The sequence below is a fragment of the Ursus arctos genome, unplaced genomic scaffold (genome assembly GCF_023065955.2).
Source record: "Ursus arctos isolate Adak ecotype North America unplaced genomic scaffold, UrsArc2.0 scaffold_7, whole genome shotgun sequence".
NCBI lineage: Eukaryota > Metazoa > Chordata > Mammalia > Carnivora > Ursidae > Ursus > Ursus arctos.
Window position 1 is genome coordinate 33,578,231 of NW_026623089.1, and position 576,716 is coordinate 34,154,946.

General features: G+C 38.6%; 5 protein-coding genes, 1 long non-coding RNA gene and 1 pseudogene across 16 annotated transcripts; 3 read left to right on the forward strand and 4 right to left on the reverse strand.

Moving 5' to 3' along the window:
• Positions 1-18,725: 18,725 nt before the first annotated feature.
• Positions 18,726-69,765, reverse strand: MARCHF5 (membrane associated ring-CH-type finger 5). Its single transcript, XM_026481654.4, has 6 exons — positions 69,398-69,765; positions 51,701-51,903; positions 29,763-29,893; positions 22,713-22,896; positions 22,421-22,587; positions 18,726-21,637 (listed from the first exon to the last, which is right to left on the reverse strand). The coding sequence occupies exons 1-6, from the start codon at positions 69,430-69,432 to the stop codon at positions 21,521-21,523; spliced, it is 837 nt and encodes a 278-aa protein (XP_026337439.1). The 5' UTR covers positions 69,433-69,765; the 3' UTR covers positions 18,726-21,520.
• Positions 69,766-69,848: 83 nt separating this feature from the next.
• Positions 69,849-248,386, forward strand: CPEB3 (cytoplasmic polyadenylation element binding protein 3). Of its 5 annotated transcripts, XM_044378033.3 has the most exons (11): positions 99,576-99,862; positions 102,273-102,386; positions 102,607-103,616; positions 137,922-138,081; positions 148,032-148,088; positions 177,147-177,314; positions 179,010-179,099; positions 203,299-203,417; positions 216,649-216,763; positions 226,002-226,183; positions 244,559-248,386. In XM_044378033.3, exons 3-11 carry the CDS (start codon positions 102,618-102,620, stop codon positions 244,784-244,786), a joined length of 2,118 nt encoding a protein of 705 aa, XP_044233968.1. In that variant the 5' UTR covers positions 99,576-99,862; positions 102,273-102,386; positions 102,607-102,617; the 3' UTR covers positions 244,787-248,386. The 5 variants fall into 5 exon arrangements, with proteins under 5 accessions (XP_026337436.1, XP_044233970.1, XP_044233968.1 ...); XM_026481651.4 differs by lacking the exons at positions 99,576-99,862; positions 102,273-102,386 and adding an exon at positions 69,849-70,000; XM_044378035.3 differs by lacking the exons at positions 99,576-99,862; positions 102,273-102,386 and adding an exon at positions 70,002-70,059.
• A 25,397-nt stretch (positions 248,387-273,783) lies between these two features.
• BTAF1 (B-TFIID TATA-box binding protein associated factor 1) lies at positions 273,784-382,507 on the reverse strand. 3 transcript variants are annotated; one of them, XM_026481648.4, is made up of 38 exons: positions 382,188-382,507; positions 368,629-368,752; positions 357,856-357,970; positions 355,439-355,585; positions 349,303-349,466; positions 346,265-346,401; positions 343,561-343,690; positions 343,245-343,313; positions 342,057-342,146; positions 341,288-341,383; positions 341,014-341,190; positions 339,826-339,966; positions 338,718-338,842; positions 336,158-336,278; positions 323,810-323,914; positions 322,435-322,584; positions 321,999-322,141; positions 321,573-321,747; positions 319,870-320,073; positions 310,573-310,999; positions 309,247-309,437; positions 307,815-307,968; positions 307,625-307,734; positions 305,967-306,168; positions 304,805-304,953; positions 293,628-293,780; positions 293,279-293,400; positions 293,021-293,188; positions 290,777-290,854; positions 290,502-290,631; positions 288,224-288,365; positions 288,006-288,136; positions 285,985-286,110; positions 284,027-284,179; positions 278,991-279,202; positions 277,295-277,454; positions 276,746-276,916; positions 273,784-275,352 (listed from the first exon to the last, which is right to left on the reverse strand). In XM_026481648.4, the coding sequence occupies exons 1-38, from the start codon at positions 382,199-382,201 to the stop codon at positions 275,209-275,211; spliced, it is 5,550 nt and encodes a 1,849-aa protein (XP_026337433.1). In that variant the 5' UTR covers positions 382,202-382,507; the 3' UTR covers positions 273,784-275,208. The 3 variants fall into 3 exon arrangements, with proteins under 3 accessions (XP_026337433.1, XP_044233983.1, XP_044233982.1); XM_044378048.3 differs by lacking the exon at positions 368,629-368,752 and having other exon boundaries at positions 382,188-382,501; XM_044378047.3 differs by lacking the exon at positions 319,870-320,073 and having other exon boundaries at positions 382,188-382,501.
• Positions 382,508-385,529: 3,022 nt separating this feature from the next.
• Positions 385,530-386,267, forward strand: LOC113243076 (CCHC-type zinc finger nucleic acid binding protein-like; annotated as a pseudogene).
• Positions 386,268-394,328: 8,061 nt separating this feature from the next.
• On the forward strand, positions 394,329-395,102 carry FGFBP3 (fibroblast growth factor binding protein 3). Its single transcript, XM_026481506.1, has one exon. It carries the CDS (start codon positions 394,329-394,331, stop codon positions 395,100-395,102), a length of 774 nt encoding a protein of 257 aa, XP_026337291.1.
• A 36,679-nt stretch (positions 395,103-431,781) lies between these two features.
• Positions 431,782-504,828, reverse strand: TNKS2 (tankyrase 2). Of its 5 annotated transcripts, XM_057308508.1 has the most exons (29): positions 504,425-504,827; positions 490,665-490,889; positions 488,403-488,498; positions 484,821-484,857; positions 484,578-484,653; positions 484,116-484,210; positions 481,815-481,881; positions 478,909-479,095; positions 477,760-477,881; positions 474,886-474,977; positions 474,724-474,802; positions 471,732-471,903; positions 469,133-469,212; positions 465,710-465,855; positions 464,663-464,828; positions 463,497-463,716; positions 460,748-460,857; positions 459,848-460,036; positions 457,688-457,940; positions 456,748-456,830; positions 455,035-455,155; positions 452,483-452,580; positions 451,560-451,634; positions 449,368-449,473; positions 445,689-445,875; positions 443,243-443,399; positions 442,375-442,420; positions 438,821-438,906; positions 431,782-436,830 (listed from the first exon to the last, which is right to left on the reverse strand). In XM_057308508.1, exons 1-29 carry the CDS (start codon positions 504,621-504,623, stop codon positions 436,825-436,827), a joined length of 3,576 nt encoding a protein of 1,191 aa, XP_057164491.1. In that variant the 5' UTR covers positions 504,624-504,827; the 3' UTR covers positions 431,782-436,824. The 5 variants fall into 5 exon arrangements, with proteins under 5 accessions (XP_057164491.1, XP_057164493.1, XP_057164490.1 ...); XM_057308507.1 differs by lacking the exon at positions 431,782-436,830 and having other exon boundaries at positions 436,870-438,906; positions 504,425-504,828; XM_057308509.1 differs by lacking the exons at positions 431,782-436,830; positions 438,821-438,906 and adding an exon at positions 440,063-441,887.
• A 45,273-nt stretch (positions 504,829-550,101) lies between these two features.
• On the reverse strand, positions 550,102-560,585 carry LOC113243075 (uncharacterized). The gene is made up of 3 exons (XR_006408034.3): positions 560,467-560,585; positions 558,997-559,158; positions 550,102-558,804 (listed from the first exon to the last, which is right to left on the reverse strand). It is a non-coding gene; the product is annotated as an uncharacterized LOC113243075 (long non-coding RNA).
• Positions 560,586-576,716: the final 16,131 nt, after the last annotated feature.

The following is a 576,716-nucleotide window of genomic DNA, read 5'->3' on the forward strand; positions in this document are numbered from 1 at the left end:
GTGGTAACTAATTAGCAGAGTAGAGGAAAGGTAAAAAAACAAGCACCTAGAAGGGAAAACTAATGAGGGAGACTGGAGACAACACCTCGGAAGACAGGGATGAAAACAAGGTTAATCTGGGTCTTTACAAAACCATTTATACCAACACCACCTCAAGCAATAAGGCAAGTCTCCCACCGTCACTTACACAAGATATTGGAGGTGCATTCTTTGGAGGAATTGAACCTAAGAAGTTCAGAACTGCAGAACACCAAGCACATGGAAAGCAGCAGCGAGAACAGTAGTAAGGGCTAGGTGACAAATGGAGAAAGCAAAGGACAGCCTGCTGTCACTGGTCAAGGAGAGCCCTAAGCCCCTCCCGTACCTTTTCTGAGAACACCTGTTGTCTGGTGTGTTCAGGCCTGACAGTAGATTAGAGGACTGTTCGGGGGAAACACTGAATAGCCTGAGATAAAAGACTTAGAATATTAGATTGGGTTATTGGTCCCAACTCCTGTATAAGAAAGTTCACCTCCTCTTTCTTGTGGTCTCATGGTAGGTAGAGTGTACTGCCTCACCCCTTGACTTTGAGTTTGGCCATGTGAATTGCTTGGTCCTGTTAGCGGATATGAAATGAGCAGAGACTTGAAATAAGCTTGCATGGTTAGTTTGCTCTCTTGGTCTCCTGCTTTTCACCACGAGACAAATGTACCATGGGTAGGCACTTGTCTAAGGAAGATGAGAGACACGTGGAGCAGACCTGAACCCAACATGAGGCTTGGAATCAGGCCCAGCAGAGCCCAGCCTACAGATGGAGGAAGCAAGAAATAAATGCTTGTGCTGTATGCCATTGCAATATTGTGGTTGTTTGTAAGGGAAAAAAGCTAATACAGATATTGATTTATGGAAGTCCTCCCCAGAGAAAAAGTTGGTTTCCTACCCTTTCACTAAGAAGTCAGGGACAACAATTGACAAGCACCTCCCATTTTCATACTTTCAGTCAGCTTTTTAATGTAGTAATTTTACACTTTATTATTTATTTAAAAGTAAGCTCTACACCCAGTGTGGGGCTTGAACTCATCACCCAAGATCAATAGTTTCATGCTCTACCAACTGAGGCAGCCAGGTGCCATTAATGCAATTTTAAATGTGAAAAGACAGCCAAGGGGGTGCCTGGATGGCTCAGTAGGTTGGTTAAGTGTCCGACTTTTGGTTTGGCTCAGGTCATGATGTCAGGGTTATGAGATCAAGCCCTGCATCAGGCTTTGTGCTCAGCAGGGAGTCTGTTTGAGATTCTTTCTTTCTCTCCCCTATCCTCCCCCCTGCATGTGTGCTCTCTCTCTCTTTCTCTCTCTCTCTAAAATAAATAAATAAAATAAATAAATAAATAAATAAATAAGTCTCTTTTTTAAAAAAGGACAGCCAAGGTTCACCAGGCATAAGGAAATAAAGCAATGCAGAAAGTAGAACAAAATATGTTTTAAAAGCTATAATTAGGGGTACCTGAGTGGCAAAGTCATTTGAATGTCAGACTCTTGGTTCTGGCTTGGGTCATGCTCTCAGGGCCGTGGGATTGAGGCCCCCATTAGGCTCTGTGCTTGGCAAAGTCTCTAGACTCTGCTTGAGATTCTCTCTCCCTCTGTTCCTCCCCACTGCTCTCTCTCAAATAAATAAATAAGTAAATAAATAAATATTTAAAAAGCTCTAATTAATATTCTTGATGACCTAAAGAAGATATATCCACCAGCAAAGGTCAAGGACAGGATACTATTACTATACGGGGAAAAAAGATGGAAACTTCAGGGAATAATAATGAAAGAGCTCTTAGAAACTCAAAATAGGATAGTTGAAATGAAAATTGCAGTAAAAGTATTGGAAGTTAAAGCCAAGTAACTGTTGTTAGAGAGTTAGATCACCAGAGGGAGAAGATAAGAAAATTAGAGGATTGATTCAGGAAATTTAATACCTGGCTAATTGGGAATTGTAGAAAAAGCAATCAAAGGGGAGAAAATTATCAAGAAATGATTCTGAGAATGTTTCCTATAAACAAAACTCATGATTGAAAAGGTCCACCAAGTGTCCATCACATGGTCACAAAATTTCAGAATACCAGAGAGAAAGAGAAATTTCTAAAAGCATCTAGGGAAAATACAGGCCATGGTCAAAGGATCAGGATTTTATGGTTTTGGCCTTTTCAGCATCAGCATTAAAAGCAAGACACTATGAAGTAGTGCTTTAAATTTCTGCAGGAAAATGATTTCTGAGCCAGAATTCATTCAGTCAAGTGTTAAGAGCAGAGTGAAGACATTTAAAAACCTACAAAATTTCTTTGTACCTGATGTACTCCACTTAAAAAATATATAAGAAATAATGAATAAATGATGTCATCAGATCAAGGAAACAGGAATCTAATACCAGGGTTGCCTAAATGGTGCTTTTGTGTGAACTATAAAATAATTCCCCCTCCTATAAGGATGAATTAGAGAAAGGGTTCCCTCTAGCCCGTTGGAACTGCCAGGATGCACATCCTTGGTAAGCAAAGGAGGGACTAAATTTCATTGCCCCCTCCACTGGGCACAAACTGAGGTAGCTCTACCAATATGGAGAGTGAAATCCCAGGATTTCAGTTGTGGCAAACTAAGATAGCAAGTCTTCCAGTTTGGAGCAGAAAGACAAAAGTCTCCAGGAGAAAGAACCTAGGGAAAAAAGGAAAAAATATATTTGAAAGAACAGAAAATATTACTGATAGGCATGTGGCAGGTAGTATAGAATTTAGGTTAAAAAAATTTCCCCTTTTTATTTAAATTCAATTAACATATAACATTATTTGTTTCAGGGGTACAGGTCTGTGATTCATCAGTCTAATATAATACCCAGTGTTCATTACAACACATAACCTCCCCAATGTCCACCACCCGGTCACCCCATCCCTCTACCCCTCTCCCCTCCAGCAACCCTCAGTTTGTTTCCTATTATTAGGAGTCTCTTGTGGTTTGTCTCCTCCTCTGGTTTCATCTTGTTTCATTTTTTCCTCTCTTCCCCTATGATCCTCTGCCTTGTTTCTTAAATTCCATGTATCAGTGAGATCATATGATAATTGTCTTTCTCTGATTGACTTATTTCACTTAGCCTAATACCCTCTAGTTCCAATGAACCATGAGAGACTGTGGACTCTGGGAAACAAACTGAGGGCTTCAGAGGGGAGGGGGGTGGGGGATTGGGATAGGCCGGTGATGGGTATTAAGGAGGGCACATATTGCATGGTGCACTGGGTGTTATATGCAACTAATGAATCATGGAACATTGCATCGAGAACTGGGGATGTAATATATGGTGACTAATATAATAAAATAAATATTATTTAAAAAAAAGAAAAGGAAAAAAATACCCTCTAGTTCCATCCACATCATTGCAAATGGCAAGATTTCATTTTTAGATGGCTGCGTAATATACCAGTGTGTGTGTGTGTGTGTGTGTGTGTGTGTGTGTATAACATCTGGGCTCTTTCCATAGTTTGGCTATTGTGCACTGTGTAAAATTTTTAATAAGTACATACAGGGTTAAGCCACTGGAAAAAAAGAGGCAAGTATGAACTCTAGGAGAAAATAATGGGATAACAGAAACAAAGTATGCTTCAGTAAATAAATTTATATAGTCATAATAATGTGATATAACTATATACTGGGGGGATGAAGAGAAGGTAAAATAAGGTGTTGGTCTTTGAGAGAGCTAATTTCTATACACCAGAGTGAGAAGTCAATAGATAACAGTTTTTAAAAAATGATAAAGCAAGAAGTAGGTGTATATCCTTTAGAAATGTGCAGATTGATGCCAGGGGAATTAGCTGAAACGGTGGAGTATCTACCTTAGGGGGGTGAGACTTGGAGATTTGTTTTTTTACAAATATAACCATGTATTACTTTGATACAAATAAAAACTAATTTTAGGGTCTTCTGGGTGGCTTAGTTGGTTAAGCTTCTGGTTCTTGATTTCGGCTCAGGTCATGATCTCAGGGTCATGAGCTCAAGCTCTGCATCGGGCTCCATGTTCAGCAGGGAGTCTACTTGAGATTCTCTCTCTCCCTCTGCCTCTCCACCCATATGCTCTCTCTCTCTCTCTCTAAATCTGGGGCACGTGGGTGGCTCAATCAGTTAAGTGTTTTGATCCTGGGGTCCTGGGATTGAGCCCCATGTCATCAGGCTCCTGCTCAGTGGGGAGTCTGCTTCCTCTCCCTGCCCCCCATTTGTGCTCTTTCTATCTCTCTCTCTCAAATAAAATCTTTTAAAAGATTAATAAATCTTTAAAAAATAAATAATTTAAAAATTGATTTCCAGAAAAATTTAATTTCCAGGTTCAGATATGAAATAATTGCATGTGGTAAGCAGTACATGGGAATATTTTTATCCAAGTTAGGACCTAGAGTTGTCAGGCCAAACTGAGTCAGTTACTCTCACCAGGGCTTTAGGCAAATAGCACATTAACAGAAGTTGGTCCTTGGCACCTATGCTCTATGCCTTCCCCTTTTTGACAGCTCAGTACTTCCTGGGACTATAGAGGACTCATGTGGGCCACTGGGTGTCCAAACATCCCCGTTAGCAGCTCCGCATGTATACAAGCTGCAAAAGAGATTCACTGGCCAGGGTCTAGTCCTACTTCTTTCATTTAATTAGTTTTTCAGCCTTGGGGAAGCCCATAAAATCCACTTTAACTCATAACCTGGTTGACTATTGGTTTAAAAGTCACCCTAGGGAGTCCTCAGAGGAATTACAAAATTGTTTGTATTAGGTAAAAATGATAAATGAGGCATTATTGAGTAATGTATGAAGGAAGGAAAACTTTTAAAAAGATAAGTCAGTTTAAGACATTAAGAACTCATTTTGGGGTTAAGATGGTAAATGTTTTTTAAAACTACAATTAAAAAAGCCATTTGGTGGACCTCTAGGTGGTAATTTGGCAAGAAACTTTGAAGAGAAATGATAAAAGAGGAGTGTTGAACTGATTAAACAAGATTTGGTCAGAAAGTTCTTGTTTTGATTAATTACTGTAAGAAGGAGAGAAAGGACCATTAATTGACAATTGCACTGGTGTGAACAATCAACCAAATTAGGACCAGCAGTTGCTGGTAAAAGAAGGGGGTACAGCAAAGGCTTCAAGGCCTCTTAGAAGTCTGTCAAATAGGTAAATTAAATTAATGGCTGTATTAACTACAAGTTAGAGGTTTCTTATAAAAGCAGACCACAAGCTCCAGGAGGACAAAGGCCATGTCTTGTTTCATTTGCTGCTGTAGCATACAGGAAAGCCACATAATGATTTATTGTGGAATAAATGACATACAATATTTGCTATAAATGTTATTTTTTCTGATTTAGTAATACAACTACAGAATTTTAATTGTACATATATCAATAGATTCCTTTTTATATAGAAGTGAGGAAATAATTGGGATTATAATTTGAATTATCACCGTCTAAATAATAAAAAAATTGGGATTGCTTGATTGTTCAGCCAAAGCAATTAAATCCTTGCTACTTACTAACCCTCTTTTGTAGCAGTCTGAGGGCCGAGGTAGCACATTAGTTGTAACCTTAACAACCTTATTTAAAAATTACATCACTGTAATGAGATACTGCTACTATACATGCACCAACATGAAAATTAAAAAGACTGTTGATTGATGTCCAGGTAGGGTTGCCGCTAGGTGGGGGATGTATTAACTGGGAAGAGGGCTTTTTCTAGGGAGATAGAAATGTTCTATATGGAGTGGACTGTGGTCACACAGAAGTTATACATATATAAACATCCACTGAGTTGGGGGTGCCTGGGTGGCTCAGTCGGTTAAATGTCTGCCTTCGGCTCGGGTCACGATCCCAGGGTCCTGGGATCAAGCCCCGAGTCAGGCTCTCTGCTCAGCAGGGAGCCTGCTTCTCCCTCTCCCTCTACTGCTCCCCCTGCTTGTACTCTCTTGCTCTCTCTCTCAAATAAATAAATAAAATCTTTTTTTTAAAGTCCACTGGGTTGTTACCTTTATAAATTGGTGTATTTTATTATACATAATTATAATAATAAAAAATGGCCTCAAATTCAAAATCACAGACATGTGGTAGATTTCTTGAGGAATGAATAAATCGGCCGAGGGAAGCGAGTGGAGCATTCAAAGCACTTAACCTCCACATTCCCTTTTGCTAAGTGGGGAGAATAAAGAGTGTAGAAACTAATAAAAGACAGGTACATTTGGAATTGGTTCATAAATGAGTCATCTAAGCAAAAAAGTTGAAATTGTACCTCTTCTGCTCTGAAAACTTACACACTTGTTCTCCTCTGTCCTTAAAGACCAACTAAGAGAAAAGCTTCTGTAAGAAGGGGGTATATTTGAACTGAAGTTCTCATATGGACAGATAAGCATACTTGTGGCCTCATAATCAGCACATTCTGGCCTAGTGACCAAGCTGCAGGAAAGACAATGAGATCATTTTATTAATTAGCCACGGGCGCCAGCAAGGCCAGGATGGGACACCCAAGAGGTGGGCAACATCTTCTTTAGGCTGGTCTCTGCAAGCCTCGGCGAGTTCGTCTGATGGACATGGCATGAGAACAAGAACAGCTGGATAGCTCCAACTGTATCAGCCTCAGCTGAGGGGCCCTCACGCCTTCTTCACACAGGGGTGCCCTTAACAATGGAACAGAAATACTTGAGGTCCACCTCCTAAGATGCCCCACATCAGTGACCAATGCGTGTCACCCTGTGTCTCTGTTATTTATTGCTGCATAAACAAACAAACAAAAACTTACCCTTTTATTTTGTTCGCAATTTTGTGTGTCAGGAATTCAGGAAGGGCCCAGCCATGTATATTGCCTCTGATCCCTATGGCATTAACCGGGACTGGTTGGGGCAGGCAGGGCCGGAAGGTCGATTTCCAGAATGGCTCCAGAACTCCCGTTATCTGTCACCTCTATGCTCCTTGTTCTCCCCCATCCCCTCCCTCTCCATAGACCATCTCACCCTCCGCAGATTCTCCACACAGCTTAGGGTAAATGTGAGATGCCTGTTCATATATATATGAAGATGTTGAATAGGAAATACTTAAGTTGGGAATTTAGTAGAGCAATTTGGGCTGGAGTACAGACTTGGGAATTATCATCAAATTATAGGTGACCAAATTTCTGATAGATGGTCAGGAGTCTGGATGAGTTCACTTGAACAGAGAAGTCCTAGGACTCTACCCTGGGGCTCATCAACACTTAGAGGTTGGAAAGATAAAGAAGGTCCAAAAAAAAAAAAAAAAAAAACCCCAAAACAAAAAACCCTGGAAATGAGCAGCCAGCGAGGTGAGAGGAGAATCAGGAGTGTGGCACTCCAAAAGCCAAGTGGAGAAACGGTTTCAGGACTGAAGCTATAACTTTGTCAAATACTTCATGTAAATTAAGTAAGGCGAAGACTAGGGACTGACCATTAGATTTAGTGATGAGGTAACCCATGACCTCGATTAGAGTAGTTTTGGTGAAGTATGGGATATGGGGACTAAAAGCATGATTGGAGTAGGCTCAAGAAAGAAAGGAACCAAATGTCTATCAATGGATGAATGGATAAACAAAATGCAGTATATTCATACAGTGGAATATATTATTCAGCCATAAAAAGGAATGAAGTACTGAAACATGCTATGACATAGATGAACCATGAAAACATGCTGAGTGACAGAGCCAGACACAAATGACCACATATTATATAATTCCATTTAAATGAAATGTCCAGAACAGGCAATTCCAAACAGAAGGTGTGTTAGTGGTTTCCAGGCACTGGAGGATGGGGAATTTGGGACTGACTGCTATTAAGTGCAGGGGTTCTTAGGGGGTAATAGAAATGTTCTGGAATTAGATAGTGGTAGTGGTTGTAGAACTCCATGAAAATACTACATGCTTTAGTATAAACCCCTGAATTGTACACATTTAAATGACAAATTTTGTTATAGAAATTGTATGTCAATAAAAAAATTTAAAAAGAGAATGGGAGGAGAGAGTTAAGACGTAAACAATACTTTTAAGGAGCTTTGCTGTAAGAAAATAGAGAAATGACAGTTATCTAGAAGGGGAGTGGGTCTTGTCTTTTTTTTTTTTAAGATGTAAGGTGTGTGTGTGTGTGTGGTGTTTCATTAAAAAGGGAAAAATTTCTTATACAGATGGCCTTGGATAGGAACACTGACCGTTTGCCCAATGTAAGAAGAGGAAAGGTAGATTGCACTGCATATGGATGAGTGTGGTCATAGTGTAGTTATGTGTAGATATGTACTGTATATGGATGAGTGTTGATGAATGCAGGCATAGATGTCTGTAGTTGTGAGGGATTTGGAGGAGTTTATGGGTTTACTTCTGACTGCTTCTAATTTCTCAGTGAAACAGGAGGCAAGAAGCAAGATCATCAGTTGAAAGCAAAGATGGGCAAGGAGGTGTTAGAGATTTGAAGAGAGAGAAGAAAGTGTGAAGGGGTCTACTGGATGTGAGATGTTGAGTAGACAGGCAGTTATAAGAGAGTCCCTGTTTCCTCACATCCTGACCCATACTCTCGGATAGCAAGACTTTTGAATTGACTCAGGTTGTGAATTTAAATGAGCTAATACACATAAAGGATTTTGAATACCACTTGGCACAGAGCAGGTGCTCAGTAATTCTCACTGTTTGCTAAGATGATAGGTGAAACGTATCTCATTAAATTTTTAATTTGGATATTTCTTATGAATTAGGTTGAACATATTTTTATATTTTTCAGTGCCACATTTTTTTGGTAAACTTATTACATCCTTTGACTATTTTAAAAAATTGGATAGGGACACCTGGGTGGCTCAGTCAGTTATGTGTCTGACTCTTGATTTCAGCTCAGGTCATGATTCCAGGGTCCTGTGATTAAGCCCTGCATCAGGCTCTGTGCTCAGTGGGGAGTCTGCTTCTCTCCCTTTCTCTCTCCCTCTCTCAAATCAATAAATCAATAACTCAATCTTCAAAAACAAAAGATTCTCTTCTTCTCCCTCTGCCCCTCCGAGTCCTGCTCTCTCTCTCTCAAAAAAAAAACTAGTCCTTTGTATATTGATTGATTTTTATTATTATTATTACTTTTTAAAAAAAATTATTTGTCAGAGGGAGAGCACAAGCTGGAGGGGTGGCAGGCAGAGGAAGAAACATACTTCCCACTGAGCAGGGAAGCCTGATGTGGGGCTTGATCCCAGGACTCTGGGATCATGACCTGAGCCGAAGGCAGTTGCCTAACCCACTGAGCCACTCAGGTGTCCCTACTTTTTTTTTTAATAAAGATTTTATTTATTTATTTGAGAGAGAGAGAGCGCACAGGGGGAGAGTGAGAGGGAGAAGCAGACTCTCCACTAAGCAGAGAGCGTGATGTGGAGTTCCATCCCAGGACCCCAAGATCATGACCTGAGCCAAAGGCAGACGCTTAACTGACTGAGCCACCCAGAAGCCCCTATTTTTATTATTACTTTTTAAAGATTTATTTATTTGAGAGAGGGAGAGAGAGAGAGAGAGAGAGCGAGTGGGCAGAAGTGCAGGGGAGAGAGAGAATCTCAAGCAGACTCCCTGCTGAGTGCAGAGCCCAATGCAGGGCTCCATCTCATGACCCATGAGATCATGACCTGAGCTGAAATCATGAGTCCAATGCTTAACCAATTGGGCCACCCAGGTGGCCCTGTTTATTGATTTAAAGAGACTTTATATGTAAAGGAAATTCATTTTGTATAATGAATTGTGATTTTTTTCCTTTTTGTATTTAACTTAGTGTTATTTTATGCAGTAATGTAGCTTAAAGTTTTCAGTCTTTTATTTTTTATTTTTTGTTTTTAATTTTAATTCCAACATAATTAACATACAATCTTTTATTTTTTTTAAAGATTTATTTGTTTAGTTTAGAGAGGGGGGAGGGGCAAGGAAGAGGGGGAGAGAATCCAAGCTGATTCCATGCTGAGCTCGAGCCTGACTCGAGGCTCAGTCTCATGACCCTGAGACCATGACCTGAGCCAAAACCAAGAGTTAGATGTTCAAACAACTGAGCAACCCAGGTGCCCCTTTTTGTTTTTTGATGTTTTATTGTTTTGTTTTTATTGAAGAATAAGTGACATACAGTACTGTATTAGTTTCAGGCATACAACATAATGATTCAATATTTTTATATATTGTGAAATGGTCATCACATTAATTCTAGTTACTATCTGTCACCATACAAATTTGTGACAATATTATTGACTATATTCCCTATACTGTACATTACTTCCGCATGTCTTATTTCTTTGATACCTGTACCTGTTAATCCCCTCCACCTATTTCATCCATTCCTCTATGCTTCTGGCACCCATCAGTTTGATTTATGTATTTATGAGTCTCTTTCTGTTTTGTTCATTCTTTGCTTTGTGTTTTAGGTCCCACATAAAGGTGAGGTTATATGATATTTGTCTTTCTCTGTTTGACTAATTTCACTAAGCATAAAACCTTCTAGGTCTATTCATGTTGTTGCAAATGGCAAGATTTCATTCTTTCTTATGTCTAAGTAATATTCCAGTGTGCATGTGTGTACATTTTCTTTATCCATTCACTTATTTATGGACATTTAGTTTGCTTCCATATTTTAGTTATTGTAAATAATGCTGCAATGGACATAGGAGTGCATGTGTCTTTTCCAATTAATGCCTTCATTTCTTAGGATAAATACTTAGAAGTGGAATTGCTGGATTGTATGGTAGTTCTATTTTTAATGTTTTGAGGAACCTTCATACTGTTTTCCATAGTTGCTTCACCAACTCATATTCCCACCAATAGTGCACAAGTGCTCCCTTTTCTCTACATCCTTATCAATACTTGTTATTTCTTATCTTTTTTTTTTAGGGGTGGGGAGGGAGAGAGAGAATCCCAAGCAGGCTCCATGCCCAGTGTGGAGCCAACTCAGGGCTCAGTCTCACAACCCTGAGATCATGACCTGAGCTGAAATCAGGTGTGGGACGCTTAACTGACTGAGCCACCCAGGCACCCCTATTTCTTGTCTTTTTTATTTATTTGTAAAGATTTTATTTATTTGAGAGAGAAAGAGAGAGTATGAGTTGGGGGGAGGGGTGGAGGGAGAGGGAAGAGCAGACTCCCAGCTGAGCAGGGAGCCCATCTGAGCTGAAGACAGATGCTTAACCAATGGAGTCACCCAGGCACCCCTATTTCTTGTTGTTTTAAAAATCTCCTGGTAAGAATGCAGTCATTCTCACCAAACCTCATTTTGCTGAATTGTCTGTAAATATAGCTTATTCATTAATTTTAATTCCACTATTGTTAATATACAGTGTTATATTAGTTTCAGGTGGACAATATAGTGATTCAACAATTCTGTACATTATAGTATTCTCTTCATCCCTTTCATCTATTTCTCCCATCCCTCCACCCACCACCCCTCAGAAAACCATCAGTTTGTTCTCTTTAAAGAGTCTGTTTCCTAGTTGTTTTTTTTCCTTTGTTGGCTTGTTTTGTGTCTTAAATTCCACACATGAATAAAATCATACAGTATTTGTCTTTCTCTGACTTATTTCACTTAGCATTATACTCTTTAGCTCCATCCATATTGTTGCCAATGGCAAGATTTCATTCTTTTTTATGACTGAATAATATTCCATTGTAGATATACACCAACTCTTTACTCATTCATCTATCAATAGATACTTGTGCTGTTCCCATAATTTGGCTATTGGAAATAATGCTGCTATAAACTTTAGGAATGCATGTATTTTTTTGAGTTAGTGTTTTCATATTCCTTGGGTAAATACCCAGTAGTGGAATTACTGGATCATATGGTAATTCTATTTTTAATTTTTTAAGGAATCTTCATACTGTTTTTCACAGTGGCCACACCAGTTTGCATTCCCATCAACAGTGCACAAGGGTTCCTTTTTCTCCAGATCCTCACCAAAACTTGTTGTCTCTTGTGTGTTTTTTTATTATCATTTTTTAAAAGTTTTTATTCCAACTTCAGTTAACATACAGTATAACATTAGTTTCAGGTGTAGTGTTTTGATTTTAGCATTCTGATAGGTGTGAGGTGATATCTCATTGTGGTTTTGATTTGCATTTTCCTGATGATGAGTTTTGTCGAGCGCTTTTTCATGTGTCTGTCGACCATCTGGATGGCTTCTTTGGAGAAATGTCTGTTCAGGTCTTCTGCCCATTTTTAAATTGGATTATTTGTTTTTTTGTGTGTCTTGAGTTGTGTGAGTTCTTAAATATTTTGGATACTAACCCTTTGATATGTCATTTGCAAATATCTTCTCCCGTTCAGAAGGTTCCCTTTTAGTTTTTTTATTGTTTTCTTTGCTGTGCAGAAGCTTTTTATTTTGATGTAGTCCCAATAGTTTATTTTGCTTTTGTTTCCCTTGCTTCAAGAGACATATCTTGACATATCTGCCAAAGCAGATGTCAGAGACATTACTGCCTATTTTCTCTTCTAGGATTTTGTATGTTTTCAGGTCTCTTAGGTCCTTAATCCATTTTGAGTTTATTTTGGGGTATGGTGTAAGAAAGTGGTCCAGTTTCATTCCTTTGCATGTGGCTGTCCAGTTTTCCTAACGCCATTTGTTGAAGAGACCGTCTTTTCCTCATTGCAGATTCTTGCCTCCTTTGTTGAAGATTAATTGACCATATAATTGTGGGTTTATTTCTGGGCTCTCTGTTCTGTTCTATTGATCTATGTGTCTACTTTTGTGCCAGTACAATACTGTTTTATTTAGCTTTGTAGTACATCTTGAAATCTGGGATTGCAATACCTCTAGTTTTGTTCTTTTTCAAGATTTCTTTGGCTATTTGGGGTCTTTTGTGGTTCCATTCAAATTTTAGGATTATTTGTTCTAGTTCTATGAAAAATGCTGTTGGTATTTTGGTAGGGGTTGCATTAAATCTGTAGATAGCTTTGGATAGTATAGACATCTGAACAATATTTGTTCTTCCAATCCATGAGCACAGAATCTTTCCACTTGTGTCATCTTCAATTTCTTTCATCTGTGTTTTATCGTTTTCAAAGTACAGGTCTTTCACTTCTTTGATTAAGTTAATGCTAGGTATTTTATTATTTTTGGTGCAATTGTAAATGGGACCATTTTCTTAATTTCTCTGTTACTTCATTATTAGTGTATAGAAATGCAATGGATTTGATTTTGTATCCTGCAACCTCGCTGAATCCATTTACCGTTTCTAGTAGTTTTTTGGTGGAGTTTTTAGGGTGTTCTATCATGTTATCTGCAAATCATGAAAGTTTTACTTCTTCCTTACCAGTTTGGATGCTGTTTATTTCTTTTTCTTGTCTGATTGCTTTGGCTAGGACTTCCAGTACTACACTGAATAAAAATGGTGAGAATAGACATCCTTGTCTTTTTCCTGATCTTAGGAGAAAACTCTTCAGTTTTTCCCCATTGGGTATGATGTTAGCTGTGGGTTTTTCATATATGACCTTTATTATGTTGACGTATGTTCTATCTAAATGTACTTTGTTGAGGGTTATCATAAATGGTATTTCTTATCCTTTTGATGATAGCCATTCTTGGGTGAGATGTGATATTTCATTGTGGTTTTGATTTCCATTTCCCTGATGGTTAGTGATGTTGATCTTTTCATGTGCCTTATGATTTCTTAAAATTTTTTATGCTGTGACCTTATTAAAAATATAACTTTGGGGGTGCCTTGCTGGCTCATTCAGTGGAGCATGTGACTTAGGATTGTGGGTTGAAGTCCCACATTGGGAATTAGAGATTACCTAAAAAGAAAAATCTTAAAAAAATACAATTAAAAAAGATAAATACAATCCTATATTTTCATGTAGTATTAAAATTTTTATATTAATAGATTTTTAAAAGAAGTTTTAGATTTACAGAAAAATTGAGCAGATAGTACAAAACAGTTTTGCCTCCCACCACCTCGTTTCTCTTATCATTAACAGCTTACATTAGTTACATTTGTTACAGTGAATGAACCAATACTGATACATAATTGTTAACTAAAATCTGCATTTTACATTAAGGTTAATTCTTGGTGTTACACAATTCTACGGATTTTGACAAATGTATAATGTCATGTGTTTACCATTAACATAATTAATATGTTAATTGCCATTATCATATAGAATATTTTCACTGCCTTAAAATTCCTGTGCTTCACCTATTTATTATCCATATCCTCTACTTCCTGCTCCAATCCCTGGTAAACAACTGATTTTTAAATTTTGTTTCTGTAGTTTCGTCTTTTCCAGAATGCTATATAGTTGAATTCATACAGCTTTTCAAGACTGCTTTTTTACTTAGCAATATGCTTTTAGGGTTTCTCCATGTCTTTTTTGTGGCTGTATAGCTCATTTTTCTTTCCTTGCTGAATAATCCACTGTATGAATGTACCACAGTTTATTCAACTTGAAGGACAACTTGGCTGCTTCTAGTTTTTGACAAATATGAATAAGCTGCTACAAACACTTGTATGCAGGTTTTTGTGTGAACCTAAGTTTTCAGTTTATTTGGGTAAATATCTCTGAGTGTGACTGTTGGAGGACATGGGAAGACTGTTGACCTTTGTAAGAAACTACCTAACCTCCAAAGTGACTGTATCAGGTTGCATTTTTATCAGAATAAGTGAAAGTTCCTCTCATTCTACATTATTTACCGGCATTTGATAATTGTCAGGTTTGGGGGCTTTAGCCATTCTAAAGCTGTGTAGTGATATCTCATTGTTATTTTAATTTGCAATTCCCTAATGATATATGCTGTTGAGCATCCTTTCATATTTTTTTCTTTGCCATCTGTAGGTCTTTTTCAGTGAGCAGTATGTTCAGATCTTTTGCTCAGTTTTGATTGGGTTTGTTTTTTTTTTATCATTGAGTTTTAAGAGTTATTTGTGTATTTTGGATACAAGTCCTTTATCAGATACATGTCTTGGATAGGAGAAAAAATATTTTCTCCCATTTGTTGTGTTTAAATGGTTAAGATTTTCATGCTTAAATTTTTGTTCCATCTGGAGTTTATTTTGGTAAAGGGAATTTCCAGATGGTACCAGTTGCTCCAAGACTATATTCTGATTAATCCATCTTCGTTTTCACTGATTTAAATGCTACCTTTTTCATATATAAAATACCCATTTATTTTTGGGTCTGTTTTAGGACTGCTAGTCTTCCAAGTGTTTTGTTCATTTGACAGCACCTCAGGTTTAAAGGTTCCCCCTTTCAATATATTTGAGTATATGATGCTAGTACATCAATACCACTCTCTACTTTTCAGAATTTTCCTCAAGACACTATCTGTCCCTTTCTTCCCACCTGTCAAGTTCATATTTATCTTCCAAGATCCACCTTTAAGAAGCTCTACTCCCTGCTATCTCTGTACCTCTTCTGTCCTTACACTTTTTTTCTTTTTTACACTATTCATGCTTTATTGGGATTTATGTTTTCCTTTCTGTCCTCTCTAGTAGAGTGTGAGTTCTATGAGGGTAGAGGAAATGTAACCCTGTGTAATTTACTTAAAAAACAAAACCCGAAACAGGGTGCCTCATTTTCCTCATTTGTAGTATACTATAACTTATAAAAACTATGTTTAGGTTGTTATGAAGATTAAATGAGTTAATATTCATATCTGGATCAGTACCTGGCATATAGTAAACATGTAACAAATAATTGGATACTATAAATTATTAGTATTATTAATTCTGAATTTTCTGTGCCTAGCATACTGTCAGATAGATACTAAGTTCTCAAGAAATGTTGACTCAACAAATGAATGAATGCATAAATACGTGAATAAGTGATAAACCTTTAAGATATGTTATTTCCCTGTTTTAATAAGTTCTAATATCCATTTTTATGGGTTGGATAGCTTTGTCTCAAAACAAACTCATTTGTACACTGCTGGACAAAACTAGTTGTCAAATGTTTTGTCAAAATCTAATCTTATGGGAAGCGAAATCAGTTCAATAGCATTTATTGAATACCTACTGGAAGATCTACTTGAGGGAACTGCAAAATTATTTCTCAAAAGGCAAACACATCAGTCTTTGGGAAGGAGAAATTTTTGTCATACAGTTCAAATATTGCTGTCTTCAAAAGAAACAAATTCCCCTTTGATTTTCAGCACTGCCCTCAGTGGGGAAATTTAATTCTTACTTACTTTAAAAATAATGTATTTACATGGTTGGGAAAAAAGTATAAAAGGTGACAGTAAAGAATATCCCTCCTATACCAACCTGCATTCTCCCAGTTCTCAAACTTCCTGTGGACAACTACAGTCTTCTTATGTCCTTCCAAAGATTTCTTTTTTAAGGCATAAACAAATATTTAATTTTCCCATCCCCTATTTTCCACTAGTGGTAACATACTATAAGCACTGTTCTACATCTTGAGGTTTTTAAAATAATATACATTAGAAATATTTTCATATCAGTAGGTAAACAGCTTCATTTTTTTTTAATAGCTTGTAGTAGTATTCCATTATGGATGTACCACAATTTATTTAACCAATTCCATGCTTACAGACTCTTGATTCCAATCTCTTGTTACTAAATATACTGTGACAAGAAATAACTTTATAGATATGTTGCTGTACTTAAGTTCAAGTATATCTTAAGATAAATTCCTGGAATTGGAACTGCTGGGTCAATGGGTACATGCATTTGAAATCTTAACAGCTACTGATTGCCTTCTATACCAATTTATACCCTAACCAAAATATATGAAAATGGCCCATTTATCATCCTGGATGTTATGCTATTAAGTCACTTAGGACCGCTTATCCTGTGAATCAAGTATATTAAGGTTAGGTTTCCTTGTGGTAGGGGTGGGGTGGCGTGTTAGAGATTATTAGGAGGGGTCACAAAGAGGGGAGCTGGTTACATTGCCAACTTACCGTCTCAGTTGTAAATCCACCCTTCTTTGCCCAACTTTGTGACTTTGAACTGGATTCTGTAAACATTTTTCCTTTGGAACAGTAGGCTTTTTCAACAGAAGGCACAGGAGTGACACCACAAGGCAATTAGGTCAGGAAGACACCTTCCTTCCAGATTCCAGCCTCCATTATGACCTTTTAAGCATTGGAGCTCAGCAGCCTGGACACGTCCAGTTGCATCCTCAGGCCTCTCTCCCCACCTGCTCTGCTTCTACACACCAGCTCCATTTTGCCCTCTGGCAAATTCCTCTACCGCCCCTTGACAGAACTGCTGTGGGAGCTGCACCCTTTTCAAAAGTGTCTGAATCTCAGCCTTTTAGGGAAAGAGACCTCCAAGTCCTAGTTCCCTTAATGTCTACCCTAGAAGGAGTAGCTGCTTTTCTGCCCCTGCTACTTTTCTTCAAAGTCTTTTATCATTTCTTCCTACCAGCTAACAATTTGTGTTCCTTGTTCAAATAGCTGATTTGTATCTCCTGAATGGACCCTGACTGATAACGCGTGATCATTTTGCAAAAATTCACTGACTTATACTTAAAAATTCTTTTGATGTCTTATTTTTGCTGTACAATTATCTGAATTGATAAATACACTGATAAATGTGTATTATCAAAAGATCATGAACGACCTCTTAGTTCCTGTTATAGATTGTTTCTTGCCGATTTTAAACTGGAGAGTCCATATTCAAGCAGAGCACATCTTCTATGGGTTCAAAGTATTCCAGTTTAATCTTTAAGTGTACTTTTAAGGATAAATATTTCAAAGCAGGCTTATTCCGCATTGTACCCCAGGACTTGGCAGTGTCTGGCTCATACAGGTGCTCAGCGAACACCTGGTAAAGTATAGTATATATTGCTGACATATACTAATCTTAGCACGTGGTTATCAGTAAGTGGCTTAAATTTGCACAGGTTGACCAGAATGATAATATCTATCCTCTGTTGCATGTCCAAAGCTTCTACAGCCATTCAGCTGCAAATGCTTTCTTTCTTCCCTTTGCTCAGAATCTTTGGTCCAGGAAGGCAGTTAAGACATTTTATCGCTCTACCATTTCTCATGGGTGTATGGGGTGGCAGGTAGCAAAAAGGCAACCCTGAGATCCCAGGGGACCAAAAGAAGGCTATGGGCAAACAAACGTTTACTTAAATTGGCACAGATTTAGTTTTCCCGTATATCAAATTATCGTAGAATGTTTCCTTACTTAATTCTAATAACTGGGGAGATAGGTTTTATAATCTTCATTTCATTGATGAACTAAGGGTCTGAGAGATAAAGTAACTTGCCCTACAAATAATTACCAGAATATGCATCCAGGACTGTCTGACTCTATGCCACTTCTCCTCTGCTAGTCTCTCAGATGGGGGTAATAAACTAGAAAAAATATAATCCCCATGGATGGAAGGGTCTTTATTTGATGTACTCATTCTAGAAGATTCTCATCTTCAGAAACTTAAATCCTTAGTATCTCAGTGGAAGTAACTTTTTTTTTTTTATGTGTTCCTAACCCACCTGAATATACCCTGTAGCATGAGACCACCCACAGATCTTGTGTGTGGTTATTCATCTAGTCATAGTCAGTCCAAGTGGCTGGTATACATTTTAAATCTTAAAATGGTATACATTTTAAAAATCAGAATGTAGTTGGAATTTAGGCCAATCTGCTTGTATTATTGAGAGAGTTTCTCTTTAGTTTTTTTTTAAATTTCAGATTTTTTACTAAAAGAAAAATCTCACTAATAGCTCAATAATTAGGATTTAAAAAAACAAATTATGTTCTGGAAGTTGTTCAACAGACAAAGTACACCTAGAGAACATAAAAATTCTTTATTTAACCTAATCCAGCCAGTATTGAGATAGTCTGCTATATTAAAAACAAGACGTTTAAAAAAATTACAGCACAGTTAGCAAGGCAGTGACTAATGAAGTCACTAAGTTTAATTTTATATTCTTCACAGTCATTTGATAATCATGTAATGATGAACATTTTCAGCCACTTTGGAGATAAGTTAACTTCTGCAAAGGAGAGAATTTTACTAGTTGTCACTGAATTTTATAAAAGAGATTTAAAACATTAAAGTTCATAGAAATAACACAGTAAAGCAATGTGAAAATAAACTGGAAAACACAAGATGTACCCACCCATCCCAAAAGTCTACAACATCCCTTTAATCTGTCCCCTAACACCATTCTCTTACTTCTTCGTTCCCCTTTCCTGGAGCACGAACAGACTATTTAACAATTAAGAAACAGCTACTGCTCTATAGGGGCTGTCTTGAGCCTAAAGTGCCTCTGTTCGTTTAATTTCTCAGTTAATCCTAGAAACAGTCTTCCGAGACACAAGTATTACTTGCATTTCAGAGATGATGAAAACCGTAGCTGAAAGAAAGCCCCTCGGCCAGGTCACATATCCAGTTATTAAAAGCAGAATCAGGATTGGAAGCAGTCCGTCAACTTTAGTCAGCCCATTCTCTTTTGTTGTTCATGGTGGTACAGGCCACCCTTCTGAAGACTGGTACACAGTACTTTCTAAGATTTTTTTATATTTAAAAGTGTTCAATTCTAGGGCTAGAGGGACAATCTGGTTCCCAGGTACTTGCAATTCCCTCCCCCACAGCCCTAGAAACCCCTCCCTGCTGCCCCCAAAGAATTAAAGTTGTTTTCCTGGCCCTCATGAGCCCTGATGCCAATAGATGCAAGCAGCTACTCCCCCCATCTTGGGCATCAAAGTAGTAACTGGGGAATGGTGTGCTTGTATCATTTTATTAACGGTTGCCTAAAAGCTGTTCTATATAACAAAATTATGCAGGAAATATCTACTAGGTCTTTTTATATTGAAAATTAAAGAAGAGCCAATATATTTTATAATTACAGCTATATAATCTAAGTTATTTTTATATATAATCATAGATTTTATATTTCCCCTTCAGAACTGTAGCAGTGTTCTTAATAAGGCTGTCAAATATTCCCTTCCTCCCAAAATAATTACAACTCTGAATGTTCAACAGCCATTCACATAAATGTTATAACAATTAAGACATTCATACTATAGAAAGGTACCAGTCTTAAATTACTAAAGTTAACATACATTATTGCAATCTAACATAGCTCAATCTATATTTGCTACACTCCTAAAGAGAAGTGACCACTTATCAGTAAGGGAATCGTTAATTAGTGTCATGCATTAGATACTGTGAACAAGAAAATAAATAGGGTTTTTGGAACTATCTTTTAAAAATTTAATTTTAATTAATGAAAATAACTGTGAGACCATTTGGATTGCTGAACAACATTAAAAGGGCCACTACTGAAAATGGCTTAAAATAAATAATTGCTTTTTAAAAATGAACATAAAACTAGTTAAACAGTGATTAAGGTGCTAGCCTCATCAATATGACAAGCAGTTAAAAATCTAAAAACATTAGTATTGGTTTTAATAATAGATTGACTTAAGCCAAAAACCTCAATATTTACTCAAGACTTCTTGTTTTCATAATTATCTCTTCACTGACTGGTATAAAAACAAAGAGCTCAAGGCCTCACCTTGGTTTACTCACTGCTGGTTTTCTATCTGTTGAAACTAGACGGTAAACTGCATAAAAGCAGGAACCAAGTCTGTCGTGTTCACCACTGTATCCCACAGCACTTTGTATAATGCCTGGGCAAATAGGAGGTGATCAACAAATTCCTGAATAACTGAATCAATGAAAGAGAAGAGTAAAATAACTTTATTGATTTTTTTTTTTTTTTTTGCAAATCGTTCTCTGTGCTCAAACTACTAGAAACTGGCAGCTCTAATTTCTAGAAATATGGATTTAAAAACCTTACTCCAGTGATTGAAGGTCCTGATGATATTCTCTCTCTCTCTCTCTCTCACACACACACACACACACACACACACAGTAATTATGACTGCATGAGTCAAAATTACATTATGAACTATGAGATGTCAATATTATATAAATAAAATTTAATAGTGAAAAAGTGATTTGGAAGCCCTGTGAATTTTTACCCTACACATTTTGGAGGACGTCACATGGGTTAAGAAAAACACAACAAAATCGCATTTGTTCAGATAATCATTTGAATGTTTACATACATTTTTGGTTTGTTATTTTTTATAACTAATTTACATTTCCTTATATTAACATATACTCCTGTTTAGCATGTAATCAAATTATGCCAGTGAGAAAAATCCTCATAGTACCTTCATTGAGTTGCTGATTCTAAGAAAACACTGAACATGAACATGTACAAAAGAGGCATTTGAATAAAACAGCATGTGCATTTTTAAATATTTGCACAGTTTGATCTTTACATTTCTATCTGGAGAAAATATGAACAAAACCCAGGTTTACCATGCTAAGATAATGGTTCAGATGACTGCCATAAAAGAAGTACATACAAAACAATGAAAACAAATCACAACCTTAGGTTCCGTGATTACTGAGAGGATTTCCCCTGCCCTAAGTGCTTTATTATATTTCTTAAAAATATGAGCAGCAGCTTATCATAAGTCTCCACTACTGTGCATTAATAATGGAATCAGAACAACACAACAGACTCATAAGGATGAGAAGACTGCAGAACAACTAGAAGTCACAGTTTTATGCTTCTTCTTGCTCTGGATAATTTAGAATTTTGCGGTGTGCCTGACGTAAATATTGCTGTTGTTTGAAGTAAACCTTGAATGCTCCTTTTATGGCAACAAAAGCAATTCCACCCTAAAATAAAAAAGAAAATTAGCTTTTTATAATGCAGATTTAGAGAACATAATAATAAAAATAATCTTACTTAGATCAAAAAAGACACAGCCATTGCTGCTAATTCAGATGAATGCAAAAGAAACAGTTTTTTTCCTACTATGGGGTGCGATAGGAGGAGACACTATAACAGAGACACCTTCCTTGTTCTCCTATTGAGTAATCTCTCCACTTAGCTCTACGTCCATTCTGGTATAACAGGGAGAAGGCGTGGGCACACGTGCAGGCTGTCATCAGAGAGGGGAAGTGAGAATAATAATGACATCAACACAAGGGTTGACTGTGTGAAAGCACTTCAAATTAATTATCTCATTTAATCCTCCCAGTAATCCTGATATAGCTACCAATATGATCTTTATTTTATAGGCACAGAGAATTCAAGAAGTTTGATTTAGGTTTTTCAGCAAAGCAGTATCTGTGATAGGATATGAATCAGGCAGTCTGACCCTAGAGCAGAAGCTCTTCATCATAATCATGTTGGCAAGAGGGATGGGTGTGATAATAATGCCTATTCTAGGAGAGAAATCACCCACAGCATTGTTCTGGAAGGCCAGAAGTAATGTAATGGATCCTCCCCTCTTTCTTGCTATTGGGTAACAAGTGGGGATCAAATAGAACCTTAAGGCACAGGAGCCACAGAATGAATATTTATATAGTCCCACTGGGTTTTTTTTTTTTTTAATATACAGTTCATTCTCTTTTGCATGGTCACTTAAAAAAAAAACAATATTAAAACCATCTTACCAAGATTGTCCTTTGTAAATTAGAGTTAACACTACTGAACATCAGTTTACCAACTATTGTTGCAATAGTAGGAAAGACAAGGGCTCCACACAAAATTCGGGTGGCAGAGACGTGATCTGCTAAAGGATTAGCCTCAGCTGGAATTCGAGGAACAGGACAACCAATGCCTAGAGAAAGAAAATGCAGGGTATTAGTGCTAATACATCAGAATACCTAAGATATCTATGCATACTAAGATTCTTCCACAAAATTAATTTGGTGCACTCATTCTAGCCACAATTCAGGGCCTTACCTGGAAATATACTGTTCAAAATTTGTAGTTTATTCGAGTATTTGCGCCATAGTCTAAGCACGTAGTCTTCCCAGCGTATCATCTTGCCTAATATCAGCATGACAGGAATAGTAGGAAGTCCAATTAAAAGGAATAAAGGATCAGCTCTCTCCATAACATCCAGACCTTCTTTATGGCCTACAACCTGTGAAACAGACAGCATTCGCTAGAATCATTTTTTTATCTAATGAAGGGTTGCATGCTTGAATTGAATTCATTTTAGAGGAAATGCTAAATTTCGAAAGAATACAGAAAAAAAAGTTTTAAAAATAAGCTGGAAAGCTATCAGTCCTGATTTATTTGTAAGTGTCTCTCATTCAGGGGAAGAAAAGCTCCTAAGCTATTTCATATTATATTGGAATAAAATTTAAAAAATGGTTGACCCACAGTGATTATAATTCAATAGAGGGGAGAGGACTTCTGGTTCTTTAATTCCTCTGATTGGATTAGACTGGACTACAATTTTAAGTCCTATCTGTGCTTCAGCACAGCATCTCTCTTCCTGCTCGTCTAGTAGGGTAAGCACAGGCAGCCAAGGAGTGGCACCAGCCTTCAGGAGATGGCCTGAAAGCTCACTTCTCTTTGGTTCTTTCTCCATACTCAGTGACGTCTGGGATAGAGTGGTTTTTCTGGCTGGCTAAATGCCTGTTCTACAGACCTAACTCGGCCAAAATGCAATTCCAAGGTCTACTGCAGTAGTTTTTGCTATAGGATCCAGTCATTTTTCCAGTCCAGGAACCCTAGCATATCCTATCTATGGGGTAATGAAGCTAAAACAATCCTTCCCTTCTTATCTGGGTCTTAGGGCTATTTCGCAATTGCATTAGATCCCAGAGGGCAAGAAGGACATGATTAATTCTTATTTGTGAATCTTCATACTTCCCCTCCCAAGAAAATCCTTTTTACTCGATCAATCTTGGCCTTATACTTCTCTCAAGATCTCCATTTTATTGGTGAGCTTCTTACTTTTAATTGGAGATTTTCCCTGAAAATTCTCTTTCAAAGGTCTCAAATGATCTTCCCTTTAGCCAAAGTCTCAATTGCTTCCAAATTAAACCTATTTCTCTGAGTGATTATTCTTGGCAGTTATGACAGGAGAAGGAGACTATTTCTGAATCTTAGTCTTATACCCCACCCAGGTATTACACAGTGAGGACAGCTTGCTAGGAGGATACTACCATAAAGACTTCATATAGTTTTTCTGATCACACTTGACGAGTAAACCAGAAGAAAGGATTGGGAAGAACCTTGTCTCTATCTTTGATAGGGAGGAGGTGAAAGGAAGGAAGGGCAGGCAAGGAGGAAAGGGAGGAAGAAAGAAGGTAGGGAAAACTAAAAGCTGCCAGGGACACTGAGGAAAACAAGTTCATGAAAAAGTAAAAAACTTTTTTTTTTTTTTTAATGAGTTGCTCTTTATGTCAACATCATAGCAGCTTTTTTTTTTTTTTTTTTTTTAGGTGGACTACTGTAAAGAGATGTGAAATAACATAAAGCTGAGAATGGTCACAGCAAACCGAAATTCTAGACAACACACTCAATCCAGGTAAAAATACTTTATAAGTATGTGGGGAGAGCCAAAATGGATGCTTTTATTTATTTATTTATTTTTTAAAGATTTTATTTATTTATTTGACAGAGATAGAGACAGCCAGCGAGAGAGGGAACACAAGCAGGGGGAGTGGGAGAGGAAGAAGCAGGCCCACAGCAGAGGAGCCTGATGTGGGGCTCGATCCCATAACGCCAGGATCACGCCCTGAGCCGAAGGCAGACGCCCAACCACTATGCCACCCAGGCGCCCCAAAATGGATGCTTTTAAAATCTGAGCTAGGGATACACAGTCCAGGCTTGTACTTCATTAATTTACCTAAATACAATGTAATATTAAAGGGCAGGAGGCTAACCTCTTCCAAGTGGTCAAAAACCATGGTATAGGTACCTGATATTCTTCTGTGTCTCCACGGAGAAATCTGACACACTGTATGTAAAGGATGATTGATCTGAGTTGCCCTAAAGTGAAATAGTCCGGTTCACAGTTGACCCTTGAACGCCACGGGTTTGAACTGTACTGGTCCACTTATATATATACTGATAGATACTGTACAGTACTGTTATTTTCTCTTCCTTAAGATTTCCTTAATAACATCTGCTTTTCTCTAGCTTGCTTTACTGTAAGAATATAGCATACAATACATATACAAAAATGTGTGTTAGTTGACTTTATGTTATTAGTAAGGCTTCAGGACACAGTAGGCTGTTAGTAGTTAAGTTTCTGGAGAGTCAAAAGTTATCCATGGATTCTCTACTGCATGAGGGGGGTTATCAGTGCTCCTAACCCCCATGCTGTCCAAGGGTCCACTGTATTTCATAAACCCTAATCCCATATCAGTGGCGACAGTGGATTAGCCCAGAGATTGTGTCTTTACCTATGCCTTTTCAGGACCTTCTATTTTTATATCATTTTATTATTTTCAATATAATGATCATTTACAAAGTTACAACTAAATGTGATTTAAATATTCTCAAAGTAGAAAATAAATTCAGAAATTTCAAAAATTCCTGTTGGGTTACACTATTCTTTTTAGAATTTGGGGTTCAGAAATATAAAGCAAGAGTGAATATTCAAGTAGAGACTATAGTAAGGGTAAGTTTATTCCTCATGGGTAGCAGTAAAAACCTTACAACCTGGTGTCTAAGAATGAGGAAACAAAAAAGGAAATAAATAGGACAAACAGTAAGAAAAAGACCCACTGTCCCACTTGTTATATCTAAAGTGGAGAGAGATGCTTTGTACTCAAGCTGGGCTCACTATGTATGCATTCAACTGAATACTGATTATGTGCCAGACACAGGCATAGGTGTTGGGGATAAAACAGTAAACTAAATAGATATCTTTTGGAGGTGAGAGACAATCAAATCAAACAAGCATGCAAATATAAATGCTGCAAAGGAAACAGAATAGTAAACAATTATAGTTTACCACCTGCTACTATAGTCAGACTCAAGGGCAGAAAATGAAAGCTGAATTAAGCAATGGGGGCTGATTTAGCTTTGGTCAATACAAATCCAGTGAATTGTGTATGATCATGTACATTCTGGTTTTATGCCCCAAGATTTAAAAAGATTATTTTTAAGACTTCAATTTTGGGGTGAGATTCAGGAACTATAGATTGTCTTCTCTAAGAATTTGTTATCTGTGTATAAAATAAAGGCCTAGGAATTGTAGGTGTAGAGGAGGATTTGTTTTTCTGCTTAAGAGCTGAAAGCTAGATCTTCATACCCAGGAGTTCTGAAAGGCTGAGAGTTTTAACTAAGGCCTGATCTTATAAAGCACTTCCTTTTAGGAACCTACTTTTAAATGAGATAATGAAACAGTGGTGAACTAATAGGTTTTCTTAGTCAGAATTAAAGATAATTAAGGATAGTTATAAGAGTTAAGAATGGTCAATGCTTATGGGGGTTATCTTTACACTAGAGGCAAAAGTGGAACTAGGCTGGACATTAAGGTCCTGTTGTTCCAGGGTAAAATGTTCCCACTGCCTTTGGAACCAGGTTTCACCTAAGGAGCCCCAGATTAGGGACAGGGGTAGGGGGTCCTAATGCTTCTTTCTTGCTGTGTGGTAATGGACATGTAAACTCGCCAAATCTGTAAACTAGGAATAATTGATAGTATCTAGATCACAAGACTGTTACAAGGATTAAATATATCAGTGCTAGAAAGGTGTTTAGCCCAGTGCTGGGAAAAAAAGTTACCCATTATGTTGTCTTTTCAATAAAAATGTAAGCAGAAGGTCTCATTCAAATTCCTCACAACTAACAGGGATTGAACCTAAAAGTGGTTCATGGGAAAGTAAGTGGGAAAAGAACAGTAGTCTGGGGGCGTCTGGGTGGCTCAGTGGGTTAAGTGTCTGACTCTTGATTTCAGCTCAGGTCATGATCTCACGGTCGAGGGAGTGAGCCCCGTGCTGGGTTCTGTGTTCAATGTGAGAGTCTGTGTGAGATTTTCTCTCTCCCTCTAAAATAAATAAATATATAAAATCTTAACCAAAAAACAAAACAAAACAGAACAAAAACGAGTGGTCTGATTTCTTAATCTGATTCATTGAAAACCTCAGACTAGTCAGAGAACAAAAGAAAAGAACACTCAAGGGTTAAAAAAGAAACCCCTAAATACTGCTGATGGTGTAGTGGGGCACATTTTCTATCACATAGGCTCAGATAGGTAAAAAAATCTTCCCAATACTCTTAAATCATACAATATCTACCTACTGTCACAGGTAATCTCTTTCATTCTAGGCTTAAAAAAAAAAATCTTTTCAAGTGAGATAGTACATGTGAAGATTATTTCTAAATTGCAACAAACAATATATATGTATCATCATAATTTTAGGTCTTCTTCTTTACTGTCACCATTAACCAACATGTTCATTTTTGTCTCCTTGCTTGTATCATTTCTTCCCCTCTCCCAATCCAAATTATTGCCTTCAAGGGTCAGCTCAAGATTTACTTTTTTTGTAATTTCAAATGATCTTTCATTTTACTGAATTAAAATATTGTTTATGTAGTCTTCTGTACTCTTCATATTTGTTTATATAATGTAATAACTGTTCTCCAGTTATTCACTTATATACATCTTGTCTTAGACTATATTTCTTGGGGCTGGGGATCAGGGCTTTCAATTTGTCTTGTATTTTACATAGACCTTAGCTCGGTGTTAACTTTTCAAATGAATCATACCAATATGGATTCAAAGTGCCAAAATCCAGCTTGAAGCCCTGTTTAGGGGATACAAACTATATTCCTTAATTGGCTCTTGTTAATTATCAAATTTCTTTTACGACTGAGCGAGCCTAAAATCTTTCCTCAAAAAGAGCCATCCTACTTCTTATGGTCAATTAGGTCAAAAAGAGCCATCCTACTTCTTATGGTCAATTAGGTATTAAGGGAAATCACTCAGAGGGCCTTAGTTTCCTCATCTGCAAAAAATACATGTCTATAAAATGAGTTTGTGCATTAAATAATGTATATATCTGCTCTAAGTTTTTGTGTCTTTGTCAGTCCTACTGAATCATTCTAAACCTCCCTGAACTAATGATGTACTCATTACTGGAGTTTTAACAAATTATTGCAGAGAATATAGTCAGTCAAACAAACCTGCTACTACCTGATAGAACCAGTCATATAAAAAAAGCCCCAATGTTTATGAAAGCCTTTTAAGTGTTATTCTCTGTGTATATTCTATATTAGGAATATATAAGTGTAAGACAGTCTCTACTTTCAAGGAAACTACCTTCTCATAGGAAAAGCAAGGCCTGAATATAGGAAAAGTTAAGTAACAGGTAATCTATATAAGAAATACCACTTGGTCAGCACAAGATTAGCTGCCATTTGAGGACTGAAAATGTCATGAATGCAGAGGGAAAAGAAATAACAGTGGGCAGGAGTTGCCATGTAGGTTTAGGGGGGAAAAGCAGCTGAACTAAGCCTGGAAGGAGAGTTTAGATTTGGATGAGTAGACAGAGGAATGGAAGGACAGGTATGAGGCAGGGAGGGTGACAAAAGCCAAAGGACAGAGGTAAAAAAACTAAACTGCATAAGGATGGGTTGGAGGTTCTCCTCCAATAGGCCTCGAAGTAGAATGAAGTGAGACTGTGATGCACCCTGTGTAACAAATCAGGTTAAGTAAATGGAATCTTTTTTTTTTAAGTTAGTGGTTCTTAATCTTTACCCATTACACTCATGACAAATGATGCAATTCATTCTACTGACTATATCCAGATTTTGGGGGTGTCATCAACACTTCATGAAGAAGCCTTGCAATATCTGTCCCACCATGACTATTAATGAAGCAACCAGAAACGCCATTCACTATGGATCCAGCATAGATAGGTTATGTGCAATTTCTAGAATATTATATAGTGTTTTAACTATTACTGAGTTATTTATGAAACACTTACCCAATCTAAGTGGTGCACTGGTAAAGCACTACTGAAGGCAGAGGAGATGGTGAGCTTGGAGTAGATGTTGAAGGTATTATTTTAGGAAGACTGATTTAGAAGAATGGACTGAGAGAAGAGAATGAAATTAAGAGAAACCAATCAAGAGCCTCCTTTAGCCCTCTGGTATAATGGGGAGTGACAAGGTCAGGGGGTTAAGACTGTGGAAAAGAAGCTACAGATATAAGACATATAAAAATGAAAATTGCTTGGACTTGGGTCAGTGGACTGATATAGATGTATGAAGTAAGAAGAGCTAAAGGTAATCCTAAGAATGTATGATACAGACTGAGTAGATGCGAAAATAATAGTAGTGATCAAAGGTATAGAAAAATTATAACGGGGAATAAATTTAGGTTTCAAATTGAGGAAAAGACTAGTCTGATTTCAATAATATTGACTGTGAAATCACAAGAGGTCATTTAAGGAGAAGGGACAAACTGTGACTGTAGGACTGGATTTGAGGCTAGATTAGGGTAAAGGCATAGATCTAAGCACAAAAAGCACAGAGATGATAGCTGGAAATCTTTAGAGAAGAAGTATAAAGAGAGGAGTCAAGGGTCTAGGACTAAATCTTGAAATTTAAGTCTGATAATCTTCACCAACAGTTAGCAACTAATTGTCTAATCAAACAGACTGGTTAGTAAATTGTTCTAATTCCACACATAGAATGCTATGGAGAGTTCTGCATACTTATATGAAAAGATCTCCAAGGTTCGCTGTTTGTGGGGGAAAAAAAAAAGCGGGGTTATGCTTCCTTTAAGGGGAAAAAAAGTATGTGTGTGTGTGTGTGTGTGTGTGTGTGTGTGTGAGAACAAATTTATTTTTTTCTTGCACATGCACAAAGAAGACGGCTTTTCACTAGATAGTTTCTTACGTATTTCTTATTTTTAAGCCATGAGAAGGTTATTACTTGTTCGAAATAATAGTAATAATTTTTAAAACTCTCCTAACAGAAATATATTTAATAGATTTTCACATAAAAAATATTATCATTGAACAGAGTAAAATAGTGAACCTGCATCACTGTCACTGCTCCATAAGTCACAGCTGTCCAATAGATAGAGCCAACCATTATTCCCGCTGCAGCAAATGGACAAGCTTTTGAGATCAGTCTATCCGCAAGATCCAAGACGTAAACAACTGGACCTGTAATAAAAAAAGAAAGTAACGTTTCAACACAAGACAGATTTTTTAAAAATGACTTATTCAATATTTTCCATTGATCTAAATATTTTTATGAAGTTGGATATTCTGGTGCTTTAGAGATAACTATTATAAATGTGATGGGAACCTAGATTTGAATAAATTTAGAATTTCTCAGTTGTTTGCATGAATAGCTAAGTTTTACTTCCTAAATTCTAGGAAATAGCATCTTCAAATTTTTACCTTCATCAGTAAACCTAAGATTAAAGGCTCAAACACAGCTGCTTCTTATGAAGAAAATAGATTCTCTCAATTCTTTTATTCACACTGGTTACTGCAGAACAAAATGGCCATTTCGGCTTGCTCTTCCCAAACAGTTCTTGCCCACATTTAGATTCTCTAGTACTTGGTAAAAATATCACTTCTTTGACTTCACTCATTACTTCCGTGGTGCAGTATGTGAAGGTAACCAAGACTATTTTCTTGTAGTTATACAAAGTCAATCTATCTTACTTTGATTTTCAATATGGAATAGTTGAGTATTATTCTCTAACAAACTTTTTCTTTTTTTTCAAGTTTGTATGTAAATTCCAGTTAGCTAACATATTATTAATTTCAGGAGTAGAATTTGGTGGTTCTAACAAACTTCTTCTAATGATCACAATGCCAGTTTTTATGGCATTTCAACAGCTGTATGTGCCAATTATATTTCCATTATTGTATACTTACTGTGAAATCTGGCTACCACCTTTCTATGGAAGGTATTTAGAATAGCTATATTTGGAGGTTTTCTAGTTGCTTAAGTCCAATATAATTTAGCTTCGGAATTTTTCAGAATAGTGGAAGGGTCTCAGGCCTGAATTAGAGCAAGTCCTAAAGAACTGAGTATCTAAGTTTAGTCACAGAAATATGATTTACTAATCACCATATTTGTTGAATACCCTCTATATACAAACTATCACTTGAGACATTTTCTTGGAAATGTATAAGAATTATTACCTACCTTCTGGGGGGTTACAATCTATAGGAGGATGCTGTATATAAAAAATTTATTTTTATTGCACAAAGAAATTAACATAGCAATATGATAAAATAATTAAAACACGTAAGAACAAGCACCCATCTATGGAGCCCCTGGTCGCTGGAGCCAGTAATATCACTAGTCACTGTATAAAGAAAGACCACACTGTGAAGTAGAAAGAACATTAGGAGGGACATCAAAGGACCTATGGTTTCAATTTAGCGTATTTACTATGTTCTCTAATAATAGTTAGCACTTCTTGAGTGTCTATAGGATACTAGGCACTGTGCCATAGGCATTACATGTTTCATTATTCAATCTCATAATGTAGGGTTTAATCCTTAAAATATACAAATTTGCTAGGTTAAGTTTAAAACTCCCTCAGAGGGTACAATAAAAGTCATTTTAGTGAGTGACCAAAGATCCCTCAAATGCTGGTACTAAAAGTAAAAAACCATAGGTATATATGAAACCTCCACACTTCAACTTTCATATTCTCTACTGATAATTCTTTAATCAGAAAATTGAAGCCACAAGTCCAAACTCTCCATGGCACATGTACCCACCTACCAACAGCACACCTATCTGAAGTTAATCCCTCCACTGACACACCAGATCCCATTCCCTTGCCAACTCAAAGCCACAGCTCCAGCAACTGTCTCCCACAACATTTCCTCTCTACTTTTTATTGGATTATTTCCATCAGACATGTCATTATTTCTTCTATCTTAAAAAACTCAAATTCTTCTCTTGATCCGTCTTCCCTCACTGCTCCACCTTTGCTTCCTTTCCAACAAAATTCCTCAAAAGATTTCCTGTTTTCACTCTCTCCTTCAATTCTCTCCACCAAAACTGCTCATAACGGTCACTAACAACCTAAGATTAGTTACGTTCAATGTTGTAATCTCAGCCTTCCTCCTATTTGGCCTAGCAGCAACATCTGACACAGATGTTCTCTTCCTCTTCCCAGTATGTGGTTCTTCATTATATTTCTAGGACATCACCATTTCTTGGTTTTCTTTCCATCACCAGTCATTAACTTCTCAGTCTTTCTTGGTTCCTTCTCTTCTTGACTTCAGTGAGACTCACGCTGCCAACTTCTACCTCATGATACTCCCTATTTAATTATTCTGCACTATTTTTTTTCCCAAAGCACTTATCACCTAACATACTCTAATTTAATCATTCTGTTTCCACCTAAAAGAATATGGGTTGGGAAACTACGGGCCATGGACCAAATCCAGCCGGCCGCTTGCTTTTGTAAAGAAAGTTTTATATGGAACATGGCCACACACAAAGCCTAAAATATTTACTCTCTGGTTTTTAACAGAAAAAGTCTGCTGACTTTTGAACTAGAACATAAGCTCTAAAGGGAAAAATAATGTTTTTGCTTTGCTTATTGATGAATCCGAAGTTCCTATGACTCTCAAATATTTGTTGAATTCTCTATTGAGGTACTTATTTAAAACTATGATATGAAAATCTCTAGGTCTTTCTTTTTCACTATTCTGTACCAAGTCTAAGTTAACTGCAGGACTATTTTCCACCCAGTCAGAATAAAAATTGGTAAGGAAATAAGGTATTTTACATGCTTCCAATGTACCTTCTTCCTCTCTCCTTTCAAGAGGGTACTTGGAACTATCTACTGATGGAGTGAAACAATACAATTCCTAAAAAAAACCATCACTACCACTTTTACCTATCATGAACATGGGCAGTCTAGAGATGTTTGAATTGTTTTTCCTTTAAAGATCTCAGATGGTTCTAATATAACAAGCTCAATTTCCTTTTTCTTCCTGAGTCAATGGGTGTGAATTCTTTCTGTGCAAGCAAAAACAAAAAATCTGTACACTTTTGGAAATTTTCTACTCATTCCTTGAATCACATACAAAAGATGTGCTAGAGTAAACGAAGACATTGGCTGTATTTTATAGTCCCTATTTCCAGTTTTTCTGAAATAATTTTGTCTAGACTTCTGTCTTTATTTTGCCTAAACCTCTCTTCAGGCTCTTCAGATAGACTAGTTCAAGAATAGTTTAATATTTAAAAGACAAATGTTTAGTAGTGAACATACCATGAGAATAAACTGCCACCCAGGGGAGGTGTTTAAGATTATCTAGGCAAGCTATTTAGTGAGTAAAAACAATTACTGAATTTCTCTGGATGGCAGTCCCTAAATCATACTCTTCCTATTAGGAAGCTTACCATGTGCTACTATCCCATGACTTGGGGTCAAAAGAAAAATAGCAAGTTACTAGATTCTTCTTACTGTTGTACTACAGCACAAAGAGTTATGGAAAGCAAGGAAAGACAAGACTAGCCCTATAAAACCTCAATTCTAGCGAGGAGGAAGAAGTATGAATAAGTGCACATCACACAAGTCAAATACCTAAGGGCATAAAAAGGCTTCAATATTTTAAAAAGGCATTATTGAATTTTTAATGTCTCAGTGGGCTTCACCACTTACGTTTTCAATGTACTGTATTTACACAATGGATGGCAACTGAAGAAGCTCTGTATAAATGTAAGTTTTGAAAACCCAATAATTTAAAGGGCACTAGGGAAGCTTGCAATTAAAAGAAAATCTATTGTGAATTCTTTTGTATAATAAAGAAGATTTTGTAAAGAAAATACACCCTAATACTCTGGGTAAATTCAAATTTTCACATTTCAGAGGTGAATGACATCAAACAGTGAGCTGAAACTATTGGGGAAACTCCTAAGTCTGTATCTACTGAAAAAGAAGTAATCAGTTTTATCTGGCAGACATGCGAAAGTAGATTTGCTGCAGCTGTGATTTAAATTCAAATTTATGTATGCATGGTGTTAAAGGCACATCTTGGAAGATAAGAAATTAATGACTGAAGGGCAGGTAATATTTAGGGCTCAACATCTATGGGCACTGCTTACAGTAACAACCAGAATTTCTACGACCTTTCTCTGGCATAGAAAGGTATCCTTAAAACAAAACAAAACAAAACAAAACAAAACAAAACAAAACAAAACAAAACAAAACAACCTCTCACCAGTTCTTGAGAAATAATTTCCATATGTTGTCAGAGTGCTAAAGTTTCTAACACAGAACACAATTTAATGAACAAAAATAGGTGCTTCACAAGACAACCTTGTGTAAGTTCCTGAGATGGTAACAGCCCCAGTGAAGTTTTCTGTTAAGTGGCCAATGGTTTATAAAAGAGTTTTAATAAGCAGAACAGACTGTTTTCAAAAGCTATGCAAGTTTCCAGGTTTTGTGGTTTGCTTTTTGCTCTGCATTGAACTAGTTTTGATCTAGACCCAACTTTAATGACAATCTGCTAAGCCAAAATGTCAACCCCACTTTCAGATTCGGAACCATGCAGAATTACAGATTTTGGATGTCATGAAGAGTCCAACAATACAGTTCTGAACTTCTCTGTTTGCTCCAAGTCTTCTTTTTATTGTATTCTATTTCTGGAATGTCCTGTCCCTACTTTAAGTCTGTCTGTATGTAAACCCAAATTCCCAATGAAAACTAATCTAACCTGATAGAGGTTGACTAATTGCTCTACCCGCCCCTGCTCATGTCCCAAGAGGCTTCCTTTAATACTATTCCACAAAATGCACTTACCCCTTTGCTTGTGCATAATGTTAGTACTTTATGTTCTTGTTCAATGTTTGTTCAGTTGTCTCAATATCCTTATGTCTGTCCATGTCAGCATCATCTTAGATTGAAAATTCCCAGGGGGCAGGGGCCAAGTCTGTTTAACTCGTTTTGTACAGTGCCTAGGATAGAACCATGTACAGATAGGTGCTTAAAAAATGCTTTTGATGATGATTGGCATCACTCTCAGGGACTCTGTGGGCCACAGCTATCTTAGCACATGGTACTTGGCAGTACATTGGGGCACTTTGGCCTGTTCCACAGGACATTAGAATATAATGGCATAGGACCTAGCTGTAGCACTCTGTGGCAAGTATTTGATTCAATCCATTGTTAAACAAGGACCTTTAACAAGGGCACCTGGCTGGCTTAGTCAGTGGAGTGTATAACTCCTGATCTCAGGGTTGTGGGTTTGAGCCCCACATTAGGTGTAGAGATTACTTTAAAATAAAATCTTAAAAAAAAAAAAAAGTATATGGTTCCAAGTCAACAAATGTGGATTTTATTGAAGACATGAAATAATATCACAACAACCAACTCAAAAGTTAAAAGTAAGTGGAAATCCTGATGGGACAGTAGAGTTTTAACTCTTTCCCTAGCATTCATCACTACTTTAAACACTAGACTTCAGAGGCCAGGTTCAAGAGCCTCAGGCAAGCTTATGTAAATGTCATCTTTGATTGTTCTGCTTGTAGGCTGAGGTTTTACCAATTTTATTTAAGAATAAATATCCTGCAAACTCAGGCTATAAATTATTTGCTTAATAACAAGAAGTTAGACATTAAAGTATAAACAGAGAAGAAAGGATATACTGTTGGGCAATTTTTTAGATAACTGAACCAAAGCCCTCAAAACTAAACAAAAAAACAGCCCTGAGGAATAAAAGATCCAGAGTCAAAGTAGATGAGTACCATTCCTTCATGTGTATATATAGCATATTACCATGAACAGCAACTAAAGATCATCATAGTAACTCTTTATTACATAGTCTGTGCCAAAGGAAAGCTTAAATCTACCTCATAAGAATAGAATAGCCTACAGAATATCTGTGGGCTATAAGGTCAACAACTAAGTACCTATTAAGCACCTACTGTACACATAGCATTTTACTTTTCATTAAAATAAATGTAAATAAAATTTAACACACCAGCCTCTGCCTCCAAGGAGCCTCCAATCTAGTTAAGGACAATGAATAAATACACATTAAACAACTGAGAAACTTTTTTTTTTTTTTTTAGAGATAAGTACAAGTCTCTCTCTCTTTTTTTTTTAAAGATTTATTTGAGAGAGAGAGTGTGCACCAGGAGGAGGGGCAGAGGGAGAGGGAGAGAGAATCTTAAGCAGATTCCACACTGAGCCCCTTGTGGGACTCGATCCCATGACCCCGAGATCACGATCTGAGCTGAAACCAAGAGTCAACCACGTAACTGACTGCGCCACCCAGGCACCCCAACAACTGAAAAACTTTAACGTAAATTTAGCATATGTACAGTAGTATGGTACAAACTTAACAGATACATGTTAATGAAATTTTAAGTAAAGATTATAGGGAGATAAGGATACAAAGAGTTTTTTAACGAATCAATGCATGTATGTATTTACTAATTAACAGAAGTGAATTTTTTTTTTTTTTTATATACATCCCAGTATATTTGAGTTCACAGCAAGGAGGAATGCTACATTTTTCTTTTAAAGAATGAAATAATCTAATCCAGGGTCATTTATTTACATAATTATTATACATTTTAGCTTACATAGTAGTTTCCTAGAAATGGAAGTGGGTCTGAAATATTCCTTAGACTGACCATCCATGGGCTTGTTTCCTCATCTGTAGAACAAAAGAATAGGACTAGGTGATATCTAAGCAGTGGAGATCATCAAGAGAACTACTAGTTGACCTTAACAGAAGTGAATCTTGACCTAGACTTGAAGTCTATGATCTAAAAAGGGGGCATTCTAGGGGCGCCTGGGTGGCAGGTGTCTGCCTTCGGCTCAGGGCGTGATCCCGGCGTTGTGGGATAGAGCCCCACATCAGGCTCCTCCGCTATGAGCCTGCTTCTTCCTCTCCCACTCCCCCTGCTTGCGTTCCCTCTCTCGCTGGCTCTCTTTATCTCTGTCAAATAAATAAATAAAATCTTTAAAAAAATAAAAAATAAAAAGGGGGCATTCTAAGAGACCTTCTAACTGAGGCAAAAAGACTCAACAGGTTTATATGTTTTTTTGTTGTTGTTGTTGTTGTTGTTTTTTAAGCTAGTACACCATTAAGATCTGGGTTACTTGACAGAAACCCTGACTAGATCTTTGACACAATATGTAGGAAGTTCCTGAGAGACATGCTAAAATGAAAATGATATTTTACAAAAACTAATCTTATAATGGATTATTAAAGTCAGAATAAACTAGAATAAAATCCACAAGATTTTGTATCCAAAACAAGGATAAAGAAAGAGAAAGTAGTATCAGTCCAGAGAAACTTAATATAAGAGAGTTGAATTAGAAAACTCCATTTCTTCTAGAAGTTTTATAGTTTCAGGTTTTATATTGAAGCCTTTAATCCATTTCAAATTAATTTTTGTAAGTGGTATAAGGATCCAATTTCATTTGTTTGCATGTGAATATCCAGTTTTCCCAACACCATTTTTTTTTTTTTTTTAAAGATTTTATTTATTTATGTGACAGAGAGACAGCCAGCGAGAGAGGGAACACAGCAGGGGGAGTGGGAGAGGAAGAAGCAGGCTCATAGCGGAAGAGCCTGATGTGGGACTCGATCCCGGATCGCCAGGATCACGCCCTGAGCCGAAGGCAGACGCTTTAACGACTGCGCTACCCAGGCGCCCCCCCAACACCATTTATTGAAGGGACTGTTCTTTCCCCATTGAGTATTCTAGGGTCCTTTTGTCAAATATTAGTTGAATGTATATGCATGGGCTCTCGATTCTGTTCCATTGGCCTATGTGTCTCTTTTTATGCCAGCAGTACCATACTGTTTTGATTACCACAGCTTCATAATAAAGTTTGAAATCAGGAAATGTGATGCTTCCTACTTTGTTCTTTCTCAGGACTGCTTTAGTTATTTGGGGTCTTTTGTGATTCTATACAAATTTTAGGATTATTTTTTCTACCTCTGTAAAAAATGCCATTGGGATTTTGACAGGGATTACACTGAATCCATATATGGCTTTGGTAGTATGGACATTTTAAACAATATTAATTCTTTCGGGGTGCCTGGGTGGCTCAGCTGTTAAGCGTCTGCCTTCGGCTCAGGGCGTGATCCTGGAGTTCTGGGATTGAGCCCCACATCAGGCTCCTCCACTGGGAGCCTGCTTCTTCCTCTCCCACTTCCCCTGCTTGTGTTCCCTCTCTCGCTGGCTGTCTCTCTCCCTGTCAAATAAATAAATAAAATCTTTAAAACAAAACAAAACAAAAACAATATTCTTTCAATCCATGAACATGAAATATCTTTTCATTTATGTCTTCAATTTCTTGCATCAATGTCTTATAATTTTTAGTTCTATTCATAAGTAATTACTTTTGATATTATAAATGGGATTTTCTTTCCTTTTCAGATAATTTGTTGTTAGTGTACAGAAATGCACTGATTTTTGTATGTTGATTTTGTATCCTGCAACTCTACTGAATTTATTTAACTTTTTTGGGGGGCAGTCTTTAGGATTTTCCATGTTATGACATCATCTGCAAACAAAGACAACTTTACTTCTTTCTGATTTGGATGCCTTTTATTTCTTTTTCTTGCCTACTACTCTGGCTAGGACTTCCAGTGTTACGCTGAATTGGAGTGGTAAGAATGGATCCTCCTGTCTTGATCTTAGTGGGATAGCTTTCAGCCTTTCAATGTTAAGTATGATGTTAGCTGTGGGTTTGTCACATATAGCCTTTATTATATTGGGGCATATTCCTTCCGTACAAAATTTGTTGAGAGTTTTTTATCATGAAAGGATACTGAATTCTGTCAAATGCTTTTTTTCTGCATCTATTGAGATAATCATATGATTTTTAACTTTCATTCTATTAATGTGGCATATCACAGTGATTGATTTGCAGATGTTGAACCATCCCAGGGATAAATCCCACTGGGTCATGGTGTGGACCCTTTTAACGTGCTGTTGAATTTGGTTTGCTAGTACTTCGTTGGGAATCTTTGCATCTATAGTCATCAAGATACTGGCTTGTGATTTTCTTTTCTTGTAGTGTCTTTATATGGCTTTGAAAGTGGGATAATGCTGGCCTCATAAAATGAGTTTGAGAATTTTCTTTTCCATTTTTGGGAAGAGGAAGGACTAGCACTGAATTGTCCTTAAATGTTTAGAATTCTCCACTGAAACCATTTGGTCCTGGGTTTTTCTTTGTTGAGAGGTTTATACCTTCTTGCTGTTGGTCTGTTCACATTTTCTATTTCTTCATGATTCGGTCTTGGTAGGTTGTATGTTTCCAGGAATTTATGCTTTACTTTTAGGTTATCCAGTTTGTTGGCTACAATTGTTCACAGAAGTCTCTTAAGATCCTTTGTATTTCTGAGAGGTCAGTTGTAATGTTTCTTCTTTTAAAGACACTATGCATTATATGCCTTCTGATGTAGTAAGTACATAGAACTACGAAATATTCTTGAAAAAAAATCATAGAGGCATCTGGGTGGCTCAATTGGTTAAGTGTCTGCCTTCGGCTCAGGTCATGATCTCAGGGTCCTGGGATTGAGCCCTGCATCAGGCTCCCTGCTCAGCAGGGAGTCTGCTTCTCCCTTGCTGCCTCCACCCCTGCTTGTGCTCTCTCACTCACTCTCTGTCTGAAATAAAATCTAAAAAAAAAAAAAAAAAAAAAAAAAAAAAATCTAACTTCACTGATGAGATCTAACCACCATGATAAGAAATGCAGGGAATAGAGCAACATATTACCCAAGTATTCTTGGGGTGTGAGTATAAACAAAATCCAGAAAATGGGAAATCCTATGATGACAAATGATCCTTTCATCTAATGAACAAGTTACAAGGGGAAAAGCTAAAATACTGGGGTTTATAAGTCATGCTAAGATTTAGGTCCATACATAGTTGGAGAGCTGACTCGGAGACCCGCAGAAGGGTTGCATGAACCATCAGTGAAAGGGTAAGCCAGAAAAAAAACAACCACCCACATGACAACGAAGTGAGCCAACAAGGAAAACTCTTATCTTCAAGAAGAAAAGTATGATGAGAAGGATAGTTTCCTCTAAAAATTTGTAACTACAGTCTACCTGATTACAGGTTAGAAATTCCTCTGTGCTAAAGGAGAAATCCCTAATGCAAATCCTTTCGTATCCACAGTTTACAAATAAGAACACAAATGTGAATGTAATCCCCACACTCAAGAGAAATAAAGCATCGTGAATAAGAACCAGAAGAGAAACAACAGATTTAGGCTACCAAAGACTTTAGATAATGGAATTATCAACCCAATCATAAAAATGATGTAATAAAATACAAGATAACTTTTAAATGAACAAAATGGAAGAGACCATGAACAATTACCAGGCACATTTAAGAAAAAACTAGAACTTATAGAAAGCAAAACCCCTTGCAGATTAGACACTGCTTGAAAAGAGAATTTGAGAACCAGGTAACAGTTAAGAAGAAAGAAAGGGGGGGTAATCAGAAGGAGGAATGAAGCATGAGAGACTATGGACTCTGAGAAACAAACTGAGGGCTTCAGAGGGGAGAGGGGTGGGGGAATGGGATAGGCTGATGATGGGTAGTAAGGAGGGCACGTATTGCATGGGGCACTGGGTGTTATACGCCAACTAATGAATCATCGAACTTTACATCAAAAATCAGGGATGTATTGTATGGTGACTAACATAATAAAAAAATATAAGAAAAAAAAGAAATATAATGCTGCAGCACAGAAACTAAAGATGAAAATCCATAAAAGTTAAAAGGCATGAAAGAAAATAAAAATGTCTAACGTAACTCTAATCAGAGGTCTAGAACGGGGGAGAGGCAGTATTTGAAGAGATAAAAGCTAAGACTTTTCAAGGGTAGCCATTTAAATAGGGAAAAAGTATAAAAGTTAAAAATTAATACAGGGGAAAATACAGTATCAGAGGAAAAAACACTTCAACCCAGGAGATAGCCAAGAAAAAGGGGCAGGGAAGGAAAAAGTGCTACAAATAGAACACACAAAATTTGACAGTAAAAACCCAACTACCGGTATCACAATAAATGTCAAGTAAAATAACTGAAGAACTGAAAATAAAAGGATGAGAAAAGATAAAAAGGCAAATACAACATCGTCAAAAAAAAGCTGATATAAAGGAGGAAAACAGTAGCATTGTAGTGGGGAAATCTGACAAACACTACCTTAGCCAGATGATCAAGGTCAGTATTACCAGCGATAAGTAATGTTGACAAGATTTGTCTTTGATGTGATGTGATGAAAATGGGACTTCAACTCTGTAGTTTTGCTCCCTAAAACTCATAACCCCAACAGATAATGGGAAAAACATCAGACAAAACCCAACTGGGGGACAGTCTACAAAACATCTGACCATTACTCATCAAAATTGTCAAGGTCCTCAAAAACAAGGAAAAGTCTAAACAACTATTACAGCCAAGAGGAGCCTAAGGAGACATGACTAAATGTAATATGGTATCCTGGAAAAGAATGAAGACATTAGGTAATAATTAAAGAAATCTGAATAAAATATGGACTTTAAGTTAATAACAATGTAACAACATTGGTTCATTAAGTATAACAAATGTACCACACTAAGATAAAATGTTAACAGTAGAGGAAACTGGATGTGGGATATATGGGAACTCTCTGTAGTATTTCTGTAATTTTTCTATAAATCAGAAATTGTCCTAAAGCAAAAAGTTGATTTAAAAAAAGATTGTGTAGGTGCTCAGTCAGTTAAGCATCTGCCTTCAGCTCAGCAAGGAGCCTGCTTCTCCCTCTCCTGCTCCCCCTGCTTGTGCTCTAATAAATAAGATCTTAAAAAAAATAATACAAAAAGATGGTGTAGGTATATTATGATGTCCATTCTGTATTATCATGTCTATATTATATACAAGTTTAAGACAAAAAAAGTACTATTGTGGATAAAATAGTCATTACTTAATGATAAAATGTTGAACTCACCAGGATATTTTATTTCTAAACCTAAGGGGTAGGTTGGCAAGTGATGGTTTGTTAGTCTTTATTCCTCATATGTAGTTATGATATATTCTTTTTCAACAAATAAAATATTTTATAATAACAGAGAAAAAAATACCTGAGTGAACATTCTGCTGAGCTTTGATCAATGTTAAGGCAGTAGATATAATTAGTTCTGTATATTGATAGCAGCATGCTGGCAAAGGCAATGGAAAAGCAGGCACGCCAATACGCTGTTGGGAAGATTAAATAGGTATAATCTCTACAAAAACCAATTTGATGATCTCTATTAATGTTATAAATGCACATACTCTTTGACCCAGCAATTCTACTCTAGTCATTTAGATAGACTACATCTAGTCATCTTAGATATATTTGCGCATGTGCATAAAATTATTTTACACAGTTGTTTTTGACAGCACTGTTTGTAGTAGAGAAAGATTAGAAACAGCCTTTATGTCCATTAACAAGACTGTTTATAGAAATAACCATACATACATCTGTGTAATGGAATATTATGTAACTGTAAAGAAAAAAAGCTCTTTATACACTAATAAAAAACGGTATCTACCATATATTGCTGAGAAAAAAAAGCAAGTATAGAACATGATCTATAATATACTTGTACATAGTGTTTTGACATATAATCTAATTGTGCTCAATACTCTGCCTCTCCAGGTTTACTGCTCATCTTTCTCCACTCTGTTCTGTGCACAATTTGCCAAACAAATTGCATCTTCCAGGCAACCTTGCCCTCTAGCTTCTGGTGTGTTAAAACAATAAGTGGGATGGCTAGAAAATCAGAGGGTGGTAAAAGTGTCCCCCCCACCCTGTTCCCTCACTACAGGCAGTTGGCATTTCTTTCTCTAAAACCACAGATCCTGTTAAACAGTTTCTCTCCTTCTGTTAAAGCTCTTGTCAAGTTCTTCCCTTGCACTTTCAGGCCTAAGAGTGGGAATGATTTCATATAGTTGCTGATTCCTGGGTATTTTCCTGTCCCTTGTTTATTCCTTTAAGTCTACTCTAATATTTATAGCTTTTCATGGAGCGGGGGAGAGAGAAGAGAAACATCCTGGAAAAAAACACTGAGTCTGCTAACATTGGTTGCCTCCAAGTAAGAAACTTGGCATTATGGCTGGTGGACATGGTAAGAAGACTTTCATTGAACACCCTAGTATATTCAGTATCTTTTGAAATTGGTCCATGTGAATATATTATCTAGAGGGAAAATACATAAAGTAAACTCAAACACTTAAAAGAGACAAAAGAAAATACTAAGAGATACTACAGTTGTGGCATCTTTTCTTTCAAACTTTTGCTATTCTTTGCCATGTCCAGCAGCGCAGATATGGACACAAAGGAAAAAGAGAATAGACTATTTGTTGGTGCAAGCCCCTAGCCATCACTTTGCTTCTTGGCCATGTTTCTCCTTCAATTCTAATAGCATCAAACCACTGAAAATCTTTACTTACACATCATACACATAATTTATTAACAGTATCTCAAATAAATTCAAATTCACACCATCCCTGTTAATTCTTACAGTACGTGAAACTATTTCTTATCTATATGTGGGCTGGTAGCTGATCCACTGAGTGACAGTAACAAGAAATTCAGCAGTTTAAAATCCTGGCTCCCTCACTTACTTGCTAGAAGCCCATGGGATTCCATTAAATAAATCTGCTGAATCTGTTTTCTTATCTGTAAAATAAGGACAGTATCTGACTGTGTAGAGCTTTAGAGAGGTTTAAATAAAATAGCACAGGCAAAGCAACCCAAATAGTGTCTGGCAAATAGTAGGAGCCTGTTAACAAATGATAGCTATTGATATCACTGTTAATATTATTTAAAAAAAAACTACAAAATAAATTTTATTTGCTAGATTCTCTAGGAAAGGTTTCTCTTAAGTTTTACACTCAACATTTGATAACCACTTTTTTTTTAAAGATTTTTCATTTTTAAGTAATTTTTATACCCAGTGTGGGGCTCTAACTTACTACCCAAGATCAAGAGTCACATGTTCTATTGACTGAGCCAGCTAGGCACCCCTGATAACCATTTTTTTGAGGATGACTGTTATCTTCAACTCTACATAGATGTTTGAATTAATGTTTAGGTGAGAATAACAAAGAAATAAAAACAAAATTATAATAAAAATTTAGCTTGAAAGTAATCTAAGGGGGCACCTGACTCACTCAGTTGGTAGAACATGTGACTATTAATCTCAAGGTCCTGAGTTTAAACCTCATGTCAGGCATGGAGGCTACTTAAAAAAAAAAAAAGTAAGACTATACTAATAATCTACGAACACAAAAAAGCAGAAGTGGCTACATTAATATCAGTTAAAACCAACTTTAAGACAAAAATTATTAGAAATAAAGGACATTTTGGGGTACCTGGGTGGCTCAGTCAGCTAAGCATCTGCCTTTGGCTCAGGTCATGATCTTGGGGTCCTGGGATCGAGCCCCACGTTGGGATCCCTGCTCAGTGGGGAGTCTGCTTCTCTCTCTCCCTCTGCCCCCCAATCATGCTTGCTCTCTCTCAAATAAATATTTTTTTTAAAAAAAGGACATTTTATAATGACAAAAAGGACAAATCCATCAGTAAGATATAACAATTAAGAACATATATGCACCTCATAATAAAGTCCAAAATAAACGAAAGCAAAAATGGACAGAACTGGAGAAAGACAATTCAACAATAGTTGGAGACTTCAATATACTACTTTCAATGAAGGATAGGTAAAAGATCGACAAGGAAATAGAGAAGATTTGAAAGTACTATGAACCAACTAGATATTTACAGAATACTCATTCTTCTCAAGGTACATGGAACATTTGTCAGAATAAACCATGTTAGGCACAAAACAAGCCTTAATACATTTAAAAGGACAGAAATCAAAGTATGGTCTTCGATCACAATGGAATAAAATTAAAAATCAATAACAGACATCTGGCAAGTTTATAAGTATGTGAAAATTAAACAACACACTTCTAAGTAACCAATGGTCAAAGAAGAAGTCTAAGCAGTGCTTAGATGTTTACAGCTGTAAGTGACTTCATTAAAAAAGAAGAAAGAGCAAGAGAATGAGAAGACAACCTACAGACTGAGGAAAAAAACATCTGCAAAAGACAATCTGATAAAGGAATGTCATCCACAATATACAAAACACTTAAAACGCAACAGTAAGAAAACAATCTGATTTAAAAAATGATCAAAAGATCTGACAGACACTTCACCAAAGACATAAAATTACAAATAAACACATGAAAAGATGCTCCACATGTCATTAGGGATTGCAAACTGAAACAATGAGATATCACTAAACATCTATTAGAATAGCTAAAATCCAAAACATTGACAACACCAAATGCTGACAAGGATACAGAATAGGAATTCACTGCTGTGGGAATGCAAAATTTCAGCCACTTTGAAAGACAGTTTGGCAGTTTCTTACAAAACTAAATATACTCTTACCACATGATCCAGCAACCACGCTCCTTGGTATTTACCTAAATAAACTGAAAACCCATGTCCACACAAAAACTGGCACGCAGATGTTTATTGCAGCTTTATTTTTAATTGTCAAAACTTGGGAACAAGATGTCCTTTAGTAGGTGAATGGAAAATGAACTGTGTATATCCAGACAATGGAATATTATTCAGTGCTAAAAAGAAATGAACTATCAAGCCATGAAAGATACGGAGAAATTCTATATATATTTTATATACATACATATATATTACTAAGTGAAAGAAGCCCCAATCTGAAAACCCTGCATTCTGTATGATTACAACTATATGGCATTCTCTAAAAGGCAAAAATATGGAGGTAGTACAAAGACCAGTGGCTGACAGGGGTTAGGGAGGAGGGAGGGATGAATATGTGGAGCGCAGAGGATTTTCAGTGGAATAAAAATACTATGTGTTATACGATAACGGTGGATATATGTCATTACACATTTGTCTATATCCATAGAATATACAACCATCAAGTGAATCCTAATGGATTCAAACTATGGACTTTGGGTGATAATGAAGTATCAATATAGTTTTGTTAATTATGACAAATGTGTACCTTTAGTGAAGGATGTTGATCATGGAGAAGGCTATGCATATGACGAGGCAGGGAATATACAGGCTTTTTCTGTACTTTCCTCTCAATTTTGCTGTGAACCTAAAACTGCTCTAAAAAACAGTCTACAAAAAAGCAAAAACTCAAACCAATAACCTAAACTTCTACCTTAAGAAACTAGAAAAGGAAAGCAAACTAAAGCAAACCAAGCATAAAGAAGGAAATAATAAAGACTAGCGTGGAAATAAATGAAATAGAAAATGGAAAAATGGAGAAAAATCAATGAAGCCAAAATCTGGGTCTTTAAAAAAGATCAACAAAACTGACAAACCTTTAGCTATACTGACCAAGAAAAAAAAAGATTCAAATTACTAAAATTATGAATGAAAGAGGGGACATTAATACTAACCATATAGAAATAAAAAGTATTATAAAGGAATACTATAATCACAGGCCAACAAATTAGATAATCTAGATGAAATGAACAAATCTGTAGAAAGACACAAATTACTGAAACTGACTCAAGAAGAAACAGAAAATCTGAACAGACCTTTATAACAAGTGAAAAGATTTAACTAGTAATCCAAAAACTTCCTATAAAGAAAAGCCCAGGACCACATGGCTTCACTGCCACCAAACATTTAAAGAATTAACAACCATTCACAAACTCTTCCCAAAATAATGTAAGAGGAGAGATCACTTGCCAACTCATTCTATGAGGGCAGTATTACCCCAATACCAAAACCAGTGAAAGAAATCACAAGAAAACCACTGACCAATATCCATTATGACTACAGACAGAAAAATTCTCAAAAAAATACTAGCAAACCAAATCCAGCAACATCTAAAATCCATTAAATACCATGAGTAAGTGGAATTTATCCCATGAATGTAAAGTTGGTTTAACATGAAAATCAATCAGTGTAATACACAACAATAAAGAACAAAAACTACATGAGCTCAATAGATTCAGAAAAAGTATTTACCCTTGCATGTAAAAACACTCAACAAAAGAGGAACATAAGAAACATTCTCAACCTGATAAAAGCCACATGAAAAACTCAGAGATAACATACTTAATAGGGAAAGACTTTCTCCTAAGACTAAAAACAAGACAAGGATGTCTGTCCTAACCACTTCCACTGAAGTACTGGTGGCTGCAGCCAGAGCAATTAGGTAAGAGAATGAAATAAAAGCATCAAGACTGGGAAAGAGGAAGTAAAACTATATTGACAGATAAAATGATCCTGTAAATAGAAAATGCTTAAAAACTATCAGAACCATTAAAAGAGTTCAGCATAGTTTTAGGACACGAGATTAAAATACAAAAATCAATTGTGTTCTATGCACTCACAATAAACAATCTGAAAATAAAATTAAGAAAACAATTCCATTTTTAAAAAGTGGAAAAAAAGTGAGATACTTAGGAATAAATTTAACAAAGCAAAAGACCTGCACACTGAAAACTACAAAATATCATTGAAAGAAATTAAAGAAAAAGAAGCTAATGTGAATCAGTCTCTGCTACTTTTGGGAATCAAGAACTCTGCCCTTGAGATACTCTCCTTTGAATTTTTCTGTTTGGCTAACCAAGATTACTACCTGATCTTAAATTTCATAGAAATGCTTTATTTTTAATAAAAGACAAACGTTTTCCAGCTGGTACTCTCTTCATGTTTTAAAGCAAAGCTTCTTAAATTTAACATGTACATGACTTATCTGGTGATCTCATAAAAATACAGATTTGAATTCAAACAGACGATGGGGGAAGGAGAAGTTAAAGTTCGAGAGGACACTCTGACCTTTTTAAGTAGTTGCATACATGCAACTGGCCTAACTCACTAGCAGAAAGAAGAAACCAAACCCTAAGATGGCTGACAAAGTGAGAGGAATGAAAGTCTGAGGAGTCTGCTAAGTTTTTCATAACTGAGCACAATACATTCCCTATATTGTGCTCCCTATATAATTAACACACACTTGCCACCACCCCTCCATTCTGACCACCATTAAGTACTAGAGAAGATGCAGATTTGGCAGCTCCCCAGCCAGACTGAGTTTAAATCCATATAAAACTTAAAATACCTGCTACACAGAGATCATCCCACAGAATATTAACCATCACCTCTTCCTCTCTGCAAATTCTCTTATCTTGTATTCCTTTGTCTAGCCAGTGTCTCTCACGTGTTGTTTGGAGACCAAAGGTAGTGCCTGGCAATTTATTAACTGGTCTACAAACAATTTGATGAAAAAGTAATAAAAATTCTGATCACAAACATTTCCCAAATTTGAAAAGTAAAATAATTAATTTCAAGAAAATTCTTGTTAGTTCTTAATTGTTATGTTTTCAGGGTCACACATACTCTACAAGAATAGTTAAGAGGAGACTGTTTTAGCTAACAAGCCTTCACATCACGTGAGTTGTTTACACTGGTTAAACATGTATTTTGTTAATATTGTCATGTGTTAAATCCCAAATTTAAGAATGAGAATCAATGCCTCAAATGTTCACTGAAGAGTAAAAGTGATAAAAACACATTTAACTCAGAATGTCACAAATGATAAATGGTATAATATCAGAGTGAAAATAGTGTGATCTAGGAATGGGCTGTGACCAGTGAATTAGGATTAGTTTGTACAAGGAGACCTCCTTGTTCCCACTGTACTGTAACACAATATTAAACAGGGACTGAAAAGTTATAAAACAGGGACAAGAAGTCACTGAAGCATTCATATAATTTTCAACCACTCCAGCTTGCAATCAAAGTCTGTATTATGAATTGTGTCACTGAAAACAAAGATTAAAAACTGTAGTCAAAGGAACTTCAACTTATTTTAACAAAAACAGGTATAAATGGTCAGTGCAAAATTAATCATGAATATGCTAAAAGAGAAAACAATCTACTGGCAAAATTCTATCATCACATGACACTACAGTACATCATGTATTTGGTACACAGCAAGGAACAACAATTAGTATCACAGATGTATGTTCTTAAATATTTTGTTTCATGGCTGAAAGAAACCACTAGTGTTCAGAGTATGAATCAACTCTTGGCATTTACATAACACGTAAATCAAGAAATATATGCAACTTTTAACTGATCATCGGTGAAAAAATGCTATAGAGGAGGGATTTTCTTTTAACCAACAGTTATTTTTGAACTTGACTTGAAAAGGTATACTGGGATCAGGGCCAAGAACACTAGCCATTCGTGTAGCAAGAAAGAGTATGGCACTTGAAAGCTAATTCACACATGGCTTCATTTACAGACAACAGCTGGCATTTGACAGTAAGTCTTGTGTTCTTGGGTCAGTGTTAAAAACTGCATGGAAGGGGATGCCTGAGTGGCTCAGTCGGCTAAACGTCTGACTCTTGATTTCAGCTCAGGTCATGATCCCAGGTTTGTAAGATTGAGCCCTGTGCTGGGCTCCATGCTGCGTGTGGAGCCTACTTAAGACTCTCTTCCTTCTTCTCCCTCTGCCCCTCCTCCCGGCTCACAAGTGCATGCACACACACTCTCTAAAGAAAATCTTAAAAAAAAAAGGATAAAATATAAAGACCAAATCATGATACAGATGACTTAACCACACAGAGTCTGAACTTTTCAACATCTACCCATTTTCTTTCCTTGCCGTAAGGGAAAGAAAAAAAAAATCAATGTCTTAGTATTAGGTATACCTAAAAATCGTATTACTAACACTAGACCTAAAAATTTATTTCCTAGAACTGAATACAACCAAAAGGACAGATTTACCCACTGCCATCTTCCAAAATTAAATATTTAGCTTCACTGCTGAGTGCCATTCGTCAACTCAGTGCCTCATATAACAATGTATGTAATTTTCAGTGAGAATTCTTACAGTAATTTTTGTATCCATCCATTTCAACATCTAAAACATTTAACAGAATCATCCTGTACTTGCTGCTATTCTCAAAAACCTATAGTTGAAAAGTGGGATTATCAGTAGAATTAAAGAGTAGGAAAAGAAACAGTTAAATATGAAACCTTTGACTTTAGCGAGCTAGGTATCAGTATGGTGAAAGAATGCAGCAGTAATTGCTTTTCCTAATGTTTAAATTATTTTAGAATACTGCTTTAATATTATAGTTGACTCCTGAACAACATGGTTTGACCTGTGTGGCTCTACTTATATGTGGATTTTTTTTTTTTATACAAAATCAGTACAGTACTATAAATGTGTTTTCTCTTATGATTTTTTTGTTAATTTTATTTATTTTATTTGAGAGCGAGAGAGCAGGAGCAGGGGGGAGAGGGAGAGGGAGAAGCAGACTCCCTGCTAAACAGGGAGCATGATGTGGGGCTCAATTCCAGGACCCTGAGATCATGACTTGAGCCAAAAGCAGAAGCTTAACTGACTGAGCCACGCAGGTGCCCTTCTCTTAGGATTTTCTTAACATTTTCTTTTCTCCAGCTTACTTTATTGTAAGAATACAGTATCTCATACATAAAATATATAAAATATGTGTGAATCAACGTTTATATTAATGGTAAGGCTATTAGTAGATAAGTTTTAGGGGGGTCAAAAACTGTAGGTGAATTTTTAATATTTTTATTTTTTAAGAGAGAGAGAGCGAGCGAGCCCACATAAGCGGGGAGGTGCAGAGGAGGAGAGAATCTCAAGCAGGCTCTGCACTCAGGATGGAGCTGACACAGGGCTCGATTTCACGACCATGAGATCATGACTTGAGTGGAAATCAAGAGTCGGACACTTAACAGACTGAGCCATCCAGGAGCCCCGCTGTAGGTGAATTTTTAACTGCGCAGGGGGTGGGTCAGTGCCCCTAACCACTGTGTTGTTCAAGGGTCAACTTTTGGATTACTTTTTTGTCTTTATCTAAAATCCGTGGTGTACATGAAGACCCATCATGTGGTCCACATATTCTAAATGTTTGAGAAAACTACTTTCTCTACTACTTTCCTTTCACAAGAAGCTATTATTTCTTCCTTCATATTCCTTATGAATTACGCTAGAGAAATACAGACAATCAAGGAAATTTTGTTTGCCCTGATTAACTGTCTCACATTAGAAAAGCATTTCATTATCTGCATTTATGTTGCCTTATTTTTTTTAAAGGGGGTCTTATTTCAGTATGTATAGCCCCTAGAAAACACACATCTAATAATTATTTCAAATTTCTCCTTGAATTCTCCTCCCCCTTGAAAGTCATTCTTTGTCTGACCTTCCCAGAACCCAAAGTGCCTTCATATATCTCTTGACTACAGTCAAAGGTGGTATTAAAAATGTTTAACAACTGGTATGGCATAAACATCAAACAGACACCAGTTCATAATCACATGGCTGTAATGGAACATGGTAACTAAGTATCAGCCTTAGTTACAGCTTCCTTTAAATAGCGTGCTCTACTTTTTTCAATGCTAGTCCCATTCTAGAAGATCTTTGGTCATTCCTTGCCTGCCAAGTTACAGAAAGAAGAAAGCAGTTTTCATGAAGGACCACCACATAAATTGGATTCCAAAGATGAGATTAACACTATTAAGTCTTTAACTTCCCTACTTTTATTCCTTAATGGAAGAATTAAGGATAAGTATTAGAAAGAACACATTGTTCTCTTTCTCCTACATCAATGGTCTCCAGAGAATAAGGCTCTTTTGGTCAGCCTTTTTATTATAGTTTTGTTATTTGATTTTATCCACCGAATTAGATGTCCAAGTTTTTTATCCACTCAACCAAAATAAAAACATTTAACACACAAATGGGTGGATTTGAGGATACATTAAGGATAATGTAAACTGCTGGCAAAACAAATAACATTTAGAGAGGAAACAACAGAAAGAGAGAAATTTACAAAGCAGCAAACAGATGGGTCACTTTAAAATAAACCTGAGATCATAGAGTTATATAAAATAACATCACATATATCTCTGTTGTTTTTAAGGATCTGCTTACCCAACTTTGGAAAAACTATTAAGTATTCAGCATTGCACTGAGGACATGCCACTCTGGCTGTACTGTTTCCTCTTTGTTTTTCATCTACCCAGCGCTGTAGACAAGCCTGGTGAACCCATTTTGTAGATCCTCTGCACCTGCATGGTCTCACCCATTCAGCTGTTCTATCATCTTCATCAGTGGCAAAACACACCCAGCAACTTCTGTAAATTAAAACAGAAATAATGATGTTATCTTTAAGACCCCAGTCTCCTTTCTACTGTAGCTCTAACTTAATGGGATGAGCCCACTATTTTATATTATAGAACCTCTACTTTACATTTAAATACCAAGAAGACAAAACAATCAATACATTTCCAGTAGACGAATTTCTGCTTTTTCTTGTATTCCTCTGAAGAATCTTGTATTCTGAATTTTGCTTTTATGTAATTTCCTCCATCTTTCTAAAAATTATGCATCAGCACAAAATGACAACCCTCAAGCTGCTTTTGTTTTATAAGACCTAGTAATTCTTTGAGGAGTGGTAAGCACAGGAATATGTGAAATTCAGTATTTTCCCCACTTCAACAGCACTAACCTCTTAACCTCTTCAACTTGGGAAACTAAGTATTACAGAAATAATTTCACTATGGTCTTATTCAATTTTCAACCAAGGAAAAAAAACCATTTCTCTCTCTGGTAAAGTATGATTATGAGAAGAGAGATTATTAAGTTTTAAAAAAGAGCACAAAGGGAAGAGATGAAGGCATTAGGATCACTTGTTTTAGTATAGTGATATAGTAAATTTGGGCCTGAATGTTTCCATTATAGGTATGAGTGGCTTTCCTTTTTTGTGAAATTATAATTATTATATTTGAAATTTAGAAGTCTCAACTCTGAGGTGCTTATATTAAAAATTCTATTGAGATAGTTAATTTTAAAACATTTCCCATTTTGCTTTTAAGAGTACTTACTTCATGGGGACGCCTGGGTGGTTCAGTTGGTTAAGCGTCCAACTCTTTATTAGGTTCAGTGCTCAGTGGGAAGTCTGCTTAAGATTCTTTCCCTCTTCCTCTACTCCCCCCAACACACACTCTTTCTCTCTCTCCCTCCCTTTCTCTCCTAGAGAAAGAGAATGTCCAGCAGACTCTCCACTGAGCATAGAACTTGATATGGGACTTGATCCCACAACCCTATCATGACCTGAGATGAAATCAAGAGTCAGATGCTTAACCAACTGAGCCACCCAGGCACCCCTAAAAAAAAAAAAAAAAAATCTTGAAAAAAAAAAAAAAAGAGTACCTCATGAAGTCTAATTTGTTCTTGTGGGATTAGGTTTCAATTCTTTATTTTTTCTCCCAATTGACACAAGTTTTGACACTAATTTCCATTAGGGCAGAAACAATTCAACTCAGTGAAACCATTCACTCCTCCCTCTATTAAAGTTTGTACAACTGGAAACTGCTAATTAAAGCTTGCTACCTACTGTGTACTTTTCATTTAATTAGATGAGTGGCTTCTGTCAGAACAACTAGCTTAACTATGCTCAATGGGAAAGACTATATAATCAGGTACTATAGATGCGTGAGGTCTCCAGTCCTTGTAGAACAACATAAATTTTAATTGTGTTCTCCAATTAAAATTTTCCAACTAGAATAGGGAAAAAAGCTTAACTGAATTCACAGCAATAACATCCAAAATTGTGATTTTACTCTGCTTTCAAATTCAGTCAGGTTTCATATGACTTTGGTAAAAAATGGTAGGTAGGTAGTGTTTCTTTAGCACTCTGACCCACCTCAGCCAAGCGGTCTGAATTGGTTATCCAAAAGTGCAGTGCCCCCTCCTCCTCTCCACCTTTTAAATTTTATTGTAGGAAAATATACATAAATTGTACTACTTTAACCATTTTTTAGAGTATAATCAGCATGAAGTGCATTCATACTGTTATGCAACCATCATCATTAGCCATGGTTTGACTGGGATGTAACTCTATAATCTACAAAGTTTTCCACAGAACTTCAACTGACAAGTAGAGAGCAAACAGACTTCGTTAACTGATGTGTTAGTATGTATCTGACCCACAACTGAGGTAATTTTGTAAATATATTTATATACCTCTGGGAAATGAGATACAGAGTTTTGGTAACAACACACAGGCAGAATACCTAGAAACTTTCTAAGTTCTTCTAAATTTTTCATTTCAACAATGAGCATATTCTAGACTAGCATGATTAATCAGTATTACGGTGAATTGAATAAAGGCAATTTCAGTCATCAGGAAAAAAACCAAAATGTAAAAATACATCTACTCAGAACAACTTTAATACTAGGTTGAACCAAATGAAATTGCCTGTATTGTCTGTTTTTGACCTATATAAATGGCAATTTCGTATTTCAATCTAAAGCAAGTACTTGTATAGCTATATTCCCCACAAATTCTATTTAGTGTTAAGGTTATCTTTCCCCAAATTTTATTATGAAAAATTTCAAACTTTCAAAAAAAAGGTGAAAAACTGTTCAGTGACTATCCATATTCTCAATATCTAGATTTTATAATTCTTACCATTTTGCTTTATATGCGCTATACTACATATTCATCCATCAATCCATTTTTTTTGACGCATTTCAAAGTTAAGGCATCAGTATACCCCTAAACACTTTTTATAGTTTACTTTTTAGAAGGTACTCAACTGACATTTAAAGCATTTTAGGTATTTTTTCTAATTTCACAACTATGGTAGGTAAGATAGTTGAACAATTATTTATTTTCCATATGATTTATATGGAAACATACTAGAAGTTAAGCCCAATAAGAACTGCTAATACAAATAACCTTGCTTTTATTGTTTGATTCATAGTGATAGTATACAGTTTACAAATTTGGGTTTTGAAGCTAATGCTTGTTACAGATTAATTGAATTTATCTTACAGAGGAGATATTAAAAGAAACATTACTGATACCAATACTCTCAAACCCACTGACTTACCATATCCATTTTCTCTTTATTCCAGTCATTACACAGTTAATTTGATGATGGTCATTTGAGATCAAATATTAAACTTCTGATAACACCAAATTACTTCATCTAAAAATTATAGGTTAGCTACAAATATGTAATGCAATTTTCTAACAATAGTACACATGTTGCCAGCAACATTTACTGAGCATTCACTGGGTCCATGTTGTTGCACAAAATAAATGGATGATTGTATCTATTTGGAAAATCCTACAATTAGGGCACATCCAGTAGAGAGAAGAGATTAAAGGTTCCAGTGAAATTACCATAGGTATATCCATTTTAAGAAGAAATTGAGTGATCAATTTGGATAGATCAGAGAAGGCTTCAGGGAGGAGTGACAGAAATTAGCAGAGGCAGGGACAGGTGATTACAGAGATTCTTGAAACAAAGTTTCCTGGACCAGCAGCTTCAGCCTCCTTTGGTAACCTGCAAATTCTCTAGTTCCACCCCAGAGCTAGTGAATCAGAAACTCTGGAGGAGGAGGGCCTTGAATTCTGTGAAGGTGATCCTGAGGTGAAGTTTGAGAACTGCTGGTATAGAAAAATGGCAGGTGAGGGGCGCCTGGGTGGCTCATTTGATTAAGCATCTGACTCTTGGTTTGGGCTCAGGTCATGATCAGGTCATGAGACAGGACCCTGTGTAGGGCTCCATGCTCAGCACCAAGTCTGTTTGTCCCTCTCCCTTCCCGTTGCCCTTCCTCCCATTGGCTCACAGGTGCTCTCTAATAATTAAATATCTTAGAAAGAAAGAAAAAAGAAAAATGGCAGGTGAAAAAAAAAAGTAAAGGGATTGGTGAAAGCAAACTGTATGAAGGAGACACATACTGGATTTGCTTATGTTATAAATAACTGCTTTTTAAAAAATATAAGTGATAGTACAGAAAATGTTAAGTTCTAAAGAATTTATTAACTGATTTACAACCTTACTAGATATATGAGTTTAATCTACCTAATATGTAAAGAACATTAGTCTGTGATAAAAGGGCCAGACACATGGGAAATTAACTTAAAGTATATAAAAATGGTCACATAAATGTTTTTAGGCAAATAGCTTATATAGGACAGAGTTACTAGTCTTCAGGGCTGGAAAACGGGGGAGGGAATAAAATATGTATATTTATGAATCCTTCCTTTCTTCATTTTCATAAAACTTCTGATAGACTGACCAGGAACATAAGCTGAGAAGATCTTATAATTATGCTTTCCCTCTTTCCTTCCTTATACCCCACTCCCTTCTTGGTGCAGTCTATTTCAGTTATTTATTCTCTGATTCCCCACCTCCCTCCTTTTAGGGAGAAAGAGGTCACTGAAAATGATGGGTTTACAGTTTCTCAAGATCTTAGAATGCTGAGGACAGAGAAGAAATTTGTGGTTTAATGGACAGCATGATTTCTCCTCTTTTTTAGGAACAGCACCCCACGCTTTCAATGGAAAACCACCCTTCTCTTATAACATCAGTCCTGTATGTAGTTTAGGCAGTTCGTCCTCCCCCATCCCCAGCTCCAGGAAAAGTAATCCTGAGATTGGTTTGAGAGCATATCCCACCCCCAAATTACAGTGATTGAAGACTGGGCCCATGAAGCTGGTTTTAAAGGACTGATCTTGGAATTTTTGCTGGCAAAGCTGGTAACACAGGCTTTCTCTTTTTTTACTGAGCTTGAAGGCAGGAAAGTGTGAAACTAAATGAAGGTGTAAGGCTATACTGCCAGGAGAACCACCATGTGGAGCCTAAGAACCCAGAGGAAGCTGAAAGAAACTGATAGCTTTGAGACATGTATCAAGCTGTGCTTAAAGCTAAATATACTTCTGCACTGTTCACTTACATAAACCTATAGCTGTTTTGTTTTTTTTTTTTTAGTTTAACCAGTTTGGGGCAGATTTCCCACCAAGTGCAACCCAAACAATCTTGATAGAGTGTGAAAAACTAGATATAGGAGACGGGCCCAGAACAATCATATGATATAAACTCCAAACAGCTTTTATAAGTACACACAGTATTTTTTGTCAACAGCTTTGTTTCCTACTGACCAGAACTTGAACAGAAAAGTCTTAAATAAACCTAATTCTCATTGCAAGTACTTTGAGTCTTCAAGCTTTTCTTAGATAAAAACAGACAACAAAGATAAAACCCAACATTTTGAAATTAAAAATTTTACTGATAATGCCATAATATTTGCATTTTAGGGTCGATATAACAATTCTACTTTAATTCGAGTTATCACAATTTTAATGTTATAATTTATGGGATGCATTCTGAATGTCCTAATAAGGGAGAATAACTGGCTATTTCCTATTTCAAAGAACAAAGCCAAAAACCTTTCAAAGTCCACACTCAAGAAGAGGTTGTAATTTCCGACCAAAGTCTAAGTTTCTCTTTAAGTCATCCCCTGCTCCCTGGTCCCCTTCAATCTTCCAATCTGTTCAATGTGATGCACAAACATCATTTGAGAACTTACTAGAAATGTAAATTCTCAGGCCCTACCGAAGACCATACAGAATGAGAAACTCTGGGAGTAGGAAGTGACACTACATTTAAAAATTTTATTTAAAAAACCCCATTTAATTATTTTTCTTTTTTATTGTGGCAAAATACATATAACATAAAATTTACCATCTTAAGCATTTTTAAGTGTATAGTTTAGTGGTATTAAATACATTCACAGGGGCACCTGGGTGGCTCAGTCGTTAAGCGTCTTCCTTCGGCCCAGGGCGTGATCCCAGAGTCCTGGGATCGAGTCCCACATCAGGCTCCTCTGCTGGGAGCCTGCTACTTCCTCTCCCACTCCCCCTGCTTGTGTTCCTTCTCTCGCTGACTGCCTCTCTCTCTGTCAAATAAATAAAATCTTAAATAAATAAATAAATAAATAAATTAATTAATTCACAATGCTGAGGTGCCTGGGTGGCTCAGTCAGTTAAGTGCCTACCTTCAGCTCAGGTCACGATCTCAGGGTCCTGGGATCAAGCCCCCTGTTGTGCTCCCTGCTCAGTGGGGAGTCTGCTTCTCCCTCTCCCTCTGCCACTCCCCCTACTTATGCTCTTTCCCTCTCTCTGTCAAATAAATAAATAAAACCTTAAAAAAAAATACATTCACAGTGTTTTGCAACCATCACAACCACCCATCTGAAACTCTATACCTATTAAGCAACTCCCCATTCTCTCTTCCCCTCAGCCCCTGACAAACACCATTATAGAATAGTCAAAATCATAAAGACACTAAGTACCTCATATAAATGGAAACATCCAGTATTTGTCTCGTGACTGGCTTATTTCACTTAGCACAATGTCCTCAAGGTTGATCCACGTTGTAGCTTACCGCAGAATATCCTTCCTTTTTTAAAGCTGAATAATATTCCATAATGCTTATCCGCTTATCCGTTCACTGTTCAATAGCTACTTGGGTTGCTTCCATATTTAGCTACTGTAAATAATGCTATGAACATGGGTATACAAATATTTCTTTGAGGCCCTGCTTTCAATTCTTTGAGGTATATACACCCAGAAGTGGCACCACTGGATTACATACGGTAATTCTAATTTTCTTGAGGAACTGTTGACATTGTATTTTTTGATCACAGGCTGACAGGTGATCACAATACTTGAAGTTTGAGAATCTGCTCTAGCTATCCTTCTTTTCTTTTTCCTTCTTTATTTCCTTTTTAAGTCTCCTCAACTCACCACAATACAGAAATAAAATTTCATCTTACACTCAATGTAAACTTTAAATTATTTGGTTTTTCATTTAAACAAAAATGCTTAAGATTTTTTTTTTCCTAAAGAAAAGAGCTAGCTAAATTTGGGGGAAAAGACTATGTGATTTCAGGATGTTCTAAATGAGTAAAGAACCTGGGCTTTAGAGCCAGATTGCCAGAGTTCAAATCCCTGCTCACCACTTACTATAGATATAATGACAGAATCTCTTGTATCGTAAAGAAGGGGTTCTTAATCTGGGGTCCATGGAAACTTACAGGGTTTGGCAAATTTGGATGGGGAAAGAAATCACATCTTATTTTTGCTAACCCTAAATAAAATTTAATTTTCTTCCAGTGATGAAGGTAAGCAAACCATAGTAATACTAAGCAGTACAGAAATTAGAAATTAGTATAGTGACCAGAAATTTTCATATTATTTTACAGGTAGAGGTGCATATCCCAAAATAACATTTAGCTCATTGCTAATTTGAATTTAGTTCTCAGACCAACCAACAGATCTTATACCTTAAGATGTTAAAGCTCATATTACTATGTCAGATTTTTAATATGATGATTTGCTATAGTTCAACATAATTGGTTTCATTTCTGATCCTATATATTTTGTTTCATTCCTTCAAAACATTCTGAGCAGGAGCCCATAGGCTCAACCAGTCTGCCAAAGGAGTTCTCTGCATAAAAAAGGTTTAATGTTAAGATCCCTTATTGTAAAGGATTAAACAAGTGACCATAAAACTGCTTAAGAATTGCCTGGCAGGGGGCGCCTGGGTGGCGCAACCGTCAGGCGTCTGCCTTTGGCTCAGGGCGTGATCCCGGCCTTATGGGATCGAGCCCCACATCAGGCTCTTCTGCTAGGAGCCTGCTTCTTCCTCTCCCACTCCCCCTGCTTGTGTTCCCTCTCTCGCTGGCTGTCTCTGTCAAATAAATAAAATCTTAAAAAAAAAAAAAAAAAAAAAAGAATTGCCTGGCAGGGGTGCCTGAGTGGCTCAGTCAGTTAAGCTTCTGACTCTTAATTTCAGCTCAGGTCATGATCTCAGGGTTGTGAGATCAAGCCCCTGTTGGGGGGCTCTGTGCTGGGCATGGAGCCTGCTTAAATTTCTCTCTCCCTCTAAACCTCCCCAAATGTCTGGCGTATATATAACCACCAAATGAACACCAGCAATAATGGCACTGATAAAGATGAGAAAGATGGTGTCAACTTTACATCTATGTCTAGATTTTATGGATACACTTTGTTACCTAAATTCGCACATAAAGCAATCCTGTTTGGCACCCTCGTATTCAGCGGAAAAAGTCCTGGATTCCTAATCATCCCCCCAAATTTTTCAATAGGCCACCACCACTGCTTAAGATACTCATTCAAGTCCTCTCAATTCTTTTTCTTCCACTGTCTTTTCTTTCCACTAGCTTTTCTTTTGTTTTTTAAAGATTTTATCCATTTATGAGAGAGAGAGAGAGAGAGAGAGAAAGCATGTGTTGGGGGGGAGGGCCAGAGGGAGAGAGACAAGCAGAGTCCCTGACGAGGGAGGAACCTGACACAGGGCTTGATCCCCAGACCCCAAGATCATGACCTGAGCCGAAGGCAGACCCTTAACTGACTGAGCCACCCAGGCACCCCTCCACTAGGTTCTCTAAATGCCTCCTGCTTGCTGATATATACACTGCTTACTTCCATGCCTTCCCACCTGCCAAGATGGGGCACATTACTTTCTAAAGTAAAGGGAAATCTGGGAATTATCACAACTGGCTCAGAGGTTAAAAAACAAATCACTATTATCATACCATGAAGACAAGAAAAAGAACTAGATGAACCTAAAGAATATTACTTATTCCCTAACATAAATGTATAGCCTTATTGGTATTGGTAATATCACTAAATCTGTACATGTAACATGCCACTCTTTATAAAAGATCATTTTATTCTACATGACTTTAAAATTGTAACTTTTTTCCAGTGACATATCCTTCCTAACAGTAAACTTTATATAAACTGTTTAAGGAATACATGGCTTATTTGCCTTAAACCTAAGATTATTCAAGATCTCCTCTTAAATCAACTTGAGTATCTACTAAGTACATTCACTATTTGATGCCACAAGGAATACACTAAATGTCAAGGAAAGATGTCAGAGACCATAATACAGAAATGTGATGACAGTAAGAAACACAGGATGAAAGAGCTGAGATGGTTTCATGAAAAGACTGAGAATTCATGCTGAATTGGGAATGAAAAGGGTATTCTAAGTAAGCAAAACAGCAAAAACAAGCTTACAGACAGAAATGAGCATATGGTCATGGACAATGAGAAGACCAACATGGTTTTAAGATAAAGCTATTACATAGATACTACATAGATTTTATAAACCAATTAGGAAAGGTTGGATGACAAAGATAACCTCACTTCGTAAGGCTCATTTGTGAGTCATCCACTGTTTATATAATTATTTCTTAAAAGTATGTGAAAAAAAGGGGAGGAAACTTTATCAATAAAATAGTTTCTTGATAGCACATAAATTTACTGAGCAAGATAGGTATGCTATCTAATGCAACAACTGGCAGTAAAGTCTATCTTTACAGACTCAAATTACAGGTGTTTATCTTGGATTATCAGAAAGATGTGGGAAATCATAGGTTCCTACCTTAGAGATCACTTTAATGAAAACTGGGGTAGCAGAATAGAAGAATTTCAGGAGGTAGGAGAGAGAACAATGAAACAAGCTTTAAATTGCTGTGGTTTTATTATATATGGTGCCTTAACAATGTATTTGCAGGACTATTTTAAGTAAAGAGAACAAGCACTCCTTAATTCAGAACATGCTTTAGAGATCCATACTCTGGTTAATGCAAGAAAGGCCCCATTTAACAATGGAAAGAACCGCACACTGCTTGCTTTGTTTAAGGATTAAAAGTGTCACACCCCATGTATTCTGGAACAGGAACTATACCATCAAGAAGACTAAAAATCCCTTTATATGTCTGTTCACCCAAGTGGAATGGAAGTTAAAGTATCTGGATTCATCACAAAGATATAACCACAATCACGACACATTACCGAAGGGTAAAACTGAAGGGAAATATACCACAATGAAAGCAATCAAGCATATATTCATGCCATACATACACTTTGTCTCTGATCTTCATAAACTCTGCAAGCATAATTATTTCCATCTTAAATAAATAAGGAAACAAAAGCCCAAAAAGGTTAAGTAATCTGCCCAAAGCCTCATAGAGAGGCACAGATGCAATCTAGGCCTCAACTCCAAAACACTGGCTTTTTTCACTATACCACACTGCCACATGTATAGTGAATTCTGAGAAAAATTTCCATTTCTTATTTCATAGGACATTAGAGCCAGTATAAGAAATTGTTTCATTTTTGCTAAGATACTTTTAAGTAGTCATAAGGAGCTTTCACCAGACATCTAAATTCCTTCCAGTCTATTCCACTGTGCCATATAAATATTACCATCTCTCATCAATTTATGAACTTTGGCATGTAAAGAGTTAGGAGTCATGTATGTATACAGGGCATGTAAAGTATTGCTACATAAGTATGGAGAAGAGGGGAAAATATTTCTGGCTAAAATAGCCAGAAAAGCTTTATAAATGAGGCAGAATCGAAACTGGGTCTTGAAGAATGGGCAGAACTTTGAAAGGCAAGATGCTAAAGAACATCTTGTGTTCAGAGGACAGTGAGCAAATAAATCAGTTGGCCTGGCCAACAGATATGTATGTATTCATTCTTCAAGAGAAACAAAGCTTTAAAAAGGTAGTTGGTGCCAGCCATACTCTCAGTGTCTTAAATGGTGTTTTTGCAAGATGATTCTAAGCACGGATGTCATAAAGAATGAAAAGAAAAGACACAGATTCAACAGCGTCTCCAATGTACTCCAAGGCTCTTGTGGGTAAAAGGAATAGGGAATAGTTTCTGTTCTCAATGAACTTCCAGTTGAATGTGCATGGTGGTGGTGGTAATGAGTATGTGCAGAAGGCTGAGACATAGGATAGGTGCATTAACAAAATTACAATACAATGTGATTTACTATGCTAAATGTGTAAATGTTCTATGGAAACACAGGAAGGGAGTAACTCACTCTGCCTAAAGGGGCTACATAATGCTTCAAGGTGATATTTGAGCTAATTCTTAAGATGGTAAGAGTTAGCCAGGTATTAAAAGGGAGGAAGTCACCTAAAACAAAAATAAGGAAATGAAAGCATAGGATATCAGGGTGACTGGGTGGCTCAGTCAGTTAAGCATATGACTTTTGGTTTCAGCTCAGGGGATGATCTCAGGCATGATCTCAGGGAACAAGCTCCATTTGGTGCTCTGTGTTCGGCTGGAGTCTACTTGAGGATTCTCTCTCTCTCTCCCTCTGTCCCTCCACCTGCATGCACACACTCTCAATCAATCAATCAATCAATCAATCAATCAAATCTTTAAAAAGAAAGCATAGGATATATCCAGAGGACAATGTAGTGGAATGCAGAAGAGTATGATGAAGGTATGTTGAGGCTGAACTACATTAACAGACCTAAACCCCTTCACCAGGGTCTTGAAAGTTTACATTTTATCATATCGGTGATGAGCAGACTGGCAGGTTTTGCATGGAAATGAGGTGATTATAATTATGCCTTGGCCAATTCTGATACTACTCTATAAGTCAAACTGGAAGAGAAAAAGTAGAACCAGAGAAAGAATCTATATTATTTGATGAGTGAATTTGGAGGGAAAGAAGCAAAAAAAGCAAAAAGCAAAACAAAACAAAAGACTTAGGTTTCATGGTTGGTGGACTAGAAGGATGGTCTAATCAAAATCCAAAAACTGGGAAGAAAAGTAAAAGCCAGGGAAATATCAGTTTAGTTTTAGATATGTTAAGGTGCTAGCAATACCACGTATACACAAAATGGAAATGTCTATTGGCCAGCTAGGAAAGAGACCCTGAAATATGGAAAAGTGGTCAGGAATAAAGACACACATCTGGGAGTCATTTAAACAGAGGTGAAAGTGAGATAGTTAGTGGGTACACTTCAGAGAAGAATGGTTAAGTGCTGAGGCTTAAGCCATACTTACGTGACTGAAGGGAGTAAAGGTAAGGTAATATATGAGTGGGGGGAAGCAAAAGATAGAAAAATAGTATGGTATAATAGAATAGAATTTCAGGGGCGCCTGGGTGGCTCAGTCGTTAAGCGTCTGCCTTTGGCTCAGGGCGTGATCCCGGGGTCCTGGGATCGAGCCCCACATCAGGCTCCTCCGCAGGAAGCCTGCTTCTTCCTCTCCCACTCCCCGCTAGTGTTCCCTCTCTCACTGGCTGTCTCTCTCTTTCTGTCAAATAAATAAATAAATAAATAAATAAATAAATAAATAAATAAATAAAATCTTTAAAAAAAAATAGAATAGAATTTCAAGAAGTTAGGGGGTGGTGATCATCAGTTTCATCTTCACTAAATATATGTCAAGGATATGAGGACCAAGCAAAAAAGGCGTTAGGTTTAGTAGTTAAGAAATTACTGGTGACCTTTACAGGGCACCTGGGTGGCTCAGTCAGTTCAGCTTCCAACTGTTTTTTGTTTTTTTTTTTAAAGATTTTATTTATTTATTCGACAGAGATAGAGACAGCCAGCGAGAGAGGGAACACAAGCAAGGGGAGTGGGAGAGAAAGAAGCAGGCTCATAGCAGAGGAGCCTGATGTGGGGCTCCATCCCATAACGCCAGGATCACGCCCTGAGCCGAAGGCAGACGCTTAACCGCTGTGCCACCCAGGTGCCCCTCAGCTTCCAACTCTTATTTCCACTCAAGTCATGATCTCAGGGTCATGAGTCAAGCCCCACATTGGGCTCCATGCTCAGTGAGGAGGATGTTTGATAGTTTCTCTCTCCCTCTCCCTCTGCCCCCCACTTCCCTCCACCCCTGCCCCCGGCTCTCGCTCTAAAATAAAATCTTAAAGAAAAAAAAAAGAAATTATTGGTGACCTTTAGTATACTTTTAGTATAGCTGAGGACAAAGTCCAATTATAAGGAAAGCTAATAAAAAGAAAATAAGGACCTAAATATCATGAACAGGGGAATAGATTAAGTAAAAAAGAATAATATGTCAATCCAATGAATATTATATATATATATATATATCATTTGGTTTCATGAACCAAATATCATGAACAGGGGAATAGATTAAGTAAAAAAGAATAATATGTCAATCCAATGAATATTATATATATATATTCTCTTTAATTGCTGAGTATCACAGAACTCAAAATAGTATTTAAAAAAAGCAAATTGTAGGCCTATTTAAATTTTAGCAACAAAAACAAAACCATGAATTATATATAGTATATATAAAAGCATTAAACAAAGGAGATGGGAAGACTATAAATCCATTTATGATACTGCAACGGGGATGGAGAAAAGATATGGAACTGATGAGAGTGATCAAAGGGGCTTTTTCTCTAATGTTTCCACTTTTAACATACAGATAGGCAAATATAACTAATGGCTATGCTTTTTAATTCTACGTATTGGTCTGTAGTTGTCAAAATGGGATAGTGATGTGATTGAGGAAAAGATACCAAATGACAAAGAAAATGAGAAATTGCTTTAATGGAAATTAAGAGATGATTATATAAATCCAAAGATAATATGGCATGGTCCTATCAGAACAGTGTACATCCTCCAAAGGGATGTACACCTGTGTTTGATAACACTCACAGAATGAGGATCCTAATTCACTTTGCCACTGCAGGAGAGGGGCAGGGAAGAGATTATTCTCTCCTCTTTCCCTCCCATATGACTGTATCAGGACACTGGCTAAGTGCCGGGCCTACTCACTAGGTGCAAATAAGTGATACAAAACCACCTCAACAAATTCCTGAGTGTTTACTGTGGGATGCGGTATACATAAGTCAAGTTTCCAGAAGCAAAACTCAGCAGGCCCAGGCTTCAAACATAAGGTCCGTTCCTGCAGTTTGTTACAATATTCTTTGTACTCTCTATACATTTAATCCTAATTTTGAGAAACATAAGAGAAATCAAGAAAATAGTTGGTGATAGAATAATGATATAAAGCGTTTGAGTTTATAAATGCTTATAATTTCAGGGCAATGATTTGTGATCCCAAATCATTCACGATACTAGAAAACCACCCCTCTTCCCACTACTCTCAAAATCTGTTTACCCACAGCAATTTAAAAGATTTGAATAATAAATTTACACAGGACAGTTGCTTACTGTTACTAAAATGAAAGGCAATCAAAATATATATCTATATATATTCTTTCCACCTACAAAAACTGCGATAAAATTTATCAAGATAAACAATCGCTAAACCAGTTTATTCACAAAGGACAAGGCAATTTGACTTCAGCTATTAATAAGTTGCCATTAATTTATAAACCCTGAAAGACTAAGTAGTATAAACTGAACGCACAATCCGTGTTACAATTACACACAATCGTCACTAGAATTTAAGACCCATATGAGCATTTTTGGCTGTGTTCACTATATATACCAAAGACCTAGGATGGTACCAGGTATATGTAGGCAGTCAATATTTACTACATAAATTCAATAAATACAAATACATATTAATTCACTATCAAATACCCAACTTTTTTTTTTAAGATTTTTATTTATTTATTCGATAGAGATAGAGAGAGCCAGCGAGAGAGGGAACACAAGCAGGGGGAGTGGGAGAGAAGAAGCAGGCTCCCAGCGGAAGAGCCTGATGTGGGGCTCGATCCCATAACGCCGGAATCACACCCTGAGCTGAAGGCAGATGCTTAACCGCTGTGCCACCCAGGCGCCCCCAAATACCCAACTTTTAACCTGGAAGCAACAGAACAATTCATGTGTTACACATATTTCCTTAATCTTCTCAAGAATAAAACCTGCATTTGAGAAATAACCATATGGGCAGGTTTCTGAGCTAAATTCTGTCCCTCAAAAACTGCCACCCAAAAACCAAGCTTGGGGGGGAGCCAAATTCATGGCAAGAATTATGAACCCGAGTAGGTTGACACATTTTAATCTGTTACGCTTGTCAGTATTCCTCAAATGAATCAATCAAGTATCTTTGTGTTCAATTTGTATGCAGGGCCAGCCCACATTAAGATGACAGTAAATATGAAGGAGATGAGGGGGGAGGACAGTGCCACACTGGTTGATTATAGGAGAATCTTAAGTACCTTCTGTATGCCTAACACACGAATAGCATTTTACTGTTTTATAAAGTGCTTACCTGTGTTCTCATTTGATACAAGCCTGTGAGGATATCCTCATTTTTTTTTTAAGATTTTATGTATTTGAGAGAGAGGGAGAGAAGGAGAGAGAGCACAGAGGGAGTGGGGGAGGGAGAAGCAAACTTCCCGCTGAGCCCAGAGCCTGACATGGGGCTTCATCCCAAGACTCCCGAGATCATGACCAGAACTGAAGGCAGATGCTTAACTGATTGAGCCACCCAGGCACTCCATATATTCTCATTTTATAAATGAGGATGGATAGCCTCAGAATTTAAGTCCAAAATCACATTTTGCCGCTTACTAGGGGTAAAATGAAAATCTCACAATTATGGTCTCTAAAGCCCAAACTTTTCTCACAAATCTGTACTTTTATCATGAAATAATCCCTTATTTCAGGTCCCATCCTTCTAGAAATGTGATCTGACTGGTCTTGGGCACAGCCAGGCATCCTTCCATATATATATATATATATATATATATATATATTTTAAGATTTACTTATTTAGGGGCACCTGGGTGGCACAGCTGGTTAAGTGTCTGCCTTCGGGCTAAGGTCATGATCCCAGGGTTGGGCTCCCTGTTCAGCAGGGGAGTCTGTTTCTCCCTCTCCCTCTGCTTGTGTGCTCTCTTACTCTTTCAAATAAATTTTAAAAACTTTTAAAAAAAATTTATTTATTTGAGAAAGCCGGTGTACATGGTGGGAGTGGGGGGAGGAGTGAGAGGCACCTGCGGAGGTGGGTGGGGAGGGACAGGAGAGGGAGAGAGAGAAAATCCCAAGCAGATTCCCAGCTGAGCAGGGAGCCTGGAGGGGCGGGGGGGGGGGGGGGGGGGGGCTCGATCTCAAAACCCTGAGATCATGACCTGCGCCAAAATCGAGTCAGATGCTTAACCGACTGAGCCATGCAGGTGCTCTCCCATGCATATTTTTAAAATGTTCTCCAGGTGATTCTAATGTGAAGCCAGGTTGCAAAGTACTGAGATAATAAAAGTCTTTGAATGTCATCTTAAGAATCTATGTTGAGGTATGTCAAAAAGGTACAAAAGATGAGGTTTAGCCAATATTATAGTCATCAGCTTTAGTAAACGCACTCAGAATTTCCAAGTTTCTGTTGAGAAGTTGTAAATGTCTCATGAGTACCCCTTGGCTTTTTACTTTTATGGAAATGTCCAAAGAACATACGAAAGCCAGGTCATCTTTTGGACATAAAAATCCTTCTAAAAGTCATCTATGTAAGACTGAAAGCAGCAGACACTCAAAGGAAAAAAAAATCTAATTACAACATATCCTGCAACAGAACAGGGTCTCATTTGATTGGAACTGGCAGTGGAATGAGGAGGTTTCCTCTGGGCATTAGTAGTCCTTTGCAATTTGCCAGTATGCTAAATTATAACGAAGGAAAAACCTAGTAACTTATCAGACCCCTAGACAACTGGGGAAAATGACAAAAAAATTCATGCATTTGTTCATCAAACAAATACTTACTGATGATCTACCGAGTATCAGGCTCTGTTCTAGGATTTAAGATAAATAATGAGGACGTTTCTGCCTTCTAGGAGATTATAAATGAGTTGTTACATTAAAAAGGGGATAGTCAATACAACCTGACCTGAATGCTGACCTCAAACAAGGCTGGATTAATCACTGGGTCATTCCAACTGAATAAAGTAAGGAACATGATTTTCATCAACACTGATGTCTCAAAATTCTAAGCTCCAGAGAAAATGTCACTCTGGGAGGAGATGTACTCTTGGGTGATCTGTGTTCTGGGTGTGGCTGATCCAAACAGTTTTTAACTGGGTATAATCTCAGGGAGGCCTTTCATTTAACGTCTTAACAGTTAGACCTCTACTCAACAGGAAGAACTGTACCACCTGCTTAACAGGGTGACCAGTGGTCTGTTGACAACTGTCAGCAACCACAAACATTATGCATTAGCCTGTAGCATTGGCAATGCCAGGAATTTAAGACTTGGCTAGGGAGAAATGTAGATTGAGTATCCAAAAACTCATGGTAGAACCCATAACTAGAATCTGAACAGCAGAGGGCGGTGCAACCGACTTCACAACAAGAGTTTCACAGACAGGAGCCCCCCAAAAATGGGCCACTTGTCTTCAGTACAAGATAAACCTTTCTCAGTGAACTCAACGAATCATAAAATATGCTAACTGTTCAGTGTTGGACTCATGTGGCTGTTTTCCATAACCTCTACTCTGGTCTGACCGTTAAAACTCCCTTGTGGATACGCTTGACCTTACAGTTTGGGGGTGGGGTGCGATGGGGGAAAGGAGGAACGAAATCGGACTCTCAGGCTTTCCAAAAGAATGCTTACCCTTGGTTTTTGGAAAGAGTCTTAAAACTGTAGGGGATCACTCCCCTGAAAGATAGTCTGGTTGTTCTTGCCAGTGACATCGCGACAAACACGTTACAACATAGTTTTGGGGGGAGGGGAGGAGTGTAAGAAACCGAAAAAGAAACTAATTCTGTGGATTAACCCAAGCCCCTCTCACTTCAAAAGGGCGTTGCAACAAAGCTAGACGCCACTCCCTAAGTTTCGCTTTAAGTCTAAGCACCCGAGCCATCCGCTCTGTCCTCCCCCAGCACGGACTCCAAACTTTCTGCCCCTCACACGGCCCCCCGGCCGTGGAACTCCTCCCGGCACGCCGGGCTCCGCTTACGGAGAGCCTCGAGGCCCGGCGCGGGCAGGGCCAGAGTCAGAGCGAGGATCCGCGGCTCGCCTTCTCCCCCCAAAGCTGACCGTACCTGTCCAGCATCTGCTGTAGTGCTTGGTCCGGCATCTTCCGTGAAGCCGGCGCACTCGGCCCTCCCCAGTGGACCTGGTCAGGGCCGGGCCCAGGGACAATAGCACTGAGAGGCGGCGGAGTAGGCCTCAGTCCGGCGGTAGCCGCGAACCCGCCGCCCAGCCTCCTGAGTTGGCTCCGCGAGCCCGGAGGCGGCGGTGCGCGTCCTGCGGGCGTCCGGAGGAGGCGGTGGAGAGCGAGGAGGAGGAGTCTGGGGTGGGGAGGCGGCGATAGCGGCCCGGGTTCCTGCCCGTCGGCCCGGGGTTCCGGTCCATGGACCGCGGGAGCCGAGTTGCTGCCGGCGGAGGAGCTACCTCTGTGAGGTAAGAGTCACCGCCTCCGTGCGCGCCGGGGTCACGACGCAAGGCGGCCCAGAGCAGCCTGGGAGATGTAGTCCTCGGACCGTCCCCGCTAGAGGCTGCACAGCCCGCCCTGACCACCGCCGCCGCGCCCGCCGCCGCCCGGCCGGCGCCCTCCCGTTTCCTTCCTCCAGGGGGAAAAATGTCCTTCGGGCCGCTTTCCAGGAAGCAGCAGGATGTGCCGCTCCACTGTCAGTAGCAACAAGGTCAGCCCTTCCTGCCTGTTTCTTTTCTCAGCTCTTGCCCTCAGGTGGGACCGAGCCAGGTGAGGGAAGGGGGCTGAAGGGCCATTTCTCGTCAGGGTCCCCAGCCCGGGTCGTGGCGTCGGGGCGGGCCGTGGCGGGGGTGGGGGGTGGCAGAAGCGCCTGCAGAAGCCCTCGGGCTGGGGCCAGCCTCTGGCGCGTCTGAGCTCATTTTGGGGAGTTACACAACCCGCGCAAGGGGTCGGATGCACTGGTGCGGGAGGTTATTCCTAAGGGGTCGGGGGAAGGGGGGCTGCCTTGACCAGATGGTTCCCACCGGAGCTTCTCAGTGTGTGTTTTGGGGGAGTGGCGGGGGAGAAAAGATTATTCTCTCCCTCTCTAGGAGCCTTCTAAAATGTGCCTGGTCTTTCAAGGGCTCGCCGACAGTCTCCAAATGGAACATGTTCGTGAATAAACAGCTCTTGCTTACTCAGCTGTGGGTTGTCAGGGGTGTTTGTTTCTTTCTCTGCTGCTGGTCACTGTTAACCATTTCCAGTCGCGTTGACACCTCCAAGCAGGTGGATGTGTGTGGAGGAGGGGGGCGGAGGGGAATCAAAAGGGAAAAATCATCAGTCACTCGTTGGATTATTCTTTGACGCTCTAGGGACAGCTTTGGCGGGAGGCAAGAGCTGTTGGCTAAAACGAATGCGTCTTTTGGACGACCTGTGGCGTTCTCCAGTGCTGTGATTGGTAGGACGTCTGGTAGTTTCCCTAGATTATGCCGCATTTCTGCTGCAAGATGTTTGATTCTTCTTTAAAATTAAAATTAAAATGTGTCTTTATGCTCTTTTTTTAATGTGGAATTTTACAATCAGCTCTTAATTCTCTGTTTAAAGTTTGCTTCCTGAGTATATTTGAACTAGAGTGTACATTGCCAGAAAAAAAAAGAAAAGAAAATATGTGAACAGAAGTTTATTTGGACTCCAATTTCTGAAAGATGCTTTTATGAAAGGCTTTGGGAATTTACATGACTAATTATAATTAACGATTCACCTTTTTCTCATGAAATGTAAAACAGGCCCCCGCTAGTGGAGGGAAATAAGAATTTAGTTTACTCAGGGTGTTTGATATTTTAAATTCCTATTTATCGCTCCTCCTACTGGGTAAGCCTTCCCTTACTGTGTATTTATCTCTTAAGCACTTGTGCAAGGCAAGGAGATGGATATATACATCCTGCTCAAAAAATAGAATTTGATCCTAGCATATCGATTAAGTAGGCTAGTGCAAACTCGGTCTAGTTTTATGTTTACACTAAAAGGAGTTCTCACCGCATTTTATAATTTCCACTTGAACCCCAAATTGAAAAGTAATATGATAACAGTTCTGTTGATAGAGAAGCTGTGTGCAGATTAACCTTATTTTCTTTAAAAAAAAAAAAAAGGATTTTATATTAGATTTTCATGAAAAGTCTGTTTCTGGACTGTGTCAAAAATCCTTTGAATAGAAAAAAAAAATGTATGTTATTCATTGTAAGAGTGATTAGCACCTGACCTAGTAATTGCACTCCTTGTTGTTTACCCAAGAAAAATAAAAACGTGTGTCTAGACAAAGCTTGTATACAAATGTTCATAGCAGCATTATTCCTAACAGTCAAAAAAGTGGAAACAACCCAAATATCCATCAATTAATGAAAGGATAAATCAGATGTGGTAGCCTACACAATAGAATATTATTAGGTGATAACAGGGAATGACGTTCTGAAAAATGCAGCAACATGGGTAAGTCTTGAAAACATGCTAAGTAAGAGGAGCCAGTCACAAAACCACTTATTTATTGTATGATTCCATTTATATTAAATGTTAAGAGAAAAATTCATAGAAACAGAAAGTAGATTAGTGATTGCCTAGGGCTGGAGGGGTAAGAGAGAAAAGGGGAGAGATTGCTAATGAGTACAAGGTTTCTTTTTGGGGTGAAGAAAATGTTCCAGAATTAGAGTGGTAATAGTTATACAATGTTGTGCATTATATCTCAATTTAAAAAATAATATAAAATAAAATTAGATTCTAGTGGTGGCACAGCTCTTTAAATATACTGAAAAAATTGAATTGTACAGTTAGTATGAGTGAGTTTTATGGTATGTAAATTATATCTCAATAAAGCTGTTAAAAAAGCAATTAGCTCCATATAAAATGTTCATAACGACATCCAAAGAGAAACAGATAACTCATAATTCTTTATTATCAAACTTTAATTTTTAAATATTTTTAATTAGTATGGGCAAAAATCATGATTGATAAAACTCATGAAATAAATTAATTCCTTGCATTTGAAATGGGTGACACATATAGCCTGAATTTTAATATATATATATTTTTAAAGATTTTATTTATTTATTTGACAGAGATAGAGACAGCCAGCGAGAGAGGGAACACAAGCAGGGGGAGTGGGAGAGGAAGAAGCAGGCTCATAGCAGAGGAGCCTGATGCGGGGCTCGATCCCATAACGCTGGGATCACGCCCTGAGCCGAAGGCAGACGCCCAACCGCTGTGCCACCCAGGCGCCCCTGAATTTTAATATTTTCTGTTGATTTTGTTGTCCTCAGCTCTTGCATTTAAAAATAAGACTCAGGGGGACCTGGGTGGCTCAGTTCGTTAAGCTACTGCCTTCGGCTCAGGTCATGATCCCAGGGTCCTGGTATTGAGCCCTCCCTCCCCCGCATTGGGCTCCCTGCTCAGGGAGCCCGTTTCTCCGTCTGCTGTGCCCCCTGCTTGTGCTTTCTTGCCCTGTCAAATAAATAAATAAAAATCTTTAAAAAAAATAATAAAAATAAGACTCAGGGTGCCTGGATGGCCCAGTCGGTTAAGGATTCAACTCTTGGTTCTGGCTCAGGTCGTGATCTCAGGGTCTTGAGATCAAATCCGGCATCAGGCTCTGCGCTCAGCATGGAGTCGGCTTGTGACTCTCTCTCCCTCTCCCCCTTCCCCCTGTGCACGTACTCTCTCTCAAATAAATAAAAATGAAAAAAAAAAGACTCAGATAATTGGAATTATAATTTACTTTCCGATTTTGAAAGGAAAAAAGTCTTAATTACTTAGATCTTAGTCTCACCGAAGGGGGAAAAAGTTGAAATGTACTACATTTTACATAGGGTTAAAGGTTTGTGGTAAAAGATAGTCGGCCAAGAGAGTTATGGAATCCTAGAGAGTTATGAAATATATTAATAATTCTGTAATGGATTTAGAAATCCCTGAGTACAGAACTTCTCTAAATATGTCAGGAAATTTAAAATAGTATCTTACTTTAATGTTCTTCCATCACACTTGTTTTGAACTGTCTGCCAAAAGGGTCCCTGGAGGTATTCCATGGAGAAATAGTGTAAAATAAACAGGTGCCCTCCAAAGAGAATTGTCTTTTGGTAAATTTGTTGATAACTGCAGGCTGACACATTTCAGGCCACAGAAAGTTCTTCATTAATTCATTCTGCAGATGTTTACAGAGGACTTATGACATGCCTGGGTACTCCAGTAGCAAATTAAACTACTGTTTAAGAACATGCAAACTCCCTAACAATGGTTATATTAAAAAAATAAAACAGGTTATATTAAAAAAATAAAATAAATAAATAAATAAAATAAATCGACTGCGTGACTCAGTCGATTAGGCGTCCAGCTCTTGATTTCAGCTCAGGTCATGATCTCAGGTTTGTGGAATCGAGCCCCACATCAGGCTCCACGCTCAGTGGGGTGTCTGCTTGAAGATTCTCTCTCCCTCTGCCCCTCCCCCTGCTCATGGGCTCATGCACTCTAAAAGATAAATAAATCGTTAAAAAAATAAAACAAGGTACTTGCATATGAAATATTACATAACGCAGCATATGATGAAGTACCAAATGGATGGCATGGAAATACAAAGTGATTTAGAAGTTTAGAGGCATTTGTTAGGGGCTGGTGTATTGAAGAGAACTTTGTGAAACAAAGGAAATTTAGTTTCTACCTTGTAGCAGTAGGAAGAATTATAGGTGAATAGGTGAATTATAAGTGTATATAGGTGAGGAGGTAGAGAAGGATCTTGAGTCTGGATAAGGATGAAAAGATGTAGAGAGAAGAGTTAACCTCTTCTGTTACTAGAACTGTAGGTCTCTGTTGAGTAAGAGTGAAAAATACATTTGATTAGTTAAATAGGGAATAGTTCAAAAGGCCTTGAATCTATTAATTCTTTCAACAAATATTTATTGAACATTCAGTATTTATGTGACAGGCACTAAGCTAGGCACTGGGAATACCATAATGGGCAAAAACAAGCATATTACCTATCTTTGTATAGTTTATAGTGAGAGAGAGATTATCACATAAATATTTTTTAATTTGTAAATGTGGTACATAGTGTTATGAGAGATTATACCTATCTTTGTATAGTTTATAGTGAGAGAGAGATTATCACATAAATATTTTTTAATTTGTAAATGTGGTACATAGTGTTATGAGAGATTATAACTAGGGATTTGACCTAGGCAGTTCAGGAAAGTTTTTCTCAGGAAGTGTCCATTATGCTGAAGCCTAAAGAAGAGCAAGAGCTAACTAGACAACGGGAGGGGGGTGAGCATCCCAGACCAAAGAACAGCATGTGCGAATACCCTGTAAAGGAAAGCCCTGTAATGAATAGAGGAGACCGAAACAAAAGGGAAGTTGGGGCAAGATGAGACCAAAAAAGGTCAATCAAATGACAGGCAATGAAGAACTTTGTAGGCCAATTTAAGGAATTTTGCCCTTATTCTAGAATCCTCCTAAGAGGAGTAATTTAGACATAGGAAATCCACTCCATTCTCTAGGAAATGGGAAGTTAACTTGTGGTTCCTAAACCTGGTGTGAGTCAGAGACTCGCCCTGGAAATTCTGATGTGTGTGCCTTGTCATTATGCCCAATTAGCTGTTTAAAAAAAAAAAAAACAAAACGAAAAAACAAGTTCCCTAAGTGATTATTAGACCAGTAGTATCTCTGCGAAAATACGGCAGTAGTCAAGAGCTTGGGTTTGAGTCTTGGTATTGCCACTCAGAAGCTCAGCAACTTTGGGCAGGTTATCGAATCTATTTAAGCCAGGTTTCTTCATCTCCAGGAAAAGAACTATAGAATATATCTCATTGGATTACTGGGAGGATTAAATGAGAAAATTCATTTAAATTGTCCAGTATAGTGCTGGGCACATGGTTAAGAGCTCCATTAGTGTTAGCTTTTAATTACTACTGAAAGTTCTTGAATAAAGGTGAGAGTGATTTAGGGGGATTAACTTTGAAGTGGTATGCAGGATGGATTAGAAAGAAAGACAAGTTAGATCCCGGTAACTTGGCCATGGTCTGTAACTATTTTCAAGTTTGCTTAAACACAGCTATTAGTGCTTGAAGATCCTTAGATAAAGTAAGTAGTTCCTAAGTAGATAAGGCCCCTGTCTCTAAAGGACTTTCAACGGGAGAGTTTGGTCTCCAGAGTACATTTTACTGGCTTAGAATCTATAGGATTACTCTGAATTGACTTTGCTTAATTCTGGACAGAAGCTTCACTGGCCTTACAGAGGACAGTCTAAGACCTGTCTATCTTTATTTGCTACTTAGAGAATAGAATCCTAACAACTTATATCCACTCTAATGCAGTAGATATTTACAAAGGGTAAATAATTTTACATAATATCATCATCCACTAACTTGCCTTCTCCTCATACATACGGTGGAAGACCCATTACTTTTCATTATCCTTGCTTAAATTCCTCTCTCTGGGTTATGTGTCCCTGGGATGTGCAATGGTATGTCAAAGGTAGGCAAAAATCAGAAGATAACATGTCACATATTCCCTCTTGTATCTTGTTCCCGGAGTATCAGTTTATTAGAAAACATACATATAAGGAATTTTTTTTCCTTTTCAAATAAACATGAATGTCATAGAGTAGCAGTTCTCAAAATGTGGCCTAGCAGACCCCTAGGGCTCCTTGAGAACCTGTCCAGGAGTATGTCAGGTCAAGATTATTTTCATAATAATACTAAAACATTATTTGCCCTTTTCACTGTATTGCCCTTTTCATGTAAATTGGCATTTACATTGATGGCACAAGCAACGATGGATGAAACTGCTTGTACCTTAGCACCATTAAAGACATTGGCGCTAAACTGTACTAATGTTATATACTTTTTACCATCATGCACATGCAGTAAAAGCAAAACAAAAGTTCACTTAAGAATGTTCTTAATTGGGGTGCCTGGGTGGCTCAGTTGGTTAAGTGTCCAACTCTTGATTTGGGCTTAGGTCATGATCTCAGGATTGTGAGATTGAGCCCCACGTTGGGCTCCCCTGCTTAAGATCTCTCTCTCTGCCCCTCTCCACCCCTTGAGCATTCTTGTGCTCTTTCTCTCTCTCACACTCAAAAAAAGATTGTTCTTGAGTAAGCAGTAAAAAATATTCACTATTTTTCAGTATTTCATTAAATCTTGACCCTTACATACACACATTTTTAATATTCTGTGTGGTGAAATGGGAAATGTGTACACATCTGCATCCAAATATGATGGTTGTCTCAGAGAAACACACAGACATGATTGAGGTGCAAACTGAACTGGCTGCTCACGGCACACTATTTTTACCTGAAAGATTGACAAAAAATTTAAATTTTTGTGCTGTGAGGGATACTGTTAAGAAAGTGAAAGGACATCCCATGGGGTGGGAAAAAATTTTTGGAATCGTGTATCTGAGAGGGGACTTGTATCTAGAATATATGAAGATTTATTACAACTCTATAGTAAGAAAGACAACCCAATTTAAAAATGGACAAAGGGTCTGAATAGACATTTCTCCAAAGATATACAAACGGCCACTAAGTATATGAAGAGATGATCACCAACATTAACTATCAAGGAGATACAAATAAAAGAAAGGACAAATGTTGGTAAGAATGTGAAGAAATTGGAGCTCTAGTATACTGCTGTTGGGGAGAGAAAATGGTGTGGCCACGTTGGAAAACATTCTGGTAGCTCCTCAGAAGGTAAAACATAAAGTTTCCAAATGACCCAGCAATTCTACCTCCAGGTCTATAGCCAAGAAAAGTGAAAACATGTCTACATAAAAGCTTGTACATGAATATTCATAGCAGCATTGTTCATAATAGACAAAAAGTAGAGCAACCCAATGCCCATCAATTGATAAATGGATAGATAAAATGTGGTGTGTCCATGCAATGGAATATTGTTCAATAATAAAAAGGAATGAAGTACTGATACATGCTACAACATGGATGAACCTTGAAAACATTACACTAAGTGAAATAATTCCAAAGAGCACATGTTCTAGGATTCCATTTCATGAAATGTTAAGAAGAGGTAAGTCTGCAGAGATAGAAAATAGATTAGTAGTTGCCTAGAGCTGTGGCAGACAGGGCTTTGGGGGTAGTAACTACTAAGTTGTGCAGGAATTTCTTTTTGAGGTGATGAAATTGTTCTAAAGTTGATTGCAGTGAGGATTGCAACTCTGAGTACACTAAAAGCCATTGAATTGTAAACTTTCAGTGGATGAATTATATAGCGTTATATCTCCATAAAGCTGCTGTTTAAAGTAACTTCAGATAAGGCACCTGGCTGCCTCAGTTGGTAGAAAAAGTGACTCTTGATCTTGGGGTTGTGAGTTCAAGCCCCATGTTGAGTTGTAAAGATTACTTAAAAATAAAATCTTCTAAAAAATTATAAAATAACGCCAGAGAAAAACCTTGAAATCCATTATTAGTAGACTGTTTTAATAACGTATAGTTAAAAATTATATCATATAATATGATATAGCTGAGATATTTAAACAAATGAGATATTTCTATACAGGCCATAGGAAAAATTGCCAAAGATATAGTAGCCATCAGTTAGGATTTTATTTTATTTTATTTTTTTGTTCCAAAGAAATCAGCTAGCTAATTCAGACCCTTTAGGGGACATTTGTTAATGTCTGGAGACATTTTTGATTGTTACACCAGGGGATGCTACTGGCATCTGGTGGGTAGAGACCAGTAATGCTGCTAAACATATGCAATGCACAGAAGAGCCCCTCAGAACAAAGAATTATGTAGCTCAAAATGTCAGTAGTGCTAGGGCACCTGGCTGGCTCAGTCAGTGGAGCATGGTACTCTTGATCTCGGGGTTGTGAGTTTGAGCCCCACGTGGGGTGTAGAGCTTACTTAAAAAAAAGAAAATTAAAAAAAATGCCACTAGTGCTGAGGTTGAGAAATGCTGAACTAACGACAGAAGGGAAAATCATTGGGAAGATATGCGTTAGTTCACAAGATTGGAGGTAAGGCAGGAGATCCAGGCTAGGACAGTGAAGTAGCAGCCACCCCAGAGAATATTGATAGCAGGAACATTCCTCATCCTTAAATGGGTTCAGCCCTGGAATGAAGAAACTATAACTGTTTTTATTCTGCTCACAGTTCAAAATCTAAGGATGGAGCATCTAATCAATCTTTTTTGCCACTTGGCTAAGAGTGGGCAGTATACCTTAAATGAATGAAGGCAATTCCTCAAAAGGAAGTACATTCATTAGCAAATACTTATTGACCATATGCTTATGTTTCAGGTTTTATTTAGGTGCTGGGGATAGAGTAGAGCAACAGAGATGAAAAGACCCTTGTGGAGCTTATATTAATAAGATATTAATCAGGGAAAATCTTTAAGAAAATCTTTAAACCTTTAAAGAAGGTAAGATAGTTGCCAGACCCCAAAACCAATAAATACTACCTATATATTAAGTGAAAAAAGCAGGTAGTTGATAGTCTCTATAGTACTATCCCATTCACTTGTTTTATTTTATTTTAACTTTAGGATGTATATGTAAGGAGATTTCTAGAAGAATATATAGGAAATTGCTTTTTAAAAAATATTACCTCTGGATGGTAAGACTGAATATGGGGAGAGGAGCCTGCTTTTCATTTTATTACCTCATAACGTTTTCATTTTCACCATGAGCATATATTTTATAGTTAAATTTTTTTTGTTTGTTTAGTTAGATTAAAAAGTAACAGAAGAAATCCTTGGTGCAAGTGAAGGATGATTAAAAACTTTTAAAAAGTCACAATATTGTGGTGTTTTGCTTATTATGGAAAAAGCTGAAAGGAAGAAAAAACATCTGACTGGAAAGTGTGGCTCGTAATCATTTAACAAATATTTGTTGAACACCTAGCTGCCTTAAATCTTTTTTGGAAAAGGTGGAGTAAAAATAAACTAAATATCCAGCAGCAGTCATGTGTGAGGCACTCTGTGAAGTGCTATATCTGGGATAGGATTGAAATTTGGAAAAGGTCTGACAACTGCCCTCACTGGTGCTTGTTGGCATCTATTTGTTGAATACCAAATATGTGGCATATGCTGGACCCTTTACACACATTATTTCAAATCCTAACAACAACCTTACCAGATAGGTATCTATGTCTCCCGTTTTACAGATGAGAACATTGAAAATTGGGAAGATGAAGTCATAGCAAATAAGTGGCATAGCTGACTTCACATTGATGTATGAAGACATATCTGACTTCACTGGAGAACAGTGTATGAGTATGTGAGTAGCTAAATAACAAGTAAAAAAGAAAGCGATTTTTTACAAGAGCAATCACAGTACTACCCTTGATTAATTTTTGAAGAATTTTATTAGATAAGTATTCCACGAGCTCAGAGAAGGAAAAAGAGATTGCTGCATATTGGTGGTCTGGGCAGGTTTCCTAGTTGGAGGAGTGGTTTGAATTGGGTCTTGAAGGAGTATGTAGATATATGAAGAGAAAGAGTGTCAACTTTTACGGAATGCTTGCTTAAGGCTAGAAACTTCTCACCTAAACCCCATAGCCCCATTTGAGAGGTGAGAAAATGGAGACCTCTCCTTACCTCCATGCCCTGCCAGGGATAGGCAATTAACAGGCATTAATTTTTGGCAATCTGATAGGTGCAAAGTGAAATTCATTGTTAAAGCCAAACACTTAGCTCTATTTTATAGCTTCTGTGTTTTAAGTCTTGGGTAAGATGAATTTATGATAGAAGAGAAAGTATATATAATAAACTAATAGACCAGGAATATGGTCTATTATACCCTTTTGGGAGGATAGATATTCAGCATACGTACTTTTCCTCTGTGTAGGGAGTTTTAGGCCTTTATGAGGGTGTTTTATCTAATTTAAATCTCTACAGCTGAAATCTCAACTTGGTAATTCTGAGGAAGATCATCCATTCAATCATTTATTCAACATTTCTTGAGCTCCAACTATGTACCAGACACTGTAGGAGATATTGGGGATACAAAGATATGAATCATACACTGTTACACTGTTCTTGTCATCAGGTTGTTTACAGTTTAATGGAAGAGACGTAGTCATGTTTATAATATATGGAGATGTGAACCAGTATTTTGTACATACTCTGAGAAACCTAGGAGTCCTCCTTGAGTCATTTTTCTCCCTTATCCTCCTACCCTTCGGTCAGTCACCCAAATGGTCCATTTATCTCCTAAATATTTCTCAAATATAGTTGTTTCCATTCTTCCTGCCTTCACCTCAGTCCAGTTGACTGTCATCTCTTACCTTGGACTACTTAACAGCCTTAAATTGGTCTCTCCACATTTTCTTTCACCCCCCCCTTCAACTGATGTGACAGTTGGCCTTTGACAATTTGACAATCTTTCTTCCTTTGATTCTCCAGTAGAATGACCCCTTAAGAAGTGTAAACTAAAAAGAAAAGAAAAGGAAAGAAAAGAAATGTAGAACTGGTCATGTTACCTGCTTAAAATCCTTCTGTGGCCTGTTTAAATCCTTACCGTGGAGGTAAGGAGAGGTCTCCATTTTCTCACCTCTCAAATGGGGCTATGGGGTTTAGGTGAGAAGTTTCTAGCCTTAAGCAAGCATTCCGTAAAAGTTGACACTCTTTCTCTTCATATATCTACATACTCCTTCAAGACCCAATTCAAACCACTCCTCCACTGGTTAAGCACCAGTGAAAAGCATAAATTTAAATTTAGCAATTTTGGAGAAAAGGGGAATAATTAATAAATTGGACCTTCTAGAATCTAAGCTTCAAGAGGGCAGGGACAGGGACCAAGGGACCATACCGATTTTGTTCAATATTATATCCTCAATATCTAGCACAGAACCAGGCCAATGGCAGGTGTTCAGTAAATATTTATTGAAGTAAAAAAAAAAAAAAAAAGGACCCTTCTGGGGCACCTGGGTGGCTCAGTGGGTTAAACGTCCAACTCTTGGTTTCAGCTCAGGTCAGGATCCCAGGGTTGTGAAATGGAGCCCCATGTTGGGCTCTGCACTCAGTGTGGAGTCTGCTTAAGATTCTGTCTCCATCTCCCTCCCCATCTTCCCCTTCCCCCACTCACAGTGGCGGGCATGCACTCTCTCTCTCTCAAAAAAAAGAAAAAAAAAATGACACTTCTAAGGTTATAATGAACCCTGTAATGTTTGATTGGAATTGGATGTATCAATACAAACTCATGATTTAATAGATGTATGCATAAATATACTTTTTAGTTCTATCTTCTGAGAGAGCCTAAGGCAATGACACCCCCAAACTAGTGAATATACCAAGAGGTGTCTCAACCTAGGCTCTTTAGAGAAATTATCTCTTTGCTAATTCCAAACTGGGGCAGGAAAAGTACATGAGCTGGAACATCTGCAGTGCCATAAAGTAGGGATGTGCTAAAAAAAAAAAAGACCTCGCAATCAACCTGAAGGGATTCCAATGGAACAGGGGACATTTTAGTGACAGAATAGTAATAGTAATAAATTACAACTCATGGAATAAAATATGAATCCATGAGTCATTACTGATAAAAATAAATGAATAAATAGGGGAGAAAGAAAAACTCTTCCTTAGAGTAGCATTGCAGTTAATGTAGAAGAGTTGATGAAAAGAGCAGATCACTGTTTGCAAATACCACAGAAATAATTGATGCAGGTAAGAATCGTTAATGGATGCTAAAATTATTGGGTGAAAGTATGTTGAGAAACAGAATATTCACATAGAAAATATCTTCCCAAAGATGGGATGCTTGGATGGCTCAGTTGGTTAAACGTCCGACTCTTGATTTCAGCTCATGTCGTGATCTTATGGGTCCTGAGACTGAGCCCCTTGTAGGGCTCTGAGCTCAGTGGGGAGTCTGCTTGAAGATTCTCTTCCTTTGTCCCTCCCCTGACTCATGCGCGCACTCTCTCTCTCTCTCTCGCTCGCTCTAAAATAAGTAAATCTTAAAAAAAAAAAAAAGGATCTTCTCAAAGATATTTAAGTCAAAAGTGAATAGTTTTACAGTGGAGAAATCTGGCAGACACTATCCTAACCAAGTGATCAACATTAATAGCACAGTGGGACAAATCCACATCATATGATGTTCCCTCTGAAATGATGCACTGAGAAGGACAACATCCCTTTTGTGGTAAAAATGTATAACCTGAATTTGATCATGAGGAGACATTAGATAAACCATAATTGAAGTACATTCTACCTAATAACTGGCCTGTACTTCTCAAAAGTGTCAAGGCAATGAAAGATAAACACTGAGGAACTATCCTATTTAAAGGAAACTAAGGGAAAAAAAAAATAAAGGAAACTAAGGAGACATGACAATGAAAGCAATGTGTGATCCTGGATTGGATTCTTAGAAGGGACATTAGTGGAGCAATTGGTAAAATAAGGTCTGTAAGTTAGATAATAAGTGTAGAATCAATTGATTTTGGTGATTCTGTGGTCACTTAAGTTGTTAACATTTGGAGAATGTGGTTGAAAAGTATAAGGAAATTATTTTTTATAATTTTGCAATTGTGAAATTATCTCAAGATGAAAAGATTTTTAAAAAAGCAAAATAAAATCCTACTTCTAATGGCTTTATATTGCCCTTGCTTACTTACCAGTTTCCCAGCTGAACCCTAAGCTCCAGAATGTGGCTACTGGCTTTCTCCCTTAGTTCCTTGAGTACACTGTGCACCTTCTCTCCAGAGCCTGAAGGTAGCCAGAAGCTATTCTCTTTGCATGGAACATACTTCCTTTGAACTTTATTCTTTTGTTCTTTAAGACTCATTTTGCTTACTTTAGAAAACACCCTGACCTCCTAATCCAGATCCTGACATCATATGGTTTCATACATCTGGTACTTTTTCATAGCATTTTTATCCCAACTTCTATGAAATTATTTATCATGATATTGACTAAGACCTCACTCACTGAAAATTAATGTTTGTAAGAGATGGAGGGATTGTGTCTTCTTGCCCAAAGTTATTTCCCCAAAGCCTTATACAGGCTTTCAATGACTGTTTGAGGAATTAATGCAAGTCATGCAGTGGAGCAACTTGGGTGAAATTGGACACAGGAGGCATTTTAGGTTTGAGGAGATGTAGGTGGGAACCAGAATTGGTGGCAGTGACAGAAGAGGATAGAGGAGTCTTATCACAGAAGGAGCCATATGACTTGATAGAAAAGAACCAAGAGTGAAAAATGGCTTAGGTTTAATCATCAGCTGCATAATGGTGCACAGTTGAAATGGTACTTGAGTCACTTTTCTAGCAGTATTTTTTTTTTAAAGATTTTATTTATTTATTTGACAGAGACAGCCAGCGAGAGAGGGAACACAAGCAGGGGGAGTGGGAGAGGAAGAAGCAGGCTCCTAGTGGAGGAACCTGATGTGGGGCTCAATCCCAGAATACCGGGATCACGCCCTGAGCCGAAGGCAGACGTTTAATGACTGCGCCACCCAGGCGCCTCTCTAGCAGTATTTTTTAAAAGTGTGTTCCTAAATATTTTAACATGAATGCTGTTTATTTTTAATAAAAATGCTGTGTGCTCAATAGTAAGATACTATATTACATAGTAAAACTTAGTGTTTTCGTGAAAATACTAATTAGCATGGTAATTAGTATATTTAACATACTAAACTTTACTAGAGTATTTTAATTAAAATACTATATACCCATGGTAAAATACTATGCACCATGATAAGCATTAAACAGTAAAACTGACTATACGAGAATACCTGAATATCCCTCTGTAGTGGATACTGTGATGCTTCAACCCAGATCCTCTCTTCATAGCTGAAGTGCTTATCCCATAGCTGATGGAAATACTAGCTCCCGATGGTGTGAATGTGAAGGTGTTTTTTTTGTTTGTTTGTTTTACTGGGCATTCCTTTAGGATGCAGGGAACTCCCTCACTTTAGGTTATGTTCCCGGGAACCCACAGTCAGTGACTGGCTGATTTAAGATGCAAAGGTTTAGCTTCCTTGCCTCGTTTGAGGCAAGTCTGAGGGCCATTTCAGCTCCAGAGCTCATCACAAGATCTGCTGAGTACTCAGTTGTAACCAGTTTGGGGGTCAATGTATCTCTCTGACTTTCCCTGCCTTCTTCATTTCATTGTAGATGTATTTGCCAATTGTGTCCTATCTGCAATAAAACATTTGCATGCAAAACTTGGTCTCAGAATCTGCCTCCAAGAAGCTCAACATATGACATGGTCTAATCTGCCTACCCCTTAAAGGTTGTGATCATTGGAACCTCTCTGTGTATCTGGGTATTCCACCCCCACACACAATTTCTAAAAAAAGTCATAAGAAATATACAAAAAAAAAAAATGCCCAAACTAAATGTACAGCTTGACGAATTTTCAAAACTTGGCAGTATTTTTTAAAAAAGATTTTATTTATTTGAGACAGGGGTGGGGGGAGTATGTACACCAGCGGGGAAGGGGGGCAGAAGGAGAGGAAGAGGCAGACTCCCCGCTGAGCAGGGAGCCTGACCTTCGGCTGGATCCCAGGACCCTGAGATCATGATCTGAGCTGAAGGCAGACGCTTAACTGACTGAGCCACCCTGGTGCCCCTCTGCAGTATTTTAATGAAAGAAAGAACAAGGAAATGATTTTGGATAGTGTGAGAATCACTTATATTTACAACTTCCTCATGGTGGAAATTTTGAGAGAGAGGGGTGTATTGCCAAGAGAAGTTGGAAGTTTCTCAGATTTTAAAAGAGTAGTTATCTTTTGGTTGACTGCAGTGCAATCTGAAATGAGAGGACATTCTAAGTCTATAATTCATTTAGGTGAAAAGGGGAAAATAATGAGTATGAGGAATCAGTGGAGATACTGTGAATCATTTCACTAGGAGGAGAGAGAAAAAGATGATCTTCCTGAAAGTCAAATAACTATAAATCAAAAATGTCAAAATATTGCTAAAATTTTGAGTAACGAACATTTTCCTATGAATCAAACTTAATACTATTTATAGCTCCACCTAAGCTCTTTATACTACTGTTGTGATTTTAAGGTAAAATTTCAAGAATCCATCCATGATTTTGTTCATCAGTGATATACATAGCTTTCATTAAGGGTATTCAGTTCACGTTCTGTCTGTACCACCACCACCCTCGTTTTTTCTGGCCTGGATGATACAATAGCTGCCCCCCTAATCAACTCTGCTTCTACTCTGACCCCAGCTACAGTCTATTCTCCACAGAGAGCCACAGTGGTCTTTTTAAAGCTTAAAGCAGACCATGTCACTGTTTTGCTTAAGATTCTCCAGGGGATTCCCATCGAACTTAGAAAAAAATTCAAAATCTTAACTTAGCCTAAAAGGCCCTACATGATCTGGCTCCTGCCTACCTTCCAGATCTCATCTTGTACCACTTTCCTCATTGTTTACTTGCTCTCTAGCTACAGTAGATTAGATGTTCTTCTAAAACGGGTCAGAAAACTAAGGCAGGGGCCAAATTTTGCCAGAGGCTTATTTTTATACCTTCAGAGGACTAAGAATGATTTTTACATTTCTAAAGGATTGTAAAACAACTACAACAACAAGAACAAAACCAGTTATATTCAGGAGAACTTATGTGACTTGCAAAGCCTGTAATATTGACTTCGTGGCTCTTTTACAGAAAAAGTGTGCCAACCTCTGCTCTAAGGCTTATTCCTCCTCCTTGCATGGATGGGTCCTTTTAATTCAGGAGGGAGCTTAATTCAGGTGTCATTGAGAATTTTAAGCGATCATCTAATCTAAATACCCTACCAGATTCTCTCAGTCACATCACCCTTTTGTTCTTTGTAGCACTTATTTTTTTTTTTTTAAGATTTTATTTATTTATTCGACAGATAGAGGCAGCCAGCGAGAGAGGGAACACAAGCAGGGGGAGTGGGAGAGGAAGAAGCAGGCTCATAGCGGAGGAGCCTGATGTGGGGCTCGATCCCAGAACGCCGGGATCATGCCCTGAGCCGAAGGCAGACGCTTAACCGCTGTGCCACCCAGGCGCCCCTGTAGCACTTATTTTTATCTGGTATTTTCTTATTTATTTTTATTTTTTCAACAACCATTCCTCCCTTCCCCCATGTAGAAGAACTTTTCTTTCTTGTTTACTACTTTTGAGTGTTCTTGATCTTGCATTTAGGTGGAAGAGAGCAATAGTGAATTTTGGGAGCCTACTGCGTAGTAGGTGCTCAATAAATATGTTGAATGAATGAATTTGCAGATTATTTCTGTAAATGAAATTTAGGGTTTGTGCTTTCTTTTTTTGTCTTCTCTTTTGTAGGGAGGACCTACAGTGCAAACAGCAATGAAGAGCCACTTTATAAAGGAGAGGCAGGAGCACCTGGCTGGCTCAGTTGGAAGAACATGTGACTCTTGGTCTTGGGGTCTTGAGTTTGAGCCCCACATTGGGTATAGAGATTACTTAAATAAATAAAATTAATTAATAAATACACTTTAAAAAATGAAAAGGAGAGGCATAATAATGTCTTTCCCTTAAGAGAACAGGTAAACTTCTCTTTTTCCTCCTCTCTGCTCTCCCCGGGAGAGACCATTTCTAGAAGAGTGGGATGTTTCAAAGGGATGTCTGAAGAACTTCTTTTTTTAAAAAATAAAAAAAAAAGAGGAAGGAAAACCTTTCTTCCTTTCATCTTTTTCTTCTGAGAGAGGAGTTTTTCAGAATAATAAGGCTAATTGAGGTTTCATTCTCTAAGAGACTCTCAGACTTTTCGGTAAAGATCCAGTTTAACACTAAAGAAGATGGTTTAACACTAAGATGAGGCAGGCCTGGGCTCAAAAGAAAAGCCAAGAATGCTCTGAATAGGGCTTGTTTTCAGTGGTCAGGTATGGAGGAGAAAGACAAACAACCACAGGACCTAGATTTTTCTGAAGTTTATTTAAGATTGTCAGACCACATGTTTTCACTTTTGTTTGGAAAATATATGGTCATTAAAGTAAGAAGCAGTGGGAGGCAGAAGCCTGATTGTAAGGAAGAAAATGTGGGCACTGTTGTAAGTCCTCTGGGTTGTGCCTGGGTGTGGCAGGAGATAAGGGATAAGCGCTAGGCTTTAGAGCTTGAGTTTTGAAGTCAAAATAGACAGCTTATTTATTCACAACTTACATCACCTTGGGCAAATTATTTAGCATTTTTTTTAAAAAGATTTCATTTATTCGTGAGAGAGAGAGAGAAGGAGAGAGAAAGAGAGCACAAGCGGGGAGCAGCAGGCGGAGGGAGAAGCAGGCTCCCCACTGAGCAAGGAGCCCGATGTGGGACTCAATCTTGTGACCCTGGGATCATGACCTGAGCCAAAGACAGATGCTTAACTGCTTAAAGGACTGAGCCACCCAGGTGTCCCTACTTAGGATTTCTAAGCCCTAGTTTCCTTATGTGAAAAATGAGAAGAATGATAACTTCTGTCTCTCGAGTTATTATGAGGATTAGCTGATAAGGCATATAAAATGCTTACCTAGATGCCTACGTAGACTAAATGATCAGTTAGTACGAATATCATCATCATCATCATCGTCATCACTAGATGATGAAGAAATTCTCTCAATCCACTGATTTTGAAACTAATAAAATCTATATCCTGTGGCACTTTAAGGGTATGTATGTCCTACTGTACCTGCTTCCATAGTAGGGAACACAGGTTATAGAAAGAGGTGGGATAAGAAATGTCTGGATAGGGGCTCCTGGGTGGCTCAGTCGTTAAGCATCTGCCTTTGGCTCAGGGCGTGATCCCGGGGTCCTGGGATCGAGCCCCACATCAGGCTCCTACACTGGGAGGCTGCTTCTTCCTCTCCCACTCCCCCTGCTTGTGTTCCCTCTCTCACTGGCTGTCTCTCTCTGTCAAATAAATAAATAAAAATCTTAAAAAAAAAAAAAATGAAATGTCCAGATAGCAAGATCATTGTTGCTACAAGAAGCATGGGCTTAACGTAGGTCTTTTGACTCCTGGTGTTAAGTGGAAAAGAGACAAGGAAATATGTACTTGAGTGTAGACCTTCCAGATAAACACATCTGCCTGTCAGTATTAGCTTTAGATTTCATACATTGACCTTTGCTGCTTTATAGTTTATTAAAAATGCCCTCGTACACACTAATATAATTCTGATTTAGGTAGGGCAGCTGTTATTATAATCCCTATTTAATTCTAGAGGAAACAGAGACTGAGAAATTGAGAACGTGGGTTTTAGAATCATATTGCAGGGTTTAAATCCTGGCTTCTCCACTTACCAACAGTGTAATGTAGGGTAAGTTACTTGGACTTCTCAGAGCCTCAATATTTTTCATCTGCGAAATGGGGATAATGAAGGCACATAACTTATTAGGGTTGTGTGCAGTTATTCATCATGTAAACAAAGTACATGACAAAGCAAATAGTGTGTGCTTAATAAATATTTGTTTTTGTTATCTCCCAGGGCCAGGCAGCTAACAAGTGGTAATGCTGGTATCTAAACTTAGATAATTGGATTTCATATCCAATGTCCTTTCCACATACCACCTCCCATAATATTAATAATGTTGATTCCCTGCCACTGTGATGGTGTATGATCCATTAACATTAGGGCAGGTGGTCCAATGTGCTTTTCCAAAAGTGGTGGGAGATCCATCTAAAGTATCCCTCTTGGTACAGTTGACACATGTATCTGATTCTTAGTTTCCTCAATAAGAGAACAGCTATGGCCTCAGGACAGAGCTACACCAAAAAGCTGTGGATTTTGGTTCAGCCATTTGTAGCAAAGTGCTGAAGATACAGGTCTGCCACATGAGAAGACAGAGATCACCTGCATTAAACTGAACCAATGGGAAACTTATAGTGTAGTTGACAAAATGTGTTACCTAGTGAGTTGGAAGACCTGAATCCTAATCTTAGATCCACTACGTATTAACTATATCTTGAAACATCTTTGAACCTGGGTTTCCACATCTTTATTTTTAATTTTTCTAGCTGTATTTAGGTATAATTGACATCCACATCTTTAAAGTAGGGATCCCAATGGTTATCCTTGGGACTGTTACCTGTTCATACAGTCCCTTTGTGGAAATTAGGAAAAGGTGCCTCTTTTTCCAAGTAGATGCAGCTCTACATTAAGGTTCATGAGCTGGGTGAGCAGAACACGTACTAGATTTCATTCTCCACTAGCCTCAGAGGCTAGCCTTCTGGTGCATTGCACAATCTGGAGAAGTGAGTGTGAGGGCCCTACGTTGTCTATCCACTGTACAGGGCTGTTAACATCGAGTGAGATGATAAAGGTGAAAGAGTTTGGTAAAGTCTAATGTCTGTGAATGTTAGGCACTAACATTACACAAACACCATTTGGTTTCAAATACTAAGACCCACGGGCTACCTGGGTAGACATACTGACCGTTGCCCTTCCTTTTCTGATGATCCCTCTGATCATTAACTTGTACAGCACCTATAAATTACTGGCTGTTAAAGCAGATTATGGCAAAGAAAGCTTCTCTCCATCACTTTAAGGCCTGGACCAGTGTTGCTCTTGGGATCCTTGAGGACTAAAATCAGTTCTTTTGATGATTCATTCTCTTGAAGACATATTATTTTTAGAACACCCTGGAGTAGGATTGGGTCTTGCCCATGGGTGGAATTTGGAATCCCTTGGTTAGAGCTTATCTCTGGTTTTCAGGCAAAGGTCATTGTATAAAAGCTTTGTATCAATGGGAGAGAGAAAAGTTGCTGAGCCACAATTTTCCCTCTTTTCATACCTTTGAAGCCCAAACTGTGTCGTAGGCTGTATGGATCAAGTAGAACAAGAGGATCTGCTTGTATGAGTCTAACAAAAAGACAGCTTTAGAATTAGACAAACCTGAAATTAGGTCTTAGATCTGGCATTTACTAGTTTTGTAACTTGGACAGGTAAATCACCATTCTAAGTTTCCATTTTATCATCTGGAATTAGGGACAGTAACTATTTATCTCATGAGTTTTTTACGTGGATTAAATGAACTAATATGTGGAAAGCACTTAGCATTTTATCTAGCACACATTATGTGTTCCATAAATGTTAGCTCTTATTACTAAGCTCACTGCAAAATACTCTGCCAGACTTTGCTGAGCTTTCCCCAGGAAGCTTAGAGTTCTAGTTGGGGAGTTAACATAATTATACCAGAGAAGATAAATAGAAATTGAAAGCAATAAATGCATGATACAGATAGATGCTATTGTTAGGAACTGGTGTTTGAAGGAGGCTCTGAAGAAAGGTGAAATTAGGATAAGTAGAAAGGAGGAGGAGGGCATTCCATATGGGATCAGTAACATTGGCAAGCTTCAGACCCTGAGTAGACCAACTTGCCTGGAGAAGTGGGGATAATACTATCTGGGAACATAGGTTAGGATTAGAAGGGGAGAGCGCTAAATACTTAGGGTAAGTGGTTGACCCTTGTTCTATAGATAATGATGAGTGACACGATGAACCTTGTGCATGGAAATGTCTAGCAGGTAGTTGGAAAGCTCTTAGGAAAATGCTCATAGCCATAGCTAAAACTTTGGGGATAGAAGTTGAAACTGTGGAAGTTGGTGGTACATCTTAGGCTAGCTCCCTGAGAGGTGCCTGTTGATTCCAATTTAGTGAGGGTGGCTTTTGAACAGCATTTAAAGTGAAATGGTGAAATTGTCAGGAGATTTGACGACAACTTAAAACATTAACTGGGTAGGGTTTGCTTCTCTGAAGTCTTCTGAAAGAACATGTGGCCTCTCAGAATAATTTTTTAATGGAAATTTAAAATCAAAATGAAATTAGTATGGGGAGAGAAAAATGACCCATTTAAGCTTAACTATATTTCTGAAATATTCTGCAATTTTTGCATTGTTCTGAGGGTTCTTTTGACTGAGTTACCATGATGAGAGTAGGAAAATGAATAAGATCTAGTAAAGGGAGGTATGCTGTATCAAATTGGCGAGTTTATTTATTTATTTTTAAAGATTTTATTTAAGAGAGTGAATGAGAGAGAGTACGAGCAGGGGCAGAGGGAGAGGGAGAAGCAGACTCCCATTTAGCAGGGAGCCCAACACAGGGCTCCATCCCAGGACTCAGGGATCATGACCTGAGCCAAAGGCAGATGCTTAGCCAACTGAGCCACCCAAGCACCCTGGGGCACTTTTTAAAGAGTGTATATTTAGTTACTCTATAAGTTCACAAATTTTTATTTTAAAGATTTTATTTTTAAGTAATCTCTACAGCCAACATGGGGCTTGAACTTACAACTCTGAGATCAAGAGTCACATGCTTTACCTACTGAGCCAGCCAAGCACCCCAAGATCACAAATCTTTGATGTATAAAACTTTTTATATAAAATATCTGGGCCCCTGTGCATTATTTAGATCCTGGATGAATACAGATTCTTAAAATATATACGAATATTTTTAAATTGAGGTATAATTGACATAGAACATTTAATTAGTTTCAGGTGTACAACATGATCAATATTTGTATATATTGCAAAATGATCACCATAATAAGAGAACATCTATTACCACACAGTTACAATTTTTTTTTCTTGTGAAAAACTTTTAAAGTCTACTCTCTTAGCAACTTTGAAATATGCAATACAATATTACTAACTATAGTCACCATGTTGTACATTACAGCCCTAGGCCTTATTTTATAACTGGAAACTTGTACCTTTTGTCCACCTTCATGGATATTTGGTTTTAAAATAAAATTAATTACAACTGAAATATAGAAACATAGGAAACATAGATGAAGTGTGTTCATGTTTTTTTCTAATGGACTACACACATACACAGGTTGACATGTCATTTGAAATGGAATCTCCAGCTAATAAACATAGGCTGTAAGTATACAAACTTATCTGTAGTATTTCCTTACCACATGAAAGTATGATGAAGAATGACAAAAGTATTGAATATATTAGGGTGCTGAAAGACACTGAATTTTATTTATTATATATTTATTTAACTTTATATCAAAAGAATAGAGTTTTTCTACAGTAGGTTGTTATTGGAACAATAACTATATTATTCTTTGTTATATACACTAATCATGGATTGTTTTCATATTAGAAGTTAATTTCTGCACGAGCTAGAAACTGCTGCAACCTTTTAAAAACAATTTGTTAATATGTATCTAAGGTCTTAAGGTTATGCCTTTCAACCAAGTAACTTTTTCTTTAGAAATGGCTTAAAGAAACATTCAGTTTGGAAAATGGTGAACATTTGTAAACAAATTAAATGTCCTGTGATAGGAGAAAGAGTAGATTAATTCCACGAAATTTTAGTATGGAATGTCTTCATTAAACATTAAATATAGCCTCATTAAACATAATGTCTTTGAAATACTTTTAATGGCAAGAGCATTTCTCTTCACCTAATGTTCAAGAAGTGCTCTCAGCTTTTATAATTTGTGGTAAAAACCTTGTTCTATTTGGTCAACAAACTTTCATCCAGCAAACTTTTATTTTATCTTTAAGTTTCAGGCCTGGGCCTGGGTTACAAAGATGAATAGAGTCCTGATCCTGGAGCTTTTCTAGGAAAGATAGGTGTATAAGCAGATAATTAAACTAAAGTATGAAGAATATTGTAATAGAGGTATGTTTGTATTATGGGGGGTTGTGAAGGAGGGAATGGACAATTCTGCTTCCATGGCCAGGGAAAGCTTCAAAGAGGTGACATTTGAACTAGATTCTATTGGGTCAGTAAGAGGAGGTTATCAAGAGGTAGAAAGATATTTCAGGCAGAAGTAATATGTGCAGAGGCATTATGGTAGAAGACCATGGCCCATCCAGGGACCTGTAATAGTTAGGTCTGGGAAGAAGAGTAGAAGAAGAGTTAAGTTTGTATTTTATCCTCTTGTCAGGGGAAAAATAATTTGAAAGTTTTAGGAAGGGGTATACCATAGTAAAACTGTATTTGAATGATTATTTGGGCTTTAGTGTAGAGGCCACATTTGAAGGGGTACTAGATGAGATATATTAGTGCATTACTGCCACAATCCAGGTGAAGTGTAAAACTGGCTGCAAATGAAGAGGAGGGGATGTCAGGCAGAAATTTAGGAGGCTGAATTAATGAATTTTAGTGACCAGTTTGACTTGTCCCTCAGTGAGAGAGAAGGGAAAAGACAAAACATGTCCAGATTCCTAACTTGGGTGACTACGTGGATGGTAGTCCCATTAAGTAGGATAAAGATAAGTAGACCAGAAATAAAGGCAGAAGCACATGTGGGAGAAGAGGTGCTGTAGGATCCTCAGAGAAGTTGTTAGTTAAATAGTGGTTTGGAGCTTAGCAAGAAGATTTGATCTGGAAACCTAGGTGGCAGTGAACTCAGTTTCCCAGTTCATGAATATAATATTGTTCAGGGAGAGTGGAGAATTAGGAGAACCCTGGGGAAAGGTCTGTTTAGTAGCCAGGAGACTGAAGAAACTTTAGAAGAACCAGGAAAGCAGTGTCTTCAAAGAAAATATAATAGTGTTGTGTTAGTTTGCTACTGCTGTGTAACAAATTACCCCAAGCTTAATGGCTTAAAACAACACTCATTTATGACTTAACAGTTTTAGGGATCAGAAGTCTGATGCAGTATGACTGGGTTCTCTGTTCAGATTGTCAAATCTGTTTTCAAGCTCATTCTTGTTGGCAGAATTGCAGTTACAGGACTAAGGTTCCTGTTGTCCTTGTAGCCTGGAATACTGGAGGGCCATCTTAGAATTCTGCTTACTACAAGTGTTTTATGAAGGATGAATGGCAAAGTAAAAAAATAATTGAGAAGTGTCAGTTGGTCATTGGTGACTTTAGTAAGATTGGTAATAAGAGTACTTTCAGCAGGATAGTAGGGGCAGAAACCACATGCAGTTAGATTTGGAAGTCAACTGGAAATGAACATAGAGCTAGGACCTAGAGGTTTCTTTCAAGCAACCTGTCTGGAATGGGAAGGAGAATGCTGGGAATAATTAACTAATGAACTAGGTCTTAAGGAAACTAGAAGGAATGAGCTCTAGACTATAGATGGAGTGATTAATTATGGACGTGTAGGGGAACTCAGCTTCCTCTGAGATAGAAGGGAAGGAAGTATGGTGGGGATTACAGGTAAGTTTGTAAGGGGAGACTTGCTGATAGGCAGCTGAGAAATTGAGGGCATTATTCTCTAATAGCCTCAGTTTTCCCTTCTAGGTTAGAGACAAGGTCAAGAAAAAAGTAGGTGAAGTTTTATAATTACTTCTTTATGGCTAGGAGGCCTTTCATTAAATTGTTGAATGAATGAATGAACTCAAAGCTAGTGGAGAGGTGAGAAACACGAACTCCAGGTGCTCTCCACATTGCCCACTAAACCACATTTGGTTCACCTGGTTCCCTTTTTGCTCCCTTTTCTCTTGTTACGTTCTCAAACTTAGTCTGATCTAGAATTGCTTAATAGATCCTCACTCAGAATATGTGGATTTCCTGCTTGTAAATTGCCTTAGGCTTTAACAATCTTAAAGGCTTTCTAGGTTACCTAGGGGATATCTAATTTACCATAGTTGGACGCAATTATTTTTACCTCCTTAGGCTGCGAGGTATTTGAAGTCAAGGGACTTTGGCTTTTTTCATCTTTGCATGTAGTGCCCATAGCACAGGCTTGGCATGTAGGGAACCCCCCCTCCATTTATTTTTCTAGCTGCATGACCTAGACTTAGGGCTCTTCTTTTTACTTGGCCAGATTGTGCTATTTTTTCTCTTTATCTTACAGAAGTCAGTCTTTGCAAATATATGTATGTAAGTTTTAGAAATTTAATGGAAATATAACAAAAATGCAGAAAAGTGCATAAATTGTAAGTGTCCAGTTTTCTGAAATTTCAAAGTAAATACACCTGTGTAACAGCATCCAGTTTAAGAAATAGAGCATATCACCAGAATCCCTGCAGTCCCCTTTTATAAATCCCCTGCCAATCATTATTTCTCTGCAGAGCTAACCACTATGGTGAATTCCAACCCATAAATTAGTTTTATTAGAACTTTATGTAAGTCAAATCATACAGTATGTCCTCTGCTTTTGTTAGGCTTCACTCAGCATTGTATTCATGCAGATTATCTATGTAGTTCTGTAGAGTAATAATCTCTTCTTTATCTTTGCCTTATGATATTCCTTGTATGAATCTATCACAAATTTACTTATCCATTTGTGGATGAATATTTGGATTGTTTCCAGGTGTGGGCTATTTCTGATTAATGCTGCTTTGAATATGTCTTTTGGTGAACATGTTTGGATTTCTGATGGGTATATATCTAGATGCAGAATTGGTGGGTCATAAGGTGTATGAATGTTGCCTTTTAAAAAATATTTATTTGAGAGAGAGAGCGCGTGTGCACACGCACATGTTCCCGCACATGCAGGAGCAGGGAGGGGGAGAGGGAGAGGGAGAGAGAGTATAAGCAAGAGCATACCATGGGGCTTAATCCCACCACCTCAAGAACACAACCTGAGCCTAGACCTGAGCCCAAACCAAGAGTCAGATGCTCAACTGACTGCACTACCCATGTGTGCCTGAATGTTTGCTTTAATAGATCCTGCTAAATAGTTTTGTAATGTGGTTGTATAATTATATTATTCTTCCACCACCGGTGTTTGAGAATGAGTTGTTCCCACATCTTTGCTAATATATGGTATTATCTGCCTTTTCCAATTTTAGCATTTTTGGTTTTATTTTGTATTTCTTTGATGATTAGTGAGGTGTTCATATGCTTTTTTTTTCATGTATTTTTGAGCATTTGAATATTTTTGGTTGAAGTCAGTTGCCTTTTTCTTTGGGATGTTTACTATTAATTTGTAAGGGTCCTTTTTATATTCTGATTACAAATCTTTTATTGAAAAATGTACATATTGCATATATTTCTCTCATTCTATGAGTTTTCACTCTTAAAACTGTCCTTGGGTAAACAGATGTTCTTAATTTACTTTGTTTAGCTTATTAAATTTTTCCTTTATGGTTAATGGTTTTGTGACCTGTTGAAATTGTTGCCTATGCCAGTGTCATGAAAATATTCTCCTATGTTCTTTAAAGGCTTTATTGTTTACCTTTTACATTTAGACCTACAATCCATCTGGAATTGATTTTTGTGTATGTTGTGGCAAGGGTGAAAGTCTCTTTTTTGCCATGTGGATATTTAGTTGACTTCAATATACTTTATTGAAAAAAAATTCTTTCACTACTGTAGTGTTACTATTTTCATAAATCTGGTGACCATACATATTTGATCTGTTTCTGGACTTTTTATTTTGTTTCATGTGTCTATTTGCTTATCCTTGTGCCAATACCACACCCTAATTACTATAGCTTTATAATAGGTCTTGATATCTAGTAGTGTGAGTCCTCTAGGTTTATTATTTTTTGCCATCTAGATTGCCTTGGCATTTTTGGCCCTTTGCACATAAATGTAACTTTAATCCAACAAATATTTACTGAATGCCTACTTCTTATGTGCTAGGCACAGTGATAGATGTTGGGAATATAGCTATCAATATGACAGGCCTGGTCCTTTCCTTAGAGTTGGGAAAACCATACACACAGAGTGAGGTGAGAAAACAGCCTAGGATAGAGCCCTGAGGAATTCAATATTTAAAGTCAGCAAAGAAGACTGAGAGCTAGTGAGAGAGAGCACCAGCATGCCAGAGGGCACATAACCCCAAATGTGGAAAAAACAAAACAAAACAAGACAGCATGAAGGCAGCAAAGGGAAGATATATCCAGAAAGTGTGGTCAGTTAGTCAGTGTTGCTGCAAGAGCAAGCAAGATCAAGACTGACAAAACATCCACTGGATTTAGCTCTGAGTGCTATTGTGAACTTAAGCAGTTTTGGGGGTGGGGATGTCTTTATTAGATTGTAAACTCTTAGATGGGAACAAAGTTCCTTGTTCAATTAGTGCTGAGTATCTGTTATTTCATAATGATAATCAAATGATCTAGATAGTGCTCACCATCCTAAGGATCAAAACCAAAAATGGTTTTCTGTTTTATACCACTCCTTTCCATATCCATTCACGCAGCTGATGAAAAAGCAATTGCTCTTCTAAAGGGAGAATAATTTAATACTTACTCAAAATTTGGCTGTTTTAGATAATCAAAAACTATATTTCATCCATCCATTCATTCATTTATTCATTCAGCAAACATCTGTGGAGCAACCACCAATTACCCAGGAGTCATAAACCCTGTGCTAGAGATGTAAGTAGGGAAGGCAGGGAAGAAAGCCAGCAGGATGTACTTGACCCATGTATATCCCAGTGAGTTAACTCTGCAGAGTCTATTTTTACAGCTTTCCATGACTATTCAAAGGGATATATGGTTAAGCTCTGTGACCTGAAGACAAAATTTAGAAAGTTCTTCCTTTCTGGTTAAATAAAAAACAGGATTTCAGTAGAGGTCTTTATCCTTGTTGGGGGGGGGGAGGGTCATCCTGTAATTTATAGTTTGCTTGGTATTTATACATCTTGGTATTTATGTTTAAGTCATTTTCTTGTGGGTTTGTTTGTTTGTTTTTTTACTTTTTTAAAAAAGATTTTATTTATTTGAGAGAGAGAGAGTAGGAGGTGTGGGAGGAACAGAGGGAGAAGCAGAAGCAGACTACCCATTGAGCAGGGCCCTAGCCCAGCTCTGGACTCCATCCCAGAACCCTGGGATAGTGACCTGAACCGAAGGCAGGCACTTAACCGACTGAGCCACCCAGGTGCCCTGAGTCATTTTCTTTTTAGATTTGAATGCTCATTTTAGCAAAGGAAGAGCAGAAATTACTTCATATAATAAGATTACATTAAGTATGGGCAGTGCAAATAATTACTGATTGCCGTTTATCATGGGTTGGTGCCAAAGTTTATTTATTTTTTTTTATTGTGTGAATTATTATTAGACCTGCACTTGGGGTCAGGTGGATAAATAAATGTCCAAGTAAACCACTTTCAAGCACACCTGAATAACAAGAATTTCTACCAATAAAATCTTGCCATATTAATTATAAATCATTTTAAAAATTATATTTTAAAAACAAATCTATGTAAGGTTTTTATGAAGGAACTTTTTTTGTTTGGTACCTAATTGATGTACTTGAAAATGTAGAAGTTTGGTAGGTTAAGGAGGTCTTCAGGAATAAGATTAACCTTGAGTGATCCTGAGGGACTCTGGAATGCAAATAGTAAGTACAGCACATTGGCAGAAGTGAAGCTTTCTTTAGGAGAGCAGAGGAAGAGAAAAATGGTGAGTATAAAATAAGTTCACAGTAGGAATAAGAAGGCCATTTAGTTCTTTTAAAAAGAGTGTTTCACAGGTTGATTTACAATAATTTGTAAATTGTTTTGGTTTTTTTCCTTAGAAATAACTAGAAACAAAGACCACTAATGCTGCAAATTGGTAGTCTCTGGTAATTCTTTAAATTCTAATTGGCGAAGAAAGGAAATAGAGAATTAAGATAGTTTTAAATGATGCTTAACATTTTTAGTTCCAAGTTCAATCAGCATAGTCATCAACTGACATTTACTCTGAACCCCTTGGGTGAATAGCGTTGAACCAAATCCCACAAGAAGTAGTATCTTCTGCCTACGTGAGCAAACTGGTAGTTGAACTATTGCTCTCAGAAGCTATGGATAATAAGGGTTGATGCTAATATGTTGTGAGATTCTAGCCTTGGAGTCATGAGGTTAAGATAGGAAAAATATACACCAAAAATTTTTTTTTGAAAAATAGAAATTGTATTTACTTTTTGTGTTGAATAAAGAAGTCACTGTCCTATGCAATGAAACACTAAATGTCAAATTATTTTTAAATATTTCACCAAATATTATTTTAGCTTAAAAGAGTTGAATTTTTTTTGATTGATCATTGTATGAATAATGCAAAGTAAACTTTCATTTTGACAAGTAAAATAAGGAGGTTAGTTGATTCAGAGCATATCAAGTAGAATCTTAAGTGATTTGTGCCTTCATTGAAAACTCAAATACAAAGAAATCTTGGTGGATAAGATGTCAGAAATTTGTGACTGAAACCTATTTTTACCTGATCTCCACGGTTAATATCACATTTAATATTAAGGTATTTTTCATTCTATGATACTAAAAATGTTTCTTTGAAGGATGGTCAGATTTTAAGTATTTATCTTTTCCTTGTAGTCCTCCTCCTTTTCTAATCCCTCCCCACCCCAATCTCTTTTTGCTCCGGTAGGGTTCCTATTGCTGGCTACCCAGTCATTACCATTCTAATACCATTTAAGGTAGCTCTGCTGGGTTTATTTATTTTGAGTCCTTCAATCCAGTTTCTCTTTTAACCTGGCTTCCTAAATCAAGTAGACAAACCAGTTTATTTTTCTCCCTTTTCATTTCAACAATTCGTGATTCAGATTGGTAGGAAAATATAATGTAATCCGGGCACAACCGCTTCCCCTTGGAATCAGTATTTTCGAGGCTTCCTCCTTTCCTTGGCTGAACGTGCTTAAGTCAGGCAGAGTACCTAGTGAAGGACTTCAGCCCCCACAGTTCCCTGTGTGCGCATGCCCTCTCTTCTTACAGTTGTCAAAGTGCTTTTGCCAGAGCGGTCACATAATCAACCTGAAAGAAGAAAATAAATACTGTACACTTTTTAATTTTATCGATCCTTAAAAACTGGACACTCAAAGGTAACTGCTACTAAGAATTTGTTACTTGAGATTGGGTGATTGCATGTAAAGGAAGATCTATTGTGTGTGTGGTTGGGGGAGGGGAAGGAGGTATCTATTTCTCGGACTTTGCTGTAAATAAGAAAAAAGAAAAAAGAAAAAAAGAAACACATACAAAGAAACTATACAAGCAGTTACCGAGAGACATTGCATATTAACTTTGTAAATGTTATCTTAATCTATTGCTTTCCTTTTGTTTAAAAGGATCTTATTTATTAAAGATGGGTCTTGACCTTGACAGAGTGAATTTATGCAGAAAGTGAAATTTATATCTTTAAGGAGTGTTGAGAAGAGAAATGGGTGTTCCTGGTATGATAAAAAATTTTTTAAATTCAATAAATATATTAATTATAGCCTTCACAAAAGATTGAGTCCAGCTTACTTTTTAGCTTTTTTTGCTATAGTATAGCATTAATTTTTCCATCAAGAGCATGTGGTTTAAACTGAAGGCATTAACAAAAAGCATCGATATAAACATCGGGAAAGCTGAGTGATATTAAAATTATAATCAAATGCATATTTCAGCCATGATGATATGGCTATTGTAAAGATAATTCTAGCCCACTGGAAGCAACTCAGATCCCAGATTATTATAATGGTTTACTGCAGCACTGCTTAAACCAAGTATGAAAATGTCTCTTCCTATGACCATTTCCTTTGGCAGCAATAGAACTTTGTGCTGTTGGAATCTAAGCTTTGCTTGCCTCTTTGTGTCATATTTTACAATACTGATCAAAGCCATTGTTTTAGACCAAGGGAACTGAGGAACATCAAATCAATCTTACGTAGGTTTTATTGGTAGTAGCTGGCAATTTGTGAGGTATGTTGGGCTGGGTTTTGAGTGCGGGGTAAAAGGGGAGGGAAGAGAAGAGAGTGAGGTGGCTATGAAGCATTTCCTTGAGCCTACTATTTTGTGTATGAAACTTTAAAATTAAAGATTAACCATTTTAAAGATAGTCTTTAATAAAATAGTACTACTTTAATCCCATTTCTTGATCTGACATATTTTGCATAGTAGTTAAGAGTGGTGGCATCTCCATTTTCCAATACATTTATTTTATAACAGTTGTCATGAGGATGTCCAAAGGCATAGCTTCTGTGTGATTCTGAATGTCCTTTCACAAGTGTTCTGGGAAGGATGCTTCTCCAAGTATCTGAGTTAATTAAGTAACTGCATTAAATATATTAATAACTTTGTTGCAATTCTACTGAATCATCATCTAAAAATAATTGTTTGGTTATATGCTCCTTTAATATCTCAAAATATTTGTTTTTAGGGTCTCAGCACTGTAATATTCATATATTTAAAACAATTAACATGTTCTAAAGGACAAGCTAACTCAGTGATAACTATGTGTATGGAAATCTCCTGATTTTGAGTGATTACTATTTTCATCCTTGAATGAGAAAACAGGCTGTATGGCAGAGGTGAATATAGCCCTTCTATGAGAGATGGAAAATACCATACGCTCCTTATATGGCTAAATGAAGCAGTGATGGCAATGCTCTATAATTACAATGTATGAGAATTTGGGACTTTGTACTATGCTATTTTTAACACTTTTGCTAGCATATGGTAATTCAGGGTCTTCAAACCATAATCTCTCATTGCTAATACCAGTGATAAGAGAATGGATTCTAAATTTGCCGAAGTCTTGTGACCAAGGCAGCATCAGGAGGATTCAAAAATGAAAATCTGGCAACCCCAGAAGTATCTTGACTTTGTACTTAAATCTCAGGGGGATTTTTTTAAAGCTCCGCCCCCACCCCATCTCACAGTCAGTCTGTCTCTGTCTTTCGTTCTCTCTGACCTCAAATCCAACCAGAACATTTCTGCACGCTGCAGAGAAATTCTCAGGCTCCTGTTGAGACCTGAACCGCTGAGAAGCCAAGAAATTTCTTGTATGGCAGAATTGGAGACAAGAAGATTGGAGAATAAGCAGAAAAACCCTAATCCTTAGAGTGTAACAAGAAGCAAGCGTTTACAAACGTTTCAGTAGATTCTTACCTCTTTAAAAACGGTGTTTTTTTTTTAAATGTCTCCTAACAAAATGGAGTAGCTGCAGCTACTGGGAGGCCAGAGAATGATTGTGCAGCTGAGTCCTCCTAACAAATGCCAAGGATTTCCTCCCTCGTGGTTCGCTGCTGCTAAATGAAACAATTATCAACGCAAGAAGGCAGTTTGCTAATCAAGAGGGATAAGACTGCTGTTTCTTTAAAGTGCCGAGCAGGGAAGGGGGAAGAAAGGGTCGTGTGCGGTGTCTTTTTAACCTTGCTGAAGGACGCAGCAGTATTTATTGACGTATGCAAATAACTGGGGGAGGGTGGTGCTTGGGAAAAAACAGGAACCAGAATCAGTTTCTCATTGCAGGGTGAACGTTCTGAGTTCCGGTGAAGGGAAAAGAGACGTGGCGAAATTGCTGTCTTTCTGTCTTATAAGCACATCTCTCACTAATACAGAAAAGGAACCAAGACATCAGAAAGGGTGAAGACGCTCTCACAGTATTTTTAGAGATCTTGCACGAACCGCCCCCCCCCCCATCCCCAGCCCGACCTGTTCTTCTAAATGGGAGATTATGGATTTGCATTGCAATTGGCTAGTAGCAGTGGCACTGGATTTTCGCAAGTAAAACACCCGCCCGCTTTAGCTAGGGGCATTAACGATCACATTGACAATAACGCGTCTCTCTTTTTTCCCGTTTCAGCTGCGCAAACCATGCAGGATGATTTACTGATGGACAAAAGCAAAACCCAGCCCCAGCCCCAGCAGCAGCGGCAGCAGCAGCAGCAGCCCCAGCCCGAACCCAGCGCAGCCGAAGCCCCGTCCACGCCCCTCTCCTCAGAGACCCCCAAGCCGGAGGACAGCAGCGCAGTGCCGGCCCTCAGCCCCGCCGCGGCCCCGCCGGCCCCCAACGGCCCCGACAAGATGCAGATGGAATCGCCGCTCCTGCCGGGCTTGAGTTTCCACCAGCCCCCTCAGCAGCCGCCGCCGCCGCAGGAGCCCGCGGCGCCGGGCGCGTCGCTGTCGCCGTCCTTCGGCAGCACCTGGTCCACGGGCACCACGAACGCGGTGGAGGACAGCTTCTTCCAGGGGATCACTCCAGTCAACGGGACCATGCTCTTCCAGAACTTCCCGCACCATGTCAACCCAGTCTTCGGAGGCACCTTCTCTCCGCAGATCGGCCTGGCGCAGACCCAGCACCACCAGCAGCCGCCACCGCCGGCGCCGCAGCCCGCGCAGCCCGCGCAGCCCCCGCAGGCGCAGCCCCCGCAGCAGCGCCGCTCGCCCGCCAGCCCCAGCCAGGCGCCCTACGCGCAAAGGAGTGCCGCCGCGGCGTACGGCCACCAGCCCATCATGACCAGCAAGCCGTCCTCGTCCTCGGCTGCAGTAGCCGCCGCGGCCGCAGCTGCCGCTTCGTCCGCCTCGTCCAGCTGGAACACGCACCAGAGTGTGAACGCCGCCTGGAGCGCGCCGTCCAACCCGTGGGGCGGCCTGCCGGCGGGCCGGGACCCTCGCCGGGCAGTCGGCGTGGGCGTAGGCGTGGGCGTCGGGGTGCCCTCTCCGCTCAACCCCATTTCGCCGCTCAAAAAGCCCTTCTCCAGCAATGTGATCGCGCCGCCCAAGTTCCCTCGTGCGGCCCCGCTCACCTCCAAGTCCTGGATGGAGGATAACGCTTTCCGGACGGATAATGGTAACAATCTGTTGCCATTTCAGGTAATGCTCCAGTGCACCTGCACACACCTTCCTTCTACCCCACTCCCTGTGCCCCTTCTTCCCTGCCATTTAATCGTCCACGGATTTTTGTTCTTTAGAAAGGGCAGCGATGTCCAACTCCCTTGTCCGCTTCCAAAGCCTCCATTTCACCGGGGCTGTTCCGGTACCGGGGACAAGATTGGGGGAACATTGTGACTGAGGAATCGTATTTAAGCACCCTGATAAGACAGAAAAGGGCCTTTTTCTTTCGGTATGTTTTTCCTTTAGCGTGTATGTGCCTGTTATTTTGACCCTCTTTGAGAAGTAAAGGTGCAAGCGTATGGCAAAGTGCTGGTTTGGTCCCAGGATGAGTAGGGTGAGATTCCTGTCATTTTAAGTAGCTACACATTTCAGGTTATGCAATCCTGGGTTCAGAGTGCCTCCTGAAAGCCATCCACTCCCAAACTACGCTGGGCCTATTCTTAAAGAGGTTAACAGCCTTTGAGTGGTGCTATTTCAGACAGTTGCATATGCTCAATTAAACTAATGTGAACACATGTGTTTATGTCTCACTAAGGTGCTGGCATCATTAATAGCAATCAGCATATTGCCCCTGCTGGGAAAATTATGAGTGTGAGATTCCAATAAACTCCCAAACTCCTTAGGGAACTGGTTGGAAAAGTGGAAATTCTAGGGGTAACCCTTCCTATGTTACCTAGAAGAAGGACTTAGACATTGTTTTTTTCTAGAGCAAAGAGACAATAGGACACGACCTTCAGAGCCATATTGCAATGGAGTCTATTTGCTAGCTAGCACTGAAATATTTAAAGCTGCAGTGTCCTTCAGATGGGTTATTTAAGAAGACAGTACAGATCAATTACACCATTTGAAACTGGGCAAAGTGAAAGTCTTGCAACTTTAATGAAAAATGAGCCTTGTGTCTTGGTGTTAAATACCAGTGAAAAACCCAGGAAGTGCCCCAGACAAAAAGGTTGAATGGAGTGTCCTTATTCTGTTCTTGTTTTCTGATCCAGCCCACAGCCACATCGGTTGGCAGTGTCCTGAACATCTTGAGTTGGAAAGGGGTGGTGAGGGTGAGTGTTCACTGGGGACTTTTGTTCTCAGGCAAACATTTATCCTTCACTTACAGATTGATTGGGTACAAGCTTCTAGGCTCAGTTAAAAAAGAAGAGAAGAAAGGAAGGAGAGTGGAGGGCTTTGGATAGACCCAGTCAGGGTGGTCAAGGAAATGAAACAAATCTTTTGAGCATTGCTAAAAAATGGCAGAACCGAAATTTGACAGAGGTTTTTGAAAGCATCAGGTGCAATTGGAACCTTCATTTTGTTGTTCTTTACATTTCAGATGTGATGTTTGGGGTGGCTCCCATCCATGAAGAAGGAGAGAGGGTTATTGAGAAGCACATGATTCTCTAGGCTACAGCAAGGATTTTTAACCTTGACAGTTCAAGGGGGTCCATGAAACTTGTAAATTGTGTATATGAGAGTTTTTCATGAGAGAGGATCTTAACAAATTTTCACAGGGGTCCTTTAGGAATGGATGATTTTAATATTAAAGTGTATTTCTTTCCATTCTAGTTTGTCTTGATAAAATGAAGAGACACTGCAAGATGGGATTAGTTTGGTAGAGAAAAGGAGGAATCTGATTTCTGGAATTTCTCTATGTGCTTATTTTTGTGATGAGAACGTAGAACAGGGAGGCTGCATTTGGATGGAGAGCGCTTCTTTTTTCCAGCAGTTCCTCTTTTTATTCTGATGCTCCCTATCCAAGCCCAGGCTTAGAAGATAACCTAAAATCTGAGCGGGAGTTTTAGGGGTGAGAGCTGATGGTGTAGACATCAGTTACCTTTTTCTAGGCACTGAATCTGAATACAGCTAGCTTTTGATTAATTGTCTCTGGAAGTGAGGGCTGGGGAGAGATTAAATCCATAAAATTTCCCCCAAACTGATATTGACAAGTAGTGCATGGATTGCCAATTGTTTCTGAGCAATTTACCAGCGATGCTAATGAGAGCCAGACAGACTGGTTTGAGTTTGGTTTCTTGTCTTTTCGTCCCTGGTGGTGCTATTGAGTAGGCAAAGATGGCCAAGAGACTTGTAGGAGGAGAGATTTTATTAAAAATTGAGCTTTATATATTTGGCCTCAGGAAAAATTACATGGACTTTATGTCTCACTTCTTTGCCTTACTTAAAATGGAGCTTCAGGGTTTTGAAGCAATATTAGAACCAGATTAGAAGTAACCTGGTTGTGTTTTAGTTTGGGGTTAGAATATTATAAGACTTTGTGTTAAGTGTATCACATATGTTTAAAAAACAAAAACAAAACACCTTGAGTCTTGTGCTTAGAATTGTACATGTTCGTGTATTTATTTAAATCATTTTTCTATGAAAAGGAGGAAATATTTTAAGTAGTCCTGGAGACTATTTTACAGACTCTGAGCTAAAAGGATCTTGCAACAGTGACCTGCTCTACTGTGTCTTAATATGTATTTGTAAAATCCATATCCCCTCAGTGTTGTTTCACTTTCTTTTGCCATCCAACACAATAGATTTTTTTGGAGCTTTATTTCTGTGGTTTATATTGTAAAAGCAATAACTGTATTTGGATGTGCTTTTCCAAACCATACATTTCCTTACCCCCTTCTCTCAATTCTAACAAAGTCGATTGGTTTCGCTGAGTTGGGGTGGCTGCTTCCTTCAGGTTTACCACTTCATATCTGTAAACAAGGGAACTGAGGTCCTCAGAGGTAGAGTGACATAGCTCCAGTCCTAGGGGTTTGGCTAATTTTGTTGATGTGTGAGCATAACTTCCTTGTAGCACTCGTGGTGTCAGGTAGAATTCATTTTAAGTCAGGTTCTCTTTGGGCTCCATTCAAAGGGACTTAGTTATGGAACTATCAAGTAAGGTTCTCTGTCTGGCTGATGCCTCTTGGTGATGTATCTCCCACTAATGGGCTCAGGAACAGTGAGACAATCCACTGGGGGAATTATAAATATGCATCATTCTATATTTGTATAAGACCGAGAAGCCTAGGTATGTAAAAGGACCAAAGCAGAGATGTTTTCTATATGTAGTGAATTTGGGTTTAAATAGCATTTTTGTCCAGAGGAGTTTAGAAGGGACTTTTAAGAATATCTGTTCCACCACTCTATTCATTTTCTAGAGGAGGAAATTGAAATCCCAATATGTGAAATTCCTTGCCCAAGTTTAGGTGGGTAGTTTCTGTCAGAAGCAGGCTATGGAGGCAGATTGTCTAAGTTCAGATCTCAACTATGCCAGTTACTTGCTTTGTAATCTTGAGCAAATTATGTATACATGTTGACCCTCATCTGTAAAATGGGAATAATAATAATTCCTTGCTTCATATGAATTCAAGTGAGAAACTGCATATTAGCACAGTGCTTGGTCCATGGTAAAGTACCACATAAACGTTGGGCTACAATTATTGTTATTGTAATGGTGACCAGAGGTTCTGCATGATTTTGTAGTATGGATTACTGATTTTTCATACAGCGCACTCTGAATATCTGTAAGTTTATTTATAGTGTCATTTGGTCTTTTTTTTCTGTCTGAAGGTATCCTCTGGTTACTGTAACAATTTGGTGACCTGCAATTTACTTATGGGCCAGGCCCTGTGCTAAACACTTCAGTTATAATTCCTCATTGGAACTCCTTTGAGGCTTAGGACTATTATAACACTCATTATACTGATAGAGAAATTGAGTGTTAATACATTTACTTTATTTGCTTAAGATCACACAGCCGATAACTGGCAGGTTTGGGATATGAACCCAGGCAGTCTGCCTCTGGAGCTAAGTCTCCACTGTAATACCCTGAGTATAATAACTCTAGGACATCAGTTAACATTGTAGTGTAGAAGCAGGAGACAAGGCTGAATCTGTACTTGACCTTATGATATACCCTGAAAATAGTGCTTTTTAAAAAATCTGTATTGTTGGAAATGGAGGAAGAAAAATACGGTGCTCATACGTTTACTACCACTTATTTGCAACAGTAGTCAATATATTCCCCTATTTTATTTATTTATTTATTTATTTATTTACCTAATTTATGTATTTTTGAATATCGATTTTTGGAAAAAAAATTCAAATTATGTTTTGCTTTCTTTCTGCATCTCTGCCTTTATCCCTCTCCTCTTCCTTCACCTCAAATTTAAAGTGATTATACAGATTTCATATTTTCTGGCATAAGTCTGGTTAATTGTAATTTAGTGTTAATTTTGCTAGTGGGTTATCTATAACAGAGGAACAAATTCCTTACGTGAATTAATGGAAATATAGATTATTATTATTATTATATATTTTTAGAGAGAGCGTGGGAGAGGGAGGGGAAGGGGAGATGGAGAGGGAGACAGAGAATCTTTAAGCAGGGTTTATGTTCATCTTAGAGCCCAACGTGGGACTGGATGTCAGGATGCTGAACTCATGACCTGAACCAAAATCAAGAGTCAGACGCTTAACCCACTAAGCTACCCAGGCGCCCCAGGAATATAGATTATTTTAAAAAATAAATACACCTATTCATAATAAATTTTGAGGAAACAGTAATATTTTCAACGAGTCTATGCTCCTTTTTTTTTTTTTTGTAAACCATCTTTTTAGGAAGTAGTATAAATTGTCTAGTTTATGCTTACTTTTGACCAAGGATAGTATGACCTAGATTTAAAACTGGAGACTCTTCTGTAGTTGGTTTCTTAACTACTGCTCTAATGCAAAACCACTTAAGGTCCACCCAACCCCACAAACTTTCAGAGCCTATTATGGCATGGTAACTGTGAATGCCAACAAAGCCACATTATCTATATTCTATTTAAGAGATGGGCTGGTTAGGAAATATTAGAAGGTTTTCTATGCTACTGGAAACGTTAATCTAATAATATAAACTGTATGCCTCAAAATTGCATTTTGAAAAGTAGTTAGCTTCAAACTTTTCATGACCTTGCAGTGAGTTGATACAAAAGTACACCCTCAGAAATGTAGTGTTTTTAGATATTCTGGACAACACAGTTTTCTACTTAAATAGCTTTCTCCATTGGTTGGTCTACTTTGCTGTTTTTCAAGGGCTACATAAGGTATAATGCTTGTCCATTTGGAACTTGTCATTGCTCAGGTGAGTTTTATAGTGTTTTGATTCACAAGTGTCAGAAGATTATGGTTTTGTTTTCTACAATATGAAAAGTTTGATTAAGTTGTGTGGATTTTACAGAGGAGAGAGATGGAAAGGAGCATAGAGTAGTGGACAGCCCATGAAGCTTGGAATGAGAAAGACACTGGTCAAAGCCACAGCTCTGTCACTGGTGATTGAGTCATGTCATTTATCAAATGATTCTTTTTCCCAGTCTGCAAAAATGGAGAGAGAGCACATGTCTTCGTTTGCTTTTGAGAGAATGCGTACAAAGTGTTCAGAAAATTAGGTACTCTTATGGCCCTTAGGTGCCTACCTAACTACCTCTAATTATAGTCAGAGTTTAATAGAGGAAATATTGTTGATAATCAGTAGTTCAGAGTTAAACACTAGTTGATGGCATCTGGAGATGGAGAGGGGCTGGAAAGATGTGTCCAGCAGGAATGGAAGAACAATGAAAGGCTCTTTGTATATTATGGTGACTACCTGACCTAGAAAGGCAGTTAACTACCTGCTTTTTGTAACTACCTGCTTCTGCTTATGGTTGACTCACCAATGCAAGTGTAAGCATTTTCCTTGTTCTGTGAGCATTTGATTTGTTATGGGAGAAATGCTTAAACTTTTAATTTCCAGACTGCTACCAATGCTGATTTTGGTAGTTCTGGAGCTAAAAAGGCTGTAATTTGAAGCTCCTTATCACCACTTTCTGGAAGATGATGCCTGGCTCTCTGTAAGGCCAGTGTGGTTGTCAGAGGTAGAATTCAGTATAGAGTCACAAGTTTGGATCTTGAAAATCGGGAAATATGGCCACCACTTCAGAGGGGCTTTCTTGGAGAGATTGCGGTGTTTGCAGTAGTATGCAGCCTAACAAGGAATTTTCCACAGCTGGTCCTTATTCCTTGTAAATGGCTTGTATGGGGGATCTGTTATGTTTTGGTTCTGTTACATTTAGTTTTCCTATCTTTTAGTGTTCTTTACAGTTGCTGGGCATGTAAATTTCTTAATGTGAAACCATTCTAATATTTGCATTTTGACTTAACTTGAAATAGAAAGGTACTACTAAATGAAAATAATACCCTAAATTAGTATCTTGGAATCAAGCCTACTTTTCTTTCCCCAGAAGCTTTATTATATAATCCTCAAAAATAATAAATATATGATATGAACCCTTGTTGGCATACGTCAGAGGAGAGAAACAGAAGTGGGCACCAAACAGCCTTTATATCATTTGAGATGATCATAGAATTAATACACATGAAGGGAAGGAAACATTGTGTACTAATTTTGTGTGGGTAAGACTGTTGTACAGCCAAATATCTTCATTTCTTAAGCATTCAGACTTATTTCAAAGTCAAGATCAAGTACAAGAGGAAAAAAAATAACTCCCTCTCTTTAGTAACTCAATGCAATTAATTAAATGGTCAGTGCTACCAAATGAACCAGTGTCTAGACGTTCACAAGCCTGACACTTAGTAGCTGCTCATTAAATGACTGAATAAACATTTAAACACAAGGTACTATAGTTTTGTTTTTTCTACAATATAGTATTTTTAACATTTTTGAGACAGATTTGACATTGTACCATTTCTGTACAAGATGTCTGTAGAATGTGGAAGCGTGAATGTATGTAACGTCATAAAGGACATCTTCAATTTGTAAAAATAGAAAATATTATCTGTGTTCCCAGATTTAATGGACATCCGATAGTTTCTGGGCTGTGACTCTGTTTGCAGGTTTGGTATGCCAAAAAGCAAGCAGAGTTCTTGTTTTGACATAACAGATTTTGGCAGCCAGTAGATGGGAACACTGGCTTGCATCTTACGAGTTAAATTTTCCTTTACCTACTCAATGTTAATCAACTCATTCTTGTGGAGTTAATTTATCCTGTCATGGTAATCTGTTTTGTTCCTGATGTCTCAAATCAAGTTATTAATACTAGAACTGATCAGAATGAGGGTCTGAATAATTCTGACAATAGCACTTAGAAATATTAAGAAGAGAATTCTTTGGTCTAAGTGTTTAGGTTGTAGTAGGCCCATTCAATCAGTCATTCATTTGAGGAAGGTACGATTGGAAAGCAGAGAGGTAAAGGGCAAAACACTTTCTATCTTAAATATATGGTGGGTTTGGGGAACTAATAAGGGACTGAAATACTTCAGAGGAAACATTTTCATGATCTGACAATTTAACCCCCTACTCCAAGTCCAGGAGACCTAGTTCTTAGGTTTCAGATACACAGCAATTAAAAAGGACAAGAAGTAAATGTGCCCAGCCCCTCTCTTTTGCAATCTGCTGTGGAAAATTTCCTTTCCTCTTTTGGATCAGAAAAATATAACTGAGATTTGCAGGGGATTAAAAATAGTGAAGATCAGTAATGTTTATGAGATTGTGGGGAAAGGCTGAGAGACGATTTTTGGATATGAATCTGTTTGAATCTGTTTTTATGTGTTTGCATTTGATTTTGTGGGGAGACTATTCAACTCTTTGCCACATTGTTGTTTAAAGCAATTGTAATCAATAGAATCCTGAGTTCAGATAAATAGTTAAGAAGGATAGCATATGCAGTATTTTTATTACTACAAATCTATTACAGAATTCTTTGATCAAAGGGGTAAGATTGACATTGTTGAGTTTCTTTTGACATATTCACTCACAGTCATAATCCATGTACTCCAGTTTTTGGGTGTTGTATTATTTTTGATGTTCTTGTCCAAATAGAGCTAAAAAAACCCCAAAAAACAAAAAACCCCACAGGGAACCCTGAATGCCAAGTGCTGGCCTCACCCTTTTCATGTAAATTATCTTATTTAATCCTTACATGTTCTTGTAAATTAGGGATTGTCATTTCTAATTTAGAAATATTGAGACTCAGAGAAGATTACCTGACTAGTGGATGACAGAGCAGGAATGGAAACTTAGGTCTTTTGACACCACGTCCAGTTCTGTTCTGCTATCCCTGCTTGCCTCTTGTCATGCACCATCTTTCAATATGCCTTTGATGTCACGTCTTTAGCCAGATCTTCCCTGATTCCCCTCATCCCACACTGTCTTTGTAACACTCTCTGAAATGAGCTGCTTTGTTTGGTTTTGTTTCTCCACACTAGAGTATAGCCTCCACAAGGGCAAGGACCTTTTCACTGCAGTGCCTGCAGGCGTTGTGATAGCCTGGGTTATTTTAGGCATATGGTAAATATTTGTTGAATGTGTTAATGATTTACATTTAAAAATGATTGATTAGGCCTTTATTGGTCATTTGCATGTAGCTAGCAATGTAAAAGTAATTTCATTTTATAGACATTTAACTGGCCTCTAGTTGAGATCAGGCAGTGAGGATTAAAGCTGAACCAAATCCTGTCAGACATCTCCCTGACAAACATGAATTAAAACATAGGGTAATAAGGTTTATAACAGTGTGAAATATACACAACAAAGAGAGTGTGTACTTGAATCAAAGGAGGGAATGATTACATTTTTGTGTATGTGTGTGTGTTTGTTGGTTGAGACATGTCCAGGTAAGCCTTTACAGTTTAAAATATTTTCAGTTTTTCTGATTTTGGAAGTAATACATGTTTACCATTTAAAACTGGAGGGAAAAATTTGCTTATAATCCTATTAACCAGAGATAAGTACTGTTGTTTTGGTGCACTTCTGTCAGTTATCTCTTTTTTATGTGAATGTATAATGTACTTTATATGGTTGAGATGATTCTGTGTAAACAATTTTATAGCCATATTTTTTAGCTTTTCATATCATTAAATTTATAAACACTTTTTATTACTGCATAATATTCCATTGTGGAAAGCCATTGTAATTTAACAAATTGTTTTTATATTTGGAGGATTTAGGTTGTTTTCAGGTTTGTTTGTTTTTTTAAGATTTTATTTCTCTGAAAGAGAGAAAGATCGAGCACGAGCAGGAGCAGAGGCAGAGAGAGAGAAAGGGAGAAGCAGACTCTCTGTCAAGCAGGGAGCCCAATGTGGGGCTGGATCCCAGCCCCTGGGATCATGACCTGAACTGAAGGCAGACGCCCAACTAACTGAGCCACCCAGGCACCCCTGTTTTCAGTTTTTAACCATTTTTTTTTTAAGATTTAATTTATTTGAGAGAGCACACAAGGGCGTGCGCACACAAGCAGGAGGGGCAGAGGTAGAGTGAGAGAGAATATCAAGCAGGCTGAGCATTGAGCTGGACTTGGGGCTCGATCCCACAACCCTGAGATCACCACCTAAGCTGAAATCAAGAGCCAGATGCTTAACCGAACTGTGCCACCCAGGTACCTCCAGTTTTCAACTATTAAATACTGTCACAAAGATCTTTGGGCATTTTAAAGCTTTATTTAGAGCTGAATGGACAGGATTCCATAGGCAGACCAGGGGGGGAGTTGCAGGGGTAGGAATTGCAGCAAAAAGAAGATTAGCTTTAAGCAGAGAGAACAGCAGGTATACAGGTAAGAACAACAAGGTGTGTTGAGAGAGCAGATGATTCAGGGTGAGGCAACTGAGAAATGAGGCTGAAGAAGCAGAAAGGGGCCAGAGCACAAGGACATTCCAGCATTCTTTGCCTTCAGCTTTGTCCAATGGGGACATTGAAGGATTTTTAAACTGAGAAAGATAGCCATTTTAAGGCTTTTAAATTGGTGAGTGAAGTGATCACATCTTTGTTTCAGAAAGATTATTCTGGGATATAGATTGTCAGGGACAAACATAGGCAGGGAGGCCAGTTAATATGTAAGGACCTAAAGCTATTGAGAGGAAAAGACAGACTTGAGAAATAAATTAGGAGGCTGACTAGAAGGACTGATAATTGCTTGGATGTGGGGAAAAGGGGAGAAGGAGGAGTTTAGAATGACTCCTAGGCTTTGGTTTAGGCAGCTGGGGAAAATGATCTAGAGGTGAAAATGCTCAATAGTGGCAGATTAGAATTTTCATGACTCATAAGCCAGGTGGGTTTATAGTGGAGGAACTTCAGAAGGGAAGGCTATGTGTTGGGAATATTTGAACAAGTGATTTGACATCTCTTATCCTCCCATGCTTTTGTGTGACTCTCAATGTGTGGGAAGGAAAACCTTATTAAGATAGATTACTTTGTGGACTACTTATTAGAACACTAAATCTGAGAGAAGAAATAACTACCATTCTAAGTCAAGAGCTTTTTCTGATTCTAGCCTGATTTTATTTTATTTTTTTGTACCCTGAGAATTAGAGTGTATGCTAGCTGATTAGTCATCTTGTTTATGAGTTACAGCCTGGCATTGCAAAGAACTACAAGGAATTGCTAACCAATCAATCATATGGGAGGATCACAGGCAAGAAGAGAAATGAAACCTGGAATCTGTTATTTTTAAGTTGAATAAACTCACTTGAGAGGTAGTGGATATTATTAGCCAATTTGAAATACCATTGAGGTCTTAACAAAGTCGAGATTAGACCTTATGGAATTTAGTTGGCTACACTAAGATGTGCTTAGTTTTTTAGTGGGCATAAACATGGTAAAATCTTTAGAAGCTTAGGATCCATTGAGCCACAAGGGGATGTGCTTTGGGGAAGCTTGGAGGGTGGAGGGGAAAGGATATGGGGCCAGGGTGTAGGAACCACCAGAATTGTATGTTGTTTATTCATTTGTAATTCTAGGGAAAAGGGTGGAATGTACCATTCATTAAATTTCCAAAGGGGCCCATAACTCAAAAATGGTTAAGAATCCTGGATTAAAAGCACTGCTGCATCACACCCAATAAACCTTTAAAATATTTGAAAAACTTAGATGTCTCATAAAATTTTTCTCCCTCTTCATATTTTCAGAGAAATTCTGCCTAACTCTAATTTGAAAGCTTTCTAAATAAAAAGGTCCCAACTCCTTTTTTATCAAGCTTTCTGTAGAGCATTCAAAAATACTTTTCATCATACAAGTAATTTTTGGCATTTGTTTCATTGGTTTACATATATTAAATTAAATCACATAATTACAGTGACACAGGCATTAAAAAGGCTTGGGGGCAAACCCACTACCTCTAGGTAAGCTTTCAGCTTATCTGATAGGACAGAAGTTTATGGGTTAATCCCCATAACAGGTGTTGAGTATACTATCGGTATTTTATATATGGAAGATGTAAGTCATGGGTTAACCTGGAAAGTCAATTAAGCAAAGTTTCAACTATAGTAGATGCTTATGTATTTTAATAAATAAATGGGCCAGCAAGTTTTAACTCAAGAAAGGGATGTTGTTTCATTTTGGTTTAGGAAGTACAGCTTAGAAATACTGACTTTCAGAAATTGCTAATACACAAATGATCTCTCCTCAGGGGAACATTTGCACTCTCCCATTCACTTCTTTATTGTTGCTATGACCTTAGAAGGCCTACTCCTATTACTGTAACTTAACGAAGAGAGAGTAGAACTTGGGGAGGGGGGTAGAAGTTGGGGGTTTGTGCTGTAGGGGCCGTTGGCCTAGATCTCTGTGATAGATCTACAACTCACTGAAGAGAAGTGCATTAGACCTTGGGGTTTCACATGGAGACAACGTTGGCTGCTGATCCAGGTTTTTGTCTGTTTGTTTGTTTAGCTTTGTAACCAGTTAGCTACTTAAAAGCTAGTGTGGAAACCTATCCATCATCTATTTCCTGATTTCTGTTGGTAAAGAGCATTTTAACAGCAGAGCATTTTGGAATACAGGTTAAGATGTGTGATATCAAGTCCTAGTAAGAACAATTGACCAAACGTTTGTCAGTTCTCAGTATTTTCCAGCATCATGTTTTGCATATACCTAGTTTAAAAGAGACCCTGTTTTGTTTGTTTTGGGGAAGGTAGTTGCTGTTTTTTAATTGGTAGTTTAAGTTAAAGCTTTACCAGGCTTTTCATTGCCATCGTGCTCTTTCAAAGGGCAAAAATTATCTGGAGAAAGAAAAAGACTTTATTATTTAAATCTTTGTAATGACAGCATCAAAATAGTCAAATCTGGTTAAAAATAGTTGGTCTTTAAGCTGCAAAAACACAATCTAAATACTTTGAACCATTTTATAATGCTGATGAAACATTATTTTGCAATGTTTGTCAGATTAAACTTTGTATTGATTTTAAGTAGAATAAAAACAGATGAATTGCGTTAATGCTTCAGGCTATTGAACAGTAAAACTTTGATGAATGGAAAATTTTAAACTCCCCCTTTCAAAGGCCTTATGAATTTAGCATTTTAGAAGATTTAAGACTGGGTAGGGAGATTGATTTTATCATATTTTGACCTTGAATTCCTTAACATTCCAAAGATATGAGCTCATCTGAAGGTAGCAGAATTTTTTAGTTAACATTTTAGAGCTTACTGCATACTTTCTACTTATTTGCCAGTATAGATGATCCTAATTGACCTATCAACTGGTGTGATCTAGCACAAGAAATGTTATTCCTTTGTAGCTATTTTAAAGTTATTGAGCAGAATTAAAGTTGGTGAATCATGCAAGTATAACACATGATTTTCATTTTAAAATACAATGGGGATATTTGATATTCTAATTTAGGCCTAGATTCTGTTAAATGTGAAACACAGAGACTTAAGGAAAATTATAGCTTAATATCAAAAATGTAAGGCCTGAGCGAGGAGGAAAGGAAGAAAAATCTTTTGATAGTGAATATATTGCTTCACACTGAGGGACAAATGGAGGGTTGAAGCAGACAAGGGAGTTGGAGTGACATATTCTTTCAGAGGGACATAAATAATAGAGAATGTATTGAATGCTGAGACGTCAGAGGACATTGAAAGACACGAAGAAGATTTCAATGAAGAGGACAAAGCTAGGTAAAAGGATGCTTCAGCTTTTGTTACAATAATTAAATATTCAAAAAGGCAGCCATTTTATACTGTCCAGGAAGTTAAGCAATTACTCATTTGATATTCTAGTTTTATGCAAGCAAGCCATAGGCAAGTACGCTGACACCAGGGATTTATATTAAGAAGTTTCTTCTAGGGAATATTATAAGCAAGTTCAAAACCCAATCTTTTAATCTCCTGTGGCATGATCATAATATTTATGATGCCTCTAAGACACTTCGTGTTTGTTCTAAACCATCAAAGACCATGTGTTCAGTATAATTTGCATTGTGTATATTATTAATGGTCTAGTCTGATGACTTCTTACAGTACTCAGTTATTGTAAAAAGACAACCTATGTAGAAAAGAAATGTTCTATAGATTTATGTTCCATAGAGATAGCTATATAAACCATAATGCTATGCAAAATTCTTATATATTCTTTTGCATATTTTCTCTTTCTTTTAAATCCAGAGAAATTCACATGCATTATATATGGCAGTGTTGTTAACTGGAGTTTGATTTCAGTGTTTACAAGTTACATACTGTGTTCTTGGACTGGTGTAGGTATTGTGTATGACACAAATTATCTGAATCCTGTCCTTAGGAACTAACATACATGCAATAGAGTATTATGTGAAAGCAAGTAGCAGATGGTGCGATGTGTTAGTTGTCATGAACAGCCAAGGAGGGGCAAGAATTTGGCCTAGGATGGCTAAAAAAAAAAAAAAAAAAAAAGTGATAGAGATGGTCCTTGTAGCTCTGCTTTGTAGGATAGATAGGATTTGGCTACAGAGAATGGGAATCCAAAATAAGGAAAGAAAAATGAGCAATAAGTGGGGTTATTGAGCAGAGCTTCCTGACTAGAGTGGGGGACTTTTAGATCTTACTGGGAGATAAGGATGGATTGAATTTTTTTAGGATTAAAAAAAAACCAATGCATTTTTATTTACTAGATTCTACTTGATTTAAAAAAGCATTTAAGATGTGTTTGTACATACTACACTGCAAGAGAACATAGATTAGAAGTAGGTGAGAGAGATGAGATAAAAGTAAATTAGGAGTAGGGATACAAAATGGAGTCCAGAATTAGACTAATACTGATGATGCTTATCATGACAGTGACAGTCTTCAGTATCTGGTTTAGGGATGTGGATTCTACTGCAGACAATGGGAACCCTGAAGGACTAAGATCACAGCAGTGGGACAATAAAAACATATGTTTAGAAAGACCAGGCAGGTGGATTGGAGAAATGTGTGTGCCTGCCACAGTACAGCTTGGGGTCAGGGAAGATGGTGAGAAGGCATATCATGGATAGTTGTCTTGGGTTTAGCACATGTCTAGGAAGGTAAAACTGTGAGAAACCTTTCAAAGGAAAATATGTCACAAGTGCTGATGGAGTAGAGGATATGAAGGAGAACAAGCTGTTATGCTTAAAACGTATCTACTTTTAGGCTTTTTTTTTTTTTTTTAATCTTTCTATTTCGTTACATGGTTTTGCCCCAGCTAAAACTTGGTGACACTGTGTTGCTCACAGCATTCTTCGTAGAGGTCCCTATCCATTAAAAGGTTTAGGAAGAAGAAAAGACGATGGTTTGTCTCCCTGCCCCCCTTTCTTTTTTTGGTACTTCCAGAGCACCAAACTGCTGCTTTCTGAATTTTATCATTTGAAGTTAAAGAAGTCAAAAGTGCTGTTGCTTATTCTCATTCTTAAACTATGGATAAGGGTATTTCCACTTCTTGAATATCTGTCGCCATATTAGGTTGAGTGTTACAGCACTGAGGGGCTATTCAAATGAGAATGAACAGCAGGCATGCAATTCAAAGTGGGAAAGTAGAACCAATACAAGGTCAGGCCCTGGGAGTGAATGAGAGCATCTTTTTATGTTATATATATATAGAACTGTATATAGTGTTCCTTATAAGAACTTCTGCTCTTCCTCCATAGACTTCATAAAAGGGTCATCTTATCTGTTCAGCAATTTATGTTGACTCACTGTGAGTAGAACCCAGCAGGTAGGCTGGAGAACAGAACAGTGTCTGTGCTTGTAATATTTTTTACATGAAAACATACCCATATATCTCTCTCTTATGTTTTTGTATGCACACACATATACATGCAGCCTTGTAGAGACTGAGTAGGGGACATCTTGAGTAGACCATGTAATCGTGAAGTAATACTAATGATTTAAAAGTCAGAATTTCTCTGATTTTTGGAATACTGTTTGTCATTGGTCGTTCTTACTCGTGTTCTGTTAATATGAACTTGATTTGAGCATTCGTTGATGGTAGAGAGACTTAGCATGCTTAAAATCAAAGTAAAGCAGCTAAAGTTGCAAAATTGGTTGTGGATCATCATATTGATAAATCAAGTAAATGTGTTACTGTTTAGATGGCACCACAATGGGTTTTGTCATTGGCGTATGGCTCTGAGTTGGGAAAGATTTTTATTCTCATATTCTATAGTTACATTGCCATAGGATTTGGAATGTATCTGATATCTTTGTTTATTTTTAAAATTTTTAAAGATTTTATTTATTTATTTATTTATTTATTTAGAGAGTACAAGTGGGGGAAGGGGCAGAGGGAGAGGTGGAGAGTCCCAAGCAGACTCAGTGCTGCGCTTGGAACCCGACACGGGGCTCCATCTCACAACCCTGCGATCATGACCTAATCTGAAATCAAGAGTCAGATACTCAACTGAGCACCAGCTGCCCCTGATGTTTGTTTATTAAAAAAAAAAAAAATCTTTGAATTTACTGATGTAGAGAACACTGAAAAAGTTGAAAGTAAATATTTAAAACAAGTTTGGGTGGGATGGATGACTATTTGGGGTAAGCAAAATATGTGTTACTTGAGATTAATATGTGTTCAATGATGAAAAGTTGAAAACTGAGTCATATATAGGGTTTTCTGTTTTGTGATTTGGGGATAAGTTTAACTTTCATAAATATGGCCTACTTAAGTAGTTATAATTCTAGAGTTTAAATGTGGCCATTGATTGGAATCTAAATGGCAGGGTGTAATTCACTCTACTGGGGAGACTTGGTGGACTTCAGCTAACTTGCCACATTATAATCAGCTCTAGACTAGGGGGTATATCCTGGCTGTTGGGCTTTAAGATGGTGTTCCACTGAGTCCTGAGACTAAAAGAAAAGTAGTAGAGATGGCCACATTTGCTTTGTGTCTCCCCTAAAACCCTACCCACTTCTGTTCTGGTACCAAGAGTTGGGTACCAAATCATGAAAATAGTAAGAGTTCTATAATGTCTAAAAATTTAAATCATGATTCTAGCCTATTTATAAGACTCAGAAACCTCAGTGAAACTGATATGCCTGTTTCTAACTTAAATGTTACGGTCTTCTGCTCTGGCATAACAGGAACCTTAGGGCCCACGTGATTTGTTCTTTCGTTCTTCCAAAATAAGGTGTATTGCTACAAGTATGGATTTTCATTAAGTAATTTAAATCACTTAGGACAACTTATACATGCATTTGACCTTTGAACAATACAGGGGTTAGGGTCACCGACCCCCTGCACATCCAAAAACCCACATATAACTTTGGATTCCCTGAAAACTTAACTAATAGCCTCCTGTTGACTAGAAGCTTTACTGATTATACAAACAATTGATTAACACATGTTTTCCATGTGAAATGTTTTATATACTATATTCTTACAATAAAGTAAACTAGAGAAAAGAAAATGTTATTAAGAAAATCATAAGGGAGGGCGCCTGGGTGGCTCAGTTGGTTAGATGTCCAATTTTGGTTTCAGCTCAGGTCATCATCTCATGGTCGTGGGATCAAGCCCCACATTGGATTCTGCACTCAGTGGGGAGTTTGCTTGAAGATTCTCTCCCTCTGCCCCTCCCCTGACTCATTTTCTCTCTCTCAAATAAATAAATAAATAAATAAATTTTAAAAAAACCATAAGGAAAACACATTTCCAGTACCGTACTGTATTTATTGGAAAAAATTCACATATAAGTGGACCCACGCAGTTCAAACCTGTGCTGTTAAGGGTCAACTGTAATTACTTTTTTCTAACTGTTCTTGTTCATTATGCATCCTCAACACAACTTACTGCATTTACAAGGCATAGTCGTTAACTTTGGCAAAGCCCTGTGCAAAGACTACCGGGAAACCTGTTGATCATACGAAGCTGGTTTTCCTAAACATGCTGAACAAGCACTACCTTGACATTGGCTCAAGAGTGTCTTAGAAGAGGGGGAGGGGAGAATTAAGGTACTTAAATGAAGTTTTGGGGGCCAAGGTTAGTAATTGGGTGCTTTTAGGGCAGAAATTAATAAATGATATTTGGGCAGGGATTATTGGTTAAATTTGTAAACTGGTCTAGTTGGTGGGATAGTCAGTGGTCTTAACTTTGGAATATAAAAATTCAAGCTCAGTTTCTGTTAAGCTTGTCTGTAGCCCAATAGAAATAGACAGCAAGGCACATATGATAATTTTGAATTTTCTAATAGCACATTGACAAAGAAAAAAGAAATAGGTAAAATTAATTTTAATAATATATTGTGTTTAACCTGCTATATCCAGAACGTCATTTCAACATGTGATCAATATAAAAATTATTAATTAGGTATTTTACTTTATTTTTTTCATACTAAGTCTTTGAAATCCAGGGTGTATTTGATACTTATAATACATCTCAATTTGTTCTAGCAATATTTCAATTACTCAATAGCCACATGTAGGTAGTAGCTACTATATTGGACAGTGAAGATATTTTAGAACAAATGGGTCTGAATGAGCTGATATTAAAACAGTTTGATCTTAGATAGTGTATGTTCCATGTCATGATTTGGCAGTTTATCTATATTGGAAATCATAGTATAGTTTTATAATTTGTGGTTTCTGTTTCATTTTGCACTTTTATGCATAGATCTGTGGTCTTCCATTAGCATGCCATTATTAATAAAACATGTTAGATACAATATGTAATTTATAAGGAGAATATAAGAGTTTTCTTGTATACTTGATAGACTACTAGATTAAGCCTTTGCTTCTAGTAGATAGAATGTTTCATCATATTTTCTAAAGCTGTTGAGTTTTTGAAACAACAAATATTGCCCAGAAATGGGCAAATAAATATAATGTACCGCCACTGTTTCTATTAATTTTATGTAGTGCTTTCTTTGCAGTTGAGAAAAACATTTTAAGTGTGTTCTCATTGTTTATCACTGAAGGTATCCCTAGTTTACTATCTTTGAGCTTTTATGCTTACATTTTAAATGAAATTGTTTTTATATAGGATAGATGAGTTGTCGACAAAATCATAAAATTTTTCAAGTGAAACGTGTCTTAAAAAGCACTGTATATCCACTGAAGCTTTGTTCATACCTACAGTTTTTCTAAGTGGCTACAGATTGCTCAATAATTTAGATATCACTCCTTAAAGTGTGTATGTGTGTATAATATTTTTGTTCCTTTCTTTGGTCTTCACAACTTCCCTATCTTCAATTATTTCAAGATAATCACTGCAGATTTTTCTTATGCCTTCTGTATAATCAGTTCCACTGAGTGTGTGTAGTTGAATGTAATTTATTTGCCACTTGCTTTTTTCACAGTTCCATAGTTTTAAGCCCGTAAATCATGCCTGACTTTTATGTTGGTTCATCATTATTTCATGAAAACAGAATTGAGGTTCATTCTGGACTTCCATACCATGCTATATAACCACCTTACCTTCCTGCACGATAGAGAAGATAGTATTCATTTGCTTATTTTAACATTTATTTGGTGTTTGCTTTATACTACATAGTGTACTAAGTGCTTTACAAATATTGTTGTCATAACATCCATATGAGGTAGGTATTATTGTTATCCACATTTTTATCGTTATTGTTATTCACATATGAGGAAACTGATTCACAGGGAGATTGAGTAACTTGTCCAAGTCTACTGAAATTTGAGTGCCTGTGCTGTGATTTACTATCTTTACTTTTACCTAACTACAGAGCAACAAAGCATTATAATTCTGGCTATCACTGGTCATCCCAGTGAAGAGACTGATTATCTCGTGTGTACAGTTGTGCAAATAGTGAGTTCTGTCTGCTTTTTCTTTTTTATATTTTCATAGCTTTTCTCTCCTTTTTCCTTCCTCAAATTTACTTTCCTTGAAATTCCTTTTTAATCTTTGCTTTTGGAATATTGTATATACTCCCCCCAAAGTAATAAATAAATCTTAAAAAGGGGGGGGTTGTGGCTGGGTGGCTCAGTCGGTTAAGCATTGGACTCTTGGTTTCGACTCAGGTCATGATCTCAGGGTCATGAGACCGAGCCCTGCATCAGGCTCAGCAGGGATCTGCTTGAGATTCTCTCTCTCCCTCTGCCCCTTCCCCCCATGTGCATATACACGTGCTCTCTCGCTCTCTCTCTCAAATAAATAAATAAATAAATCTTTAGAATGTTGTATATACCCTATAGTTTCATTGAATGAGGGTAATCATAACACTGCCAATCAGCTTGCTTGTTTTTTCCTCCAGAAGGCATAATATATTCCAGCGATGATAGAGTCTGTGCAAAGAGTAATGTGTGTGTATTTATACATAAACATGTATTTATGTTTATATATAAAAATTTTTTACATTGGAGGGTGTCCGGGTGGCTCATTTGGTTAAGCGTCTGCCTTCAGCTCAGGTCATGATCCCTGAGGTCCTGGGATCGAACCCTGTGTCAGGTTCCCTGCTTGCCGTGAGGCCGGCTTCTCCATCTCTTTCTGCCTTCCTCTCTCCCTGCTTGTGCTCTCTCTCTCTCTGTCAAATAAATAAATAAAATCTTAAAAAAAATTTTTTTTTACATTGGTATCTCACTTTTTAGGCAGTAAATGTTTCCACAACATTTTGGGATTAAAATTAATTTTGTAAATTGAATCAGTTTAAGAACCTCCAAATAGCTATACCTTAAAAGGAGATCCTACTTCAATTACTTTCCCCCTTTTTTTTTAAAGATTTATTTATTTGAGAGAGAGAGTATGTGGAGGAGAGGCAGAAGGAGAAGGGGAAAGAATCTTAAGCAGAATCTGAGCTGAGCACGAGGCCGCCACTGGGCTCCATCCCACGATCATGAGATCATGACCTGAGCTGAAATCAAAAGTCCAACACTTAACTGACTGAGCCACCCAGACGCCCCTTTAATTACTTTTCAGAAGCAAATTATTACTTCGTGTTTTTCACTGAATTATTTCCCTAAAATAGAGTTTGACAGATAAATTTAAGTAAAACATTAAGTTTTTTTTCAGTTTTTAATAGGTCTGGAATTCAGCTTAATGAATAAGCAATATATAAGGAGGTACATTTCTCTTTCATACTCTATTCCCCTCCCCCCCCACACCAGGATGAATGGAAAAATAAAGGTTAGGCAATAACAGAAACAAGAATTATTAACTGAAAATGATTCTCAACCTAGAGGCAGAAGAGCACAATGGTTTTATGGTTCTGAATTGCCTGGGTTTGACTCCTGTCTCACATACTTTCTGTGTGATATCTTTGTGCCTCAGTTTTCTCATTTGTAAAATGGGATGATAATAGTATTTACTTCCATAGACTTTTGTGAGGAGGAAATGAGATAAAACATGTAAAGTGCTTAAAACAGCACCAGGCACATAGCCAGTATTGATCAGTTCTGCTATTATTTAATTCCAAGAGTTTTTGATAGCCCTGTTGTTGGTTTAATAGGAGGAAGATTCTGAGATATGTCAGAGTGGGATAGGGCATGCTAAATAAGGCTCAAAAGAACACCTTAATGAGATTCATATGAGCAAGGGTGTGTGTGAAAATGCTTTATGTGGTGTAAAGTACTCTATAAATAAAAGGTAATAGGAAGAAATTAGATTATTTATAGCTTAGTATGCTGGAGAGTGAATGTTTGCAGATCTAGCTCAATAGATAATGGTAATATTCCCTTCTAGATCCCCTAAGTTGAATACCAGGAAAAAGATTTAAGGCCTCACATACACACAAAAGTCTTTAAAATAAAGTTGGGCTCTTTTGTGGTAGAATATTATTCTGAAATTGTGCTTATTTACATATAAGTTAACCTGATACTGTCCTGTAGAAAGGATTTGCTAAATTACATCCTTAATGTTAATGTATTCACAAAAAAGTGTTATCTGCTTGTCACCTACATCTAGCCTATATATCCTTTGGAGAATCACTTCTTGGGTCCTTCCAAATTTCTTGAGGAAGTTGGGCCCAGATGTCTGTGCAAGTCACTGTGCCTCTGGCCTTCCTTTTCTGGAAGCCTTTTTGATCTCTCCATCATTCTTGCTCCCATAATTCCAAGCACATAGCTCTGTCATTGCATTTACCTCATTATATAGTAATTATCTGTAAACTCGACAGCTGGCTTCTGTGGATGGAGACTATGCCTCACTTAACTTTTTAATCTTTAATGCCCGGCATATTAAAATTCCCAATAAATCTAAGTGGAATAAATGAAGAAAGAGTAAAACAGCCCTCAGCACCCACGGCAAAATTTTGTTAGCACTAACATTTGAAAGTAATAAAGCTGTTCTTCGGGGTACCTGAATGGCTCAGTTGGTTAAGCATCTGCCTTCGGCTCAGGTCATTACCTCTGGGTTCTGGGATCAACCCCTGCCTTGGGCTCCCTACTCAGTGAGGGGTCTGCTTCTCCCTCTCCCTCTGCTCCTCCCCCCACCCGTGTGTGCACGTGCTCTCTCTCTCTTCCCCCCCCAAATAAATAAATCTTTAAAGCTGTTCTTTTTTTTCTAAGATTTTATTTTTTAAGTAATCTCCACCCAGTGTGGGGCTTGAACTCACAACCCCAAGATCAAGAGTCACATACTTTACCAACTGAGCCAGCCAGGCACCCCAAGAAAGCTTCTTCTAAAAAATATTCGGTGATGTGGACATTTTGGAAATTCTGACTGAATTTCCCTTAATCTAAATTATTGCATTTTACGTTATGATCTCTGAAGTACCTTAAGATAGCATTACTAGAATTATACAGGCTTTATTTTAAAGTAAATTTTTTTAACCTTCCACATACCAAATATTTTAATAAATGTAGATGCTTTGCATTTTAGATGCTTTAATATGTTCATCTTTTTTTTATTGGAATGGTTGATATACTTCTTTTTTCTTCCCTCAAGATCCATTTATTTATCCTGTAGAGAGAGAGCGCACGTGCATGAGTGTGTGCAAGTCGGGGAGGGGCAGAGGGAGAGAATCCTAAAGCAGACTCCCCACTGAGCATGGAGCCCAATAGGGGCTGGATCCCATGACCCGTGAGATTGTGACCTGAGCTGAAACCAAGTGCTGAATGCTTAACCAACTGAGCCACCCACGTGCACCTTTAATATGTTCATCTTAAGTGTGGTAATAATTAAATTGAAGATTAGGATAAGGGTTTATAAGTGTTCTTTTCTTCCTGGAATGCTTACATAACAAATAATTTGTGTGTAGATAGCCTTCTTCAAGGGCACCTGATCTATATTAAAAACTAATTTAATATTTAGTTTCCTCATCTGTAAAATAGAGAGTGTAATACCTTATAGCACAGTTGTAAAGATTAAAGATGTAAAGATTAAATAAAGTAATCTAAGTAAAGTTCTCAGCACAGGTTCTGGCATGTATTAATCATTATATGGTAACTATGACAATAAATTTTACAAGTTATACACATCCATTTCTCTCTCCCCAGAGGCAGATTGATGGAGGCAGATTGATGTTTTTATAAACCTGCATTATCTTATATCAGAGATGGGCTGGGCATAAAGGGGGCTAGGGAGTAAGCCCTGCTCAAATTCAGAAGTCATAAAGCTTTAAAAATGGTTAAGACGGTTTGCGCTTTGACCAAACTATCCTATTATATTTGTTTTGTTACTTAATCTATTTTTATTACTGGTCTCATCTGGAATCAGAATTATAATAAACTTGAGATGTGGGCTTTTTGTTTGTTTTCCTTTCTCCTTCCATTAGAAGAGAAGGGTTCAAAAACTGAGAAAAACTGATGTGCTTCTCTTCTTCTGTTCCCAGTCCGTCAACTTGGAGTCAAATTTTTTGGTACTTACCAGGCACCCTGCTTAAAAATAAACACTTGTGTACATTGGTGACCTCTTCACTGGTGGCCAGGGAGTGACAGTGAAGAACTATAGCCCATAGCTCTTAATCTGTGTGTACACTGGGCATAGCATCACCTTAGTTTCTGAAAGGAGGAAGAACCTTAGCTGCTAGAGCTGCTATAACAGACACATGAAAAGATGCTCAACATCACTCATCATCAAGGAAATACAAATCAAAATCACGATGAGATAACACCTCACACCTGTCAGAATAGCTAAAATCAACAACACAAGAAACAACAGCTGTTGTTGAGGATGTGGAGGAAGGGAAACCCTCTCGCACTGTTGGTGAGAATGCAAACTGGTGCAGCCACTGTGGAAAACAGTATGGAGCTTCCTCCATACCGTTAAAAGTAGAACTTCCCTATAATCCAGCAATTGCACTACTAGGTATTTACCCAAAGGATACAAATATACAGATTTGAAGGGGTACATGCACTCCAATGTTTATAGCAGCATTATCAACAATAGGCAAACTATGAAAGAGCTCAAATATCCGTTGACTGATGAATAGATAAAGAAGATGTGTGTGTGTGTGTGTTTGTGTGTTGGAATATTACAATGGAATATTATTCAGCCATCAAAAAGAATGAAATCTTGCCATTTGCAACAACATGGATGGAGCCAGAGTATAATTATGCTAAGTGAAATAAGTCAGTCAGAGAAAGACAAATACCATATGATTTCACTCGTGTGGAATTTAAGACACAAAACAGATGAACATATGGGAGGAGAAAAAAAGAAGGAAACAAACCATAAGAGACTTTTTTTTTTGAGTAGGCTTTATGCCCAGTGTGGAGCCCAATGTGGGGCTTGAACTCATGACCCTGAGATCAAGACCTGAGCTGAGGTCAAGAGTTGGGTGCTTAACCAACTAAGCCACCTAGGTGCCCCAAACCATAAGAGACTTTTTAACAATTGAGAACAAACTGAGAGTTGATGGAGGGAGGTGGGTGGGGGATGGGCTAGATGGATAATGGGTATTAAGGAGGGCACTTGTTATGATGAGCAGTAAGTGTTGTATGTAAGTGATGAACCACTGAATTCTACTCCTGAAACCAATATTGCACTGTATGTTAACTAACTTGAATTTTTTTTGACCAATAGTGAAGTTTATTGAGTGATAGAGTACAATGCTCCCGAAGAGGGAGGGGACCCAAGAGGGTTGCCCAACTCACTAGAACTTAAATAAAAAGCTGAAAAGAAAAAAAGAAAGGATACTTTGTAGCTAGATCATGTTGGCACAGTTTTGCTTTATTGCTTTCATTGTCATAGGGCAGTCTTTCTTTCCCTTTCTTTCTTTCTTTCTTTCTTTCTTTCAGGGAAGAAGAGGGAAGGGGAGAGGGAGAGGGAGAGATAATCTTAAGCAGGCTCCATGCCCAATGTGGAGCCCAATACAGGGCTTGATTTCATGACCCTGAGCTCATGAACCAAAATTAAAGTAAGACACTTAAGCAACTGAGCCACCCAGGTGCCCCAGGACTATTTGCGTAAAAGTAGCTGTGTTTTGCTGCTCAGTTTTTAAATACAAGGATCATAGAGGGTAACAGGGGGCCACAGCAGAAGCGTTCACGTCGCGGCCCCTGTCAGATTCTGGTGAATCTGCGAATTCTGCTGTGTAACTCCTCATTTATCCATTTAAGCCAAACAACAATTGAAATGAACAGGGGCAGGGCTGACTTTGGTGTTTATGGATATAGGTGTCCTTTGTGGTCTAGTAATAGTTCTAGATAGAAGCTGGAGCATATCCTTTTTAAAATGTGCCTTGGTTACAAGTATGGGATAAGCTGGGTCTCTGAAGGACACAGCACATCACTCTAAGATTGGAATCTCTGGAATAAAAAAAAAAAAAACTCCTTAGAAACAATGGGAGAGAGAACATGCTGTTTGTGGGCAATATGGTTAATAACTGCTGGTAGGTCTCTGCAGGAGTATTAAAGACGTCCTTAGAAATGTAAATGACACATTGTGACAAGGGATGGCATTAGTTATTTGACTGGCAGTAGGTTTGCCTCTTGAGCTTTACTACTGTCTGATTTAGATTTTATTACCTGAGTCCTGTTGTGGCTCTTGAATGGAACAGCTACAGTCAAGACTTTGCCTTCCTTCAGTCATAGCTGAAGAAAGTTACTAGATCTTATGTCCTATACCTAAAATAGACAATTTGCAGGTAGTATCATAGTTCCTGTTAAAACATTAGAAAAACTTTAAAAAAATAATACCTTTCTTAAGATATAATTAACATACCATAAAGTTCATTCACCTTTTAAAATTTTATTTAAATGCTGTGGTTTTTAGTATATATACAAAATTGTGTGTCAATAATCACCATCTAATTCTAAAACATTTTTGTCACCTCAAAAAAGAAACACCTTAACCACCAGCAGTTAATTTCAGTTACCCTCTTGACTACCCCAGCCGAGGCAATAAGCAGTCTACTTTCTGTCTCTTTGGCTAATTTACCTATTGTGCGTATTTCATGTAATTGGAATTATACAACATGTGATCGTTTGTGACTGGCTTCTCATAGTGTTTTCAAAGCTTATCCATGTTATAGCACATATCAGTACTTCATTTTTTTAATTGCTGAATAATATTCCATTATGTGAATGTACACAATTTGTTTATCCATTTACCAGTTGATGGGCATTTGGGTAGTTTCCACTTTGGGGAAATTATGAATAAAGTTGTTATAAATATTTGTTTACCGGTTTTTGTATGGACGTATGTTTTTATTTATCTTGGGTAAATACTTAGGGTTGCTCGGTTATACGGTTTAGGGTATGTTTAACTTTTTAAGTAGCTCCCAAGTTGTTTTTCCAAAGTTACTGTACCATTTTGCATTCCCACCAGTAATTTATGAGAGTTCTAGTTGTTCTGTGTCCTCATCAACATTTGGAATTGTCAGGGATTTCTTTGTTTGCTTTTTAGTCATTCTAATAGGTATGCAGTTCTTCATCAGTTTTAAGTGAAAATCATGTCATATGAAACCATCTGAAGGATGATTAAAGTGTAAAAAAAGCATTTACTGAAAGCCTATGATGTGCTAGGCCCTCTGCTAGGTGATGGGAATACGAGTAAGACACATCTCTGCTCCCATAGAATTTGCAATTTATTGATGATGGTAGACATGTAAAAAGTTATAACAATATACTGAGTTAATGCTAATTATTTGGAGCAAAAATATTGGGGTGGGGAAGGAGAGTCACAACTATACTTAGAATTGGTCAGTTTTATGGAAGGATTTTGACATTTATGATCAGTAGAAAGATAACAATATGAAGGGCTACATGTATTTTTGCCTAATATTCTAAGGTAGGTTTTGGTTGCAAAGGTTAAGCCTCTCCCTGCATTATCATACCTAATAAACCAATGCCTAATAGGCTGCTTGGGTTGATATTCTGCTTGCTAACCACCTAGTGATTTGGGGCAACGCCAGTTAGTCCCATATGCCCAGTAATCAAGGAAGGGGGCAACTCTAATTTTTGTAGTTTCTTGAAGCCTGCTCTTTTGAGCGTTGTATTTATTTTTCTCCCTTTCTATATCCTTCCTAGGTCTGGCTTTCTGCCTTTTACCTAACACACTGCTAAACTACTCCTGCTCCTTTTTTAAGTGCATATTACTTAGCTCTGAAGTCTTTACCATAGTCAGAAATGGTAGCAATGGACATTTGTACTTTTTGTCCAGTTCACCTCTTTACCCTTCATCCAGCTAGATTTGGCCTTGATATATAAGTTATTTCAAGTGAATAAGGTGATTCCAAAAACCATGTTTCTTGGTGTCTGGTGAACTGGGCTTCTTACCTGGTCTGGGTGGCAAACCAGTGAGAAGAGCTGTGTAGGAAGATTGGGGATAGCCAGGAGCTGGAAGAGGCTAGGTGAAAATTGCCATTTGTCGTTCTCATCTGATTGTTGAATGAAACTATCATCTTGCTTTTTTTTTTTTTTTAAACTCCTTAAGAACCTTAGTTAGTTTGGTTTGCTTTTAACAGCAAGAAAAAAAAATAATCTGATTAGAAAAAAAAAAAAGGTTAAAGTAACTGGAATTAGTCAACCTCAAGAAGGAAAAGATGAGGAAGTCGTAATTTCTTTGTATACCCTAATTGTACCCCAGGCTGTATTGAGGGTTCTTGAGAATTTTTTGTATGGAAGACTGGGTTGAACAATAATCTTAAAGAATATTAAAATTTGCAGCAGGTCCTGATCAGTTATTTCTCTTCTGAGAATAGAGAAGGGAGAAAGGTTTCAACTTTGTAAGGACTTTAGGTTAAATATAAGGAGCATTATCTGCTTGCTGTTGAGTGACAAGGAGAATCTACGATCATGTTTTCCAGAAGGCTACAAATGTAATAGTCTCATTTGGAATGGTTAAAATTGACCACAGACTGAAGAACTTGATACATACTGAAGATGGGATGAAAATCTTCATTTGAAAAGTTATTTTTTCCCCTTTCTGTCATGTGAGTGACAGGTTTTCCTTTATTTGGGAAAGGTTTTAATCTTAGGGCAAATGTATGTCAAGCTGCTCAGTACTATAGTAAAGTTCAATTTGATCTAGGAACCTCAGTTTTTGATAGATTCTGACAAATAATGACAATAATTGGTTTAGAACTATAAATTCCTAGACTTCTGTTTTGTGATACATAGAAATTTTATGTTACTACTCCTCTAATTGTTTGTTGCCCCCATCTAGTATTTGTTGTTACATGTCCTGTCTATTCTTTATGGTACTCTTAAGCAGATTCTGTGCTTGAAATCACTACATGTTGAACTTTCGGACTTATTGGCTCTTCGGTTTTTACTCAGGACTGATAAGTTGTATAGATTCTTATGTTTTGTTATTAGTAGAGTCTTTCATAGAAACTGGAGATCAGAAAACCATTATGCTAAAGTAGATCAAGCATGGAACAGATGCAGTTAAAGGGCCAGAACAGAAATTTTGAGAAAACTGGGGGATGGGAAAGAAATCTCAAAATCAGAAATTATTTTATAGAATGTATATGGAAGTAATTACTTGACTCTTTTAATATAGTTACTATGCATATATTTTGTAGGAGGGGTGTGTATATGGTTGGGTGGGGGAGAGGCAGGAACATACCTATTAAAAGGGACCGATCTCAGAAGCACAGTATTGGTCGAAGAAAGCAAATTGCAGAACAATATGCATACTTCTTGCTTAGGGGAATAAATAACATGAAACATTTTTCTATGGGTACATATATGTATGAATGTATTTTTAAACATCTGAAAGAATACATACCAAATGTATGTAGTGGTCTGAAGAGTATAAGAAGGCAGGATTGGAGACTTTTGCTTTTTCTGTAATAGTCTTTTGTTTGTTTGTGTTCAGGAAGAATGGATTTATGTGTGAGTTATGTGATTAAATGTTCATTTAAAATAAGTAAAGCATATTAATTACCACTAACAGTGTTTATAGTGTAAATAGGAAGCTGAGATAGTTTCAAATAATGTAAACCCATTAGAATATAAGAGTGGTAGGGGTGCCTGGATGGCTCAGTCGGTTAAGTGTCCAACTCTTGATTTGGGCTCAGGTCGTGATCTTGGGGTCATGGGATTGAGCCCCGTGTTGGGCTCTGTGCTGCGTGTGGAGCCTGATTGAGATTTTCTCTTTCTGCCCCTCCCCCCCCATAAAAAGAATTTAGAAAGTAAGAGCAGTAGAGTGGAAATTTAAAAATGGCTAGTTTTTGAGTTAATCTTCCCATATATGTTGAATGCATTTAACTTTGAAATGTTTTATCCATACTTATGTTGAAACCATATGATAAATGTAAAAACCTTCCTTCAGTAATTCCTCCTGTTTTTCTATATTGTTTCACAACCCCAATTATCCTTTCCTAGCCTTTTCAAACATCTACCCACCTTTTGATTTTTGATCCTGCCTGTGCCTCTGTTTTTGCTAGCCAAGTGCCCACTGTCTATGGGACACAAAGCAACTGATCAGTGTAGAAGTTCTGGAACATTACTGGCATAGACTTGAAAGTCACAGACCTGGGTTCACATCTTGCTTTCTGCCTAGCTTTGTGACTTTGAGCAGTTACATAACCTTTGTGAGCCTCAGTTTTCTCTTCTGTGAGATGGAGATAATGCTGACCCTATAGGGTTGTGGTGAGGGTTGAGATCATGGTAATAAAGCATTTAGCCCAGTTCCTACCACATAGTAAACACCATGATTAATTTTATCATTTGGTTCTGGAGCTGCTTTTTCTCAGCTGTTGTTGGGCCCTTACAGCCTTCTATCTTGTATCTCTAAGAGAGGATATGTCTGGGGATAAGCCAGAAAGAATAGGAAAGGGTCCTAGATTTCTCTTTCAAGAAAAAGGCAGGTGAATGGATTAGGGCTGGTGGAGGTGGGTCTGTGGCAATGCTAGAGGGTAGATAAGCTACTTCTTGAGTTTAACTGTCATTTGAATAAGAGTAAATGACTAAGGGCAAGTGAGGATTAATTAGGTTGCCTGTGTGCCAGGGTGGTGGTCAAAGAAGCCCCTCTCTGAATGTGTTAGGATTGGGTTGAGGGAATGTTTGTGAAAAGGATTTAAGGTAGAGGGAGTCAGAGGAAGTCAGGCAGTAGAGTGAGACTCCTTCTTAAGAGTACAGTTCGGATTTGAGTGGATTGGGGCCTTGGCTCTGTTGCTTACTGTCCTGTAATATTGGGCCAGTTATTAATCTCTCCAAGATTTAATTGCTTAATTTATAAAATAGAGTTGTGAGGGAATGCATTTAGCGTGCTTAGAATAGTGACAAGCACGTATTAAATACCTTATAAATTTACTAATATTAAGTCAAGCTGAGGGAAGAAAATAAGCAGGGCTAGTGAACTGTACAATGGGAGTGGACTCCCTCTATGTACAACCAACTGTTGTCATAGGTTATCTTCAAAGAAAGAGCCAATAATGGGATGCATTATTTATAGATGTTCTAATACTTCCTGATGTATTTGCTTGTTAAAAACAAATGAAAAAAGATGTGTTCCTTATTTTCCCTATATTGAGAACCAAAACTTACTTAAAGAAAGCTTAAAAGGTTAGTTGCCACTTCTAACTTTTGTTGTTGAATGATAAATTATGGTCTGGTTTTCTCTATGTATGATTTCTGCTTGAATTTCACTGCAAATTTTGTAGTGTTTCTGTCCTTTTTATTCTGTTTCTTGCAGTTGTTAATCTGGTTAATCAGTTGTTTTTTAGCAATGTTTACTACTTATGGAACAAAAAGGATGAATAGTATGCTGCAAATATAAATCAGTGAGTCATAGATGAATAAATTTTAATGAGAAAATAAGTCTCCGCATTGAAATTTGTTCAATTAAGAAGGCTGTGCAAATTTTGTCCTGCATTCCACCTGTCATCTTTTCATCTGTTCAGCACTAGTGAACCTCTGGGTTTTTAAATATATGTCCCAGTACTCTAAGGTGGCATCATAGAAGTTTCTTTGTGTTCTTGCTAATATTCCAGTAGCCACCACTGTACAGATGCCTTGTTGTACATTCTGTCATTTAGTACTGAAAATAACCATAGGAAAAATTATCATCATTTTATAGATGAAGATACCCAAGGTTTAGAAACTTGTTCAGAGTGACGTGCCAGCCACTGGCAGAGCCAGAATTTGAAAATCAGATGGCTGATTTCAGAGTGTGTACTTATAAATGCCAGACCACCAACTGCTTTCCTAACCCGCAATCAATGAGAGACTGCAAAGCTGACCCTTGGCAAAGTGGCCATGCTTGTTTCTTTCCTGCTGCTATCCTTGTAGTCCCTCCCTCACTTCACCATTCCATTTTACTGATCAGATACAGGTTTGAAGGCTTAACTTGAAGAATCATCCAGTCTAGTGGTTCTCAAATCTTGCCAGTCAAAAGAGTCACCTGGGACACTTATTTCTTTTAAAATTATGACTAAGTTGGTTTTAGCTGGAGCCCTGGAACCTGCATTTTAACCATTCTACATGTGATTTTGACAATTTGACAGGTTTGAGTACCACTTCAGATGCATGAGTCCCCACCCAAACGCCCCCTCCAATTTTCCTGACAGTCATTTAATAATCCAATATTGTCTTCTGACGGGGACTCACTACCATCTTGCCAAGAAGGTCATTTCATTGGTATTTAGATGCAATGCTGTGCTTCTATAGAACTTTTCATTTACTATCCTGTCTGGACCAGATCAGTTTCTTTGGGCTTGTGTCTGTACTCCATAGGTATTGGCTTTGAGGTTAGATCCAGGCTGGAATCTTCTCTGAACCTCACCTTTCTCATTTGTGAAATGAGTATATTGTTATCTACCTTGAAGAATTATATCAAGAACTAAATGAAAAAAATAAACTGTCCTGACTGGAAAGATTCTTGAATGCCTTCAAACAGCCATTTCTTTTAGTCCCTTCACCTTATCAGTCTTTTTTGAAACAGTCCCACACCTTCAGGGCTCTAGTTAGCAGTGTGGAAATTATATATATACATATATATATATATATATATATATATATATATATATATATATATATATATGAAGGCTCCTAGACATCCATTCCAGGATTGTCAGTGCCAGAAATAGGTTGTCATTTTGACTTCTCATCCGTACACTTCCTTTTTTTTTTTCACCTGTGGCCTTTCCTCTGGACAAAGAATATGATACCTCTTATGGGGACACATAAGCCAACATTTCTGGAAATTCAGTTTTACTCCTTAAGTAATTGGAGTTTCCACTGATAACTTGAACCCAGTGCAAAACAAATGATCTGCAGGAAGACCTTAAAGGTAAAAGACCTTATAAATTATATAGAGACCAAAATGGAGAACCAAAGAAAATATTTTATGTCTCTTTCTTATCCAACAGTAGACAGATAATTGATGACTGTTAAAAAGAAAAAAATGGGGAAGGGTGCCTGGATGGCTCAGTTGGTTAAGTGTCTAACACTTGATTTCAGCTCAGATCATGTTCTCAGGGTTGTGAGATTGAGCCCCATGTTGGGCTCCGAGCCCAGCGTGGAGTCTGCTTGGGATTCTTTCCTGCCTCCCTCCTGCTCTGTTCCTCCCCTACCACCCCCCACCCCATGCTTTCCCTCAAATAAATAAATAAAATCTTAAAAAAAAGAAAAAAGGAAAAAAAATGGGGTGGAGGTAGCAAGTGAGAGAGGGCAGTGGCAGTAAACTAAGAAATGTTGAATGCTTGCTCTTTGGCAAACACGATGTGAGTAAAATAAATACTTAAGTAATTTCAACCTAATCTTCACAGGTAAGTTCCCATTTTACCAATGAGAGTACAGAAGACCACTGAGAATAACTAAGACAAGCCTCATACCTGGTCAGATGGCAGGTCCAGATTGAGGAGACCTGGGATTTTTCAGAATGTGATTTTTAAAAAATTATAATACATACATGTTCTTTAAGAAATAAATGTCTTAGTTTCCATTGTACTGTACACATTCCCCTGTCAAAACACCTGTCATTCTCTTATTTTAATTGGTTATGTCTCTCTCCTTCTACTAGTTACTTGTACATAGGGACTAGGTTGCAACATTCATCTCTGAATCATCAGGGCCTAGTATAGGAGTTGACCCTTGACTTGTGCATTAAAGATTTGTAAAAATGGAATTTCTGTCTGTTTGAAAACATCTGCACCCTCCACCCCTACTCCTCATCTCTGAGTTTAAAGAAAAGTATAGAGTTGTAAGGGTTATTAGAGATACTCTACCTCAGTCCTCTCATTTGTATAAAGGGAGGAATTTCAGGCACACACTGGAGAGACAGATCATGATGTACCCCAAAGCCCCCAATTGATAGTAGTTATTCTAGCATTCTTGCCTCCTGCTTCTCAGTTCAGGGCTCTTCTTAGAATCTGCATGTATACATTCTGCTTTCATTCATTCAGTACCCTCTGATTCTCCTTTATGCTCAGTGCTGAGGAAATGCCACTTTCCTTTCTGCCTCCCCGAATAAATATACAGCCGTGCTTTCCAGAAACCAGAAGAAAAATAGCTTCCCAAGAGTTAAGACTTAAGCTAGAAAATGATCACTGAAGTTGGATTTTTACCTGTTGTATCCCATTTTGCTCATCCAGACAGTTACTTATTATTGTTGTTCATTGGAGACGATAAGTGATCATTTGTAGGGCTGGGTAAACTGTTCAGGACCCTGAAAATAATCTCTCATTGCTATAGTTTGATTTGGTGTGGTTGTTGAAATGTGTGTTTTGCTTTTCTTTTTTAAAGATGTATTTGTTTATTTGAGAGAAGAGCCCACGCGGGCGTGTGGGGGGAGGGGGCATGGGAGGGGGAGAGGGAGAGTAAATCGTAAGCATACTCTGCTTTGAGCCCAGAGCCCCACACAGAGCTCGATCTCAAGACCCTTAGATCACAACCTGAGCTGAAATCAAGAGTCAGATACAACCGACGCCACGTGCCCCTGTTTGCTTTTCTTAATCAAAAGCAAACTTAATCTGTAATGTAATGTATTCTGTAAGGTTAAATTAAGCTGTGAGTTGTGCTTCCTTTTAGCTCAGACTCGTAAAAATAATTTGTACATGATGGTTTCCCATGGGCTTGAGTGAAATGTGGTGGAACGATGATTTTTCTTCACTTAGGTTGTGTTAGCTCTCTACTTTCAAAACGTTTTTGACTCTAGCATCATGTAAACACTATCTTGGGTTAAAGTTTTTTCATGTGAGTGCTTTTCAAAAGTTAATTTTAGTAGTACTTTGGACACATTTTAAGTTTTATAGAGTATATCTAATGTATGGAACTTACCAGTAATGAATATTAAAGATACCCAATAAAATTACATTGAAACTATAGTCACCTTTTGATTTTTCAGGAAAGTGATACTGTTTGTAGACTGAGAGTTCTTAATTATGGACTTCCTCTAGATAAAAAATTCTCTGTTCATTTGAATAGAATGTTTATTTGACAATGGAGCCGGAGGAGAAGGACTGAGGGCAGAGTCAACTGGCTTGACTCTTTCCTTTGAATTACTTTAAGTTCTTTAGAGAGAAAGTCTGAAGTAGTGGGACATATACATTAAAGAATATTGGAGAAAAGGATGCAATTAATTATAGAAACTTGTATTAAGCTTAATTTTGCCAAATCATTATTCTTAATGAAAAGAATGTGTGTTATTAGAACTATCTGGAACTTTGATTCATGTCATCAATCCATGGCAAGAAGCAAATGATATAGTATTAATTTTATGAAGTAATTTTATGTATTGTCATGTTCTGTGTTTTTTTGTTTTTTTGTTTTTTTTTTTTTAGGACCGGAGTAGGCCGTATGACACTTTTAACTTGCACTCGTTGGAGAACTCCTTAATGGATATGATAAGGACTGATCATGAGCCTCTGAAAGGTAAACACTACCCTCCCAGTGGCCCACCAATGAGTTTCGCTGATATAATGTGGAGGAATCATTTTGCAGGTTAGGAATATTCATATGTCCATTCCTTGCTTGGTGTTTTAAATAAAAATCAGCTTCTTAATAATTGTGATTTTTTTCTTTTTTTTTTTTTCCCGTTTGTTTTTTTTTGCTTCTGTAAAGCATTGTGGAATGTATTTAAAGTTGATTTTTTTTTTTTAACCTGGGTTTAGCTACCTACAATAATCAAGGTTGATTGCTTTAATCATAATGTCTGGCAGAAGCATGTGTTGGGTAGCATGAGACCAGAAGTCAAGTTTTCTGGGCTTGGTGCGTTTGGAATCCTTAGCTGAACCTGCATTTAAGTCAAAGTACACTGCAAGGAAATGTGAGATTTAGTAAACCAATCTCCAAAGACTACTTCAGAAAACTGCATAGAAAAAGAGTTCCATTTTATTAAAATATAATCACTCTCCTCATATAGGAAGTATCACTACACAGACTTAAGAGCAGCCAGTGATTCTTTACATTCTCTAAGGCTAAAACAGAAAGAAAATGTCTTAAAGTGTGTAAATGTTTTGGGTTAAATGTAAGGCAGAAAGTCCCAAGGTCAGCAGTATTAGGACTTGCTATTTTTAGAGCCCATGTAAATTCAGGTTAGTGGTTGATGTTACATTCCTAAGTACAGATAGTTCTTTTTATGTGTTATGGGACTTTTTAGGGGCCCTGTGATATTTTAAAATACCGTAATGGAAATTTCCTGTGGAAATATCCACTTGTGTTTAGAGCCTAAATATCTGAAAACTGTGAAGAGTTGGCCACAAGAATGCCCATCTTGTTTGAATCCTTATGTTCCCTGGAGCTGTGAGGAATTGGATCCTCTCTGGTTCTCTCCAGGCTTTTATATAGATTGTGACTGACTATGAACACCTGATAGTCATTTCCTCAAGCCACCTCAGAAATCCATTTCATCATTTTCTTGTCACACTCATGATTTTCTGTTGCTTTCCTCAATTTCCAGTGAAAATAAAGTAGTTAACAGGCTATCAAGAAAGTAAAGGATTTTGAGAAAAGCTGTATTTTAAGGCCTTCAGAATTAGAAAAAAAGATCTTTCATTTATTCATTGTTATATTTAGTCACCGTTACCACGTCTTTGCTCAGTTGAAAGATTAGGTACATGGTAATTTAGAGAATATTTCACTTAGAAGTGAGAATGGTGTTAAAAAAAAAAAAAAACCAGTGATATTCACAGACTGTTTTGTGTTTTTAGTATCTTCTAAGGCTGCATTTGTCTTCCTTCTCTACCACAAACAGCTATAAGCCTCTCCTAATTATTCTAAAATATTCAGCCTTTGTCCTTTATGCATACCTGTTTTATCTTGATCTGTATTCTTTTCTTCTAGCAATAAAAGATTATGAAAGGATCTTATATTATAGTCTGTAAATAATTTTCCAGAATTTTGTGAATATTGTTTACACAGGAGCTATTGTGCCCTGTTCAGAGTAGCAGTGGCAAAGTGTAAAAGAGGGTACTTCACTATGGGGTAATGTAAACCCCTTATTCCATTTTTGGAGGCGCCTTTTTAAAGTGCGTGTCCAACTACCTCTGCATATATTTCTCTGCCACATTTGCAAATGTGAGGTTTCATCTGTAAAAGTCTTTTGCATTGTACTCACAATATGTCCTAATAAGTTGGGAGGCGTATAATATGTACTTTTTTGCAGCCTTAGTATGCTTGCAACTTCTCTGTTCATCATACCACCCACCTTGATTTCCTACTAATGGACTATTTCCCATGGTCAATTACATCACCATGTCATTGTCCTCTGGTTAGAGTGTTTGAGCTTCCTGCTTCCCTTTTCCAGCTGGGAGACTTTTAGATCTGGCCTATGGCACCATGTATTTGATTCTTATTACTTCTAATAACATAATTATGATGCTGGCATTTTAAAGGAAAAATTTTAAGTAATTTTTGACTTAAAAATGGAGAAAATTATAATAACAAAAATGTAACTGAAAAAATAAACGTGATAGTGTATCCTTATTTTTATATATCTTACGTGGTAAACGTTATCCATGATTTTATCTGATCTTTATAATTTATTAATAGGCCTGAACTTTGGACTCTTAGATTGTTTCCAGCTTTTTCTCCATAATAGGTGATGCTGCCATGGATAAGTTCTTGCACATAGCTTTTCCTTAAGGTAAAGTCATAGAGAAGATCTCTGGGTCAAAAGATGCAGACATCTAGGTGAACAGAGCTTTAAGAGAAAGGTGGTAGGCTAGGGGACTTACCATGTGGCTTCCCTAGGAGTCTGTCCAAAAACACTTTCTTCTACTCCATCCTGTTTTTCCTCCTACCTTTAATATCTTCTCCCACTTGACGATGGGAGCACTTTTTTGAGCGTCTCAAAACTCAAGTTACAGAATCATAGGTTTTTGTATGCTTGTTTTGTTTTTCTTCCTGGAGTTTGATTTTCTTTAGGAAAAAAATACTTTCTTACTTAGTGTGGGAATTTCAGATAGTACATTAAAAAAACAAAAAGGAAAGTGAAAAAATAATCCGAGACTTACTACCTAGAGATAACAAAGATTATTATTTTTATTAACATTTTTCCAGGCATTTTATATTCTCTTGGTAGGAGATTAAATTTCAACTTAGCCTTTCTGACTTTGCAGTCATTCAAACCTGGGTTTGAATCCTGGCTCTGTCTCTATGGCCGTTGATCTAGATAAATCAGTTAGCCTCTTCAAAGCCTTAGTTTCCTCATCATTGAAATAAAGCACCCACTTCATGGAGTGGCTGCAAAGGTCAGATAAAGTTCCTTGAGACTAGAAACTGCTCAGATGTTATTTTTTTTTTTTTTTTGGCTGACAGTGGTAGTGGTGTGCTATTGCCTGGCCTGGGTAATAAATTAAACCTTATATTCCTACAATATTTACTTTCCTTTTAGCTAGACTGTAGCTAAATGTTAAAAGCTTTCAGATGCAAGTTGTCAAAATTTTGTATTTGCCATAGATAAGTAGTGATTACTGAAGGATAAACATTTTGTCATTATAAAAAATCACCTGAAGGAGAAAGGAAAATAATCCTCTTAAGTTATGTTGGCTTTCCAAAATTGTGTATCTAAACAATGTAAAGAAAATATAATAGGATATCACATTCATGAAAAATAAAGTACTTCATGATGTATTTAAAGTGAACCCAATGAAATATGTTCACAGCAAAATTTCGTCTTAGAAATGTATGCAATGAGGGGTGCCTGGGTGGCTCAGTGTTAAGCATCTGCCTTAGGCTCAGGGTGTGATCCCAGAGTCCTAGGATCGAGTCCCACATCAGGCTGATCTGCTGGGAGCCTGCTTCTTCCTCTCCCACGCTCCCTGCTTGTGTTCCCTCTCTCGCTGGCTGTCTCTCTCTCTGTCAAATAAATAAATAAAATCTTTAAAAAAAAAAAAAGAAATGTATGCAATGAGGGGTGCCTGGGTGGCTCAGTTCTTTAAGTGTCTGGCTCTTGGTTTCAACTCAGGTCATGATCTCACGGTCGTGGGATTGAGCCCCACACCTGGCTCTGAGCTCAGTGTGGAGGCTGCTTCAGATTCTCTCCCTCTTCCACTCACTCTCTCTCAAATAAATAAATAAAATCTAAAAAAAAAAAATGTATGCAATGAGAAATCCCTTTATTTAACTGTTAGTGGGAGAAATGACAGAATAGGAAGTTCAGAAAGTAATGACATCTGTTTTAGTAAAGAATTTTATTTTTTTTTAAATATTTTATTTATTTATTAGAGGGAGAGAGAGAACGAGCAGGGGGAAGGAGCAGAGGGAGAGAGAAAGAGAAGCAGACTCCCTGCTGAGGAGGGAGCCTGATATGGGGCTGGATCCCAGGACCTGGAGATCATGACCTGAGCCAGAGGCAGTCGCTTAACCAACGGAGCCACCCAGGCACCCCTAGTAAAGAACTTTAATGGTTTTTCAGTCACATTTATACTTATACTCAGTAAAACTAAGGCAGTCTTGAAGATGTTTGTGGAAAATATCGAAGAGTCTCTACCTCCTCCCCCATGATAAAAATGTCAAGTAATATGGAGGAAAAGTTGAATTAAGCTTTCTTCACAGCACTTGAGGAAAGTGTTGTTTAGTAGTGTTGATCAGACCACAGCACCCTTATTTAAATAAAAATTAGACTAATTTATTTGGCTTCTTAAAGATATCAAACTACAGTTCTTGGTTATAACAGAATAACATATTAATAATTATCAATCATCTTTTACCATATTATGTATGACTTTTCCTATTGTTTATTTGAGAGAATGCCTCCAAGAAGTGAGAAGGATGGTTTTGAGAAGGGTGATCAACTAATGAAAACTGTCCCTTATTTCTTTTCTAAGTGCAGAAATCCTTGGGTTGATAGAGATATGAGTGAGACCTAGGAGAGAGGAATTGTTCTCTGCATACTTTTCACGTGGGCTGAAGGGAAGGAAAGCCACAATTTTCCTTACAACTATGAAGATTAAAGGGATTTCTGGCATTGGGAGAGGTAGGATTAAACATAGGGAAAAAGCGAGCACCTGGGTGGCTCAGTCGATTAAGTGTCTGCCTTCAGCTCAGGTCATGATCTCAGGGTCCTGGGTTCAAGCCCTGTATCGGGCTCCCTGCTCAGCGGGGAGTCCTCTTCTCCCTCTCCCTCTGCCCCTCCTCCCTACTCATGTTCTCTCTCTCTCTCTCTCTCAAATAAATAAATAAAATCTTTAAAAAAAATTGTTTGCTGTGAAGATAGGAAAGATTCCTCTCTGTACCCTTCTTATAGGTGTTCCCCAGCTTGCTACTAATGATGAAAGTTTACCTAGCCACTGGGGAACCCCTATGAAAATCCAGGGTCATTAGGTCTGATTAATCATAGCCTCCCTTAGGATTAACATTCAAAGAGTACAAAGTGATAAGAGGAGGGATAATAGGGAAATACCAAGCAGAGTGTTGGGCAGTGTAGGTGACATTGTAAAGCAAGGTCCATCCCCTGGTTGGGGTAGCACTTTATAGAAGATATCTTGGCAAAGAGTCCCCTTTCTGTCATCCATGTAGTCTCCCTCTTACAACAGAAGAGTAGACCTGGCTGACTACTTGGGGGTTGTACCTGATGAAACATTTCTATATATTTGAATTTTCTCTTTCCTCACTATTCGTGGAACTGAAATTTGAAAAATGAAAAGACCAGGTGTCAGTTGAGAACTGATATTGAAGGGTTTGCTTTTCAAATGTATACTGAATCTGGGAAAAAATAACTATCTTCTGATAATAGTGCTTTAAAACATTTAAACTGACAGAAACTTGGAAGAAATAAGTGCCACCCTTTTGGTGTTATGGAAGCATTTTTCTTTATTCATCATAATTTAAATTTAGTATTGTATAGCCTTTCACAAAATTGGCCCCTTTTGTGATATGTCGAGGTTCCCTTGTTTCAGAAAAAGTGCATCTTCATTACATTTAGTTTGTTCCAGAAAAATATGCTGTCTCCTTACTTATATTGTTGCTTGAGTTCTATTTTTGTGCTACCTACCTTTGGCCCATAGCAGTTTGTCTTGTATAAAAGTTAGCAGAGTCTACAAATTGTTTGGGGCACAGGTTCTGAGTTAGCAAAAAGTGATTGTTCTGTTTCTATACAAGAGGGGGTAGTAAATACAAGTTGAGTGATTTTTTTTTTAAATAAGAATCTCCCATTAATTTACTCAGTGGTCCTTTCTATATAGCAGTGTAATCACCTGAGAGTTTTACTTATTTATTTTTTAAAGATTTATTTGTTCATTTTAGAGAGAGCACAAGCAGGGGGAGGGACAAAGGGAGAGGGAGAGAGAATCTTCAAGCAAACCTCCTGCTGAGCACGGAGCCGGACACACCTGCCATCCCGGGACCCTGAGATCATGACTGGAGCCAAAATCAAGAGTTAGGTGCTTAACCCACTGAGCCACCCAAGCACCACTATCTGAGAGTTTTAAAAGAATGATTTAACTATTTTAGAGTAGAGCCTGTAATGAGGAAACATAGGAACAAAGAAATTGATAGCATGCCCAAAATTATCCATTACTGGTATGAAAAGAAACTAGAATTTGACCTCAGGTCTAAGCTCATAGCTTTTGCTTCTTTGTTCTTTGGAACATATTTAGAATACTTTAGTGCCAAAATTTTATCATTTTTCCTTAAAAGGACTTTAAAACACCATTTTATTGTATTCTTACATAATATGTTATTTATCTTGTGGATACTTTTTCTGAAGGAATGTATCTTCAATTTTATAGAGAAAATTGGTGGAAAGTACAACCCAGCAGAATATGCATTTTTCTTATAACCTTTTCTAGAATACAGCACTTACATTCTATTATGTGAAGGTCTCTGAAGGGCTTGACTTTTTAGAGCAAATAGGAATGATTAGAGGAAGATATAGCGGTTGTTCCCTATCTCATAACATATTGCAGAAGTGAAGAGGTGACTTTCGTAATTAATTATGAATTCATAAAAATTCCAGTTTTTATTTTGGACATGTAATAATATGGGTTGGTTGGACTCTGAAACTTTGAATAACAGTAGAGGTCATTTTTTATAACTAGCCTTTTAAATATGAATGTGACTTGAGCTTATGAGATTGTGATTTTCACAGTCCGGATAAACATATGTAACCCTATTCTCTAACCTCTCCCTCCAACCCCTCACCTCCATTTATCAGGCCCTGTACAGTGGGGAAAATAGGACAGTCTCAGATTTCCACAGCATCATTTAACTCTGTAAAACCAAGTATGCCTTTCAGTTTTTGAAACCTTATATTTTACACTATACTTAAAAGATAGCTGGCTGACAAGAACAATTTAAAAATAGCAGACCATAGACAGGTGACAAAATGTCACGCTGGCAGCACCAGACTGCATTAACAAAAATCACCAGATGTCACACACTTGATTCTATTTTCACAGCTGATTAAACAGCAGTATTTGTTGGACAAAAGGAAGAAAAAAGAAATGGCCTCATCTGAATTTAGAATCAGTTTTTCTTTTGCTGTTATATATTTTCTCCTTCAAAATCTCATAACAATAAAATTTAAGATGCAAAATATATTAAGAAAAAAACATATAATTCTACTTTTAGAAAAGAATCTTTACAGATAAACACTCCTTAAACTGGAAGACTATAAACCAAAGTGTTAATAGAGCTAGTATTTAATTGGTGATCTTATTGTTTGCATTTTTTTGTATCATCCAATTTTTCTCCTATGAAAATATATTGCATTTTGTAATCTAAACAATTTTTGAAGAGGTAAAGAAAGTAGCTTAAAGAAACCATAAGTGGTTTAATAGAAAGAATTTGCATTTAGTTGGGAAACAGATTGTATTTAAATAATTGGTTCTGATGGGTCTGGCGTGACACAGTTTCTTATAAAATCTTTTGTGGATGATGTTGATCAAGAGATCCACTGACGTTAGAGAGACCAACAGAATCAGGAAGGATACCAGGAAAGGCAAAAAGTTTTCTGCTTTTCAGCGAATTCTGATGCCTTCATCTACAAAACATTGCCTAAGGCTCTTTTTTTTTTTTTTTTTTTTTCTGCATCTTTAGAAAGATTGAATTGGAAGTCATCAGTGTGGGCTAGGGGATGATAATCGGAAAACTACTGAGCTTCCTTTCAGTCATCTTTTCAAGCTGTAAAGTCCTAAGACCTCCTGGAAAGAGCCCAAAAAGGACCCAGCTTCTGGACGAATGCAGAGAGGGCTACCCTTTAAATGTGGGAATAGCAGTGGTTCCAGAAACATATAAAAACTGTTATTTGATGTAGCCAATTTAAAATCCCATAATTCTTTAACATAAATGATTGTAGCATGGGAAATAAAAGAAGTTTAATGAGGATGAACTAAATTTGGGCTTGCTTGGTTTTTGTTTTTGTTTTAGAGGGGGCGGGAGGGACAGAGGAAGAGGGAGAGAGAGAATTCCAAGCAAGCTCCATGCTGAGCACAGAACCAGATGCGGGACTTGATCTCAGGACCCTGTGATCATGACCCTGACATCATGACCTGAGTTGAAATCAAGAGTTGGATGCCCAACCCACTGAGCCATGCAGGTGCCCCAAGCCTTGCTTAGTTTTCTTGATAACGCTTTATGATTTTAGGGAACACCCTGGCTTTTTAGGAACCACACCCACGTCTGAATATTCCTTGGTCAGAGATTGAAGAGACCATCTCTATATGCCATTTCCTTGGGTTCTCCTGGGCAGTGATTTTGATCTCTTGTTGGGTTTTTAGGCATACTTTCCAGTGACTGTCTATTTACTGTTAAATTTGGGTATCTCAGAATATAATGAGTAAATCACATCTAGTTCTTATGGATGTTAGTATTTGGTGGTAATGAATACAAATAAGGTCTTGATTATCTGAAAATAATAGAATATTGATATAGCTAACTAAAACCAGAATGTAAATTTTCCCTACTGATCCGCAAGACTTATTCTCATGACAGATTTTCCTATTATAGGTTCTGATCAAGGTGGTGGTAGGAGGTAGCACTCATTGCATATGGAGTAGACTATAATTTTTAGAAACTCTAAAATGACTTAGGAGCTGGAAGAACATAAGACACCAGAGTAATTACATATATAGATACTGTTAAATGTGTCTTTAAACAATGGGTAGTTTCTGAAACTCCTCACAATTAACTTCTAGTAAATATGAAAAGATCTATGAAATCAACAAAAAATAAAACAAGCAATTCTATTATTTAAAAAATGGTTCTTTACTAATATGATTTTTCTCTAGAAAACATTAAAATACATTCTAAAAATGATATTACTGTAATATAAATGCTAGCAAAATAGTTTCCATAAAATTAGAGATAGATGTATGTAACATCTTCCTCCTAATAAGTTTAAAATAATGAAAGCTAAAAATAATTTTTACTGAAAGTCCTATAATGCTTCACAGTAAAATTAGAATAATCTCCTTAGAATCCATCAATTGTTGAAGAGCTTGGTCTAGAAAACTTAAATACATTTTTTTTCCACATAAGACTCTCTGTTCCATTATTCTTTTAATATATCCACCTCCTTTTCCCAAATAATTCATGAAACACATACCAGCTGTCTACATCTTACACTCTCTTAACCCTGGAGGCTATTTGTTAAAACATCTGATTCAGACTTACCATGTTATAGACCAGAGGTTGGCAAACTTTAGTCTGTAAAGGTCCAGAGAGGAAATATTTTAAGCCTGTGGTTCATATGGTCTCTGTCACTATTATTCTTTGTTTTTTAGTTTTTATTTTTACAACCCTTCAACAATGTAAAAATGATTCTTAGCTCAGAGGTGTACCAAAATAGGCAGCCAGTCAGTGTGGGCAAATGTTTGAAATCCGTTACTATAAGGATGAAGGTCTGGAGATAAGCATTATGCCCAAGGTCATATAACTAGTTAGAGGTAAGGAAAGCTTAAGAACCCTAGATTTTTAGGCCGGTCGTTGTTCCCCACTATACCTGTTGTATAAATTTTACCATCTTTCTTCTTGCTGCCATTCTGATAATTATGTTGCGTTTTTGAGCCACTGTGAAACATTTATCTTCTATTCCCTCTATATAAGCTTCAAGTTTATATACTTCTCTGAATTCATTTTTTGCGGCTTGAATTTGAAGGGCAGTATGAATGATTGTTTAAATAAAATGCTTAATCCAGTTGGCATGTTTAAATCGGAATGCGAGAAATGCTTTAAAATTTCAGTGTATTGTAATGGAAGCTTCTTTTTCATTTTGTTTTATTTATTTGTTGTTATTGAGATTTTGGCTTGTTTTTAAGATTTTTTTCATTCGTATGTTTTATGACTTGATTTAAAAACTGTCGTAACTGCTATGGCCTTGTTATAGATTATGGCATTGTTATAGATTAATCTGTTTTAGCTTTTTGTAATGTTTATCTTTTACAGTGTATTTGAAATTATATTAAGCATTCTTTTCTTTGTGCTTAAAATAAAATTATTTTATTTTTTAGGACGCATGGGAATAAATTTCCATCATCCAGGAACAGATAATATTATGGCACTTAACAGTAAGTCTTCATATGAAATATTCTATAAAATTAGCAGTAAAGGTTACAGCATATAATTTCCACTTTCTTAATTGTTCATTACATTTCAGCCTCCCACTTAGTGCAGGATAGACCATTATTCTCTCCCTGTGGTTCTTGAAGTGTGGTCCCTGGACCAGCAGCATCAGCATTACTTGGGAACTTAGTAAAAATGCAAAATCTCAGGCCCCATAACAGACCTGCTGCATCAGAAACTTTAAGGATGGGGTTGAGAAATCTGGGTATTAACAAATTCTATAGGAAATTCTAATGCAGGCCGAAAGTTGAGAACTGCTACTCTATGCCAGGGGTTCACAAACTACAGCCCTTTGAGCCAAATCTGGCCCATTGCCTGGTTTTATAGTTTTGTTGAAACACAGCCACACTCATTCATTTAGGGATTATTTCTAGCTATTTTTGTGCCACAGTGGCATAGCCCAAAAAGTCTGAACTATTTACTGTCTGGCCCTTAAAAGAGAAGTTTGCGGACCCCTGCTGCATACCATTGGGGTGGGGGAAGGAAGGAGGAAAGGAAGAAAGGAGGCAGGTGAAGGGAGAGAGGAGGAGTAGGGTAGAGAATGTGAATGGATAGATCGATTTATTTATTCATAACTCAGGCTTTTCTCATTTTGGTGGATAGCCAGCAGGTGCTTCAAACTGGACATCAGGGGTCTCCCATTAGTGGAATTTGTGTGGGATAGGTGGCCAGCAGCTTTGCAGGTTAGAAATGGTTTTGTCAGTATAATTGTTGGGTTGAGTTCTGGAGCATCAAAACCTAATTAACCAAAAAGTCATTGTATTAGTTAATACTGGAAGAAATGTCTGGCTGGCATCAGTTCTTCTTCCTAGTGTCTGTGGACTGAATAGCTTTGCAAAACAGTCTCTAAATAGAAATTGTCAGTTGTCAGAAGGAACATAAAAGCCATTGAATCTCTCAGGACTTAGGTTTTTTTTCCTCTGTTAAATGAGTGATATCAAATTGTTCCCTGTTATCCTCCGAGATATACAAGCTGACTGTGGATGCACATAGGAGACATACTGGTAAATCTAGAGCTGTGTACAATATTACCCCTTTCCTTCCTACCATTGGAGTTCCTTAGGGGAGATTTTACCTACGTTATCTCTAAAATACGTATTCTACATTTCTTTTGGTTCTGACATGTAGCCTACCTCGCAGCGGCCACTGCTGAGAACCACGGGCAGTACTCGATGACACAGGTCCTAATCCACTGCATGCGCATTTTGTTCTAAATAGCGAGTATCCCCTCTTTTGGAGTGTCTTGGAAACTGTAAAAATTTCAGACTATCCACCTCTATTTTCTAATTTCTAAAAGAAAGGTCACTTTACCTTTAGATTATGGTACCTCTATTTTTTTTTTCCTTAGAAGCAGGTGCATTGGGATGAGGATTAATAAACATGCTTAACTTGCTGAACCTCAGCAATTTTGTGAAACTTTGTGGAAACACCTGAGTGAGGTGATGGATCTAGAGTTGAATGTAAATGGAAAAAACAGTATGGTAGAATGTCTGCCTGAAGGAATGAGTGTGTATTTTAGAAAAGACCGGATTTGCTGTGGTGTGAGTCCTCTTCCGCAAGAAGGAGAGGATATAATTTACCATTGTTTTGTGTATAAAATGAAGCTAAAAGACACTTTTCTTTTTAAAAGGGTTTGATTCTCTTTGATTTGATTCTCTTTAATTATCTGCTTTTAAATAAGATTTTGTTTATGTTCTTTCCAGTTTGTGCATGATGCTTAAATCCCCCTTTGAGCCTCTAAGTTTCCTTATCTGTAAGAGAAGGGGACTGAATTAGGTCATCTTTAATGATTGTTTTGAGAATGAAGATTCCGTGAGTCTGTAATATTTTTTTATTTTCTTATTTTTACTTTCTATTTTTACTATTTTTTTTTTAAGTAAGCTCTATGCCTACCCAACCTGGGGCTTGAACTCAAGACCCTGAGATCAAGAGTCACATGCCCTACCGACTGAGCCTCATGTAATGTTTTCTTAAAGTACCAAAAGGGGCATTTTGCCAATATCTATATCAAATGTTGATGAGTTACAGATATTTGCTACATTATGGCAGATATGAGAGTATATCTATCTTCAGATGACTCTGAGTACTGCCCTGTAGGCTCCTCAAAGTAAACCATAAAAACAACCAGAATTTGACATTTGCATTACTGTCAGTTCTCTTTCAAAGTTGACTCCAACTTGAAATGATGAGAATAAACAAAATATCCTCCTTGGTAGATAACTTGTGAGACCTACAGATTTTGACAGACTTGCTGTGATAAAGCTTTGCTTCCCTTTTGTGCGGTTGAGCCTACTCAACCAGTGCCTTATATATGTGACACATGGACAAGCACATCTATGTATTGTCTTTCCTTTTATACCTACCATTTGTCGGCCCAACAGTTATTGTCTTGTGACTTGTCTGTCCTTCCTTCCCCTCAGCCTTCATATAGACATAATTGAAATCACTGAAACTTTTTTGGTGCTTACTGAAAGGGACTGGGTTGAATTGTATTTTCAGACAAGAAGGGACTGGCTAAGAAAATTAAAGAGAATTGAATCAAGTTTAAATTTTTAAAAAAGAAATTCCTTCTTTGTTACCCTTTTTTGCTTAATTTTTTCCCTTTTTTTTTTTTTGCTTTACAAAATCCATGCTTCCTAATTCTGCACATAATGCTGCCATTCATTGTGTCTTCAAAAAACGTCCATCCTTATTTTATTTCCTTGGCCTTACCAAACCGCAATCTCTTCTGAAGACACCATATTCTAACCTCTCCTGACTTGAGGGGAATGACAAAGGTCTATGGTGAGCATTCTTACTTCTCAGTACTACTTCCCAGCTTTGAACGGGCCAGTTTCCCATGTTTTGGTGTTCTTCAAGCATGTCTTCCAGTTACACTTTCCTCTGAGGATCACTGCCACTGAAGTCATCTACAAGACAGAAAGTGGGAGTGGAGGATAGGATACTAACTTTAGAAAATAGTAACTCTATAGACATGTAGGGTATGGAAGAACTAGCAAGATTTGTGTGAAACCAAAGAATCTACTGATTTTTCCTGTTCAAGACTATGAATCTAGTAAGAATTAGCAAGCCAGCCTTCGGGGAGGAAACCAAGAGACATATCTAAATTTTAGCTTTCCCCCAAATTATTAGGTCCTCAAGCATTATAGAGTATGGAAGGGAAGATTGGGGGAGGAAATTCTGATCCATCAGTAAGACCTGCCACTTGTCTGGTATTTCCAAAATAAAATTAGTTTTGAAGCAGTAAGTCCCTTCCATTTAAACTGATAATATATTTTTTCTTAACTTTGTAAAAATTCTGTCCTTTCGTCTCTTCACATTTACAGCAAAAACACTAGAAATTTGCATAATGTATTTTTATTTTTCCTGCTGGAGGAGGAAGAAGGGTACTGAGAATGCATCCAGCTATATATGTAGTAGTTCTATCAGCCAGATTTTTTCTAACACCAGCAGTAGCTTTTGGTTTTGGTTTCGTTTTGTTAAACTCTTAGGTATAGAGTTGAGCTTAGCAGTTGTGGGCTTGTGTAGCATTGATACCTGACTTTGATGATTTTTCCCCTGTTATGATGATCCTCTGAAAAGAATATTAGTTACCTCCATGATTAGTCAAGTGAACCAAATTTATGGTCAAATTAATGTTCAAAGCCAGAATGCCTGGTCTGATAATTTACTCTAAGAGATAATCACTGCCAGGTGTATCCACTTTATGTTTCTTGACCAGTCAGCTCTTCTTTTTCCACGTAGAGATTAGGCTTGGAAAACCAGTTGAATATCAGAAAGTTGCTGATGAGTATGAAATTGGAAGTGTTGCTGAAGGGGTAGGATCATTCAGCTTCAAGAAGGCATCCTCCAAGCAGGCTGGAAGGCGTGTAAAACCTGAGGATGAAGCAGTAAATTAGCAAAGCCATGAAAAGCATTGTCTAGAGCCAGGCTGTTCTCCTTCCGTGCCTTACGAGCCATATGACCTTAGTGCCACATTCTTAACTCCTCTGCCTCTGGTTTCTTCCCTGGAAAAATGGAGATAGTGACCACTGAAGTAGGCGTATATAAATCTTATGAAGCTTAGCATAGTGTCTGACTAGGAAATAATGCTCTGGTGAGCTGCTGTTGTGATTGCTTGCATCAGCTTTATTGCTGCCTTTTAAAGATTTTTTTTTTCCTTGCATGTGACTTCCCAAACACGAGTCTATATTATATTGGTTGTTTTTAAATAGATGTTTTCCTGAGGTGGTTTAACGCAGCACACCTACAAGTTGCTCATAAACTACAATGACTGTACCAGGGAACAATGCCACTTCTTTTTTAATGAATCTTTTTTTCTGTATGAAATGCCTTCTGCCTCTATCCCCTGACTTTGGGACATGCACCTTTGGGGCCTTAGAGTTGCTCCATCTCTAGTGAAGTTTAGCACCTTTAGAGGTGCCATACTGTAATGTTTGTAATGTAAAATGGTATAGTCATTTTGGACAACATTTTGGCAGTTTCTTAAAAAGTTAAACATACACACACACAAAGTTAAACATACATCTACCATATGATGCAGCAGTTAGTTCTACTCCTAGGACTGTACTTTAGAGTAAAAATGAAAATGTATCTCCATGTAAAGATTTTATGCACATGTTCAAAGCAGCATTATTCATGATTGCCAAAATTACAAATAATCCAAATGTTTCTCAACTGGAGAATGGGTAAACAAATTGTGGTACATTGATACAATGGAATACTTTCAGCAGTAAAAGGAAGTAAACTATTGATACATGTAACAACACGAATGACTCAATTATGCTGAGTTGAAAAGCTGGACAGAGTATGTACTAGATGATTCCGTTAATATAAAATTCTAGAAAATGTAAACTGATATAGAGTGGTAAAAATATGACAGCTTCAAGGATATTTTGAAGTAATATTGTCTCCCTTTCTTCAGATGACAGATGTAAGGGCTTAGATCTTGGAGGAGTCATGTGATCAGGATGGCAACTAGCTGAACAAGTCTCTGAATCTCCTAAGTCTCTCCTTGTTTAAGAACCTGTAAGAGGACAGTTAGGATACTCTAGCTCATTGTTTTGTGAGATTTAGAGAAGATTAGGTACATGTACAAATAAGGTATCACTACTGCTACATTTGGAAAGTAAGGGGCATAGTCTCATTCAGAGAAGATATGCCAGAGAATGATTTTTTTTTTAGACAACAGTTTTGTAATGTAACAGTGTTTCAATTTTATTTAAATTAAAAGTTTTCTTGGCATTTATTTTCTGATATCTTTCGGTTTGTAACTAGAGTCTATTCTAAGTTACAAGAGGTGAAGACTTAAACTTTTAATATCTTAAAAAAGCCACAAAGACATTCACCTGCTTGAGAAACTGAGGTCAGTGATTGTTAAACAACTTATACATAGCCGATGCACTAGGAAACTTGGAGCTTTAGTTTATGCTGTCTTCCACTTTTTTCCTCTTGAAAATATTTTGGAAGATTTTGCTTATATTTCTGTTTGAACTGTGGGCTGCTAGAGCATTTGTTGAATCAAAAGAGGAAACATGAAAGGGTTTTTTTCTGAACTTTCAAGTTGGGCAGAGACTCCTGTGTGGTTGCAGGGCTTCCTCTTCCTCCACCCTTTCTTTCTGTGCTGGGAGTGAGCTCCTTGGGGAAAGGCTCAGCTGAGAGGAAGTGGCAGAGAGGGAGCTGAACACATGATGCTTTTATGCCAAAACGGGAAGAGAGCCAGGTTTGCTAGAATTCCAAATGGAATTTTCCAAAATTTGAAGAGTGCATTGTGTTTCTGCTCACCATGAGTGGATATAAGTAAATAATTTTTTAGCAGAGTAATGAGATAGTGAAGGAATTATTTTGAGATTCTCATATTAAAGACGTCATCTCTGAGTATTTTGAACATTTAGAGACAAGATCTGCTGTTGCTTCCATATGAACAGATTTAGGAGTAAAATTAGTATACAGCTGTGGTATGAATATATTGTAAAAGATGGCTAATTTAAAAATGAAAAACAGTAATTATAGAGATATGTGATGTTCTATAACTTTTAAGTACTCAAGTTTCAAACTATATTAAGTGTATGCTGTATGTGAATGTGGTAGGGAACCCAAGGGCATTGCTGTTTTGTTCTGTTTTGACCTTCTCATTTACAGATGTGGAAGCTGAGGTTCCAGAGACTGTGTGAATTGGGTAGGGTGACAAGGGAGGCAGGAGTAGAACCTTTTGCCTCCAGGTTGAGGATGATAACCTTTCCTTTAAATACTTAATTGTTAAGAATGGTTGTATTATTTTTATACTAGTTTAGCACAAACACACAAATTCATTGTCTTAGGGAAAATTGTTTTGCTAATAATGTTCCTTGTCACCTTGTTTATGCTCTGAATGCTTAATAAAGCCTCTTTTCCTGAAAAATAGAGCAATAAACCTGGTCTACATAGTCGGACATTGAACATTGTAAATAAGTGTAGTCTGAAATATTCTTGACTTATTAATTGGATTTTGGAAGAAGTTCCTTACGTGTGTGACTATGTCCAAAGTGCTAGTAATTAGGTGCTTCCAATCCAATAATAAAAGATACAGGAAACTGAAAAGTTACCTACTTTTCCCTCCCCTCCCTGTTTGCTTTCTCCTCTTGTGTAGGCTGTAGAACCTGGACTTCCCATTTATGGCACTCACCACACTTATAATTAACTATTTAATGTTGGTCTTTAATATGTATGTTTCAAGAGAGCTGAGACTAGCTTTTATTCACAGGTCTTCACTGGCTTCAAGTGCAGTGCCAAACCTATTCAGTAGGTACTCAATATTGGAGACCAAAAGACATGGAAAAATAGCTCAGAGAAACTGTGAAAAGCACAGTGTAACAGCCTGAGAGAATATCCAGGCTACCTTAGTTCCTTTATAAAGATTTGTTTTAACTCTTCTTTTGGAAAATGGTAATGATATATATGGATCTAGCAATGAACAGTTTATGAAGTGCTTTCTTAGACCTCTGTGCTTTTGTAATGCATATAATGGGTTGACAGGACATGGTCAAAATCCACTTTCCTGAACACCAGTTTTACCCAAGATTCTTCTCTTATCCAAACAAAACATGGGTTATGTGATAGAGTAATATATGAAATTGCTATGCAGTTTTTAAGAGAAAGCTGACTATTTCAAAGAGGATCCTAAGATTTTTTTTTTAAGATTTTTATTTATTTATTTATTTGACAGAGATAGACAGCCAGCGAGAGAGGGAACACAAGCAGGGGGAGTGGGAGAGGAAGAAGCAGGCTGCCAGCAGAGCAGGGAGCCTGATGCGGGGCTCGATCCCAGAACGCCAGGATCACGCCCTGAGCCAAAGGCAGACACCTAACGACTGCGCTACCCAGGCGCCCCGAGGATCCTAAGATTTTAATAAGTTTTAAGAATGCTCTGTGATCTGTTTCCCTCTGCTTTGGGGGCACTTTGATAGAAAAGTTGAGAATCATGGCCATTCATTTCATTTATTGCAGCCTTATTTAAAACATAGCAGTATCTTCATTTTCTGAAAAAGGTAAAGGAACTTGCTGGTGTCCTACAGCCAACGAATAGTCATCTATGGCTTATACATAAAGATTATTCTGCCAGCCAGCCCCTTAATCTAGTGTGACTTCTACTCTTGGATTTTCCCAAAAAGATACTTACGTTTCATTTAGCTTCTTTTGTAACATTAGTTAAATAATACTTTATTGATTGTGGAGAATTAGTGCATTTCCAAAAGTGACCAGTTTTACTTTCTAGAACATAGTCTCCCTTGTCAGTGGCAGGAATTTTAACCACCCTTCCACTCAGGCCTTTAGTATGTGCAGACAGGGAGTCTGAGACTTGAACAAAAACTTGGTATACAGGTGATCCCTAGGTAAAGTTAAGTAGGTGAAACTCTGCCTTTTCTGTTATCCTCTGCATACTTATACCTTTGTTATCTAACTAAAGGGGTTTTCCCCCCTAAAATAAGTGGTAATAATGAAGTTTTGGGTGGCCGAACAGATCTGAAAGTAAATCCTAGATCTATCACTTATTTTCTCTGTGACCTTAGACAAGTTACCTGTGTTTTTTTATTTTAAATGGAGTTATTAACCCCTTCTTTACAAACAGTAAGGACAAGTGTGCAATGCTTCTGTTACCAGACCTGGCAAGAAATACACACCTAACAAATGCTAGGCTCTGCTTCTTCCCTCTTTTCCTCCTCGTCCCCCTTTTTCCCTTTTTGAGTTAGCAGTAATTCTTTTTCTTTTTAAATTAGTTTCAGAGGTAGAATTTAGTGATTCATCAGTTGCATAAAACACCCAGTGCTCATTACATCAAGTACCCTCCTTAATGCCCATCACCCAGTTATCCCATTCCCCCACTCACCTCCCCTCCAGCAGCCCTCTGTTTGTTTCCTAGAGTTAAGAGTCTCTTACGGTTTTCCTCCCTCTCAATTTTCATCTTATTTTATTTTTCCCTTCCCCTATGTTCATCTGTTTTACTACTGGGTATTTATCTAAAGGATACAAACATAGTGATATTTGAAGGGGCACATGCACCCTGATGTTTATAGCAGCAATGTCCACAATAGCCAAAATTTGGAGAGAGCCCAGATATCCATCAACAAATGAATGGATAAAGAAGATGTGTGATATATATGTATGTATGTATATACATACATACATAGATTTATATACACAATGGAATATTACTCAGCCATCAAAAAGAGTGAAATCTTACCATTTGCAGTGACATGGATAGAACTAGAGGGTATAATGCTATAAGCAAAACAAGTCAGAGAAAGATACCATATGATTTCACTCATATGGAATTTAAGAGTTAACAGTAATTCTTAATCCCAGCTGTATGGTCAAAATGGGAATAAAAATAGAAAATTCCTGTGACACTGTACCAGAGACTGTAATTTAATTTATTTGAACTGTAATTTAATTTATTTGAAACTTGGCTGTGAGTGGTGGGCAAGGGGTGGATGGAAAAGAACAATTAGAAATTACCTCTTGGGAGATCCAGTGCCACTCCTCCTTGCCAACGTCTGTCTTTATCTGAGCATGAAGGAATCAAGTAGCATAAGGACTATGCTATGCATTCCCTTCTATTCTTCCTTCCCTCTCGAAGCATGCTCTGCCTTTATCATTCCCTGAGGTTTTCCCAAGTCCAGGTCAGAAAAGGAAGCTGTTTTGGGGCGGTCAGGGCAAGGGTGAGGCTAATGAGCAGCATTCCATGTTGCTGGAGCTCTTCCCAAATTCTCAAGTCATTTCTTTTCCATAATTTTCTTCCATGAAGGAACCCTCCTTCTCACATGATAAGAGCCTTGTTGACAGGGAGGACAAAGGAATGGTGACCAAGGGGCTGGGCCTTTGGTTCTTTTTAGACTCCTGAGCACACTAGCACCCATTTATTCATACTTTCTTCTCTCTGTATAATTCCCTACATTATTTTGGAGTTCAAAAATGTAGGATTAGCAAGTATTGTTTGTCCTGAACAGTCTAGAAATTGAGTTGTTATATAAAGTTTGAAGAGACCTCATCAGATTTTGACATAGTGGTTCAGAGAAGATGGTTTCTTGAGAACATATGCCAGATATTTGGGTGCATACTTCTATAGTAGGCCTGACCTGATCTGGACAGGTTGATCTGTGTAAAATACAAAATACTCTGGCATGTGATGAGAATTCTCAGGACTTTTCTTGATTTCTTCCCTTTTTTGGTGGGGGGGACAGTTATTCCATGATTTAATAACATTCTACTGAAAGTAAGGTGGTAGTTACTCTCAGTGGAATGCTATTAGGCTACAGATGTGAAGGTGCATAGACATCACCTGATGTGAGTAGCTGTGGATGCCCACCCTCTACAAGTAGGGAGAGCAGTATAATGCAGAGATTCTTTAGGTTTACTTCCAGAGAGATCTTGTTAGACATACAGATTTTGATTGATTTTTTTTCTGCTTTCATGAGGAATTTAGGAAATGGGCTTAGAAGTTCTAAAGTGATTACTTTGATAACATATCACATATTGAGATTCTTTAAGTAACCTATATGGTAAATGTACTTTGGAAACTAACTTAATACTGAGTATGTGTGGATACAGCAAGATGATATAGAGAAGCCTTGAACTTATATTTTGAATGAGATGGGAAAAATAATAGTGCGTGGAAGTGGACTAATGGGGTTAAGGGTTTCTTAGGGTCAGAGAAGAATAGATGTTAAGACATGGATATCCAGATTCTTATGCTGACCAGATAAGTGTTTATATTATATTGATAGTATGGGAAGAGTGGGTTGAATTGGTGCGACTGGAATATATGGGTTTGATGTGTAGAATAATAGGTATGAGGATCTGAAAGGTGGTTAGGGGTCAGATGGTGAAGGGCCTTGGATGTTCCCATGAGAAGCTTGGGAAAGACAAGTGTTGTCTTACTGGAAAATTAGGTTTATCCAAAGGAGAATGTTCAGGATGATATGGGTTAAGGAAAACCATTTCTTATGAAGAGTAGCTAACTATATTTTCTTTATAGAAAAGAGAAAACCAAAAAGAGATTAAGCAATGACCTTCAAATAAAAGTGGGATTAGGCTGGGGTCTGTGGTTAAGGATAGTAGAGAGGCACATGTTAGAAAGAACTTTCTACCTCGTAAGAATGGTCCTACCATAGAGTATAGCTCTTTAGTTTTCTAATCATGTTCTCTGGAACCCCAGCATCCAAGGAGGTACTTTAAAAGCCACTGTGGGGGAAGGATACATGACAGGTTGGGCTCTGGGTCCTTGTAATGCTTTGGGGAACAGTTATTTCACATCTGTTGGGGTTCAGCTTTTGAAGGAGAGAGAGTTCTGCTTTAAAAAAAAAAATGACTGGAAGAGGCTGAAGTGTGAGTCTCCTTAGTCTTTTATCTTAACTCTTGATTTTAAGGTATTCTAGCTGAACCAGGTAGAACACCTTTGTGTTGGTTAAAGAAGGAATTCCTGTTTTGTTTGTGAGATTGATTAAAATCTATAGGTTTCCTATAAGATTTTGTAAGCAGTGAAGCAGAATATTGCAAAAGTTCAGTTGTTTAGGATGCAGGATACAATTTCATATGTTATTAATGACAATTAGATTTTTCTGACCAATCCACAAAAATGTCTATTAAAAATACTGATTTTAATTCATAAAATAGCAGTGTAGTGATTAATAGAAAACATTAGTGCTATGGTAGTAAAAATGAAATAAAACAAAAAAAATTGGAGTGAAAAGTTCCTTTTTATTAAACTTGGATTATGCTGCTAAAAGCAAACACTTAAAGGATGATGAAGTTGTAGAAATTCTAAAGGGAATTTTTAAGTACTTTCACGGACTTTATAGGTTTGAAATACTGGCTCTTCAGTCTTGCTAAGTTAAGAGTAAGGGCTTTTCAAATGTCCATGGACTGATGTATTTCTTTACTAGGGCTGTCGTAACAAAATAGCATAGGCTGGATGGTTTAAACAACAGAAATTTATTTTCTCACAGTCTGGAGGCTGGAAGTCCAAGATTAAGGTGCTGGCAGGGTTGGCTTCTCTTGAGGGCTCTCTCCTTGACTGGCGGATGGCTGTCTTCTTGCTGTGACCTTCCATGGCCTTTTCTGTGTTCTGAGCATTCTTGGTATCTCCTTTTCTTATAAGGACACCAGTTGTATTGGATTAGAGCTCTACCCTTATGACTTCATTTAACCTTAATTACCTCTTTAAAGACCCTGTCTTCAACTAAATCACACTGGGGATGCTTCAGCCTATGTGTTTTGGGGGCACACATTTTAGCCTATAACAACTGATGAGTAGATAAATTGTGGTATTTCCATACTATGGAATATTAGTAATGAGAAACAAAACATGCACATATGTAACAACATGGATAAATCTCAAAAACATTAAAGGAAGTCAAACACATTGATTCTATTAATATGAAGTTGTGGAAGGGGCAAACAAAACTATAGTACAGAAAGCAGATTAAGGGGCACCTGGGTGGCAGGGTTGATTAAGTGACTGACTCTTGGTTCTGGCTCAGGACGTGATCTTGAGTTTGTGAGATGGAGCCCCACGTTGGCTCTGTGCTCAGTGTAGAGTCTGCTTGAGATTCTCTCTCCCTCTAAAATAAAATAAATAAATCTTTTCTTAAAAAAGCAGATTAAGTAGGAAGATCAATTGTTCTGTATGATGTAACACAGTGGTGACATGACTATATATGATTACCAAAATTGGTCAAACTGTACATTTACAGGGGATGAGTTTTATTGAATGTAAATAATACCTCAACTTAAAGAAAGAATAAATGCCTTAGAACCAGTGTGGACCTGGATTCAGTCCCAGTTCTGTGTAGCTGAACAACCTGGAGCCAGTCATCCTTTCTGGCCCTCAGTTTACCCATCTGAAAATGTATATTATGATAGCTGTTTGTGTTACTTTTTAGGCTTGCAAATTGAATAGAAAGATTTTTCTGAGAAAAATGGATGAGTCAAAGTGAGAAGGGTAGGAAGAAGAGATTTTAAAACATCCAAATACTTTATGTGAATATAACAGTGGAAAATGTATCCCGTCCTTTCAAGCATAATTTTTACCTAAGTTCATATTGTTTGTGGAAAAATTGATCACTTTTCAATTATAATTTGCTAGATTTGGGACTCATTGGGCTAAAAGTGTCTTCCCTGCCATTATAAAGACAAAGAGGAGGAGCATTTATGGGACAAACTCCATCACTCCTGCTCTTTGGGAATTATCTAATTAGGGAAAGAAGGGGGTATTTTTGTACAAATTTTAAGATCTTACCCCATCTTAGGTGGAATTTTTTAAAAGATCCCTCCCTCCTTCCCTTTCTTTCAGAGAGAGAGAGCACAAGCAGAGGGAGGGGTGGAGGGAGAGAGAGAGAGCATCTCAAGTGGACTCTGTGCTGAGTGCAGAGCCCAACTCAGGGCTTGATCTCACGACCCTGAGATCTGACCTGAGCTGAAACCAAGAGTCAGACGCTTAACTGACTGAGTCACTCAGGCGCCCCTTGGGTGGGATTTTTTTATTTTTTGTATGACTTAGATGGAAGCTGAAAGGGACCATTAGATGTTTCAATAGAATTTAATTTTGTATACTGAAATGATATTCAAAACATAAGTTTACAAGGGTTTTTTTGTTTTTTGTTTTTTTAAGAGAGAGAGAGGTGAGGGGAAGGGCAGAGGGAGAGATAATCTTAAGCAGGCTCCACATCCCGTGTGGAGCCCAATGTGGGACTTGATCCTACAACCCTAAGATCATGACCTGAGCTGAAATCAAGAGTCAGACACTTAATTGACTGTGCCAGCCAGGTGCCCCAAGTTTACAAGGGGTTTTTAAGAAACTGATTTTATTACAAGGAAAGTAATTAACAATTTGTTCCTAGAGTTGACTTCTAACCGTCTTGACAGATATTTCCAGGCTAGTTAGTAAAATGTTGTACTAAGGTCTTTATATCTTGTTCATTTGTTTTACATCAGTACAGGATCCCAGGGACTCTGCTTAAGTTCCTGAAATGGTGCATGCTACTTTGATACACAATAGAATAGAGATCTTTCTCTGTCCTGCTTCCCTTTCCCTCTCTCTCCTCTCTCTCTCTCCCTCTCTCTCTCTCTCTCTCTCTCATTTTTGAGCCTCTGTGGTGGAATCTGTTTATGTTGTTACTCTGCTTAGAGAAACTTCAGCATATTTGGGTGAATCCATGTGGCTGAAGAATTAGTTTAGATTTTAAAATCAGATCATAACACGCTCTTGGGGAATCATATGGATGAATGCAGCCATTTAAGACTCAGTGCAGGCCAAGTCATAAAGAGTAACAGATGATCCATTTTATTTTGTTGCCTCATATGCCTAATAAACCATAACATTTACATGAAAGTATCATTCACAACGTACTAGTCACTGATCACATAAGCTTATTTTTAGAATAACTCTGGCATATCCCATTGTAAAATACATGTACCTTTTCATATTTATTGTGATGGATGAAAAATCTTTAATGTTTTCAATTTTAAATTATGCAGATTTAAGATTTAAAGACTATAAAAATGTTAGCATTATGGATTTTCTACATTAGTCTTATAACCTTTTATCTTAGTGAAACAATCTAAAATGTTTGTGTTTTGTTTTTTATTGAACTATAACATACGTACCAAATAATGCACAAATTATAAATATATAAGTTAATGTATTATTACAAGTTGAACACACCCATATAACCAGTACCTAGATCAAGACCAAAACATTAGCAACACCCCAGAACTCCCGCTTAGTCTGCCTTCTGGTTAATACCCCTAGCCAAGGGTAACCATTACCATGACTTCTAAAAATTAAATGTAACTTTTTATGAGTTCTAAAAGTAATACATATGAAATGGTAAAAAGAATTTTATCTGTAATGATGATGATGGTTGACAAATAACAAAGTTATTGGAGAAACTATTTAAGACTTTGAAAGTATATCATACCGTCTTACATCTGGTATAAAACTGTACTAGCATAAGACGTATTATGCAGATGGTATTAGTCATATTTACTCCCCCTTTTTTTATGTGGGATCGTTTTGTGTCAATCCATGTAAGTTTATGTGTCTGATATTCTTGTTTAAAAGTCATATTTGTTCTCAAGGGAAAGCACTATTTTTGTGCTCCCAAATTTCTCTCCGTGATGTTCATTTCATTATCTTTCCCTTAGGGAAGAGGTTGACTCTAATTAGTCTATTTGCAAGTGGCCTTCATATGAGCAAATTTTTAATCACCAACAGAGGTGGCATATATTCCAAAGGCCATCAAGGCATGTGTTACTCCTTCCCTAGATTACACACTCAGCTAACAAACCTGTATTTGTTGAATACCAGCTTGGTACAGAGCATTCTACCAAGTGCATGAGAGGATATTAAAAGCAATACAAGATATTGACCTTGCCCTCTAGGAATTTAATAGTACTGTGAGGTGGTTGCAAGTGTGAACTCTGGAGCTGGAGTGCTTAGATTCATATTCCAAGTCCTCCACTTCCTTGCTGTAAGATTTTAGGCAAGTTACTTAATTCTGTGTCCCATTTTCTTCATCTATAAGAAGAGGCTAATAAGAATTCTTATGTCATAAAGTTATCAGTTGTATTAAATGGCATTAATACATGTAAAGCATTTGAACTATTCTGGTACATAGCAAGTACTCATTAAGTGGTAGCTGCTATAATAATAACCACCATAGGGATCATAGATAAAATACTGAAATTAGAACCAGGGTAGCACATAATTAAATTCCACAATGAATGATGAAAGCACACTGAAGCATCTCACATCACCACTTTAAATTGGCTACCTATCCCATATGTTGTCTTGCCCCCATATCCGTCACCAGGCCAATGTGAGCCAGTTTACTGTTTGTGATTAGAAATGGAAAAAGAAAAAAAAATCCATAAAAATCATGAATTATTTAAGGAAGCTTTGACTAAAACTCCCAAGTATGTCTTTTGCAAGTCTTACCCACTCCCCAACTCAGGATGCTCCACCTCACCCCAGGACTGGATCTATTCACTTCATGTTCTCTATTACCTGAAAATTTGGCAGTTGAAGACTCGAGTGAACAGCATTCTCATTTATCTTTTAGGGGTGTTAAGGTCTGATGAGTCATTTGTACCTTAGTATTGTAATCAGATTCTTTTTCATTGAGCATCTGGCCAGAAATCAGATATAATGAAAGAATGGGAATTTGTTGTTTGGGAGAGAAATGAGTAATTTTGAAATACAGAATGTTTTATTTCCTCTCTAAATAAAGGTTTGCAGTGGGGGGTGTTGGGCAGTATGACATCATTGGGCATGGGAATGGGGGAAGGGACAAAGAAATAATGGTATGATATCAAAACATACTTAATCTCTCTCTTTTTTAAAGGATTTTATTTATTTATTTGAGAGAGAGAGCGCACGAGAGACAGAGAGGGGAGAAAGCTCAAGCAGGGGTAGGGGCAGAGGGAGAGAATTCAAGCAAACCCAGTGCTGAGAGTAGAGCCCAACATGGGGCTCGACCCCACAACCCCAAGATTATGACGTGAGCTGAAATCAAGAATTGAATGCTCTGCTGACTGAGCCACCCAAATGCCCCCATACTTAATCTCTTTTTAAGTGTTGTCTATTAGTATTAACTCACCCATGTTATTATAAATGAAGTAGGCTTTTTGGGGGCCAAACTAGGAAACTAACTACCATTTATTATACATTCTGTGGGGAGATGAATTCCATGTTCTACATAATGAAAAGTATTAAAGTTCCTTAATTTTTTTTTTTTTGGTAATATGTTCCTTTTGTAACTGATGTAAGCGGTACTGCTATGTAAATTCAGAAGAGATTGTGTTTTTTAATTTTTAAATTTTTTAAAGATTTTATTTATTTGACACAGAGAAAGAACACAGCAGGGAGAGTGGCAGGCAGAGGGAGAGGGAGACGCAGGCTCTCAGCTGAGCAGGGAGCCCAATGTGGGGCTCGATCCTATTACCCTGGGATCATGACCTGAGCTGAAGGCAGATGCTTAACTGACTGAGCCACCCAGGTGCCCCAAGATTGTGTGTTTTTAAGTTGAGAGTTATAGTGGTGGAAGGAGTTAGGGAGAAAGTAGGGCTTGAACTGGAAAATCCTTTTTACTATTTATGTCATGGGAAAGTGAAGAGGCCAAATGTGTGTAGGTGAGGGTATGATGTCTGAAGAAAAGAGGGAACTGGCAGAAGATGAGATTGGCCACCTGGTATTTCAACTTTCTAGCTGAAAAAGTCTGAATTCTTTTTCTAGGAGAGAAATAGTTTTCTTACTACCTTATACTGTATATGTCACCACAAATTATCTTTGTTTTTTGTTTTGATTTGTGTTAAGCTAATATTATAACATGTCATGCCTTAAAAAATGAATTAAAGTTCTCATTTATTTGATAGACCTCGAGTTTTCAAATTTGAAAAACTTTCTACTTTGAAAGTTATTTTAGATGACAGGATCTCCTAGCAATTTATGTATGATACCAGTCTAGCTCTATTAAATGTTGTAATAATGTGTTCTGTGGGCCTTGAGTTTTGAAAGGGAAGAAAATCTTCAAAGCATTCTCTTTTTCAACCTGACCTGGATGTACCTAGTACCTTAATCCCTTTCTACTTTTTCAATTCACATCTCAGGTGAAAAGATGTTGTTTTCTCCCTATCTGTGCTACTGCATGGAAAGTAAATGGGGAGATCATGAGAAGCTTCACTGAAATTTTCACACAAACATATTCTGTAAAACCAGAGTTAATTGTGTGTAGAATTTCTATGTGGTTTTCAGGGGACTCTATTTATAAGGGTGTGTGTGTGTGTGTGTGTGTGTGTGTGTGTAGGTGTGTGTGTGTGCGTGTGTGTGAGGAAATTTAGAATGACCACCACATGCTACAGTTTTTAACTTAGAATGAATGAATTTTCTTTAAAGTGATGTCTGATGGTAATTTATAGCACAAATGAAGATTTATAAATCAGAAAAAAATTTTTTGAAGAACTCTATTTATCTATATCTGATATAGATAATGGACCACAGTATAAATCCTTATAAAACTGTGTAACTTAAGCACCCATTGTATCTTTTCCAGTGGCTGCCATATCCAGGTGAATTTCTCTTTGTGAGTGTGTTTTAACTTGTGCTTCATAAAGGTTTTTTTTTTTTAATATAATATCTCTGCCGTCAGGTTGAACAGTATCTCCAGATTAATTAATACTGAAAATACTTAGAAAAGGTTTATATGAATATTTTTTTACTTCTAAATTCACCATTTTGATACAGATACCCATGGTTTTCTTCTGTGTTTACATGCAGCCAGGAGCTATGGGCGGAGACGAGGTAAATTTTTTTTTAATGAGATCTTTTGCTTGCCAAATTGTGAGTAAATATGAGTGTGTGCGTGTTTATACCGTGTGTGTGTAAAACAATAATTATTGTATGGTATGATGTTCTAGCTTATTTTAGCAAAATAATTCTCATCACTTCGTTATAGTTATTTTTTGTTGTTAGTTGGTAGTTTGTTCTTTTAATCCTAATGTAGACATAGCCAAGACTATTTCTACCTGGAAATTTTTGTTACATGGTTTATTATGAATAATCTTGAGAGAATAAAGGCCAAGCATACATATGTTTTTGTCCTTTATTTGCAGTGTTCTTTTCATACTACTTAGAAGGCAAAAGTTAGGTTTTAGAGGGCAATTCTTGGTTTTAGTAGGTTGACTGGTGAATTCTTCTGTGTTATATCCAGAGGCAGATTTACCTTGAAGATAAAGAAGCCTAAGTTTCAGGGACCCTCACTTTCAAGGGGATCCCCTCCAAGTTCTTAACCTTATCTTTGTGTTCTTTTTCTTGAAGTGGATCCCCAACTTATATAGGCTCTAAGCCCCATAAAACTTGCATCCTCTCCTGATCACACCCAAACAAAATAATGTTGCTTTTATTTGTGTAATGCTGTTACCTTTCTAAAGCATTTCCATATCTGTAATTCATTCAAATAGCTTTATGAAGTAAGTAAGCTAAGCCTAATGTAGTGTTTCAACGGAGTATGAGACTTAGGGTCAAAGACCTAGGTTGTCATCACTGCCTTATTACTTCTGTCTGGTATCATCATCTGTAAATTATGAGGTAATAAAACCAATCTTGTCCAACTTTGAGCGTTAGTGAAGTTATAGTGTAAAAAACGGGAGAGGAAAACCTATTCATGTACACTAAAAGCATTCCACAAATGTAAGTTGCTTTGAAAGGACTCACTTTCATTTCTTTTTTTTTAAGATTCTATTTTTATTTATATTTATTTGAGAGAGAGTGGGGGAAGGGGGAGAGGGGAAAGGAGAGAGGGATAAGCAGACGCTGTGCTGAGCGCAGAGCCTGACGTGGGGCTCGATCTGACAATCCTGTGACCATGACCTGAGCCAAAACCAAGGGTTGGACACTTAACCAACTGAGCCACCCAGGTGCCCCAAATTCATAGTATTTTATTATTTATTCCACAGTAAATATTTGTTGAGGGGATGAAAATTGGCAGAACCTAATATGTATTCGAGTTACTACTCAAAACGTCTTTCATAGTGGAATCATATAGTCAGTTTTGTTTTCAAATCATGGTGAAGAAAAACATTTGTGTAGTTTATTATTTTTTAGCTATGGAAATAAATGCCATTTAATATTTTTAACCTTATTGTTTTTAAATTGAAAGTATAGACAATAATATTACTGGAAACCATTTTGTACTATACATATAATTTTTCATGTTGCTAGAAAATTGATCACTCTTGGGAAGGAGTAAGGAAAGGACAATTTTACACAGAAAATAGACATCGTCTGGAAGGTAGATAGCAGGGACTAGCCTCTCCCCTTCTTACACACTGATTAGTTACCACATCTTGTTGAAATTTTTTCCCTAGTGTGTTGGGCCTCATCCTTCCCTTTTCATTTCTATTGTTTTTCACTTCTATTGTTTCTTTCTTTCTGAAACACCACTTAGACCATGTTGTCCTCCTCCCCATCATCTGGCTCTCCCTGTTTTACCAGCCTCATCATCTTCATTTTCCCCATCTCACCTTCCCCTACTAGTCTCTGTACTTTTCCCACAGTCTGGCTGTTGAATGTACTGTCCTCCCTTCCTTTCATTTACTTATCTAAGGCCTATCCTTAGTTCATGCATTTAAGCCAAATTTAAGCTTTATCTCTCCCATGAAGCCTTGCCCAGTGGCCTTGCAGGCAGTGTTTTCCTCTGCTTCTACTGCCTTACTTTTCTCTTGTTTTTTCTGTATGCTCTGATTCTTCAACTGGAGATAAGTTCTTTGAAGACAGCTGTATCTTGTGCCTAACACTGTGACCTACATACAATTAGCACTTATTAAATGTTTATTGATGAGGATTGTTTTTGAAGTAACATCCTACATCTATGCAGACCAGAGTTTGGCATCATATTTTTTAAAATTATTTTATTTTTACAAATCATAGTATATTAAGTACCAGACATCAAGAATATTAAGATCACCTATAATTTCTGAGTGCCTGAAAAAATTACTCTTCCTGTTTCGATGTTACCTTCCCCATATCTATTTGTAAAGCTTGACTTAATTGTTTTCACAAACATGGTCATCTTTGCATCAAGTGTTAAGCTAAACACGGCCTAGAATGACTTGGTCCCTGCTGTCTGTAAGTCTGCAGTTCGATAATTGTAGATGAAGAAGATAATAATGAGAGGGTGTGTGTGTGTGAGAGAGAGAGAGAGGGAGAGAGAGAGACAGACAGCGAGAACATTAAAAGACGGAAGGCTGACTTTTTGTAATGAGAAAAGAACAAATAGAAAAATTTTCTCCCATTTTATTTAGTCTTCTATTCCCAAAGCTGAAAAAGAAGTCATCTTCCTTAAATGTGGTGACATAGCATGTGAAATGGGGCAGGAATACCTCATACCTACTCTCATTTCCTAAAGCATACTGATCTGGGCCACTGCTACATAGTATAAATTTGGTGAGCTGGCAGATTTCCTCATGCTCATTTATTTGTGTAATCAGGGATTATATTATTGCTCGACTTCTTTCCTCCAAACAGAGCTTAGACTTTCCCAAAAAAGCATGAAACATCAACTTGGCTGGAATTTAAATAAAAAATTAAAAAACTGAACTTGCTGATGTATGTTACATTATTATTAAGAATTACCTGTAACTCATATTCTCATTACATATACATTACATATACATGTTGGTAAATATTTTAGGAATAGAAAGCAAAGGAACTTACCCATGACAGTTTTGAGATCTGTCAGTAAGTATTAGGCCAGTGGAATCTTTCACCTCTCCTGATAAACCTGGCAAAGCTTCCTGGAACAGGTAGAATTTCAGGAACTATTTGGATAATGGAAGAGGAGTGGGAAGGAGGCCTCTCCAGGTGTATGATTCAACTTAAAAGAAAACTTCAAGGTGAGATTGGCATGACCAGATACTTGGAGCGTATGTCCCTGAGTATATGCATTGGGGGCCAGCTGGAGAGGAGAAATTTGCAATGAAATGGTCTGTGTTGCCCTGATGAATAGTTTTTGAAACAAAAGGGAAGACTCCTAGACAGAGATATATCAGGCTTTCGAAAGAGGGTTTCATGATCAAGTGACAAAAACAGGAGAGAACCTGGACATCAGCTGAAGGCTTAGCTGGGGGTACAAGTATTGAAGGGTAGACCTTGGCAAACCAAGCACTTTTAGTAGTGTAGTTGAAACCATAGTAGGGAAGCAGAATTAGATGTGTAAGAATAGAACTTGAAAATGAGTGATTGTATATAAAGTTTTTAAATATCCAAGTATATTTCCTATTATACCCACTTTTATTTTAAAGATGTGTTCCTTTAGAGAAATGTTAATTTCTCTTCCCGTATTCCCTTATGGAATAGAAATGACTCCAAATAATTTTAACATTTTCTTTCTGGAGTATTTTGACTTTCACAAGCTTTGATATGTGCCTTCCTGTATAACTGCAGACCCTGTTAGAAACTAGTCTAAAAGGTAGTGTCATACAAGAACTTCGCCTACATATTTCACACCTGATTAAAATATATGTTTTATTTTTCATTTCATATGAGCTCTTAAGGTCTCTCGGAGACTTCTATTCATAAGTAGGCATATTTAGCTGTGCCAGTGCTCTTGATGTTTAACGGAATTGCTTAAAAAGCAGCAAGGAAAATATAAAAGATCTTTTTAAACAATGTAAATAAGCAAATACAAAGAATGATCGGTTACTTTACTATTGGAGTTACTGTTGAATTGGAGTTACACTTGTAAAATATACTTCTGTGTATATTTAATCCATAAAAGTCTGTTGACATGATATGAGGTATTAAGCTTAGTTAATAACAAAGGTTCAAAAAATCCAATGAAACAAACTTCTGTGCCAAATTGAAGTTGGGTCTTTGTGCCAAAAGCCTTCCCAAGGGAGGGGAGATCACCCATATCAGTGAGACCATGGTACAAACATGCCATTCTGCTAATTCAAACCCAGTTACATGAGCTTTCTTCTCTCAAGGAATGGTTGGTCCCTCGGTGAAACATGGACAGCTGAAGAAATTTCCAACTGTTCATGGTTATAATATCTGAAATGTTACTCCTTATAGTAATATGGAAATTTGAGCACAGAAAATGGTAGGGGAATAAAATAACAGTTTTTCCTTTTTGCAGGAAGTTGGTCTGGGAGTGTCTTAAACAATGATGGAGGAGTTCTAGGCTGTCCTCCCTGATTTCATTCATTAAGAGTTTGTGTGCTTACTATCAGATCAGATGCTGTGCCAGACTCTAGATGTGTTCTGTCTCCCTATAGAGTGTTTATTCTAGTAGGAGAGAGACAATAAGTGAAACATTTCCATACTCAATAATTGTGAAAAGTAGTAGGCAAGAAAAATGTGAGGTTCCCTCTAACCTGGGATGGTTTTCTCTGAAAAGATATTATTTAAACTGAAACCCAAAGGATGGCAAGACAAGTATCTTTAAAGAAAAATTTTTATTGTGGAAATTTTCAAACATACACAAAAATAGAATAGTTTATTGAACTATCTACCCATCAGTTAGCTTCATTTTTGCCAATCTTGTTTCATATGTTCCCTCTTTTTCCCCCCTTAGAATGTCTTAAAGGAAATTCCAGACATTATAAGACAGCTATTTTAAGGGGCTTGAGGCAAAATACTGATAGATGTGACAACATTGATAAACTTTGAAAACATTATACTAAGTGAAAGAAGGCAATTACAAAAGATTGCGTATTATATTATTCCACTTTTATGAAATGTCCTTTCTGTTGACACAGAAAATAGACTAGTGTTTGCCTAGGCCTGAGAGAGTTCAAGGAAAATGGGGAGTGGCTGCTAATGGGTTAAATGGATGAATTGTATGATAGGTGAATTATATCTTCATAAAGCTTTTATTTAAAAAGTGTGGGGGGGGTAGGTGAGGCCTGAAAGGGCTTTGTGTATTTGAGGAAGTAGAGACCAGAATGACTGAGCTTGATAGGAGAAAGAGGAGGGTATATTAAGATGAAGCTGGAGGAAGGAAGGAAATATGATCTTGCTGTGCTTTAGCTCCCGGTAAGGATTTTGAGTGTGGTCCAAGTACAAGAGGAAATCTATGAATGTTTTAAAGCAGGGTCAAATGATCAGATATATGTTTTTAAAAGAACACTGTGGCTCCTACTGTTTAAAGGGAAGTGAGAAGAGAAGTGGGTTGTCTAGTTCAGAAAGAAGGTAGTAGTAATCCAGGCAAGAGATGATGGTGTTTTAAAATAGAGTGATGGCAATAGAATTGGAAAGAAATGAACAAATGGAAAATATCTTCTAGAGGGTAGAATGAACCTTTTTTAATGGCATTAAACTGAAGGATTGAATGTGGGAAGTAAATAAGGAAGACTCAAAAATGATGTTCAGCTTCTAGCTTGAGCAATTGGGTGAATTGCGATGCCACGTATTGAAATGGGACTGGGAGAGAATATGTTCAAGGTGGATGTCAAGAGTTCATTTAAAAACACATTAAGTTTGTGATGCCTAAGAGATACCTACATAATAATGCCAAGTAAGATGCACTTTAATATTTGTATATTAAAGTTTTATGAAAGATTTTTGTGTAATAAGAGGAATTCTGCTCCCAGAGACTTGAAAACCATTCGTCTAGTTCAAATCTCTCATTACGTAAATGAGACTCAGATGTGTGAAATGTTTTGTCCAAGGTTACAGAGTAAAGCTGGAACCTGACTGTCAGGCAATTTTTTTTTTCCTTAGGGGAGTCATGCCTCATAATCCATTTAAAAAAAAAAAAAAAAAGCAAAACTCCTGAAGTGACTAATTTCTGAGCTACTTACAAAAACTAAGATGAAAATGGTCAGGCTTGGAATGGAATTACTGGGCTAGAAGTATGCTGGAGCTGCTGGATTGACCACAGAGGCTTTGGTGGGAGCTTAGAGGTGAGGCCTGGGCTGCTTTGGCAACCCATCATGGCCAGTGGCTTTTGTTTCCCCATCATAAGCTGCAGGAAAGGGAGCCTCCTAAGTAAGCAAGAGTTTTGGACAAGCCTTCCTGCTTAACTAGTGCTTTGTGGGTTTCTTATTTTGTACTTTTCCTATAAGGCTCCTACCTCTTCCAGAGCATTCAACATAGTTTTAAGTTACCTCTACATTCAGAGATTATTTGTTCAATTACATTCTGGTTATTAATTGAAAATAAATATCATAAACCAGACCATTGGTGGAAGGGAAAGCCAAATGGCCAAATGGCAGCTGTTGGGAAGTATTCTCCTTCTCTTGAAATACTCAATAAGAATATTATACAAGGAAGTATCAGATTCTAAAGCAGACTAATATGCTAGGTACATAAGAATATAATTTTGGGGAAGTAACATGGCTTACTTAAAACGTTTTGGTCTTGGGTGATGTTGTTATTAAAGAAAAGTAGTGTGTCAGAGAGATGCTAGCTTGTAAAGTAGGGCCTCTCATGGGACACAATTTGGGTGTAGCCTCTTAGTTTCAGTTTCTAGTAACACATATGTGAGAACTAAAACTTTACCAGTCTTCCCAGGGATGGTTTGTCTTGGGGGGAATGGATTTATGCCAACCAAATGAATGCACGAATACTAACCTCATGAGGAACCCTGGACAAACCAGAATACCAATGTTTTAACTTACAGAGATGAATGTAACAGAAGACAATTTTAGTGGCTGATTTGTCTACTAGTTTAGGAGTCACAGTGGTACCTCTTCCCAGTAGCAAGGTACTAAATTAATTAATAGAACAGTCCTTCAGGAGCTTATAATTAGAGCATGGGGAAATAGATGGTTTTCAGGCTATGGAAACATCAAACGAACCATTCTCTCCACAGAGGAGTAGTCTTACCCGTATGATAAAACCCTCCTAACTTCTTTTGGTCTACAATTCTGTCTTTTAAATGCTTCCTACAGACTAACTTTTTGTCCATCAGCACTTAGGCAGTCATATTACAGTACGGTTGACTAGATTATAGATTTTACATTCTGTTCTGAGGATATACTTTCTTTAACTTGACTGAACTTGGATGTTTCCCAACACTCCATACACCTCACACAATATCACTTTCAGTGGATGCCTGCTCTACAGACAGTTAACCTCCATTTTAGTTGCTTTTAAACTTGAGCATAGGGATCACTGGGGAACTTTGTTAAAAGTGCAGACTTTCAAATTTGAACGCCATGCATTCAGATTAAGTAGATCTGGGGATTGGACTCTGAGACCTATAGTCTTCGTTCTTATCCACAGAGAAATGTCATATATGTTTGGATTGTTCACAGTTTCATTTCCAAGGGCAACTTTATCACTAAAGTCCATGGTACTCTAAATATTAATAATCAGAGGTTTGGTTTTAAAACCTTGGCAAGTTTCTTAAGTACCCATAAACAATTTTTAAAACAGTCCCAATTTTTACATTTAACTCTTGCTTTTCTTTTCTTTGCCAAAATATTCTGGGAAGCTGTGGTTATGTCGGCCATGCACAAAGGCAGTTCTCTTTGTTCCGAAATGTCTTGAATATCTACTACTTCTCCTTCTTCACAGCTCTTGTTCAAAATTTCCTTGTTTCTCATTTGGACGGTCCCAGATTTCTTCAGACTCTCACCCCATCCCCTCTTTCCCTGGGTACAAATTGCTGGTGAAGGTCATGGTAGCTTTTGTAGGGTGTGGGGTGGAGGGAATCACATGGTCATAGGCATCTCAGAAAAGTCATTCTGACAGGATGGAAGATGAATTAGATAGGAGTATCAGTCTCCAGGAAGTGAGTGAAGTTTTTTTTTTTTTTTTAAACTAGTATTAGAAGGAAATATTAAACTTGGGAAATGGGGAAATTTCTTATTGCTTTTGTAGTATAGAGTATGGAATATGTTTGAGCAAATAGAAGCAATAGAAAAGGCCTCAATTTCCTAGGATGTGGTTCCATCTCTTGCCATTCTCACACGTGGGTGCCAGCATATACTTGCAGCCGCATGTCTTTGCATGTACTGTTATCCTTTTCTGGATGCTGCCTCACTTTTAATATTTATTGAATACCTTTTATGTGCCCTCATTAGGACATGAAGATACAGTGGTGAACAAGATTAAATTGGTCCCTGTCCTAATAGAGCTTACAATTTAATGGGGCTGGGGAATGAGATACCAAATTAAAACCCACATGATAGTATAATGGTAATTGGGAAAAGTGTTAGGAGACGTGCTATGAGTGGATAGAAACGGGAACCTAACCTGATCTAGAAGTTCAGGAAAGTTCCACTTGAGGAAATGACTTTTCAACTGAGACCTGAAGGATTAGTGGGAATTAACTAGAAAACTGGGGAGTTGGGAAGAGACTATTTATTTGGGGGAAGGGGGTAACACCTTGTCCTTAGTGCCAAGGCAAGGAGGAATTAGGAAATTCAGAGGAGGTCTGAATGATAGGAGGTTAGTGAACCAGACAGAAGGAGAGAGGCAGCAACTATGATGTAGGAGATGGCAGAGGGCTTAGAGTTTACCGTGATGTTTTTGTACTTGATCCAGAAACAGTGGGACGTTATCGAGGGGTTTTAAGAATGAAGGTGAGGAGTGTGGCTATGTGGTCAGATTAATATTTGAAAATGATGACTTGGGCTGTTGTGTGGAGAAAGCATTGTGGGGTTCAAGATAGAAACCAGTAGACTAAATAGGCTGTCATATAGACTTGTTGGAACCCATTAGTTCAGGGCAGAGATGATGACGATTGGGACCCTAGGGTGTTAGGACCGAAGATGGGAGAAGTGAATGGATTGAAGAGTTACTTCATAGCTCGAATTGATAGGAGTTAGAGATTAGATGTGGAGTAAGAAAGAAAGGGAGATGTCAAGGAGGACTCCTAGATTTTTGGATTGAATTGGGTGTGGATAATAGTCATTTCTATTGAGATTGCAGGGAATGCTAGAGGACCTGGTTTGGAGGGAAAAGTCTAAGCTGTTTTGAAAGTTCTTTCTCTGTGGATTCTTGTTCTTTATCTTAGAAACTCCCAGCCCCACAAGATTCTGCTCAAGGTTGCCTTCCTATGAAATCACTCTAAAGGTCTCTGCCCGCCCCATCTCCCATAGGGCAGTAAATTGAGCTCTTGGTACGGTCTTCACTTAGTACTTATTTCTCTTTTTTATACTTATGCACTTGCCTATCTCTTACCAGACTTGATTTCTTTGTCAAGAACTTTCAAATAACTCATATTAGTTTGGTGATTCTAGAATATGGATAAATATTTCTTCAAGTGTTTTCCCCTGAGTTATATATGTTAACATTTCCTTTATCTTAAATCCAGGTAATGCTGGATCAATTTATTTTACTGCATGACTTTTCCCAGCCTTTTGTATTCTAATGTGGATTGCGAATGTCTGGGAAGGGCATAAGGTGTGCAGTATTTTCCAGTATTATTTTGTTGTCTCCCCACTCCCTGCCCCCAACAGCCTTTGTTTTCTGAGCATCTCACGTTGCTAGTGTTGAGGGTAAGAGGTGGGGATAGGTGTTTTCGGCGGGCAATGCTGATTTGGGTGTGTGCCTGTCACAGAGCAAGCATAGAACTCACTGAGTGTGGACTCCGTGAAAAGCAAACCTGACAGTTGTGTGAGTACTTCTCTGGGTGTCTTTGGAAAGGTCATTTTGCCTATAGTTGCTGCAAATCTATTTCTTTTACCCCCAGTGATCAAAACAGACATCAAGGGATGAGAATTTACTGCCTATTGTTTGTTCCCCCCAGGCTAAGAAAGCTAGGTGGCATGAGGTGACAAATTTTATTCTGTTTCTTTGTAGCTAATCTGGGAAGAGCTGAACAAAAAATTCTTAGGTCCTTTTATTTATTAACTCCCAACATCAAAATAGGGCCTTTCTTGTACCACCTGGGTTGTTCATAAAATAAATAGTTATATTAATAGCCATTTTTTTTGTAAAAGAAATAAATGTTCAGTATTTTTATAAGGCTATTTATATTCTGTTTGAGAGTTGGCTATAGTGACGCAGAAACTAGGTTTCAGGGAAAGATAGACAGGATAGACTAAATGCGGAAGACACTGTTCTTTTTTTGAAGAGTATATGAATTTATTTTAGAGGGGAATTCTTCTTTTTTCAAAAGTTAGGATGTTCAAGACAGTTCATTTTTAGAGTGTAACCTAATGGAAAGTTTTACCAGGAACTCACTGACTCAAACAGGAAATATATTTGTTTTTAAACTTAGATTTTATTTTGTAATGCCGGATGGAATTATTATGTTACGTTTATTAACAGACTCTAACTGCTGGCATCTTTCTTACAGTCTTGTGGAATGGGTAGATGCCTTTGCTGTATAAACTCTATTTGGCTATAGAAATTAACAATGTAAATAACTTTTTGAGGGATATAAAATACTGCCTAGATTAGTAGGGTAAAAATGTCGTAACCACATCTACATACTCCCACATCTTAATTTATGTCTTTTCATTTACTTGTTTCACCTGGTATTACTGCAAATGTTTATTCCCAAATTGGATTAGTTCAGAGTGGCAGGGAAAACTTGATCATCTTTAGCCCTGCTATCAGAGAGGCTATCAGCCTTTGTCATCAGTTTAATATTCCTTCCGTGGTTAGGGCCAGCCAGCCTGAACCTTTGAGCAAATAAAAATCTGTGAATAAAGATTACTTTTCCATTTATTTTAAGAAATGTCTGGGGAAAGGAAAAATAGCTGCTGAATACTTTTAGTAGCAGTGATAGGGACTCTATGAGTAAAAGGTGGTGATTTTTAGCAGTGAAAACAGCTGTAATTTTTGATGCTTTCTCCTATTAGTCCAGGTATTTCTGTGCTATGCATACCTTTACACAAAAATGATGGTATTGTCTAGGCTCTGCAATCTACAGTTGCTTGTCCTATTGTAAAAATCACAGTTCAGGATACATTTTTTTGGATGATTCACTCTACGCTTTGGCTCCTAAAAAAGCATTTGTTGTCCAAGAAAATAATTTTAACTGTAGAAACTTCCACATTTGTTTCAGGTCGGTCTTCTCTCTTTCCCTTTGAAGATGCCTTCCTGGACGACAGTCACGGCGATCAATCCTTGTCATCTGGCTTAAGTTCTCCCACTCGCTGTCAAAACGGAGAACGAGTAGAACGTTACTCTAGGAAGGTGTTTGTTGGAGGCCTTCCTCCTGATATTGATGAAGGTATGATGCATTCATTAATGACTTTATAAAGGCCAGGTTTGTTCTTTGTGTGATTTGACCCTGCCTCTCCTCTCCAAGCACCTTTGGGACATTCCTATTTTAGTGTTTGGAGGAGGAAAATATTCCATAGATGGGGAAGTAATAGATGGTGCATTTCAGGTCTGCTCTTCAGATGTGTTCATACAGGGCAGTCTCCCAACAACTTCCTGTTTCCCAGTCATTAATTTGGGGGTAAGCTGTAAAATAATAATGAAAGTTAATATTTATGAAATTCTTTATAAGCCCATAATTATGCTAAGAGCTTCACATTACATTATCTCATTTAATCCTTACAGCTATCCCTTAAGACATATCCTACCAACTCCATTTTATAGATGAGGAAACTGAGGATCAGAGCGAGACAGTTTGTCCCAGGTTATGTGGCTAATGGTGCAGCTGGCATTCAAAATTAGTCTTATTCCAGCGCTTTTGCCCATGTTCATCACACTATCCCATCTCATATTTTAATATAGATATCTATTAGTGAAAAGCCCCCCTTGCCTTTAAAAGAATAAAGACTAATTAGAATTTTTCTTAATAATGTTCTTAAGATACTATCAATCCAAAAGTGAGTTTTCACTAATGCCCGAAGCCAATGAGCACATAGTAGGTTGTCAATAAATATTTGTTGAACAGATGAATGAAATAAAATTGCGACAGTTAAAGGAGAAAAACAACTCTAGTCCTAGTTAGTAGGCTTTGGATCTGCTGTAAAAATATTGTTAAAACAATTGCTTCATCAACATTGTTCTAGTTGTGACATTTCTCTAATTTATCATGATTTTCTTTTTCATGATGAGAAAGGAATAGTGTAAAAATATTTTTATTTAAGACTTATTGCTTTAAAGTTGTACAGAGCTGGAGACTCATTTTCCTCCAAACTATTCTCATACTAGTGTTAATCTCCTCTATCAATTGGATTTTTTTTTTACGACATAGTTTAGATCATGGCTAAGAGAGTAGCAACTTAAATCTGAGTTGGACTAAGTTATAACCTTCTGCTTTGAGTCAGGAGTCAGAAGGAAAAGGTAAATTTATTGAGCCTATAACTTTGGAAACATTTTCTTTATAGGATGTGTAGTAGGTAAGTATGAGGGAAAGAGATCATTGGTTTATTAACTTTTATCATCAAATAGAATTACCTACTTATTGCCCCTATTTCTTACCAAAAAAATTGTATCCATTTGTAAAATAATCTTATAGATAATAATCTTAGATTACTAATAATCATAACCTAATATTAATGATCTTAGATATTTTAGAGATTATCTTACATAAGTGAAAGCACACTTTAAACATTTTGTGTACTTCTGCCTTTTTTCTCAGAACAGAGAACATTTCTATTTTTAGAATTTTTTTTTTCTTGACAGAGAGGTCACCTTGGTTATGTCAGATTTTTTCCTTCCAAATTCTTTATATCAAATTTGTTGGCAGTGAAGAGCAGTGAATTATAGTTAGAAACACATTCTGCATGGTTGAAAGTGAATAACCAAACGTACCCAGCAAACAATTGTATTTCACTTAGTAGGTCTGACTTCTGTAAAAATGCTTTAGAAATAGTTCTCAAAATATTTTTTAAATAAAAAGATACGCTTTATGCTATTCCGCTTGCAATATTTTTTTTTCTCTTGCTGAGATTACTTCTTTACTTTGTAGATGAGATCACTGCCAGCTTTCGCAGGTTTGGACCTCTCGTTGTAGACTGGCCTCACAAAGCTGAAAGCAAGTCCTATTTTCCTCCTAAAGGTAATGCACTTAAAATGTCTCCACTGCCTGCCTGTTGGAGAGCTAGCATGACAGTTCAATAAAAGACAGCCTTTTAATTCTAGAAATAGCAATTCGCTTTTTTCCCCTAAGAAAATATTTTAATGTTGATCATCTTTTTGTGTCTTACTGTTTTCATTTGGAGACTATTCCCCGAGGAGCACATTGATTATTTCAGGGCATCTATTGTACTGACAGTGAGATCCTGTGAGTCTGTTGTAAATGAGCCTTGTGCTAAATTTTCATTATTTGAGAGAAAAAAATCTAGGGGTTTGAAGAATGTCAGTGATGGGAGAGGAAAAGATCATTTAGAGTCAAATTTTATTTGTGTTCTGTAGTCCTGTGATTTTATAGATCTTATAAACCCCAAACTTGGAAAACCTGGTGGCTAAAAAGTGACATTGTATGAAATTACCTTTATTCATGTCTGTATTTTAAGTGACTTAGCTTGTTGAGGGGTGGAGGCAAACTAGCAAAGAACTCCTCACGTGACCTCATCCCTTATGTTTGGGGTGTAGGCTTTTTGGTCATTACAAAGACATGAAAATATATTATTTTGTTCATAGTTTGTCATTTCTGCAGAATTCAGGGAACTTTTCTAGTGATGTTAACTCTGGGTGAGTTCCTAGAATTATATAGAAGAGTGTTTTGGGTTAAAAAGGAAGTTTTCTTCATGTGTTGTGTTCTGTAGATATGTTTCAAGGATGTCTTTCATCTCTAAAGAATTGGTTTTTTTTATATGTATTATTACATAACATTAGTCACCACAAGACGATGGAGCCAAAATACTGACCCTTCCTGTGCTTTCTTACAGGAATGAAATTATAGCTTAACTTGGGAAAGGCAGGTGGCTTCCTTTTATGTCTGGTTTATTAGGTTTCTTTGCCACCTGTATTTCTCCCCACTCCCTCTACAACCTATGAAAAGAAGTTACTCACTAAATAGAGGCTGTTTGTTTACTTTTAACATTTCCTTTTTAATTTTCTCCAAGAATTTTTAAAGTTAAAAAATAAGTTTTGTATTAATCAGAAAAGATAAAAATCACCATGTTGATTATTCCACTGAAGGAACGTGTTTACCACTTCGTACTACATGTTTGACACTCTGTAAAGCCACATGTTTAAAACGTGTTTCTAAGAGTGCTAATAATTCCTTGAATCAGAGTAGGGTTATTTCAGTGAGCGAGTGAGTTCACCACCCTGTGCTGTAGGTAATATGCTCTGGAAAGTCACATGTATAAAAAGATACTCCTAAGAGTACGAGTTGCACATGAGCATCAAGACATGTTATCTCAGTGAAACAATGTCTTCAGTACACTGTGGTGCATGTAGCACACTCTGTAAAATACATGTATAAAAGATATTTCTAAGGGTTCTGGTTAAAAAAAATCATACTGAGAAGGTTATAAAAACAACTCTGGGATAAAACGTGTCAGGTGATCATCATAAAAAAATGAAGATAAACATATATAGTTGTGTCCAAAGAAAATTATCCCAAACCTATATCAGACATAACCACTGTAAACATTTTATTAAGTTTCCTTCTGATGTCTCTTTATGAATATGAACATTTATATGAAATTTTGCATTTTGCATAAGTGGGATCACACTGTACATGCTGTTCAGTAACCTGCATTTCCCCCTCCACAATGTAAACATCTTTCTGTAAGAGACCCACATAATTTCAATGACCTTATTTTATTTAATCTGTCCTTTTGATGGACACGTAAGTTGCTTCCAGCTTTTTCTTCTTATGGATCATGCTTCAGTGAATATCCTTGTGCCTTCATCTTTTTGCTCTTTATCATTACCTCTTAGGGTGAATTTCCAGAAGTGAGGTACATATTTATACAGATAGCAAAGCTGCCCTTAAGAAAGGTCATATACATTTATGTTCCCACCAATAGTATCTGATTTGTAAAGCAGTTTTATTAAGTCTGAAGAAATGACTGTTTTTCAATCTTTGCCAATCTGAGGGTTAAAATAACATCCTCTTCCCCCCCCCCTTTTTTGCATTCTTTTCTCTTTACTGGCCTTTAAATGTATTTTACTTTCTTAGATTGACTTCTCATCTTTCTCTGGACTTCATATTGGAGTAAGGCACAAGAAGAGATCCAGTTCTCTTTTTCCAAGTAGCATGCCAGTCATCTCAGTAGTCATTTATTGACTAATAAATTTTTTCTCATCAATTTGAATCATTAGAAATAAGTGTAAGAAAAAAAAGAAAAGTGTTGATTGGAAGGTTATCACTTCTGTTTCTCAGTGGAGTGCACAAGTTTCTCTGGAACTACTCTGTCCAGTGTGATAGCTACTAGCCACGTGTAGCTAATGAGCACTTGAAAGGTAACTAATTTGAATTGAGATATGCTGTAAGGGTAAAATAGACACTGGATTTTGAAGACTTAGTTTTAGAAAAAAGTAAAATATCTCATCAGTAATTTTGTATTCATGTTAGAATGATAATTTTTTGATATATTGGATTAAATAAAATATATTAAAATGAACTTCACCTGTTTCTTTTTGCCTTTACAATGTAGATATTAGAAAATTTTTGTGTGGGTTTTTTTTTTTTTTTGGTGTTTTTTGTTAGTGAAAATTTTAAGTTACATATGTGACTCATCTTTCTATTGGAAAGCACTTCTCTAGAACAGGAATCCGCAAACTACCTGTTTTTATATGGCCTATAAGCTAAGGATGGTTTTTATATTTTTAAAGGTTGTAAAAATACACATGCAGGAAGAATATGTAGCAGAGACTATATGTGGCCCTCAAATTCCTTTGCAGAAAGTTCGTTGTCCCCTGCTTTAAAATAGTCTTTGGATCTCCTCAGTAGCTTCTGAGACACCCAGTGACAAAGGAGGCAGTTTATTTTAGAGGAAGTCTATATATTTGCTAGACCTAGCTAATTCTTAAGTTTGCTTTTCAATTAAGTCAAATGCTTCCCTGCGATCTTTACCCTACTGATCAATTGTGTCCTATAAAGTAAAATAGAATAAATTAGCATTGTGACATCTGTCTCTTGGTACTTAGAAGACTACTAGTTTCTCTTTAAGTCTTCTCTTTTCAAAGATAAATATTTTCACTTCTCTCAGTCATAACTTATGTCTAATGGTTTGTGTATCACCATTTTTTTGGTCTGCCTCTTCTGTATATATGTCACGTTTACAATATCCTACTTAAATTTGTTGCTTAGAGTTGGAGAGAAAACATTTGTGTTGGTATGAGCAGTACAAATGTTAGTTTGTAAAACTAAAAACTCCATGGTTTTTGGTGCCATTCCTATATACCAGCATAATAATATAGAGCTGTAGAACATTATTATATCTGGTGCCTTTATTTTGCACCTGAGGTTAAGTGTTGAGATGGGCCAGTGACAGCAAGGCCAAGAGGAGAATCTAGATGTCCCAGTTCTGGTCCACAGGCTTGGATCCTTGCAGAAGAGATAGCCTTCCCTGTGATTAGGGGTTAGGAAGAGAAATAATTATTATACTGTTGGTTCCTTTTGTGTTTTGGCTTTCAGCTAAAGTCTGAAGGTTGACCTGTTTTGGGAGGACCTAAAGAGATTCGGGGTTACTCCAAGATTGAAGTAACTTTGAGAATCCATGCCCATTGCTTTGAATGTTGGGGACATCTAAGGAGTTCACCCCAACTGTTCTTAATAATGCCCCCCTTGTGCTATTTTTACTTTTCCTTAAATTCCTTAGGTTTTAATTCGGGTCCATGCCTTCTTGCTAATGCCCTTCATGCTGAGTGTACCTTTCTTTAGGTTACCTTAGGTTGGCCATTAGGTACAGTTTGTTTGGCTGTCCTTTATGGTTTATATGTAAGTAGAAAGGAACCATCCACTATTGAGCCCTTTGGCCTGTTTCTCAGAAAGTATATGCCTAATGAAATACACATTCATTCATCTGGCAGGTTTACCTCTACAGATATAGGGTAAGGCTTGTAAAAACCATGACCATTTCAATGGACTATGGAGAGTTTAAAATCCATGTAGAGAAACAGTGACCAGACACTTCAGTTGTCCCTTCAAGTGCTGTTGGGCCAACACAATGGGAGGTAATGAAGTCTGGGGCTCTCTCCCGCACAAAGACCACTGAGGTATTTGATCAGCCATTTGAGGTTATGCAAAGTCCTGTGGATCAGTTTGTCTGTAGGCCACAAGCAGGTAATTGCTGCTTGTTCTCCAGAGCAACACTGAGAACATGAAAAGTGGAGGAAGGCATAGAAGTCAGAATGTGTCCTTATAGTCCTGTGGGGAAAATAAGAAATTAGTCAACTAGTCAAAAGATAAACACAATTACAAACTGTGATAGTTCTGTAAAGGGTAAGTAGAGAGTGCAGTGACTCTAAAAAGGGGGCATCAATTTAGAGGAGGAATATGGAGAAAGCTTCTCTGAGAAGATGACAGTTAGGCAGACCTGAAAATTGAGGAGTTAGCTAGATAGTTAGTGAAGCAGGTTCTGAGTGGAGGAGTACCATATGGGAACGACTGAGTATGAAAGGGTGTTAGTGCCTTTGAATAAATGAAGTGTGGTTGGAATGTTAGGAGAAAATGATGCAAAAGAATGAGCCTTGAAACAGTAGGATTTATTTTTCTTCCTTAAGTTGATTTCATCCCCCAGAGAGAGTGGACGTGGAGGCATTTGTGTGGTGTTTTTGTCTTTGGGGTGAAGGAAGAATGGAGTTGGTCTAATAGAAATATCAGTTTAAAATACTTTCAAATAGCTATTGATAAAATTGAAGCAAAGTCTTGTTTTGTGTTTTCTGCATTTAGTTCTTGATATGAAAAGAAATCCAACTCTAGCCAAGCTATTGAGGAAAAGTTTTCAAGATTGTGTTTGCATACTTTTTAGTTCTGGAATAGCAGAGTTGAAATTGTGAGGTCTGTAAAGAGAGGTTCTTCCAAGTCTTAGGGCATGAACCCAATCCCACACTTATATGGAATAGTGTCAATGTCACTTACGTTTATAATAGCTTGGGTGCAGGTAATTTAAAGATAGTTCTTGAAAGGGGATGGCGAGAGAACAGAATAAATGCAAACAGAGGGGTTAGGTCCTGATGCAAGTGATTATGCAGCATTGGGAATATCAATCCATCAAATGTTTGTTGCTTGTCAATCTGTGAAGGAGTCCATATTTGGCCTTATGGGGGATCTAGAGAAGATACCATTCTTGTTTTTGAGAAGGTTGCAGTTTCCTGGAGGAGACATGGAAACAACAGATGTGAAATACTAAGTAATGGTAAAGAGCATGGATTCTGGGACTAGACTTGCTAGGCTCCTCCATCTATTGTATGACCTTAAGCTTGCTGTTTAACCTTTCTGTGCCTTAGTTTCATCATCTGCAAAAGAGGGATCATGATAGTACCTACTTCAGAAGGTCACGATGAGGATTAAAATGAGTACATAAGTTCATGTGGGGTGATTAAAGCAGTCCCTGCATACAGTAGATATTATGAATGATACTGTTATTTTTATTAAAATACAGATCAACTTATGCTTAATGACAAATGAGCAAAAAATATTCTACGCAGCCAGAAGAGGAACAGATTGCTGCAGGCTATGCAAGACCTTGATCTTCAAAGCTAGGCAGGAAAAGAATAGGCAGAAATTGCAGGGGTCTGGAATTATGATAATTAGGATGGCTAACCTTTACTGAGGGCTTGCCATCAGCCAGGCATTGGGTTACTGTTTTCTAAATCATATTTAATCTTCCCAACTGCACAAGGTAGATACCCTTAGTATTTCCGTTTTATATAGAAGAAGAAACAGATTTAGAAGAGGGCAGTTTGGGGCGCCTGGGTGGCTCAGTTGTTAAGCGTCTTGCCTTCAGCTCAGGGCATGATCCTGGAGTCCTGGGATCAAGCCCCACATCAGGCTCCTCTGCTGGGAGCCTGCTTCTTCCTCTCCCATTCCCCCTGCCTGTGTTCCCTCTCTCGCTGGCTGTCTCTGTCAAATAAATAAATAAAATCTAAAAAAAAAAAAAAAGAAGAAGAAGAGGAGGGCAGTTTGTCCGTGGTCATGTGTTAAATGCTAGAGCTGGGATTTGAGCCTAAATAGGCTGGCCTCAGAGCCCAAGGCTCTTAAATATTGCATTCTACTATTCTCATTTAGGAATAAGGATGGCCCAGAGATAGGCAGCACGCTTAATTCAGGCAAGATTATGTGGTAGCCCGACTGCCAAGCCTAGGGTTTAGGCTGAGTTATCAGTGATCAAGAATAAAGGCTCTGGAGCAAGCTGTCTGGGTTGGATTCCTGTTCCACTACTTACCATATCTGTATCCCTGGGCTGGTTATTTTCCTAAATCTCTATTTTTTTTTTAATCTACAAAATGGAAATAATAATAGTGTCTAATTCTGGTTTGTTATGAGGATTAAATGTATATAGAATTGTTATGAGGAAAATGTATATAGAATACTTTCATAGTACCTAGATATCATTGAAGCCTTTTTTTTTTTTAAAGCAAGGGAGAGGTGGTTGAGTTTTTTTGTTTGATTTTGGTGTTTTAGCCAGCATCAGAAAAACTAGGAATTTTCTGTAATCCAGTTTATAAGCAGTAATAAGGACCGCAAAGACCTAAGATATTAGCGTTGAGATGTTACCAGAACAGTGGCAGTAAGAGACCAGTGGTTCTGAATGAGAGTAGGTCGTGATAGTGGTAAACTTTGATGGTAGGGTTGTACTTAAATTACTTCCACTGAATGGGAGAGTCGTGATTTTGCTGAATGTAGGGCAGTTAATTGAGAGAAAACCAGTTTGATGATGTGACAATTTGATTAAAGACATATAGAGTTCGGTGTGTCTTCACATGTGATCTGAGAGGAAATTACTAATAGGCAATGAGATTGTGGTGAGGTAGTTTGGGAAAAGAGACTGGGGCTAGAGACACACATCTCTTGAGAGTCATCTTTACAGAGAAGAGGGAGAAGAAAATGATAAATAATAAGTAAATGTTGTTAGGAACTAAAAGAAAATAAAAAACATGTCAGTAGAGATGTGGGTGAGTGAAGGACTGGGAGTATATTTGTGGCCTCAGAGGCTAAGGAAAGAAGCTTCAAGAAAGTACATCAGCACCATCAGATATTGTAGAGTCACTGAGAAGATCTCCAGGGAGGGGCATCTGGCTGGCTCAGCCAGTAGAGTGTGTGACTTCATCAACAACAGTGTGTGAGTTCAAGCCCCACGTTTGGTGTGGAGATTACTCAAGAAAAACATTTTTTTAATTAAAAAATAAGTAAAATGTTAAAAAAAAAAGACTGCTATGGAATAGAAATGAGTGTGGCCCTCTTGTCAACTACATGATCATAGGAATTTCTATTGTTATCTTAATTCTAGGTGTTAGTGTTGTAATGAAGTAGGAAAACCAGAACAAAGAAATCTAGTTTGCACTGAACGAGTGTTATAAATAAGAATAATCCTGCCTCCCCAGCAGAACCAACCATCATCATTTTTTGTTTCTTTCCAGTCTCTATTCATATATATCCTTTTTTGTGGGGGGTGTAATTATAGCAGAAATACAGTTTTCTATCCTTCTTCTCTGCCACGTTACTACATAATTTTCATATTTTTCAAGAGTCTGCCAACCTGTTGTTACACTTTAATTACTTGCTTGCTGGTTATTTAGGCTATTATAAATAATATTCCTTCCTGTTAATATATACTTGTATGTGGTTTTTTCTTTCATAGGATTCTCTTTAGGATAAATTGGCAGAAGCTTAACTAGAGTTAAAAGAAATGAAAATCTTAATGACTCCAGATTTGATGTCACATGGCTTCCCAAAGCAATTTTCTTTATGAAGTTTATGCTAATTTAGACATCTGCAGCACCATTTTTGCTTTGTTCCAAGTTAGATAGATGGTACGTTGCAGTGTAGACTTACCTTTTGCCTGTGGGCTTGGAATGTAATGGACCCCGGCAGAAGCCAGAAACCACATTGGTATGAATCTTCTACTTGAAGCATTTAAACCTTTCCACTTGGGTCACATCTGTTGAATCTTGGTGTTCTTTGACTTCATCTCCTATCATTCTCTCCTTTACCCATTCTGGCCACACTGACTTCCTTGCTATTCCTGGAGGTCCACTCAGGCCCTTCAGGGCTTTCGTACTTCCTTTTGTCTGAAACCAACTTTTCCCAGATTTCTGAATGGACTGCTCATCTCTTCCCTTAGGCAGATCTCTACTCAAATGTCACCTTAACAGAGGGATCTTTCCTGATTTCCTTATCTAAAATAGCAGTCCCTCCATCCTCTTGCTCTTTGTCCCTCTTACCCTCATTTTATTTCTTTTTTAGTCTCATTTTATTTTTCTTCAAAGTGCTTATCATGACCTGAAAAACTGACATTTCTCTCTGTTTTCTGGATCGGAATGTAAGTTTTATGAGAGTAGGGTGTTTTTATGTTTTGTTCACTCCTCTGTGCTCAGTACCAGTGGCTGGCCCTCAGATATTTGTTAAATGAATGAATTTTATCTTTGCAAATGATGAGTTCACTACTTGCTCAGAGAGTAGAAGTCTATCATATTTTAAAGCTGGGAAGTTCCATAAAGATCGGCTCATTTTACCATAATCATTATTTTAAACTGAGATTCGAAGAGGTAAAGTGTCTTTTTCTAAAGAACACATAGCTTTTATCAGACCGTCTTGGAACTGGCTGACCAAGAGATTATACTATTTTTTTTTAAAGATTTTATTTATTTATTTGACAGAGATAGAGACAGCCGGTGAGAGAGGGAACACAAACAGGGGGAGTGGGAGAGGAAGAAGCAGGCTCATAGGGGAGGAGCCTGATGTGGGGCTCAATCCCAGATCGCCGGGATCACGCCCTGAGCCGAAGGCAGACGCTCAACCACTGTGCCACCCAGGCGCCCCAAGAGATTATACTATTTTATCTGGTGAATTATAAAAAAAGTCGTTTTTATTTGTTTGACTGGTGTGTATCATTTGTGGGAAAGGAATATTGGTTTAAACTATAAAATCTGATAAATTATGCTGTTACTTACAAGACTGGATTTTATATAAAAATTTGCAACTTAAGTTGTGTGACCTGTGGAACGCTTTCACAGCTTTTTAAAAATGAAAGTGGTCCTTGGCTTTTTCCTGAATGCTTCTGTTCTCTCCGTCACGCTCACATAACGGGGCTATTTCCAAGAGCTGGTTTAGGCTCAGGCTGTGGGTCTGAGCTGTCCTTTAGCTATAGCTATGAGCATGGGATTACATCCCATGTAGTGTAACCGTGGGGGTCTGCCTCTTGGGTGATGCCACACCATTTCCGGACATGAGTGCTCTGCTTTGTAATTGAGTTCTTTGAGTACAAGGATCAGAGGTTCTCTTGTACTACCTCAAATTGGGGATGTGGTTATAAGCGACAAGGAGAGCCCCAAAGTAGGAGCTGTGGTAGAACCAGATATCATGGAGGTATCTTGCTAGGGGGTGGCAGGCTGCAGGGATTCAAACAGTGGGAGCTATGAATTCTCCATTTTTATATTTCACCATTATCGTGACTCAGCTCTTCTCTGCATGTGTGCTCGTCTCTGACTGTGCTTCCAGTGGGAAAATTGTTTTCATATTTCTACTTGAATTCCAGAAAGAGGGAATCTGATTGGCCCAGTTCATTTTTTAACACCTAGCTGTGACATAGGCCGTCCTAAAGACAGTGGCCTAGAACCCTTGACTGCTTAGTAAAGAAACAGCTTAGTTCTGCTTCCTTGAATGTGGGGCTGTGAATGTGACTAGTAGGAGGATAAGGCGGGCATGACAAGCTTTTATGATGATAGGTATGTTTATCATAACCTCCCTCCTGGAAGACTAGCCTATGTCCAAAGTTGCTATCACTAGAGCTACAAAAAAATCTCTGTCCACCCTGAGCCTTCTACCCCTCGTTCTGTACTAAGCAGCTGCTCTTGATACTGCCAATAGTCCCACGTCTTGTGGTGGGGCGGGGGCCAGGGAAAAGAACTGGCATCTCCTGGGCAGTCACTACAACTGCAGTACCACTGTTGGCAGAGGCTTCTGGGACAAAGGTAAGGAGAGCAGCCAGCTGCAGATGTTGGGCAGGAGATTGACCACATGGGTCTGAAACCATGTTCAGAAGTTGGCGATGCAGGCCGCAGAGTGGAGGAGGCTGCCTCAGCCCACATGGGCAGCCAGTTTCAGTTCCGGCAAGTCCAGGGGCACAGGATTCAGATGCACAGCTGGGTGAACAGGAGTGGTAACAGGCATGCAGATTTATGCAAGAATAACTCGTGCCTTTCCATCTGGTGATTCCCAGCCACCTCGAGTAAAGTGTGCAGTTGTGAGTGGCTGTTCTGGTGATCATGTATTCCTTCTGCGCTGGCCAGGCTGGCTTGACTACTGGTTCTCGGAACCAGGGTCATGCAGTTGTGGGAGGGTATACAATAGCAGCGTAGTTTATGAACCTGGCTCAAGCCAGGCCACATGGGTTTCAGATTAACTTTGAGGCAGCCTGCAACAGAGATACTGTTTGAAGAACAGGAAAGAAGACTCTAGTTTAAATGGACAAAAGTAGGTCATTGTGAAGTTGCATAGGCTGGATTCATGGCATCTATTTCTTTTTCCTTCAGTTTATCTAAATCTGGCTTTGGAAAGGAAGGTTTTCAAACTTCACATTTTTTTCCCTTGTAGTATAACTTGAATGGAAATAAGTCTGTTGTTTTAGGCCCAGATTCCAAGTTTTTCTGCTCTCTGAGTTACATAAACTGATCCAAGTTGGGAAACTAAAGGGTTTTAGCCTGTACTTAACCTTTTGCAGTTTGCAAGCTTTTGAGTAATACTTTGCCCTTTTTTAAAAAGCAGGCCCTGCCTTATAATACTCATACTCTTTAGTGAATTCTGTATTTTAATTGATCAAAGTTTTCATCCTCCAGAAGGATTTTCTTATAAAAATATGGAAACTGTACTGCAGGGTGGCAGGAGTGGGCTTTTTGTTTTGTTTTGTCCTTTTTCGACCTATTACTGCTTTTCAAAGCTTAGGACAACCTCAGTTTAAGCTGTTTTATTAAACATCTATCTCTTCTGCATTGTACCAAAGGTGAACTGAAAGAGTGAGTCTTTGATTTCCGAGCATTTATGGTTTGAGGGGCGGTATAGAAAGGAGTAGGCAGAGGAATGTACAGGCGACAAGACGGAGCCTGAGCGGCCGCATACATAACAGACACCCTGTAGTCTGTCATAGCAGTACCTGTCATGCTATGTCCACACAGAAGTGCTAGGAACGGGGGAGATGCTTGTTTATACTAGTATAGAGAGGTCAGAACCACCCCTGAGGAGAACGTTCTTTGGAAGAGAGTAGCTCTCAGGAAGTGAAATGGAAGGTGCAAATTTGACAGGCCGAGGCAGGGTGAATGTTTTCGCAGAGGGTGTAGATTGGGACAGGACTTGCTGACAGGAATTGGATGAGCAAGTGAGACCCGGAGAGGATATGTCAGTTGAAAAGGTTTGGAATGGGAAACTGAGAGTATCTGGTGAACAATTTTGAAAGCTGAGAACAAAGACTTGGGTTGTCTTTTAAAATAGAATGGAGAGCTTTAATCATGGCTTTAGTCTTGCGCAGGGGAAGTGGTGGCACAGAGAAAACCTGTTGTCAGCAGCATCAGGAACTCATCAGAGGAGTATTAAAGTGCAAGAAGGAGGAGAAATTAGATTGTCCAAATTCAAACACTGTGCAAGCAGGTTTGGACCAAAGCTTCATCTGTAGAGAAGTGTCTGTTAGGTTAAAAGTTGTCTGGTGCTAAATGAGGAGAGTGACAAGCAGTGGGGCAAGAGCTGGGTATTTATGGACTCAGACATGGGCAGCAGTTACTAACTGGGTGACACTGAGCAAATTATTTAATCTCTGACCCTCAGTTTACTCATCTGAGTTAATACTACTCATTGGGTTACTAAATGGATTTGGAAACAGGGCACATTCATACCAACACAGTACTTAGGCTTAATAGATGTTAAGTAATATTAGTGTCGTCCCCCCCCCACCCATGAAAATGTAATGCTCAGTAATAGTAAAACTGCCCAGCTAGTTTGACCAGTTTCCTCCCACACCCCCAGTCTGGTGTCAGTTTTCATGGTCAGGTGCTTGTTAGAACTGACTGTGACTAGAAATGACAGACTGGCTGACTTCACAAGGACCTCTTTATGTAGGAAATGTGAGGTTACATAAACAGAGCAGGTTTTAAGCCCAAATGCCCCAGGTCACTGCCCTGGACTGCAGGACTTTACTAAGAACACGGAAAGTAGATTGCCAATTTTTAGCTCTGAGGTGGTTCTGCCCATCAGACTTGTTTTCTTGTCCATTCCCACTTTCCTCTGCCCCTGTCTGTCAAGCCAGAAGTCCACAAAGAAACAGTTACTAGTGCAATAAAAACACAAAACAGGCTAGACCAAAATGTTTGAGCCTCAGCCTTACGTAGGAAATATAGTCAAAGAAATATGTTTAGTTCTGAATCCACAGGAAACGTTCAGGAATCCATGGATTTGGGCAGTATCTGCAGAGCCATCTCTATGTCTTATCTTAGGCTAATTCCTTCGCTTGGAATGTCCTCCATTTTTTTCACCTATGTCATGCCATTGAGCTCTGCTACCACCTACAGAAAGACTTCCCTGATTTCTCTATCCGTGTCTTCCTCACTGAAAGATCTGTCTTCTTTCTATGAAGTCCAACTTTTACAAACACTTCAAAAAAATACTTCTTGGGATCCTTACTGTGTTGTTCCTAGATTACAGGTCTTTATGTACTTATTCTTCATGACTTTCTTGAACTAGCTTAAAAATTCCTTAAGAACAAAGTCTTTCTTATGTTGGTATTCCTCTGCAGTGCCTAGAGCACATAGTAAGTGTTCAGTAAGTTTTGGAAGTCGCATGTTTTCATCCAAGAGGGAAAATGAATAGGGAATCCAGTTCAGAGACCTACAGTGTTCTCCAGGCAGCAGGCAGGGAATTGATGAGGTGTTCCAGCTCTTCCTGCCCACTGCCCCTAATCCTATACTCTTAACTAATGAACTCTAGTCTCTGTTTTCCAAATGAGCCAAACCTTTGACCTTCTATGCCTTGGCCTGCACTCTTTTCTGAACTTGGAATGCCCTTACTTCCTGGAAGACTAATTTTCATCCAGCTCATATATGGCCTTTGTTCTCTGGCTTTCCCAGAGTTTGGGCACCTCTGCTCCATTAGTATCTCACCTGTGTTCTGTAGGACACACCCCTAACACAACACTTTTCATGGTATCCCTTAGTCATTTATTTGTAGGTTGGATTTTTCTAGGACTTGGCTTCTTCATCTTTGTAGCTTCATTGCCTAGCTTCATACCTTGTCCCTCATAAGTATTTTTGGTTCTATTGAATTGAATCTAAAGACAAAGACTCCTGAGGCAAACCAAGTAAGTCTTCTGACCTGAGAGCCAAGGTTAGTGAGAATGTTTAGAACAGCCTTCTGTGCCAAAATGTGTCTGAATTCAGGCAGCTCTGGCTGGGGGGGGGGGGCGCCCTTCAGGTCTGTCTAGGAAGGTCAGAGGAAATCAGGGAGCCTGGATTCTGTGCAAGGAGAGATCTCTCTCTGTGATTCCTGACCATGGATTTTTTTCCTTCTGCGGCTGATCTCACTTAATCAGAAACTGGCTATCCCTTGATCAACTACTGTTTTATGAATGTAGTAGTGGTTTGGGGCACAGCCCTACAAGCCGAAATTGTTTTCCCGTTGTAGTTGATACTTGAAACATATAAATCACCAAGAGCATTAGTTGATTTTAAGAACTGTTGGGTCTTTAAAAATACCAAACAGCTCTTGAGAGAATGGGAGAATACATTACTCTCTTCCCCAAAAAGACCTTGTGGTTTTTATTTTTTTTTTCCTCACAAATTTTTATTTTCAGAAATTAAAAACCTACAGAAATACAAATCAAAGTCATGATGAGATACCACCTCACACCTGTCAGAATGTCTAAAATTAACAACACAGGAAACAACAGATGTTGGCGAGGATGCAGAGAAAGGAGAACCCTCTTACACTGTTGGTAGGAATGCAAGCTGATACAGACACTCTGAGAAACAGCATGGAGGTTCTTCAAAAAGTTAAAAATAGAACTACCCTATGACCCAGCAATTGCACTGTTAGGTATTAACCCAAAGGATATAAAAATACAGATTTGAAGGGGTACATGCACCCCGATGTTTATAGCAGCATTATCAACAATAGCCAAACTATGGAAAGAGCCCAAATGTCCATCGACTGATTAATGGATAAAGATGTGGCAGATATACACAATGGAATATTACTCAGCCATCAAAAAGAATGAACTCTTGCCATTTGCGGCAACATGGGTGGAGCTAGAGGATATTACGCTAAGCAAAATAAGTCAGTCAGACAAAGGCAAATGCCACATGATTTCACTCATCTGTGGAATTTAAGAAACAAAGCAGATGAACATATTGGAAGGAAAAAAAAGAGAGAGAGGGAAGCAAACCATAAAAGACACTTAAATGATAGAGAACAAACTGAGGGTTGATGGAGGGGAGGAGGGTGAGGGGATGGGCATAATGGGTGATGGGCATTAAGGAGCACACTTGTTGTGATGAGCACTGGGTGTTATATGTAAGTGATGGATCACTAAATTCTACTCCTGAAACCAATATTACACTACATGTTGACGAGTATTTAAACAAAAATTTGAACAAAAAATTCAAACCTAAAAAAAGCTGTAAGAATAAATGCAACAAACACCTATTTAACCTTTTTCTAGATTTACCAGTTGTCAGCATTTTGCCATATTTGTTTTTTCTTTTTTTTCTCTGTGTGTGTGTTTGTGTGTGTGATTATCATTTGAGAGTAAGTTGTAGACATCAAGACCCCTCACTCCTAAGTGCTTCTGAATGTCTCCTATGAACAAGAAATATCCGGATTGTTCCAGTAATGTCCTTTAGAGCTGTTTTTTTTTTTTTTTTAATATCCAAGATCCAAACATATAGCCTTAACATCCAGATGTAGTCTTACATTTAGTTTTCAGATCTCTCTATGGTCATATCTCATATCTGTCCTTTAATTTAGACAGTTTCCTAGGCTTTTTATCTTTTGTATCATTCACAGGTCCATGTCAGATGTTTTATAGAATATTGCTTAATTTGGAATTATCTGATTTTTTCCTCATAATGAGATTCAAGTAAAAAACCGTCAGCAGGAATAGTATGTAGATGAGATGCTGCATTAAGAAGGACGTAGTGCAGAAGGCACATTAAGTCAGTTTGCCCCTTTGTTGGTGATGTTAAGTTTGATCATTTGGTTAAGGTATTGTCTGCCAGGTTCCTCCATTTGAAAAGTGCCTCTCTCTCCCTTTGCAAATGCTGATTAATCTGTGAAGTGATACTTTAAGAGTATGTTAAATATCTGGTATCCCCTTCCCAAATTTACCAGATGGTTTTAGAATCCATTGATGATTCTTGCTTAAGTCAATTATTACTGTAATGATGATATTCATTTTTTTAAAATCTTAATTTAGTGAGATATATGCTTTTTCACGCCCTCAAGTACCTTTATCCTAAATACATAATTTATGGGGCACCTAGGTGGTTCAGTCGGTTGAGCGTCTGACTCTTGGTTTAGGCTTAGGTCATGATCTTTCGGTCATGGGATTGAGCCCCATGTCTGTTTCAGATTCTCTGTCACTTTCCCTCCTGCTCACTCTCTCTCTCAAATAAATAAATAAATAAATAAATAAATAAATAAATAAATAAATAAAGTCTTTAAAATAAATAAATAAATACATAACTACATAACTTAGAAATACATTGAAAGCCAATAAGCATCTTTACTAAATATGACAATTCGATTGACCTAAATAAAACTAAATCCAAACTTCTCCTGATGATTTTGAAATTCATCATTTCAATTCTTCTTAATATAGTACTGTGTGCTTTAGAGCAAATATATCTGCATAGGCCTTAAATTGTAGCATTAAAGCACAGGTGACCACTCTCTGCTACTTAAAACACTGGGAAATGATCACTGTCACAAAAGTAACCATAAATAATAAACAGGCCAATCCTCATTTGCTAATGATAATGAAATTTTTGCCTCATCATTTTTAGGCAAGACAGTATAAGTGAATGGATAAAGAATGAGGGCTCTGTAAACTGACCTGGTTTTTAATCTGAGGTGTCCCTTAAACCCTTGGAGTTTCGGTGTGCTCATCTGTAGAATAAGAATAACAACTGTATTTACCTCATAGAATTACTGTGAGGACGAAAAGAGCTTGCAGATGTAAAGTGTTTATCATCAGCAAAGTGGTACACTGTAAGCACTTTGTAACTGGTGTTTGTGGTGGTGAAGTTGGTGGTGATGGTTGTTTGTACTAGGGATCAAGTATGAAAAAATTCTAACATCAAAAATTATGTATTTAAGAGCTCAGGAAGCGTTGTTTTTATAGGTAGCCAAGAACATTTTGGAGATTGTTGTACTTAATGTGTTCTTTGGTATTAAGAAAAAAAAATCTATTAATTAAATTTACCCTGTAAAAACCTGGCCAAATAAAAATGGAATTATCCCAATTAAGTCCCCTAAGCCCATACCTTCCTGTTCCTCTTTACCCCAGAGAAGTGTGGTCAGTCCAGGCTTGTCTAAAAGTCCCTCACTGTTTTCCCCTTCCTCTCCCAACCTATTTGGCACCAGTGGGAAAGCAAACAGTTTCCTGTCATCCATTCTGCCCAACCCAGAGTCATGATGGTGATAGTGTTAAGAGTTCCTGTTACTTCCCCCAGAGCCCATAGTTCCACCCACAGACTGGCTCTGAGTTGAGGGCCTCCCACAGCTCACCACATCTCTGAAACCCCCTCACCCTCCTCAGGTATGTGGGAAACAAAGTACCATTTCTGAAACTTGAGTTTTATGATCCTGTTGTTTCTTACTGGCTTAGACGGCAAGGGAGAACCTTATAAATTTTTTGTCAAGCTTTTTTATATACCTTTCAAACTAATAGAAGAACCTGCCATCATAGTGACAGTTTGAGGAGATCTATTTGTAAGTATAATAGGCTTTTATTTGTTTTTTTTTTTAAGATTTATTTACTTATTTGAGAGAGAGAGAAAGCCCATGCACATGTAGGGGGAGGGGTAGAGTCTTAAGCAGACTCCCCGCTAAGCATGGAGCCCAACACCGGGCTCGATGCCACCACCCTGAGATCATACCCTTAGCTGAAATCAAGAGTCAGATATTCAACTGACTGAACCACCCAGGTACCCCAATAACAGGCTTTTTTTTTAAAGAATGTATTAGAATCAGCAAATAATATCACATGGGATAATTCTCTCTCCTGGTGGAAATGGCTAATTATATATGGAAGCAAAATATTCAGTCACTTTATTATTTGTTTACAGTAATACTCAGCCTATTATTCAAATAACTTTAAGGTTTATCTTTAGTATCTAGATTACTGCCCTTTATTCACCAAACACTTGAAAATGCACAGTAGAAAGTGTACATCATTAATTTGAACTCCAAATTTTATGAGACTGTATGCAAAACTCAATTTTACATATCACACAAATAACTGAAAATGCAGAAAGAAAAATTGACACTTGCACAATACCTAGTTTACAAAGTACCTTTACATATGTTCATTTCAAAACCTACAGCTCTGTAAGTTAATCAGGACAAATACTTTCTTTTTTCATTTTACAGAGAAAAAAGCCAAGACTCAGAAACTTTAAGTTAATATTCAAATTCATGGTTCCACCACTTGTTAGGTTACCTTGAGCAAGTTGCTTAATCATTCTGTGCAATTTCTTTAACTGTGAAACAACTAAAAGTAATCCCTACTTCACAGGGTGTGTGTGATGATGAATGAATGCACTTAGAATGGTGCCTGGTACATAGTAGATAGATGCTCACTAAATGTTAGCTATTATTACACACAGCTAGTAAATGTGAGAACTTGAATCTGATTCTAGACCTCTGACTCCTAGTTCAGAACTCTTTTTATAGTACCATGTGGAATTTGCCTTTTAGTAAATAATTGGTTTAATTTTCATTTCACATTGACCTTGTTATTCTAGAAGGAATCTTTTTCTACTTTGTTTACTTTGGTCTTAAATTTCCGAAGATCAAAAGGGAGACATGTTTGAAGGATTCTTCCTTCCTGATTTGTTTTTAAGTACTCTGATTTCTGTTGTCATCTGGGTTTAGTTGACCTTGAGGTGTCAGAAGGTGTTTTTAGTAGGTGAAGGTACAATAAAGTTGTGTTCATTAGTGATTTTGGGTGTCTCTGGTGAATTTTGTTTTGGTTGGAAGGCCTGAGGTATGAAGTGGGGTTGAAGGAAATTGTTGAACTGGAGTCAACACCCCTTATCTATAACGCTAGGAGAATATTGTCATTACGGTGAGTGGCAGCTTGCTGATCAGGGAGTAGAGATTATTTATTATAAAAGATTATTTGTTGTAAAAGAGTTATCCTGAAAAAATTGGTAAAGTATTATGAGCCATTCTTGGGAAAGGAGAAGAAGTTGTTTGTAGATTTTTTTTTTTTAAAGATTTTATTTATTTATTCAACAGAGATAGAGACAGCCAGCAAGAGAGGGAACACAAGCAGGGGGAGTGGGAGAGGAAGAAGCAGGCTCACAGCGGAGGAGCCTGATGTGGGGCTCAATCCCATAACGCCGGGATCACGCCCTGAGCCGAAGGCAGACGCTTAACCGCTGTGCCACCCAGGCGCCCCTGTAGATATTTTTCTTGATAATAGTATTTGTAGCAAGCTTTTACTTCTGACTCCCCATTGTTTTTACTCTGTCTACTGCTAATGTTAACATTCATGGCTGTGAGAGAGGCCTGATTGAAGATCTCCAGGCTTTTGTGGTAGCTACTCAGCTGCTATGGGGAGATGCTCTCCCTCTCTTCTGATGCACAAGTTGAGCTCAGTGCAGGAATTGATGTGGAAGATTCCAGAGTGTGGGCAGCAATGTGCCAGAAAAATGTAGTCAGCTTGGTGGCCTTCTGATGGCAAGGAGCTGGAGAAAGCCCCAGCTCAGTGAGCATGCCTCATTCCCAGGCCTTTTTTTTTTTTTTTTAAAGTAGGCTCCATGGCCAGCTTGAAGCCCATCACGGGGCCTGAACTCATGACCCTGAGATCAAGACTCAAGCCAAGATCAAGAGTTGGACGCTCAGCTGACTGAGCCACCCAGATGCCCCTCCCCAGGCCTTTTTGATGGGCCTGTGCATAATGTACACAGATGGGGTCCTCTCCAAGAACAAGATATCCAGAGTGCCTCTTAGGACCTTTGTGGGCCATCTGTACCAGGGTTTAACGTGGTGAGACAGGAAGTTTGAGAGGACATGCTGAGACCTCCTCTTTGTGATTGGCATTTTTTAACTCACTCATCTTTAATATTCACTTTGGCAAGTGGAATTAATGTTCTCACATTAAATGAAAACACTGAATTTTTAATAGATTCCTTGGGGCTTGGTGATTGTTTGATACTGTTTCCAGTAGAGAAGGGATATGAAGAAATGATATTTTTTCTGATTTTGCAGTTAGGTTGTATTTTTCTTGCCTAGCCACCTGCTGAATCTTCTGACCCATCTAGCCTAGGAGCAGAGCCCAGAAAACAGCTCTGGATCCCCCATGTCAGCAGCCTCCCTGTCGTATCTATATACCCACTCCTGTGGGCTTGGTGTTCCCCTGTGCATTGACGTCTTCCTGTTGAATTGGCCACTCTTGGTGTGTCAGGTAATGGTTGATCTTTTTCCTGCTGTGTGTTTGGATGTAGTGGTTAACCTTTCTTTGCTCTTATTTGCTTGGATGTTGTGTATAGTAGACAAGGAGTTGAGAAAAAGGATTTAAAAAAAAAGTACCCATTATTCATTATCTGTTGCTACTGTCATTATGTGCTGCCCAGGACTCCAAGAGCTTTGCTTCTAGGCCAGTTGATTAACATCTTTGTTTGATGTGTGGGAATCGTCTGAATATTGAGGTTCTTATTCTTCTCCACCATTTACACCTTTCTGGTATGCAGTGCACCAGGGTAGAACCATATTGGTGATGGGCTTTTTTTGAGGTCAGTAGCAGGACTGGGGTGACAGCTGAGAGACTGAGCAAAGCTAGAGGGGTTGCAGAGGGGTTGAATAGTTGACTAGTCAAACATAGACTAGCTCATGATGGGCCTTTGCGCAGCTGCCATACTTGAATGCCGGTTTGGCAGCAGATGCCAGAATTGGTCCCTTGAACATCTGTTGACCTGTTTGAAGTCTGCTGATTCTCTCAAGTCAGAGTCCTTGCTCCTCTGGGCAACCAAGGCACTTTTTGTCCCCATATATCTCCTTCAGTTTTGTAGCAAATAGTTAATTGTCTAAATGTCTGTTTCTTCTACTACGTAAGTCTCTTAACAGTAGGAGTGTACTCTCCTCCATCTCAGTTTTCTCATAATCCATAGATTGTGTCCCACTTGTAACAGTTGCTCAATAAATCTTACTGAATCTAAGTGAGCAAAGCTGGCTGTCTCTATGGAAATTCTGCAGCTGGTATCCATGTTTATCAGTTGTATACTCTTCCGTGAGATAGGGGAATATCCTTGGAGAAAGCAAGCAACATCATCAGAAGTAACATGTAAAAACATTAGACTGTTATTGGGCTTTTTTTTTTTTTTTTTTGGACAGCTTTTGTTGGGATATAATTCACATACCATACAGTTTACCTGTTTCAAGTGTAAAATTCAGTGGTTTTCAGTATGTCCATTGAGTTATGCCACTATCATCACCACAATCAATCTTAGAAAATACTCATCATCTTCAAAAGAAACCCTGTACCTATTCCCTCCAGTTCTTAACCCTAGGCAACCACTAATCTATTTTTTGTCTCCATAGATTTGCTTATTCTGGGTATTTTATATAAATGGAATCATACGATATTTGTGCCTGGTTTCTTCACTTAGCATAATATTTTCAAGGTGCATCCATGTTGTAGCATGTGTCAAACCTAAAGCTTGATGGAAGTTGGGGGGCAGATGATGCTAGTTTTTTGGCTAGTGGTTGTAGGTCAGGCTAGTGATGATTCTGCCTACTCTCTTGATGATCAGATCTACAGTCATACCGTGGAGATATTGTGGGGTCAGTTCTAGACCACCCCAATAAAGCAAATATTTCAACAAAGTGAATCAAATTTTTTAGTTTCCCAGTGCATATAAAAGTTGTGTTTACACAGTATTGTAGTCTATTAAGTGTGCAGTAGCATTATATCTAAAAAAACTCTACATACCTTAATTAAAAATTACTTTATTGCTAAAATATATCTAAGCTTTTGGTGAGTTGTAATCTTTTTGTTCGTGGAGAATCTTATCGTTTATGAGTGCTGACAGATCAGGGTATGGGGATTGTTAAAAGTTGGGATGGATGTGGAGATTTCTTAAAATAAGACAACAATTAACTTTGCCACATCGATTGACTTCTTTCACAAGTGATTTCTCTGTAGCATACAATGCTGTTTGATGGCATTTTACCTACGGTAGAACTTCTTTCAAAATTGGGGTCATTCCTTTCAGACTGCCTCTGCTTTATCAGCTAAGTTTATGTAATATTCTAAATCTTTTGTTATCATTTCAACAATCTTCATATCATCTTCACTGGGAAGAGATTGCATCTCAAGAAACCACTTTCTTCGCTCATCCACGAGAAACAACTCCTCATCTGTTAAAGTTTTATCATTAAAACTGGCTGAGATTACAGCCATTCAGTTACATCTTCACCTTACGTATGCTTATTCAAATTCTCTTGCTATTTCTGCCACATCTGCAGTTACTTCCTCCACTTAAGTCTTGAACCCCTCAAAGCCATCCTTAAGTTGGAATCAACTTCTTCCAAACTCCTGTCATGGTGATATTTTGACCTCTTCCTGTGATCATAATTGTTCTTAATGACATCTAAAACAGTAGATCTTTTCCAAAAGGTTTTCAATTTACTTTGCCCAGATCCATCAGAGGAGTCTCTGGCAGCTATAGTCTTATGAAATGTATTTCTTAAATAGTAAGACTGGGAGGTGCCTGGCTATTTCAGTTGGAGGCGCATGTGACTCTTGATCTTGGGGTGTGAGATTGCTACTAAAATAAGTAAATAAACTCTAAAAAAAATAATAATAAAACTTGAAAGTTGAAATGACTCCTTGATCCATGGGCTGCAGAACAGACATTGTGTTAGCAGGCATGAAGACAACATTCATTTCATTGTACATCTCCATCGGTGCTCTCGCGTGACCTAGTATGTTGTCAAAGAGCAGTAATATTTTGAAAGGTATCTATTTTTCTGAGCAGTATATCAACAGTGGGCCTAAAATATTCAATAAACTATCTTGTACACAGATGTGCTGTCATCCAGGCTTTATTGTTCCATTTATAGAGCACAGGCAAAGTAAATCTATCATAATTCTTAAGGGCTGCAGGATTTCCAGAACAGTCAGTGAGCTTTGGCTTCAGCATAAAGTCACCAGCTGTATTAATGCCTAATAAGAGAGTGAGCCTGTCCTTGGAAGCTTTGAAGGTTAGCATTGACTTCTCTTTAGCTGTAAAAGTCCTAGATGGCATCTTCTACCAATAAAAGGCTGTTTCATCTACGTTGGAAAAGCTGCTGTTTACTGCAGGCACCTTCATTAATTACCTTAGCGAGAGCTTCTGGATAATCTGCTGCATCTTCTACATCTGCGCTTGCTGCTTTACCTTGCACTTTTATGTCATAGAAATGGCTGCTCTCTTTAAACTTCATGAATCAACCTCTGCTAGCTTCCAACTTTTCTTTTTTTTTTTTTAATTTTTTTTATTATATTATGTTAGTCACCATACAGTACATCCCTGGTTTTTGATGTAAAGTTCGATGATTCATTAGTTGCGTATAACACCCGGTGCACCATGCAATACGTGCCCTCCCCACCACCCATCACCAGTCTATCCCATTCCCCTACCCCCCTCCCCTCTGAAGCCCTCAGTTTGTTTCTCAGAGTCCATAGTCTGTCATGCTTCATTCCCCCTTCTGATTACCCCCCCTTTCTTTATCCCTTTCTTCTCCTACCGATCTTCCTAGTTCTTATGTTCCATAGATGAGAGAAACCATATGATAATTGTCTTTCTCTGCTTGAAATAAGCTTCCAACTTTTCTTCTTCAGCTTCCTCACCTCTCTCAGCCTTCACAGAATTGCAGAGAGTTAAGGCCTTGCTCTGGATTAGGCTTTGGTTGAAGGGAATGTTGTGCCGGTTTGCTTTATCTAGACCACTAGAACTTTTTTCATATCAGCCATAAAGCTGTTTTGCTTTCTTATCATTCATGTGTTCACTGGAGCAGCACTTTTAATTTCCTTCAAGAACTTTTCTTTTGCATTTGCAACTTGACTAACTGGCCCAAGAGGCCTAGCCTTCAGCCTCTCTCAGCTTTCAACATGTCTTCTACGCTATGCTTAATCATTTCTAGCTGTTGATTTAAAGTGAGTGATGTGAGACTCTTCCTTTTACTTGAACACTTAGAGGCCATTGTAGGGTTATTAATTGGCCTATTTTCAATATTGTTGTGTCTCAGGAAATAGGCCCACAGAGAGGGAGAGAGACAGTGGAATGGCTGGTCAGTGGAGCAGTCAGAACAGACACAATATCTGTTAAGTTCGCTTTCCCATGTGGGACCGGTTCATGGCTCCCCAGAACAATCATGGTAGTAATCTCAAAGGTCCCCGATCACAGATCGCCATGACAAATATAATAATAATGGTGAAAAATTTTGAAATATTGTGAGAATTGCCAAAATGTGACACGGTGACACAAAGTAAGCAAATGCTGTTGAAAAAATGGCTCCAATAGATTTACTTGATGTAGGGTTGCCACAGGCTTTCAATTTGTAAAAAAAAAATGCAGTATCTGCAAAACACAAAAAGTGAAGGACAATAAAATGAGGTATGCTTGTATTTCATGGAAATTCCATAGAGGAGTTCTGAACTTGCTCCCCTGAGTAATTACGAGAATTAAGCAAGATAATGTCCACAAGTACCTAACTCAATGCTTGGCATATGAAGGTCTCAGTGACTATTACGTCCCTGTGTCCCATTTCAAGTTCTTGGATTTTAGTAAGAATTTGCCAAAGTGAAACAACATGTAAATTTTTATTTGGTACTTTGAGTTTAATGTACTGATTTCTCTCTCTATCCTTTTGTTTTTGTTCTCCCAAGGCTATGCCTTTCTGCTGTTCCAGGAGGAAAGCTCAGTGCAAGCGTTGATAGATGCCTGCCTAGAAGAAGATGGGAAGCTGTACCTGTGCGTGTCAAGCCCCACCATCAAGGACAAACCGGTAAGTGGTATGCAGCCAGCTGGTGCTTTTCTAGAGCACATATGCATTTGAAATAGCTGATCACCTCCTTTTTGTAATGGGAATGCTGGTAACTAGGATCGTCTTACCCGGGGTGACCTTGCTATGCAGTAGAGCTGGACTGTTGTGGATGAGGAACTAATAACAAATTACTCAGTATTTCATTTTATACCTTTGGGACTGCGTGTAAACAAATGTGTCCTTGTCTTTCACTTTACAGCTCTTTTAAGCTAATTCCTATTTAGTAACTCTGAATTGAAGTAAACAATGCACTTAGTGGTTTTGGCAACTGGTTTCTGTCATTATTTCAGATCAAGGACAGAATAATTTTTTTTTTTTATAAAGATCATAATCGGCAATGTTTATGCTCCTATGAATGCAAGGCATTGTGCTGGATGGTACCCACAATCGACTAACTAGAGCCTTCTGGGCCAGGAGCTTACACTCTCAAATGGATAGCTTCGAAGGGCAGGAGAAGGCAAGGACAGAGAACATGAAACCAAAACCATAAATAAATGTACACTTATATGGAGTTTGTGTTAACAGTTTGTGGTTTCTGAGCCAAAGGGTGTGAGTAAGTCGTTGGGTAAGAGAAGAAGACTGTTTCTTTTCTCCTGACAGAAGGGTGATCAGTGGAGAAGGGGCAATACTGTATACAGAACAACAACAACAAAAGAAATTGGTTAACATGGTAGAAGTAGGATGGAGGAAAATTGGGAGGGGGTGAGTTTGTGTATCAAGACTTAGTGCTAGGAATGGGAAATAGGGTAAAAATAGTGATATAGACCAAGGGACCAATGCAGATATCTCTCATGGGGCCTGCAGCATGTCCTATCAGACTTACACCAGACATGTGGGGCTTGCTTGGCAGTTAGGTTTATTCTCAGAAATGCGCATGGGGGAAGAGTTGGGGTCAGAAGTAGAAGTCCTGACTCCAGCTCATTTAAATTATCTGCTTCGCTCAGAATAAGTCACCTAATACTTGTAGAATCTTGGTTTCCTTATCTATAAAATGGCAGGGATATGGTTTCTCTCTGGGATGTTGAGCAGCTCAGGTAAGAGGAAAATGAATGCGAAAGCATTTGGAACTTGTACAAATATAACTGGATGATGCTATTAGTGCCAAATAATGCTGTAGTTAGGAGAGCAAGTTTAGAGCTTATCTACATGGTAAGGTCTGCTGAGAAGAATGGTGACAGCTAGAACAGGGTTTACAGTTGGTTGCAAAACAATGATGCTAGGACTTGTCCACCTATAAGGGGAAGACTGCAGCATGGAAAGTAGAAGGAGTTACTAAAGAATGGGGATATTGAGTCATAGAATGATGGATGCAGAAGAAGCAAGGATTTTAGCAAGTGTGACAGTGCCACTGTATTTTTCAAATTCTGGGGTCATTACCAAATTTTTATAGCAGACTTGGATAAGGTAGTTGTACAGGTCAGGAAAAAGAGTAGGGAACCTTTGTTAACTTTGATCTTAATTTAAATGGTGTGGAGAGGCTGTGCTTTGTGTCTAGAATGGGAGTATGCTGTGTTTCATCGGAGTAAATAATGAGAACGCTGAAGTAACGTCTCTAAATCTCTTTGGGATAGTGATTTGGGAAAGACTGATCCCAATTTGGCAGGGTCGGATATCTGAAAGGTAAATGGTCAACCTCCAGAGAGCCTCTGTCGCTGTAGGAGAGGATTTGAAATATATTTACACATAAAGAAGGCAGAGGGGTAGAGGTCCACATGGAGATAGTTGTGCCCAGAGTAGACTAAGAAGCTGCTGAATTGAGGGGAGGAGAATGGAGATGAGCAAATGGGCTTGTGTACCTTGGAAGGGTCACGTTACTGGCTTTGTGAGAGAAGGAGGATATTATGGCTTGTCAGGGCAAGCCTTCACCAGGACTGGACATCTCATGAAAAGGGAATGAGCAGTGGTGGTTGCAGATGGCTGTGGTATGTTGATTGTTTTCCCTCCAAATACATGTATTACCCTGGACTTGAAGGACTTTTGAAAATAATTAGTGTAATTATCTGTTTTGGAAATGTTGATGGGAAAACTAACTTTCACTGTTTGTGTTTCTACAAATTTCTGCCTTATTGCAGTTTTCATTTTCTGAACTCAAGTGAAGCGGTCTTATTGGAGCTTGGTGAATTCTGAATGGTGGCTGCTGATCACGTATTTCTTTAACCCAGGCATACTCAGAATTTTCAGCATAAACAATTTGAATAAAACTTAGGATGGGAAACAGAAAAGTCCCCAAATACCTGTAATTCTAATGAACTGGATCCCATTTTGGGTTCCAGCTCTTTTGGTTCCATTTTTGAAAGCTTCTCTTTCTTGGCTTCAGCTCCACATCTATCACTCCCAACCTCATTTGGCCACACTTCCCCACCCAAGTTTCAGTACATTCCACCTCATTTTGGATGCTCCCACAGAAAGTGAGAGCTGGGCTGAACTATTGGGAGTACATGAGGACCTTGGCGATAACTCAAGGCAAAGTCAACCTTTGGAACTCATTCACCAAACCTTCTGAGCTATGGCTCTTTCTTGCTTTTTCTACTTCTTGGCTTGGCTACCTTTCAGGATCCTAGTGCCCTCGTTCTATTGTTTAGTTCTCTCTGATCCTCCCTGGATTTCTCCTTGGAAATATACAGTGTTCCAGAATGGTCTCACAGATTTTCTATCCTTTGACCTTCTCCCTTATCCCTTCCTCCCAATCAAACCCACATTCCTTTTGTGTGGATTAGGTTAATCAGATTGTTTTCCTAATACAGAGCCTGATAGCAAGGTCCCCTCTCACCTTTCTAAGATCATATTTGTTTTTTAACTCAAACAAATCCCTAATCATTGGATTTCAGATAGTATTAGGGAGATATTTTTGGTCGGTGATTACATTTCATTTATGACCACGCAGCCTACCCTATGTATAGGTCTGATCCTGAAAGATGGCAGAGGACTGTATTTATAGCTTGTTCAATTGACTTCTTGGTCCCAAAGAAGGGTAAACAAATTGGCAAGGGCAGGAGTTATTGCAAAGCTTCTAGATGTGTGATTTTTTTTCCCTCCTCCAGCAAGAGAAGTTCCATTGTTCAGATGTTCTAGGCATCCCAAAGGATAGCTGTGTTCTTGTCCAGGCTTCCAGTGAAGTGGACAGACATTGTGACAGTGGTCTCTCTTGTCAAAGTGACTCCACTTTTTGAACGTATAAAAAGACTGAACCTGAAGGTTCAAAACAGCAAATTGATAGAGCAGGAAACTTGCCAGAGTTTCCTAACAGAGATAGGGGCTGAAAAACAGTAACCTTGAAGATCAGGTATGGAAGGAGATGTTTATGGTTCTTAACCTTCTAAAACACTTTGGCCAGAGATGTGAAATAATAGACACCTTGAAAAAAGTATCCTAGAAGTTTCCTGCTTCCTCCTCCTTATAATTTATAGCATAATCACAATTTATAAATATCCTGAAATATGACAGATTGATTTTGCTATGCAGGTGACTCTTGAACAATGGAGTGGGGTAGCGGTAATAGGGTCACTGACCCCCATGTAGTTGAAAAATCCACATATAACTTTTGACTCCCTAGAAACTTAACTACCAATATTGTACTATTGACCACAAGACTTAACGATAACATATACACTTGATTAAACATATTGTATGTTTTACGTACTGTATATCATATTCTTACAACAAAGTAAGCTAGAGAAAAGAGAATGTTACTAAGAAAATCATAAGGAAAAGAAAGTGTACTATCCTGCATTTATCGAAAAAAATCTGCATGTAAGTGGACTTGTGCATTTCAAATCTGTGTCGTTCAAAGGTCAACCGTATATTTAAAACTGAAGTTTGGTTATTTCTCAGGTAACATGGTCATCCACTCAAAATTTGAAAAACAAAAACTGAAAAAAATGTTGGGAGCAAGGAAGCTGGAAACCAGTTGGAGGCTGGTTCAGTTCTTTAATTTTTAATTCTGTCCAATCTGTCTGTAATTCTGGTCTTTCCTACTCCCGTTTATATATCAGCAGAATCTCTAGCACTTTTAGTCTCTCTTTAGGTACAAAGACAGTCCAGATCCTTTTGCCTGGGACTGAAGACCTTCCCAGTCTGACTTCAAGATTTTTTTCAATCTTTCTTTTTTCTGCTTTCCTTCTGAACCCTGTATTCCAGTCAACTGCAATATTTCTGTTCCTGTCTCAATTTCTAATTGCTACACTTATTTTAAGATCCCTCTCAAATGCCATCTCTCTCCTGAAGCCTTCTCTGATCACTACACCATCTATAGTGACTCACACCTACTATTATAGCTATCTCCAGCCCACATACAGCCATCTTTTCAAAATAATGTGCCTTCCTTCCTTTAAATCATGTTTGAGTGCCAGCTATGGGCAAGACATTAGAGCTGGTTACTATGAATTAGACATAAAATCCTGTGTTCAGAAAGTTAATAGTATAATGGGTAGATAAAACAAGTATATAAACACACAAACCTATAGAGCCTGGCACATAAAAGTTTTCCAAATATTTGTCAAATTAGGAAAAATAACAAATACAATGAAGATAAGATTTAGTGCTTTGGAGAGTTTATATATACCTGGAGTGATGAAAGAAAGCCTCTTGGATGAAGTGTCATTGGAACCAGGCCTTGAAAGTTGAAAAGGGTTTGGAGATTAGCCAGAGGAGAGGTGGAGCTGTGGAAGTGTGGGAAATGGACATTGCAGAGAAAGGCAACGGTATAAACACAGAAATGAGAAAGTGTGCAGAATGAGTGGAGAACATTTAGGTTGGTTAGATGGAGCACAAATGTATGAAAGGGAGCAGAGGGAAATTAAATTGGGAAAATAAGTAGGGGCTAAGTTACAGGGCTCCTTGACTGATGGCTTCAGCCCTTGAGTTTGTGGTTTATTTACTTAAACTCTTTCATTCTCCACCTACTACCTCCTAAGACAATAACTATAATTTTATCTTGGCTCAGTCAAATTGGATTTGTCATATCCCTCCTTGGAAATCTTCAGCATTTCTAATCTTCTTTATTTATTTATTTGTTCCTTTTGGTCTAAATTCGTGGTTTGGGCATCTTCTATCATAGGAATTTCTCCAAAGAAGGAATTTCTCCTCTAAAATGAGAGAAATGCCCTTTATTCATAATAAATCATTCTCCTCTCCCCAGTCTCTGAATTTGCATTTAGTCCAGAGTTTCTTAGTGTTTGAGTCTTTGGACCTATTTTTCTTTTCTAGGAAGGTCTAAAAGATGCTGCAGTTCTGATATACTAAAATAGTTTCTAGTGGACAAAATAGCTAATACCATCCCCTAAGGGACCATATTTAGTGTTTTTCAAACTGTATTCTGAAGAACACCTGTCCCATCAGACACTGATCTCTTGAGAGCATCCTTGACAAAAGATTTGCTCATAACAATAATAGGTGTCATTTGTTGAGAACTTCATGCATTTTCTATCCATTTCCTCCTTCTATTATAGGTTCCATAGCCAAGAACATTTGGGAAAAATTGATATATTAAGGTTCTGAGAAGTCTTCTAGTAAATAAATTTGTGTAGTATTTTTTAATCCAGCATTTGATATACCTGTTTGGGGATTATACTTGTGAAAATTTTGGTGGAATTAGTATTCCATGAAGCTCATTCAAAGAATAGGCTTCTTCCCAGGAAAACCTTAGGTAACTTGAACTTTTATATGTACATTACTCTCAAGAGTTTTAGTGATTTGCATGCCAGTAACAACATCCTTGTCCTAGTACCATGGAGCTGAAAATACACATTTCTGTAGACATTGGACAAAATTGTCTGGCTGCAAGAGCACAATTGCTTGAGGCTATGAATCTGAAAGTTAAAATAGCTGAACATAATGCCAGTTCATTGCTAAATCATTTTCTTCAGCTTTTCTAACTGCTAATTTTGTTAGTAGGTTTAAGAAGAATCTATCAGTCATTTCTTAATTGGAAAGGAGCAGAATGAATTTAGAAAGAAGAGAGAAATTAATCATTCACAAATCAAAATGCATTTTGACTTGTTCAGGTAACTCTCAGGAATCATGGCTGGTGGCCAGTAGCCTGGAGGACAAGGAGTGTTGCAGGCACAGGACATCATTGCATTGGAAAGAGTATCTATATAGACTCTGGGTCAGGTAAACCTGAGTTTCAGTTCTGACTTGACTTCAGTCTTCTTAGCCTTAGTTTCCTTATCTCTAAAGTAGGGATAATGTTTACAGCGTAACAGTTATGGTGAGTTTAAGTGTGACAGTGCGTTAAAATGCCTAGCACAGTGGTGTAGTGTATGTCTTCAAAAGTGCTAGTTTCTTCATTCTTTCAAAAGGAAATCATCTGTCATGCTTATGTTTTCTAAATGATGTTAAGAGTATCAGCAGCGATGATGAGCACTAGGTAATTCTGATCACTGAGTAGGTCACGGTGGGGGGAGGGGAGTATCAGAAATTTGCACTGATTAGGCCAAGCTTTGGGGCACCCACTGGTGATCAGACACACTGTATTTCCATATCCCTGTCAGGTGGCTTTCAGTGGAGTGAGGAGGGTGATCTGGGAGCTTTAGAAAGGCAGCAGCTGGACATCTTGTGGCATCAGCATCTGCCCTTCAAGAAAACTTTTGTTAATTCACCAGAACACCAAGGAGCACAGAGAGCTCACTCTGTTGGGCACTTTGCCAGGCAGTTGGGACCCCACTCAGATATATGGTCTCAGCCTTAGAGTACCCTAGAGCCCAGTGGAAGGAAATAGACATGTAAATGCTAAGTGAAGTAAGGAGTCAAAGGTGCTATGAGATAAGTTTTCTAGGGAGTGGCCATGGGTGGGGGCTCAAAGGCAGAGTGGTCACATGTACCTGAGGGAGTCAGGAAAGCCTTTAGAGAGAAGGTATTCCCTTGAATCTTCCAGTTAGAAGTATGGGTATTAATCATTGTATTTAATTGATAATTGCTTTACTAAGTCAAGCACAGAACAAGGGTATACATCACCCTTTTCAGGGCACAGTTTATGCGTGTTCTGTTTTTCTACTGGGTGCCCTTATGAAAAACAGTATGCAGAGTGCTATTTGAATTGTTCAAAAGTAGCTGAAGCGCTGAAAGCGCTGAAAGCCTGTGGTTTCCGTACGTCAGACAGGTTGTGCAGCTTGGTACAGATGGCAGGGGTTTCCTTTTTGTACCCAGACCATTTCCTGACCCTGATGGTGGACCTGGAGCATTCTGGGAGGACATGAGAGAATTTCCCAGGGTTACTTTTGGCTCCCTGTCCAGGAAGAATCCTGCCTATTTTTGATGAAGCTCTCTGGGGCCTGTAATCTATTTCTATCTAAGGAATGGGAGGAATAGTTTGAGTCTGAGAGTTAGTTTTTTGCTTAGAGGCCCAGTGGAATTCTGACTGGAGGCCCCAGAGCAGCCCAGGGTAGAAAACTCTTATCAAGAGCAATGAAACCAATGAGCTATTAAGCTGCTCTCTGGCCACTTCCCTCAGAAGATACAGGGAGGGTGTCTCCTCCTCTCCAATAGGTAGAGAGCAGCACTTGAGAATAATAAGTAGCATCTAAACTCCTGGAAATTGGCTGACCTTTTTGTTAGGGTGCTGTATGGTAGAAATTATGTTGAGGGACGCCTGGGTGGCTCAGTCGGTTAAACATCCGCCTTCAGCTCAGGTCATAATCCCAGGATCCTGGGATGGAGTCCCACATCCGATGGCTGCTTGCTCAGTAGGGAGCCTGCTTCTCTCACTGCCTGCACTCCCTCTGCTTGTGCTCTTTCTCTCTCTGACAAATAAATAAATAAAATCTTTTAAAAATTAATTAATTTTAAAAAAAAGAAATTAGGTTGAAATGAGATACCAAATATGAATGTACATTGGAGAATCCAAACCACAATTATTGCTGTTGTGGTTGTTAGTTTTGGTGGTTAATAATAATAAAACAACCCATTATAGCATGGAAGAGATAAAGATGCCTCACAAACCACAAACTAGTTTATTTGTGATACTGTGGGGCACTCCAGTCATTCTGTGAGGTCTGTGATGCTTAAAATAGAATTGCTGACAGCTGGGGTGGGCCTGAGTTCATTACCAGTACAGCCGAGCTGTTGCAGCTGTAAGTCAGCGGACCTAGTTTAGCTGACTCATCCTGGCCGTCAGAAGAGCCGCGATGGTGCTGCTTGCTAGAGAGAGCAGTCCTGACAGTTCTGCAGTGTTGCTTTTGTGATTCATGTAGATTGAAAGGATTGTGTACGACTAGGGGAGAAAAATGGAGACCTTCTCCTGAGTAGGAGTTTGAAGGGTATTGAGAAAACAAAGAGGAAATGGAGGGTAGGGAGACTAGGCCACGTGCTTTATGGGAAATTCATGGGAAAGAAAACAGCCAGGAAGGGGGTTTTGATCAGGTAGTTTCCTGAGCTGGCCACCAGATTGCACTGTTGACTCTGAACAGTTTGGTTGCTCTGTGGCGCTGTACTGAGATGACTAGATGAAAGGGAAGGCACTATGTAGTAGGATGTTTCTGTGTTGGATGTTTGTAACCTAAAGAGATGATCAGACAAGGATGAAATATAGGTGAAATGTTCAAAATGAGCTCAAGATACTATTATTTATTGGTAGGTAAATGTCTAAATTCTAAATAGTGGTCTAAACAGAGAATTCTAGAGCCATAGGGTGGCTTGGTCATGTGTGGAGACTTAAAGCCCTAAGGTTTATGTTAAAAAACTGTTCTTACTAAAGCTATGTGTTTTCTCTTATCTAGTTATTAAAGATACAATAAAAATGCATTTTGTATTGAATTTTTACTTAGAGGCTTTTGCAAATTTTCAACGAAATTTATTTTTTAGAAAATGATCTTATAGCTTCTGGTCAAAAAAAGTGACCCATACTCTATTTCTTAAACTCTCTTTCCTAGCACTTGGCCTGATCTTATACCTATTAATGATTTTTAGTTTTAAATAGGAAGCTTCAGTTTTTACACAGAACTGTAATTTAATACTTTATACTTTATTGATATCAAAGTAGTTGAACATCTCTTTTGTGCAGTTTAGTCAGAAAGCTTTCAATTCTTTGAACAGCTATAATTTATATTTACTATACTCTTAACCACTTAACGTTAATTTCTACAAGAACAACCCTTTTAGAGCAATATCAGGAAATAAGTGAGAAAAAGCCGTGATCGGAGTGAAGTTTCTACATTTTGTTTAGTTGGTTCAACCTTGTTATGCCATATATTTTTTTAAAGATTTTATTTATTTATCCGACAGAGATAGAGACAGCCAGTGAGAGAGGGAACACAAGCAGGGGGAGTGGGAGAGGAAGAAGCAGGCTCATAGTGGAGGAGCCTGATGTGGGGCTCGATCCCATAACGCCGGGATCACGCCCTGAGCCGAAGGCAGATGCTTAACCGCTGTGCCACCCAGGTGCCCCTTGTTATGCCATATTTTGATACAAACTAAGAGTAAGATATAATAGGGCAGTATTATCCAAAGTATGGATATTAATAGGTGTTATGAAAAAAAATTTGGAAATGCTGGATTAAACAACATTTGAACAGACTTCTTTCCTGTAGAACTTCTTAGAGCCTTTGATTAATACACACCAATAGGTACCATGAAACTCCAAGAAGGAAGAGATCTCCTGTAACTTTTCCTAAACACTGCTTGTCTGGCAGAACAACCCTACGGACCTGCTGTTCACAGAACACACATTAGGAAACCTTGAAAAGGAAAATGAGCGCTTTCTGTACTAACTGTTGATATGATTAATTCTTTTAGGTTTCTTGAAGGTTATTAGAGTCACTATATGGCATAAATTGATATATTAATAGCACCACCTTTACGTTTGGTTTTTGCCTTTATCCTTAAAAAGATTTGCCTTTGGAGATAAGCAATTATGCAAAGAAGATTATTAATTCAGACAATAATTCATATCACTAGTTCTTAAGAATTAAGAGGCAAATAATTCAGCCAAAGACTAGGTTTCATGATCCTCACCAGAGCTTCCATAGGAACATACGCTTAAAAAAGAAACTAAGGAAAAACCATTTTTTGTTTTTTCTCTCATGAGTGCTTATGGAAGACAACATTCCATTGGGAGCTGTGGGGTAAGTAAACCTTTCTAGTCAGAGATCACAAGTCTGGGGCCCACAGGATAGATCTGGTTTGCACTTAGTTTGGTTTAGCTGTACAGTGGCTTTAACGTTTGAATTCTTTCTCAATATTTTAAAATCTTGAAGTTTCACATAAAAATCTGAATTCTAGTTACTCTTGAAAAATGGAAAAATCTGACAACACATTCACAAATGGTAACTACTTGCTGGAGCTGACAAGTGTCTGCTTCCTTTAAAAGGAATGTTTTACTCCAGTGTGTCATTGCCTGCCTAACAACTGTTGTCCTGCTGGCTGGTAAATTTATGCTACCTGTCCATCCCTAAGGACTTTTGGTTTTACGTGACCCCTGCTATGAGGACATGGCGTGGCTGAAGGGCTATGGGCCGTGCCTCTTTCTAGAGTGACCTTTTTAAGCAAATGTAGTCAGGTTTCTCCAGGAAGGAGTGTTGGAATCACTGTCAGGCTCATTTAAGAGAATTTTCACCATGTCTGATGAAGTCCCTAAACTTCCAACCCTCAGGATGTCAAGGCTCTTACTGCCCAGAGTATAGCCTATTTGACAACATACTGAAAGAGTTGTTTCACACATATACACAGTGATCCCTATATATGTAAAGGTTGTTTTGCTGGGGGAAGTTTATATTGAATTAGAACAGAGCTCTAATTTCATCCGTTCTCAAAAATAATTATTAAAGAAATGAAGATAATAAAAAAGCAGTTCTTTTATTTGAATTCCACCCCTTCCTACAGTATATTTGAGTCAGCTTAGAAAGCATGGTATTTAAAAAGTAGAAAAATATCTATATATATAAATGAGGACCAGAAAATATATTCAAAGAGTAAGTCAGAAAGATAAAATATGGATATCAGGCCCCGAGGGCTGAGAATAAACTTAGCAGATGGAGAACATGCCTTATGTGAGAATGGGCTTATATTTCAGAGAGAAACCAGAGTGTGAATGTAACTTCCCGGTGCAAACAGTACCACAATATTACTTTTTGCTTAGCGTGTAGAATGTGCTGATGTTGGCCTATGTTGACATTTCTCTGATTCTATAGTGGTGGGAGCTCTGAGGAGCTATTTTCTGGTGGCAGCTGGGAAATGCAGGTTCTGTGAATAGGGTTTAATCATTACAGTCTCTTGAGTCTTCTTCCTGTATTTTTACCTAATCTATAATACACCAATAGGCTTAGGGAATGGGTTGCGTGTGATGTAATGAAGCGAGGGTGGGCGGGAGAAGAGGCAGTAATGAAAGCTCTCAGCGGGAAGGTTTGAGATCTTTTGCAGAGTTCTTTTGAGCAGCAGTAACCTACAGCTATTATAGAAGGCTGCATTTTCTGTACTTCCATTGAAATGAAACTGGAACACCATGGATACTACAAGGGGGACTAGTTTTCATTTGTGAAACAAAGTGACCTGCAATTAAATTCAGTTATCCTTAAGTGATTGGAATTGCCTTACCAGGTCCTGAAGCTGCCTTAAATTATCGTGGATGAGACTGGAAGAAGAGAGGGCTCTGTGTAGAAAAAGATATGTCCTACTTTTTTGTTATTGGTGACATTAAAATCTTTGTTCTTACAGTATGAAGAAATTATGTTTTTAATTAAAAATTAGTAGTGGGCCCTCATGAAGGGATTTAGAAGTGGTGCTTTATGGTATTCATGAATCTGCCTTTGTGGTAAATGTCAAGGGAACAGTAATTTAGTCAAACAGACCAAATGTTTCAAGGAAAGAGCAAGGATTTTTTTTTTTTTTTCACATGATAAAGGTGGAGCAGATGCCTAAATGTTAGCAGAATTGCAAACAGGTCTATGTTTTTAGGGTCTAGGGAAGAAATGGAGATTTTACCGCTTCTCACTAACTGGTGAAGGCAACAGTGTTATAAATGGCAAAAAGTTATGTGGGGGATGGTGAACTTTGTAGCAATCATAAGGAATGTGTGGACTGGCCAGTCCTAGAGTTGATTTAAGGTGCTTTGAAACTGTAATTGACAGATTTACTACCTTTCAAATGAGAGTACTTCTAGATATAAGTCAAGTCACATAAAAAATCTTATGAGTTTTTTTTGCATTAAGTGTTGACAGTTGGGCAATGGGGAAAATGAAGAATTGTGTTGATACTAAGGAAATGAAAATTCATCTGTTTTGTTTCCTGTCCTATTGGTGAGACTGGGAAAGGAGAAGCGTGTTCCCTAAAGATAGAGGCTGGTTTCTCTGCTTCTACACCTAGCTCATTTCCTAGAGCACCTGGCTGGCTGAGTGACTGGTCAATTCTCAGGCAGTACTGACGCTCCCCTTTTGGTATGGGAGGGGTTTTTTGTGGTTTTGTTTTAAGCTATTCTTTGATGATTGAGTTATGGATTGAAAGGAATATGTTTAAAGGTTACGATTCTGATGAAATACCTTATTTTTTGTAGGTAGGAAGTCAGAGTACCAGTGAAGAGATATTACCAAATAGAAAGAAGTATGTCCATAAAGATTTCTTTTTCTACTCTTTGAAAAGTAACTTCAATTTCTAGGCTCACCTTTGTTTAACCAAACTTGTTTAGGAAAATCAGATAAATCAAAAATAGATAACACTATGTGCTTCAGTATTTGATATTGCTGGTAATTCCATGCTAACCTGATGAGTGTCGATCTGTGTTAAACCATATTTCTGAAAGATAAATGTTTCAATTTTAGGGGTTGATAAAAATTTTTAAAGCCAGACGTATAGATAATTTTTAGAAAATATTCCTAATGTTCCTGTTCCCTTTCTTCAAGTGAGCTCTTAAAAAGCTAATTGCTGAACTGTAACATGTTATAAACAGTCTATCATGTGGTAAAGTGGATCTGATTCAAAACCCCAAGTCTGTCTCTAAAAAACTTCCTTTTTTCAAAACCACAGGTGGTTTCTGAAGGTTTCATGGTATATGGCTTTTAGAGTGTTGAGTAGAGTACCTGTAAGTAGATTCCCCAAGTTCTGTTGAAAGGCACCTAATGCAGATAACATAAATTAATAACTGGGATTCTGTTTGGGTTATGTATGTTGTAAAATGCACAAATCAGTGGGTTTGTCTTTAGTCACCTTATTCTCATTTGGGGTTGATGGAAATGAAGTAAGGACCAAGTAAACGACTTTTTTTCAGGTGCAAATTCGACCATGGAACCTAAGTGACAGTGACTTTGTAATGGATGGTTCTCAGCCTTTGGACCCCAGAAAAACTATCTTTGTTGGGGGAGTTCCACGACCCCTTCGAGCTGGTGAGTGGAAATAGTAACACCGCAACAAACAAAACCACCAACAACAAAATCCCCAATGTAGTTAGTCTTCAATATTTTCTAGATTTCTGCTCAGCTTTACACAGTCTCCAAAAAGAAGTTTCACTGAGCTCTTTCAGGATTAAACATTTTCTCCCCAAATGCTTTATTTTCTTATGGTACAAAAGTCAATTTCATTTAACTGTTATTTTGAAAGGGTGAATTCCATTTAGTGCTCTCAACCACACGTTTTAAAAATAATAACAATACATTTGGCAGTGTGCATTCTCGTGCTAGTCAGCATTGTTATGTGTGACAGAAAAAGAAGTCACCCCATCAGAAATCTGTCCAGCGCAGCTGTGTACCCCTCAGTGACAAGCCAAACCACTGCTAGGAATTGTGTCGCTGGGAATCAAACTGAACTCTTCCCAAGTGAAACAGATTCCTGTTATATGGCACTTTGAAAAATGACTAATGTATTTGAGCATCTTTATTACGACTTTTTAAAAGCTTCCCTGTTTTTTTTTCTTTTTTAAGTTCCTTTCCAATGATGAAATAATTGTGGGCTGAGATTGGGCAGAATCATAATTGACTGGGGCATTTGATGTGATGCTGAGCCGATGACTTCAATATTTAAATCCAAAGATAAATCTGATCAGTTGCGGTTCGGTGTTCTACCAGTAGAATACAATAGAATTATTTATAAGAACGAAGTTTTTAAAGTGCTTAAAATAATTGAGTTTATTTTCAAAAGTAAGATGAAAAATAAGGTTACTTTTGCCCTGTAGTTGGAAAAGTGCAATGTTCTCTCTGCTATTTGTAAGCAAGCAGACTTAGTTTTACCTTAAAAAGAAAAGAAAAAGCAGAGACCATTGAAATCAAGTAGTGAAAAAAAATTATAAAAGAATTATAAAAAAGAATTACAGCTATTTGTCTCTACTTTGATGACTTCTTAGTTCTGAATATTCATCCACATTTCTAATGTATTTATTCAAATCTCAACTTCAGTATACTCCTAAAAGATAACTGTAGGCCCATCTAAAGATATATTCATAATTCCGTTTTGAAAGGACTTTAAAACACATTAATTGTAATTATGAAGTTTGTAATTTTACAGTTTTTCAGAAAATCAAACATCATTAGGTCTTGTTCTCACTCTAAGAAAACTGTGCCGAGAGGAAGAAAGCCAAGCAGCAGAGATGCCTCCCTTTTATCCTCTGTCAGAGAATAGAGTCTAGGAAGGCCTAACCCAAACGTGAACAGCATTATGAGATGAGGGCAAATGTAGCCCTTTGTTTCTAAACTGCTTGTGCTTTAAAAAAAAAAAAAAGTGTGGGTGGGGGCATGGAATATTCCTGTCTTTTTCTAACTGGTGGTATGTTTGGGATGAGGGAGAAGAATCCCCTTTGATAGTCTTAATCGCATATGTATTCTAAAAGAATGAACATTCATTGCTAGCATTCTAGTTATTCTTTTTTTGCAGCGAACTACAAGCACAAAGTGGTTTTCGTATTCTAGTCCCTCTCCTTTTTTTCTAGATGGGGATCTGAAAAAAAGAATTCTGAAAGAAAAAGTCCCACAGTTATAAAAATAACAGAACTGGCTTTAACTTTTTATGTCTGTTTTTAAGTCACAGACACAAAAGTTTACAAACTAAATTCCCTTTTTACTTATTATTATTCACCCTTTTTACTATTATTCACAAGATGCTGCAAGTCCTAGGATTAGACAAGAATTATATTTAGTTGTCTAGTCAGAAATGGGATTTTGCATTCCCTATCTAGAGAGTATACCTTTTATAAGTCTCGATGTTCTCTCTCTTTTTTTTAAAGCTAAGCTAAAGCTTTTTGTTTTAAAATGGTTTTGTTTTACATGTGAGTGGATAGTAATCTACATTCACTTGGTCTAGTGAAAATGTTCCCCCATCCACACCTCCTGTAAGTGTAGCTAGTTTCTAGATAGCTAAACAATCCATGTTGGCATCTTAGCATTTTACTCTATACAAGCCCTTCAGGTTGGAATCCATGTAATCTAAACAAAAAGAATTAACATCTGCAGCTTTTATCCATGTGCATAGAATTGGGTTTCTTTGCAACACACTGAGCTTTGTGGACTGGTGTGTGCCTTGGAATAGAAGACTGTTTTTTAAAGGAATTCATTTTGACTCTTCTAGGTAGTCTTGAATCGAATACAATGCAGTTCACTTGAACAATAAACATTTATTGAGCATCCCCGTGTTACTGGCCCAGAGCAAGTTCATGTCCATGCCAAACTGAATGAACATCCCACTGTCGTGTTAAACAGGTCATCATCTACAGAGTCAGAGATTTCAGAAGCAAAGAAGACAAGAAATGTATTAATAGAATGCTAACTCAGAAGTACTTGGATACTAAATTATATTCTTCAACACAGTGATTCTCAGATTTGGTTTTTAAATACTTCAGGGCATTTTTTATTACTTCTAGAGGGTATTGTGGTTATGGAATTCTGAAAAGTCTTTCAGATACTGTATATAGCGTGATCCTGGACTAGACATGGTTCAATAGTGCTCAACAGGTGAGATTTTTAGGTGTCCAGATTGATTTTCACCTCACTGTAGGCCAAAAACTGTCCTTTAACATGTTACAGTGACTAAAATGTTATCACTCAAGAATTATTCCTTTGAATCTTGTGAGGCTTTTTCTTTTTGATATCTTCCCATTGTAGACAGGGAGTATTATCACTAATAAATTATTCTACCAAACAGAAACACACAAACCCTTCTAAAGAAACAAGGCAACCTGTTTTAAGCAGTATTGCCCTGGCTGAATTTAAGTTGGTGCTTCCAGTCTTTTTGACAAGCCTTCCTTTTTAAAATTCAGGTTGGGGAAAAAAAATCATAGGCCTAAAAAAATTAACCAGAAAATGGGAAAATATCAATGGAAAATCTAGATGTTTACCCAAAGTTAGATTGCCTGATTATTGGTTGCTCTAGGTTAAATAATACACATTCCTGTTGTCTCTTGTCCATCCCTTCCATTGCTGGTCAGTGACAGTGGCAAGTCAAGGATGGTTCGCCTTGAGTCTCTCGGTGTTTCTCGGGTCTTGTTCTCCTTCCACTCCCCACCTCTTCCCACCACCATCCTAGGAAATACTCTAGGTAGACTCACCATGCCATCATGTGGCTAAAGTTTACATATTCTTCAGAGAGTCAGTACCAGAAAAGGGGTAGTCTGTCTGGTTCTCTACTTGCCACCACCTGCAGGTACAACAGCATGTCGCCACTCTTTATTCAAGTAATGTGAACAGCATGTCTTCCTGAATCTCAATACAGAAATAGCCCTGTTGTATTTCCCTGGGGGATTAGGACCTCTCTAGAATGTATCTCTTTGCTCTGAGAGGAAATGAATGCCAGGCTTGGGGATTATAAAGAGGCCACCGGGAAAAGGTGGAGAATGAAGCGTCTGATCCCTGTATGCTCCCCCAGGTTATAAACATGAGTGTTCTGACCCCAGCTTAGACTCTGACCCCAAGAGGCTTAGATATCTAATCTGAGGACTGCCTCAGTGATCAAGCTTTGGGTTCCATCCACTTCCAGCTTTAATCATGCTTGGAAAAGCCTCAGACTTCCTCTTTAATTAGGGACACGTGAGCTGTTCTACTTCATGACTTCCTTCTGACAGTTTATCAGCCAGGTCCTGCAGAACAGATCAGTTCTGAGAGATAGCTCATCTGAGTCCCTGGAGCCTACATTTGCTTGTCATCTTTGGATCTCCTGCCTTTCCTATTGCTCTGATAATTCTTTCCCGTCTGTTTTTCCCCTACTAATATTCTGTGATAGATCCTGAAATTTCCTTCTCTGCCTTTTCCCCCCCACTGACTATTATGAGGATGGCTTTTCTGGGAGGAACACAAAACAATAAAAAAAAACTTTTGAGGTAAATATTCAGTGACATACGGTGTACATTTAGAGAACATCCTGAATTTTTCTTAGAGCATTTATTTCAGACATTCTGGGGCGCCCAGGTGGCCCAGTTGGTTAAGTGACTGCCTTGGGCTCAGGTCATGATCCTGGAGTTCCAGGTTTGAGTCCTGCGTTGGTCTCCCTGCTCAGCCGGGAGTCTGCTTCTCCCTCTGACCCTCCCCCTCTCATGCTCTCTCTCTCTCTCATTCTCTCTCTCTCAAATAAATAAAATATTTAAAAAATAATATTTCAGATATTCTGTACAAACATTCTGGTAGTTCATAAGTATTAGTGATCACATCCTGATTTGTGACTTAGGAAATAGGAGGATCGTAACCATATCCTTTTGTTGTTGTTGTTCTATAAATGGTAGCAGGCAGAAATCATACCAGATTTCTCAGTAGTAGAAGTTTTCTCTTCACCAAGTCCCAAGTTCAGTATGAGTTGTCCCAGATAAACTCCAGATTTGGCACACTGACTTGATTAACTGGATTGCTTTTAGGGTTAAGGATTTTTTAATGCTAGTACATGCTTGTGTTCTCTCTCACCCTGAAAAGCTAACACTCACCCACAACTGATATCAAACTTTGCCATATCATTGGCAGGTTGAGTAACTTTAGCATAAAGCCAAAGTAAGTCTGGGACGAATTGGTGCTTATGGAGCAGAAACCAAGCCAAGTTAATATTAAGCAAAGATTTATGAGTAGAGAGAAAAACACCCCCTGGGCAAAACTAAACATTTGAGCACCACTCTGTGCTGAGCCGTGTGTTTAGAGCTCTCATGTATGTTTAATCGTCATGATAACCTTATGAGATTGTAAGTGGTAGTCTTTTCATTTTAGTGATAAGGAAGCAGAGTTCAAAGGGGGTGATTGGCCAAGGCCACAATAAGTAAAAATGCCAAGATTGAAACTCCGATTTCCAGACTTCAAGTATGGATATTCTTTGCACAGAAGGAAGCTTCTTTATCAAGCTGAGATCTGAGATGTTGTCTCAGTAACAGTATTAACAGTCAACTTGGTACCAATCTGATTTAATCAAGTTAAACACTTAACCTCTCTGGCTTAGTTTGTTGTTCATACCACTTGTTTGAAAATATTCTTAACTTCCCAATATTTGGTGCAGAATGGAAGTTTATGAGCACATTTCCTCTACTTAAGGTGTGTGAACTGCCTTGTGAACCAATTTGGCAATTGTGGAAAACCTAGACAGTCCAGCTTCTAGTTGAATTGTGCTTTCTTTCCGAAGTCCAGACCTCTTCGTCCTCCTGAGGTGCCTTATACTTTCCCGTCTGCTTTGTTCTTATTTCCAAAGGGAAGAAAATGTGGCTTCTAGATTCACAATTTGGAATCTGGAAAGATGAATGTGTTGATATTTCCCTTGGGAGTTCTCATTCCTGCTCTACCCCATTTGGTTCTCATAGTGTCTCAAATTTAGACACTACCTATGGCTGCCTTTGAAATACAGTTAAATGATAGGAACTACCCAGTGTAGTCATCATGATTTTCTCTCTGGTGAGCTAAAGTCCCTTTCAGATCTCTGTGAAGATTCAGAAGCAAATCCAAGGAACCATAATTGGGGTTTGGATTCAATTTCAGAGGCATAGTCCCCGCAACCCAGAGGAATTTATAGATTTCTATATGCTACACAGAACTGCAGTAGTCTTGTTTCCCTCTCCAGCTGTGGCACAGGGAAGCTCATCACAAGAGCCAATATGTAGATTAGAGTCATAGTAGTGTTGCTGTTCCCATTCATGAGAAGACTTGAGTTGTCTTAGGAGCACAGAGCATCTCACCCAAAGTACAAAATGCCATTGGCTACCAGACCTGCTCGTTTCCACCCCTGTGGTGACCAGACAGATCCTGTGAACACTGTCTGGATAGGAAGGAAAAAATACAAAGTGGTCCGAAAACTCCTGACCTCCACATGGCCTCTGGCTATGCCTGCTGTCACTTCCAACTGTCTGAATTCCAGCCTCCACCTGTATGCCCTGCTCCTGGGAGCTGCACTGTCCCCATCTTCTACAGAGGATAGTTTAGACTGAGGATTCACTGTCAGAGGCTTAGTAAAGGTAGTTTGACTACGTTTTCTGAATAAGACACATCCTTGATCAAAGGCTCACATTTCATGAGGAGGGTTGAGATCACAAGATATACATAAGTCCATGAAGGTTTTAGTTTACTTCTGCCAGATCCTTACTGCCTTTCTTCTGTTTTTCTCTCCTTCTCCCAAGTAGTCAAAGTGGGTAGCCCTCCTCATGGCTCAGTTTCACCCACATCAGAGGAAGGGAATCTATGTGGGACTTTCCTGTATTAACTGGTGATATTCACTTTAAAGAATCCTTTAAAACCTAGTCTCTAAAACTAGTTGTACATTTTGACATCTGTAGGTGAAGTTTTATGTTCTATATACAAAAGTGTTTCAGATTAGAAATTTTTAGGACTTAAGGAAGGCTTATCCTGTGTTTCTGTTAGTCACCTATGTTGTGGATGAATTAAATTAGTCTCTCTCTCTTTTTTTTCAATGCTGTTTTTACCAAACATGGCTACTTTTCTCAATAATTAGAAACTCTGTTTAGTACTTAAATAACACCACTCTTGTGTTAGAGCCCAGCGTGAGGCTAGCCTGCAGGAAGTGTGCTTTTAGTGAAGATTTGCTGATTGAATAAAGGACCAAATATAAACAGCAGTTGTTTGACTATTACTTACTTTTCTTCAAGGGTGATCACAGTATTAGACCTTCTGTAGTTAAAACATGGATTAGGGTAGAAAGAGAGATGGGAAATCTTCATACTCTTTCCCAAAACAACTCTTTAGTCACCTTGGTTTCCTCTAGCTTCTCAACAAATTGCTCTTCACACGAGTGAGATTTCATTAGCTCAAATGTCTGCAGACTTTTTGGTGGCCAAGAAAATGACTGTATATAAGGTTGTAAGTGGAAATGATTTATTTATAATTTGCTTTCATAAAAGCATAAATGAGTGAGGGTTTGCTTCCTATCAAAAGTACTTAACTGCCAGCAACATCAGTCATGACCTAATCTTTGGCATGTGAAGATGATTTTCTAATAGCCAGATCCATGAAGTAATAGAGGGTTTGTTCTATGGAAGGCACCTTCTCTGACATCCAAGGATCCCTAAAATTCCTTTGGAGACCACTATGCTGTAGAAGAACCTGGGGTTTTAGTAACTTTGTGGTTAACTCTCCTCCTTAACTGGAGCTTCAAGCTTGCAGGTGATATACCTTCTTTCTAAATCAGATGCAATCCTGAGTCCTTTCTAGGTGTGGAAGACAAGTGCCATTCAGCCCCTTGCCAGCATTCTTCCCCTGGCTGTTCACCAGGCTGGTGGAGTGTTTACTGTCTTATTCCAGTCCATGAGAAGCTTGGTCTTTGGAAAATTGGTGTTTAATTTCCAGTTCCTGAGGTTGCTTATTTTAGTAAGTCCATTGACTAATAAGGGAAATTCATTAATGACTACATTTAATTATTTCTACCTTCAATGTGTTTGGTCTCTGCTACTGGAATACTATTAGCCATGGGAGGAAGTCCTCAAGCCATCGGAAGTTGTTGGGCTGAAGTATGAGGACTCACTGAACTCTGATATTCAGGGTATGTGCGTGACTCTTATTGCATAATCTGAATGAATGTGATTCCTGGATCCTGCCCCAAGACTGCAATCAGAGTCCACTTGGGCTGTAATCAGCAATGTCCTTTGGTTAATATGACTCAGAAATTCTGATCATGATGGGATTATTGGGATAGCTTTCTGCTGTTCTGTCTTCAGTAGTACCTATTGTAGGGCTCAGTTATTGCCAGCTTATTTTCTTACCTTCTGAACATTCCAGAATCTGTTGGTTGCAGATCATTCTTCCTCTTAAAAACAGGCGCTTAGGAAATAGTCACCAATATTAGGCCATCTGGTATGGAGAGAAATTTTGGAGAAGTTAAGTAGAAAGACATCCTTTCTGTCATAGCAACACAGCTTTTCTTACCGGCTCTGCAGCTTCCTGCTGCAGGAACCAGTACTATTTGGCTTTCCTTCTGTTTGTAGAAATCTGGTGGGGTTCTTACACCATTCAACCCTTCAACTCTTGTATCTGCTACAAAATTCCTCCTCTACCCCACTGGCTTGTGCTGCTTTCCTTCTCCCCAAATACTAATTCCCACGGAGATCTGTTGTGTGATGTGACGGTCTTTGCACACTGGCTGTGACCCAGGTCATCATCCACCTACCCTCTTCTCCTTTCTAAATACCATATGTAGGTGTTTGAGGGAAATGGGTTCTTTGGTCATTCCCCAGGGGTAGGGCTAAGTCTTCTGGACTTAAGTCATATGAGTAGCCTGAAAGAAATGGTCATACGTGGAGGAAGTGACATCCAGTATCAAGTAAACAATTACCTTCAGGCAATTTGGATCCAGGTAAGTAACTGCTCCCTGTCTCTCCTTGACACCTTTATGGTGAGGGTAATTCTAGGATATCAGACCTTTGGAATGTTCCAATTTCCAAATGCCTTCTGTATAGGTGTTTTGTAAATATACCAATATAAAGGTCTATGTAGAAGAAATGTGGCAAAGAGTGCAGACCAGACCTCTGGATTTATAGCAGAGTACAGGATGGGTATGTTTTTACTGCCTTCATAGCAGCTTAGTGTTTCCTGGTACATTGTAAGTGCTCAATAAATGTTCATTGCTGCTATTATCATTACTAGTATTATTATTTAGAATTCAGTGTGAGAGGCTAGTGTGGAGATTTCTCAGTTGGGATAGAATATACTAAAAAATACATATTTTTCATTGTAGAGATTTATCTTAAGGTTATAAATATATTGCCTCTAGTTAAAATGAGCAGTTAATTCTTTCTATAGCTTAATCTTAATATAGCAGTGTGACTGTAGTAATTGCTTTTTGTCTTAGAGGTCAGTAAATAGGGCTATTTATAATTAACTTGTTAGGGCATTGTTTGAAATGCTTTGCCTACCCAGGGCCCACTCCAGTGGACTAAACAGTTAGAAATTAGAACAGGAAGATTGCTGATAGATCCTTTTATACTGTTGCTAAAGTTCCGATTATGTAAATTTGTGTGTGTACTGTGTAAATTCTAATTTTTTTTTCATTTTATTTTTAAATATGAGGAGCTCCCCTACTTGAGTTGTAAGACTGATGTGGACACTCTTCATGATACCTAACATGGGTTTTCCTTTTCTTAATTATACTGCATGATCTTTAAATAGTTCTTTCTTCCCCTGGGCAAAAGTACCTTCTAAACATTTATACCGAATTGTGTTTATTTTCTTGCAGTTGAATTGGCAATGATCATGGACCGTTTGTACGGTGGCGTCTGCTATGCTGGCATCGATACGGACCCAGAGCTGAAGTACCCCAAAGGTGCTGGCCGTGTGGCGTTCTCCAATCAGCAGAGTTACATTGCAGCCATCAGCGCTCGCTTTGTGCAGCTCCAACACAACGACATTGACAAACGGGTGAGCAACCACTCGGGGTATGATTGCTATGGGAAAGAAATGAAGTTTATTTTCTGGGCCCCCAAGGAGAAAAGCACCTCGTGATCATAAGTGAGCAGCTCTACCTTACATGCTATCAGTCCCGGAGTCCCTCTAGACTGCCTGAAAAAGAGAGTACCCACGGTATTTCAGGCGTTAATGAACCTTCTGCCTCACCCATCCCCAGGGTGATGTTACACTTATGAAAATAACCCTGCAGAATTTAGCATACCCAACTGGTGCTGTTTAAAAGATGATGCCAACAGCGTATTAACAAAGGTTGCAAGCTGGTGACCTGTTTGACCCATGTGGTGCTCTTAAAACAAGTAAGTTTGGACTCACATTTAATGTTAATGTTCAGGAGTATACATAAAATTTTGAAATTCTGATTTCTCTTAAAATTGCAAGATCGCACATGATAGCAATCATTGGAGCCAAATAACTGCTGTCTGTTTCAGTTCCCTCCAATTCCCTGTAGTCCTCCAGTTCCCTTTCGTCCCATTCTTTAAACACACACACACACACACACACACATGCATATACATTACCTGCCCTCTTCTGCTCCATGGTGTTGCCTGCCTGGCCACCAGAGGCATTCTGATTTGCTGCCTCTAATCTAAAGAGGGGACACATGACAGAGTTGTAGGGAATTGGTGCACTCTGTTGATTTTGTGGACAGACATAGGTCTAAATCCCTAAAATCCCAGCTCTGCCACTCTTTGGAAGTTTGGGGAAATAGAAGGTGGTAGGAAGAGATAATCTGAGACTATATTAATGGATTAATAGAGCAAGTAGGAGAATAGATCAGGTATTGAACACCTACCTCCCTTTGCAATTGTACAGTGGCTGTTAACACTTCCAGCAAAGGATATTCTTGGGGCATACATTGGACAGGAATAAATAAAGTAGGAAATATGTTCTTTTTTTTTTTTTAAGATTTAGTTATTTGAGAGAGAGAGTGAGGGAGAGAGAGAGAGTCTTAAGCAGACTCCACACTGAGCGCACAGCCTGACACAGGGCTCAGTCTCAGGACCCTGAGATTGCGACCTGAGCCAAAACCAAGAGTCGGACGCTTACCGGCCAGGCACCCCAAATACGTTCTATTTTGAAGTTTCACCTATACTCTCTATGGTCGACTTTGACTAATTTTGTGTAGCGACTTAAGTTTCTTAGAAGGTGAAAGTTTCAGTTGGTGGTGAATTCTTAAATATTCAGCAAGTTATGTTTTTATTAAGACATATATCTGATCAAGTTTCAAAAGCCAGTGCCTAAAATAAACAGTTGCTACATTACCGGGCTCCTTATAAGTAAGTAGTGGTGGTTTGTTTGTTTTTTAATTAAAATAAACAAAATAATTCTTTTTTCAGAATTTTGAAACACTCTCTGAATTAGGGGAGACTCAGAGGTGTGATAAAGACTCAGCTCCATTCCTAGCTTTCAAGCACCCAGAGCATCGAGCTTCCCCTTTTGTAGCAGTAATCCCCCTACAGACTGTAAGCTCCACAGAGATAGGCACGGGGTCTGTCTCCTTCTCTGCTTCCTTCCCAGTGCTTACCCATTGCTTGATGTATACCGTAGAAGGTGCTCGATAAACCTTTGTTGAACTGACAAATAGTTATACTTAGAGGAGTTTCTTTACTGCTGCTGGTGCCAGTGGACTTTCTTGTCCCTGTGCTTTTGTGAGTCTGAAACACCGGATTTTAGACACCAAACATTTAGACTGCGATGGCACTTACCACTGGTGATCCCAGGTCATAAACTTAACCTGAAGAGCCTTAGATTCTCATCTTTGTGCTTTCTGAAGCCAGAAGTAGTGACTGGACAGGAGGTGGTACTAGGGAGATAGAGAAGGCTCCATTTCCCCATGCTTCTATCTTCCCTTTGCCCCCAGGCTAACAACCTCCTGGCCTATTCCTTAATGGAGGGAAGTACACTTGCCCCAGGGAATATGGCGATTTTTGAGCACCTTTTAAAATCACAGGAAATTCAGATGCTATTTGTTTTGTTGCCCACCCCTACTCCTTCCCCTGCTATACTCAGGTCCTCAGTATTTCTTCCCACAAGAGTTAGACCTAGGTAAAAAAGAGAAAGGTGGCTTTGCTTTTGTGAGCATGATCATAGGCCACACTTATGAAAATGTATTTGGAACATCAAACTTCTGAGGACTCGAGAAAGTCATTGACTATTTTCTGCCTACTGCATTTGGGTCAGCTGTCGTTCCACCTTGTAGAGTAGTCCTTGATAAACATGTAGAGTAGCAGCCAGGTGCAGTGGAAAGAATATGGAGTTTAGAGCTAGAATAGATTTCAGTGCTTTTAAATCTCTGCTGCGTGAGTCCACGGTGACCCCAAGTCAGTTAATGCCGGGAGCCTTGGGTCCTCATCTATAACTCCCTCCCGGGGATGGTCTGAAGAGTAAATGCGATTTGAGGATTGAACAGCCAGAGCTATACGACCTTTGGATAGATGTTTAGTAACTAGCACTTGATGGTTCACAGTATTTGTCTTGCTACAAATGCACTTAATACTGACGTCGTTAATATTATGTAGCTTGAATTTTATCAGTTGTTCGCTGAAGATGTAGTGAACAGACAGATGGTTAGTGAAAAGAGCACTGGTCACACGGCTGGGTCTACAGCTGGTCCTGTTCCCTGTGGGCTTTGTGACTTTGGGTAGGCCACTTGCATGCTGAGCTTCCATGTGTAATGAAGGCAGGAGGAATAGCCCTGTGGGAAACCTGGAAGAGGAAGCAATATATACAACTACACATATGTAGATACATATGTATATAAGCAATTATATATTATATCTTATATATATATAAAGCAATAATGGTGTCTGGAAGGGACCTGTCCATTCTGCAATGCCCTGAGGTGAGAATCGTCTAAGGGAGAGAATTAGAAATCATTACAAGTGGCACAGTCCCTCCTCTCCTCTGCCTCCCAGCTCCATCTTCGTGCTCTTTGTTTTCCCTGCCCAATATGGAGACCACTTTCTTCATTACAAGAGATAAAAGCCAGCTTCCATCCTGAAATAGGTTCCTTTTTCACTGTTCTTCTGTGAACATTACATTCCCTTCCCCCAAATTGTTACTCTGTCCTCTTGTTTTCTTCTTAATTTGAATGTAGCCAGCAATACCTTATTTTTTTTTGACTCTGGCATTTTTTTTGACTCTGGCATTTTGACTCTGGCATGTTAACTGCACCCTTCTTAGATGCTTTTTAAAATTCATCCCTAGTTTTAATTTTGTTTATCTTTCTCCTAAAGCTTAAGTTTGAGCTTTCCAGAGATCCCCAATTATATATAATCACATCAGTATTTCCTTAGGTAATGCTCTGTTTCTTGGGCACTCTGTTCTTGATTGTCTACAGAGAATTTCTATTAGGCACAACCTTCTTTCCTGAATAACCCTCTAGGTTTTTAGCAATAGTCTCATAGCTAAGGTTTTGGAACTTGTCCTAAAAGTCAGGAGCAGATATCTTCCTGTACCCATAATCCCTTTCCCTTACTATTGCAAATTCCAAGATGCTACAGTCCTACTCTCCTTCCTTCTTATGTTAGCCTACAGTTGCCTTTAAACCAAGACCTTGACTGTTTTAAACAGCATCAACCTTTGTTACCCTTCTGGTCAAAGGAACTTCCTTTGTTGTCTGCATCATTATGAATGCAGATACAGTGCAATCAGATAGCAATTTATGGGGCACTTCCTTGCTATTTGCAGCCCCATATGGAGAGTAGAAGAGGGCCACCTGCAGAGCAGCAATGCCAGGAACCCGGAAGTTCTAGGACTCTTAGAGGTGTGTGCTCTCAGGTTGCACCTTTCCTAGGTAAACTGTGGGAGGTACATGAAGAAGAATTTGGTGTATTTCTTTTACCTCTTTTGTATGGAACCAGCTTTTCTCGAAAAACACATCTCTTTTGAGAATTTAAATGTTTATGTATTTATTATTGTTGTTGTTATTGCTGCTCCTTGGCTGAGTGTTTAGATGGAGTGGTCCATGTTCAGTTAGCCACCGTATAGTACACATCATTAGTTTTTGATGTAGTGTTCAGTAATTCATTAGTTGCAAATAATACCCAGTGCTCATCACCACGTGTGCCCTCCTTAATACCCATCACCCGGCAGAGTGGTCTACAGAGAAAATACAACCTTTATAGATTCGATTTCTTCTCATAGACTTAGAGACTTTTTGGGTTGCCTATGAATATAAAATAAAATATGTCAATATGCAACATCTGTGGGAAGTGTCAGTCCTATAGCTTCGGGACTTTCATATCTCTGCTGTCCTTTCACTCATCATTACTGCCATCTTCTTTAAGGAAGAGATGGCATCTTTATTTTTTGTTTTGGTAACAGCATTATTTAGATATAATTCACATACCATACAAATCACCAATTTAAGTGTACAGGTCAACAGTTTTTAGCATATTTACATAGTTGTGCAGCCATCACCACAGTAGAATTTAGAACATAGGAAGAGGTATTGTAATGTACGGCCTTCAAGCCTGCGGTAGGAGGACCAACGGAACAGTAACCCCCAGGGGGGGACGGAGTGGGGGCACTGCACTTATCCTACTTAGTTATTAGAGGGAGGGGATCCTCCTTACTTAACCTGTACTCTTTGAAGTCACAGGAACAAGGTAGCCCAGGCTGCAGGGACAAGCTTCTGACGCTATAACTGTAATTAGAGTCCCCCAAGAATATGTGTGTTGCCGGAGTTGGCTGATAAAGCCACACCACAGACTTCTTGCGGTGGTCTGGCTAGCGATGGGAGGACTCACAGAGGTGGAAGGGGCTTCTGATGGTACTTCCTGACAGAGCTGCCAGGATCTTGATTCTGCCAATGTGCCCAGAGGTCTGAATGGGGTGCTTGGCACATGGGTGGTGCTCAGTAACTGTATAGAGTAGATCAGGCTGATGTGTGGGAGAACAAGGACCAGAAGCGAGCATGGAAGGCTCTCAAGTATCCTGGAGTAAGTCACTCTCATCTATCACCTGGATATCTAGAGGAGGCTCCTCACTGGTCTCCCCAGTTCAGCTTAGCCAATTCCAGTACATTCTTTACATAAAAACTTGAGTGACTTTTTATTTTTTTTATTTATTTTATTTTTTTAAGATTTTATTTATTTATTTGACAGAGATAGAGACAGCCAGCGAGAGAGGGAACACAAGCAGGGGGAGCGGGAGAGGAAGAAGCAGGCTCATAGCAGAGGAGCCTGATGTGGGGCTCGATCCCATAACGCGGGATCACGCCCTGAGCCGAAGGCAGACGCTTAACCGCCGAGCCACCCAGGCGCCCCTTGAGTGACTTTTTAAAATCATAATGTCCTCCTTTAAACCTTTTGGTTATGTCCTACTGCCATTAGGATAAAGGTCAGAATCCTTCATTAATCCTGCCTACATGACCCTTCATGCACTACACACTTCTTTTGCCTGAGCTCTCTCTTCCTCATCTTGAGCCAGTCACAACTGGCCTTTTTCTCTCTTTTTCAGGGTCGTTGTACATACTGTTTCTTCTGCCTGCCTAATACCTACTTTTCCTTTAGGTCTCAGCGTAATTATAATATTTTTAGGAATCCTTTCTTCAGCGGAGCTTACATGTCTGTTACAGATCATTGTCATAAAGCATCTACCATTCCTTTGTGGCCTTAAATACCTCTGTAATGAAATATTGCTTCATTTAATGTCCATCTACTCTGTTAGACTATACAATCCATGAGGGCAGTGACTGTCTTTCATGTTAGCTACTGTATACTTAATACTTGACACATAGTGGACACATTAATTATTTGTTTTTAGATGAATAAATGAGTGTCGACTGAGAGGTAGCTCAGATGGGAAGCCCTTAGATAGCAACCTTTGGCATAACCAGCTGCCCACCAAAGGGCACTTTGCACAGCTTTCCTTTTCTACTTCATTAAGAACACTCACTTGTGGGGGTACCTGGGTGGCTCAGTCGGTTAAGCGTCTGCCTTTGGCTCGGGTCATGATCCCAGGGTCCTGGGTTCAAGCCCTGCATGGGGCTCCCTGCTCAGCGTGGGGGGCCTGCTTCTCCCTCTCCCTCTGCCTGCTGCTCCCCTGCTTGTGCTGTCCCTCTCTCTGTCAAATAAATAGATAAAATCTAAAAAAGAAGAACACTCACTTGTGTGGGGCACCTGGGTGGCTCAATCGGTTAAGCTTCCAACTCCTGATTTTGGCTCAGGTCATGATCTCAGGGTCATGGGAATGAGCTCCACATCGGGTTCCATGCTCAGCGGGAGTCTGCTTGAGATCATCTCCCTCTGCCCCTCCCCCTGCTCCCTTGCTCGCACACACATGCATGCTCTTTCTTGCTCTCTCTCAAATAAGTAAATCTTTAAAAAAAAAAACACTCATTTATGTAATAAATTTAGAATGTCAAAAAATGTTCTTTGACATTAAAGCTGGACTTACTAACTTTAGACATGACGTGGTCCAACCTCCTTTATTTTGCAACAAGTGAGACTCTAGGAGAGGTTTGGAGACTGTCAAGAAACCTGTCAATTCAGGGCAGAGCTGCCTTTGCTCATGGGACTCCCTCCCAGAACCTTGGGCTCACCCAGGGTCCAATGTCTCTTCAACCCACTTCTTTCATGAAGTCCTTTTTCCACAGACCTTATATTTGGGATGTCTGAGTTAGATTACAGGTCCTTTGTGGGTTTTATATATGTTTCAGTAGTTCATATAACTTCCCAGGTGAACATATTCTACAGAGAGCAGAGCACATCTGGGGTTTGTTATCAAGCGTTTCTGATATGTCTGTAGGTCATTTTTAACATTAGCCAAATGAGCTGGAAAATTTTCTGTGTCTTTTTGCAGTTGCTTTGCTTTGGATTTTCACTTTTATGTTGTCTTCATATGAAACCTTTTACAAGTGAGTGCGAACCAGTGCAGCTCCACTGGATTATAGCATTTGATTGAAATGTTTGGCATTTTAAGTGCTATAATGACCCTTGTTATGAAACATAATTATTATAAATGACACAAGTGGTGGGGAAAATAAAAAAATTAAAAAATGTTTTAAATGATACCTACAACTTATGCTTGTTTTTACTTCCAAGGAAACATTATTAGCATCTTGAAATAAATACTTTAAAGGTTACATAAGGCATATGTTAATGGCAAATATTCACCAGTTATCAGCCAATTGGTAATTTGTCCCTGTGTTGACAATATTAAGGTTGTGTGATGCCCAGCACAGCAGTTCTTGGTGTCTTTCATGTAAGCTACTGAACACTTAATTCTTGACACGTAGTGGACACACATTAATTATTTGTGTTTAGATGAATAAATGAGTGAGTTGCCTCATTTATCTTCTTTTTTTTTTTTTTTTAAAGATTTTATTTATTTATTTGTCAGAGATAGAGACAGCCAGCGAGAGAGGGAACACAAGCAGGGGGAGTGGGAGAGGAAGAAGCAGGCTCCCAGCGGAAGAGCCCGATGTGGGGCTCGATCCCATAATGCCGGGATCACGCCCTGAGCTGAAGGCAGCCGCTTAACGACTGTGCCACCCAGGCGCCCCGCCTCATTTATCTTCTGCCTTGGCACGCAGGAGACATGTGATATGTTCTCCTGGGTAACAGGTTCCCTAGAACACTAATAGGGTGTGGCATTTCTGGGGCATGGCCATCAGTATCTTAGAGGGGGTACACCCCATGCCCACCCGTGTCCTGGCTACACAGAGAGCTATGGTGATAGCGAAAAAGTGTTCTGTTCTGGCTTGGGAATTGTGAGATCTGAGTCAACACTCCTAGCTCTTCCCCCAGGAATGGTGTGACCTTGGACAATTTACCACCTTTTAGAGGCTTGATTTTATTGATGTTATTGATTTCATTTTCCAGTAGTCGTAAGAAGCCCAGTCTGTCTTACAGTTTGTGGTGCTGATAAACGATGACAGATGAAGGAGCGCTTTGGAAGGTGATTTGGCTGTGTAGATACTGATTTGTATTATTGCCGAGCCCAGTATTTAAATTGGGCAGTTGCCTAATCATGCATCCAAGGCCAATTTGTTGACTCTCTTTTTTTTTTCCTTTAAAGCACCTACTTAGTTCTGCTAAGGATCTTTAATATAGAGAATGAAATAGTTGAAGTTCACACACACACACACACACAATTAACACAGCTGCTAATCTGCCGACACGCGGGTTGGGTGTTAGTCAAGACACACACAGAGACTCCTAAGTCCCTTTTATAGATGTAAACACCTAAATGCATTTTCCATGTAAACGGCTGAAGAAAGAAAGAAGTCCTGTCCAGAAAGAAGTATTTTTACCAGTATCTTTTCTCTGATAATGAAAAGATTTTGAACCTGAAGTTGAATAGAAGGTTAGGATTAAATTTTGCTTATAATCCGTGAATAGTGTTTCTGTGAAAAACTGAAACAGTTTAAAGTATTTAAGTACACTAAGGGCAAAAGAGGGCACCTGTACTCATTCTGTCTGTTTTAATGGTATTTTTAGAAGTGATGCCAAATGAACACTTAGGACGTGAAAGCCCTGCTAAATTCCGTTTTCTTTATAACTCAAGGCTAGGTCACTCACATATGAAAGATTTTTGTAGTGTGAAAAATGAGATCATTAGAAAAAAGGTAATCTCTTTACATGGCCATTTTCTACCCTTTTGTCTACTCTGTGTGGTCCTAAGAAAATTCATAAAGATTGAATCAGTTAAATCTCCTTTAGTCTAACAAAAGCATATTTGATTGATATGAACAATTTCTTTATAAAAATCTGAGGGGTTCCCCCCACACACAGCTATTGTTTACCACAACTTGGTCATATTGTCTCCTAGCAATTTTTTAAAAGTTTTTTTTATTTATTTTGGAGAGAGAGCATGGGAGAGGGGCAGAAGGAGAGAGGGAGACTCTCAAACAAACTCCAAGCTGAGCATGGAGCCCAATGGGGAGGCTCAATCCCATGACCCTGAGATCATGACCTGAGCTGAAATCAAGAGTCGGCCACTTAACCGACTGAGCCACCCAGGTGCCCCTTCCTAGAAATTTGTAAGTTAGATGTTTATAACTTGAAATGCATCATGCAGCAGACGTTGGTTAAAGTCTGCCAACTCAGCCAACAGAGACCTTTTTACTACTAGAAAGGATAATAGGCTGTAATCAGCCAATCTGGAGTTTGGTCCTCACTAAACCACTTACTGTATAACTTGACGGAAGAATACATAGGGGTGTGGGTGTCTGGGTGTGTGTATGTGTGTGTTAATGAAAGCAATTTTAGAAACTTAAAGCACTCTGTCAGTATACAGGGGTACTGAGAATACATTGATTTACATGAAACCATGACTAATATTTGAACTCTTCTGTAAGATACTCATTAGACAATCTAATTAGAATTTCACAAGATAAAAGGGGTTAAATATGTCAGGCAGGACAGGGGTACGTTGGTTGGTTATCTCAGTTTTTGAACAGAAGGAGCTCTCAGTAGGCAGGTCCGGCCTGCCTTGCAATCTGTCCCTAAAATTAGTTCCTCTAAACCACCATTTCCTAAATTGTTTTCTGTAAAACATGAGTCCCTTTTGATTTTAATATCTATTTTATTTTTTTTAAGTCTTTTTCTGAGTCAGATGAGTTTGGAAATGCTTTCTTGAAGAAAGTTAAATAGACAGGTTTATTCTAAGACTTCTTAGAATCTTTTATATACCAGTCTTCATTGTGAAGACCCAAGAAGGAAACAATATGCAGTTTTTCATAAATTTTTTGATCACGGAACTCTTCTGAAGTTTATCATCTCTTGGAAATAATGTTCTAGGAAAGCCAGTTGAGAAAATACTATGTTTTCAGCTGCTTCTTCACGCTCAAATTCAGAAGTTTAATATGTATGTAGTGGTGGTTTGGAGTTTTGTTGTTGTTTCAAATTTTTATTTAAATTGTAGGTAACATGTAGTGTAATATTGGTTTCAGGAGTAGAATTTAGTGATTCATCACTTACATACAATACCCGTTGCTCATCACAAGTGCCCTCCTTAATCCCCATCACCAGTTAAGCCCATCCCCTTCCTCCTCCCTTCCAGCAACCCTCGGTTTGTTCCCTATTGTTTAGAGTCTCTTACAGCTTGTTTCCCTCCCTCCTTTTTTTCTTTTCCCCCTTCCCATATGTTCCTCTGTTTTGTTTCTTAAATTTCGCATATGAGTCAAGTCATATGGTATTTGTCTTTCTCTGACTGACTTATTTCACTTTGTGTAATACCCTCTAGTTCCATCCACGTCACTACAAATGGCAAGATTTCATTTTTTTTTTTTAAGATTTTATTTATTTATTTGACAGAGAGAGACAGCGAGAGAGGGAACACAAGCAAGGGGAGTGTGAGAGGGAGAAGCAGGCTTCCTGCTGAGCAGGGAGCCCAATGTGGACCTCGATCCCAGGACCCTGGGATCTGACCTGAGCCGAAGGCAGACGCTTAATGGCTGAGCCATCCAGGCACCCCAAGATTTCATTCTTTTTCATGGCTGAATAATGTTCCGTTGTGTGTATCTGCCATATCTTCTTTATCCATTCTTCAGTGGATGGACATTTGGGCTCTTTCCATAGTCTGGCTATTGTTGATGGTGCTGCTATAAACATTGTATGTTGATATAACACATTTTCTTTATCCATTAATTGATCTGTGGACACTTAGGTTGCTTCCACATCTTGACTATTGTGAATAATGCTGCAGGGAACGTGGGCCTGATTTCAATTCTTTTGACTAAATAGCCAGAAATGGGGTTGCTGGGCATATATTTTCTGTCTACAGAGATTTGGGGTGAGGCAGGGGAAGAACTACTGCTTGGCCAGAGCTGGTGGTGGGACGTTGAAGCTGTGTTTGATAATTCCCTGTAGTATTTATAGTCCTTTGTCTTTTGATTACTTGAGATTATCTAGTGTCTCTCTCTGACATAACAGTCTCTATCTATATTAGAAGGGAAATCAGTGGTTTTGAAATCAATATGCCTTTGACAAATAACGTTCCCTTGACTATTTTGTTTTAGCTGAACGTAGAGGACCAGAGAGACTGCCTTTCGGTTAGCTAATTTGGGGCTTTCTGATACTTTTATTTAAGGAACATTGTGATAGTGAAGCCATAGCGCATAATATTTGCTTTGAATAGCATACTTTAAAATAACCCATTTTTGATTTAATGAGATGTTATCCATTGCACCTTCCTTTGCAAGTACTTCAAGTACTTCACATATTTAATCTTTTTTTCTCTCTTACCTGGAAACATGTGGGGCCTGAATTTTAGCTACAGACTATCAAAGGCTTTATATTTTTAGCCTGCATGAAGATTAATACGACCCAGTAACCATACGAACAGAAATGCCGATGATACTACACGTTGTCCTCAGCCACAGCTGGAATATATACGATGACTCAATAGCAAAAGATGGGCAGGTCCTCATGGCTCCTTCTCGGACTAGTTCTGCCTCAGCCTTAGCCTGCGGCTCCGACAGCCCAGCCTTTATTCTGCCGCTGCCTTTGGCCCCTGCCGGATCTGGCTTGAAAACTTCCCAGCTGTAGCTAGAGCTATGTTTGATTTGACCCTTTGAGAGGAAGCAGCACCCAGAAGTGAGTTCATATGTCATCTGAACTAATCCTTCCTGGGCTTGTTTTGAAGCTCTGGGTATCTCAGAGCCTTTGACTAGAAATAGTTTTTAAATGGAGTTTGGGTCATCTAAAGAAAGCTATCCCTCTTCTCCGAAGAGCATGGAACCTTTTTGTCTTGTCTCTCCTTCCTAGTCTTGAACCTTGATCGCTCCTGTCCTGTTATCTCTTTTTATGTCTTCTCTCTTGGAATTGGGATAATTTTTAATTTGAAGACTCTTTAGAATGATTAAATGTTGTTCTTTCCTGCTTATATTTGAGCAATGAGGCTGCTTGTGAGAATACTAATGGGGAAAGTATCACCCCCATTTTTCTAAGTAGTTATCTCAGTAGGACATTCAAGTTCTTTAACCCCAGAAGTCCGATAGTATTAGTCAATTAGCAGTTTGTTGGTGAGTGCTGATTCTCACTTGGAAGAGCTGGTGCACAGCTCTCATGGGGTAGGAGAAACTGAGGCCTGAAGACCATGACATAGCCGGTGAATGGATAGAGCCAGGGCGCTCTGCACTTCTGCGTTCTGGGAGGGTGGTGATGCCTTGGCAGTTATGCATTTCACAGATCTTTAATGAATTTTCTTACCCTATGTTCTCCACGTGATACACTCTTCTGCTACTAGAACACGTCCTCACCCCCAGACCCATTCCCAAGCAGCGCTGAACAAGACCAGACTAGGGGGTGAATCTATGGATTGCACGGGATACTGTCAGCTGGCCCTTCTTTGTTTCATGAAACAGAGCACTCACAGATCTCTCCGCACTCCAGAAACATATGGCAAAGGTGGCAACATAAGCACTCATAAGCACACTCGGAATTGTGGGAAAGGCACAAGGACGATTTTAAAACCTTCCTTCCCCTCACACTTGAGAATATGAAAAATAGTAAGTCCCATCCTTTGAAAGGTAAAAAGAAAATTCAAACCATTTATTTCTTTAAATCTACCCCAGATTGCTTCTAAAATTAATAACTGTGAATTTGCTATATCTGGAAGGTTGTGGATAACTTTGTTGCTAAGGAAAAGCCATTTTCACATCACTGCTTTAATTTCCTAGGCATCTGTCATCTGTTTTCTAAACAGCAGGATTCCAGCTCATGGTCTGTTGAAACACTAAAAATTTATGTCAATACAATCTTTGTATTGCCTGCTGGTAGAGGACCTGCGTTAGCAACTGTAAAGACACCATGTTCGGTGGGAATGTTAATGAGGTTACTGTGATTTTTAGGCATGGGTAGATGTACTCTGTGACACATGCCAGGGAGATTAGGAGCACATCATGTTTTAAAGCTTTAGTACACCAAATAAAATGGTTTTTCCAGGGAGTATGTTATTCCCGATGATAAAAAATGGCCTACCTGACTTCTGAGCAAGCCTTTTCATCTATCCCTATTAAATTATACCTCTTGGCCTCTTTCTCCAATTTGTCCGCTCTGACCCCATTATCTAAAATCTTTGCTTCTACTCAACTTCCAGCCCCCTGTGAGCGTGCCTTACCTGCCTTGGGGTGGCTGGGTATCTGGCAGACTTAATTTGGTGGTTCCTGTCACCATGGGGCAGACTACAGCAGGGACCATTCTTTAGTTGTCCTTAATAGGACATTTAGAACATCACTCAAACTGAGCTTTTACCTTGACTAATGCCCCTCTTCTCTTTTCTACAACCTTTCAGGCCCAAGGAGAGGGAATTCTGGATCTGTGAATAGTTTATATTCTCCCCGCTGCCCCCAAGAGCTGTTCGGTCATTGCTTTATTTTATTGGGAGGTCATTTTGTTGACTGATATCAAAAAAACTGCAGAAAGAAATATTTTCTGTAGCTTATTAGATACAAAACAGTGTCAGCATTGAGAACAGTTCGTTCAGGTATGGCTTTCTCTTTGTTTATATCATTCTAAATATATTATTCCCTTTATCCAGCTTATAGCTGCTTATCCTCATTCAGCCCTTCTTATCCTTAATGGGTATCATGGTTCATCAAGAAGTTCCACGTATTTGTCAGCATCCTTGGGCGTGGCCATCTCCTTTAGGTGTGTTGTGTGACTCCAGTGTCCCTCTGTAGGAAGTTTTCATCTCCTGTACCTGCAGATCCCTTTAAAGCAGAAGGTCTATTTCATGATATGACTGGCTTTGCATAGCATTGTAATATTTGGACTTTAATAATGGAAGTGTCGATCAGTAATATGATCCCAATGGGTTGGTGTCTCCATGTGTTACAGTTTATTGGTAACAGAGAAACCCTCATTTTTATTTTAATAGCTACATGTCTGTGTATTGGGAAAAACAGAATCTGGATAGTCAAGTAAAACATCATGTAATAGTAGATAGCATTAAGGTACAGCAAAAATTACAAATGGTTTGGGAGTGCCTTTAAGAAACCCTCACAGGAGCCTGGGTGGCTCCGATGGTTAGACGTCTCTTTTTTTTTTTTTTTTTTTAAGATTTTATTTATTTACTTGACAGAGAGACAGCCAGCGAGAGAGGGAACACAAGCAGGGGGAGTGGAGAGGAAGAAACAGGCTCCCAGCAGAGGAGGGAGCCCAATGCGGGGCTCGATCCCAGGACCCTGGGATCACGTCCTGAGCTGAAGGCAGATGCTTAACGACCGAGCCACCCAGGCGCCCCTAGACGTCTGACTCTTGATTTTGGCTCAGGTCATGATCGAGCCTCACGGCTGGCTCTGTGCTTGGCAGGGAGTCTGCTTGAAGATTTCTCTTCCTCTCCCTCTGTCCCTCCCCTCTCTCTCTTCTCTCTCTCTCTCTCAAATCTTTAAAAAAAGTTAATAAAATAAAATGGTTAATTTTTTATGACTTTAACCTCAATTAAGAAAAATTGATTTCAGGGGCGCCTGGGTGGCTCAATCAGTTGAGTGTCTGCCTTCAGCTCAGGTCATGATCCCAGGGATTGAGCCCTGTGTCAGGCTGTCTGTTCAGCTGGAAGTCTACTTCTCCCTCTGTCCCTCCCCTTCCCCCTGCTCCTTCGCTCTCTCTCTCAAATAAATAAATAAAATCTTAAAAAAAAATAATCGAAGCTCTTAAAAGAAACAGAGGAAAGAAAAATTCATATAACCACAATACCTTGTTTATACCTGAACAAAAGTAACCTTTTTAAAATATATATTACCAGACTGTCTCCTTTGTGCTAGACTTAAATCTCCTTACGTGCTCTTTTTATATTTGTATGTATTATAAATGGCTATTGTCTTTCTTCTCCAGCAGCTTTCTTTTGCTGAATGTGAATTCTGTTTGTTCAGACTCTGATCTAGGCTTATTGAGGCGCAGATCTGGTTTCTGGAGCACCCTGAGTATAGGGATCTGCGTGGTGGTAGAAGCAATGTGGTCTTCAGCTCATGGACTGGAGGTGGAAAAGCAGTTCCCTGAATGTCCTGTGTCTACCAGTAGTCCTCTAGCTTCAGGACAGAGGGGGTTCATTCCACCATTTGGACTCCTTCTTGGCTTTCAGATGCAAGGAGATCAGGCCAAGTTGATACACTCTCATAAGCCAATAGCTCCATTCCCCCAGGAGTCCACAGTCTCTGAAGACCACCTCTGGACCACCCGCTTTCCTGTCTTGCTCCAGGACTTTGTCATCAAATTGCTTGAAACTCAGGAGAGATGCTGACCAAGGAACTACTATAGACAGGAAATGCCAGAGGAGCAATATGGAGTAATAAGCTCAAAGGAGGAAGGAATAGACCCCTTGGGGACTGAAATAGTTAAGGAAGGCTAGGCCTGTCGTTCATATTTGACGAGGTTGCCATTCAATGGGTAAAGAGCAGTTCTCTTCAACAAATGGTGCTGGGGTAACTGGATATCCACATTCAAACTAATGAATGAATGAAGTTGGACCCCTGCCTCACACTATATACAACATTAATTAAAAATCAACCTAAATACAGGAGCTAAAACCATGAAACTCTTAGAAGAAAACAGGTAAATCTTTATGACCTTGGATTTGGCAGTGGATTCTTAGACATGACACCAAAAGGAGGAGCAACAAAAGAAAAAATAGATAAATTGGACTTCATCAAAGTTAAACTTTTGTGCATCAAAGGACCTTGTCAACAAAGTAAAACAATTTAGAAAATATTTGCAAATCATATGTCTGATGAAAGTGTCTAGTATCTAACATATGTAAAGAGCTCTCACAACTCAACAACAAAAAGACAATACAATTTAAAAATGGGCAGGGGATTGTTCACTTCAAGAATGGTAATAGCCATTTATAATACAGATAAGAAAAGAGCAATGAAGGAGATTCAAGTGTAGCACAGAGAGACCTTTTGGTGATTTTTTTAAAGGTTACTTATGTTTAGGGATAAAAATGATAATATAATAGAATATAGTTAGTTATGTGGGTTTTTCCCCCTCTAGTATTTTTAAGAGTTTAAATTAATTTTTTAATTGAGGTTAAAGTCATAAAAAATTAGCCATTTTAAAGTGAACAATCCAGACCACTTAATACATTCATATTAAATAGACCTTTTTCCAGAGATCTACACCAGCAAGCACATGAAAAATGCTCAGTGTCATTAGTTAGTAAAGAAATGAAAATCAAGCCACAGTGAAATACCTCTTCACACCTACTAGGATGGTGAGTCACAGAATAGAAAACAAGTGTTAATGAGTAGAGAAACTGGAACCCTGTGACTTTGCTGGTGGGAGTGTAAAATGGTACAGCCTCTATGGAAAATGATTTGGCAGTCCCTCAAAGAGTTAAACACAGAATTGCTATATGCCCAGCAGTTCTTCTTCTAGGTATATCCTCAAAAGAATTGAAAACCGGTTTTCAAGCAAATATATGTATATACATGTTCATAGCACCATTCACAATAGCCAAAAGGTGGAAACCACCCAGTGTCCCTCAATGAGCAAATGGATAGACAGAATGTGTGTGTGTGTGTGTATCTGTCTGTCTGTCTGTCTCTCTCTCTCTCTCTCTCTCACACACACACACACACACACACTGGAATATTATTCAGTCTTAAAAAGGAATGAAATCCTGCTGCAAGATACAGCACGGATTGAACACTGTATGATGACGATAAGTGAAAGAAATCAGACACAGAAGGTCACCGTACTATGTGATGCCGTTCCTATAGAGTAGCTAAATCCCTAGGGACAGAAGGTGGGCTGGCCGTTGACGGGGGTTGGAGAGGGATCACTGCTGAGTAGGTACCGGGTCTTGGGGGATGAAACTGTTTGGGGACCAGATAGAGGTGGTGGTTGTCGAGCGCTGTGAATGTATTAAATGGCACTGAATGGTCACTTTAAAATTGTTAATTTTATGTTAAAAAGAAAAGAAAGACCTGGCCTCATTGGGTACATAAAATTGAGTGGGCTGAGCATTGAAGGTGAGAAGAAAGTATAAGTAAAGGTGGGGGCCAGGTAGAGTGTGAGTTGAGACTTTTTTGAAGCCCATTTACTAACTTGTCAGGTTGAGGAGGGGGAAATTGGGGGAAGGGAACCAGAGCCCTTTTCCCCTGGGTAAAGAACCGATACAGGTCTTCTCAGGCGGGCTGGCTGACAGTCCTGTGGACTGGAGTCGTGGCTAGAGACAGAACTCGGAGGAGGCCAGCAGAGGGGCCTTCCAAAGGGGGGGGGGGCACCAGGAAAGTAGAGTGTCTGATCCTAGGTAGGCCCCCTTGCGGGGGGGCTGTCCGCCCTGCTGCCCCTCTCCTGTACCCTGCCTCGTGCCCTGCTAGACCCTCCCGGCTGCACCCAGAGGCAGCTTGAATGGCCAGGCAGTTAGCCCCTGTCAGAAAGCCCTGGGTCCTCATCTCTATAGCCACAGTGGTCACTTTCCCCCAGAATGGCTCTGGAGGGCTGCGTGGGAAGGGGCCCTATCACAGACTTGCCACCTTCTTGCTAATTTCTAACATTCGAGATGAAAATATGAACGATGTCCCTTTTCTGAGGTTCTAGGAAGGGGACATGAGGAAAACTCTGGTAACTCTATTCTTCCTTGCTTTTGGTTTCCACATACACAGCATTGCTTCATTTCAGTTATGAAATGCCTCCTGAAGGGCTGTGAAGAAAAGCTCTCCTCTAGTGAAGCTTCCAGTTATGGGGGGAGATTAAGGCAATAAAGTCCAAAAAATAAGAAAGTCTCAATGATTATAGTAGCTTAGCATTTCACTAGTCCCCTCGGCTTTCCCATTTAGTCCTCTGGACACGGCGCTTAGTTGATAGACTTTTGGAAGCCTTGTCACTGAAACACAGAGGCCCAGAGCCTCGCTGTGGTATCACATCTCGGCCCGTCTGGCCAGCCAGCGTGACTCATCCCCTTCCGCCTGGCTCGCACCACACTGTTCCCCAACTACATGCCCTACCTTTGCCTGCTGTGGCCTTTGTCCCAGCTGGTTCCTCTCCCTGCCCCGCACTCTCTCGCCCCGCATGGCCAGGTGCTGCCTGGCCTTCCGGATTCCACTCAGGGGCGTTTACACGCACTGCCTCTCTTAAGCCTCACCAGCGCCCTTGGAGGCGGACATTGTTGTACCCATTTTACAGATATGCAGATATGTGTGCACATCTGTGTATAAATTACACACACTTCACAGACACACGAGTGAAGGTTAAGAATTTGCCTGTGATCATACATCTGTGAATGGAGCGATTCCAAAGCCTTGGTTTGCACTTTGACTCTCGCCTTCGTCTGCCCGACGCCCATCCGTAAGCCGTACTGTAAACCCTCACAGGAAGAAGTGGGACGGAGCTTTGCTAAACATGTTTTCCTGTCTTTCCTCTTTGGGTGCAGGTGGAAGTGAAGCCATATGTGCTGGATGATCAGATGTGTGATGAGTGCCAGGGCACGCGCTGTGGTGGGAAGTTTGCCCCGTTCTTCTGTGCCAACGTCACCTGTCTGCAGTATTACTGCGAATACTGCTGGGCGAGCATACATTCCCGCGCCGGGCGGGAGTTCCACAAACCGCTGGTGAAGGAGGGAGGCGACCGCCCTCGGCACGTCCCGTTCCGCTGGAGCTGAGCCCAGGGCAGACCCAGCCACAAGTACTGGAGTAGATAACGAGGAGGGAAAAAGAGAGGGCACTGCCTCAGGGCTTACAGTGTTCTGGAAATCTGTGCATTCGTTCTCGATTTTTAAAGAAGAAATGGGTCTTTTTATTATTACTATTATTTACAGTCATATTACTGAACTCAGTGTCCAGTATAATGCAAAATTGCAGAGTGTATAACGGTACTGATTTGCACTTTGATTCACACCTTTGTCTGCTTGGTACCTTAATTTCTTACACCTGATTTGTCACTCGTAGACTGCCATTCTCATCAGCGGCCATCAGGTTGATGTCTGTGATTTTGTCTGTTTGTTGTTGTTGTGTTGTTGTTGTTGTTGTTGTTGTTCCGATTGTTTTTGAACTGGAGCATGCACTTATTTTCAGAAACTTAGAGAGTTGCCCCTAGGAGAAGACTTACCAAAGGTAATACTCGTGAGTAGGTGGCAGATGTAGCAAAAACTTCACAACAGTTCAGCAATCATTAGTTGGGGTCATTTAGAATAAGGGTAACCCTTAATGAAAACAGGCCTTTAGTTTTCTATTTGACATGTAAGGATACCTCATAAGCTGAATCTTTATTTTTCCTTCATGTTTGATTTTTGTTTTGCTGAGGATTTTGGTTAGATCTTTTAGTGTTATGTAAATTTATGCTGCAATAGCTTTTGCTGCTATTAAGATGGTATTATTAATACCATAATACTCTCTTCAGGCTAAGGTATCAATTTAAAGAAACCCAACAACACACGTTTGTGATTTAGGGATAGAATCAGCTGCCGAAAGGAGATCAGAATAGACTACAGAAAGCTTCAACGGAAGGTCACTATTTCTGACTGCATGTTTACTTAATCAGGTTGCTGCATGCAATAAATTTTATATCCAATGTCTAGTATAAAACCTTCCCACAATGCACAAATTAAGAATCTATATAAGCTATAAAATACGGATTTTTTTTAAAAGAGTTTTTTTCACTCAAAGAATTGGTAATTGACGGGAGGAAGGCATGCCTCAATAAATGGAATGCTTCTGAAATTAGGAAGAGCCCATAACAGAATGACCTATATTACAACCAATATAAAACCTAGGTGTAGGATATTCTTAAAGCAAATTTGTGGATGGTAGATGAAGTACTTTGCGGTGCTCTGTTATATATTGTGCAATTTATTTTATATAGTAAAGTGATTATGTCTAACTGTGATCAAACTTAACTGTTTAAAGCCTCTGTGTCAGACATTAACGAACTTGACGGTTCATAACTGGTATATTATTAACTAACACATGAGCTCTTAGTTACACTCTCCTAGTGCTTGCACCATTTTACATAGCTTCAGACCTTGTCCAGAAAACCAAAGAGCTCATCTTAGCTTACAAACACTAGGAATATATACAGTATATAGAGATAAGTTGTCAGATTGACAAACTAGGCACATTTTAAGAAGGATGCGGGGCGGTGATGCTAAAGAAATGTCTGTCCAAAACAAGATGGCCTGGGCAGGGCTGGTTGTCCGAGTGAGAAAGTGAACTACTTAATTCCCTGGATTTATCCTGTAAAGCTTGAACAGAACTGAGACCTGCTAGAACCACCATGGACATTTTTTTAGCATTCACTCCTGGGCTGCAGATAGTAATCTATAGACACACACAGTGATTGTGAGACTATGTAAATCTTTTTTTTTTTTTAATCTTCTTCCTATGTTTTGGAATTCTGGGGACAATCTGACTGGATATGACACTGCAGAATAGATTTAAGTCGCTGTTTTATGTGCTGTGATGTCCTTGTCCTGTCTCTTAAGTTAAGACTGCTTGGTTTGGTTTTGTTTTGTTTCTCCAGTGTTTAGTTGCAATTACCAGCTCTCAAACTATAGTTTGTTTTCAAAAAGGAAAAAACAAAATAGTTTTTTACTGGATTAAAAATGCTTATTAGAATTCTCCCCTTTTGAGGTTACCTCTGGGCTTTTTGGTAATAATTGCTTTTTTCCAGCCCAGCTGTGGTTTTCTGTTTGTTTGGTTTTTTTTTTTTCTATGTTTGTGGTTTTTTTCATCTGTACAAGAAATTTTGTTATGCACTACTACTTTTTGTATTCTAGACAGTTTTCAAAAGTTGGCTGAAGATTTTTTTGTTTGTTTGTTTTTAAGGAAAAAGGCATGCTTTCTGACTGACATGATCTTTTGCAATACCTCAATTTTGAAATATAGGAAAGAAAATGATATTTTCTAAGTAAGTTTATTCAGAAAAATATATATTAATTTAATTCTGCAAGAAAAAATGATTTAACAGATGGGTAACTTTATTTTTTTCATGCTTATTTGTGTTTTTTGAAAATGAAGAAGTTAGAGCTTTATAACTATAATATTAAAGATCATATCTAACCTACAGAAATCTACCTAATTATGTGAAAGAAGCAAAACTTTTTGAAGAAGCACCCCTCTTTCATGTACTAAAACAACACTGAGATTTAAAAAAAAAAAAAATAAAGCTGGAAGCTTTTACAGCGGGAAGCTGATGTGGAGGTGAAAACCATTGTCACGAAGAATAGGTTACAAAGAATAAACTCCCTTTGGTGCTGAAAGTTGTGGATAGATGGTGGAAACTACTTTCCCTTCATTTGTATATTTATAATCAAGCGTTGATTGTGCACGACTGACCAGGATTGTGAAAGAGTTCTTCTGTTTGTATTTTTTTAAAGAGAACTTTTTTAGTTTATTAAATTATAACATGTTCCCTTTTGTTTTGTAAATAAATGTGCCCCCAAGTTGTTAATGTTATATTAAAAGAGAGGGTCCTTCAAAAAAAAATTATTTTTTAAAACACAAGAGGTGTTCTGACCTGCAACTTGACTGGGAAGCCCCTGGGTATCACAGGTCCTGTTGTGGCCTTTCCTTGATGTGACACTTGAACTAGTCGATTTTTTGAAGGCTATAACCTAACCTCGACTATTTGTTGTTATGTGCAATACTGTTTGTACTGTTTGTATAAAAAATAGAAAAAAAAAGAAAAGAAAAAAGGCATAAATCTTTATTGCAGATTTATTTTCATTGCAAACTTTAGACATTGTGATTCACTGAAATCATTTTTCTACTGTCAAATATGTACCTTTTCTTCATGCTGGTATTTTTTCAATAGTAATGTAGCCTTTGTACTGAGACAAATTTTCATTGTTATTTTTAGAAAGATTTTTTGCTAAGAAAAAAATTAAACATATTTACATATTTTTCATTTTATTTCGTATTTTCTTTAAGGAGTGCTTTCTCAATCATTAATAGAGTTGTTTCTGGGAGGGACTTTCATATCTGGTCAATGTCATAATATTATTTTGTATTTTTACTTGGAATAAATTAATTTTATGATGCTAATTCTTTAAAAGTTTATTTTTTTCATTTTCAGTTATTTTTGAAGCTAAAACCTTTGTAATATTGTTACTAAAGTGTCTAGTTTTTTGAAATGCAAAGCTTTATGTATTAACTTGCTGATGTGGTTTACAATAGTGTGACAACGATGAACATGGTTGGTTATGTAAAGTGATTGGAAAATGTAATGGATAATTGGGTAATAAAATGACAGAATGAGCAGAACATGTGAGATTTTGACAAGCCTTTTCCTTTATTACAGTGGTTTAGTGTAAGACTAGGGATGTCACAGTACAGTTCTCTAGGGATGTCACAGTGGATTTATACAACACCAGGTGCAGCCAGATCTGGGGCCCTGATAATGGAGTCACCCCCACCGAAATACCACCAGGTTGAAAACCCGGCTAGGTCAACAGAATGATTCATTGTTTTTCCCCTCTAACTCTTCATTATGTCCTGTGTGCGTGTGCGTGCGTACGTGTGTGTGTGTGAGAGAGAGAGAGAGAGAGAGAGAGAGAATCTGCCACCAACTGCTGTCCATGTGTGAGACGGTGCCTTTCGCCCAGGCCAAATCTTCCCCATGCATTTACAGTGGTGACGTCGGAGAGCAGAGGGGCGCTGCCGGGTGACACCGGCTTCTCTGTAGTTAGACTTGGATCTCGGTGTCTCTCCTGACTTCCCTCCCGTCCGGCGTGGGTGGCGTGCTGAGGACGCACACTCGGACGTCACCACTGTATATGGACAGTCTCCGACTTCATCTTCCTCCACCACCACCCCCTCCCCTGTTATGGTGCCCCTTGTTTGTCCCTCTTTGTGGCAACATCTGGCCACTCCAAGCATGATCTGTCCACCCTCCTGCTTCTTTTCCAACACCCACCTCACCTTGAAGCTGTGCTGTTAGGGCAGTGTGTCCCTGTGATGGCACCTAAAACGAAAACAAAGTACCTACGACTGCAAAACTGGTGTTGCGTAAACAGAACATTCGATGACTTGCTCTAGATAGATGGTGTGTTTCTACTAGTCCTTGATGGCCCCCTTCCAGCTCCGTTGCCATGGAGGTGAGGTTATCAATAACTTGGAGAAACGTGTGTCCAGAGTTGGCTCCTGGGTATGCTCTATGTATTCAGTTTTGTAAATAATATATAGATTAGATCAAGTCGTGATGTAAAATTTTAACTCAAATTGGGTACTACTGGCTGGAATTTTACATTAACTACAAATAAGTGATTAGGAACAGAAGAAAAGAAATTGGAAAATTCTTGCTTAGTGGTATAAAGATTATGCTTAGATTTCTGCCTATTTCTTGTGTTTTATAGCTTGTTAGTGAGGCATGGGCTAATGCAGAGTGTACTGCATTTATGCAATTAGCAAGTAACTGCTAGTTTTCATTTTATCTATTATATTAGCAACAAAATGGCATTTAACTGGGTAAAGCTCCTACCTAAATATTTGAGTATTGTGACATCTCTACTTGCAGGTTTGAGTGAAAGATTAGTCACAGATTAGTGAAAAAAAAAGTATCTTTTTGTTAAAACTGGCTTATTTGTATGGATTGTTGCTTTTTCACCAGTTTGTATGGTATGTCGGCTAACATTTTCTGTTTTTTTTTTTTTAAATAATAACCAAACTTCTCTATCTCAGCTGCAATAGTGTTCCATTTTACCACAGAGTATTTTATAATTAATGCTGTTGACTTTATACCCCAAAATGGGTCAAGAAGTGGATATGTGATTTGGGGATGTTTAAATTTGTATGGTAGTAAATGGCAACAAGTAGAAAACTCGGGTGCTAATACAGGATAACTTCTGCTCTCTTTCTTTTCTGGATATAGTTCTGTTGGGGTATAAAGTATTAGGTATTTGTATTTTTGCTGTCAAAATAATGGACATAACTTTTAGAGTGTTCACAGCTAGGATCTCTGTATTTGTTTTTCAACTAACAACTAATTTTAAATGTATTGTATCTTTTATTACCTGTTCTCTTAGATTGTTTTGCTAGTAACCCTTACTCGGCTTCTGCCTTTGGGGCTTGGACTAATATTGCTTGTATGGAACTGCAGTACTGTGACTACACATGGAGCTCAATGCAGCTATTGCTTACAACTGCTTAAACTTTGTAGTTTGGACTTCATTTTTTTCTGTAATAACAACTTATTAAATATAGTTGTATGAAGTACTGACACTTGTCATCCTTTGCATTTGCTAAGGAATAGCTTGGAGTATGTGGATTGCATCTGGGAATATTTGCGCATTCAAATTCGCTTGCCTTTGGGGGGGGGGGACAAACGACTGCAGGTTAAGTACAGCAAAATTCACCTTTTCTCTGACACAACACTTTTTTTTTTTTTTTTTTTAACACGAGTATAGGGGCCCCTGGGTGGCTCAGTCGGTTAAGTGTCTGCCTTTGGCTCAGGTCATGACCTCAGGGTCCTGGGATCCAGCCCTACATGGGGCTCCCTGCTCAGCGGGGAGCCTGCTTCTCCCTCTCCTCTCTCACTATCTCTGCCTCTCGCTCTCAAATACATAAATAAAATCTTTAAAAAGACAAAACAAGTATAAAGCACAAGTGTACTCGAAAAAGGAAGGTATTTGTTGACACCATGCACGTGTATTCAATACAAGGTTTTTAAAGGGCCAGTTAGGTTTTTATGCCAGCACTTGAAACCAATTTTCAAAATCAAAACCAGGAAAGTCCATGAAAACGTTAAGTACGCCCCTTTCGTTTGACTTTTTACCCTAGACTCTTCTCTGATCATTTCAGAAAATGGGTAAAATCCCGTATCGACTTTGGACGCTCTAGAAGCTCTGTAATAGGCACTAAGTTTAATCCTTTTAGAAAATGGATCACAGGTCGCTGCACAAAGAAATCCCCTGGAGAGCTTTTACAAACTGCAGGTGCGGGAGGCCCACCCCCCGAGGTTGGTTTCGCTGGTTTGGGGTAGGGTCTGGCGCCGGTGTTTTTAAGCTCCCCCAGCTGTCCGCCAAGTCCCAGGGCCGTGCGTGGGCGCCCGGGGTGGCCGGGACCCGCGGCCGCGCAGCGCTCGGGCCCTCGGGGAGCCCAGCCGCGGCTCGGGGCCCGCCCGCCGCCCCACCGTGACCGGGGCGGACAGAGCCGCGCGCGGTGCTCGGCTCCGGGAAGGGGTGGGGGCCGCTGGGGGGCGTCCGCAGGCTCCCTCGGTCCCCGCTCGGGCCGCGGCCTAGGGGCGCCCGGTTGCGCACACGCTCTGTCGTCGCGGGCTCCCGCAGGCCTTCCCCCACCTAGAGCTTCCGCACCGCACCCGCTCCTGCAGCCGGCCCCCAGATCCGGGGCCCACGGCCACCCCTCCCCCGAGGAGGCCCGGTTTGCCCCTCGCCCAGCCCGGCAGGTAAGCTGACCCCGCGGGTGCGCCGCGCTCCTTGAGCCCGGGGGTGGGGGTGGGGGGGCTCGGGTTGCCGGGCTCCGCGTGCGCGGCCGGCAGGGTGCCCCGGAGCCTGGCGCCGACGCGGGAGGCCGGAGTCGGAGCCCAGCCGTCCGGCGGCACTTCACATTTGGATCCCTCCCGCAGCTCCCTCCAAGATGGGCGGAGGAATATTAAGTTTCAGGTCCCTTTTACTTTTGATTTTCTAAAAATATATCCTCCTACACTAAGCCACAAATGGAACCCTACTTTCAGAATGCTGGGCTGACTTAGGCCCCACATTTATCCCCTGGCAAAAAAAACCGTTCTGCTGCCCCAGCTCCTGGCGCGGAGGGGAAGTGGGGCAGTGAATGGCGCCTTTGTGAGCAGGGGCCCCTTCCTTCCAGGGGCGGGCGTCGGGAGCTCCTTTTTTTGCGGGTGCTCCTGGCTAGACGGGAGCCCCGCCGAGCACATGTGTGGACAGAGCGGACTGCCCCCCAGGCTGGGGCACTCCTCACCCGCAAACGCGGAGGAGCACTCCGCTTGAAAATTGGACTAGGGTGGCTTCTCCCCAGACCCTTGTCACAGACGTGGGTCCCTGGGGCCGTCCCCAAATCCTGAACGGCTGTGCTACCTAGGTTAATGTTCGGGGAAATGGGGCGACGGGAGTCCGGGTGATGGGTCCTACTGCTCTTCCCAGGGCGGTTGACACGAAAATCCTTGCCTCGACCGTTTTGGGTCGTGATTAAGCGCCTTCGAATGAGCTGACAACAGACAGATTACGAGAGAGGAGATGGAGTTTCCTCTTACGCACGTGGGTGACAGTAGCCAATGCAGGAGGCGATTCACCGTGCGAACGCGGGTGGGCTTTGGAACCCAGCGTAATGCGAGAACGCGAGGGGGAGAACAGGGCTTCAGACGGTGTCTTTAGGAAAGACGGTGGGTTTCCGGGAGGAGAAATGAGAAAGTCGGTGATGAGGTGGGTGTGTGCAGGTGCGTCTTCCTCCCGGCCCGTGAAGACCTCCCCGGAGGCCCCTGCCTGTGGCCTCGCTCTCGGGACTCGCCGCCAGGAGCCACACGAAGGAGGCTCGGCAAAGCTGCCTTTGGGCCTCCGGAATCGCAGAGGCCTTCCGTTTAAAATCCTCTTCAACTCTGGGGGCCCGAGGGGGTCCCCGCGGATATACGGCTGGAATGCAGCTGTCACCGGCAACCTCCATCTGGGTCGGTGTATAGTGTTGGGGACCGAGTGAGATTCTGAGTTTGCACCTCGTTGGGGTCCCGGGAAAGGGGCGGCGGCCGTGCCCGTGAGCGCGCTCACCGCGGCGTTTCCTTCTGGCCCCGCAAGGGGCAGCCCAGGTCGTGTCATTTTCTTCCTTGTTGTTACTGGTCAGATCTTTGGCTAAGGTGGTTTGCGCTGTAATGTCACTTATATGTGGAATCTAAAAAACGGAGCAAAACCCAGACTCAGAACTGATTGGTGGTTACCAGACAGAAGAGGGGAAGGGGGGGCACAAAAACGGGTGAAGGGGAATAAAAGTACAAACTTGCAGCTGTGAAATAAGTCGTGAGGAAGCCATGGACAGCATGGGGAATATGGTCGGTAATAATGTCTTGACTTCTTGGGTGACAGCAGGTAAGGAGACTCACTGTGGTGACCATGTCACAACACAGACAAACGTTGAATCACTGTTGCACACCTGAAACTAATAGAGTATGTCACTTACACCTCTAATGAAGAAGATGGTTTGAGCTGAACTGTTCGGTGAATTGGAAACATTCCAGCTTGTCACCGTCAGTGCAGGCCTAGACCAATGAGATTTTGTGAAGGGAAGGACTCTCTGGCTCTGGTTCCTATGAGGACCTGTCTGGGTGCTTGGGCTCCCCTTTCAAAGACAGAGCCCTCTTGCTCAATTTCATTACTCCTCATTAAAACCAAAACGCCAGGGGGGCGCCTGGGAGTGGGTTAAGCATCTGACTCTTGGTTTCGGCTCAGGTCCTGAGATCGAGGCCCCGTGTCAGGCTCCGTGCTCAGCAGGGAGCCTGCTTAAGACTCTTTCCCTCTCCCTCCGCCTTCCCCCCACCATCTGTAAAATGAATAGATCTTTTAAAAAACAAAACACAATTCCAATCCATACCCACAAAAATGAATAAAAATGAAAATACCAAACATTAGAGAGGCTCTAGATAAATCCCGGTGGAATGGGAGGGGGTGCAGTCATTCTAGAAAGGGGTTTTACAAGAGCTAAATGTGTATATATCGTATGACTCGTGTTTTTCATTCATATGCCCAACAGAAATATGTAGCCTGTTCCCCCAAAGACATGTACAGAAGTGATCGTAGCGCTGCTCGCGTAGCCCAGAACTGGGAGCTCTCCCCCGGCCCCGCCACATTAGGATGGACACTAATGGAGTACGTACTGAAAGGGGCGTGAAGGGGTGCAGGTGACTTTCTTGACCTGCGTTGAATACTCGGGTGTGTTCAGTTTTGAGAATTCCCCGAGCTATACGCGGTAATCGGTGCCCTTTTCTGTTCGATGCAATGTTTTTAGAAAATGGCTCCATTTCTCCAGGTAAAAGCTGATGCGTGGACAACATGGAATTCTTTGCAGGCAACCTCCCTATAATCCATTTTTCATACTCCTGAAGAACTAGATGTGATTCCATTGGTCATTGCTACCAGTTTCCCCTCTGGACTGGCCTACTTTCCCAATCCCCCAAACCCCAATTTCCCTGCTCCCAATTTCCCTCCTTCCCATCTCCAGCCTCTTTTCTGCCCTTCCTTAAGTCTACCAACATCTGGGAGGGGTTGATTTTGTTTTAATTAGTCAATTTATGGGGAGAGATAGAGAAGTATATGAAAAAAAACACCCATCCATTAATCTTTGCACTTCATGGTTGAGTATGAAACATTGAAAGCCAGTTACTTTCACAGGGCATGTGCCTGCTGGCTTCACAAGTCTCGTTTAATAACATCCAACATCTGTTGGCTCTACTACCAAATAGTCTGATTTTTTTTTCACCTAAAAACTTAATTTTGAAATACCTGTAGCTTCAGATACTGTTGTAAGAAATGGCAGGGATCCCATGTATTCTTCACCCAGTTTCCCCCTAACATTTTGCAAGACGATATTAAATATCACAACCAGAATCTTGACATTGATACAAAGAACACTTCCATCACCATGAAGAATAACACTCAGGTTTCACCTACTTTTCTACCATTCCCACTCCCCTTCATCCCTGGTGATGACTAACCTGGTTCTCTAGCTATAGGACTTTCTCATTTCAAGAATGGTATATAAATGGAAACCTACAATATATAACCTGATGGGCTTTTTTCTGTCCGCATAATTCTCCACAGACTCGTCCTGGTTGTTGTATCAATAGTTGGTTCCTTTTGACGGCCAAGTAATGTTCCATGGTGTGAATGTACCCTAACTCGCTTAACCATTTACTTGTTGAAGAACATCTGGATGGTGTCTAGCTTGGAGCAATTACAAATGAAGCTGTTACGAACGTTCGTGTACAGGTTTTTGTGTGAACCTGTTTTCAGTTTCTCTGGGATAACCCAGGAGTACGGTTGCAAGGTAACATGGTAGTTTCATGTTTAGTTGTTTGTTTGTTTGTTTGTTTGTTTTAATTTTTTTTAAAGAAAGGATCTTTCATATCTTTTTTCTTTTTTTAAAGATTTTATTTATTTGAGAGCGAGAGAGAGCATGCAGGGGGAGAGTGAGAAGAGAAGCAGGCTCCCCACTGAGCAGGGAGCCCCATGCAGGGCTCGATCCCAGGACCCTGAGATCATGACCCGAGATGAAGGCAGACGCTTCACCAACTGAGCCACCATTAGGCACCCCTCATGTTTAGTTTTTAAGGAAACTACCAAATTGTTTTCTAGAGTGGGTGTGCCTTTTTACGTATCGACCAAAATGTATAGTGATCCAGTTAGTCTATACCTTCTCCAGCATTTGGTTTTGTCACTACTTTTTAGTTCAGCCATTTTGTTTGGTGTGCAGTAATAGCCCATTGTCGTTTTAATTGGCATTTTCCCTAACAGCTAATAACGTTGAACATCTCCTCATGGGCACATGCACATACGTCATCTCCGTATCCTCTCCAGTGTCTTTTGCCCGTTTTCTAATTAGACTTTTTTTTTATCACGTGCCTATTTTTTTTTTTAAAGACTTATTTATTTTAGAGAGAGAAGTGCGTGTATGTGCACACACGTGTGCGAGCGGGGGAGGGGCGGGGGGAGAGAAGCCATCCCAAGCCGACTCTGCGCTGAGCACGGAGCCCAGCGTGGGGGTCCATCTCACAGCCCTGAGATCATGACCTGAGCCGCAGGCAGGCACTCCACCGACTGAGCCACCCGCTCCTACATCTACTTTTTAGATTTATACCTAAGCTTTTCATTTTGGGGATGCTAACGCTGGTATATCCAAAAATGATGAACTTTTTAGCCCTATATCCCACAACCTTGCTATAATCACTTCCAGTAGCGTTTTTTGTGTGTTGATTCTTTGGGATTGTCTACAGACAACCCTATGTCATCTGCGAATGAAGACAGTTTGTCTTCCTTCCTAATCCATAGGTCTTTTATGTCCCTTTCTTATCGTAGTAGCTAGACTTCCAGTATAATACCGAATAGGAATGAGTGGTGAGAGCAGAGCTACCCTTGCCTCGTTTCCAGTTTCAAGGGGAAAACATCTAGTATGATGTTAGCTGTAGCTGTTTGGTCGTTGTTCTTTATCAAGTTGAAGTTCCCCTCTATTCCTAGTTTGCTAGTTTTTATAGTGAATGGGTGTTGTGTTTTGTCAAATGCTTTTTCTACATTTTTGGTCATACAATTTTTCTTCTTTAGCCTGTTGACGTAAGGGATTATATTGATTTTTGAATGCTGAATCAGCCTCCTATGGCTCCAATATATCCCACGTGGTCATAGTGTATAATCTATGTATACATTGTTGGGTTCAATTTGCCAATATTTTGAGGATTTTTGCATCTGTGTTCATGAGAGATATTGATCTGTAGTTTTCCTTTCTTGTAATAACTTTTTTGTTTTTATTTTTTTATTTTAATTTTTTTAAAGATTTTATTTATTTGAGAGAGAGAGAGACAAGGGGGGTGTGGGGGAGGAGCAGAGAGAGAGGGACAAGCAGACTCTGTGCTGAGCTCCATGAGGGGCTCTATCTTGGGGCTTGATCTCATGACCCTGAGATCATGACCTAAGCCAAAATCAAGAGTTGGATGCTTAACTTACTGAGCCACCCAGGTGCTCCTCCTTTCTTGTAATATCTTTATCTGGTCTGTTAGGAGCATAATACTCTGCTTATAGAATTGGTTGAGATGTGTTCATTCTGCTTTTATTTTCTAAAAGACATTTGTAGAGAATCAGTATTATTTTTTCCTTCAGTGTTTGGTAGAATTCATCAGTGAAACTATCTGGGTCTGGTGCTTTCTGTTTTGGAAAGTTATTAAGGATTGATTCAATTTCTTTATATATGTGCCTATTCAGAGTATCTGTTTCTCCTTGTGTGAGTTTTGGTGGACTATACTTTTCAAAGAATTGATCTGTTTCGTGTAAGTTATCAAATCTGTGGGAATAGAGTTGTTTACAATCCTTTATTCTTTTAATGTCCATGGGCTCAGTAGTAGTGGCCTCTACTGCCTCTCCTTCAGTTCTAATATTAGTAATGTTTTCTTTTTTTTTCTAGCTAGACAAGGGTTTATCAATTGTATTGATCTTTTCAAAGAACCAACATTCTTGGTTTCATTGAATTTTTTTCCCCCTCTATCACTTTCCTGTTTTCAGTGTCACTGATTTTTTTACTTGAATTTTTATTTTTCTGCATTAGGTTTATCTTTCTTTCTTTCTTTCTTTCTTTCTTTCTTCTTTTTAATATTACTCTTCTTTCTATAGTTTACTGAAGTGGAAGCTTAGATTTTGATTTGAAATCTTTCTTCATTTGTAATGTGCACATTCAATGCTAGAAATTTCCCCTCTATGTGCTTCTTTCATTGCATCCCACAAACTGATGTTTTATTTTCATTTAATTAAAAATATTATTTTAATTTTTTTTTTTGAGATTTCTCCTTTGACCCATGTTATTTAAAAATGTGTTATTCAGGGGCGCCTTTCTGGCTTAGTCAAGTAGAGCATGTGACCCTTGATCTCCGGGTCATGAATTTGAGTCCCATATTGGGTGTAGAAATTACATAAGTAAATAAATAAACAACCAACCAAACAAACAAACATCTGAGAGCACCTGGGTGGCTCAGTCAGTTGAGCATCTGACTCTTGATTTTGGCTCAGGTCATGATCTCGGGCTTGTGGGATCAGGCCCCACATCAGGGTCCGTGCTGGGTGTGGAGCCTGCTTGGGATTCTTTCTCCCTCTTCCTCTGCCCCTCCCCTCCCTCTCAATCAATGTGTTGTCAATCTCCAAATATTTTGGGATTTTCCAGCATTTTTATGCTAATTTCCAGTTTAATCTCACTGTAGTCTGAGAGCACACTTTGAATGATTTTTTTCTTTTGCGTTTATTGAGGAGTGTGTTATGGCCCAGAATGCAGCCTGTCTTGGTTAGTGTTCCATGGCAGTTTGAGAAATATGTATATTCTGCTGTTGGGTATTGTTCTGTTCTATATCCTTTCTTTCTTTTTTAAGATTTTATTTTTAAGTAATCTCTACACCCAACATGGGAAACTCTGCGATCAAGAATCACACGCTCTACTGACCGACCCAGCCGGGTGCCCCACCTCTATGTCCTTTCTGACTCTTTGCCTGCTGGATCTGTCGATTACCAGTCGAGCTCTATTGATGCCTGCAAGTATGAGAGTGGATTTGTCTATTTTTCCGTGCAGTTCCACCAGTTTTTGCCTCACATATTTGGGTGCTCTGTTGTTAGGCACATACATCTTAAGAACTGTTAATTCTTCTTGGAGAATGATCCTTTTATCATTATGTAATGCCCCTTTTTGTCCCTGATAATTTTCTTCGTTGTGAAGTCTGCTTTGTCTAAAATTAGTACAACTACTGCAGCTTTTGTTGTTGTTGTTGACAGCAGTGATTCTGGTGAGTGGCTTTGGAGTAGAGAAGTTTCATTTTTTTTAAGATTTTATTTATTCGTTTGACAGAGAGCACAAGTGGTGGGGAGAGGCAAAGGGAGAGGGAGAAGCAGACTCCCTGCTGAGCAGGGAGCCCGACATGGGACTCGATCCCAAGACCCTGAGATCATGACCTGAGCTGAAGGCAGACGCTTAACCATCTGAGCCACCCAGGCACCCTAGAAGTTTCATTCTGTATCTTTGAAAAAAAATTTTACAATCCTGTCAGTTGAAAGATGCTTCCTAATCTCCAACCCTGCCAAGACCCCACATCCCCAGGTCTTATACCATCTAAACCAGAGCGTGAACTCCAAATTTGGTCCTTATTCAGCCCAGGAGTCCTATCTCCCAGCCTCCTCCTCCCTTAGACCCAGGAGTCCAGCCTTCCCACCCCTGTATCCAGACTCCAGCCCCACCCCTCACTACCCTGCAGCTTTCTTTTGATTTATGTTAGCATGGGATAGCTTCATCTCTTTTTTTTTTTCTTTTAAAGATTGATTTATTTACTTTAGAGAGAGAGTGCAAGTGAGGGGAGAGGCAGAGGGAGAGACTCTTCAAGCAGACTCCCCCTTGAGCATGGAACCCCAATGTGGGGCTCAATCTCATGGCCCATGAGATCATGACCTGAGCTGAAACCAAGAATTGGACGCTCGACAGACTGAGCCACCCAGGCGCCCCTTCATCTCTACTTTAAAAATGTTTTAATTTTTAACTCTTAAAAAAAACCCACATAACACAAAATTTACCATCTTAACCATTTCTAAGTATACAGTTCAACAGTGTTAAGTATGTTGTTGTGCGATGGATCTCTATAGAACGTTTTTAATCCTGCAAAACTGAAACTCTATGCCCGTTAAGCAACAGCTCCCCACTTCCTCCTCCTCAAGCCCTGGCAACTATCATTCTTTCTGTTTCTAAGAATTTGCTTACTCCAACTACTCTAGCTACTTCATTTAAAAAGACAAATACACTTTGTGATTCCATTTATGACTAGCTTATTTCATTTAGCATAATATCCTCAAGGTTCATTCATGTTATAACATATGTCAGAATTTCCTTCCTTTTTAAAGGTAATATTTCATTGTTGGTCTGAACCACATTTTGTTTCTCCATTGATACACTTTGGTTGCTCCTACCTCTTGGGTATTGTGAATAATGCTGCTATGAAAATAGGTGTGGCAAATATCTCTTCAAGATCCTGCTTTCAATTGTATTGGATACTCAGAAGTAGAACTGCTTGATCATATGGCAATTTTATTTCTAATTTCTGAGGGACCACCATACTGTTTTCCATAGTGGTGGTACCATTTTACTTCCTACCAGCAGTGCACAAGGGTTCCTATTTCTTCACATTCCTCTGAATCCTTGTTATTTATTTTTTAAGATTTATTAGAGTGAGCACAGCAGGGGGAGGGACAGAGAGGGAGAAGCACACTCCCAGCAGAGCAGAGAATCAGACATGGGGCTCAATCCTAGGACCCTGGGATCATGACCTGAGCTGAAGGCAGACATTTTGACTGAACCACCCCGGCACCCCTGTTTTTTTGGTAGTAGCCATCCTAGTTAGTGTAAAGTGATTCCATCCCTTTACTTTTAATCTATGTCTTTATATTTAAGGTGGCTTTCTTGTAGATAATGTGTAGTTGGGTCTTATTTTTCAACTCAACTCTCTCAGTCTCTGCCTTGGTGTATTTAGGTCATTTACACTTTTTTTTTAAAATTATGATATGTTAGTCACCATACAGTACATCATTAGTTTTTGATGTAGTGTTCCATGATTCATTGTTTGCGTATAACACCCAGTGTTCCATGTAATACGTGTCCTCCTTAATACTCATCACCAGGCTAGCCCATCCCCCCACCCCCTCCCCTCTAAAACCCTCAGTTTGTTTCCTAGAGCCCATAGTCTCTCGTGGTTCATTTCCCCTTCTGTTTACCCCCCCTTCATTTTTCCCTTCCTTCTCCTACCTGTCTCCCTGCTATTCCTTATGTTCCACAAATGAATGAAACCATATGATAATTGTCTTTCTCTGCTTGTCTTATTTCACTTAGCATAATCTCCTCCAGTCCTTCCATGTTGATGCAAATGTTGGGTAATCATTCTTTCTGATGGCTGAGTAATATTCCATTGTATATATGGACCACATCTTCTTTATCCATTCATCTGTTGAAGGGCATCTCGGTTCCCTCCACAGTTTGGCTATTGTGGACAATGCTGCTATGAACGTTGGGGTGCATATGGCCTTGCTCTTCACTACGTCTGTATCTTTGGGTAAATACCCAGTAGTGTAATTGCTGGATCATAGGGTAGCTCTATTTTTAAATTTTTGAGGGACCTCCACACGGTTTTCCAATGTGGCTGTACCAACTTGTATTCCCACCAACATGTAAGAGGGTTCCCCTTTCTCCACATCCTCTCCAACATTTGTTGTTTCTTGCCTTGTCAATTTTTGCCATTCTAACTGGCGTAAGGTGGTATATCAATGTGGTTTTGATTTGAATTTCCCTGATGGCTAATGATGTTGAACATTTTTTCATGTGTCTGTTAGCCATCTGTATGTCATCACTGGAAAAGTGTTCATATCTTCTGCCCATTTTTTGATTTGATTATTTGTTTCTTGGGTATTGAATTTGAGAAGTTCTTTATAGATCTTGGATACCAGCCTTTTATCTGTAGTGTCATTTGCAAATATAATCTCCCATTCTATGGGTTGCCTCTTTGTTTTGTTGACTGTTTCGTTTGCTGTGCAGAAGCTTTTATCTTGATGAAGTCCCAAAAGTTCATTTTTGCTTTTGTTTCCCTTGCCTTTGGAGATGTGTCGTGAAAGAAGTTGCTGTGGCCAATGTTGAAGAGGTTACAGCCTATGTTCTTCTCTATGACTTTGATGGATTCCTGTCTCACATCGAGGTCTTCCATCCATTTGGAGTTTATCTTTGTGTATGGTGTGAGAGAGTGGTCAAGTTCCATTCTTCTGTATATAGCTGTCCAATTTTCCAGACACTATTTATTGAAGAGACTGTCTTTTTTCCACTGGATGTTTTTTCCTGCTTTGTCAAAGATTAGTTGACATAGAGTTGAGGGTCCATTTCTGGAGTCTGTATTCTGTTCCATTGGTCTATGTGTCTGTTTTTGTGCCAGTACCATGCTGTCTTGGTGATCACAGCTTTGTAGTATAACTTGAAATCAGGCAATGTGATGCCCCCAGCTTTGTTTTTCTTTTTAAACATTTCCTTGGTGATTCGGGGTATTTTCTGGTACACAAATTTTAGGATTGTTTGTTCCAGCAGTTGGAAAAATGTCATTGGTATTTCGATCGGGATGGCGTTGAAAGTGTAGATTGCTCTGGGTAACATAGACATTTTAACTATGTTTATTCTTCCAGTCCATGAGCATTGAATGTTTTTCCATCTTTTTGTGTCTTCTTCAATGTCTTTCATCAGTGTTCTATAGTTTCTAGAGTATAGATCCTTTACCTCTCTGGTTAAGTTTATTCTGAGATATCTTATGTTTTTTGGTGCTATTGTAAATGGAATTGATTCCCTAATTTCTTTCTTCAGTCTCATTGTTCGTGTATAGAAATGCAGCTGTTTTCTGAGCATTGATTTTTGTATCCTGCCACATTACTGAATTGTATGAGTTCCAGTAGTTTGCGGGTGGAGTCTTTTGGGTTTTCCATATAAGGTATCATGTCATCTGTGAAGAGAGAGAGTTTGTCTTCTTCTTTGCCAATTTGAATACCTTTTATTCTTTTTTGTTGTCTGATTGCTGTTGCAAGGACTTCTAGTACTATATTGAACAATAGTGGTGAGAGTGGGCATCCTTGTCATGTTCCTGATCTTAAGGGAAAGGCTCTCAGCTTTTCCCCATTGAGAATGATATTTGTTGTAGGCTTTTCATAGATGGTTTTTATGAAATTGAGGAATGTACCCTCTATCCCTACACTCTGAAGGGTTTTAACCAGGAAAGGATGCTGTATTTTGTCAAATGATTTTTCTGCATCAATTGAGAGGATCATATGGTTCTTGTCTCTCATCTTATTAATGTGTTCTATCCCACTGATCGATTTGTGAATGTTGAACCACCCTTGCATCCCAGGGATGAATCCCACTTGGTCGTGATGGATAATCCTTTTAATGTACTGTTGGATCCTATTAGCTAGGATCTCATTGAGAATTTTGGCATCCATATTCATCAGGGATATCGGTCTGTAATTCTCCTTTTTTTGGATGGAGTCTTTGCCTGGTTTGGGGATCAAGGTAATACTGGCCTCATAGAATGAGTTTGGTAGTTTTCCTTCTGTTTCTATTTTTTTGAAACAGCTTCAGGAGAATAGGTATTATTTCTTCTTTGAATGTTTGGTAGAATTCCCTGGGGAATCCATCAGGCCTGGACTCTTGTTTTTTGGGAGGTTTTTGATCACTGCTTCAATCTCTTCACAGTTAATTGCTCTATTTAGATAATAAATTTCTTCCTGTTTCAGTCTTTTTTTTTTTTTTTAAAGATTTATTTATTTATTAGAGAGAGACAGCCAGTGAGAGAGGGAACACAAGCAGGGGGAGTGAGAGAGGAAGAAGCAGGCTCCTAGTGGAGGAGCCTGATGTGGGGCTTGATCCCAGAACGCCGGGATCACACCCTGAGCCGAAGGCAGACGCTTAACGACTGCGCCACCCAGGTGCTGTAGTTCCTGTATCAGCCTTGGTAGTTTATAGATTTCCGGGAAGGCATCCGTTTCTTCCAGGTTGCTTGATTTATTGGCATATACTTGTTGATAATAGTCTCTAATGATTGTTTCCATGTCCTTGGTGTTAGTTGTGATCTCTCCCCTTCCATTCATAATTTTATTAATTTGGGTCCTTTCTCTACTCTTTTGAATAAGTCTGGTCAGTGGCTTATCGATCTTATTAATTCTTTCAAAGAACCAGCTTCTAGTTTTGTTGATCTGCTCTACTGTATTTGTGGTTTCTAATTCATTGATCTCTGCTCTAATCTTAATCGTCTTTTCGTGCATGGCTTAGGCCTGTTCTTCTGTGCCATCTCCAGCTGTTTAAGGTGAGAGTATAAGGGCTGCATTTTAGATTTTTCTTTCTTTTAAGTGAGGCTTGGACGGCTATGTATTGCCCCCTTAGGACTGCCTTTGCAGTGTCCCATAGGTTTTGGACTGATGTGTTTTCATTCTCATTGGTCTCCATAAATTGCTTAAGTTCTTCTTTAATTTCCTGGTTTACACAATCATTCTTAAACAGGATGGTTTTTAGTTTCCAAGTGTTTGAGTTTCTTCCAAATTTTTCCTTGTGATTGAGTTCCAGTTTCAAAGCATTGTGGTCTGAGAACAGGCAGGGAATAATCTCAGTCTTTTGGTATCGGTTGAGACCTGTTTTGTGACCCAGTATATGGTCTATTCTGGAGAAAGTTCCATGTGCATTAGATAAGATTGAGTATTCTGTTGTTCTAGGGTGTAGTTTTCTGTATATATCTATGAGGTCCATCTGGTCCAGTATGTCATTCAAAGCTCTTGTTTCTTTGTTGATTTTCTGCTTAGATAATGTCTATTGCTGAGAGTGGAGTATTGAGGTCCCCTACTATTAACGTATTATTATCTATATGTCTCTATTCTGATTAAGAGTTGGCTTATGTATCTGGCTGCTTCCCTGTTGGGGGCATAGAAATTTATAATTATTAAAGGCTGTATCCAACAAGAGGATCTAAGAATAATACAGTGTCCTTCTCTAACTACAGTCTTTAGCTTAAAATCTAATTTGTCTGATATGAGAATTGCTACTCCAGCTTTCTTTTGAGGTCCGTTGGCATGAAAAATGGTTCTCCATCCCTTCACTTTCGATACGTCTTGATGTATCTTTAGGTTCAAAATGAGTCTCTTGTAGACAGCAAATGGATGGGTCATGTCTTTTTATCCATTCTGCAACCCTGTGGCATTTATGGGAGCATTTAGGCCATTCACATTAAGAGTGATTACTGAGAGAGATGATTTTAATGTTGTCATGTTGCCTGTGAAGTCCTTGTTTCTATAGGTTGTCTCTGTAAATTTCTGTTCTGTATCACTCTTGGGGTCTTTTTATTTTATAGAACCCCCCCCCTTAATATTTCTTGTAGGGCTGGCTTGGTGGTCACATATTCTTTCAGTTTCTGCCAGTCTTGGAAGCTCCTTGTCTTCCCATCCATTCTGAATGACAGCCTTGCTGGATAAAGGATCCTTGGCTGCATGTTCTTCTCACTTAGTGCTCTGAATATGTCTTGCCAGCCTTTTCTGGCTTGCCAAGTCTCTGTGGATAGGTCTGACGTTATTCTGATGTTCCTCCCTCTGTACGTGAGGAATCTCTTCCCCCTCGCAGCTTTCAAGATTGTTTCCTTGGATCTAAGATTTGCGAATTGTACTATTATATGTCGTGGTATTGGTCTGTTCTCATTGATCTTGGGAGGGGTCCTCTCTGCCTCCTGGACATGAATGCTTGTTTCCTTTGCCAGATTAGGGAAGTTCTCAGCTACAATTTGTTCAAATATCTCTTCTAGATCTCTCTCTTTCTCCACCCCCTCAGGGATGCAGATGATTCTGACATTGGAATGTTTCATTGAGTCAGTAATCTCCTGTAGCCTTTTTTCTTGAAAATGGAGCTTCTTTTCCCATGTTTCTTCTCTTTCCTTCTTTTCTATCATCTTATCCTCTAACTCACTAATTCATTCTTCTGCCTCATTTACCCTGGCAGTCAGAGCATCCAGTTTAGACTGCATGTGATTCATAGAATTCTTAATTTCTGCCAGATTCATTCTCATTTCAGCCCTTAGAGATTCTATATTTTCGTTAATATTTTTCTCAAGCCTATACATCACCTTGACCATTGTTACTCTGAACTCCATTTCTGACAATTTGGTTATATCCATACCCATCAGTTCTGTGGCAGAGGCTTCAGTTTCTGTTTCTTTCCTTTGGGGGTTCCTCCTCCTTGTCATTCTGATGAGGAGAGGTTGTGGGAATGTACAGAGCCCAAATTATTGACCAGGACCCAAGCAAGATGCATTTGTTTTATAGGGACCTTAGGGATGTGGGCTTCTTGTTCTTCCAGCCTGCCTTACGGGGGAGGGGCCTGCCTTGCTGATACTCAGGCAACCCTGTTTGGTCAGAGTTGCCCTGTCCTGGGCGGGGGGAGGAGGCACAGTGAGAACGGGTTTTTCAGGGCTTTTTGTTCTCTGGCAGCTTTCCGTTGTCTTCTGAGAGTCAGAGCAGCAGTGACTGTATCCAAACCTCTGTCTCAGAACAGAGAGATCACAGTCTGCTCTTCACTGAGCTCTCCAGGCCACATTGACTGTCGGTGCTGCTAAAAACCCACAGCATCCTGGGTTGTGCGCCCCACAGCCACTCTCCCAGTCCTCGCTCCCAGGGCTGGCACGTTTCTGCCCTTTGTGTTTCTAGAACCACCAGCCGCCCCGAGTTCCCACACTCCGGTTTCAGTCTGGTTTCCCCGCGGCTACTGATCTGCAGTCCGCGAGTCCGGCCTGCTCCCCAGTGCAGGAGGCTACTGCTTCCCGGTGCCTGAGCGCGGCGGCTCCCTTCTCCCTTCCGTTTATCTTCCTATATCTGTGCGAGGACTCTCGGCTCCCCGCTTCGTACCTCTATACCCAGCGCCGGAGATGTTCGTTTGTAGAGATCCAGATGTATCTTCCTACATCTCAGGCTGATTTCGTGGGTGTTCAGGATGGTCTGGTAGATATCCAGCTCGATTCAGGGGACCAGATGAAAAAGGGGCCCCCTACTCCTCCACCATCTTTCCCCAGGTCATTTACACTTGAAATGATTACTGATGTCATTGGATTAAAATCTACCATATTGTAGCTGTTTTTTTACCCATTGTTCTCATTTTTTGTTTCTTCTAAAGACTCCCAAACTTTTTCTGCCTTCTCTGGATTCTTTTGAGCAAATTTTAAGATTCTCTCATAGAATGTCAATTTTCCTTATTTTACAAAATTTTTACTGGTGGCCCTAGGGTTGGCAGTTTACATTGGCACTACTCTAAGTCCACTTTTACATAACACTATACTGTGCTTCATGGGTAGTGCGGATACCTCATAAGAGAGCATTTCCAATTCCTTCCTCTTGTTCTTTATAACATGGTTGTCATTCATGTCACTTATGTATAATCACCAAGTACATTGCTGCTGTTTTTTATTACTAAATTGTAATTCCAGTATAGTTAACATACAGTGTGTTATGTGAATTTCAGGTGTACAATGTAGTGATTCAACAATTCCATACGTCACCAGTGCTCACCATGACAAGTGTTCTCCTTAATCCCTGTCACCCATTTCACCCCCCCAACCATCAGTTTGTTCTCTATAGTTAAAAGACTCTCTATAGAGTTTGTTGGTTTGTCTCTCTCGTTTTTGTCCCCCCTTTAGTTATTTCTTAAATTCCACCCATGAGTGAAATCATATGGTATTTGTCTTTCTCTGACTTATTTCACTTAGCATTATAGTCTTTAGCTCCATCCACATCATTGCAAATGGCAAGATTTCATTCTTTTTATGACTGAGTAGTATTCCATTGTGTATACATACAACATCTTCTTTATCCATTACTATTGATGGACACTTGGGCTACTTACCAGTAGTTTGGCTAGTGTAAATAATGCTGCAATAAACATAGGGGAGCATACATCCCTTTGAGTTAGTTTTTGTATTATTATTATTTTGAACAGTTTTCTGTTAGATCAATTATGCACAAAAAAAGTTAAAGGTGTTATTTTACCTTCATTTATTCCTTTTCATTTTCCCTTCACGTGGATCAGAGTTTCTGACTTGTACCATGTATTTTCTTTCTTCCTGAAGAATTTCTTTCAACACTCCATGCAAGGCAGGTCTACTGGTGACAAATTCCCTCAGTTTGTGTCTGAGAAAGTCTTTATTTCTCCATTTTTAAAGGATAATTTTGCTTGACACAGAACTGTAGGTTGGTGGTGTTTTTACTTTCACCACTTTAAAGATTTCATTCCACTCTTTGTTTGCATGATTTGTGAAGAAAAGTCTGATAAATTTTTATCATTGTTCCTTTATAGCTAAGGAGTTTTCCTCCTCCAGCTTCTTTCAAAATTTTTTGTCTTTGGCTTTCTTTTTTTTTTTTTAAGATTTTATTTATTTATTTGACAGAGATAGAGACAGCCAGCGAGAGAGGGAACACAAGCAGGGGGAGTGAGAGAGGAAGAAACAGGCTCATAGCAGAGGATCCTGATGTGGGGCTCGATCCCAGAACGCCGGGATCACGCCCTGAGCTGAAGGCAGACGCTCAACCGCTGTGCCACCCAGGCGCCCCTGTCTCTGGCTTTCTGCAGTTTAAATATAATATGCCTAGGTGTCGATTTGGGTATTTATTCTGCTTGCTGTTCTGAGCTTCCTGACATTAATTTTAAAATCCTCTCAGTCATTATTACTTAAAATATTTCTTTTGCTTTCGGTTTCGATAGTCCATTACACATATGGTACACCTTTTGTAATTGTCCTTTGGTTCTTGGGTATTTTTCATTCTTTTTTCCCCTCTCTTTGCATTTCAGTTAAGTTTCTATTGACATATCTTCAAGTTCACTTGCCTCAGTGACAAGTCTGCTGATGAGGCCAAAGATATTTTCATTTCTGGTACAGTGCTTTGATTTTTAGCATTTACTTTTAATTCTGTCTCAGGTTTCAGTCTCTTGGTTATTATTCATCTATTCTTGCATGTTGTTTGCATGTTCCATTAAAGCCCATGGCATGTTAATCATAGTTATTTTTAATTTCTGTTAATTCCAAAATCATTGCCATAGGAGTCTGGTAGTATTGCTTGCTTTGTCACTTCATATCATATCTTTCTTGCCTTAGCATGTTTTGTAATTTTTTGTTGAAAGTTGGGCATGAATGGTCAATGGGCCTTTAGTGTGAAACTTTATCTGAGTGTATGGGAGTTTCAGTTGCTCTGCATCTTTAACAGTTTATAAAATTTTTGAACTATTCTCCTAGGTGACATGCCACTACACTATTGGAAAAGATGTTGTGCATCTTTTCATGTGCTTATTTGCTTTCCAGACATGTTCTTTGATGTGTCTATTCAAATCTTTTTAAACTGGGTTGTTTGGGGGGGGGAGGTGCCTGGCTGGCTCAGTCAGCAGAGCATGCAACTCTTGATCTTGGGGTTGTTTGAGCCCCGTGTTGGACATAGAGATTACCTAAACAACAACAAACGAGTTGTTCACTTGCTGAGTTTGGGGATTTCATTATATATTCTTGATATATTCAAGATAGAAGTCTTTTATCAGATGTAATTTGGAAATATTTTCTTCCTAGCTCTTCATTCTTTCTAAAGTATCTTTCAAATAGTGGAAATTCTTATTGTTTAAAAAACTATGATGTATAATTTTTTCTCTATGACTGTTTTTGGTATCCTAAGAAATCTTTTGCCCAATGCAAACACAGAAATTGTTTCCTCCTAGAAGTTAGTTTTATCATGTATGTCCATGATTAATTCTGAATTAAACTTTGCATGAGGTATAAGGTATGTCTGGAGTTGTTGGGTTTTATTTAAGCATAGGAATACCCATGTTTAGAAAAGAGTATCCTTCCTCTATTGTCTTGCCTTAGCACATTTGTAGAAAATCAACTGACTAAAGTGTGAGTATATTTGTGGGCAATCAATTCTGTTCCATTGATCTATCTTTAATGCCAATACTACACTCTTGATTACTACCAGTTTATAATTTTAAAATCTAACTGGGTGAGTCTTCCAACTGTTGCTTTTCATAGTTGTTTTTTTATTACTCTGGTTCTTTTGCCTTTCCATATAAATTTTAGAATCTGTTTATTGACTTCTACAAAATATCCTGCTGGAATTTTGATTGGAATTGCTTTGCGTCTACAGATCAGTCTGGAGAGAAGAACTGAAATCTTAACAATATTGAGTTTTCAATCCATTACATTTTTTAAGGTCTTCTTGATTTCTTTCATCAGCATTTTGTAGTTTTCAGATTTTAAAAAAACAGATTTTGTAATAGTTATACCTATTTCATGGGATTTGGTGCTACTATATAAAGTTTAAAATTTTCAAATTCCAATATTTTATTGCTAGTATATAGACATACAACTTTTTGTATATTGACCTTGTATCCTGTGAACTTGCTAAACTCCTTTACTTCTAAGTAGGTGGGTTTTTTTGTTTTTGTTTTTTTTTGGGGGGTTTTTTTTGTAGATTCTCTGGAATTTAATACAATCTATACTATCATTTTAAGTATAAAGTTTTACTTTCTAATCTGTATGCCTTCCTTTTATGGCCTTACTGCACTGGGTAGGACCTCAAGTATATCTTTGATCTATCTTTATGCCAATACTACACTCTCTTGGAGGAAGTAGACACAACATATGATTTCTTGAAATTTGCCAGGACTTGCATTATGGTTCAGAGATGGTCAGTTTGGCAAATATTCCCAAGACTGTATTCTGGAGTTGTTGGGTATCTCTCTCTCTCTCTCTCGAATCAATTAACTCACGTTCGTTAATTATATTACAATTATCTATATCCTGTTGCATTTTTTTTTTCCTGGTCTGCTTGTTCTGCTGAAGGAGGTGTGTTAAAATCTCTGTGACCTTGTACATTTCCTTTTCAGTTTTGTTTATTTCTGCATCATGGATCTTGAGGTGTGTATCAAGTTGGAGTTATAACAGGTTAACTGAATCTCATCATGAGATAATTCTTTTATTACAAATAGTACCATTTTGCCTTGAAGGGTAGTTTTTCTGAAATTAATGTAACTGTACCAGCTGTTGACCTTGGTATCCTCCCTCTTCACTGGTCTTTGAGCTTCTCCCATTGTGTTTGGCACAGAGTAGAAAATGACAAATAAATGATGTGCAGATGACTGCCATTTAATTTTCTATTTTTCAAATGCGAGATAACTATATAGGTGATTTGTATTTCCCCAGTGTTTCATTTCTGCCTATTCCATGTTTTCCTACACATTGATTTTTCACTGCTGTATTTCATTATATAAACCCCCATCTTATTCAGTTTCATGCCTTCAAATATTATCTTCCAAATTTGTTTCTAGTCTTGATCTTTCTTTTGAGCTCTAGATTCCTATAACCTACTATAACCTAGACTCTACTCACATCATTTCTACCTTTGATATATAACAAATCTCAAATTTAATGACCAAAAGACAATTCTTGATTTCCTAACCCTTCTTCTCTCCCAGATTTCCTCCGTTTTTAGTCTTCTGTATCTTCCCATTACACCACTGCTGTGCAAGAACCAAACCAAGATGGAAATACATTTAGATTTATGTTGAGGTACAGGCAGGAGGACTGATTTGACTGGGGTAAATATGGTGGGATATGATTTAGAGGAAATCAGAGGCAGGGGCCTGTAGACTGTGATAAGGAGTTTACATTCAGTGTGAGTGTTAGAGGAAGCTACTGGAGGATCTGGCAAGCAGGGAAGACCAGCTAGAAAACAGTAGTTCAAGAGAGTTAAGATGATGGAAATTATAGGAGTAGTAATGGAGAAAGATGAACAGATTTGGAATTTATCTTAGAGCTAGAGATGGTACAACTTGCTGCTGGACTAGATGCAGGGATGTGCAAGAAATAGATGTAGGTCAAAGGTGACTTCCTGTCTCTTGTCCCATAATCTCCCTTTCCTTCTGGACTTCCTGTTTAGTGTATATTAGATGCTTTCATCCCATCTCCCAGGATTTTTGCCTGCTCTTTCATAGTTTCTATTAATTTATCTCCATATCCCATTGTAGGTGATTTTGTAAGATCAATCTCCCAGTTCAAAGTCTCTCCTGTTGTGTCAAATCTGCCTTGATAACTATCAAATTTTCAATTATAGTACTCATTTATGGATCTTTCATGAAATTTGCCTTTTTTATATTTAATTATCTTAATCATATTACTTAACTGCAAATAGAAGAATCTCAACAACTGTAAAGAACTAATTCTGTTTGCAGCTCCTGACTTTTCTTCCTGGTAGTTCACTCCCTCCTATAGAATGTCTGTGTAAGCTTAATCTTAGAATCTTTCCCCCTATGGTAGTCCAATGGGACCCTAATCTGAAACTGTCCCTAAATGGCAATTTTATATTTGCTTCTGCTGGGGTCCCAGAATTGTTATTTTCTTGATTTGTGGTTTCTACAGTATACACTTAGCATAAACCCAGACCTTAAGCTTACCTGTGGTACAAGTCTAGGACTCTGATTTCTCACAGACTGTGTTTCTGGGCTGATGGACAATTTGTGGGAGTCCCATTTGAATACATGAGCTCTATGATGCTTTATAAAGGGAATTAAGTTATAGTTCCATTTTCTGCTAAAACCTGAACCCAAGTCTCTTGTCCCTACACAGGTTATAAGATCTCAGCCCCTACATTCTTCAACGGAACTTCACTGGTTTGAGGGAATCTACCACACACTGGCAGGAATTCTGTCTTAAAGTAGGAGGCAATTTTTGTCATTTTAGAAATGACGACTGACACTGATTTGTGTGCCTAGCAAACATTTCTATTAAGTGGCAAAACTCTATGTTTTTGCTTTATAGATTCACAATGAGTATCTGGCACTTGGTAACAGATGTTTCTGCAATCAATTTCACTTTAGATTCCACCAATGCCAGTATATATTCTGAGAAACTGAGATCTACCTTTAATCAAGAGGTATAAGATTGTATTGGGATTAAGTATTTCTAACAGATGTGCAATGCCACACTAGCTGCTCTTCTATAACTTCTATTAATTACTTAGTTACCCCACTTTTGCCTCTATTTTGTATAGTTCATAAAGTGTTATTAAAAGTATTTACTTTTGAATAAGCTTATATAACCACCCAGAAGGAATAAGGCTATACTGCACTGGTTCAATTGGTCCCAACATCAGAGACTTACCCATGTTACCATTATAATAAGCTCTTGCTGAAAGACTAGAATAGTTTTTTGGGAAATGTTTGTGGATATATACATGTAACAAAATTATACCCAGAACCTCAAATTTTAGTATTTCTTTAGTGCTAATAATGTAAGATTTTCCTGTAAATATTACTGATGACAGATTATTTTTAACTTTTTGAAATTTTCCATAATAAACACAAAACAAGGGAACTAGTACAATGGACCCATTACTCATCTTAAAATATTAACATTCTTATGCTTATTTTGTTTCCCACATGCACACTTTTTTTAAAAAGTTAACTACCCTATCCTTATCACATCCACAAAATTAATATCATGTACCAGTCAGTTCAGTTTTCCCTATGTATCCAACAGTCCTAAGCTAGACTACTGTGACTTTAAATGGGTCAATTAACTGAGAACACTTAGTTCTTACCTGTTTAATTTGGAAAGCTGCAATGTGTGATTTTAATTTTATACAATTCAAAAGAGGGTTTTTGTTTGTGTTTGGTTTTTTTTTAAATATTTTATTTATTTATTTGACATGACAGAGACAGCCAGCGAGAGAGGGAACAGAAGCAGGGGAATTGGGAGAGGAAGAAGTAGGCTCCCAGCGGAGCAGCCTGACGTGGGGCTTGATCCCAGAACGCTGAGATCACGCCCTGAGCCAAAGGCAGACGCTTAACGACTGCGCCACGCAGGCGCCCCTGTTTTTGTTTTTTAAATGTTACAGTCACACTAATTCTTCCTCTGACCTCCAACCCATCTTTTTCCATTGAGGGGCAATCACTTTGGTGTCTATGCGTGCTACTAGAAATATTTTACGCTCTCAAAACTTAAACTATCTAAATACCTGACCTTTCAAATTGGAAAAAGACCTTTAACTTTTATGGTGTGAATTCTTTTGCTCCTTCCTATTTCTTTAATTATACATTGTTGCCTACATATTCTTAGAAAACATGGGTTATTATGAGCTATGTTAAAATAGGCGGCTTATGTAAATGGCAAATATTTAACTCAGGTATACTGGTTCAGCTACCCAGTGCTATTACGATGGATGTTCTAGATAAGAATTTCCTTTTGTCTTCTATAATCTGAATATAAATACTAAACAGTGAAGAAATAACCATTTAGTAAGAAAAAAACATGAGCTTTTTTAGAACCTTGATAACTGAACTAATAATTTTGCTTTTTCTAGTGGTATTTCCTACAAATAACACACAGTTGCATATATTTTACAGTTTCAATCTTGTTTTTTTATTCTCTGTGGAATGCTAGGTTTAATGTTACAGTATGGTTGTCAAAGCTACTGAAATGTGACAAATGTCCATGTCTAAATGCTGCAGAACAGTATAACTTTAATGATTTTAAACAAAAAAGTTGTTTTACAGCTGAGGTCTGATGGTTTTTAAACCGATGCCTATATGTATGGCCAGCCACAAACCTTGGGGATGTTTATTACCTGTACACGTATATACAAATATATCCCATACATATCTATGCACATAGGCATGTATTAATTTATGTGTGAAATTTATAAAATTATATACATACACATACATGCATATCTATATACATATACCCACCCTCACCATTGAGCTCACTTTTCTAACACTAATCAGCTTCATGCCCAATTATTATTGCTGCCCAGTATAACTACATGATTTTAGTGCCAATACCAAGCACCTTGTAGGATGCAGGATAGGTATGTCTGTGCATATAGATATGTGTATTTATGTATGTTTGTGTATATAAAGGAATTATTTCTCCCTTTTATGCTTCGGTCATGCATTACTACAATAAACAGTCTTTTCACCATAGGTTTTGGAATTCTAAACAGTGTAAAATCTACTTCTGGAAAACTGTATATGTTCATAGTTACAAAAAATATATTATATATATATGAATCATATATATATATGATTGAAACCTATTGAGTACATATGTTCTCTGAATCTGGCTATATCCTAGCCATTAGATAAATTAAAAAAACACCCTATTAATAGGATGTTATGATAGCCTTAAATAGACCATTACCTGTATTTAGAATAGTTGATATATTTTAAAAGTTGACAAAATGATGTTAAAGATTTGAAAAACACTATGCATCTGCATTAAATATATAAAGGTTTCCACCAAGGGCCAGGTTCAATTCATTGTCTAAGATTTTCATGTTCTAAGAGTGACCAATATCATAGTCATTATTCTTAAAATTATGGCTCATTAAGGCTTTTATACAAAAAAAGCCCTATTTTTAATCATTTATAAAAACAAGTTCTATTTAAAAGAAAAAATGTACATGAACATTAAAGTACTCATGGATATTATCCTGTACAAAGTGACTATGTAAAGATAGGAGGCTCGTTCCCAGTAAGAACACCTCATGGTAGCACATGTAAACCTGGTTTGGTTCCTCTGCTCTGCAGCTATTCAGCATGTAAAATTTAAACCATTTCACATTAACATTTAAATTTAATACAGTGCAAATATTTGAGAATAACTTGTTCCCCCCAGTGAAACAAGAACCAGCGTTATGCTGAATATTCTTCAGATCTATTTACACATTGAGCTAAAAGTTCACCATAAACTTTGAAATTTGCTGAATATCAGCAGAAATATAACTGAACTAGCAGCAATTGCATTTACAATATTTGATGGTTACTTGAGAGAATGCATAAAATTTTCCAGGCTGTATTCTGAATCATATTGCTCTTGATCCCAAAGATCACTCAGGTTTTCAAGAATTGATTTCATACTTGCTTTTCCGGAAGTAGAGGTGTCAGCTTTTTCTGCTTTGCCATCCTTAAGAAAAATTGGCAGAAAGATAAAATGAAAGATGATGAACTTCAGAAATAACATTGCACTCATTCAACAGAGTTAAACACTTCAAGTGATGTGCAGGTTTGTGATCTCATAAGATAACCTATTTTCCCACAGTCCTAACAGTTTTATCATTTTAAGCTTTTTATTTAGGAAGAATTATAAGTACAAAGAACTCATACTCATTGTTAATTGTATATATATTAGATGAATAAATTATCAGCTTTTCTCCCAAACCATTTGAGAGTTAAGTTGTAGATATTATGCCTTTTTATCCCTAGACAGGAATCATCCTATATTCTTAAGAACAAGGATGTTCTCTTACATAATCAACATATAATGATCAAATTAAGGAAACTTAATACTGCTATACAGTCCATATTAAAATTTTGCCAATTATCACAAAAAAGTCCTTTATGGCAATAGCTTTTGCTTCCTTGGAACATCGCACAGTTCTGCTTGCTAAAAGTCACCCATAGGAATATTCTTTCAGACAGAATAAAAGCTATTTGAAAATAGCAATCCAGGTTTCTTTGAGCCTTCTTTTTTGTAGATTACATGTATCTTATTCAACCTTACTTACATGACATGACTGAACAACCTTCCTCTACCTGGGCCATCTCTTGAGTATTTACTTATTAATTACCGTTTAAAATGCAGCACCCAGCACCAGACATAATATTCTAAATGTGGGTTTAACACAGAGTACAATGGAACTACTTTCTCTCATATTTGGACATTACAATTCTTAGAGCTAGTTTAATTATGTAAGGTCATTTCTCACCATAATTTATACTGAGTGTGCAGTGGATTTTCTGAACCTATGCAGGACTTTAAATCCAACACTATTGGTTTTACATTATTATACCCATATTTCTAAGCTGTTGCATCTTTTGATTATGGACTGTTATCTAATGTATTAGCTCCATCATCCAAAATAACAATAATGGCTATTTATTGAGACTCTATATTAAGTACCTTTTCTAAGTGCTTACATATACTATTTAATTTTATCTTCACAACCATGTAGTGATACCAGCATTTTTATCCTCCTAAGGGCACAGAAGTTTCTGAGCAGACAAGTTAATTTGCCACAGGTTACGAGTTAATAGGCAGGGCAAGAAACACAGACCCAGGTCTAGCTGACTTCAGTGATAGCTGTCATTTAGCAGGAAAGGGCTAAGAAACCTTGAGGCAAGACACTAAAGACAGCAATCAGAAAGTCAAAACAAGAGTTTTATCTGGACATCAAAAATTCCCTCAAAGGGTTGCCTAGTTAAAGTGAATGCCTTTTGCTGCTTTAATACTTTCACCAAGCAGTCCCAGGAAGTCTGTGAACACATTAAAGATACAGCAAATTGTGTAAGTTCTTTACCTTATCAAGAGTAAACAGATCAAGAAGTTGATCTGTCCCCATACTCTGCAGACTAGAATTCTCTTGGCTAATAACAGTATTTGCTATGTTCATCTTGAATTTCTGCAAACCCATTATTTTCTCTTCCAACGTTCCTCTCGTTATCAATCGGTACACGTTAACCACACGTTTCTGAATGACAAAAAGAAGTTAAACAACTGTAGTACAAAGAAACTGATAAGCTTTGAGGTTCACCAAGGCAGGGGGCTTCCATACTTGAACCAAGTACTTAACTACTATCTAGTTAGGATTGGATTTTCCTTCTCTGGCTTCATGAACTTCAAATTTTATTTTGCAGAGAATTAAGTATTAGGAAGGGACAGTGTCCAAGGTTTCCTTAGCCCAAGTACCTTATTTAATGCATGAAGAAGTGGTGCCACAGATTGGATGACTTCCTAAGGTTACAACACTTAGCATCAGAAAAGGAACTTAAACCATGACTTCCTGGCTTTTTTGGGTGAGTATTTTTCCCAGGGTACAAGATAACACCTGTGAGTGATGACTTTTTACCTGCCCAATGCGATGGGCCCGGTCCATGGCTTGTAGATCACGCATAGGATTCCAGTCGTGTTCCACAAATACTACTGTGTCAGCGCCTGTTAAGTTAAGCCCCAGGCCGCCAACATGAGTTGTAAGTAAAAGAACATCTATGGATGGATCATTATTAAACCTAAAAGTATAGATATTAGAAAATAAAATTAGTACATTTCTAAGGTTTCTGTAATAAACTTGACTGTTTAAAGAGCACAAATGAGAACACTACTTTAAAAATCTATGATATGTGGGAGGTGCCTAGGTGGCTCAGTAGGTTAAGTGTCCAACTCTTGGTTTTGGCTCAGGTCATGATCTCAAGCCCCACACTGAGCTCCACGCTCAGGAGGAGTCTGCTTGAGATTCTCGTCTCTTTCCCTCTGCCCCTCCTCCCACTTGCATGCTTGCTTGCTCTCTCAAATAATCTTAAAAAAAAAATGTGATATGGGGGTGCCTGGCTGGTTCAGTCAGTAGAGCATATGACTCTTGATCTCAGGGTTGTAAGTTCAAGCCCCACACTGGGCACAGAGCTTACTTTAAAAAAAAATATGTGGACATTTCTGTGACCACTTGAGATGAAACGATCTTCTTTTAATGTACATATATATTCAGTAATATAAAGAATGTATTCTAGAAATTTCACAAAAAACAAGTCAACTGGGTTGTATTTTAGGATGCCAGATAAAAACTAACTTGAAAAAAATGTAATTAAACACTAATTAAGACAAAACCCAACTATGAACCTTTAACATGTAGAGACAGAAGATTTGGGCGAAAGGGTAGATCAGTCAGGAAAACTAGAGGATGAGGGGGTTGCTACTATTGTGCTAATCCTAGAAGATACGGATAAAAGTTCTGACATCTAATAACTTCTAGGAAAAAGAAAAACTAACATTATTACCAAACTACCATTTATTCCATTCTCACTATGAATCTAACGATGGGCTTTTGTACTTTATGTGCATTACGTTGTTACGATAGCTCCATAAGGATATCATCATTGTCCTTATAGATATTATCATTTTTGATAAATAGGCCCAACAGAACAATGTCTAGAGTCAGGAGTCAAACCTGGGTTTGTCTGCCTCCAAAGCCCCTTTGTGGGTCTCTAATACTACTATGCCTAACAATCTCTTAGAGATGCTTGTAAAACAAACAAACACCTCACTCTTAAAGTCAGCAGGTCTGGGACAAAACCTAGGAATTTCCATTTAAAAACCCAACCCCTGAGGTTTCTAAAGTAGAGAATGCAGACCACACTTTAACACTGCACTCACCAATTCTGCTTCCTACCTGGGCCGGCTTCCAACTTGTTCTCAGCAGAGACACAGAGATGTTAGAGATCAAGTAGCTAAGCCACTTGTTTGCTTCCTCCTACCCTAACCCCCAAAAAAGGTAAGGGAGAAAGTCGTTGTCTCTATCTTTTGTTGATGCCTTTAATTTCTTCCATGCCCTTCAGAGCGCTTTCCTAGTATTGTCATGCTTTTTCTCTAACTAGAACTATTCAATTGTATTTCTGGAGTTCTGTATTTTAAAATGGGTTTAGTTGTGTTTTGTTATTGTATAATTCAACCCATGTGTAGATATTAAGTCAAAGAAAGTTTCATAAGGCAAACGTCTATTTAAGTAATAACTGACTATAGCTTGCTTTCTAAGACTTTTAGAAGCCACTTACCGTGAAACAATGGAATGCCTCTGACCAGGAGGTATGCTGCCATCTAATCTCAGGTAAGTGACAGAGGGTAAGTGAGGTTTGAGAAGATCATGTTCCACTATATCAAGCATGCTTTTAAGCTGACAGAAGATCAGTATCCTGTGCTGGGCCACAACGGACTCTGTGCCACTCTCTGAAGTGCTGCCATTTCCCAAACCACAGTCCAACAGCAACTTTAAGAAAGAATCAACTGTTACACAGGTATTCAATAAAGTAGGCAACCCATTTCGCTGTGACAAATACTTCTCCTGTGGTAAGGAAAGGTTAAGCTTATCTGTCACCTGGGAAGCAGATCAGCACTCTGGGCTGTAACCTGTTAACCTGCACCCTCTGGAACTAGTTTTTGCGGTGTTCAGGCTTAGAATTTCCTGAACACCTCTTCAGGAGGTTCTCGAATAGGCCCTTCTCCCCTTTCCTGAGTTACCCAAGGCTCACTAGAGTCTCAATAAATGTTTATTAAAAATGAAGATCTCCATGGGGCGCCTGGATGGCTCAGTCAGTTGAGTGCCTTTGGCTCAGGTCATGATCCCAGGGTCTTGGGATCAAGTCCCACATCGGGCTCCCTGCTCAGCGGGGAGTCTGCTTCTCCCTCTGCCTGCCACTCCCCTTGCTTGTGCTCTCACTCACTCTCTCTGATAAATAAAATCTGAAAGAGAGGAAATGAAAATCTCTGGCAAGATGGTTCATGAAAAGTTATAAAAGAACAGACTGGGGATGCCTGGCTGGCTCAGTCAGTAGAGCATGTGACTCTTGATCTCCGGGTCCTGAGTTCAAGCCCCACATTGGCTGTGGAGCCTACTTAATTAAAAAAAAAGAAAAGAAAGAACAGTATGAAGAAAACATAATGGAGCAGCTCAATCTGGCAGAAATCAAAATTACAAAAAAGAGAACCAAAAGCATCTAGTGAGATCTCCTGGATTCCTGAGCTTACTACTATAGCTAGCGACCAGTATCTTTAACAGCAAGAACTATGCTGCTGTAGATCTTTTGTAGTTCCAGCTACATCATGGTTTAGTGCCTGGCACACAACAGGTACAATAAATGAACAAGTGAACAAAATCCAAGAGAATCATGTAGATATCTTTTTGGGAAACTAAAGTACCCAGTATTAATCTTCATTCCTAGGACCATAAGATAGTGAATTCTGTCCAAAATGTAAGATCTTAATGCAAGAGGCTTTCTCTTTTCTACTCCTGAAAGTTACTTAGAAAACCAAAAGCTCAGATGGGCAAGATAACCAAAAGGCCACCCAGGTAAACTCCAAATTCAATGTAAAACTCTTAGAGTATTGTGCAGAAAAAAGCTAACATAACAGACCTGAAATGCTTTTCTTAGAAAGTCCAACTTGCAAGGTCTGTCCTTAGCTAAAACAGATCTTGCAACTTGCGTTTTGAGTCTTTCCATTGTTTCCTACCTGATAAGGGTAGCCTACTATGCTTGAACTGTTGTGCAAACAATATGATTATACTGAGACTGGCTTGCTTTCTGGGAGTCTAGAATTTTGGAATCTACATGATCAGACCCAATAAAAACTTTGGGCACTGAGTCTCTAATGAGCCCACCTGGTAGGTTGTCATATTTGATGCTGGGGGAAGAACAGATGTTCTTTCTCTTCTACCTTAGTAGCCCTTAAATTATAAATTTTAATTATAAATTTTAATTAGATTGCCCTAATCTTTCCCCCCTCCTTGATATAGAGTACACATAGGGTATACTACCAAGGAACTCCTCCAGGTAGACTAAAGAAATCTGATAAATGTAATTATCTCTATCCCTTACCCCTAAATCTGCAATCAGATTCCTATCTTTGTTCTTAAAAATCTGGGGTGTTTTAGGAGAGTATAACTGGGTGGTACTACGTATAAAGACTGTGATATCAGTGGAACATTCTACATGGCTTCTTTATATAAAAGGAATTCTAGAGAGTGAGAAGTTATCAGAATGTGTGTCACGCACATTCAATTATCTTAATCCCTTAGGCAACAATATCAAACCTTCCAGATAACGAGTCATATTAAGAACATCCACCTAAAACTTCTCCCAAGTCCACACTTACCATACAATCTTCGTAATATCTTCTTCCAGTGTAGCTATCCTACTGGATGTATATGAACTCATCTGACATAAATATTCTTGTCTGGCAGAACTGGCTTTCTCATTTTCCCAATAATGTCTTATAACCTGAGTTTGCCCTGAGAGACTGATGAACTCCAAGTATTCTGGCAAAATCTAGTTTGCAGCCTTGAAAAATTGATTACTAGAGTCTAGAAAATGGTTACCAAGACCACCTGATATGGGTGTCTGAGAGGCCAGCTGCCTCCCTAGAGAGTAATTTTATCTTGCCCTCATATACGATGGTTTCCAGATTCTTTTGATCTTCCACTTAGAGTGCTCAGAACTATAAATGATACTCAAAATCTGGTGTGACAGATATAAAAAGACAGTGAAACTACGATGCTCTCATTTTGGCCATTACATTATTATTAATCCCGCCCAAGATCATATGAGCTTTATTTACCAGTAACTAAGTCATACAACAAGTTTATAGTGAACCTGCCATCAAATCAAACTCAACTTTACACTACATGAAATGTTTGCCAAGTCTGACAGAATCTGTACCTTAGTTTAAAACTGACTTTGCTTAATTAAATTTTACCTACAGTTTCAGTTCACCAATCCAGTATTCTGAGATTTTAAAATTCTGGCAATATTAGATAATTCTGGCACTATTACTTGCTGATAAACATGTTTATATTTCTAGTGCCAGATTTTTTAAAAAGCAAATAAGACTTCTCCCCTAATTCAGAGAACAGACATATTTTAGATGAAAGCAAGCTAGTTCTTTCTCCCCTAAGACAGAACCTTTGACTGAATGGCTGAAAAGACCTGGGAAAATGGAAAAGACGGGTTCTAGAAAAGTACTCCATAAGTATGGCCGGAAACAATCTGGGCCTAAGCTGCAGAGTTCCTAAGCATTTTAATTCCAGACACTTCAGAATAACAAGAAGCATTCTAAAATGAGACATCAGTTTAAGTACTAACTGCAGGGGGAAAAAAATAATGTGCAAAAGGATAAACTAAAGCATATAATTAAAGTGGATGAAATTAAACATTTTTTGGAAATCTAATTAGCTGATTCCTTGACTAAGTTTATCTTACGGCTTTACCTAATGTATCCACTATGTGGGCACCTAGATGGCTCAATCAGTTAAGCATCTGCCTTCGGCTCAGGTCATGATCCCAGGGTTCTGGGATCGAGTTCCACATTGGGGGCAGTCTGCTTCTCCCTCTCTTTTCCCTCCTCCCCACTAGTGCTCTCTCTCTAATAAATGAATAAAATCTTAAAAAAAAATCAGCTATGTTAAGAAAATTGTGAACATTTTATATACAAAATTTGGTCAAATAAAACTATTCTATATATAAACAATCTAAAGGCAGTAAGTCATTCTTCCATTTTATGGTAAAAATCCATTCTTTTACATTTAGTGATATAAGGATACATGCCTAGATTTCATATGTCATTATGTAACATTTTCTATATTAACCCACATGAAATCTAAAATCTTCTTTCATTAGTTCATTCTCAATGAAATTTAGGCCAGAATAACTACAGAGAGCAAACACAATTACTAAAGTCCAGATTTTATAGTAAGCGCTTAATTTTTAAGACGAGTTAGAACTAAATGTATTTGCTCAACATTTTGGTGCTTGAAATTGGTTCTTTTAAAAAGTTTAACCTTTTGAAATCTTAGAATTTTCAAAACATTATTTCTGAAAGCTATATACCAAGAGAGCAAAATGGCAGAGTAGGCAGCTCCGAATAAACCTCAGAGGACCATACTGACACACATTACAATCAAACCATTCAAATAGAGTCCTGAAAACAGCAAGAGAAAAGTGAATTCATCATGTAAAAGGAATCCTCAATAAGGTCAACATTGGATTTCTCATCAGAAACCAGGGAAGACATTATTGAAAAAAGTGAAAGGATAATCTATACTAATGGGAGAAAATATTTGCAAAATCATGTATCTGGTAAAGGCTTAATATCTAGAATATAAAAGAACTTTTAAAACTCAACCAAAGGACAGACCATCCAATTTAAAAATGATCCAAGAACTTAGAAGGCATTTTCAAAAATGAGATAGCACTTTATACCTACTAGGATGGCTACAATATTTATTAAAAAAAAAAAAAAGTTGGCTAGGATGTGGAGAAACTGAAACCAATGGCATATTGCTGACGGAAATGTAAATCGTACAACCACTGTGGAGAAGTCTGACAGTCCCTGAAAAAGTTAAACATAGAATTTCTATAAGATCCAGCAATTCCACTCCTAGGTTTACATCCAAAAGAACTGAAAAGAGGGGCTGTTTAAACAGATACTTATTAGCCTATGTTCACTGCAGTATTACAACAGCCAAAAGGTAGAAACAACCCAAGTGTCCCTCAACACATGGCTAGATAAACAAAATGTGGTATATACATAATAATAATGGAATATTATTCGGCCATAAAAATGAAGTACTGATACATGCTACAAACACAAATGAACCTTGAAAACCAAGAGAAATAAGCTAGTCACAAAAGCACAAATATTGGATGATTCCACTTACGTGATCTATTTAGAACTTACAATATCAAGTAGACTAGAGGGTACCAGGGTTTGGAGGAAAGGAGAATAGGAAGTTGTTACTGCTTAAGGTGTACAGTTTCTGTTTAGGTGATGGAAAAATTTTGGAAATAGTGGTGATAGCTGCCCAACATTGTGAATGTAATTAATGACACAGAATTGTACACTTACACATTGTTAAAATGGCATATCTTATACTATATATATTTACCACAGTTTTTTAAAAAGCTATACCAAAAATGGAAAAAACCAAATTAAAAAATAAATGGTAAACACATCAGTAATCTTTTGGAAAAGCAAATTTACCCAGTGTTACAGATCAAGAACGTATAACACACATCTAACACTCATGAGACCTACATACCTGTTTCAAAGCTGAGAGTTTAGGGGCATGCTGAATATCATGAAGAGAAGAATTCTGAACTGCCAGTTTTTCAGTAGTACTCTTGAACTCTGGATGTTGAGGTGTTAAGACTAATGCTGGATGGTTGCACAGTTTACGTAAGTACTGTAATGCCTTCAAGGGGGAAAAGAAGTATATACAAGTCCATACATGCCACAAATGTCCATGTCTCAGTATCTTTTCCTATCCTACTCCATCCACAGAATGCCATTTTTCCTCTTCTTGCTACTACTCATTCTTCAAGAACCAGTTCAAATATCTCATCTGGGATGCCTTCATCTGTGCTTCTTGTGCAGTATATGAGAGTATTTATAGCTTGTATAAACTGTACAGTTTATGTCTCCATCACTAGACAATGAGCTTCTCATGGCATTAAGACCTCTTTCCCATTCAAAGTGCCTGATAATGCTTACAGATGCTTCTGGAATAAGGCAACATTTCCTAAAGATTTCCTAAGGTTTTTTCAAACTTCAGTGGGTATAAAAATTTCTCAAGGACCTTATAAATCTGCAAATCTCTCCCCTACACAGTATTCTAATTCAGCAAGTCAGGGAGAGGGGAAGGTGGAACAAGGTAGTTATTTCAAGTGGTTGTGTTTAAGAATCAGAACCCTATACGGTCCTTCTTTAATTAAGCTACATTCTTTCTCTTGCCTTTTACTTGGCTTATGATTTGGGTCTTGAGATTTGTATTAGAAAGCTCCACTGACAAGGCTCAAGAGACTCCGGGACACTATGATAGAAACTGTGGTAGAGGGGCACCTGGGTGGCACAGCGGTTAAGCGTCTGCCTTCGGCTCAGGGCGTGATCCCAGTGTTACGGGATCGAGCCCCACGTCGGGCTCCTCTGCTATAAGCCTGCTTCTTCCTCTCCCACTCCCCCTGCTTGTGTTCCCTCTCTCGCTGGCTGTCTCTATCTCTGTCGAATAAATAAATAAAATCTTTAAAAAAAAAAAAAAAAAAACTGTGGTAGAGTGGGGTGCCTGGGTGGTGCAGGTTAAGCGTCTGCCTTCGGCTCAGGGCGTGATCCCAGCGTTCTGGGATTGAGCCCCACATCAGGCTCCTCTGCTAGGAGCCTGCTTCTTCCTCTCCCACTCCCCCTGCTTGTGTTCCCTCTCTCGCTGGCTGTCTCTGTCAAATAAATAAAATCTTAAAAAAAAAATATGTGGTAGAGGTATGAGCCTTCACAACTACCTTTCCCCTCCTCTTCTATCTTTAAAAATGTTACAGTATTTAATTTACTGGTGAAAAAGGGGTTTGGGAAGATTTTCTATGGTGGAATATTTCAAAAGGGACAGAAAGACCAAGTTGACACGTTCTCTTTTTCATTTGCTATTCCCTTGAGCACATGAGGCATACATGTCTCAAGACGTCTGTACTGTTGGTATCCTTACCTGGAATCACTCCCCCCCCCCCCACATATCTGCATGCCTCAATCCTCCAGATCTCTGCTCATATGTCGTCATCTCAACGAAGCCATTCCTGATCCTGTGGTTTTTATGAAAAACAACTCCTATACTGTGTAACCCCATACTCTGCTTTATTTTCTCTTATATAATACATATTTTACTTTTTTACTCCTTTTTCAATGTTACAAAGGAAGCAGTTTGTTTTTTCCACTGCTTTAATTAAACCCTGACCTTACAGAAATTACTGCCTTATAGCAGGCATTCCAATATTTTTTTAATGTAAAAGCAAAAGATTCTCTAAAACTCTTCATGTAATATACAAAAATATACTGCATTTTGTATAATTTTAATATTAATTATAAATATGAAAATATATTACTTTTATTTTCAACAATGTATATGCGATATTGAAAAAATTTAAATAAACCCATACACTTCAGTATTCCATGTAAAAATTGCTGCACTGAAGAACATGATTCTTCAAGAATTAAAAAGAAGACTATAATCTATACCTGGAATACATGGCCTGTAGCTTTAAGCTTTGGTTTTTCAGTTTCTTCAGAAAGTGCAGCTGAAGAAACTGTTTCATCAACATCACACTTGGCGCGAGACTTAGCAAAATCCTCATAGAGCTGAACCTGTAAAATTGCCCCCCCCAAAGCAGTAAGTATATTTTCAATTATTCAAAGCATAGCTAGCAAATGCCAATAAGAGCAGTAATTTAAACCAACCCTCATTAAAGAAAGTATGATACCTATGCTTTCCTTCTGATCACAAATTATCCACTGCATCTTGGTAAATTCCTTTAAAATTACATTTAGAACAAGTATAACACATTAAGCTTGGCTGCTAAAATATTAAAAACTAGTCAAACAGTCCTAGGCTCAATTTTTCTACTCTGTTGAGGAAGATAAATACATTACCAATAAAAGAGAACCTGAACTTTTACAAGTGAGAAAATCTTCTCTAAGTGAAGTTATGTGGTACCCTATAAGTACATTCCAAAGACCAACTTTTAAAAGAATACTATTGCTGGGGTGCCTGGCTGGCTCAGTTAGTTGAGCATGTGACTCTTGATCTCAGGACTATGAGTTCGAGCCTCAGGTAGGGTGCAGAGATTACTTCTGAAATAAAACTAAAAAAAAAAGGTAAAAAGAATACTATTGCTACCTAAAAGGAGAACTCATGAACGTTGAAGCATTTCCTTGGGGTCTGGGTTCCTGCCTTGTACATGCTAAAACACTATGAAAGGGAAGAAAATCTAGAGTGCTAAAAAACAGAAGTCAGTATAAAAACCCATAAATGCAAAATAAAGCCAAATGTCACTTCCCTCCCAGCTTCTCTCCTCCAGGCTACTTAAATGTGTTTTATACCACCATCATACCATGGATTTTTTTTTTAAAGTAATCTCTGTACTCAACGTGGGGTTCAAACTCACAACCCCGCGATCAAGAGTTGCATGCTCTACCGAATGAGCCAGCCAGGTGCCCCTACCATGGATTTTTTTCATATGGCACCTCTTCTCTATTGTACTTCAAAAAGTCTTCATCTCATTGTTCCTAAAATATTCCTTTCCAGAAATCCTAATCCAGTTTTTACAAATGAGGAATGGAGACCCAGAGAGATGAGGTAGATAATATAAAGGATCACAGAGACCTCAGCATCTAGATTAGTGTCCTGCTAAGCTCTAAACTCAAGTTGTACAGATAAGAGAAGAAAGAGTAAGTTTCTGGGTGTGTCTGTGTATCTTTTACTCATTTTACCATACTAAATCAACTCATAATACTGAAATGGATGGATTCAAACTAACCTAGAACCTAAAGTTAAAACAGAAAATTCTGATTTTGGCCATGTCTTACTAAGACAAGGGATAGTTTCCCCTCACAAAATACTACACAGGGAAAGGCATACAGTAAGTTCCTTTGGAAAAAAATAAATAAAATAAATTCCTTTGATAATGGTCTCTGTACAAAATCAGAACTGTACAAAAGCCTTAAAAAATACTGGCAATACAACGGTACTTTTAAAGGGATGCAGTCCCACTTCCCAGGTTTGAAACTCAGCCCTGATATTTATTAGCTGTGTAACCTTGAGCAAGTTACTTAAATTTTCTGAGCTTCCCTTTCCTTATTTGCAAAAATGGGGATTGACAATACCTATAATGTCATTGTGAAGATACGACATTACAGGCAGATTTTTGCCCTTATAAACACTGGCTCATTTTTTAATCAGTTTAACCTTGCAATTTTTTGGATTAATTCAACATGTAAGAAAGCAACTATGATACTGGTTTTTATTTTAATGCCATAACCAAAAATGCATATATTCAAATGTATATCCACATGTCCAAATGGGTTCATGCAGATCCTATCTCTACCTGTTTGGAACAGAATATTCCTAAAGTCTATGAAAGTAGAAGCTAGATTTCAGTGATAAAGCCGAAGTCTAATCCCCTTTATTCAATAGTTGTATGGCTTTTTCAAAGCATTCTAATAAACATACCACCAACAACCACAATCACCAGATTTCTAACCTGAAGAGGACTAAGAGTACAGTAGTAGTCTTGAATAATTTTGGGTGGAAGATCCTGCAAAACATCTTCTTTCATTCTTCTCAAAAGAAAAGGCAGGACTTGGCGGTGCAGTGCATCCATTGCAAGAACACCTGTTAACAGTAAAAGAAAATGGCTTCAAAAAAGTTAGGAATAAGTTATAGTCACTTGCATGGTATAGAATTATATATTTTTCATACCTGCTTCTTGTTCTCGACTAGAGCTTCGAGCATCCCTACTTGCTAATATAGGTTTACCATATCGAGCAGCAAACTGGCGTTCAGTCCCCAAAAATCCTGGCATGAGGAAATCGAATAATGACCACAGCTCCAAAACGTTATTCTGAATATAAGAAAGGAACATCAGTTATCTTTTGTACTGGGATTATTTCCTTACACTTGAAAAATGGATATTAATGAAAGTCCATTATGATGACATACATCAGGGGTAATCAACCACATATATATATATATATGTGTATGTGTATGTATATATATACACACACACACACACACACACACACACATATTTTACATATATTGTGTAAGTCTGTATTTTAATGTGTAAAATTCACATCAGTATCCTTGGAGAAAATATTCTATCCTATTGGGTGGAATTTTCAAGTCTCTTCTACCAGAATAAGCCTTGGTCCATAGTGTTTAAATCCTACTGGTAGCATCTATCAAGTAATAAACAGAGGAGCAGAAAGATGAGTATGTTTCTGAATCTTGTATCTTCGACACTAAAATTAACAGCAAGATTTAAAGAACTTGGCCAACATCACTATTTCTTAAGGAAAACCTAGAAGAGTTTCGTTATAGGTCAAGTCTATCCATTATTCAAGGGTCATGACGAACAGGCATAGGTTCTTTCCAATTCTATGGCCGAAGTTTCATTTTAAAAAAAAGGAAGAAAGAAAAAAAAAAGAAATCAGCACTTTTTCATTTTAGATGCATTCCCAGTATGTGTGGATCCTAAGGTACCATCCCACCCCCTTATCTCGTTCCAGAAACCCTCTTCATCCTGCTGAGGCTCTGGTTCACCATGGTAGGCTGCCCTCCCATATGGACACTTCTAATCCCACTTAGGCTCTGCCTCCTAACTCTGGGCTACCATGGGTCTTCAGTGCAGAAACCCTCATAGCTTCAGAGCTAAAATGTTCAGGTGGGGAAGGAAGAAAGAAAGAGGGCCTTTAAGCAAACAAAAAAACCAAACTTGTTATGAAAGTAATATTGTGAACAAAAAGCGTTCACTTAATGAACAAAACCCTAACACAATAATCACTCCATCACCAAAAATAAATTTAAAAGAAAAGTAACAAAGATGTAAATAAAGAACTGTCAATGTTTTTTAGAATCAGAGGGAGTCTTAGATGTCACTTGGTGTTCACCCTTCTACTCTCTGGAGAATGATGAAGGGTATCTTCCCATTAGAGTTGGCTATCCAAGCTAGGTGTGAACATTTGCAACCAATTCCTCCAGAAGATAAAAGAATCTCTCAGAAGTATCAGATTTCTATAAAGTTACCCATGTCTGTCCTCTTCCAAAACAAGCTTCTATAATCTCTTCCAATTCCCTCCTAACCCCAGGTATCCATACCTCTACTATATGATGATTCCCTCTGAATCAGCTCTAGCTTTTCAATGTTAAATCAGATTGTAGTGTAAATCCACAGAAGGAGAATGGCCAGTGTGGAATGAAGTCTGATTAGTCTCCCATACTTTGGACACAAGACTTCTATTTACATAGCCTAAAATCACATTTTATTATTTTAATCCCAGTATAGTTAACATACAGTGTTATATTAGTTTCAGGTGTACAATAGAGTGATTCAACAATTCCATACATCACCCAGTGCTCTTCACATTGCTTTTTATTTTTTTTTAAGATTTATTTATTTTAGGGGCGCCTGGGTGGCTCAGTCAGTTAAGCGTCTGCCTTCAGCTCAGGTCATAATCTTGGGGTCCTGGGATCGAGCCCAACATTGGGCTCCCAGCTCAGTGGGGTGTCTGCTTCTCCCTCTTCCTCTGCCCCTCCCCCTGCTTGTGCTCTCTCTCAAATAAATAAAATCTTAAAAAAAGAGATTTATTTATTTGAGAGACAGAGAGAGAGAGAGAGAGCACAAGCATGGTGGGGAGGGGCAGAGGGAGAGAGAATCTCAAGTGGGCTCCACCCTGAGCGCGGGCTCAATTTCATGACCCTGAGATCATGACCCGAGCTGAAACCAGGAATCGGTCACTTACCCAACTGCACCACCCAGGTATCCCTTCATATTGCTTTTAAAACCCAGTTTGCTCAGGTACTGTTACATACCAAATGAACAATTATAAAACACAATTACTGGAAATTATCATTCCTATAGACAAAAAAAAAAAAAAAGAAAGAAAGAAAAGAAAAGTAAAGAAAAATACTTCTTTACCAAATGTCCAGCCTTCCTTCCACATGGCAAATAAATAGAGAGAGAACAGTAAATAATTACCTGGATTGGTGTTCCGGAAAGAATAATCCTATAATTAGCAGTCAGTTGTTTTACTGCTTTTGACAATTTTGTTTTTCCATTTTTGATGACATGGCCTTCATCAAGAATACAGTAGTTAAATTTAATATTCCTAAGGGAGAATAAGCAAAAAAATTTAGCATCTTTTAGTATATGGCAAGAACTATCTGAAGAGTCTTTCAGGCAGGAAAATACTAACTAACTCTCCTTCAAATCTGACACTAAGTTTTTCTAAAGAAAAAAATTTTAATTCTTACCTAAAGAAATCTATGTCATTTCTCACAACATCATATGAAGCCACTATCAGATTGTGCCTTTTTACTTGATGCTGTAACCTGTATTTAAAAAGAAATAAGATTAGGAAGCAAGGAACCTGCAAAGTTTGTAATATAATTTCAAAGGGGATGCGACTGCTACCATCTTACAAGGTGTTTTCAATGTGCCTACTAAGTCCAACATTCCTTTCTGCTTACTCTACATCCATGACCCTGCCACTTGAAGACCATTCTTCTTTTGACTTGGCCTTGTTAGCCTAATTCAGTCTGACTAGAAAAGAGATGGGCACCTGATTCACACTGTGGTGGGGGGACACTTTAACTTTATTTGCTAACACCTCTTCCTTAAAGGCCCTATTCCTTCTAAACTTCATGTTGTCCTGGGGGGTGAGGGGAAGTCACATGTGCCCTAATCACCGAACAGATGCACTGAATCAGGGTGAGCTATTCACGATATTTTATCCCCAGACCACAAAGACTAGTTTGGGAGCATGACCCAAACAAGGCCAGTCAGTCATTTCTAGTATTGATATAATCATGATGGGAGAGGGAAGATCTCTATTTACTACAGCTGCCAAGTTAGGAGAATGTGGGTCTAAGACTGTCTGTGGTCTTTTTTTTTTTTTAATTTTTATTTTATTTTTATTTATTATTTATAATAATAATAATAATATTTTTATTATGTTAGTCACCATACAGTACATCCCTGGTTTTTTATGTAAAGTTCCATGATTCATTAGTTGCATATAACACCCAGTGCACCATGCAATACATGCCCTCCTTACTACCCATCACCAGCCTATCCCATTCCCCCACCCCCCTCCCCTCTGAGGCCCTCAGTTTGTTTCCCAGAGTCCATAATCTCTCATGCTTCATTCCCCCTTCTGATTACCCCCCCTTTCTTTATCCCTTTCTTCTCCTACCGATCTTCCTACTTCTTATGTTCCATAAATGAGTGAAACCATATGATAATTGTCTTTCTCTGCTTGACTTATTTCACTTAGCATTATCTCCATATATAATCATGATGGGAGAGGGAAGATCTCTATTTACAACAGCTGCCAAGTTAGGAGAATGTGGAGCTAAGAGTGTCTATGGTCATCTTTTTTTTTTTTTTTTTTTTTTTTTAATTTTTAAAGTATACTCCCATGGAGCCCAACACGGGGCTTGAACTCACAACCTGAAGATCAAGACCTGAGCTGAGATCAAGAGTCAGATGCTCAACCTACTGAGCCACCCAGGTGCCCCTATCTATGGTCATCTTATCCACCAACTGCAGAGACCAATAAAACAAGCTATATATGGGGAGGAAGAGCAAATGAGAGCAATCTAGATGTACCTGAAGCAAGAATTCACCCTTGAAATTCTCAATTTAGTGAATTAATGAGTTTCCTGTTTGCTTCAGCTAGTTTGAGTTTCTGTACTTTTAAATGAATAAATTCTGACAGACACTACAGTAAAGTCTTTTAAAAATGCAAGCTGTTGACTTGCCTGTGTTCAAATCCTCACTCTGCCCATTTAATTAGCTTTATGACCTCAGACCCAGGCCCCATGTCTTAGGCTTTTATTTGCAAACTGGGAACAAAAATAATAACCATACCTCATATGGTGATTGTGCAAATACATAATACACAATTTTACATAAATGTGAAACTACTAAGAATAATGCCTGGCTAATAAATGCTCAACATATGTTAGCTATTACAGATACAGAGGAGCAGCAAATCTATGAACTAATCAGCAACCTATGACTCTCCATGCTTTAAAAGATGACCTGAAACCAATGAAATTCTGCTCTTCAAAATTTGTATTTAGGAACATAAAGGATGTACTAGTGAAAGAGAGAAAGAGTAAAGCTAATAGAACTCTAGCAATGCTATGGTATCAGGGCAGCCAGAGGAGCTACTGTGAAGCAAAAGCATTTCGGAGATGAGGGAGCTCTAAGAGATAGATATGCTATGATCACAAGGCTCCCAAGAAGGGCACAGAGAATGGCTTGATTCCTAGGTCAGATACTTAGAAAACCCAACTGACTGTTAACAATGGCTGAAGTCCTTAAACTTTGATGAGTCTTACTGATTATATCTTTATAATGTATATTCATCTTTCTTATTAAATAAGTTAAAGTTTCTGACAACCAAAAAAAACTAGAATTCATTTTTAATAAATTTTATCCTAAAGTTCTTAAAACAAAAGATTAAACATTTTTTGTTGTATAGTTCTTACCTTATTCTTTCAGTAGGAGGTCCAGTATAGTGCAATGGATTGAGATATTCTTTGGAGCAAAATTTACCTACTTCATCCACCCAGTGACCTGTTAATGTTGGCGGACAAACAACCAAGGAAGGAAGTGGCATACATTCTGCCAATTTTGATCTTGCATATTCTTGGGCCCTTTACAACAATAAAACACAATGAATTAATAGCTCGTTTGCATTTTATAGCATCTGAAAACTCTTTTTAAAAAATAATAGTTTAAATTACCTATGACAATGATCTCCTGCTAGAATGCAGATGGACTGTAAAGTTTTTCCTAAACCCATGTCATCACACAGAATTCCATGAAGCTTATACTTATTAAGAAATGCCAACCAGTTCACACCATCCTGAAAGGTTGGGAGAAAGAGGAAAATTATAAATGTGAACAGATCATAAAAAATTTTTTCTTGTAAAACATGTATGCACAGACCAAAAATCTTTATTTTTATAGACAAAAGAGAAACAAATGGGTACAAGACACTAAACACAAGCTTTCATTAAGTCAATTTTAAAAACTCTTCAAGGTACATTCAAAGGAATAATCACTATTTATAAGATAAGCATAAAACTTTACCTGCTGATATTTTCTGAGTTCAGCATTGATTGGTACGGGTATTTTGTAATTTTCTAATTTTTTCCCATCTAATAATTGCTCCAAAAAGTGTCGCTCCTTGGCTTTCAATTGGATTAGTTCTTCTGACATATTTGGAGGGTCTGGAATGCCTGCCTGAAGCGATTTTTTTAAAGGGTATTAAAACTATTTACCACAGTTAATTTTTTCATACTCAGATTATGAATAATTTCAAATCTTATCAAAATGCAAATATGGAGAATAATTCAAAAACTGTAATAAATTAAAATAAGTAATAGTAATAAGTAATATATTTTTAAAAGATTTTGAGAGGAAGAATGCGTGAGTGAGCACACCAGCAGGGAGGCGGGAGCAGAGGAAGTATGCTCCAATAATAAATAATTTTAGAGACTGGACAATAGAGTTTAAATTTGACAGGTATTAAAAGTGCTATGGGGGGGGGCACCTGGGTGGCTCAGTCATTAAGCATCTGCCTGTGGCTCAGGGCGTGGTCCCAGAGTCCTGGGATCGAGCCCCGCATCAGGCTCCTCTGCTAGGAGCCTGCTTCTTCCTCTCCCACTCCCCCTGCTTGTGTTCTTCCTCTCTCACTGGCTGTCTCTCTCTAATAAATAAGATCTTTAAAAAAATAAAAATAAAAGTACTAAAGGACTACTAAATAAACACATTTGAGGTATTTTAAAGAACACTGTTGCAACTTTTTTCCCTACACCAGGCATTACTTGATAAAGAGGCAGACACAAGCCGTAAACTATTTTAAATACAATGCCGTTATTGACGCTTCTCAATTTTAGTGTTATGATGCCCCAGGGTACTGATTCTCAAAATGTACTCTGCAGACCCCTCAGAATCCCTAAGACTTTTTCAAAGATCACTGAGGTCAAAACTATTTCATATTGGGGCGCCTGGGTGGCACAGCGGTTGAGCGTCTGCCTTCAGCTCAGGGCGTGATCCTGGCGTTGTGGGATCGAGCCCCACATCAGGCTCCTCCGCTATGAGCCTGCTTCTTCCTCTCCCACTCCCCCTGCTTGTGTTCCCTCTCTCGCTGGCTGTCTCTATCTCTGTCGAATAAATAAAAAATCTTTAAAAAAAAAAAAACTATTTCATATTAAATAAAGGAAAGACACTGCTTTTTTCACTGTGTTGACATTTACACTGATGCTGCAAAGATAATGATGGGCAAAACTGCTTATGTCTCAGAAAGAACTGAGGCAACAGCATTAAATGTACCAGTAGTCACTGTGTTACAGCCATGCACCAGCATTTTTTTAAGCCAGTTTCACCTAAGAATGCCCTTAAAGCAGTAAAAATGATTTTATTAGACTTCAACCCTTGAATGCACATCTTTTTAACATTCTGTGCAACAAAATGTGAAATTCACATAAAGCACTTTTCCTGCTTATCAAAATACAATATGCTAAGGAAAACCACTTGTGAGACTGTTTAAATTGTGATCTGAATGAGCCATTTTTCATAGAACAACATTTTACTTGGATGGACGGACAAACTATAGTTATTTTGACTTGGCGACATGGCCAACATTTTCTCAAAATAAATCTGTCACTTCAAGGAAAACAACTGACATAACTTGTTGTCAGTCGTAAAATTCAATCTTCCAAAAGAAATAGCATTGTGAGCTTGAACATAAGTATAAGCTTCCCAATACTTGAAAAGAATTTCTGTTGGTGATACTATGAATCTGATTTTTTGCTTTTTTTTTTTTTTTTAAAGATTTTATTTATTTATGTGACAGAGAGACAGCCAGCAAGAGAGGGAACACAGCAGGGGAGTGGGAGAGGAAGAAGCAGACTCCTAGCTGAGGAGCCCGATGTGGGACTCGATCCCGGAACACCAGGATCATGCCCTGAGCCGAAGGCAGAAGCTTAATGACTGTGCTACCCAGGTGCCCCGTGATTTTTTGCTATTTTATGACGCAATACACCATAAAAGATTTAGATTACCCAGTGAACCAATATTTTCCAAATGACCAAGACTTATGTTAAAAAACATGTGTGGATAAAAGATAAACCAATAAATTTTAATGCAGAAAGATTTTACATTCATCGATTGGATTTTAGATTCCACACTGCATATAAATTTAATAAGCTTTTGAGTTTTGGTATGCTCCTTTTGAGTTTTGGTATGCTATCAGATAAAAGAATATCTACAATTATTTGAAAAGGTTGTCAAAATACTGCTTACTTTTCCAACTACCTACCTCTGAGGCTTGACTTTCTTCATATACCTCAACCCAAGAAACATTTTACAACAGAGTGAACGCCCAAGCAAATACAAGAATCAAGTTATCTAGGGTACTAAACAAACAAACAAAAAAATATGCAGCCAAGAATACTATATCCAGCTAGGCTATCATTGAAAATAGAAGGAGAGATAAAAAGCTTCCTGACAAACAAAAACTAAAAGAATCTGTGATCACCAAACCAGCCCTGCAAGAAATATTGAAAGGGGTTCTCGGGTTCTCTAAGCAAAGAGTGACCATAAAAGTACCATAGACCAGAAAGGAACAGAAACAATATACAGTAACAGTCACCTTACAGGCAATACAATGGCACTAAATTCATATCTTTCAATAGTTATCCTGAATATAAATGGGCTAAATGCCCCAATCAAAAGACACAGGGTATCAGATTGGTTTAAAAAACAAGATCCATTGCTATGCTGTCTGCAGGAGACTCATTTTAGACCCAAAGACACCTCCGGATTTAAAGTAGGGGGTGGAAAACCATTTACCATGCTAATGGACATCAAAAGAAAGCTGGGGTGGCAATCCTTATATAAGATAAATCATTTTAAACCAAAGACTATATAATAAGAGATGAGGAAGGACATTATATCATACTTAAAGGGTCTATCCAACAAGAAGATCTAACATGGGGTCAGCCAATTATATAAGCTAATTAATAACAAAATTAAAAAAAAAAAACATACTGACAATAATACAATAACAGTAAGGGACTTTAACACCCCCCTTGCTGAAATGGACAGATCATCTAAGCAAAAGATCAACAAGGAAATAAGGGTTTTAAATGATGCACTGGACCAGAAGGACTTCACAGATATATTCAGAACATTCCATCCCAAAGCAACAGAATACACATTCTTCTCTAGCGCACATGGAACATTCTTGAGAATAGATCACATCCTGGGTCACAAATCAGGTCTCAACCAGTACCAAAAGACTAGGATCATTCCCTGAATATTTCTGGACCACAATGCTTTGAAATTTGAACTTAATCACAAGAGAAAAGTTGGGGAGAACTCAAATACATGGAGGTGAAAGAGCATCCTACAAAAGAATGAATGGGTCAACCAGAAAATTAAAGAAGAATTTAAAAAATTCATGGAAACAAAATGAAAACACAACTGTTCAAAATCTTTGGGAGGCAACAAAGGTGGTCCTGAGAAGAAAGTATATAGCAATACAAGCCTTTCTCAAGAAATAAGAAAGCTCTCAAATACACAACCTAACCTTACACCTAAAGGAGATGGAGAAAGAACAGCAAATACACCCTAAACCCAGCAGGAAAAGAGAAATAATAAAGATCAGAGCAGAAATCAATGAAATAGAAACCAAAAAGAACAGAACAGATCAATGAAACTAGCAGGAGCTGGTTTTTTGAAAGAATTAGTAAGATTGATAAACCCCCAGCCAGACTTACCAAAAAGAAAAGAGAAAGGACCCAAATAAATATAATCATGAATGAAAGAAGAGAGATCACAACCAACACCAAAGAAATACAAACAACTATAAGAACATATTATAAGCAACTATATGCCAACAAATCAGACAATCTGGAAGAAGTGGATGCATTCCTAGAGACGTATAAACTACCAAAACTGAACCAGAAAGAAATAGAAAACCTGAACAAACCTACAACCAGCAAGGAAATTGAAGCAGTAATCAAAAATCTCCCAACAAACAAGAGCCCAGGGCCAGGTAGCTTCCCAGGGGAATTTTACCAAACATTAAAGAAGAATTAATATCTACTCTTCTGAAACTGTTCCAAAAAATAGAAATGGAAGGAAAACTTCCAAACTCATTTTATGAGGCCAGCATTATCTTGATCCCCAAACCAAACAAAGACTCCAACGAAAAAGGAGAATTACAGACCAATATCCCTGATGAACATGGATGCAGAAATTCTCACCAAAATACTAGCTAATAGGATCCAGCAGTACATTAAAAGGATTATTCACCACGACCAAGTGGGATTTATTCTTGGGCTGCAAGGTGGGTTCAAAATCTGCAAATTGATCAATGTGATACACTACATTAATAAAAGAAAGAACAAGACCATATGATCCTCTCAATTGATGCAGAAAAAGCATTTGACAAAGTATTGCATCCTTTCTTGATTAAAACTCTTCACAGTGTAGGGATAGAGGGTACATACCTCAATATCATAAAAGCCATCTATGAAAAACCCACAGCGAATATCATTCTCAATTGGGGAAAAACTGAGAGCTTTTTTCCTACGGTAAGGAACATGGCAGGGATGTCCAATATCACTGCTGCTGTTCCACACAGTACTATTAGTCCTAGCCTCAGCAATCAGACAACAAAAAGAAATAAAAGGCATCCAGACTGGCAAAGAAGTTAAACTCTCACTCTTTGCAGGTGATATGCTATTTTATGTGGAAAACCCAAAAGACTCCACCCCAAAACTACTAGAACTCATACAGGAATTCAGTAAGTGGCAGGATATAAAATCAATGTACAGAAATCAGTTGCATTTCTATACACCACCACCAAGACAGAAGAAAGAGAAATTAAGGAGTTGGTCCCATTTACAATTGTACCCCAAACCATGATACCTAGAAATAAATCTAGCCAAAGAGGCAAAGAATCCGTACTCAGAAAACTACAGGATATTCATGAAAGGAATTGAGGAAAACACAAAGAAATGGAAAAACGTTCCATGCTCATAGATTCGAAGAACAAATATTGTGAAAATGTCTATGCTACCTAGAGCAATCTACACATTTAATGCAATCCCTATCAAAACACCATCAACTTTTTTCACAGAAATGGAACAAAGAATCCTAAAATTTGTATGGAAACAGAAAAGACCCCGAATAGCCAAAGGAATGTTGGAAAAGAAAACCAAAGCTGGAGGCATCATAATTCCAGACTTCAAACTCTATTACAAAGCTGTAATCATCAAGACAGTATGGTACTGATACAAAGACAGACACATAGATCAACGGAACAGAATAGAGAGCCCAGAAATGGACCCTCAACTCTATGGTCAACTAATCTTCGACAAAGCAGGAGAGAATATCCAATGGAAAAAAGATAACTGGGGAAAACTGGACAGCCACATGCGGAAGAATGAAAATGGACCATTTCCTTACACCATACACAAAAATAGACTCAAAATGGATGAAAGACCTCAATGTGAGACAGGAATTCATCAAAATCCTAGAGGAGAACTCAGACAGCAATCTCTTCGACCTCAGCTGCAGCACCTTCTTCCTAGACACATCGCCAAAGGCAAGGGAAGCAAAGGCAAAAATGAACTACTGGGACTTCATCAAGATAAAAAGGTTCTGTGCAGCAAAGGAAACAGTCAACAAAACCAGAAGACAGCCAACAGAATGGGAGAAGATATTTGCAAGACATCAGATAAAGGGCTAGTATCCAAAATCTATGAAGAACTTATCAAACTCAACACCCAAGAAACAAATAATCCAATCAAGGAATGAGCAGAAGACATGGACAGACATTTCTGCAAAGAAGACATCCAAATGGCCAACAAACACATGAAAAAGTGTTCAACATCACTCAGCATCAGAGAAATACAAATCAAAATCACAATGAGACACTATCTCACACCAGTCAGAATGGCTAAAATTAAGACGGAAACAAGAGATGTTGGTGAGGATGTGGAGAAAGGGGTACCCTCTTACACTGTTGGTGGGAATGCAAGCTGGTATAACCACTCTGGAAAAGAGTATGGAGGTTCCTCAAAAAGTTGAAAACAGAGCTACCCTACAACCCAGCAATTGCACTATACTGGGTATTTACCCCAAAGATACAAATGTAGTAATCTGAAGGGGCACACGACCCCAATGTTTATAGCAGCAGTGTCCACAATAGCCAAACCATGGAAAGAGTATAGATGTCTAACGACAGATGAATGGATAAAGAAAGTATGGTGTATGTATATATACAATGAAATATTTTGCAACCATCAAAAAAAAAAAAAAAGAAATCTTGCCATCTGCAACTATGTGGATGGAACTAGAGGGTATTATACTAAGTGAAAATAAGTCAATTAGAGAAAGATAATTATCATATGATCTCACTAATATGTGGAATTTGAGAAACACGGCAGAGGATCATAGGGGAAGAGAGGAAAAAATCAAACAAGATGAAACCAGAGAAGGAGACAAACCATAAGAGACTCTTAATCTCAAGAAACAAACTGAGGGTTTCTGGAGTGGAGGGGGGTGGGAGGGATGGGGTGGCTGGGTGATGGACACTGGGGAGGGTGTGTGCTATGGTGAGCGCTGCAAATACTGTGTAAGACTGATGAATCACAGACCTGTAACCTTGAAACAATACATTATATGTTAATTAAAAAAAAAATCATGCTATCTACTATTGGGCCAGGCATAAAAGAGATATGCAAACATGTCAAACAATATCACTCTTCTCACGAATGTATTTTCAATTTAGAAAAAAAGTTATTTTCCATTTAAAAATGTTACTGATGGTAACATCTGATGGGTTTATTAAATGAATTAATAAATCTTTTTTTACATTTCTCAGTTTTAATTTCCATTATAGAAAATATGATAAAAGGTCTTTGGGGTCTTTAGTTTTTAAGAATGTAATGAGATCCTCAGACCAAAAAGTTTGAAAACTACTGCCCTGTGGTGTCTCTAAAGTTAAGAAATGTCAAATTCGGTAGGGGGGGTGGTGGTAGAGAAAGAAATGTAAAATTCTGGAAACAGAATTTTAATTAAAGTCAATTAAAATACATATTCCATATAACATGAGAAATAGTATTGGAGGAATGAGATGTGTACACTGAGTCTTAAAAATAACTACCCGTTATATTTTCAAAAGGTTTTGGAATTAACAACTGTATCTAGTAAGATAGAAACTAACACTTTAGCACATCTAATAGCATAATGATAATCATCAAAATGAGCCCTTTCTGCACAATGCTTTACAAAGAAATAACAAAATTTTCAAACATCTGTCTTCATGGAATTTTTAGTAGGTGACAACCAGCTATAAGGCCATATAACGAGGTCCATTTCCTACCAACGAAACCCTAAGCCCAAGAGTCATAAATTTTACTCAGTGCCAGGAACCTTTCCTATGAATATCTTCCTCATTCCAATTCCTATAAAATCAGTAACAGTTACTAATAGTGCAGGGAATTAGAGCTTTTGTCAAAATCAAGGTTGATATTCCCTGAATCCTCCTCAGTGTATATTTCAGAAAAGTACATGTTCTTTCTGTGAAGATGTAACAGAGGAAATCAAGACAGAGTGGAACAGGAATATACTTGCATGATATTGTTTCTACTGCTACATCTTCAAACTCAGTAATTTTTCTTTTGTAGTATCTAATCTGCTATTAATTCCATCCAGTGTTTTTACTTATAATTGTATTTTTTCATCTCAAGAAGTTCAATTTGTTCTTTTATCTTCCATTTTGCTCATTACATTCATGCTTTTCTCTACTTTCTTGAACATATGGGGTATATTTTACTGTCCTTGCCTACTATTTCTATTATCTGGGTCATTTCAGGGTCTGTTTCTATTGACTGACTTTTTTGATGTTATTGGATATATTTTCATACCTGGTCATTTTTTGATGGGTGCTAAACATCATTTACGTGGTTGGGTGCTGGATTTTTTGGTTTTACTATTTTAGAGTTATTTTCTAGGATGCAGCTGAAGTTATTTGAAATCATTTTAATCCCCCCTTTAAGGCTTATTTTAAAGCTTCCTTAAGGTAGGTCCAAATAAACATTTTGCTAAGGGCTAATTGATCCCACTACACAGGCAATAGACTTCTAAGGACTATAATTAATGCTCTAAATGGTGGAAGGTCTTCTGATTCAGTTTGGTGGAAACACAAACTATTCCTGGCCCTTTGTGAGCTCCACCTATGCCTTTAATCATCCTTTTCTTCTAGTCTCAAATATAAATATGCCCAGATACTCAGCCCTGGTGTGACTTCTGAAGTTTCTTCTCCATGCCGCTAGTACTTCTTGGGTACTCTGCCTTGCAAATTCTAGCCATTTTGTCCTATCTACACTCTGAACTCTTGACCATTCAACTTGGTGAGACTGTGAGGCTCTGTTTAAGTTTCACTTCCCTATCCTATGGCCTGGAAACTCACTCCAGGCAGCAAGCTAGGACAATTCATTTGTTTCTCTTCTCTCATGAATCACTATCCTATGTTGCTTGTTGTTTAATATCTGAAAACCACTACCTGATTCATTTTGTTTCGTCTTCTAGTTAAGATGGGAAGATATATCTGGTTGTTCTTTTTTCTTTTGAAGATCTTATTTTTAAGTAACTGTACACCCAATGTAGGACTTGAACTTACAACCCTGAGATCAAGAGTTGCATGCTCTACCAACTGAGCCCGTCAGGTGCCCTGGTCCCTGTGTTTCTATCATGGCCAAAAGTAAAATACAGAGCACATTCTTGTATTTTTGACATTAAAGAGAATTTTACCAATCTTTTCTCAATCTGTAAAGGTCAAAGTCTCTTTACTTTGACAATCTGTTTATCAAATATTGTCAGTCTCCCCTTAAAAAAAAAAAAAAAGATTCTAGCAACTGGCCAGCTCAGTTGGAGGAACATGTGACTCCTGATCTTGGGGTTTTAAGTTCAAGCCCCACACTGGGCATTGAGATTACTTAAAAATAAAATCTAAAAAAGACTTTATCACCTCATAGTGGATTGGGCTCTGTTTTGGGGTACTTCCATTCTAATCCATAAATAGCTACTAAACTGATTTTCCTAACAGCTTTCAGTTGTTAGTTTCCCTAAAACACTGTTTTTAGCATCTACTCTTTTCCTCAAAGAATACATGATGGTTTCCTATCACTTACTGATTCCAAAGCAGAAAAGAGCCAAAGAGAACAAATTCAGTTTACAAATAAGATGATGCAAGGACCAAGAATTTAAAAATACTAATAAGACCCAGGAAGCAGAGGATGGAAACTATTCTGGAAATGACTTGTGTCTTTCAATACAGTAGTCTAGTATTTTTTTTTTAAGATTTATTTATTCATTTGAGAGAGAGAGAGAGAACACAAGTGGGGTAAAGGGCAGAGGGAGAAGCAGACTCCCTGCTGAGCAGGGAGCCTGATGGAGTGGCTCGATCCCGGGACTCTGGGATCATGACCTGAGCCAAAGGCAGACACTTAACCCACTGAGCCACCCAGGCACCCATAGTCTAGTATTTCTTTTTTTTGTCATGGTAGTTATTTTATTACTTTTTATTGTGGAATAAACCATGTAGAGAAATATATAAATAAATGCACAGTTTTATAAAACAACTTTATAACCATTACCAGATCAAAAAAAAAAAAAAAATAGCTCTGCCACAATCCTAGAAGATCCCATATGCTCCTTCTCAGTGACAACCCACTCTCCTTTCCCCTAGAGGTAATCACTTCACTGACTTTCACGGCAACCTCTTTCTTACTTTTCTTTATGCCTTGATCACCTAAGTTTGCATCCCATGTACTTTTTTTTTTTTAAGATTTTATTTATTTATTTGACAGAGAGAGAGACAGCCAGCGAGAGAGGGAACACAAGCAGGGGGAGTGGGAGAGGAAGAAGCAGGCTCCCAGTGGAGAAGCCTGATGTGGGACTCAATCCCAGAATGCCAGGATCACGCCCTGAGCCGAAGGCAGACGTTTAATGACTAAGCCACCCAGGCGCCCCAGCATCCCATGTACTTTTAACTATTTTTGAACTTCATAAAAAATAAATCTTATGTTAAAAATTAATATTGCTGTGTTTCTACTTTGTTCATTTTTTGTAGTATCATCATCACCATTATCATCCAGTTAACATATTTACTCCACCAGTGATGAATATTTGAGTGGTCTTAGACTACTACGAATAATGCTATGATAAATATTCTTGAAGATATGTCTTGGTACATGTGTATGAATTTCTGTAGGCTATATATCTAGGATGAATTTGCTGAGTTATTGTGATGGGAATCTTCAACTTCAGCAGGCATAGCTGAACTGTTTTTTATAGAAGCTATCCAACTTATGCTCATAGTTTGCGGTAGGAATCTAAAATGGTACGGTTACTTTGGAAAACAGTTTGGCAATTTCTCAAAAAGTTCAACATCATATGACCCAGTAATTCCATTTCTAGATATCTGCTCAAAAGAAATAAAAACATATATCCACACAAAGACTTGTAAGTGCATGTTCATCATAGCATTACTTGTGATAGTCAAAAGGTGGTAATAATCCAAAAGTCCATCAACTGGTGAGTGGATAAACAAAATGTGGTACATTCACACAATGGAATACTATTTGGCCAAAAAAGAGAAGTACTGATACTAAAACATGGATCAACTGTGTATTTACTTATTTCCTGAATTATAAAAATCCCATCGAAATATTTTAAGCAGTTTGGTGGCAGGGTCCTGGTCCTTCCCTTGCTTCAAGCCACTTTTATTTCCTGTACTGGCCACATATTTTATTTCTGGCCCATGAATATACTCCAAAATTCTCCAACCAACCTTCTAGTCTGCTTTCTCCACACTCCCACAGACACTTCATTTGCTTTTTACACTTTCTTTTACCATCTCTCACATTTACCTTTCATGTAAACATTGGCACAGATTCTTTACCTAGATGTTACCAGGGATACTTAGGAACAGTAATTCTGTTTCTAGAATAGCATCAATAAATGATCATTCTTTTAGGAATGATAGTTTTACTTAAAACCCTATGTTAAAAACATATATATATATATATATATCTCCATCCATTAAAGTATAAGATTCCTAGTGCTTGGAAAAATAAACATATTCACGATTTTTTTTTAACCTGACATTGTTTTAAAAGAATTACAATTATTACAGATGAAGTTATAGAAAACATTAAGTCTGTAAACCAAGTATTTCAACTTACCTCAAGTGGCATGAGTCTAATTAGTGTTGCAAAGCACTGTGTAGCCATGAATCTTACGCTGTCTGTCTGATCACTCATTCTTCCCAACACAGGCACAACTAAAAGGACAATATAGGGAACAATACCAACATCCAGTTGTTCCATTACACCTGAGTAAGTTATTAAGGAAATTTCCAAACTGTTCTGAGGTAAATGTTTTCACAAACTGATATATCAAGATTTTAACTTCTAAAATGGTTCTCCATTTTCTCATCTATATCATGAGGGAATAGACTGTCCCTTGAGATCTATGATTCAATTATAACAGCATTTGTAAACTGTTCCTCCTTTGTAAATACTATGTAACTTTCTCTTAAGACTATAAAATTGGGTTTTTCACCTAAAAGAGGCTGGAGGAAGTTTTAATCAGGTTTTTCTCACAGAGAAATTCTTACAAGTTGCTAGAATTCCAGTACCAAAATAAAATGAGTTACACTGCAAGCAAGGGAGAATTCAATGTCACTCAAAGGTTAATTCCAAATATCCAACCAGGATCTGGACAATCATCAACTGGACACAGCCGGGCCCAGTAAGTTCAGTCCTCCTGCAATCCTCAGCATTTCTGAACCAGAGTTTCTACTGATTTGATCTCCATCCATATTTCTTACTCTTAGAAATATCTTTCAGATACTTCAAGTTAAAGAATGTCAATGGATGCTGTACCCATAGCAAAAAGCTTGCCTGTATATTTCTAGTTATTTAGTACAGTTAGTCATTTTCCACCCACATAATGAACTTTGAAAGTACAGTATGTTTATAAAATACAAACTACATAGTGTCTGATTAGTACTAATACAACACTGATTATAAACCAATAGATCAGTTACCAGAAATACATTTCATAAAGTACCTAAAATTATTTTTGCCTATTAAAAAAGATCTCTTAAAATTAGAGTTCTTCAAACTCTCCATGTAAAAATTTTCAAAATAAAATGTAAATACATTTTAATGTATTTATAATGTAATATAAAGATACTTCAAAATAAGATATAACAAAGTAGTTTTCTTTTTGGAATAAGACAGGTTATGTATGAATATTTAAATGAATTAATGAATTTTATTTTAGTCATCCTTAAATAAAATGAACATAATTTCTAAAGTTTGTAAAAATAAAAAAGGATACATGCAAGTGCTTCAATTGCACCCTCTTGTTTGATATTGTCATCAATTGCTCCCAGCCATGGAAGAACCTTCTCCAAAAAAATATTCATTGTTTCCATGGTAGCTATTTTGCTCATGACGCCTACACAACGAGCAGCCATGTGCCTCACTGCAGTGCTGGGATACTGAAGGCACGTATAAAGATGAGGCAAATGCTGTACCAACTAAAAGAAAAAGTTTAAGACAATCAGAATATTCATTAGGGGATCTACTGTTTAAAATAGAACTATTATAGCCCATACTCAGAGGATCTTGATATTCTAAATAACTAAATCCAAGAATATCTCCAATTACCCCAACCATTATTGCCAAACATCCTCAATAAAAAATTAATCTAAATCCAACCTAAGGTACTGAAACTCTTTTTAAAATTAAAGGTGCATAACTTCTCCTCTGTTCCTTTTCTCTTAAGGCATCAGGGTGCACATCAAAAGGTACCTGTAAGATTCTCCTGAGGTTGGAGAAATGACACACCACCAGTCCCCTCCCAATTTGGTAGCTCTGGCTTAGGTTTAGGTACATATGTTTTGTTTTGTTTTTCAAGTAAGCTCTACACCCAATGTGGGGCTTGAACTCATGACCCCAAGATCAAGAGTCACATGCTCTTCTAACTGAGCCAGCCTGGTACCCCTAGATATATACTTTCTATTCACTGGGTTGAGTGATCCTGATCTTGCTCTAGGCACCATCCTTTGGTAGCTATTTCCCACTTTCACTTCCTGGCTTACCATAGGCATTATGATCACAAGAACATGATATATCTCATTAATAAATGCCTACTGCATGGAGTACCAGGATAAATCTTAACGAGAGTCAGGTCCATGCTGACCTTACAGCTCAGATGAATGTTAAGCTGATCACAGAAGGGTGAGAGCACACAGATGGATTCTGCCCTTCTCTAATGATAAATCAGCAAAATTTAACAAGTAAAAAGATGTAACTTCATTACTATATATAAACAGAAAAGGGTTGCTCTTCTTTTTCTTCTAGATTCACCCTTTTCTGTTAGATATGAATAGGGAATTGGAGCTAGCACACATAACAGCACTATAAATTGCAGAGTTATATGGAAAGAATACTGCTTCCTTCTATGGAAAAACCAGATATTAAACTCTCTAGTCTATTTTTCTCCTCCCTCGGTCACAATTTTTTTTAAAAGAAATATTTATTTTAATAGTCAAAAAACACAAACCAGTGTTCTTTCTTTGCCACTGACTAGCTTCATCTCAGGCAGGTAACTTCCTCTACCTTTACACTTATCTTAGGAAGAAGTGTTATTACCTGTGCTCTTCCTTTCTTGGAGCTGTATTACTAAATATGACATAAATTAACAGGGCTGTAACTTTCTTTCCGTTTACACCTGGCTTCTGTGTCATTAGAGCCCTGTCCCCACTGCTCCATATTCAAAACTCTCAAAGTGAGTTTTCTAACATTCATGCACCCAACTCTGCCACAAAGCCCACAAGAAATGTGCTGTCAATAAAGGACTCTAGTTATACCACATAAAAGAAAATGCAATTACTAGGGATGACACCAAAGTTATACATTTTAAGCCTTAAGACTTTTTAATAAAATCACTTGTTTTATTAGAAGAAAACTACACTTGCATTAGTTAGTTACCAAGGGATGAAGCTCAGAATCCATTGAGGCTGCTGCTGTTTCAAAAACTTGCAGAGAATTCACCAATTCTTGGGCAGGACCATCTCCCTTTTCCAAGAGGGACTTTCCATCTATTAAAATATATTGATTTAAGTGTGTATCACCTTGCAAATAATTTTTCAAAGTCCAACTCAGAAAAATATGTACACACCAAAATTATTTATGTCAATTGTATTCCTCAGTGGACCAACCATAGCGTCCCAGAGGTGTGGCAACTTCACTGCCATTTCACTACCAAAATGCTTCACTATAGTCGTCAAAGCAAATTCAGCTCCTCTTCGCTGTACCAGGTAAGGCTTCTGGGCCTAAAATGAAATGTTAGTTAATAAGAGAGTTAAAAAAAAAAAAAGTATAATGGATTTGAAATTTTATTGACAGAATTTAAAAGTCACCATTTAAGAATTCATGGTGTTACCATTAACCAACTATAAACATATTTATCACTATAAATGTCTTTTAATAATTAAATTTACATGGGCATAAAACCCCAAATTAGATTCTTCCATCCAAAGTAAAATACTTCTTTGGAGCTGAAAAGTAAGGAAAAGAAGAATATGCAGTTTCTAGAGGTAGTTCTAAGTGATGGTTTTTTCCCCTCTCCCTGCCCCAAAGAAACTTACCAGCCAGGGAGAAGATAAGGAGATAAAACAATCTGTCCTTATATTTATATTCACTTAAAGGATACAATAAAAGCATCTGTTTAATCTAATCACAAGATTAATAACCTCTTGTCAATAATTTCATTGTAATACAAAAAAACTGTCCCTCCAGAAAGATGCATAGATTTTTACAATTATTTTTTAAGGAAGAACTATGTAAAACATAGATATAAATTCCAAAATCACAGTAAAGTTTTTATTAAAATTATTATGGGAAGAATAGGATCAGAGAAAAAAATTCATTCATAGCATATTTTAAAAGAAATACAGGTAAGAAAGTGATTTTTATTTAAAAGAAACTTAAAATATTCATATTTTACAGAAATATATTAGACACATGTCTTTTAGCATTGATAATTTATTGCTGAACTCAGGTAAGTTTCTATGTCATGCTAACCAAAAGAGCTTCCTAGAGCATCATTCCACCGTTAATACTATGACTATAAACATTTCAAAAAACACTTTTTAATTGTCCTTAAAGAAGACTGTACTGTAGACAAGTAGACCACTGAAACAGAAAAGAAAGCCCAAATAGATACTCACATATATGAAGCATGACATATAACAGAGATGCCATTTTAAGTCAGGGAGGAAAGGATTCAACAGTGGATAACTAACTGTTCATATGGAAAAATAAATTTAGATCCCTACCTCATACCACACATTTAATAAATTCCAGGCTGACTAAAAGCCAAGCAGGTGATAATTATTTAACACCTATAAACTAGTACCAACAGAAATTTGAAGAAGTTTGCAGTTTTTCTGGATCATGTTGGGGGGTAACTACAGAAGATTAACTCCAGTTCTATCACTTAAAAATATAAAAATATAATAATGGAGGCTCATATGACAATTTAGCTCTCAATCTATAAGGTATTTGTTTAAAATTCAGAGTAGTCAGAAAAACCCAAAACAACTATTTACCTCATCAAGTTCAACAAGGATATTTCCACTACTTCCTGCAGGAAGATCTGCTATTTGAGCTTTTACTGCTTTGGGGGTAGGACCTCGCCTACTTGTGATAGCAAAAGCAGCTTTCTGATGCCTGTAGAGTGTAATTATACCTCTGTGTTTGGTGACCGTATGGTGCATACCATCTTTTTCGGAGTTGGATCCTAAAAGGAAAAAAGTTAAATAACTTTTTAAGAATAATATAGGTGCGCCCAAATACTTCCTGCTCCAAAAGAGATATGACATATTTTTAAAACTATGTTTTTCAGTCTCAATTTTTATAAGCTAATGACATTTTCTTTAGCCAATGAAATGGTAACAAAATAGTCAATCATTTACAACATTAAATATTTTGATATTTGCATAGGACCATACTTATTATAAAATTGTAGAATCATGTTAACAAGAACTATAACATGCAAGAATGATTTTGACTGAAGTTAAAGTGTATTAATTTTTAAAAAATGAATGCTTCTAGGCATAAAAAAAAAACAATAAAAAACACTGCAAGCACGTTCTAAAAGAAATGTCCACAGTCACCATAAATTCAGAATTATCGACCACTGTAAAATATTACTGGCTCAAATAACACTAGGGGTTGGCGGTAGGGAAGGGAGGGAGATATATGATACATGATATGATATGATATGATATGATATGATATGATATATTACAGTTTTAAGATGAGGATATTCAAAATGTCACTTTCCTCCTTTGTTCACGTTTTTTTAAGACCTACACTGCACCAAAGTTGTAAATCTATTACAATTTGAATAATTCGCTTTTCCAAAATCTTATAAACAAACAAAAAATTAAACATATAGGACTAAGGCATGTAAAGAAACATCAGTCCTTGATACTAGCCTGCAGAGAGCAATTCTTATTTTCCAGATGAAATCAGAATGGCTATGCATTATTTGCTGAAGGTAATTAGAGTTCACTTATAAGACATGCACTAAATTAGAGAAACCAGAGTTTTATAGGAAGAATTTTTATTCAACATTTGATACATTAAGTTTTCTAGCCCCATAAACAGTAAAACCTTGTAATGATGGTCTGGAAAGAGAGGGCAAGGGTTAACAACGGTTTCATAGATTTCAGTCATCTTATATGAAATATCAGGTCTTTCAGGTCCCTTATGAATAGTCTGAGTTTAGACAGTTGTTATTTGATTACCAATATGCAAAATGGGAAAAAGCTCACACACAAACTGGATCTATGCTTAAATGATACCTACAGTAAATGAAAACAAATTTAAATGGTTAATTCTCTACCCCAAATGTAGGTTTAGATATGTACCTTTAGAATTGTCCTGGCCACTTTGTGTTGGTACTGGACATGTGACACAAGGAGTCAGATATGGGTCCACACAAAGTGAACTACAGAGGTTTTTAATAATTTTTGAATTGGGGCAGGGCGTCCTTGTTGTGCACTGCTGAAGCAGCTTTGCTATGCACTGAGCTGCATAGTTTTGCACTAGTGTATTCTCTTCTTTTTTAATTGTCTCCATTAAAGGCTTTATGATAGGATTTAATTTCTCTGGAAGCTGCTGCAAACTCACAACTGCACATGCAGCAAAAGTATGCACTCTCAACTGCAGCACTTGCCACTCCTGGTTGGTCTCTGTAACTGTCATGTGGACCTGCTGTCGTTTACTATCTAACTGCTGTAACACTTGAGGATTTAAATCGAAAGATGATGTGACTTCATTAAAAACAGTAGTGACCTATTAAAAAAGAGAAATAAAAAATCATTAAGGACATCAATCCCAAGTAGTCTGTAAACTAAAGGGCAACAGCAAGCTTTGTTTCAATTTTGAGTTTCACAATATCTAGTATTATTTTAGTATTCAGTACACGAAATAAACGTCTAAAATCTCCCAACTTTGAACTTTAATCATTAGCACTGTATTCTTTAAGACAGTCTTCATGCAACACCATCACAATACCACTGACTACATTGCCTGTTATGTCACATACCCGAAACTAACACTGGTGTGTCAACTACACACACACACACACAGTCTTCTAAGATGAACAAAATTACCTATCCTTTAAACATATCCAGTAAGTTTAAGAGAAAATTACACGGAATGCCGACACAGTAGTTTGGTGAAATGAGAAACCTATCAGCAAATATAAACTAACTTAATTAAGGAATACCAAATCTCACAAACTTCCTTTCAGGGAAAATATTCTCAATTTAAAAGCTTTTCGGACAGCCATTGTTAAGTGGCTAAGTGTTGCTAACTGGATTATTTTCATTCTTTCTTTAACCTCCCTTCTCGTAAAAATGCCCGGAAGTGGGGGGGGGGGCATAAAAAAGGGAAAGAAACTGTGCAATAGTCATGAATATTTTACTTACCAAGAGCTGCCTAAAGCTGTAACCCTATGACATCAGACTATTTTACAAGCCACATTAAATGACTGCTCAATACATCTTTAACAATTTTGAGATATAATTCCCATATAATACATCCATTTAAAGTATATAATTCAATGATTTTTATTCTATTCACAGAGTTGTACAACCATCACAATTTTAGAACATTTCCATCATCCCCAATATAAAATTCGTACCAATTAGCAATCATTCCTCATTTCTTTCCAGCTGTATGCAACCACTTACATATTTTCTATCTTTATAGATTTGCCTATTCTGGACATTTCATATGAATGTACTAATACATGTAATCTCTTGTGACTGGTTTCTTTCATTTAGCATAATGCTTTCAAGGTTCATCAGTGCTGTAGTAATGAATATGGTTCTTTTTTTTTAATAGTTTTTTCTTAAGATGTTATTTACTTATTTGTCAGATAGAGAGCGGGACAGAAAGAGGACAAGCAGGCAGGCACAGGGAGAAGAAGGCTCCCTGCTGAGCAAGGAGCCTGATGTGGGACTTGATCCCAGGACCCTGGAATCATAACCTGAGGTGAAGACAGATGCTTAACCAACTGAGCTACCCAGGCATCCTGAATGTGGTACTTTTTTTCCTTTTCTTGCCAAATAATATCCCACACTATATGGCTATATACCACACTGTATTCATCCATTCATTAGTTGAAGAACACTTCCACCCTTTAGCTACTATATTGAATAATGATTCTATGAAGATTTATGTACAAGTTTTTGTTTCTGTGAGCATGTTTTTTTAATTACCATCTAAAGATTGTGTGACGGCTTCTTGTTTGACAGGTAACTGTAATCATATAGAGGCTGTATAAATAGATTCACTCTGATGAATATTAGAGAAGCCTGTAACGCTGAAGAACTTTTTTTTTTTAAATGGAGAACCTAATTTTTCAGCCTTACAAATAATTCTATTATGGACAAGACTGATAATACTGGCCTACTATTATGAAAAAACAAAACAGGCACACAATTAAGATCTCCTTTTATCATTATAAAATATGAAACTCTTTAAATTGAGTTATATCTGCTTGACCTTGTCCATTTACTCAGCACAAAGAAACACATTCACATACCAGCTTATACTTTCCATTTCGAGTTCTGCATAAGATTTATCGGAAACGGGATTTCACTGCTAAAAGTCTGAGAACACTGTCCTAAATATACTATGCTTCTGTGAATTTTCAATTATTCTAAGCTAAGGAAAAGTTTTCCAATCACCCCAAATTCATTAATTCATTCACTCACTCAACAAGTATCTGTTGATGAATACTAAAAGATGAGTAAGACCCAATGGCTTCATACACTCAAAAAATGTAGAGACTAATATGGGAGAAAGATACATAAGTAAACAAGACAATGTAACATATAATCTAGGTAAGTGCAAGTTACCGTGGGACACAATGGGTTGCTTAATTCTTCTCAGAGGATAAGATTAGTGGAGGCTTGCCAGACTAGGTTAACACTTGTGATTTTTATTTTTAATTTTCTTAAAGATTTTATTTGAGAGAGAGAGTGGGAAAGAGAGGTATGCACAAGCAGGGAAAGGGGGCAGAGGGAGAGGGAAAGTAGCTCAAGCAAACTCTGTGCCCAGCACGGAACTGGGCGTGGGGCTCCATCTCACGACTCTAATATCACGCACAACCTGAGCTGAAAGCAAGAGTTGGATGCTTAACCAACTGAGCCACCCGGGTGTCCCTTGTGATGGGTTCTTAAAGAATGGGTTAAGTCTGGAGTTGTGAGACATCTTGGCAAATAGAGTGAGGTGGTGAGTGGAAAATAAGTCACTGTCCAGGGAACTGAGAACAGATGATCATGGCTTGAGTATAGGGTACAGATGGAGGAATGTTAAAAGATGAACCTGGGATAAACACAGAGGGTTGAGGGCAGGGAATTCCTGACAAAAGAAACAGGAGCTCAGACTCAGAAGTGAGAATGAGGCACAGGAAGTGAGTGACCATGGTACACTTCTGCAAGAAAAAAGCCAACTACGCTGAAGGGGAGGAAGTTTGAGAAATAATGAAAAGAAAAAGAGATGAGGAATTTAGAGAAGGTGTGAAAAGAAAGAAAGAAAAAAACTATAATTAAGGAAAACAAAAATAATGTTTTTGGGCAGGGGAGGGATGCCTTTAGAGCGGAACTAAAGGACTTCACAAGTCTGGCACAACATGTGAGATGAAATGGACCAGAGACTGCCTAGAGCTTTAGAGATGAGTCAGCACCTAGTCATAAAGTACTAAGGCCCCTGACCAGGTTGTGGCAATGAAAACAGAGAAAAGATAAACATATGAGGCTTTCTGAAAGGAAATGGTAGCAAGATTTACAACTGTAAAAGGCAAATTGAAAAAGGCAATTTATTGTTAAAGAAAATTCCAGTTTTGGTTGTGTTAAGCTAAAGTGACAGTGAGCTATCTAACTAAAAATCCCTAATAGAAGAACTTAAAGAGATCAAGAGAAGATAGCATAGCACAAGGATAAGAACTAAATTGTGAGAATGGTGACAAAGAAAGATCTTAGGGAAATGCTTTTATTGGCAGTTAAGAGAAAAATAGGGAGTCAAGGGAAAGATTAATAAAGTAGTGACTCTTAGCCAAGACTAAGACCAATCTTTTAAAATCGCTTTTCCTGGGGAAATAAATAAATAAATAAATAAATAAAATTAAATTGCCCTTCCTGGGTAGGGAGGTGGTGAAATAGGTGATGGGGACTAAGGAGTGCACTTGTCATGATGAACACCGGGTGATGTACAGAATTGATGAATCACTATATTGTAAATCTGAAACTAATATAACACGATATGTTAACTGCAATTAAAATAAAAACTTTTTTAAGTGAGCCAAGACTAGTATTTTTATTTGCCAGTACTTTTAGGTCAGATATAATTTACAAAGAATGATCTGCACATAATTTAAGGAGAACAAAAGTGTAAAATTTGTTGATACACCCATGTAACTACCAGTCCCATCAAAATACAGAACATTTTCATTCCCCAGAAACTTCTGCCCCTTTTTAGTCAATGCCTCCCCCCACCTGCTTAAGAACTAACCAGTTTTCCAATTTCTATCTCTATGGGTTAATTTTGCCTTTGTAGAACATCATATAAATGGAATCTCACAGTATTTACTCTTGTATGCGGGCATAAAATAAAAACTTTAAATTAAATAGCCTTTCCCTCAATACTTTCTTCCTGATATTCTGATGTGCTCGGTCAAGACCATTGGACTAATTAAGTTGATGAAACAGAACAGTTTCACTGAAGAGTAAGAGTAAGAGGTTTGAATAAGAAAAGCTTGAAGAAGGGGTCATTTGATAGCTTTACTTTTATTTAAAGATTTCATTTATTTATTTTAATGAGACAGAGAGCTCCTGTGCACGAATAGGGGGAGGGGCAGAGGGAGAGGGAGAAGCAGACTCCGTGCTGAGCAGAGAGTCCAAAGTCGGGCTGGATCCCACAACCCTGAGATCATGACCTTAGCTGAAATCAAGAGTTGGACACTTAACCGACTGAGAAACCCAGGTGCCCCTGATAGCTTTAAAAAGAAAACGTTTCCATACAAAAGCAAAAATACAAAACAAAAAAACAAAAAACAAACAAAAAGCCACACACAAAAACCACCAAAAACCAAGTGGGACTATATCAAAACGAAAAAGCAGAGGTGCCTGGGTGGTTCAGTCAGTTAAATGTCTGCCTTTGGCCCAGGTCATGATCCTGGGGTCCTGGGATGGAGCCGATGGAGCCTCCGCAGCCTCAGCAGGGAGTCTGCTTCTCCCTCTCCCCCCACTCATGCACCTGTGCACGCTTTCTTGCTCTGTCTCAAATAAATAAATAAAATCTTTAAAAGGGGCGGGGGGAGGCGTGCCAGGGTGGCTCAGTCAGTTAATTGTCTGCCTTTGGCTTGAGTCATGATCCTGGAGTCCTGGGATTGAGCCCCATGTCGGGCTCCCTGCGTATCAGAAAGTCTGCTTCACCCCCTCCCTCTACCCCTCCCTCTGCTCCCTCTTTCTCTCTCTCTCTCAGATAAATAAAATCTTTAAAAAATAAATTAAAAAAAAACTAAAAAGCTTCTGCACAGGAAGAAAACCACCAACAAAATGAAAAGGCAACCTACTGAATGGGAAAAGATATTTGCAAATCATATATTTGATAAGGAATTAATATGTAAAATATATAAAGAACTCATGTAACTCAATAACAAAACAAAAACAATCTGATTTAAAAATGGGCCGATGGGGACACCTGGGTGGATGAGTCAGTTAAGCATCTGCCTTCGGCTCAGGTCATGAACCCAGAATCCTGGGATCAAGTTCCACATGGGCTCCCTACTCAGTGGGGAGCCTGCTTCTCTCTCTGCCTGCCGCTCCCCATCCTTCTACTCTCTCTCTCTCTGACAAATAATCTTAAAACAGCGGGGGGCAGATGATCTGAATAGATATTTTTCCAGAGAAGACATACAGATGGCCAATAGGTACATGAAAAGATGCTCAATACCACACGCATCATTATCAGGGAAATGCAAATAAAACCACGATGAGATAACATTTCACACCTACTGGAATGGCTTATCAAGAAGACAAGAAATAACAAGTGTTGGCAAGGATGTGGAAAAAGGGAACCCTTGTGCACTGTTAGTGGGAATGTAAATTGGTGCAGCTACTATGGAAAACAGTATGGAGGTTCCTCAAAAAATTAAAAATAGTACTACCATATTATCCAGCAGAGCCACTTCCAGATATTTATCTGAAGCAAATGAAAACACTAACTTGAAAAGATATATGCACCCTTCTGTTCACTACAGCATCATTCACAATAGCAAGATACAGAAACAATCTAAGTGTTCATGGATGGATGAATGGATAAAGAAGATGCAGTATATATCCACAATGGAATACTACTTAGCCATAAAAGAGAATGAAATTTTCCATCTGTGACAACATGGATAGGCCTTAAGGGCATTCTGCTAAGTGAAATACATCAGAGAAAGACAAATACCTTATGATTTCACTTACATGTGCAATCTAAAAAACACATGAACAAACAAAGGTAATAGATACAAAAAGTAGACTGGTAGCTGCCCAGAGGGGAGGGAGGTTTGGAGGAGGATGGCAAAATGGGTGAAGGAGATCAAGAGGTACAAACTTCTAGTTATAAAATAAATAAGTTACGGAAACGTAATGTACAGCATGATGGCCATACTCAATAATATTACACTGCATATTTGCAAGTTGCTAAGACAGTAAACCTTAAAAGTTTTCATCGTAAGAAAAATAAAATAAAAAAATAAAATTCCCTCAGTGTGTAGGGAAGACAGACTGAAATTTGAGATTTCACTGCAAGGCAAAAAAAAAAAAAAAAAAAAAAGAAGAAGGGGAAGAGGGGAAATGGATAAATTATAGAACAGCAACAATCTGAAAACAACTTTATCAACAACTCAAAAAAAAGCAATTTTAACTTTTTCTCACAGGTAAGAACAAAAAAATTTCAACTATTTAATTTTCTAATTAGAAAAGGGGTAAGAAATGAAGACTACTCTTTCACAGGAACCAACACAAGTGAAGTGACTGAGCTTCTGATCCTGTAACTCAAAAAAGGAAGAACTCATTCACACCTAAATTCAAGAACCTACTAAGTACAAAGCTACAGTCATCAAGATATTGGTGATGGCATCAGAGACAAATAGATTGACTAGAGTACAGATATAGATCTACACTTACACTTCAACAAATGTTTGACAAAGGTGCCAAAGCAACCTAATGGGGAATGGAAAATCTTTTCAATAAATGATGCTAGAAAAAATGGTTATCTTTATGAAAAACAATTCAATTTGTACTTTGCACTATAAACATTAATTCAATATGGATGACAACTCTAAATACAAAAGCTAAAACCGCAAAGCTTTAGAAGAAAAATGTAGGTGAATACCTTCACAACTTGGAGAAAAGGTACTTTAGGTCAAAGAACACAATAACCATAAAAGAAAACAACTGATAAATTAGACTTCATCAAAATTAAAAATATCTGCTTATCTAAAGACAATTAAGAAAATGAAAAGGCAAGCCACATACTGGGAGAAAATATTCAGAAAGCATCTATCTTACAAAGGACTGGTATTCTAAGATACATTAAAAAAAAAATTCCCAGGAGCGCTTGGGTGGCTCAGTTGGTTAAGCGTCCAACTCTTGGTTTTGGCTCAGGTCATAATCTCAGGGTTGTGAGATCAAGCCCAGTGTTGGGCTCCATGCTCAGCATGGAGTCTGTTCAGATTCTCTCTCCCTCTCCCTCTGCCCTTCCTGGCTCACGTTCTCTCTCTCTCTCTCTCTCTCAAATAAATAAATCTTTAAAAAAAAAAAATTCCTATAACTCAATAATAAAAAGACAACCTAATTAAAAATTACAAAAAATCTGAACAGACATTTCAGAAAGGAAGATCTACAAATGGTAAGACATAAAAGTGTCTGAACATATTAATCATCAAGGAAACACAAAGTAAAACCACACCAAATGCTGGTGATGATGCCGAATAACTAGAACTCACACATATTGTCAGTTAGAAGGTAAAATGGTATAGCCACTTTGGGAAATGGTCTGCAGTTTTTTATAAAACTAAATAAACACCTTCCCTATGACCCAGCAATTCTACTCATACATATTTATCCAAGAGAAATAAAAATATAGGTCTACAAAAAGACTTGTATAAGTATGTTTATAGCAGCTCTGTTCATAATAGCCAAAAACTTGGAACAGCTCAAATGTTCATCAATAGAAGAGCTTATCTGTGGTGTATTTATACAATGGAATAAAACTAATCAATAAAAAACAATGAGTCATTGATACACATAACAACATGGATGCATTTTAAAAATACCATGCTGAAAAAAAACCTTATACCAAACAGCACAGAGTGTATGATTCCAATTATATGAAATTTAAGAATTGGCAAAAGTAATCTATGGTGGAGGAAAAATCAGAACAATGGTTACTTGTGGGCAGGGATAGGCAGGGATTGACTGCAAAGTGGTGATGATATATCTATAACTTGATGGGTTTGAGTTTCATAGGTATATACATCTGTTAAAATTCATCAAATAGTTTAAGATTTGTGTACTTTATAGTAAATAAATTTTACCTCACAATAGAGCAAAAAACAAATACTGAATTTTAGTTAAAGATATATACATCCTGAAGTGTACTGATATCTGCAACTTACTTAGAAATGCATCAAAAAAATAAGATGGACTGATGGCTGGATAAGTAGATAGCTGCATATATACGTGATAAAGGAAATTTAGTAAAATGTTAACTATGCAATCTAGGTGGTGAGTATATGAATACTCACTGTATAATTCTCTTCTTACCTTTTCTTTATGTTTGAATATTTTCATTGTAAGTTGAGAGAGGGGATGAGAAACACTCAGGAACTTATATAGAAGCAGTTTTTTCTATACTCTGACAGTTTCACTTTTTTTTTTTTTTAAGGTTTTTATTTATTTGAGAGAGAGAGCCCTTGCACAGGCAGAGGGTGGGACAGAGGGAGAGGGAAAGAATCTCAAGCAGATCACACGCTGAGTGCAGAGCCTCATACAGGGGTGACCTCAGGACCCCGAGATCATGACCTGAGCCGAAACCAAGAGTCAGACCCTTAACCAACTGAGCCACTTAGGTGCCCCTCTACTCTGCCAGTTTTAAGCAAAACTGAGAAAGGACCAAAAAATGGAACAGCTTTCTCTGATAAAGGTACACTGGTTTGTTAGAATCTGAGATTTAAAGAAAATTCCTTCCCCATTCTCTAAGTTCAAAAAAAGTCAATACAATGACTTTTCTATAGGGTATGGGTGGCAGGCTATCAGGCCATGGACAGATTCAACAAATTAGTGTTATTGTGGTAAACATCACATGACAAATTTCTAATCTTTATTTCATGCTCAGTCTAAAATTAAAAAAGTCACTTCTTGGGGCTCCTGGGTGGCTCAGTCAGTTAAGCATCTGCCTTCGGCTCAGGTCATGATCCCAGAGTCCTGGGATCGAGCACCGAGTCAGGCTCCCTGCTCCAGGGGGAGTCTGCTTCTCCCTCTGCCTGCTGCTCCCCCTGCTTGTACACACGCACTCTCTCTCTGTCTAATAAATAAAATCTTAAAAAAAAAAAAAAAACCCTTAAAAAAAAAAAAAAAGAAAGTCACTTCTTTACTCACCAGGTCATTAGCTTGATCTATTGTAAAAACACTGTTGTTTACTCTATTACCAAGTTCAATATGTGCATCAGCTAATGATGAAATAAGCTGTTTACACTCATTCTGCATTCGCGTGAATGGAACGGCAATTTCATCATAATACAAATGTTCTGAAAGGATATCAAGTAAACGTGGCTGCACAGCTAGGGTAACAGCTTTACATTCCTAAAATATAACAGACAAAAAATACTCAGGGCAAATATATAAACATAATTCTAGAGATACATACATCTTCACTTGCAAACTATAAAGTTCTAAATTCCTATTCATTTTGAATCTATGTTCTGTTACCTCCCAGAACAACATCGTTAGTTGCACAGAGAAAAGGTATCGCACCCAAACTACTCTAAAATTTTAATATAAATGACTTCAGAACATGCACATGGAACTATTACAATTCGATTAAATTTTGCACCTAATTACTCTTACTTCACTCAGAATTTATACTAAGTTTACATACATATAGCACAGACTTAAAAATATGTAACTGTAAAAAGAAATCAGTCAGAAAAGAACACTTAGCATGCACTAAAAATGTTATTTGAAAACTCATTATTTTATTAGACTTCTTAACAGTTGAACCCATAGCTTCACATGCCATACTGTAGAAATGGATATATAATTTAAAAGCTACTTACCTGCCCCCAAATTTAACTAACCCTTCCCACTCTCTCTGGTTGTTGCCTGCCCCAACCAGAGGGGGAATGGCCTCAGTGGTGAGCCATGAGGGGTTCTGTGGGATCTGGGTGATCAGCCTGGGCTTCACAGAGTAAGTCCAGAGAAGCTCTGTGAGGGTCCAGAAACCGAACTGTCAACACTTGCTGCTGAGTCTGAGAGGCACAAAAACACAGCATCACTGCCTCTCCAGCACACCGAGTCCTGCCTAAAAACAGATGAGCCTTGCTTCTTTCCAGAGGCAAAGCTGGGGTCTCAGTTGCAACAGAGCATGGCTCAATTACTTTTAGACATAGCTTATAGCTTTGACAAACTGCTAAGAGGCAGTAACAAGAAACTCTCACAGCAAGTGCAGACAGTTAAATTTCCAGAATTCCAGTTAATGGAATAAACAAAGCCAGCAGGAAGTTTCTCTGATTTACAGCAGTCAGTCTTACACAATATCACACATCTTATTGGAAGTTAAAGGTTAAAGGGGCTGCAAGGAATGGCTTATTTGAAAACATGAAGATTTTCATTTAAATGTGGAGGTTTTATTCTTCCTGTGACCCAAAATTCTGCCCTTGCTACTACTCATACAAATGGATCTCTATTACTCAAAGCCTCTTATCTTTTGTAGCTTTCAGGAACATCTCAGATATAAAGGAACGAATGACCAACAGTGTCTGGACTGCTTCCATACATACACGTGTTTTTAGGAGGGGCATTTCTTAACAGACTGTAGTATCAAGAGCAAACATTAAGCACGGTCATAGCTCGTAGTCTCAGGTACCAGACTAGGGGTCATAAGAAAAAAGTCTAAGGTTAAAAGCAAATGGAAGAGAAATAATGTTTCACATTATATAATTTTGAATACTTTTCTGTAACTGTTGGGTTTTTAAACAGGGAAATTTTTTTTCTGTTTGTAAAATATAATGAAAATAATCCTAACAGCTAACGGAAATTGGTTTACTTATTTTGTCTTCATTACTTTCTGGGCAAAATCTTACCTTTTGCAAAGCAGCCCATTCACAGATTACCAAAGCAACGCTAATTCTCTGTAAGGCAGATTTGGAGTTCAAATGGAAGAGTAGTAACTGGCCAAGGGATTCAGCTGGTTTAATTTCCTGGGTTACCACATTTACACCTGGATCACAAATACAGCAACAAAGCGCTCCTAACAATCTACAAATGAGAAAAAAGAAGTTACTACAGAAATTAAAGTTTCCCTTCTTGAAGCTACAACTTTTCCCAACAGACATAACTCCTATTTTAACTTCATAAGAAGACAGACATCTTATTTAAAACTTCAAGAAAGTGAAAAATATTTTTCTTACACCTTTTCTTACTCTGTAACTAGTATGCTGGAGGAAGTACTGACAAACACATTAGAAGAATATTTTGGTTAAAAAGCTTCTGAATTTTTGCATACTCACTTGGCTGCCATGATTCTGGCCCGCATAACCACAAAATCCCTAGTGGAGGGGTCTTCCATGATGGTGTCTGCACCTGCAATGTATTCCTGAAGGACTTCTTTCGTTTGGCTTTGGCCTTGGCGTACCTTACCACCTGTTTTTTCCTAGAGGGAAAGAGGGGAAAAAAACAAGTAAAAATTAATCATTAAAATTTAATAGGCAATTCTCCTTTATACACAAAAATACTCTGATTTGTTCTCCCAGTAAAATACATTCTTCTCACAAAATTTAAATGGATAAAAATTATTATGCATTTGTAAAGGTCCTCATAAAGTAATAATTTCTCCATACAGTAAATTAATTAAATCACAATTAAAGCAATACAAATTTCTTGCATGGTTACTGTATTAATAATTAGAGCTGAACATACAAATACATTTTGTCCCTCTACACTTACCTTGGCTCTAGCTTTTACTTCTAGCAACATATTTAAATCAATAGGTAAATGAGAAGGCTGCATCATTAAGCAAAGCCAAGCACCCATCCATGGACAAGCAGCTGCTACCACATATTGAACTGAAGCTTTGCTCAACAGTTCCATCCAAACCTACACAGTGAAAGAGAAACATGAAAAGTGAAATTTTCGCAGTGAGAGCTAATAAAACCTAATACTCATTTTTAGAGATACTGAATTGGGAAAAAAAAAAAAAAGTAGGAAATAGCACAGATGAATTTTAAAAGTCAATATAAAGGCTTATTTTTAAATATTGCTTGATAGGTTTGTGTACTAAAAAATAGAAAAAGTTTTAAAGAGAGGAACAGAATTTCCTTCAATATTCTGTGAAAATCACTTAAAATGTGAGATATTCATAACAATAAAAGTTGTCAAAATTTCAGTTATTGAAATCTTTTGCATATATCATAAGCTTGATACTAATGCAGCCCTATATTCAACACACACACTTCAGGGGCACCCGGGTGGCTCAGCTGGCTAAGCGTCTGCCTTCGGCTCAGGTCATGATCTCGGGGTCCTGGGATTGAGCCCCACATCGGGCTCCCTGCTCAGCGGGGAATCTGCTTCTCTCTCTCCTTCTGCCCCTCCCACCCCACTCGTGCTCTAATTAATAAATAAAACCTTAAAAAAAAAAAACCACATGCACACACACTTCAAGATATAATAGCTCCTGACAGATATCTTCTGCTAAAGTTAGAGGTAGTAATATCCTAGCATAAATTAAGAACAGTTTAAGTCTTGATTCATAATCTTACTCAATAAGGTACCATTCTTGATGCCTAACATTAAACGTAACTAAAAACAAATAGAAATAATACCACTTCAGCTGCCTCAGAGGCAATAATTCAAGACTGAATTACAACAGTACCATTTCCCTTCATAAACATTATTAAATATATCAAATGGCTCTTCTTTAAAGATTCTAACACATATGACCAATCTTGCTAAAGGAAGAAAGTATAAATCTAAACCGCAACAATCAGACTTTATATATTACCAATGAATCCCAAAAGATACTTTGCAGAATCAATAACCATAGGGATAAACAGCAAAATAAGTGATAGAGAAAAACAGTCTTTTATTCATTTTATTTTCTGTTTAGGCTATCAGAAAGGCTTTAAACACTTGCCTAGTAGACTTAACTATTATACTCCATAAGAAGCCTATTTCCTTTTCTCATAGATCTCTACACTTTTCAAATGTCTTGATTTCCAATTTCTTAAAATCTTTGACCAACAATTATGTACAGCAATTATGAAAAATTTTAAAAATCTACGATGTTACCAAGGAAAAGAGTACAGATATATTCAATGTGTACCTTGTGAATGAGATCCAGAATTTCCTGGCTGCTTTCTAAAACACAAAACTGAAAAATGTGTCGCAGCATATCAGGCAGGATAGGTATAAGCCAAGATGAAGAGTTCTGAAAACAAAAACAGCATCAAATCTATAACACAAAATTCTTACGTGTTAGCTTATTTGAAGAGCTACAAGTCAAATAATACAAGTGTTACCATGAAAAGATGGTATGGCTTTATCAAAAAGGTTCGACTGGGTGATAAATTTTAACAAGATTTTGGAGCAAAAGTATCATATTTGTTATTCCAATGGTTTAGAGAAATTAAATATCATAAGAACTAGTATTATTAAAATGCAGATTCTCTAGTAGTATTGCATAAAGTCTGCTTAGTAGAAAATACAAGATAAAGCTGGGAAAACAGCTGAAGGCCAAATTCACTTCACCTGAACAACTGTGCAAGCATCTCCTTTTCCACGTGGTTGCAAAAAGTAATAGGGCTTTAGTTCACCATTAGTATTATCTTTTAAAAAAATCATAAGGTATAATCTGGCCCATCCAGGGCCAATCTGTCTCTTGCAGATCTGAAAGTTGGATCACTTATTTTCACTAATTTTGCACCTGTCTTCCAGGAGTCAATGATTTAGGCAGGAAATCTAATGCTGTTGCTTTGTATTTATAGGTTTATTTAATTAGATTGGTGGGGAAAACACGGTACAGTGAAGACTGCATTATTATTTTTCAGTCCTTTAGAGATTATCCTCCTTCGAATTCCTCTCTCCAGAACTTTTTAAAAAAGTAGTTAACAGACTTTTAGTATGCTACTAACTAGGACTCTACTTATCAAAAATAGCCCCCCTAATCTTAGGGAATATCTACAAAGTATTGATGACCATTTAGCATTAGTCTAGCACAGTGTAACTAAAATAAAGAAAAACTCCTACCACAGTCTGTTTACTTCACCAAGTTTAAGTTAACAATAATCAGGAACACTATTACTCAAGTTATAAGTGAATTCAAGCATTACAAGGGCTTTTGAAAAAAAATTTTGGTCTGTGTTAAATAACAGAGTAATTATTGGCACTTCATGTTAGTACTAAACATAGTCCCCAATATTTTTGTAGTGAGTATCAGACGGCGGGGGGGGGGGGATTTGTGGGAATTACTGAGGAAAATGACTAATGGTTATGGAGTGTGACACTGACGGGGTACTTTCTCCCCAGTTGCTTTATTAAGATTGATGTTCCTTGCTGTGTTCTGCCTTTCTGGAATGCAGAGTAAAGAGAATTGATAACAAATGGAAATAGGACTACCAGACCGTTCACTGTACCAGACAATCAAGGTGAAACTTCTAGCCATCTATACTTCCTCACACTCTACCCTCCAGCCAATTTCCTTTCGCTTCCTCTTTAGTGCCATTATGCTCTCTCTTGCTTCCAGAGCTTCACATGCTGTTCCTAACCTGCTTAAAGTCTACTCATCCTTCAGCTTAATCTTCACTTTTAGCAGGCAGGGTACCTTCCCTGACCTTCCTAATTTCCCTAGCTAGGATCCAACAGCATCGTCTACTTCCCCTACCAAATACTTACCTCATTATGTTATTAGAGCTTGTCTAGTTGTCTGTGTTTCTCCTTTCTTGTTTAGTTTCCTGTTTTAAGCTCTACAGAAGGGCAGAGACCTTGTCTCTTACTGATCAGTATCTAAAGAATTGCAAGCACAGAGTAGGCACTAAAATATTTGTTGAATAAATTCATATTTCTTATAGGAAATGGTCCCATGTCACAGAGAGTAGTTAGTAATATGTGAAATTTCTCACAGTTGTAGTTGGTAATAAATCCCTAATTTGCAAAATTGACAGGGTAAGCTCTTATCAGTACCCTTTTGCTACACCCCTTCTTTTATCTTCCACAAAATGGTTAGATGTGGAAAAAAGCAGCAGTCTGAGCATCACTCCCATGAACACCTAATTCCTGCCTGTAGGCAAATTCATCATCGCTTCTTATCTCCATATCGAATGATTTTGGTTTGCAGGGGAGGAGATTTGGAAAGAAGCTACAACAAAGTGATGAATCACACCCAGTTCTTTCATTAATTTGGTCTGAAATCCCATTTTGGCCCAGTGCCAAAACATACACACACACACACACACACACACACACACACACACACACACACGAACCAAACTCTATTTTCATAATTTATAATGCCCTGTTCTAGTCATTTGTCCAATCAATACTAACTGAAAGTCAGCTAAATATTTAACCTTTGCTCTTGCCTTTTAATACCTTTGTAAAATCTGGCCAATACCTAATGATGCTAATGTTCTCTAATGCCAATCTTAGTTAAATGTAATTTTTTTGGTCTTTCTTTCCCTCTCTACATATGAATATGAAAATTTTTACATCCTAGATCCTTAGATTCCAACTCAATCTCATATATATCTTTATGCTAAATATAAGTTTCATGCTAAAGCTTGCCTTTCAAACAACTCAATGCTGCATGTAACTGAAATTTTGGAATGACCCATAAAGGGGCTGTGATGCAAGTGGAATGGAAAAGTTGACCCAGTCAGCAGAACAAAAGAGTAATGTCCAACATATTCTTCTAGATTGAGGAGTCAAGTTCTACCTGTAACACTTACTGGTAACCATGCTAGTTACTCTAGATAGTCCAGTAAAGTAGTTCACTGATAGACATACAGACTCATAGATATATTCTTATATGTATAAACACAGTCACAGGCTAAAGAGACAATACAGAAAGGAAAATCAAATGGTAAATTCCTTCACTTTGATTGCCAAACTGCCAGTTTAACAAAAAAAGTTACGCCTTGATTTTATGTCCTTACCAAATGAAACTAGTTTGGTTTTGCTTAAAAGTTCTCATTTCATGCTCCCTAAGAAGCCAGGCTTGCCAATACTTTCACATGTTAACATCACAGATGCTATGGTATATCACAGAGAAGTCTAATGGTAATAAGATTTCATAAATAACTGTATTAACTGTCATTTTATTTAAGGATATTTTAGAAATGTACATGCCTGCATACATACTCATGATGGGATAAATTTTAAGATTAAGGACATTTTTGTTATAAAATCTTCTGGTTTCATAAAGCAAAACAAAACAAAAAAATTACTGAAGATAATCAGAATACTTTCAAGGAAATAAAGGCATCAGACTTTAAGGGTTATTGATGCACTGAGCTACAGCCAGATTTAGCCCCAACATTGTAGTTATTGAGAGGAAAGGGTTGAGAAGTTAGAAAATGAAACCAGAATAGAACTACTAGTAATTTAAAGATGAGTTCATTTTTTTCACTTTGTACTTAAGATGACTTCATACACAAAAATGAGAAAGTAATTCAATAGACGCTTAATCCATTTTGTCTCCATGTAAAATTTAAAACGGAAAGTCAACCAGAATTGGACCTGAATCTGAGCCAAATCACTTACTATGAGTTGTGTAGGTGCACGAACTTGGGGAAGTTTAATTTTTGGTCATCAGTTCCCTCTTCTGCAACACAGGAATGGTGGTAGCCACCCATGTTACATGTTTACCAGGGTTCACAGCATAAAGTAAGCCCTCAATAATAACTTGGATTATTACTATAATTAAATATCATTCTTACACCTCAGTATATAAATGAGAGTTCCAAACTGTTAGGAAAGAATTCCCATAAATGGAAGTGTTAATTATTGTTCTTACTATCTGTACTATTATTTGTATAGCATTAACATTTTAAAGAATTTCATGTACATTATCTTACTTAGCCCATATAATTCTGAGAAAGACTGGGTGGAGATTATCGCCAGAAGGGTTAAGTAAACTTGACCAAGGTCATAAATTTAACATATTAGGTTAGAGCCCAGATTCTTTATTAGTTAAGCGATCTTTTCATTACACCACTAAAGAAACAACAGTGACAGAAAGCAGATCAGAAAAAGTAAGACAAGTTAAAGTGAGAACAGATTTTTATCACCTAGGCCTATCATCTCTCATCCAAATTCTCTGGGGCCAAATGTGTTTTGAAATTCAGAATTTTTCTAATTTTAGAATAATGAGGTTGTACATGCTGCATGCTACATAATATCCCCAACAGGGTCTGAGGTAGCACCCAAATAAAGCATGTTAATATTCTGAAGCAAAATTTGTGAATGGGCACATTTAGTAGGATAAAGACTTATGAACAGTCTCTCTTCAGAATGAGCAAGTTTTTCCAATAATGAGTAGCTTTATAAGTTTATCCACCTTACAAAAAACTCTTTGGATTTCAAAACTGCAAATAAGAGATTGTAAACTTATATTACAAGACAGTTTTCAGGTAGCAATGAAGCAATCAATAGTAACCATCAGGGAGCGGTGCCTAGATGGCTCAGTCAGTCAAGACATGCTGTCAGCTCAGGTCATGATCTTAAGGTCCTGGGATTGAGCCCCACGTCGGGCTCCCTGCTCAGCGGGGAGTCTGCTTCTCACTCTGCCCCTGCTCCCATTCATGTGCATGCTCTAATAGATGTATAAATATCTTTTAAAATTTTTTTAAAAACATGAGTAACCATCAGGAAATGCTGTAGCGAAGAATACAATAACAGAACCATCAGACATGGTTTATTCTGATACTGTCTCAGAAAGCAAATAATGTTGCTGAGATCATAAGAGTAATAATAACCATTAAGTGTTCGCTTATTAATGACTTTAGATAAAGAAAAAATCACAGTGAGTTGTAGAAGTTGGAATTGTTTTGTGGCACCTGTTCCCTGAAGTAAAGGAAAGACAGAGGAAGAAAGGGAGATAATATTTTGGAAGGACAGTGGTTATATGTAGGGGAGGGAATTGTAGGGGGCAGGTGATGAGCCACGTGCCATATACTCTCAACAAAGGAATCAAAAAGCATCCAAATAGGTAAAGAAGAAGTAAAGCTTTTACTATTTGCAGATAACATGGTATTATATGGAGATAACTCTAAGGACTCCACCAAAAGCCTACTAGAACTGACAAATGAATTCAGTAAGGTCAAAGGATACAAAATCAATATACAGAAATCTGCAGCATTTCTATACAGCAATAGTGAAGCAACAGAAAGAGAAATTAAGAAAACAATCCCATTTACAATTGCACCAAAAATAATAAAATACCTAAGAATACAATTAATCAAGGAAGTGAAAGACCTGTACCCTGAAAAATGAAAACATTGATGAAAGAAACTGAAGATGACACAAACAAACAGAAAGACATCCACACTCACGGACTGGAAGTACAAATATTGTTAAAATGTCCATACCATCCAAAGCAGTGTACAGATTTAATGCAACCCCTATCAAAAATACCGAAGCATTTTTCACAGACCTATGACAAAGATTCCTAAAATTTGTATAGAACCACAAAAGACCCTGAACAGCCAAAGTTATTTTGAAAAAGAAGAACAAAACTGGAGGTATCACATTTCCAGATTTCAAGTTATACTACAAAGCTATAGTAATCAAAATAGTATGGTAGTGGCACACAAGACACAGATCAATGAAATAAAATAGAGAGCCAGAAATAAACCCATGACTATATGGTCAATAAATTTTAATAAAGGAGGTAACAATATGCACTGGGAAAAAGAGTCTCTTCAACAAATAATGTTGGGAAAACTAGACCACTACATGCAAAAGAAAGAAACTGGACCACCTTCTAACACCATACACAAAAATTAAAACTCAAAATGGATTAAGGACTTAAATGTGAACCTGAAACCATAAAAATCCTAGAAGAGAGCACAGGCAGTAATTTCCCTGACACTGGCTGTAGGAACATTTTTTAGATAAGTCTCCTCAGGCAAGGAAACAAAAGCAAAAATAAACTATTGGGACTACAAAATAAAGAGCTTCTGCAGAGCAAAGGAAACAATCAAGAAAACTAAAAGGCAATCTACTGAATGGGAGGAGATATTTGCAAATGACATATTCAATAAAGGGTTAGTATCCAAAATATCTAAAGAACTTAGAAACTCAATGCCAAAAAACCCCAAATAATCCAATTAAACACTGCACAGAAGACATGAACAGACATTTCTCCAAAGAAGACATACAGATGGGCCAACACACACATGAAAAGATGCTCAACATTACTCATCACCAGGGAAATGCAAATCAAAACTACAATGAAATATCACCTCATACCTGTCAGAATGGCTAAAATCAACAACACAAGAAACAACAGCTGTTGGTGAGGATATGGAGAAAAAGGAATCCCTGTGCACCATCGGTGGGAATGCAAACTGGTGCAGCCACTGTGGAAAACAGTATATAGAGTTTTCTCAAAAAGTTAAATATAGAACTACCAAATGACCCAGTAATTGCTGTACTGGGTATTTACCCAAAGAATATGAAAACATTAATTCAAAAAGACACATGCATCTCTAAGTTTATTCAGCAATATTTACAGCAGTCAAAATATGGAAGCAGCCCAGTGTCCATCAATAAATGGATAAAGGAAATGTGAAAACGTGGAAACGTGGGGTGCATACATACGTGCACACACACACACACACACACACACACATTACTCAGTCATAAAAAAGAATGAAATCTTGCCATTTGCAACAACGTGGATGGATCTAGAGATAGAATGCTAAGTGAAATAAGTCAGAGAAAGACAAATACTATATGATTTCACTCATGTGGAATTTAAGAAAGAAAACAAATGAACAACAACAAAAACGACAGACTCGACCATAGAGAACAAACTGATGGTTACCAGATGGGAGATGGATAAAACAGGTGAAGCAGACTGAGTACACTTATCTTGATGAGCACCGAGTAATGTACAGAACTGTTGAGACACTATATTGTATACCTAAAAATGATATAATACTGTATGCTAACTATACTGGATTTTTTTTAAAAATTCATCAAATAGAACACTGTTAGAGTAAACAAAAAAATTCTCATCAAATAAATATAACATGGTTACAGTTGGGATACAGAGGTGGACTTGACAATTTTTCTTGACTCCAGGTTATATACCAGGAAATAGCAGGGGAAAGGATTGATAAGAGCCAAATAACAGAAGACCAAGAGACAGGCATTTAATTCTAATGTACCAGGCAATAACAAATTACTAACCAGTTTGCAAGTAACTGAGGCTATAGTCCCCCAAATTATCCTTAACTCAAATTCTCCCCTTTTACAAATATTACTGTGTAGATACTAAACATGCAAAACCTGATTCCAAACTATAAGGAGCAAACTACTAAGGAAAGCAGGATACTATTTTTTATAAACATAGAGAAGGAAGAACGTGGGTAAACTAGAAAACAGGTGAAGTTCTAAGGGGATTATAACTTACAGTTAATATTTTGGTTACAAAATCTTGAAGCAAATAAAACAGAATTATAACTGGATGGTGGATATATAAATCTTGTTTTATAATTCCTTGCTCTTTTGTGTATTTTTAAAAGTTCCCAAAATTAAAAAATGGGAATAGGTGGTGGTCTTGAGGAAAGCTGGTTTTTTTTTTTAAAGATTTTATTTATTTATTTGAGAGAGAGAACAACTGGAGGGGAGAGGCAGAGCGAGAGGTAGAAGCAGGCTCTCCACTGAGCAGACAGCCCGATGCAGGACTCAATCCCAGGACCCTGAGATCATGACCTGAGCTTAAGGCAGACGCTTAACCAACTGAGCCACCCAGAAACCCCGAGAAAAGTTTCCTAAAAGGGTTTGGCTTCGGGACACCTGGGTGGCTCAGTCAGTTAAGCAAGGCTCAGGGCAGTGACAAAGCACAAAATATTCTATATGCATCCACATTAAGTTTCGCTGACAGTGTGACTTTCAGTAAAGAGACAATCTGAAGGTAGAAGCTAGACAGAAACTGGAAATTTCATTAGTGATACCACTGAAAAATTTTCAAGAAGAAAAAAAGAACTTAGAAGGCATAGATAACACAAAAGGATATTGAAAACACAATAAACATTAAAACTCAAAAAATAAAGGATCATGCACATACCAGAATAACGAAGAAAAATACAAAAGCGGGATAAGTTTAAATGTATAAAGGGAGTAGACTGGAAAAGCTCTTTTGTTCCAAAACATATTCCGTATGCTTGCCTAATTTAAAATTGACCTATTACTCAGAAAAATGGTATATGTTTGTAAAAGTACATACTGAAGATATTAGATATTAAATAGGGACAAGATTAGTTTTTTAACCCTATCACCCAAATCCTCCTGGTCTTTCAGGACTTAGTCTAGCCCTCAATGCTGCTTTCTGACACCTATCATATTCTGCTCTTCCATTATTTAACTCTTTGCAGGGGTTATTAAACTTATCATGGAAGAGTCTTGTCATGATTACACTGTAAACTTTTGCAAGGCAAGAATAAGAACAATGTTGGATTTTTAAAAAATTTCTCAGAACACCCTGCAGAGAATTTTACACAAATTTATTTAACAAATATTGGAGACTTATGCATAAGTAAGTGGTGGCTGACATGCTACAAATTTTGGTATATGACCAAGAGTTATCATCATCAATTCTTTATATATGTAAGGCCAAAGTTTTCATTTACAAGCTAGTAAAGGCAAATTCAAAAGACAAAAATAATAAGTCCTGGATAAGAAAAGCAACACCACCAAACACAGAGATGTTTTCAAAACCATGTAATTTTAATAGCCAGTATCAACACTCATTTAGGGGCTAAAAAATATGGAAGAGGATTTGGAACAATCGTGGGATCTTATCTAAACTGTGAAAAATTTTGAAATATAAGAGGAAACACCACACTATAAGACCAACAAGAATGAGAAGTCTCAGTTGACAGATGAGAGGAAAAAAGTAGGAAAGAGCAATTGAAAAAGAACAGTTTAATCACCAACAGCAGTGGCTCTTGTATATCACAACATTCTCACACTATACTGTAATAAACACCATATAAATACTAATAACCAACAAATAATATTGGTGGGCTGATTCATCGAAAAATATTACCTTATGTTCAATATAGTTTAAGATAATTATCAGGTGTGTCAATCATTTTAATGTTAACTATTTTGGGCTAGAAAATATGTTTATTTTAAAAATTCATTTATATATAATGCTTTTTCCCCAATACTATACATAACTAAAATAAGTAACTTTAGTAAATAAGTTACTAAATAATTAAAAACCACAAAAATAAGTTAAAAAGAGCCTGCAGGTGATTTAATTACCTTATAAAGATCAGAAAGGCTTAAAAGAACAATGCGGGACTCATATACAAAACACGCAAAGAGGGGCACCTGGCTGGTTCAGTCGGAAGAGCATGCAACTCCTGATCTTAGGGTCATGAGTTCAAACCCCATGTTGAGTACAGAGATTAAATAAATAAAACTTAAAAAAAAAATACACAAAAAAATCTTAAAATTCAAGAGTAATAAAACAACTCAATTTTTAAAAAAAGAAAAGACCTGAATAGACACTTCACTGAAGAAGAGAGATGGATGGCAAATAAGCATATGAAAAGGTGCTCAACGTCATATATCATTGGGGAACTACAAATTTAAACAATAAGATACCACTACACGCTTATTAGAAAGGCTAAAATCTATAACACTGACAAAATCCAAAGCTGGTGAAGATGTGGAGCACTAAGAACTCTCATTCACTGCTGATGGAAATGCAAAATGGTATGGCAATTCTGGAAGACACTTTCTTACAAAATTAAACCTATTCCTTGTGCTCTTTGGTGTTTACCTAAGTGCACTGAAAACTTGTGCCCATACAAAAACCTGCACATGAATGTTTAAAACTTTATTCATGGACGCCTGGGTGACTTAATTGGTTAAGTGTCTGACTTCAGCTCATGTCACGATCTCCAGGTCCTGCGATCAAGCCCTGCCATCAGGCTCCCCACTCAGAGAGGAGTCTGCTTCTCACCCTCTCCCTCTGCCCCTTCCCCCGCTTGTGCATGCACACTTTCTCTCCCTCTCATATAAATAAAATCTTAAAAAAAAACTTTATTCATAATTGCCCAAAATAGGAAGTAACCAAGATATCCTTCAATAGGTGAGTAAATGAAATGTGGTACATCCATACAGTGAAATATCATTCAGTGATATAAAGAAATGAGCTATCAGACCACAGAAAGACATGAAGAAACCTTAATTTCACATGGCTAAATGAAACAAGCCAATCTCAAAAGGCTATACAGTATATGATTCTAACTATTTGACATTCTGGAAAAGGCAAAACTATGGAGATCAAAAAAGGAGAAGTGATTGTTAAGAATTTGGAAGGAGGAAAAGAGGGATCCATAGATGGAGCGTAGGAATTTTTTTAGGGCAATTAAACTATTTTGTATGATACTGTAATGGTGGATACATATCCCTGGGCATTTGTCAAAACCCATAAAATCTACAATACAAAGAGTGAATCCTAATATAAACTATGGACTTTAGTGATAATTGATCTATACTGGGGCACTGAGATGGCTCAGTTGGTTAAGTATCCTATCTTGATTTCAGCTCAGGTCATGATCTCAGGGTTGTGAGATCAAGCCCCACATCAGGCTCCACACCCCGTGTGGAGCCTGCTTAAGATTCTCTCCCTTTCTGCGCACCACCCCCCCAAAAAATTTTTTTAATGGATCGATACTATTTCATCAAGTATAACAAATGTACTACACTAATGCAAGATGTTAACTATGGGGAAAACTTGTGCATATGCGTGTGTGTGTGTGTGTGTGTGTGTGTGTGTGTAGGGGCATATAAGAACTATGTACTTTTTGCTCAATTTTTTGGTAAACTTAAAACTGCTCTTTAAAGTCTATTAGAAAAATAATAAAGAACAACATGAAGTGAAGAAATCTGCCAACTTCAAGAGGGCTAACGAAAGTAAATTTAAGAATACTTCCATCAAAACATTTAGACAGGGGCGCCTGGGTGGCACAGCGGTTAAGCGTCTGCCTTCGGCTCAGGGCGTGATCCCAGCGTTATGGGATCGAGCCTCGCATCAGGCTCCTTCGCTATGAGCCTGCTTCTTCCTCTCCCACTCCCCCTGCTTGTGTTCCCTCTCTCGCTGGCTGTCTCTATCTCTGTCAAATAAATAAAATCTTTAAAAAAAAAAAAAACATTTAGACAAAACCACAAAACAGAAATGAAGTGAAAATTCAGAACAACTCATGCCATTTTTGTCATGCCTGATCAACTGAGAAACATAAAACAAACCTAACAGTTTTTTCTCAGAAGATTCTGATTAGATAAAATTAAAAAAAAATAAGGCAAAACAAAAGTTAACACATACTGAGTCAAAGAAGTACAACACAATACCATGTTGCAGATTAAAGCAAGTCTACGTGGAATATCCCCCCCTTTCTTAATATTCCTAATTTATACAGAAATGCATGATTAGTGAACACAGTTCTATACTATAACCTATGGTCTAAAAATTAAATAACCAACCAACCAACCACTGCTTTGTAAAGATGACTGGCTCAAACTGTTGTACCCACAAATAATAGCATGTCAGAATGGATTCTTTATGTTATCTCCCCAAATTCTAGTATTTTGTTTGACCTATAGTTATTTTTAAAATAGAATGTGAAGCCTTTTATAGGCACGGCAAAGACCCCTCAAGTCAGCACAGACTCCATTCACACAGTGCTATCATCTGAATGATCTTTCTAGGCACTTCCATGTATGACTCCTGAAGTACACTATCCTTGGAAATACCATGGTCTTAAGATTAAGTAATTCTTGGGTGCCTGGGTGGCTCAGTGGTTAAGTGCCTGCCTTCAGCTCAGGTCATGATCCCAGGATCCTGGGATCGAGTCCCACATTGGGCTTTCTGCACAGCAGGGAGTCTGCTCTTCCCTCTCCCTCTGATCCCACCCCCTGCTTGTGCATGTGAGCCCTTTCTTTTTCTCAAGTAAAAAAATAAAATCTTTAAGGAAAAAAAAAAAGATTAAGTAATTCTTAAGAGGAGGCAAGTACCTAGCAATTTCATCATCAGTCTTTAGGAGTCATACTGTAGCTACAAATGTAGCCTCCTAACCTCGCATGAGCTCTGCCAACCATCCAGCTGTCAAGCACACAAAGCAAGCAAAAACTGAATAACAGGTCTCTGACAGACTATTCAATCCTCTACTCAACAAATATTTGTTGAAGGCTCTTACGTGTTAAGCACTATTCCAAGAACTGGGAATATGACCTAGAACAAAATATTAAAATATTTCTGCCCTCATGGTGATTATATTCTTATGTGTCTACATTGGTCACCATACGACTTCTATTACGCCCAGAATTCTCCTGATCTTTGAATATGTAGCATGGATAACCTGATGGTCAGATTTATTTTATAAAATTATTTTATATAATTTCAAGATCACTATACATAGTTATTAGTTCTTACCTGGTCCTGTGTTGATAATAACGTAAACAGAGTTTCCAATGCTGCTCTTCGAACTGATGATATAGTATGATGCAAAAAAGGCCAGACACGTGGAACTAAAACTGTGAGTGACTGCTGAATACTAATAAAGAAAAGAGATTAATCTTACTCATTCTCATTTGAAACTCTCTTGATATATTATCTAAATACATCCTTGTGGACCTAGTATCTTTCTTGATGAATAAATTCTAAAAACACAATACAGTTTTCATATGAACATTCATTTAACATCCTTTTTCAGAACTGTTATTATAGCACCAGAATAGCCAGAGCAAATGTAGTCAGAAAAAAACATTAAGTTCTATGGCACTAATGCCATGAATTACCTTTTTCAAATAAGAACTCTCTAATATAACTGCCCTTATTTTCAAACTGTTCTTACACAGCAAAATGGGACACGTATCTTAACTGATAATCAGGCTACACAAAATTCTTTCCCATGGCTAACCCCAATGGGTAATCCTTAGATGCACATAATTTATATTCCCCTTTGGGGTCACCTCTGCTGCATATCAAATGAACAAGAGGTGGTATGGTACTAACTTTGAAATTTGTTATCCTGATGTAGCATTACTAAGTTAAGAAAACTCATTTATCTTTCTTCTCACAGATTAGAATTTAAGTGGAAAAACAAGCAAAGCCACATCTATGCTAACAACATGGACCACAAAATTCCTGTCACAACCATGAGTCATTTATAAAAATTACCTTGGATTAGGAAATGATTTATAGATAGCATTTGAAATATGTAACTCTGTAGAAAAAGGCATGAATAAAAAAGAACATGGAGGGTGTAACTATCTGTTCTTTTGTGGTTTCCCTCAGGGGGCCTATCTTTTAACACTATTTTCATTACTTGCAGGTTTATATGAACATCACTTCTTACATTTACTTACACATTTAGTAAATTTACTTATAAAATTCTAACTTACACACATGCACACAAAGACCTAAAACAGAGCTGATCTATGTAAAAGCATTGTAACAAGGTCTTGTTAATAGTATAACTGTTCATGCTCCCAAATGACATGCTGCATTGCTTACATAGGCTGGAAAGTATCTGCCAAATATAATATATGAAGCAAATTTTCTAATAAGACAACTTTGAAAAAAATTAAAAACTGTATTATTTTACATTGAATTAACAGAATTTTCATTACTACCTTCATTTTCTTACATCATCTAACTTTCCTGACATTATCTACTCAATGACTTTTTTTTTAAAGTCCTAATTCCTTTATTTAGGGCAGCTGTTAACAAAGGCTCATGGTCCAAACCTACTCCACCTCGTTTTTTTAAATAAAATTTCACTGGAACACGGCCATGTCCATTCCTTTATGTACTGTCTATGGCTGCTTTCGCACTACAACGGCATAGTTGAGTGGTTTTAACGATGATATGGCCCACAAAACCAAAACTACCACCATCTGGGCTTTCACAGAAAAAGTTTGCCAACCTCTGATTTAGGGTAATTAAAAACTCTTGCATTTTGCAGCTTGAAAAGGGCTTTCACATAGATGAACTCATTTAGTCCCTACAGCTTTCACTACTAATTGAAAGTACCTGAAAATGAGGAAATCCCGTGCATGCACTACTACCTTTTCTCTTTGTTTGCTTTTACAGGCACTTATTTTGCTACTCCAACTTGTAGGCTGTCTCACTGGCCTAAATTTAACACTTTGAAACATTCTGTACATATTTTTAATGCATCTATGATTTTCATTGGAAATAGAATCACAGAGCCAGAAATCATTTATCATCATACTCATATGAGTATTCACTAAACATCCTCAACTAGCCTAAGAATGAACAGTACTTAATTTTCTCATCTGTGGTATTTAAAGCTGCATTATGAATTTTTCTTCGGTATCTCCAAAGATACTATTAATAGAAACAGTATTATTCAGTGGCAGTCTAAAAGGTAGGGAAAACATTAATTAGCTGAACTTTATTTCACTTATCAGGGCAGGAAAACAAGTGACACTTAAAATTTTTGGTTTGCGTTTTGGCTTCACTCAATCTCTACCTTTGGACATTACATTATTATGTATTCCCTTCCTGCTGAGTAATTAGTGAAGTCAAGAGCAAGAGCTGGAAAGAACATTACAAGAAAAAGTTCACAGAGGAGCAAATTTTGGAAAATGTAATGCTGATATTCAATGATAATTCTATTAGCTAAATGTCTCTAAACAAAGCTGAAATTCTATATTCTGGGGCTAGAGATGAAGATAATATGCAATGATTCTATTTCTGAAGTTAACTATCATAGGATGAATAAGATGAAAAATTATACAACCAAAGTAGCCCAAGGGTAAAGAATATGACCTTTTTAAGTTCCTGCCCCAAATGTGCTGGTGGTCAGAGATTAAAGAAGAAAAGGCTGCTTGAAAACAGTAGTCTCTGGCATCCCCAACTTACAGTGCTGTTCTTAAAGATGCTAGACTACTGTATTTTTAGGTTTCATTATCTGGAAATGTATGTAAACACTTCTTACTTTACTCCACTAACTACAAATAATTACCTGCATTGTTGGACCTGAGGATAAGTTAGTAAGGATGAAAGAAGAGTCATAATACTATTTGTTGAAGCTGTAAGATCATCTAGTTCCAGAAGAGCATCCCATAATGTATTTATAATGAAGGGTACCTATAAGATCAGTTATTAAGAAAACAGTTATTTATTTTACACAAAATATGCACAAGCCATACCAGATTGTAGCCACTACTGATTCAAAAATATATACAATCTCCACGTCCTTGGACAGTACCAGTTTTGAGCAAAATTGAAGAGACATTATTTGCCTTTAGTAATTCTCTACCCCTCTTTAAATGCCACTCAACTCTACTTTGGGACTTTCGTTTCTAACCAGGCTCATAATGGGAGGGAGAATTCAGGAATTAAGACAGCCAATACTCCACTTTATGCCAATACTCTATTTTATGTAAAAAAACAAACTCTGAAAACAATATAGTATACACACACAAGACATGACCAGCTGCGTAAACTAACATTAACATATTTAAAACAATACTAATCGTCATAAAAACACAAATTTAGTTTTTGAGATTTTAAGTAAATACTGCTTGCTGTACTTCCAAATATACATGTTCTGGTTTTGATAATACAAAACAAAGTCATATCTTAAAAGAGGCCATTCAAAAAATGAGATCAGATTAAATAAACCTAAAGTCAAAACCAAAATCAAAACAAAAAATCCCATACGTCTAAAAACCAGGAGTGAAATAAAGAAGAAATGGTTGCTTTCTTCCCCAAGAAGTTCCCTATGAATATTCTGTATATGAAAGGGAAGTAGATTAGTAGACAAAATTCACTCCTCCACAGATAATATATAATTGAAATTGCACACAACAGAGCACTATCTGTCATAAGAAAAATGGAGGATGGGGTGCCTGGCTGGCTTAGTTGGGTAGAGCATGCAACTCTCAATCTCAGGGCTGTAAGTTTGAGCCCCACGTTGGGTGTAGAGATTACTTAAAAATAAAATCTTAAAAAAAATAAAATAAAAAAGGAGGATGAAGAAGAAAAAAGTACTTAATGTTTTTCCTAATACTTTAAACCCTGAATGTAAACAAGCTCTATAGAAGAAAATGCAAAAATATCAAATTTACCTTCTGTGTCTGAAGATACACAAGGCTTTCTACCACAGGTACTAATGATGCTGCAGCAACAGCTCTGACATCATCATCCAGGTCCTGAAGTCCTTCAATTATTCTAGTTAAAACTTTAGGCAATAAAGTATTAATTACGTCCTGTAAAACAGTACATCAAAATAGATTAATTTTCTGTAATTTAATTATTGTGCTTAAACATTTTTTATTAAATTTACCATATGAAAGCATAAATCCTAATCATTTTAAAGTTAATTTAAGTAATCTCTACACCCAGTGTGGGGCTCGAACTCACAATCCTGAGATCACAAGTCACACACTCTTCTGAGCCAGCCAGATGCCCCATAAATCCCAATCTTTATTAAAAAGGAATCACATAGGGGAGACTGGTTGGCTCAGTCAGTTAAGCATCTGCCTTTGGCTCAGGTCATGATCTCAGGGTCCCGGGATTGAGCCCTGCATCAGGATCCCTGCTCAGCAGGGAGTCTGCTTCTCCTTCTGTCTTCCCCCACCACTCGTGCTTGCTTGCTTTTCTTCAAAAAAGAAAAAAAAAAAAAGGAATCATATAAACAAAAAAGAAAAATAACAATAACAGAAGCCTATATGTAACTAATCCCATTTGAAAAAGACTACAACAGTATCAAGTACCTTATTATTCAGTGGGGCTTAAAACATCAAAACATGTTTTCAGGGTAAGACTGTGCACTCCCTATGTGAACACACACACACACACACACACACACACACACACACACATCCACTGGTGCTGGAACCTCAACTTCTATTTCTTATTCTACACCAATGACAACCAAAAGGGGTATGCGAGAAAAAGGCAGGAAAAGCCATCCCTTCCTGCTTCTCCTAACTCCAATCTAATCTTCTTTCAATTTCCCCAAAAGAGCTAGCCCACAGGGCTATTCCTAGGATCACACACTAGCAATCTCCCTGGGAATTGGTCTTGCTATGAAACAGAAACAGGTTTTCAAACCTAACAAACCATCTTTTGATTTGTACTTAAACTCTTATTAGCTCTATCTAGCTCTATGACATTACCTCAAGAAGGCAAATCTTGAAATACTGGCTTATCTGTAATACTAAGAATCTAGAGCCATTTCATATGATTAATGAAAATAAACTAAGAGAGGAAAAAAACTATCCCATACATGCTTCAAAAACTGAAGTGTTTACCTGACGAACTGCCAAAGCATACTTTATTCCCAGCAGACCACCATGCCTAACTTCCCATTGTTCTTGTGTAAGTAACTTAAGCAGCACATCCACAGTCTTATGAACTCCTGTTTCATTCATGTGTTTTAACACCACACCTAATGTCTGAGCACAAGTTTCACGAACTGGTGCCACAACCTACGAATGAGAAAGGAAGAAAACTCATATTTACAGAAAATCTATTCTGTTGAATTTGAAATTTGATTGGGCAAAGCCTCCTTTAGGTGATACTTACTTCATCAGAAACAAAGTCTCCAAATCTGTCTAATGCAAAAACACAAAGGAGTCTAATAACTAAGTCTTCCAACCACTCTTGATGCTGCTGAATCATCTGTTAAAACAATCATTTTTTAATTAACAAATCAAGATCATACTTCATATTAGGGATTGAGGAAACATTAGGTCCAAAATCAAAACTAAAATATTGGGACAGACTATTTTAGCTATAGGAACAATAAACAAAATATAGCATACTCCCAATTACTACCTTTACTATTAACCACATCATGTCTGTTGATTAATTAGGTTCAAATATACTATACCAAAATCTTTAAAATTCAAGAATTCTATTATGTTACTTGCACTCCAAGAGAAATTAAGAAACTACTCAAAGTTGCTCTGATTTCAATCATATCTGTCACGTATCTATTATCTATCCTATTGCCAGTGTCTCATGCTACACCAATCATATTGCTTAATGACCTCCAAACTATCTTCTTATTCCTCTATTTTCTAATCCATTATATCCTGCTCAAATACTCTTGCTTCTACATATTCCTCCACTCAGTGTTTCTGAATATATCTTTCCCATGAACTCAATCTTTCTCTGTTTATAAACAGACTTCTTTCTAAACTTTCTACTTTTTCCCTCATATTCACCTTTCCATATTTCTTATTATTTATCTATTATACCTATGTCATGGCCCAAACTCTAACTTCCCTGTCTTGGGGAAAAAAAGCCAATTACTGAAATTTGGTAGTAACTGGTCCTTCATTACATTTACCTCTTCTAAAGTGCTATCTCCCATTTTACCACCACTTTTTCCATGAGCTTTAAGGATTTCCCTAAGTCCAGTGCCTGCACCATGTCGAACCTAAAAACAACAAGAAGCAAATGTCAGAGGCTAAATGCTTAAGAAAATGAGTTTAACTTTTCTTCAATATGAAAAAGGGATATTAAATTTTTACGAAATCAGAAGAAACTAAAGTGACACTTCAAAAGAATATATTTTTCTTCTGCTATCCAAGAAAAATTACATATATTAATTTCACTATTTGGTTATGTCAAATTTTTCTAAAATGAAGCTAAGAAAACAATTACTCTAAAATCCTTCTGAGATATTAATCTATTTGGCTATCACTTCCCTACCCTTTATCTGCATTCAGCATTATCCTCAGCCAGAGAAGAAAGAATGCTGTTTTAAGTCCAACATCAATATTTTAGAAACATACACATTAAAACTAAGTTCCAAAGCTACCAGGGTAAATGTGAAAGGAAAATTATTCAACTCTCATGACTAATGCTTCACTGTCACCCCGTGGCCTTCTGAAGCGTCATATGGAAGGGAGGAAATGGGCCACTGACACTGCACCCACTTATTCAAGACCCAATTTAAGACTTGAATAACTTTAAACAGAAGTATATCAAGGAGCAGAAATGCTACAAGGTATTCCAAAGCAGTGCTTTTTAAATTACCCAGAAACCAACCAAGGTAGGAAAGAATGCTTTGAGACCACCAACCCTCAACTTCAACCAGAGGAACTTCACTTTCATCTCTTTTACATATTGGGATCTGATCAAGATTTTCTTTGAAGAAATATTTCTGAGACTAAAAAGCTGGTTTGGAAACTACTGCTCCTAACCAAAACTGTCCACTTAAAAAGGAAGTTTTTACTATTTGGGAGAGATATACAAGTCCTTATACTATAGCAAAAAAATGAAAAGAAAGGAACAGCTCACTAAAGAAATATTACCAAAATGCATATGAAAGGTAAAAATCAGTCTCAAGTTTTCTACTTAGAAGGTGATTGATATGAAGTGCCAGGTCAGTGTTTCTGAGAGGTACACAGGGAAGAATAGGGACCCTAACAAAACAGACTGTGCTTGACATGACTCCCTTCATTAGTAAAAGGAAAAAAAAAAAAAAAAAAAAAGAGGTAAAGCTGAGAAAAGTGGAATGAAGAAATCTTACCTCCCAGGAGGGATTAAAAAGGTCATTGCAAAGTTCTTCGCAAAAGCTTTCTAAAGGCCATTCGTTTGTCTGAATAAGAAAAACAGAATTACTACTAATTCAAAAGGTCTGTTTTATGCTAACAATTTAAGTAATTTAATAAAGTGCAGATCAAGTAATAATAGGCTTTAAAATTTTAAATAATTAAAATTTTTACTAATGAAGTAAAGATACTTAAAATTTGTCTCAATGGATTATTAAATATTCTCTACTGACACATTAGTATGAAAAAATTATAAACAATTTCAAAAGACACCTTAGGGCATTTCAATAATACCTCTTCAATTAAGGAAGAACTGTCTGGAATATTATCAATTAAGACTTTGGAATCATTTGCAGACTGATTAATAACAACATTTGTTATTTTTCGTCTCTTTTCTTCTGGTTCCCCATCAGTGCTATCATTGCTGAAAAATAAAAGGCACCATTTAAAAAAGTGAATAAGGAATAATGTGAACCACAATAAATGTAAGAGAATCCATCATTTGAACAAACGTTTTGCCATATGCTACTTATACGGTTTGCTTAAAATTTCATGTATCAAGTAAGATTAACCACTTAAAACATTTTGAGTAAAATATATTCTCCTACCCTCACTGATGAATGTAAAATAGGTCCATGGATTCTTGCTTTCAAACTGAATCTCAAATCTAACAAGTCTTTTTTACTTACTCTCAACAACCTGCTCTTCTCCTTTTTATTTTAAACTGTCTTGGTCTAACAACCTAAATCTGGCCCAGCATAACTTTACTAGGCTTTTGGACCCTGGAGGAAACTAATATATTGAGTAACATACTATAATCCTACTAGCTCTTGAAAAACATAGAGATAATTGACCAATGAAAAATGTGTCCAGAAAATCTGAGGAATGTTATTTTAGGACTAAAACAAAAATATTAAGGCTAGCCTAATAGTAAAACATTACAAAAGAGAAGGCAAATAAAACTATTCAGTATTAAAAGAAAGGACAATTATCACAGTTAAGGTATATACAGCATTATTCTCTAGAAATATCCCTCCATCTTAATGATTTATTTGGCCAACCATTTCTTCTAAAGGTGATGAAAGAAATCTGACCCTCCTTAATATCATTCTTAATTATTATTCCCCTAATTCACTCCCAATTATTCCTCCCCTAATTCTCTCCAATCTAACCACACTGGTTGGTCACCGTACTGTCCTTGAATTTGTTAGGCATGTTTCTCCATCCAGGCATTTGCCCTGTTGTTTCCTCTACTTGGAATGTCTTTTCCAAATATTCATAGGACTAGCATCCTCACTTCTTTCTGATCTTTAATGAAAAGTCACTTCTGTGAATCCCTCCCTGACCATCCTATCTAAAATTTCAAACTCCACACAAAACATTTCACGTGTTCCTTGTTTTATCTTTGTCTTTCCTAACCCTTATCATTAACATGATATATAAATATATATACACTATATTTACTTATTTATCTTCTTTTTTAAAAAAATTTTATTTTGGGGGCACCCGGGTGGCTCATTCGGTTAAGCATCTGCCTTTGGCTCAGGTACCCCCCCATCGCGCTCCCTGCTCAGCGGGGAGCCTGCTTCTCCCTCTCACTCTGCCTCCCCTTCCCACCCCTCATGCTCTCTCTCTCTCTCAAATAAATAAATAAAATCTTTAAAAAAAAGAAAGATTCTATTTTTAAGTAATCTCTACACCTACCGTGGGACTTGAACTTACAACCCTGAGATGGAGAGTTGCATGCTCTACTGACTGACTCAGCCAGGTGCCCCTCTTCCTCACTTATTTTTCCCTCTAGAATATAAGCTCCATGAAGGCAGAATTCTTATCTTTTTTTTTATTCCACTGCATCCTGAGGGCCTAAAACAGTACCTAGCACTTAGAAGGTAGTCAGCAAATATTTGTGGAATGAATGAATCATAAACTGTGAAAAATACGGTTGATTATTTCAATATTCAAATATTTGGGTAAACATGCTTATATGACTAAAGCCAAAAGAAACTGATTAGATTACTACATATCATCCTAGTAAGTTGTTCGCTTAAAAAACCCTGTAGTTTAAGAAAGCCTAATAGAAATTTTCATAATAAAAAAACCCACCAAAAAAACAACCTAACAAGTAAAAATTTATACCAAGTAGATGTTCATTATTTATTCCACCTTTGTGCCTAGTCTTTAAATAAATGCCGTGGACACTTACTTTTTTAGCTTTATATGAATGGAAAAAAACAAAAGGTTCTGTCGCCCGCAAAAAAAACTTTTAAGTTCTCATGCGTTTAATTTATCCTTTACTCAAATACTTCTAGACCACCACTAAAGATCCTAATTCAACACAGCAAAGTGTGGCATGAAAATCTGTATTTTAATACATCCCTCAAAGTGTTTCTGAAGAAGGTTGTTTTGAATAACTCTAAGAAATGCTGTTTCAAACCATACACAAAATACCACTTTTATTATTTCATTAAGAAAATGAGGACAGTGATTTTGTCCAGAGTTTTTCCTACAACAAGATTAGGTAAACAAACCTGCATTATTACCTACTAGACCCCAGGCTGGAAGGCAGAAGACGTAACACTGGGACAATTCTATACTCATTCTTAACTTGTGGCCCTTAGATCATCTCTCTGACCTCACTGTCTACCCTCACTTCTGTCTACTCATCCTAGACACATTGCCTTTCTGTTTCTTGAATAGTCTATGATTAAGGCATTTACACTTGTTCTCTCTACCTAGAATGCACTTCCCTTGGAAGATCTTCAGCCTCCATCCAAAGGTCGAAACTAGTACGGAAAAAATCTGCATATGTAAATTATTCCGGGGAAGCCGTCCTAGTCCCTAGTAATAGTAAATAATCTCTGACAATTGAGCAAGACAATCCAAATGATATTCCACAGCCAAAGACAATGTCAGCAAATGTTTTTAAAAATCAAGCAGACACAGATTTAAGCTACAAAGCAGCATTATTTTAAATGAATAAGCAAAAAAAGATTACTACCTCTTCTCATTAGTTTCCACTGCATCCCTGGATCTCTGTTTTGCAAATAACTTGGCCATTCTTTTAGCTTTGTTCTTTTGTCTATTGCTCATTCCTGCTCGAAATTCTGAGTCAATCAATTCAGCTGCCTGGAGAGTCTAAAAGAATAAAAGAATACTGTTTTAACTTCTGAAGTTAAAATAAATACCCATAGTCTTAGCCTCAGAAGAGGATTATGTCTATATATAAATTTCACTATATCCATATTGACCACATTTTGACAGTATCATGCTATTCTGTTGTATGGCTCTACCATAATTTCACTCTCTTCTTCCTTTTTCCCTATTCTTCCAATTCCCGAAAGATGCTTGTGTTTTAACTTTTATTGTCACAGATGTGGCACAAATATATGATCATAACCCACAAAATAACCACAGTAATAAAGGAGATGCAGTATATAGATACAGTTGAATATAAAATGAAATCTTTCCATTTGCAATAACATGGACGGATCTAGAGAGGTTAATGCTAAGCAAAATAAGTCAGAGAAAGACAAATACTGTATGATTTCACTCATATGTGGAATTTAAAGAACAAACAAACGAACAAAGAAAAAAAAAAGAGACAAACCAAAAAACAGACTCTTAATCATAGAGAACAAACTGATGGTTACCAAAGGGGAGGGGGATGGAAGTATGGGTAAAATAGGTGAAGGAGATTAAAAGTACACTTATCTTGATCTTGATGAGCTCTGAGTAACGTACAGAACTGTTGAATCAATATACTGTACACCCAAAACTAATGTAACACTGTATGTTAACTATACCGGATTTAAAATAAAAACAAAACAAAAATAATAAATAACCATAATACCACCCAAAAGTTATAATAGAGAACATCAATAAAAGAAACTAATAATCGGGGCGCCTGGGTGGCACAGCGGTTAAGTGTCTGCCTTCGGCTCAGGGCGTGATCCCGGCGTTATGGGATCGAGTCCCACATCAGGCTCCTTCGCTATAAGCCTGCTTCTTCCTCTCCCACTCCCCCTGCTTGTGTTCCCTCTCTCGCTGGCTGTCTCTATCTCTGTCAAATAAATAAATAAAATCTTTAAAAAAAAAAAAAAAAGAAACTAATAATCATCTGCTGAAAATACTAAAAATTACAGCCATAAGTGATCCAGCATTCTATAGTTAACTTAGCCCATATTGCTCCTCCCCTCTTAAGCAATCACTGTCTACTGTTTTTTGCTTTTATGTTTTTTGGGGTTTTTTAAAAGATTTACATATTTACTTAAGAGACAGAACGTGTGTGCGTGCATGCATGTGCACAGGAAGGAGCAGGAGAGGGAGAGAGAAACTCTGCAGACTGCTTGCTGAGCTCGGAGCCCAATTTCAGGCTCAATCTCACGATCCTGAGATCATGACTTGAGCAGAAACCAAGAATCAGACACTCAACTGACTGCGTCACCCGGGGCCCTGTCTACTATTTTTGCTGTCTTTTCCATTCATGACATCATAAAGGCTGTGAGGTAGAAATGCTTTGAACTCAAGCCTAAAAATCCTTTCTGCTCTCAAGTGATTTAAGATTCAACTGATATTCACACTTTGACAACCAATCAGGGTCACTCATATGGACTGGCATAAATACATGCAGTGATGAACCTAAGACAATAAGTAACATTAAGCAACTCCTACCACAGGTCCATGACATATAAGGCCAACCCAACTTGGATCCTGCAAACCTCAAACTGGCTGTTGCACATCCCATGTACAACTATTCTGTCTATAGCCCATTTTCTCTAATATACCTGGCCCATCTTTTTTCTTATATCATACACAATTACCACACTGTGATCACATTACTACATTTTTATCTTCCTTTATTCTATTTTCTTCTTTACTTTTTATTTACACCTTATGCTTCCCTTCGTACCCCATTTCTTTCTGTTCCTTCCTGGTGTCATTATATCTCCTGCCTCTTTATACTCTTCCTTTTTTCCTCTGGAATTTGCCAATTATTTTCTTGTCTGCAAAAGTTTTTCATTAACACATACTCCCTTAACCCTAAATAATAGTTTGCAAATTCTGATACTTCAGAGAACAACTAGTATAAAGGCAAAGGAAAAGGCCAAAAGAAAGAGAACATAAGTGTTTCAAGACTACAAAGCAGGAATTCTTAACAAGGACCAGGAAGCCGTAAAAGATACCGCCGGGACAAGAGGAAAGAATACTAAATCCCTTGAATGGTAATATTTCACCTGCATGTGAATTTTTCTGAGCAGAGAGCCACAGTTTTTACTGGAGCTTAAATAGTTGGGACATTAAAAAAAAAAAAAAAAAAAGGCAGTAGCAGCACATAGGCATCCAACAGGAATTGGTAGAGAAAACGGAGAAATACAGCCAATACAACAAAAGAGCATGAAGCTATCAAAAAAATATATAATCAATCTGTATATACTGATATATTCAGCTATATGAAATGGGAAAAGGTAAATATGGCTTAAAAGGACACAAATACTCGTGTATATATGTACAAGTAATTTATAAAGGGTTGCCTGTGGGGTATGGGAACATAGGCGTCCATCAATTATTGAAAACTTCTTTTACTTCATATTGTATACCTTTTTGTACTGTTTGAAAGTGTTCTTGTTATCATGTCGGTTATCTTCTCAAATAAAAGAGTAAGTCATAGCTCTAAAGATTTTTAGGAGCATCATACTAGCTAGCCCTTACTATCTTCCACTCTCTCAAGCATTTACTATTTTTTTCTCACTAAAGAACAGAAGGAAAAAGCAACTAAGATCCCTCAACAGCAGTGACTCCTAAAAGGTCTCCCACAGCTTTTATCCAACAGTCAATTCAGAATCTACAACATAGGTTGAACTACGGTCTCTTAAGAATCTGTTGTTAGAAATCCATTTAAGAAGACACTAATTATGGTGGCACAAGCGGCAATGAGCAGAATTAAGAACAGCATTTTTTAAATTGCAATTACATGGTAAAATGAGGCAAAACCTTCGTATTATTACTTGCAATCAAACAACCAAAGATTTTACCTACAGGTTGTTTGTTTACAAGGGCTGCTGAAGTCGGGGTATAATCCAAATCTTCATCATTGAAGAGTTCTTCAGTACTCATTCCAATGGCTTCTCCCATATTAAGACCAAGTTTCTTCTGTAATAGTTTCCGTTGGCGTGCTATCCTCTCCTTAGGATCCACTTCACCTTTAAACAGAAAAGAAATACATTTCCTCCAAATCAGGTAAGAAGTTTTCTAATAAATGAAGACCAAACTTGATTAAAAATTTTAGCTATTAAAATTACAATAAAACCATACTCACAATCTCTGTGAGTCGTAACTATGATTAAAAAATAGTGTTCTACCTAACAAAACACTCTAGGACTTTTCATTGAGATTCCCCCATTGCCCTACTGTTAATGATCACATATATGTAAAATGAGATCCATTCCTATGGAAATAAACCAATTTTATTTATTTATTTTTTAAGTAGGCTCCACGCCCAGTGTGACTTTATTTCCTTTGTGTGAGTGAACTGAAATCATGCCTTCAATCAAAACAACCTGGGGTTTTCACTTCCCCAAAATGGGAACTCGAAGCTGAGGACCTACATGTCAACTCCATGGGTAGTTTATGCATTCTCATTCAGCAGGTCATAATCTGCATGTTCTTAATTTAATACACCACCTACGGGCCCCCCAACACAGCAAGGATGTGGAGAAACCGGAAACCTTGTGCACTGCTGGTGTGAATGTAAAATGGTATACCCACTATGGAAAACAGTATGGCAGTTCCTAAAAAAATTAAAAATAGAAATACAATGTGATCCAGTATTTCCTCTTCTGGGTATATAACCAAAGAATTAAAGGCAAAAATTCAAACAGATATTTGTATACCCATGTTCATAGCAGCATTATTTACAATAACCAAAAACCAGAAGCAACCCAAGTATCTACTGATGGATGAATAAACAAAATGTGGTATAAACACACATTGGAATATTATTCAGCCTTAAAAAAAAGAAGGAAATTCTGACACATACTATGCCATAGATGAACGCTGAGGAGATTACAATAAGTGAAACAAGCCAATCACAAAAGGACAAATACTGTTATGACAAATACTGTTATAACAAGTACCTAGAGTAGTAGTCAAATTCAAAAAGACAGAAAGTAGAATGGTGGTTGCCAGGGGCTAGAGGGAGGGAGGAATGGGAATTGTTTAATGGGTACAGTAATCCCCATTCATCCATGGTTTCACGTGATATGGTCTCAGTTACCCACAGTCAACAGTAGTCCAGAGGCAGATGATTCTGCTTTCGACATATTGTCAGAAGGTCAACAGTAGCCTAACGCAACATCACAATGCCTATGTCATTCACCTTACTTCATCTCATCACCTAGCATTTTATTATCTCACATCACAAGAAGGGTCAGTACATTACAATAAGATATTTCGAGAGAGATTTACATAATTTTTATTAAAGTATATTGTTAAAATAGTTCTATTTTATTATTCATTATTATTGTCAATTTCTTACTGTCCCTAGCTTATAAACTTTATCATGGCTCTGTATGTACAGGAAAAAACAGTATATATATGGTTTGGTACTACTACCTACACTTTCAGGCTTGAAATATATCCTTTGTGGATAAAGTTTCAGTTTTGCAACATGAAAAGAGTCCTGCAGATTGGCTCACAACAATGTAAATGTACTTAATATTACCAAACTGTACACTTAAAAAATAGTTAAGATGTAAATTTTATGTTATATACACTCTACCACAATTAAAAAAACTGATACATCCAGTAATAAAAACTATTTAGGGAAACAAAAGAAGTATTGATATATACTACAGGGTGGATAAACCTTGGAAACACACCACTAAGAAGCCAACCACAAAAGATCACATATTAGATGTGGGAACTGTCCAGAATAGGCAGAGACAGAAAGATGCTTAGGGCCTGGAAGGGAACAGAAGAAGTAGGGCATAGGAGGTTCACAGCTAAAGGATATAGGGTTTCTTATTGAGATAAGGAAAATACTCTAAAATTGACTGCATATATCTGTGAATGTATTAAACACCAATGAACTGTACACTTTAAAAAAGGGTGAATTGTATGGTATGTGAATTATATCTCAATAAAGCTATTTTAAAAAAAAATTAAGACTGCTCTAACCTGGAGGGAAAAACACTAGGCATCCAAAACTGAAAACTGCCAGATCACAACTCCATGACACATACACAGAACCCAAAATCAGTCCTCTCATTCCAGGGAAAGTCCTATAGGGGAAAATAACCTATACAACTGCAAAGGAAAATCAGACTAGCACCTATACTAATCATGTATGTGTCCCTCATTATGAGGAAACACACACAGATAGACAGACATGTAAAGAAAATCTAATTAGAGAATTTTAAATGAGCACTAATCAGCATACTGAGACTTAAGAGCATTAAAATATGAGTTGCTCAAAATTGGGGTTCCCAATCCTGGTTATACATCAGTCACCCAAAGATTATTTTTTATTTTAAATACAAAGTCCTAGACTTCAAGCTGTATTACAATGTTATAATCATCAAGACAGTATGGTACTGGCACAGAAACAGACACATAGCTCAATGGAACAGAACAGAGAACCCAGAAATGGACTCTCAACTCTATGGTCAACTAATGTTCGACAAAGCAAGAAAGATACCCAATGGAAAAAAGACAGTCTCTTCAACAAATGGTGCTGGGGAAAACTGGAAAGCCACAGCAGAAGAATGAAAATGGACCATTTCCTTACACCATACACAAAAACAGACGCAAAATGGATGAAAGACCTCCATGTGAGACAGGAATTCATCAAAATCCTAGAGGAGAACACAGGCAGCAATCTCTTCAACCTCAGCTGCAGCCACTTCTTGCTAGACATCTCCAAAAGCAAAAGTAAAAATGCACTACTGGGACTTCGTCAGGATAAAAAGGTTCTGCCCAGCAAAGGAAACAGTCAACAAAACTAAAATGCAACCTACAGAACGGGAGAAGACATTCACGAATGACATGTCAGGTAAAGGTCTAGTATCCAAGATCTATAAAGAACTTACCATACGCCAACACCCAAAAAAACCAAAAAATCCAGTCAAGAAATGGGCAGAAGACATGAACAGACATTTCTCCAAACACATACAAACGGCCAACAGACATAAGAAAATATGCTCCACATCACTTAGCATCAGGGAAATACAAATCAAAACCATAACGAGATACTACCTCACAGCAGTCAGAATGCCTAAAATTAACAAGTCAGGAAACAAGAGATGTTGGTCAAGATGCAGAGAAAGGGGAACCCTCCTACACTGTTGGTGGGAATGAAAGCTGGTGCAGCCAGTCTGGAAAACAGTATGAAGGCTCCTCAAAAAGTTGAAAATAGAGCTACCCTACGACCCAGCAACTGCACTATACTGGGTATTTACCCCAAAGATACAAATGTAGTGATCCAAAGGGGCACCTGCACCCCACAGTTTATAGCAGCTATGTCCACAATAGCCAAACTATGGAAAGAGCCCAGATGTCCATCAACAGATGAATGGATAAAGAAGATGTGGTGTGCGTGTGTGTATATATAATGGAATATTATGCATATATATAATGGAATATTATGCAGCCATCAAAAATTGAAATCTTGCCATTTGCAACAACGTGATGGAACTAGAGGGCATTATACTAAGCAAAATAAGTCAATCAGAGAAAGATAATTATCATAGGATCTCACTGCTTGGTGGAATTTAAGAAGCAAGGCAGAGGATCATAGGGGAAGAGAGGAAAAAAATCAAACAAGACGAAACCAGAGAGGCAGACAAACCATAAGAGACTCTTAATCTCAGGAAACAAACTGAGGGTTGCTGGAGGGGAGGGGGGTGGGGGGATGGGGTGGCTGGGTGATGGATATTAGGGGAGGGTATGTGTTGTGGTGAGTACTGTGTATTATTTAAGACTGATGAATCACAGACCTGTACCCCCGAAACAAATAATACATTATATGTTAATAATAAAATAATATGGAAAGAGCCCAGATGTCCATCAACAGATGGATGGATAAAGATGTGCTACGTCTGCAATGCAATATTACTCAGCCATCAAAGAGAATGAAATCTTGCCATTTGCAATGACATGGATGGAACTAGACGGTATTATGCTAAGTGATATAAGTCAGTCAGAGAAAGACAAATACCATATGATTTCACTCGTATGTGGAATTTAAGAAACAAAACAGATGAACACAGGGGAAGGAAAGGAAAAATAAGATAAAAACAGGGAGGGAGGCAAATCACAAGAGACTCTTAACTATAGGAAACAAACTGAGGGTTGCTGGAAGGGAGATGGGTGGGGGGATGGGTTAACTGGGTGATGGGCATTAAGGAGTGCACTTGATATAATGAGCACTGGGTGTTATATGTAACTGATGAATCACTAAATTCTACCCCTGAAACTAATAATACACTATATGTTAACTAAATTGAATTTAAATAAAAAATGAAAAAATTAAAATAAAGGGGCGCCTGGGTGGCACAGCGGTTAAGCGTCTGCCTTCGGCTCAGGGCATGATTCCGGCGTTATGGGATCGAGCCCCACATCAGGCTCTTCCGCTATGAGCCTGCTTCTTCCTCTCCCACTCCCCCGCTTGTGTTCCCTCTCTTGCTAGCTGTCTCTATCTCTGTCGAATAAATAAATAAAATCTTTTAAAAAAAAAAAGAAAAAATTAAAATAAAAACAAAATAAATACAATGTCCTAGAACTCTCCACAGATCTATTAAATCTGAATCTTGAGGCTAAGACCCAAAAATACACATATTTTTTTAAGTGACAATGGTTGGTGACACTGACTTTTACTCCTGGGTAAGGTCTAATGATCTCTGACAAGAGTACAATAGTAAAATTAGTAAACTTACTGTTTAGAGAGAACTTTTTCAAATCAGAAAGTTTTTTAAATGACTTCTACCCCCCTTATTAGAAAAACTATGTTTTTCTAGAACTTAACCAAATTCTCCTCTTAATTCTCTCCAAAAATAATTAAACTACAATTGATCCTTGTAAAACATGGGAATTAGGGACATCAACCCCCCCAAGCAGTTGAAAATCTGTGTATAACTTTGACCCCCCCTCAAAACTTTACCAGTAGCCTCCTGTTGATCAAAAGCTTTACCAATAACATAAACAGTCGATTAACATGTATTTGTACATGTACTGTATACAATATTCTTACAATAAACTAAGCTAGAGAAAACATTAAGAAAATCGTAAGGAAAACACATTTACAATACCATACTGTGTTTATCGAAAAAATTTGCATATAAGTAGACCTGCACATTTCAACGACCTATGTTGTTCTGAGGTTAACCAGAGATCTTTCAACAGAAACCATATTAAGCAAGAGTAAATGGGTATTTGACTTTAAAATGAAAAAGTGATCATTTCATTAACTTAACTAGATAGATATGCTTTGAGTAATGATTAATTTTATTAGCAACAAAAACTGTTCTGTTTTGGTTTTAGTCAAAGAGCAACTTACTTACAGAAATCCATTAAAAACATCAAGGTTTTTTCCACTCAAGGCATCAATCTTGAATGGCCAAAAGATTTTATATCCAGATGGATTCTGTAAGTTTAAAGACAATGGGACGATTTCCTATCCAAGATTTAATTTTTCATTTTTAGTGTTTGCTTTAGTGTTTCAGCATGATATCCAATTATTTAAATTTTTAAAACATATGATAAAAAGAAAACTGTCATAAAGCCTCTCAAATGTCCAGAATTATGAAAACAGGATCACAAACTGTACTAATCCTGGCTTTTAAAATCTATTCAACCAAGGCTCTTGGGGTATACTTTATAATTTCTCTATTACATAATAAAATACCTGCTGAAATACTAATATGTATCTATTAACAAGTATAGACATGGTACATATTCACTTAAAAGGAGGAAAATATTCATATGGTATAGTTTCAGACCAAATACTTTCAGTTATCTTCTCCACCCACAAAGCCTCCCCTTCCCCAACTGCAACTTCAGTCAATTTACATTTTGTAACATCTATTAAGATTCTGCAAGACTGATATGTAGCATACCAAGTGATAAATTAGTCTGAACACAAACATTTCAGACTTTCTTCTACAGGACTACTACATACCTGATTTTTCATCTTGTACTTCAAATTCTGCACCAGCAGATCCCAAAAGTGATGCCCCATGCTGTAACAATCTACATATATCAAATCTGTCAAAATTCAATCGATCTGTAGTAGGTGAATCTTCCATAGCACTTTCTGAAGTAGATTCTAAATGAGGTTGAAAAATATTTAATTCGATCATAAAGCCAAAGTGTAGAATGAAAGAGAACAGCATTACTTGGGGTGGTTGTGTAACATTTTTAGAAAAGTAAAAGGCAGAGGAAGTAAAAAAAGCTATTGTGGATTTATTTATGATCAAGTCTTACTTATGAATAAACTATTTAGTTGGTGACTCCCCTTGTACAAACTATCAGAATATCAGTGAGTGTACTTATAGCTGCTTTTCACTGCAAAAGCACATTATTATATGAAGAAATGCATCCCATATTGAAATATGTATGTTAAATATCGTATGTATCAGGACGCCTCGGTGCGTCAGTTTCAGGGTCCTAGAATCGAGTCCCACATCGGGCTCCTTGCTCAATGGGGAGCCTGCTTCTCCCTCTGCCCGCTGCTCCACCTGCTTATAGGCACACACTCTCTCTCTCTCTCTCTGACAAATAAATAGAATCTTTTTTTGCGAAAACAACTATATTGTCTCCAGTTACTGTTTAACTGTTTGAAAATACTACCAAGGTAACAGCCTGAGTTCATCATAGTGCTAATATGGAAAACAAACATATTCAGAGGAATATATTCATATATAAGCTAATAAGCACCATTCATCCCTGTATCTATGGAATATCTATGACACAAAGCAACTCAGGTAACCCAGGTAACAGCCTGAGTTCACCATAGTGCTAATCTGGAAAACAAACATATTCAGAGAATATATTCATATATAAGCTAACAAGCATAATTCATCCCTCTAAGGAATATTTATGACACAAAGCAAATATTCATTCAATAGGACTCCTCATAATATGTGCAAATTATAATCTCCTGGTAAACTGCTAAAATTATATATCCATCTGAGGCCTAAAAGTAACGTAAAATGTTTTATATTCCTCCCCAAAAAAGGTTATGCCATTATAAATTTTTAAATATATTATAATCGTTCATTGACTTAATAGTTTGTTTAGCTAGTACTTGCACATAATTCATTTATTAAACGAAAGTATAATTATATTTTAAGTTTTCCAGTGATGACAAGCAATCTTACCATAAATTTTAGTGCTGGTGTAACCGTTTCGTAAAAAGAATCTGAGTTTTAATATGTCTGTATATACCAAAATAAGCAGGGAAAATAAGCTAAAAAAGAAAAAGCTCCTTTCTAAAACAAGTTACAACTCCTTCTGGTTATATATTTCACTTGATGAGAGAGGACAAATTAATAGTTCCTCAACATAAAAGGTGCCAGATAAGTAAAGCAAAAATTTTAGACAAGCTAAAATGTATGATAATAGTGATGTTATCAAAGTGACTTGAAAATGAAATCAGGTTGAATCACATCAAATTTTCACTTAAGGGATGCCTGGGTGGCTCAGTTGGTTAAGCGTCTGCCTTCCACTCAGGTCATGATCCCAGGGCTTTGGATTGAGCCCCACGTCAGGCTCCCTGCTCAGCGGGGAGCCTGCTTTTCCCTCTGCCTAATGCTCCCCTTACTTGTGCTCCCTCCCTTCCTCTCTCTTTCTCTCTCTGACAAATAAATGAGATAAAAAAAAATTTTTTTCCACTTAACTAAAATGTATATCTTAACAAATTTTTTGAAGCAAATGTTCATTTTTAAATATTGTTGCAGGCAATCAGAAAAATAATTTCCACTACAAGACATCTAAAGGACACATTAGAAACTAAAGATTCCCCCCTCCAAATATCCATACATAATTGTGCTTAAATTTAGAAAATAATTACACTATTCTCACAGCAACAAGAAAAAACACTGCTTCAAATATTTATGCTGCATTGATTTAGTTTCTTTTTCTTAGGATGTAAATTCTTGAGGGAAGCAATGTCTTTAAATCAAGCATACTGTACAGTTAATAATTTAAAAATATATATATGAAAACACAGTTTATCTAGTAGTTTTTTAAAAGCATCACTGAAGAGGAGCCTGGGTGGCTCAGTCGGCTGTCTACCTTCAGCTTGGATCATGATCTCAGGTTCCTGGGATTGAGCCCCACATCAGGCTCCATGCTCAGCAGGGAGTCTGCTTCTCCCTCTCCCTCTGCCCCTCCCCACCCCTTGTGCGCTCTGTCTCTCAAAATCTTAAAAAAAAAAAATGGTGAAAATCACTTTATTCATTGTCACTTGCCCTGACAAAGCTGCACCTGAAAATTAAGTCTTTAAATTAAAATCAAAATTATTAAAATATAAAATGTATAGTTAATTCTATAGGTAGATTTTTACTGCAAAATACTTTTATCACTCAACAGCACCTTGTTTGGTTCTTGGTATTGGATTCCACTCAGGTACATTTTTCACTATAGCTTCAACAGCTTGTCCTGCTGCAATCCGGGTATCCCAATTTGTACTCCTCAAATATATCAATACCTTAAAAAATTATAAGATAAAATAATTATACCAAAAATATTATTTGTTCAAAGTAACCAGAACAGAGAAATATAAATTTACTTGTTATTAATTTATAATTTAGCAGCCATCAGACTTTATATAAAAATTTATATAAAACACCTTGGAATTATTAATATCATTTACAAGATTCTATCATTCACAGGAAATATCACCATGCCTTAAAAAACAGGAAACTTTTAGTTAAAAAATAATTAAGTACATTTAAAAAATAACCTACCTTTTAATATAGTAAAAAGCAGAATGTATATTCATTTAGTCCTATTACTTAATACAACGGGTTAAGTTGTAAAAATTAGCAGAAAGACCAAATGAGTTCAGCAGGATTGGAAGATGTAAGATCAACAGACAAAAATCAACTGTTTTGCTAAATACTTTCAATAAACAATTTGAAAATAAAATTTTTAAAATCCCATTTATACTAGCACCAAAAAGTATAAAATACTTAAATGTAAACTTAAAGTACAAGACTCATATACTGAAAACTAAAGAAAAATTCAAAAATACCACTGAAAGAACTAAAATAAGATCTAAATAAACAGAAAGACACCTCACCTCATGTTTGTGGATCTAAAGATTTAATACTATTAAGAGAGTAATACTCCCTCAATTGATCTACTGATTCAACAAAATTCCTATCAAAATCCCAACTGACTTGTTTTGCAGAAATGGGCAAGTTGATCCTAAAATTTATATAGAAATGCAAGGGACCCAGAATCACCAAAACAATCTTGAAAACGAATAACAAAGTTGGTACACTCACACTTCTTGATTTCAAAACTTACTACACGTGAACAGTAATCAAGACACTGTGGTACTGGCAAAAGGATACATAAATCAATGGATTAGAATTGAGAGTCTAGAAATAAAACTGTCTATGGTCAACTGATTTTTTTGTTTTTTTACTCAGAAAATGTTAGCCACCATACAGTACATCCTTAGTTTTTGATGTAGTGTTCCACAATTCACTGTTTGCATATAACACCCAGTGCACCATGCAATATGTGCCCTCCTTCATACCCATCACCGGCCTATCCCAGTCCCCTACCCCCCTTCACTCTGAAGCCCTCAGTTTGTTTCCCAGAGTCCACAGTCTCTCATGGTTCATTCCCCGTTCTGTTTACCCCCCCCCTTCATTCTTCCCTTCCTTCTACTACCGATCTTCCTGCTATTTCTTATATTTCATAAATGAGTGAAACCATATGATAATTGTCTTTCTCTGCTTGACAAATTTCACTTAGCATTATCTCCTCCAGTCCCGTCCATGTTGCTGCAGATGTTGGGTAATCATTCTTTATGATGGCTGAGTAATATTCCACTGTATATATGGACCATATCTTCTTTATCCATTCATCTGTTGATGGGCATCTTGGCTCCTTCCGCGATTTAGCTATTGTGGACAATGCTGCTATGAACATTGGGGTGCATATGGCCCTTCTCTTCACTATGTCTGTATCTTTGGGGTAAATACCCAGTAATGCAATTGCTGGGTCATAGGGTAGCTCTATTTTTAAATTTTTAAGGGACCTCCACACTGTTTTCCAAAGTGGCTATACCAACTTGCATTCCCACCAACAGTGTAAGAGGGATCCCCTTTCTCCACATCCTCTCCAACATTTGTTCTTTCCTAGGTTGTCAATTTTTGCCATTCTAACTGGCATAAGGTGGTATTTCAATGTGGTTTTGATTTGAATTTCCCTGATGGCTAATGATGTTGAACATTTCTTCATGTGTCTGTTAGCCATTTGTATGTCATCACTGGAAAAGTGTCTGTTCATATCTTCTGCCCATTTTATGATTTATTTGTTTCTCGCGTATTGAGTTTGAGAAGTTCTTTGTAGATCTTGGATACCAGTCTTTTATCTGTAGCATCATTTGCAAATATATTCTCCCATTCCGTGGGCTGCCTCTTAGTTTTTTTGACTGTTTCCTTGGCTGTGCAGAAGCTTTTTATCTTGATGAAGTGCCAAAAGTTCATTCTTTTCTTTTTTCTCTTGCCTTTGGAGATGTGTCATGAAAAAAGTTGCTGTGACCGATGTCAAAGAGGTTGCAGCCTATGTTCTCCTCTATGACTTTGATGGATTCCTGTCTCACATAGAGGTCTTTCATCCATTTGGAGTTTATCTTTGTGTATGGTGTGAGAGAGTGGTCAAGTTTCATTCTTTTGTATATAGCTGTTCAATTTTTCCAGCACCATTTATTGAAAAGACTGTGTTTATTCCACTGGATGTTTTTTCCTGCTTTGTCAAAGATTAATTGAGTCTGTATTCTGTTCCATTGGTCTATGTGTCTGTTTTTGTGCCAGTACCATGCTGTCTTGGTGATCACAGCTTTGTAGTATAGCTTGAAATCCGGCAACGTGATGCCCCCAGCTTTGTTTTTCCTTTCAACAATTCCTTGGCAATTCAGGGCTTTTTCTGGTTCCACACAAATTTAAGGGCTGTTTGTTCCAGTTCTTTGAAAAATGTCACTGGTATTTTGATCGGGATGGCACTGAAAGTATAGATTGCTCTGGGTAGCACAGACATTTTAACTATGTTTATTCCTCCGATCCATGAGCATGGAATGCTTTTCCATCTTTTTTTGTCTTCTTCAATGTCTTTCATCAGTGTTCTGTAGTTTCTAGAGTATAGATCCTTTACCTCTCTGGTTAAGTTAATTCCGAGATAACGTATGATTTTTGGTGCAATTGTAAATGGAATCGGTTCCCTAATTTCTCTTTCTTCAGTCTCAGTGTTCGTGTATAGAAATGCAACTGATTTCTGAGCATTGATTTTTGTATCCCGCCACATTACTGAATTGTTCTATAACTTCTAGTAATTTGGGGGTGGAGTCTTTTGGGTTTTCCATATAGAGAATTATGTCATCCGCAAAGAGAGACAGTTTGACTTCTTCTTTGCCGATTTGGATACCTTTTATCCCTTTTTGTTGTCTGATTGCTGTTGCAAGGACTTCTAGTACTACGTTGAATAATAATGGCGAGAGTGGGCATCCTTGTCGTGTTCCTGATCTTAAGGGAAAGGCTTCCAGCTTTTCCCCATTGAGAATGATATTTGTTGTAGGCTTTTCATAGATGGTTTTTATGAAATTGAGGAATGTACCCTCTATCCCTACACTCTGAAGGGTTTTAACAAGGAAAGGATGCTGTATTTTTTCAAATGCTTTTTCTGCATCAATTGAGAGGATCATATGGTTCTTGTCTCTCATCTTATTAATGTGTTCTATAACACTGATTGATTTGCGAATGTTGAACCACCCTTGCATCCCAGAGATGAATCCCACTTGGTCATGATGGATAATCCTTTTAATGTACTGTTGGATCCTATTAGCTAGGATCTTGTTGAGAATTTTGGCGTCCATATTCATCAGGGATATCGGTCTGTAATTCTTTTTTATGGGGTCTTTGCCTGGTTTGGGGATCAAGGTAATACTGGCCTCATAGAATGAGTTTGGTAGTTTGCCTTCTCTTTCTATTTTTTGAAACAGCTTCAGGAGAATAGGTATTATTTCTTCTTTGAATGCTTGGTAGAATTCCCCGGGGACTCCGTCAGGTCCTGGACTCTTGTTTTTGGGGAGGTTTCTGATCACTGCTTCAATCTCTTCATAATTAATCGGTCTGTTTAAATAATCAATTTATTCCTGTTTCAGTCTTGGTAGTTTATAGGTTTCCATGAAGGCATCCATTTCTTCCAGGTTGTTTAATTTATTGGCATAAAGCCGTTGATAAAAGTTTCTAATGATCCTTCCTATTTCCTTGGTGTTGGTCGTGATCTCTCCCCTTTCATTCATAATTTTATTAATTTGGGTCCTTTCTCTAATCTTTTGAATATGTCTGGCCAGTGGCTTATCGATCTTATTTATTCTTTCAAAAAACCAGCTTCTAGTTCTGTTGATCTGCTCTACTGTGCTCCTGGTTTCTAATTCATTGATCTCTGCTCTAATCTTGATCATCTGCCCTCTCGTACGTGGGTTAGGCCTGTTCTTCTGTTCCAGCTCCAGCTTCTTAAGGCGAGAATATAAAAGGTGCATTTTAGATTTTTCTATTCTTTTGACTGAGGCTTGGATAGCTCTGTATTCTCCCCTTAGGACTGACTGCCTTTGCAGCATCCCATAGGTTTTGGACCAATGTGTTTTCATTTTCGTTGGTCTCCAAAAATTGTTTGATCTCCTTAATTAGCTGGTTTACCCAATCATTCTTGAGCAGGATGGTTCTTAGTTTCCAAGTGTTTGAGTTTCTTCCAAATTTTTCCTTGTGATTGAGTTCCAGTTTCAAAGCATTGTGGTCTGAGAATATGCAGGGAATAATCTCAGTCTTTTGGTATCAGTTGAGACCTGTTTTGTGACCCAGTATATGGTCTATTCTGGAGAAAGTTTCATATGCATTTGAAAAGAATGAGTATTCTGTTGTTCTGGGGTAGAGTGCTCTGTATATATCTATGAGGTCCATCTGGTCCATTATGTCATTCAAAGCTCTTGTTTCTTTGTTGATTTTCTGCTTAGGTGATCTGTCTATTGCTGAGAGCGGAGTGTTGAGGTTCCCTACTATTAACGTATTATTATCTGTAATAATAATACTATAACGTATTATTATTAACATATGTCTCTTTATTCTGGTTAAGAGTTGGCTTGTGTATCTAGCTGCTCCCCTGTTGGGGGCATAGATATTTATAATTGTCATATCCACTTGTTGGATACATCCTTTAAGAATAATATAGTGTCCTTCTGTAACTCTAACTACAGTCTTCAGTTTAAAATCTAACCTGTCTGATATGAGAATTGCTACCCCAGCTTTCTTTTGAAGTCCACTGACATGAAAAGTGGTTTTCCATCCCTTCACTTTCAGTCTGGATGTATCTTTAGGTTCAAAATGAGTCTCTTGTAGACAGCAAATGGATGGGTCATGTCTTTTTATCCAATCTGCAACCCTGTGGCACTTTATGGGAGCATTTAGGCCATTCACATTGAGAGTAATTATTGAGAGATAGGATTTTAATGATGTCATGTTGCCTGTGAAGTCTTTGCTTCTAAAGATTGTAAACTTCTGTTCTGTGTCACTCTTGGGGTCTTTTTACTTTTATAGAACCCCCCTTAATATCTCACGTAGGGCTGGTTTAGTGGTTATGAATTCCTTCAGTTTCTGCCGATCTTGGAAGGTCCTTATCTCTCCATCAATTCTGAATGACAGCCTTGCTGAATAAAGGATCCTTGGCTGCATGTTCTTCTCACTTAGTGCTCTGAATATGCCTTGCCAACTTTTCCTGACTTGCCAGGTCTCTGTAGATAGGTCTGACGTTATTCTGATATTTTTCCCTCTGTACATAGGATTTTTTTCCCCGTGGCCGCTTTCAATACTGTATCCTTGGATCTAATATTTGCGAATTGCACTATGACGTGACGTGGTATAGGCCTGTTCTCATTGATCTTGGGAGGGGTCCTCTCTGCCTCTTGGACACGAATGCTTGTTTCCTTTGCCAGATTAGGGAAGTTCTCAGCTACAATTTGTTCAAATATCTCTTCTAGACCTCTCTCTTTCTCCACCCCCTCGGGGATGCCGATGATTCTGACACTGGAACGTTTCATTGAGTCAGTAATCTCCTGTAATCTACATTCTTGAGATTGGATTTTTTCGAGCCAAGTTTCCGTTTTAACTTTCTCTTCTACCATCCCATCTTCCAATTCACTAACGCATTCTTCTGCCTCATTTACCCTGGCCGTCAGAGCATTCAGTTTAGACTGCATTTGATTCATAGCATTTTTAATTCCTGCCAGATTCACTCTCATTTCTGCCTTTAAAGATTCTATATTCTCCTTAACATTTTCGTTAATATTTTTTTCAAGCCTACACATCATCTTGACCATTGTTACTCTGAACTCCATTTCTGATAATTTGGTTATATCCATATTCATCAGTTCCGTGGCAGAGGCCACAGTCTCAGTCTCCTTTCTTTGCTGAGGGTTTCTCCTCCTCGTCATTCTAATGAGGAGAGGTTGTGGGGATGCACAGAGCCCAAATTATTGACCAGGACCCAGGCAGTGTGCACTTGTTTTATAGGGACCTTAGGGATGTGGGCTTCTTGATTTTTCAGCCTGCCTTCTGGGGGAGGGAGGGGCCTGCCACGCTGATACTCAGGCAACCCTATTTGGGTAGAGTTGCCCTGTCCCCTGCAAGGGGGGATGGGGATGGGCACAATGTGAACCGTTATTTCCAGGCTTTTGTTCTCTGGTGGCTTTCCCTGGCAGTTTTTTGTGCCTCTTCTGAGAGTCAGAGCAGCAGTGGCCGTATCCTAGCCTTTGTCTCAGAACAGAGAGATCGCAGTCCGCTCTCCACTGAGCTATCCTGGCCACTCTAACTCTGTTTCCGTCGGTGCTGCTAAAAACCCCACAGCATCCCGGGATGTGCGCCCCACAGCCACTCTCCCAGCCCTTGCTTCCAGGGCTGGCACGTCTCTGTCCTTTGTGCTTCTAACACTGCCAGCCGCCCCCGGTTCCCACATGCGGTTCTGAGCTCTCTGTTTCAGTGTCGTTTGCGCGCGCTCTGGAGCGCCAGTTTTCCGTCTGGTTGCATGCACGCTCCCGAGCTCCTGGGTTCAGTCTAGTTCGAGTGTGCGCTCCAGAGCTCCGGTTTTCAGTCTGGTCACACGCGCGTTCCCGGGCTCACGGTCTCAGTCTGCTTTCTCGTAGGTACCAGTCCACGAGTCTGGCCCACTCCCCAGCGCAGGTGGCTACTGCTTCCCGGCGCCCGAGGACAGCGACTCCCTCCCTCTTCCGTTTATCTTCCGGTATCTGTGCACAGATTCACGGCTCCCTGCTTTATACCTCAATACGCAGCGCTGGAGACGTTCATTTGTAGAGATCCAGATGTATCTTCCTGTGTCTCAGGCTGATTTCGTGGGTGTTCAGGATGGTCTGACAGACATCCACCTCGATTCAGGGGACCAGCTGAAGAAGGGGTCCTCTACTTCTCCACCATCTTTTTCCCCCCATCAACTGATTTTCAACAAGAGCGCCAAGACAATTCAATGGGGAAAAAATGGTTTTTTCCACAAATGGTGCCAGGGCAACAAAATAATGATTGTGAACCCCTACCTAATAACACACACACACATACACAGCCTCAAAACGAGCCATAAGTCTAAAAGTAAGATCTAAAGCTATACAATTCTTAGAAGAAAACACAGGGGTAAATCTTTGTGACCTTGGATCAGGCAAGATTTCTTAGATATGATCCCCAAAAGCACAAGGAATATGAAAATCAAAATTAATAACTGACTAAATCAAAATTAACAGCTTTTATACTTCAAAGGATACCATCAGGAAAGTGAAAAGACAACCACAGACTGGAAGAACATATCTGCAAATGAAATACCTCGTAAGGAGCTTGTATCCAAAATATATAGAGAACTCTTACAACTCAATATTAAAAGAACAAATATCCCACTTAAAAATGGGCAAAGGATCTAGAGGCGCCTGGGTGACTCAGTGGGTTAAGTGTCCATCCAACTCTTGATTTCAGTTCAGGTCATGATTTCAGGGTTGTGTGATCAAGCCCACACTGGGCTCCACATTGGGCATGGGGCCTACTGAAAATGCTCCTTTCCTCTCCCTCTGTCCCTCCCCCCCCCAAAAAAAAGAAGAAATGGGCAAAGGATCTGAAGAGACAGTGCTCCAAAACAGATACACCAAGGGTCAATAAACACATAAAAAGATGTTCAACATCACTAGTCACCAGAAAAATGCAAGTCAAAACTACACTGACATATCACTTCACACTCACTAGTATGGAAATAATCAAAGTCAGTTAATAACAAGCATTGGCAAGGATGTAAAAAAAAAAAAAAAATCAGCTCTCTCATACACTACTGCTAGGGATGTAAAACAATGGAGCCAGTTTTGAAAATAGTCTGGCAGTTCCTCATAAAGTTAAACATAGTTAACTATATGATCCAGCAATTCTATCCACAGGTATAAACCCAAGAGAAATGACAACATACACCCCACACAAAAACTGGTACATGAATTTTCATAGCAGCATTACTCATCAAAGGCCAAAAAGTGGAACAACCCAAATGTCCATCAACGGATAAACAGATGTGGTATATCCACGTAATATACTCACATTCCAGCTATACAATGGAATATTATTTGGCAATAAAAAGGACTTAAGTAATGAAACAAGCTTCGATATGAAAGAACCTTAAAAATACTATTTTAAGTGAAGGAAACCAGTCACATTTATATAAAATTTTCAGAACAGGCAAATCTACAGGCAGAAAGTAGATTAAGGGTTGCCTAGGACTACGTATGGGAGGGACAGTGATGGAGAGTGACTGCTAATTGGCATGAGGTTTCTTTTTGGGGAAATAAAAATGTTTTAAAATTAGATTGTGGTGGGGCGCCTGGGTGGCACAGCGGTTGGGCGTCTGCCTTCGGCTCAGGGCGTGATCCCGGCGTTGTGGGATCGAGCCCCACATCAGGCTCCTCCGCTATGAGCCTGCTTCTTCCTCTCCCACTCCCCCTGCTTGTGCTCCCTCTCGCTGGCTGTCTCTATCTCTGTCAAATAAATAAATAAATAAAATCTTTAAAAAAAAAAATTAGATTGTGGTGATGATTGCACATATCTAAAATCACGAGGGGCACCTGGCTGGCAGAGTGGGTGGAGCATGCAACTCTTAGTCCTGGGATTATAAAGTTCAAGCCCTACACTGGGTATAGAGATTAGTTGGAAAAAAAAAAAAAATCTTAAAAAAAAAAAAATCCTAAAAAAAATCTTTAAAAAAGTAAAATAAAACAACTGAATTGTACAATAAGCAGTTTAAAAAAAACAAAACCAAAAGGCAACAGGAAAACACTGAGGAGATAGAAAAGAGGATAAGAGGTGAGAAGGTACAAAAGACAAACTTTGCCTCTTTTGGAATTATTTGATGACAGCCAATATGCCAGGATCTACATTAAGATGACCAGAACTGAGAAGACTGGAAACCTCTTCTCAGTTCAGCACAAATTAGTTCTGCTCACTGTTTCCAGTTTCAGCTCATTCAGTCCCCCATCTTTTCCCCTGGTGTGAGAAGAAATGGGTATGCCTCTCTATGCCCCTACCTTACACATGAGTATAATAGTGTCTAATATGCATCCTTCTCCATTCTGAGAACATGGAGCCTGTGGATATCAAATCACTGTCTCTTCATCTACATATTGGGTTAGAAAGTCCTGATAATATCTAGGTGGTAAATATACTGGAAAAGACAGTTACTGTCAGCCCTCATGGTGGGAACCATATCGTACAGATTTGTATATTCACAAGTAAAACTCCTACTCATATGAATCAAGAAGGGACAAATGAGAATGAAAGGAGGCGGTAAGGCGTGCCTGGGTGGCTCAGTCAGTTAAGCATCTGCCTTTGGCTCAGGCTGTGATCCTGGGGTCCTGGCATCGAGCCCCACATCGGGCTCCCCGCCTGCTTGGTGAAGAGTCTGCTTCTCCCTCTTACCCCCTGCTCATATGCTCTCTCTCAAATAAGATAAAATCTTGAAAGGAAGGGAGGAAAGAAGGGAAGGGAGGAAGGAAAGGAGGGAGGGAAGGAAGGAGGGAAGGAAGGGAGAGAGAGGGAGGAAGGGAGAGAAAGGGAGAAAGGAAGGAAGGAAGGAGGGAAGGGGGGAGGGAGGGAAGGAAGAGAGGGATCTTGGGATTTCCATATTGCTCCCCAACCCTATCCTTTGTTCCTACCCTCCTTTCCACCTAAGCCCCCCAACACACAAAGCACTCCAGTTTTTACTTCGTATGCCAGAAAAAAAATTTTTTTTAAGATTTATTTATTTAGAGAAAGAGAAAAAGAGAACACATGCATGCAGGGGAAGAGGGAGGGTTGGGGGTAGGAGCAAAGGGAGAGAGTCTTCAAGCAGACTCCCCACTGAGGGCAGAACCCACACAGTGCTTAATCCCATGACCCACGAGACCACAACCTGAGCTGAAACCAAGAGTTGGACGTTCAACTGACTGAGCCACCCAGGTGCCCCTGCGTGCCAGAGAATTATTAAACACATGGAATGTGTTGCTTACCATCATCAGGCACACTTCTACAAGCTCAGAGTTCAGTAAAAATACAGCCATTGCTTAGGGAAAGAATAGGGGCTAATATTATGAAAACACTGATTCACCAAAGCAGAAAGCCTCCACTTTCAAAACAGGTGATAACTTAAAAGGTAATAACTAGCTTTTCATATATTTCAATCATTTCCCATGAGTACTCAATCCATTTGAAGACTGCCAACTATGATATAATTACTAGCCGTTAAGAACAAGTCAGACCACTAACAAACTAGATTAACAACTTAGTGCATTACCAAATTGGGTCAGATTCAAATTTGTGCCACAGGCAAAAGGTTGTATATTGTCAAATCCCTTAGACAATTAAACCTGATGTAAAAAAACCCCGAAATATTTTAAATCTTGTGACAAAAAAGAAAGACCAAATTAAAAAAAATATCTGGAGAAATAGTAAGATATTTAATGGAATTTGAAGACCACAAATTGCCACTAAAATAAGACAATTTCTATTGTTATATTCCTATCCACAGACAAATTTCTATAATTGCGTTATACTAAAAGAAAAAAGTTCTTACTTTAGATAAAAGATTATTTAGTTCATGGGGATGAAGCTTTACCACTTCTCCAAGTTGCTGTGCAGCAGCTTTTCTTGTAACTGGAGTAGTGCCAGTATCCAGTAAGATAAAAAGACGGTCAAGCCTAAAATAACAAAAATATAATGATTATTTTGAAATGTGTTTCCTCATAGGTGTAAGTTTAAGTCAATAAATGTATTGAGCACTTATGAATGAAGACCTATTCTAGGGCTGCAGGAGAATCTCTACTCTCAAGGAACTTGCAACTGGGGGTAGGGTAAGTAGGAAGGCAAGTACACAAATAATTAGAATACAGGGTACAATAACACACGTGTCAGCAAAGAAATACAAAGTGCTCTGAAGAGTGGGAACAGAGGGAGCAAATACTATATCCCTAACTGTGTAATACTGAAAAGGCTTCATAAAATAAATGGTGTATGAGATGGACCTTAAAGGTCAACCATGAAAGTCTTGGTTCAAGAAAGCAATGGAACGGGAGCTCTATTTTAGGAAGATTAATCTGGCAGCAGTGTGAAGCAAGAAGTGTAATGGAAGAAAACTTTTAGAAAGTTTTAGACTAAAAGTGCAGACCTAAACTGCCATCACGGCGAGAAGTCTAGAAAGAAGTTGGGAGAGGGGTGCCTGGGTGGCTCAGTCAGTTAAGCAGCTGCCTTTGGCTCAGGTCATGATCTCGGGGTACTGGGATAGAGCCTGACATCAGGCTCCGTGTTCATCGGGGAGTCTGCTTCCCCCTCTGCCCCTCCCCCTGCTTGTGTTCTTTCTCCCTCAAATAAATAAATAAAATCTTTTTTTAAAAAAATTTTTTTTAATTAAAAAAATAAAAGAAGTTGGGAAAGAGGCTGCAGAGGATTAACACACATGGTGCAATAATGAAATGTCAAGAAAATTAAAGGACTCTCAGACTCTGAATGTTAGAAAATGAAGATGTCATTTTAAAAAATGGGAAGACCTGGTGGAGAAAATATTATGGGAAAAGATGACAAGTTTACTAGTGGTGGGGACAGGATAGCTAGGAGAGACCAAAAAGGATAGCTGGAATAGAGATGTGAAGTTCAGGAAGAGTTGAGACTAAAGTCATTTGTACAGAAGTGACAAATGTGGCAATAAATAAGATCTCTGAGGAAAATGTTTCCAAAGGCATATAGCATAATGGCAACAATTCTAGAGCCACGACACCACAGTTCAAATTGCAATTCTGCCATTTATCCAATGAATAAAGCTTGGAATAGTATCATAATGCCATAATAGGTAAGAAGAAGTGGAACCCTGTGTTACTGTCATTTTGGAATACAAGAAAATCCTAAGGTTTTAGAAAGGCAAAGTCACAAGTAACTACCACCAACTAACCACGTATCATAATATAGGTCTAGCTTTCCTTTTTTTCTTTTTTAAGATTTTATTTAGTTATTTGACAGAGAGACAGCAACAGAGGGAACACAAGCAGGGAGAGTGGGAGAAGGAGAAGCAGGCGTCCCGCTGAGCAGAGAACCTGACGCAGGGCTCGATCCCAGGACCCTAGGATAATGACCCAAGCAGAAGGCAGTCTCTTAAGGACTGAGCCACCCACACGCCCCAGGTCTAGCTTTCCTATCACACTCCTAATCAGGCTCAAAAAAGCAAAGTAAATGAAGGTAATGAAAAGAAGGCAGCTTCATACTTCATATACGGAATAAATGGGTACTTAAAAAGATGGAGGATAGGGCGCCTGGGTGGCTCAGTCAATTGAGCATCCAACTCTTGGTTTCGGCTCAGGTCATGATCTCAGGGTGGTGAGATGGAGCCAGAGTCGGGTTCCACACTAAGTGGGGAGTGTGCTTCTCCTCTCCTCCTGCCCCTCCCCACCACTTGCACACGTGCACTCGCACGCTCTCTAAAATAAATAAATCTGTAAAAACATTTTTTAAAAAGATGGAAGATGACAAGGGGCAAAGTTATACTGACTGCCCAATCCTATACGAGAGGAGATTTAGTGAACACATTTTCAAATTTTATCTAATGAGGAATAGAAAGGTACCAATGAAGCTCATATTTTACTTCTGGGATTATTTTTCTACCACAAAGAGCTAAAAAAAATTACACAACAAAGCTCTAAAAGTCTTTTATAAGAAAAGATAAACCTTTAAGAGGCAGATGAAATGGGCAGGATTGTTCTTTTCTTTTTTATGGTAGTATTTATCAAACTTCTAGTCACTAATAAGCACAAAATCATTGTAAGTAGTAAGAAACAGAACTAAAATAGATCTTTCTTGTTCAGGAACATTAACTGTACTATGAAAAGTTTTTAACTGCTTCAGAACAAAACACTAAGAGGTAAGGTTCAAATTTATAGTTAAGGGTATGTAGGAAGGACAAATTTCAAGAAAAATATGTGAGGTAATAAAAAAGCCAGTGGCATAAAGCAGAGTAATACAACACAGTTTCTGCTTCCAATATACTGAATGGCATACAGAGTGATTATAAAGAAATTAATTTTTATAAGACATGCAAAAATTAATTTACTTTATATATACACTATACATAGACACATCCCACCTGCTAACACAATATTTCTCCTTATTAATTCAAGGCTATCTAAATACTTGCCTTTACCCATTCATTCATCAGGTTTTGCTACAGGATTTGGTGAACAGTGACTCAGAGATTGTGGAAGAGAAGGGAGAAAAAAATTTTTTGACAGCTGGTGTTATTTGAAAGTTCTAAGACTAAGTCAGACACAAATCCCTTCCCCATAAAATGATTTCCCTCACCCATCACATATATAACTCTCAGAATGCCCCTTGAATTACTTTCATTTTTAAATAGAGTTGTGATGTTAAAGTTCATGAGAACCATCTCTGAACCTCCACAACAAACATCTGCACATTGCCATGACCATATGATTTTGTCCATGAAATTTGCAAAAAGAAATTTCAAACATCTGGGATGCCTTGGTGGCTCAGTCAGTTAAGTGTCTGTCTTCAGCTCAAGTCATGATCCGAGGGTCCGAGGATCGAGTCCCGCATCGGGCTCCTTGCTCAGTGGGGAGCCTGCTTCTCCCTCTGCCTGCCACTCCCCCTGCTTGTGGTATCTCTCGCTGACAAATAAATAAAACCTTCAAAAAATAAAATGTAAAAAAAGGCTTAAAAAAAAGAAATTTCAAACATCTATGAACAACTTTCTATAATTATCAAGACAAAAATTCATTTTAAATATACTATATTATTAGTTAGGGGTGTCTGGCTGGCTCAGTTGGTAGTGAGGCGACTCTTGATCTCATGGTCATGAGTTCAAGCCCCACAGTGGACATGGAGCTTACTTTAAAAATATATATATATATATTCCGGGGCACCTGGTTGGCTCAGTTGGTTAAGCATCTGCCTTCAGCTCAGGTCACGATCTCAGGATCCTGGGATGGAGCCCATGTCTGGCTCCCTACTCAGCAGTGAGTCTCCCTCTCCCTCTCCCTCTCCCCTCTGCTTGTAGTACTCTCTCTAAAATAAATAAAATCTTTAAAAAAATTTTTTTTCCAATTATATGGCAGCAAAATTACCAAAAATTAAATCAGTTTTATTACAAAGAATAGGTTAGTCTTAGGTTAAATTTATGCTACTGTTAAGTGGATCTGTTGCATGTATTCTTCATAACAATATCAGGCTCTTGGGGCATCTGGGTGGTTGATTTTGGCTCAGGTCATGATCTCAGGTTGTGAGATCCAGCCCTGCGTCTGGCTCCATGCTGGGCGTGGAGCCTGCTTGGAATTCTCTCTCTCCCTCTCCCCCTCCTGATCTCTCTCCCTCTCCTGCTCTTTAAAAAAAAACAAAAAACAAAAAACAAAAAACAAAAAAAGCCCACCTCACACTATTGGACTCTCTTATATGTATACAGTTCACATAGGTTTAGGACTTTTCTATAGAAAACTGGGGCAAAATGAAAAACAAACTAGACTGGAAGTTAGGAGACTTTTAAAGGTCCTACTTCCGTCACATGTTGGAGGACTTAGGGAAGTTTACTTAACTTCACTTAACCTCTTACTTTGGAGGGTAAAACTAGATAATTTAGGCATATTTTAGTTTTGCATCATTGTGAGTTTTCTTCTTTTTTCACTTTTTTTTTCTTATGTAACATAACATTTGTCGTATCTTTGACTTATTTGATGCCAAGTTCCTTAGACTGCACCTCTGGAAAGATTTCAACTACTACATAATTTTTTTTTCTGTAACAGAGATTCTGCATTTTTTTAAAGATTTTATTTATTTGTGTGTGTGAGAGAGAGAGAGAGAGAGAGAACACGCGCGCACCCACGCACAAGCAGGGGGAGCAGCAGGCAGAGGGAGAAGCAGGCTCCTCGTCAAGCAAGGAGCCTGACACAGAACTCAATCCCAATCATGACCTGAGGGGAAGGCAGATACTTAACCGACTGAGCCACCCAGGAGTCCCAGATTCTGCTCTTTTGAGCAAAAGCAAAACTGGCTGCAAAATAAACAGCATAAGGAAGTGACAATACTAACCTGTTTATAAATATGTGTGTAAAAGTTAAAAGAAAATGGACAGTTTCCAAAATTCTCCCCAATCATTTCCACTTACCTCAAGCCCCAATTACCATTCCTTATTCCTTAAAAAAGAATGGACTACTTACTTCACTGAGTAGATCTCTAGGCTTTGGAACACAAATTATCTCAAGTTCTCTCCTCACTACCTCTAAAGATTGCTCTTTACACTCATCCTCTCTATTTCAAATGGAAAGACTATCCTTACTCTTCTTCAAGGCTTAGATATTGTCCCACTGTTTCCCTGATATCATCACCTTCTATCCTCATTCAATTATCCTTTTTCTAATACCTCAAATCACTGCCTTATTAATCCATTCCCTTCTACCTTCAAATATGCAGAGCTCTGTCTCTAAAGAGGAATTAAACTACTTGACCTTCATCTTCTAGCACACTTTTTCTTTTTTACTGCCAAGCATCATGAATAAGTGTTTAAAATCACTTCTTTATTTCCTCACTATACACAATTTAATCCTTATCAGTCAAGTTTCTGTTCTCTTCAACTGAATGGCACACCTGATGGTCACCAATGAACTTGTAAACTCCAAATCCAATTTTTTTGGTTATGTCCAATTTTCTTGACTCTTCTACGAAATCTGATATCAGCAAGTACCCCATTTTTAAGATACTTTTCTTCCTAAGTTTTCACATTATATTACCCTGTTCTCTGAATTCTCAATTCTTTCTCTGGAATCCCTAACTCTTAATGTGCACATTCTCCCATATCCAATCCTTGGCTCCTCATCTCAGGAAACTACATTATTTGTTTAAACTATAACACAGTACAAATCATCCCCAACTCTAGTCCATCTGGGAGCCAAACTTTCAACTGCCTGGGGCACATAACTCCAAAGTAACATGATCTTATTGCCAGATTTACTTCCTAAAGCATCTTTTGATCTAATTATTACCTTATTCTAAAGCTGTCAATGGCTCATCATTACCTATCAGATGGTAATCAAAAACAAAAAAGTACCTCCCAAACAAGGACCTTTTTGATTTTCACAATTTCTTCTGTACCATTCTCTCCACTTAGAATGTCTTTTCTTGGCTCAATTCTTCAGCTAAATCCCATCCATCAAGATTTAAAGTCCTTTACCCTCTTGAAACCATCTCAGACTGCTGTATCATAGAGATGAAGTCCTCTTCTGAAATCTACATGAATTCTCACCTTGAATAACCATTTTGGTATTTGTTAAGCTGTTTTGTTGCATCTCTTACACTAATTTGTCACATGATGCCTTATGTTCATGAGGCTTCCCCTCCTTCAATGATTCTGTTTGTCTGCCACAATACTTTGCATCATGTCTCAGCCATGTCTTTGCTCAGTATTCAAATAATTCTTTAGTTGCTATTTACTATAATTAAAATTATAAAGGAAAGTGCAAGTTTCTTGGGGCCAAGTTTAAGCATCATTTTTAAGCAAAGAAAGTGTGTGCTAAAAAAAAAAAAAAGTGAGCTATATTAGAATTTTTTTGTTTCCTTTGAAAAACACCCTAATCTGTAATAGCTGTATTATGTAAAAACAAGTTATAAAAATAACAGAACTGGGGGACCTGGGTGGCTCAGTCAGTTAAGTGTCCATCTCAGGTCATGATCTCAGGGTCATGAGGCCAGGCCCTGCATCATGCTTCACACTCAGCAGGGAGTCTGCTTGCAATTCCCTCTCTCCCTCTGCCCCTCCCCCCCAACAAGCTCTCTCTAATAAATAAATAAATCTTAATAAAAACAAAAACAAAAACAACCAGAACTGATGCTTAAGGTAATGTTTCAGTAAGTGATAAGATCAGCTCAGCAGTATTTCAGCATTCTGAACATCAAGGCAGTTATACCTGTTTCCAAAGAGCAAGCTGAGAAAGAGACCATGAAGTAGGCACTGTATTCCTTCAAAAATCTCCACCCTTCCTAAACTTTCCTTTAGTCCCCTGCTACCCAGCTTCATTAGAACCACACTCCAGGCCAAAGACCTTGACTCCTCTCTAACCTAATGCTGATCCTGTCTCACAGCCACACAGTTCCTCATGCCTCTCCTTATGCAAAGCCTTTTGTCCCAATGCAGTGTCATGTAACCTCTGCTCCTCCAGCAGCCAACTGTCCTGGGGGTAGCAGATCAGTTCACTCTCTCACCTAATCCAGGCCTATTTATCCTCACCATCTTCCACCTTGGTGGTAGCCAAACTTGCCTCCCTGAATAGAGGAATGGGGATACAAGAATACTTCTTTGGTTTTTTGGAGTTCTCCCTTCCTCTATCCAGAACAGCAGAATAAACACCACACAAGGGGAAGAACAAAGGTATGAGCAGACCAGGATCTGACAAGAGGGCAGTCTGACCTGTTACCCCACGGTAGCCAGCTATGAGGCAAGCAGGGTAAGCATCAGGGCCAGGACACAACGGAAAAGGCTGGTACAGTGAACTGGTGGGGGAGGGGAAAGGGCATGAGACAGGGTCAGTATTGTGTTGGGAGGGCAGGTAGGGCCCTTGGTGAGGGAGGGGTGTGACAGAAGCTAGGTGGTCAGAAGAGAAAGGAAGTTAAAAGAAGGGCTAATTGAGGAAACACAGTACTTACCACAATACTTCTTTTGGCTAAAACTTCTCTTGCAGAACAGCTAGTAGGAAAAAAATGCCATTCTTCATTCTTTGAAGGATAGACAGATGGAGGAGAATGAGGTAATAGATGTCAAGCTGTATGAAAGGTACCAAAGACTGGAAGAATAATTTAAATAAAATATAAGGCAATTATACTTGACAATACCTACTGGTTAAGAATTTACTGGTAAGAAATCTGGCCCATTTTCAATTTGGATTTTAATTCAAACAGAATTTTATACAAGACATGATTCATGTTTTGTTTACCAACCTGTGACTTCAGGCAATTGCTCTAAATGACGAGAAAAACAAAAGAATATATGGAAGTTTGCAGAGATTATGCTGGCAGCTGCAATCTAACCCCTCATCTCTTCAGCTGTTTGCATTATGATAATTCGTGAAGTAAAGATATAAAAGGATACAGAAAGAAATTACAGGTATTTTGAGCTATGTCCTAAGTTACTATTTCATCATTAATAAACAAATATATGTTGCACTGCCACTCCTAAACCATTTGAAGAAAAAAAAAAAAGAAGATACGGCATGCCTGGCTGGCTCAGAACATGCAACTCTTGATCTCAGCATCATGAGCTAAGCCCCATGTTGGGGGGCAGAGATTACCTTAAAAAAAAAAAAGTATAAATATAACTTCTTCAGTCTATTTCCGACCTCAATATTCTCAGAATAAATTTAAACTTAATCTCTTTGAAAAATAGTATAAGGTCAACTAGCAGAATACCTCACAAGGAAAGCTTTGTAACCTTAACTATCAGTCAAGTTTGTCCATTTTGTTATGCATTTTTTTACATTTAACAAAAGTACAGTAAAATTTAAAACAGAAACTATTTGAACTTTTTTACTTGTCTGTGTGACTTAGGGAATAGGAAAAGAAAGTAAATGTCTAATACAAACACTGTATTAAGTCTCACATATTATCATTAAACAAGAAAGTTATGGTCAAAAGAAAAAATTTCCAAGAAATTCTCTAGACCAATGTTTTTAAATGTATACCTTCTAGTTCATATTGTGGGTAATTTGAAACCATGCTAATGTTATATTCTTTAAACAAGGAAGATCACTTTAGGACACCACACAGTACACTGAGATCAATATGAAGATGTGAAACCACAGCAAAGCCAGGTGCAAGGCCAGGTGCATGCTACAATAAACTGCATTCCCTCACTACCACACTAGAACATAATTCCTTACAATAGGGACTCTAGGGGCACCTGGATGGCTAAATCGGTTAAGTGTCTGCCTTCAGTTTAGGTCATGATCCCAGGACCCTGGTATCAAGCCCAGCATTGGATGCCCTGCTCAGCAGGAAGTCTGCTCCTCCCTCCCCCCACCATGCCTGTGCTCACACTTTCTGAAACAAATAAATAAAATCTTTTAAATTTTTTTTCTTAAACGGGGAATCTATTTTTGTTCTCTGCTGTTTCTCTAGTGCCTAGAACATAGAAAGCATTCTACAAATACTCATTAAATGAATGCTGAAATAGTACAACCAAACAGTTATTTCCTTTAGGACATTTTTTTCTAACCTCTACACTTGATCCACCCATCAAGCTACAGCCTTTTGCATGACTTTATCTTAAAAAGAAAACCTAGGTTCTTCAGAAGAAATATCTGTTATTTTAAAAGTTCACACAAAATTGTGCACTTTAAAATGGTTAAAATGATGAATTTTGTTATGTGTATTTTATCACAATTTAAAAACAACAAAACGCTTTATATAAGTACTCTGAGGAATAAACCAAAGAAACGGGGAGGAATTTACCATACAGACTGAAATATAAAAGCTATATATCTCTTCTACCTTTCCTAGCTTTTTTGTCCCTTTTTTAAAGTATGAAATATTTGACATATTATTATTTACAATAGTTCTGTCATTCCTATAATGGATTGAAATGAGCAGTAATGGCCTAACAAACACAAGAAACCTGTGCTGTCTTAGAGATCATCAAGATCATTTTAGCATTTTCCCTGTCAGTAGGAAGGATCCACTGGAACTTCCCCCACATTAAGAAACTTCCTTGTATTTGGTAGAACAGGACTACTGAAACAATGTTTCTCTGAAGTATCAGCAATACAGAGAGAATTAACAAAACTGAGCAAAGTTCTGATCAAATGTAGCAATTTGTTTCTTCCATAAGAGGGTGTGTTCCCCTTTCCAGAAACCTTTCTGAACTCTGCATTATTTTCAAATGCAAAAATGTCACAGACCTGAGAAACCGTTTCTAATAATGCAGTCAAATCAAAACTACTGTCTAGACATTTTAGACATGATCTTTATAGCTTAGGTCACTAAGGAAAAATTCTCTAAGTTGTATTTTTTTTAATTTATATGATCAAGGGAAAAGTACGTTCCTATTAGCTAGTCAATGTACAATAGTCACCTCAGCCAATTATAGCAAAGGTATGAAAAACAACCTTAAAAAAAAACAACACAAAAACCTGTAAAAAGCCACGGTACTCAACGCTGTCACAAATTCACCATCTTCTGTAATAAACATATCTTAACAATGCTTCTAAGGCTGTCTTTACTGTTGATGGCCCAACCCCAACCAAGTGATAAATGATACTGGAGAAAGGCTCACAAAGCAAAAGAGCAGTATTCAAAGATTTAACAGTTATTACTTCAATAGTTTGCAAGCAACACTGAAAGCTGTAATATATATTAGTGTTTTTGCTGAGGTTGGGTTTGCGGGAGCAAGTGGCTAGTTGAATGAGCTTCGCTGACCTTCCAGCATTCACATCTTAACAGCAACATTGTTCTCTACTCCTACATTTGTATACTTGTCTCTTATTAAGGGTCTAAATGAGTCCACACATTTTCCAGTAATACTTCACTGCATTTTACTGAAAACTTCAAATGCTATAACTATATTTGGAATTTTAGAGAGTTTCAAAGTTTGTTTACAAGATTTAACTCTCCCACAAATCAAGAGTTGACCATGTATTTGATAATTTTGCCACATTCTTATAATTCAAAGTATGGTAAAACTAGACCTTTATATGCAAGGTCCGAAAAAATTGATCACACAGAGTGCAAAGTTGTATTATATCCAATTTGCATTATAAAAGGCCACACTATCACAGAATTCAATATGCTATACACTTTTAAAAAATAGTTCTGATAACATTATGTTTTTAAAATTCTAATCCTGGCAAATATCAAAGGTATAGTTAAAGTTTGTCTTCTTAGGGAAAAACTATAGCTGAACTATAAGGACTCACTGAAAAACACTGGAAATGTTCTACTACATACATAAACTAGGATAAAATCCTGACAGCTATTAAAACAAGAAACAAAGTCACTCGTTTGTTTAAAAAAAAAATGCGTAGGGGCGCCTGGGTGGCACAGCGGTTAAGCGTTCGGCTCAGGGCGTGATCCCGGCGTTGTGGGATCGAGCCCCACATCAGCTCTTCCGCTATGAGCCTGCTTCTTCCTCTCCCACTCCCCCTGCTTGTGTTCCCTCTCTCGCTGGCTGTCTCTATCTCTGTCGAATAAATAAATTAAAAAAAAAAATCTTTAAAAAAAGAAAGTGTGTAGAGCACCTACTAGGAGCCAAGCACTCTCCTGGAAAGAGAAAGATCAGACATGTTCCCTTATCTCCAGAGTGTATGTAAATCCAAGCAGGGAGAACAATTAAACAATTATAAAATATACAATGAGTGATGGAAGTACATATTGGCGCAAATAACTCAGATGAAGTAAAACCAGAGAAAGCTTCCAAAAGTGACGTATGAGCTTAGACTCCAAAACTAAGGTTGTACTAAAAACTAAGGTTAGCCAGATTTGGGGAGGGAGGTGGGAGGGCAAGAAAGAAATGTTCCAGACATAAAGAATAGGAGGTGAGAATACAGAATCAAAATGAAAGGGAGAGAGTTATGCAGGGAACCTGACACAAAGTGAAGCTAAAAAGGTGAAGCAGGAACTAGTTCACAAAGAACCTAGTAAGGTAAGTCTGTTAAGGAATTTGGACTTTATGCTAAGACAAAAGAAAACACCTAAAGGTTTTAAGGGAAAAATGACATTAAAATTTGCATATTAGCAAAATATGGCTGAAGTGAAGAATAAATTAGAGATGCCATGGGAGGCAGGAAGAGCAAATGGCTGCTTTTGCAGGTGTCCTGGATCAGAGATGATGGTGGTATGGAACAAGACTGTGGTAACTGGTATGGTAAGAAAGAAGACTGGCCGGAGAAAGATGAGAAAAAATAGACTAACAGGATTGGATTTGGTAACTGGCTGGATGGGGGGGGGGGGGGGGGGGAGGAGAGAGGGAAAAATCATTTATTATTCCCAGATTCCTGAACCTGGGAATTGAGGGAATGATGGTACAAACTAACCATTTCCCTTCTATTGGAAATATTTACAAGGTCCTAAAAATATTCCAGGGCAAAAGAATATTTTAGATTTGATTCTGGCAAATATGATTTGTATCTCTTGAGCTATCTTCAACCTATTCCACATAAAATATAAATATTCAATTGAGTCTGTATTCTACAAGCATACACCAACAAGAAAGTAAATTCCACTAGTAAAGAAACATGCTTAGTGTATGGAGAAGACCGGCTTGAAATTCAAGTTTGCTATTCAAAGTGAATCTTTCTAATAAAAAAAAACAAGAACTGACAGTATCCCCAAAACACAGAAGGTGCCTCAAAAATGTCTTTCTTGAACCATCATATTAGCAAAATATACACAGGAGTAGTTTTTAAATAAAACTATGACAGGCTTTTTAAAAAAATAATTTAACAGGATTTTGGCAAAGAATCTACATAAAAAAGAACCCTGCTCTTTGAAATCCAATGTCAAGAACAAAAGGCAGTGGCTTTCAAACCCCACTCATTCATTCAGAAATTTACATACCCTAAACTTCTGAAAACAGATTAGCATAGGGCAGCAGATTAGTTTCTCTTTAAACACTTTCATTTTGTCTCTATAAAACCATATCCAATACTGTGAAAACAATCTGCTCTAAGAGAAATTTCAAGAGCTGATCTTTTTTTTTTAATTTTTTTTATTAAGTAAACTCTCCACCCAATGTGGGGCTTGAACTCACGACCCCTAGATCAAGAGCCGCATGCTCCACCAACTGAGCTTTCCAGGCACCCCAGGAGCTACTCATTCTCTTAAACATTGTATCACCTAATGAACAAATCTCATATTAAGTTGCAGTATCAATGTATTTATAACATATATATATATTTATATAGGAGGTAACAAATGAGAAGATACACCTTTCAATATTCACAAAAAGTTAAATTACCACTTTATTCTCTCAATTTTATATATCACAAAATAAGACTTTCCTCACACTGACTGAATTCAATTAACGTATGAAATAAAATTAGATGCTCCATACTACAGGTACCTAGCAACCCCCTTAAACCAACTCCCATAGACTTCTCCCACACACTATTTCATCAGTTATCTAGGGAGTCTGTGAGGGATGGGTTAGCCTTTTGGCTTGCAAACAGACACAGCTTGAGCACCTACTGTGTCAAGTGTGTTCAATTAATTGTGAAAAATGAATGAAAACTATTTGTTTTCTGAACTCTCATTGCTTCCTTTAGTCTATGTGATAGAAAGACCCAGTTCTCATGAAAACTTACCTCATCAACGCTAGTGAACTTGGTGATTCCTGATTGCTATCAGTGGGACTATCCCCTCCCTACATTTCCAAAATCAAACCTCTAACAAAAAGTTCTCCCACCATTCTTATCATATTGGAGGAAAGGACTTTCCTCCCATAGCTACACGTCTTGTTGGCTTTTCTATAGTTTCCCTAGACGTTCCTGTTGATAGGCAACATTTTAAAACAATTTAAGATTTGTGATATCTTTCACGCCTTAGTTAAGAAAGACGGTGCTAATACAATAACTTGCCAAAGATTACAATGCTGACTGAATGTTTACTGCTAAACAAAAGAATTATACTCTAAGAAAAATGTCCTCAGGAAAGAACATATTCCTAAAGCCATAAATAATTTCTAAGACAATTAGAAGCTTACTTGAATAATAGTAATTCAAATCTCCCAGACCTCGACAGTTACTACCAAGTTTTCCCATGAAATGGAGGTTAGGAATCAGCCTCAGGAACGCTAAGAGAGGTAACAGGCTCTAGAACTGAAAGGGGGAAGAGAAACCAGAGAAGAGAAGCATGGTGAGGAAAGAGCAAAACTAGTTCTAACGTGGCACAGGGCACAAGAAAAAGACATTTCTGAACCGTTTCACGATGAGTAACTCGAGCCCAAACCCTCACAGACCCAGAAGCGAACTCCGAAGTCTTTGGAAGAAGGAGCCCGAGCCCGGTGACAATGGGAACCGCTCCTTTCTAGGAGTGAGGGCACCGAGAGGAGACCGTGACTAGCCTGGGCCACCTTCCCGTCCTCTCTTCAGGAGCGAGACCCACCTGGAGACCGCCATGGCCGGGCGCCGGCGGTTCGGGGCTCCCCGCGAGCTACGCGCCGCACCGCTGAGGCGCTAGTTTCCAGAGAGCAGAGCGGCGAAGGCCCAGGCCGCGGTCAGAGGGGAGCGGCCGGTGCGGCGCGGGGCGTCCCGCCGTGGGCCCTTGAGCATCTGCCCCGCCGCCTGCCCGAATTCGTCCCCGTCGCGGCCGGGGAGCAGGGGTCTGAGGCGGCGGCGGAGGCGGCAGTCCTCCGACCCGCACGACTTCAAACCGGGGGCCCCCAGCCCCGCTCTTTGCTGACGCAGGCGTCGGCACGCTGGACTGAGCGTCAGCGCGCCGGAAGTGACGTCAGCTCACCGCCAGGGCCTCCGCTGCGCAAGTGAGGCGAAGGCGTACGAGTAGTTTCTGTTCGGCTGCGTGCGCCTGAAAGGAAATGTTTGTGTCTGTGTGTCGTTAACCAGGCAGGAAGGATAAATAAGGGTACCCTTTTTTCCTAGAGAAGGAGAATGGGCGATTTAGCCAAGGTTCTGGAACCTTTTCAAAAACTTGGTTTCTAATTCCTTCCTGCCCTGATCCTCATCCAACCAGACTGTAGACAAAACAGGATCCTGAAGACCTTAGGTGCTCTACTCAAGGTGGCGATGCCAGAGGGAAAGCAAGAAAGATTTACAGTGGCACTTAGGACACGGCTCCAGTGTTTGCCATATTCGCCAGATGTTCTGCGTAGCTATCGTAGGGAAGGTCTTCTGCCAACCATTTTGCCAAACCGAGTTTGTTTTCTCAGTTGTTTATGTTGTAGATACCATGATTTTCTCAACCCCACGTAAAAATTCCCAGTCCCCCCCCCCCCTTTTTTGGCTTATCTGGCTATCGGGTAACTTAATTCATTAGGCTTTTAAACATTCTTCTGTCACTTAGTGCAAGTCCTTACCACCTTAAACTTGATTTTTATGATAGTGGCTAAAGGATTCTTTCTCCAGCTTCTTTAGTCAAGTCCATCTTAGAGGCCACTAACAGATCAAAATCAAAAAACACTGCTTTTGGAGCGCCTGGGTGGCTCAGTCGGTTAAGAGACTGCCTTCCCCTCGGGCCATGATTCCAGGGACCTGGGATTGAGCCCCACGTGGGGCTCCATGCTCAGCAGTGAGCCTGCTTCTCCCTCTCCCTCTGCCGCTCCCCCTGCTTGTGCTCTCTCTCTGACAAATAAAGAAAAATTTTTAAGCAGACACACACACACAACCACTGCTTTTATCATGTCACTCTGCATATAAAATTTGTCCACTGGCTTCTCATTACCTGAAGAGTCTATGTCTCAACCCCTGAGTCGTCTTTTCATCTATAAAATGAAGCTAGTGAGAAGTCCTATGGAAGGTTATGGAAATACAATGAGGTCATGTATCTAGGAAAGCTTGCAAGAGCTTTGTAAACCATAAAGTAGTATGTAAATGTAAGGGAAAAGAAATGAACTTAATGCCTGCTATGTGGTAGGCATTTGGCATCATCTATAATTCCTAGGCTGACCCTGTAAAGTAAGTTTTAACCTTCAATTTACTTTTTTTGAGATTTTATTTTTAAGTAATCTCTACACCCAAGATGGGGCTCAAACTCACACCCCGAGATCAAGAATCACATACCCTACCAACTGAGCCAGCCAGGCACCCCATTAATCTTTAATTTAGAGGTGAGGAAACTAAGCTCAGTAATTTGCCCATGATCCAAGCTACTAATATTTACTGTTGTTCATTCATTCAACAAATATTTGGCACCTGCTCTGTGTCAGACACTTCGCTAGGCACTGTTTGTACTGTTAGACAAAATCTAATTAAGCTGATGTTCAAGTATCTTCACATTTCACAGTCTTCTCACACCCACCTTCTCAATATATTTCCCACCACTGAAACTAAAAAGCAGGTACTACTTAACTGATCGCGTACTACATTCATTTATTCAGCCAAAATTAAGTACCTACCCCTTGCTGAACTCTACTAGAGACTGGAGCTTCAAAAGAAACCAAAACAGACAGGGTTGAACTTACATCCTAATGGAAGGAAAAAGAGTCAACAGATAAAGAAGAAAATGTCATGTTCATGTTCCATGTAAAGTAGAATGATGGGATAAATAGGGTGATTAGAGACTCTAGACTGGGTAATTAGGGAAAAACCAAGGAGGCACTTAACCTGAGGCCTGAATGACAGGAGGGAGCCAGCTGTGTGAAGATCTGGGTAGAGGATATACCTAGTGTAAAAGCCTAAGGGAAGTCTGCTGTGTGGGGAGACGATCTAGGAGATAGAAAGGAGCCATTGTAAGGAATTTGGATTTTACTCTAGATGCAGTAGAAAGTCATAGGAGAATTTTAACATGTGAATAAAATGATCTTATATACATATTAAAAATCTTACTCTTTAATATCCAAAGGTAAGTAGGTATATAGTTTGAAATGATATTTAGAAGAGGAAACGGCTAGTATCATAGGTTTGTAGGGGATAGTGTAATAATAAAATATATTGATGTCAGACTGTCTTGTTTTCAAATCCGTCCTCACCACACTTAATAGCTGTGTGTCCAGAAGAGTTGTACAACCTTTCTAAGCTTCAGTTCCTTCATCTGTGAAATGGGGATAATAATAGGACCTCCTACAGTGTTAGTATTAAATGACATAATGAATAAAATGCATTTAACCAAGTGACTTCCACAACAAGCCCGCAAAAATATTATTAACTACATTGATTTTTCTTTTTGTTAACTATGTGAACTTGAGTAAGTGACTTGACTTCTATGTCTCATCTGTTAAATGGCGATGGTCATCATACTGGTCCATGACACATATTTGAAATCCCTGCCAGGTGGTTTTCGAATTTAGAGTTTTTTTAGATTTAGATTTAGCTTTTATGTTTTGATTGGATTTAGTAATCCAATGCATATATCTTGTATTATGTCACACCCCAACAGCTTCTAGGGCAGCACCCTATAACCAAATACATTTATAGCCCTGCAGCAAAATGTATGAATAGCCAGCCATACTGAGAGGAATAAATCAAAGACTGTAAACCAGTCCAGGTCAGGTTTTGCTCCCAAATGAATTTTTTTAAATATGGTTTTTAGACCCTTTTCAGTTTCAGAATTGTAAATAATGGATTACAAACCTGTACTCTGTAAAGTTATGGTAAGGATTAAATGAGCAATACATGATACACTTAAAAATACTAAGTGCTAAATAAATATTAGCTGTTATTTTTTACCACCAGAAAAGTGGTTTAAAAAAACCAATGGCGGGCCTTCCCTGGGCCTGTGTCCGAGCGTCCCCCGCTGTGGGCCTGCTCAGAAACTGAAGATCTAACTGTAGCCATGAGCAGCAATGAGGGTTTCAAGAGTGGGCGATCTGGCTATGAGGCTCAGGAATGCCCTACTAGTGGAGGCCATGGTCATGGAACGAGAAGCCGTGGCAGAGGTGGAAACCTCAGTAGAGGTTTCCAGTTTGGTTCCTTATCTCTTCCAGACACCTGTTATCACTGTGGTGAGTCTGGTTATCTTGCGGACGATTGTGATCTTTAAGAGGATGCCTGCTCTAACTGCAGTAGAGGTGGCCACATGACCAGAAGCCTGAGAGAGACAGAGAGAGAGAGCAGTGCTGCCACAACTGTGGCAAACCAGGCCATCTGGCTCATGACTGCGACCATGAGGATGAGCAGAAGTGCTATTCTCTTTTTTTTTTTTTTTTAAGATTTTATTTATTTATTTGACAGAGACAGACAGCCAGCGAGAGAGGGAACACAAGCAGGGGGAGTGGGAGGGGAAGAAGCAAGCGCATAACGGAGGAGCCTGATGTGGGGCTCGATCCCATAACACCGGGATCACGCCCTGAGCCGAAGGCAGACGCTTAACCGCTGTGCCACCCAGGCGCCCCAGAAGTGCTATTCTTGTGGACAATTTGGACACATACAAAAAGACTACTCCAAACCGAAGCGCTATACATGTGGGAAACTGGTCACGTAGCCATCAACTGCAGCAGAACAAGTCAGCTGTTAGCACTGTGGCCAGTCAGGGCACCTCGCACAGGAATGCATGATTGAAGCCACAGCTTAATTATTTTCTTTTCTTGCCCCTCCTTTTTCTGACTGATGGTTGTATTATTTTCTCTGAATCCTCTTCACTGGCCAAAGGTTGGCAGAGTCTACTCCCAGGCCAGTGAGTTTTACTTGCCATGTTAAAGGAGAAAATGGGAAAAAATAAACTTTATGCATTTAACTACAAAAAATAAAAAGGGTATGCTTAGTTTGCTAGAGGTGTTATGTATGATGCTTTGTTAAAGAAACCCTTTCCGCCCCCTGGTGAATAGGGATTGATGAATGGGAAGAGTTGAGTCAGACCAGTAAGCCTGTTCTGGGCTTCTTGGATATGTTCCCATGTAGGAAGTAAAACCAATTCTGGAAGTATCTATGAGTTTCCATAAATAACTTTAATTTTAGCATAATGATGGCCTTGGATTGTCTGACCTCAGTAGCTATTAAATAATATCAAGTAACATCCGTATCAGGCCCTACACAGAACATACAGCTGAGAGGGAGTAAACAAAATAAAAAGACAAATGTGTGTTAACGGCTGTGTGAGAAAAATCAAGAGAAAGGCCTAAACAGGAACAACTTCATCACAGCATTGAGGCTGGATATACATGAGGTGATGGCAAAGGTTTAGAACACATTTTTTTCAAAGACTAAATCTAAAACCCAGAGTAAACACTTATGCTCAGAGTGAGCATAATTTGGAGTTACTCGGGAATTGCAGAGAAATGCATTTTCGGAGAAATCAAGCTGTTATTTTTGTATACTATATCACTTAGACAACTGTGTTCCAGTTTTAAAAAGTCAGATGGAAAAAAGCAACAGAAATCCTAGAAAACAGGAATGTAATTTTAAACTACCCAATAAAGCTGGAGGAGGAAGGGGAGTTTGACTAAAGTTCTTCTTGTTTATTTCAAATTTTCCTTAATGTATATGGTGCAAAATGCCATAATCCCATTCTCCTCCCTACCTTCCCAGATATAGCTTACAAAGTTTGTGTATATACTTCTTGTCCATGTTTTTATCATTTTGCTACATATAATGTGTATCCATAAAGAACAAAAAGTATCATTTATAAGCTCATTTTTAATTAATTAATTAACATTATGTTTCCAAGATCTAGTCCATTATATGAAGATCCGTAATTTATTCACTTCTTTACTGACGGATACTTAGGTTTTTCCGATTTTGCATTATTATAAATGAAGCTGCAGTGAGCATACTTTTTTTTTAAGATTTTATTTTTAAGCAATCTCCACACCCACTGTGGGGCTTGACTTAAAACCCCAAGATCAAGAGTTTGCACGCTCTACAGACTAGCCAGCCAAGTGTCCGTGCAATGAGTATGCTTGACATGAACTTTACATATATGTGCATAAACAAATATAAAATTATTACAAGTGTATTGAAAGAATACACCCCAAACTTATGATAAAATACAGGTTATCCTGGCTGGGAGTGGGGCAGGAGGAAATGGGATTTGAAAGGGGTAATGAAAATGGAAGAGTTATGTGACCTTTTTTTCCTTAAAAAAAATTGTGGAACACAAATATAACAAGATATTAATATCTGTTAATTCCTAATTGTAGGAATATAATCTTTAAAATTGTTTTTGTTATTTTCTGTTTTTACATTTATTGTAAAATATTTCAAAAATATAAAAAAGTTGAAAAACTATGCAGTGAATGCCCATACACCTACGACCTAGATTCTACAATTAATATTTTACTATATTAGCTTTATAACATAACTATCTACTACTTATTTCCCTCTATTCATACCATCCAATTTTTTATACATTTAAAACAAGTTGCAAACATCAATACACTTTATCCCTAAACACTCAACACTGATATCATTAACTTAGGTTGACTCATTACTTACAGATTTGGCTTCTTTTTTAGGTAAAACTGACATGCAATAAAATACATAAATCTCAGGTATAACCTAAACCTTTACCAAAATAAAATATATAGAATATAGATATATAATATATAGAAATACATAACCCCTAGGAAGCTCCTTTTTATCCCTTCTTGGCTAACACAAGCCATCATTCATCCCCCAGAGGCATCTGTATTCTAATTTTTTTCCACCATTGATTAGTTTCATTTGCTCTAGAACTTCATATAGTTGCAATCATACAATATGGGCTCTTTTGTGTCTGGCTTCATTTGATCAACACTATGGTTTTGAGATTAATTCACACTGTCGCATGCTGCAGCGGTTCGTTCCTTTTTATTGCTAAGTAATAAACAGATTTTTATTACAATTTGTTTATCCACTTACTTGTTGATGGATTGTTTCCACTTTGGGGCTATTACAATGATTAAAGTGCTATAAATATTCTTTTACCTGTCTTTTTGTGGTCATATGTTTTTATTTACATTGGGTAAATTCCTAGAAGAAGGATGGCTGGATCACAGAGTATGTAACTTTATAAGAAAACGTCAAACAGTTTTCTAAAGTGATTGTACCACTTTATGCTCCTACCAGCCATGTGTGAGAGTTCAAGCAATCAACTTTTTGCCTTGAGCATTGTATTAGGTACAAAAGAACTAAAAAAATTATCTTTGTCTAAAAAGCTTACATTATAATTTGCAAGATTAGGCAAATACTGATGAAACAAGGAAAATTTGAATATTGAACTATGCAAAGCTGATTTTACATGTAGAAAGAATTATGTAGTCGTAAGAAACCTAGGGCACCTGGGTGGCGCAGTCAGGAGAGCACACAACTCTTGATCGCGGGGTTGTGAGTTCAAGCTCCACACTAGGTGTAGAAATAAGACACAACTCTTGATTGCGGGGTTGTGAGTTCAAGCTCCACACTAGGTGTAGAAATAAGACACAACTCTTGATCACAGGGTTGTGAGTTCAAGCTCCACACTGGGTGTAGAAATGAAAGGAAGAAAGGAAGGAAGGAAAGAAAGAGAGAAAGAAGGAAGAAAGGGAAAAAAGAAAGAAGAAAGAAAGAAAGGGAGAAAGACCAAGAGGCTGGAGGCCTATTCACTGTAGGAATTTGTTGGGTCAGGTGCTGCAGCCAACTTTCCCTAGGAGAAGAAGGGAAGGAGGTGCTACATAGTTCCTTATGGTAATGTATTTCCTTCGTATTATTCACAGGGCAGGACTAAGAAGTTAATCACTGAAATTATCAAGAAATTCACCCCATTCTAAACTATTAGGTAGCATATGGTATGAATCCAAACAGGCCCGTTGGATCACTGATGCATTAAAAAGATTTTTTTTTTAAAGATTTTATTTATTTATCTGACAGAGAGAGAGACAGCCAGTGAGAGAGGGAACACAAGCAGGGGGAGCGGGAGAGGAAGAAGTAGGCTCCCAGCAGAGCAGGGAGCCTGATGTGGTGCTCGATCCCAGGACCCCAGGATCACGCCCTGAGCCGAAGGCAGACGCCTAACGACTGAGCCACCCAGGCACCCCTAAAAAGATTTTTTAAAATCAATATTAAAATATTTATTTCATGTTTTCTTACACATCTCACATCATGATATTTTTTAAAATGTCTTCCCTTCAAAAACTGGGGATGTACTATACGGTGACTAATATAACAAAATAAAAATTATTTTAAAAAAATTTAAAAAATTATGTTAAAAAAAGATTCAAAATCTTATTTAAGATTCAAAATAAAGGAATTACATCTCCTGTTGAAAAATAAAATAAAATAAAATGTCTTCCCTTAGACTACATCAAAATTTAAAACTCTTGTACATCAAAGGACACTATCAACAGCGTGAAAGACAACCTACAGAATGGGAGAAAATATTGCAAATCATATATTCATAAGAGGTTAATATTTAGGGGCGCCTCCCTGGCTCAGCTGGTGGAGCATGCAACTCTTGTTCTTAGGGTTGTGAGTTCGAACCCCATGTTGGGTGTAGAGATTACTTAAAAATAAAATCTTAAAAACATTTTTTTTAAAAAGAGGTTAATACCTAGAATATATAAAGAACTCCTGTAACTCAACAACAACAAGACAACCTGATTGAAAAATAGGCAAAGAACTTCAACAGACATAGTTGCTGAAGAGATACAAAGAAGAGATACAAATGGCCAATAAGCAGATGAAAAACATGCTCAGTATCACTAATCATTAGAGAAATGCCAATGAAAACCACAATGAGATACCACTTCACACCCATTAGGATGGTTATTATAAAAACACCACCAAGCAAGCAAGCAAACAAACAATAACAAGCATTGGCAAGGATTTGGAGAAATTGGAATATTTGTGCACTGTTGGCAGGAATGTAAAATAGTGTAGCCATTATGGGAAACAGTATGGAGGTTCCTCAAAAAGTTAAAACTAGGGATTCCTGGGTGGCTCAGTCAGTTAAGCGTCTGCCTTCGGCTCAGGTCATGATCTCAGGGTCCTGGGGTGGAGCCCCTCAGCATTAGGCTCCTTGCTCAGCAGGGAGTCTGCTTCTCCCTCTCCCTCTGCCCTTCCACCCCCGTGCTTGCTCTCTCTCTCTCTCTCCCTCTCTCCCTCTTGCTCTCTCATGTGTGCTCTCTCTCTCTCTCTATCTCAAATAAATAAAATCTTTATTTAAAAAAAGTTAAAAATAGGGGCGCCTGGGTAGCGCAGTCGTTAAAGCGTCTGCCTTCGGCTCAGGGAGTGATCCCGGCGTACCGGGATCGAGTCCCACATCAGGCTCCTCCGTTATGAGCCTGCTTCTTCCTCTCCCACTCCCCCTGCTGTGTTCCCTCTCTCGCTGGCTGTCTCTCTGTCACATAAATAAATAAAATCTTTAAAAAAAAATAAAAAATAAAAAAAAATAAAAAAAGTTAAAAATAAAATTACCATATGACCCACTAATTCCACTCTGGGTAAATACTCAAAAGAATTGAAAGCAGGAACTCAAACGGGTATTTGTACAGCCATATTCAGAGCAGCAATATTCAGAAGAGCCAAAAGGTGGAAGCCACTCAAAAGCCCGTTGAGAGGTTAATAGATAAACAAAATATGGTGAATACATACAGTGGAATATTACTCACCCTTAAATAGGAAGAAAATTCTGACAAACACTACAACATGCAATAACCTTGAAGACATGCTGAGTGAAATAAGCCAGTCATAAAAGGGTAAAAACTGCATGAATGCACTTCTATGAGGTGCACTTCTAGACTAGTCAAATTCATAGAAATAGAATGTTGAATGATGTTACCAGGAGGTGGAGGAAGGAAGACACGAGGAGTTACTGTTTAATGGGTACATTTGGAAGATAAAAAATGTTCTGGAGCTGGATGGTGGTGATGGCTGCACAACAGTGTGAATGTGCTTATGCCACTGAACTGTACTCTCAAGAATGGTTAAAATGGCAATTTGGTGATACGTGTGTCTTACCACAGTTTATAAAAAGTAACTTGTGGGGAGCGCCTTGGTGGCTCAGTGGGTTGAGAGCTGGACTCTTGATTTCAGCTCAGGTCATGATCTCAGGGTGGTGAGCCTGAGCCCGCGTTGGGCTCTGTGCTCAGCGTGGAGTCTGCGTGGTATTCTCTCTCTCCCTCTCCCTCTGCCTCTGCCCCCCTCCTCCGGATTGTGCTCACAAGCTCTCTCTCAAAATAAATAAGTAAAGTCTTAAAATAAAATGTAACTTGTGGTAAGACATACCTCTTTCTGACATGGCAAAGCACATCTGTGTGTCCCTTTTCTTTGGGGAACAATGTTTCCGACAGAAAGCTCGGTCTCTGGAATATCTCTCCTAGTGATTATGACTTTCCAGATAATGAACTTTTTCATTGTAATTAGGGCGCAATGTCACAAGATGTCACTCTTTAGCCGAAAAACTCTTCCAATTCAGCTCTGTGGCTGATAACAGGAAGTCAAGACAGCACAACAGACAAAAGCCTCTATCCTCATAGGTGCTTCACTCCTACAAATACAGTTTTCTGGGAAACAGAAGGTTTCCATCTTTGAAGTACATTAGTAAGCTACTCTTGTTTATGAAACTTACACAAATATTTGTTAACTTCATAGGTACTTTTCATTACAAATCAGATTGATGTAACAAAAACATAACTAACTTTGAAAGCGATAGTATAATACAAAGCTGAAATGTAAAGATTATGTTTTTAAAGATGTTATTTATCTATTTGAGAGAGACAGAGAGAGAGAGCAAGCATGAGCGGAGAGAGGGAGAGGCAGACACCCTGCTAAGCAGGGAGCCCGATGCAGGGCTCTATCCCAGGACCCTGAGATCATGACCTGAGCCAAAGGGAGACGCTTAACCGACTGAGCCACTCAGGCACCCTTGAAATGTAAAGATTATTGGTCACTGAGTCAGGTGGCATGTGGCTTTATCACTAAATGATGTGTGACATCTGTAAGTCATTTAATCTTCCTAATCTCACCGGAGAAGTAAAAATTTCCTTTCTTAGGTCAATATACACTGCTATATATTTAATATATGCTAACATATATTTAAATACATCCTTTTAATTCTGAAATATTTTGGTTTACATAGTACTAATCAAGTTATAACTGTTCAAATACAATGTCAAAAATGAGTCCAGTAACAGAAAATACAGTCTGCAACAAAACATTAGGAAATATAATGAGACTTCTTGACATCTTGGGTAATTATTTTAGGAAAGTACTCACGTGTATAAAACAATTGTAAAGTAGTGGGGTGCCTGGGTGGCTCGGTCGTTAAGCGTCTGCCTTCAGCCCAGGGCCTGATCCCAGGGTCCTAGGATCGAGTCCCACATCAGGCTTCTCCGCTGGGAGCCTGCTTCTTCCTCTCCCACTCCCCCTGCTTGTGTTCCCTCTCTCACTGGCTGCCTCTCTCTCTCTGTCAAATAAGTAAATAAAATCTTTAAAAAAAACAATTGTAAAGTAGTATAAAAACTCTTGAAGTGAAAGGAAAACATTTGTTACTGAGAACATTTTTTTAAAAGATGATGGAATATTTTAAGCTTTGCTTAAATATAAAATTCTCAAGATTCAAGAACACAGTAACTCTTAAAGATTACACCATTTGAATTGGCAATATTATCTTGTAACTTTAATCCAAACAAATTATTTTTTAACTTCTGATCTTTGCAAGCAGTTTGTAATTGATTTATAACACCTAAAATAATCCCAAACCCAAATACCCACCCCTGGGTGAACTGCAGGACACTATGGTATATTAATACACGAGGGCCTATTTCTGTTTGTAGTTAACAGTTACTAGGATTAAGATTACATGATTAGGATTAGGAAGACTACCAAAGCGCAGGCTGAGAACACAGAACTCAGAATGATATGAAGAGAGTGCAGTGCCTGGTTTAGAAAACAAAACAGTTGTTTTGTTTCTAACATGAAATTTTTGTTTAACTCTTAAAAACTTAGATCTTTCTGTTTAACTTCATGTTGGAATGATTAATACATAAACAGAAAGAAAAGAATGACCTGTTAAAATATGCGTGATTCACTTCTCTCCTACATTTGGGGTGTTTGTGTGTGTGTGTGTGTGTGTGTGTGTGTGTGTGTGTGTGGTGGTGGTGGTGGTGGTGGCGGTGGGAAATCTCCCAGGGTGAGAGAAGTCTGGGAGGGGCAGAGAGTGGGGAAGGCCCCTCCTGTCCCATTCATAACACGTTCATTCACTGGGAGCCAGCGAAAACGGACTAATCTCTCATGCAGTCATTCCTTCTACCCCAATAAGACTCCACCACCTCTCCTAGAACTCGGTAAGTTCAAAGTGCAGTAAAAATGCATGTTTCCCACGAATGATCTGAAATGATTTTGTAGATAGTATACTGGAGGGTGAAAAAAGGAGGGGATGGAGGTGGCAATTTTCAGGAATCGCTTTGTTTTTGTCTTTGCACTGGGTTTCAAAAAGATATAAAAGGATTATTTGGACAGTAAGCGATTTTCTCAGAGGGTCTCTCTCAGGCTGCTGCTACCCCCTGGAAACCAGCGTATGGGAACCGTAGACGGCACGGGAAGGGGGATTCGTAGACGCCTTTGCAGCAGCAGTCTCTGCCTCTGTCCCCAGGTCCGAGGGATGCCGCTCTCCTGGCCCAGCTGCCACTGAAGCGCCCAGGCGTCCCGAAGACCCGACCTGAGCGCAGACCCGCGGACCATGAGTCCTCTGAGGCTGCGAGCGTCGCTCTCGCTGCTGCTCCTGCTGCTGCTGGGTGGCTGCCTCCTCGTGGCCGCCCGGAGAGACAAGGGCGCGGCAGGCAGCGCGGCAAAGCCGGCCTCGGGTCCCGCGGGCGGCTCGTCCGGGCGCTTCGTCAGCCCCGAACGGCACGCGTGCAGCTGGCAGCTCATGCTGCGCGCCCCAGGGCCCGCAGCGGGGAGCGAGCTGGCGCTGCGCTGCCAGGACCCGGCCGGGGCGCTCCAGCGGTGCGCCTACCTCGGGGAGCCGGAGCGCTGCGCCGCCTACGCCGCCCGCAGCGCGCACTACTGGAAGCAGGTGCTGGGCGGGCTGCGCAAGAAGCGGCGGCCGTGCCAGGACCCCGCTCCGCTCAAGGCTCGCCTGTGCGCAGGCAAGAAGGGCCACGGCGCCGAGCTGCGCCTGGTGCCCCAGGGGTCCTCACCCGTGCGCCCCACTGCGGCCGGCTTCCCCCGGTATCCCGAGCCCCCGGCCAGGAGCCGGGGGCGGCTCCGGGAGCCCGCTCCCGCCCCCGCCGGAGGGGCCCGACTTCCCGCGAGCAAGTCTCCCAGAGGGAAGCCCTCTGAGAAGACCAAAGCGGGCAAGAGGAAGGCGGCCTCGGACCCAGAAGAGGAGCGACCCCTAGGGACCGGGCCGGATCCCGACGGGTTGGACGAGAACGCGAAGCTCACGGAGACCTACTGTGCTGAGAAGTGGCACTCCCTTTGCAACTTCTTCGTCAATTTCTGGAACGGCTGAGGCTGCCCGCCGGGGAAGGAACGTGGGGGTGGGGGGGAGGTACGCAGCCGGAGAGGAGACGTTAAGGGCATTTTAGGCCAAGAGATAAGGGATGGAGCGTGGGGGAGGAGTCCAGGTTCTAGAATGGGGCTGGGGGGTGGGAGGGCGTGGGCCTTGGGACGGGAGTGTAAGGGGTCTGGAGAATCTCTGAGACAGCAGAGAAGTTTTAATTTTTGAAAAGTCCGACCCTGATGAAGAGCAGAAGAAATAGTGGAAACAGAAGTAGGCATACCTTAAATGTACAAAAACTGTAGACTGGGAGAGAGGCGAGTACAGAGGAAGACTGGAAAAAAAAATAAGGGGGGAAAAAGTGACGAAAGCGATGTAAATCTCCTGTGGGAAGCAGGATACAATGTATATTGTTTAACACGTTTATATTAAAAGGTAGTCACCAGGGGCGCCTGGGTAGCACAGCGGTTAATCGTCTGCCTTCGGCTCAGGGCGTGATCCCGGCATCACGGGATCGAGTCCCACGTCAGGCTCTTCCGCTATGAGCCTGCTTCTTCCTCTCCCACTCCCCTTGCTTGTGCTCCGTCTCTCGCTGGCTGTCTCTCTCTGTCGAATGAATAAATAAGTAAAATCTTTAAAAAATAAAATAAAATGTAGTCACCAGCAATTGGTAACCTGAGCCGGGTTGAATTGTTTAGTGACTTCTCACCCAATCAGATGACAAGATTCCCAACTTTTTTTTTTTCCTTTTGGAATTAGTATGAACTTGGGTACTGCTTGGTGTCATAGATGACCTCTGTTGGGATAGAAGCCATTCAGAGGTCAAAATTGCCTCCAATGAGAAGATTTTCAGGATGGTTGCCCTTGGATTCTTTTAAGAAGTGTTACTTTTAAACACAGGGATGCCTTATGTTCTGAAACTTTCCCATTAACATTTTCAATTCAGAGGTGGATTGTAGTGCTCCTGTAGGTTTCTAAAAATAATTCTCTTTATATTTGATCGTATTTTTTATAAATAGCTGAAATTAAGTATGTATCTCAGAGTCATTTGGACCACTATGGAAGTTATATCTCTGTTTCATGGAATTAATTGTTAACATATTTCATTTTAAGTAAGATGTAATGATAACTTTGCACATGTTAGGTGCTCAATCAAAACTGTATGAATTGATTCAAAGAACTGGCAGGGCAATGGAAATTCTGACCGCATATGATATAGTTCTTGAAGTAAGTTCCCAAACATTTCCTGAATTGTTAGGAAAAGAAAGGAGTCTGCATAAAGCAACAGTGACAAACTGGCAAACCCTGGGTTGTATCATTGCTCTGCTGGGCCTGCATGCGTTTCTCTCATGTTTCCTCTTCTTCTTCCCTCCCAATTTGGATTTGTTGCCAGCATTTAAAAATTAAATAATTTCATATAACATTTCAGATTTTTGAATTCTCTTGAAAAATTAGATCGACAAACATTGGGACCTCCCTTCCCATGTGGCGACAACTGGCCGACACTGAATATTGGCTGCCCCCTTTAGATTTGGCAGGTTTTCTAGAGTTCTCCGCTGCTCCTACAAATCTACGGTAAACTTCATTCATTTATATTACAGGCCTGAGCCCATAAGACATTTAAGCCACTGACAGATACAAGGCTTTTCCCTTTTTGCGGACCATCTATTCTTCTCACACCTTCCCCTTCAAAATAGTGGTAAATGCAACAATTTTACAGAGAGTAAACATCTCCTGAACTCTTTCCTCTTTGACCAGCCTCTAGGAAATGTTAACTATCTCTTACCTATTCTGTACATTCTTATATTCATACAACTGGCAAAATATTCAGATTGCACATCGTTCTGGGCCAGGTTTCTGAGGTCACATACTGAGTAACACTGACCATTAGTTAAAACTCATCTTGGCCAGCGAAAGGAAGTTTGGAGTAGCTACAGACCACTCCCTTAAGATAGGGACCAATGTACACTTTCTCTAAAAAGTTTGGCAAAATTTGGGTGTCATCAAAGAAGGGTATTGGAAATGAAACACTACCACCTAAAACCATAGCTAGAATGATACATACAAGACAAATGCCAATCCTTCTTGTGTGCCCTTTGATAGTCTGATGAATTCACCTCTATGAAAGAAGGAAAGGCCAAACTCTAGGCCCAAGTACACAGTGCAAATTGCTACTGCTTTTGCTCCTTTACTCTTTAAGAACTAGATCAGGACTTCATCTCAAGAACAGAATACGGACTGATATTCTTTGCAGTGAAGGGGAAATGGACAGATCCCGCCATCAGCTTCTGGAGTGACTTTGACTAAGTCCCAATGTGTCCAATATGTACATTGAGGGGAGTTAGGCCAGGTTAAATCTGAGGTCCCTATGGCACATTACTAGCACTCCAGAATCCTATACATTGTTTTTGCATAGTGATAATAGCATGTGAAAATCCACAGCTACTCTGTGTACAGTACCATATGTTATACCCCAAGAAAGGTTATGGAGTTGGAATAGCTCCAGAGACAGATGACTGAAATAGCCAGGGAAATAGAGAAGGGTGTATCTGGAGCATCTAGAAAGATTTGGAAGGTTGGGCCAGAAGGACAAATCTGTAGGTGGGAGAAGACAGGATCTAAACGTCTAAAATAATGTGGAGGATGGACAGGGAAAACTTGGGTATTCTCTACCCCACAACTCCCCCTGCCAAGTGCCATCCAAAGGGGGAGGGGGCACCTGGTTGGCTCAGTTGGTGGAGTATGTGGCTCTTGATCTCAGGGTCTTGAGTTAGGGCCCCACGTGGGGTGTAGAGTTTCCTTAAAAATAAAATCTTTTAAAAAATGTGAAGGGAAAGACACCCCCGAGTTTACTGTCCGAGCTGGGATCAGTGTGGGCATCAGAAGTATCAAGACATCTGTCACTCAGTCTATTGGAGACAGAGAAGTTATTAAAAGTGTTGAACCATCTTACTCTCTTGTACGTCCCAAATTATTTAGCACAGAGATAGCAGTGAAAAGTGGAATTACACCCATGTACTCTATTCCCAGTGTGCTTCTCTCTATTTTTATTTTTTTAAAGATTTCATTTATTTGAGAGAGAGAGTGTGTGAGCAGGGGGAGGGGCAGAGGGAGAAGCAGACTCCCTGCTGAGCAGGGAGCAGGACTTGGAGCTCCATCCCAGTACCCCGAGATTATGACCCAAGCCAAAGCCAGATGCTTAACCAACTGAGCCACCCAGGTGCCACTCTTTTCCTTCTTTCTCTTTCTTTCTTTCTTTCTTTCTTTCTTTCTTTCTTTCTTTCTTTCTTTCAATGAGCTGGGGGGGGGTGGGGAGAGGAGCAAAAGAAGAGGGACAAGCCGACTCCGTGCTGAGCCTGATGTGGGGCTCGATCCCATGACCCTGAGATCATGACCTGAGCTGAAATTAAGAGTCCAATGCTTAACTGCTTAACTGACTGTACCACCCAGGTGCCCCTCCCAGTTTGAAAAATCTTTTATTTCTTTATTATTATTACTATTATTATTAATCTTAAGTAGGCTCCACACCCAATGTGGGGCTTGAACTTGGGACCCCGAGATTAAGAGTCACATGCTCTACCAACTGAGCCAGCCAGGCACCCCACTTATTAAGGATTTTAACCAAAGACAGGATCAGCAACAGTACTATGGGAAGCTATATTGGAGCCTGAGGCAAAAGGAAAATCAGTGAAGAATGATAGTGTCTTTATTGAAAAATTTGATGTTTTGTGTATCAGGGATTGTTTTGCATTAATTTTGATTTTTTAAAAAATATTACATTAAAATATTATTTATCTTGGGACACCTGGGTGGCTCAGTCAGTTAAGTGGCTGTCTTCAGTTCGGGTCATGATCCCAGGGTCCTGGGATCAAGTCCCAGGTCAGGCTCCTTGCTCAGCCGGGAGCCTGCTTCTCCCTCTGCCTGCTGCTTCCCCTGCTTGTGCTCTCTCTCTCACTCCGACAAATGAATAAATAAAATCTTTAAAAAATATATTATTTATCTTGACTACTGAGTTTGTTGGAACTCCATTATATTTTGCACCCTAGGCAAAAAGCCTCACCAGTCCCACTTACCTCCTAGTCCTGGCCCTAGGAGGCAGCCCCCGTGATGTGGGCAAGCACTGCTGTTGGAGTCAGGGATGACTGGTTTGAATACTAGTTCTGCCACCTCTTACTCTGGGTTGCTTTGAGAAGATTGCTTCATCTCTTCACGTTTCTTTCTCTTCACTTGTTGAAGAAGGGTTACCTATTTCTAGGGTTACCATGAAGAATAAATTATGTGACATACTGGATACTGCCCAGCACCACGCGATACTTGGCATGTAACAGGTACCCAATAAATATTATGACATCTTTTTTTTCCCTCATAGAATGATACATTTAGAAATGCCTTAATTAAACAATAAACAAATAATTGTTGATACTGTGTCAGATGCCCTGGACTTTGTTTGGGGCTGAGGAAGCAGGGTGGGGATACCCTGACAGAGTACTAGCCTTCAGCAAGCAGGGATTTAGGATTACACCGTGAAACCCTTAGAAATCAATGAGAACAACAACCAAAGAAATTAGACTTCTTCATGTAAGATATTAGAAAGATGAAAGGTGAATGTAGGTCTGGTTATCTGGGAAGCCCACCTAGAAGGTGTTAGCTTGAGGTAAACTTTGATGTCACAAAAAACAGGTGTGGGAAATGAGTGAAACCCTAAAATAAATGATGAAAAGAAATGATGTAAATCTAAAATTCTTGAGCCAACTCCCAGCTCTGCTTCTAGATCTAATTCTGGGCAAGTCCTAAAAATGTTTGTGTCTCAATATGGTGTAAGGAAAAAATGTATACTATGCTGCAGAAGTCTCCAGAAAACAAGAACGCTCAGGTAACATTGGTGGGAGTATAAATTGGCATAACCTCAATGGAAGACAAGTTGGCAGTTTATTTTAGCAAAATTTAAAATATCCATACCCTTTAACCTGGGAGTTCTCTATTTTTATCCTTAAGACTTATCAGTACAAGGACACATAGAAAGACATACAAAGGTTTTTTTTTTAAGATTTTATTTATTTATTTGACAGAGAGAGAAATAGCCAATGAGAGAGGGAACACAAGCAGGGGGAGTGGGAGAGGAAGAAGTAGGCTCCCAGTGGAGGAGCCTGATGTGGGGCTTGATCTCAGGACTCCGGAATCACGCCCTGAGCCGAAGGCAGATGCTTAACGACTGAGCCACCCAGGCGCCCCCATAGAAAGTTATTAATAGCAACATTGTTTATGTTGGCAAAAAATTAGAAACAACTTCAATCAATGGGAAATTGATTAAGTAAATTGCAATTCGTTCATGTTAGATTGAACTATATTGTGTGAACCAAACTAAGGCCATCTTGGACAAATCCACCATGATGACTATGCTGTGACTTGAAACCTCCTTGAGCACAGGCCCCTTCCCACATTCTTTCCTTTTGTATAACCGTACCCTTAAGCACACCCTAGGGGCATAAGCTCCTTGATCTGCCCTGGAGATATGACTATGACACACACCTATTCTTCAGCATCTGCGCCCCCCCCCCCCCCCCCCCCCCCCGCCCCCAGTTCCCCCAACACTTACTCCCAGCCTCCAGGGCTAAAAAGAGTAGCTGTTAAGGGAGGTGGAGTGGAGGAGATCTACCGGTTTTGCAGAGCCCAAGACATGCTTCTGTCTGTAAGTTCCCTTAATAAGCCATTTCTTGTCAAGCTGGACTTCTTGGCCTTTTTCTTCCCTCTTACGGTCCTTCAGCCTTTGGAGCTCATTTTGCATATACTTCCCTTTCACGGAACACATATGAAACTACTATTTGACCATTTTAACCTCAAAAAGTGACAATTTTATATGGTTCAACTTATTACAATACTATGTGGCCACTTAAAAAACGAAAGATCTCTCCATAAACTGATATCCAACAGTATCAAATGTATACTGTTAAACAAAACAAATAACAAATATATATGTGTGTGTGTGTGTGTGTATGTTATAATATTAAATATATATAAAATCAGGGAGGGGAAGGTGGGGAGAGTCAGATTACCAGTTAATGATTGTTAGTGAAAACTTCTTGACAGAATGCAAGGATCCCGTGTGACAACTACTTACTCCCAAGCTTGAAGTTCAGTTTTCATTTCTTCTTAACAAGGTGGGGTAGTTTTATCCTGAACATTTTGGTCCTCCATTTGGAACATACAGTTGCATATTACATTAAAACAATAAGTTATTGGGGCGCCTGGGTGGCACAACGGTTAAGCGTCTGCCTTGGGCTCAGGGCGTGATCCCGGCGTTATGGGATCGAGCCCCACATCAGGCTCCTCCGCTGTGAGCCTGCTTCTTCCTCTCCCACTCCCCCTGCTTGTGTTCCCTCTCTCGCTGGCTGTCTCTATCTCTGTTGAATAAATAAAAAAATCTTAAAAATAAAATAAAATAAAATAATAAGTTCTTGGTCCTTGCAACCTAAACACTTATGACCTCAAACAACAAACAAAACAAAATCTATCTAAAAGAAATCAAAGTTAAATCCAAATCCTTCAAATAGAATAAATATTTATGTTATTTTATCAACTCTATGAGTTCTGTACTGTGGCAGACTGTATATATGAGTATATATGTATATATAATTACTTATATTTATCCTACCTCCTAGGATTCATACTCCTGTGTAATCCCTTCTCCTTGAGGATAGCCAGAACCTGTGGCTTGCTTCCAACCTCAATAGAATGCAAAAAAGGACATGAAATGTCACTTCCATAACTACATCACATAATATTGCAACTTCTTTCTTGCTCACAGACTCTATTGATTCTCTCTTTTGCTGAATTTGATGAAGTAAGCAACCCTATGGGAAAGCCCACATGGCAAGGAACTGAAAACAGACTCTAGCTGACATCTGGCAAGGAGCCGAAGCCCTCAGTCTGACATCTGCAAGAAACTAATCCCTTCTAACCACTCTGAATTTGGAAGCAGATCCTGCCCCAGCTGAGCCTCAGATGAGACTCCAGCCCAGGCTGATGCTTTGATTGCAGCCTCATGAAAGATTCCGAAGCAGAAGATCCAGCTGAGCTGTCTCTGGCCCATAGAGCATGAGATAATGAATGTGTGTTATTTAAGCTGCTAAGTCGGTGCTTGTTTGTTATGCAGCAATAGATAACTAAGATAAATACATAAAAATAACTTTGAAATTATTTTATTGTGCACATGTGCAAGTGTGCAAGTGTATCTGCAAGGTAAATTCTTTTTTTTTTTTTTAAGATTTTATTTGTTTATTCGACAGAGATAGAGACAGCCAGCGAGAGAGGGAACACAAGCAGGGGGAGTGGGAGAGGAAGAAGCAGGCTCATAGCGGAGGAGCCTGATGTGGGGCTCGATCCCATAATGCCGGGATCACGCCCTGAGCCGAAGGCAGACGCTTAACCGCTGTGCCACCCAGGTGCCCCTGCAAGGTAAATTCTTATACATGGCTTAAAGGACAGGAGGACATGTGCCCTTTTGGCTTCATTTTTTTTAAAGACTGACTGATTGATTTAGAAAGAGAAAGCATGTGAGCATGGGGAGGGGAAGAACGCGTCCCAAGAGGACTCCGCAAGGAGCGCGGAGTGCAGAGGTGGGCATGAGCTAGCGATCACCACCTGAGCCTAAACCAAGAGTTGGATGCTCAACCAACTGAGCCACCCAGGCGCCCCGCCCTTAGGATTTCAAAAGATGTTGACAGATTGTCTTCCATAACGTCGTACCAATGAAATTCTGAAAAAGACATTTTCATTGAAATTTTCTAAAATATAAATGTATAGGGGTGCCTGGCTGGCTCAGTCGGTGGAGCGTGCAACTCCTGATCTCAGGATATTGAGTTCAAGCCCCCCATTGGGCATGGAGCCTACTTAAAAAATAATAATTTTTTTTAAAGATTTTATTTATTTATTTGACCGAGAGAGTGACAGCCAGCGAGAGAGGGAACACAAGCAGGGGGAGTGCGAGAGGAAGAAGCAAGCTCCTAGCAAGGAGCCTGATGTGAGGCTCGATCCCAGAATGCCAGGATCACGCCCTGAGCCGAAGGCAGATGCTTAACGACCGTGCTACCCAGGCACCCCCAAAAAATAATAATTTAAAAAATAAAATAAAGATGTATAAAGAGTAAAATGTGAAGATCTCTATTCAGCTTCTCTCTCTCTCCTCCCTTTCCTCTTCATGGCAAGTGACCGCTGACTGGTATAATATATCAATATATAAAACTAGGGTTTTGTTTTTCTCCTCTGGATGTGATAGATACTTAGACGACTGAGAAGTGGTCTGAGGTTCTTATCCTAGGATGTATGTAAAATTTCAGACCTTGTTCAGTACCAGTGTGTATATATATTTACAAATATGCTGGTTTTTTTCTTAGATAAATGGAATCATGCTATATGTTGTATGCTACAATTTACTTATCACATAATATATTTTCAAGATGTTTCTAAATTAGCACATGTGAATATAATTATACCTCAGGCTTTCTCATTGGTACATAGCACAAAGTATGAATATAAAATAAGTATACTCCTACTTAATATTCCCCCCTTTTTTATTGGAGTACAGTTGCCACTAGCATTACATTAGGTTCAAGTGTACAACATAATGATTCAACAACTCTGTTTTGCTGTGCTCACCACAAGGGGAGCTACCCTGTGTCACCATACAACACTATTACAATACCACTGACTACATTCCCTGTGCTGTACTGTTTATTCCTGTGACTTATTCATTCTGTAACTGGGAGCCTTGTCTCCCATGCTCCTTCACCCATTTTGTTCTCTGAATTTATGGGTCTGTTTCTGCTTTGTTCTTTTGTTTTGTTTTTTAGATTCTACATATAAATGAAATCATACGGTGTTTGTCTTTCTCTGACTTATTTCACTTAGCATAATACTCTCTAGGTCCATCCATGTTGTCATAAATGTCAAGATCTCATTCTTTTTATGGCCGAGTAATATTTCATTGTATATATACATCCCATCTTTTTTATCCACTTGGCGATAGATATCTTGGCTTCCATATCTTGGCTCTTGTAAATAATGCTGCAATACACATAGGGGTGAATATATCTTCTTAAATTAGTGTTCTTGTTTTCTTTGGGTAAATATCCAACAACAGAATTACTGGATTGTATAGTATTTCTATTTTTAATTTTTTGAAGAATCTCCATACGGTTTTCCACAGTAACCACTTCCCTCTTGATGAACAAAACAATCTCTTGGGGCATCTGGCTGGCTCAGTCAGTGCAGTGTATAACCCTTGATCTTCAGTTTGTGGGTTCGAGCCCCACCTTGGGTATAGAGATTATTAAAAAGAAAATCTTTTAAAAAAACTTGTTATTTAAATAAACAAACAAAAACTCAATCTCTTTAGCCGCATGGGAAATGATCACAAAGTTGAAATCCCCTGAGTACTTCCGTAAAGTTTCGTTCTACACTTAACACTTCTTTTTTTTTTTTTACCTCAGATTATTTATTTTATTTTTTTTTTAATGATTTTTTATTATATTATGTTAGTCACCATACAGTACATCCCCGGTTTCCGATGTAAGGCTCGATGATTCATTAGTTGCGTATAATACCCAGTGCACCATGCAATACGTGCCCCCCTTACTACCGATCACCGGACTATCCCATTCCCCCACCCCCCTCCCCTCTGAAGTCCTCAGTTTGTTTCTCATAGTCCATAGTCTCTCATGTTTCATTCCCCCTTCTGATTACCCCCCTTTCTTTATCCCTTTCTTCCCCTACCGATCTTCCTAGTTCTTATGTTCCATAGATGAGAGAAATCATATGATAGTTGTCTATCTCTGCTTGACTTATTTCACTTAGCATTATCTCCTCCAGTGCCGTCCATGTTGCAGCAAATGTTGAGAAGTCATTCTTTCTGATAGCTAAGTAATATTCCATTGTATATATGGACCACAACTTCTTAATCCAGTCATCTGTTGAAGGGCATCTCGGCTCCTTCCACAATTTAGCTATTGTGGACATTGCTGCTATGAACATTGGGGTGCATATGGCCCTTCTCTTCACTACGTCTACTTAACACTTCTTTAAATGGTAATTGTCTTAGTTTGCTAGGGCTGCCGTACAGAGGACCACAAACTGCGCGGCTCAAACAGTAGAAATGTATCGTCTCAGAACTCTGGAGGCTGGAAGTCCAGATTAAGGTATTAGCAAGTTTGGTTCCTTCTGAAGACCACGAGGCGTAATCTGTCCCATCTCTCTCTCCTAGCTTCTGGTCATTTTGTTGGTAATATTTGACATTCCTTTGCTTTTAGATTCCTGCCTTCTTCACATGGCATTTTCCCTGGAAGTGTCTGTCTCCAAATGTCCCCTTTTTATGAAGATACCAGACCTTACCAGATAAGGACACCAGATAAGGAGCCCATTTCCCTGTAATAGGACCTCATCTTAATTAATTGCATCTGCTATGATTCTATTTCCAAATACGGTCACATTCTGAGGCACTGGGGATTAGGACTTTAACTGAATTTTGTGGGGGACAAAATTCAACCCATTATATATAGTAACGAACCTCTCTGCTCTCCTCAATTGCCACAAAAAAAATCAGTCCTGGGGCGCCTGGGTGGCACAGTGGTTAAGCGTCTGCCTTCGGCTCAGGGTGTGATCCCGGCGTTATAGGATCGAGCCCCACATCAGGCTCTTCCGCTATGAGACTACTTCTTCCTCTCCCACTCCCCCTGCTTGTGTTCCCTCTCTCGCTGGCTGTCTCTATCTCTGTCGAATAAATAAATAAAATCTTTAAAAAAAAAATCAGTCCTTTGTTATTATACACTAACATATTCCCTTTTCCTATGGATAGAGTTTTCCTTATTTTTTTTTTTCCTCTCTCAATTTTATTTAACGAGAAGGAGGTATTTAGAGACTGGTCCAATTTGGCGGTAAGTCTGCCCGGCACTCATGGGAAATGCCAGGCACAATGTACTTAGCATGCTGTCGGTCTGCCCTGCTGTTTCCATCCAGAAAGCAAGTATGTACAGGAATATAATTGGGCCCATAAAATGCCAACTTTCGACCATATCTCATTGCCTGAGCAGACTGTCACCTGAAAAATCCGTCTTAATTTTCTGCATTCTGATGACTGAAAGAAAATTCTAGGGGTAAACTTCAACAGGACAAAGTTCAAGGCCAAAACAAGATTCCTTGAAACAAAGGCCAAGCTAGAAACAGCAGGCAGTCAGGCCACCTGAGAAAAAAGAAACAATGGAGAATCCATTTCCTTGGCTTTTCCAGTTTCTGGAGGCTGCCCACCTGCCTTGGCTCATGGCTGCCTTCCATCTTCAAAGTCAGCAATCACCTCACTCTGACCTCTGCTTTCATTACCACATCTCCTGCTCTCTCACTGTCCAGCCTCCCTCTCTTACATAAAAGGACCCTTGTGACTGTGTTGGGCCTGCCCAAATAGGTGGGGAGAGTCTCCTCATCTCAAGGCCGGTTGATTAGCAACCTCAATTCTGTCTGCAACCTTAATTCCCGATAGTTATCGAACACAACTCACAAGTTCTGGGGATTAAGACATGGACATCTTTGGGGGCCATGATTTTGCCTACCACAAGGGGCTAGGTGAATACCCAACAAAGCTAACTCCAACACAAAGAAAAAGGAGAAAGGCGACATTACAGGGGTGCCTGGCTGTCTCAGTTGGTAGAACGTACTACTTTTGACCTCGGGGGTTGTGAGTTTGAGCCTCCTGTCGGGGAGAACTTCTGAGTCCTACGCAGGGAGAGTGGTAGGAAAGAGGATTGGATAGGAAGAGCCTTGGCTCTTGCCGCTCTGAGGAGACCGCAGCCAGGCCCATGCGGAGCCCCAGGACAGAAACTGGAGGAGTCCCACAGTGACAGAAATGGCCTGGGTCCAGCTCTCCTGCAGGCACAGCCATTGGCTGGGAGTGGCCTGGGAAGGACATGCTCCGGGTGTAGACACTGCGGTAGTTTCTGAAGGCGCTGCTGCTGGACACGGTCAGCTAACGACACGGCTCACGACGGCTCTCACACCAGTTTAATAAAAGAAACGATTCCCGTTTGATTGAGGTACATTTTCCGTCTTTTTTCTTCCACTACCACGAAAGGATATTAGGTGACAGAGACCAATATGCATGGGTTCAAGTCTTGGGGTTCCCGCTAACCAGCTGTGTGACCTTGGACAGTGTATTCATCTCTCTGAGCCTCAGTTTTCTCCCATGTAGAATTGGGAGGAAGATACTAGTAATTTCCCATAGGGTTGTTGAGGGGATTAAGTGAGCCGCACATGGAAAGCACAGTCCCTGGCACCTTGCAAACATGCAGTAAGTGCATCCCTAGCGCCCCCTTTCCTTCAGTGCGCCAGTGCCAGCCTCTACGGGGAACCTGCAGCCTTAAAGGGCACTGACACGAAAGGGTGACCAGCAACCCTCCACCTTAGCTAAGAACAGCGTGAAAAGAAATATGCGAGAAACGTGCAGCCGCAGAAGAGAGAAGTATCTGATGGGAACGCCCTCCAGCGCTCCCATCCCCGATGTGGGAGCAAGGGGGTATGTGAGACCTCCTTCGATGAGGATGACTTGAAAAGAGACAAGAATGTTTGTGGCCTTGGAGGCTTGGGGACTGCAGCTGACCTCCCAGCTCCACTCTCCTTACTCCGCAGGGCCCTCTGCTTACAGCTGCAGGGCTTTGATGCACTTAACCCAAGGGTGTCCCTCCTGTGACCTCTAGCTCACCACATTCAAACTCTTCCCTGTTTCAATTTTTAAAAGCAGGCTTAAAAGCAGAGCAAAGCCCTCCTCTCTCCTTTAAGGCATGAAGGCCATTTCAGCAATATTATTGGGTGGTCATCACATACAGACAACAGCAGTTAGAAAAGATCATAGAAAGGGCCGTTAATAATAGCAACGCAAGGTAAAAGTCCTAAGAACTAACTCGGGACTTTTGCAAGAGCCATATGAGGAAATCAGAAACACTTCCGAGGCCAGAAAAGAAAGACCTGTAAATATTTACATTTACATCACGTAAAATATTAACTCATGTAAAAATGATGAGAATAAAACCACCAACAGGATTTTGGAACGTGAGGCCACTGATTGTAAAGTTCTCAAGGAAACCCAAAATTAATTTGGGGGCTGGAAGGATGCAGGACTGTATGCTTCAGAGAGACCGAAAGAGAAAGAAAAGGACGCCTTCATGAAGCACACAACTTGAAATGGCTAAATACGGAATCTCCCCAAGGATGTTGGCAGCACAGTGCAAAACAATGTAAATGACGAGAGGGGACTGTTTCTAGGTAACCACAGGGACTCTCCGGGAAAGGCCAGAAGCTTCCGACCAGCGCTTCTGTTGACAGTTGCCTCCTTTGAGCTGGGTGGTCATGTGACGGCGGCGGTGCTGAAGACCCTAAACCTTTGATCCATAAGTTCTTTTGTTCCCACGCACAATGATCACAATGAGAAGGATTCTTCTCCAAATCGAGACAGGGATAGGGCCCTTTTGCATTGATTTGAAGACGTGGGGAGAGGGGTGAAGGGAAGATGGCCAGTGTGGGATCCCCAGGAGGGGGAGAGGTCACAGTTTATGTTCAACCATGAATAAGCATTCCTTCACAGTGCCCCAGGATGAAATATTTACCAGCATTTACAGGACTTACTTACCCTTCTCTCTTCTCATCCCTTCCACCCCTAGCCCCAAGGCTCCGGAATGCTCTCAATTAAAAAAAAAAAAAAAAAAAAAAAAGGCAAAGCAAAACAATATTGAACACAATAGCACGCACACGTGCACCCACACACTCAGGATGGGAGTATTTTGAAAACCTACCAGCAGCAGTGCCTAGAGGAAAGATATTTAGGACACTCCTATCTATAATTCCTCCGCTCACACCAGCAGCCTCAACCTGTGGGTATGCAACCAGTTCCTTAGATGGGTTTGGATGTTCCCGCAAAGCCCTGTAAAGTCTGCAACATAAACCCTTGGGAAAATCTGGAGGGTGAAACCACTCTGAGTAACTGAATGGCTGGCAACTACAGTGTTATAAAAACTTCGGGTGAGTCACCAGAATGAAGGGGGACCTCAGTGCAAGCATGTGTGCGTACATGTGTGCCTAAAAGCAAGTAGGCCACCTGAGGAAGGCTGGGGGCCGAGTAAAGCCTGGAGAGCCAGGGTTCTTTGCAGCGGGATAATCGGCTGGGTTGGTAGGACGTAAGAGGGGAGGGGCAGGGAGGGGCCTGTAGCGGCATTCGGCTGCAGCCTTAATTAAGTCCCTAGCAGCCTCAAAGTTTGACAACTGCTTAGTGGTAAATTTGTTTAAAATAGCAGAAGATGGGGCACCTGGGGGGCTCAGTCGGTTAAGCATCTGCCTTCAGCTCAGGCCATAATCCCAGGGTCCTAGGATCAAGCCCCACAGCGGGGAGTCTGCTTCTCCCTCTCTGGCTCCCCCTGATTGTGCGCTCACTCTCTCTCTCTATCAAATAAATAAATAAATAAATAAATAAAATCTTTAAAAAATAAAATGAAATAAAATAAAATAGCCGAAGAGGTGGTCTCTTTTAATAGCCACGCAGTTCCATTTGCCATTAGAACCAGCACAACTATTGTTTAGAGTCTAAAGTATCTTCTTTGAATTTTGAAAATAATTTGGAAAACCATTTAGGCATGACCGGTGTGTTATTTTGCAGTTTTACAAAATTTAATATCGATGACACAAAATTTCCTTTGTTTATCATTTGTTTATCTCCATGTTTGCCATTAGTTCTGAATGGAAATTCATAGACTTCCATACTTGCTGACTATTGAAAGGGAGAGCTCAGATCGAAGGGTGGGAGGAGACTTGCTGCGGTCTGTGAGCTTGTGGGCTCATGCGGGTGGGGCGGGGGTGCCTGTTGCCAAGTCTGAACCCTGTACCTGGTCGGGCAACAACTGCTCCCTATTTTTTTTTTTTTAAAGATTTTATTTATTTATTTGACAGAGATAGAGACAGCCAGCGAGAGAGGGAACACAAGCAGGGGTGTGGGAGAGGAAGAAGCAGGCTCATAGTGGAAGAACCTGATGTGGGGCTCGATCCCACAACGCCTGGATCACGCCCTGAGCCGAAGGCAGACGCTCAACCACTGTGCCACCCAGGCGCCCCTACAACTGCTCCCTATTAACCTCCCAGGTATAACAGCTGGTGGGAATCAAAGGCACCTTATACTGTGTGGTGTTGCTAAGATAGACGGGGGTCCCAGCCCCAGTAAATTGTGCCGGGTCCTTCCCCGAGGACGCATAAGAAGAGATACATGAACTTGTTGAGTGTTTCCTCTCAGATAGCAGGAATGCAGTAAATTCTTGCTTATGATGATGGTATTATATATTTCCCAGTACCGCTGAGACACAATTTTCTTGCTTCTCCTCTGTCTTCAAATTCATAATTCCAGAAGTACTCATGAAAAAGTGCAGTATTCACAATACATACACCAGCTAAAAAATGTTTTCAAAGGTAAGTGATTCATATAATACTTTAATTTGTATATATGTGGGTCTGGACATAACATGCATAAAAGCTTGATAGCAGTGCTTTATATTGGCAATGAGAAATGGACATTGAATGCCAGAACCAGAGGTTGTGGGTTAGAGCCCCACACTGGATGTAGAGATTACTTAAAAGAAAAAAAAAATCTTTAAAAAAGGATAGAAGGAGCACCTGGGTGGCACAGTCATTGAACGTCTGACTCTGGATTTCAGCTCAGGTCATGATCTCCGGGTCGTGAGATTGAGCCCGAGTCAGGCTCCAGGCTCAGTGGAGCCTCCTTAAGATTCTCTCCCTCTCCCTCTGTCCCTTCCCTCCCCCCTCCTCTTGCACTCTCTCTTCTTCGCTCTCTCATTCTCTCTCTGATAAAATTTTGTAAAAAAAAATAAATAAATAAAAATTAAAAAGAAGAAGAGCATGCGACTCTTGATCTCTGGGTTGTGAGTTTGAGTCCCATGTTGGGTATAAAGATTACTAAAAAAAAAAAAGGTTTTTTTTTATTTCAAAAAAACTTAAAAAAATATTGTATGGTTCTAGATATTGTTTTAAGAAATGAAACATTGGGGATGCTGATGCCCCAATTGGTTAAGTGCCTGCCTTCGGCTCAGATCATGATCCCGGGGTCCTGGGAAGGAGCCCTGCATCAGGCTCCTTGCTCAGCGGGGAGCCTGCTTCTCCCTCTCATGCTCCCCCTGCTTGTGCTCGTATGCTCTCTCTCTGTCAAATAAATTTTTATAAAAAGAAAAATCTTTAAAAAGAAAGAAAGAAATGAAACATTGCAGTAAAAGTGATAGCAATTTATATGATGAAATTAAATTATTTAATATTTTCTGCAATGTCAATTTATCATATGCAATTCCAATACAATTCTTGAATATAATATGTAAAACTTAGGGTTCATTTCTGAATTAAAGAAATTTATTGACAAATCCAGTTGCTACTGCCTCAGCAGAATGAAGTATCTCAAAATTGAATTGAATAAAAACCATCTAAGAACTATACCGACTCAAAAATTATTCTCTAATTCGGCATTTCTGGCAATAGACCACAAATTATGCTGTTATAATCCCAACAACATAATTAGCAATTTTGCTGATATGAAGACAAAAATATGCAATAACTTGTGAATTATATTTTGCTATTACTCATCCTACATTCACTGCTCTATCAACAGAACACCCGACACGCACCCTAATCATTAAATCTCATTGTCTTAGGCATTTTGCCAACTTTCATTCATATAAAATCATAGTTTTCACATGTGCAATTTAAAAATTTTGTTATTTAAAGGTAGAGTGAAGAGAGGATACAATATATTTTAAGATTTTGTTATGATTATTTAATATCTAGATTATTTAATATTCAGACATATACGTGAACTTCCCTCCACTGGACCTCTCGCCCCAGGCCCTGCAATGTTGGAGGGAGACCTTAAAAAGGGAACTGTTACTTGGTGTGAGGACCATATTACACCCACTAGACAAATTACTGATCTTAAGACTTAATATCTTCATCTTTAAAATGGAGGTAATAAGGGTACCTTGGTGACTCAGTCGGTTAAGCATCTGACTCTTGATCTCAACTCAGGTCTTGATCTCGGGGTTGTGAGTTCAGGCCCCACATTGGGCTCCACGCTGGGCATGGAGCCTACTTGAAAAATAAATAAATAAATAAATTAATTAATTAATTAAATGGAGGTAACAAAAAAATAAATAAATAAAATGGAGGTAACATTGGGGCACCTGGCTGGCTCAGTCATTAGAGCATGAGACTTTTGGTCTTGGGGTGGTGAATTCAAGCTCCAAGTTGGGCATAGAGCTTACTTTAAAAAAAAAATGTTGGAGCGCCTGGGTGGCTAAGACGGTTAAGTGTCTACCTTCAGCTCAGGTCATGATCTCCGTGTCCTGGGATCCAGCCCTGTGTCTGGCTTTCAGCTCAGCAGGGAGTCTGCTTCTTCCTCTCCCTCTGCCTCTCCCCCTGCTTGTGCTCTCTCTCTCTCTCAAATAAATAAATAACATTTCATTAAAAAAAATAAAAAATGTTAAGACAATGGAGGTAACATTAATGGCGCCAACTTTCTAAGACTCTCTGAGGATTAAGTGAGGTATATGCAAAGCACTTAATATACTGTCTGCCATATAGGAAGCACTCAACACGCATTCATGGTATCTAAGCCAGGAGAGAAAGGCAATAGGACTGCAGGAAAAGAATTCCGAGGTCCACACATGGGACAAGAGTGATAGGACTTTGGGGAAGTTCAAAAATGTTTTTAAATGTCAGTGTAAAAAGAGAAAACAGAATGGTTTAATTTGGGCTTAATCAGAATCGTTGTAAAGCAGCAAGTAAATCATTAGGACCCAAAGGAGCAGTAAGAGAAAATGGAAAGACTGAGAGCCACCAGGGGGACACTTGGCTCTGGAGAAGAGGGTCTGTGAAAGGGAGTTTTATTGCATAAGCTCTGGGTGAGACCCTGGGGCAGAAAGGCCCACTGGTCTGCATATGAAACCCAAGATTTGTACCAGAAGCTTAGCAGCAAAGGATTTCTGTCAAAAGCTTGGTTTATTTGTCTGTTGTTGTTGTTTTGTTTTTATTTATTTACTTATTTTAGAATTTGTACTTATTTAAAAATTTTTTTATTTATTTTATTTGAGAGAGAGTGAGAGCAGGGAGAGGAGCAGAGAGAGAAGGACAAGCAGACTCCACCAGCGTTCTTTCCAGCTTTCCACAAGCAGACTTTCCAGCTGGAAATGGGACTCCATCGTGCAACCCTGAGATCCTGACCTGAGCAGAAATCAAGAATCTGATGCTCAACCAACCGAGCCACCCAACCGCTCCTTGTTTTTGTTTTTTTATTTTTAGTATTTTTTAAAGATTGTATTTATTTGTCAGACAGTGCACAAGCAGGGGCAGCGGCAGGCAGAGAGAGAGGGAGAAGCAGGCTCTCTGCTGAGCAGCGTGCCCCATGCAGGGCTCGATCCCAGCATCCTGGGATCATGACCTGAGCCAAGGGCAGACACCAACCCACTGAGCCACCCAGGCGTCCCTAGATTCTGGATTTTAAATTAAAAGTTTAAAAACTTAATTAAAAGGGTTTTTTTTTAATTGAGAAATTTTAAATGTGGCTTATATTTTAAGTGATATTATTTAATTAGGGTTAATTTTCTTAAGTGTGATAATTGTGGTTATGAAGGAGACTGTCCTTATTCCTAGTTGCTGCATGCAAATTATATCAGGGCAAAATGTCACGAGATCAGCATTTTACTTTCAAAAGATGCAGGAGAAAGAAATCTCTCCATGCAGATGGGTGATAAAGCTAATAAGGCAAAATGCTATCAAGTGGTCAATCTAGATGGATAGAGGAATGTTCATTTATATTATGGCACTCCACTGTCAGCTTTTCTGTAAGTTTGAATATTTCCTAAATAAAAAGTTTGAGGAAAAACTAACTGGAAACTGACCACGCCTTTACTTAGGAATATACTGAAGTTACAGAGAGGAGAAGAAAAGAGACAGGGCTTCTGCCTCAGTGCTCCCAGGTGCAAAGTGTGGGGGAGACATAGGTTTTAAGAGCCTCTGCCCGGCCGCCGGCTCCCCTTCTCCCCTTCGGGGCGCTTGTGCCGGGACTTCCAGTAAAGAGAAGCCACCAACATTGCCCTGGCTTCCCGGGCCCCCAGTGACCTTAAAACGCTTTCCAAGTCATTTGAATTGCAGCGAGAATCTATGGTTGTGGGGGACGTGAGCACAGTGATTAAACGGCGAGATTAAACCCAGAAAGACGCCAGCGGAAGAGCCGCGCGCCCACGTGGGACGAGGACACTGGCCCGGGGCCCGGGGCGCGCACAGGGTTAACGGCAGGCCGAGGGGCCCGCGCCCCCCGCCCGCCCGCATTCCGCCGCTGAATGGAGGCGATGGCCTGACGCCGGTGGGGTGATGTCGCTGCTCTGCGTCCGACCTTCCCACTGGCCAGGCCCGCGCCCCTCCCGGGGCGACCCCGCGCGGCTCCGTCACGTTACCTCCGCCGCCATTCACGCGGCGCGGCGGGGGTACAAAGCGGGCCATTACGGAGTCTGCGGGCGTCGCAGACGGGGGCGATGCTGGGCCGGGAACGTGGAGACAATTACGCGGGGTCTGAGGGCCCCCGCCGGCCCGCCGCGTAATCTGACCCCTTCCGCGATGTTAAGGGGGCCTGTGTTTGCAGATCTGTGTCTTTGTCTGATTTTGGAAACAAAGCGTGGTTCAACTTCATGAGTGTGTGTGTGTGTGTGTGTGTGTGTGTGTGTATGTTCGCGCGCCCTTCCATTAAATCCATATGGACTCAGCAAAATGGACATTTTTACTGATTTGCCTTTGCCTCATTTTGTAAAGCGTATCATATCAACTTTTTTTTTTAAATGAAAGAGAAAAACCAAGTTTCAAGTCTACAGAAACCTAAATTCAAAAATATTTTTTCACATGTAACGTTCCTGAACCAAGTCTAATCATTTAACCTTCTCTTGTGAAAAACCACATTTTTGGATCTTTTATTTGATAGCTTGAGCTGGCAGTATTTCCTCAATTTATGAAATATCTTAAAAATAAAATACTGTAAATACTTCATTTTTATTACATGATCCAATGACCATGAAAATTGGAGAAAGTGTGATTAAGTGGGCAATATACAATTACATTTATTATCTATGACCAGAGAAAGTAAATTGGCATGGTCACAATGAGTAAAATGGCATGTCCAAATAGAAAATTAATTCTCACACACACACAGAAAATTAATTCACTCCTTCAACTAGAATTTGGAGAGCCCAGGATGTGCCCAGCTGTGGGGTTTCACACTGGTCCTGCCTCAAGAATCTCCCAGCATTCCCAGGGACGAGTGTTGAGTAAAGTGACCAGTATTATGAAAGGCTAAGTAGCAGGTTCCGCAGGAGCCCACGGGAGGGCCACCGCACAGGGTCAGGGTCATGAATGTTTGTGATGATAGGAGAGGGAGAAAATCAGGGAAGTGTTCCTGGAGGAAGAGATAGGAGTTAAGCCAGTGGTTCCCTAACTCTGTGGACATTAGACTCACCTGGGGAACTTATAAAAATCCTGGTGGCTTATGTCACACCCCTATTAAATAAAAATGGGGGTGAGAATGTGATGTCAATTTTTTCCCCTTAAGTTCCCGGGTAATTCCAACATACAGCAAAGTTTGGGCAATTACTAGGGCAAAGGGAGGGAAGCTGATAGATTTAAGTTTTCTGCAGGAAAACATTTGCTGGAAGGCACTTAGTAAGAGCTAGTAATTGTTTTTGCTCCCTCCTCCTCCTTTGTACTGCCTTGTCTCTAAATAGCATTCAGGAAGAGGCGCCTGGGTGGCACAGCGGTTAAGCAGACGGTTAAGCGTCTGCCTTCGACTCAGGGCGTGATCCCGGCGACCTTGGATCGAGCCCCACATCAGGCTCTTCTGCTATGAGCCTGCTTCTTCCTCTCCCACTCCCCCTGCTTGTGTTCCCTCTCTCGCTGGCTGTCTCTATCCCTGTCAAATAAATAAAATCTTTAAAAAAAAAAAAAAAGCATTCAGGAAATGTTTACTGATTAGCAAAAGCTAATCAAAATCTAGATGTAGAAGAAAACCAGGTCTTGGGGCGCCTGGGTGGCTCAGTTGGTTGAGCGTCCCAACTCTTGGTTTCAGCTCAGGTCATGATCTCAGGGCTGTGGGATCGAGCCCCTCATCGGGCTCCGAGCTCACCGGGGAGCTCACCGGGAAGTCCGCTTGAGACTCTCTCCCTCCCTCTCCTTCCGCCCCTCCCCCTACTCTCTCTCTCTCAAATAAATAAATCGATCTTTTAAAATAAACAAACAAAACAACAACAAAAACCCACGTCTTCCTAAAAAATGCCCTTTCATACTCGCTGCGGACTAATTCGGGTGTAAATCTTGCACTGGCAGGTCCTCACCTAAAGAGAAGGTACAATGCAGCATTTTGGCAACTGGAAAAAATGCGCTTTTCTCTTGATTTTCCTGCCTCATCTTCAGCTGTGTGCTGTAATTGCCCATTCATAGACAACAGCTGATGAACTATTGTTCCTATCTTCAAATGGCTTCCCTTTTTCTATTAAAAAAAATCACAAAGCCTGCCAAAATGATGAGTACATTAGTCATGAAAGGTCAAGAACAGCCAGCCTAAGGAGCAGACCCCAGGAAGGAACAGTCCTTCTGGTCAGTTGAGGTCAGGTGTGCGGGTGGGAATCTAGGGCCACTTTCCATGCCTGCTGCTCTTGGGAGGAGAAGGATTTGCCCGCAGCTCTCTCTTAGCTCACATTCCCTGAGATTCTATTCTACCTCGGCAGGAAATGGCTGTTTGCAATTTATCTCTTGTTTTAAATGGTGGATCCAAGCCTACGGCACTTTAAAAGGGAGAGAGAAAAGAAAATGTCTTTTAATCCAGGCTGAGGCAGGCTGCATTTTCATTAGATCAGAGACCACAGAGTAGGAACTCCTTTTTTGGGAGGAGGGGGTGCTATTATCTGACATTCTAAGAGACCCACTGAAGGCCTCACTGGACAACTGGTGAATCAACATCACAGCCCTGAAGGAGAGCCCCAGGGACCCAACCTCACCCGGCTCTGATGAACTAGGCACCTTGGCAGCTCTCCGTGGGAAAGCGGGGAGGCAACTAAGGTGCTAATGCCCTTTCAGCAGTCCTCCCCTGGCCCACCGGGTGCAACCGTGACCCCGCGGGATTACCAAGGGCAATTCTGTGACCTAGATTCAAGCCACAAAGGCGCTCCTAAATCCAGGGTACACCGAGGGGCAGGGTCGGGAACGGGTCTGGGGGGAGAGGACTGTTCATCGTCCCATACCTGATGCCAGAAGGAGTCTGAGCCTCTGAAACCATCCAATCCGCAAAGCCCTGCTAGGGGAAGCTGACCTAAACTGAGTCACAAGCAAAGCCCACTGACGGAGAGGATGTTCAGTGGGAAAATAAGCGTGGATTTTGAAGCCGACTTCCCAAGGATAACTGGGAGCTGCTGCGGAGCTCTGAAAATAAATCAGGCTCTTCCAAATATCTTCCTTTGGGGCACGGTGGGGTAACCCCTCCTCACATTTATATGCGGCCTATAATTTGCCAAATATTTTCACAGACATTACCTCGTCTGAACCTCACAACCACCCTGTGAGGCATGATCTTTCCCTACATTTAACACTGTGAGAAACTGAGGCTCGGAGCCGGCGTCTTGAGGGAAAGAGCTGCCCCGAACCCGCGTCTGATTCTAACGTGCTCTTTCTAGTCCCTGGTTTTTCTTCAAATCTGGGCTGAGCATTGGCGCTATTTGAACCACTCAGGGAGCCTGGGAAACATACAGATCTCTGGACCCCACTCGGATCTGCCAAAAGCGACCCCTGTGGCAGCACCTGGGAGACGCTTTCGCCTGCAGAGCGCCCGGGTGCTTCCGATAGGACACCGACATTGGTAACCACCACGCGATTCACCTGGACTGGACCCGGGAGGGTTTCATTTTGATTCCTGGTTCTTCTGTGAGCTCTGGGATCCGGCGATTCTTCGGCCGTGCCCTGACGAGGCTCGTGTGCGGCAGGAGAGATCGGACGTCGGCCTCCCGCCTCCGTCCCTGGTGCTCCGCTAGCGGTGCTGCCGGAAGCCCAGAATGTCCGTTGGCTCAGGCGGTGCGTGATCGCACGCGCACGTGCCGTCTTGGAAGAGCTGGTGAAACGCCCTGCTGCCCACTGAGGACGCAGTCCGTCCTGAGAAGGGGTGAGGGTCCCGGCGCGAGGACAGAAGGGTGTAGGCATGGCTTGGGAGACCCAAGTTCTGGTGCTGCTCATACCAGCTGGGTGGCCTTGAGTAAGCGGCACAACCTCTCTTGGCCTCACTACCCTCTTCTGAAATCCAAGGGGGTGCATCAGACACAAAGCCTTGCTTCTAACAAAATCTTGTGCTGGGCACCAATGCGTAACGCGGGTGAAGGCTGAATGGGGTAGGAGACTTGCAGGAGCTTGAAGTGACAGATTCCAGGAGTCCCCAGGACCGGGCAAGTCAGACACTACAGAGCATTTGTGAGGCTTCATTTCAGGTTTTCCCTACTGCATCCTTCTTCCTCCCACATAATGGTTCAGAGATGGAAATGCAAACAGGGATATTCAAATAATACCCCCCCCCATCACACACATCTTAAAAAACAGATGTAACCTCTAAGAGTTTTTCCAACTCTATCAGAATCTCAGGCTTGAGCTAAATTACTTTCTAGCTGGATGAGAAACACAGTGAAAAGGAACGTGTCTGATTGCATCACACCGAGTATGGCTAGAAAATCCCCCTTTGCACAGAGGCGATAATACACCAACATGGAAATATCTTGGAGCTTTAGTGTAGAGGGGGGGAAAAAAGCAAGGTGTCTTGTGTACTACTCTTTGGGTTAAAAAAAAAGAATAAAAGAAAGAAGAAACCAATATATATTTGATTATGCACATAATCTCTGGGGAAATACACAGGAAATGAATAATTCTGTCTGTTTCCATGAAGGGAACTGAGTGGCAGGGGATGGTGTGGGAGGGAGGCTTGCTTTTCACTCTACACTCTTATACCTTTTGAATTTTGCACTGTATGCATTTTATTTTTTAAAATTGCACTTTGGTCTCCCCCATCACTCCCTCCGACCCCTTGATCAGCAATCCCACTTCTGGGAATTGATCCCACAGATACACTCACACAGGCAACTGTGACCATGTAGCTGTTCTGAAGCTTTCTTTCTTTCCTTCTTTCTTTCTTTCTTTCTTTCTTTCTTTCTTTCTTTCTTTCTTTCTTTCTTTCTTTCTTTCGGACTATTTTAGAGACAGAGAGAGAGAAAGAGAGAGCAAGAGCACAGGGGTGAGACAGGAGGAGGGGTAGAGGGAGAGGGAGAGAGAATCTCAAGCAGACTCTCTGCTGAGCATGGAGCTGGATGCAGGGCTCCATCCCAGGACCCTGAGATCATGACCTGAACCAAAATCAAGAGTTGGAGGCTTAACCAACTGAGCCACCCAAGCACCCTCCCCATTCTTTTTTCTTGCTTGCTTGCTTTCTCTCTCTCTTTCTCTTCCTTTCTTTCTCTCTCTCCCCTTCCTTCCTTCCTTCCTTCCTTCCTTCCTTCCTTCCTTCCTTCCTTCCTTTTTGTAATGACAAATATTTGAAACATTGTCACTGTCTAGCAATACAAGACTGGTGATATGGATTGTGCCACATCCACAAAAGGGAATGTCATGCATTTGTAAAGAAGCTGCAGATGTTCTCTCTATACTAATGTGGAAAGATCCACAAGATAGTCATTGAGTGAAAACAGGAAAAAGCAGAAGAGTGTGTATAATATGAATTTTAAAAGGGGGTGAAAACATATTCATAGATATACATTCTTTTGTCTGTGTATGTCTTAAATTCTCTGGTAGGGTACACTAGAACCATAATAGCATTTCTCAAATGTGGTTGACTGGGGAATGAGGATAGGAGAGAGGCTTTATTGAATATCTTTTTGTCCTTTAATAATTTTGAGTCATGGTAAATATAATACCTATTCAAAATGAAATAATATGTCAAACAAGCGAATATATAAAAATTACACTTTGGCTTCCCCCTCCTTTACACTAAGCACTGCCATTAAGATTTTGTTTCAGGGCCAGAAACACAACACTGTGCAACACAACACAACACAACACAACACTACTTTAATGAAGCAGGACTTGGGCCTCCCTTCATCCTTTCAGATAGGCACTTGCTGAATACCCAAAGACGCATCTCTTCCCTCTGGCTTTCTAGTTCTGGAACTGTTCTAGATCAGCTTTTTAATCCTTCTTCCCCCACCCATCCCCCTTACTCAATTTTCGCCCGTCTTCTCTGATCACTGCTCAAGCCTCTACAGCTCTGACAGCAGCTCCCTGGGCTTGGCCAACCCCTGTCCCTGCTGCAAGCTCTTAACTGCCCCACATCTCACTTTTCTCATACAGTTGAAATCCCAGGTTTCTTCAAGGAGTAAGTAAATTCAGCCTTTCACACTCAATTGGTCTTGTCACACTCAAGGCCAGCTGAGCCTGTCCCCAGCCTTTGCTAAAAGCCCCCGCATACCCTGGTCAGCCATCGTGTGCTTATCCTCACCTGTTCCCTTCAGTTACCTCCAAACTTTGCTCAAACTAGTTCTTAGAGCCTACAGCCCCCCCCCACGACCCTCCACCCCTGCCCAAAGCCAGTGCTGGGTCTAAACAAGCTGCCATTCAGGCTGTAAATCAATGAGCTTCCAAGAGCATCATCACATTCATTTAATACAAATGTCCGCGGCATTGGGCGGGATGCTGGGCAGATAGTCACGAATAAGACTGAAGTGGTCCCTGTGTACATGGAGCCAGCAGCCCCATTGGAAAGGCATCAAATACTGCATCTCTCAACTCTGGCTGCACATTAGAACTTTCTGGGATGTATGTATTTATGTATGTATGTAATCCCTGCTCTCAACACAGGGCTCAAACTCACGGCTCTGAGATCAGGAGTCCCATGCTTTTCCGACTGAGCCAGCCAGGCGCCTCTGATATTTTGGGATTAAAACAACAACAACAACAACAAACCAATACTCTAAGTCCATCTTGACCAACTGAATCAGAATCTCTGGAGGCGAGGCCCAAACAGCAGTATTTTTAAAACTTTCCAGGTGATTTTACCCACAGGCAGCATGGGGAACCCCTCTCCAGTACAATGTATTTACACAGCCTCCTACTTAATAATACAATCTAAATGACCCCTAGATGATAGTCCTTATTTGAATAATAAAATCTGAATTTATTTTCTGTAGACACAAGGCTAGGAACTAGGGTATGGCTCTGAAAACCCATGTCATACCACAAACAACAATTTAATCCCGAAAATAAAAGACAAGAAACCCAAATACATGCTTTAAAAAGATCTAATGGCAGGCATACAACATTCTGACATGTCACAGGGTGATCATGGCTTATCTGTGAGACAGGATGGACCCGCTCGGTGGTGAAGACGGGAGAAAAAGCAGCAAAGGGCAGGCTTGGCAGCAGCTCACAGTCTCCAGGCAGAGCTCTTGAGGCTGCTGCAGCTCTCAAGGACTTTATTGCTTTCCCACTACAGCTTTGCTCTTGTTAGTGTCGCTTTCCCAGAAAGCCGTGAACACTCCCCAAGATACATGTTAGCAATCATCTTTCAAACCTATGGCCCACTGATACACATCCGAAGGCTCTCAAGTCTGCTGTTGACTAGGCAAGAGTCAGTAACCTTATCTTAGCAGCAGCTGGGCCCTCACGGTCCCGAAAGCTTCCCTTCCAATTCCTTAAAGACTTAGGCTATCCTTAGCCCCCCGCTAACTAAAAGGTATTTAACCAGTCACTTCTCACAGACACAAGTGCAGCTCTTTCTGCCCATGGGTCCTGTCCTCCTATAATATAATACAGGAACATTTTTGCACTGAAAACCTCCCAAGAATTCTTTCTCCACCATTTGCTCCTGGCCCACATCACATCATTTTGGCATCCGATTGTGGGGCCTGAGTCTTCTTAACTGGACTCTGAGGCTCGGTGCAAATATGGTGAGTACTCCTTCTCTTCTTTTACTTTCATTCCAGGGGCTTTACAAGGAATACGGTCTTACTGGAACACTTTCCTGTCAGTGGGGCTGGCTGCAATCCTCTAGCCTCTGGCTACTCTCCAGGGAGGAATAAAAACCTGCCTTTCGCCTGGAAGCTAGTACCCTGGCCTGAAACGTAATGAGACCGGAAACTTGATGCCCCCTCTTTATCCCTATTCTTACACAAATTGTCTTTCTGGGGCACAGGCAGCCACCTAAGTCACGAGGACAGCTGCCAATCTTGACTCCCTGTAAGCTTTCCTCTTCATTGGTCTAATGTGATCGCCTCCACATCTCTGGGCTAGCCACTTCTGGCCAAGAGACCTCCACCCGACTGAATTAAAACCAACTGGGGACCATTTTCTAGGAAAGTAGGCTGAAAAGACCACATGTGTTGGAATGCTGCTTAGACCATGATGGATTTCTATCTTTACTGTTTTTCACCAATGACCCCTACTGACTACTTAACTTACAATATTGGGTAATTTCCAGTTTCCCCTTGTAGAGTTTTTCTAGTGTTCTCCATGAGTTACAACAGTGGGTTCTTCTTTGGTCATTCACCGGCACCCACTTATAGCCTAGGACGCAATGGGGACGTGGTGGAATGCTGGCATAGGGTAGGGCAGTGATCATAGCGGTTTTGTTCAAGGGATGCCACAGGTTGCTTTGATACCAGGAACCTCTGACATATCCTGCGTGGGATGCCACCTGGGAGTTGGGGTTGGGGTGGGATTTTCTTAGTAATGGACCTTCCCTACTTTTCTCGGAGCATGGGATCTTCTTCTTCAGTTACCAAAGGACTCTCCCTGGGGATGCCTTTTAACCGAATGGCAACAATCCGGATTGCAAGATTTAAGAAAGAAAAAACTGATCCTCTGTAATGCATCATGGCTTCAGTTCTCCTGATGAGACAAGAAAAAAATGGCCCATTAATGGGACACTAAACTTCAATACAATCTATCCTGCCCTTCTGTAGGAAACAGGGCAAATGGACTGCGGCACCCTGTGTCTAGGCCTTCGTGGCCCTAAATCAGGACCGTGACCTAAGAGCCTCTTGCAGAATGTGTTTGGCTCTAACCAGGCTAAGAAGCCCGCTCCTGATACGCTGGATGATGACCGTCTACGCAGGCCTCTTCCTCCCCCTAAAAACCCTGATCGCCAGAAGAATCACGGGCCAGCCCCAATGAAGGGGACGCTGACCCTCTCACTGCTCCTGCCCCTAGTGAACTGAGCTTACTGGAGGAACCACGGGCCTCTTCTCCAGATAAAGGGGACACTGATTCTGACACTTCTCCTCTTTACAAGCCCCCAGAGTCTTCTGCGTGCAGCCTGGCAGGACACACTAGGAGCAGGACTCCTTGTCTTCCTGGGATACGCCCTCAGTGAGGATTTGATCCTGGAAGGGAGGTTGCTAAAGGAGAAATGGGTGCTGTCAGAGTCCGTGTCCTGTTCTCCATGGCAGACTTGGCTCAAATAAAAAGTTAGGACGATATTCCCGGAAACTCTTTTCAATTTGTTGAGGTTTTTCAACAAGTATCCATTATGTTTGATTTGACCTTTCCAGGTGTGTGTGTGTGTGTGTGTGTGTGTGTGTGTGTGTGTACTAACTCGTTGCAGCACCCTTGAGGAAAAGAGCTGGATCTGGGGGGGGCGGGGCTCAAGAGTTCGCCGAACTGGCCACGATCGGTGGGGAACGTTATCCAGTAGGGGGCAGTGCTGTCCCAATTACCGAATCACTGGCACTATCAGGAGGCTAGTCAGGGAAGAAATCCTATGATGGATCATTGGTCTGATGGAAGAAATGAAAAAAGGATTTATGAAACCTGTAAACTGACAAAATGTGGGAAGTCACTCAAAGAGCTGATGAAAGTCCTGCCCCATTTCAGGGTCCCGGCAGAGAGGCTATCTCTAAATATACAAACCTGGACCCTTCTACCCCTGAGGGAATAACCATTTTATTTGATTTATTTTAAAAATTTATTTACTTAAGTAACCTCTACAGCCAACGTGGAGCTCGAACTCACGACCCCGAGATCAAGAGGCCCACGCTCCTCCGACCGAGCCAGCCCGGGAGAACTATTTTCAACACGCATTCTATGAGTCAGTTGGCAACTGACATGGGCAGAGAGTTAGTTAAAATGGCTTTAGGCCCTCAAACGCCCACCCAATGCTTCCTGAAGTGGCTGCAGGAGTTTTTAATAATAGAGGCACGCTATTCAGCCGGGAAAAGGAGGGAAGGGCTTAGTTACAGGGTAAGGTACAGGCTAGAGTGTTGGCTGCCCCTACTGTGGACCCACCACACCGGACCAAGCAGGGGCAACGGCTGACTGCGGATGAGAAGGCAGGTAAGACCCCATGTTTCAGATGGAGCAGAAAACGTCCCGACAAAGGCTCTCCTCTGGGGTCACGTCCTACTTGTTGACAAGAAGGACCCTGGAAGAGAGACTGTCCTTGTCTCCAGAGAGAGAGGAGGTCAGGCACCACTTCCCGGCCTGAGAGCGGGAACCGGAGGATTGGCATGAGGGGCCCTGAGGCTGGTCCGCTCCCTTCGAGGGCAAAGTGACTGAGCCCCGCGGTACCCTGGATGGGGAAGGTAAGTTCATTATTTTCTCACTGATACAGGAACCACTTACTCCGCCTTGTTCAGCACTCCTGGTGCTACTTGTCTTTCTGACCATAAAACTGTTGACATAGAATGGGAGACTAGAATGTGCCATCACACAATGCCTTTAACTTGTAAATACAAAAGTCAGTTGGTTGCTCATGTTTTTCTGGTCCTTCCGGCTTGTCCCACTCCATTACTTGGAGGGACTTGATGTATGAACTAGGGAGCAGGTTTGCTCTTTACTAAAGGAAAGGACAGCCTGTTCTTTTTAGCACTTGGAGAACCAAAACCTGACCCTGATACCCCTTCTAATATCTGGAAGGGAGTAAATCCACTGGTCTGGGCTTGTGATGTCCCAGGATGGGCTTTTAAAGGACCCAACTACTATACCTCATAAACCCAATACCCTTTAAAACCTGCGGCAAAACCTGGGACACAACTGCGTTTTGATAAATTTCTTAAACATGGTATTTTAAGGCCTTCTTAATCTCCTTATAACACTCCAATTCTACCAGTAAAAAAGCCGAATGGAGAATGTCGCATGGTACAAGATTTAAGAGCTATAAATGAGGCCGTGGTGTCTGTTCATCCCATCGTGCCCAATCCGTACACTCTTCTCCCCAGGTGATGCTAACTGGTTTCCAGTACTTGATTTAGAAGACCCCTTCTTTAGCATCCGTCTAAGTGGGGAGATGCAGCCACTCTTTGCTGTTGAATGGACCTCACCTTCAAGTCCCCAGGCTGCTCAGTTAACCTGGACAGTCTTGCCCCAGGGATTTAGAGACAGTCCTCAGCTATTTGCGACTGCACTTAGTAAAGGCCTGATAGATCCTTGCTTCAAGGGACTATAATTCAGTATGTGGATGATATTTTAATCTGGAGTCCCACCAAGGAACTGTCTGACAGTAATTCTATAACCTTGATTTCTTGGCACCTCCCCTAACAAGGCACAAATATCCAAACAGAAAGTACAATACTTAGGATATGAGCTAATAACACCAGGTCACTGTACTCTATCTGCTGACAGAACAAAAAGCGGTATCGGATCTTGAGCCCCAACGACAAAGAAGCAGTTCCACACTTCTCTAGGCGGGGCAGGCTTCTGCCGCCCGGGGGTTCCTGGATTTGGGCTCTTAGCCAAGCCATGCTATGATTCGATGAAGGGCCCTGATGAAGAGCCTTTACTCTGGACTAAAGCCCAGCAGATGGCCTTCAAACATTAAGAGCTAACCAGCCCCAGCCTTGGCTCTACCAAATTTAGAAAAACCTTTCACTTTATATGTAGCCGAGAAACAGGGCCACGCTTTGGGAGTTCTAGAAATTAGGAAATGAAACAAGACCAGCCATTTCTCAAAGCCACTTAACAAGGTAGCACAAGGGTGGCCGGCTTGTCTTTGAGCAGTGGCTGCAACAGTCCTCCTGCTAGAGGAAGCCTCTGGAACTTTCTATGGGCAGTCCCTGACTGATGACTTCATGTCAGGTTGAAAGTGTTTTAGAAACTAAAGGCCACCAATGGATGAAGGCGGGTGGGCGTGGGGCTGACTGACTAAATACCAGGCTGTGCTCTTGGACACACCTTACGTGGTCTTTAAGACCTGTCAGACTTTAAACCCAGCTGCCCCTATGCCTGGACCTGACCATCGTACTTCTAGAGAACATAACTGTCTAGAAGTTATTGATCTTGCTTACGCTAGCAGATCAGACTTAAAAGACTCTCCTTTTGATAATGCAGATGACAACTGGTTGACTGATGGCAGTGGTTTCATGGAAAAGGGGATAAGAAAAGCAGGGTGTGCTTTAGTCAGTCTAACCCAGATCTTGAGGCCGAAGGCCTCCCAGCAAATACGTCTGTCCAGAAAGCGGAGCTAATAGTACTCACCTTTACAACTGGCAGAAGGCCTTGGGGTTAATATCTATACTGACTCTAAATGTGCTTTCCTAGTCCTACACTCGAATGGGACAACTTGGAAAGAGAGAGGGTTATTAACAGGTCATGACTGTTCCATCAAATACGGACCTGCAACAATAGCCCTTTTAGAGGCTGTACACGACCCTGCAGAGGTGGCTGTGGTTCCCCTCGGGGACATCGAAGGACGTGTCTACAGAATCTAACAGAAATAACTTGGCGGACCAGGCCGCCAAGCAAGCCGCACAACGTCTGCAAATACTGAGGCTCATACCAGTCCTAATACCAATTAAAGATATGCCCCTGGTCTATTCACACCAAGAAATCCGAGTAGCTCAGGAACAGGGATTTAAAAAAAAAAAAAAAAAAAGCCAGTAGAGCTTCTCAGAGTGAGAACTGCCCAAAACAACCAATAGGGCTAAGTCCCTTTGAGTTATTATATGGGAAGCCTTTCCTCACTGTAGACCTACCAATAGACGAAGGCTGTAACGCTCTGTTAAATTACTCACTTGAGGGTTGGCTAATTCCTTAATCTCTACACGAATACACAGGCCATATCCTCCACACACCTGACTTAACAGTTACTAACAGCTTACCGCATGTAAACCCAGGAGACATGGTCTAATACAGCAGGGGATTCAACTCCAAAAGGTACTCCCACAGCCATAAAATTAGAAGAACAATCCTCATGGAGTCACATATCAAGCATTAAACCTGTATCTTCCTTGCAGGGGTCCGCGTGCCAGCTAACATGCCTTCTTATTCCTGTGAGCCTGTGGAAGGCCTCGAACTTCTCTTCCAATGACAATGAAGGTTGTACCTCTCTCATTCTCTTTCCCCCAACTTATACTGCTAATTCCTTCCTACAATGGGCACAGCGTTATGCTGAACTTCAAAATCAAACAGCTTGCTGGATACGTGGGCTTCTGCCTGTATCAAGTGCATCGAGGCCCTGGTGGTCTCCCCATGCAGGGCCCAGACTGGCATAGAACTCAGTCTTAGCTACGACCTATGGCCCATGATCACCTCAACAAAGTGAAATGGTCCTCTCTGGCCTATGGTCAGTACGACCTGGGATCTCCCAGGCCACCATCAGACCTTTTCATACTCTCCACCCACTCACCAACCTGGAAATGCATAAGGCAGTATTACAAAATAGAATGGCATTAGAGGTTTCAACTGCTGTACAGTCTGGAAGTCCTCAAAGAGCTTCCCAGCCCTCCTTTTTAGATATTAAAAGAAACAGTAACAAATATCATCTACTGTGTGGTGTTGTACATAACAGATTGATGGCCAGAGGGGTTCTGCCAATTTACACTCCCACCTGCAGTACCAGGGTACCCATTTTTAGCACCTTCACTCAGAATATTATTCTTTAAAAAAATTTGCCATTTGAGGGACGCCTGGGTGGCTTAGCTGGTTACGCATCTGCCTTCGGTTCTTGTTATGATCCTGGGGCCCTGGCATCGAGCCCCTTGTTGGGTTCCTTCTTAGTGGGGAGCCTGCTTCTCCCTCTGCCTGCCGCTCCCCTTGCTTGTGCTCTTTGTCAAATAAATAAATTAAATCTTTATAAAAAGAATATTTGACTTTTAATCTACTTGGGATTTATTTTTATTTAAAAAAATTTTTTAATTTTTATTCATTTGGATTTTATTTTTTAAGTAATCTCTACACCCAACGTGGGGCTCGAATTCACAATCCCGAGATGGAGTTGCACACTCCACCAACTGAGCCAACCAGGTGCCCCAAGATTTTATTTTATTTATTTTCTTTGGGGGGGGGTAGAGGGAAGGGAGAGAATCTTTTTAAAAAAGGTTTTAAAAGATTTTATTTATTTATTTATTTAATTTTTTAAAAGATTTATTTATTTGAGAGAGAGAATGAGTGGAAGGAGAGAGACTCTCAAGCAGAGTCTTCGCTGAGCGCAGAGCCTGCCACTGGGGCTCCATCCCGTGACCGTGAGATCGTGACTTGAGCCAAAATCAAGCCAGATGTTTAACCGACCGAGCCACCCAGGCGCCCTGTAAGATTTTATATTTTTAAGTAATCTCTATATCCCATGTGGGGCTAGAACTCACAACCCAGAGGTTGAGTCACATGCTCTTCTGACTGAGCCAGCCAGGCGCCCCACTTGGAATTTATTTTAGAATATGATGTGAAATAAGCATTTAACCTAATTTAAATTTTCCCCTAATCACTTGTATTAGAACCATTATATAATTCTTCTCCCATTGATTTGAAATACCATTTTTTATTGTTTCAATAATTTCCAGTCTCTTCTTGCAATAATAGCCCATATTTTAATTATTATAGACTTAGAGTATCCTTTAGCCTAATATAATTTCCTATAGCCCTTTTTTAAAAAAAGATTTTATTTAGCCATTTGAAAGAGAGAGCGAGAGCAGGGGAACAGAGGGAGGGGGAGATGCAGCCCCCCCCCCCCCCCCCCGCTAAGGAGGGAGTCCACTGTGGGGCTCCGTCCCAGGACCCTGGGATCATGACCTGAGCCGAAGGCAGGCGCTTAACCAACTAAGCCACCCTGGCACCCCTTGACTGAACCACCCAGGCGCCCCTTTGAGACATTTTATTCTTTATGATGGAACACTATGCAGTCATTAAAAATAAGCTTTTCTCTTAAAGAGATATTTAAGAACGTGGGAAAATGCTTCAGATATAATATTGAAAGAAAAGATTGTTAAACAATAAGATCTGGCTTTGTTAAAACAAAAACAACCAATTACTTGCCGATATGCATAGAAAACAGATTGTAAATAAATATAACCGAAGTGTAGCAGTTAGCTATTTCTAAGAAATGGGATACTGGGTGATTTTTCACTTTGCTGCATTTTTTAGCTTTTTCCAAATTTTCTACAATGAATATGCTTTACTGTTACCATCAGAAAAATCGGTAATTGGTATTATGTAAATGGTGTTTTTTAGGCCAACCCTCAGGGCTTGTCTGGGCAGTTGGAAGAGTCAATCCCACCCTAGAGAAGAGATGATCTTTCTCTCCCTGGGGAGTCCTGGACGGGTAGCTACCCCTGAAAGGGGATGCATTTACCACTTCAGTTCAGTCCTTTTGATTGGGGGATGCTGCTATTAGATGTTAAATGCCAAATAACATCATCTGGAGTCTCCTGGTGACCCTTTGTGTTGCCAGCTGCGAGAGGGGAGCATGGTGTCACCTCCTACGTGCGCCCTCCCCGCACCCCACCCAGAAGGGCTGGGAAGGCACAAAGATGTGCCCTGTATCGGGGCGGTATGCAAATGCAGGCATGTCTCCGACCCTCTAATCCTATCAGGAATGCTTAGGGTGTTAATTTGACCATCTTTCACAGCTCATAAATCTACTTGGGGGCAAAGCCAAGCTGCCAGACGCCATCAAGCAAAACTCCTTCTGAGGCTGGCAGCTTCAGTAAAGCAGTGGGGATCATGCCTCAATAAAGTCCAATAAAGAGCTTTGTATGTGGGGAACTGGAAAGCAGCTTCTCACATTTGGATACAATAGAACAAAACGGTGGGAAATGTGAATGTCTGATTATCCGGACTGGTGGTCTCCTCTGGGCTCCGCCTGCCCACTGAGCCATGGATCCCCATTCATTCACGATTCTTTGCACGCAGATGGATCTATCTTGCTTCCAAACAATTGCCTCGAAAGACTCCTGTCGGATTAGTTTATTTAATCCCTGTCTATAAATACAAATTGACTATATTCCCTTCCACTGGAATCTGCTAGCCTTTTTATATTAAAATCTATTAAACTTCAGCCAGGTCATTTCTGCCTGGATTCATTCTCCCTTTATTCAGTGGTCAGAACAGAAAACGTTCTTTTCTTTCTGGGACAGAATACTCCCCCAGAGTTCCCACTCTTCCCTCCTGACAAATAGGGTTGAAACTGCCAACAGAAATCAGTTTCAACCTCGGGATTACAGCTTCATCCAGGATCCATCTGTTCTTCCAATTGGTCAGTTTAAAATTCCGTTGATTAGGGATCCTAAGTAAAAACATCGTCCCTAGCATCTGTTTGAAGAGGCGAGGCACTGAAGGCACGTTGGACTGGTTCTCTGCCCAAATCTGCAAGCTGACTGACGTGGGGAGAAGTGCTGCTTCCAGGAGAGAAACACAGCAATCATGACCCATGATCTGAGACTGAAAGTACCAGAAAACTCAAGAGACTGACCCATCCTGCATCTCTGTGCGGTTCAGGCAGCAAATGGCATTCCCACAGAGTCTCGAGAAAAAGACTACAGCTTGCCAAGAGCACTTACAAGGTTGAGGAACACAGAAAAAAGGGAATCTGAAAAGATTTATCAGCCTTGCCCATGGGCAAGTTGAACTCTTGGCTCTAGTTCCCTGATCTGAAAGATAACCAGTGTGGGATTATCTGGCTCATGGTGTAAGGATTTAATACATGGTGTCTGGGATTCCTGCTATTATTGTTACCAGTGGTGAACTTTAAAAATAACAATGAGTATTCACAGTACATCCTTGCTGGCAGTGAGTTAGATAAACAACTGTCATTACGATTGCTACTACTGCTAATGCCACTATTAGCTGTTACTCTCTCCATATAATGGTTAAGTAGACTTTAGAAGAACTGAGTGAAGAACATATAAGCCCACTCACTCACTCACCAGGTATTTACTGAGTATCATCCATGTGCCAGGCACTGTTCTTGGCAGCGGGCGACATCACTGTAATCCATCCTTGTGAAGTTTATCTTTCAGTGGGGGGAGATGGGCAATAAATATAATCAATACACTACAATGAATTTAGAACCTGTTTAGTTTAACAGGAAAAACAGAGCAGGTTAGGGAGGATTGGAGTAAGCTGGGAAGAGGGAGGAGACAATGAAATTTAAAACAAGGTGGCTGTGGAAGGCTTTCCCCGAGAAGGTGACATTTGAACAATAAGGAAGTGGGGGAGTAAGTCATGGGGATGATGGAGGGAGGCCTGGCTGCCTGCTCAGAGGCTGAAGTTGTAAGGAGGGAACAAGGTGTCGTTACCCTACCTTAAAGGATGCGGCGACTCAACCCCAAGAGGTCGAGAGAGACAGCTCTTGATGCAATCACACGAGGCTTTATTGAAGGACCAGCGCGCTGGGGCTCATCTCATAACCCACGCAGGGGCAGTGGAGAAGAGCCCCGAGCCAGGAATGGGTAAGGTTTTTATGGGGGGGACTGAGTCCGGTTGGCTAGTACAAACTGTCCAATAGGAAATTTAGGTCAAGTCGCTTGGCGCGGGGAACTATCAGAGGGCTTCAGATGGTACAGGGTGGTGGTCTTTTCGGAGGGTCACTCTGGGTGTCACTCTGGGTGTCACTCTGGGTGGAGGGTAGGATGGCAGCTTGCCGGGGAGAGTGATAGCTCTGGGTGGGATACAATTAGGCGCCCCTCCACCCCGGGACTCGATTTATCTTTAGCAAGCCGGCAGCAGGCGTGTACAGAAGCGAGAAGCTGTGGTTAGCGTTTGCCTAAGTGGGCCCCTTCCTTAAAGTACTTCGGGCGCCTAAACTTTGCTCAAGGGGGTTTTCATTTATGTTTCCCTATGTAGGTCTTCTTGCAAACTTTAAAATGTCCTTTCAAAGTGACCGGGGGTAGAGTGGGAGGTGGTGACACGGGGGTGGCACAGGCAGGTCATGCATGTCCAACTGTGCATTTGAAGGACTTCATCTTTTTAAGTGAAGTGGGGAGTCACTGCAGAATTCTGAGCAAGAGGCAAGACAGTCTGACTTATGCTTCAACAGGATTATTCTGGTTCCTGAGTTGAAAGTAGATTAGAGTTTAATTAAAAAAAAAAAAAAAAAGACTATGGGACCTGAGAGTGGGAGGCGGTGGTGGACAAGGGTGAATGTGGGCCATGAGGAAAAGAAGATAATGACTCCAAGGTTTCTATTTTGAACAACTGGAAGACTGGAGAGGCCATGAACCAGGAAGAGGAAGACTGAGGATACAGCAGGTCTGGGGAACTTCTCAGTTCAGTTTTGGTTACCCTTTTGCAGACTTAAGAGCTTAAAAGAACCCTTAGCTATTACCTAACTAATCTCATCTTAAAACAAAAATATATATATTTTGTTTTTAAAATTTTTTAAGTAATCTCTGCACCCAACGTGGGGCTCGAACTTAGAACCCCGAGATCAAGAACCTCATGCTCTACCAATTGAGCCAGCCAAGGGCCCCTAAACAAATTATTTTTTTAAATGAGTCCACATAGGGGCACCTGAATGGCTCAGCCGGTTAAGCGTCTGCCTTTGGCTCAGGTCATGATCTCAGGGTCTTGGGATGGAGCCCCATGTTGTGCTCCCTGCTCACTGGGGAGCCTGCTTCTCCCTCTCCCTCTGCCCCTACCCCCATGCACTTTCCCTCTCTCAAATAAAGAAAAAAAAAAAAACTTAAAAAAAAATACATGACAAGTACAATGAATACAGAATGGAAACTTAGCTTTCATTTCCATCTGTAGGTCTCCTGCCAGCCAGATCTCCTCCTCAGATTACTGTTACCATATATTTGCCATATATTCTCCCCCCCCACGGCCCTCCGCCCCCAGAGACAGCCTATGAGCAAACAAGCCTATATGTTGATGTTTCCCCTCTATTTTTTTTTACAGTGGTAACTTATACACACTTCTGAATCTTGCCTCACTCCCCACTCCCTTCTCCAATAATCTGTCTTCATCAGTACACACAGGACTGGCTCATTCTTTTCGTGACTCCAGACTTTCTGGGGTATGAATGTGCTACAATGTATGTAACCAGTTCCCTATTGATAGACAGATGTGCTACTTATAACTTTGTCTTTCCAAATGAGGCTGTGATGTATTTTCTTATCACGGGTCCTTTCACTCAAAGGACCCATTTAAAATCTGGGCAAACATTACTGTTTTCCTTTTCGAGGCTGTTTCTCAACAATGCAAGAGAGGTACTCTCCTCCACCAGGTGTGACAGGCAGCTCTACTGCACCAATGGGGTTGTACTGGTAGGTACGGATCAGCACACTTCCATACCCACTGGCAACAAGCTGCTGCCCCAAGCCCGAGTGCTCCACTCGGGTTTCTGAGACTCTAGTTCCCCCACCCCCTTCCGCAATCCACCAACTAAAGGATTGGCACCAGGCAGAGAAGGAGTCTTCAGAGTCTGTTCTGCCTGACCAGTGCCAGGGTGTTAAATATTTTGAATACCACTCTTTGATCTTTGCTAATAGAGGTGGAAAATAGTATCGCAGTGTAAGGTAAGTTGCATTGCTCCTCTTTAAATGCCATTTTAATTTCCTTTTCTGTATATTCATTTTCTTTTGGGTTGTTTTTTTTGTTTGTTTTTTGCTTCTTGATTTTCCAGGAGCTTTTTATGTTAAAGAGAATTCCTTGTCTGCTGTTTGTGTTGCAAATATTCGTCAGTCTGTCGTTTACCTTTTTGTTTGCAGACGTAACATTTTTCTGAGGTTGGATTTATCGATCCTTTCATTCGTAGCTTCTGGGTTTTGTGTTACATCAGAAAGATCTTCGCTCTGCCTAGATGAGTAAGATTGTTCTGCCTTTCTTCTTATAATTTTGTCTTTTCATTTTCTATCATTACACATTTGACCCACCTGAAATATTCTGATGTAAGGAATAAGGCTTGGGTCCAACTTTATTTTCCCCAGATGAACGCTCAGTTGTTGCAAGACCATTATGTTTCCCACAATTTCATAATATGTTACCTTTATCACCTACTGTGGATGTGAAACCACTTCTGGGCTCCCTCTTCCGTTGCACTGATGAGCTTCATGTGTCAGGATTACTGTTTTAGTAATAGTTTAAAAATATTTTTAGTACATGATATGGCTAGTAGTCCTTCAGTACTTTTTTCTTAGTTTAAAAAAAAAAAGATTTTATTTATCTGGGGGGGGGGGAGCAGAGAGAGAAAGAAGGAAACAGATTCCACGCGGAGCCCGATGAGAGGCTCAGTCTCAGGACCCTGAAATCATGACCTGAGCCAAACTCAGGAATCAGACGCTCAACCCACTGAGCCACTCAGGCGCCCCTCAGGTAATTTTTAATGAGTCCTTATATATTCATTTTTCCATGGTAGCTTTAGAATCGGTTTGGTTTTCCATTCATCAAAAAGGCTGACATGTAGACAAAGACAAATACTGTATGATTTCACTTATACAGGGAATCTAAAAAAACAAGCGAATGAACAAACAAAAAGCAGAAACAGATCCATAAATAGAGGACAAACTGGTGGTTGCTGGAGGAGGTGGGGGGAATGGGCAAAATGGGTGAAGAAGGGGAGTGGGAGACATGGGCTCCAGCGACAGAACGAGTAGGTCACCAGGATAAAAGGTGCAGTACCGGGAACGTAGTCAATCATACAGTGTTGTATGGTGACGAATGGGAGCTACTCATGTGGTGAGCACAGCGTAAGCAGACTTGGGGAATCACTGTTGTACACCTGAAACTAATGTTAACATTCTGTGTCAACTGTATTTCCATTAAAAAAAAAAGGCTCAATATGTTATTAGGTCATGGCAAATTTATATATTAATGTAGGGAGAAACAGTATCTTTATCCCGTTGAATCTAAGAATAGCACGCATGGTATTATTCTATTTGTGCTGTCTTACTGTCTCTAGCATTCCGTATTTTTTAGGTATTACATGTATTTTATTATAAATGGGATCTTTCCATATCATCTTAACAACTGCTGCTTAGGCGTAAATAGGAAGTCTGCTACTTTCTGCTTATTTTGTACCTACTCACTGAATTTTCTTACTGTAACAGTTTTTCAGTTTTCTTGCATTTGTCAGATATCAACTGTGAGTAAACAGTTTTACTGTCTCACCATTTTTAACGTTTTCCCTCTCTTGACCACCAGTATCAGCTAGGTCCTCTGGAACAGCACCATGTGGTGATAACGGGCAGCCCTCACGTGGTTCATGTTCCCCCCATATGCAGGAGGCTGGCTTTTGGCTTATATATAAAATTGCTCTGAATACATATTATTTATTATATGCAGTTTTTAATATAGTCTGAGTCCTTTGCCCTTTATATGTGTTGCAGATATTTTCTCCCACTTTGTGACTTGTCTTTACTTTCTTTACAGGGGCTATTAGATGAACAGATGTTCTTAGTTTTAATATGGTTAAATTTATCCGTCTTTTCTTTTAGGGCTAGCATTCTTTAAAGCTCTGTTAAAAGTTCTCTCGTCTCTCCAAAGCAGAAAGTCTTCCATAGTTTCTCCTAAACATTTAATATGCTTTGCTTTTCATATATAAGTACTACATGAAATACACTTACAATTTTTGTGTATGCACACCCAAATAGATTTTTTCATGTGGATAACCAGTTGTTCCATAGTAATTGTTGAAAAGGTCCTCCTTTCCACATTATCTGTATCTCTAGTGTACGTAGAAATTCCACATATACTCTGTTCAATTGGTTAAATGAGTTTATTCCTGCACCAATATTACACTTAGTTGCTAGAGCATTAATTCGATTCTTAACCTCTGCTCCCCCCCCCCCCCCCCAGGAGTGTCTAGCCTGTTCTTAGCCCTTTACAGGTATTTTCCACTTACCCAAGGTTTTTTTATGGGAAAAAAGTGCAGGAGTTGTCTGTTATTTCCATTTCTGTGGGAGTGTTCACTTTTTTAACCCTTTTTCACCTTTTCAATTCTATTTCCACTCTTTCAGTGATTATCCTTAAAAACTTACTATGCACACTTAACAAACTCTGAAGTTCATCAACATTTTAAAGTTTCTCCCATCTTCCATATTATTGTCAAGTAGTACATTCCACCTTGTCTTTAAAACATCAAATCTATTTTTTACTTCTATTTTCATAGACAACACTTACTACAGTGTTTCATTTAAATAGATAAAACACTTACTACAGTGTTTCATTTAAATAGATAAAATAGCCTTGATACACAATTCGAAAGAAATGAAAGGATATACAGCGAAGGGGCACCTGGGTGGCTCAGTCGATTAAGCATTTGCCTTCGGCTCAGGTCATACGTGATCTCAGGGTCCTGGGATTGAGCCCTCTATCCGGCTCCCTGCTCAATGGAAAGCCTGCTTCTCCCTCTCTCTCTGCCCCTCCTCGCCTCGTGCTTGCTGTCTTTCTCAAATCAAATCTTAAAAAAAAAAAGGGATATACAGTGAAAAGTCTTCAACGCCTCTGTCCCCCTGGCACCTCAGATGTCCTCCCAATAGTTTCATGTGTATCCTGGAGGTATTTTATGCATAAAGAAGCAAATGCACATTGTATTTTTCCCTTTTATAGAATAGTAGCAAATCATAGGTATTGGTCAACCTCTTTTTTTTTTTTCTTTTTGTATCTTTTTCATGTTATGTCTTGAAGATTATTCCCTACCAGTTAATAAAACATTTCTTCTGTTTTTACATGAGTATTTCTGTTTACCAATTTCTTCGTTCACCCTGTTTGCATCTAACTCTTTCCTTCTGGACTCAATTGCTTTCTTTCCTAAAGAACAATCTTATGTTCTTTCAGCAAAATCTGAAAATGTTTTTCTCACCCTCCCTTTTTATTTTTTAAAAGATTTTATTATTTATTTAGAGAATACAAGCCGGGAGAATACAAGGCAGAAGGAGAGGGAGAAGCAGACTCCCTGTTGAGCAAGGAGCCCAATGTGCAGCTCAATCCCAGGACCCTGGGATTATGACGGGAGCTGAAGGCAGTCGCTTAACTGACTTGAGCCACCCAGGCGTCCCCCATCCTCCCTTTTAAATACTAATTTATCTACATGTAGAATTGATAGCCAACATAAATTTCTTTTTTCTCAGCACTTAGTTATTTTACTGGCTCCTGGCCTATATTGCTGCCATCGGAAAGCCTGCTGTTAATTACTCCTTTGCAGGTGATGTCTTTTCTCTTTGGTTGCTTTTAGATTTTTCTCGTCTTTTGCAATTCTACTACCTGTCTAGATGTAGACTTGTTTTCATTCACCCTCCTAGATATTTTTTTCAATTTCACGTCCTTAATAAATTGTGGAAAAATCTTCAAATGTCTTCCCTCCCTTCTGTAAGCTGGATCTTCTATACTCCCTATTAGCCCTCTTCTATTTCCCATTTCTTCCTCTGTTACAATGCAGGTATTTTCCTTATTTATCCTCTAGTTCACAAATTCCCTCCAGATATGCCCAATCTGTGGCTTAATCTGTCCACTGTGTTCTTAATTTCACTAATTATACTTTTTAGTTCCAAAAGACTTAGCTTGTCGTATCTATTTTGCCTTTTTCATGGTGTTTTTTCTAATGGTTTTTATGCTTTCTTCCCTTGCTCCAATTATCGTAACCATTTTTATTCCAGTTATTCTGTTTCAAGTTTGGGGAGGTGCTAATCCTCCAAGATTATGTCTGCTGACTTGTGCTCACAGTGCACAGCGTTTGATTTTTCATCATGAGTCCATTTGTTTTTTCTGTACTGGAGGAATGATGCGGCTTGGGCTATGGGTTCCCCAACCAGGTTGCCAGAAGGTCTATGTGCTTTTATCAGTAATTTTCAAACTGAGATTCTTGGGCATCTAAAGATTTATATACTTTACATTTTGAGCTTTTAAAAGATTTCATTTGAACACTGAAGGGATCAGTGGCTAATAATTCTTGCTGCTTTAAAATTCTATGTTCTATGTCTCCATGACAACTGAGAACACTCAACCACTAGTCCTAAAGCATTCTCAGTAATCTTGGTTACTACAGAACTTAGTGGCACATACAGAACATCATTCAGTTCTCTCAACCCTACGAGACGAGTACTATAAAGGTTATGTAATTTAAGGCTGCACAGTTGGCGGGGGACAGGGTAAAATTCAAATCTAGATCTATCTGACCCTAGAGCCCAATCACTTAATCACTATTAATTTATTCACGCAACAAAAATTTACTGAGGAACTATTATGTGCCGGGATGTGCTAAGTGGGGTAAGTATGGGGTTAACAAAACAGATATTTTTCCTATTTCAAATGATCTGTGAGGGGCCAGTTTTTTCTTCCTCTTAACTTCCAATTTGTTGCAGACCAATATTTTTGTTAAATTAAAAACATTGTAGCAATGTCAAATTGCTATAAAAATTTCCTCTCAATTTTGTTCTCATCTCTCCACGTACCAAATGACGTGCAGACCAACCCCCTGCGGGAGCTTCTCTGTGACGCCGCTCCACCGGCAGACCACGTGGGGCTCTGGGGAGGACAGCTGTGGGTGGATGAGGAAGAAAAAAGATACTTTAAAAAAAATTATCTTTATTTTTTTTCTGAAAGAGACTTCTGACAATGGTGGCTTCTCTGTGGGGAGCAAGAACCCTCTAAAAGGGTGTAAATGAAACCAGTACTATATGTTAACTAAAATTTAAATAAAAAATTGAAAAAAAAGGGTATAATTAAGTATTTTAGGTCACAGTCTACCTAAGGAGTATGCATGAAAAGGAGGTGGCAGGGTGGGAGGTGTAGACTGAGTAGATAATGAAAAGGCCACATTATGGTCTAACTTTATAAAAATCTGACCATTTTCCTGGTGAAGACTGGCTACTATTACTTGCTTCCTCTGTCACTCTAGTTCTCTAACAGGGCAGGACAGTAAGTAAAAGGCCAGTCAGGAAAACTAATTACAGAAGCTTATGGAAATTTATGTACATGTTTTCTTTCCTCACCACCCAGCAGACAACTGGATCATAGCAGACACTGGGATGCTTAGGAACTAGCAAGCAAACACTTTAATATTATCCTAACTGAAGCAGTAAGATGAAGTCGCTGAAAAATCTTTCAAGCAAAATGACTCATGGCTTATCTGCACCATGATTTTCCTATCACGGAAAGCAGAGAATTGATCACATACACAAAAACACTTATACTGAAATCTAAAATAGAGACATCATTATACTTTAAGACGAATAAATACCACTAACTTTAGGATTTTAAAACCTATAAAGATTTTTTTTTTTTTCCGGAGTGCCTGGCTGGCTCAGTCGGTAGAGCATGCAACTCTTGATCTCGGGGTTATGAGTTCAAGCCCCACAATGGGTCAAGAGCTTACTTAAAAAAATGATAGAAAACAAAAAATACATTCCTCTTTAGAAGAAGACAGATTTCCCAGGAATAAGCTTTGAGGTTTGCCAAAACTTGTACTGGAGCAATTAAATGTCTGAAAGCATCTTATAGCTACTTCCATTTTAAAGCATCTAAGTTATGGTCACAACATTCAAAATTTCAAACTTTAAACTGCACTCTATCACTGTTAAACTCAGAACTACATTGTTTTCCTGCAATTGTGGTTTATTGTAATCTTAATCCATTTTCTCAAAGGCCATTCAACACATTTATACTATTCCAGTAATTACCATGCTACCCAGAAAAACAAATGAACACTTTATTAAGAATTAAATGAAGGTATGGAATGTGATACAGTACAAGTAAGACACCCAAGATGGATATAATAGTACTACTCACACAAAAAGTTAAATCTCACTTCAAAAAAAACAAAATCACAAGACAAAAGAAAAAGCAATTCCATCATTATAAAGTAAGATATTTCATGCAAAAACTCCAAAAAAATCCTCCCAACCACCCCCAACCACCCCCCCAATTGCCAACAAACAAAAGCTATCTGAAAATATTGCCATGCTAACATATTAACCACAATGTAATCATTCATAGGAAAACAACACAGTAATTAAGCAATGGATTAGATGACAACACAGGCTGCAGTATCATAAACTCAGAGACCTCGGACGACTACGTGATAAGCAGTTCCAGATTCACTTATGGGGGAGTGGTGTGGGCTCAACGTTGAGAGATAAGGTGTGTAAATATAAACCCCATTAACTCATCCCATTATCTTCTAATTATAAAATCTGGAAGCTTCCAGTATCTGAAAAATTATATAAAATTTGGCATACTCCATTTGTGTTCTAAGAAATTACTTTAGGATCATAACTGCAATTATTAGAGAGCTGTATAAAAGCACTTCAAGGTCAGAAATTGACCTCTTAAATAATGATCACAATTTACATCATAGAAACAACTCCAGATATGCATTTACTCTGATTAACTCTTACTTAGGGCGAGAAACATAACTTGCTAGCACTTTGTGTACAACTTACTGCAAAGAGCCAGATAATTTATAGATGGAATAAAATATATACCGAAAGTGAACTGGTACAGACAGTGAAGGGGAACATTCTCACTTAAAAGAGACTTAAGTCAGTAAAAACCTGCCTTGCCTCCTGAGGCAGCTAGAGTCAACAGACTGCCAAGCTGTAACTCATGTCTCTGTGCCAAGAAGCTTTAGCCTGTTTCATGGAAAAGACAGTTTTCTACTAGAAAACAGGAATGGCATTTTATGGGACAGCATTCCCCTCCACAGCTGCCCAACAAGCCTGTCACCATGTAGTGCACACACAAAGCATATTTCCAAGCATCTGTGGATGTCATGATGAGGCTGCCCAGGACCAGGAGGCACCGTGTCACAGCACCTGCCCATTCAGGTGACCTGGAGAGAACTGGGACACCTACATTTATTTCATGGTTCTGGGTTCAGCTTACCTATGGTGTACAGACTTGCTGTAACCATGAGGCCAAGGAAGAAGAAGAATAAAATACTTAGGACAAAAAAATGACCCACTCCCATCTGCTTTTTTTTTTTGCCCCTTTAGATTAAGGGTAATTAGAACAGATTAGAAAATTATTCAGGATTACCCTTCCAGGATTATCCTGAAACGTAACTTCCTATTCACACTCCACGAAAAGAATACCGTAATTGCTCAGTGGCAGGATTTAGCTCCTAAAACACAGAAGCACTTGCTCTAATTTTCACAAAATGAAATGAGAAAATTTTCCAATGTGAAACCCAGAGTTTGAAGCCAGTAAAGAAGTGTCTTTAATAATCAGGACGTTCATAGAGCTCTTTGGAATGTGTCTTATACATACAAAGTTATCACAAATTAAATCCCCAGAGCATTCATGAAATAAGTTCTTCAATGGGAAAGATTTCTAATGAGAGATAAATGCTTCCATCAGGAAATTAAGTCTGATAAACCAATCTTTCCCAATTGACAAAGTCTTCGCTAGTAGCTCAACATGGCCTGTGGAGTCAAATGTAAAGTTCACTCAATCACGATGATGCAAGATGAAGTACAGATGTGCAGTGCGTATGAAAAAAATGTGTAGACCGCTGCAGTTCTAAAACAGATTTATATTACAAAGCAATGTAAATAAATATTGGGCTAGTACAAAAGCTCTTATTTACAGTTTTACAAATGAAATCGTATTCAGTGTAAATGCTGTGTTTTAAAGAACACAGTACTGTATTAGTAAAATGAGTTCTGTTGAGGGGATTACAGTTTCTGTTAGAATCAATGCATAACATAGAAAAGATTCAAGTTAACTTGGTTTATAATTTAGTACAGACAAACCCAGTTTAACCTGGAATGGCATCTGTTAAAGTGCTGAAAAACAGGAAATATTTAGAAAACACTGTACATTATTAAAGCTTTATCAAGTCAGAATGTTAAACTTCTTTCACATTTTTATCCTTTTGCCTCAGGCTTGTGGACAAGATGGTATTTCTCAGCAAAGGAGTAAAACTTAAGAGGCCACCAGCTGCTTAGGTGATTTTAGGTTCAGTGGATTTCGCTTCCTAAAACAACTACTTATCCATCAACCATACCTTCAGGCCTCATGATCTGGTAAGTAATTAAATACTCAGGATAAGCCTGGAAGAGAAAGATTAAATATTGGTAAACACATTTTTTGTTTAGGTGATTTTACCATAAGGATTCCTAATCTTTAGAGAAGAGGTTCTAAATTAGAGTGTGAATCAGAATCATCCAAGGGTATTTTCTTAAAACATCCTTACCTTGATTCCAATCCCCCTTAGGTGCCAAATCAGTAGGTCTAGGATGAACACTAACCATGTGTTTCTTTTTAATAACTGAGGCCATCCTGCTACATATCCTCAGTTCAGAACACTGCTCTAGAGATGCTTCTGACTGGATCTGTGTCACTAAGAGCAAGAGGGACGGTACACTTCTTTGCCACACACGCGTTAACTACTAAATACAGGATTCTGATTAATTATATTTTACAGAAGCTAAAAAACAGAAAAAGGATCCACTATAATTGAAAAATCTGAATCAAGTCTGTAAGATAATATTCTATCAATGTTATTTTCCCAATGTTAATAATTTAAAAAGAGAATGTCCTTGTTTTTGGGACATACACCCTGAAACATTTAAGGTTACACAGCAAGCCTACAACTTCCTCTCCAGCAGTTGGGGGAAAAAAATCTGTATTCACACACACAAGGGAGAACAATAAAATGTTAACATTGGGAAAACCTGGGTGAAGTATATATGGGAATTCTCTATTATTTTTGTTATTTTTCCATAAACTTAAAATTATTTCCAAATAAAAGTTAAAAAAAACCACAACCCAGTTCTTAAGGCAATGTGCCTTGTCAATTTAAGAGATCAGTAAGAAGAGGTTAATGTAGGACTCTAAATAATTTCTGAAGATGAACAATAAAACTGAATTACCTGTTCTCCTCTGTAAATAACATACTCAGCTAAAGCTAGACCATTTACGCTGGGTCGACCAGTGACTGAGTGATGTCCTGGAGGAGAATGTGCCATTTTCATTGCACTGAACTGCAGGAAAGACTTTCCCAAGGTTACCCGGCAAAAGAGCAGCTGCCTGGAACATGAAAACGAAGAGATCTCCCTGACGACAAGGCAGTCCAGGGAAGGTTTATTTCTGTACACTGCATAAGCTTTTTAATGTATTTATACATAAACAGAGTTGTTTGTCATTTCATACTTGAAAGAACTTTCTAAGAATGTCTTCTACTACTCTCATTAATAAATTTGCCACTTTAATTCTTATTTTAACTATATAAACTGAAAATGTAACAACCTTGTAGAGACGGAGGCTCTGCTATCTTGTTTGTACCCAGAGTGAAAGCACAAACTATAGCCCAAGTGGGAAGGAGGGGATTTAAGGGGCTCCCATGTAGTAGCCTGCAAAGCTGGACATTTATCCGACTAGGTCTAATTGATCCCACCTTCAAAATAGATTTGAAGTTCATTCTCTTAATTTTATTGCTACTGTTAAGTTCAAATCACCAAAATTTTTACGTGGACTGGGAACAAATGGCCTCTGAACTTCTCTTCCTATTTCTTCTCTAATTCCCAGCTAAACTATTTTCCATCCAAGCAACCAGTTATTTAGAAAAAACAACCCAACACATAAAACATTAATCATATCACATCACTTTTCTGCTTAAAACTTTGTAGAGGCTACTCAGTGTACTTGGAAGAAAATCCAAATTCCTTACAATGACTCCAAATTCTCAAATCTTACTTTGTGTTCACCGTGCACCAGGAACATTAATTTTCTTTCTTCACACAGGCCAACTTTCTTAATCCTGTGGCCATCATACACACTGTTTCCTTTACCATAGAAAGTGGTATCTATTCTGCCACTCTTCAACTGGCTAACACTCATTTTTTTAGATTTCAGTTGAAATGTTAGTTCTTCAAATAGTCTTCCCTTACCAGAAGTTTAAGGAGATTACTCTCCCAATCCCCTCAGGCATTTGACTGACCTTCCTTATTTCCAATGAACCTTTTTTTTTTTTTTTTTAAATTACTTCATGGTTTCTGTTTTTCAGAGGAGAAAAGATTTTGGTGAACCAGTTGATTCTGTTCTCCAAAGAAAGGCTATCCATACTTTTTATTCTTTTTATTCTTAAATATGCCTTAGCATTTCTAGTAGATTTCTATTATACTCACAATCAGCCCTGTGATAATCCAAATACAAAAGTCTTAAGTTAATAAGCTTATCTGCAGACAACCAACCATTCTGTTCCAAAGACAGTTTACGAGAAGTACTAAAACACTGCTTATTAAAATCAAAACCATTTTAAGTAGGAGTTAAACAGGCTAAGTGCTCAGAACTTTTACCTCCAGATAATACAACAGCAGAGTTCAAGTTATAGAATCTCAAGAAATTATAAGCCTTTTAACCTGTTCAAGTAATTTATGATCTAAAACAGAAGTGGATGGGAGTTCATGCCCAGAAGGACTGACTTCAGGCACCTACACAAGTCTAAATTTAAGGGGAAAACAAGAGTAATATAAAAACAGACCTTGTTTTTCTCCAGGACTACAGCTCTTTACCCTGGCAACCTTTCAAAATCAGCTGGGAAGACTTAAAAAAATCCTAATGCCCAGATCAATTATAAGAGAATCTCTGAGAGTGGGACATAGCATCAGTTTTTAAAGATCCCCAGGTGATTCCAATGTGTCACCAAGGCTGAGACCTACTGCTCTAAGGTCTTCTTCTGAATCAGTGATCAGAAACATCAGCATCACCTGGGAACGTGGCAGAAATTCAAGTTCTGTAATATTTAAGGGACACAATAAAATCTCTCATGTCCAAAGATATTTTCTACTCCATATTCTTTAAAACACTAGGTGTTCTAATGATTAAATGAGTTAAATCGGTCAAATGCTCAGAACTGTGCTTGTCCTATACAGATAATTTAATAAATACTAGCTATTATTACAACTAGTGAGAGGGCCAAAAGCAACCTGAAACATGCCTAGCTTGGATTCCTAAAGTTGTCCAAGATGATGCCCTTCTCCCCAAATTTCTCAAATATGAAACCAGTTCTTACCAAATTCTTACCAAAATAAATGAGAATTCAAGAAATAAGACAGAGGATCATAGGGGAAGAGAGGAAAAAATGAAACAAGACGAAACCAGAGAGGGAGACAAACCAATAACAGACTCTTAATCATAGGAAACAAACAGGTTGCTGGAGGGGAGGGGATGGACACTGGGGAGGGTATGTGTTGTAATGAGCACTGGGTATTATATAAGACTGATGAATCACAGACCTGCACCCCTGAAACCAATAATACATTATGTTAATTAATTGAATTTAAATTAAAAAAAAAATGAGAATAAGTAATCTCTTACCTGTGGCAAACATAACAAGATCTATCTTTGTGAACTGGACACCCAGTACCTCCTCCAATTCCATAGACATACTGATTGCTTTTGGAAGAGTTTTCAGCAAAATAAATCCCAGCTCCAAACATGCCACCTATGTAAGCATGCCTTTCATCGAAGCCTTTATGGATAATTGCATTCACAAAGGGAGATCCTAAGATACAGGTAGATGGATAACACTTTAAAATTATCTTAGAAGAAAAATAAAATGAAATCCTCTTTGAAGTTAAATTCTTATACATACATGACCACCACAATAAAGGATATAAAAAATAAGGATAACAAGTTAACTGTCAGCTAGTTTATGCCTTTAGAATAAATAATTACTTTAAAAGAATTGCTAATATCAATTAATGTTTCTAATAAGGTCGTGGATGAGATGTCAAAAAAAAAAAAAAAAGACACACACAGATTCAACTAGAAAAAAGAGAAGATAACTTGAAATACCAAAGCTAAAGTTATCAAATTCGACCCCAAATCCATACAAATCCAGAACCAAGAGTCTCATAATTCACCTCATACAGCAAGGCTGAATGCAGTTAAGTCTTAAACTGACATCCACATCTGCGTACATTTTCTAGGTATCAAATTGGCTAAAACTTTTTTTTTTTTTGTTTTAAAGATTTTATTTATTTGACAGAGAGTGTGTGAGCACAAGCAGGGGGAGCTCCAGAGGGAGAGGGAGAAGCAGGGAGCCCGATGGGGAACTCAATCCCAGGACCCTGGGATCATGACCTGAGACAAACGCAGATGCTTATCTGACTGAGCCACCCAGGCGCCCCTTTATTTTACTTTTTTAAAAAGTTTATTTATTTGGGGCACCTGGGTGGCGCAGTCCTTAAGCGTCTGCCTTCAGCTCAGGGCGTGATCCCGGCGTTCTGGGATCGAGCCCCACATCAGGCTCCTCCGCTGGGAGCCTGCTTCTTCCTCTCCCACTCCCCCTGCTTGTGTTCCCTCTCTCGCTGGCTGTCTCTCTCTGTCAAAATAAATAAATAAAATCTTTTAAAAAAAAAAGTTTATTTGTCAGAGAGAGAGAGAGAGAGAGAGCACAAGCATGGGGAGTGGCAGGCAGAGGGAAAAGCAGGCAGAGGGAAAATCAGGCTCCCTGCTGAGCAAGGAGCTCGATTTGGGACTCGATCCAATGACCCTGGGATCATGACCTGAGCCAAAGGCAGACACTTAACCCATGGAGCCACCCAAGCATCCCCAAAGTGGTCTTTTCATGTTCATTCGCTTCTTCTCCTTTTTTAAAAAAGATTTGAGAGGGAGAGCAAGCGAGCAAGCACGAGCACACATGTGTGGGAGGGGCAGGGGGAGAGGGAGTGTTAAGCAGACTCTGCATGGAGCCCTACATGGGGCTCGATCTCACGACCCTGACATCACATGAGCCAAAACCCAGAGCTGGATGCTTAACGGACCGTGCCACCTGGGTGCCCCTGTTCACTCTTCTTTATACCTCTTCTCTCCCATCCTTTCGCTTCTCTTGCCTTTCATTCCATTACGCCAGATTCTATCTGCAAATGTGGTGTGTTCCTTCATTCTCTGCATACTGACTACTTTCTCCCCCGTCCTTGCATGTGTGCCAAGGAGAGCTTAGCCAAAGGGAAGGAGGTAGTCATGGGAACCAGGCCCGAGAGAAGGGTGAGTGGTGGGCGTTGGGAAAAGCCAATATTAACAGTTAACTGATTCATCAAGATTAGCGTCCCTGTTCATAAAGGAATGGAAAAATACGCTGAATTCCACTTTACAGATATACTGAAGAACAGAATCACTTATTTGAATTAATTTGGAAAAACCATAACCATTTATATTATAAAACAGAGAAGTCATTCATTCTAATTATCAAGTCAGTACATTAATAAATATTTATTATACTCTGTGCCAAGGGATTTATCATAATGATTTTCAGAATGAGAAATACTATTTAGATATGCACCAATTCAGTCTGCTATAGCCATTCTTCCAGAGGATTGTGAAATTTAAATGCCGTGCTTTATGGAACTTTATAGGTCTCTAAAAAATTTTCTGCAATCAAGGCCAAATGAAAAAAACAGGTGGGAGGTACTATGTGATTGAAGACTTGATAAACACTGTATTACTATCTATATTCATCTTTGCTATAAATTTAAAAGACCAGGGGTGCCTGGGTAGCTCAGTAAGTTGGATGTCCGACCCTTGATCTCAGCTCCGGTCTTGGTCTCAGGGTTGTGGGTTTGGGCCCCAAGTTGGGCTCCATGCTGCTTAAAAAAAAAAAAAAAGAAAGGAAGACCAATCAACATCTGTTAGTTTGCAACATAAAAAAACCCAGGAAACTTCAAGAATAAATACTGGTGCTCTCAATACTACAGAAGTTCTCAGAAAATTCCCTAAGTTCAATGACAATGGTTTAAAAAAAAAAGATTTTATTTATTTTTTAAAGTAATCTCCACTTCTAAAATGGGGCTTGAACTCAGGAAACCAAGATTAAGGGTCGCATGCTCTATCGACTGAGCTAGCAAGGCACCCCTGACTGACAATGGCTCTTTTAACACAATTAAGTTAAATGTAGTTTTGACACTTAGACTCAAAGGCAGAATAGGATGTGTACAGTCTTCTGAGGTGATTTTCAGACCTTATTTTATTTTTATTTTTTTTAAAGATCTTATTTATTTATTTGACAGAGAGACAGCCAGCAAGAGAGGGAACACAAGCAGGGGGAGTGGGAGAGGAAGAAGCAGGCTCCCAGCGGAGGAGCCTGATGTGGGGCTCGATCCCAGAATGCCGGGATCACGCCCTGAGCCTAAGGCAGACGCCCAACGACTAAGCCACCCAGGTGCCCCCATTTTTATTTTTTGAGAGAGAGCGAGCGAGCTTGTGTGAGGCGGGAGAGGGGGTGGAGGGAGAGGGAAAGAGAATCTTTTTTTTTTTTTAAAGATTTTATTTATTTGACAGAGAGACAGCCAGCGAGAGAGGGAGCACAAGCAGGGGGAGTGGGAGAGGAAGAAGCAGGCTCCCAGCGGAAGAGCCTGATGTGGGGCTCGATCCCAGAACGCCGGGATCACGCCCCGAGCCGAAGGCAGACGCTTAAGGACTGCGCCACCCAGGCGCCCCAAGGGAAAGAGAGAATCTTAAGCAGACTCCACATTCACTGCAGAGCCGAACTTGGGGCTCGATCTCCTGAGATCATGACCTGAGCCAAAATCAAGAGTCAGGCGCTTAACTGACTAAGCCACCCAGATGCCCCTCAGACCTTAATTTTAATTCAATCAACTAGTTAAAAGTAAAACACACCATTTCTCAGTGATAATAATATGCAATATCTGTATAAAGAGAAGGAAAATATGAATAGTCAACATTTCTATTTCTGTATTTTGTCCTTATGGCAATCCTATATAGAAACAATCCATTATAAAATATACAAATTCAAAAGAGGTTGGAAATACAAATATAAATGTAATAGTTACAGAAATAATGTTTATTTTTAAAAAGTGGCATGAGAAAGACTCATTATTTCACACGTGAGAAAAAAAAATGTAGCAGGGGACGGCGGTAGGGTAGTGGAAGAAGAATCTTTTTTTTTTTTTTTTTTAAAGTGAGGTTTGAACTCACAACCAGCAATGCTCTCCCAATTGAGCCAGCCAGGCACCTCAGGGAAGAGGAAACTTACCATGAAATAGCATTCTTTCATTTGCATGGTTGTGGTTTTCTTCAGAAACTTCTTTTCTCCTATGAGTATATCTTTCCCATAGTTTCTTATTACAAACTTTCTGAATCTATAAAAAAAGAAATCAGAAAAATAAAAATCTTTAGGTCATAATTACTTACCTACTTGTTCATCTTAACCAAAATGGGCCACATAGCCAGTAGAGAGGCAAAAGTTTTTTCTGAAATGTAAACTATGTTTTATTTTAGTCAACTAAAAATACTTGGTCTCAAACAAAGGGACGGAAATATAGCTAACATTTTGGAAATCAAAAACTTCAAAGTAAAAAAAGCTACATATAGCCTTACGTGAAGGTCAAGAATACTGTTCATTGACTAAAATACTTCTAATTTAGTATTATTACTAAAACATCTCCCCATCAGGTATGTTGAGTTCTGTATATAAGTATTAAAAAGAGAGTCTCTTTCACCTCTCCCTGCTTTATCTGGCTCAAAGTATCATCTTTTTAATTAATTAAATTTTTTAATTAAAAATATTTTAATTTTTTTAATTAAAAATATTGGAAATAGCCACACCAAATACCATTTTTAAAACCCTGTTTTTTATTAAAAATATTGGAAATAGCCACACCAAATACCATTTTTAAAACCCTACACAGACACAGAGACACACCCCTACTACTTCCTCTACTCTTCCCTATCCCTCCAATTTCTAAAATTTTTGTCCGGCATTTGGAGTACTTCTAGGATCAAAATTCACACTCCTAGAGCTGTTTCTTGGCTGTGTTTAAAGGTGTTACAGCCCTCTGCTGGTCCCAGAGCACATCTGGGAGGTGGTGGTTTTAGTCTTGGCTCAAAAAAACTCAAAATACTGCCACAGATGTAATCAAGGAACACAAATGACACAAAGAGATCTCATTTATGTTTAAAAAAAAAAAAAAAAAAGTAACACATATACAAGTTTTATTACTGAAAGACTCATTAAACGTTGTATTAAAATGTCTTTACAGAGGAAGAAAACAGCATATCTTTTCTCGACTTTTAGCTATTTTGAAAATCAAAAACATATTCTCTCTCCTGCCCTCACCCTTAACAAGTCTCTATACATTGTTACTGCTTGCAGATAATGCAGACCTCACTGAAATTTCCCTGTAATAGGCATAATTGTCTTATTAAAAATTATTATATATGTTCATGAATGGAAATCTCAAGATATTATTATCATACTATGATATAAACTAATAAAAAGGAGCTTCCAGAAGTAGGATTCCTCTACATGAATGTGTACTTGTTATAAGCCATCTAACAGAGCAATCTCGATAAACAGTCTTAGTATCCACTAAGTCTAAAATATGACGTCTGATGTTACACTCAGTTTACTATTTCGAAACAGTAATATCAAACAGATGAGAGATGTGATGCTGTTCAGTTTTGAGTTTAAAATTTAGGTATTATAAAGACACTTGCCACATTTTGATGATCTTATTTTAGAATTATTAAAATACATCAATGTAGTTAACAAAAATATTTATGCATCTCTTTTTTGCTTGCTGTAGTTCAAGAAAAACACAGAAAAGCTGGAAAAAGCCCTGAGAAGAGCACCTGAGAAAGTCCTGTCAAGAAAAAGATTGGACTCCCATGCAAATGACTGAAAACATTTTTTAAAGACTGTTTTTGGAAAAGATGAAGGTACAGAGGTAATACTACCAAAATTATAGAAAAGTGGTATGTATGGGGGCTCACAGAGACCTGGAGTAGCTGCGAGACAAATGAAAGGAGCGTGGTGTAAATATAAAGATGGAGGCCTTTCCTGAGCCACAAAAAAATTCAGCTTTGTTTTAACAAAGTACCTTAGTAGTAATTCATATATTTAACGTCCTAAACCTACAGGATTTATCATTATTCCAAGATAAAGCATATCCTCTAAACTTGAATATGTTCAACAGGGGCTGAATTATTCATTATGAAAACAGCACTAAAAAACCACGAAAAACCAAAAACAAAACAAAAAACCAGTACAGGGATTTTGTGAATCTTAACCTTCCAAGGATATAATGGTTCCCAAAATATCCCCTGAGGCTATGTCAAAGACAAAACTAGGCTAGAAAGATCATTATAGTCTTACAAAAGTTAATTATCATTACAGGCTTTGAAAAACTATGGTCTCAGAAAACTTTATTTTCACTAACTTCTTACCTTGAGAATATTGTATCTGTTGAAGATTCCACCTGCATGACCTCCATCTCTGTGCTCTCGGACTGTACTTTGCATCTGATGGGAAAACATGTCAAATACATGTGTATTAACTTTTGTTTTTTTTTTGATGTGGGGAACATGGTTCTTGACTCCTATGATTCTATATACAAAATGAGATTTTAATATTTTTGCTGTTTAAGGAATATGAGTTCTATAAGTTCACAAGTACTATTTTCTAGAGATATTACCTAATTAGCTAGCCAACCTGAAAACTATTTACAGGTGAAAATTATATAATGCAAACTAAAGGAAGAAAAAAGAAACAGATGCACAAGTGAGTTAAACATACAAAGCTAATCACCTGACATGCTACAAAACAATCATTTATTTGTTCCCATTCATGTTGCCCTAGTAAAGCACAATTTGTACTTCATTGAGAGTTGGAGTTTCTTGAATTTTAGAACTCAGTCCTACTCAACTTTTTATCTCTGTGTTCCTCACACACGTTCTTCAAAGTGTAAGGCACTATTCAGAGATTTCAGGGGATCCAAGAGTTTTGTGAAAGAAAGCTAGAAGAAAAATTTCCTGGATAAGTAGCATCCACATATTCTGGGTTTTGTCTGAGATACTGGGCTTTGTAATTGCCATCACGAAGGGAGGGAATATTGGCAAGCCCCTCCCCCCCCCAAATGACAGTAAACTCTTCTCCAACAGAATCATGGGTTAGTATTAATTGTAGTACTGAACCAAGTTACTGGAATTAAAGTTTATTGAGGGAGTGTACCTTAAATGCTAATTGTGAATGTTTTCCAGGTGGTAAAGAGTTAGGGACAATTAAAAAACCCTAGTACATTTTTAAGATCTGGAAACCTCTAGGAAGTTTAGCTACTGAACCAACATTCATTTAAGGTATATAAACATACCTCTTCCTCCACAGACTGAAACTCTTTATCATCAGGAGATAGATCTATGAGAATTGTTCCACTTCCAGAGGTGTTCAGAGTTAAGTATGGGTTAAGACCTAGCAAATGAAATTTAAAGGTAAAAAAATATATGCCAAAAAAAATCCCCCAATTAACATCAACCAGAAACAGCCGCTTGATTTATCTGATACCTACTACCAATTTTTAAAAACTTTTAATTTTGGACTAACTTAGATTTTCAGGAAGGCTGAGATCATACAGGGAGTTCCTGTGTACCTTTCAGTCAACTTCCTCATGTTACCATTAAGAACATTAATGCTGCCCCAATGTTACCATTTTATGTAGCCACAGTGCATCTGTTGCATTTACTAATAAGTAAATTACAGACTTTATGTGGACTTCACTAATTTTCCCCACTACTGTCTTTTTTCTGTTCTAGGATCCAAACCAGAACACCACACTGCATTTAGACTACTAATTTTGACCTGACAAGCTCTAAGGGTTCTCTGGGAATAGTTCAGAAAATATTTTTATTTTTTTATCTCTTATTCTTAAGGAGCCTGTCACACATTTTTTCTTCAGATTATTTCCTTCACTAACTATACAGCCCTTTCAGCAGTTAGTCTTTAATTTTTGTAAATATGAGGAAGAATTACGACAGGAACTTGTATAGCCTCAGGTAATTTTGAATCATCTCAGAATGGTAACTCCATAAAGTTTACTAACTACTGAATGCTTATTCTAACTCCTAACAGTTTTTAATTCAGCAATGAATATTGTTTTCTGAATGTCAATAGTCAAGATGACTATATATTTTATACCTTTACTCTCACAAAGTTTTTAAATGGAATCTTAAACAGAATTTTCTAATTTCTTTGGTATATTTTAACACAACCTCTCCTTCATTCCCTACAACAAGATGTCTGAAGCTCTGCTGTTTTCCCAAGTAGGGATCAAATCCATTTCTATTGGGTCAGCGCATGGCAGTTAGCCCCTGGAGAGTTAGAGCACTATTCTAGTTCTGAGTTCTGGTCTGAGTAACAAGACTACCAGCAACATGCTAAACTCTGATGAAGACTTATAGATATGGCTGAATTACAATAGCTCCAGGAAGTATGGAGACTTACAAAGGGGAATAGTTCAGAGAATAAAGACTTAACAGAATAAAGACTACGACACATGCTTGACTAAAGCATCTATGTACCATCCCAAGATGTTTTATCAGTGCTCAAAGATAAGGACAAGTAATCTATTGATTGATGCACTGAATGTTAGCTAGGGTTAAGCCAGCAAAATGAGAGACTCTCAGGAGACTACCACTGGTTCCACTTTGCAAATTAGGTATAACATAGGTAATAGAATCCTGGCTTCAAACGAAGAAAAGAAAGGTGGTAACTTTATGCAGGCAAGTGACCCTGATGTGCTGGAGCAGACACAGTCATTCTGTCACGACAACTCTCCTTCATGTAGGAATGAATGTCCCTTTGCACTTGCAGCTGGATGTATCAGAATGACTACAGAGCAGAAGTGGCACGGAGTTACCTACCTCTGATGTTTTTGATATTGTATACTAACATTCCAGGGAGCCAAGGGTGTTCCCTCCTTTTTCGCTTATACAATTTTGTCATCTATAAGACATATTCCAGGCTACCTCACATTTTAAACATTTTAGCCCTAGACTCTACCAGGCAGGTAAAGTGCATCTACCTTTAATTGATCCTATTCCAGAATTCCAGTTTGAGTATTCCTTAGCTTCAGTCACCTAATTTTTAGAGGTATTTTTTCTTTTTCAAGAGATGGACCCTATCCTGCCTATCACACATCCTTCCCTGAAAATGTCTTCATTTTCGCTAGTCTAGGTTTTTCTTCAACTCCAGTTGTATAGCCAGGACCTCAATGACAGGAAGTGTCTGACCCCAGGCAGGGTAAATCACACCCTCAGTTTAACAATGTGGTCTTGATACTTAGAACAATTCACCTTTTCATACCCAGGACTTGGTACACAGGAAATGTTAACATCTGTTGAACAAATGCAATCTGCATTTTTTTCAAGTACCAACATTCAGAAGAAATAAAGATATTATTCATTGCTGTTTTGCCAAATTTCCTCAGTTACAACACTGTTTCCCACTACTTCAAGTGTTTAGAATTCAGCCATTTACAACAAAAGAGAGATTTACAACATTATTTTATGGGTAGGCCTGAATGCCTAGGCATTGCCTATTATATTACCATAAGATAGGAGATATTCAAGTTTCTGATCTTTTAGAATTATAAAATTTTAGAGCTAGAGTAACTTCAGAGCGAAAGCAATTCCCAAACTTCTGAATGGTCCAGAAATTTTACTTAGGTTCATACAGTTACCAGCAGAAGCTCAGGAACTAAACAGTAGCAGCACTATGACTTGATACCAGGTTTCCCGAATCCTAATTATTGTTCTTCCTATTAAATGGACTCGCTCTCACAGACTTATAAATTATCATTTAGTAAGTTGAGGGTTGTCTTTATGCCAACTGTTAAACTGATGATAGCATTAATTTAAAATGAAATACCTTGTTGTCCAGAGATAAGTCTCTCAACTCCTTTAATTAGTTTGTGTCTATGTCCATAAGCATTGATTCCAATCTCCTTCAGCTCCTTGTGCCCCATCTCAACTAATACATCCAAAGTGATCTTACAAAAGAGGATGAAACTATTTAGAAGACTTACATTTGGTAGACATTCACATACTGATGCTCTTATAATGTATTAGGTTCATACATTTACTTCAGATTTTTGTGAACAGCTTAGAAATGAAAGCAAACTAGTTGTTAAACTGAACCTGAGAAGTTGCAGCTAATTAAATTTCAGGTACAAACTACCAAAAATGTCATCGTTTTCATTTAGTTTAAGAACCTGAGCCGACTTAAACTGCAAAACAAGAGTGCACTTTCAAATTAACCACATTCACATCTTCTATTTTGTCTTATCCACCATCACTCTACAACCAACCCATTTATACAATGTCTTCACTGCTTCCTCCAGACTCCGCTAACTGCCTTGGGGTTCTAACTACTCTTTTTCCCTCAAATATATTATTCCCACTTTATGAAACTGAAGACATTCAGAAATCCTGTTTTATTTATACATCTTCCATGAAGCTTTCCCTGAATAGTCCAGCTTGCGGTAACCTTTTTTTCCTTTGAATTTCTTTTTTTTTTTTAAAAGATTTTATTTATTTATTTGATAGAGAGAGAGACAGCCAGCGAGAGAGGGAACACAAGCAGGGGGAGTGGGAGAGGAAGAAGCAGGCTCATAGCGGAGGAGCCTGATGTGGGGCTCGATCCCATAACGCTGGGATCACGCCCTGAGCCGAAGGCAGACGCTTAACCGCTGTGCCACCCAGGCGCCCCTTCCTTTGAATTTCTAAAATCTATGCCCAAAACTTTTTTCTTTATATACTGTTAGAGCTCCATTAAGTAGATCAAAAATTCCTTAGGGGTACAAGTCTATACTGACCATATTTTCTGAACCAAAAAAATCAGTAAATATATTCTGACAGTGTAATTTAAACTAGGACTGTTCTAGAAAAGCCCAGATATATACTTAGCATACCTATATACCTTCCCATAGCAGCTAGTTAAGTGTCAGACTTAGAACAGGTAGTGACTGACACAACTAAAGTGAACAAACAGAGCTCAAAGATAACCTACTTTAAGGGCTAAATAAGCTAAGCTTTCCATTAGAGAAAGCTATTTTACTATTACTACATGAGAGTCCATTGTTGCATGTATTTTTAAATTTCTTCTTTGATGTCCTGTTGATCCCATTCATTGTTTAACAGCAAACTGTATAACCTCCATGTATTTATGGTCTTTCCAAACTTTTTCCTGTGGTTGACTTAAAGTTTCATAGCATTGTGGTCAGAAAATATGCATGGTATGATCTCAATCTTTTCTCTTTGTTGAGGCCTGATTTGTGACTTAATATATGATCTATTCTGGAGAATGTCTCATGTGCACTTGAAAGGAATGTGTACTCTCATTTGTTTCCATGGTTTTTTTTTTTTTTTTTAAATTTCATGAGAGTCCATCTTTATGTGCTAATAAACTAAACAGAAATTCCAAGATCAAGCCAAATTAGAAGACTGACTGATTCCCAGTCTCTTAAAAAATCATTCTCTCCCTACAAACAGGTTGAATGGTTCAAGGCATTTCAAGTATGTCCTAATTTTTCCTTCAGGTCCCACAGAAAACCAAATCAAGCAAAACAATTCATCTACTCACCTGTTCTCTCTCAAATATATCCATCAGGTGCTCAAGGCCAAGATTCCTTACAAACTGAGTTATGCTAAAATCTACTGCTGGAACTGGAAAATAAAAAATCCAGAACAAACGAATAGAATAATGTATATCAACATTATAACAACAAAGTTTTGTGGTATTACTGTACATATGAAGAATGTAAAGATGAAGCAAAATACTAATTGGCATTTGGGATATAATACTGAATATCTGAACATAGCATCAAAAATTACAAAAAGAGAAAGTTACAAAATTTCAACATCACTAGAAGAAACAGCCAATGGGGCACTCTCAGGTTAAAAAAATTTCTTTTCATTATAAAAATTTTTATTTTTAACTATCTTTAAAGTAAGTTTCCATACTGAAACTAATTTGTCAATTTTATTTTCACTCAAAAAAAATTCCTTATTTTTGAGAATGTAAGTGACTTCACAAAAAAGTTTCTGCAAACAAGTTTCATTCACAATGTTGCATAAGGTGCGATGAATTTTGACAGGTAAAAGGTAAAGAGAACAGTTTTACAGACTGTGTGTCTTTTTCTTTCTCTTAAAAAAAATGATCTTCACAATTGGGTATTTTGACATGGAGTAAAGGTATTTCATAACTCTGTAATAATACACTGGAAGGGGTAAATAAAGGCATACCTACTCAACCACAAGACTTGTAACCTTTCAAAAAGCGTATTTACATCTAAAGAGTAGGTCAGCAGTGTAGGACTCATTAAGTCTCAACTCAGGAGAACTTTTCATTACGAATTCTACTAACATAAAGAAAACAATAAAAGACTAAAACTTAAAGGCTATGCTAATTAATCTGATATTAACAGTTGTATTTAAGGTTAAATAATGACTTGTTAGCATTCTAAATGACAAATATGTGGCTACATTACAAGATAGAAAGTTATTTTTGCAAAATGTCTCACCCTCCTTTTTCTCCAAACTAGAGGCACCCTCTGTTCCACTTGAACTAACTACTGAAGACAGTTCAGAAAAACTCCCAGATAAGTTGTCAAGACTGCTGGCTGCGGAAAGACTTGATGGGCTGGATGGACTTGAAGACAGAGCGTCTCCGGTAGCTCCGGGGCTTCTCACGCCGTTGAGCACTTGAGGTTTATAACACGAAGGCAGAGCAGAAGGGGGCATTGCCGCTGTCAGGAGAGCACTAACATCATCTGCCTGGTGTGTCAGAGAGAGATTAAATCTGTGATAAGCAAGTTTAAAAATTCTCCTATATTCAACAGAATGCGTTTAAAAATATGACTCGGCAGATTTGCACTAGAATTGCATATTATATAAAAACAATCATTTAAAAAAGTAAAACAAGTGATTATCATTAAACTGTTATTAAAATAAAACAATTCAGAACACGTTTTAAGACACAGAAAATTTAAAAAACCTGTTAAATGTGGCAAAGCATAAAAAATCTAACTTTGATACTATGATTTTCTGAAAAACACTAAAATGAGTTATAATAGTATCAATTTTATTTTATTTATTTATTTTTAAAGATTTTATTTGCTAGAGAGAGAGAGAGAGAGCGCAAGCGTGCGCGCATGAGCTGGGGGGAGGGGAAGAGGGAGGGAGAAGCAGACTCCCCACTGAGCAAGGCACCCGCTGCGGGGACTCAATTCCAGGACCCTGGGATCACGACCTGAGCTGAAGGCAGCTTAACCGACTGAGCCATCTAGGCACTCCTAAAGATTTTATTTTATTTTATTTTTTAAAGATTTTATTTATTTATTTGACAGAGATAGAGACAGCCAGCGAGAGAGGGAACACAAGCAGGGGGAGTGGGAGAGGAAGAAGCAGGCTCATAGCGGAAGAGCCTGATGTGGGGCTCGACCCCACAACGCCGGGATCATGCCCTGAGCCGAAGGCAGATGCCTAACCGCTGTGCCACCCAGGCACCCCTAAAGATTTTATTTTTAAGTAATCTCTACACCCCACGTGGAGCCCGAACTCACAAGCCCAAGATGAAGAGTAGCACGCTCTTCTGAGCCAGCCAGGTGCCCCTTAACGAGACATATTTTGCCCCCATTTACAGATGACGCGACTGACACTTAGAGATGAGGCAAGGCGAAAGAAGACTGTTAAATGGTAGAGCTGGAATTCTATGGCAGGTCTGTTTGATTCGAAAGCCCACGCCTGTCCTCTAGAGCATTTTGTTTCATGTCACTTATGTCTGGTTGACTAACAAATGGGTGGAATGAATTAGAAAAGTGCACTTCCAAGGTAGTTTGGAACTAGAAAGACAATTCCCTTAAGAAATATTGCAACTACGTTTGGGTTATCAGCCTGCTGAGAAAGATCTATTTAACCCCCAATGCAGATGAACTAAATCAGCTTCTCCGTGTAACTTGTTAACAGTGGAATCTCTCTCAGTAGAAAGCAATCTATAGAAAAGACTTCCCTTCCATCTCAACAAGAATTTCTTCTCCCTTTCCCCCCATTGCCGTGGTCAATTTCGTCAGTGGTCGAGACAAGACAGGCACCTGTGTCACACTGGCCAAAGCAGAGGTAGAGGCTACAGTGGAGATGCCTACATGAGTACCCCTGGGAAAGGAAGGAAAAAAACAAAACAAAACAAACAAAAACTTCATAGAAAACTGGAAGAACAAGCTTGTTTCATGAATGCTGTTGGTGAGGTAAGCAACAGGAACTTTGGGAAGAGGCAGTGTAGGAGGGAAGGGAATCCCTACTAGAAGCAGGCTTTGTGACTGTACCTTGAGGGCAATGTCCCTGGCTGGGAAATTTTATCAAGACCCGGACGTCCTATATGACTGCACAGTATGCACTGTTAACAGCCTTCACTGAGGGCCTGTGCCTGTTTTGTTTTGCAACTAATAACAGAAGCAGCTATGCCATGTACTTCTTTTTCCTATTTCCAAAAGCACCCGGGATAAAATAACTGATTGATAATCCTATTATTTACATATTGTATTTTAATGCCAAAGAAGTCCTACATTTAAATTGGGCTAAAAAATAGATTTTGCAACATTCACCATGAAGACATTTTCTATATACCAACTGAACTTCAAAAAGTCAGAAAAGCACTAAGATTTTTCAAAGATTCCATCACTTACTGAAACTAAATCTAAAGGCGTTTGTCCTTCCTGATTTTTAAGAGTAGGGTCAGCTCCATGGGCCAACAATAAAGCACAAAGCTGTGTTCGTCCCTTTTGGGCTGCTTCATGCAAAGGTGTGAAAGCCCATTTGTCCGTGGCATTGACACATGCATTATACTTTATTAGTAAAGCTGCTACATCTACATGCTGTAAAAGAAAATACTGTTACCGTCTGAAATATTATCACATTTTAGTTCCTAAAAAGAAACTAGCTATATACCTATTTTTCCATATTTTCAAACGTACTCTGGAAAGGAAAAGAAAAACTGTGTTTCTCCCCAACATCATAATTTATCAGTAGTTGATTAAAAACTACATTAGATGTTTTAATAATTTGAGAAATTAGAAAATATTTAAGAATTCTACACAGGACGGGAACTAAATAAATGAATACAACTTAAAACAATTTCTCATTTTTTCAAGGATTGTAATTGCTGAACATCAATTTATAAACCAGCAAGCTTTCTCAGTTATTCCAACTACACTACTGAAGATGGTCAATACTGATGATAACATCTAGGGCTGCTGTAAACTCAGGAACAATGCATCTGAATCTCTACAGACTCCCAGGAGGCCTAGCGGGTTTCCGGGTTTCCGGCACCAACAAATAAACAAAGCCATCAACACCTCACTGAAAGTAAGAGGGGCCAAGGAAAGTAATACAATGAAAGACAGATGTGCTCACAGCTCACTTACAGCAGATTCGGAGCCGAGACCTGGACATTATTTAATCTCTTTAGTCCTCATATTTACTCTTCTATAGAATGAGAAAGTCAAACTAAATGCCCTTTTAACTGCAATACTGATTTCCACTTAGAAAATTTCATAGATTTTTAAAGGTAATATGAAAGAACTTACCCCATAAGATGCCGCATTATGTAAAGGAATAAGTCCTCCTTTGTCCTGGGCATTCACATCAGCTCCATGTTGTAACAAATACTCTGCAACTTCTAAATTATTATAACCAGCTAATTTAGAAAAGAAGTAAAATTACTTTCACTTGTTAATATAAAAAATAATTACATCTATATATCTGTATAAAAAGCACAGACATTCTTTAAAAAACAAAGAGATTTTATAGGAATCTGATATTCCCCACTGGAGTCTATTAAAAATTTATCTCATGGAAAAAACTGCCCACTGGTCTCAAGCTGGAAGCTTTCAGGGATGACACTCATTCATTTCAGACTCTCAAAGTTATAATGATTGATTTGCTTGTATCTTTTCTTTTAAAAATCTACCAGAGTCCTTGCCTTTATGGTTGTTATATGCAACTTCCTAAACTCAGGTACGTGGTGGTCTCAAGGGCTACAAGTAAAAGGCATTCAAGCATATAAAAGCCAAGTTAGGAACACAAGTGGCCGGCAGAGGAGACAGCACACTAGCATTGGTCTCAGGACCCCATTTTCCCAGAAGGACACAAAGACATGCTTTTTGTAGACGGAGATCTTAGGGATATACATCTCTGCAAGTCTGGCAGCAAAATCCAGTGTTGCTGAAGCCCTGAAATAAAATTTAGTATTTTATAAATATACCATAATATCTTAGCTGTCATCCTGGGAGCTGTCAGCTATCTTAGTACAGTCTTATGGTAAAGTATATTTTATTTGACACATAATCATAGACTGAGAGCAAATCTGGAACTTAACTTTGTCAACATAACACCAGCTATCACTTGAAACTTTAGAACAGTTCAAAATATTTTTCACATTTATTTTCTTGTAGTTTTTATTCTTTTGCTGAAGGATTTGAAGCCAAAAAATTTAGTAAGATCAAGGAGGGAAAAACAAAACCAAAGAACTACCATAAGCTAAGTATTACAAAGAACCAAAAAAAGTCCTTCTAGGTCTCAAGGTATAAAACTGCACAAGTGGGCAGAAATGTTTTGTATATACAACCTATTTACCATTTACAAAGACAACATAGATTTATTTTTATTTTTTTAAGAGATTTTTATTTGAGAGTGAGAGACAGCAGGAGAGAGAGCAAGCAAAGGGGAGGAGCAGAGACAGAGGGGGAGAGAGAAGCAGGCTCCATGCTGAGCACGGAGTCCAACATGGGGCTCGATTCCAGGACCCTGGGATCATGACCTGGGCTGAAGATAGACACTTAACCAACCGAGCCACCCAGGCACCCGATAACATGGGTTTAAATAGTAATTATGAAATGTTCCAGATATGCTACCATAAAGATACAGAAAAGCTAATATAAATAAATATACACAGCATAATTCAAGTATACACAGGTCACATCCTGTCTTGCATGGAAGAGAAACTCCTGATTGCCAGTGGAAGTATAAAAGCCTTTTCTCACCATATTAGCATGTGTGGTTATCACTTTCAAAATTCTCTAAAAAACATATAAAGTAATTCTTTTCCTTGGACAGTGGGGTCCTAACTTTCATGGGATGAAAATTTAAAAGTAAAAATCACATATAACCAAAATTATCTTTTAAATACTAGGAACACACTCAGTTATTCACACTATGAGACTAAGAGAGAAAAAAAAGAAGGGTAAACTATCTCCCATATTACACAAAGTGGCAAAACACATGCATTACTTTTTTCTCTATTTACTTTTTTCTTTTTAAACTGTATGTATTTAGATAAACTTGTATGAGTCAAATTATTCCTGCAGTGTAACCCCACTGAATATTAGCTGTAAGTTCAGTGATTTTAATGGCCCATTCCCGAGGATTTTCATTGCAGCTAAGGAAACTGAACCAAAACGTGCACCTGCACTAAAACAAACGTGCACTGTGTCAATTTCATGAATGAAACTTGTAAAAAATGTTATGTACTCAATTTTCTCCCAAATTCTTGTATTGGCTCTAACCATCAGTACCTTAGCATGTGACTGTATTAGGAGATAAGATCTTTAAAGAGGTAATCAAGTTAAAATGAGGATGTTAGGGAAGGCCCTAATCCCACCTGACTGGTGTCCTTATAAAAGATTAGGACATACAGTCAGAGAAACCAGGCATGTGCACATAACAGACAAAAGGCCAAGTGAGGACACAGTGAAAAGGTGGCCATCTGCAGGCGGAGAAGAGAGGCATCAGGGAAACCAATGTTGCCACTGCCTTGATTTCCGCAGCTGTGAGAAAAGAAATTTAAGTCACCCAGTCTGTGGTTTACCTTGTTACGGTAGGCCTAACTAATTAATATAACAACTCTGGCAATAGGTTTATGTAACTTCTGAAAGTCTTAAGATTTTTTTTCTGCTTGTGCTTAACAGCTGTCATAAGAAGAATGAAAAGCTTTAACTTCTCATGAGGAAGGCTGGCTCAAGAAGGCTGATTTTTCAAGTTTCTATAGCCAAAACTCACTCACCAAAGAGGATTTAAAACTATGGTGACTGGAATAGAGATTCCAAAGCACTATAGTGACTGGCAGAGTCTTTTCCCATTATTCTTACTCCAGGTAATGCACCAGCACTAAAGTGACCACGAAACACAGCTGGCCTATACACACACACTCAGGTGTAATGGTGGCACTAGGAGATATTTGAGCTGCATCTTTTCAGTTTACTTTCAGGAAATATTTTCCTTTGGTATAATGAACCTTAGACGTCACCAGCTTAAATCTGTGAAACTTCATTCACTTACCTGCTAAATGTAAGGGGGTTGAATGTCGGCCTTGGGTATCACGGCAATTTACATTATCAGGAGAAGACAACTTCTTTACTCTGGCTAAACAACCCTTCTTGGCAGCATCTAACAAAGCTGCATCTCCCCTAAGTAGATCTTGGATATCTGTATCTCCATCTTTAACAAGATCCAAAGGGGTATTTCCATCTCTGTTTTTCTTTGTAGGATCTGCACCATGCTGGGCATGTGAAAAACAGACAAAGAGGAATGGCTTAAGTTTGCCCTTAGTCTATGAGAAAATAGTCAATGGAACTACAGTAAAAAAACCTATTTTATACTGAGAGACTCTACCTTAAAGGTTGACATGTTTGTTATATTTAATTTAGTACACGGAAAATTATAATGAAAAGAATACAGAGGCAGTTAAATATTACTGGGTTTTTATAATGCAACTTATTATTATTATTCTTGTTTTTTAAAGTAGGTTCCATTCCCAGTGCAGGGCTCGAAATCATGACCCTGAGATCGAGTCGCATGCTCTACCGACTGAGCCAGCTAGGAGCCCCTATAATGCAATTTAGTAAAAATTTTAAACTACATTCAAAATAAGGCAGAATTTCATAAACAACTTATTTTCATGTATGTTATTTTTAGTTTTCATAAACCCTGAAACAAAGTATAAATTTAACGTATTTTTTTTTAATTTAACATATTATTAAGTGCTATGCCCAAAGTGGGGCTTGAACTCACGACCCTCAGATCAAGAGTTGCATGAGCTACTAAGCCAGCAAGTGCCCTAACTTTTGTTTTTACTGTAAAATATGTACACGGCTACCTGTATTAAACCAGTACTATCAATCTTATTAGTGCCAAATAAATCTGCCTTATAAATTACATAATCCATCAAATATTTTGAGGTTAAAGTACTATATAGAAAATTAGGATAATAATCAGAAAACTGTTACTTGATGATAGCTGACTTTTTCATACAATAATAAATCTATGTGTGGTAAACATCCCCGTAGATTAAAATATTGTGTTCATGACATTTATTCTGAAATCTAGGTAGAGAATTAGATAGCTTTGCTTCATACCCCTTTACCAGTTTAAGTTTATATTGAAAGTTACAAGAAATATAAACACCTATGTAATAAACCATGTCTACAGTAAATACTTAAATATACCTGGAGCAGGAGTTTGCAAATTTCGTATTTTCCTTTTGCTGCAGCTTCATGTAAAGGTGTAAATTTCCATAAATCAGCTACATTAACTACTGCTCCATGCTTAACAAGAAGTTCTGCAACTTCATAATGTCCATAAGAACATGCATTGTGCAAAGGTACAAGGCCTCTGAAAAGAAAAATTACATAAGCAATGCAACACAAAGATATGTTTAATTAAGATAACTGCATATAGCTGATAAATTTCTTGAACTGCATAAAGGATCACACTGCTTATATTTTATAGAACCTCAATTTATTGAAAGCAGAAATGGAATTGTTTTCGGAGGGTGTGGGGAGGAAATTTTAAAAATACATATTTTTTTCTTTTTGGTGGGAGCAATAGTAAAGTGATAGCACGAAGCTCCCCAAGAGGGAGGGGACCTGAGAGGGTTGCCCTAAAAATATTTTAAATTGGAGAGAATATAACAAACACCTATACTCGATCTAGAATGGAGGGGTATTGTGTGTATATATTTTAAAGATTTGATTTATTTATTTAGAGAGAGAGTGAACACAGGAGTGGGGGGGGGAGGCGGGGAGAGGGAGAGAGAAAATCTCAAGCAGACTCTGGGTGGAGCTTGACTCCCTGACCCCAAATCATGACCTGAGCTGAAACCAAGAGTCAGACACTTAACCGACTAAGCCACCCAGGCACCCCAAGAACTGTATATTTTTTTAAAAAAGTAATTTTAAGATAAACTGGAAGAATTCAAATATCTTCAATGCAAACTGAAAAATTTACTTAATATTAAAAATCAATCACACTAATCTCCTTAGTCATTGTAAGACTATAAGGCATTATGCAAATAAGTCTTTATATAAATGCTAATCATCATAAAATCTTAACTGAAATTAAGAAGCTACATTTAAACCAGTGTTAGGTAACAGACTTTCCTAAAAACAAATGACCTACCAACTATCATAAAATTACCAAAAAAATGTTTTTTCCAGATTTTCCTAAAAAGGTCAGGTAAAGGAAAAGAGGCCATGGCAATTGTCGGTACTTGCCCTTTATCTTTAGCGTGCACATCAGCTCCGTGTTGCAGCAGATACTCCACCACAGACACCCGATTGTAGCCAGCTGCAAAATGGAGCGGCGTTGACTGACGCCCTTCAATGTCTCTGCAGTTGACACTCTGAACAGTACACAGTTTCTGCAGGATGGAATACAGTATACACACGACGCTACAGTCTGATTTGTTTTCATTCATTTAGTAGAGATTTCAAACGTCTGATTTAATTTCTTGTCTCATTGAATCAGTATTCTCAGAAACTACTTATTCTTATTTCACCTTGTCATTTTTTGGGAATCCCTGTGGTCCTCTTATCTATGCCTGTATTATCTTTTGCTTAAGTTAGTGGGTAAATTTTATCATTATCACTACTACTATTTACATAAAGGTAATCTAAAGTACCAATTATCAGCATTCTAACTTCCATTTTGTGACACATGTAAGTAGAGGTATGCTGGATCCTGGGGTTTGTTAAGAATGCAGACTCTCAGACCCCCATCTGAGTCAGAATCTGCATTTTAACGAGATCCCTAGATGATCTGTAAGCACATTAAAGTTTAAAAAGTTCTGCTGTAGACCAGCAGTTCTCAAATTTTCATGTGCACTGGGTCCTGCCTCCAGATTTTCTAATTTAGTGTGTCTGGGGTGGGGCCTGAGAACTTGCATTTCTAACAAGTTCCTAGGTGATGCTCATAGTCAAGGAACTACACTTACAATCCTTGGGAAAACTAAGAAAATAGTCAAATACTTATTTGTGTTCTTTGGTTTAGATGAGGAAGCCTGGCTGAGAAAAAGCTTTAAGAATAACACTTTTATTCATGCTTGTATGAAAAGTACAAATGTTTGGGGAAGAAAAGCAACATAAATAAAAAATCATGGTGCTCAAAAAAAGTTTAAGGACTATCAATAGTAGTAAAAAGTCCCCTATCCCTTAGGGATAACCTAAGCCTAATAAATCAATGGAGGTAGCTATCTGTGGGTTTAACTTCAAGGGGTTTAATTATTGGACTAGTAAAGCTTTTTTATACTTCCTAAACAAGAGGCTGTTTGATATACAGATTCAGGGTCCCGTCTGAGACAGTATTTCATGGCTTTGAAGTTGGGCTCTAGGAATGAATTTTTTTTTTTTTAAAGATTTTATTTATTTATTTGACAGAGAGACAGCCAGCGAGAGACGGAGCACAAGCAGGGGGAGTGGGAGAGGAAGAAGCAGGCTCACAGCGGAGGAGCCTGATGTGGGACTCGATCCCATAACGCCGGGATCACGCCCTGAGCTGAAGGCAGACGCTTAACCGCTGTGCCACCCAGGCGCCCCAGGAATGAGTATTTTTAATACATGTGCCAAGTGCTGCTAGGTTGGGTACTTTTCACCAGCCACTTTACTTCCTACTTCTCAGTTTAGTTTTCTGTACTCTGAGACAAGTTTTCTAATACTTAGAAGTATCTAGCATGATGGATCACCACTAAACAAATTGAGCACATAATTTAGTGTTCATTGGGTAATATGCAGATGTTACTGTCCCAGTAATTCACACCAAACCCCCCGTCTACAGATAGATACTGGCTAGAAAGGTTGTGGAGATAAATTACTATCAAGTGAATTCTTTTCTTAACATTTTTTAAGGCAATCTCTACACCCAAGGTAGGGCTTGAACCCACAACCCTTAAGAGGCACACACCCCACCGAGCCAGCCAGGTGCCCCGCCATCAAGTGATTTTAAAAGCAGGGGTAAGTGAAGATGGCTCATTCACAGAGAACGAGGGAGAAAGGACAAGCTTCCTCAATCCATTACTGAGCATCATTTCGTTCCTCAAGTCCCAATTCCTGCCCCAGCTCTTTTATTTCTTCCTCGAGACGCCTAATGAAAACAAAGTCTAGCCTTCAATATTATATATAATGAATACAGCTCTATGCTCTTTAACACATGTACGTGCACGAACGTCTGAAATTTTTACCCCCCCAAACAAAAAAATCAGCTAGTTGCCCTTTAACTAATTGCCTTTCATTTTTAAATTAATTTTCCAGAAAAAAAAAATCAGCTCACTATTTTCAACTCAAGTAACTTGTTTTTCCACAAGTCAGCAGTATTTAGTAATAGAAACCAAATCTTCCTTCCAGTATCTTATTAACCTCCCACTTAAGGGAATGAGAATGTAAATATAAATTACGTCAAACAATAAGATTCCATTATAATGGTTTTTTTCTTTGAAAAATGAGATTATTTAAAAAATAAAATCTTAAGTTACTTGGAGATGATTGTACTATCTACATAAAAACGCAGTAGGAAAAGATCACATGGACTTTTAAATCAATTTCCCCAAATCTCTTTATTTAAAAGGACAGTGAATAAGTTTCCTCAGAGCTCAAGTTCAGCTGAGACCAATGTATTTCATTCTCAGAAAATCTAAAATTGACTTTGTGTGGTGGGTCTGTTCAGGATTGAGGACACCAAATAGAAATATCGTGAAATTGCTTCATGTAGCTACTCCTGTCACAAATCAATAAATTCAGATTTTTATAAAATTTATTACAAGTCATTGTTCCCTCAAATAGGACCAGCACTATTTTTGAAAAAGTCCAGGGGCAAGGGGGGGGAGGGATGGCAGAATATAACAAAGCTTTTTTCTCCCTGCTAGCTTTGGGAATTAAAATAACACTACAATAAAATGGAAAAAAAACCCGAAACCCCATTGCATTACTGAAGAATTATTTCATTCATAAAACATGTTGAGTTAATTTTAATCTATATTAGTTGAATGGAAAAGTAGTCTTGCTCTTTCAAAACGTTAGGCTTCTGAGTTATGTACTGGGATATACAACTTCTATAGGTAACAGAAGTATCTGGTACAGGCACTAAGACATTACATATCACTCTACGGTAAAAAGTAAAGGAAAATCTGAGGAAGGGTTATTCTACGGAGGATAACCCCAGGAGTTGGGCCCTGTAAGAGCTGAAGTTGGCTAGATGAACTGAAGATTACTAGGAGACAGCGGCTCTGAAAAGTGGCAACACAGTGGTAGAGAGAGCAAAGAAATAAAAACAGAAGAAATACATCGACACAGTGACACACTGTTTAGTTCTTCATCCCTTTCCTGTTCTATGTGTCGTACGTAAACAATGGACAATTTGATATTATTCTTTTAAGGGGACAAATAGGTCATTAAATGAAACTTATTTCCATAAACATGCACTTTATTTAAATTTGTGATTGTGAAGTATTTACTGAGATGCACGTGAAACTAAAAAGTTTCTTCCACTGAACAATGATTCTTACTTGCGGAGAACTAGATTATCATTATTTACCTTTAAAAACAAGGCACATATAAATAACTAGGCTCTTCATTACAATAGTAGAGATTCATTAAACACTGAAAGTAAAAACCCAAAGTTAACAAAAACATAAGACCATATCTTACTTTTACAGTTTCTACATCGCCAGCCTTTGCAGCTTCCAGCAACTGTCTGTCTGCCTCTGAATTACCCAATGGGATACCCTCTAAAAAGAGAAGGAAAGAGTGATTAAAACTCCCATGAAGAAGGCAGGACCAGGCTTTAAGAGAGGCATCTTATCTCAAAGTAAAGTTCTTTTACAGTTTGGTAGATTATATAGTAAATCTCCACAGTAGAGGAAAACCAGAAAGACTTTGTTAAAAATTTTTGTGAGACAAAAAAAGATTTTTGGGGGAAACACTTCATGTATATACATATAAATAAGCAAAATGTATGTAAATGTGAACAATAAATGAGATTTAAACAATAAAATGGAATATAAAACTGATGAAAGATGGCATGTTCTACAACCAAGGACACTGGATGGTGGAAAAGCTTTAAATCAGGAGACCAATGGCCAGAAACCTAACCATGGGTCTGCCCTTAACTAGCTATCAGAACTGGGGCAAGGGGCCTTAGATTTTTTCAGTTCTAAAAAGAGAAAAGAGAGACTAGGAGATAACTAAAGTCATGTTCAGGTCTGAAATTCTGCTTTATAGCTCATTTAAAATTTCACAAGAAAGGAAGAAAACATGTACCTTTATATCTTAGAACAAAATAAACTCCAATGGATTAAAGACTTAAGAATAAAAAAATTACACCTTAAAAATACCAGAAGAAAATATAAGTGAATATTTTTATACCTGGAGTAAAAAAGCATCTTAGAGTAGTACACTGAAGGCAAAACCAATATTGATTTGGAAAAATATGTCAGGCAATAACATAACATTAAACAAAGTTATAAGGCAAATAAAAAATGGAAAAAAATATTACAACATATTATCTTAAAAATGCAAATTAAAATAATGAGATCCTGGGTTTTTCTTTTTCATCCATTAGTGGGCAAAGAGGAAATGGGGGAGCTACACTGACAATATTTTTTTTTTTTTTTTTTAAAGATTTTATTTATTTATTCATTCGACAGAGATAGAGACAGCCAGCGAGAGAGGGAACACAAGCAGGGGGAGTGGGAAAGGAAGAAGCAGGCTCTCAGCGGAGGAGCCTGATGTGGGGCTCGATCCCATAACGCCGGGATCACGCCCTGAGCCGAAGGCAGGCGCTCAACCGCTGTGCCACCCAGGCGCCCCGACACTGACAATATTTCTATACTCTGCGTTAAAAAAAAAGCATTACTTCTGAAGTTCACAGATACACATTCACCAAACGTTAAGAATCATAATACCTAGTGCTGACAAACAGGTCTTGTCACATGCTGTTAGTAGGAGTATAAAATGGTACTTAACAACCTTTCTAGAAGATGATTTAACAATTACAGGTTATCTGTAAGTTGACCTGGAAATTCTACTTTGACAATTTACTCTAAGAAATTAGCTTGAGGGGCACCTGGGTGGCTCAGTCAGTTAAGCATCTGCCTTCAGCTTAGGTCATGATTCCAGGGTCCTGGGATCAAGTCCTGCATCAGGCTCCCTGCTCAGCAGAGAGCCTGCTTCTCCCTGTCCCTCTGCTGCTCCCCCTGCTTGTGCTCTGTCAAATAAATAAAATCTTAAAAAAAAAAACAAAACAAAAAACTAGCTGGAAAGGTAAGAAACTGCACTTAGCACAAAACTAGTAGGACTGTAATCCTCCATCACGAGGCAACTGAATAGGACTGGTGTTATAACCCCAAAACTGACACTGAAACAAATGTGTGGTATATGAGGAACTAAAGGGAATCCTGAAAGAGTCTTGTAGTTAGTTCAGTTTTGGCAGGTTCCAGGTTGTTTTGTCAACCTGCCTTCATCTATTCAGTGTTTTTCTCAAAAGGTGGTTTCCAGATCACAGGCATAAGGATCATCAAAAATGACTGTTAAAGATACAACAGGCTTGACTGGTTCTATTTCTTCTTATGTGAGCTTTCAGATGTCAAAGTCACTTTAAAATTTATTGGACCAGATTTCTAGGGTGAAATGTATAACCTATGCAAAATGTATAGATATTTGATCTAAATATTTAAAAATATAATGAATATGCATGTATTCAATAGTTAAATATGTTTTGGTAAGTCAAATAGTTGGTTACCTTATATAAAAATTCTACATGCCTTATATATAAAGGACCTTTGAAGAGGCAGGGCCAGTCTTTAGAGTATTATTTATCATTATGGATGCTCAATTGAGAAAGACCTACCTTTTTATGTTTTCCTGTCTTTAAACTATTACATCTTTAACACTATCTAGATAAAAACTTAAGAGCCAGCTATTAGAGAAATTAGGCAGATGCTTCTGGAACAAAATCTTAGTAAGATTTAATGACATTTCAAAAACTGAGTATAATGAATTAAGAAGTAACAGCCAAATATTCTACATTTTCTTTTTATTACCAACTTCTGCATAGTATGTGAAAAGAACTATTTTTATTTTTAAAGTTTTATTTATTTAAGTAATCTCTACACCCAAAGTGGGGCTCAAACTCCCGACCCTGAAATCAAGAGCTGCATGCTCTTCCGACTGAGACAGCTAGGCACCCCTATGTGAAAAAATTTAAAGATTAATTTTTCAAAGTTGATTTCACGAAAGCACTTAATACCTTGAAGAAGTTGCTGCACGTTTTCATTTCCCATCTGTAAGGCAGTAAAGCCCTGAAGGGATATGATGTTCGGATCACACCCATAGCTCAAGAGTAGGCGGCAGGTTTGCAGATGACCACAGTGTGCAGCTCTGTGCAGAGAAGTCTGACCGAGATTATCCAGAGCATTAACCTTAACAGTGCAGAAAAAGCTAAAATTAGCCTGTAAATCAAAATTTAAAACCATCCAATCATGTATTTGACGCCTGCTACTAAAATTTAAAAATCCCAATTATTCTCTAATGAAACCTATTATCCAGTGCTAAAACAAGTGTTTTTGCTCAAATATAGAGCATATATTCACCAGTTTATTAAGGCTGATTTTAGAAAAGAACCCTTTTTGGATTAAGAGCAGGTGTTGAATAACAGTTGTGTTTGGCATTAAAGTATTAGTATATTTACTGCATTTAAAGGTAGACATTGCCTAAGAAAGTTTAATCCGTGTGTTTTTATGGAACTCTGAGGTTCTGAAATGTGGTGACTATCCCAAGATAGACAACAGTAACAAAGCCGGAGACTAAATTAGCATTAAAACATTTATTCTTACTGGCTTAGTTTACTTTTTTAATCATGTAAAATATAATCTGTATAGATAAATATATTATGTTCTATTCACACAACAGAATACTTTTAAGCAATAAAAAGGAAAAAGTGATTGGTACGTGGATCAATCTCCAAAACAAACAGAGGAGAAAGCCTTACAGAAGAGTATGCATTGTACAATTCCACAGATGTGAAGGCCTAGAACAGGCAAATCTAATCTACACAGGAAATAAATGAAATGGTTGTTGCATCTAGGGGTGGAGATTGCCTTGGATGGGGCCTTGCCTCTGCCATGAAATAACATTCTATACCTTGATGAGTTTTGGTAGCACAGGTGTATACATTAGTCAAAATCTAGCAAATGTACATTTAAGATTTGTGCATCTCACTGCATGTAAGTTTTGCACCCCCAAAAAACCTGTAAATAAATACTGACCTCTAGATGATGCCTACATGGAAGTATTTAAGGAAAAGTGCATAGCAATTTGCAAATTACTTTGAAATGTGTAGTAGGTATATATACATTTATGGATAGATAACAGGAGAAACTGATGAATATGTAGTAAGACAATATAGTAAAATGCTAATTCCACCATCTCATCTCCACCTGCACTCTTCCCCACCAGGTAAGTAATTTTTCTAAACGTAAGTGAGAAATTAAGTTCCTCAGTAATTAACCCTGTGGCCACTACTGTGATCTGAGACATAGTCCAATTCATATTCATGGAATTGGAGAATATTTGAACAGGAATATAGTAAGACTTTCTCAATGAAACCAAAACTGGATTATAAATTGCTAGTCTCCAAGCTTAGGGGACTTGAAAATTGATTTAAAATGTTCAGGACAATTAATCCACTTATTCACATACCCAAACTCACTGAAATGTGAAATACACCCACTTGAAAACTTTATTTGGGTACCACTTTGTGTTAAGATGTGGGTGACAAACTGGTCCTGCTTTGCCTGGGACTTCCCCGCTTTTAGTACTGACAGTCCTGTGTTTCTGGAAATCCCTCAGTTCCTGGACAAACCTAGATGGTTGGCCCCACTAGTCAGGACTGTTTCACTGAGTTTCACAACCGAGATTTAATACGCATCCAGATATTCTAGTAATGCACCACATGTATGAAAAAAAGCAATCAATGAAAAGTTACAGAACAGATAGACGAGATATGCCAAGCAGTCAAGCAGAATAAACTTTATTTTATTCAATAATTTACAATAGGAAAGACTGAGATTATACATTATCAAGAATTCCACCAAAGAGAAATTAGGACACTGAGAGGAAACACAAACAAGAAGTTGTAGAAAGAATTCTAAATGGTTCCATGAGTGGGAACCCAAGGAAAGACATGTCAGAAAACTATTCTGCAAAGCACCTTTAGGGAAGAGCCCTGGGGTCACCCAAGGGCTAAGGGTCTCTACTCCTTTCTTTTCCCTTCATTCAGAGCAGCTCCATTGTTACATAATGAATTTCTACTAAAGATTTTGTTTGGAAAAGGCAAGGATCCGTGGCTAAAACCTGTCAAAACTGTTGAATTAGGGGACTGTTATCTCTTCCAATCTGGGATGCCATGTGTATCTTTTACTGAGTAGTATTTTTTAAAGTTCCTAGGTAAGAAATGATGATTTCTAGCCTGATGAAAACATAATTATTTCAAGAATAAAATGCTTTGTATACAAATGCCAACTAAAGAACACTGACTTGGGAACTGTTTTCCATCAAATTATTATTATTTTTTTTAAAGATTTTTTATTTATTTATGTAACAGAGAGACAGCCAGCGAGAGAGGGAACACAGCAGGGGAGTGGGAGAGGAAGAAGTAGGCTCCCAACGGAGGAGCCCGATGTGGGACTCGATCCTGGCACGCCGGGATCACGCCCTGAGCCGAAGGCAGACGCTTAACGAGTGCGCTACCCAGGCGCCCCTCCATCAAATTATTTAAATAATTTATTTCCTTCTGTTCCAAGTCCTTTGGTTTAGTCACAGAAATAACAGAGCAAGACTGTGGCTGGGGCAGACAACAAGAGTTATCATGGTAGCCAAGGAACAGAAGACAAGAGTGAGAGAAGACTGGAGATGACTGGTCATAATCAGTGTGTTTCTAGCTGAGGATATTATGAAGAGTATTCCATTACAAAAAGCCCTTAAGGATAACTTGACCAGTGGGGTGTGACTAAAAGAAATGGAGAAGGAAGGATATATAGGAAGCATGTATTTTTGAGTAAATCCTTAGGCTTTCTAGCAAAAAATCAAATAAAGTATCTGCTAGACTATTTTTAAGTATAGATTAACAGGAAAAAAGTAATACTTATGAGAGAGTAAACAGTTTAGGAAGCCAGGAGTTTCATCTGCTAAACAGAAAATAACTCATTGGATTACCAAAGATTACCAAAGAGGAAGTATACCTTTGCTTCATGTTTCACCACGACTTCAACAACGTCATTATGAGCTTTCTCAGATGCCACGTGGAGAGGAGTCAAGAATCTTAAAAAGAAAAAGTCATCCAATCAATGTATTTTCAAAAAAAAAAAGTGCCAATAATTTTTAATTACTAAAAGTAGACTTACTCTTTAGTTTTTTCATTGATGTTTGCTCCTTTTCTTAGCAACAGTTCACATATTTGCTTTCTTTTGGGGTATGGAGATGCGGCAGCACAATGCTAGATAATTTAAATTGCAGCATTAATCAAGGCCTATATGTAACTAATTTTTACTTAAGAACATTTGTGTTTACAATCAAGAACAACTAAGAAGTTATTTAACTTTTCTTTCTTTCTTTCTTTCTTTTTCTTTCTTTCTTTTCCTTCCTTCCTTCCTTCCTTCCTTCCTTCCTTCCTTCCTTCCTTCCTTCCTTCCTTAAGATTTTATTTATCCATTTGACAGAGAGAGACAGCCAGAGAGAGAGGGAACACAAGCAGGGAGTGGGAGAGGAAGAAGCAGACTCCCAGCATAGGAGCCTGATGTGGGGCTCGATCCCAGAACGCTAGGATCGCGCCCAGAGCCGAAGGCAGATGCTTAACAACTGAGCCATCCAGGCACCCCTCTTTGTTTTATTTTTGACCTGACTTTGCTACTCAAAGACCTTCTATTGGATAGAACGTATAACAATTACCAAATTCTGGCCGGGTCTGCAAATCTTATTTATCAGAAATGTTACTAAATATTCTGATCAAGTTTTATAGTTGCCCTGTATCTTTAAAAAAGCCACTGCTGATGTGATGAAAATTTAAATTAATGTCACCAACACTCCTTTCAAAGCTATTCCCACATAGCATGGTGTCTATGTTATTTTTAAAAGTTTAATTAATAAAACAGTCCAAAGGTTGGAGTTTCTTTACATCAAGTAATAAAAGACACTCATCAGCTCTGGAGGCTGCCTGGTAACAGCACAGATCAAACAGCTGACAAGATTAGTATTTACTTCTTTCTCAACCAGTTGCTCAAATAGAATAAGGAGCTTGGATTACCTGTTTGTCAAAATCAATGGGAGAAGATGATATACTCTAAGCTGGAGTCTATAGCATCTATATCTATGGTATATCAAAGAGCAAAGGAGACAGGAGGTAGGGATTTGCTAGTTATACACCTAGAATGTATCTCATGGTCATGTCCCAAATCTTTGCATCCCCAATATTGGGGATGATAGTCATTTACAACAGGTGTTCAATAAATGTCTGGATGCATGAATGACTAGGTCAATGTAAAAATATGAAGTTAAACTGAAGCTTGGGAATTCATGGAATAAAAGTTCTGGATAACTGTTAAGTTGTTCCATACGCCTAAATACGCAGTACATATGAAATTTGTTCTCTTATTTTAACCTGTTGTTAATTGTAAAGCTTATCTGATCTTCATGACTTTGCTTCAGATTCATTCTTTGTTGTGGTTGCTGTCACCAAAATCATTTCTTTGCCTTCAATAAAACCATTTCTAATTGGTAAACATAGCTACTTTGGTATGTTGTGAGTATCTTCCCAGGACATCTATCGGGATAGTACACAGAATGCAAATCATTTATTTCCAAGAATTCCTGATCAGGCCCATTTCAAAATCGCACTCCTACTCCTCTGACCCATCCTGGAAACCTGAAAGACACTGCCCCTGCACCAAAACTATCCACCAATACCTAACTCCTAGTATGTCTTGAGGTTAATAACAAAAATAAGTTGTTTAATAGCAGAATATTTAGGGAGAGATAATATGTAGTATTAGCTTTTCAGACCAGAAAATTTTCCTGTCAGTCTTTCTAAATTTCTCTGCACCATCTTGATAATGTTGTGATTTTAAATTTGCACTAGCCTTTCTTAATAGTCTGCAGCTTTGCAATTTTTTTACTTGGACATTTTTTACAACTTAAGTTAGAAGAAGGCTTAATATGTTTTATAGATATGTTTCTACATAACCTTCACATAGTTTACATCATAGCATAAGGAAGAAAATTAACCAATAACCAAGAAAATTAATTACCTATAAAACATTAGGTAAGTAAGACTATGAGTTAAATTTGCCCTGAAACACACTGGTTTATTTAGGGTCCTCTTCCCTCCCCCACAGCACATTCTGCAATTCATACAGCAAGACTGATTTTGTTCCTTTTAAATTGCTATTTGGAGAGCCTGGGTGGCTCAGTTAAGTGTTGCTTTCGGCTCAGGTCATGATCCCAGGGTCCTGAGATTGAGCCCCGCACTGGGCTCCCTGCTCAGTGGGGAGCCTTGCCTCTTCCCCCAGTCTGCCCCTCCCCCTGCTCACATGCCCTCTCTCATAAATAAATAAAAATCTTTTTTAAAAAATTGGTATTTCTAAGGTAGTCTCTGATTACACCATTGCCTTCCTATCTTCCATCACTTTATCCCTACTAGCTCTCATTCTTCTCTGACTGCTTTTCTATAGACTGCCCAATTTTCATCTCCTTTGTTACAGCTCCACGGAAGTGTTATTACCTCTATCAGCGAAGTAGCCTCTATTCACATAGACACTTTATTTACATAGTATAGAGGGGATACATACAGACTTCAGATCTAAATTTGAAAAAAATTATAATACTGGAAGGAAAACCAAGTGGTTGTTATATGGATGACAGAATTATTTTCTTTTTCATTACTTTCAGATGGTTTAAAATTCTCAATTACAAGCATTTATAATTTTTATAATAAGGAAACAATATGTACTATTACAATAATAAAAAAGCTACATATAACATACGCCAGTATATGAATGAAATTTTTTTTCTGGAAGGATACTCAAATGAATAATAGTACTGCCTTTTGGGGGGGTGAGATTGTCTATTTTTCTGTACTGCTTGACATTTTTTCTTTATATATGTTCAGGCATTTTTAAAACACAGATTTTTAAAAACAAATCTATTACTAGAAGTAGGACATTATGATTAGTTCAACATGTTTTTGGTTATTGCATCTTAAAAACTTCAATCTGAAATATTACCAATGCTGTTTCATGTGTTTGAGGATGCTTAAAATTCACCATTTCCAGAGAGAGATGTTTTTTGATTCGTGTTACATCAGCTTCCCGTGCAGCCTGCAGCAATGAGTGGCCTTTAAACTCATCTAGATGAAGAGAAAAACATGTCAATTGATGGGACTTAGCTAGTAAAAGATACTTAGCATTTTTTTGAAAATTATTTTCAAAATAATCTGACCAAAATAGTCAAATAAAAGCTCTAAAGATATTCTCCAAATATAACCCCCCAAGAGACAGTGCTATACCAGTTTCCCTCAGTTATGATATAATTTATCCCTAAACATATACACAGATCTAGCTGATGGCCAACTCAGGGTCTATTTTGGTCTATAGGAATCTGGAGTACTGCAATATATTACCAGACCAGAGAGTTCTAAGAATTTTCCAAAGCAGAGAACTTTTCTCAGTAAAGAAATAAAACAAAGCGTGATCAATCGTTCATACACTAACATCATGGCGGTAGCAGATGATTTTGCTCACACATCAGAGAACTAGTGGCTAGAAAACTGAATATTTCCAAGAACCACCTACTGATGAATAAATGAAAGAGTATTTTCTCAAGATTCCTCTTTTACTCATCAGATTTGTGAAACCACCCATTATCCTTTATTGTTTCAGAATAATACAAATTTAATACAAGTTTCCTATCAATGTACAACAATACTGTATCTGAACTAGGTGGCTATTTCTCACTACATTTACTTCAGTTACAGACAGAAAACCAAAGAACTGCCAGATACCAAAGAATATTAGATGGTTAAGATCTGGGGACCATGTTTACAAGACAGCGATCCTACGAATAACAAGGCAGACTAATAAGAAACTCACACCAAAGATGGGAACAAAACGCAAATTCATTCTTTTCAAAAACATACCATCTCATTTAACTTGACTTGAAAAAAAAATACAAATATATTTTCTTTCATAGCATCTTAACAGTAGAATGAGTAGAAACCTCCAGATGACTAAATATGCTAGTATGAACAATAGATACCCACGGGTAAGGAAAATTTTCCATTATTTAAAAATTTCTAAAAACAAATGAGAAAGAACAAATTTTTAGTTTGTTGGTATTTTAATATCCTGGTTGAACATTCATCATTTTATACTCACATGATAATCTTTCTTTTAACTGCGGCGTGGGAGCCAAATCTATAGCACTTTTATTATGACAATTCAGCAGTGTTGGATCTGCACCATAACTTAGGAGAAGAGAACACACTTCAACCCTGTTCTTTGAAGCTGCCTCATGAAGAGGAGTGAATTGCCACAAGTCCATTGCATTTACACAGGCACCATGCTGAGGGGTTGGAAGGGGGTGGGAGGGTAAAGCATATATTTAGTGTTCAATTTTTAAAGAGAATTTAGAATTATTAGTACTGTGTAATTTAACATCATGCAAGCTTAAACAGGCTATATCTTAAAAGTTCACTTTTTAAACCTATTATTTCGGAAATACATTTTTTCCCTATGGAAAACCAGTAGCTGGTTGCTAGGCTTATGTACAGGGGCCTTACTTAACTCTTTTATTGTTAAAAACAGTTATGAAGCTTTAGATTTAACTTGCACCTTTTCTAAGTTTCTCCCTTTTCTGAGGTACAATTTACATACAATAAACAGTTCTTTTATATTGTACATATACATACATATATATAAATATATATATATACACACACACATAGATCTCCATGATACCATCATCCAATTCAAGATATAGGACACTTTCATTACCCCAGAATGTTCCCTCACGTTCCTTTTATAGATAATTCATGCCCCCATTCTGTTAGCACCACATTAGATTTATGTTCTTGAACTTCATGAGAATAGAATAACACAGTATGTACTTTTGTGTCTACCTTCCTTCACACACCATGTTTCTGAGATTCATCCATGTTGTTGTATCAATAGTTTTTATTGAATAGTATTCCACTGTATTGATGGACCATAATTCACTTACCCATCATCCTGTTGATGGGCATTTGGACTATTTCTTTTTGACTATTTTGAATAAGGCGTTATGAACATCCATCTGTAAGTCTCTTTATGGACACATGCTATGTCCCTAGGCACGGAACTGCTGGATGGATGATACATTAGATACAGGTTTACTTTTATTAGAAACTGACAAATAGTCTTCTAAAGTAGCTGTATTATTATTTTTAAAGTGGCTGTAGTATTCTTACACTGCCTTCATCAGTATTTGAGTTCTAGTGTTCCTCCATCTTTGTTAATACTTGGTATTTGTTAGTCTTTTTAATTTCAGCCATTTCCAAGTATTGGAGAAGTCATTCTAGCTCAATCTCTCATCTCTCACAATTCCTTCCCATAGCATTCCTGCAGATGGCAAATGAGCTACTCACTCTTTTAGTACTTTCAGTACTAATTCTCAACTAACATGACTTTTCATAATTACTAGATAACTCATCTTATTAGAAATTCTCTTCCACATTAAGTTAAATATGTATTTTAAACTTTGATCTACCAGTCTTCTTTGGAGCAAAAGAGATCAGTACTCTTGGCAATATCTGAAAGCAACTCTTACGTTTTTCTTTTTGAGTTTAAACACCTTCAGCTCCGTCACTCATCTTTCTTATCAGATGGTTTCTAGATTTCCTTTCACCCTCATGGCCCTCAGCTAAATATGCTTCAGTTTAAAAGCTCCATTAAAGAAATTACTGAGTGCCTAGAATAACAACAGAGTCTCAATGTGTTCTGAGAAAAGTACTTTGCATCTGTTGTTACATTTGCTTTTGACACTATACTTCTACTACTGGCATAAAATCACCTTAGCTTCTTAAGCAACTACATCACGATTTATTTCCACAGTGTCCAGGTCATGAAAAGCAGTTAAGTGAATGTTTGCAGTTAAATGCCAGCTTCTGCTAGCCAACTGTTTAGCAAGGGTTGCCAACTGACTCAGTGTTGCCTACACCTCCTGCCTGTATTCCCTGTCTCTGTCTACTTGCCTAATCCAGACACTCCTGAGCCTGACTGCTCTGGTAACTGCACCCTCACCTCAGCTAACCTCTTCTATACATATGACCTCTAGTCAGCCTGCCATTCTTATTTACTGAACATCGGGTCTTAGGAAAACACCATTCAGTTGTCTGTAGGTCCCAATGCAATCTGTCTCATGTTTCGCCTTTATCCACGGTAACATTCCAAATGTTCTACTGAATTCAAGATTCAGTTTTACAATAAGAAAAGCATTACTGCTACAAATGTATAATGTTGTAGCTGCCTTATACATTTAAAAGGGCTTAGGGGCTACTCAGATTATCTAATCGTTGAAGTCATTTCTACGGGAAGATATTCCGTTGTAGCACATGCCAAAAAGCAAGCACGGAGGCACTGGAAACAAATATACTACCCATGACGGCTGCTGCTAGAAATGAGGAAAAGTATTAAGGGGCAGAATGGTGAAGAGTAAGAGAAGCCTCAAGAATGTGGTTAAATATATGTGTAGAAACTGGGGGACAAAAGGAAATAGGTGTGGGTAACATTCCTGTATCTACTCTGAAGGAGAGTATGTATCTTCTATTTTCATCCAACAGGGAGCAAAATAAGTTTGTTTTCAGTCCTGGGAGGGTGTTTGTTAAACAAGAGCCTCCCAACATATTGGAAGAAGCGCAGCTTACAAATGAGCCTTCTGCAACCCAAAGTATAACTGGGAAGATCTTGCAAATGTAACGACTGGTTTTAATAATATATATGAATCACTAAAAATTGCTTTCTGATATTTTCAAGAATTTTGAAACTTCACCGTTAGCCACAAATTACAGCATCACTTCAGGTGCTATTCACAAGATGACAGTGCTATTTTATATTTAAAATCTTAAAGTATCTCAAAAATCTCAAAGCAGTCAAATGTTTGACCTATCAATCATCTACATCTTATGATTATACATATTCCTTCTATATCTACCCATCCACCAAGCACTAAAAACACATAGTAAACAGGTATATAATGTATTTCAAATGATTTTATATAATTCTAAGAAGAACAGAAGGGAACTAACCTTGACCAGAAGCTCAGTTACTTCATAATGACCATAAGAACAGGCATTGTGTAAGGGCACCAGATCACTACAATAGGGGGGGAAGGTGAAAAGAAGCTTGTGTTAATACAGATTCCCTATAGGCCTAGTTTATTTAATTTTAATTAACTTAAATTTACACTTAGCTTTAAATAGCATACAGCTTTTGTGATCTTCTAATAGAAATGCACAGAATTTAACATCCATCTGAACACTTAAGTTCTAACAATTCTAACTTCCAAGTCTCTTCCACATCCACCTTTTTTTCCTCCAAGGCTACCACCACTGCCTTTATTATTTCTTCCTGTACTATTCAGCTTCCTATTTCAATTTCGCCTCCAAACTGTAGCCAGATTTTTCTAAAAGTAAATCTGATGTAGCTACTCTTTTTTTTTTAAGAGGGGGAGACAGAGACAGAGGGTGGGGGACAGAGAAAAAAATCTCAAGCAGGCTCCATGCCCAGTGTGGAGTTCCATGCAGGGCTTGATCCTACCACCCTGAGCCGAAATCAAGAGGTGGACACTTAACCGACTGAGCCACCCACGTGCCCCCTAATGTAGTTACTCCTTGTTTTAATGTCCTTCATTGGTTCTTCCTTGCATTTGAAAACTGGTTTCAACTGCTTAGCCTGGCATGCAATAGTCTGACTCTCTGGAGCCTTACCCTTCAATGATGGTATGCTCAACCACGTGCAGTTCCCTCCATGCCTCTGGGCATACTGTCCCCTTGGTGTAAACAGATTTCCCTCCCTCCTGGTTTACTTCTACAATCTTTTCCAAACTCAGAGCTCAAACACTGGCTCTTCTTTGAAACTTTTTTTCAGATTCTGTAGCGTAAATTACTTAATAAACTAAACCTAATTCCTTCATGATAGCAACGGAGAAAGAACTTCCTATATAGGAAGGTACAGTGGAACCTTAAAATCCTGACCTGTACCTTCAAGCTGCTCTTCCTTGGGCATCACTCACTAATTACCAGACACTGCCATGATGGCCTCTGGTGAGTAATGGCCACTCACAGTCTGTAATTCTACCTGTCCGCTCTTTAAAGGCTTATGGCTTTCCTTACCATTTTTTTTTTAAAAGATTTATTTATTTTAGAGAGAGAAAGTGCTCACTCAAGCAGGCTCCCCACTGAGTGTGGAGCTCAACGCAGGGCTTGATCTCACAACCCCAAGATCATGACCTGAGTGGAAATCAAGGGTCAGATGCTCAACCGAATGAGCCACCCAGGCACCCCTCACCAGTTTTTATTGTAGGATTTCCTTCCTGACCACCAATTTCATTTCCAATTATCAACTGGCTGTCTCTACTTGAGTTTCCTTCATCATCTCACAAAACCAAGAGTTCTGGTTCCAAAATAATTCTTCCAAAATAATTTTCCCTCCTGGATTTTAATATGTGTATCATTGGGTATCAGTTGTTCAGTTTCAGAATTTGAAATGCAGTTCTATTTTTATTCCTTTCTCTCTCCTCACATCGACAGTCAATGAATCTTACCCATTCTTACACTATAATATCTCTTGCACCTGTGTCTTCATTTCCCTTCCTCTACAACATTATTATGGATCCTCATTACGCCTGAACCCCTACAATGATTACTTTCACTGCTCTTTGACTCTGGTCTTTCTCTCCAAACTACCTGACACATTACTACCCAGAATGTGTCCCCTAAAACTCTTTTAGAACGAATCTTTCCCCTTGCTTAAGATCTTTCAACGGCTACTGTGGCTCACAGCGTGAATTCCTTAGACTAGAATACCAAGTCCTCTAAAACCTGGTTCTTACCTACTTCTCCAACCCTAACCTTCATTACTCCCCAGCCACACTGGTCTAGTCACTGTTTCTTAAATATGCTGTAGTATCTGCTTTAGCACATCCTTTCACATAAATTCTCTCACACAATGATGTTCCCTAAACTCTCTGCTTTCTTGAGCTGAGTCCAGCTCAAGTATCACCTCCCCCAAAGGATTTTCTGTCCAGTACAGCCATCACTGACAGTTCCCTCCTGGGAACTCCTACAGGACTATTTCTATTATCACCTCACACTTAGTAGAGAACTTATATTGTTAGGTATCTTTTCCTGCTTCTGGAAGTGTAGTGTAAGTCCTATGTGTGGTAGCTTTAAGGTTTTATAATTCCCTGTGTCCTCAGAGCAATCTGCATATTGTAAAAGCTCAATAATGTTATACTGTTTAGCAAGAAGATTTTTATAAGGTTACAGAGATAATTATAAAGACAGTAACATTTAAGAAATCCTCATTTTCCCCCAATGCTTACTTACCCTTTATCTTTAGCATGGACATCAGCTCCATGTTGCAGTAACAGCTGTACAATTTTTACTCTGTTGTATCCTGCTGCCAAATGCAATGGAGTTGACTGAAATATTAATCAGACAAATTAATGAAATTACAATAGCTTAAAAAATGTGTGTAAAAGTAAAAATCCAAATACAATACCAGAAATCCAGAAAAAAACTTTGTATCTTCATAGTCATCAATTTGGTTTTACAAAATCCTACATATTTACTGATGGCATTGTATAAAAGTTTTTAAGTTCATTATTGTAAATAGGAAGCAAACAACTATTTATTATCAATAAAATTTTACTAAGTTTAAGAATTAATCCAAATTACTGCTTAAAAGAAAGTATCAGCATTCTCATCAAATGTTTTAATTTTTACTAAGACAAATGCATTTTCATGTTACCGGGAGGATGAACACAACTTAGTTGCAAAAGGAAGTACCTTTCTGCCATCACTTGCATGGCAGTTGACATTTAATGGTGTCAGTAGAGCCATCATTTTTTCTTCATTGCCACTCCTAGCACACAAAAAAAACGTATTAGCAATTTGTATTCTTCATCAGATGCTATCTGGAGACATACATGTGATCAAACAAAAATTCATTCTTTTTTAAAGTTTCCTTATTATTTAAAAAAATTAATGATGAAGTTATTCACGATACATATTTATAACACCAGTACACACCTGGCACTTTCCAAAAGTTCATCTTTCTTATATTCACCTGTGAATTAGGGGGAAAAAATTTTTAAAAAGTTAATCACAAAAGTAATAACAGTTTAATGCATAACGATCCTCATGAACTATAAAGTAGATAAATTTAGAAATAAATTTCCAACAAATAGAAAATGATTAATTAACAGATTATCGTGCAGTTTAAAAATATTTATATGAAGAACATGGAATACATTTGTTATGAAAGTAAAAAAAAAAAAAATCCAATGTTATGTAATGAAGCTATTTGAAAACAATATGCACCAAAAAAGGAAAGCCAAGAAGAAAATATACCAAAATTTCAACAAAGTTTGTCTTAGGTGGTAGGTTACTGGTGGGCTTTTACTTTTCTTTTTACTCCTCAAATTTCCTAAAACCAATATGTTATTTGTGCAATGGACAAAATGCACTCACAACTTCATTCAAAAGTAACACAAAACAAAATCCAATATGCCATAATTGAGGTAACAAAAGACAATCTATGGCATTACAAACTAGACATAATTGTTAATATTTTTATGAATGCATAAGATTTTCCAACACTAAAATTACAGTGCTACTTTAAATATATACAAATAAAAACAGGATTAAATATAAACTCTTTATGCCTATAGCCTCCATATTTACAAATGAATACAAACAAAACTTTAAAATGAATACAACTTAAATTAACATAATTTAACATAACAGACGTATTTACTGATTTGTTGAAATAAAATCCGAACTGCTATCCACAATACAAATATACACTGATTGCTAATGCAAGGATTCTTTGAGTCCTAAAATCTTTTAAAAAGAGAAAAGCAGGGAATATAGTATGGAATAGTGAAGGGAGAATTGAACACTGAAGTGATAGTTATAATAACAGCTTGCTTTTCTAGAACCTTTTTGGGGGACTGATCTAAATTTTCCCAGTAATACCAGAAGAAATATCACAAAGTCCAAGCACAAGAGTTCATAGCAGAACTCCTCTGACTCTAGAATATTAGATCCGACGTTGATTCTCATGGTGATCACACAGATAAGAATCCAGAAAATAGTATGGCAGAGAGCTTCTTAAGAGGAAACACTCTGATGAGGGAGAAACATGTGAAGTGGATACTACTACTCAAAAAAGCTTGATAGTCTAAAATGAACCTAGAGACTAAGCCTTATACATGTTAATAGGTTCCAAAGACATGAACAGGTTATGAGAGAATAACTGACATTCTTCAAGGCACTGAAATTGGTATGCCCAGAATCCTCTGTTCAGAAAAGAGAACAGTTAGAGCTTTTTGAAAGGTTTTCATAAAAAAAAAAAAAAAAAAAAGATTAAAATATATTTAAAAAATAGTACATAAAGGGGTTAAACATGTTATCTGGAAAAGTCAGGGACATTTATTTTATTTTTTTTAGATTTTAAAATATTTACTTCTTAAAACTGACAGCCTATATAGAACCTTATCATAAAACCATATACGTTACAAAAAATTTTTATCAGAACAACTACAATGCCTAGAAAAGTAGCATTTTAGGCAGTGCCAGCTTGGAAATATAAATTCTTTGATTTCAAAAGGAGATGTTTCATAAACCTATTCACTGGTCAATAAAAATTAATTTCTGAGATTTCAAATATTTTAAGCTTTTTTTTAAAGTTTTTATTTTAATCACCAGGTGCTTGCCACAACAGCGCACTCCTTAATCCCCATCATCTATTTCACCCATTCTTCCACCCACCTTCCCTGCTGGTAACCATCAGTTTGTTTTCTATAGTTAAGAAGTCTACTTCTTGGTTTCTCTTTTTTCCCTCTTTGCTTGTTTTTTTGTTTCTTAATTTCCTCACGAGAGTGAAATCATATGGCATTTGTCTTACTCTAACTGACATTTCACCTAGCATTATACTCTCTAGCTCCATCCATGTTGTTGCAAATGGCAAGAATTCATTCTGTTTTATGGCTAATACTTCATTGTGTATATATACTATTTCTTTTTTATCCATTTATCTACGGATGGACACTTGGGCTGCTTCTGTATCTTGGCTATTGTTAATAATGCTGCTATAAATATCAGGGTGCATGTATCCCTTTGAATTAGTGTTTTTTTTTTTTTAAAAGATTTTATTTATTTATTTGACAGATAGAGACAGCCAGCGAGAGAGTGAACACAAGCAGGGGGAGTGGGAGAGGAAGAAGCAGGCTCCTAGTGGAGAAGCCTGATGCGGGACTCGATCCCAGAACGCCAGGATCACGCCCTGAGCTGAAGGCAGACGCTTAACGACTGTGCCACCCAAGCGCCCCGAATTAGTGTTTTTGTATTCTTTGGGTAAATATCCAGTAGTGCAGTTGCTGGATCTTTGGGTAGTTCTATTTTTAACTTTTTGAGGAACCGCCACTCTGTCTTCCCTAGTGGCTGCACCAGTTTGCATTCCCACCAACAATGCATAAAGGTTCCTTTTTCTCTACACCCCCACCAACATATGTTGTTTCCTGTGTTGCTGATTTTAGCCTTTCTGACAGGTGTAAGGGGATAGCTCACTGTAGTTCTGATTTGCATTTCCCTCATGATAAGTGATGTTGAACATCTTTTTTTTTTTTTTGAGTGAGAGCTCGAGCGCACATGCGCCCAAGAGTGGCGTGGGGGAAGGGGCTGAGGGAAAAGTAGAGAGAGAATCCATGCTGGACATGCAGTCTGATCCAGGGTTCGATCTCACGACCCTGAGATCATGACGTGAGCCAAAATCAAGAATGGGAGGCTAACTGACTGAGTCACCCAGGTGCCCCAATGTTGAGCATCTTTTCACGTGTCTGTTGGCCATCTGCATATGTCTTTTTGGAGAAATGCCTATGCATGTCTTCTGTCCATTTTTAATTGGATTATTTGTTTTTTGGGTGTTGATTTTTCTAATTTCTTTATATATTTTGGATAGTAATCCTTTATTAGAGATGTCATTTACAAATATCTTCTCCCATTCTGTAGGGTGCCTTTTAGTTTTGTTGGCTGTTTCCTTCTCTGTGCAAAAGCTTTTTATTTTGATGTAGTCCCAATTGTTCATTTTTGCTTGGAAAAGGCAGGGACATTTAAAAAATATCCTGAATACATGATAGTAACACACAATTATCTATTACCCCTGACCGAAATAAGGCCGGAAGCACAAATTTAAACACCAATTAAAAAAAAAAAATAGATGGGGCGCCTGGGTAGCTCAGTCATTAAGCGTCTGCCTTCGCTCAGGTCACGATCCCAACGTCCTGGGATTGAGCCCCGCATCGGGCTCCCTGCTCAGAGAGGAGCCTGCTTCTCCCTCTCCAACTCCCCCCTGCTTGTGTTCCTTCTCTCACTGTCTCTCGCTGTCGAATAAATAAATAAAATCTTAAAAAAAAAAAAAAAAAAAAGCTTTACTTTTCTTAGACAAGAATCAAATGCCAATTGTCCAGATGTAGAAAAGAGTAACAACTGAACTGAGAGTATTTTGAAAATCTAGTTGAAGTCGTTAACTGCAGGAAGCAGACTGTCTACCTAGCAAGCTCAATTTTTTATATTCTTCGTAGAATACCCGAAGTGAGTACACAGACTTACCAGTCAGCACTGCTTTGGCAGAAGGGTCTGCTAAATCTAATGCTGTCCTTCCGTCTGTATTTCGGATGGTTGGCTCAGCTCCATGCTGTAAGAGCACTGCAACATAGCAACACTACCTTTCAAAATGGTAACATGACAATTTGATTTTAGTAAATCATCTTCTCAAAAATTTTGGTCCAGAGGTGTTGGAGTTATTTAAAGACCTTTCATATCCTGATAGCATGCTAAATGTTATATCTTAAAGATTAAGATTATATAAAATATTGCATTATTTTATGTACAAGACACATTAAATAAATGTCCCCTAAGCTCAATGTCAGGTTTCCTTTGCTTTGTGACTAAGGACAGATAAGAGTATATAAGGAAATAAAAGGCTAGTTTGCTTGAAAGCATGTTCTTTCATTCCAAATGAACGACTGCCTATGTTAAAGACTGTCCTATCATAACAAAAACGGAATTTCTAAAGCTATAGATAGCCCAGGAATAGGGATCTGTGGAATTAAAAAAGAAAAAATGAACTCATACAGGTAAATTCTTTAAAAAAGAAAAAAATACTCTCTGTAGGATTAACAAACCCCATATCAAAACCGTTATATTACATCCCAGAGCACATTAAAAAAAAAAAAAAAAGACTTGTGCTATATTCTGTATTGTTATTTGTTATATAAAGATATTCTAGCACACTCTGTAAGTAAGGTGCTGGGGAAAGACAGGCAAATAGATGCAGAAAGGGGAGCCTACCTCCTGTTCTTTGACAGGGTTATATTCATTCTACTCTACTACTTACTACCTGTAATAGTGCTGGCCAATAGAAATAAAATGTAAGCCACATATGTAATTCAAAATTTTCTAGTAGCCACACTAAAAATAATAAAAAGAAACAGGTTAAATTATTTTAAACACATTTTATTTAACCCACTATACCCAAAGTACTGTCATTTCAATATTTTATTTATATTGTGATCAATATAAAACTGAGATTTCTGCACTCCTTTTTTTCAAAGTAAATCTCTGAAATCTGGTATGTAAAAAGTACATCTCAATTCAAATGAGCCATATTACAAGTCCTCAGCTACCATACTGGACAGTAAAGACATAACTATGTTTGGAAAACCCTACATTATTAAAGCTGATTATTTATACATCTGAGACTCAGGAACTAGAAAAGGACTATAAGCAGCAGGAGTAGCAACTTAAATAACACACAGGAAAGGAGAATTGGGCAGAGGTTACTAGATAATGTGTTTTGAGTCTTTATAAATGACCTCACTTGAACTAAGCTAGGGACCAGTATAGTGATCTGGGGCTTTGGGATAAGGGGAGAACAGTTAAGTCTAGCTTAAAGCACCTGGACTTTTCCTAGTGCACAGACCTGGTTTTCTATCTGTCCCAAGGATTTCCACCGTCCCTGTTTTGCATCAGGAAATAGAGCTAAGATAAGCAAAGTCCCAAATCCCTGACTGGTAGGCTCAGAAAAGTCAATACCAGATTAATGAAAACTCTCAAATAAGCAATTTTTTCAATGATAATTTTCTGTCAGTGATCAACCTGTCAGGTAAATCCTCTATCATTTGTTAAAGCAATCTAAATGACTGGTAATTTGTCCTTCAAATGTTTATGTACTTATCCTGCCATTTCTATTCTACAATAATCCTACTTCATGCCCTCATCATTTCTCATCTGGATTATTCTACAGCTTCCTAGCTGGTCTCCCTGATGCCATCTATTCAACCTAGCCCCCTACCAGATCACTCTTTTGAAAATATACTCTCATCAGACTGTTTCCTTAAAAATCTTCAATGATTCCACACTACCTCCATAACAGTATCAAGCTCCCTAACCTGGAATTCAAAGCTCTTTATAAAGAAGTCTACCTACCTTTTTAATCCTTCTCCCACTACTTCCAGGAAAGACTCCAGGAAGAAGCAACCTGACTCCAACCAAGTCACTGTACTCAGTTCCCTCTAATACTTCCTGTTCACTTCCACCATGACTTTACCTGGTTCTTCATGTGTCTGATCTCCCAGGAGCATCTAAATTTCTAGAGAACAGGAATTTTGTATTCTCTTCTTTAAAGAACTTAAGCTTAATACCATATAAAAGCAGACACTCAGTAAATAATGATTAGATTAAATCACCAAGTGTTCTTTAGTATTTAAATTCAGCCTGGCAGAATTTGATCATACTAACAAATGAATTCAACTTAGACTCAGAATAGTTACAAACTGTTTCAGGAAAATTCTGGAAAGTAAATAGTCTTACCGATGCAAACATCAATCTTTCCTTTAATTGCAGCTTCATGGAGGGGGGTATAATTCCAATTATCACGAGCATTTGGGTCTGCACCATGTCGCAAAAGGAGACTGACTACTTCAGCATGACCAAAAGAACATGCGTTATGAAGAGGGATAAGCCCCCCATCATCACGTGCTTGGACATTTGCACCATTCTGAAGCAAATATTCGACTACATCTTTCCGCCCAAAACCTAGAAGAAAGCAAATTATCCACATTTAAGTGTGCCAAAGAAAATATATCAATTAGTATTGATAAGTACTAGCCATGCTAAAGTGTCAATAAGTATCGATAAGTATCAATAAAGTATCGATACATACTAGCCATTTAGCCATGCTAAAATGCCTCTGGATGAATAATAACAAAAGATTCAACAATTCAAAAAATAACGAAAAGATCTGGAATATATCAATAATCTTAATGAGAAAGCCAAGGGTCTCTCTAATGGTTTAGGTAATACAGCTGATCCTTGAACAACATGGGTTTGAACTGCATGGGTCTACTTATAAGGAGATTTTTTTTTAACAGTACTGTGAATGTATTTTCTCTTCATTATTATTCTAAGAATACAGTATACAGTACATATACAAAATATGTATTACTCCACTGTTTATGTTATCAGTAAGGCTTCTATGGTCAACAGTAGGCTGTTAGTGGTTAAATTTTGGGGGAGTCAAAAGTTATATGCACATTTCTGATTGCACAGGGGGTCAACATCCCAACCCTCACATTGTTCAAGGGTCAACTGTACTACTAACTTCAGAGAATGGTTATGAAATACGTGACAGAAAGCCCAAAGTTCAAATGTTTTCCACTCTATAACAGCATTTCTAATTGCAAATATGGAGTTCTGCATATTTAGGAGCATACATTTTCAGACTTTTTAAGTGTGTAACTCTTGCTATATAAAATGGTTCCACTAAATTGGGGGACTATGCGATAGCAACAAATAAATCTACTTACAGTTTATATTTGTCTATGCAGTGAAGATAAAAGTGATCCCAGGCAAAGGTGTGACATCAGGTGTCTTCAAAGGAGCCCCTACTTTGTCACATGCACAACGCAAGCAACTTCTTTCTAGGTAGGAGGCCTCCTTTAGAAAACCATGTCCCACAGTTCTGCTATAACTGCCCCCGTATCAAACAAAAAAAGCCCTACAACTCATTTATACTAGTTTACAGATTTAGTACCAATGAATTTCAATCTCTTACAATTCTCATTCTCACATAACAGCACTTAAAACCTTTTTACGCTAAAAAAAAAAAAAAGAAAGAAAGAAAAGAAATGGAAAACAATTTCAGGGATATGTTAAAGCAGACGGGGAGGTATACGTGTGTGGTGGGAGAGAAAAAAGGCCCTTTTCACTCATCTGAAGTTTTACCCCAATATTCTTAAAACCACAAGGCTGAATACAGTTCTTCTAAGACCAGAGTGGGAGCTGAATGAGAAAGCAGCGATAGTATGTTTTTAAGGTGTATGCCTGGGGATGGCCCAGTTGCAGCCGATGGAAGAAGATGGCTGGAAAGATTAACGAGATCCTATGTTTTAATATTGCTAGGCTTCATGTCACAAAGATGAGTATCTTTGTATCTCTGATTCTCCTTATTCTCTAAGAGCTCACACTTTAAGACAGGGAGAAACAAAAAGAACCAAGAATTTCAATACAATATGACTGCCGTATTAGAGGTATATAAAAAAATGCTACTAGAGTCCAAAGAAGGGAATACCCAAATTGGGGGAAAGCAGAGAACAGGAAGGACTACCTGAGGGGATTCCAACAATGACATCTGAGCTGAAGGCTTACAGAAAAATCAAGGGGTCATTAGGAGAATGGGGAGAAGAAAAGTGAGGGGAAGGACTGGAACAAGGGAAGAGCACTGCAGTCCAAGCAGAAGAGACAAAATGTACACAGCCATGGAAGCATGAAAGAGCAGATCATTCATAATAGGACACAGAATGCCAATTAGTAAGATGCCAGATGAGGACCCTTTTATATGTCATACTGAGGCAGCATCTGGATTTTGTTTTATGGAACAGTGAATAGTGTTTTTTAAAACTGTTTTCAGGCAGCAGATTTTAATGGAATCATTTTTTGTCCTTAAAAAAAAAATGTGAGATATATGGGGCGCCTGGGTGGCACAGCGGTTAAGCGTCTGCCTTCGGCTCAGGGCGTGATCCCGGCGTTATGGGATCGAGCCCCACATCAGGCTCCTCCGCTGGGAGCCTGCTTCTTCCTCTCCCACTCCCCCTGCCTGTGTTCCCTCTCTCGCTGTCTCTCTCTCTGTTAAATAAATAAATAAAATCTTAAAAAAAAAAAAAAGTGAGATATAATTGACATAAAATGTATTAGTTTCAGGCATACAATATAATTCAATAATTATATACACTGTCAAATGATCATCACAGTAAGTCTAGTCAACATCCACCACCACACATAATTACAAATTTTCTTGTGATGAGAACTTTTAAGATCTACTCTGTAAGCAACTTTCAAATATATAGTGATTAACTATACTCACCATACTGTACATTACATCAGCAGCACTTACTTATTTTTGTAACTGGAAGCTTGTATCTTTGGACCTCCTTTACCCATGCACCCACCCCTCATCCCCTACTTCTGGCAAGCACCAATCTGTTCCATCTATAAGTTTGGGTTTTATTATGTAAGATTCCACATGTAAGTGAAATCATACAGTATTTCTTTCTTTTACTTAGCATAATGTGCTCCAGGTCAATCCATGTCACAAATGGTAATATTTCACTCTGTGGTTAAATAATATTCCATTATATATATATACACATATACCACATTTCCTCCATCCATTCATCCATCAATTGACACTTAGGCTGCTTCAGGTCTTGACTATTTTAAGTAACACTGCAATGAACAGGGGGGTGCAAATATCTTTTTGAGCTAATAATTCCTAATGAAATCTTACAAAATTCCAAAATATGGCATGATCACTGCAAAAATACCCAATGCCTGGTACATACTGGCACCCATACGGTTGCAAATTAACTGAATTCAATGTAACAATACAATTCAGGTTGAATCCTCCTTCAAAAGCCCTCACAAAGACCCCAATTTCCAAAGGAAATTATCCTTGTATTGCTGAGGCATCTCTTAGAAATAGTATGAAAAATACTGCTACACATTTTAAGTGGTTACTGAAGGACAAGCAAATACCTAGTAGTGTTTAAAAACAACGAGAAAAAACCTGTCCTGCATCTTTCTTTAAAAAAATCTAATATCCTAGAAATCAACTCCTATCAGTACCTATTTTATTTGTTGGAAGTATCATAATTTAACTATAGATCTTCCTCAACTTCTGATGGGGTTATATCCTGATAAACCCACTAAAATGAAAATACTCTTAAGTCAAAAATACACCTAACCCACTGAACATCAATCATAGTTAAGCCTAGCCCACCTTAAATGAGCTCAGAATACTTATATATTAGTCTACAATTGGGCTAAATCATCTAACACAAAGACTATTTTATAATAAAGTGTTGGGTATCTCCTGAAATTTATTGGATACTATACTGAAAAAGAGTAACATAATGGTTGTACAGAATGGCTTTAAGTGAACTGGTTGTTTACCCTCATGATTGCATGGCTGACTGGCAGCACCTCAATGCCCCCGCCCAACATCATGAGTATCGTATCGCATAGTGCCAGCCCAGGAAAAGATCAAAATTCAAAATCTGAAGTATGGATTCTATTGAATGCATTCCACTTTTGCACCACTGTAAAATCATACAATCTTAAACCATCATCAATCAGAGATCTGTAGTTCCTTTCTCATGGATAGCTGCTACAATTTTTTTGCTATTGTACACAATGTTGCCAGAAGTAGCTAAAAAGAGAAAATTGACAGCATCTGGTGACTTCTTTAATTTGGGGACAGAGAAGGAATGGGGGTGACTACCAGATCTCTGAGAAACAAAACAGGTTCCGTGGGTTAAGATGATTTGGTTTTGGAAATGCTTAGTGAGGTGCTTGTGGATCAAACACCAAGTAGAAAGTTCTGCAGATCTTGAACTCAGGAAACCAGTATGAGCGAGAGCTGTGACCATCAAGATGGCATTTGAAGCCATGCACGAAAATAAATGAGGCTGACTACAAAGCACTAGTTTTCTATCCGTTTTGTTGAAAGAAGTGTACTTTCTATCAAAATCCATCCCTTTTCATCTTGCACTTTAGTGCCTTCTTATCTTCTCAAGGTCTCTGTTCTCTCCCCACTCCCAACAACCTCTTCCTTTCTACTAGATCATTTTTGACAGTATGTAAACATGCTCTACATCTTCCATTTTATGGAAAATATTCTCCCCTAAACTCAAATTTCCATTTCTCTGCTCCCCTGCATAATCAAATCTCTACAGGCTGTCACCAATTCTATCCTATTCACACTTCTTCCAAATCAAATCTGGCTTCTGCTTCTTCAACTGCTTTCATCAAGGTCATTTAAAATCTCCATGTTGCCAAACCCAAGAGACATATGTCTGTGTTCATTTGACTAGACCTCTCAACAACATGTGGCAACTAAGTACTCCCTTCCTTGCTGAAACAGCCTGTCCAAAATTTCCATTTCATGGCATGCTCCTGGTTTTCCTCCTGTCTCATCCACTCATTTAACAAATGATCAGGGAATACCTACTATGTGACAGACACTTTTTTTGGTGCCTAGGACATGCTAGTGAACAAGAGACCAAATCCCTGCCTCTGAGGAACTTCTATTCTGTGGAGATGGGGCGAGATGAGCAATAAATGCAAAAAATAAATATGCTAGAAGGTAACAGGAAAAAGAGCAGAATAAGGAGTGATCAGGTGTGTGTATGGAGGTGGGTTATGAAGTTGAATAGGGAGGTCACCATAGGTGTTGTTGAGATGGCAACATTTGAAAGACAAGGAGTTAGCCTTACTGCCAACAGTACGGCCCGAGTGACTGGAGCTGAGTGAGAAAGCAGCAGCAAAGTAGGAGATAAGGTTAGAAGAAATGAGGGCCAGATATATAGGCTCAAGGACCACTCTAAGAATCTGGTGGCAATTGTTAGAATAATTAGTGGCAGATTCTGGATACTCTGAAGGTAGAGCCAGCATAGTTTCTTATGCATTGGATGTGGGGTGAAGGTAGGGATGAAAAGGTGAGAGTGAGAGAGGAATCATGGATGACATTAAAGATTTTGGACTGAGAGATAAAGGGGTGGAGCTGGCATCAACTTAGATGGGAAGGCTGCAGACAAAACACGTTTGTGGCAGAAGAGGAGTTCAAGTCTTGGACAGTCCTATCTACCTGAGGCCATCTTGCCTCCTCCACCCAATTTCTAAATGTCAGCATTCCTCCAGACTCAGGTCTCTACCCTTTTTTCCCTTCTTAGATTATCTCATCTACTCCTATGGCATTAAATACCATTTAGATACACAACTGCCAAATTTAAATCTCCAGTGCAGCTAGACTTTTCACCTGAAAGTTCCGGATAGTTTACTGGACATATCTCCACCTGAATATTTCAAAGGCATCTCAAACTCAACATGTTCCCAAACTTCCCTTCATTTCCAATGACCCCTGATCTGACCCAACCACTACTGTCTCCAGCCTGAACTACTGCAATAGCCTAACTGGGCCTCTCCACTTCCGTCCCCAGTGACCTTTTAAAACCAATCATCAAGGGGTGCCTGGGTGGCTCAGTTGGTTAAGAATCTGACTTTTGATCTCAGCTCAGGTCTTGATCTTGGGGTCCTGAGTTCAGGCCCCAGGCTGGGCCCCATGCTGGGTATGGTGGAGCCTACATAAAAAACGAAACAAAACAAAACAGAAAAAACTCACCAAAAAACAAACAATCATCGTTATTAAGTTATTTAAACCATGATATAATATGTACCAATATTATATTATCATTATAATGTCAATGATGTATTTCTTTAAAATAGTTCACTGGCTTCCCAGTAATCTCACAGAATAAAATTCAATCACTCTACTGGCCTACTGCATGAACTGGCTCTTACCTACTTGCCTAACTTCATTTCATACCACTCTTCACTTTCCAAGCTATGATCCAGCTTTCTTTCAGTTTATCAACGTTACTTCAGGGACTTGGTACATGCTGCCCTTCTGCTTAGACTGCTCCTCCCTTGTGCTCTGCATTTCTCACTATTCACTGTAGTCATCCCTATTTATTCTTTCTACTTATTGTCTAATCCACTTCAATGTCGCCACCTTAAAGAGGCCATCCCTGACAACCCTACCTAAAGCAGTCCATTCTACCCACCAGTATTACTTCTTATCTTAACATTGTTTACTTGGTCTCTCCCTCTTCTCCACTAGAATGCAAGCTGCAGAAAAATGAGGATTTTTGTCTTTGTTGTTCACAGCAATATCCTCTGGCACTTTCTAAAATTGGAATTTACTATTTACTTACCTCCTTATGGACTATTAAGTTCCATAAAAGGCAGGAACCAGTCTCTCTTAGTTTATCATTACCGTCCCAGTGGCCTTCATACCGTGTGGCGCACAGCAGTTTACTGGTATTTGCTGAGTTAATGTATCATAGTATGAGAAAAGGAGATGAGAAGTAAAATTAAGAATGACATTGCAGAAGCCAAGAAGGAAAATTCTGAGGAAAAGGCCAAATGTCTTGCGACTATGCTCTGACTTGAGTCTTCCTTATCTCTGCCTGGGCGTCATTGATCTTACTGTTCTCTTCAAGTAAGTCATCCAGTCGCCCCAATTGATGGTTCTGCTATTGCAGCCATTCAGTACCCACATGGAGGAAATGCTTTTAGAAAAGAATTCTTAAACTAGAGAGTAAGAGAAAAGTAATCAGAATAAAGAAAAATTAGTAAAGTACCTCTTCTTTTAGAAAGTTACTCTATATGCCCAAGCACTTTTAGGAAGATCACTATTTTTTAGTGATAATCAACATATCTGACGTAATCAAAATGGTGACTCACAGGCTAACTTCTCAAAAAAGGTGAGGTGGGCACAGAAATAACTTTAGTTGAACATGTGGTTGTTGCAACAAACAGTGTCAATTAGGAAGGTATCTGTTCTAAAGGATCGGTAATCTAGCTAAAGACAGGTCAAGTAGTAGCCTTTTTTTTTTTTTTTAAAGATTTTATTTATTTATTTGAGAGAGAGAGAGACAGAGATAGCGAGAAAAAGAGAGAGAAGCAGGACCCAGGGATCATGACCTGAGCTGAAGGCAGATACTTAACTGACTTAGCCACCCAAGCAGCCAGTAGTAGTAGCCTTTTGTTAAAGTATCATTTGGGAAGAGAAGGTTGCTTAAAACCAGAGTTAAAGAGACTCAATACTGACATGTATGAAAGAATACTAGACTGAATACTAAAACTAAAGTTTTAGCTGGGGACAAGATACAGGTGGAAATGGTCAAGTTATTATAGCTACATAGTTACCAACAGTCCGAGACACAGATGACTAATTCCATAACTTTCTATCAACATGATTCTCTAGCCATTAAGATCACTGAAACCTGTCTGGAGACTGACAGCAGAAACCAGCACCTTTTTTTAATTTATTTTTTTAATTATTTTTTTTTAAAAAGATTTTATTTATTTGAGAGAGAGAATGAGCAGGGGGGAGGGGCAGAGGGAGAGGGAGTCCGATGCAGGACCCGATACCAGGACCCTGGGATCATGACTTGAGCCAAAGGTGGATGCTTAACCAACTGAGCCACCCAGGTGCTTCTGAAATCAGCATGTTTTTAAAGTCGCATTGTAATGACTACAATATGTGAGTGGAGGTCATGTTGCTATCCCAAAAGACTAGATGAAGAGCAAGCTTTTGAAGGTCTGAAGCCACTTCCTGGCATGAAAAAAAAAATTATTTAGAGGAGGTCAGTAGGAGCTATTTCAAATTTTAAAATCTTTGATTTTTGGGAGTTTGGCAAAACCTTTAGATTTTTTTATAAAGATCTGAGAGAGAGAGAGAGAGAGAGCGTGCGCGAGAGCAAGAGAGAGCACAAGCAGGACAGAGAGAGAGGGAGAAGCAAACTCCCCACTTAGCAGGGAGCCCGACGCAGGACTTGATCCTAGGACCCTGAGACCATGACCTGAGCCGAAGGCAGTCACTTAACCGACTGAGCCACCCAGGCACCCAAAACCTTTAGATTTAAGCTGCTTCTCAAACTCTGAGGGCTAATCCTTGATGAAATCCTCATTCTTATGGTCTCCAGAACAGTTCAGAGTCTTCCGGTAAGTACTCTTAAAAAAAAAAAAACCAAAAACAAAAAAACTTTGCAGGGTATATTCTGATCATGTTCTCACTGGCCAGGTAAAACATGAGAAGGCATATCCTTAGAGTTAATGCCAATCTCCAAATCCTAAGGATGTCTTTACAAAGGTATCAGAAGCCTAAAATTAGTAGTCATGACTGCTCAGGATACACGGGAGTCTATTTTACAATTATGGAACAGGACTCATATTCGAATACTGCTCCACATTTGAAAATACTGATGAAATCATACATTGAGTTTGAATTCACTAAAAAGCACCAACAGGGAAACATAACAGGCGTATCTGGGAAGTAAATCTGCTGATCAATAAACTGTGTCACTAAATAGTAGGTATTATGTCCTGTTCATTTCTGTTCACTGGCCAAGGCCAGTAACTGGGATATAGGAGGACTTGATAAACATTTGTTTAGTACATTCTCTAATACTTTGTTGGAAGAGTAAGCAAATGACCCTCACAAGAGAATGTGCAGTTGATGATTTATGACCATTGAAGAGTCTACTCAATTTTTTTGTCAAATTTCACTACTATCTTGGTGCCATCAGTTTCAGGACTATTGCCAACCATGACTATTATTAATAACATCTTATTTTGCTACTATGCTAAAACATGATTTAATTTGAATGGCTTCCAAAGAGCAGCGGAAGTCACAACAGAAAAACCAATGTAGACTCTTAGGAAGTTCCACCACCACCCCTTTTTTTTACAGTCAAAATGTGGGATGGGCCATTGATAAAACCCATCCAATACGAAATGACAGTGATGTCCAGGCTCGTGTCACACAGCACTTTGTCAGAAGGAAAAGCTCAGAAACAGAAAATGTCAACACCATGAAACAGAGAAGGCTCTTGTGGTCTGAGAGCTGGGAATGCATAATCAAGCAGCCTTCAGCTTTGACTTATACAGCCAGGACTCTCACCAGATTTTTTTGTGGGATGACATATTAAGCCTCTCATTTACTATTAACTTTAGTTCACCAAGATTCAAAAAAGGTATTTTCCATATGCATTTCTTTAGAATGAGGAATACAAGGAATAAGGTTTTGCCCAGCTCAACCTGGGACAGATACACTACCTCTCCCGTCAGACTAGGAGAAACCTGGAAAAGAATGCCATAGCCTCTGGGTTGATCAAATCCTGACAATCTGAATGGGCGAGTATTGAAACAAATACCCCAAACTAGTTATTATTGAAGTCAATTTCTAAGTCCAACAAGATCTGAAGAAAGAGGTGTAGCTCAAGTCTTGGTAATATACTGAGAGTTCTGGTAAGTCAGGAAAGATTCTGAATTCTTAAACAGACTGGTCTTTATGCGATATTGGTTTTTTTTTTTTTTTTTTTTTTTTTTTTTTTACTGATGCAGGATTTAATCATCTCCCACAACAAAAACAAATCCGGGAAACAATCTATAATTCTAGTCCTAGGTAAGGAATATGGGTCCATTTGTGCATCTCCTGTAATTATTGCATTAGCCTATAGCCAAAAGTAGGAAATGCTATTGAGATGTTTTTGGAGGTCTTCGACAGTACCATTTTGGGAAAGGATATGAATGGCCAATTACAAAGGCTATTATATCTTTGGTAGCTGAGTTGTTAAAACATTCAATTGGGGTAAGCATTCCACTTTCTTATACCACTCCAGATTCTGACCTGTTGGTCCAACTGCCCACTCTTTCTACAACATCTCCGAAAGATGCCAATCCAACCACTGTTTGGACACTTCCAGCCTATTCCACAAACAGATTACTAAAGGCAGTCTGACTCCTTGTAACCTTTCACCTACTGGCCCTGGTTTTGACTGCCCAAGCCAAACAACTCATATCCAATACCCATTTTACTTTTCTACTTGTCTTCTACATATGTGAAGACAGTAGCATTGTCTAACCTTAGTCTTCTTTCATCTCTAAAGTAACTCTAGTTTTCTTATCTGTTGCTTTTATAATAAATTCCACATGCTCTAATTCCACTTCCCTCCTCTGAATAAAAAACAAAACCAGGGGGGCTTGGGTGGCGCAGGTGGTTGAGCAGCTAGACTCTTCATTTCAGCGCAGGGTCGTGGGATTGAGCCCTGTACTCAGTGGGGAGTCTGCTTGAGATTCTCTCTCCCTCTCCCTCTGCCCCTCCTCCCTGACAGCATGCTTTTCATCTCTCTCTCAATTTAATCTTTAAAACAAAAAAGACACTAACCCTCCCAAAACCCTCTTACATGCAATTCACACAACTGAATATAATAACTGAAATTCAGTCTGATTAATCCAATGTATATGTCTGAGTAGCATATAAATACAAGTGTTAACCTTGTTTAGCTAGAACTCTACAATGCAAGCTCTTTTCAACTTGTCATTCTCCAATAACATATAAATATGTACCTCATCTCTTTCCATCATCTCTATACTTGAATTCCTTAAACCTAATAGATGTTTTACATATTTCTCTACTGAATGATACCTCTCTGCAGACCCCAAATACTGAAGCCACGGAATTCTATCACCACCCCCAACCCCATTCTAAGATTCTGGAGTATGCTATGTATTTCTTTCTTTGGCTAAGACAGACAACATGACTTTCTCCCAAAGTTTTTGTCTCTCTTCTTTACTTTTCAGAAATAAATTCAGAGAACCAATCTCCTTTACTGAAATCTGCTGTTTTCTAGGGGATTATACTGTCAAGAATTTCAGACGCTACTGCTTTTGGCAAAATTAGACTTGCAGCCTCCCTATCCATCAACTTGCCCCCACAAGTTTTGTGATGTATTCCAAAAAAAAAAAAAAAAAATTGTTCATATCGTGTGTGTGTGGTGGGGGATTGAAGAGGAAACAATTTCTCTCATAAGAAATGGCTTCTGAAGGGGCACCTGGATGGCTCAGTCCATTAAGTGTCCAACTCTTGATTATGGTTCAGGTCATGATCTCAGGGTCATGAGATCAAGCCCCACATCGGGGTCCAAGCTCAGCAGAGAGTCTGTTTGAGATTCTTTCTCTCTCTCTCCCTCTGCCCCCTCCCCGCCCCCGTACCCTATGCTCTCTCACTCTAAAATAAATCAATCTTAAAAAAAAAAATGGCTTCTTAAATCATATTTATCTTGAAGAAATGCAATCTAGTTTAATAGTAAAAAGCACCCAACAGAAAAAAGTTCCTATTTATACTGGTTATTTTTCATTAACAGAAGAACTTAACTCCTTGGGAGTTAACTGACTATTGGGAGCAGGACTATTCATTTAATTTAACTAACAATTTTAGATGAGAAGACAAACCAAATTTTTTCTAAACTGTTCTTCTACCATGATTCATTTCCTTAGCCTGCACAGATCTCATTCCAACTCCCTGGAAATCAAGAGAGAAAGACAAAAACGTGTCCCCTCCCCCCATAAAACCTCCAAACTTTAATTGGTTAAAATATATAAATAAATAAAAAGAATTTCCCCCCATAGCTTACCGTACAATGTACAAACACAGTCCCCACATCTACACTGAGCTTCCAATGGCATGTTTATATGCACACCAACATGAGTGACAGCTCACTGTCCACAAGAAATTATAAAATGTATTTTCCACATAGAAGAGAAAATGCAGCTGGATGCATTTATTTAAAAATTAAAATAGCTTCTCTCATTAATTGACTGAATTTACAAAGCAAATTTTTAAAGTTTCTTATACGCCTGGGTTTAAATGCAAGGCTCTTAATACTGTGGTTTAATGTACACCATTAGCAACTTTTATTTTATTATTCTTTTACACCTTAAGTTCTTAGTTGTATAACCTGTACCAGATAATCTGGGTAAATAGTGAGACAGGTTGGTTCCTAAAGCAAATTTTCCGTTTCAGTCAGAGCCACAGGAAATCTATGTAAAAAAGTACTTTGAAATGTTGGGAAAGAACTGAGGATGGGATGGTGGAGGAACAAGGTCAATAAGAAGCTAATCCCACAACCTCTAAATATTACTATTTTCAGATATGAACTCATTAATACACCAAATTCTTGAAAGGTAGCAACTGAGATCTTGCTTGGCTATTTTTGTCCCACAGATCAAGTGAACAGAATCTAAGTAACACTACCCTTTGGATTACTTATCAGTTGGTTATGACAATTTGCCAAATCGGTTAAGTGTTGACTACATGGCCAAACAGGATAATCCAAATTAGCTGAGAAAAGATAGCACTGATCACTAAAATTTTAGGGAAAATGGCAAACAGGTGAGATTTGACTTTAGTATTTTTCTCCTTTCCCTTTCTGCAGCCCACAGGCTGTTTCTATTTCTCCCACCAAACCTTCCTCTTAAAAAGGCTCCCCAAATAGGAACCCAACAAAGTTGGAACTGATAAAGAAAGCATACCTTCTAGTATTTAGATTTTAAAACAGGGACAAAGTTAAAGCAAACAAATCAAGTAAAAGCAATGTCTGTGAACATGGAAAATTTTCTTACACTCTTTCTCTGCTCATCATGCCTACTCCAAAAGAAGGGAACGTTTTAAAACGTATCCTTTTTTTCAAAAAATTATTTTAAACAATCACGTAATACAAAATAAAAAACCCAAGATTATCATGAGTACCTACTCCTATTTTCAATCATGCATAGCTCACCTGAGGATATAGTCATGATCTTTCCCCAAGTGAAAGGTATAAATGCTTTATGGAAATAAACAGAGCGTCTCATCCCTAGTTCTTTTAAATTCTTCAATTAAACTTAATACCTTTATATCATAAAGTCAACCTAGTAAATATGAAAGGAAAAGTAATTCAAACGATCTAAATCTCAGAATGGGGCGAGGTTCGTCCCAACTTCAATTCTAGATCCAGGCTGAAGTACCTCCACCATCTTTTCCTCTCATCCTACCACTTTCCACCCCAACTTGTGTGTGTATGTGGCAGCCACGACCCGCCCGCACCCACCCGAAGTCAGATCTCACTCAGTTCACCCAAACTTGACTATTTCCAGTTCTAGCCTCTCCAGAAACTTGCTAATGACTGACCGTCCTGATAAACCCATTAACAATAACGTGTCAATGGCTAATTAAGCTACTCCTCCTAAATTACATCCTTGCATTTTACAAAGGCCTTTAAGACCTTAACCCAAAGGATTGATAAGACTTATAGTGGAACTTGCGAGAACGATAGACTTTGGAGATAACTGGCCTTTCAAATCACAAGGTCTCCTGAGTCCCCTACTCTTTTTAGCGTATGGGAAGGCTCTTAGAGCAGCAAGGCCGGAAGTTGGTACAGGTATTGTTGATACAACACAAAGCAAAAAAAAAAAAAAAAAAAAAAAAAATCCCGTGAGTGGGGCACTCTCGCCCCCTAGCCCCAGGTCCTCGCCTCGGTCCCCAAACGAAGAGAGCGAGATGACCAGCACGGGAGTCCTCGGGGGGAAAAACCGGGGGTCAGAAGAGCACCGTGCTTGGTTTCAGGCCTGAGAGCCAGGGTGGGCAGGTGGGGTGTAGGGCAAAGCGAGGCGGCGTCGGTCCCGGTTACCTGCGGCGAAGTGGAGCGGGGTGGATTTCCTGCCTGCCGTGTCGCGGCTGTTCACCTTCTCGGGGGTCACTAGCCTCTTGACTCGCTCCACGTCCCCGTTGCGGCACGCCTCGAAAAGCTCGCGGGCGGCTGGCTCTACCGCCTCGGCCGCCGCGCCCGCGCAAGCCGCGCCCCCGCCGGCGCAGCGGCGGCCCGACATGATCCTGGCCGCCGCCGCGGCCAGCAGCAGCGCCAGCAACGGCAGCAGGAGCCCCGGCCCTGCGAGCAAGAGGGCGAGGCCCCCCGGAGGAGACGCGCTCAGGGCCCAGGCCGCTCGGCTCCCTGCTGTCACCGGGGTCGGCGCAGTCCCATGGCCGCGCCGCCGCGTGCCCCTCGCTCGGCCCCGCGACCCCCGGCTGCCCCTCGGCGGCGGAGGCAGCGCGACCCCGCCGTTCGAGCCCCGAAGCAACGCGGCGGCGGAAGCTGGCAAGGCCCCTCCTGCCAGCTCCGCTGAGCCCTGGGAGGGCACGTGACGTGGTGCGGCGCGTGCGCAGTGGTGGGGGACCGGCCAGGCAGGTTTCTGAGAGCGGGGCCTTGCGGAGGGGCTTGTGGGAAATGCGAAGCGAGAACCTTTGGCCGCGGGACGAGAAGGGGCTTCGTCCCACCGCCATCTTTGCAGTGGGTTTTGCTGAAGTCGAGTGGTTTTCGTTATTGTCTTTTTTTAAAGCATGGATTTCCTGAGCTGAATTTCTTTATTGTTATTACACTGAAAAGAACCCTTTAAAGTTTCCCCTCCGATCTTGCATATTATTTTGGGAATCTTGGCGTGGAAATTTTCCATTTTTCATCTTTCACAATCCCTTTCTCCTGGGGGATTTCTTTTCCGTTTTCCTAACTGCCTCTTCCCTTCCCTTGCAACTGCTATTCTGTTGCTTCTTGTGAGCCACATTTCGAGAACGAATGAGTTGCTTTCCACTTAATGGGAAGTTTGGACGAGCTGCCCCAAGTTCATTTAAAATTAGGAAAGCAATGAAAGTTTGTTCCAATTCTAAATTAATAATTGAGAGGGATGGCTCTGATTCATTACTCTTCCCATAGTTGTTAGCTCAGAAGTTACTAATGGGCCCATAAAGATATCAGCATTGTACTGACTCGGTTGGGATGTGGATACACTGGGTATACACATCACCAACAAAGTTTAGTGATTTTCCATATATATATATACTATAGCATATGTACCATCAAAGGAAGGAAAGCACAGTTAATTGTCACGCTTAAGGTAGTGCTCTAGCTGTTATCGTTCCCTACTCCATGCCCTGGCCTCAGGAAACTGCTTGAAAGTAAGCTATGCTTACATGAAATGATACATGTTGACCTTTGGCATGCTGACAAGCATTTTTCCCCTTGTTGTCTTTAACTTCTTAACCTGTTTTTCAGGAAATTCAGTTTCTGTTTGGGAATGTTGACTCACTACGGTGCAAGAAGATAGAGGATGTACACTTTTAGGAAGGAACATTTTTATACATACATAAGTTTAACTATATATACATAATAATATATTTAGTAATTTATATTGCATATTAATAAAATGAATATCCATGAATGCATGTAAGAACTAGAGCACCAATACTATTGCATCTACCCTTTTCTTTCCCATTTCATCCACTTGGCAAATGTGTTCCCAATTTTATTATTCTGTGTATACTAATTTATCCTTATTAATCCTTTCCCATGTGTGTATCCCTCAACAACATATTGTTCAGTTTTACTTGTTTTGGAGCTTTATAAAAATGTCAGTCTTTGTGGTCTTTTTTCACTTAAGGAGATGTTTGTAAGTCTCATGAATTCATTTTCATTGCTTTATAGAATCGCCTTGTATGAATATACCACAAATTTACAATTTTACTGGCCGCTTGGTTTGCTTCTAAGTTTTGGTATTATGATCATTTTGTTTTTTTATAAAGATTTTATTTGTTTGAGAGATAGAAATGCAACTGGTGTCTTCAACCAGTAAACACACTTCTCCATTGCTTAAAAGTGCTAATTGTGACTCTCAGTAAATGGTTTACAGAACTCACAAATGAGTGTTGACTCAGGATTTGAAAAGCACCACAGGAATGGACTACCTAGGAATAGAATTGCTGAGTCTTAGGGAAAATGAATGTTTACTTTTACAAGGTAATGCCAAATTATTTTTCAAAGAGATTGTTGATGATGTATATGCCCACCAGCAGTGTGTATTTTTAAAAAAATCTCTGTCCTTGTCAATTCTTGGTATTGTCAAATTAATTTTTCCAATAAATATAGTGGAGGTAAATGGTATTTGAAAAAGGTCTTAGTCTGCATTTTTATATATACCGAATGATCATTAGGAAAATGCAAATGGAAACCATGCTGTGATACTACTGCACATCCATTAGGATGACTACTATCAAAAGAACAGAAAATAGTAAGTGCTGATGAGGATGTGGAGAAATTGTGGAATTCTTGCGCAGTTTTGGTGGGACTACAAAATGGTGCGACTACCATGGGAAACAGTATGGCATTTCCTCCAGAAATTTAAAATCAGACTATCATATGATCCAGTAATCCCTCTTGCATATATACAGAAGAATTGAAAGCCTGATTTCTAAGAGATATTTGCACAGCTGTGTTCATAGCAGCATTATTCACAACATCCAGGTGGAAACAACTCAAATGTCCACAAGCAGATGAATGGATAAATGAAATGTGGTACACATATACAATAGAATATTATTCCACTTTTGGGGGCGCCTGGGTGGCTCAGTTGGTTAAGCTTCTGCCTTCTGCTTAGATCGTGATCCGTTTGTCTTGGGGTCCTGGGCTCTAGCCCCAGAGTCAGGCTCCCTGCTCAGTGGGGAGCCTGCTTCTTCCTCTTCCTCTGCCCCTCTCCCTCCACCTCTCTCTCTCTCTCTCAAATAAATAAATAAAATCTTAAAAAAAAAAGAATATTATTCCACTTTTAAAAAAGGAAGGAATTCCTGTCATATGCTATGACATGGATGGAGCTTGAGGAAAATATGCTAAGTGAAATAAGCTGGTTACGAAAAGGACAAATACTGTATGATTCCACTTATATGAAGCGTATTAGTTTGTTAGGGCTGCCATAATAAAATACCACAGAATGGGTACATACATTTCTATACCTTAGCAAAAAATAAGTAGAAAATATAATTTTAAAGTCTATTATGGACAATTTCAAACATACACAAAAATAAGGAGAATAGTATAATGAACTCCCTTATAACCATTACCCAGCTTCAACAATTGTCACTATTTTGCCATTCTTCTTTTATCTCTTCCCTTATTTGTAAAATAAACTATTTAAAATGATTTTTATTAACTTTTAAACAAGCAAAATATCATGTCACTTTACTAGTAAATATTTAGGTGTATGTTTCTAATAATTAAAGATCTTGGTTTTTTTTTTTTTTACCATAATGAATATCATTTAAACATATTAACCTAACCAAATTAACATCAATACCTTAATATCATCTAATATCCAGTTCATATTTAAATGTCTACAAGTGCTTTGAAAATGTCTTTTTACAGTGGTTTGATAAGCCATACTTAAAAAAAACCCACTTATGATTGCAATAAAACTAGAATGTGCAAGACCTATATGAAGGAAACAATAAAATTTTATTGAAATTCATTAAAGAAGACCTAAATAAACAGATATGCCATGTTCAAGGATGGGAGGACTCAATATCCTGAACACAGCAATTCTTCCCAAATTGATCTATAAATTCAATGCAAGTCTCATCAAATTCCCAATGGGGTTTTGAAGGAACTCAGGACTCATTCCAAAATTTATATGGGAGACCAAATCTCAAAAAAAAATCAAGGAAGAGTTAGGTGTGAGATTTGCCCTACCTGATATAAAAACTTATTACCAAGTTATATTATGATAGTATTAGAGGATGTGTTAAGATGTATTGGAGGAGGAATATCTAAATGAATCAATGGAATGAAATACAATCCAGATATAGACTCATGAATATATGGAAGCTTGAAGTGGCCCACAACTCTTATCTGAAAGGAAGGAGTTCTAATAAATGGTGACAGGACAATGTGAATATAGTTACTACTACTGACTGTACACTTAAAAACGGTTAAGATGATATAAAGTGCAAATAAAGTTGAGTGTATTTTCACATGTTTATGGTCTATTTGTATTTCCTTTGCAGTAAATGCTTATTTATATCTTTAGCCTATTTTTCTGTTGGGTTGTTTGCCTTTTACTATTGACTTGTGGGCATTCTTTATATATTCTGGATACTAATCCTTTGTCAGTGTTGAAACTATCTTCTCCCAATTTATGGTTTGCTTGTTTACTTTCCCAATGAAAGGATGTCTCAGTTTTAATATAGTTGAATTATGAATATTTTCACCTACTTTGTGTTTCTGTGTGTGTTTAAGGAATTTTCCCTTATCCCAAGATGGAAAACATATTCTTTATTTTCTTCTAAAAGTGAAAATTTTCACTTTTTACACTTACATACTTAATCCTTCTGCCCTTGACTTTGGAGTATGGTATAAGATAGGTATTCAATATCTTTTTTTTTTTTCAGATAGATAGCAAATTGATTGTTCATGATATTTAGATTTAATGCTGTAATGGGTTAAGATTTGGGGGGATTTTGAGATGGGGTAAATGTATTTTGCACATGCAATGGATGTGGGTTTGGGGGAGCCAGAGGACAGACTATACTGAATTAAATGGTATCTCCTCTAAAATCATGTCCAATTTGACCTCAGTATGTGACCTTATTTGGAAAATAGGGTCTTTGCTAATATAATTAAGTTGAGGTCATATTGGATTAAGATGGACCCTAATACAACCACTGGAGTCCTTACAAGAAAGATAAGGACACACAGACACAGACTCATTGGGAAAATGCCATGGGAGGATTGCTGGCAATCACCAATAGCTAGAAGAAGCATGGGAGGATCTTCCATAGAGTGTTTCAGAGAAAGCATGGCCCTGCTGACACTCTGATAATCCAGAATTATGATTTCTGTTATTATAAGCCACCCAGTTTGTGGTACGCAGCTCTGGGAAATTAATACACCGAGCCACTGATGGTTGTGAAGAAATGCTTGTCAAACATAGGTATGTGTAGGACTGAAAGCTCACAAGATCATGGTAGATGGGGCAGGTGGATCAAATGAACAAGTGGTGAGGGAATGAAAAAGCATTACTAAGTGATCTTGGCTCAAGTGTGATATTGCAGGACCTTGGGAATGAGACAGCCACTGCAAAATGATTTAGTGAGGAAGCTTTGGTTTGGTATTTAACTTGCTACCTAATGGGAACTGATTATATGTCTATTTACTTTTCATTGTATATTCCTTTGAATTTCTCTAGATAAATAGCGATGGTATTTTGGCTTTTCAATTTCTATGGTATTTTCAGCTATTTTATGTTCAAGACAAAAATTTGGCATGCTTTGTTATTGCTAAAGCTGATAGAAATACATCCTCATCTTATTTTGTAAAAAAAAAGAAAAAAAAAGAACGTTTCATATTTTTTCTTTTCCCCAAATGTTTGTTGTTGAAAATTTGAAAAATAGAGGTCAGCAAAAGGGAAAAATATGTTAACAAAGGTTAAAGCCACGTACTTGTATTAATGTTTGTGTCACAACTTGGGTTCTTTGGAAAGCTGACTCTGAGATGGAGATTAATATGCAGGACATTTATTAGGGAGTGGTCCTGGGAAGGGAGGCAAAGGAAACAGGATTGGTAGAGGGAGAAAGTTGAACCGAGCTGCAGTCCCAATCAACCAACCTGATGATAAACTCTGGATCTGGGAATCAAAACTGTCCCAAGTTTGGGCAAGGGGAACAGATGCTTATACTCCTACACTGATCAGTCACTGGATATGAGCTACCCTTGGAAGGAGGTAGGATATTGGGCCAGTTTTCTTCAGGCAAAACAATCCCCCAAAGAAGGCTGAGAGCTCAGGGGTGTCTTCCTGCAGCACTTCCAGGGGCTGAGGGGATAAATACTCCATTTCTGGAGAGGGGATCTGGGTGGCAAATGCAGCATCTACACATATAGCTACAGAAAATTGAGTTAATCGTATACCACAATTCATGGCTACTATGGACTGAATGTTTGTGTCCCCACCAAAATTCATACATTGAAGCCCCAATCCCCAGTGTAATGGTTTTTGGATGTGGGACCATGAGGGTGGAATCTTTACAATGGGATTAGTGCCCTCAGAAGAAACACAAGAAAAATGATCTCTCTTTCCACCATGTGAAGATCCAGCAAGAAGGTGGCCATCTGTAAACCAAAAAGAGGGTTCTCATCGGACAAGAGTCTGCTGGCCCCAGCATCCAGAACTGTGAGAAATATTTGTTTTTTATTTTGTATATTTATTTTTCTAAATTAATTTACAGACAGAAGTGTCCAATGACAAGTTCTATAATTTAAATATATATTTTGTCATAGGACACCTAATTACAGCTGGGATTTAGAGACCATCATATACCTGATTTAAAAAAAAAAAAGATAGGGGCGCCTGGGTGGCACAGCGGTTGAGCGTCTGCCTTCAGCTCAGGGCGTGATCCCAGCGTTGTGGGATCGAGCCCCACATCAGGCTCCTCTGCTATGAGCCTGCTTCTTCCTTTCCCACTCCCCCTGCTTGTGTTCCCTCTCTAGCTGGCTGTCTCTATCCTGTTGAATAAATAAATAAAATCTTAAAAAAAAAGATAAACTCTCTTGTTCAGCAGTCTAACTTCCCAAATCATAATCAATAGCTCTACTGAAGGGGAAGCTCTGAAACTCTGTGGTTAGAACGTCTACTTTTAGCACTATAGGGTAACTTATGGCAGAAAAATGCACCCTTTAAGAATAACTAGAGAAGTTGGATTTTAAAAAAATCTTGGGTATGGGGACGCTGCTAAGGCAACTTAGAACTTGAGAGGTCAAGATTCTGAACAGGGGAAAACCATGGAGAGCTGAACTAACATTCTGCAGTCATGTTTTTCCATGGGGAATTTCACAAATATGGGCTCAAGGAATGTGGCTGGAAATGTATAAGAGTCTTGGGGGGAAGGGTTGCTGCTGGAAGGCAGAGAAACCATCAGAGCTTTTGGCAGTCCTGTGGATCTAAATAGACACAAACTGGAAGCTGGAGGGGCAGAAAACTGAGCCCCATTGAATAGGTTTATTCTAAGCCATTTTTCTGAATCCTGAAGCAACAAAGTGTAGGAGGCAGGAAGCTAGGGAGAAAGTTTCTGAAAAGCAGAGTGGAGTTTTTTGATCATCTCAGTCTACCAAAGAGTTAGGGATTAGAGTTCAAGACAGGTCACGAATAGGACTGTGGGGAACTGCCCACGCTGTTGGCTGGAGCTCTGCAGGCTATACTCTAGGGTGGGAATGATGAAGAGGTCAAAAAGCTTATACGGTAAAACTGCAGCCTAACCTTGAGTCATCAGTCCTGATTAGATTAAGGTGATTAGCCTTAACTCTACCCACCTAGCAGAGGAAATGATGAGCCCTCCCCGGAAATTCTGGCAGGATGCAGAGCTTCTACAGTTTTTCAATACAATATCTGACTGTCAATCAAAAAATATCAGGCATACCAAGAAATAAGACAAAATGACCATGAACATGAGAGAAAAATCAGACAGGAGATTCAGAATTATAGATATCAGACAATTTTTAAAATATAACTATGATGAGGATATTCAAGAAAATAGAGAAAAAGGAGAAAATAGATTAAGAAAAAGAGAATTTCAGCAGAGACAAATGGGACATAGCGAACAGATCTGACATACACGTAATTGGAGTCCCAGCAGACTAAGAGCAAAAGGGAAAGCAAATGCTCCAAGATGGAAAAATAAAATGTAGAAAACAAATGAAGGGCAATGAAAAAGCTAAATATATGGGTAAATACAAATGGGTTTTGACTATATAAAATAGCAGTAACGTTCTTTGCAATTTAAAATATACAGAATTAATGTATAATAATAACACAAAAGGCAGGAGATGGTAAATGGAGTTAAAGTGTTCTAAAGTCCTAGCATTGTCAGGGAAGTAGTAAAAATAATAATTAATTTAAGGCTGTGTAGTGGGTTAAATTGTGTTCCTCCAAAAAGATACAGGGAAATTTGTAGCTTTAAATGCATATATTGGGGAAAGAGCCAAGAGGTCCTTCAATAGATGAATGGATAAAGAAGATGTGGTTCATATATACAATGGAGTATTACTCAGCCATCAGAAAGGATGAATATCCACCATTTGCATCAACATGGATGGAACTGGAGGGGATTATGCTAAGTGAAATAAGTCAAGCAGAGAAAGACAATTACCATATGGTTTCACACATATGTGGAATATAAGGAATAGCACAGAGGACTAGAGGGGAAGAGAGGGAAAACGAATGCGAAGAAATTGGAGAGGGGGACAAACCATGAGAGACTCTGGACTCTGGGAAACAAACTGAGGGTTACAGAAGGGAAGGGGGTGGGGGGATGGGGTCACTGGGTGATGGATATTAAGGAGGGCACGTGATGTGATGAGCGCTGGGTGTTATACACAACCAATGAATCACTGAACACTACATCAAAAACTAATGATATATTATATATTGGCTAATTGAACATAATAAAAAAAATAAAATAAATGCATATATTGGAAAAGAAGAAAGACTGAAAATGAAGTATCTAAATATTCACCTTGAAAGTTTAGACAAACAACAGCAAAATACATCTATAAAGTAGGAAGAAGTAATTAAAAATATGAGCAGAAATTAATTAAATAGAAAACGAATGCACAATAGAGAAAACCAACAGAACCAAAAGTTGGGTCTTTGAAAAGACTAGTAAATTTGAGAGACCTCTGGCAAGGTAAGTCAAGGAAAAAAGAGAGAGAAAGCACAAAATTCCAAAGCAGGAATAAAAAGAGGCCATTTCTACAGATCATATAGACATTAAAAAAATAAGATGATATATACAACACAGATTGTATAGTCCCATATCTACCAAATAAGTTGATTCTGTAATTAAAAACTTTCCCATAAAGACGTTTTCAGGCCCAACGGCCTTATGGGTCAATTCTTATAAATATTTCAGGAAGAAATAACATGACTTTTATACAACTCCTCCAGAGAATAGAAAAATATGAAGCACTTCCAACTCATTTTAAGATGCTAGCATAACCTCTGATACCAAAGCTTGAAAAGGACATTAAGAAATGAAATGAAAATCACAGGCCAATTTCTTACAAAAAGATATATGCAGAAATCCTAAACAAAATAGCAAATTAAATCCATCAATGTATAAAGAGGATGACATATTATGACCAAATTGGCTTTTGTTGAGGTTGGTTTGACATTTGAAAATTAATCAGTGTAACTCACCATATTAATGGAAGAAAGAGGAAACTCATGATCATCTTAGTAAATGCAGAAAAAGCATTTGATCATGCAAAAACCATTGATGATAAAAACTCTTAGCAAATTTAGAGTAAAAGGAGTTTCTTTTTTTTTTTTTAAGGTTTTAAAAATTTATTTATTTGTCAGAGAGAGAGAGCACAAGCAGGGGGAGTGGCAGGCAGATGGAGAAACACACTCCCTGCTGAGCAAGGAGCTGGATAAGGGACTCAAGCCCAGGACCCTGGGATCACAACCTGAGCTGAAGGCAAACACTTAAGCGACTGAGCCACCCAGGCGTCCCTAGAAGAAATTTTGTTTTATCTGATAAGGAATATCTACAAAAAATCTGGAGAAAACATAATACTTAAGAGTAAGTTATTTAGGGGCGCCTGGGTGGCACAGCGGTTAAGCGTCTGCCTTCGGCTCAGGGCATGATCCTCGAGTTATGGGATCGAGCCCCACATCAGGCTCTTCCGCTATGAGCCTCCTTCCTCTCCCACTCCCCCTGCTTGTGTTCCCTGTCTCGCTGGCTGTCTCTATCGCTGTCGAATAAATAAAATCTTAAAAAAAAAAAAAAGAGTAAGTTATTTAAAAACACCCCCTTGAGATGGGCAATGAGACAAGGTTACCTTTTTTTAAAAAAAATATTTTATTTATTTATTTTAGAGAGACAGAACAGGAGCAGCAGGGGGAGGGGCAGAGGGAGAAGCAGACTTCCCATTGGGCAGGGAACCTGATGCAGGGTTTGGTCCCAGGACCCCGAGATCATGACCTGGGCTGAAGACAGATGTTTTTTTTTTTTTTTTTTTTTTTTTTAAGGATTTTATTTATTTATTTGACAGAGATAGAGACAGCCAGTGAGAGAGGGAACACAAGCAGGGGGAGTGGGAGAGGAAGAAGCAGGCTCATAGCGGAGGAGCCTGATGTGGGGCTCGATCCCAGAACGCCGGGATCACGCCCTGAGCCGAAGGCAAATGCTTAACCGCTGTGCCACCCAGGCGCCCCTGAAGACAGATGTTTAGCCGACTGAGCCACCCAGGTGCCCACAGGTTACCTTTTATCATCACTTCTACTCAACACTGTACTGGAGGTCCCAGACAGTGCAAAAAAAGCTAGAAAAGGAAGAAGGAAACACATTAATCTCACATGATATGATAGTGTATGTAGAAAATCCAAAAGAGTTCATGAACTATTAAAACTACATTTAAGCAAGGTTGTAGGATACATGATCAAAATGTAAAAATCAATTTGTATTTTTATCTACTAGCTATGAATAGCAAATAAAATTTAAAAAGATAAAATCTATAATTGCATCAAAACATCAAATACCTAGCAATAAATATAATAAAAGGTGGGCAAGACCACCACACCAAAAGACTACAAATAATTGTTGAGATAAATTAAAGATGACCAAATTAATAGAAGTCAGAGAAGCTGAAAGAGCATTCACAGGAAGTTGGAGCAATTGCAGGCCCCCCTGCTGTTACCACCCCAACAAGGTGAGCCATGAAATAAGTGACAATGTGAACGAGCTATAACAGTGCCTGCTTTGGAACTCTAAACATAAAAATTATGACTGCTGCATTACCTCTGCCCTTCAAATCTCATGAAAAAAAAAAAAAAAGTCTCCTGTGGTCCACTTTAACCAAAAACCATCAGGGAAAGGAATTCTGGGAGATGTAGTTTTACCTACCTAAATTGACACATTATAAAGCTACCACAGGTATCAATTTTTTCCAAGTTGATTTATTGATTTAATTCAATTCTAATAGCAATCCTAGCAGTTGTTTTCATTTCCCCATAGAAACTGATAAGTTGATTCTAAAATTTATCTGAAAATGCAAAGGACCAAGATAGTCAATACAATCTTGAAGAAGAAGAAACAAGGTTGGTGATGCAGAATACCAGTTGCCAAGACTCGTCCTGTTGTTGTAATAATGAAGACCCAGGGAAAGACAAATAGACCAAAGAAAGAGAACAGAAATTCCAGAAAGAAACCCACATATATATAGTTACCTCATTTATGACAAAGATAAAACTGCAGTACAGTAGTGAAATCATGGTCTTTTTATTTATTTTTTAGAAGATTTATTATTATTATTATTTTTAAAGATTTTATTTATTTGAGAGAGAGGGAGAGCTACAGAGAGAGAGAGTGCACACACAGAGGGAGAGGCAGAAGGACAGAAGCAGACTCCCCGCTGAGCAGGGAGCCTGACACACGGCTCGACCCCAGGCCCCTGGGATCATGACCTGAGCCGAAGGCAGATGCTCAACCACTGAGCCACCCAGGCACCCTTATTATTATTATTTTTAAGGTTTTTTATTTATTTAAGTAATCTCTACACCCCATGTGGGACTTGAACTCATGATCTTAAGATCAAGAGTTGCATACTCCTCCGACAGAGCCAGCCAGGTACTCCAAAACATTTTTTATTATTTTTAAGTAATCTCTACACCCAAATGGCACTTGAACTTATAACCCAGAGATCAAGAGTCACATGCTCTGCCGACTGAGCTAGCCAAGCTCCCCATGATGGTCTTTTTAATAAATGGTGTTGGTGTTAATAAAATAAAATGAGCTTTTGCCCTTGTCTCACACCTCACACAAAAAAACAATTGCAGATGTGTTAGATTTAAATATAGATGGTTAAATAATAAAGCTCTAGGAAGAAAGCATAGGGTAATATATTCATGACATTGAAATAACCAAAGGTTTTTTTAAAGATTTTATTTATTTATTTATTTATTTATTTATTTATTTATTTATTTAGTACATGAGTGGAGCCAGGAGTAGAGAGAGAGGGAGAAAGAGAATCTCAAGCAGATTCCATGCTGAGCGTGGAGCCCAATGTGGGGCTTGATCCCAAGACCCCAAGGTCATGACCTGAGTCGAAATCAAGAGTCAGATACTCAACCAACTGAGCCACCTAGGCGCCCCTGGAATAAGCAAAGTTTTAAAAAGAGGGCCCAGGGGCGCCTGGGTGGTGCAGTCGTTTAGCGTCTGCCTTTAGCTCAGGGCATGATCCCGGTGTTCTGGGATGGAGCCCCACATCAGGCTTCTCCGCTGGGAGCCTGCTTCTTCCTCTCCCACTCCCCCTGCTTGTGTCCCCTCTCTCACTGGCTGTCTCTCTCTGTCAAATAAATAAATAAAATCTTTTAAAAAAAAGAAAAAAAAAAAGAAAAAATGCATTAAGACTTAAAAAAAATAAAAAATAAAAAGAGGGCCCAAAGAATGTGCTAACATAAAGGGAAAAAATTAGTAAATTAAATTTGTTAAGCAAAAATACCATTAAGAGAGTAAAAAGGTCAAGCCCCAGAGTGGGAAAAGATAGTTACAGTATATTTATGTCTAACCACTGACTTGAAAAGCCTCAGATATATAAAGAAGTCCTATAAATTAATTTTAAAAAAGGTATAGAAGGTGATAAAAAATGACCAAAAGACGGGAACAATCTTAATAAGCATATAAACAATTTCATAGTCTTCAAGGAAATGTAATTTAAAACCACAGTGAGATATCACTACCTATCCATCAGAAAGTCTACAATATAAAAGGACTGACAATACCAAATGCTGGGGAGGAAATAGAACAATGGAACTCATGTCTTGCTGGTGGGAGTGTAGATTGGTACAACCATTTCAGGAAACTGGCAGTATTTTCCAAAGCTGAACATATGAAAATCCCATGACCCAGCAATCCCACCTATTCTAGGTATATACCCACCCCAAGAAATGCATACACACTTTGATCCAAGGTATATTTATGAACTTCATAGAAGCAGTATTCATAATAGTTCCAAACTGGAAATAACACAAGTGTCCATTAATAATAGAATGAATAAACAGTTGTGATATGCAGCAGTGAAAACAACATGATTGGTCTCACAAACACCATGGGAAGCAACAGAAGCAAGAAGATTCATATAAGCTTCAAAAAAAGACAAAAGTCTTCTATGGTATTAGAAGTCAGGATAATGGTCACCACTGATGGGGAGTGACCAGGAAGGAGCACAGATAGGCTTCTGAGTGGCTGGCAGTGTTCTAATTCTTGATCTAGGTGCTGATTACTTGAGGGTAATCAAACAAATAGCAAATGAATTTTTAAAACATAAAATCTACAATTGCACAAAAACATTGAGATTCATTTCACTGTGTGAAAATTAAACTATATGCTTATGATTTGTGTGCTTTTCTTTAGTTATGTTATACTTCAATAAGAAGTTTACAGAAAAATTACCAACAACCAATCCTCCCTCAAACAAGGTGCTCAATTTTTTCTACTAATCAAATAACAAGTTGTTAAATATTAATAAATAAGAAAGCATTTGAGGGGAAGAAACAATCTCATTGATGACCAGAGGAAAAATTGTAGCACATGATAAATTCTACTCAATAGATTACATATATATATTTAAAGATTTAGTTATTTATTTGAGAGAGAGAGCGAGAGAGCCCGTGCACGAGCATGCACACAAGAGCAGGCATGTGGGGAGGGGCAGAGAGAGAGAGAATCTTCAAGCAGACTCTGGGTTGAGGGCGCGGGTTGGGGGTGGGATCAGGAGTAGCTCCACAAGGGGCTTGCTCCTGCAACCCATTAGATCATGACCTGAGCCAAAACCAAAAGTCAGATGCTTAACCAACTGAGTCACCCAGGCGCCCCTCAATAGATTATATTTTAACTTAAAAATACTTTCATCACCTGGAGAAAAAGATGCAAAACAAATGCCAACTACAAATAGCAATAGTCAATCTCTTTTCCCAAATATTGTACACAACTTTTATAATCAACAAGTAATTTTTGATTTGAGAATATGAACAATTACAAGAGATAATTTTTTATATATGTCTTTCAGTCTTTCTTCGGGGTGAAGCTCCTTATTTATATACATATATTTTTAAAGATTTTATTTATCCATTTGACAGAGAGAGAGAGAGCACAAGCAGGGGGAGCAGCAGAGGGACAGGGAGAAGCAGGTTCCCCAGTGAGCAGGGAGCCTGATGCTGGACTTGATCCCAGGACGCTGGGATCATGACCGGAGCTGAAGGCAGATGCTTAACCAACTGAGCCACCCAGCTGCCCTGAAACTCCTTATTTCTTTTTTTTTTTCTTAAAGATTTTATTTATTTATTTGACAGAGAGAGAGAGAGACAGCCAGCAAGAGAGGGAACACAGGCAGGGGGAGTGGGAGAGGAAGAAGCAGGCTCCTAGTGCAGGAGCCCGATGTGGGGTTCGATCCCAGAACGCAGGATCACGCCCTGAGCTGAAGGCAGAAGCTTAACGACTGCGCCACCCAGGCGCCCCTGAAACTCCTTATTTCTTTAAGAAAATTTTCAGATGTTGTTTAAGGCAACAAACTTGAAGTGAATAGTAAGTAAGTCCTAGAGATCTAATGCACAGTATAGTGAATATAAGCAACTATATTGTTTTATTATCATCATCAAATTTGCTGAGACTAGAACTTAATTATTCCAATTACTAAAAAGAAATGATAAATATATAACATGATAAAGGTGCTAATTAATGCTACAAACATATTATATGAACGTAGCAAATTAACGTGTTGATTTCTTAAATTGACACAGTTATAGGTCAAATATATTTCAACCAAAAAAAAAAAGAAAAAAACAAGAAAAAATTTCAACTTGAAACACAGTTGTTCTTCTGTTTTAAAAAACACATTACATTTTTAAAAGACTTTATTTATTAATTTATTTATTAATGTATTTATTTATCGAGTGTGCGAGCTGGGGGAGAGGCAGAGGGAGAGGAAGAGAGAGAATCTCAAGCAGTTCCTGGGGTGAGCTCAGAGCCCAACGTAGGGCTTAATCTCAAGACCCTGAGGTCATGACCTGAGCCAAAATCAAGAGTCAGATGCTTAACTGATGAGCCACCCAGCTGCCCGAAGGTTGAACACATTTTTAAACATTTATTGATTTTTTCCAAAGTGGGGGCTAAAAAATGGATCACGGATAGAAGGTTTGCATGAGTAAGTCTACTAAATGGTCGCACATATACCTACCTCTGTAAAAGGTACACTTTCAAACTTGTAAATTGCCACCAGCTGGCATAGCTCTTACAGTTCTTGGTAAAGACAGCCATCTAGTGGAAATAGTTCTACTGAGTTTTAAAGACTGGCAGAGGATGAATGGGAACCTTCAGCCCAACTACAAACCACAATGTTGGTTTAAGGCATAAAAAGAAGTAAAAAAATATCCAGTATTCACATGCTTTCTTATTTTATGTGCAGGTCTGGAAGTGAAGTGGGAGGCAGGTTGTGGGGTCGGGAGAGAAACCCATGCTTTGCCTTAATAGGTGCAGAAGACAGAATAAGTGCTTTGCAGCTGGTTGTGATGCAGGAACTTCAGTGAGCTAGTAGCCATCAACCCAGTTAGAGTTCTGGGATAAATATTCCTTTAAGTTGATGGTTTAAATAGCTAAAACAATGTGTCACTTACACTAAAGAGGAAGAGGGAGGAGGTGGAGGAGGAAGCAGGGGGAGGAGGAGGAGGAAGAGGAGGAGAGGAAGAAGGAGGAGAGGAAAAAGGAGGAGAGGAAGAAGAATACTAAATGAGAAAAAACAAACAAAAACAAAACCAAAAAGGACTGTACTATGCCAAAGGCTCCAATTCTGAGAAGGAATGGTGCAAAGCAGAATCTGAATTAGGGGTGAGAAACCTGAGTTAGATCTGCTTCCAGTGTGTACAATCTATATGACTCTACTTATTTTACTTACCAAAATTACAGTTTTCTTATTTATAAAAATAATATGATATAGTAACAACATGTATCTAGGAAGAGAGTGACTCTCTCCTTTCAGTCCCTGCCGGAAACCTTGGATGCTAGCTGTGAGTCAGTGGTATGCACAGGCACAGGGTAAAACTCTCTCTCATCATAACTTATTATCACTCTGTGTTTCTCTAACTTTAGATGTCCATGGGCCACTTAATGGATTTTTAGAGCACATATAAATCACCAATTTTAGGTTTAAAATCTATTAGCATTTAAGAAAGTAAAGCATGTTAAAATTAATAATAATATTCTCTGACAGGTTAGATCATGGATGACTTAAACTGTAATTCAGGTTTTACATAGCTGTTTTCTTACACTTTGTTTTCTTCTAAATTAGAAAATGCTAAATCACAATTATAAGTCATTAGAAATGGGAACGAATGTTTGCAGACTTTGTCAGATAATTTTGGATTTTGGGTTGAATATAGATCCAAAAGTGTGGGGAAATTTTTCTCTGAACAGCACATTTGGTTCTCAGTCGGATGCTAACGTGTCCAGTGTTTCAAACATTTGAATATCTAACAACACACTCCTTGATTGTATGTGGCTCTAAGAAATATTTCTTGATATCCTCTTACAGCATCTGGTTGCAGTTTTAAAATATGCCCATTAATACACCATAGATTTCTTTCTTTGAAGAGTAAAGAGAATCAAGTATTGGCAGAGTGAAATTCTTGACTACTGAATTATTTTCACAATTCACTTTTCTTATGAAATCTCAGTATTTTAACCTCAGCATTATAAACATTGTGGTATGTGGAATGCAAGAAATGGCGCAGAGGATCATAGGGGAAGGGAGGGAAAACTGAATGGGAAGAAATCAGAGAGGAAGATTAACCATGAGAAACTCAACTATAGGAAACAAACTGAGGGTTGCTGGAGGGGAGGGGGGTCAGGGGACGGGGTAAATGAGTGATGGGCATTAAGGAAGGCATGTGATGTGATGAGCACTGGGTGTTACATGCAACTGATGAATTATTGAACTCTACATCTGAAACTAATGATGTGCTATACATTGGCTAATTGAATTTAAACTAAAAAAATATCCATCATGGTATTTTTAACCTTAAAATAAGAGGTTCTGGTTAGTCAAGATACTAGGTATATTTTTGAAATGTGCAGATTAAGGAAGCCATTTGAAATCTTTAAAAATTTTTTAAAATTTAAATTCAATTTAATAAAGATATACTGTATTAGTTTTTTTATTTGCACAGCAGCACATCCCTTGCTCTAATATATAGCTGCTAGTCTATCACTACTAAGTCTACTATACGTTTTTCTTTTCACATCACAGACTCACAAAGTAATTGTTATCCATAGTCTCTTTCCCTGTAGCATGCATTTGCAGTGATAAACACATGAAGCCATCAAGTGCATCTCTGTTATATATATAATATATAATGTATATAATCATCTAATAAAATGTATATAATGTTAAGAGGTGATTCATAGTTCCAGTGGTTTTGAACAACTATAGAGTGAAATACCTTCTAGCATGGATACGTGATAGTAATGGCCTTCTACAACTGTACTGCAGATATTCAGAATTCAATTGTCTTATTTGATAAAGAAATTTTGCCAGTAGCTTATTATGCTTCTTTCTAAGAGAAAAACACCGATTTTACTGATCCTGGCTCTTACTACAAAATTCCTACCAATAGTATTATAATTTATACCTGCTTTTACTACAAGAAATGAAACTTTGAACAATGCCTCTGTAACGTTAGCCTCTTTTTCTGCCTTTAGTAACCAAAATTCCTCATTTCAAGACTGGGAAGCATTGGCTTACTACAGAGATCTAGGTGCTTTAATTGAAAATAACCGTAATGCTTCAATGGCATGAACTATTTGACAAAGTTCCATAACAGATACTGCTCTGGAGACTAAAAGCAAATGGATTGTTAGTTTTCAAAAATCTAATATTCAGATACCAATCATACTTGGTTGTGATTTTCTTTTGCAGTTCTTATACGTAATAATCATACTCAGAGACGTCTCTGAACCAACTCTAGTTCTGTATTCACCCTGTAGATTTGTAGTATAGTTTTTAAAGTTTTTATTTAAATTCTAGTTAGTTAACATACAGTGTGATATTAGTTTCAGGTGTACAATGTAGTGATGCGATACTTCCATAAGTCACCCGGTGCTTATCACAAGTGCCTCCTTAACTACCATCGCCTATTTAACCCATCCTCTACCCACGTCCCTTCTGGTAACCATCAGTTTGTTCTCTGTAGTTAAGAGTTTGTTTCTTGGTTTGCCCCCCCCTTTTTCCACCTTTGCTCATTTGTTTTGTTTCTAAAATTCCACATATGAGAGAAATCATAATTATTTGTCTTTCTCTGACTTATTTCACTCAGCATAATACACTCTAGCTCCATCCATGTCATTGCAAATGACCAGGTTTCATTCTTTTTTTATGGCTGAGTAATATTCCATTCTTTATCCATTTATCAATTGATAGACACCTGGGCTGTTTCCATAGTTTGGCTACTGTAGATAATGCTGCTATAAACATCAGGTTGCATGTATCCCTTAAAATTAGTATTTTTGTATTCTTTGGGTAAATACCTAGTAGTGCAATTGCTGGCTCATAGGGTAGTTCTATTTTTAACTTTTTGAGGAATCTCCCTACTGTTTCCCACAGTGGCCCTACCCATTTACAAGGAATAGTAATTTTTAATAGCAAATGATTTCTCTTATTTTCAGTTGCTTTTTTTTTTTTAAGATTTTATTTATTTATTTATTTGTCAAAGAGAGAAAGAGAGGGAGGGAGAGTGCACAAGCAGGGGGAGCAACAGGCAGAGGGAAAAGCAGGCTCCCTGCTGAGCAAAGAGCCCACTCAGGACTTGATCCCACGACCCTGGGATCATGACCTGAGCTGAAGGCTGACACTTAACTGAGCCGCCCAAGCGTCCCTTTCAGTTGCTTTTATAAGATTATGGATTTTGATAGAAACTTCTATATTACTTAGGAATGAGTCTAAAAGATCGTTTACTCCATCTTTATTTTAAAAATGAATTCTCTTTTCACTACGGGCAAACTGTAAATGGGAAAAATATAAAACAGTAGCACTTTTTTGGGGTAACTTTTACTTTCCAAAAATTAATTTTTAAAAGCTTTTATTCCAAATCACTAAATTTTGGTTTGTTAATTTTGCACTAAAGCTAGCTTTTAATGTAGTGGTAGTTTTTGTTTAAAAAAACCAGGTATTTTATTAAAACTGGTAAGTAGAATTCTTTCTAAATATCCTTTTATTATGATGCAGCCACATGTTTTTTTTAAAGTAACATTTAAAATCTTTACATTTCTGTTCTTAAATAAAGAAACAAATTTATTATGATCCATAGGCTCATTTCCCTAACTGGTTCAATTAACTAGCTACTCTAGAATCTTTGTTTGCTTATGGCTGTGTCAGCAGTCTTATACCATGGCCATATATATATATATATATATATATATATCTTTCCTCATAACTCTTTGCAACTTATCTTTCAAAATAACGCTTCTTTTTTGCAACTATAAAGGGATTTTTTTAGATTGGTCTTATTCTCAAAGACCAGCTTTTAGCTCCCCTCTTGAGGCAGAAACTAAAAAAGAGCTCATAGTCCTATAAAACATTTCTATGGTGGTTTTTTTTTCTTTTAAAAATCTGGACATGGTTTTCCAACTTTTAGAGAAAACTAGGATTAAAAATAAAAAGACTTCACTTCTGCTACTTTTCTTTGACTATTTGCTTTCCATGGACATTTCTTTAGGTAAAGTTGTCCTGTGTATGCTTCCTTGACTAGATGATTTAGTATTATAATGATGTCAATAATCCAAGACTTGGTATATAAATTCAATGTAATCCCAATAAAAATTCCAGGTGGATATTTTGAGGAATTTGATAAATGTTTGAAGTTATATGGGAGACTAAAGATCCAAAAGTAGCTAAGACAAGAATAAAAAAGGAGAGTAAAAAATGGACTCTACTTTTGAGATATAAAGACACATTAGAAACTATAATAATAACAACAGTGTAGTATTGGCACAAGAATAAACAGACCCAAAGAACATAACTGAGAGTCATAGACAGACCCACGTATACTGAGAATTTAATATGTAATGAAGGGGACACCATAAATCAATGGTGAAAGAATGGATTTTATTAGCAGTGGTGTTGGGAAAACTGGCTCAGTACATGAAGAAAAATAAAACTGGATTCCCACCTAAGCTCACATACAAAGTTGGAGTCTAGATGGCCGAAAGACTGGATAAGTTACAAAGCTAACAGAAACAAACTTAAGAGAATATTTTTTGTAACCCAGGGGCAAGGGAAGACTTAACAAAAGTCCAAAAGCACAGATCATAAGACAAAGATATTACATCAAAATTAACAATTACCCCAAAGGATACTGTGGACAAAATTAATAGGTGACATACTGAGAATATATTTTGAAATTTTAAAACTGACAAGGAATTAATATTTAATATATCCAAAGAACTCCTATAAATCAACAAGAAAAAGACAATAATTCTAACAGAAAAATGTGCAAAGGATATGAACACAAATTGCCTGATTTACAGTATAGGAAACTCCAACAAGCACATGAAGAAATGTATCAGTAATTGAGAAATGCAAGTTAAAACAGTGAGATAACAGTTTTCATTTATGAGAAAGGTACGTCATGCCAGGTGTGATGTTACAGGAACTCCCAGGTACTGCTGGTACTGTTAGACAGGTGTTAATCCAGCAGCACTTGATAAAATTAGAGGTTTATAGCGAGTATATTATACTATGCCTGTATACTAGTACATAGCATATATGTATATTGCTAGTATATAACAGTTCTATTCTTGGGTATATATGTCAAAGAAATGTCATACAGGTAAATGTGTGAACTCATATAAAAATGTTCATTTTAGCATTATTTGTGGTGGTAGGTGGTTGGATGCTTTCTTGAGTGTCCATTGCTGGCTGGGAAAGTGGTTAGGTAAAATATGACGGTTGCACACCATGGGAACAAGGCAAGAATTAGAAATGGCTAAGTAGACTTCAGATTTACACATGGCACTAGAGATGAACTTAAAAGCATAGTGCAGAGTGACAAAAATAAGAAATGAAAAGATACAGAATGATAGTATTTAAATAAATTAAAATTATCTTTCCACAAAACAATATCCTTTGCAAGGACACTTAATAAACAAAAAGATACCCATTCAACTCATTGGCATGGCTGCCTATCAGGGGACGAAGGAGCAAGCATGAAGAATGGGGATTAAAGGGAATAAATAACTTAAATAAGGGCGAGGCCTTGCACAGACCAATGATGGTAATGGACTGTGAAGTGGAGAGTATGATTAACTCAGCCCTGGAGCATGCACTGCAGCACCCTCCCACCTCTGCAGATAAAAAAAAACTGCATGCTTTCATCATGTATTTGCTTTGCACGTATATCTAATGTCTTCAGATAAAGTTGTTCCAAGCAAGTTTGGGCATACCTGACTTAGAAAGTCTCGCTTTTGAAAAGGAGCTGTGAAGGACTAATTCATAACAGTTTTATATTTTTCCCAAACTACAATAATAAGAGACAACTCCTCCAAGCCCTAAACCAAAAAATAAATAGGATAAGGACTAGAAGGAGATATATTATATGATACTATTTATATAAATTAAAATTACATGCACACACAAAACTGTATCCTTTGCAAAAACACCCTATAAACAAAGATACTCATTTAACGCATCACCATAGAGGAGTGGAAAGGACGCTCACATACGTCCCTATTGGCTCATAATAGTAAGCATGGAAGTTTGAAGATGAAGACGGTTTGAAGGAAATTCACTAGATTCTACCCACTGAACTAGGTATTTCATATATACTCTCTCATTTAATCCTCACAACAGTTCTGTGAACTGGGTTATTAACTCTATTTTACAAATGAAGAAAACTGAAACCCAGAAAAGCTTATGTCACAGTAATTGAGGGGTAGAACTGGGACTCAGATCTTGATTAATTCATAGGAAAAGGTTTATAAAAATTATGAGTATGCTTGAATCAGTACTTGAAGACCTAGTCTTCACACCAGACAATCAAGCCTTAAATAATAGGATATTGGTGGAAGTTATTTATTGTTTCTGCAGCTTGATATATCATAAGATATCTTTCTAAGACCCCAAGGAAAAATCAAGCCCAGAATGAGAGTAACTTAACCTGTAATTAGAAGCACTTATTCTTTTCAATTTTCCTAGCTATGTGGTATTTTTTCTGTGGCCTTTTAAAACATACTTGTTACTCTTTAACTGTGCTAAAAATAGAAAAAAACAGTGGTCTGGCATGTACATATCATGCTGCAATCAAAGAGATCTCACTCTCCAGCTAGTTACTCATTAAGTGGAGCATATGATAATCAGATACTTGACACTGGAATTGATTGAAGTTGAGGTTGCAGCTCTGGATTGCCTATTAAACTCATGTCATTGAATCTAGTAGGAAAGAGTTTATAATATTTCAATTTTATTATCTATCGTAATGTGATATCGGTATAATGTGAGTATGCAACTTTCTAAAATAAGTTTCCTGAGAAAAATTTTACATTTCTCTTTAGAAGTACTTTATTGAATCTTAAACAGTATTAGATTTATAAGGAAATAAATGACCTATTGAGTCAAGTCTAGTCATATCCAGTTTTTTAAAAATATTTTATTTATTTATTTGACAGAGAGAGACAGCCAGCGAGAGAGGGAACACAAGCAGGGGGAGTAGGAGAGGAAGAAGCAGTTTCCCAGCGGAGGAGCCTGATGCGGGGCTCGATCCCAGAATGCTGGGATCATGCCCTGAGCTGAAGGCAGACACTTAACGACTGAGCCACCCAGGCGCCCCCATAACCAGTTTTTAATATACTGACTTTAAAATCTCAATTATAGATTACCCTAAAGTTTTTAGAATTTCTGTTGTTCAGGTAGAGGACAGGAAAAATGAGGCCAAAGGGAAGAGAAAAGGGAAAATGGGAAATGCAGTAGTTACTGATGACAAAAAATGTTAAATTGAGAAGGGAAAGAAAATAGGCCAAAAAGGAAAGTAAAATCAGAATGACTTGTCATTGGCATGGGGATAGAGGGAATATGAATTTGGCTCTTGCTTTGTTAAAAAATTTGTTTTAAAATGAGGTGTCTTGGCGAATGTGTGGGTGCAAGTTGAAAAACAATCAGAAATTTGGCTTTTTGTTTTGGATGATATATTTCCAAGGCTACAGGCCCATCCTGGAAAAGCTTACTCGGTATGTTCTCTGCCAAACAAATCAGCTAATGATTGCAATAACGGAAATAGGCAGTGTCCACATTTGCAGAAGAATACTGTCTTCCTTTTACATCATGGACTGGCACCCTTTTAAAATTAGGATGCCAAAGTTACCCCTCCTTTCCCTTTGGCATGTTGGAGGCAGCTCATGGAGAGCGTCTTTGGACATGATTTCCAAATAGGGAGAGAGCAGGATAGCCCACTACCAATGAAGCGGAGGAAGAAGCAGGCTGGCTGCCAATTTTTGTCAGTGAGGTGGGCAGGAGGGAGGTGGGCATGTGCTGGCAATCAGTTTTGATAAGGCACAGATGCTATTGGTTGGCAATCTATGTTCTGATTTAAAAGACATATTTTTGATGATGGAGGTAATAGTAGTGCTGGGTGAGAGGGGTAGGAGTGGGACTGGGTAGGGATGATTAATGTCTGACCAAATGAGTTCCTGGGTGGCTCTCTCCTTGCCTGTTAGGAGAAACTCTGCAAGGAACAATTGGTTGAAATTGGTGGACTCCTGCAGCACTTCATAAAGGGGGATTCAGTTCTTCATTTACTGATGCTTGTTATAGTACCCTACTTTACAACTTAATCCAAGATTTATCTTTAGTCTAATAGTTTGCTGATAACTCTTGAAACAGAAAATATTTTTATTCAAACATTCATTTGCACACCAGTCATGTAAACTGGCAGGTCAGGGGTTCAAAAGGTATTCACTGCATTCTTACTGTTCTAGTTACAATGTGGGAGATTAAAACAAAACACAATAAATTCTAGAGGGTATTTTTGTGAGTGGGAAATTTTGAGTCTAATAAGAGAGAGGAGCTATAACTCACATAGAGCAGTTTACAATACAAATAAGTGTATATATTTAAGTGGAGACTTGAGTCTAGTTTTTAATATTTTTAATAAATTTTATTTTTAATAAATTTTATTTTTAATAAAAACTAAAAATTCAATTAAAGAAGATCCTATTGTGGTCTTAGGTTTTTTGGAGGAGATTAGATTTTTTTAATAATAACTTTTTATTATGTTATGTTAGTCACCATACAGTATGTCCTTAGTTTTTTTTTTTTTAAAGATTTTATTTATTTATTCGACAGAGATAGAGACAGCCAGCGAGAGAGGGAACACAAGCAGGGGAGTGGGAGAGGAAGAAGCAGGCTCATAGCAGAGGAGCCTGATGTGGGGCTCGATCTCAGAACGCCGGGATCACGCCCTGAACCGAAGGCAGACGCTTAACCGCTGTGCCACCCAGGCGCCCCTATCCTTAGTTTTTGATGTAATGTTCCATGATTCATTATTTGCGTATAACACCCAGTGCACCATGCAATATGTGCCCTCCTTAATACCCATCACCGGCCTATCCCAGGTCCCCACCCTCCTCCCCTCTGAAGCTCTCAGTTTGTTTCCCAGAGTCCATATGGAGCAGATTGGATTCTGACTTGCACTCAAGGGATACAGCAGGCTTTAGATAGGAGAGAAGATGTGTTCTGAATGGCCAGCACTTAACCTTTAGAAGAAAATTTATGATGTTTGTATACCAGATGTAATTCAAAATAAACAATTCTATAACTGTAAAGCACAAAACCTGCATGTATGATGAAATTAAAATGGTTTACTCCATATTTTCTGGTTGCAAAATTCTGGGTAAGTCCATTATAATCATCTCTCTCTCTCTCTGCTTTGCTAGTGTTTTAAATACCTACTTTGTCTATTGGGTCATCCAGCAACTAGGAATATCAAGATCAATTACTTAGATGTAATAAGAAATAAGAATTCAATAAGGAGGGGCGCCTGGGTGGCACAGCGGTTAAGCGTCTGCCTTCAGCTCAGGGCGTGATCCCGGCGTTATGGGATCGAGCCCCACATCAGGCTCTTCCGCTATGAGCCTGATTCTTCCTCTCCCACTCCCCGTGCTTGTGTTCCCTCTCTTGTTGGCTGTCGCTATCACTGTCGAATAAATAAATAAAATCTTTAAAAAAAAGAATTCAATAAGGAGAGTTTGTTCTTACTTGTTTATTTGAGCAGGAAGGCTTAGGTTAGGAGATAGTGGGAGGTAAATTCAATGAATTGGTGTGACTGGATTTTAGGATCTTAGAATACTAAGTAGATGAACATTCTCTGATAAATTATGAGAAGCCATTAAAGGTTTTATAGTGTGGTGGTAGATGTATGAAAACAGTGGCTTAGTTTATGACCCTTCAATATCAGTGGAAAGATCGGAAAAGACAGAGTGGAGGAGGCTGAGACCAGGTGATGAGTGAGGGAGATGTATATATATCACACAAACTTCTATACTTTTACACACACACACACACACACACACACACACACACACACACACACACACGTATACTTATCCTTCCTGTAATTTACTCCACTTCCAGGATTATGTCATCCACAAGTCAGTTAGTTGAGTTTGTTTCTCCCTTTCCTCTCTCCCTTCTTCCTTCCCTTTTCTTAACCAGAATGTTCTATGTAAAGGAAAAATACATTTGTTCTCACAAACACATTCATAAATAAAATAATTGAATCAGTTAGGATTTCGTTTGGTAGTTAATGAAGGAAAACCTAACAAACGATAGCTTAAGCCATAAGGACATTCATTGTTCACTTAAAAAGAACTTTGGAAGTAGGCAGTTCCAGGTTTAATCACTGGCTCAATGATGTCATCAAGGACCTATTGGCTTTCTACTTTTCCATTTTACTGTCCTCACTGAGTGACTTTTAGTCTTCATGCATGTCACCTCATGGTTGCAAGATAACTGCTACAACTCTGAACATTTTATCCTCACACCCATATTCCGAGAAGGAAGAAGAGACAGGGACAAAAGATTAGCTACTTCTAAGACTCTTTTATTTGAGAAGGGAAATCTTTTTTTTTAATGATTTTTTATTATGTTATGTTAGTCACCATACAGTACATCCCCGGTTTCTGATATAAAGTTCGATGACTCATTAGTTGCGTATAACACACAGTGCACCATGCAATACGTGCCCTCCTTACTACCCATCACCAGCCTATCCCATTCCCCCACCCCCCTCCCCTCTGAGGCCCTCAGTTTGTTTCTCAGAGTCCATAGTCTCTCATGCTTCATTCCCCCTTCTGATTACCCCCCTTTCTTTATCCCTTTCTTCCCCTACCGATCTTCCTAGTTCTTATGTTCCATAGATGAGATAAATCATATGATAATTGTCTTTCTCTGCTTGACTTATTTCACTTAGCATTATCTCCTCCAGTGCCGTCCATGTTGCAGCAAATGTTGAGAACTCGTTCTTTCTGATAGCTGAGTAATATTCCATTGTATATATGGACCACAACTTCTTAATCCAGTCATCTGTTGAAGGGCATCTCGGCTCCTTCCACGATTTAGCTACTGTGGACAATGCTGCTATGAACATTGGGGTGCATATGGCCCTTCTCTTCATTATGTCTGTATCTTTGGGGTAAACACCCAGTAGTGCAATGGCTGGGTCATAGGGTAGCTCAATTTTTAACTTTTTAAGGGACCTCCACACTGTTTTCCAGAGTGGCTGTACCAACTTGCATTCCCACCAACAATGTAGGAGGGATCCCCTTTCTCCACATCCTCTCCAACAATTGTTGTTTCTTGCCTTGTCTATTTTTGCCATTCTTACTGGCGTAAGGTGGTATCTCAGTGTGGTTTTGATTTGAATTTCCCTGATGGCTAATGATTTTGAACATTTTTTCATGTTAGCCATTTGTATGTCTTCATTGGAAAAGTGTCTGTTCATATCTTCTGCCCATTTTTTGATTTGTTTATTTGTTTCTCGTGTATTGAGTTTGAGAAGTTCTTTGTAGATCTTGGATACCAGTCTTTTATCTGTAGCATCATTTGCAAATATATTCTCCCATTCCGTGGGCTGCCTCTTAGTTTTTTTGACTGTTTCCTTGGCTGTGCAGAAGCTTTTTATCTTGATGAAGTCTCATAAGTTCATTTTTTCTTTTGTTTCTCTTGCCTTTGGAGATGTGTCATGAAAAAGGTTGCTGTGGCTGATGTCAAAGAGGTTGCTGCCTATGTTCTCCTCTAGGATTTTGATGGATTCCTGTCTCACATTGAGGTCTTTCATCCATTTGGAGTTTATTTTTGTGTATGGTGTGAGAGAGTGGTCAAGTTTCATTCTTTTGCATGTAGCTGTCCAATTTTCCCAGCACCATTTATTGAAGAGACTGTCTTTTTTCCACCGGATGTTTTTTCCTGCTTTATCAAAGATTAGTTGCCCAAAGAGCCGAGGGTCCATTTCTGGGTTCTCTATTCTGTTCCATTGGTCTATGTGTCTGTTTTTGTGCCAGTACCATGCTGTCTTTGTGATCACAGCTTTGTAGTACAGCTCGAAATCCGGCATTGTGATGCCCCCAGCTTTGTTTTTCCTTTTCAATAGTTCCTTGGTGATTCGGGGCCTTTTCTGGTTCCATACAAATTTAAGGACTATTTGTTCCAGTTCTTTGAAAAATGTCATTGGTATTTTGATCAGGATAGCATTGAAAGTGTAGATTGCTCTGGGTAGCATGGACATTTTAACTATGTTAATTCTTCCGATCCATGAGCATGGAATATTTTTCCATCTTTTTGTGTCTTCTTCAATGTCTTTCAAGAGTGATTTGTAGTTTCTAGAATATAGATCCTTTACATCTCTGGTTAAGTTAATTCCAAGGTAATGTATGGCTTTTGTGCTATTGTAAATGGGATGGATTCCCTAATTTCTCTTTCTTCAGTCTCATTATTCGTGTATAGAAATGCAACTGATTTCTGAGCATTGATTTTGTATCCTGCCATATTACTGAATTGCTCTATAACTTCTAATAGTTTGGGCGTGGATTCTTTTGGGTTTTCCATATAGAGTATCATGTCATCTGCGAAGAGAGACATTTTGACTTCTTCTTTGCCGATTTCGATACATTTTATCCCTTTTTAATGAGGTTTTTGGATTGAAAATTTTAGTGTAAGAAGTAGATCTTCTAAGCAGATCTACTCTCACCTTCCTAGGGAGGGAACTGTTCAAGCAGGTTCACAATTCATTCTTTAACATTAATTGACCCTGACCATTTGAATAGGATTATTTGGTCAAATGAGCAAAGCAGTGTTGCAGGTAGAGGGAATAGCATATGTGAAGACCCAGAAACAACACAGAGTAATGGCTCATCTAAGGACCCAAAAGAAGTTCAGTGAGACTATTTGTCAAGTGTGAGTTATATGTACAGTACCCAGTGGGGAACAAGGAAACAAGTGCTGAAATATACCAGTGTCGGGGAACAGGAGTGTGATTGAGAAAGAAATTATAGAAGAAGTGGGGCTTGAGCTGAATTTTCATGTATTCATTAATGCAATTGTTGAAAAAAAAAAACAAAAAAACCCAAAACCCAAGACCATGTGCCAGGTGCTGGCAGAGTGCTGGTTATAAAAGTGACGAGCCAAGTAAATATTTGCTGGCATCTGTTCTCATGCGGTATATGATCTAGCTCTAGTGGGAAAACACACCAGAAATAATTGCATAAGTAAGTATATAATACAAACCGAAGTAAATTCTGTGAAGGCAAAGTATAAGATGGTATGATAGAGAGATCTAATTTAGATTGGCAGGGGGTGGGTAGTGGCGGTTGGGGAAAGCCTCTTGGATGGAATGACTTTTAAGCTGAGACCAGAAGGATAAATAAGGGTTAGACAGGCAAGGAGTCATGGGAAATGGTTTGGTAGAGAGCAAAGCACATGTGAACTCCCTGACAGGGGAAGAGTTTGATATGTTTGAGGGCTTGAAAGAAGAGCAGTATGTCTGGAGTAGAATGAGAAGTCAGAAAGGATAAGAAATGAAGTAAAAAACATACATGAAGCCAGATATTGTAGAATCATGGTGAGGATTCTGGATTTTTATCCTAATTTTAATAGGAAGCCACTGAAGAGTTTTGATCAGATTTACATTTCAAGAGTATTTTCCTGGCTGTCATGTGATGAATGGATTGGAGAAGGGGAAGAGTAGGAGCGAGAAGTGTCAAAAGGCTCTGAAAATAGTCTAGAAGGGAAACGAAGATGGCTTGGATGGGGCCAAGTCCTCAGTAGAGGAGAATGGGTTTGAGATCTATTTTGGAGGTAGAATGAGCAAAAACTGGTAATGGATTAGATACAGAAAGTAAGGAAGAGGAAAATATCAATGAGGACTTCCAGGTTTTTGGTTTAAGCAACTGGTTTGATGGAGGTGTCATTTACTGACATGTGGACCAACAGGCTTGGATGGGGGAGGGTGTAGAAAGGGAAGATCTCCGCTTCGAACACATCAGCTGTGAAAAGCTTACAAGACGTCCAAGTGGAGATATCAAGAATGTAGTGGTGATATGGGTTTTGAGGTCAGGAGAGAAACCTGGTTTGGAGGTAAAAATCTGGAGGTTGGTAGCAAAGAACTGATGCTAGAATAAATGTGAATGGATGAGATCATCTAATACAGAATGAGAAGAGAAGACCCCAGAATAGAGGCCTGGAATACTCTTTAGACATTAGCAAGAGAAGGGAAGCTGGAAAATGACACCGAGAAAGAGCAAGCAGGAAGGTAAAGAAGAAAAAAAGCAGAGTGAAATTTCATGGCATCAGAAGAGAATGGTGTTTCAACGTGGAGGATGTGGTCAGTTGAGAGGTTTAATAGGATGAAAACTGACAATTGTCTATGGGATTTGGCAACCTGATTAAGAAATATTTTACTAGAGTGGGTGAGTGAAGGGGGTAGAAGGGGGGAGACTGAAAGTGAACGAGATATAAGGAAGTGGATCCAGTTGGTAGACATTGCTCTAAAATGCAGTTACTATCTTTAAGAGTAGGACAACAATGCTATTAGAGGAATTTAGTGGGGTTTCAGGGCAGTGCGGGGTATCTATCTGATTGGGATTTATGGTCATTAACTTAAAGCCAGATTGTCTGCACAGTTGTGTGATTTTCTCCAGCAACATCAGTTGCCTGGGTGCAGACACAGAGGTGGGGTGTTTCTGGCTGCAGTTTTGCCAGGTAAGATGTTTGCCTGTGAAGTTGGCAGATACGGTGAGACTTGCTGGGGAGGTGGGGTTTTGGGATAACATTTGGTTGGGAAGGGATGAGAATTCTAAGCCGAAGGAACAGGCATAGGTTTGAGAAGGGGCCATAAGAGATGGGGCTTGAATATTTTGAAAGGAGGTATAAAAACTGTTACCTTCTGGGGCGCCTGGATGGCACAGTGGTTGGGCGTCTGCCTTCGGCTCAGGGCGTGATCCCGGCGTTATGGGATCGAGCCCCACATCAGGCTCCTCCGCTATGAGCCTGCTTCTTCCTCTCCCACTCCCCCTGCTTGTGTTCCCTCTCTCACTGGCTGTCTCTATCTCTGTCGAATAAATAAAAAAAATAATAAAATCTTAAAAAAAATTGTTACCTTCTCTTTGTAGACTTTCCATTCATGTTCTTTTCTCATTGGCTATTGTCCTTTCTATATTAATGATCTGAACTTCTTGTTGGTCTATAATTATTTTTTTATATACACTTTTATTCAGTTTCATTTACGGCCAGTAGAAATTAAGTTTTTTAAATTTTAGGTTGATTCATTTTTTCCAAACCTTCCCCACCCAACCTTCCTTTGGAGCTTATAAATTCCTTTTGCTCAGAGATTGGGTAAATTTTAATTTATATTTTCTTCTTTTAAGGTTTTAATTTTTTCACATACAATTTTAGAACAGTCTTTGTATATATTTTTTTAAAGATTTTATTTTTTCAAAGTAATCTCTACAGCCAACGTAGGGCTTGAATTCACAACCCCAAGGTCAAGAGTTGCACACTGTACTGATTGAGCTAGTCAGGTGACTCTAAAATAGTCTTTTTATAGTTAAGGTGTAAATGGGGGGCACCTGGGTGGCTCAGCTGTTAAGCATCTGCCTTCGGCTCAGGTCCATGATCCCAGGGTCCTGGGATCAAGCCCCACATCAGGCTCCCTGCTCGGTGGGAAGCCTGCTTCTTCCTTTCCCACTCCCCTTGCTTGTGTTCCCTCTCTCGCTCTGTCAAATAAATAAAAATAAAATCTTAAAAAAAAAGGTGTAAATGGACTTTTTGTACAAAAAGCTAAGCAATGGCAATTTTTAGACTAATTCTTTCCTACAATTATCATTTATTGAATTTATATTATGTAGATGTCTATGTGTATATATATACGTGTGTGTGTGTGTGTGTATGTTTCTAAGTTATCTGTCCTAACACGTTTTAGTGTTTAAACATCCTGATATTTTTCTGAGTGTCTCTACCTACATGTAAGTCCACATTTGCATTTACACACACACACACACACACACACACACAATATTAACCAATAAATTCATATTGTAGGGTTATGTATCAGTCAGGGTCCTGCCAGGAAATCACACTCAAGGGTGTTGCTAAGGGGAGTTTAATAAAGGGAGGATTTTCAGAGGGGTGGGGACAGGCTGGAACATCCAGGGACTGACTAGGTATTGCAGGAAATCTTTTCTACCTGAGGCCCATGGGTCTGAAGAGGAATGGGGAGGAAGCTGTTACTAGAACCTGGTGGGAGTTGTAGCTTCTTGGGGGGCCATCTAACGGTTATTGTGGATAGAGGTAGAGCAACAGCACGGCAAACAGCAGCCCTAAAGTGGGAAATAAAAATTCCAAATTCCAATCTTGCTCCCCTGCTTCCTATCTCTTTCTGGTGACTCCCTTTGGCCAAATTCAACAAAAAGTGACTTTCTCACGTTTTTACTGTTATAGTGTTGTTTAGGATTAATTTCTACAGAATTTACACCTTACCACTGAATCTTCCTATTACAGGATCATAAAACATCTCTCTAGTTTTCTAAGTCCCATTCATGCGCTTCAATAAAGACTTGCAACTTTTTCCCACATTAAATCTGCTTATTTATTTATTTATTTAGAACGCGAGTATGGAGGGGGTGAGGGGGTGAAGGGGTGGGGGGGTGGGGGGTGGGACAGAGGGAGAAGGAGAGAAAAAATACCAAGCCGGCTCTGTGCCCAGTGCAGAGCCTGATCCTGGGCTCGATCTCATGATCCATGAGATCATGACCCGAGCCAAAATCAAGAGTCAGACACTTGACCGACTGAGCCACCCAGGTACCCCAAGTCTGCATATTTATTTTAAAGGTATTCTGGAATATTCTGTATTTTTGTTGTTATTAGCAAATATGAAAATGATTATTTTTACATGTTTCATAACAAACCATCTACTTACTGGAATTTCTTCCACTATTCTTCCATTAGATTTTTTTTTTTACAAATTTTGGTAGAAAACCAGTTCATGTACAAATAACGACATTTCTATCACTTCTTTTCCAATATTTATATCTCTTACTCAATTTACTTATTTAATTTTATTAGGTAGAAATGTCAGATTAATTAAAAAAACAATAAAAGTAGCAATAGTGGGCATTCTTGACTTTATGGGAAACCATCTAGGATTTTACCATTAATACCATTTTGGATATCAGCTTGAGAGACTTCAAAAAATCATTTTATGAAATATTTATGAATTCCCTTAGAATTAAAAATACAGAATTTCAAAATGTTAAAATTTAAAATTTCAGTGCACCTGAGTGGCTCGGTCAGTTAATCGCCTGCCTTCGGCTCAGGTCATGATCCCAGTGTCCTGGGATGGAGTCCCACATTGGGCTCCCTGCTCAGCAGGGAGTCTGCTTCTCCCTCTCCCTCTGCCCCCCATTCGTGTTCTCTCTGTCTCTTTTGTTCTATCTTAAATAGATAAATAAATATTTGAAATGTAAAATTTCAAATATAATTTAGCAATTAATAATTTTCTAATATTATATAATCTTTGCATTCATTGCTTAAATCTTACATTATTAAAATATTCTAAAACATACTGCTGTATTAAAATTTTTGATATTTTCTTTAGGATTTAAAAACCCAAACAAATTAGCAAAAAACCCCTAGCTTTATTGAGGTACAATTGATATACCCTAAATTGTACCTACTTAAAGTGTAAAATTTGATAAGTTTGGACATATGTACATAACTGTGAAACCATCATCACAATCAGGCCCAAATACTTCCTCATTCTCATTTGTAATCTTTCCCTCTCCCCTCCCTGCCCTTCTCCACAATTCACCCCACACCCTATCCCCAGGCAGTTACTGTTCTGCTTTCTGTCACCATAGATTAGTTTTCATTTTTTTAGAATTTTGTGTAAGTGAAATCATACCATATAAACTTTTTTTGGAGGGGGTTGGCTTTGAACATTAATGTACAAGTCTTTGTATGGTCATATGCTTTCATTTCTCTCGGGCAGTTTACTGCAACTTTTTTCAGTTCCAGCATTTTTTGAAATATTTTAAACATACAGTGAAGTTGAAAGATTTTTACAGTGACCTCCTTTCTACCCACTATAAAATTTTGTCATTAACATTTTATGTACTTGCTTTATGAGACAATATCAATGCAATCATCACTCTGTCCACCTCCTTCTGTCCAATTTTTTTGGATGCATTATAAAGTAAATTACAAACGCCAGTACAATTCAACCTAAATATTTCAGTAAACGAATCATTAGCCAGTATTCAGTATTTGTTTGCAGTTTTTTCTTGTGATACAAAGTTTACATGAAATGAAGGTACACAAAAATACACCTTTGCTGAGTTTTGATGAATATAGGCATATGTGCCACCCAGAACCCATATAAACATAATTTCCAGCACCCCAGAAAGTTGTGCTACATCAGTACCTACACAGAACAGAAACTTTTGTACATTGTTGGTGAAGATCTAAGATAGTACAACCACTTTGGAAAAAGTTCTGGCACTACCTTATGAAAGGAAACATGCACTTCTTTATGATCCAGATATTTAATTCCTAGGCATCTACCCAAGAGAAATGAAAGACTTGTGCAAGAATATTCATAGCTTTACTCATAATAACCCCAAGTTGGAAACAGCCCAGATGTCCACGCATAAGAGAACAGATGAACACACTGCAGTGTATTCACACAGTTGAATACTGCTCAGCAGTAAAAAGATACAGTAGTTCCTTCACATCCTCGCCAACACTTGGTACCGTCAGCCTTTTAAATTTAAGCTATTCTAATAGGTAAACAGTGGTATTTCCTTGTGGCTTTAATTGGCATTTCCATAATGACTATTGATGTTGAGCATTTTTTATGTGCTTATTTGCCATCCATATATCTTTGTTGGTGAAGTGTCTAAAATTTTTGCCTATTTTTAAAAAGCGGGTTCTTTGTTTTCTTACTGTTGAATTTTGAGAGATCTTCATATATTCAGCATATAAATCTTTTCCCAGGTACATGCTTTGCAAGTATCTTCTCCCTGTCTGTTGCTTATCTTTTTCATTTCTTAACAGTGTCTTTTGCAGAATAACCATTTTTAATTTTGATGAAGTCCAATTTATCATTTTTTTCTTTTATGGATTGTGCTTTTATTGTCATATTTAAGATATCGTTGCCCAACCCAAGGTCACAAATATAGCCTATATTTTCTTCTAAAAGTTTTATACTTTTAGGTCTTATATTTGGGTCTATGATCCATTTTGAGTTAATCTTTGTATATGGTGCAAGGTATGGATCAGATGCTGCTGTTTTTCTATATAGAGTTATTTAAGTTTTCCAGCCCCTTTGTTGGAAAGACTATTCTTTTTTTTTTTTAGATTTTATTTATTTATTTGACAGAGACAGCGAGAGAGGGAACACAAGCAAGGGGAGTGTGAGAGGGAGAAGTAGGCTTCCGCCGGGCAAGGAGCCCAATTTGGGGCTCGATTCCAGGACCCTGGGATCATGACCTGAGCTGAAGGCAGATGCTTAACGGCTGAGCCACCCAGGCACCCCAAAAAAGACTATTCTTTGAAAAAATTTTTTCACCCCTTTGCACTTGCCAAAAATTAGTTCTTAATGTATGCATTTTTTCTAAATTCTCTATTCTCTTCCATTGATCAGTTTATCTATCTTTAAGCCAATACCACACTATCTCTTTAATAGGTATTGAAATCAGTTTGTGTTAGTCCTCCAACTTTGTTCTTTTTCAGCATCGTTTCAGCTTTTAGGTTCTTTGCATTTCCATGTGAATTTTAGAATTAGCTTGTTCACTTCTTAAAAAAACTGCTGAAATTTTGATTGGTATTGTGTTGAATCTACAGACCAATTTGGGAAAAATCACCATCTTAACAATACTGAACTTTCAAACTTGGGAACATGGTATATCTATGTATTTAGTGCTTTAATTTTTTTCTCAATGTTTTGTAGATTTCAGAGTATAGGCACTCTACATCTTTTGTCAGATTTATCCCTAAAATATTTTTAAAAATTTTAAAAATTATTTATTTATTTGAGAGAGAGAGAGAGCACGAGCGGGGGGGGGGCAAAAGGAGAGGGAGAAGCAGACTCCCTGCTGAGCAAGGACCCGAAGACGACAACCCTGGGCCTGATCCCAGGACCCCGGATCATGACCTGAGCCGAAGGCAGATGCTTAACCGACTGAGTGACCCAGGTGCCCCCCTAAAATAATATTTTGTTGCTATTGTGAATGGTAGTATTTTAAAATTTAAAATTTTCATTGTTCATTGCAATATATAAATACAATTGATTTTTTTTTTTTTTTTTTGGGTATTCATCTTGTATCCTGTAATGGTGCTAGACTCATTTATTAGTTTCTGGTAACTTTTTTGTAGATTCCGTCAGACTTTTACATAGACAAATAAGCTATCTGTGAGTAACAACAGTTTTACTTCTTCTTTAACAATCTGGATGCTTTTTTTTTTCTTTCTTATTGCACTGGCTAGAATCTCCAGTACAATGGTGACTAGAAGTGCTAAGAGTGTCTTGTCTTGTGTCTGATCTTAGGTGGCAAACATTTTGACCTTCACCACTGAGTTTGATATCAGCTGTACATTTTTCATAGATATTTTTTAATGTGTTGAGAAATTTCCCTTGTATTCCTAGTTCGCTGAGAATTGGATGTCAAATGCTTTCTGTATGTCTATTGAGATGATCACGTGGCTTTTACATTTTTAGTTTGTTAACATGGTGAATTACATTAATTGAATTCTAAATTAAGTTATTCTAAAAACACACTGCTAGGTTATAATTTCAATATTTTATTTAGAATTTTGAATCTATATATTAGATAATTGTATTTTTTACATTTTTTTTCAGGTTTAAGTATCAAAGTTATATCATCTGGTAAAATGAATTGGGGAACATTTCTTCTTTCTCTGTGTTCTTGAGCATATAAATTATGTATCCTTCTTTAAGATTTGCGAGAACCAATCTGTGAAACAACATGGGACTCTAACTTGGCATCTTTGAGGGGATATTTTTTTGACATATTAAAAAGCTTCCCCCTGTGGTTTACTATCCTACCAGATTTATCATCTTTAATCAAAGATTTTATAAGATATATCTATACATATTTCCAGAAAATTGTCTATTTAGTTGAGGTTTTAAAAATTTGTTTGTGTCCATTTCTCATTCCTTATGTTGCACATTTGCATTTTTTCTCCTTACCTTAAGCTTTCCAGAGTTGTTTATTGATCTTTAAAACGGAACCATTTCTTAAAATAATTAATACTTTGAATTGATTAATTTATGCTGTGAGCTGCTACATTGCGTCTTTCCTCATATTTTCCTTTATTTCTTGGTGCTTTTTACAGCTCCTTGAATAAAGTGTATTTCAGTTATTTATTTGCTTGCTTAATATAAATACTTGCAGCTTCACATTTTCCTCTGAGTACTTTCCTCCACATGGTTCGATATGTAGTGTTCTATTTTTTTCTTAGCGTCTGTAACTGCAATTTTTTTTATAATGATTTTTTATTATATTATGTTAGTCACCATACAGTACATCCCCGCTGTAACTGCAATTTTATATTCCTTTGTGGCTCAAACTATTTAAGACAGTGTTTAATAATCCCAAATGACTTACCTTTTTGGTTTTCTTCTTTTTATTAATTGTATTGTGGTTAGGAAATGTAGCCTGTACAATCTTTTAGCTTTTGGAATGTGTGGAATTTTTCTTGTTGACCAGGATGTGATACAATATAAAGTTTATGGGATACAAAGTGTGATACATATTATTAACTCAAGCTTTCAATTATGCATTTATACATTAATCATGTTTGCTTCTGTTAACTAGATCTACTAAGAAAGAGAGGTATGTTGAAGCCTCCTATTACAGTTGCAATTTTAGACTTTTCTCAGTATTTTCAGCAGCTTTGGCTTTATCTATTTTGATGCTATGTTATATGGTACACGATCATTCATGACTGTATTCTTGGTTGAATTTTCCCTTTTATCCATCTAATATTACCCCTTTTCCTTTTTTAAAAATTATTTTTGCACTGGATTCTATTTCATCTAATACTAATGTAATGTGTGTGGAGGAAGCTTCTCAGCTGAGCTTCAGGTTTGTTTCAGACATTTTTAGATGAGTGTGACCAACCAGGGCTGTGTCTTCTGCCACGGTGTCTTCTGGCATGTGGACGGCATTCTTCCCTGATTTCCAACAATAATATAAGATGTTTCCTTTTGCATTTGTTTGATTTTCCAACAGGAATTGGTAAGGGGGTGGTGCTCTGATTCCCATCTTGGACTAGAAGTCCCTGCTTCCAGGGTTGACTTCTTTTTGTGTAGCTCATGCTCCACGTGGATCCTTAGGCATCCTTCTGAAATGCAAACATGGTCTGGTCTCTTGCCAAAGCATTTAATCATTCGATGTCCTTTTTTGTGTACAGCATACTACTCCTGGCCACTAAGCTCAATGACACTCTAGCCATCTGGAATACATAGTCCTTTCCTGATGCCTCCCACGTGCACAGCCTCCTCCCTGCTGGGGTGCCTTTTGACCTTTTCTCCACCTTGAAAAATGAAGTCTTAACTGCCATTCATCCTTAAATGTATCCCATCCTTAAATGTAACCCATTCAGCTTAAATGTATCTGTGAGATGAAACCCCCTCACTTCCCTCAGGCATAGTAAGTTTCTTCCTTTTCTGTGTTCTCATATTATTTAGTTTATGCCTCTGCAGGAGTGGTTAAGAGAGAGGGCTCAGGAGTTAGATTCTTTTTTTTTTAAAAGATTTTATTTATTTATTTGATAGAGATAGAGACAGCCAGCGAGAGAGGGAACACAAGCAGGGGGAGTGGGAGAGGAAGAGGCAGGCTCATAGCGGAAGAGCCTGATGTGGGGCTCGATCCCATAACGCCGGGATCACGCCCTGAGCCGAAGGCAGACGCGTAACCGCTGTGCCACCCAGGTGTCCCAGGAGTTAGATTCTTCTTAAACTAGTCATGTGACCTTTGGGGAGTTAGCCTTGTCAAAACCCTACCTCATACGGTTGTTCTAAGGATGAGATAAGAATGCATGTAAAGGGTCCTACAGTATCTTGCACATAGTAGACACATGGTAAATGTTAGCTTCACTTATTCTGAATTTTAATCTATCTGCTTATATGTTTATGTCCTCATTGTCCTGTGAATCCCTCAATGGTAAAGAGGCTCTGTCTTATCCTTGCATCCTCCATTGTCTGGCATTGCACCATAATAATCGTTGGTGAAATGAATGAGTAACTAGTACTTCCTTACTTCTGTGTGTGGGGAGGCAATTTTTCATCACATAAAACTCCCACTCTCCCCTAATTGCACCTCAGTGAATGTTCAAGTCTTGAATAAGCAAGAGTTGACATTTTTTTTAATTGCAGTATACTATAAGAGATCTGCAGTTTTTCCAGAATTCAGCAGTTTGAATTTAGATTTGCTGTCCTCAAAACAGCTGGAAATGTTTATTTTCCATTTTAAACATGTAATTTACAATAAAATGCACAATTAAATACTTGGAAAAAATGCAACATGGCTTATTTAGTTATTGGCATGAATAAATCCGGCGCTTCATAATAATATAGCAACAGAATAGGAAAGAGCTTTTTGATGAAAGGCAGTATTTTGATACAAACTGTAAATAATGCAGTTCTTCCTATACGAAGATAAACCACTGGGGATTTGGTTTGACTGATTTTTAAAACAGTGGTGATGGGTTTAGGATAAGCTGCCTATACTCTTCTATCCATATTAAGAAATAATGAAGATAATTATAATACTGTGTACCAAATGCTTACCATGTGCCAAGAGATTGAGCTAGTATTTTACATTTGTTAACCTTATCAAAACAGCCCAGCAAGGCACAGATTTTATTTCTGTTTAACAGATAAGGAAATTGAGGCTGAGCAGGTGTATTAATTTCCTGTGGCTGCTGCAACAAACTCCCACAAAATTGTGGCTTGAAACAACAGAGATTTATTCTCTTCCAGTTCTGGAGGCCAGAAGCCCACAATCAAGAAGTCAGTAGGGTTGTTGGTGCCTTTGGAGGCTTCAGGGGAGCATCCATTCCTCACCTCTTCCAGCTTCTGGTGGCCACTGTATTCTTTGGATTGTGGCCCCATCACTCCAATCCCCACCTCCACGTTCACATAGCTTTCTCCTCAGTGTGTGTGGTGTCTACACTCCCTGTCTCTTTTTTATAAGGGCCCTTGAACGGCATTTAGGGCCGACCCCGACAATTAGGATAATCTCCGTTCAAGATCCTTAATTAATCATACCTGCAAAAACTTTGCATATAATAAGGGCACGTTCATGGGTTCCAGGATTAGGATGTGGACATGTCTTAGGAGCCATCATCAGCCCACCACAGTAGGGTTAAATAACTTGACCAAATCTGTAACTAGTAAGTGGCAGTTGTGTGAGCTGAACCCTGATCTCTTTGACTCCAGAATTTGTACTCTCCGCACTATTTCATGAAGGTAAGTGGTCTTGTCAGGAAACAGTAGTGGGCTGCCAGGCAGAAGCGTTTCAGAAGTGGGGATTTACCCCAGCAGGAGGGAAGGCAATGTAGTAATCTAACCTCTCTCAGGCTCAGTTTCTTTATTTAAAATGGTGCCAGGGCACCTGGGTGGCTCAGTCAGTCAAGCCTCTGACTCTTGATTTTGGCTCAGGTCGTGATCTCAGGGTTGTGGGATTGAGCTCTGCCTCGAGCTCCATGCTCAGCAGGGAGTCGCTGGAAATTCTCCCTCTCCCTCTGCCCCTCCCCCCAACTCACACAAGCACATTCTCTCTCTTAAATAAATAAATAAATCCTTAAAAATAAAATAAAATAAAATAAAATACAATAATAAAATAAAATGGTGCCTCTCCAGAACGACCATGGTTGTAGTGCAGGTGACTGCAGCACAGGAAGAGAGCCAGGCCCTCTGCGGAGACCTTAGAGAAAGGGTCTCCACAAAGGAGCCCAGAGGCGGGAAGGCTGGGCAGGACCCTCAGTTTCGGCAGAGAGCAACATTAGCATCCTGGAGGACTGGGAGTCACAAGAGAAGCACCTGTGATTGTGCTGGAAATGATAGTACAACACACACAATTTCTTCCGTGTTCCCATTTTTTTGTTTTCTATGGGGAACAGTTTTGGCCCCAGGGCCAGAAGGACTTCATAGGCCTGAAGAAAAATTCTGTCAGGAACAAAGACACTATGACTGTCTCCCAAGGTCTGGTTTTGATTATGAATTAAGCCAATGACTGTGAAATGGAATTTTTTCTGCCTGAATTCAAGAAGGTTGCATGCATCCTAAATGATGTCTTCTGTCTTACTTGTCATCTTGTTCTATCCAGCAGACTGATATCTTAAACACCTACAAATTGAGGTTCTTTTTAATGTTTTCAAGTAATCAATGTCGCAACTACCAGATAAACTGTTTAAAAAATCCACATCGTGAAGAAAATGAAAATATGTCAAATTATTTAAGCACTATGTAGACGGAAATATTCAGGGAAATAACACAACTTGAAAAGTCACTGCTGTCAACTTCAGGTAATGTCAACTTTAAATAATGGAACATTAAAAAACAAGCCCAGAAAAAGGTACATCCACTGCATATAAAATAATAGTGCCACAAAAACATCCCCCTCCCCCTCCCTGACAGGAATAGAAAGGTCCCAGTTGAGTGGAAAGTCACCATACAGCACTGAGGGAGAAAAGCAAGGAGGAAATTTTTCTTCTTCCTCTTGCCATTTTGGATTAGTCATTCCTGTTCAGGATGATTTCAACAACCAAACCTAAAGACACTTGAGACAATTTGATACAAAGCTTTTACCATCTGAAGGCTTTATCAAAGAACATCTATAAAAACAAAGACTTGGGGACAATTATAAGCTTTTAGTATTTAAACCTTTGCATAATAGTTAAAACCTTTGGATAATTCATAGACATATTTTCCCCCTTAACGGTTTATTATGAAAGCTTTAAAACATACTGAGAAGTCAAAAGAATTGTACAGTGTCCATGCATGTACCCACCATTCTGATCAGGGGTCCGCGCACTACAGTCCTTGGGTAAATCCAGCTGCTTGCCTGTTTTTGTAAATAAAGTTTCACTGGAACACAGCGATGCCCATTAGTCTATGTATTGTTTCTGGCTGCTTTTGCACTACATCATCAGAGTTGAGTAGCTGCAAGGGAGATTGCAGAGCCTAAAGTCCTTACTATAGGACCCTGTATGGACAAAGTTTGCCAACCTTTGATTTAAATCATACCAAAGTTAACAGGCTGCTGTATGTGCACTGTCACGTATCAACCCATGATAAACTTACTGTTGACAAGAGAAAAGAGAATACCAAAATAGTCACTGGTGGTCAGATTCATTTATCAAGCAGTTAAGGATTAGTATTAAAAATTCCAAAGGAAAAAAAGTAATTTAAAAAGGAAAAAAAATCACTTAATTTTGCTATTTGGAAGTATCATTAGGCTTATTCTTAGCCCTTAGGTAGATATAAAGTTAGTTACGATGTTAGATGCAAAATTCAGATTAACTGAATTTCTGAATTGTACTTTTATTTCTGCTTGAATCATATTGAATTACTTAGGTTTTGACGAGTCCAAATCCAGTACTAGGAAGATTTCTCAAGGTAGTCTTTATGTTCTTAGAGACAAACTTCCTCAATACCATTGGGTAAAAGCTAATTTTTCACTCTTTAATAATAGAAATATATATTTTTGGTAGTTGTTAATGACATTGTGTGCAGTTAGGGTTGTTACCATTTGTGCATTTAAGTCTATAAGAATTATTTATTGAGTCTTTTCTAGGCCTTAGACAGAGTTAGAGTTCTAGGTACTTTGTGGGATGTGAAGGTGAATCAAAGAGTCTGTCCTCGATGAAAATACTAACTCAAAAAAGACATCTGCACCCCCATGCTCACAGAAGCCTTATTTACAATAGCCAAGACATGGAAAGAACCTTAAATATCTATATATCTATATCTATATCTATATATAGATAGATAGATAGTAATTACTCAGCCATATTATTCAGTCATAAAAAACCAAGGAAATCCTATCATTTGCGACAACATGGATGGGCCCAGAAGGTATTATTCTAAGTGAAATAAGTCAGACAGAGAAAGACCAATACTGTATGATTCTCACTTTTATGTGGAATCTAAACCTCCCTGCCCCCAAACCAAAAAATACCAAAGTCATAGAAAAAGAGATCAACTTGTGGTTACTAGAGGCAGGGGGGTGAGTGGAGGGGTAATTGGAGGAAGGTGATAAAAAGGTACCAACTTCCAGTCATAAGATAAATAAGTACTAGGGATATCATGTACAACACGATGATTATAGTCAACTCAACTGGATGGTATATTGGAACGTAGTTAAGAGAGTAGATCCTAAGAATTCTTGTCATGTGGAGAAATTCTTTTTCTTTTCTCTTTACTATATTTCTATGAGATGATGGATGTTAACTAAATCTATTGTGGTAATCATTTTACAATGTATGTGTGTCAAACCATCATGCAGCACACCTGAATCTTCCACGGTGATGTATGCCAATTATTTCTCAATAAAGCTGGGAATAAGAGATTGTGTCCTGAAAGCATATGGCCTAATATAGGAGATGGGATATGGGCACAACTACTGTAAGATGGAGCGGAGAGTGTTTGATGTTGTAAGAGCGCCATGAGGGCTGGGGGGAGAACAGAGGAGGGCAGGATTTAGCCGATGTTTCTCTTGGTAAGGTGGGATCCTGAAGGAAGGAGCATTTGATTTGGACCTTTACGAACTGATGACTTTTGGAAATGTGGAGAAGGAAATGAAGGGCACTCTTTGAAAAGCAAGGTTGAGAGACAGTATGAAAGCACCAAACTGAATTCAGCTTTGTGGTGGGATATACAAAGCTTATGAAATTTAAGCACTCTTGTGAACCCATACAGGATTTTCGTTATCATTGGCTCCTAATGATTTGCAATCAAGGGCCAACTTTTAGTAAAACAAACAATAATCTTATGAAATTGTGGTTTACTAGAGGGTAGTTGCTAATCATTCTCTTTCTGTTAGCAAGTTAGTCAGTTAGGTTCTTGGCGATGATACAATTTAAACAATCATTTCCCATGTAATACATGGGTTTAAAAGAATTAATGCACTTTCCCAGTAAAGACATTTGTATGAATATATCTTAAGAATAAAAAATGTGGACAAATACTTCAATATGATGATAATCACCATAGTATTAGTTATGCAAAACATTGGAAAAATGTCCGATATAGAGTATTATGAAATGTTCAATATGGAGTAATTATTAAATAAATTATAGTACTGCAGCGAAATAATATCCAGGTCCTAAAAATTAGTTTTTTTCTTTTTTTTTAAGATTTTATTTATTTATCAGAGAGAGAGCAAGCACAGGCAGAAGGAGCAGCAGGCAGAGGGAGAAGCAGGCTCCCCACTGAACAGGGAGCTCCATGTGGTACTCGATCCCAGCACCTTGGGATCATGACCTGAGCCAAAGGCAGATGCTTAACCGACTGAGCCCAGGTGTCCCATAAAAATTAGTTTCTTAAAATGAATTTTTAATCATACGGGAAACGGCAACTGTCTAATATTTCAAGATAAAAATCATATACAAAAAAGGCAGTTCATAAAATGTTATATGCAACATCTACTCAATTTTGGATCAACTACTTATTTTTAGCAAAGGAATTTAAGCTGACAAGATGAGCCAGCATGATTTGGGGAATGGAAACACCATTTTCTTTGAAGTTTATTTATTCACTTATGGAATATCTATAGCCAATGTGGGGCTCGAATTCACAACCCCGAGATCAAGAGTCGCACATTCCTCCGACTGAGCCAGCCAGGTGCCCTGGAAACACCATTTTCTGTTAAGAATTTTGCCACCACAATGTATACTTTCTATTTAATAGGAATATTTATAAATATATTGTTTTCCTAGGTTCTGGTAATATGGCTTACTGAGATACCCCGTATTATCTTCTTCCTTCACTCTAAGCATAAATGCAGGATGAATTCTTGCAACAAAGAGTCTGAATGCAAAGGCTGAGCTCAAAATAAAGAAAGAGCATTCCCTGGTTGCCACGAACAATGAGGGAATGTGAAGCCAGATATGTAACTTCATGATCTGATGCCACAATGGCTCAGGAAAATATTGGTCTGGAAATAGACCAAAGGGACTAGTAATTTGGGATTTACTATTTATATTCATTTGAGCACAGAGGTGAGGTCTTGGACTCTTGTACAATAGGAAGGAAGTAGATCTGAGACATCTCCATGGAGCTAAAACACTTAAAGGGCTATAACCTTAGTGAAATGGGATTAGAAACCGTCTCCCCACCTAGGGAAGCAATTTGAAACATTTCCCTGTCCTTGAGAAATCAGAGACCCAGACTTGTGACTTGTGTTGGTGGAATTAAAATCTATCTTTACTCCAGTAGTCCCAGAATCTTCAGTCCAAGAGAGAACATAAAAAGGTATCAACTCAGTGAAGCAAATACCAAATCTCTCTGTAGCAACATTTCTGTAACAGGACACATGGGATTTCCATAGGCATCCATGTTCGAAATGTGCTCACAGTCCAAATCCGTAAGGAAGAAATACTCCAGGAGGGAAAGTCAACAGACCAAACAAATAAAAGAATTGGTAACCCACATAATTGAGATCAGCAAGTTGAAAGATACCATAAAAAGTATATTTAAGGGACGCCTGGGTGGCTCAGTTGGTTAAGCACCTGCCTTCGGCTCAGGTCATGATCCCAGGGTCCTGGGCTCCTTGCTCAGTGTGGAGCCTACTTCTCCCTCTGCCTGCCACTTTTCCTGCTTGTGTTCTCTCTCTCTCTTTCTGACAAATAAATGAATAAAATATTTTAAAAAAAGAGCTACTTTGAAAAAAGCATGTTTAAAATGATAAAATACATAATAGAATAAAAACCATAATAAAAAAAAGAATAGGACAGTATGAAAAAATAAAGAAATTTGGATTTATAAATGGTTCATGGGAGTTTAAATAGTTAAAAACTTTATAATCTTTAAAGGTAACAGCACAGATGATTTCCTGATGTTCAAAGACTACATTCTGGGTTGACCTTCTAGGAGTTGGGGTGGATTTGTGTTGCACCATCCATATTCTCTTTTTTTCCTTTCTTGTCTTTATGTAACCAAGTAGGTGGGAGGACCGGTCAAGACTGAGAATGAAATGTGCTGTTGTAAAAATAGGATAGTTGCTACTTTACCCTTGATCTCCTCAGCACTACTTTAAAATGAGTTGAACTGAATAGCCACAAAAGTGGTGTGATGCCTTCAAGTTACTTACTTAGTACAGCAGTCACTTCAATCAAAATAGTTCATGAACTGATCAGCAACTTTGCAGATAGAAAATCTGAGTTACCAAGTCCAGAGATGTGAACTGTGGGGTGAGGCCAAATCCAGCCTGCAGATGTGTTTTTATTTGGCCAGAGTATTAATAAAATATTTTTTGAATTAGTGTCTATAACTAGAAACCGGGAGATTTCACATAAATGCATGGATTTCTGCTTCACCTGAAAAGCTGGATTATTTGGCTTTGCCAAGAATGGGTACTTCTGGTTGGCAACAATAGGCTGTAACTACAGAGTGTTGGCTTCTTCTCCGGTTCTATCCAGACCCTTCTATTCCTAATTGAGTCTCCAGCACTGTGGACCAGCGTCAGTGCTATTTATTAATTTATTAATGAGTTGTACAGTTCAGATCACTTGCCTTTGTCCAGTCCACAGGGATACTTGGGGTCAGGACAAGTTACATTATTAGAAGCTGGGGTGAAGCTCCTGTTGGGCTCAGGGAAGCAGCACTGGTGTTGCAATTTGAAAGTCTGACACTCACTGTGTCCTCAAAGATTTAAATGCTTCATTCATTCATTCATTCATTCATTCATTTATTCAAGATACAGTCACTGAACAACTAAGCTATTCCAGCCAGCATGGGGATCAAAAGAGGAATGGCTCACTTCAAGAAACTCAAAATTTAGTAGGGAAGATAAATCATGGGGGATAAAGATGGGAGAGGTTCGTGGTTATCTCTATACTCTGGGTAGGATTGCCAGATCCAGCAAATAAATATATAGGATGCCTGTTATATTTGAATTTCAGATAATGATGTAATAGTTGGGACATACTTACAATACTAAAAATTATTTATTGTTTATCTGAAATTCAGATTTTATTGGGCATTCTTATTTTATTTGGCAACTCTAATTCTAGGGCACCTGGGCCTCTGTTGAGTCAGGGACTTGACTGGTAATCTGTTCATATTTCCCCCCAGAACGGGTAAGAGGTAGTAGACTTTTCCTCTTAGAAATTTCTGATCAACTCAAACTCCTGAGTTACGTTTGTCCTGCCTGATGAAATCTAAATATAGATGTTGGTCATCTTAAAATCTAACCACTACCCAGAAGATGATAGTCAATAGATGGAGATCTGTTAATCATCCTAAAGTATAGAATTTTAGGGGACACAGCATGGGAACTAGCAGCAGAACATATGGGGCTTGCTTTTCCAACAAAGCACAAGTCTACCAACACTGGGTGAAATTGTTTTGAGTCAAAGGTAAGGGTATATAATCTATTCCAGAAGAGATGTGTAATTAAAGCTTGAATATGTTTACTCAATAGGTTCTAAGGACTGGCAATTTGCAAGGAGTATACTGGTGAGGTGATGGGTATCACGTCACATTTAAAGACTAATATTTATTTGTTTTTGAGAGATATTTCCTAACTTTACAAAATATCATAGTTACCCAATAATGGTAACAATCATAAAAATACCCACTTCTTGAATACTTACTATGCTTTAGGCATTGTGGGAAGCATTTTATGTGCCTTATTCCATCTACTCCTTATAACCCTGCGAAGTGGGTTCCATGACTCCCAGCAGAGATGAGGAAATGGAGGCTTGAAGGGGCCAGTCCTCGGAATAGGAAGGTCCTTCCACAGTCACACTGTTGTAAGTAATAGGCTTGGTCTTGAGCCACACTGGAATGTCTTACTCTGCATTTTGGGTCTTCTCTACTTGACCGTATCAGTGATTCTGTCACATTAATGGGAGGACTCATCAGCAAAGTTCAAAGCGGAGTCCTTTAAAGGAGTTGAAAAGATTGGGTGTTTCTGATGTTGTTAATATTGGTGGATACCTTTGGGAGAAATTGCTTGTCTTTTCAGAAGAAATTGGATAAGAGTACAATGACTATAATAAATTTAAAGTCCTCAAAAGGTACAGTTTTTAGATTCCGATATCTAAAGACCTATACATTAACAAGGCTGTGTAACCTTTAATTCTTTAGCTTCTAGGATTTAAATAATTGAAACTTTGATTTTAAGAAAACAAAAACAAAATGAACTACTCATTAAGACATTATGTTCTTTTGGTTAGATAATTTCTCAATGGAGCTTGCCCTCATTTTAAAGGCTCTTTTCTTGGGTGACACCCTAGAGAACCTGTATCCTCATGGGGAAGGAAGTGTTCTGCCAAGGAATCTCTTTTCCTTTTTCCCAGTGATGCCAGTTCGCTGCACTTTAGACCAGCCTGAAGCTTTGTTAGACTGAACTTAAAGGAATCTCTCAAGGGCAAGTGTATAAAGGAGTAACCCACTTGGAAAACTTCAGGTATAGTTAATCCTCCAAGAACTATCTCAATGTGAAAAATAAAACAAAATCTGACAAGCAAAAAAAAAGTGTGAGGATTTCTTTAAAATACTCATTGGTCATTAAATTTTTTTTCTACCTAATAAAACACACACACACACATGCACACACACACAAACACACACACAATTTATTCATATAGTCAACAGTGCCAGTCTGATAGATATGCATGATTTTTTAGTCATGACATGAGTTGCCATTATAACTTTAATACATATAAGTCTCTATTTATGGTTTCATTGTGATTTGGGGAAAGAACAACTGGAATTGGGAAGTGCGGACAGATCCGTGGTGTTGGGCAAAGGTCAGAAGTCTGGCTATAGGCCCAAAGTCCAGAGCTGTTGAAGAGGCACAGAGTGCAAAGCTGGTCAAAGTCTAGGTCAGCTTCCATGGATGCAGATGATGAAATGTGAGTAGCACTGGTCAAGGTGCAAACAGATTAGAAGTGAGAAGTGTAAGTGGTGGGGGGAACCTATTCATGGGGAGACTGGAGTTTAAGGGCAAGAAATTTGGACTTCTGCGGAAATTGAGACATTGGGCTCTCTTCCATGGAGAGAAGTACCCTCTTCATGGCAAAATTCTAGCTCTTTGCTGGTGTGCTCTGTTGCTCATTTGCTTATCTGATCTGAGATCCCACATCTACCCCCTCTACTCTTTTCTAAATCCCAGGAGGGCTGCCTCCTGTACACTGTCTTTTCCCAAGTTTCTTTGCCAACTGGCTTCTGTCTACATTTCACCTGCGGGGAGGCCAGGAGAGAGATTGGAGAAAAAAGAAAGGGAGAATCCAGGGTATTGCATTTCCCCTTTCTCTGTTTTAGGGGGAGTCTTGAGTTTCTAGTTTCTGCCCTGTTGCTTTGGCTTCTGGGTTTTGATAATATGGTGTAGCAACTTTCCACTGTTTTGAATCTCTGGGTTATCCCATTGTTCTTTATTCAGCCTCTCAGTTGTTCTAACATCTTTATAACGGGTTCCCTGTATTGACTTATCTCCATTAAACCATCTGGCATGAGCTCCTTTTTCCTGAGAGCCCCGAATTATATGTGCTTAAATACTGAAAACACCTTCCTATTACTGAATTAAATCCATTGACTCCTGACTAGTAAATGAAGACAGTACTGGATTTCAGGAAGATTCCATATTATTGTTACTATTTTTTTTTTTTACCTTAAATTTGATTTTCCTTCCTCTTACTGGCACATTTCGCACAGGGCTATTGTCTAGTGTCCCTGAGACAGTTCACCAATGGCACCTTAGACAAGATGCTGGACAATTAAACTACTTTTGGTAGTTGCCAAACCAGATGGTGTGTGCCAAATGATGATATATGCACAAAATGTTCTAGAACAGAATGACAATTTCGATGTAAATAAACCATTTGAGCATATGGCATCCACCCAGCTGTTTCTGGAGGTAAAACTGTGGAACCATTGGCTGAAATATAAACTTTAAAATTACTACAAGTTATCAGATAACTGGTAGATTAGCAACATAAGACATCTATTAGGAAGTTCCAGAGGTGCCCATGGGAAAATTATGGGCTGTTATTTTCACTATAATTCTTGGCAATGTGGAAAATCAAAGACAAAGTATAGGGTCAGTAAATATAAAATAAATACAACCCATTGTGAAAAGGTACTTAGTACAGAGCTTAGGATGTAATAGACACTAAACCAACAAGAATGGAATGTTGGAGAAATGTGTTTTTTTAAGGGGTTAAATCTGAATAGACATATGCAAATCTGTGAACAAAATTTATTTTGACATTCAAAAAGCCTTTGACATAAAGAAAAGAGACGACATTTTACCCCTAGTCAAATTGGATAAGATTTTTTAAAAACTATGATATCCAATAACCAGAGAGAAAAATAGGCTGAGAGGGAAATCAGTACATTTCTGGAAGGTAATTAGGCAATATACGTCTTAAATTTTAAATGTGTTTGACTTAGCATTTTCATTGCTAGAAATTTATTCTATGGAAATATTCATAGACATATGTTTGATTTGTCATTATGGTTCATTAGTTTAATTTATGACTGAAAGAAAAAAAACCCACCTACTTCTCCATCAAAAGGGACTTGGTTAAGTAAAGTAAGACATATCTATACAATGGTATTGTAGGCAGTCATAAAATGATATGTAAGAATAACGGATATATGGGAGAAATGTCTATGATTTATTGATAAGTGAAAAGCAGGTTATAAAGTAGTTTGATTCCATTAAACAGTTATATATAAAAAGTTACCAATATGTTCATAGAGTCAGATTAGGCAACTTTTTTTTCTAAGTGCTTATCTCTATTTTCAAATGTCCTAGAATAACTATTTTGTAAATGGGTGAACATAAATAAGTATTATAACATGCCTTGAATTTTATTTTTAAAAACTCAGCAACTGATTTTTTGGAAACTTATAATTATGGAAGAGAGGACATGCTTTGTTTGGTAGTGAACTTCATTAGAGACTTAAAGCACCCAGAGTATTTCGTTACACTGTACTAGGAAACAAAGGGTATGCAAAAAAATGACTCAATTTTGGAATGAGGTTTAAACTTCATTAAATGTATTTTTCACTTAATTTCATAGAAAATTTGGAAAACTCATTACTCTCATAGACCATTGTTATTGGCATCTTCTTGAAATGTCTTCTAGGCTTTTTTTTTTTTTTTTTAACAGCATGAAAGTTATAATGCAACTTTGTGTTGTGTCTCTTCACTTAATACAATATTAATACCATACAATTCACTTAATACAACCTTTCCCCATTGTCATTGGGACTATCACAGTAAAACAACTGCATAGTCTTCCACCATGGGGACACCTGCAGAGTATTAATTTAGTGTTGGGATTCTTTTATGGGCCAGTGCTAAAATGATGAGGCGGCTGAACACATTCCTCAGTGATCTGGGAGAGACCCTCACTTCCGTTTCCACTGACTGAAGGATGTATGAATAACAAGCTAGAGGTGACCTACTGAAGAGGCATCTGGCAAACTGTGTGCCTGGGCAGGAGCACGGTGAATGAGCATCAGAAGGGACATGAGACTCTGCTCATGATGTAGGTTCTGTGACTCAAGGAACTTTGTCATGATTGACATTCTGGAAGAAATGATGCTTATTTATTCCATCTGCCTGGACTGCCTTTTCTCCCTATTTGTGCTGTGAACTCATCCTTTAGCATCCAGATAACTGTCATAACATTCCTTTCCCTATGCATCTATGAATACACTCTCTTTCACTCATTGTTATGGCTGAATTGTGTCCTTATCACCTCACTTCATATGTTGAAGCCCTAATCCCTAGTACCTTATGTTACTGTATTTGGAAACAGGGCCTTGAAAGTGGTATTTAAGTTAAACTAGGTTCATTAATGTGAGCCCTAATTCAACATGACTGGGGTCCATATAAAAAGAAGACATTAGGACACAGGTAAGTACAGAGGGAAGACCATGTGAGGACACAGTAAGAAGGTGGTCATCTGCAAGCCCAGGAGAGAGTCCTCAGAAGAAACCAAACCTGTGGACACCTTGATCTTGAACTTCTAGCCTCCAGCATTGGACCAGAAGATCTGAGTTCAATTTCTGCATCTGTCACTGGTAGTTTTATGATGCTGGACAATTAATTTAAGCTTTGTGAACTTTTGTTCTCTTTATATAACACAGGGATGCTAGCATCTCTCTTGTCTACCCCTCAATATTGTTGTATCAAATGAGCAAATGTCTGTGAAAGAGCTTTAGAAACTAGGAAACCTAGGCCCAAGAAAGATGTTATTAATGAGGGCTTCCAGCCTGCAGGGGCGGGCATTGGTCATGGCCTTCTTGGGCCTGTAGGAGCAAGCAGGGAAGGGGCTGCTCTTGGCCAGGGGAGGATGTGGGCAGATTCTGGCAAAGGGCACTGGCAACAAAACTAGGTTTTCTACCATTTCTGACCACTCCTCTCAAGCATGACCTAATGGGGCTGGCAAAAATCCAGGGGAGGAGAGTAAGTGGTAAAAGAAAGAGAGCAATTTCTAGAAGAAGATCCAGTAAGGAGATAAGCGTTCTCCCAAACAGAAAGATAAAGACTGAGAGACTAGGAATAAATGAATAAGAAGTACTGAACCCAGCAATGCAATACAGAATCAAGTAGTAAATAGGTAAGGTTCAAGAGGGATTTAGATATTCATAGATGATAAAATTGAAATGAATTATTGAGCAGCTTCGGAAATATTTAGGGGAAACCTATACATTTAGGTTTACCTAAATGTTAGGGTAAATTTTTAGGGTAAACCACCATGAAGTCACTACCATAAAGGACTCCCTTTAAAATAACTTCTTTTTTTTAACCTCTCATGAGACTAGGACTAGATAGTTTCTAAGTCTGACACCTATTTTCAAATTCTCTTCATTAAGGAATTGAGTGGTGAAGTGTTGAAAAATGTTATTATCTTTGCTAAATGGACTTCTCTGCAATGCTCGCTGTACCTGTAACTACTAGCACCATGTCTATCCTTTCTGCTGTGTGGAAGCTCTGGGGACAGGAATAGGTCAGTCTTATTCACAGCTACACCCCAGTGCCTGGCATAGCTTCCAGCATACAGTGGTGCTTAATCAGTATTTGAAACTGAATGTTGTTTTCTCAAGAGTGGCTGATGGGGTCCTTTTGTCCAGGGAAGCCTCCCCTTTAGGACCCTGACCTGAGCCAATGGAAGCATTCCAGAATTTCAGAGAGAGAGAGAGATGTCAGGCCTCTGTAGGGTTTGTCATGAACCACCCACACTACCCATTTGGGCCAGCCTGTCTCTGACTGCTCCATGCCTGACTCTCATTGTCCTACAGGTTTTTGCTTTCTTTTGCCCAGTTTGTGGTACTGGAGCCTCTGTTTTCTGCTTGTAAGCACAGGTAAATCTCTAAGCTGATGGCCTGTCTCCTTGGATTCCTTTCTGAGTCATTTGATTTCTCAGGCCTGGCCATTTGCAAATTTCTCCCTTAGGCAGCCCTATTGGTTTCAGTCCCAAGCCCAGGTTTTGGAATGCTGCCTTCCCTTTGGCCTTGAGGCACAGAGGGCTGGGGATGGACATTATCCTGAGGATCCACAGAGGCAGCAGGGCATCAACGACAGGAGAATGAGAGAACCCAGGCCAGTTCCGTCTCTCTGCCTGACGAAGGAGTTGCCTTGAGGACAGATCATGCTTACTTGATGAGGCAGTAGGGGTCTTATAGGAGAACTGACTCCTGTCCTGGGGTAAGGTCTGCCCTTCCTCCAGCACTGCCACAACGAAAACACAGCCTTCCCCTCCCATACAGTCACCAGCCCAATTTGCCTGGATCCCTGCAAGAGATTGTGTGGGTCTTTGGGCCATGATTGTCCTGGGGAGGCTGAGAGCAGAGCTTCTCAGTGTCCCTATCCACAGAGTCAAGAGGTTGGTGATTGTTGATTCCTATAGGGAGACCCACATGTGAAAGCTATACTAGGCTCCTGGCCAACACGCCCCACAAAAGTCTTTCCTGGCAAAGGAGGGAGGGGGCACAGATTTGGGCAGGGCCTCTCTGTGATCCAACTGACTCAAGGTAGCTGGGCCTGGCCCACTGCCTACAACTTGGCCTGAAGCAAAGCTGCCCTTTGCTTGGTTCCATGAAGGCCTGGCAGAGGGTCTATGGGATGAACAGGCATGGATGCCAGGTGGGAAAGGAGGCTGGCTACTGTCAGCATTTACTCATCCGTTCTCACACCAACGCTGCCTCCAGTAGTGCCCTAAGCAGCCTTGTCTTAGTCAGTTTGGGCTGCTGTAATGAACACCACAGACAGGGTAGCTTAAACAATAAACATTTACTTCTCACAGTTCTGGAGGCTGGGAGGTCCAAGTTCAAGGTGCTGGCAGATTTGGTTTCTGGAGAAGGCCTGCTTCCTGGTTTGCAGATGACCATCTTCTTGTTGTTTCTGCAAATGGGGAGCCCAAACCTCTCATATGTCTTCTTATGAAGGCACTAATCCCATTCATGAGGACTTTACTCTCATGAACTAATTACTTCTCAAAGTCCCCACCTTCTAATACCATTCACATTAGGGGTTAGGATTTCAACATAGGAATTTTGGGGGGACACAAATGTTCACTGTATAATAAGGCCTCACCTGAAGTCTGGGGCCCAGGTTGCTCATCTGGATTCCTGCAGCCCTAGGAAAACTTCTTGGCCCTGGGCTTCAAAAATCCATAAAGGATGAACAGGATCCAAGGAAGGAGGCAAGGATCCGAGGAAGCACAAATCTTGCACGAGGAAAAAGGCAAAGTTGGATCTGATCAGAATGAAGGAAGATGGGAAATAAGCCTGGAAAGATGGCTGTTTAGGGCAAAGCTCTAAATAAAAACACCAGGATTTGCCTTCACTGTTGCTATAAACATCTGGTATTGTGTGGATGTATTTGCTCTGGCTGGAAGTTATCTGAAGGCCAAGCACAGAGGATCAAATCTGTGTGTTTCTGGAGGAGGTATTTCAAGGAGACTGGGCTCTCCACTTCTGTGTCAGGAACAACTACAAGCAGCAAGTGTCATATACATAATCTTATCTATTTGGAAAGCAAATAAGCAAAGAGCAGATAAAAACTCTGGCTAGAGTCACGGAATTACAGAAGAGAGAAGAGTGTGAGGGTGAGGGAAAATAAGCTGCAGTTATCTGTGGTTTGTCCATTAGCTTGGGATGGCTCAATATGATGCCAATCGAAGGGGTGTGGAGTGGCACAAGGACGGACGCCAGGACCACTGACCAACCATCAGCACCATCTTAATTAAATATTGTCCTGAAAAACAGTGGCTGATAGCAGTCAATTATAGTGGCTTTGCCCAGATGGGTTCTGCTCACACAAGAAAAATTAAACTACTCCAGTCTGTAGGGATATTTTAATTATTTTTACACTTCTAGGTTTCATTTGATCTCTTATTCAGAGATCTCTCTGGGGTTGACAGACTGGGCAGAAATCATGCAAAAACTCTGCTGAACATAAGAAAAATGGAAAAACTAGTCTAGACTTGGTTAGTAAGCTAAACCACATACCTGAAAGTTAATTAAAATGATTTAGCAGATCAGGTGAGATACTAGAAAGACAAGAAAGTGCCCAAAAGATAAGAAAGCCTTTCCAATTTCTGTGCTCACAATAATTTCCCAGGGTATTTTAAAAATGCAAATATACAAAAACAATAAATTGTCCTCTGTGAGGTTAGAAAAGACATTATAAGAAGGAGTAGCTTATGAACAGGAGATTTTCTATTAATCATCCATCTCCCCATTTCTTCCCTGAGAACTACAGAAGGAGCTGATTTTTCTTCCATATAATTGTTATTTGTTTTTATTTTTGCTTTGACTAAATGAAAAGTCATAGAATATGAAAACTAGATCATTGGATATCATTCATTCACTAAATGACTATTTACAGAGTGCTGACAATGTGCCTGTGCTAGGTATACAATGGGGGTTCAGATGGCCAAAAGTTTATATTCTAGTGGACAGTGTAGACTAAGAGCATGTAAAAAGAAAATAACTACAAATTATGTTAAATTATGACAGTTAAACAATGCGCTCAGCTAGAGTAGAATGCAGGAAAACTTACTTTGAGGAGGAGATCAGAAAGGGAGCTGAGGTGCAGCAGGATGAAGGGGCCTGCCCGGGTTACCATAAAGTCAGTGGTAGAACCATAACCCCTGTTTCCTAACTCTGGAGTTCTTTGGACTGTGCTGCCTGCTCTCGCATAGCATCTGCCTCTGTTCTTTGGCAATCTGTGTGGATACTGGATGATTTCTTGGCTGGCTTTCATGAGCAGGTAGGAGGCTGTGTAGTGGGGAGAGGCAAGGTTCACCGACTGGGGGTGTGCTACCTGTTGCTACAAGTCTCTGAAAGGCTCAGGGAGAAGGGACATGGCAAACTTTTAGAGGTCATCGCCCTGTCGAAGACCTATCATGTAATGTAATTCTTAGCAATAGAACATGTGAGTGGGTGTGTAGAGGGTGGGGTGGGGGCTTCCTGCCTTTTCTCCCATTTCCATGGTAACTGTCTTCTTGAGGTCTCCCTTCTGCTGCTTTAGGCAGGGCTGTTTGTTGGTCTTTGGATTAAGTATTAGATAAAATCACAGTGAATGAGGCCTTTAGCTCAAGGAAAGTACCATTATGAATAGAAAAGTTGGAGTGATAAAGAAAAATGTTATGGTCTAACATTTTATTAAAGAAGTACGGAAATTGTATTTTCTAACACAACAGGCTGGAGTGGTATTTCTCTAACTATGGGGGTTCCTACTGAATATAATGACTTTGCAAATGATAATTAAAAAAAAAATCCAGTGGCTGAGTAGAGCTCTTCTGGGGTTTCCAGCCCCAGGTGTATAGCAGACAAAAGTTCAAGGATAAAGCAGTGAGGCAAGAATAAATTCATCAGCTCCAGTTACCACCCTAGGAAGCTGGTTGGTCTGCCCTGAACAGCAGAGAGCAGGTCACAGTGTCCCTTGCCAAGATTAAATCTCTAGCACTCTGTAAAAAAATTCTTACTTTCAGAGGACACAAGCACTATATATATATATAGTACCGTAATAGGAGAGTTTCCCCCTCGTGGCCCTGGGGACAAGCACACATGCTTATCTGAGGCCTTTGATTTCTTAATTCTCTCTGCCATCCTAATGGACACTTCCAGCTGGGCCTGACCACACTACAGTCTGTAAATCATTAGACCACCTAGAATCACTGTAAAGCCATAACGTGGCACATTATTTTGGACAATCTATTATTTTAGATGACTTTTTAAGTACTTGAACAACTACAGGCATGGCTGAAGTTCAAGAGAGATTTAAAAATAATTAGACACATCTTAAACATGATGCAGTATAAATACAAAGTAAAAAAACAAAACAAAACAAAACAAAACAAAAAACCCCCAAAACTCCAAACCCAAAACAACTTAGTATAAGCGGTGCCATTTTCTTAAGAAAGGTAATGGAAAAATCTGGGATGCAATTTTTCTATTTCTTATCAAAAGGGCAGATACCACTGGTCTTCTGGGCCATTGTGCGGCTTGGTCGTCTTGTGGATGCAGAAGTTGAGCTCCAGAGATAGCCTACGCAATGTCCAAGGTTAGCAATAGAGACTTACTTGGTGTCTGGGATGCTACAGTGTCATCTGAACAGAATAAACGGATGGTTGAGGCCCCAAAATGGGAAAAAGTATATTTGGTAGATTGGATAATTGGTCCCAGTTGGCTCTCTGTTAAAGAATTATACCTCCATATACTTTGCCATTGGCTTTGTTGACACTGTGGAAGGTAGAGTATATCTCCCACTCTTGATGTTGGTCTTGACCATGTGACTTGTTTTGGCCAATGCAATGTTAACAGACATGATATGACCAGAGTCTATAAATGTGCTTGCATGATTTGGCTTGACCACTTACGTCTTGTGATCTATTATGAGAAGAACATGTCCCACATAGCTCCTGGTCCCAGAGTGAGGAAATATGTACAGAAAATCTGAACCCAACCTGCAGCCTGTAGCCCAGCCCAGCCAAATTTTTGCCTGAAGCACAGCTGCCCTAGCTGAGCAAGAAAAATGAATACTTGTTAGAGAGAGAGAGAGCAGGAGAGAGAGAGAGAGAGGGAGAGAGTGTTATTCAGTGTTACTACTGTGATAACTGATTAACATATTAAACATCTGTGGATCAGGCTACAGATATCAACTGGGGCAACTGCAGTCCAGAATTTACTTATTTACCATATGTGAATGAATACTAAACTGGCCCTTTTGGCAAGCATTGTGCTGGGCTTTGAGCATCAAATAGAAATAATACATTGCCATGCCTATAAGGGCAATGACAGTCCAGGAACATAATAGATAACATAACAGACCTAAATGATAGTACACAAGGGCAATAGTAAGGCCATGTACAGTGGGCTGTGGCCACACAACATACCTGGAGGGACTCAGAGAAAGTGACATAGAGGCTGTCATTTGGATCAGGTCTTCAAGTAGAACTTTCTCAGCAAAGGAGACAAAGGCACTGCAGGCAGAGGGTACAGTGCAGAGGTAGGGCCATTGGAAACCTGAGCCTGGCTAGCCACTGGGATGATGACATCTTTCAACCTGCTGGGCTAGCAGAATATTGAGAATTCCTGGGGAAACTAGGTAAACATTACATAGTAAGGGCAGAACTCTGGAGAGTACAAGGAGAAACCAACTTAATTATATTCCCCCCACCACTTACTTGGACCTGTTTGTAGAGCTAGTTCCCTTCTGCCCCCAGGTATGGTTAGGGCAGGTCCCCAGACTTTTCTAGTCACATGTAGATAATTAAAGGTTTTCTAGTTAGTTGTCACACACACGATGTCATTTCAAGTAATAAAAGTATCCAGTTATAGGTATTAGTTAAAACTCTGCATTTCATTTAAAGTTCTTTCTGGCAGCTCCAGACTGCTCCAGGCTTTGAAGCTTTAGTGGAGGGTAGCACCTGGTTGGCTTCCTCTTATAAGTAGATTTTTTCTATAGTATTTGAGGGCAATAAAGGGATAGAGAACAAAGAGTCAGATTGTCATTCAACATCCCTAAAGATGGCATGACAGCTTCACCATGCTTGCATGTGGTAGGCATCTGTTTCTGATCATAGCCACCCTGATCGGAGTCAGGCATACCCCAAGTCCTCACTGGGAGTATGATCTGTTGCTAACAATCCTTCAAAAGGATGCCAACCCAACAGATGTATTCCAAAGAGTCAGAATAGGAAGGGAATCAAGTTCAAAGATGGAAATGCTCTAAAAACTCTCTGCAGTCCCCATCCTCAAAGAGATGGGGTGGTGTGTGAGCGTGTGTGTGTGTGTGAATGTACAATTCTTCATTTGCCCTATGGCCCCTGCTGAGTTTAGTTTCTGAAGATAAGCATTAGAGTTAGTTGAGAAACACCTAATTCTTTATTGTTTTAAAATATTTATGAAGAATTCCAGGTAGTCTCCCCATTTTCAAGAATTATAGTCAAGGAGGGGAGGAATTAAGATGGAGTAGTAGGGGGAGCTTGCCTTGTCCCTTGAACACAGCTAGATCAAATCAAACTATTTTGAACAACTAGGAATATGATCTGAGGATTAAGAAAACAATCTATACAACTGAAGGGAGAGAATGTGGGAGATGTGAGGCTTATCTTAACAAACAAATCAAAGCATACCTAGTTAAAGGTCCAAACACTCCCTACTTAAAGCAAGGAGGACCTCTGTAGAGGACAGACCAGTGGGAATGAGCCCCCGAAATGCAACAGCAGAGTGCACACAGCATACACCAGACACACTGCCTGAAGCGCCAGGCCCTGAACAGTGTACAACCTCTTTTTAATATAGCGTTACTCTGAGGTGCAGGAAACATAACCGGCTTTTATAACACTCAAAAGATAGAAACTTAGCCAAAATGACAAGACTGAGGAATTCCCCCCGAAAGAAAGGTATGGAAGATATCACAGCCAGGGACTTGCTCAAAGCAGCTATAAGCAATATATCTGAACAAGAATTTAGATCAACAGTTATAAGACTACAAGTTGGACTTGAAAAAAGCATAGAAGACAACAGAGAAACCCTTGCTACAGAGATAAAAGACCTAAAAACTAGTCCGGCTGAAATAAAAAAAATGTTATAACTGAGATGCAAAACAGACTGGATATAATCACTATGAGAACTGAAGAAGCAGAGAAGAGGATACATGATATAGAAGATAAAATTAGGGAAAATAATGAAGCTGAGAAGAAGAGGGAAAGAAAACTACTAGATCATGAAGGTAGACTTAGGGAACTCAGTGATTCCATAAACTGAAATAATATCCTTATCACGGAGTCCCAGAAGAGGAAGAGCAGGAAAAAGGGGCAGATGGTTTATTTGAACAAATTATACCTGAGAACTTCCCTAACCTGGGGAAGGAAATAGGCATTCAAGTTCAAGAGGCACAGAGAAGTCCCCTCAAAATCAACAAAAAGAGGTCAACACCATAACATATTATAATGAAACTTCCAAAGTACAAAGATAAAGAGAGAAGGAGAGGAGGGAGAAAAAGGAGAGAGGGAGAAACAGCCCTTAACGTACAAGGGTATACACATAAGGCTGGCAGCAGACCTTTCCACAGATACCTGGAAGTCCAGAAAAGACTGGCATGATATATTCAATGTGCTAAATGGGAAAAATATGCAGCCAAGAATACTTTATCCAGCAAGGTTATCAGTCAGAATAGAAGGAGAGATAAAGAGTTTCCCAAACAAAAATTAAAGGAATTCGTGAACACTACACCAGCCCTGTAAGAAATATGAAAGGGGACACGTTGAGTGGGAAAGAGAGACCAATATTAACAAAGACTAGGAAGGAACAAAGAAAATCTATAGGAACAGTGACTTTACAGGTAATAGAATGGCACTAAATTCATAGCTTTCTTTTTTTTTTAAACATTTTTTTTTATTTGAGAGAGAGAGAGAGAGTACAAGCAGGCAGAGTAGCAGGCATAGAGTGAGGGAGAAGCAGGCTCCCTGCTGAGCAGAGAGCCAAACATGAGGCTCGATCCCAGGACCCTGGGATCACGACCTGAGCCAAGGGCAGAGGCTTAACCGACTGAGCCACCCAGTTGTCCCCATAGCTTTCAATAATTACTCTGAATGCAAATAGACTAAATGCTCCAATCAAAAGATACAGGGTATTAGAATGGATAAAAAAACAAAGACCCATTGATATATTGCCTAAAAGAGACTCATTTTAGACCCAAAGACACCTCCAGATTGAAAGCGAGGTGATGGAGAACCATTTATCGTGCTAATGAATGTCAAAAGAAAGTTGGAATAGCCACCCTTATATCAGACAAACTAGATCTTAAACCAAAGACTGTAATAAGAGATGAAGAAGGACACTATATCATAATAAAGGTGTCTATCCAATAAGAAGATTTAACAATTATAAATATTTATGCCCCTAAGTTGGGAGAAGCCAAGTATACAAATCAATTAATAACAAACTTAAAGAAACTCATTGATAATAATATAATACTAGTGGGGGACTTTAACACCTCACTTACAACAATGGACAGTCATCTAAGCAGAAGATCAACAAGGAAACAAGGGCTTTGAATGACACACTGGACCAGATGGACTTAAAGATATATTCAGAATATTTCATCCTAAAGCAGCAGAATACATGTTGTTTTTGAGTATACGTGGAACATGTCCAGAATAGATTACATCCTTGGTCACAACTCAGGACTCAACTGGTACAAAAAGACTGAGATCATACCATGCACATTTTCTGACCATAATGCTATGAAACTTGAAGTCCACCACAAGAAAAATTTGGAAGAACCACAAATACATGGAAGTTAAAGAACATCCTACTAAAGAATGAATGGATTAACCAGGAAATTAAAGAAGAATTTAAAAAAATGGAAGCAGATGAAAATGAAAAGAAGACAGTTCAAAATTTTGGGGATTCAGGAAAGGCAGTCCTAAGAGGGAAGTATATAGCAATACAGGCCTACCTCAAGAATCAAGCAAAGTCTCAAATACACAACCTACCCTTAGACCTAAAGGAGCTGGAAAAAGAACAGCAAATAAAGCCTAAATCTAGCAGGAGAAGGGAAATAATATAGATTAGAGCAGAAATCAATGATATAGAAATTAAAAAAAAAGAGTAGACCAGATCGACGAAACTAGGAGCTGGTTCTTCTAAAGAACTGATGAGATTGATAACCCCTGAGTCAGACTTATCAAAAAGAAAAGAGAGAGGACCCAAATAAATAAAATCATGAATGAAAGAGGAGAGAGCACAACCAACACTAAAGAAATACAAACAATTATAAGAGAATATTATAAGCAATTATATGCCAACAAATTAGGCAATCTGGAAGAAATGGATAAATTCTTAGAAATTACCAAACCTGAAACAGGAAGAAATAGAAAATCTGGGTGCCTGGGTGGTTCAGTCAGTTGTGTCTCGACTCTTGATTTTTGGCTCAGGTCATGATCTCAGGGTCGTGAGATTGAGCCCTGCATCAGGCTCTGCGCTCAGCACAGAGTCTGCTTGAGATTCTCTCTGCCTCTGCCCCTCCCCCTGCTCAAGCACTATCTCTCTTTCTCTAAAATAAATATATAAAATCTTTTGAAAAAGTTAAAAAAAAAAAGAAATAGAAAATCTGAAGAGACCCATAACCAGTAAAGAAACTGAATCAGTAATAAAAAATCTCCCAACAAATAAAAGTCCATGGCTGGATGGCCTCCCAGAGGAATTTTACCAAACATTTAAGGAAGAATTCATACCTATTCTTCTGAAACTGTTCCAAAAAATAGAAATGTGAAGGAAAACTTCCAAACTCATTCTATGAGGCCAGCATTACCTTGATCCTAAAACTAGACAAAGACCCCACTACAAAGGGGAATTACAGACCAACACCCCTGATGAACATGGATGCAAAAATTCTCAACAAGATACTAGCTAATCAGATCCAACACTACAGTAAAAGGATAATTCAGCATGACCAAGTGGGATTTATTCCTATGTTGCAGGGTTGGTTCAACATCCACAAATCAATCAATGTGATATACCACATTAATAAAAAAAGGATAAGAATCATATGGTTTTCTCAATAGATACAGAAAAAGCATTTGACAAAATACAGCACCTTTCTTGATAAAAACCCTCAAAAAAGTAGGGATAGAGGGAACATACCTCAACATCATAAAGTCCACATATGAAAGACCCACAGCTAATATCATCCTTAATGAGGAAAAACTGAAAGCTTTCCCCCTAAGGTCAAGAACATGACAGGGATGTTCACTCTCACCACTGTTCCACTGTTGTTCAACATAGTACTAGAAGCCGTAGCCTCCGCAATCAGACAACAAAAAGAAATAAAAGGCTTTGAGACTGGCAAAGAAGAAGTCAAACTTGCACTCTTTGTAGATGACGTGATACTCTATGTAGAAAACCTGAAAGACTCCACCAAAAAATTTCTAGAACTGATACAGGAATTCAGCAAAGTTGCAGGATATAAAATCAGCGCACGAAAGTCAGTTGCATTTGTATGTACCAACAATAAAGCAACAGAAAGAGAAATCAAGAAATTGATCCTGTTTACAATTGCACCAAAAACCTTAAGATATCTAGGAATAAACCTAGCCGAAGAGGTAAAAGATCTGTACTCTGAAAACTACAGAACACTTATGAAAGAAATTGAAGAAGACACAAAGAAATGGAAGAACAAATACTGTTAAAATGCCCATACCACCCAAAGCAATCTACACATTTAATTCAATCCCTATAAAAATACCATCAACATTTTTCACAGAGCTGGAACAAACAATCCTAAAATTTGTATGGAAGCAGAAAAGACTCCAAATAGCCAAAGGAATATTGAAAAAGAAAATCAAAGCTGGAGGCATCACAATTCCAGACTTCAAGCTATATTACAAAGCTGTAATCATCAAGACAGTATGGTACTGGCACAAAAACAGACACATAGATCAATGGAACAGAATAGAGAACCCAGAAATGGATCCTCAACTCTACGGTCAACTAATCTTTGACAAAACAAGAAAGAATATCCAATGGAAAAAAGACAGTCTCTTCAACAAATGGTGTTGGGAAAATTGGACAGCCACATGCAAAAGCATGAAACTAGACCACTTCCTTACACCATACACAAAAATAGACTCAAAATGGATGAAAGACCTCAGTGTGAGACAGGAATCCATCAAAATCCTAGAGGAGAATACAGGCAGCAATCTCTTCGACCTTGGCTGCAGTAACTTCTTGCTAGACAAGTCTCCAAAGACAAGGGAAATGAAAGCAAAAATGAACCATTGGGATTTCATCGGGATAAAAAGATTTTGCACAGCAAAGGAATATATGGAATGGGAGAAGAAATTCACAAATGACATATCAGATAAAGGGCTAGTATCCAAGATCTATAAAGAACTTATCAAACTCTACATCCAAAAACCAAAAAATCTAGTTAGAAAATGGGCAGAAGACACGAATATACATTTTCCCTACAGACGGCCAAGAGACACATGAAAAGATGCTCAACATCACTCATCATCAGGGAAATGCAAATCAAAAGTACAATGAGATATCACCTCACATCAGTCAGAATGGCTAAAATTAACAACACAGGAAACAACAGGTGTGGCAAGGATGTGGAGAAAGGGGAACGCTTTTCTACCGTTGGATGGGAATGCAAGCTGGTGCAGCCACTCTGGAAAACAGTATGGAGGTTCCTCAAAAAGTTAAAAATAGAGCTACCCTATGACCCAGCAACTGTATTATAAGGTATTTATCCAAAGGATACAAACATAGTGATTCAAAGGTGCACATGCACCCCAATATTTGTAGCAGCAATGTCCACAACAGCCACAATAAGAGCCCAGATGTCCATCAACAGAAGAATGGATAAAGAAGATGTGACATATATCACACACACACACACACACACACACACACACACACACACACACGCACAGAGGAATATTACTCAGGCATCAAAAAGAATGAAATCTTGCCATTTGCATCAATGTGGATGGAACTAGAGGGTATTATGCTAAGCAAAATAAGCCTGTCAGAGAGACAAATATGATGTGATATCACTCATATGTGGAATTTAAGAAACAAAACAGATGAACATAGGGAAAGGGAAGGAAAAATAAAATAACAACAGAGAGGGAGACAAACTATAAGGGACTCAACTATAGGAAACAAACAGAGTTGTTGGAGGGGAGATGGGTCGGGGGATAGGGTAAATGGGTGACGGGCATTATATAGGGCACTTGATATAATGAGCACTGGGTGTTATATGCAACTGATGAATCACTAAATTCTACCCCTGAAACTAATAATACAGTATATGTTAACTAACTTGAATTTAAATAAAACAAAAAAAGAATTATACTCAAGCTTTATAGTCACATAATAGGTGCTCAGTAAATATTAATTAAATTAACTGCTTAACAGGAAGCTTGCTCAAAGGTGGGAAGATGATAATAGGTCTGATTCTCTTCGTCATTCTCTCAGCTCTCTGCTTGGTTAAGTCAACATCTGCTGATCCTTAGAGGTTGCCTGCAAATGTCAACTCCCCTAAGGAGCCTTCTGTAAATTGTCTCTCCAGAACGAAGTGCGGTCTCATAGCACTCAGACCTGCCACATCTACTCTGCCAACTACACTGTAGGAGAGTGATTTGTTTGTGTGTTTGCTGCCCCTGTTCTGGGTTCTTATGTTTCAATCATCTCCATTCGCACAGCGCCTAGCACAGCGCCTTCTCAGGGAGGGCCAGTAGATGGGTTTTGAGTAAATAAATCCTACCATCCTTATACCAAATACGAATTGTATGGAGCACTGGGTATTATGTGCCAACAATGGATCATGGAACACTACACCAAAAGCTAATGATGTACTGTATGGTGACCAACATAACTTAATAAAAAAAAATACGAATTGTACGCACTGTTCTCCTCCAGCATATCTAGGTCTCTATTAGATACCACGATTCAAGTGCCAGCTTTGAAGAACTACCGTTTCCTTTCGTAGGTCAGTTAGAGCTCACAGTGGGCTACACCTCCCAGCATCTTGGCTGGTTGCCTGGCACTGCCCCCTGATGCGGCCACTCTTCGGAGGGCTGGGACAAAATGAAAGCCCTTGGAGGCTTTGGCGTCACCAGTTATCAGGTATAGAGAAGCTCTCTTGATTCTTAGTTCGAGAGCTCTGGGTTGAGAAGTGGACATGACCAAGTGAAGGAAGATTCTGCTGCAGAGAGGGAGGCCCACTCATGGGGTCTCCACATCCTCATCCAGAACTTGAACTACTGTTCTCTAGAGTAAGAACAGTCCTTGTGAAGAAGACCAGCTGTTGCTAGACTGTTCTGAGGCCTTTTAGAGAGCCTGAGTGTCTTCCATTTTTAGAGACTCTTCACTATTAAAAAACAGTGAAATGCCAAGTGTTTCCATGCTAAGAGGTGACTACTATAACCTGTAAAATTGCAATTTGATTGTGCTGGTACCAAGGATTTATTTTTAAAATAGGACGTAGGTACTTCATAGTAGTTCATAATAGGTAAGTACAGGGACTCTGGAACCCAGACAGCCTGAGTTCAAATCCTAACCCAACACTTAATTAGCCATGTGATCTTATGAGCTGTGTGATTTTGGGCATCGTATTTGGTCTTTCTGTACCTCAGTTTCTAATCTATAAAATGGGCATAGGGTTTTTGTGAGGATTAAAAAAATTTTTTTTTTATTTGACAGAGAGAGAGTGAGAGAGATAGCACAAGCAGGAGGAGTGGCAGGGAGAGGGAGAGGGAGAGGGACAGGCAGGCGCCCCACTGAGCAGAGAGCCCTGGGATCATGACCTGAGCCAAAGGCAGACACTTAACCAACTGGGCCACCCAGGCAACCCAGGTCTTTGTGAGGAGTAAATGCAAGTCTTAGAAGGGGCCCTGGAGTTTTAAAACAGTATACACTACGTAAGTGTCTGTCGTTACTTTAATGTACTCCAAGCAGTGTCATCTGGTAAGAAGCAGCTAATTTAAAGTTTTACCTTGAATGTCACTTTCCTTCACCCTTGTCAGGGTATCTTGGTGACTGTGTATATAATTCTTTTGCAGATCATTTCAAAATTCAAAATTTGAGGCCGTTTGTGAACTGAGATCTGGGCCACGTCGTCTCTTAGCACCTCTTGTGAACTGGGATGCCTGCCCTGCTCCTGTGAGTGGTAGATCCTCCACTTAAAACCTGCCATCTGAGGGACAGGTCCCTACGTGCCCCCCAGTGGCACACTTCCAGCCTCAGGACTAGGGCTGTGGCTGGACATCCACGATGATAATTTAGTGACTCACCCCCAGCAGAAGACACAGACACATAGGTTGTTGGATTCAACCAATCCTTTGGCTGTCCACAAGGGTGTGGCTCTTTAATGATCAGAGGCTCTTCTCTCGGCGGCTGGACTTCAAAGTGATTGTGTTGCCAGCTGGCCTGGAGCAAGTTCTACATTGCTAATAGGCTCCTGGCGCAATGCAAAGAGCCGCTGTGCCGGTACTTGCAGTACCCACCGAAGCCTGTGCTAATCTCTGTCCCTAAATAGAGCGGCGACTGTCACCATCCAGCTTGAGGGTGGTGTGCACTCATCACCTGTACACTTAGAGGATTCAAATGTCACCTCACACCTTTGTGTTGTTGCCCCAGCAAGAGGCTGGTATGTAGGAAGAGTGGCACAACAGGGGTGTGGAAGTTGAGTAAGTGGGAGTTGGGTTACAGGCAGGGTGCCCTGACCTCCGAGGTCATTCTGAATGTCCTGTGACCATGAAACCTACCCTGAAGACAGCGCTCAAATGCTGGAGCCCGTGCCCTGCCTTTAGATGTCTGCTCTTTACTCTGTCAAATCTTGGCCAGGTTCCAGCGCTACCAATTATCTTTTGCCTAGCAGCGGTGGGGTGGCAGTCACAAAGCAGAGGTGTGGGGGTGGCTGCTCTGTGCCTCCGGGCCTGTGCGGCTGGGGAGTACTGCTGCACGATCCTCGCTACTCTCTCCCCAGCAGCGGCCAATCTGCACCTTGGAAGCTTAAAGGCATGAAGTGCAAGTGAGAGGAAGGCATCTGTTTTCAGCTAAACATTCCCAATTATTCCCAAGGCTGTGAGCAGCCTTCTTGCAAAATTCTGAGATGCTGATGTGCCCCATTAGCTGTTAGCCAGTCTGCCATTACCTTACCCCTAGGAGGCGTGGGCGCTTGGCGGGCTTTGGTGTAGGATGCCCATTGCTTGAGTTATTTCTAGGGTGATTATTTCCCTGGTTTCTCTTCTTCCTTTCTTCTGTGTAGTATAGGTATAGGCCAGTGGCCTGTTTGAGTGCTCTACCTTCCTAACGTGTTTTGCCTGGAGCAGGCAATGAGCGCTTACCTGCCGCCTGGTGAGGAGGGAAGGGTGGGCAGAGGGGTGAATGGGTTCAGTTCCGTGGGCCTGCAGACCAGGTCCTTGGCCTTGAGGTTTTCAAGTTCTACCTGGGAAGGACAATATTTAAAACTTTGACTCTGAATATTGAGAAAGACCTTAGTTAAAAAAATTTCCTTTAGCATTTATATTTAGTATACAATTAGGAGAAATTCTCTAAGGAGATGGTTTCCAAACGATGTTTTTTTTTTTTTTTAAATCAGAGAAACATTTTTTTCCAAGTGAAATCTCATGCTACACCCCAGTATATAATACAGGAACAACAGCAGGAAATCCTCCGTGTTGATACCTAGAGGCAGCGCCACCTCCCCCCGCTCCCCGCCCCCCGCCCCCAGCAAGCTTAGGAGCAGTCACGCAGATTTCCAACGTCCTCGGTGCTAAGGCTCCTCTCAGTTTGGTTTCACAGGCATCTGCCTCATGCCCAAAGCTCCCAATTTGATTTCTCAGAGTGGCAAGGGACCCAGCAGGCAACTGAGTGTCATCAGTGGGCCTTTCATGCAGGATATCTGGGGCCTGGGCATCTTATCCGGCATGATTCAGGGACAGAGAGATGGGTGTGTGGAGATTGGAGGTTCCTCTCCTCATTTGACTTGGTGTTGTTGGCCAGTGCTTGGCAAAGATTTGTAATTTGTTGCATCATTTGTCATTGGACGAATATGAATTGCACCCCTTCTTTATGCTGCCAACCTCCCTGATCTACCTCAAGGATTTTATGTTCCGCAGTGCTCAGAGGAAAGAAATAAGGAACTAGCAAGCAAACAAAAAGCACTATTTCTTTTACTGGCAAATGCTCTGAAGAATATAAAGTAGGTTGATGGGATGGGAGTAAGGGCTGGAGGGTAGTTCTGCAGACTGGAGATTTGAAGGCCTCAAAAAGGAGTGACACTTAGGCTGGGACCTGAGCGGTGAGGAATTATCCAGCCAGGAGAAAACCTGGGGGAAGAGTATCTATCTGCAGCATGTGCACAGCTCTTGAGGAGCGGCGTGCTTGGCTTGTCTGAAGAGCAGAAGGCTGGCTAATGTGACAGAGACCTTAATGATTGGGGGGAACCAGATGTGGGAGCCTGACATGATAAACCAAGGCGGGGTGTTTGGGTTTGAAGATTAATGGGACTGCCGTGTAGGGTTTTCAGGCTTTCTCCCCCTCAAGCCTCACTCCCTTCTTCAAGTGTTTGGATTGCCATTTATATCCAGAAGATGAACAGATTTATCTTTACCTGTTAATAATGTCTCCTAATTAACAGCTAAAACCTACAAGTACCCCAAATTGGAAGAATAGAGGGGTCTCAAAGGAACCAGAAATGCTAGCATTCATGTAACAAATACTAACTTCTTTTAACAGAGGCGTGTTAACTGTAGTCATTATGTACATTACATCGCTAGGACTTATTTATCTTATAATTGGAAGTTCGTACCTTTTGCAGAATTTATACTTAACAGCTGTGTGACCTTAGGCAAGTAGTTAACCTTTCTGTTCTTAATTTTTCTCATTGTAAAAAGGGAATAATAATAGTATTTCCCTTATAACATTGTTTCGAGGATAAAATATCTGTAAAATGCTTAGAATACACAGTAAACATGATATGTGTTGTACAATAGGCACAAAGCAGACTCAGTCCCTGCCCAGCACCCGGCCTCCTGCTCCTTACTAAGTAAAAGAAGGCATGAAATTGCTGAGGGACCCACTACCGTTGGCCAAAGCATACGGAGGGTGGCAGGGAAAGGTGCAGGGGCTTCTTTGTTATACCAGAGGCCATCAGGGCCCAACCCAGGGTCCATCCCGTAGAAAGCCCCTAGACTCTGCAGCGAATGTTCAAATATGAAGACAATTCCCTCAGCAGAACCACCCGATGGGGTGAGCACAGGCACCTGTTGGGTCCTCAATCCCTGCAGCCATCTAGCTGATAACCTTATCACTGAGTCCTAGTCCTGAATCCTGAGCCTTACCTTTTCTCAGCTCCAGTCCCTGCTCCTGGCTTCTGCTTGAACTGATATCTCAAACAAGTGGTATGCATCTCTTTTCCTGACTTGGGTATCCACTAGGCACGTCCTCGGAGGACAGAATCAAGCATGAACATTCAGTGAGCCATATTACCTTCCCAAATGAGGACAAGAATTACTTGTAGGTTCCTACCAAATTATAATTTTAAAAAATTAGTTCCTTGATTCATAGTATTAGAGCAGGAAAAGTCAGTGAGCTCACCCAGAGCAAAGCATCTTTCTAAACTATGACAGTTCTTTTTTTTCCTTAGAAGTTTATTTTTTTATTTTGTAAAGATTTTATTTATACACGAGAAAGAGATAGACTGTGTGTGTGCGTGTGTAGGGGTTCGGGGTGGGGGAGCAGAGACAGAGGGACAAGCAGACTCCATGCTGAGTTTGGAATCCCACTCGGGGCTCTATCTCATGACACCAAGATCACGACCTGAGCCGATACCAAGAGTTGCAGGCTTAACTGACTGAGCCACCCAGGTGCTCCTAAATGACGAGGGTTCTAAAGGTACTTCTCTTTTAAAAGCATTCTGGGAGGGCACATATTGCATGGAGCACTGGGTGTTACACGCAAACAATGAATCGTGGAACACTACATCAAAAACTAATGATATACTATATGGTGACTAACATAACATAATAAAAATAAATAAATAAAAGTATTCCATGCTCAGTATAGCTTTCCAAGGGATCTAGACACCTTGGTGCCAGGCCTTCATGGCATGACTCCTCTATGCTGCAGTGGCCTCATCTCTTCTCACTCCTCTCCATGTTTCCTACTATACCACGCTGCTCCACGGTCTCCCGGCATGCCCGGGGCTGTCTTCCTGCCTTTCTTGCTAACCCTTACCCAGATTTATCTTCCTGGGATACCTACTCAACTCTTAGGACTCCCTCGGGCATCACTTCCTCTAGGAAGCCTTCCTTCCTCCCTCAACATTGGATCAGATACCTCCCTTGTGACTCCCTGGGCTGCCACACCCCCACACTGGAGCACAGGGGCTGTTTCCTTGTGCGCCTCTTTCATACACCTGGCCTCCTAGAGGGCAGGTCTCACCATTTCATTTCTGTAGTTTCCCAGGGCTTAATAAATGTTTTGTTTGTTTTTTTTTGGTTTTTTTTTTTTTTTTTAGAGAGAGAAAGAGAGAGAGGGAGAGAGCATGAGCGTGAGCGAGGAGGGACAGAGGGAGAAGAGAGAGATTCTTAAGCAGGCTCCATGCTCAGTGAAGAGCTTGATGTGGGGCTTGATCTCATGATCCTGAGATCATGACCTGAGCCAAAACCATGAGTCAGATGCTCAACTGACTGAGCCACGAGGTGCCCATTAATAAATGGTTTTAAATGAATAAATGAATGAAATATAATTATTTCCTATAGTCTTATTGAAAATCTCTGTAGCCACATTCATATTTATCACTTCTTGTGTACCAATTTTGGGGTCAGGGGAAAAATATAGTATTTATGCCTATAAAAGGTCTTGAAACACTGAGAAGCTTTCTTGTGGGACCTGTTTTTTTCTGTGATATATTTTCCTTATATCAGATAATTACTGATTTTCCTTTCTCTGACACACACTGGAAAAAGTATCATATGACTACAATTTTTTAGAATGTCTACTAGGGTATGTTTCCCTAGTTTTTGGGCTGGGGCTTGAATCAAAAGTAGTATCAGAAATCCCTTGTAACTAGGCAAATATAACATTTATAATTAATCTCAACCACATGTAACAGAAATCATCAACACAACACTGGCTTAAACAGAGAGATTTATTTCTCCCTCACGTAAAAGAAGTCTGGAACTTGGCTGGCATCTACTTTATAGCAGTGAGAACTGGGGTAAAAATTAATAATGTCTAAACTTTCCTGATACCTGTAAATTAAAAGTAATGTTATCAAAG

What these genes read in the sequence shown, in the direction of transcription:
- TNKS2 (XM_057308507.1), bottom strand. Translation starts at nt 504,623, where the DNA reads ATGTCGGGCCGCCGCTGCGCCGGCGGGGGCGCGGCTTGCGCGGGCGCG. An exon ending in GCGATGTAGAAACTGTAAAA is followed by an intron (nt 465,856 to 469,132) that starts GTAAGATATGGT and finishes TCCATCCTGCAG; the next exon opens with AAACTGTGTACTGTTCAGAG. An exon ending in AACCCCCTTACATTTAGCAG is followed by an intron (nt 460,858 to 463,496) that starts GTAAGTGAATGA and finishes TTTCTAAATTAG; the next exon opens with CTGGTTATAATAATTTAGAA.
- MARCHF5 (XM_026481654.4), bottom strand. Translation starts at nt 69,432, where the DNA reads ATGCCGGACCAAGCACTACAGCAGATGCTGGACAG. An exon ending in AATAGTTTTTCCAAAGTTGG is followed by an intron (nt 29,894 to 51,700) that starts GTAAGCAGATCC and finishes TTTTTATTACAG; the next exon opens with GTCCAGTTGTTTACGTCTTG. An exon ending in TTTGAACAGTATATTTCCAG is followed by an intron (nt 22,588 to 22,712) that starts GTAAGGCCCTGA and finishes TTCTTTCTCTAG; the next exon opens with GCATTGGTTGTCCTGTTCCT.
- FGFBP3 (XM_026481506.1), top strand. Translation starts at nt 394,329, where the DNA reads ATGAGTCCTCTGAGGCTGCGAGCGTCGCTCTCGCTGCTGCTCCTGCTG.
- BTAF1 (XM_026481648.4), bottom strand. An exon ending in TGTATCTTCAGACACAGAAG is followed by an intron (nt 338,843 to 339,825) that starts GTAAATTTGATA and finishes CTGATCTTATAG; the next exon opens with GTACCCTTCATTATAAATAC. An exon ending in AACTCTCAGCTTTGAAACAG is followed by an intron (nt 279,203 to 284,026) that starts GTATGTAGGTCT and finishes TCTTTCTTAAAG; the next exon opens with TTGCTGTTGGACTGTGGTTT.
- CPEB3 (XM_026481651.4), top strand. Translation starts at nt 102,618, where the DNA reads ATGCAGGATGATTTACTGATGGACAAAAGCAAAACCCAGCCCCAGCCC. An exon ending in CCACCATCAAGGACAAACCG is followed by an intron (nt 203,418 to 216,648) that starts GTAAGTGGTATG and finishes ACTTTTTTTCAG; the next exon opens with GTGCAAATTCGACCATGGAA. An exon ending in TCCACGACCCCTTCGAGCTG is followed by an intron (nt 216,764 to 226,001) that starts GTGAGTGGAAAT and finishes ATTTTCTTGCAG; the next exon opens with TTGAATTGGCAATGATCATG.